Source organism: Schistocerca gregaria, chromosome 2, assembly GCF_023897955.1.
Source record: "Schistocerca gregaria isolate iqSchGreg1 chromosome 2, iqSchGreg1.2, whole genome shotgun sequence".
NCBI lineage: Eukaryota > Metazoa > Arthropoda > Insecta > Orthoptera > Acrididae > Schistocerca > Schistocerca gregaria.
This window is the reverse complement of record NC_064921.1, coordinates 763909090-764485805: the sequence shown is the minus strand read 5'-3', so window position 1 is coordinate 764485805 and position 576716 is coordinate 763909090.

Below are 576716 nucleotides of genomic sequence, written 5' to 3'. Positions count from 1 at the left end.
AATGATCTATGTCGTCTTCGATGTAGACTATGTTTCTAAAGCTGTTAGCACAGAGTTTGATGCAGTTGAGTCAAAATTTCGTCTAGAATATATGACTCCCAGATAAAGTGGTCATTCACACTCGTTGCACTGTTCTATAATTTCGTTGCAAGTGGCCATTGTGCTGTATCCACTTCTAGTGCACATGTGTTCCTTTGCTTGATTAAAGTCCTGTTTTTTTAATATATCGTACATCAGGGAGAGCAGAGACGTAAATCGTGTCTGTCTCTGTTACTGCGACGCAGAACAGTTACTGCAATACTCTAGGTTTGGGAGTTACGTTCTTCTGAAGACATTCTGCAAATAATTTTGCGAATTCCTTTAATGTTACATATCCGCATGCATTGCTACTAAAATACCATTACTTCATTGTAGGTTTCCCTTTTTCGTATCTGAAATGGTCTCATATATTACATCCGGATTTTTCGTTACTAATTATGTCTTGATTCATACCTCGCACTACACAATATTTTAATGAAATTTAAAATGTCTCTATTGTCATTCGGTACACCAGGTGCCATCTTAACTGATGAAGTATGGTGTGTGCCTAACAAGTGTCTGATTTGCTTTTTCACGGTTTTATTGTTGTCATTTGTTTCTCTTATCCATTTGTCACTGTATCTTATGACGTCCTTTCCAAGACATGTTTTAACAGTCCTGTTGAACTAAGCATATTCTATCCATGTACTGTTACCATTGCTTGAAATTCTCGCTTACTCTGTTACTGTTATCCCATTCCATTTCTTTTCTTCGTACCTGTAACATCATTTACTAATTGAATGCAATAAGTGTCACTGTTAAATAATCACCCCTTTCGGGTATGTCAGTACAATCTTGATTTCAAAGATTTTGATTTCGCTGCCTAATTTAATTTGGTATACCTCTAGTGTATAAAACAAATTTCAAATGTGATCACTTGCTTATCAAAGCTGCTTAGAACCATCGCTACCTGTATCATTCTTTATTGTCTGAAAGTTAATTTCATTTTGACTTCCATTTGGCCCTTTTAAGCATATGTTTTTTTTTTTTTTTTTTTTTTTTTTTAAGAATAATGTAATGTTCCTCCAAGGACAGTTCCACGCACGTGTAAGCTCTCTCACTGAAAATACTACAGTTGTTTGGGAAGAAACCTTATTTATCTGCAGCTGTGCTTCTGATTGAAGAAATGTAATCTGCACAAGATTTACATAGGCTTATCATTCAAATGTCATTCTGTTGTGGGAGAAAAAAATAACCAGACATACTGAAAATAAAGCAGTGTAACTTCAAATTTTATGTTGGAGGTTTGAGCGTCTTGATATAATATTAGCCCTGTAGGCATGAAAAACACTCCGAGAACAGGACAGGAAGAGCCATCAGTACATGGTAGAACGAGATGTTATGTGCTGTCTACGGTTATTAAGAAAGAAAATATAGGTAAGTAACTGTAGAATGACGTATAAAATATCGACACCTGATAAGGTTTTCGTATTTCAGAAGCAACCTTTCTACGGAAAACTGTGAATGCTCGTATGTAATGAAAGCAAGCATCTGCTATGGTACATAAATATGTGGTTTCACTTGCTGCCTGCTTGCTCTGTTTCCGTAAATTCATAAGGCTGTTACATACGTGTAGTTGTACTTCAACTTGCCACCCCCTACACACCTGTCATTCTTGGAAAGGAAACAGACCACCGACGGAGAGTATCGTTGCGAAACCGAACGCTGTCGGTTATTCTGCGAACTCGAAATCAGTCCTTACAAGTGACGCACGGTATCATTACCAAGTCATTAGGTGCTATTGAAGAAATCATCTCATCATTATGGAACTGCTGTAGCTAACAGCCTCATCTCGAAAGGTCGCACGTTGCGTGCTAGAGAGGTAACGGGAGCAGCAAATATATGTCTCACAGGAACTGAAGTAGACGTAGTTACGTAAGAGCTCACTGGTAGAACCGTTCACTTGTTGCGATGTGGGAGAAAAAAAGAAGACGTATGACTTTCTTCTGACTGTCTCATGAGGAAAAAGAAGGAATGGTGCAGGATCTAACGCGGCTGGTAAGTCGTTAAGGTTGTATTGGCTTATCTACTTAAGCGAATGTAAGTCAGTGTATTTACAGGTATAAGCAACCTGGTGTACATGCACAATAAGAAAGACCAAAGAACTCTGCTCTCAGAATAACAGATTCAGATTGTTAACAGGTATAGACATCCCAAAGCACATGGTGAATAAGCAACGACGAAAGAACTCAGCGCACAAAATATGACTTACGAACTAATACTAACTTTCAACAAGAGAATTATTTAACATTAGAATGAGAGGGCACTAACTACACAAACCAACAGTAGTACCTAATATAATAGACAGAAGTCAACCCTCTGAGTTAAATAGCGTACACCGAAGGGCATGAAATAAGATGCACAAATAACAATGCACAACTAAAGCATACAATACACTCAACAACAGAAACTACTCCAAAACCAAATTCCAAAAATACGCAACCAAGTATGACACCCAAGTTAATACTAAGTAGACAAAATAAGAGAGACAAAATTCACGTGTGCGGCTGGTCCCGGCGGAGGTTCGAGTCCTCCCTCGGGCATGGGTGTGTGTGTTTGTCCTTAGGATAATTTAGGTTAAGTAGTGTGTAAGCTTAGGGACTGGTGACCTTAGCAGTTAAGTCCCATAAGATTTCACACATATTTGAACATTTTTGAACAAAATTGACAATGGAGCCAACGATCTATACATTCCGCACCGCAGAGAAAGTCAGAATCGTAAAGCAATGGAATCCAACAGCACTGATAATTTAATTTTCATTAGGGTGCAATTCCTTGAGCTACCACTCTTCCAGTTGGGTGCACTAGGCCCAACAGCAGTCTCCTTGTGTGTCAACGCGTAATCCACAGGCAATTCAGGCAGGCCAGCAAGCGTAAGAATTAGAGCCAGCAACTATCACAGCAGAGACACATTTCTCCAACAGTCATGCCCGTAAAGAGGCCCCAGCAGCAAGCTCTTCGCTGCCGGCTGCATTGCCTTTCTTGGATGCACAAAGTCCAACGCTGCTCCAGCTGGAAAGGTCCCCCGTGTTGACAGCAAATGCCTATTAGCCTCGGCCGCCCGCCCTCGAGGCTGTCTCGCTGCTCCTCTAAAGTTTTCTTGCTTCGTCTCTCTAGGAGGCGGCCCTCGCCCTCCAAGCTGCCGGTAGAGTTCCGTTCGCTGGCCAATTCCCACCTGCCGTCGCTTCACCACTACTGCCTGCATCCGACCGTTGGTAACGCACCGAGCACTTCCCGAGCTCTGATCGTGGCGTATCGTGTATCCTGCCGCCGAACCAATTTGGTCATGCACAGCCTACGTCAGGAAAGAAGAATGTGCCGCAGCTTACGGCACAAAGGATAGGATTTCCAGTCCTTACGATAGCGAGATAATTTGGGGGCTAATTTAGGGACGGATTCTTTCACAGTCTTATTCAAATGCTTCGTCTTGGCGTTGAATGCAGATTCTCACGCATCTCATACAGTAATATCAGTGCCATTTTTGGCGAGACAGTGGGTACCCAGTGAAGTAATAATAAATATTAAACAAAGAAATCTACTTATTGTCACATTTAGTAGCTCACTGACCTGTTCGGATGTAGGTGTTAATCACACCAACACTGAACGACTTCGAGCTAGAAATATGTGAACAGTTAAGAAATGTTATCTGGAATACTACTACAGTTGTTTAAGAATGAAAGGGCTTGCTTGAGACAGATGGCAAGATTATCGAATATTTTACAGTACTTTATCCAATGGTTCAGTAAATACAGACACAGTTAGTGCATTTACGTTCAGACTGCAGTCTGTTGTACACGTCACATCAGATGGAATTCAATACAAACACAGTTAGTGCATTTACGTTCAGACTGCAGTCTGTTGCACACGTCACATCAGATGGAATTCACAGTGAGGTAAATTCCAGTTAAAAGATTGGAGCTGCTCCCGTATTTCCAGTCACTGCGCCTTGTATTAGACGACCCGTACTGCATCTCTCCTTCGGTGCATCCTCCTAAGATAAAAACCAACAATTAACTGTTTGTTGCTGATTGCTTGATGGAAATTTATGACGTATGTGATCTACATTTTCTCCTCATGAACTCTGTGACTAGTTACAGTACGAGAGAAAACGGCAGTCTCCTCGTGGTGCATCTTTCCCAATGTTATGCAATGTCGACATTTTTCAAGTTTCTATCATTTGATCCGGCACTATGTATTATGTCCATCATTTATTTCTCCATCCGATAGTTTCGAACACAGTCGATCCATCTCTTGCCAGCATTCTTTTGGAAATGTGGTTCTAATCTCTCCTCATGGCTTGACCACACCACTGGAGGTTTCTCTCTTGGACTTTCACGGAAACCTAAATACTTTTAAAAAGTCCTCTAATTTTCTTATTCATGATCTTCTGCATCCTGATAACTCCGCACACTGCTATCAGGATATTCATCGCAGCTACATGGGACTTCTTGCTCTTGTTTTAGAAGTTGTCCGCGTTTCCCCTCCACGCAGCAATGCTGTCTCCACGATTGTGTTACACTTCTTCCTTTGGCGTTTATGATCGTGTCACACAGGACTCAAGAAATGTTCTGTAGTTCATTTATTCAGCTTGTATCACAGTCGAGATATCTGTTACTTGCCACAGGTGGCCCGACACACTGAAAGCAATCTATTCCCTTCAACCTCTTCTTGTCGTGGCTCTGTCACTTTCTCAGCTCCATTGAGTGGGCACCACTAGGTATTCTACGGTTATAATAAAAAATCGAATCTCACACTGTACTACCACAACAGGTGTCGTTACATTACTAAAAATGAATGCAAAATCAAATATCCATAATACATGACATCTCTCTCTCTCTCTCTCTCTCTCTCTCTCTCTCTTTCTTCTCAGCGATCACCTGACATATAATATTGTAAAATTAAATCAATCTTTATCCAACTAATTAATCGCTGCTCCGACAAGTGCACGCCTGTAAAAACAATATGGGTCGATACATGGTTGGTCATGGGTCTCCCCCACCACATCGGGCGGTTCGCATAGGGCTTCGGGCGACGGTTACAGGGAGTTATTCGGAAGACAAGTAAGCGACCAGACGTTCCTTCAGAACGTCTGCGTCGAACGAAGGACAAAACGGTATTTGAATGTGTTAATAACTTTTAATCTCAACAATTGCTTCTTCTGGCTATTTTGAATTACCATTTAGGTTCTGGTTACAATTTTCGTTCAGTTAATCAGTGGCGTAATAAGATGATTTACATTAGTCGCGACCACGCGGTCCCTAGATTCAAATCGTAGCCTAAGACTTAACAATTTCGGTTTCGCATATTATTTTATTTGTGGTGGACTTTTAAATTATCAGTAAAATTGTATCGAGCTTACATTTGGCAAAGAATGCATCGATTTGATTCGAAGCGTTACACGCAAAGGTATGCAGCCACCCCAAATCCTGCTCGTTGCCAACCACGAGGTACATACAACAATTCTTACAAAATTGCTATCAACATTTCGGAATGTGGATTTAGTGTTTGTGTTTCGAAACTGAGCAGTGACCACATGCTCTCCAGATCTTCCCCATCCCACAGGACTCGCCAGATTAAGGCGAACGCGAGGCCATAGCTTCGTTTATATAAATGGATCAAGAATGTTTTGTCTATCTATTAAATACAAAAGACTACTGTTATCATGCGAAATCTTAGCCAAAATAAATATTTCATTATTTGAAGCTATTACCGAGCTCGTTTAATTTATCCCTTTTCAATGCGTCTGAAAATAGAGTCACATTTGTTTCATTGATGCTTATGCTATTAAAATACATAGTTCTTGGCACAAGTGTAGCTGACGGGTTGTAGTTTTCTCTGACTGCCCCATAATAATTCATTGCGTTATCCGTTGCGACCTTTTCAAACTTAATCTGTGAAGGGATTGTTCCATAAAATTTACATGGGCCTAAACTTCTTTTCAAACAACGGACAAAGTTATTCAGGGAACCTTACGTTACGTTACAACACAATCAAGCTAAACCGGAGAAGTAAATTGTTGTTTCCACAAAACATATTTTTAATTTTTTACCAAGTTTATCAAACCGTCCTCGTATGGAGTTCTTCGCTTGGTACATGAGTCGATATGAGTTATACTGAGAACTGTATAGACGTTTTCATCAAACAAATAACAGAATGATTAGCTTTGAACTCAGCGTGGAAGTGGGCTGAGCGAGGTCAGACGGTATGTTTGAAAAGTGGGGCACACTAAGATACTTCAGTAACTGCACCTTTGCAACATAAACTTTAGATACGGTTTGATACTGTTGGTTCTACACACTGAGCTACTTTTTTTTAGTACTAATCTTCGAAAATACGTTTCTAGAACTAAAGCTAAATTTAATGACTTCAGTCAGGACAATATTGTATCATGCGATTGGAAATAGAGAGAACCTTAAGAGGAGCTGCAGTAAGAAACTTTGTTTTACAAACTAATTAAAGAATATATTCTGAATCAGTTTACATTATTAACAACAAAATTAAATCGCATTTATTGGTGCTGCGGAATATAAATTCTTCATGTCACGTTCCCATTATTACTCACGGTCGTTGCGTCAAAACGCCTGTGATCCAAGCGAGTATGAATACCAACATTGCTGTAAGTTTCCACAGTAGGTGCCGTGCCTGAGCCTTGAAAAATAGTTTCGAGTTACACAGAACATTCGATTCCGCCAGTCACGGCCTTGCCATTCGCGCGTGTCTTCAACAGAAAAAGCAAATAACAATATACTCAACTATGACTCGCCACAAATCTGGGCATTCTGTTACGCGCTTGATGAAAAACGTCTATACACTGTTCTTCAGAATTCGTTATCGACTCATGTACCCCACCGTACAAAGCCCTAAGAGGACATATTAATAAGTTCTTTAAAGAATTTAAAAAATAAATTGAATTTACTTCTCTTCTTTAGGTTGATCCTACGAGATTCGATTTTATAGAATCTGAGAAATGAAACTTGATTAAGATTCGGTTTAGTATTAGTTTATGTAATTCGTAATCTCTTTCTCTGACTATTTTTCTCTTACAGCTATTTATGTAACATTAGAAAGCATAAAAAAGTCATGTAGAGGTCAAATATTGGGATTTACGCGTATGAGAACATTGTACGAGCCCATATCATCCGTTTTTGCCACCACAGCTGCTAATGTATGAGCAGCTGGACTGCCCAGGTGCTAGGGTGTTGTTTAGTGCCCTAATCATAGTCGTTTCTGCTTCAGTTCACCCCGGAAGAGGTCCATCAACGTTGTATAAAAAGAATCAAACATCATGATATCTTGTGTGCAGTGAAAGACAGTGAGTATGTATATTTCGTCGAGAGTACATCTTGGTCTCATTTACATTTATGCATATTCACTTTTTTCATTCTATTGTTTTGACTGCAGTTACGGACCAATGAGTAATGGTTGATTTGCGTTCTGTATAGTCACGAAATGCCATGTTTCCACACAACATTAAAGAATGTCTTTTCCACAGCTTTCAGGACCTTGTGTGCAAGCTGAAAAGTTCCGCCTATGACCTCAGAAACCTTTGATTTTGTTGTACCCGTGTTATACAAAACATTAAAGATAAAACTTCGATCAGGTTTCCGGAACGTCTCAATTCCGCAGTACTCGAAGCTCAACGATAGTGGGAACAAAAGGACATACCATTTTGTTTACCGACCTAAATGCCGCATTGCACACCACTATGAAAATCATGTTATGTTATCATGTGGACTTAAGACTAGGGAGAACTTTGGAACCCAGCGAACCAATGTACAATGTGACAAAATAACGAGGGAAGGAAGGACGTTAGGGTTTAACGTCCCGTCGACATTGAGGCCATTAGGGAAAGAGACCTAGCTTGAAAGGTTCCAAGTATGGGGAAGGAAATCGGACGTGTCCTGTCAAAGGAACCATCCCTGCATTTGCCTGGAACGATTTCGGGAAATCACGGAATACCCAAATAGTGATGCCCAGATGCGGATGACGATAATGAAGAGAACTCCAAAATCTTTTCTTCCGTTGCCGACTGCGTTATGATGATAGAAACGTGTTCCACAAGTGGGGTTCAGTCATTCGCCTCCACGTCCAACGTGTTCCAAGACGCTACAATTCCATAAATTTGTGTCACTGTTACTACTATTAATTTTAGATCATCAGTGAAAATTTGCCAGTCGCCTTGGATCAGTGGTAACACCGATTCCCGTCAGATTACCGAAGTTAAGCGCTGTTGGTCGTGGCTAGCATCTGGATGGATGACCGTCCCGGCCTGTTGAGTGCTGCTGGCAAGAATGTGCACTCAGCCCTTGTGTGAACAATTGAGCGTCTACTTGAGAGAGAATTAGTGGCTCTGGTCAAGAAAACTGACAACGGCCGGGAGAGCGGTGTGCTGACTACATGCACCTCCATATCCGCATTCAATGACGCATATCGGCTGAGGATGACACGGCGGTCGGTCAGTACCGTTAGGCCTTTCGAGGCCTGTTAGGACGGAGAGATAGAGAATCTAAATTACTGGTTTACTTATATCGAAACAGCAAATGTAGAACAATAACAGGAACATTCGGTGTTAAGGTCTAGTCCACAGTGACTAATAAAGACGGAGTGCAAGACTGGACAAGTCATGTAGAAGTGCGATGTGACACGTAAACCTGAATGACCGAAATTGGGATATAAACTCCGCCGTTACAGAATACGAGTCCAGTCTCATAACGAGTGTGCTACCTCACTCACCAATAACAGTGCACAAACTTCAGGCAACAGTAACAATTATAAAACGCGAAACTTGAATATTTCCAGCACTGTAAATTATTTTAGGGTATGAATTAACATTATCGGTAACTGAAATTTAGATATAAATCCAACCAAATACGGGAACATCTTAACTTCTGAAGAAAAGAAAAAGAAAACTGTGGAACAGATGCAAAATATGTGCGCAACAGCAAACCAAAAGACAAATGATTCAGTATGTAAAACGTTGAAAGGTTGCCGGGAAGTCTTACAGAGTGAGAGCACCACGGATGTTGTACACAAGTACTAATCTCTCCTTAGGGACGGAAGATCAGTGATAGTGGAAGCATCAAGAAATGGAACAAGCAGCAGTAATGAAGTCTGCAAACAGCTCTAGCTAACGGCCACTTTGTATCCGAGATATTCATGGAATGACGCCGGTGACATTTCACGTAATGTCAAGGCCACTTTGGATAGTGGAGACATATTTGCATACTCGCAACATTAGGAGTAACAATCACTATATTCCTGCAATGCTTTCCGTTCTATCCTCCAAATCGCACATGTTTCATGCATGAGATGACGCATGATAAAGATTTTGCTCCGATGATAGACGGTTTTGAAGCGTGAAACAGAATTCATACGATATTAAACTTCGTATTCCCCTTGACAGCTCTTCAAAAATGAACAGTCAATTGTTTGTACCAGCCTTTGCAGCAGAGGTCACTAATTTATGGCTATGGGAAGCCGTGCTCGACTCGAAGATACCCACACTGATTTTCGGAGGAATTTTGCATTGCTACTTTTTACCATCAAGGAGACTAGAAGTCTAGGCATACAGTTTATGGTCACCAACCTTTGTGTCAAAGTCAGGGGTTAAATTGCGAACCACTTCGCAAGGTCTCATCGAGTGAGGTCAGCTGATAAGGGTTGATGGTAATCTGTGTGCAGGTTGGGGACGTACAATTCGGAGGCCCCCTTAGTGCTAAGCGAAATGAGAAGACTTTTTGCCACTACCAGACTTCACACCTCCATTTACTCTCATCACAATAAACGCATAGTCTCATGACAGTAACCCCACTGTGCACAGCAAGTGGTTTAACAACCCATAGGGCTTTTTCCAACCAGTAATGCCACACACATACACAAACACACACACATTTTTTTGTATTTGCGCATGCAGAAGGAGGCAACTAAGACATGCTAATCCAAATACATCAGAATGCATAAATATATGGAGGCGCGAGTTTCGCCAGGTTTGGTTGATAACGGGAATTTTCTGATGTTCACAAGTAATTTTTATCGTTTATAGTCGCCGAATTGCGACACCGACTTCGTTTTTTTTAATATCATGCAGCAATATATTCTTTTCTATGGCATTTGTAAGAAGCTTCTAAGAGAGCGTCAACGACATAGCACGTATGGGATTCGATCAAATAACATCAAGATAAAAATGCCGCAAATAACTGTCCTGTCATCAGGAAAAGAGATTCCATAAACGTCTGCCTTGTTACACTAAATGAAAGTAAGTACGTAAATCAGGTACAACTCGTGTACCTATTATTACGGCTGTCATGCCTTCGGGAGTCGTAGTCGGTGTTTGCTGATAGATTTGGCGTTTTAGTTTTCGCCAAAGATAAAAGTATAAAAGTGTTAAGTTTAGTGAGTGTCCAGACCATTTTGAGTTTCCCGAACAACCGTTTCATTGCTCTCCAAGTGTTCTCTTAAGGGGCGACGTTGATGAAAAACACACACTATTTCAAAAATGAACCAAATCCACGGTTCTGGTGATATAGCAATGAAATTTTGAACCCCGCTTTACACAAAAATAACACATTTACATTTAAAATCCTTTGATTTTATATATATATATATATATATATATATATATATATATATATATATATATATATATATATATATATATAAAACCTTTTTTAATGAAATTTGAAATTTTATTATCAAATAATAATGTATGTTGCTTTTTCTCAGGAAGTATTCAAGAGATTACTACAAAAATTTCTGTGTTTCATCTCTTTTTATGTTGCAAGCTTCTCTCATGAAGTTTTTGGAATAGGTCAAATAGGAGAATTTTCATAATTTTTTAAATTATAATTCCACACGTATAGTTTTAAATTCATGCAAAATTAAAAGTACTTTGCCCCATATCTCAGCTTTCAAAATTTTCTCTTCAGACTACGTTTATTAGGTTTACAGAAATATGTGTACAAAATTTCTTAATTCTAGCATTCATAGAATCTTAGGAAAAGGTACATAAACTTTAAAAAACGAACTTTTAAGGAAACGCAATTTAAAGTTTTCCCTCACTTTTTTCCTTATGTCACTTCTTCAGAAGTCACCATATTTGTACTCTGGATCGTCTTTCCCTTCAAGACTTTGTAAGGTGTCAGGCAAATCTAACACCTTCCATGAAAACCCTGACATGATCAGCAAATCCAGTAGTATGTCACATAGCTCCGAATAAATCGTGACATTAAACTAACCAAAGTAATACGAGTAACGAGTGAGCAAATGGAACACCACAGACTAACACAAGAATGCCTAAATGGATGTCATACCTTCCCACCGTGAGACAGACGCAGTTCCGAGGGGAGAAACGAGAACAGAAGCCGAGAGCAGAACCGTGTTAAGCTAGAAAGCCCTACGATAAGGGACGGACTGGACACCCACGTCGTCAGCTAACCACTAGGACAATGCCAGCTGTAAGTTTTAGCGTAAGACTTTTCCACGTCTCTGTTACGTTAGGACCACCCCCCAGCCCATGTTAAAAGATAGAGCCATCCCGAAGAACAGTATAGATCTTATGATAACACTAAAAGGACCACACCAGTTGCAAGTTTTAGCGTGCGACTTTTTCGCGTCTCTGTTACTTTGCAAACTTTAAAAACATTGCCCCACCACGAAAAGTATAACGTTTCTCATTGGATAGACAGAATTTTTGTAGGCGGAGCTTAAGGTTAACATTGAAACCCTGATTGGTCAGATGAAAACTCAGCCAGATAGTTTTTTTTTAAACCAACTTCAGTAAATGGTAGTGAGGAGAAGTTAGGAGAGGTGAGTTAGTTCCGAGACGGCGAGCTGGATGGCTGCTGCGCCTGCTGCTGCCCCCCTGAAGCTGCCTAACCAACGACAAGGTAATGAACGCACGCGATGCTGCATAACAGCGCATAAAGCTTCACTCAGAACTGCGGAAGTCTCATCTGTTATACCCCCTTTTTTGCATAATACTAGTGTGGATCGTCAATTAAAGCTCATGGTGTTCACATTTGCCACTTGAAGAAAAAATATGAAACGCGACGATTCTTCTGGTATATAGTTATTGAGAAGCCACATCAGCCACTGTAATTTACGACAAGTTAGGTAAGTAATTAAAGATAATTGAGGGTCACTGTAGACCATTTTGATAGTTTTCTCCTTTGTGAAACTTAATTTAAGCCTAGATTATAGATGTGATATGGCATAGATCATTCTTCGATTCATTTGTAGAACTTGGAAACCCATTCAGGGAACATTCGTTCACATTTTGTTGAAAGCACTTGGTTTTTACCATCCTGTATTAAAACATTATCTTTTATCAATAGTGCAATTAATAAACAATTCTTTGTGAGTAGAATAAATTTTCCAATGGTAGACTTAACTGCTTTTTCGACGTAATTTTACCAGCTAACTAAAAATAGGAAAGCCTTGAACCCCTTCCACTGAATTTAGTTAGTATTAAGATTCTTTTACAGGGAGTGCAGAGGAGCTGACGCTGAAATCATTAAGTATTTGGTTATATCATCGCTAGTCTCACTGAACTCTTCTGAATTCTACATGTCATGTGTGGTCTGGCGTCTCCTTACCAGCAACAGGTCCCAGGTTCAAATTAGTCAATTCCCTGAAAAACACGCTCAGAGCGTCGTTGCGCGAAAGTGGTAGGGAGACACGATGTAGAACAAACAGACACCACCATGAATGTTTAGACATGTTCCAAAACACATAACCACGAATGTTAGAGCTTCTCTTCTGGTTTCTTGTTGTCTGTCTTCTTTCCTTTATCAGGCCTTCAATTGACTTTTCAGCTGCAGAGACGCGGTGTATATTTTTCTGAGGATGTCTTGAGTAAAATTTCCTATCTTGAAGCCCATTCTTTCTAATACCTTCATCCTCCCGACGATCCCATCATTAAATAATAACTGCATCATAAGTTGCAATTGTGACAACTGTAGCAGATGCACATGTGATTTTAGGGTATCGTTTCCATATGAGTAAATTTAGAGAATCGTTTATATGATACGGAACAGAGTCAAATATGATCTATAAAACGGAAGAGCATGTATCACGTCCTTCTAGATGTATCCCGCACACGCTTGGTTGAAAGTAATACACAGACTCGTTGTTCACTGAGCTGGTATTGAAGTGCTGCTTCAAAACGTGGGTGTGGGAGGGAGGCCGCGCCACACTTTTAATTTATTTTTAGGCACTTCGAATGCGATTTCAACATTGAAACTTTGGGACCTCAATTGTGCATGAGTTACACAAACAAATAAAAATAAATCGAAAATTCTCATTTTTGGTCAATTTCATCAACGTCCCCCCTTAAGAGGATATGTCATTGTATGTGTAGCATGGAAGGGACATCAGCCATGATAGTACAGCACTAATTGCCTTACGTCCAGCGGGACGTCTTCCAACAACTGCGGCATCAGCGTACCTCAGGAACTCGGTATACTTGTGTGTATTTACACTAATCACCCAAACATTATGACCACCGACCTACTATCGATATAACCCTGTCCAGGCGACATCAGAGTCACCTGACGAGGAGTGACTTCTAGTCAAATACACCCATGTGCATGTAGTATTAGATAGCGTGCTGTCCTTGTGTAGAATAGGGAAGAAGTTTCACCGAGTTTGACCGAGGGCAGAGTGTGATCGCCCAGACGCTCGGCACAAGCATTTCGGAAACTGCACGACTGGCCGGGTGTCCAAGCACTGCTATGATGGGTTTCTTCAACACGTGGCGATTCCAGGGTAGAGCCACATCCAGACGTCGTTGGGTTGGGTGGTCACCCCTCATTACAGACGTTGAACGTCGTAAGCTGGGCAGACGGTAAAACAGGACAGACGGCGAACTATGATGGAACTAACATCAGACTTTAATGCTGGGCAGAGCACAAGCCTGTCTAAAAACATCGTGGACCGAACTCTCCGAACGATGGGCCTGCGCAGACGACGACCCATGTCAATGTTAACACAACGACATGGGCAACTACGACTGAAATGGGCACGTGACCATCGGCACTAGACGTTGGCGCAGTGGCAGAGCGTTGCACGGTCTAATGGATCCCGATAGCTCCGTCAGCATGCTGCTGGGAGGACGCGAATCCGTCGCCTTCCAGGGAAACAGCTCCTTGACACTTGTACTGAAGCACAGAGACAAGTTGGCAGGGTCTCCATTATGCTCTGGGGAACATTCACGTGGACATCCAACGGTCCAGTGGAGCTCGTACAAGACACCGTGACGGCCGAGGTGTATCGTACAATGGTTGCAGACCACGTACGCCCCTTCACGACTATCATGTTACCCGACGGTAATGGCAATTTTCGACACGATAATGCCCCATTTCACAAGGCCAGAAGCGTAATGGAGTGGTTGAGGAAAACAGTGACGAGTTCCAGTTAAGACTTTTATCCATTGTGGATCTGCCCCTCCCCCCCCCCCCCCCAACTTGTAAGATGTCAACTAGATCGAACACATCTGGGAAGTGATTGAACGTGGCGTCAGAGCTCCCCGAAATTTACGGGAATTGACCTGTGTTTGCTGCCAGCTCCCTCCAGTGATCTATCAAGGCTTCATTTCTTCCATGTCAAGACGCTTCATTGCTTCAATGCCAGAGGTGGGCATACCAGCTTTTAGGTAAGTGGTCATAATGTTCTGGCTGATCAGTGAAGATTCTCATCTATAAAACACGGACCATGATGCGATCTCGATGAACATGCATCAAACATTGATAGTTCAAGACCGATGTTTTTTAGACTTTTTTGAGTCATCGTGAATTTCCTAATGACGATTACTGCTTATTACGAAGATTAACTTGCCCATAGTCTCTAAGCGATGTTTCTTACTTAAATAAAATTTTGGATAGATATACAGCAACACTTTGCATTTTCCGAAGAAAAATTCGGAGAACTTTCACTAATTGTGAAAGTCATTGCCTTTAAGCTCAGATGTAGCGAAATGTGAAGACGACGAAAACCGATGCAATGTAGTGTTCGCAGACCATTCATTTGGTTGATCTCTCTCGTGCATCCGTATGCCTCTTAGTGACATTTACTATGTGTGTTTAAACTACCAAAATGTTAGTTTCATTTGTTTCATCAGTCGCTCTTCTTTTTTTGTGAAGTATTCTATACTGCACACTTATAGATTTTAGAACTTTTGTTTATAACGTCTGCAAAAACAAATCGTGAGTACCTGGCATGCTGGCGACATTCGCCATAAACGATACTCATCTTCTTTTATTGTTACATACATTATGAATGTGTCAATAGTTTTACGAGAAAGTTATCTCATTGCTACAACAGCAGAACACAACACAAGAGCTCAGGTAAACACAAGAAACATACCTGAGTTACGTTCTTGGTGACATTTGGTGTACAGTGGTCGGAGAGAAGACATCTCTGCGTGAAATCAGCATAGCTGTTGGGAACCTGTAAAGCGTCAACGACGCCAACCAAATATTTTAATTCAGTTATTTATTCACTATCTTTACAAGACGTCATTCATCTATAACATTCTCGATTGTTGCTAATTTAGCTGCGTGTTAGATTCTAGGTGATGTCCGTCGAGTCAGTTCAGCGTTGTCGCACCCAGGAGGTGTAGTCAGCGACTGTGGTGGCGCGGCGGCTGCCGGCAAGAGGGCGAAGTTGCTCTCGCGCCGGCTGCAGAGTTCACTGGGTCCCACTCCGAATTCTACTATGACCCTTTATGACCCATCCACAATGTACTTGGTGTCGGTAGTCGTGTGGTCAGCTGATCTCCCTACCCCCTGGCAGGTTTCAGCAGCCGCAAGCGCCTGAGTGTTGAGCAGGGACGTGGGCCCGAACAGGCCCTGCTGCTGGCTTCCGCGTTGAAGTCCGGTACTAGCAACACTCAGCGATGTGGTATTGTCGGAAGACAGTGAGTTTCTCCCATTGTAGATGTTATGCGGCGAGAAGCATAAGGTTTATCAGGGAAAGGCCATCGCCTTGAGTACGTCTTCGCCTAGTTCATAGACTGTGCTACAGCATCTAAGACATAGTAGCGTAATCGTGGGATCTAGTGCTATTACTATGAACGCCATCGATTCCAGTAATCAACTCATGGCTCGAGCTGGAGAGCTGGAGTATTGAAAGAGAACTAGCGGGAGGCTATGACGCTCATTATGTGCTGTTATGAAAAAGATGCAGCTTCTTGCAACTTGCGTTACGAGCTAACTGATATGCTCATCTCATTTCCTTTGGTTTTGCGTCTTCTTTTCTACTGGATGCTTATTCCTTACTCAGCAGAGAGTGTCATTGCCCTCACTGACACGACTTGAATTATCCTGAGACAATGTAAGATATAACAATTTTTTCCTAATTTCTATCTCTTACTGTTCTGACGTAACACATCCCTCATCTTAAAAAAATCTTCCCAGATTTTCCTTGTCTTTCATTTAGTAATCCACTAAATTACAGGCCCATATCGTTAAGGTCGATATGCAGCAGGATTTTAGAACATATATTGTGTTCGCACATTATGAATTACCTTGAAGAAAACGGTCTATTGACACACAGTCAACATGACTTTAGAAAACATAGTTCCTGTGAAACACGACTAGCTCTTTACTCACATGAAGTGTTGAGTGCTATTAAAAAGGGATTTCAGATCGATTCCGTATTTCTGGATCTCCGGAAGGCTTTTGACAGTGTACCACACAAATTGTGTGCTTATGGAACATCGTCTCAGTTATGTGACTGGATTTGTGATTTCCTGTCGGAGAGGTCACAGTTCGTAGTAATTGACAGAAAGTCATAGAGTAAAACAGAAGTCATTTCTGGCGTTCCCCAAGGCAGTGTTATAGGCCCTTTGCTGTTCCTTATCTATATAAACGATGTGGGAGACAATATGAGCAGCCGTCTTCTGTTGTTTGCAGATGACGCTGTCGTTTATCGACTAATAAAGTTATCAGAAGATCAAAACAAACTGCAAAACGATTTAGAAGAAATATCGGAATGGTGCGAAAAATAGCAGTTGACCCTAAATAACGAAAAGTGTGAGATCATCCACATGAGTGCTTAAAGGACCTCGTTAAACTTCGGTTACACGATAAATCAGTCCAATCTAAAAGCAGTAAATTCAACTAAATACCTAGGTATTACAATTACGAACAACTTAAATTGGGAAGAACACATAGAAAATGTTGTGGGGAGGCTAACCAATGACTGCGTTTTATTGGCAGGACACTTATAAAATGTAACAGACATACTAAGGAGACCGCCTACACTACGCTTGTCCGTCCTCTTCTAGAATACTGCTGCTCGGTGTGGGATCTTCACCAGATAGGACTGACGGAGTACATCGAAAAAGTTCAAAGAAAGACAGCATCTTTTGTATTATCACGAAATATGGGAGAGAGTTTCATAGAAATGATACGGGATTTGGGCTGGAAACCATTAAAAGAAATGCGTTTTACGTTGTGACGGAATCTTCTCACAAAATTCCAATCACCAACTTTCTCCTCCCATTGCAAAAATATTTTGCTGACACCGACCTACATAGGAAGGAATGACCACCATGATAAAATAAGGGAAGTCAGAGCTCGTACGAAAAGATATAGGTGTTCATTCTCTCCACGCACTATACGAGATTGAAATGATGGAGAATTGTCAAGGTGGTTCGATGAACCCTCTGCCATGCACTTAAGTGTGTTTGGCAGAGTATCCATGTAGATAGATGTACCACTAATTAATCTACATCTCCCTTGCATTAAAGAAAAGGTACTCTACAGCTGTTTTCTGGGTTGTTTCTCAACCTATGTCTCGAATCTTAGTTAGCATAATTAACGTAATCTGTCATTCTGTGAGGCTTCAATACACTATTTACACTTTCCATTTATATTACTTGTTGCTAGTTGGTGTCCGCTCCATAGTTATCTAATGGATGGCGACCTCTTTTAAATGTGATATCTTACACTTTACACAAAAGTAGGTTGCACAAGTAAACATCTGAAACAAGATTATGCTCGTCATTGGTGCACTGAAAATAACTGAATTTTGTCTGCGTTTCTAGCGGTATTGTATCACATGTTCCATTATGCTTGACTGAAATTTGTCCTTTTCCTGAAGTCAATAATTCGTCTAAGGATTCTAGCGAAAGTTGAATCTAAGGTATCGTCAGTAAGGGTTAATTCCATTAATTAACAATTGTCTGCCTTCTAGTTTCACTATCCCTGTTGGTTTGCCGTTTATATAGCAAGTAATATTTACTGTTTCAGGAGTAAATATGGAGTAAATCCAGTCATATCCAATTTTCTGGAATTTTGTTTGAGGAATTAAAACTTTTTTCTTGCCCTCTACTGCTTCAGTTTCCCTAAGAACAACTGCATTTCAGATGACTGGTTGCTAATTTGTATCGCCTTTGTTGGACAAATAATATTTTCTCTGGTCCACTCATTCAAATGTCCTACAGACATAATGACATGAGCATCTATCCGTCTGAAACTGTTAATACTTCGTGGGCTTGTATCTGCATCCATTTTCCGATTGTATTTCATTTAATGGGCTGTGGATGTAAAGTGTAACACTGGTACTGCACTTCACACCTACTTTTAGAATTTGTATTTTAATGTGCTATTTGGATTGCTCAGTATAAAGGTACGTTCTTACAGTTAATAGGTACGACATGTTCTGTCTCTCTAGAGCGTCTCTTTGTGCTTTCTGTAATACTGTCAAAATTTGCTGTGGATTTAATAACATTGCACTCAATTGTCCATTAGGAATGTGATGGACTACTTCGTTCACAGTTTCGACCTCAACCCCTTGCATCTACTAATATGTCTGCTAAGGTTCGTAACAATGTAGTGTTACCACTTTTTCATCTAGTTTGCCTAGCTGGGTTTGTATTTTCTTTAAATCACTATTTCAGACATTTCTGGTGCTCTACGCCAGGGCCGGCGCAAGCCCAAGTGCCGCCCCGTGCGAGCTGCTAAGTTGCCGCCCCCCCCCCCCCCTCCCTGATTTTTATTACGAAACGTTTGGGGAATTTTGTTTAACAAAATCTGTAGGAAATGTCAGCAATCAATCGCAATTTTTGTTTTTACTTTTCAGATCTACCTAGGTTTCAGCCACTGAGTGGCCAGTGATAAAGCTTTTAATATGTGCTTACATCTAGTGTGCGAGTAGCATTGTCAAACAAAAGTGCCGGTCAGAGTTTAATTGTTGTTCATGCAGGCGGAGACAGGTGTTTCATGGCTCAAAAACCAAAACGTCCGACTATCACTCCGAAACGGATAGCGTCGAAACCCAACTTATGCCATGCTTATTAGCAATGTCTTTATCCCTTGTAATTACTCGTAACCGTATTTACCCATTCGGAATACTTCTAGCCATTGTAGGTGTTGGACATGTTTGACTCTAGTAATGTTGAACAATTTTTTTTCCATAATGCGGGAAGAATAAAACACTCGGAAACTGCCATTGAAGGGCGTAGCAAAATTGCTTCAGGCTTAACTTGTAACCGCAGTACAGAACATTGCATTCGAATTTCGAAATTAGATTTCGTCTTTTGGAAAATTAGTTAAGAGTAAACGCACGGCGCCTAACATGCGGTCAGCGCTCCACTCATCAGAATACTGGAGTTTACCCCAGACTGCTTCCTCCTCTCTGTTCCTCCGGCGTAAACACGACGGTGCTGCCACAGTGGCGAGGAAGAAATTAGTCCTCCTCCCTCTCTTGTTCAACAGGGGCGGCCCGCAGGTACTCGAGGCGCCATGCCACAGTTCCCGAAGGCGCTCCCTCCCAGGTTTGATTTCGAATCCCCTCTTGAGCATGAATGTTTAGTTTGCCCGCCCCTCGGAAAGTGCCACAACGTGCGGCCGCACGTTTCGCACGTCCCTTGCGCCGGCCCTTTTCTACGCATATTGTTCTAATTATGTCATTAACTTCCGTACTGTTTTGGTAGGTTGAGCATTCCTTGCTCCATTTTTCCTATACGTGATGTTTGCCAATCCACTATTACTTTTGTGCCTTCCACTAACTCTTGTACATTTGCAAGTGTGCTATTTAAAATTCTTAATATCTTCATATTCCGCTGTTCCAGACATGGTTTTTAACAGTTTATCTCCCGCATCTAACCAACCCCGTTTTTTTAAGTTTTACCGTTCTGGGCACAACTCCTGTAAACCGTTGCAGCTGAGTCCTCAATTTCTCATACGAGAGTTTCTATTCCTAGACTACAGGATAAGTTCGTAGCGTTTACAACTGAGGTTGCATTCGAAATTACTGACACTCACTGTCAGTCGACTGTTCCTTTTATCCAATTTCCAGGATTCCACTTACTACTTGTAAAACTGCTAGCTTGTTACATAACGTACCTGCATTTGTGTGTTTGACTCCTGGCTTGTGAATAACATCATTGTCGAACTCAGTTAATTTTAATGCTCATTTCATTAATCGGCTTGATAGGTCTTTCAACCCTAATACCTATTTTAATGATCACTTTGAATTTCCCTTCCATACGAAGAAAAACAAAAATAAGCATTTTTTCAGTTGTCAAATAATTATTTTCACCCTTAATCAACTGTCCGGATGCATATGCCACCGGATCTTCTGTCCCATCAACATTCTAACTTAAAACACAGCCTAAAGAATTGTTGGATGCATCACACGCAAGTGTGAATTCCTGTTCAAAGTGAAGGAATACTAACACAGGATCTGTCTTCTTGAGCTTCTCGAATGCTTCTTGACACTGTGTAGTCCACTGAAAACTAATACTTTTTCGTAGTAACTTAGTTAATGGCTGTCCAATTTCAGCGAATACCTTCACGAATTTACGATAGTAATTGCATAATCCAATAACTGTAATTGTTTACTAATTTGTGGCATCGGAAAAATCACGTACGGTGGAGATAAGTCGAGGATTCGTCCTCACTCCGTGTTGACTGATGCTATGCCCAAGAAAACTTATTTGTATCTGAGCAAAAACAAAGTGTAAGGTGTGCTGCCCTCAACCTACAAAATATTTCATATAGACGTTTAACATGATCTTCTATAATTCTCCAATAGACAATTGTATCGTTAAGGTGTACCATACAGATTCTTGCTTTTAATTCGCGAAATACCCTAACAGGCGTTTGAATGTATCCGAAGCAGTTTTCAGTCCAAACAGCATTCTTCAATACTGGAAATGACCTGAAGGTGTTGTGAAAGCAGTTTTGGTTCTGTCTTCTGGAAACACTTCCAGTTGGTGATAGCCACTTCTAAGATCAAGCGTTGAAAATTATTTACATCTTTTTACGTCTCTAATGTATACGAGATGTTCTGGATTGGATATGTATCCATTTTGGTTTGTGCGTTCAAATAATGGTAGTCACAACAAAATCCATATTTTCGAGGATCGTCGACAGACGTTTTGGTACAATAACAATATTATCTGACCATGGGCTACCACTACGCACGATTATATCCTCACGTAACTGTTGATCTATAAATTCGTCTACTAGTGGCTGTAGGTGTTTTGCTGTTCTGTGTGGTTTCCTAGAGACTGGTAGATTATTGTCTATTGGTATGCAGTGTTGTGTGATAGAAGTTGCTGGTAGTGGACCACCTGAATTGAATAAATCTGAATATCCTAAGAACTAAGTTTCCCCAGCTCTCCCTTCACTTTATTCCAAGTGATGAAGCCTGAAACATAACAGAGATGCATTGACTGTTCGTTTGACGTTACGATCACCTCTTGATCCATCGATATCCTCATCTTCGAGCATCTCTAAACACGCTGTAGTTAATCCTTTTGAATGATTTACTTCATCTGTCCTAAAATTATCACTGGAATCACCAGTTCCCCATTAACGCTGGTTACACGCACAGTGCTTCTTCGTATAAAACAATGCATTTCATCTAATGTTTCATTGTTCTGCAGAGGCTCAACTGTCCATAATCTCGGCTGTGGCACATCACATGTACAGATACCCAAACTAACTTCCCTGTGCCAGCGGGTACTTTGTCATGAATAATTATTTTTAATGTACTTGTACGCAGTTCAGTGGCGACACCTTAGCAGTCGGTGCACCATGCGACAATGAAACAGTCACAGGTGTAGGACTCATCAGAACCAAGTTCAACTATGCACTGTGAAAGATTAATTTTTCCACGATGCCTTTCCAGCAAGTCAAGTCTGAGAATCGCGGAATGCCCTTGTCCTACAGTTGGCAACATTTCCATAAGCTCACAAATCTGTATAGTTCAAATCCTAAAAAGGAGTTGTGCTGTCCCCAATGATACCAAATCATTATTTCCCACTCCACGTTGTTTGTACCTTGGAGTCCCTTGTCTTCTGCTACCCACAAGGTCTATACCATCACAAATACACGTGCAAAGGTATCCACAAAAAATTTGCATTGTTTACCATTTACAAAGTCCATCAAACAACAGTCCGTCACTACATTAGTGTCTGCAGTACTCTGACTTGCTGGGAATTTTTTCTTGAGGACGAAACACCTCTTTTTATCTTTAACGTTTTTCATTGCTTGTTTCTGTTACCCTCCTTCCTAGTCCCACATTCGTTTGCTTTGTATCCGAAACGACAACAACTGTAACATTGTGGTTGATTGTATTAGGTCTTCAAATGCCCTTTCTTTCCATAACGATAACAATGTTTTTCAGAAGCAAAAATTCGCATATTGTTGCTTACTCGTGTAGTAACACCTGTTTCCTACAAATGCATGGCAACAAGTAGTGCTGTAGCTAAATCCTCTGGATTTTCTATGCATAGTCTTCGAGCAAACTCCGAAGGAATTCCTCGTAAAAGCACATCAAGACCTTTGTTTTCTGTCTCCCTGAGTATGACAAATGTCATATTGAGTGTGAAATCTTATCAGACTTAACTGCTATGGTCATCAGTCCCTAAGCTCACACACTACGTAACCTAAATTATCCTAAGAACAAACACACACACCCATGCCCAAGGTAGGACTCGAACCTGATTATGACGTGATCGACTTCAGGACTCCCTATCAACTCATACGTTCGCGCATTTGCTTTAAAGATTTTGTTTGTAAAAGTCTCCACAGTGTCATTTGCCTTCTGTGTGAATCAGCACAACTTTTACTAAAAAATCTAATTGTTCAAATATATTTGCCTTACTTAGCGTTTCGCGATACATCACTTATCTCTTGGCTTCACCAGTAAGGCGTAAATTGACAATCTTGAGAGTAGTTACATCTGACCAATTAGTCATTCCAGCTGCAGCCAATACATTGTTAATAAATGCCATTATGTCCTCTGTTGTTTTTCCGGAGTAGGGTTTGAATGGGTTAGCTATTGAAGGACCTAATGAAAAGTGGAGCATTCGTACTGAGGGCTTCATTTCACTCGAACCCGACTGTGACTCTTGCGCAGCCCGCAAAGAATCTAATTGAACCATCAGTTCATTATGTTAACTTTTGTTGAGCATTGTCCTCTAACATTTGTGATACTTGCTCCGCCAGAGTGGTTATACTGTCACCAGTACTAGCTGATCTTGTGCCTACCATTTTTGTGCAGTTTACCACAGACTTCATTTTATGCAGAAAATACGTGTTTCAAACAGAGCAGCATATAAAAAACAAGAAAAATACAATTTACAATACACTAAACTAGACTCAACTACTTCTTTTACTTGATCGTTACCTCTGGACATTCACAACACGCTTGTGCTGCATCGTCATATCGTCTGAAAGTAGAACAAGTGACTAGTACGAACTTATTTTAAGCTTCACTATGAACCGCTAAATTACAAATACACTCCTGGAAATGGAAAAAAGAACACATTGACACCGGTGTGTCAGACCCACCATACTTGCTCCGGACACTGCGAAAGGGCTATACAAGCAATGATCACACGCACTGCACAGCGGACACACCAGGAACCGCGGTGTTGGCCGTCGAATGGCGCTAGCTGCGCAGAATTTGTGCACCGCCGCCGTCAGTGTCAGCCAGTTTGCCGTGGCATACGGAGCTCCACCGCAGTCTTTAAAACTGGTAGCATGCCGCGACAGCGTGGACGTGAACCGTATGTGCAGTTGACGGACATTGAGTGAGGGCGAATAGTGGGCATGCGGGAGGCCGGGTGGACGTACCGCCGACTTGCTCAACACGTGGGGCGTGAGGTCTCCACAGTACATCGATGTTGTCGCCAGTGGTCGGCGGAAGGTGCACGTGCCCGTCGACCTGGGACCGGACCGCAGCGACGCACGGATGCACGCCAAGACCGTAGGATCCTACGCAGTGCCGTAAGGGACCGCACCGCCACTTCCCATCAAATTAGGGACACTGTTGCTCCTGGGGTATCGGCGAGGACCATTCGCAACCGTCTCCATGAAGCTGGGCTACGGTCCCGCACACCGTTAGGCCGTCTTCCGCTCACGCCCCAACATCGGGCAGCCCACCTCCAGTGGTGTCGCGACAGGCGTGAATGGAGGGACGAATGGAGACGTGTCGTCTTCAGCGATGAGAGTCGCTTCTGCCTCGGTGCCAATGATGGTCGTATGCGTGTTTGGCGCCGTGCAGGTGAGCGCCACAATCAGGACTGCATACTACCGAGGCACAGAAGGCCAACACCCGGCATCATGGTGTGGGGAGCGATCTGCTACACTGGCCGTACACCTCTGGTGATCGTCGAGGGGACACTGAATAGTGCACGGTACATCCAAACCGTCATCGAACCCATCGTTCTACCATTCCTAGACCGGCAAGGGAACTTGCTGTTCCAACAGGACAATGCACGTCCGCATGTATCCCGTGCCACCCAACGTGCTCTAGAAGGTGTAAGTCAACTACCCTGGCCAGCAAGATCTCCGGATTTGTCCCCCATTGAGCATGTTTGGGACTGGATGAAGCGTCGTCTCACGCGGTGTGCACGTCCAGCACGAACGCTGGTCCAACTGAGGCGCCAGGTGGAAATGGCATGGCAAGCCGTTCCACAGGACTACATCCAGCATCTCTACGATCGTCTCCATGGGAGAATAGAAGCCTGCATTGCTGCGAAAGGTGGATATACACTGTACTAGTGCCGACATTGTGCATGCTCTGTTGCCTGTGTCTATGTGCCTGTGGTTCTGTCAGTGTGATCATGTGATGTATCAATAAAGTTTCCCCTTCCTGGGACAATGAATTCACGGTGTTCTTATTTCAACTTCCAGGAGTGTAGTAAAGCAGACTAGTAGCAAGTACGTCTCTAGAATTTTGTCCAACTTCTGATAAACCAGCAGGTTCCGTAGGTTTCACAGAAGATACTTTGAATATAACATTCCCATCAATTCGCCTAAGCCCTACCATATTACAACCGAAGTAAAAGAAAAATGTCTTTTCTGCTTGCCGCTCTGCGCTTACCTCGTGACGCGTGACCACTGACACCGAATCGCAGGTGTGAGGAGTCCAACACTACCGATGCCAAATCGGCGACATAGTGTATACTTCTGGCAAGAATTTACGGAGAACCGAATGGCGACACCTCTGCACGAATTCAGCACAGCTGTTAGGAACCTGTGAAGCGTCAACGACGCCAGTGAAACATTAGAAGTCAGTTATTTATTCACAATGTTTACAAGTCGTCGTTCTTCTGCAGCAGCCTCGAATGTTGCTAGTTCAGCTGTTTGCTGGATTTTAGGTGACGTCTGTCCAATCAGTTCATCTTTTTTACGTCCAAAAGGTGATGTCAGCGACCCTGGCGGCGCGTTGGTCGTCGGAGAGTAGGATGACAGTTGAATAGCGTTAAATGGTTCCCGGACCGGTTGCAGAGTGTACTCGGTACCACTCCGAATTCTACGATGCCTCCTGATGACCCATCCACAGTGTAGCTGGTGTCGGTAGCCCTGTGATCGGTTGATCTCCTCCCTACCCCTTTGTAGGTTTCAGCACCCGAAGATACCTAAGTGTTGAATGCGTACGTGGACCCCAAGAGTCCCTGTTGCTGTCATCTGCGTTGAAGTTCGGTGTTAGCAGCACTCTGCGATGTTGTATTGTCAGAAGACAATCAGTAGATGGAAAGTGGCGAAACCCGGCAGGGTAGCCGAGAATGCTAACGCGCTGCTTTCTGGACTCGGGTAAACGCGCCGGCACCGGATCGAATCCGCCCGGCGGATTAACGATGGCCGGTGTGCCGGCCAGCCTGGATGTGGTTTTTAGGCGGTTTTCCACATCCTACTAGGTGAATACTGGGCTGGTCGCCACGTCCCGCCTCAGTTCCACAACCCGCAGACATTTGAAACGCATTCACCCTGGGCACGTTGTGGGTTAAAGGCAGTAGCAAAAGATAGAAAAGAAGATTGTTAGTGGCGAGTACTTCTTCGGCTAGTTTGTAGACTATGCTGGAGCTTCTAGCATCCAGATTAACTACAGTATCGAAACCATGGAATACAATGCTATTACAATAAATGCCATCGATCGCAATGATTAACTCATGATGGGAGCTGGAGGGTTGGAGTACTTATAAGGAGCTAGCGGGGGGCATGGCGCAAAGCTCGGTTTGTCATCGAGGAAAACAGAAGTAATATCCAGTGTTCTCCTAGGAAGTGTTATAGGCCCTGTTATAGTTCCTGATCTATATTAACGACATAGGAGACAATCTGAGTAGCAGTCTTAGATTGTTTGTAGATGATGCTGTCATTTACTGTCTTGTAAAGTCATCAAATGATCCAAACGACTTGCTAAATGATGTAGATACGATATCTGTATGGTGCAAAAAGTGGCAATTGGCCCTGAATAAAGAAAATTGTGAAGTTATTCACATAAGTAGTAAAAGAAATGAGCTAAATTTCGATTACGCGATAAGTCATACCTATCTGTAGGCTGTAAATTCAAGTAAATATTTAGGGATTACAATTGCAAATAACCTAAATTGGAATGATCACATAGATAATGTTGTGGGTAGTGCAAACCACAGACTGCGATTCATTGGCAGAACACTTATAAGGTGCAACAGGTCTACTAAAGACACTGCTTACACCACGTTTGTCCACCCTATTCTGGAGTATTTCTGTGCGGTGTGGGATCCACATCAGGTGGGACAAACGGCTGACATCGAAAAAGTACAAAGAAGGGCAGCTCATTTTGCATTATAGCGAAATAGGGGAGATAGTGTCACAGACAAGATACGTGAGTTGGGGTGTCAATCATTAAAACAAAGGCGTTTTTCGTTGCGACGGGATCTTCTCAAGAAAATTCAATCAGCAGTTTTCTCCCACGAATGCGAAAACATTCTGTTGGCACCCATCTACATAGGGAGAAATGATCATCACGATAAAATAAGATAAATCAGGGCTCGCACACAAAAATTTAAGTGCTCGTTTTTCCCGCGTGTTGTTCGAGAGTGGAACGATATAGAGACAGCTTGAAGGTGGTTCATTGAACCCTCTGCCACGCACTTTATCGTGAATAACAGAGTAATCGCGTAGATGTAATGGTTGAATGTGTCCATCTTATTCTGCTACATCCACGTAACATATCGGTAACTGCTCTATGCGCTCTTATGAAGTAGAGAAGCAGATACAGTTTCTCGCAACATGCGCTACGAGCTAACGAAAATGCTTGAGTCGCTTCCTTTGGTTTTCCGACCTTTTTTTCTGCTGAACGCTACTCATTACTCGGCAGATAGCGTTGTTGACCTGACCCACATGCGACACAATGTCTTGCTCTTGCTTCTACCTCTGTCTCTGGCGTGACTTGAATTTGCCTGAGGCAATGTGAGTGAGGTTCAATTTTTTTTTTCTCTTTTCTACCCCTTACTGTTCTGTGTTGCAACAAGTATAATAAGCCAGACGTTTATGTAACCCTTTCTCCTGACGACGGCGCATTGGCCTGCGGCGCTGTTATTTGATACTGTTTGATCAAGTCCCATAAATGTTAGGTCTTTGAGGCTCTCTTAGAAGCTTCTTTCAAATGCCACAGAGACACGTATTAGTCCCACTACAAAAAAACAAGGGCTGCATTGTAATATGGCGATTATAAACGATAATATGACTTGCAAACGTAAGGAAATACGCCATATTATCCGCTATAACTTGGCGGAAACCCCATCTCGATATACATATTCATTTTGTAATATATACACTGTAACATAAAAAAACGACGCACCATGAGGAAATTGGTAGATATAGATGTACAGACAAGCAAATGTAGCAAGTCAATAAGTCAATAACGCTTTGGATCACCCCTGGCCATTACGTAAGCAATTACTCGCTTGGCATTGTTTGATAGAGTCGCTGGATGTCCTCTTGAGGGATATCGTACGAAATTCTGTCCAATTGGCGCCTTAGATATTCAAAATCCTGAGCAGGTTGGAGGTCCTTTCCGATAACACTCCAAAGGTTCTCAGATGGTGAGACGGTTGGGTTGTTTTGGGGGAGGAGATCTGATGTATGGAAATTTGATTATTATTATTATTATTATTATTATTATTATTATTATTATAACGCATCAGATTGAGGAGGGGAAGCAACATATACATGCGTGGCTCCCTATCCCGTTTAGAAGGTGCCGCGTACCATTGTGGAACAGTGAGGCTCTGTGCGAGCGATGTGCGGCACATAGTTGGCTCCGTAATAAATAAATAAATAAATAAAAAACTTGACACATACAAAGTAAATGATTAAGCAAATACAAATTTAGAGTAATTGACACTATAATTACGAACTTGGACGTTAAGTCCATATAACACGTTAACACTTGCCGGCCGAAGTGGTCGAGCGGTTCTAGGCGCTACAGTCTGGAATCGCGCGACTGCTACGGTGGGAGGTTCGAATCCTGCCTCGGGCATGGATGTGTGTGATGTCCTTAGGTTAGTTACGTTTAAGTAGTTCTAAGTTGTAGGGGACTGATGACCTCAGAAGTTAAGTCCCATAGTGCTCAGAGCCATTTGAACTATTTTGTTAACACTTACGTCAATAACAATGACAGAGTTTGAGTGGTTCGAAAAGTTTGGAAATCACGTAGAAATGTCCATTCATTAACCACTCTGCGTTTTTCAAACATACTAGTCGCTCATGCAACAAAATGACAGTATTTACCTGTAGTGTTTAACAAATTACAGGTCTAATAATGACTCCTAGCGTGAGGAATGCCAAAATCAGACATGCCCGCTCTGTCGTATGCGGCATATCAAAACCTGTTGCACTGTGGAAAAAGCTGCGCAGTTTCGGTATGGGGAAGCGAAGATCTGACGCTGTTTATCAAGCGTCTGCAGAAGAATTAAACGATTTCTTCTCAACAGCTGTAAACTGCCACGCAGCGACAAATTACCAGCCCCAAGATATCAATCTCTCGAGAGACAAGTTTTTCCTAAAACATGTCACTACCGGCACAGTACACAAGGCAATTATGAGAATCTCTTCCGAGGCAGTAGGAAATGATGGAGTGAGCATTGGCATGATTAAGAACGTCGTAGACACTATTATTCCAGTTATCACAGACATCTTCGACCTGTCTCTTGTCAGTAGTACATATCCTACTGAGTGGAAGCAAAGTTTAATTCAGCCTATACCCAAGACTGACAACCCCGAGTCGCCAGGTGACTACAGGCCGATCAGCATACTACCTGCAATATCTAAAGCCCTAGAATACATCGTCGATGAACAGCTGACGGATTACCTCAAAACTTATAACATCCATGACGAATATCAGTCAGGCTTTCGAAAGCACCATAGTACAGCAACAGCATTAATCAAAGTAACTGATGACATTAAACATGCTATGGACAGACGTGAAGCTACTATCCTAACACTGCTTGACTTTAGCAAGGCTTTTGACACAGTTGACTTCGATATATTACTAATTACAATGAAACAGCTGAATTTCTCAAACAGCGCAATACACTGGTTCGACAGCTACCTCAAAAACAGAAGTCAACATGTCATTTGTGTGTCGGAAAAGTCATCATTGAAAAGCGTGCGTTCTGGAGTTCCCCAAGGCTCCATCCTTGGTCCACTACTCTTCTCACTGTACATTAATGATATTTCTTCAGTGATTCACTCCTGCAACTACCATCTTTATGCCGACGACATCCAACTGTACATAAGTGCAAGCCCCAAAAACATTGCTGGCGCAGTAGGGAGTATGAACGCAGATCTTTGCTCTGTTTCTCGATGGGCACAGAACCTAGGTCTGAAACTAAACCCCAAGAAATCCCAGGTCATACTTATATCTCATCCAAAGTTAATCAGCCGGTACTTTCGCGAAACAGTCCCTAAAATACTCCTCAATGGTACTCAACTACCATACCAAAAAACAGTAAAAGACCTTGGAATAATCTTGGATGAACACCTAAACTGGGAAGAACAAACAGTCACAGCTTGCCAGAAATCGCTCTCCTCCCTACATGCAATTCAAAAATTTAGAAAAATATTTCCAACCCATGTTAAACAAAAATTAGTCCAAACACTAGTCTTGCCTAATCTTTACTACTGCGATGTAGTTCAACACGGCACAAATAGTGATAATTCTAGATGCCTCGAGCCAGTGATGAATGCTTGCGTTAGATACGTGTGCAATATTCGGTTGTTTGATCATATCAGTCCTTCATACTCCCACCTAGGTTGGATACGCCCACATAAGGCACGCGATCTCCACACGATATGTAAGGCACGCGATCTCCACACGATGTGCTTACTTCATCGATTTCTTAGCCACTGGTGCACCCAATACTTATCTTCTCACATTAAACACCTATCATCATTCCACAATCGCAACACCAGATCGGATACGTCTATCATCTTGGCTGTACCTTTACATAACACAAAATCTTTCTCCGTGTCATTCTCCATCTCAGCCATACGACTATGGAACGCACTCCCCTGTGACCTGCGTCTTATCCAGAACTACTCAACATTCAAGAGGGAACTCAAAACTTACATATTAGGGACGGTATAGCCACCATTGTTGTACCCCTCCCATCTCTTTCTTTCTCCTCTCCATCACAGCTTCGAATTTTTCCATTCTATTTCTCTTCCTCTAACCTATCTACCTCTTATGTATGTCTTTCACCCCATTCTATCGTCTTATGTCTCTCTTCGATGAGAATAACTCACAAGCTGCAAGAACATAACGAGAAAATTCCCAACTAACAACGGGACTGACATTCACAAAAGAAAAGTATGTTTACTTTCATATACATAGTCATTATTATTATTATTATCATTATTATTCTTGATTGTTATAATTATTTTTATTGTTATAATTATCATTGTACTACTGTTATAATATCTATTTTTTTCCTTTAACATCAATACTGCATAATACGCTATATGTCCTTAATGTTATGTAGAAACTGTAACTCGTTCAATCTGAGTATGCCTGGTTAGGTGTAAGAGAGGGCCTGAAGGCCCTAGTCTTGCCAGGAAAAATAAATGCATAAATAAATAAATGATGCGTCCGTATTATACAGAAGATAAAAAGAGAGTGATATCGTCCGGCAGTAGACGATGGGTCGCTTGCTTGTTTTTTGTAATATTCAAATGTCTTCAGAGTCTGTCTTTAATATCGATGATTTTACATTCGCGATGAATTAGTCTATAGTTTATTAGGCGCGTCAGTGGCGCTGGATTCATTTCTCCTTTTAAATCGTCAAAATACATCATTACAATGCGTAGTTAAATATTATACATTGACAAATAAATGGCTCTTGGCCTCTTTCGTTACTCAAATCAGTGTTTTATGTGACGAGATGTGGCGGTGTGATAATACAACATCTCATCAAACAGCGAGGTCATCGGTCTCGTCGGATTAGGGAAAGACGGGGAAGGAATCCGGCCGTGCCCTTTCAAGGAACCATCCTGGTTGGTTGGTTGGTTGATTTGGGGGAGGAGACCAAACTGCGAGGTTTTCGGTCTCATCGGACTAGGGAAGGATGGCGAAGGAAGTCAGAAGTGCCCTTTCACAGGAACCATCCCAGCATTTGCCTGAAGCGATTTAGGGAAATCAAGGAAAACCTAAATCAGGATGGCCGGACGCGTGATTGAACCGTCGTCCTCCCAAATGCGAGTCCAGTGTGCTAACCACTGCGCCACTTCGCTCGGTACGGAACCATCCTGGCATTTGCCTGGAGCGATTTAGGGAAATAACGGTAAACCTAGATCAGGATGGCCGGACGCGGGATTGAACCGTCGTCCTCCCGAATGTGAGTCCAGTGTGCTGGCCACAGCGCCACCTCGCTCGGTCGTTGGCGAGAGATTCGGTGATCTTAGTGGACGAGGTGTGTTTGGCACGCAGAGTGTGTAGGCCTGAAGTGGACTAACGCGTTATTGACTTGCTGAATTTGTGAACCTCTTTCTCTTGAAGCAATTTCGGGGGAACTCAGTTCACATATTACTTACCATTCGGAAGAATAATGTTATGGGTGGAAACTTCACCATCACAACACATTTAGGGATGGGACTGGGATACGCTGTCACATAAAAAAAGCCGAAAATAGAATCCAATGTTTTCGGCGCCACTCGGTTGATAGGCGATAGTTCAGATGACACTGAAGTTAAAATTTACTCGAAAAGAACTTTGTAGGAGATAAAGGAACTTTGTTAGAATCGAGTAGAACTCTTGAAGATGTCAGGAGAACGCAGTTGCGACTTTTGTGTTCAGATGGTAAAATCAGTAACTTAATTTTTACTCATTTGCCCATTTCTAACATACATTACTCATTTCAGTGCCTCTGCTGTTGAATTTGAGACGAGTCCTGCAACGAGATTGCCATATTTCTCCCATGCAAGACTTTATACTGCTTGCTACGAAACCAACCAATTTTTTTTATAACTCGTTTGGTGCCATATTAATGCTCTATTGGCACATTTCATTCCCTTTCGAGTGTAGTAGAAGAGTGACACAAATGAGTAACAGAGCAACACTGGATAATTACCCAGCAGCACATGAAACAATCAAGGAATTAATTATGCTTTAACAATACACTCAACAATTTTATGATTAGCACATAATACATTATGTTCAAATGTAAGGTATAGTCAGTGCCCTACTCTGGAAAGAATGCGAAGTGTAGATCCCAGTAAGGTGTGTCAGTGGGCTGGCCAAGTGAAAACTTGATTCGTCCAGTTGCGGAACTAATCTGACGTGATTTGTATCTCCTAAAGCAACCAGCCTTAAGTAAGTCAATCCGTCCTAAATGTGATTTACACTTCCAGGCTAGAATGCTAACCACAAGGTCGCAACTCCTCGTAAATATCGATGTAAGGATTAACATGTTTTACGAGTAAGTGTACGGTTTGCAGTAATGAGATACTAGCGAAACTAAGGTCTAAATACACTGGAATGTTTAATGAGAATAATTCTGGCAGGATATTAGGTTATGCCGGAAATGAAAACAGGATCACAGACTGTCATAACAGGAAACATGTAATTTTTGCCTACAACATATTTTACAATATTAACAAAATTATTGTATCACACAATGTAGGCTTTCACGGCCGGTGTTGTCTTCAGTTGAAACTTCCGGGCTGAGGGGCCATGGTCGATGTATAAAATTTCTACCTGACGTTTCGTCTCCATCTGCGGGAGACATCTTCTGAGGTCATCCGGCTACTGCCACTGAGGCTCCAGGTACTCTCGCATTTATAGAGCGCATAGAGGGCACCACCATTCGTCACGTGATGCCGACGGTATGACTATCTTTGGAAGTTGTCATCATTCTCGATTAAGAGTAATCGATTGTCATTCTGCTGGCGCAACGTTGACATCCACATTTTGTCCAACTTCAAAACTTCCTCTTTTCTATTAAAATTGTTCTGGTGTTTGTGAATTTCTATTGCTTCTCTACACATGAGTGCATGATAATGGGATGTTCGTGCTAGAACGTTTGTCTCATTAAATTTAATTTCGTGATTCCCATCTCGAAAAACATGCTCAGCTACGGCCGATTTTTCGATGTGTCCTAAGCGACAGTTTCTTTTATGTTCGGCTTAGCCTTATTCTTGACAGTGATCCTTAACACCTGCTGATATTCACCTCCTTTGTATCCTACCATTCGCTCGTGTGTGTGTGTGTGTGTGTGTGTGTGTGTGTGTGTGTGTGTGTGTGAGAGAGAGAGAGAGAGAGAGAGAGAGAGAGAGAGAGGGAGACAGAGTGTACATAAGGAGGTGAATACAGCAGGTGTAAAGGATAACTGTGAAGAACAAGGAGGTGCCGGATTCTCATGTGACACAGTGTTATCAGCACCCCACAGAGTTCTAATAGGACGGCATGGTCGGGTGGTCGAACCGTGCAATATCTAGATTTGTGGGACATTTGGGTATGACGGTGGTCGGATGTTGGACTACATAGGAAACTCGTTGTCAAGGTTCCGGTCGACCACTAATGTCGTTTCCCTTCACATTTGCACTTGCCCGAGAACAAGTAAATGACTGCCTGAAACATTCTGAGCCATTCCGCTCTACTAATCGGAGACTAACAGCAGTCGGACCAGGGTATTACCGCCCAATGCGTAGGCTACCGCTAACACATCACAAACGGCGGCGTTTGGAGTGCTGCCATGACCAGGCAGTATAGACTGTTGATGAATGGCGTCGCATTGCATTCAACGGTGAATCGCGGTTCTGCACTAACCAGGATGGTCACCCTCAGCGAGCATGGCGCTGACGCAGGAAGAGGTCTTATTTTTCCAATATTTATGCGAGACACAGCGGCGTTACTCCTGGCGTGGGGAGCCATCGGGTATGACTTCGGGTTGCGGCTGGCAGTGACTGACTGGACACTGAGCGCCCAACGATACGTCACGGACATCCTGTGTCCTCAGGCGTTAAATCTCTTGTGACCCTGTCGTGGTGCCATTTTTTCAACAGGTACATGCCTCTATGAACAGTCTGCGTGATGGGGAACTCTCTCGGCCAGTGAGTGATCTTTCCCTGATAGAGCATGTGTGGGAGCAGTCAGGACGCCAACTTCATCCCAGTGCCAGTACCCACGATACTGAGAACCAGTTCCAACAGCTGTGGGCCAGTTTGCCTGAGGAGGGGATAAAATGTCTTTGTGCCACCCATCCTAACCGAATCAGTGCATGCATCTAAGCCAGAAATGGCGCAGCGTCATTCCGATAACTGGGCTCAAAGCTGTCAAGTTCTTTTTAAATTTGTCTCGATCTGGTAATCACTCAAAAAAAACATTACATACAACCTCAGCCTGTAAAGTTTTGTGTCGTTTCCTTCTTTCCTGCTGGACGCTTCACTTTTTTGTCAGATAATATACATTCCTTGTTACTGACAGCAGTGGACGAACACAAACTAGAAGCAAGATCACTCCCTCTACATTACGAGAAACGTGAAACAGATTGCCTAATTTTGGGAAACCTGTTGTCAAAATTACCACTCACTTTACCTTTCTTACAGCCCTCTCTCCACAAAACCCAGTGAATGTGGTGTCGTTCGAGGAACGGGGTGCCAAAGCAAAGGTGGCACCTCGCAGCGAAGCCACAAGCATGACATGGCCCGCCGACAAATGGGAAACGCCGGCGTACCCACGGCTGCTAGAGTTTCTCTACTCCACTACAGTGGCTCGTCTCGCAGATGAAAGCTCCCCCAATTCTCAGTCAACGATCCAGACGAGAACATCGTCTTGGATAGACACTACTGTGTTAAATGTCTTAGACAGAATCTTTATGAGAACGCTGTCAGTTATCCTTCAAGCGAATAGTCCTGTAAATATGTTAGCAACTTAAATCCCGCAGTATATTGCTGAGGATCTTCCACATTGTGTTGGAATATCTTGTGCATGCATTTAGGTTCTTCATGCACGTAGTAAATATATTTATTGTGCGTGGAAAGTCTTTCGCCTTTTTGGTGGTCTATGGGATACTGCGATGTCATTCAAGTACTCTATTAATCAAATTTTGCAATATAGCGTTAATGTTCCTCGATTTACTTGGTTGTGCTTTATCTAACACGTTTAAACGGAATTGCCCTGTGCCAGTTTTCAAGGCCGCTTGTATTGTTTTCATAACTGTCGATGGAATGTTACTCTGACTTAGGGTCCGCATTTCTTTCATTCATAACTAAGCTGTAATGCTTTGAAACAGGTCTGAGGGATAAATATATTTTGTAATTGCATAGTGCAATACGTTTTTGTACCTATTCATATATGAAATTTAATCTAATGCTTTCTTCGCAACTTCCTCATACTTCTAAGCGATTTCTCGGCTCGTGTACCGTAGGTGTTGACCATCGGTTGTGTTTTGGTTTTTATATAAACACTTTCTGTTCTATTTTGCTGTCGCTATTATATTTCAAATACATACGTGCTGTGCAAAAGTAGCTGGTAACTGCGCTGTTCTCTCTATATCTAGTTTTAAGACGAAATCTCTCCGTCTTTTTTGGTAACAAATCCTAGCAACTCTCCACTTCACGAAAACGTACTAAGTTCAGAAGGTGAATCGTCTCATTGTCACTAACGTCGTTCTTCATACGTGGGCGAGTTTCTACAAGAGTTTTATCTTCGGGAATAATCGAGGACAATGTACCTCCTTTAACAGTATGAAAACTGACGGGTGTGCAGTACGCATTGGTAGAATAACCACATATTCACCAGCATTTGCATCATTTGAGATCAACATGTCTTTTTCCACCGCATATCCTACCTCTGAAGAACGTCGTATTTCGAAAATACTTTCAGTATAATGAAGAGGCTTTGACAGTCGAAGCTAAGTATTTTGTAGGGTTACGAGAGTCGTATACTAGAGAGGAGGTAATCTGGAAAACTGAAAAATTGTTGGATAAATCGCATCGACCTAAAAGAAAAATGTTTACAAAATAAGTGAGCTAATTAACGCACTAATCTCAAAAACGAGATCGACAGGAAGTGCAAAATGGGTAAGCAGGGATGGCTAGAGGACAAATGTAAGGATGGAGAGGCGCATATCACTACGGGTAAGATAGGTACAGTGTACAGGAAAATTAAAAAAAAGGTTTGAAGAAAAGAAAGTCACCTGCATGAATATCAAGATCTCAGATGGAAACGCAGTTCTAAGCGAAGAAGGGAAGCAGAAAGGTGGAAGGAGTATATATAGGAGGTATACAAAGGTGATGCTCTTGAGGACAATTTTATGGAAATGGACGACAATGTAGATGAAGATGAAATAGTAGATATGATACTGCGTGAAGAGTTTGACAGAGCACTGAAAGACCTAAGTCGAAACAAGCCCTCGGGAGTAGACACAATTCCATTAGAACTACTGACAGCCTTGGGAGACTCATGCCAAACAAAACTCTACCATCTGGTGAGCAAGATGTATAAGACAGGCGAAATATTCTCATACTTCAAGAAGAATATAGTAAGTCCAATCCCAAAGAAAGCAGGTGCTGACAGATGTGAAAATTACTGAACTTTAATAAGTCACGGCTGCAGAATACTAACGCGAATTCGTTACAGACGAATGGAAAAACTGGTAGAAACCGACCTCGGGAAAGATCAGTTTGTATTCCGTAGAAATGTTGGAACACGTGAGGCAATACTGACCCTACGACTTATCTTAGAAAATAGATTAAGGAAATGGAAACCTACATCTCTAGCATTTGTAGCTTTAGAGAAAGCTTTCGAAAATGCTGACTGCAATACTCTCATTCAAATTCTGAAGGTGGCACGGGTAAAATACAGGGAGTGAAAGGTTATTTACGATTTATACAGAAACCAGACGGCAGTTATAAGAGTCGAGGGGCATGAAAGGGAAGCAGCGGTTGGGAAGGGAGTGAGACAGGGTTGTAGCCTGTCCCCGATGTTATTCAATCTTTATATTGAGCAAGAAGTAAAGAAAACAAAGGAAAAATTTGGAGTAGTAATTAAAATACATGGAGACGAAATAAAAACTTTGAGGTTCGCCTATGACATTGCAATTCTGTCAGAGACAGCAACGGACCTGGAAGAGAAGCTGAACGGAATGGACAGTGTCTTGAAAGGAGGATATAAGACCAACATCAACAAAAGCAAAACGAGGATAATGCAATGTAATCAAATTAAATCGGGTGATGCTGAGGGAAATAGATTGGGAAATGAGACGCTTAAAGTAGTAAATGAGTTTTGCTATTTGGGGAACAAAATAACTGATGATGGCCGAAGTAGAGAGGATATAAAATGTAGACTGGCAATGGCAAGGAAAGCGATTCTGAAGAAGAAAAATTTGTTAAGATCGAGTATAGATTTAAGGGTCACGAAGTCGTTTCTGGAAGTATTTGTATGGAGTGTAGCCATGTATGGAAGTGAAACGTGGACGATAAACAGACAAGAAGAGAATAGGAGCTTTCGAAATGTGGTGCTACAGAAGAATGAAGAAGATTGGATGGGTAGATCACATAATTAATGAGGAGGTATTGAATAGGATTGAGAAGAAGAGAAGTTTATGGCACAACTTGACTAGAAGAAGGGATCGGTTGGTAGTACATATTCTGAGGCATCAAGGGGTCACCAATTTAGTATTGAAGGGCAGCGTGGAGGGTAAAAATCGTAGAGGGAGACCAAGAGATGAATACACTAAGCAGATTCATAAGGATGTAGATTGCAGTAGGTACTGGGAGATGAAGAAGCTTGCACAGGATAGAGTAGCATGGAGAGCTGCATCAAACCAGTCTCTGGACTGAAGACCACAACAACAACAACGCACTAAGATTTTGTTCACGTTGGAGCTTCGATTCTCTGCCCTTTTCACACTCTGGCGAAACCTGTCAGTTACCTATGTTAGGGGGTGGAAACTGCCGAAAGAGATCTCCTTGTACACAGAAAGGCTTTTCGGGTAGCTGTACTACGCTTTGTTTGGTGAAACTCTTGGTCCTAAGTGTTACTGTTCCATCTGTAACATCTTCCTTGAAACGTGAAAACCTCGCCGATGAGGCAGTGCCGATCAGTCCCAGAGCAACTTTTATCTTGTTAAAAACAACAGTACTGGGTGCAGGGGCATAAAGAGGCAGTGGAGCTCCGGTAATAAGGAGCACTTGGCGCCCGAGAGAAGGAAACGGGAAAGAAACAAGGAATAATTAAAATGGAAAGGAAAATGGAAAAGTTAGTAAAATCGACCAGTGAAGTGACGGACTCACGCGTGTTAAAATAATGCAAGTTAGTTTTGGAGATCCTTCAGAGATAAAGATATGTGAATCACTAACCTCCTGTACCCAGGTCAAAGATCTATCTGCCGTAGGAGTCGTGCATCAGTTAATCATATCAATGGAACGAAAGGAGCTAGACGTGAGAAAATATTTCGGCCAGCGCTTTGACGGAATTCAGCGCTTAAAGATGTGTTTCCGAGATTCAGACAAGAAGGATCTCCACTATGCACTTGGCATGAACGAGAAATGTAGCTCCCTGTAACACAGACACAGGCAGCTTACTCTGAAAAGGGATATCCTAAAAAAAAAATTAGGTCGTTGGTTTTAGATGCTCGTAAATCCCAGACTACAAATAGAATCAGCAAATCGCGGCTAATATGCACCAATGCTCTTGGAGAACAAGAGGCTTATGCACTGAAGAGCCAAAGAAACCTGCCTAATATCGTGTAGGGCCTCCGCGAGCATGCAGAAATGCCGCAACACGACATATCATGGACTCGACTAATGACTGAAGTAGTGCTGGAGGGAATTGACACCTGCAAGGCTGTCCATAGATCAAGAAGAGTACGATGGGGTGGAGGCCTCTTCTGAATAGTACGTTTCAAGGCATAACAGATATGCTCAATAATGTTCATATCTGCGGAGTTTGGTGGCCAGCGGAAGCGTTTAAACTTAGAAGAGCGTTCCTGAAGCCACTCTCTAATAAGTCTGGACGTGTGGGTTGTCGCGTTGTCCTGCTGGAATTCCCCAAGGCCGTCGGAATGCACAACGGACAGAAATAGATGCAGGTGATCAGACATGATGGTTACGTACGTATCACCTGCCAGAGGCTTATCTACACGTATCACGGGTCACAAATCACTCCACTGCACCCGCCCCACACCATTGCAAAGCATCCACCAGCTTGAACAGTCCCCTTCTGACATGCTGGGTCTATGTATTCATGAAACTGTCTCCATACCCGTACACGTCTATCCGCTCGATAGCTATTCTCGCTTCGCGCGTCGGGCGACTAGGTCGTGCTCTTAGTTCCGCCTCTACCGTAGCGCAGCGTGTTTTCCTCGTCAGTTTAGTGCCGTGTTGGTCTCCGTGCGCGTCGCATCGCTGGTTGTCGGCTGGTGTTTGGTGTTCGTGCGGCCCTTCCTGTCGCTGCGTCGTCTCTCGCCGTGATGTCCACCATGGTTCCCACGAAAGTTCCGCGTACAGGTACAGTCAGTTTTACCTTTGACAAATCCACGCGTCACGTCCAGCCCGGTTCTTTGGAGATACATGACTGGTTAGTCGATACAGTTAAGGTCACTACTGATCAGGTGCATACCGCATATTTCGACAGCGAATTATATGTGTTTTTTGTTAAGTTTCTTGACCCGCTCCAGGTTGATAGGCTACTTTCTCGCCATGGTTCTCAGGTACCCTTTACGCACCGTGATGGTTCCACTAGTATGGTTCTCTTGGCAAATGCAGAAGTGATATATACGAATGTTCGGGTATTTAACCTTCCGCCCGAGGTTGACGACTCTTTTCTGAAGTCCGTTTTGCTTCCTTATGGGGACGTACGCCATATTCGAAAGGAACGCTGGTCTGCTCAGCACCGCTTACAGGTATATAGTGGTATTCGGTCGGTGGAAATGGTGGTCAAAAAACCTATTCCTTCTCACTTACAGGTATGTGGTTATAGGGTCCATATCACGTACAGTGGCCAGGAAGGAACATATTATTGTAATGAAACTGGTCATTTCCGTACTAATTGTCCGCGGCGTGTGGTGGTATTAAAACCTACATACGAACAGCGTAAAAAATTGACTTTAGCTGATCTTCTCCCGCAAGGATCTCGGACTGAATCGCTCACTGTTACTGAGGGACGCAGTGATCCGTTGCCCGACAACGGCCGTGATTTTCCCCCGTTGTCCTTGAGTAGGGATGTCGCTGCCCTGAATTCCGATGTTCCCGCGCTGATTTCTCACAACAAGCGTCGGCGAACACAGGATGATGCGGCTGATGAATCTTCCTTATTGGCTCGCCCTTCCGATGGGCCTCCGGTAAAGGACTCTCTTTCTCAGTCGGAAATCGTGGATGAGGAAGCCACAGGTGCTATCACGCCTTTGCAGAAGCTCCCTGACACCTTATCTGACGTTGTTCCTGCTACCGCGGCAGCCTCTTCGGAGACGCCCGTGACGGAACCTGCTTCTGGTTGCCACGTGTCTTCTCCGGTGCTCTCTGACACTTCTCCTATTGACTCTGTTTCGCATCCCCCTTCTGGAATTTCTGTCGCCCCCTCTGGGTCACAGCCTCCTCCCATCAAACAACTGATTGATTCTCCAGAGCCAGTGGATCCCGTTGTTATTCACCAACTGTCCCACCGTGAACCCATGTCTGCGGACGAGTGGGATGTAGAGGCCTCTCTCTCGCAATCTGACACGGAATGTCTACATGATGCTCCTACGCAGCCGAACGCTGCAGCGTCGGCACCGCGGAGCCGCAGTCGAATCCGTAAACAGCCACGGAGAGCAGCGTCACGACCGAAGAAAACGCAGTGGGAAGATGAGGGTTCTGTTTCGTAGTTTTTCTCTCTGTGGTTCAGCGCTTGTTTCTGGTATGATTACTTGTATGCTGCTCCGTCAGCTGACGGCTCTCTACCGATCTTTGTTTTTCTTTCTAGGTTGAAGTTCCATGCAAGCATATACATTTCTTACTCTGAATATTAACAGAATATGTTCTGAGCTTCGGCTCGCCGCTTTGCGACAGTTTATCTATCAGTCTGGGGCAGATGTTGTTTTTTTACAGGAAGTCCTATTCGACCAGTTTTCCATTCCTGGGTTCTCGACGTTTTTTAATGTCGCTTCCGAACTTTCTACGGGCACTGCCTTGTTTTATAGAGAAGGCATTCCGTTGATGAATTTCGAAGTACTCGAAAGTGGAAGGGGGATCGGGTGCACGTTTTATGATCTCAGTTTACTCCTTCTTTATGCCCCTTCTGGTTCGGGTTGTACTACCGCACGCTCGAGTTTCTATAAAGAAGAAGTCATTTACCTGCTTCGTAAATCCCCGACAAAGATAATTTTAGGTGGGGACTTCAATTGTGTTCTACGGCCGGTAGATCAGTCTCCTAATTTTAATTTCAGTAAAGAACTCGACGACCTTGTGCGCTCCTTGCACCTGCGTGACGTGTGGGTTTCTCGCTATCCTACACTTGTGCGACATACCTACTTTACTCCCACGTCTAGCAGTCGCCTCGATCGCTTTTACCTTTCCGATTCCTTGTGTGGGCAACTTCTGGCTGTTGATGTGATACCAGCCTGTTTTACTGATCATTGCGCTGTAGCCGTTACGTTTAATTACGAGCGACAACCGGTAAAATTGTTTCGTCCTCCTTGGATGCTCAATATCGCGTATTTGCAAGATACCTCCCTTGGTATCGTCCTGGAGGACATTTGGACTCGTTGTTCTCGTACTATGGACCGGTACCCGTCTATCGTGGCATGGTGGACACTGTATGCAAAACCACACATCCGTAGGGCTCTCATGCGTTTTGGGGCTGCGAAGGTGGCAGAAGATCGACGAACGCAAGAATTTTACTATTCTGTCTTACGTCAACTGTACGATAGTGCTACGCATGCTCCCCTCCGGGTTACTGATATACAGCGCATCAAAGCCAAATTGCTGCAGCTCAAACGCATTCAAATGGAGGGCCTGCGGACGAGGTCTCAACCACGTTCCCTTCTACAAGAGGAACTGACGTCACTCTACCATCTAGTCCGTTTACGGTCGCGCCGGAAACGTGGGTGCCTTGCCTCCCTCACAACCGCTGACGGCCGCGTGTTCACCTCTCACCGTGACATTTCTGACTTCGTTTACACCTATTTTACTGATCTGTACGATACTCATGTCCCGGCGGAAACCTCTCTTGACGACTTTACCTCCTTGCTGCCTCGCGTCGTCACTCCTCAATTAAACGACGCCTTTCTGCGTCCCTTTCAGAAGGATGACATATATGATGTTGTTGCAGGATCGCAGTCCCGCAAGTCGCCTGGATTAGATGGTATTCCTAAGGAGTTCTATGTTCAATTTTGGCCGCTCATTGGTGACACCTTAACGTCAATGGTAAATGAAGTGATGCGGGGAGTCTCACTTCCTGCTCCTTTTCAGGAAGGCAGAATGGTCCTCCTCCCGAAATCCACAGGTCGACCTGCAATTGATTCCCTCCGTCCTATTACTCTCCTTAACTTTGATTATAAACTTGTCGCTCGAGCAATTAATATCCGTCTCTCTAAGCTGCTCGATACCATTATTGCCGCCCACCAAAGCTGTGTGCCTGGACGCACGATACTGACTTCCGTTCTCGAATGTCGCGATGTAATCTCGGTGGCGGCTGCCGCTAATATCCCAGGCGCTTTGCTTTTTCTTGATTTCCAAAAAGCGTTCGATCGCGTCAGCCATGATTTTTTATCGAGAGTGCTCACCGCTGTCGGCTTTAATAATGATGCTCGACAAGTCTTAACTAATCTTTTTACCGGTATCAGTGTCTCGGTGATTGTGAACGGTCACCCTACCCCCCGGATATCGATCAGACGGGGGTTACCCCAGGGAAGCCCCTTATCCATGTCACTTTTTGTTCTATCCTTAGAGCCCTTACTTCGCCATCTCACCATGCACTTACGTGGCTGGAATATATTGGGGGAAATTTTTGCAGTCCGTGCATACGCCGATGACGTCATGGTTTTAGTACGACATGCCGAGGATATACCGCGGCTTAAGGATACCTTGGATTCATTTTGTGGTCTTGCTGGTGCTCGCATTAATGATCGCAAATGCACGTTCCTGCCGTTGAGAGGCTTTGATCATGTCGTCATTCCTTGGGCGACGGTTGTCGATCGCCATAAGACCTTGGGGATCATAGTGGATCGTAATCCGATCAAAATGGCGGCACTAAATTGGCGTGAGGTTACGAGTCGTGTTCACGGGGCGATCCTTGAACATGACCGCCGTTCCCTTAGCCTCCTTCACAAGGCACGGGTTTTAGAGACCTATGTCTTCAGTAAAATATACTACGTTGCGCAGGTCTTCCCGCTTCCCGCGATGATGGCCCGCAGGCTGAAACAGCTGTCTAGTCGATTTCTGTGGCGCCGCCATGTCTTCCGTGTCCGGTATGAAGTTGTGGCCAGGCCTCGGAAGCTTGGAGGATTGGGTCTTTCAGATATCAAAGTGAAGACGTCCATCTTATTTGCCCGCCGCAATGTTTTAACCTGTACGCGGGCTCCGCATTCAGTCACCTCTCGTTTACTTTCCCGCCTCCGGCCGGCCAGTCTGACCCCTCCTGTTGATGTTGGACGGATTAATCCTAAATTGCGGCACATTCGTGAATACTTTGTACTTGTCGGTATTCTGGGTGCTGATATACTTTCTATGACGCATATTACTACCAACATGCTACAAATCCGTTGGGGTACAGCATGTTTCCCTTCTTCTGTTGAACTTGCTTCCCCGTCAACGTCATGGAAAACGGTCTGGTCTCATCTTAGTCTTCCCATTTTGCCGATGGAGATTGTTTCAACGTGGTATAAGGTCATTTACCGTCTGATACCTACTTGTGATCGTCTTTTTCGTATTGGCCTTCGTCCGACTGATCAGTGTGAGGAATGTCATCAAACTGACACCTTACTTCACAGGCTAGCTGCTTGCGGACGGGATCATTGGCTCTGGGTCCGCCGTCAATTAGCTTTTCTTACTAGAGGGCCTGAAACCGCATTCCCAGACGACATCTTCTTACATCCGGACATCTCTTATTTTCCTCAGACGAAAACGAACACGATTGTCTGGCTCTTGGGTTACTATGTCCATTACGTCATTGAAGGCGGTAATGACCCAGATCCCCGCGTTTTTCACCATTATTTGTCAACTGCGCATTGGAAATGGCAGCGGTTACCACAATACCGAACGCTTTTTGCGAATATGCTTTTTCTTGTGTTTAACCGTCAAGGGGTTGGTTAAGTTCCCCTGTGATTCCTGTTTCTTCTCTGAGCTCGAGTCCCCTCCCTTGTTGTATTTTTTCGTAATTTTTTTATTTTATTTTTTTTTCTCTCTCTTTTGCATGTATATATATACACCCAAAATTCATACGGGTGGGGTAACGGGTTGGTCTTCCCCTTCAGAAGAAATGTTTTATTTGTGTTTCACCTAATTTGTTGATTTTCTTTTTGCAGCTAATATTAAATGATGATTTGACTATGGTTGTCTGAATTCTCGTGAAATATACCAAGTCAATCTGATAATAAAAAAAAAAAAAAGCTCGTGGTCTCGCGTTCGCGTTCTCGCTTCTCGAGCACGGTGTCCCGGGTTCGATTCCCGGCGGGGTCAGGGATTTTAACCTGCCTCGAGATGACTGGGTGTTTGTGTTGTCCTTTTTATTTCATCATCATTCATGAAAGTGGTGAGAGTTCATTGAGCAAAGGTTTGGAAATTGTAAGGGCGCTGATAACCGTGCAGTTGAGCGCCCCACAAACCAAACATCATTATCATCACAATTTTAAACGAGACTCGTCCGAGCAGGTAACACGTTTCCAGTCATCAACATACCAATGTCGGTGTCGACGGGCCCAGGTGAGGCACAAAGCTTTGTGCCGTGCAGTCATCAAGGGTACACGAGTGGGCAACCGGCTCCGAAAGCCCATTTTGATGAGATTTCGTTGAATTCTTCGCACGCTAAAGTTTGTTGATGGCGCAGCACTGAAATCTGCAAAACATTGCTGAAGGTTTGCAGTTCTGTCATGTTGATCGATTCCCTTCAGTCATCGCTGGTCCTGTTCTTGAAGAAGTTTTTTCCGGCAGCAGCGATGTCGAAGATTAGATGTCTTACTAGATTCCTGATATTCACTGCACACTCGTGAAATGTTTGTACCTGAGAATCCCCACTTCATCGATACCTCGGAGATGTTGTGTCATGTCGCTCGTACGCCGACTATAACACCACTTTCAAACTCACTTAAATCTTGGTACACTACCATTGTAGCACCAGAAACTGATCTAACAACTTCGCCAGACACTTGTTGTCTTATATAGGCGTTACTGACAACAGCACCGTATTCTACCAGTTTACATATCTCTGTATTTAAATGCCCTTGCCTACAGCAGTTTCTTTGGCGCTTCTATTGTATCACATTACATATGGTATTATAAAATTCTAAGCGAAAGCATCTTACAACCAGAATGAGGGTTTTCCCCTCGACGGTGATATGATTAGAGATCGAGGACAAACTCTAATTTGGGAAGGGTAGGGAAGAAAACCGGCTGCACCCTATGAATGGAACCACCCCGGAATTTGCCTGAAACTATTTAGAGAAGTCACGGAAAAAACATGGGTTGTCGGAAGGGTATTTGAACCGACGAGTGCTTTCCCACCACCTGTACATCCGCATGTTCAAGAAAAAATAATTTGAAACTTCCTCGCTGATTAAAACTGGGCCGGCCGCTGTGGCCGAGAGGTTTTAGGCGCTTCAGTCCGGAACCGCGCGACTTCTACGGTCGCAGGTTCGAATCATGCCACGGGCATGGATGTGTGAGATGTCCTTAGGTTAGTTAGGTTTAAGAAGTTGTAAGTCTAGGGGACTGACGACCTCAGATGTTAAGTCCCATAGTGCTTGGAGTCATTTGAACTATTTTTTTAAGGAGTTAAAGTTGCTCTATCTAAAAAGAGGTGGGTCAGTGACAGATGTCCTGCACTCCGCAAATCTTCTCTGAAATAAAGAAACAAACATTTCTCTTAATCCATAGGATATTTTGCGTGGAGAAATACTCTATATCTCAAGGTGACGGAATGTATTCTGGACACACTGATAATTTGGCTGAATTTCTCCTCGGGCATGACCACAAAAAGTAACAGACTAACATTTGATTTTAATGTATTCATTAGTTATCGCAAAAAAGTGACTAAAACACATGACAAAACTACATCTTTGTTTCAAATGTCCGCCATTTTATTATTTTCTTTTAAATTTCTAAAAACGGTGTTATTGTTCCGTGAGCAATATTCTATAGATCAAGAAAATTGTTGTATATTTATATATATATATATATATATATATATATATATATATATATATATATATATATATATATTACGTAAGATTTTCAGACTGCAGGACTTCCGTTATTTTGGACAGAGCAGCTTTAGCTCCTCGGATAGTGGGGCTTAATGATAACTGAATAACTTTAAAAAATCAAAAAATGTTTCCAAGAATCAATAACTAATTTTCAATAAGATTTACGCTGGCTGCTTCAATACTTTATCCAAAAAAAATCTTACAAATCGCTTATTTCTAAGTTGACAGAGGAGAATGGACCCTTAAAGAACTCATAGTTAACTGGCCCTCTTGTTTTGTCACAGAAGGAGGTACAGAATGGAGTGGGAAGTCATTTACAAGCGATACTTACTGTCACAAAATACCTATAATCGAAATTAAACGTAGCATTGAAGAGTCACGACTACACCGTTAGGCCTGTTACGCACAGTTTTGTTTGACCGCCAAAGTTGGCAGTGAGAGGAACCGACATATTAGCAGCTCGAATTCCAGCGATGTCTACCGATTCAGTACTACGGAGGCGAGAAGTCAAGAAATTGTCGATGCACTATATTGGGATCTGGGATTGTAGATACAAACTGCATTGGCACAACGACCAAAGCTGACACACCTTATTTAATTATACATCAGCAGAAACAACAGTTTCAAATCGTACTTCATTACGTTTGAAGACATATATGATTTTAAAGGTGAAGTAGTTTTCTGACAAAAATACACCCTAATGTTTGATATTCCTCTACAATCATTGGAGCTCTTATAAAAATGTATTATTTCTTACGATATGTTCATAAGAAAGGTGTTTCAAGATTCCACTGTGACACTCCCGACTTGTCGAACGATGTCCGTACTAACGAATGCAGAGATAGCTTTACACAGAAATTTCATATGAGAAAGCATAGTTTGTAGTATCCTGATTTTCATGTAATTTTAAGTTTTACGAAGTTCAAGACCATTCAACACAAACTGCCTCAGACAGATCATTATAGACAGTCTGGGGATTAGCGCTCGGTCTGATTTAGCCCATTTGCTTTGACCTCTGACGTCATATTGGGAATCAACAGTATAGTTTACAACAGTTGCTCAGACATCCACATAGAACATTTAAAAACAGACTCTGCTCATGCTTGAAGATGGGGACAACAAGACAGGCCGCAAACGAACATAAGAAACACACGAAATTTTCCAGTGACCTAGTGAAATAAAACCACATCGGGACTTAGGGATTTTGGGCGGAGACAAACTAAAAACACTACAAAAAGACTAACATCATTCAAGACAAGCACATAATCGAAAACTAACACACACGAAATCCTCCAGCATGAACCTAACAAAAAATACAAGAAACACACAATTGGAATCGAATATTTCACTAGACAACGCAGACTTCGATACCAAACCCCCTCCCTCCCCCAGATAAAAATAACCAAACACTAATTTGAAAATCATTATTTCAAAGAAATTTCCCTTTCAGAAGCAGAACTAGGCTACTACTTCACAAAGAATAAGAAAGATCATAAAAACGGACTTACCAACCATACAAAACTCCTAATTAATCAAGATTGGTCGCAAAACATTCTACAAACCACACACACGCACACACACACATACACACAAATTCACACACAGTACTGCAAACAATAAAATATTAAAAAATAACTCCAAAGACAAAACAGTACACAAAAAAGCGGAAAACATACAACATTCTACTTAAACAACCAACAATCTGCAAACGAAAACTATTGGCCTGAAAAGCAAAAACAAATAAATAGCCAATAACGTCCGAAGACTCGATCCCGTTTAACTGAATCATTACAACAGACCAAATCACAAACACAAATGTAGTCCGCCAACCTCTAACAACATGCACCCCACAAAAACAATCCATTCCAAATACTCCGCGCCTCCACTACGTCACATTAGAAGAAACAGACAAATATTTGTACGAGCTAACGTTATAAATATGATCACTATCTAGTTCCCTCACAACAATTTAAGTCATTCTCTCCGATTCCTGCCTAACCTCCCTCTCGAAAGTCCTGGCACATACGGAAAGAAACAGCCAAATATTTGTGAGAACCAAGATTATAAATACGATCGCTATTCATTTCTCGAAGCCCACACTCGTTTCTCTAACTACACCCTCGTAAATCACGGTGTATACGTAAACAGCATAGTTTACACCTGTTACTAAGACAACCATAGATGACATTTAAATATAGGCCGCTTATATCCTTTCATGACGTCACTGGTCAAAACCGACGAGTGAAGTCGGACTGCGTGCTGGACCCAGTGGATTAATGGTTTGCAAAATCAAATTGCCCTGAATATAAATGCAGCGTCGAAGATTTCCATGTACATCACATATACATGGCTGTGAGAATTTATGTTGTGTGTCCGCAGAAAGATGCAACCAATGTGACATCTTTGATTTGAGTGCCATGGACTCGCAGAATTCAAATATTTGTTGATTGCTTACCTCGTGGCTGCTATCTTCTTTCCGTGCTCTTAATGCAATTCGCTGTTATCTTAAGATTTTGCTGGCTGGGGACGGACACATTCATGTTGATCGCTAGTCGCTTTATCTCAGACTGATGCTAAGCAACGTCGTAGGGCGCTGCAGACTACCCTATATTGTTTAGAACTGCGTCACGTTGCCTTTTGTTTATTGTAGGAGTGAGTATATGCGGAAAATAACCACCGTACAGTTAACGAAATCGACATCATGTTTAAAAATGATGTATTTAAACCTACAAGTCGAGCCCTAAGAGTAACGTAGAGTTTTCGAACATCTCTTTGACTAGTAAATGACTCCTCATATGTTGCAATAAACACGTTTAGTCGGCCATGTGCTTTTTTTGTTTAAAAAAAGTCATCATAACCTTCACCTGATAAATAACAAGTTTTACATGCGTACAATCTAAATGATTCTTTAGTTTTTCTATATACTGTAATCACACCATCACACCAGAAGTTACAGGTTTGAGAACAGTAGCAGGTGGTTCATTTCCATCAAATTCATCTTCTGAAGAAACACTAAGGATTATTGCTTGTATTCATCCCTCAAATTCTAAAAGCACACCCCTATATTTTCAGTTAACCGAAACATAAGCCAAATTAAAACACTCTTTAAAGCCGAAAATTAGGTTAGTGAAACGAGATTGAAAATTGTCTTACCACGTGCTTAAATTAAAGCAACACACTTTAGACTGGTATTTACAAATAAATTTCGAAGTGGAAAATTCAGCACCACACCCGATATTTGTCGTAGAGTGAACAAAACATCGAATGACAGGGTCCTCAGCTTTTAAATTCGTAATTGCCCCTTATAGTGGTTAGCTACCAAGCTAGACGAACAAATCTTTGAATGGTATTACTACTTGCCTTTCTTCACGATAGCACAGAACATTTTTGGATATTTCGTTTCGTTCATCCTGTTATTTCTATTCGCCCCATTTTAGGTATTAATAAAAGCAACAAATTCATTATATGACTCGTCAAGCATTTATTATTAAAATGTATTTTCCATCTATATTGCAAACTAAATTTGTTACTTTCCATTCATTACATCTTTCTGTTTGTGCCATCTTCTGATAAACTACTTTAAGCTCAAAGCATTCACGAAGTTAGTAAGAAATTCACTAAGAAACTCATGTTAACGTTGAGCACCCTCACTTATCTGACCCTCAGCTCTATATGTTCAGAGTTTAAGGCTTTGCATTACAAGACGGCATGAATAGAAACACGTAATGAATGAGAGCTAGTAAATTTAGTTTCCCAGCTAGACGGAAAGTTCATTTTAGCGGGGGCTAATGTCCCTCGGCTAAAGCAGGTATCGTCTCCAGGGAACAGAGAACTGTTATGAATTGCTGTAGACATAAACCATCATATGTCGCGTATTATTTGCTTTATTACTAATTTCTCCCTTTCGACGAGAGCATCTTCAGATATTAATTCCCCTGATGGCAATAAGTTAAAGGTTCAAAGCTGTAATCGGCATTGTAGTCAATAGTATGCAGAGCTTTGGACCTTGAACGTGGTACTATAACGGCAATGAATCTCTCAATGTACTCTAGTATGAAGGGCGAAACTCTTCATAATGCAAAATATATTCCCGAACCCTCGACTGCTTATCAGTATAAAATGTCCTGTCGACGACCAGGTCGTTAGAACCGGAGCATGATCTCAGACAGAACAACGTTTGGAAGGAAAACATTCGTGTACTACTCAGAGGAAGCATCCCAACATTCAGCTTAATATATTTGGGAGAAACTACACAAAAGCCAAATCTTAATGGTCGGAGATGGTTTGAAACCGCAGCTCCTGTCAAACGTTAGTTGGCTTCCTCAGCTAACCACCGCCCTGCGCATTTGCATTGCAAGACATGCTAAAAATTCAGAAAATTTGTTTTTCACGACGATGATCAAGATACCCGGCGAAACTCGAAAGAACCTTTTGCGATGGAAATATATGCCATTAATTTTAGCTGGAGAATCGAAGAAAACTTTAAGTTTAATGCCAGAGCATGATTAAAACGTTTTGGCAGTAGGCAGGGACAAAATCTTCCCCTTCAAAATTATCCCAGATCAAAAGAGCACTCGTGGTGGCTGAAATTAAACTGACATCTGTGATGCTTCGACAGTGGAGTTTACCACTGTTTACGGTTGATGAATGATTAAGGAACTCTCAGATATGCATTTAACGTATTCTTCCGCATTTAGCGTTTTGTTAAGTGCACTAACCACAAGAAACGCCTCCATACCGTCACACTACCTCCTCCCAACTTCACTGTTGGCACTACACACGATGGCGGCAGCAAACTCCAGGAATTCGCCAAACGCAAACCATTCCATCGAATTCCGACAGATTGTAGTGTGATTTATTACTCAGATTCACTCGTTTTCAGTCATCCACTCACAGTCCATGGCTGCGCTCTTTACGCCACCTCAAGCGTCTCTTAACATTGATTAAAGATTTATGTGGTTTATGAGGAGACGCTCGATCATTGTAGCCTGTTCTTTTTCGCTTCTTCCGCACATGTTGCGGCTAGCTGCACTGGTGGTAGTACTTTGAAACTGAGAAGTGGCTCCTCCTGCTGATTTCTTCCGATTTTTCAGTCATCCTCTGCTATTCTCTAAGGTGTCTGTCCCTCTCTGTCTGGTCTTGGTTTACCCGTGGCCGCTTTTTCTCGTTTCCACTTTAAACCACATCACCAACAGCCTACTTGGACAACTTTAGAAGTGTTGAAATGTCCCTGATGTAACCAGTGGCTATTTCAGATACTAAATTACTGAGTTCTCAGCAACGCATTTTGCTGTTGCTGCTAGTGTAATGACAACATAGCACTCTCCATTCCCTACTGTAGTGGCTTCTCGTGACATCTAGTGGTCAGTTCCACATTAGATACATATATGCTGGCACTTTTGATCAGAAAGCGTATGACGCAGCAGGATGTAATGGCCAGAAAGTTGAACCAATGTACGGAGAAAAGCTTCCCTACCGACTTCATCCTACCTGGGAGAAATTTACAGACGCAAACAGAATATCACGAAAAGTAGGGTAGTTACAGACACACAAGGCTGTCTGAAGTTCTCGACAAAAAATTATTTGCTCAGTAGGATTTAAGATAGTGTTGGATGAGGTCGAACACTCCTTCCGCCGTCTTAGTTTTTCTTCTCAATCCCCCCTTTTCTCTCCCATGATCTGTCCACGTTCCCACCGTCTGCCTTCGGCTGTGGTTTGTCATATTTGTGCCAAACTTTTAGTGCAGTGTTCAAGTGCGTGTTTAGTGTTGTGCGTCTTCACAAAGTGTTGCGAACAGAAATCTTGCTGGGTGTGATTTTTATATCTCTTGCGAACAGAAACCATACTGTCGGCGTGTTTTTTTTAATTGTCTGTCTATTATTTTACCTGACCGCTTGCTGTGTATTTTATTAGCATCACCAACCCTTTGTTTTATGTTCTAAGTTCCACAGTTTTCCGCCATTTTACCAAAGTCACCTATTTTATCTTCTGCTTTTATTATTTATTATCTTCATTAAAAAAAAAAAACAAATTCTGTAAGCGGAAGAGAGGAGTACTAAGCTGCTGCCAGTCCGCCCCCTTCGGGGAGAATCGAAATTAAATAAAGAAAAAAAAGAAAAGAAAAAGAAAGAGGTCAGAGAAGAATCACCATTAATCACCCGTAAATTTACTCTCTAAATTGCACAGTTCGAAGAATACAGACGGAAGAGAACTGATAATGCACCGTTTACACCCATATCAAAACATGTTTCGAAGCCAGAGGGTCAAATAATTCAGAATCAAAAATTTAGTTTTGTCAGTGGATCGCATTGCAACGTGTGCATTCAGAGTGGTGGTCGTCACTTTTTACAGTTGCTACGAGATTAATCTGTTGGTTAGGATTAAGTTGCTTCTGCCAATAAAAATTTATGTAACCATTTTTATCATTATTTAAATGAAAGTACTCACACTCCACAATTTAGTTTCTTCAGAGGCTTGTGTTCTGTCAGTTCTCGAATAATTTTACTCTTTTCGTTTGTTACTTTGAAAGATATTCATTACGAACAATAACTCTCTTTCACTTTAACGAAGTCTGTGTCGACATTATAGACGATTCATTACGGAATAATACGGCAGTGCAGAAACGTCGTATTAGATGACAAGCAATGCCAGCAGTTGTAGACACATTTTGTTTATTTTTAACACTCGCGTTGTTTCGAAACGTGTCACAAAGATAAAACAGAAATAAGTGTTACGTTAAATGCAGAGAGAACAGTGAGAATTCATGTTCATGTACATAATCACTGTAATTACCAACAGGTAATAAAATACATACAGACTGAAGATAAATAGATCTGAGACGTCTAACGTTAATTACTGTTGTATTTGTTAATTAATACATATGATATTTGATGGTTCTGTAGGGTACTTTTTACGTCAAGCTATAAAATCAAAGTTTAAACGTGAATGATGAAATTGAAGCCAGCATCGATGACATACCAACGTCGTAGATTTGTAATTCAGACTGTGCTGTCTTTTTAGATTTCCCTTAGTAAACTATCGGTTATTCCCAGATTCCTAACGAACTTGACTTCAGGTTCTTGTTGTGTGTTGACTCGCAAAGTATTCGAACATTTACTCGCTCTTGACAACCTTGACCACATTACACTGAGGTGACAAAAGTCAGGCACATATACAGATAGCGGTTGTATAAAAGAGCAGTGCACTGGCACAGTTGGTATTTTTACTCAGTCGATTCATGTGAAAAGGTTTCCGACCTGATTATGGCCGCACGACGGGAATTAACAGACTTTAAATGCGGAATGGTGGGCAGAGCTAGACGCATGGGACATTCCGTTTCGGAAGTCGTTACGGAACTAAGAATTCCGACATACAAACTGTCAAGAGTGTGCCGAGAATACCAAATTTCAAACATTACGCCTCACCACGGGCAACTCTGTAGCCGACAGCCTTCACTTTACGGGCAGACTGTTTTTGTTTGAATTTCCGCAGCTTTGGCGAAGAAGGATGCCGAAACTGGCGTGATTGTTGCTTGGTCTTAGGTGTGAAGTGGTATGCCCAGGTTTCGTCACCCGTGTCAATTGAGTCCAGAAAGTTGTCCTGTTCGGCTGCAAGGCGGTGAAGAAATGCGAGGGAAGCATCAACTCGTTGCCGCATGTGGTCCTCAGTCAGCATAGGTGGAACCCACCTTGCGCACACCTTCCGGTACTTCAATGTTTCCGTTAAAATTCTGTTAGCGGTGCTTCAAGAAACCTCAGGAACCAACGTGCACAGATCATCCAGGGTGATCCGCTGATATTCACGAATGCTTTGCTCAACCTTCAACACTGTCTCCTCAGAAATTGACGGTCTCCCGCTCCTTTGTTCGTCGTGAATTTCGGTCCGACCAGCTGCAAACTAATATTTTTGACATCCATGCAAGACTCACCATACACTTCCGTCAATTGGCGACGGATTTCAATCGGCGCAGTGCCCTTTGGGTTGAAAAACCAAATAACTGCACGCAGTTCGTACTTGGTGGTAAGACCCAACGGGAGCTCCATTCTCAACGGCTGCCAAGCCAAGACTGAGCGCCTCAGTGCGGCGTGCGCATGTTTACACACAGCGCGTGAAGCACTCTTCGTGACAGTGTGACCAACTGCCACACAAACAGAGTTCTGTGGTTATAAAAGAAATGGGAGACCTTACTTTTGGGATTACCCTCGTATATAGAGGTCAGTCCATGCACAACATCCTGCACCGACAACGCTTTCGCATTCATGGACGGATACAGAAGCACATGGCTCAGTATTCTGCAGGGGCTTCCAACGACGTGTTGAGTACATGGCATATCGAGCTGCTACACTGCGCCGGTCAGTGAGAGGTCCGACACGATATGATGAGGTATCCCATGAATTTTGTCACATCAGTGTAAACGAGCATTGACCACTTCAGTGATTCAAGTAACGAACTCCCAAATCATGTATCCCATGGGATGCTAAATAATGGGATGGTAACGATATATTCAAAATTGGTGTCAATTTTAACATGAGTTGACGAGTGATTGCTAAGCAGCCGGCCGATGTGGCCGAGTGGGTCTAGGAGCTTCAGTCCGGAACCGCGCTGCTGCTACGGTCGCAGATTCGAATCCTGCCTCGGGCATGGATGCTTGTTATGTCCTTAGGTTAGTTAGGTTTAAGTAGTTCTACGTCTAGAGGACTGATGACCTCAGTTGTTAAGTCCCATTGTGCTTAGAGCCATTTGAACCATTTTTTTTATTGCTAAGTGACATTTTTTCAATGTTTTGGAAACCATTACACGCTGTTATATTAGATTTCCGTCTCCGAACACATTTTTTGCATTATTTATACACTAACTGGAAGCAACCATTTAATGTAGGATCTTATATTTTTAGCCTGATATGAAAAGTTGTGATAACTTCACTGATGCAACACAGAACCCCATCAGAGAACCCGTCAGCCCTTGTAGCGAATGCTTGACCGGATCAGCAGGTTTCTGCGAGAAGAGTTCCACCTCTCCGTCCGGCTGCCTTCTCTCTCACGGCAACCGCCGTGGCTGTTAACACCGACACGAGAGCTGGCAGGCGGCCGCGAGGAGAGCAGCTGTTAAGTGCTCGGGAGGAGGGCGCGCGGCCTCGCGGGGAATTGTTTCACGAATCCGCACGGCGAAAATGAAAGCAGCCGCTTGCCGCCTTATTACCGAGGGACTTTCTCTGGTGCTGCCGAGCAAAACCACAGCTCGGCGCCGTAATCGCGCCCGCCGGTCGCCGCGGGCGCCGTTCGTATCCCAGCACCGCCGCGGCACCGATCCGTAAAGGGCAGAGGTCGCAGGCGGAAGCGACACAGAAACGTTGATGCAGAGCAACGACGTGATCACCTGGTATATATGGCTAATATAATGACACACCTAGTCAGTTCGACAGGCAACACCGAAGGTCACCGCTCCATGTAGACGGTTTTAGATGTGAGTCAATGTGAAGGACATGTTACCTCGTTAGTTGCATAGTGACAAAGGTCACGTGGCAGGTGCCTCATTTTGACTGAATTTCCTCATTTTGAGAAGACAGAAGGAGCGATCTGTTTTACTTGTTAGAAATATTTCTTTATTTAAAACAGCCGGTTTCGACAGACTTTGCTATCACCTTCATGTATTTTTTTGTTGTTGTTGTTGTTATGAAACGTATTCAAAATGGTTCAAATGGCACTGAGCACTATGGGACTTAACTTCTGAGGTCATCAGTGCCCTAGAACTTAGAACTACTCAAACCTAACTAACCTAAGGACATCACACACACCCATGCCCGAGGCAGGATTCGAACCTGCGACCGTAGCGGTCGCGCGGTTCCAGGTTGTAGCGCCTAGAACCGCTCGGCTATCCCGGCCGGCTATGAAACGTATTCATTTTGGTAATTTTCACAAGGTGCTTCATGCTTTTAAATATTTTAGTTATTACAAATCGTTTATAACGTACTGTTTTTTTATCTACATGACACCATGGCATGAGGTCCAACTTAAAATGGAAACGTTCCGTAGCAAAAAGATTTTTTAAGACCTAAAGATGACAGCAAAGTCTGTCGAAACCGGTTGTCTGAAATAAAGAAATATTTCTGCGACCTTCGCTTTATAATGTTTCAGTGTCTAATTTTGGATGTGGCATCGAACTTCAGCAGTTTAATGTCGAACTGACAATAAAGGAAAAGTTTATCATATACATCTACGTACAGACACGACAAGTAAGCAAATGGCGCGGGCGGGCTGTACCTCGTACCACTCTTAGGCATTCTCTTTCCGGTTCCACTCGCAAATAGATCGTGGGAAATGATACAGTTTATACGCCTTCCTAGTTTATCTTATGCTCCCCGTCCTAACGCGAAATCTACATTGGCGGCAATAGAACCGTTCTGCAGTAAGCCTCAAATGCCGGTCCTCAGACGTTTCTCAGCTTTGTCTAACGCAGGGCTTCCCAACCTTTTCAGCTGGTGGACACCTTCTTCAGTCGAAAACCCATGGCGGCCCCCTAGTCTGTTCCTAACGACCCCACCTCCCCCCTCCCCGGAAGTGTCAATAGTCTTTGGTTTAGGGATGAATGAAAACATGAATGAAAGCAACTTGAAGGTCAAAAATCGACTTATGAAGTAGGTAGTGCACTGACAACGCAAGTTTAACATTTAATGATGCCTGGGGCCGCATACGCGCCAGCGGGGGCTGTGATTGGTCGACAAAGCTGGCTCCGCGCATGCGTCAAAGGTTTCAGCGCATATACCGCCGTGAGCCGGCGCACAAACGACCCCCGTATCGTTGCTAAACAGTCGATCAGAGAAGCCCCCTAAGGGGTCCGCGGACCACACGTTGGGAAGCCCTGGTCTAATTAAAATAACTTCCCTCCAGGGATTCCCTGTTTTTTTCGCAAAGCATCTCTCTGTTGTTCGAACCGACAGGCGAAAAATCTAGGAACTTGCCTCTAAATTGCTTCGACTTCTTATACTTCGATCATAGGGGAATCGCAAACACTCGAGCGGTACTCAACAATGGATCGCACTTGTGTTTTACACGTGGTCTCATCTATAGATGGGCCAGATTTTCGTTGAATTCTTCTAATAAACCGAAATCGAACATTTGCGTATCCTACAACCGACCTTATGAGCTCGTTCTGTCTTATATCTCTTTGCAGCGTTAGTCCTACACATTTAATCAACGTGACTCTTTAAAGTAGTACACTGTATCTAAACATTACTCAGTCGCATTACCTTGCGTTTTGCTATTATTAAGGTAGGCTACTTTTCATCACACCCAATCGTAATTTTAAATAAATCGCATTGTATCCTCCTACAGTCACTAAACAACGTCATTTTCCCTTACACTACAGTGCAAACAGCAAACATTCGTAGATTGCTGCTCACCCTATCCGTTTATGTATATGGAGAACAGGAGTGTTTAAAGGCGCATTTGCACGCTGAGCTTTCATTAACAAGAAACAAACGTAATTATAGGCAATGAAATAAACAAAAATTTGAGCCATAGATATAGTACACGGCTGTATAAATATTGTATGCCGCCGCTGGAAACATTCGAAGATATTTGATCGTCATCTGATTAGACTAAGAGTCACCTTTTGTTTTCTAGGTCTTGTCCAGATCGGAGGCATGTGGCACACCGCCATTAATACAACATTCATCATTTTATTAACGTTTCGCAACCAAACGGCACTCGTAATTGTATAGCGTAAGCCTCGTACTTTTCATTGTGCTTTTATTTAAGAATATATTGATATTACTAAACTGTGTATATTTTATTTTGTATCTTTAGTCACTGTAAGATTCTTGGGTGACTTAACATAGCAAAAGGTTCCGTATTTTTAAGCAAAAAGTCGTCCGGCTCGATCCACCGTCGTCTTCACGTGCTGTTTGATAATGAAGTCTGATTTTATTGAAAACATAGAGAGAAGATACACGGTTAAAAATACATGAACGGACCTTCGACGAAAATGCCAAGCTCAAGCGCCGAGAGTCTGTATCAAACATCTTTTACCAATCCGTAAATTTAATTGATATCTATTTAATATTCATTACTATAATTCATTGTATGGTCTCGATCCAGGAACGAATGAGCCAAAAAAATTAGTTAAAAGTGGTCCTGCCACACCCCCAAGGGGTGTTTCGGACAGTATCCTTGTCTCTGGTGAACGCTTGCCGTACAGAAAAACACACTGGATTCTATTACTTACACGTCTTCCAGCCACTCACCTATCTCACCATTCCCTATGATGGTAGCTTTAGTAACAGTCTGCAGCGTGATACCTCGTCAAACTCTTTCTGGAAATTTAGGAATGTAGACTCAGAAGGTACTCCGTCGTCCATGATTCACAGGATATCATGTGAGAAATGATTGAGGTGAGTTTCGCATGAGCGATGCTTTTTTAACCGGTAGGGATAGAACCCGTGGTCTAGGGGTAGCGTCCTTTGATTCATAATCAAAACGTCTTCGGTCCCGGGTTCGATCCCCACCACTGCCTAAATTTTGACAGATAATCAGCATTGGCGGCCGAAGACTTCCGGCATAAGAAGTCAGCCTCATTCTGCCAACGGCCTTGTCAAAGAGGGCGGAGGAGCGGATAGAGGTTCAGGGCGCTCTCTTGTCCTACGGGTGAGAAATTGCCCCTAATGGCGAAAGAATCAGCAATGATCAACGACATGAGGATGTAGAAGGCAATGGAAACCACTGCATTAAAGACACGTAACGTGTATCCACAGGACATGTGGCCTGTAGTTGAAGAAGTGTCATGATGATCTCTCCATTGGCAAAAGATTCCGGAATAGTCCCCCATTCGGATCTCCGGGAGGGGACTGCCAAGGGGGAGGTTACCAAGAGAAAAAGATTGAATAATCAACGATAATGTTCTACGAGTCGGGGCGTGGAATGTCAGAAGCTTGAACGTGGTAGGGAAACTAGAAAATCTGAAAAGGGAAATGCAAAGGCTCAATCTAGATATAGTAGGGGTCAGTGAAGTGAAGTGGAAGGAAGACAAGGATTTCTGGTCAGATGAGTATCGGGTAATATCAACAGCAGCAGAAATGGTATAACAGGTGTAGGATTCGTTATGAATAGGAAGGTAGGGCAGAGGGTGTGTTACTGTGAACAGTTCAGTGACCGGGATGTTCTAATCAGAATCGACAACAGACCAACACCGACAACGATAGTTCAGCTGAAGATGAACAGATAGAGAAAATGTATGAGGATATTGAAAGGGTAATGAAGTATGTAAAGGGGGACGAAAATCTAATAGTCATGGGCGACTGGAATGCAGTTGTAGGGGAAGGAGTAGAAGAAAAGGTGACAGGAGAATATGGGCTTGTAACAAGGAATGAAAGAGGAAAAAGACTAATTGAGTTCTGTAACAAGTTTCAGCTAGTAATAGCGAAACCTTGTTCAGGAATCACAAGAGGAGGAGGTATACTTGGAAAAGGCCGGGAGATACGGGAAGATTTCAATTAGATTACATCATGGTCAGACAGAGATTCCGAAATCAGATACTGGATTGTAAGGCGTACCCAGGAGCAGATATAGACTTAGATCACAATATAGTAGTGATGAATAGTAGGCTGAAGTTCAAGACATGAGTCAGGAAGAATCAATACGCTAAGAAGTGGGATACGGAATTTCTAAGGAATGACGAGATACGTTTGAAGTTCTCTAACGCTATAGATACAGCAATAAGGAATAGCGCAGTAGGCAATACAGTTGAAGAGGAATGGACGTCTCTAAAAAGGGCCATCACAGAAGTTGGGAAGGAAAACATAGGTACAAAGAAGGTAGCTGCGAAGAACCATGGGTAACAGAAGAAATACTTCAGTTAATTGATGAAAGGAGGAAGTACAAACATGTTCCGGGAAAATCAGGAATACAGAAATACAAGTCGCTGAGGAATGAAATAAATAGGAAGTGCAAGGAAGCTAAGACGAAATGGCTGGAGGAAAAATGTGATGACATCGAAAAAGATATGATTGTCGGAAGGACAGACTCAGCATACAGGAAAGTCAAAACAACCTTTGATGACATTAAAAGCAACGGCGGTAACATTAAGAGTGCAACGGGAATTCCACTGTTAAATGCAGAGGAGAGAGCAGATAGGTGGAAAGAATACATTGAAAGCCTCTATCAGGGTGAAGATTTGTCTGATGTGACAGAAGAAGAAACAGGAGTCGATTTAGAAGAGATAGGGGATCCAGTATTAGAATCAGAATTTAAAAGAGCTTTGGAGGACTTACGGTCAAATAAGGCAGAAGGGATAGATAACATTCCATACGAATTTCTAAAATCATTAGGGGAAGTGGCAACAAAACGACTATTCACGTTGGTGTGTAGAATATATGAGTCCGGCGACATACCATCTGACTTTCGGAAAAGCATCATCCACACAATTCCGAAGACGGCAAGAGCTGAGAAGTGCGAGAATTATCGCACAATCAGCTTAACAGCTCATGCATCGAAGCTGCTTACAAGAATAATATACAGAAGAATGGAAAAGAAGATTGATAATGGGCTAGAAAAGGATCAGTTTGGCTTTAGGAAAAGTAAAGGCACGAGAGAGGCAATTCTGACGTTACGGCTAATAATGGAAGCAAGGCTAAAGAAAAATCAAGACACGTTCATAGGATTTGTCGACCTGAAAAAAGCGTTCGACAATATAAAATGGTGCAAGCTGTTCAAGATTCTGAAAAAAGTAGGGGTAAGCTATAGGGAGAGACGGGTCATATACAATATGTACAACAACCAAGAGGGAATAATAAGAGTGGGCGATCAGGAACGAAGTGCCCGTATTAAGAAGGGAGTAAGACAAAGCTGTAGCCTTTCGCCCCTACTCTTCAATCTGTACATCGAGGAAGCAGTGACGGAAATAAAAGAAAGGTTCGGGAGTGGAATTAAAATACAAGTTGAAAGGATATCAATGATACGATTCGCTGATGATATTGCTACCCTGAGTGAAAGTGAAGAAGAATTAAATGATCTGCTGAACGGAATAAACAGTCTAATGAGTACACAGTATGGTTTGAGAGTAAATCGGAGAAAAACGAAGGTAATGAGAAGTTGTAGAAATGAGAACAGCGAGAAACTTAACATCAGGATTGTTGGTCACGAAGTCAATGAAGTTAAGGAATTCTGCTACCTAGGCAGTAAAATAACCAATGACGGACGGAGCAAGAAGGACATCAAAAGCAGACTCGCTATGGCAAAAAAGGCATATCTGGCCAAGAGAAGTCTGCTAATATCAAATACGGGCCTTAATTTGAGGAAGAAATTTCTGAGGATGTACGTCTGGAGTGCAGCATTGTATGGTAGTGAAACATGGACTGTGGGAAAACCAGAATCGGAGAGGAAAGGAATATGTGGAAAACACTGATAAGGAGAAGGGACAGGATGATAGGACATCTGCTAAGACATGAGGGAATGACTTCCATGGTACTAGAGGGAGCTGTAGAGGGCAAAAACTGTAGAGGAAAACAGAGATTGGAATTAGTCAAGCAAATAATTGAGGACGTAGGTTGCAAGTGCTACTCTGAGATGAAGAGGTTAGCACAGGAAAGGAATTCGTGGCGGGCCGCATCAAACCAGTCAGTAGACTGATGACAAAAAAAAAAGTGTTGTAATAGATCATGCAGGATTAATAGACTGCCAACAAGTTGTAATAAATGGCTATCTCCTGACAGCCTTTACCATGGTTTCAACGGATTTAAGCCCGTCTTCCTCAGAAGGACAAGAAACAAACTTCACGTTAGCAATCAGTCAGTAAAGCCATCTCCATATGAAATGTGCCGGAAACGGTTTGTACACTCATGTGTAAAAGTTAAGGTCCCCAGAATCAAGGGCTTGTGATACCAGTGAAACCAGACCATGATAAGAGCTGCGTGGTCTTTTGTGAATAGAAGCTATTGCGTCTGAAGGAAATTCATTATATTCGAACTGAATATATGCTGAAGAATAATGCATGAAATCACTGTTAAGGAATTGGACTGCAATTTTCCGGGCCCGTCTTCTTACCCTTTTTACACACATCAAAAAAAGTTTTGCATCATGTCGGTTTCGAGTGTTCCGGAACCTGTACAGAAAATTTTAATAGAGATCAACATAAACACCATTTCCACACTTTTTATTGCTCATAAAACCCACACATTGCACGTTGTACCATCATACAGCGAGACCTTCAGTGGTCATGGTCCAGATTTCTGTACACACTGGCAACTCTAATCAGCAGTAGCACGTCCTCTTGCATTGATGCATGCCTGTTTTCGTCTTGGAATACTATCCATGAGTTCATCAAGGCACTATTGGTCCAGATTGTCCCACTCTTCAACGGCGATTCGGCGTGGATCCCTCATAGTGGTTGGTGGATCACGTCGTCCATAAGCAGCCCTTTTCAGTGTATCCCAACCATGTTCGATAGGGTTCATGTCTGGAGAACAAGCCGGCCACTCTAGTCGAACGATATCGTTATCCTGAGGGAACTCATTCACAAGATGTTCACGATTGTGGCGTGAATTATCGTCCATGAAGACGAATGCCTCTCCAATGTGCAGGCGATATGGTTGTACTACATGGCGGAGGATGGCATTCACATATCGTACAGCCGTTACAGTGTCTTCCATGACCCTCAGCGGCGTAAATCGGCCCCACATAATGCCATCCCATAACAGCAGGGAACCTCTACCTTACTGCACTCACTGGACGGTTTGTGTAAAGCGTTCAGCCTGACCAGATTGCCTCCAAAAATGTCTCCGACGATTGTCTGGGTGAAGGCATATGCGACGTTCATCGGTGAAGAGAACGTGATGCCAATCCTGAGAGGTCCATTCAGCATGTTTCGGGCTCTTTTGTACCGCGCTGCATGGTGTCATGATTGCAGAGATGGATCTCGCCATTATTCAACTGTCAGAGTTCCTCCGAGCCATAATCCGTAGGTATCGGTCATCCACTGCAGTAGTAGCCCTTGGGCGGCCTGAGCAAGGCATGTCATCGACAGTTCCTGTCTCTCTCTATCTCCTCCATGTCCAAACAACATCGCTTTGGTTCACTTCAAGACGCCTGGACACTTCCCTTGTTGAAAGCCCTTCCTGGCGCAAAGTAAGAAGCGGACTCGATCGAACTGCGGTATTGAATGTCTGGGCCTAGTTTAACTACGGACAACACGAGTGGAACTGATCGGCTGTCGGACCTCCTTCGTCTAATAGGCGCTGTTAATATATGGTTGTTTACACCTCTGAGCGGGTTTAGTGACATCTCTGGGCAGTCAAAGGGACTGTGTCTGTGATACCATTTCCACAGTCAACGTCCGTCTTCAGGGGTTCTGGGACCCGGAGTGATGCAAAACTTTTTTTGATGTGTTTATATACAGAAGCCGTCTGCCGTCTGCGTTTTTTCCAGTAGCTTGGGACTTTGAAACAGGTGAGAGATTCACTACATACACTCATGGAAATGGAAAAAAGAACACATTGACACCGGTGTGTCAGACCCACCATACTTGCTCCGGACACTGCGAGAGGGCTGTACAAGCAATGATCACACGCACGGCACAGCGGACACACCAGGAACCGCGGTGTTGGCCGTCGAATGGCGCTAGCTGCGCAGCATTTGTGCACCGCCGCCGCCAGTGTCAGCCAGTTTGCCGTGGCATACGGAGCTCCATCGCAGTCTTTAACACTGGTAGCATGCCGCGACAGCGTGTACGTGAACCGTATGTGCAGTTGACGGACTTTGAGCGAGGGCGTATAGTGGGCATGCGGGAGGCCGGGTGGACGTACCGCCGAATTGCTCAACACGTGGGCCGTGAGGTCTCCACAGTACATCGATGTTGTCGCCAGTGGTCGGCGGAAGGTGCACGTGCCCGTCGACCTGGGACCGGACCGCAGCGACGCACGGATGCACGCCAAGACCCTAGGATCCTACGCAGTGCCGTAGGGGACCGCACCGCCACTTCCCAGCAAATTAGGGACACTGTTGCTCCTGGGGTATCGGCGAGGACGATTCGCAACCGTCTCCATGAAGCTGGGCGACAGTCCCGCACACCGTTAGGCCGTCTTCCGCTCACGCCCCAACATCGTGCAGCCCGCCTCCAGTGGTGTCGCGACAGGCGTGAATGGAGGGACGAATGGAGACGTGTCGTCTTCAGCGATGAGTGTCGCTTTTGCCTTGGTGCCAATGATGGTCGTATGCGTGTTTGGCGCCGTGCAGGTGAGCGCCACAATCAGGACTGCATACGACCGAGGCACACAAGGCCAACACCTGGCATCATGGTGTGGGGAGCGAGAATAGCAGCCTGCATTGCTGCGAAAGGTGGATATATACTGTACTAGTGCCGACATTGTGCATGCTCTGTTGCCTGTGTCTATGTGCCTGTGGTTCTGTCAGTGTGATCATGTGATGTATCTGACCCCAGGAATGTGTCAATAAACATTCCCCTTCCTGGGACAATGAATTCAAGGTGTTCTTATTTAATTTCCAGGAGTGTATGTAAATTCAGTAAGGGGCCAATCCGAAGAATGTTCTTTGTTCATCTGAATAGAGAACCCATCCGAAACTGGCGAGCTGGCCGGTGTGACCGAGCGGTTCTAGGCGCTTCAGTCTGGAACCGCGCGACCGCTACGGTCGCAGTTTCGAATCCTGCCTCGGGCATGGATATGTGTGATATCCTTAGGTTACTTATGTTTAAGTAGTTCTAAGTTCTAGGGGACTGATGACCACAGATGTTAAGTCCCATAGTGCTCAGAGCCATTTGAACCATTTGAGCCGAAACTGGCGACTTATTCGTTTTCAACTCTTTCAAATACTTCTGAGCGGCAGGGAGACTGTGCAACTGTGAAACGAAGGTATGGCAGTGCGATCCACGTGTGTGAATGATTTTTTAATCGCAAAATTTAAAACTGCAGCCTTCCTTTTGCTGCCTTGTATTGCCATACCAGTCTGGTCGACGCCCCCTCTTCAGTCTCCCGCGAACGATTATGACTTAGCTTCACACTATTATTAATTTTGCTTTTGTGAATATTTCGTTATGGTCCATTATCATGTAGCATTGGTGCAGTATCCATTTGGAATCACATCTTCTCCTAAACCACTGGACCGATTTCAACTAAATTTGATACCGACATAACTTATCGTCAGGTAATAGCCGCTCTGTGGCGCAAGAGCCACCCACCTGTCAAAAGGATGGTGGTGAAAAAGCAACGTCATCACTACGCGTTGAGGCGTAGAGCCGTATACCGATCCTGCCTTGGAGGCGGTTAAGTGGGAGATGTGTCTCGGACCTGGATAGTGACAGATGGTGACGCGAGACTGGACGTTTATGTATCGGCCGATAGAGGACAATATTGGGTAGGGGACTGATTAACTTTCGATTGTGCCCATTAGAGCGCACTAAAGTAATAGAATGTTTTTCATAAACTGCTCTAGTATTTTTGTAAGTGTTATTATGTCTTTTTGTATAGGTAAAATGTTATAACTGTGTTTTAGCCGTATGAATGATGCGTGAGTGTGGTTTAAGGTTAATATGAAGATAATTGTTTCACGAGTTATGTAGTGGGATTTAATGTGGGAACATTTCAAAGAAGTATGGACGTGGACAAAGTGGATTTTTTTAGAATAGATTTGTAAATTTATGGTAAAGGGAAAGTTAATTCAGGTATAAATAACAATAGTAAATAACTTTATGCATAAAAAACTTCAGTATATTAGATAATTAAGTCGGTAAAAAGTGCAGTCGTTAGGTTTACTATTTTGCGATTGGTTATTGATGAAATACGCGGACAGACGCGGGAGAATGTTGTTTTGCTGTTGACTGTAGAGTAAACTGACCAATGGTAAAGCAATATTCTTCGCGTGCCTTTCTCTGCTGGTATATAAGACTTACAGTATGCTAGAGAAGAGTGGGAGCGTGTCCATGAAACAGTTCGGACGTGTATAGTAGTAGTTCCGATGGAAACGATAAGTTGCCCGATCTAGCAGTGTTTCATACATCAAAAGTGTGGTTAAGCGATTGCATAATTATTCCCATGGGCGTGTAGAATTTTTAGAATTTTTAAGTGAATTTTGTGACGAGATAAGACATATATTCCGCGTGGCGTATTGACTGCATTAGGTATCGACAGACTTAATATTTGACGAGCATTCTCAATCAAAAACAATCAGTATTTTTGTAGCTATTACGTTTTCGGGAAATGCAACACCATAAACTTGCTAACGTGAGTGAAAGGGATTGTGAGTGACTGTGTTAAGACTAGCGCGGTCTTGGCAGTGATACTTGTTCACCTAAGTTTCAGAATATATTAATTGAGGACAAAATTTCCAACCTTTCATTTCGTGTGGAAACTTTCTCCCGAAATGTAGATCAGTGGCTTTAATTGCACCGTGGTTCACGTCGAAGTACAGTAGGTTTCACTCGGCTTCCATACTGATGATATGCTGAGACAATGTTCACAGGTAGGTGCAGGGTCGTCGTAAAGGGACGGAAGGAACCGCGCCGCCGCAGCGTGAATTTCCAGACTTTATTCGCCCAGTATTTGAGAGAATTTAGCGACTTGCAACGAACTTTACACGTGAATTAAAACCTTTAATCATTTTTTTCTTGCTGGCAGCTCCTAAAAAAAAGGATGAAAGCAAGAAAGCATTCTTGTAAATAGTGTCGGTAATGGTGGTGCGTTCCAAGCAGAGAGTTGTCATTGTGTTTCTTTTGGCGAATAACAGGAGTACCGCAGATACTGCAGAATGTCCACGGAGATTGGCAATGAACAAAAGCACGGTGAGTCGTTGGACGAGATTTCTCTCATCGTCGCAAGAAGGTCGCCCTTGTGATTTCTCGCTTGCCGACCGACCGCACACACCTCTCTGACACCTGCGATGTTGAAACGTGCGGACTGTCTCATTCGGGGTGGTCGACGAATCAAACACCTCGCTGCACAATTGGACGTCTCTGCTGGTTATGCTGACACACTAGTCCACCAGTTTGGGTATTCAGAGCTGTGTGCCTGCTTGGTACATTCCCGCCTAACAGGAGATCATAAACGGCAACGAAGCACCATCTGTACGGAACTACTTGCGTGCTGCGAGGCGGATGTGACAATTTTTTTGTCGATCGTAGTCGCAGGCAATGAAATATGGGTTTATCACTTCCAACTGAAAACAAAACGTCAATCCATGGAGTCGTGCCTCAACACCTCTGCTGCGAAGAAAGACTGAAAGCCACTCTCTCAGCCGGTAGTCATGGCGACGGTCTTTTGGGACTCTGAAGTGGTTATTCAGTTTGATGACGTCCGTGATGGTGCAACGATCAACTTGGAGGTGTATTGTTCTACCCTTAAGAAACTGAAGACACGACCTCAATGTGTTCGTCGCCACAAAAAAGTAAACAAACTCTTCCTTCTCCATGACAACCCAAGGCCTTCTACAACACTGCGCACCGAAAGGAGCTCACAAACTTTCATTAGGCTGTTCTTCCTCATACACCCTACAGTTTGGACCTCGCACCTTGTGACTTCCATCTATGTGGCCCAATGAAGGACGCACTCTGCGGGAACCAGTACTTGGATGATCGGGAGGTTACTGATGTAGAAAATCGTGGGCTGCGACGTCGAGCAGCAGATTGGTACCATGGAAGCATACAGGCTCTCCCAGTAAGGTGGCGTAAAGCCGTCGCATGTACGGAGATTATGTTGAAAAGTTGTGTTTTGTAGTCAAAAGGGTGTGGAGTAATATGGTGTGTAGGAATCCTGAATAAAACCGACCTAATTTCAGAAAAAAAGTGTTGCATTACTTGTTGAATGCCACTGGAACATTTCCTGACAAGAAAAGGTGAATCTCCAAGAAAACATGGTCGGATGTCGATGTAACTCCTAACACGTACGTAACTTCGGCGGGAATGCAAATGATTAAAGTTACAATTCCTTTTTACAGGTAGAACGACCAATAAAGTGCATTTGTGTAATTTGTCTCTAGTGTTGCTAGGAAGCTGGTAGGGATATAAGGGGCGTGGAAAGCTTCAGTTGTTGAGTAATGGCTCTGAAGGTCAGTGAGATGGATCATACATGTGTGTGAAAGCTGAATCAATTCCTGACAGAGTTTGAAATGGGCCTCATTGTGGGTAGATATTTGGCCGGCTTGTCGAACGGTACAGTACCCAGATTTGTGGGGCATAAGCACTTGACAGTGGCACCAATGTTAGACACTATGGGAACGTGAGAGCAAACACACATCTAATCAGGATTCCGGTCGATCATGTTTCACCACAACAAGGATAGCCGTATTGTGCACCGGGTACGCAGTAACCGCTTCACATCTGTGCCGTACATCTGAGAACAAGCAATGGACTCTTCACAACATTCTGTCATCTCGCAGCATTGGTTGGAGATTACCGGCAGCTGGACTACAGAATTGCCGTGTAATGTGTAGGTATACCTTTAGCACAGCAACCCGTCGTCGACGAGTATGGCTGTCATCTGGGAAGATGTCCCATTCTTCCAATGTTTTGGAGAGGCACAGCGGTCTCAGTCCTGGTGGGGAGCCATCGGGTTACGACTTCAGGCTAAAGTTGATAGTGATCAAGGGAGATCCGGCGACTCAATGGTACGTCACGAACATTCTGCGTCCCGGGTGTTATCTCTCATAAGACAGTAATATGCTCCCATTATTGAAAAAGACAATCCCTGTTAGTGTATGAAACGTGTTTCTAAAACTGTCTGCGTGATGCTGAGGTACTCCCATGGACAGAAAGATCGCCAAATCTGTCAAGAGAGACCAACTCGGACTTTAACTCCGTCCGAGTACCATTGTCAGGGATATCAAAGAACAGTTACAACAGCTGCGGCCTAGCTTGCCTCATGAGAGGACACGATGGTTTTATGACAGCCTTCCCAACCGAATCAGTGTCTGCATCCAGGCCAGGGCGGGGGGGGGGGGGGGGGGGGGGCTCATACTGCCAAGTTTTTTGGAAATTTGACTCAAAATTGTAGTCAGTGAAATAACATCATATAGTCTTTCAGCTACTTTCAGCCCACGAAGTTTCATTTTGTTTGTTCGTTCTCTTCTGGGTGCTTCATTTTTTTTTGTCAGACAGTGTATATGCACTGAAGCGCCGCAGATACTGGTACAGGCACACGTTTTCAAATATAGAGATATGTAAATAAGCAGAATAAGGCGCTGCGGAAGGAAACGCCTATATAAGACCACAAGTGTCTGGCGCAGTTTAGATCGGTCACTACTGCTACAATGGCGGGTTATCAAGGTTTAAGTGAGTTTGAACGTGGTGTTAAAGTCGACGTTCGACCGATGGGGCGCAGCTTCTCCGAGGCAGCGATGAAGTGGGAATTTTCCCGTACGACCATTTCACGAGTGTAACACGACTATGAGGAAACCGGTAAAACATCAAATCTCAGACATCGCTGCGGCCGGGAAAAGGATCCTGCAAGAACAGGACCAACGACGACTGAAGAGAATCGTTCAACGTGACAGAAGTGCAATCCTTTCGCGAATTGCTGCAGATTTCAGTGCTGGGCCATCAACAAGTGTCAGCGTGCGATCCACTCAACGAAACATCATTGACATGGGCTTTCGGAGCCAAAAGTACACCCGTGTACCCCTGATGACTGCACGACACAAAGCTTTACGCCTCGCCTGGTGCCGTCAACACTTACATCGGGCCGCTGATGACTGCTTGGTCGAACGAATCTCGTTTCAAATTGTATCGAGCGGATGGACGTGTACGGGTATGGGGACAACTTCATGACTCCATGGACTCCACAGGTCAACAGGGGACTATTCAAGCTGGTGAAGGCTCTGTAATGGTATGAGGCACGTGCAATTGGAGTGACACGGGACCCCTGATACGTCTAGACACGACTCTGACAGGTGACACGTACGTAAGCATCCTGTCTGATAACCTGCATCCATTCATGTCTATTATGCATTCCGACGATCTTGGACAACCCCAGCAGGACAATGCGGCACTCCATACGTCCAAAACTACTACAGAGTGGCTCCAGGAACACTCTTCTAAGTTTAAACACTTACGATGGCCTGACTTGGACCCCCTCGTACTGTTAAGGATTTATGGACAGCCCTGCAGGATTCATGGTGTCCATACCGTTCAGCACTTCTTCAGACATTAGTCAAATCCATTCCACGTGGTGCTGCGGCACTTGTGCGTGCTCGCGGTGTCCCTACACGATATTAGGCAGATGTACCAGTTGCTTTGACTCTTCAGTGTATAATACGTGGATTCCGCGCATTTAAATTTATAAACATAATCCTACATTATTGTTATTATTACTGTGATTATTATTATTATTATTATTATTATTATTACTGTTCGAGCAGTCCACGGGTGTACAGCCGGTCCATAGTGTCCAACAGGCACAATATTACGGCGATCAGACATGTCAGTGCACCTGTCGACGGCTACATGTCTAATCGCCGAAATATTGTGCCTGTTGGACACTATGGACCGGCAGTACACCCGTGGACTGCTCGAGCAAGAAATGGTTCAAATGGCTCTGTTTACTATGCGACTTAACTTCTGAGGTCATCAGTCGCCTAGAACTTAGAACTAATTAAACCTAACTAACCTAAGGTCATCACACACATCTATGCCCGAGGCAGAATTCGAACCTGGGATCGTAGCGGTCGCGGGGTTCCAGACTGAAGCGCCTAGAACCGCTCGGCCACATCGGCCGGCTATTATTATTATTATTATTATTATTAAGAACGAATCATGCTCGGGCTGTCGCTCTTAATAAAATGTGAACTAATCGCTAAAGTTCACTAGTAGTACACCGTGTCAGATGGGTAATTAATTCAGTAATTGTGGTGTGCGTACGGTAAGACCTTCGGTACACACCATCAGATTGTTTGACTTGTCGCTCTAACGAAGTAGACGAGTGTCAGCAAAATGTCTCGTGGTCTTATCGTGGCGTGTTTATCTTCTGCCGCAAGGTCATACGATAGAAATGCCACTTGCACGCTTAAAGTAGCAGGTTGACGGTGACCAACTTTAAACAGAACTTGATTAATTTTCACACACATTTATTAAAACAATAAAAAGCATGGAAATAACTTAACTTGGTTATGGATGCTATTTACAATTGACAATCTGAAGTTCATTTGGTCTTGGTACGTTAATGTTATTCTCACATATCTCTGATACTTGACAAAGTGTCTATTCATTTATCTTCATGGCTATGTACAGGAATCTGGTAATCTTATTAGGGGCAGACTGAAACTTGACTACAGACTATTGCAGACTAACGCAGACTGATGCAGACTAACTAATCTGAGGTCTGTACACTCGTTATAATACCTCGCGCGTTCAGGTATCACTGCGCGATTGTGATCCGCGAGGAGAAAAAGTTCTACGTTAGCAGCAGTCTCATTGGCTGCATTACATATTAATACGCGGATCGGCGGAAGCAGAATTTGGTCCGCCTTTATGGTAGCGCCATCTCGTAGTGCGGAGACGGACGAGCGCTGCGCCTGCGCTGTTGTGCTTAGTGGGGCGCGCTCTAGTGAGAAAGCTGTGTACGCGCTGACTACGCGGAACTATGTACACAACAGTAATACAGATATTTAAAAACTGTTTGATAGTACTTGATAAGTGTGAGTCATCGTTACGTTGCTGATACCAGTGTATCAATTACTCAGATATCAGTTTAATAGTAAGTGCCTCAAGCTTATGCCACAAGTTATTACCATTGGCTGAAACTTGTACTCCTTCTTGTCAGTGTAATATGTCTTCTGTTGCTTTACCTCAGACCGCTACGGTCTCAGGTTCGAATCCTGCCTCGGGCATGGATGTGTGTGATGTCCTAAGGTTAGTAACGTTTAAGCAGTTCTAAATTCTAGGGGACTGATGACCTCAGCTATTAAGTCCCATAGTGCTCAGAGCCATTTTTTTTTCCTTTACCTCTCTTCCTCATTCATCGTCTCGTACTTTGACTTAACCTGTCAAAGTGAGTGAGGAATTTTATTGTATTCTCTATTCTTCAATAGGTGCCAAATCTCTACTACGTTGTGTGTGTTTACGCATAGTTTCCCACGGACAAACAGCAGGTAACGTCTTCTCGACAGGTTTTTACTGGTCACAGTCTTTTGTGCAACTCTGCCTGCTACAGGTGTGTTCTGTTTCTCCTGGGAGACGTTGAAGGTGGTCCAGTTCATGCTGAGCAATCCGGTGACAGGCCGGGAGTCATTTTGAAAAAAAAAAAAAAAATGTTATGAGTGAGTACCGTCGACACGCCGCATCATAACCTCACACACAGTGACGTAAGGCAATAAAACGTGCAAGCAGATGAGTAGAAGAGCATGGACCGACAGCTCGCTCGGTGTGTTTCATGAAGTATGGAAACCAGTTTGTTAAAGCGAAGCAGTCGATTACTATTGTATTTTTTTTATTATCCGATAGAATCACAGTAGTCGTTACGTTTTGAACATTTCAAACAGATACTTCAAAGCTCAAAATACAAATAAAATTTCGATACACTTCTGGTGTTGCATTTAATATGCTTTTACTGCAATAAAATAAAGGAAAATCTTACGTAAGTAGTTTACAAATTTTTTTGATGCCTATGTTTTAGAAAAGGAATGTCTGTATAACTAAGTAATGAAATTGTAATTCGAATGGTTACGCTCCTCATTTTAACGAAATGATTTAACACACACAATATACTTCCGTAGCTTTTGTAACCATCGTCAGACTTAGATCGTGGATACAATTATTTTACTTTTATTTTCGAATCTCCTATAAAAAAAATTAAGTTAGTATCAAGGTATTAACCTCCTGAGCAACTACTGAATATGCGAATTTTACTATCTCATAATATTATAATTGTGCTTCGAGTTCAGTGGAATGTTTACAAAAGCATCAGACTACATTCTTTATTTATTTGTTTATTTCCATACATAAGCAGCGAATAACAAATAAGAAAGTAGTTTGATTAAAAGAACTGTTTCAGATTCAGACAAATGTAGTTGGTTTTTCTTTTATCCAGTGTTTTGAAACGGAAATCATTAATTCATATCAAGAACTTCTCGCCATTACATGCAGCGTTGAATACTCCTACATAATCACTATCGGCAACAAGAACGTGGAATTCTGTGGTTTATCCTTGTACAGGAAGACTTCTTGTGTTGGTTTGTAGACAGTCAACGCTATAACAGGATATTCGAGTCTGAATCCTTAACAGCCGTCTTTCAAGTATAAGACTGAAGAAACACCGAGTTAACAGAAAAGTGTTGGAAGGAAATGACCAGTCCGTGAGGCGAGCGAGATGAGAATCACCACGAAAGCAATTCTGAAAACAAACAACTGTTCAGGAGAAGAAACTGGTGTCATTACTCAGAAATATGTTGGAAACTACTGCCCGGTAACCTGTAATTTTCTGCCGTGAAGGAAGTTACGTCATAAAAGAGACTTGGAAAGAGCTGTTGAACGGCTTGTCAATTGTCATTTATGGTAAGGAGAAATAATAAAATGCTAGGTAACTTTACATCTTTAGTTCACTGCAATAAAATGCTAGCGGGAATGGTTGCGCTAGTGTAATTTTCACGTGGGAGTTCTCCAGACGAAAAGATGCAGTTGTTAAGGTGCAAGCTCAGAATTCTAGAGGATAAGCTAGAATCCCAGACCAGGCACTCTGAATTACGTTTTACATTGGTGTACTGAAGCATCTAAGGTGAAATAAAGGTTGTTCTTGCAATGGGACAAGGCCTGTTTCCTCCTCCATCCTTATGTAGTCCGAGTGTATGTTCCATGTTTAAAGACTTCAAAGTCGAGATAACGCTAAAAACGTTTTATTCCTGAGGCTCTGTAATGTGCCGACAGTACTCTTACTTCTTTGTGCTGTCACGCTGTAGCGAGACTGAATACTGTAACATCCAAACCCTCGAAAACTTAAAGTAAAATAAATTTATTCAAAAAGCAGATAATAGTTCCCTCGATACCTTCCTAAGAGACAATCTCCATTTCTTGCGAACCAACTATATAAGAGAGGTCCGGTTGGGGCTCAAATTCAAGGAAATAGACCGATATCTCACGGATCTTTGTTGTCCTCAACACATAAAATTTTGGAACGTTTGATTCAAAGCCGTTTTAAACCCCCTCTGCGTGGAAACACGCGGAGGTCGTGGCCATCTTGAAATCTGGCAAGGACCCACGCCAGGCATCGAGCTACCGACCCATCAGCCTACTCCCGTCCCTCTCGAAAGTTTTCGAGAGGCTGTACGCGAGAAGACTGATGCGACACGTCACCCAGGAGGGCATCATCCCGGACGAGCAGTTCGCATTCCGAGAAGAGCATACCACTTCCCACCAGCTGTTGCGGGTGGTAGAACCGGCCATGAGGGCACTGGAGTCAAGGGAATTCCTTGGCGCAGTGTTCCTCGACGTCTCCCGAGCGTTTGAGTCGGTGTGGCACGACGGTCTCGAGTTCAAACTCTTTGAACACGGGATACCGACGTCTCACATGACGTTGCTGCGGTCGTACCTGTCCGAACGCACCTTCCACGTGAGGGCTGACGACGGTACGTCCACAGACCGGCAGATACAAGCAGGGGTGCCGTAGGGGTCGGTTCTCGGCCCCTCGCTGTACTCCCTGTATACTGCAGACGTGCCGAAAGTGGCAGGAGTCGAACTGGCGCTGTATGTTGATGATACAGCCCTGTTCACGCGCAGCATGAATGCCCAGGTGCTGAGAAACCGCCTCCAACGCGGGTGCGACGCCTTGGGCTCATGGGCAACAAAGTGGCGGTTGAAATTCAACGCCACAAAGAGCCAGGCAGTCGTCTTCACTGGAAGACTTCTGCCGCCAGGGCTTACGCCGCTCGAAATCCTGGGAGAACCTATCCCATAGAGGGGGACGGCGAAATACCTAGGGGTTACCCTAGACCGCAGGCTCACCTGGAAGCATCACATCCGTGATGTGAAACGGAGAGCAATTGGACGCCTCCGCGCCCTGTATCCACTGCTAAACCCGCAGTCGACATTGCCACCGCAACACAGCATCACGCTTTACCTAACCTTGGTTATGCCTGCGTGGTGTACGGCACAATCTCCAGGTAATTGCTGCAGAAACGTCATAGGTACCAGTCCAAAGCACGGGAGCCGGCCGCTGTGACCGAGTGGTTCTACGCGTTTCAGTCCGGAACCGCGCTGCTGCTACGGTCGCAGGATCGAATCCTGCTCCGGTCATGGATGTTTGTGATGTCCTTAGGTTAGTTAGGTTTAAGTAGTTCTAAGTCTAGGGGACTGATGATCTCAGATGTTAAGTCCCATAGGACATTTGAACGATTTGAACCAAAGCACGGTGACTAAGAACAGGAGATCTTGGATATATTCCGACGAACACTCAATTAGTTGAATCAATTGAAGCATCCTAACCAGTACGTAGACAGTACCTCAGCAGAATATTTATTGTGAAGCACCTACAACGCTTGGGGGATGTGGTGAAAAATAAAATTTGCGACTTTACAGTGTGATGCTACACTGACCGTTACCTGATCCATTCATCAACACCAAAATTTGTGGAGGCATTTCCAACGCTTAGCAAGTACCAGAATATCTTTCAAAAAACGTGACTGCTACTTCGTTTGAGAAAGAGTACGAACATATCAACCAGGTATTAGATGTACACATTAATCTGGGCTACTCGTAGAACCCAGTAATCAATAACAGTCATTCAGAAAGTTTACTCGAAAAATGGCAAAGCACTACGTGTGTATATACCGACAGCTTCAAGTACAAGGATCAGAAAGTGCCTATGTAGACATTACAAAGAAAATGAGTGAATTATTTCGCCTACCGAATGACCTGTCAATTACCCAGCTGAAATTCTAGCCGTTGAACGTGCACTAACATACGACAGGACCATAGCATCTACCCCTGTCGAAATACTTACTGTCTCGCTCTCCGAGGTGCCAATATTATCTTAAATTGATAAGGGCTAAGGGAGTTGTTATTAACATACCAAATTGCTGCTGCTGTATCAGACATGCACAACACCAATATGGCGGCAGCCTATCATTTGTGTTGAACAAAGGGCATGCCATGATTGTGGATTATGAGGAAGTTGACAAACTGGCTACGGTCACAACGATGATAGGCCTACGAGGCCAATCTATCCCAGCAGATGATCTCATTGTAGTAGTTAGAGATATGATCAAGTAGTGTATCTTCCTATATTTTTCTGAGCATCCGAAAGTTGTGCGCCAAAGATAATACTCATATCCTGCCAGCGAGCGTGCAATGTGCCAGGAGTTCCGAGATCTGCTGGCATTCTTTTATGGTGTAACTTTTCGGATACAAATGAATTGTTAGCCATCGTGCGATATAGGAGGACTAAAATCTCTTTTGCAATACTACATAAAATGAGTTGTAATTATTTTAAACTGTCTGGATTGTAGACAGTAGTAATAATAGTCATTACAGCATTAGGGGAGGGAATAGCATACTATATTTTCTCACCAATAAACTTCAAAGATGATATCGTATTTTCAGCGACTTCTGATTACGATTATCTTGACCCATCTTAATAAGATTATTCCGTTTACTGGTCGGAAGGATCATTGGAAAGCGGATTTGCGGCTGCAACCTGCACTTCGGATCGAGCCGTGCTTGGGGGAAATTTCCATTTAACTTCTTTCAATACAGTACTATGGCTGCTGGCCATCCGAAGTGATAAGTGTTACACCTTACATAACGTAACAGAATTCGAATCAAGAACATCCGCCAAGATGAGTAACTTAGGAGTAGATATCCTCGGTGTATCGAAGCAGTTTAAATCATTTTACAAAACCAGATCTTCCGGTCCAGATTATATACAAGTTAGTTTCCTTTCAGAGTATGCTGATACAATAGCTTCATACTCAGCAATTATATACAGCCACTTGATCGAACAAAGATCCGTACGAAAACACTGGAAACTTACATCGGTCTCACCAATATAGGAGAAAGGGAATAGACGTAATCTTCTGAATTACAGACCTATATCACTGACGTCGATTTGCAGTAGGAATTTGGAACACATCCTGTGTTAGAACATTATGAATTACCTCGAATAAAACGATCTTTTATCGCATAGTCAGCAAGGATTTAAAAAATTGTTCTCGAGAAAGTTATGAATGCAGTCGACATGGCTTCTGAAACTGATTTCATATTTATAACTTCCAGAAGGCTTTTGTGACCTTTCCGTACAATCGGTTCGTAATCAAATTGAGTGCCTATGAAATATCACCTCAGCACTGATTTACTGTCAGAAAGGTCACACTTCGTTTTAATTGACGGAAACCCATTGAGTAAAAACGCTCGGTCACCACGGCCGGCTCCCTGTGACTATAATTCCGAACAATTTAAACTGGAACGATCTTCTAGACTCCTGTTTGATGTACACTTAGAAGATACAACAAACTCACTGAAGAGAGTGCCTGCATTACGATTGTCTCTCCTCTGCTAGAGTACTGCTACGCGGTATGGGATCCTTACCAGATAGGTTGGTTGGTTGGTTGTGTTGGGGAAGGAGACCAGACAGCGAGGTCATCGGTCTCATCGGATTAGGGAAGGACGGGGAAGGAAGTCGGCCTTTGAAAGGAACCATCCCGGCATGCGCCTGGAGCGATTTAGGGAAATCACGGAAAACCAAAACCAGGATGGCCGGACGCGGGATTGAACCGTCGTCCTTCCGAATGCGAGTCCAGTGTCTAACCACTGCGCCACCTCGCTCGGTACCAGATTGGACTGACTAAAGATATAGAAGTGTCTCAAAGATCAGGTGGTTTTGCATTATTGTGAAATAAGGGAAAGAGTGTCAAGGATATGAAACGAGTTCTGATGGCAGTCATTAAAACAAAGGCGCTGGGCCGAGACATTTTCACGAAATCTCGATCCAACTTTCTCCTCTTATACGAAAACGTTCGCTTGAGGTGCACCAGTATAGGTAGAAATGATTATCGTAATAAAATAAGAAAAATCAGAGAGCGCACGGAAAGATTTAAGAGTTCGTTTTTCACTTCTCACTGTTTGACAGTGAAACGGTGTGAAAATAGTTCGATATACCCTCTATCAGGCACTTACGAGTGAGTTGAAAAGTTGTTTTGTAGATTTAGATAGCGAAAAGAATCCCCCGAATTACAGAAAAGCATTTTCGCAACATAAAATTTACATGTTTCTTTGTAGTTGTGGCGACTACATTTTTCATGTACAACAAACCGTATGTGTAATACGTTACAGTTCTCAGAAGACGCACTGATACACGAGGAAGTTTTAAACGATAAAAATTGTACTGATATTCATTATAACTTGATTAAATATCAAACTGGTGCAAATATTTGAAGCTGATTCCTTAGTTGTGGTACTCATTCACGCTACGATTAATCACAGTGATTGTCAAAACGAAAGAGTTTTAGACAAATGGGAAGCTGCGATTAACTGGAAGAATACTAGGAAGGTTGTCTGGTCTAAAAGGAAAAAGTCATGCCACCCAGAATGAAATGCTGTTCAACTGAACGAATAAGTAGGGCTGAAAAGGAACGTCGAGCGCCATCCATAAACAGCGACTTTTCGGGTGTCGTAGGATTGGTTGATTAACCGAAAAATCCTGATTGGTAGACAATCGATGAAAGAAATATAAAAAATCGCGAAAACGTACGTAGTGCACACCAAAAAGAGTCCTCCACAAAGGCCCTACTTGAAGCTTCCCTACAGAGGACGTATGTAAGGCGAGTAACAGCTGACGTAGAGGCATACAACCAGTCCCTGGTACCACGTGTAGTCCATTAACTGAATGAAAACAAAATTTAACACTAAGAAACTGTAGTGATAGCCATGCGTTTTAAGCGCCACTTTCACGATTGGGAGGCCCTGCAGATTAATGACGAGCGTCGGGGTGTCGTGCGGCTTGGATGTGATTTTAGGCTGGTTTCCATATCCCACTAGGTGAATACGGAGCTGGAACTTATAGCTGAAGAATCCGAAAAAAAGTTACATGCACTACAAAAGAAAGGCAATAAACAAGAAGTTAACAACTAGAGAGGAATATCTTTCCTACCAGTTATCAGATGTAGGCAAAATATTGTCCGAATTTCTACTGAACAGAGCGGAAACAACACTGGACAATCATTTAAGTGAATATCAATATAGTTTTAGGAAAGGCAGACCATTTATTCTGAAGTCGATCATTCACCATAGATTACTGAATTCAAAATATATTGTAGTTGGTGTCAGAAAGAGTTTCAGATAGGCCTTTGATTCCCTTGAGAGAAAAAATTAAGATAAAATAATCGGAGAATTTGGTTTATAGTCTAAATTAATAAAGATATTTCCTGAAATACTTACACAGTCCCTAAAGCGAAATTCATGGGAGCGATATCTTACCCCTTCGAAATAAAAACAGATATACAGCAAGGTGATGGCCTAATCCAGATTATTTTTAATTGTGTCCTAGAAAAACAGTGAGAATTTGGAACTAAAAACTGACTGAATACAAAAATGTTCCCGAATAATATAGGGAAGAGGGAAAAATATTGGAATAAACTGTCATTTGCATATGACTTTGTATACTTCCCGAAAATGTAACGTCTGCTGTAATACAAATCTGTCTTTTAGAAGAAGTAGCCAATATTTCTGTAGGAAAAAACAAAACAAAAAAAACAGATTTTTAATAAATTTCTAGAGAGAGATATTGGTCAAATAGTGAAGGTTAAATAATTTAGGTATCTTAGGGACACAATAAAAAAAATGATTTGGAGAAAGCCACTATGGAGGAATGGATACACAAAATGGGAAATTTATACGATATAACGAAAGACCTTTACAACAAAAATGACTGTCTAGGAACGCAAAAATAAAGCATTACAATATAGTAGTGGAGCCAGAGCGACTATATGGAATCGAATGTCTAGCATTAAACTCTAATACAGATAAGTTAGATGTACTAGAAGGAAAATAATAAGGGGGAGAAAAAGGAACACGAAAAAATAAGGAAGGTTGAAAATTACGAAGTGATGATAAATTTTGTCTAAACATAGAAGGCATATCAGAAGTAATCAGAAAGACAGAATTTTTTGATATCTATACCGAATTCAGGACAGTAGACTAGCCAAAAAGAAATTGAATTCATGAAGTAAAAAAGAATAGGGTAAAAATAAAAGATAAAGAAAAAACTGAAAGAGGTGTGTACAAACAAAACATTGCAAATGGATGGATTCCAAGATAGATGGGTGAAAAACAAAAAAGCTGGCCAGAAGACAGGAAGGAGGAGCATAGTGAACAGGTGGAAGAGTACTGGAAGAAAAGAAAAGAACGACAATTAGGAATCTGAAATCGGCATGTGGTCGTTGGCCCATACGAGATGAAATATAAATGTGAAACTGTCATCAACTCAAAAGTTGACTTGAACAAAACAGTGCTTTACTAGCACATTCACCGTCATGTGAGCCAATGTTGGTTCACAGTTACACGGGTTGTGACACCACGATAGCCATATTTGGTTCACTTGGGCCGCGTGAGCCATAACTGGTTCACATGCAGAGTTGTGTTTAGAGGCCTCGTGAGCCTTATAGGACTCAGAGATAATGCGTTTCAACTGTGGGGTTAAAAGTGGTGGCTCCACGGAACTCTCTAATGTTCGTAGCACTCAAATATTCTTGCAGTTGGTAGCCATGGTGATTCCTAACTGCAACCGTCAGAGATATATTTAACAACGACTCAGCTATAGTAGTCTTTTGTTAGTTGTGCTGATTGGTCATGTATGCTAGTTGAGGTTAAGTTTGTGTATTTGATTAGTTTCCTAGTTTATTATTATAGCCAAAGGAAGAGAAACTTTTGAAGAACTTGAACAGCTAGAGAGTGAGGCTATGCAAGATACCTTATCAGATTGTGAAAGCTACACTTTTGATAACACAGACAGCGACCCTGATTACGAGCCTGATAATGAACGTTGTGTTAGAGACCATACAAAGCAACGGAAGTTTACTGAATATCTGTCATAGCCTAATCTAGGTAATACTTTTTTTTACCAGGTCTAGCTCCAGGTCCAGATACAAACACCAAAAAATTTTTTACATCACGCCGGTTCCCAGAATTCCTGAAGACAGATGTTGACTGTTGATATTGTATAACAGACACAGTCCCTTTGACTGTTCAGAGATATCACTAAACCCGCCCAAAGATGTAAACCACCATGCACGAGCAGCGCCTATTACACGAAAGGCGTCCGACAGCCGATCAGTTCCACTCATTCCACCAGGAAGGAGGTACACGGCTCGTGTTGCCTCTAGTTCAACCATGCCTAGACGGTCAATACCGCGGTGCGATGGCGTGCGCATTGTTACTTTGTGCCAGGAAGGGCTTCCAACAAGGGAAGTGTCCAGGCGTCTCTGAGTGAACCAAATCGACGTTGTTCAGACATGGACGAGATACAGAGAGACAGGAACTGTCGATGACATGCCTCGTTCAGGCCGCCAAAAGGCTACTACTGCAGTATATTACCACTAACTACGGATTATGGCTCCGAGGAACAGTGACAGCAACGCCACACTAACGAATAATGCATTTCGTGCAGCCACAGAACGTCGTGTTACGACTCAGACTGTGCTCAATAGGCTGCATGATGCGCAACTTCACTCCCGAGGTCCATGCAGCGCAGGGCCCAACAACAAGTCGAATGTACCGCTCAGGGTTGGCACCACTTTCTCTTCACCGATGAGTATCGCATATGCCTTCAACCAGACACTCGTCGGAGACGTGTCTGGAGGCAACCCGGTCAGGCTGAACGCCTTAGACACACTGTCCCACGAGTGCAGCGAGATGGAAGTTCCCTGATGTTTTGACGCCGATGAAACACCAGATGGGAATATTAACGATGTCACAGGTCTAATACGGGCAGATGCTACTGAGCCAAAGATATTTCCTACGTGCTTTTCCCCTGCTTTATCAAATGATGTTTTGGATATGTTGAGCAATTGTTCACCAGAGGAAGCGTATTTTCATGTAATTGATAACGACCAGCTTGATTTTTTTCGTGGCTGGAAAAAAATCGATATGCAATACAAAAAATTGATTCTCAACAACTCAGTCACAATTCCAGACAAACGAAATGGAAAGAAACAAATATAGCAGAGATGGAACGTTTCTGTGCATTATAATGTGGATGGACTTGGTAAAAATGGCAAATTTAGTTTCCTGTTGGAGGAAGTCGATGCTTTACTCTAAGAAGATAAGCTCCATTATGTCACGTAATCTGTCTGAAATACTCTTCAGATTATTTCATGCTTCTAATAATGAAAGTGGGCTTGAAGGGGATAGACTCCACAAAGTCCTACCTCTCTTAGATCTGATAGTACCAAAATTCAAGGTCACGATTTGTCCTCAAGAGGAAATTTAAACTGATGAGACAGTTATCCCGTTTAGAGAACGTCTGTGTTTTCAACAATATGTACATAACAAAATGCGTAAGTACGGGGTAAAAGTCTTCAAACTTTGCCTTCCATCTGACCATACATGAAACCTCAAAGACTATGCTGGTAAGGAAGCAACTACAGGTGTTTGTGTTCCATAAAAAGTAGTTATGGAGATACTAGATCCTTTGTTGCACAATGAGAGGACACTTTATTGTGACAATTGGTGTAGTAGTGTATCATCGGCCACAGAACTAATGAATACCTCTACCCACCTTGTTGACACTCTTAAGAGTAACAGAAAAGGTAACCCACAAACTATAATATCTGCAAAACTGAAAAAAGGGCAAACAGTATGTTCACAGAACAATATAAAAATTTCCGTGATCAAATGGAAAGATAAATGGGATGTTTTGGTAATTTCTACCAAACATAACGATGGCATGGTGCCTGTAAAACATAAAAATGCTGTGACAGTTTTGAAACCCAAAGCAGTGTGGACTGCAATGCCGCCAAGTCATTTATTGATGTATCCGATCAGATGAGCTCATACTCAACGACACTTCGGCTTACGGTTAAATGTTACAGAAAGATCATTTTTGAAATCCTTTTTGCAACATCTGTTGTAAATGCTCAAATGCTGACAACTTGGCAAATAAAGGTTCCAAGTGTCGCATACAAATAATTACTTTCAGGGAGCGCTTTACTCGACTGATACTGAATGCCTAATATCCACAACCACGAGAGGAACCGAAGCAGAGCAGTCGAAGAAGAGGTTCGGGCTGTTATAAGCGCCTGCGCAGAACAGAAGGAAGAAAGCATGCTGCTAAGAAAGTGAAGAGGATGTGCACTAAATGCAATAAATGTGAGAGTTTTATGTGCAACGAGTGTTTTAGTGGCATTCACAATGCTGTGTTGAAGAAGTAGAATATTACAAGGTCTGCCGGCCGCGGTGGTCTCGGGGTTCTAGGCGCTCAGTCCGGAACCGCGGGACTGCTACGGCCGCAAGTTCGAATCCTGCCTCGGGCATGGATGTATGTGATGTCCTTAGGTTAGTTAGGTTTAAGTAGTTCTAAGTTCTAGGGGACTGATGACCACAGATGTTAAGTCCCATAGTGCTCAGAGCCATTTGAACCACTTAACACCGACTTGGGGCAGAATCCCGAATACTGGATTGTAATCTGGCACTTCTCCACTGAGCAACCGAGCTAGAAGAAGCAAGTAATGGCTAGGTAGCTCACCGTAGAATGAGTGACGAAAGGAACGCTTGGGAAACACTTGCTAGGAGAAGGGAAACGATGGCAGGACATGTATGAAGACACCAGAGAACAACTTCCATCGAACTAGAAGGGGCCATAGAGGAAAAAATAATGCGGGAAGACAGAGGTGGAAATGCATGCAACAGATACTTAGGGATATATTTTTTATTTTTTAGCCATCTTCCGCAGCAGCTTGATAATCAATTATTATTGTTTTTCACGTCTTACGCTCACTGATATTAATTATAGAGCATTTTACACCAGACGCATTCTTTTTTATCTAGAAATCATTTTCTTTGGTTGTTCTGGAAATACGGACATATAACATGATTGTACATTTTGGTCCTTATAGATTAAAAACAGTATTTCTTTTTAGAGTTGGCATGCAATTTACTTAGTGTGTTTCTGCCTCTTGATTGCATATTCTGCAAAGAACTGAGTTTTACCTTCGTTGTTACCTGACGCTGAGGTCGAAAAAATCTTGTATGCGCATTCACTTTTGGGAGTTTTTCGCCTTTCTTGAAACTATTTTGTCTTACGCTGCATTGGCGTTATTTCCAGAACTTTGTAGTACTTCTTAATAGAAACAGAACTGCAGTTACATGTGATCTGGACTCTGCATAGTATTCATTTGTTTTCTGTGAAGACTGTGTATCTGCGTGCGTGTGTGTGTGTGTGTGTGTGTGTGTGTGTGTGTGTGTGAATGTGATGATGGGGGGGAGTGAGGAGAGGGGTGGGAAGGGTTAAGTGACTGTCAACTGGTGGTGATGTCTTCTTATGTGTACGTGTTCAGCAAACGTGTGAGTGGAAGAGAAGGAGGGAAGGTGGAGTAATAGGTCGAGATTTGGGGTGGGGGGGTAGGATAGTGCTTACAGGGAAAGCAATTGGGGAAGATGGTCTTGGTGAATGGGAACTGACTGGGGGAGGGAGGATGGTAGTGAGTTGGTGGAATGTGTAGGGCTGTGGTCATTGTAGTTTAATATAGCAGGCAACGTAGCCCTACACATGTCACCCACTCACTACCACAGGCATTCCCCCCACCCCCCACCCCCACCCTTCCACCGCCACAGTCAATCTCATTTACCACTGCTGCATCCTTCCAGTTGCCTTCCCTATAGGCAATATACCCCCCCCCCCACCCACACCCCAAACTACACCCCTACCCCACCCCTCCCAAAAAGAAGTCGAACTCGAACCGTTACTCTCGGCCCCACTCCACTCACATCTGTGCTGAACATATAAGCCATCATCACTAGTGAATACTTACTCACTTGCACCCACATGTACACACATATACATACAGCCGGTCGCCCATACACATACACACACACACACACACACACACACACACATACGTCACCTCGAAAAAAATTGCAATTGGCAACGCTCATAAACCACACAGAAAACAAATAAAGAAACACTGTGCTAAGTACTGAACACATGTAACTCCAGTTCTACTAACGTTGAAAGATTGTAAAATGTGAGGTGAAGTGGTTTCAAAAAAGATGAAAAACTGACAAGCGTGAATTTACGACCAAGTTTCATTCGATTGTAGCCTACATGACTACTCTGCAATTCACATTTAAGTGCTTGGCAGAGGGTTCATCGAACCACAATCATACTATCTCTCTACTATTCCACTCCCGAACAGTGAGCGGGAAAAACGAACACCTAAACCTTTCTGTTCGAGCTCTGATTTTATTTTGATGATCATTCCTACCTATGTAGGTTGGGCTCAACAAATTATTTTCGCATTCGGAAGAGAAAGTTGGTGACTGAAATTTCGTAAAAAGGTCTCGCCGCGACGAAAAACGTCTATACTTTAATGACTTCCATCCCAACTCGTGTATCATATCTGCCACACTCTCTCCCCTATAACGTGATAATACAAAACGAGCTGCCCTTTTTTGCACCCTTTCGATGTCCTTCGTCAATCCCACCTGTTAAGGATCCCACACCGCGCAGGAATATTCTAACAGAGGACGAACGAGTGTAGTGTAAGCTGTCTCTTTAGTGGACTTGTTGCATCTTCTAAGTGTCCTGCCAAAGAAACGCAACCTTTGGCTCGCCTTCTCGACAATATTATCTATGTGGTCCTTCCAACTGAAGTTGTTCGTAATTTTAACACCCAGGTACTTAGTTGAATTGACAGTCTTGAGAATTGTACTATTTATCGAGTAATCGAATTCCAACGGATTTCTTTTGGAACTAATGTGGATCATCTCACACTTTTCGTTATTTATCGTCAACTGCCACCTGACACACCATACAGCAATCTTTTCTAAATCGCTTTGCAACTGATACTGGTCTTCGGATGACCTTACTAGACGGTAAATTACAGCATCATCTGCGAACAGTCTAAGAGAACTGCTCAGATTGTCACCCAGGTCATTTATATAGATCAGGAACAGTAGAGGTCCCAGGACGCTTCCCTGGGGAACACCTGATATCACTTCAGTTTTACTCGATGATTTGCTGTCTATTACTACGAACTGCGACCTTCCTGATAGGAAATCACGAATCCAGTCGCACAACTGAGACGATACCCCATAGCTCCGCAGCTTGATTAGAAGTCGCTTATGAGGAACGGTGTCAAAAGCTTTCCGGAAATCTAGAAATACGGAATCAACTTGAGATCCCCTGTCGATAGCGGCCATTACTTCGTGCGAATAACGAGCTAGCTGCGTTGCACAAGAGCGATGTTTTCTGAAGCCATGCTGATTACGTGTCAATAGATCGTTCAACATGGAATGGGCAGCGGTTTACAGAATATGTAAACGAGAGGCAGAAAAACTGTAAGTAAATTGCACATCAATTTTACAAATAAATAATGTTTTTAATCTATAAATACAAAAATGTACAAATATTATGCATTCATATTTCCAGAATGGCCACAGAGAATGCTTTGTAAAAAAAGTGAAACGAATCTGGTGTAAACTACTTTTTAATTAATTGCCGTAAGCCTTTAACAGAAAAAGCAATAATAATTGAAATTAAGGACATTAGTTGAGGTGCTGCTCTGTGCGAGAAGAAGAAACTGGCATAGGAGAGGAAATCCTGGCGGACCGCATCTTAGCAGACGGAAGACCGATGAAACAGAAAAGTCTCTGCAACACAATTTATGATGAATCACACACCACGGAGATACAGGAATGAGTAATACAAAGACGACGTCATAAAACATCGTCTGTTAGGGCACATTTAGTTGCTAACACCATGGGCAATTTTTTTATGTTCACAGAACTTATTCTCAAACAAAGCGACATGACATATCGTTTTTCTAACGATAACAACTATTTGCATTGAGCTACTTATTTTCGGAGAAGATGGACAAAAATTCACATCAGTTCGGAGCCCTCTGTCAATTGTAACCGTTTCAGTGGATCTTGCAAAAACATCCACTGAAACTTGGTAAAGAAATGAAAAATTAAGTTTATCTCCATCTTCTTTCATCCTGAATGTAAAGGCTGCGTTTAAAATAAGCGCCGTAAGCGTATGAAGGTGGCAAACAACCTTTTCCGCACACTGTTATCTGAACCTAATCTGGTTCTAGCTAACTCCATCATTCTTCGTCATAGGCAAAACGGATGTAGACCGTTCCTGGAAATGCTTCACGTTATTTGTTAACGAGGAGCTATCCTTTTTCGTACAAGGAATGACGACAAGTGTTTGACGTCCACTTTGCTACAAGAATAATCCCAGCGCTATCTGGATGTAGCTTCGAAAAGCCACAGGAAACTTAGTTTAGCTGACAAGCATGTGGGATAATATAAACTAATAAAATTTTCTTGAGCATCCAGTAGCGTCGAGTGGTTAAATATCCCACAAGCTTCCGGACGAATGCTGTTTGGGCACTGTCAAGTGATTACTCACTATCTTACACTGGCCGAGAAGCATTCATCCGAATGTTCGTGGATATTTAACCTCTTAAAGTCGGTTAACTATCATAATCTCGTTGCTTCATAATACAACCACAAATATTTAAAAAAATAAGCTCTTTCTGTATTTTATGCATATGTCATCATTTTTTATTTCTCGGTGTAGACTGTATCGCCTGGTTAATACAAGACGAATTTGACGATACATTTGGGAGGATGTCTGTCTGGTGTGCTGGTGGTTCATATACAAGACTAACCAAATCAATAGGTCGAATCTAGTGGACTAGAACAAAACTAAAGCTCTCGATATTTGCTCAATATGTACATCTGCAGTTAAGTGACGACTCTGGAATTCAAATTAAGTGCCTAGCATAGTGTTCAACGAACCATCTTCGTGCTGTTTTTCTACCGTTCCACTCTCGAACACCGCGGGAAATCGAACACCTAAATCTTTCCATGTGAGCTTTGAGTGTTTGCTCCCTATGTTGGGCTTCGCCAACAAAATAGTTCCCCATTATGAGGAGAAATTTGGTGATTGAAATACCTTGAGAACATTCTGTAACAATGAAAATCCCCTTCGTTTTAATGACAGATACCCAAAAGCATGGGCTTATTTCAAATGACAGTATGATCTAAATCCCTCCGTCCTTGCCTGGCTTAACTAAAGCCCAGGCCTCCCGGCAGAGGTTTCCTCGAGCAACACCATAGGCTTTTTATTGTGTCTTCTTTATTCGCCTTGCCGTATATTTCCTATACAAAAAAATCGCTGTCGTTTATTCCACTCACAAAACCAGAGCTGAAGGCGAACGAAAAGCACCTGGCTATATAGAGTTTCCTTGTTCGTCGGCTTCCGTCACATCATTGGTTATTTGTCGACATATTCTTTGGCTTGCTTTGTCGTTATGTTGTATGCCGTACCTACACCGCAAACGCGCAGCCGGAACAGAATCTGCGTCCAGCCGTCCAACTTTCTCCCGAGCTTTACTGCCTGTTACGCGGTTCCATTTCTAGAGAGAACAGAGTCGCAAGAAGGGCTACCTATGAATAAGAAATCAATACAGGAACTGGTACGCAATGGCTGCTTTCTCAAATAGCTTTGCTACTCATTGCTCAGTGGGTCAGTCGTTATTAACCAGAAGAAATGAATGTGGCATCTTCTCACTTTACCACGCTTTGGAGAGATTTCCAACACGGTTAAAATCACAAAGACGATGTCACCGTAATAACAGTGCTGTGGTCAGCATAACCTACAGGCATTTTTTTTTTTTAAGTTGGAGGTAAGTATTACTACAGTTCTATCATTCTGACTTGTGCATTCGATCTACGTTTTACGCACCTGAGTCTCCGTCATAATAAAACCTTGAACTTTGTTCTGCATCTCTCTTTTTGTTGGATCGAATTCGGTCTGTCTACAATTTTGTTTGAAATGTGAAGACTTTCGACATACCACTGCTTAAGCATTCGAGCGAAATAATGCAAATTACAATTTTGGACAGATGTAACTGATATTTCCATTTCGCGACACAAAGTTATTGAGCCTTGTGCCAAAATAGTTCTTCCTACTTTTCTTCCAGTGAGAATCGTTCACTCTGCAGTGGAGTGAGTATTGTAAGGAAATTGTCTGAAAGATTAAAATTGTGCGATTAATAAGTGCTCGAGTTCGGAATGAGTAACAGCAATGGCTTCGGAAGTGAAAGTTACTTGTTCGAATGGCAATTTTAGACTGCAAGATCACTCGATGATAGTAGCTGGAATGTAATTACAGCTGCTGTAGATAATTGTTCGTCAACTGAAACTATTTAACAACTGGAGCTGGTCGGCAACTGGAGTAAGGAAAAGTGAAAACTTCAATTTTATACTCAACAACCATAATGAAACTCTAAAATGTCTGTGACTCGCATTATGCATGAGCGGTTGTCAGATCTCCATGTGACCAGTGAGATTTGAATTTCCTCGTTTTCATTGAACCGTTCAGGTAAATGAGAGAACAGTTTATTTGAATTCGCTGCAGCCAGTTTACTTTTAGTTCCCTCCCTCCTTGTCTCGTCCCTGTTAGTACACTCCTGGAAATGGAAAAAAGAACACATTGACACCGGTGTGTCAGACCCACCATACTTGCTCCGGACACTGCGAGAGGGCTGTAGAAGCAAAGATCACACGCACGGCACAGCGGACACACCAGGAACCGCGGTGTTGGCCGTCGAATGGCGCTAGCTGCGCAGCATTTGTGCACCGCCGCCGTCAGTGTCAGCCAGTTTGCCGTGGCATACGGAGCTCCATCGCAGTCTTTAACACTGGTAGCATGCTGCGACAGCGTGGACGTGAGCCGTATGTGCAGTTGACGGACTTTGAGCGAGGGCGTATAGTGGGCATGCGGGAGGCCGGGTGGACGTACCGCCGAATTGCTCAACACGTGGGGCGTGAGGTCTCCACAGTACATCGATGTTGTCGCCAGTGGTCGGCGGAAAGTGCACGTGCCCGTCGACCTGGGACCGGACCGCAGCGACGCACGGATGCACGCCAAGACCGTAGGGTCCTACGCAGTGCCATAGGGGACCGCACCGCCACTTCCCAGAAAATTAGGGACACTGTTGCTCCTGGGGTATCGGCGAGGACCATTCGCAACCGTCTCCATGAAGATGGGCTACGGTCCCGCACACCGTTAGGCCGTCTTCCGCTCACGCCCCAACATCGTGCAGCCCGCCTCCAGTGGTGTCGCGACAGGCGTGAATGGAGGGACGAATGGAGACGTGTCGTCTTCAGCGATGAGAGTCGCTTCTGCCTTGGTGCCAATGATGGTCGTATGTGTGTTTGGCGCCGTGCAGGTTAACGCCACAATCAGGACTGCATACGACCGAGGCACACAGGGCCAACACCCAGCATCACGGTGTGGGGAACGGTCTCCTACACTGGCAGTACACCTCTAGTGATCGTCGAGGGGACACTGAATAGTGCATGGTACATCCAAACCGTCATCGAACCCATCGTTCTACCATTCCTCGACCGGCAAGGGAACTTGCTGTTCCAACAGGACAATGCACGTATCCCGTGCCACCCAACGCGCTCTAGAAGGTGTAAGTCAACTACCCTGGCCAGCAAGATCTCCGGATCTGTCCCGCGATGAGCATGTTTGGGACTGGATGAAGCGTCGTCTCATGCGGTCTGCACATCCAGCACGAACGCTGGTCCAACTGAGGCGCCATGTGGAAATGGCATGGCAAGCCGTTCCACAGGACTACATCCAGCATCTCTACGATCGTCTCCATGGCAGAATAGCAGCCTGCATTGCTGCGAAAGGTGGATATACACTGTACTAGTGCCGACATTGTGCATGCTCTGTTGCCTGTGTCTATGTGCCTGTGGTTCTGTCAGTGTGATCATGTGATGTATCTGACCCCAGAAATGTGTCAATAAAGTTTCCCCTTCCTGGGAGAATGAATTCACGGTGTTCTTATTTCAATTTCCAGGAGTGTAGTTCTCGTCTAATGGTCTCGAAAGGAAGGTAAAGGTTTAACGTCCCGTCGACACTGACGTCATTAGAGATCGGGCACGATCAAGATGGGGAAGGATGTGCGACCTTCCCCTTTTGAGAGTGCCATGCCGGTATTCGCCGTAAGTAGTTGCGGTAAGCCCAGAAAAGTAATGTCTGATCACACGAACCATGCAAATTGTCCAAAACTGCTCCTTCTGCTATTGCCTGAGCTCGATAACTAACACTAGATCTATAATTTTCTCTTAAAGACTCTCTGCAAAGTGTCAGTGAAGCACACTGAAGAAGTGTAGCAATGTTAAGTACTATTACATTTTCATGTCGATATTTACAAAAAAGTAAGTTAGTAACTAAAATACCGACACTGTCAAAAGAATGGCGGGAAAGCATTTACGGGTAACAAAGTGTATCGTAACAGTCTGTTCGCATCAAATAAAATTGGCGTCCAACATAAAAACTCCTACCACAGAAAGGTAGTGGCTATATAGGTGGCGCACTTTAAACTTTGCAATTAAACTCAACACAAGGTAGTAGTTCACTAAAACTCAAATATGGCAACACATTAAATAATAATCAGTAATCATTTATGAGAATAATAAAAACACAAACATTCATCTTTTCTTTGATGATATGGTATGACACTGATGTAAAAGTAATGAACAGTGACTTAACCTGCTCATCAAACACTGGCTAACTAATCTAACAGCTGGACTGCTGTCAGATAGTTTATAGTTCAAACTAAAATAACGAGAAACACTTAGCACCCTGCATTAGCTGTTCAATGATAGCTTTTTTATAGTGGCTGTGCTGTAACTGTGGCAGCTGTAAATAAGTGTTCAGCAACTGGAACTTCAAAAATGGTTCAAATGGCTCCGAGCACTATGGGATTTAACATCTGAGGTCATGAGTCCCCTACAACTTAGAACTACTTAAACCTAACTAACCTAAGTACATCACACACAACCATGCCTGAGGCAGAATTCGAAATTGCGACCGTAGCGGTCGCGTGGTTCCAGACTGAGAAGGCTAGAACCGCTCGGCCACACCGGCAGGCGCAACTGGAACTGTTCAGCAGCTTGAGCTGATGGGCAATTACAGCTGGCAGGCATCTGACCTGGCTGGCATCTGAAACTGGTCCGTAAGTGGAATTGGTTAGCAACTGGAGCTGATCAGCAACTGTACATGACCAGCAGTTGGCACTGGTTGGCACCTAGAACGGTTGGCTACTAGATCTGGTCAGTTACCTGAGCTGGTCTGCAACTGGAGCTATTTGGCAACCACAGTTTGTCTCCAACTGGAAGTAATTGGCAACTGAAGTTGATGAGCAGTTGGAGGTTATTGGCAACTGTAGCTGAACAGCATATGCTTCTTATCACTGCCTGGTGGTCAGCAGCTGGAAACAGTCAGCAACTGGAACTGGTTGGCAACTGGAGCTATTTGGCAACCACAGCTGTTTGGCAAATGGGACTGATTGGCAACTGGAGATGGTTGCCAACTGGACCTGGTCAGCACCTGGAGCTAGTTGGCAACTGGAGCAGGTCAACAACGGGAACTAGTTGACACATGGAGCTGGACAGCAACCAGAACTGGTCAGTAACTTGAGCAAGCCTGAAACAGGAACTGGTCAGCACCTGGAGCTGTTGATAACTGGAGCTGGTTGGCAACTTGAACCAGCCGGAAACTGGAGTTTGTCAGCAACTTGAGTTAGTAGCCAACTGGTGCTGGCCAGCAACTGGAACTGGTTGGCACCTGGAGCTGGTTGGTAACTGGAGCCAGTCATTAACTGGAACTGGTCAGCAGTTGGAGCTGGTCGACATCTGGAGCGGTCGACAACTGGAGCGTTTGGCAAGGGATGACCTGCGACAACTGGAGCTGCGGCCAAGTGAAAATGTGCCTCTTTTATCCACGAATGGTGGAACATCGTCCACCTGTAATATGATTTGTGGGTGTAGGAATCAGTCCCTTGTGTCAGCTCCCTTTGCGGTAGCAGACATAATTATCGGCGGATGCAGAGTACTATTTGTAAGTCCTGTGGCAGAGGCACAAGTTATTCACATGCTCTGTTTACTCGGAACTGACGGCAGTCTCAAGCGTAATAAGGTTCCTATTATGTGCGCCACTTGTTTTCAACTGGACTGCACAATGTGCGCTGGTGGCACTCCGTGGTGTTACAGGTGTGTACCGTATTCAGATAAAAGTAATTTTATTCAGATGATATTTTTAATCTAATGGTAACAAACTTTAAAAAGGAAATCTGTCCATTTTTCCATTGATAATTTTTTCTAAATGAACAGCCGTCACCTGCTTTCTTGTCTTTTTTGCCACGGAAGCAGAGCAGACTTTATTTAGCCGAATGTAAGTGTCTGTACTTTCCTCAAATGTTAATGTTGGGGTGAGCCGACTGAAGCAGAGAGTTAAAAAGAGAATGAAGGCTTTCGTGCGTATTCGTAGTTCTGCTAATTGCGGACGACTCGTATGCCCAAATATGATGTGAGAAAGGTGCATTTTCCTCATCTGCATAGTCTTCTACAAAGCAGTCAATGAACACTGCGAGTAATGGAACTTCTAGCATGATGCTCCTTACTGCACAATACTCATCTCTGACTTTTACATGCTTCAAGAACCGTAAGCTAAAGTGAATCGGTAGCGACGGGAAATTTCTTTTTCACATTCGTTTGCCTGTCGTTTTTATTACATTTGTTATCGATTTCCTGTCCCTTGTATTGAAGATGTACGACTGTCATGAGTCATTCCTAGACAAAAAATGACCACTTGTTACTGTGAAAATTTTGACATTATGGTTCTTCTCGTCTGAGCATCTGCAACCTTGTTCACTAGTAGATCTGGCTTTTCTATAATGTGTAACAAAGTTTAGGTAAGGAAGGAGTGTCAGACCCCTTTTAGTTCACCTTAATTTTATACTGTTCTCCACTTTCAGTATAACTATCCTACATACCTAACGCCACTTTTCAGTGATTGACTTTTTCGACACAAGGTTCATCATCTGTGTCTGCCATAAGGTCACAAGTCGTTTCTCTTTGGTCAATAAAGCGCTTTTTTTTCTAACAGAAAGGCGAGTTGTGGAACTCGGGTACGGGGATTAAAGGAGCTTTGCTCGATATTTTGAGGATTTCGTGCCTGGGCACCAAAATATTGATGCCAAGTCGGCGATTTGAAATACTGTTCTCCCGAATAGAAGTCTCTTTCTGTGTCAGTTTCGTCGGTACATGAACTCGACGACGAAGGGGGGCTAGCTCTACATCCTTTCCATCTATTGAAGGCCGTTAACGGGAATAAATATTCCCATAGCTCTTGACTCTTGGAAGGTTGTTTGTACAATCAGAATGCGAGCAGTGCTTCGCTGGTATCTTAGCGAGAAACGCTTTCCAGACTGGATGCTGTTAAAGGTGGTACAGTGAACTCATTTTCTTGACAGCTAGCAGCAGGCAGGGAATACACGGTGAGGCTGTGGCTAAGCTGTGCCTAAGGTGCCAGTCTGTGCTATTAGTGAAACGTCACCTTAGAAAAATTGTACACGACTGGTCTATGTGAAACGTCCTCTTTGAACAATTATACACGAATGTGCTTAAACTGACTCACAATATCTTTAGCGCAACGCAATCTGACTTCCAAAAATCCCTACGAAAGAATGGCCCTAACATTAATCTATATGTTTCACAAATCACTTACCTCACAAAAATCTTCGTTACTCGAACTACTGCAATACAGCGAGTGCCACTGCTGCCAGCTAACTAAAAGATTCAAATTACGGAAGTCACTAACTACTGATAGGCATAGTTAGCAAATGAAAGATTTTAATAGAGAACAAACAATGTATTTACCTCACTAGTCATAATATATATAGCAGTTCATGACACCAATTCTTACAAATTTCAAAACTCCGCCATCTCTCTCCCCACGTCCACCACTGCTGGCGGCTCACCTCCAACTGCGCAACGCTACGCGCTGTTAGCATCCAGCTGCCGCTGCCCAACACTACAGTGGCAGACAACAATGCAGACTAAACACAGACTGCACACGGCACAGCCAGTGATTTTTTCATATCGAGCGCTATGTGGCGTTACCAATAAGAAAACCCAAACAGCCTACTTACATAGCCCCCATGCTCCCCACAAAAAATCTCATTCTGGAAATATCCCCCAGGCTGTGGCTAAGCCATGTCTCCACAGTATCCTTCCTTTCAGGAGTGCTAGTTCTGCAAGGTTCGCAGAAGAGCTTCTGTAAAGTTTGGAAGGTAGGAGACGGATACTGGCAGAAGTAAAGCTGTGAGTACCGGAAGTGAGTCGTGCTTCGGTAGCTCAGTTGGTAGAGCACTTGCCGGCGAAAGGCAAAGGTCCCGAGTTCGAGTCTCGGTCGGGCACACAGTTTTAATCTGCCAGGAAGTTTCACAATAAATAATGTCTGAACATATTTCCAAAGAAAATAACATAGTATTTGAAAAATTCTACAACATAAATCTTATTAGCTAAACACATAAAGACAGGAAAAAGACAAATACAAAAGGGTAGATAAACACATGGAGGGATAATACGAAAGTAAAGGACAGGGTTTGTTTTACTGCAGTATTTTTCATAGAGATCTCCCTTAATTCATCATTATTCCCAAAAAGTCCTATCTAATCCTGCTTTCTGTATTCTGTTCACATCCTCTTTCAAAATAGTTTTTCTCCATTGTACACTACTTTTTTTTTGCCAAACCATTTTCTTAAAGCTTCTCAATGCTTTTCTTCCAATTCATCATAGTTAGTTTCTTATATAGTCTACCCCCTCTTAAGCTAACTTAAATCTGCTGAGCTCAGATGCTAAACTAAGGGACGAGGCAATGCAGCAGCACAAAACAATTAACACAAACAGCAATGATAAAAAAATGGAAATTGGCAAAAAAAGGCAGCAATATTAGAATTAATATAAGGCAATGCGCAGAAAACAAGAAAAAATAAATCCGTAGTAAAACTGGCTTAACAGAGTAATACAAAGTGAAATTCAGTAGCACTATGCCTGGCACACAGTAGAAGCAAATGCAACAGCTTACAATTAAACATGACAAAGCTCAAGCAGAAAAAATATTACAGTAAAGACAACAATGCAGAAAAGGGAGATGTCGATTCACATCTTAATGTCTATATAATTAAAGTGGTGCACCACAACTTATTCTACCATAAAAATTACCAAGTACTTGAAAAGAAAATTATGTATGCAGTTCCTGTGAAGGGAAGTCTTTTTGTGCTCCTTCGTTTTTTTTAAGTACATCATAATTATTTACTGGATCTGTAGGCATAAAATATCTATATTAGTACATCCATTAAATTTTATTGTAACCAATGCTGCAGTGCGGCAAGAAACTAGATATTAAACAAAATAGGCAAAGCAAGGCGTGAAACATCATTCGCTAGCCGTAAGTCATTTCATAATGCAGTAAACAATCTTCCAACTAGCAAGACGATAGACATGAAATGTTTCTCATCATTTCATTTCAGTAAATATCATAAATTAAGAACCCCAAAATGTAATCATATGTTTTCAAGTATGAGCGTGTCGTATTTGCGACGCTTTCTACAAAGAAATGTCAATAGCGAGCATAATGGCCTCTTTTTTTTTACCTGTGCCTCTGAAAGGCACACACTAATGGCTTTCTTTTTGTCAGGTGGTTGTCGGGCAGCTGGGTGCCCACGACGCATTACGTGCAGGTGGCCACTTACCTTTCTTACTGAAAAATTTACGACAGCAGTTTCCGCTACAGTGACAGTCTCATATAAAAATATTTTCACAGGTTGAGAATTTGCGTTAGAAATCTGTAGAAACAAAATCCTTTAAATATAATAGTGTCCAAAAAAATTTCGCCAGCAAAGTGATACATTCACACATATACACACATTTCATAACTCTTAAAGTACGATTCTCGGTTTCCAACATCCTTTTTCACAAACCAGAGTCCCTAACCACTACTCATTATTCATTACCTTATTACACATATGTATATTCGTCGACACTTCTTCAATATGTCATCATAACAGATACGTAGCATAACCAAATAACTCATATAGCATCAGCTTAAGCATACTTCAGCAGCATAATTCACATCGTCGTCGTAATAATAACATCATAACATCACAGTCAAATTCTCAAAATCTCCGTAGCTTCCTCCAATAATTACAAAACCTAAAAAAATTCTCTGCTTATGTCAAAAGTGTCATCTACCTCAAACGTACTTTAAAAATCGTGATCCCATACCAAATATGTCATTCAAAGCTCTCATAGTATCACAATGTTTCCGAAAAAATATGAACAGTTCACAAAATACAGACAAAATACAATTTCATAGGTGTTAAATCATCCAACTGTGTAATTGCGTAAACATGTGTCACTGATGATGTAGTAAAAAAAATTTTTATCTCTCAGTTAAATGATCAGATAGCTGTGTAATTTATGTGTTAGAGAAATATGGTACCGATGTGTAAAGTTGTATAAGCAAATACCATATTAGCTAGGGCTCCTTGTGCTTGCCAAACACATGATACACAAAGTAAGCATGTACCCCCTGAGGATTAATGTAATTATATCCTCAGGTGTTCCAGATTACAGCAATGGAATGAAATGTATCATGGAAAACCTTTATATCATTGTACTTCAAATATCTTTAAGAATAAATGTTTAAGTACAAAATTAATCACTCAAATACGTCTAAGGGTAGCGCTAAACTGTGCGTCTTGTTGTAAGATAATCTCTGTGGAAGTGTCGTAGTTATCGTCCTCCGAAAACTAAGTTCTGCAGAAGTCAATGTACTTACCTCATGATAAACAAAAGTGAAATGCTTTGCGTATAGATATCGTAGTTACTACGCTTATTGCCGTGATGAAGTAAGTACTGTACTGTAACGTATTGTTGTGCTACAGAAAAGGCTGTCTCATTGTAGCTATACCACAAAAGTTACTAGTAAAACATGTTTTACTTTCCTGAATTATTCAGAAAAACTGTGCAGATATAAAACAGATACACCGCAAAAGCACAATGTAAATTGTGTCACACATTAGTAGCGTCGTGATATAATCGTGTAGCTATCAAAGAAACCAAACGCCAAGTCATCTTTAATCTCACAGAAAGTACTTCAAATAAAGAATGTCTTTTCAGCTGAACCAAAATGTTGCATTAAAACCTCATTAACAGTATATGTTCTAAGGATGTAAGCCTTATAGTCGTTACGTAATTGTGCAACTAACAAGCAAGAATGTACAAATAACAACACTGTGTCGTCTGTTCACTATAACAATGCATTCGTAATTTCTGTTTAAAAATGTTCCCTAGGTTCTAGACTGTATAGTGAACTTCAAAACATTGTTGCATGTTAACAGTTTCTCAGTGTGACAAAACATACTAGAAATGTGAAGTGAAATGTTTTATGGCAAAGACAAAGTTAAAAAGCAGATTATCTCTTAATAAACGGTTTTACATGTAAAATGTGGTGTAAACCTTTCCTCTTCCTAGTACGCAGACTGTCAACTGAAAAGCAATTATCATGTGGTTACGTCGGTAAGGAACACTGGAATTTTGCTCAAGGTTAGCTTATGTTATTTTTCTCTGAGCCCGCCGGCGCACGCGGCTGCCTGCGGTGCGAGTCATTGTCTGTTTCTTTGTTGGCGCGCGTCGTTATTGGGATTAGGAGACCTAACTTCTACAAATTCACCTTGTCGAGATGGCCCTGCTCTGTTTGAATCCCGCCAGTTCTGTTGCAATTCAGGTCTGTCGTTACGATCATATCGTCTGTCGTCATGTCGGTAGATTCCATAGTTTCTTTCTTGTCGGTCACGTGGTGGAGAATTTCTCCCTGAATCGTAACTGCGCGCTGGACCGTTGCGTCTTAAGTTATTCTGTCTCCCTTGATAATAATTATTTTGGTTCCTATATTGTCTGTTTCTATGATTGTCTCTGTCATGTTCATTACTACGGAAATACGATCTTTCTCTGTAACTGTTACTCTGCCAGTGGTTGTCATACGGGTGGTGTCTGTTTTGGTCACGATTTGTGTTGTGAGAATAGCCTTGTCGTGTATTATTTCTGTCACTGCGGAATTGTGACAGGTGTGACCTGTAATTGTTGTGTTCCTGTTTTCGTGTTCCGCGATTGTCAGTGTCAATTTCCAGTTCTTGTAACAGTCCCTGAAAAGCTTCAATGTCGTCTTTGCATCGTCCTGCTAAAATAATCTGTCGTAAATGTTCAGGTAATTTGATTAAGCAAATGCGGATGAGTTCTGAGGGGCTGTATGGGTTTGAAAAATACTGATTCTTATGTAACATGTCTTCAAAATATTTGAAAAGACTGGAAAATTCAGATTGTTCGAAATGTTTCATCATCATGATGCCATGTTTTACTCGGTCTTGTGTGGCTTGGGACCAATATGCTGAGAGGAAGGCATGGTGAAATTCTCCTTCACTGTGGCAATCGTGAATGACCGATCGCATTCTTACAGCTGGTTCATTCTCTAAGTAGCCACACATAAATTCTAATCTGTGCTCTAGTGACCAGTTGGGAGGAAAACAATGAGAGAATTGATGGAGCCACGCTTGTGGATGAATGTCGTTGCCAGAATTCTTAAATGTTTTGAATTTACGTGTAGTAATGAACAGCTTATAGTGAAAATCATCGTGTCGGCGGGTAGCATATCGTTCATTGTTACGTCGTGTCGGCAGTTCCATCTCCTTGCCAATTTCTTTCATAATTTTCGAAGTGCCCTGTGTTATTATTTTGTGGCTGTTCCGTATTTCTATGTCCCTCTTCCCGTATTGGAGCGCGAGTGTCCTCTGAAATACGTAATTGTTGTATTACCTGTGACAGCTGATCTTGTACTTCCCGGATTTCTCTTTGGTGTTGCGTACTAATTTGATTCAGACTTTGTTTGAATTTCCTAATTTGTTCGTACTCTTCTGTGTCATTAAAGACTACCGGTTTTGTGTCATTCAGATTATCATCTACCTTCGTAGATAAATTAGTGAACTGATCCGAAAGTTCGGCTACTTTCTCCGATAGTGAACACATTTCCTCAGTGTGTTTTTCTGAACCAAGTTTCAGAGTGTCCATTTGTGTTGAAATCGAATCTACTGTGTCCTTTAAGTTTTCCTGAGTTCTTGCAAGTTGCGTAACCGAATCGGTGGATGCAACTGAGTCCATTTTAGCTTTCAAGGTGTCGTGATTTTCACGAACAATAGTTTGCAATTCTTTTATGGCTGCTTCGTGATTCTGTAATGCATTTTCATGCCGCGAAAAAATGGGTTGGAAATGCTCACAAATTTGTGTTTCTACGTCATTACAGATTTTTTGACATTTCGATTCAATGTTATGTAACTCAGTAGTTAAATCTTCACGTGTTTGTTCAAGTGTGGTGTCTAACTTCCGAAGATTTTGTTCCATTGTGTCTAACTTTTGAAGATTCTGTCCCATTTGTTTCTGATTTTGTTCAAGCGTTGTGTCCAACTTTTGAAGATTTTGTTCCATTGTGTCTAACTTTTGAAGATATTGTTCCATTGTGTCTAACTTTTGAAGCTTTTGTCCCATTTGTTGCATTAATTGTAATAACAATGCACTGGTGTCTGAAACATGTTCCTTAGTCCTATTCGGCAATGCATTTGCACTGGCAATATTCGCAGTTTGAAAAACAGAAAATGTGTCTTGACTTATTTGAGAAAACGGTGAGGACGCAAAACCTGAATCTACAGTATTTGCAATATTGTGTCCTGTCATTTCGGAATCCTGAGGCGAGCTGTTGCCAACCGATCGATCGATAATGCATCCCTGTTCACTAATTGTTTCACTGCCTACACCATTATTTGCAACCCGCTCCAATTCCCTATGCACAATTACCAAATTACTCCTTTGAACATTAGTTAATTCATTACATGGTGGCGCTAACACACTGCTTTCGTCTTCACTGTCATTTCTCAGTTTACTTTGGAGCCTAGTATTACGTTTCTCACACGCCATTATTGTCACAATATTTCACACGACAACACAGAAAAAAAAACACAATTTGAAGAGCAAAAATAAGAGAATACATTATTATAGAAAATAATATCTAGTTAATTGCAAGCGCAGCTGCGAAACGCTTCGTGCAAAACTACATGCATGCCACAACTATTTTACTGTACAACAATGAAAGACTGCAACTACAAAGGAAATTCTCTCTATGATTACGCGCTAGCAATAAACAAAAGCTACACTAATTACACAAACTACAAGGAAAAAATCAGAAGATTCCAGTGAGGTATCCTCGGCTAAGGGTCGACATATGAAACGTCCCCTTAGAAAAATTGTACACGACTGGTCTATGTGAAACGTCCTCTTTGAACAATTATACACGAATGTGCTTAAACTGACACACAATATCTTTAGCGCAACGCAATCTGACTTCCAAAAATCCCTACGAAAGAATGGCCCTGACTAACATTAATCTATATGTTTCACAAATCACTTACCTCACAAAAATCTTCGTTACTCGAACTACTGCAATACATCGAGCGCCACTACTGCCAGCTAACTAAAAGATTCAAACTACAGAAGTCACTAACTACTGATAGGCATAGTTAGCAAATGAAAGATTTTAATAGAGAACAAACAATGTATTTACCTCACTAGTCATAATATATATAGCAGTTCATGACACCAATTCTTACAAATTTCAAAACTCCGCCATCTCTCTCCCCACGTCCACCACTGCTGGCGGCTCACCTCCAACTGCGCAACGCTACGCGCTGTTAGCATCCAGCTGCCGCTGCCCAACACTACAATGGCAGACAGTAATGCAAACTAGACACAGACTGCACACGGCACAGCCAGTGATTTTTTTATACCGAGCGCTATGTGGCGTTACCAATAAGAAAACCTAAACAGCCTACTTACATTAGCCTCTATACTTTGCGTGGTCCTTCTGCAGTTGTACGAAAGCCAGAGAATTGGTATATGGTTATATAATTCACACAGGTTCTGAAATTCATTTAGGGATCGCAGCCACCATGTGCTCAAATATAATTTCACGCACATGTCTGGAAAAAGATGTTGAAGAATTGTGTACATATTTTTCCACATATTACGTAACTATACTGTATTTTGTGTACATTGATGTATTTCGTTTCGTGTGTAATAAAGCCTGTTTCGTTCAAGTTCTTGCCGTATACGTTATGCCATATGAAACTCCAATTGCTTTCTAAAGACGGAAAATCCTAATAAAGGACTGAATCATGCTTTGTAACATTTCCGAAACGTCAGGAGCATAAGGCTGTAAGATGTGACTGAAAACGCAATTGGTGGATTGTAGGTATCGTGAATTACTTCCTTTTGAATGTGCACTATAAAGTATTTGATTCAATTTTTGACAGCTGCAGTAGCCATTACTCTAATAAACGTTTTTGTTCCGTGATGTAAATGTTAACTAAAATATGCTTTCATAATAGAAGATATGGATTACAAGCAGAAAGGGCTATAATTTTCTGTGAACAAATAGTTACTTTTTTTAAATCATAACTTCAAATTATAATAGGTGCCCTTTGTGTGTCCTTTTGTAGATGGCTAGTCATCTTGCGAAGTCTGGAGCAGATTATAAACTAATTCAACGAAAAGCTGTTTTAGCTTCATAGTTCCTTAAGTATTAATTTCATAAACTTACTATCATCCAACAGCTTCAGTGTACTGGCTTTTGCAGAATGCATCGTAGGATTTCAGTCATGTAATATGGCGTCGCTGTTGCGCTTGCACGAAATGAGTATATATGCCTTGCAATAATGAAGGATGGACGTTTTTAATTATGGCGTTGTGGAACTCAGAGCATCAAGCATTTGCGGCTGAGGCGCACTTGAAACACAATATATCTCCCGTCACAGTTCGGCGACTCTGTCGTTGACATTGCTAGTTGAAACTACATGATAAAGTCCTGGACCATCAGATCAGTGTACGGCGAGTGGAAATATTCAGGACTACCGCATCTGGCGCAAACAACAAGAGTCCAAGGCGACAAAGGACACAGCAGAAAGCAAAGCGAGTTGCTAAGGCGAGTCAAGCACTCATTCGAAGTCATCACCGTGCTGCTGCCAGACATGTCTTGGCACCAGTGAATGTTAGAACGTTCCCTACTGTGGGTGCATTTTCCAAAACTTACACTCATTCAGATTGTATAGAAACCAAACGAACAAGATAAGGTTGCCCCACGAATCAGCGCTTGCGATTCCTGGAACTTTTAGCAGTCAACCTTCGGATGCAGAAATCACATACTGAAATCAGATGAGCCCATTTTTATCTATACTAAGGTGTAAATGAGTATAATTACACGTACTGGGGGCTATGTAACCCGGGTTATACTCGTCGGCTGCATGAGAAATCCTGGCACTGCGAACGTATGACTGTGTGGTGTGGCTTGGCTTTGTTTGGTATCCTCAGTCCATTTCTTTTCTTTAGAATATTCACGCGTGTGCAGTAGCTGTTACTAGCAATGGTAGTGTCGTAATGTTAAATATCTTCCTCCTTCCAATGTTGAACAATGACATATGGTTCCAACAGGATGGAGAAACAGTTCATACCGCCCGCCAGGCCATGAATGTCTTAGGCGTCATTTTCCTGTTCGACTAGTTTCCAAATTTGGAGACATTTATTAGACACCGATTTGTTAAGTGTACGCTATATAGAGCGAGCCGCCAGGTTTCACCAAAGTCAGCGAAGTAATCTTTTGCGAAATAGCAAAGCTTACTCTTATGTTACCATTAGTATCCCTCTGCAATTTTTGATTGTCCCCCTTTTTTTTTTTTTTTTTTTTTTGTAAAACGTGAAGTACGCTGCTTCGTCTTCTTTTTTCTCCTTGCTCTGACTGTCGTTCTGAAAGGAACTGTATCTTATGTACTTCTAATTTAATTGTGAATAATAATATCTTGGACGGCATTTTTGTTCTTATTCAGTAGTATTGAATTTGTGCCTGCTGTCCGCACCCTTATCTGAGAAGTCAACGATTCTGACTTCCGTGCGACGCGCGCAGGTTTAATTACCGGGCTGGTCTGACAATTTCTCCGCTCGAAGACAAGGTGTTGTGTTGTCTTCATCATCATCGGCACACAAGCGGCCCAATGTGGTGTCACCTGAAAAGAATTGCAACTCGGTGGCCGAACTTCCCCAGGTGGGGAATCCCGACCTTCAACGCCATAAGGTCATTTGATTTCATTTTTTCCGTGCTTATTACTAATGATGCCACCTTTTGTGTATTTTTCAGCTTGTTACATACGCCGAAAGTAGTCGGTTTGGTGAAGCAACTACTGCCCGCCATCAGCGCTCTATTGTTTACGTATTTCAACATCTGCAAGTCGAGCCTACAATCTAATGGCTTTAAGGACGTCCAATTAAAATCTTTATCCTCATGCAAATCATTCCATTGCACTGAAACTTAACATTAACACGAATTTGTTTCACCAAGTTCCCCGCTTAACAACGATGAGTTCTGACACTGAACTATCCATCAGCATGGTAAAAAATGTATTCCATACCGTGGACTCAGGCGGGTAGTAGGGGAAAATTTTTATTGAAGGATAAAGTAAGTCAATCTGAATTACATATTTTCATGAGCATTGATCATTCGATTGCTGTCGATTGTGTAATAGTGAAATCCTTCGTTTTATTTTACTTTCACGCATAATACTTTAACACGAAACACAGCGAGCCAGAATTTTAGTTACACCGCCTCGCACTGTGACTGAACTAAAGGAACCGGTATGTACAGCTGTGGAGGAGAGCCCATAGAAGATGCTGAGTTGAGTAATGGAAGGTTTCGTTCGCCACCTGTGGGAATTCACAGAACGTGATGGTAACCACTTGTACAGAGTTATATGGAAAAAGAACTAAGGGCACATATGATATGTAATAGCATATATTTTCCTTCCTTCGGTTTCAATGTTTGTTTCAGTAAACTTGGCAATTTGTTTTGAAGTTCTGTGCTTCATGAATTCTCTTATTCACTCTGCCAGGCCCTGTATATTCGACTGGCTGGGTGATTTAGGTCGTAATGTACATTACCCTTGACTCGGAGCTTCTGTATTTGATAAACATAACACACATTTTATTTCACTTATTACAAATTCATTAAAAAATTTAATCTTATGCTAATAAAATTTATATACACTGAAGCACCAAAGAAACTGGAATTGGCATGGGTATTCATATACAGAGATATGTAAACACGCAGAATACGGCGCTGCGGTCGGCAACGCCTATATAAGACAAAAAGTGTCTGGTGCAGTTGTTAGATCAGTTACTGCTGCTACAATGGAAGCTTACCAAATTTTAAGTGAGTTTGAACGTGGTGTTACAGGCAGCGCACGAGCGATGGGACACAGCATCTCCGAAGTAGGGAATGTTCCCGTTAGATCATTTCACGAGTGTACCGTGAATATCAGGAATCCGGTAAAACATCAAATATCTGTCATCTCTGCGGCCGGAAAAAGATCCTGCAGTAACGGGACCAACGAAGACTGAAGAGAATAATTCAACGTGGCAGAAGTGCAACCCTTCCGCAAGTTGCTGGAGATTTCAATGCTGGGCCATCAACAAGTGTTAGCGTGCGAACCATTCAACGAAATATCGTCGATGTTGGCTTTCGGAGCAGAAGGGTCACTCATGTACCCTTGATGACTGCCCAACACAAAGTTTTAGGCCTCGCCTGGGCCCGTCAAAACCGACATTGGACTTTTGATGATTGGAAACATGCCTGGTCGGACGAGTGTCGTTCCAAATTGATATGGCCTTTCAGACAAACAGCTTAACACCTCTCCTGGGGACTGACATTGAACTGCTGATGACTGGAAACACTGTTGCTTGCCGCGCGGGGTAACCGCGCGGACTGAGGGCTCCTTGCCACAGTCCGTGCGGCTCCCCCCGTCGGAGGTTCGAGTCCTTCCTCGGTCATGGGTGTCTGTGTTGTCCTTAGTGTAAGTCAGTTAGATTAAGAACTGTATAAGCTTAGGAACCCATGACATCAGCAGTTTGGTCTCAAAAGACCTTACGACAAATTTCCTTTCCAATGTTGTTTGGTGGGACGACTCTCGTTTCAAATTGTACCGAGCGGAGGGACGTATGTGGGTATGGAGACAACCTCAAGAATCCATGGTCCCTACATGTCAGCAGAGGACTATTCAGGCTGGTTGGGGCTCTGTGATGGTGTGGGGCGCGTGCATTTGGAGTGATATGGGACCCCAGACACGTCTAGATACGACTCTGATAGGTGGCAGGTGCGTCTGATCACCTGCATCCATTCATATCCTTTGTGCATTCCGACAGACTTTGGAAATTCCATCAGGACAATGCGACGCCCTAAACGTCCAGAATTGCTGCAGAGTGGCTTTAGGAACACACTTGTGACATTAAACCGATCCGCTGGCCACCAAACTCCACAGACATGAACATTACTGAGCATCTCTGGATTGCTTTGCAACGTGCTGTTCAGAAGAGATCTCCACGCCCTCGTATTCTTACGGATTTATGGACAGCCCTACAGGATTCATGGCGTCAATTCCCTCATGCACTACGTCAGAGATCAGTCGAGTCCATGACAACGTCGTGTTGCGGTTCCTCTGCCTGCTCGTGGGGCCAGTGCACGACATTAGGCAGATGTATCAGTTTCCTTGGCTGTTCAGTGTAAACTCTAACATTTTTTTACTTAAATCTTTTGAATTTTTCTGCGTTGAATGTATAATACATGTAGTAAACGAGTATTAATCTATACGAGGATTAATTCTAAACTGAATTTTCCAGCCGATGTCTCTTATTCTGAATGTCATGCGACAGAGCGTCAGGGACACCAGTATTTGTATGTATGTTTACAAAAAATTGGTTCAAATGGCTCTGAGCACTATGGGACTTAACTGCTGTGGTCATCAGTCCGATAGAACTGAGAACTACTTAAACGTAACTAACCTAAGGACATCACACACATCCATGCCCGAGGCAGGATTCGAAACTGCGGCCGCAGCGGTCGCGCGGTTCCAGACTGTAGCGCCTAGAACCTCTCGGCCACTCCGGCCGGCTGTATGTTTACAATGATCGCTGGAAGACGATGAATATCAAGCGTTCGCCTCTCATAAACAGGGGTAATTTCGCGTCTGGTTGTAAATGCGGAGCGTTAAAAGTTGGTTCTTATTTAGTAGTTACTTGACACATTATCTACCACGACCATTTCTTCTGACGGCATGAAACAAGCCAGAGGGTTGTACAGTTTGTTCCAGTGTCGTTGCGATGTTGCCTCTGTGTGGAGTTCAGTACGTCTTTGGCTAGAAGGCAGGTTAAGGCAGGGAGCACGGTCCTGCCCGCCGCTTGATCGCGGCTTGGCTGCTCAGTCACCTTGGGCGGTGCTGCTGCTGTAATTGGCGACGCAACTGTCGCATTGTCTCTGCGCTGCTGACATTTGGGCCGGGAATGCTGGAGCGCACCTGTTCGTTCACCGCGGTCGCCATCCGTCTCCGGTTTTCCCGTCAACAGGCCCGTTTTCTCTTCCCACACGTAAGTTCACGGCGGTCAGCTCACATACACTACTGGCCATTAAAATTGCTACACCAAGAAGAAATGCAGATGATAAACTGATTTTCATTGAACAAATATATTATGTGAATATATTTTCACGCAGTTTGGGTGCATAGATCCCGAGAAATCAGTAGTCAGAACAACCACCTCTGGCAATAATAACGGCCTTGATTCACCTAGGTATTGAATCAAACACAGCTTGCATGGCGTGTACAGGTACAGCTGCCCATGCAGCTTCAACACGATATCACAGTTCATCAAGAGTAGTGACTGGCGTATTGTGACGAGCCAGTTCCTCGGCCATCATTGACCAGACGTTTTCAATTGGTAAGAGATCTGGAGAATGTGCTGGCCGGGGCAGCAGTCGAAAGTTTTCTGTATCCAGAAAGGCCCATACAGGAACTGCAACATGCGATCGTGCATTATCCTCCTGAAATGTAGGGTTTCGCAGGGATGGAATGAAAGGTAGAGCCACGGGTCGTAACACATCTGAAATGTAACGTCCACTTTTCAAAGTGCCGTCAATGCGAACAAGAGGTGAGCGAGACGTGTAACTAATGGCACCCCATACCATCACGCCGGGTGATACGCCAGTATGGCCATGACAAATACACCCTTCCAATGTGCGTTCACAGCGGTGTCGCCAAACACGGATGCGACCATCGTGATGCTGTAAACAGGACCTCGATTCATCCCAAAAAGTGACGTTTTGCTATTCGTGCACCCAGGTTCGTCGTTGAGTACACCATCGTAGGTGCTCCTGTCTGTGATGCAGCGTCAAGGGTAACCGCAGCCATGGTCTCCGAGCTGATAGTCCATGCTGCTGCAAACGTCGTCGAACTGTTCGTGCAGATGGTTATTGTCTTGCAAACGTCCCCATCTGTGACTCAGGGATCGCGACGTGGCTGCACGATCCGTTACAGCCATGCGGATAAGATGCGTGTCATCTCGACTGCTAGTGATACGAGGCCGTTGGGATCCAGCACGGCGTTCCGCGTTACCCTCCTGAACCCACCGATTCCATATTCTGCTAACAGTCATTGTATCTCGACCAACGCGAGCAGCAATGTCGCGATACGATAAACCACAATCGCGATAGGCTACAATCCGACCTTTATCAAAGTCGGAAATGTGATGATACGCATTTCTCCTCCTCACAGGAGGCATCACAACCCTGTTTCACCAGGCAACGCCCGTCAACTGCTGTTTGTGTATAAGAAATCGGTTGGAAACTTTCCTCGTGTCAGCACGTTGTACATGTCGCCACCGGCGCCAACTTTGTGTGAATGCTCTGAAAAGTTACTCATTTGCATATCACAGCATCTCCTTCCTGTCGGTTAAATTTCGCGTCTTTAGCACGTCATGTTCGTGGTGCAGCAATTTTAATGGCCAATATTGTGTTGCAGAAATCTGTGACAATGTGCTACATTTTTTTCTTCTCTTCTTTTACGACAGTGCTCAAGTCTCTACAAGCAGCGTGCAAATTTGTTTTGTGGCTGTGTACTCTGCGCATGACTCGAGAAAGCATCATTTCGAGTTTACTTCGTGTGTAGTGTATACTTTCGCTGTTGTAGAATATATTTAAGGCACTCGCAAGCATATGAAATAAGGTAGCGTTACAAATGACGGAGAGGAGAAGTGAACTTTTCGAAAGAATAATAAATGCGGATGATTTAATGGCTGTGATGGAGAGGAAACCTCAGTTCGGGATATCTTGGCTGAAGCACATTCTTATAAAACAGAGAAACGGAATTCTTGGTACAGCATTTTAAAGAACCTCATTTCATAAACCAAAGTGAAACCTGTGAGCAAGAAGAATGATCTAGGCTACTTTTATAATAATTTTATTTACTGAATACAGGCACTCACTTTACTCATAAAACTTCAGAATGGTTCTGAGCACTATGGGACTCAACGTCAATGGTCATCAGTCCCCTAGAACTACTTAAACCTAACAAACGTAAGGACATCACACGACACCCAGTCATCACGAGGCAGAGAAAAACCCTAACCCAGCCGGGAATCGAACCCGTGAACGCGAGCGCGGGAAGCGAGAACGCTACCGCACTACCACGAGCTGCGGACTCGTAAAACTTCAAATTTTTATTCTTTACGCAGTTTTTCCGTTATATTGCTGTATTAGTGATCTGTAGCGGACAAGACAATGAACTGTTGAACTGCGTGTCGAAATCTTGTTTGATAATATTTCAGTTGCTTCCAGTGGACTCTTTAAGACAGCTACAGAATAACTCAACGATGAATTCCTTTTTATAAACGTATTGGTGCAAATATGGACTGCACTATCGACTCTATACGCTTTGATCCTGCGAGTTACAGCATTCTTTTAGCATGCATATTTTTTTCGCAATATGAATGATCTACATACACCAAGTGTCGGTATGAACCCCCGTTACCAGATGAATATTTCTAATATGATAGGATTACTTCGTGGGGAGCGAGCGCACGACATGGTGTGCGATTCGCGGAAGTGCGTGGCGCGTCAGCGGAGATTTCCAACGGTCGGTGGGATGTCTCCACGTGGTCCGCAGCTTGGGGCATTGTTTGGTTTTTTGTGCACTACGCGAAAGCTGTGTAACATACGGTGAAGAGCGATGCGGCAGTGGATTGTGATCAGCAATACGCACCTTCTGAAAGATAGATCTTTGTTTCAAGTCACGAGACGTAAAAGTTATAGTAACTTCAAAATCGGTTAATATCACGAATACTGAAAATTTAATAAAAATAGTAAAGAACAACTTACAGAGATGAGCGAGCGCTCATTAAAAACGGCTCGTCATAGCGGTTCGAGTGCCGTAGACATATGTTAAAATTCATAAATAAATAAGCCCGTAAAGAGCAATAAAGAAAATTTGATTGGGAAATTGTTTATAAAATTCAATAGAAAATTCATGACATAAAGAACGGCACTATATAATATTTTGGGCGGCATCACACTCTTTGTTGGTAAGGCGGGTACCAGGTTGAGATTCATTGGGAGAGTCCTTAGAAAATGTAGTCCATCGACAAAGGAGGTGGCTTACAAAACACTCGTTCGACCTATACTTGAGTATTGCTCATCAGTGTGGGATCCGTACCAGATTCGGTTGACGGAGGAGATAGAGAAGATCCAAAGAAGAGCGGCGCGTTTCGTCACAGGGTTATTTGGTAACCGTGATAGCGTTACGGAGATGTTTAGCAAACTCAAGTGGCAGACTCTGCAAAAGAGGCGCTCGGCATCGCGGTGTAGCTTGCTCGCCAGGTTTCGAGAGGTTGCGTTTCTGGATGCGGTATCGAATATACTGCTTCCCTCTACTTATACCTCCCGTGGAGATCACGAATGTAAAATCTGAGAGAATCGAGCGCGCACGGAGGCTTTCAGACAGTCGTTCTTCCCGCGAACCATACGCGACTGGAACAGAAAAGGGAGGTAATGACAGTGGCACGTAAAGTGCCCTCCGCCACACACCGTTGGGTGGCTTGCGGAGTATGAATGTATATGTTAAGTTATAATAAACATGTAACTTGCAATAGTTTTCTTTTTTAGCAAATTATTATTAACATTCATCGCCAATAATGAATTAATTATTATAGATATGAAGGTTTTTGAGCAGCGCAATGTGTAGATCACTATAGACTACGTCTAAAAACAGTGCTATATGTAGTTCCATGTTAAAACTTTGCATCACAGATGTAAAGAAACAAATTTAAGCTGAGTGGCGAAATTTTGCAAAAACTGAAACTTGATTTACGGACGATAGAATATTCCTCGAAATTAATGTAACATGGTAAATAAGATGTACTTTTTAGCGCGGTTCCTATGGTGTACTTATTTCTGTCGAGATATGCATATATCAAAATTTGTAACCTTAACTGGTCAGACAGGTACTTAAATAACCAGGCGGTTGGAGATCGAAGCCTATGTAAGCGAGCGGCCGTCTTGGCCAGGCTCGACAGGCTCGCCATAGGCCAGACGTGTTAGACGTAGCCCTCATAAGGGGCATCACATGCACACTCAACCTTACGGTTGAAAACGATCTGCACTGAGACCACATGCCTGTAATACTGCACATGGAAGAAACACTGCAGGACATCGAACCACGCGGGATGCTTAACTACAAGCGCGCGAATTGGGCACTGTTCAAGGAAACGCTTGATAGTCGCATTCCTGACACCCAAGAAATTAACAACAAACAGAAAATCGATAACGCTGTGGAGGCTCTCACAACTGCCGTCCAAGACGCAATGACTTACGCCATTCCATTACTACAGCAAGACAACACTCGACGGCCCTGCCCCAGGAGATCCTAGGCCTTATCTCAATGAGGAACCGCCTCAGGAGATGCAGCGTACCAGGCGCCCGTTCTATAAACTGCACGTCAACAGACTCCAGGGCATAATACGGGATAAAATACAAACATTCAGAAACGAGCAATGGCGACAGAAACTCGCTGGGCTGGATACCACACGTCCTGGCGTGTGGCAGCTGGCCAGACACTTCACCAGGGAGAAAACGTTACAAGGACCAGACGGCCCAGCCTACTGCGCGACGGGGAAGGCAGAGCTTATGGCCACAACACTTGCAGCGTGTTTCATGCCGAATCTGGTTCCTTCAGACCCAGTATTCACACTTGAAACGGACCAGGAGGTTACACGACTTGTAGCCCAGCCCTCGAGCAACGAAATTAGACGTACTAGCACAAATGAAATCACATGGGCTATCAAGCACACCATCGCTAGAAAAGCCCCTGGGCCTGATGGCATTCAAAGCCGTGTCCACAAGGAGTTCACGGATAAAGCCGTAGAATACCTCACACACTTAACGAATGCCATCCTGACACACCAACACTTCCCTGACTTTTGGAAGGCGGCCAAGGTCCTGATTTTCAGGAAGGCAGGGGAAGACCACTCCCTCCCACAAAATTACCGACCCATCAGTCTGCTGTATTCACTCAGCAAGATTGTTGAGAAGGTAATATTACAACGTATCACTAGGCATTGCATCGCCAACGACACCCTAAGACCGGAGCAATTCGGCTTCAGGAATCACCACTCGACAACACAACAAGTCCTCTGCGTAGTCGAACATATAACACACGGCTACAACATGAACAAAGCCACAGGGGCCGTGTTCCTGGACATCGAAAAAGCTTTCCACCGTCTCTGGCACAACGGACTCATACGGAAACTAAGCGAAGCTGGTTTCCCGGACGGACTCGTACGTATCATACACTCATATCTCACGAACAACACTAACGTGCAGGATAAACAATCAACACAACACGGTATCCAAACTGGAGTACCCCAAGGAAGCATCCTAGGGCCCATCTTGTTTAACCTGTACATTAATGACTTCCCAGCAACACAAAAAACGACGTTAGTCGTCTACGCGGATGACACCGCCATCCTTGCGCAAGATTGGAAACCGTCGAACATCAGTTCACGAATACAGACAGCACTCAGAACAGCTGAACCTTGGTTTGAGCGATGGCGTATTAAAGTACACGTCGACAAGTGCGAAGCAGTTCTGTTTACACGCAGACCGAAACTACTGCGCAAACATCAACACTGCAGACCAATAACACTACACACACGCCCAATACGTTTCCGAGAGAAAGTCAGATATCTCGGTGTCTGGCTGGACCGGAAACTTACATGGGGGGACCACATCGAATACGTTGCCAACAGAGCGCACGCGAGGCTCAGACAGCTCTACCCAATGCTCAATAGGGAAAGCACACTGAATAGGAGGGTGTCGAGGTCCATCTACATGACACTGATTAGACCTCTAATGACGTACGCAGCTCCCGTCTGGGGATATGCAGCTCTTACACGACTGCGCCGCCTGCAGATCATACAGAACAAGGTGCTACGAATCATTAGCAACGCTCTACGCTACACACGCACCGTGGATCTTCACCATGAATACCGCCGTTATACCATCAAGGGAGTATTCAAAAAACACGCCACACGACTATACAGGAACTCGAGACACTCGAACAATCCTTTCATCCTCACTCTGGGAAACTACGATCACAACCATAGGTGGAAGCACAAGCGGGCAAAGACACTGCTAGCTAGGGCATACCCACCTATGGTAAACTAACATACGCAAACAAGCGACAAACGTCGGCAAGCCCCTGCATATCAGCAACACTGACTGGCAACTACCAGCTGCTATTAGAGCCGACCAACGGGCCACAGCAGGGACACCGACGAGCTCGCCCACAGACGCACAAACAATCTACCAACATTCCCTCACACTGTGCTTCCGGTATATGACCTATCGGACACAAGATCGATAATAAACCTAACTGTTGCAGCTTGCTTACGCTGAACGAGGACTCTGTACTAGCACCCAACGCCAGCCACCGAGCAGCACAAACGCACAGCGTCAAGGTATCGACATGCATGATACCCACTACTAACAAAGCCTATCCTTGCACCACCTATGACAGGCAGCAAGACAACCACTACTGCTCTTACCACCCGACCTAACTATCGCAGAGGTTTCTTTTCCCTTGGCTCTTACCTTGGCACTTTTTTTCCTCTGCCCTTCAAACCGCTACCCTTCGTTCGATTTCGACCAATCTATCTCCAGATGAGCGCGTATTAATGGTTAACCCTAACCAGACGTACGCAAACATCGCAGTACACACATCCTGTGACACCTCACTTTAGTGAATAGTAACCCTTATGCAGAGATGGCAGTAGACCTATTGTGTTGACCATCTTGCCGGTGTGGGCGTTGACGGACTGCACCTTTTTTTTTTTTTTTTTTTTTTTTTTTTTTTTTTTTTTTTTTTTTTTTTTTTTTTTTTGCAGTCGTTTTGGAGGGTGCGTGGCGAGCAAGCGAGGTCGTTTGAGAATTCTTTTTCGCGCCGATTTATTTCGACAAAGAGTATTCTTTAGTAGTGCAAGTGTTCAAGCATATATTTGGTGAACAGGAAGTGCTACAATTATTTGTGTGAGTACGACTTACGAGGTATACATCGTCGTAAGTGAACATGTGGCGAACTGTGATTTCGTGCCAAAACTGTTAGAACAAAGAGGACAGTGGGACTTGTGGTTCTGTTCGAATTATTTGAATAATTTTCGTTTATAGCAGCCTACATTACTGCTATTGGGGGCTTGGAGTCAAATTATTATTAAAGTAAAACTGTAAACCGTCTCACCAGAGCTAATTTCATTGTGTGAAAGAAAAGGACAACGGCAATGAATAGTGATTGAACTGTGTCGCGAAAAACTGATTTTAGTATAATAATCGACTAATTTTTGTTCCCTAGCATAAACTGTACTTTTGTCTGAGTGAATAAATAATTCAAAAACTATATCAAATGCGCGGGTGTGGAAGTGTATTAATGCACCAAGTGTGGAAATCATCCCCTGAGACTTATGTGAGAGCCAAAATTTGCAATAACATTTTTAACTAACATTTGTATATACACATTCGTGTGAACTCTCTGCAACCGCACTTCTGCATTATTTATCGCCCCGTCGCAACCATTCACCGTAAACTCGGTAAGATCAACGTCATAGTCTTTGCATTTTCTAGCAAAAGATTACATCACTTCAGTCAAAATGTTTTTCACTGTATTTTTTTTCTTGAATGATTTTTATTCCCCCCCACCTGGGGAGGGGTGGGATGACAGCAGCTTAATACGCTGCTCTACAGCCGAGAGACAGTTAAACAAAACAATGGGGAGAGAACAAACAAAAAAGGCGATAAAATGGTGACTTCGTTAATAGCAGTAAATTGGCGGAAAGTTGCGGAACTTACAATACAAACACGGCGTTGACGATACGGATGAAGACACGCAGGAAGGAGACATGCACAATTAAGAACACACGGCGACAGGCTGGTTTCACAGGAGATAGAAACACAACTAGCGACAGTATGGTGGCTGTTTGCAACAGTATCAGGTGATGCACAACACTGAACACTCACTCATAACAGCACTACACAGGTGGCGTGCCGGCACATTTGGGGGAGGGGGGGGGAGGACCCAGATCTATGTGGGCGAAAAGGGGGTAGGAGAGGAAAATAAAAGAAAGGAGAGCCAATGGAGAGAAGAGACATAGAAGGGGGGTTGGGCAGATGCGAGAAAGAGGAGGAAAGGCCGTCGATGGGAGAGCAAAAAGGACTCAGGGGAGAGAAGGGAGGCAGAGAGAGGGTAGGTGGGGAAACAACAGGATGGAAGGGGGGAGAGGGAGCTTGAGGAAGGACAGAGAAAGGGAGGGGGAAGTAAAGATCAGAGTTGATAGGAAGGATAAATAGAGGGAGAGAGGGTACCACATGGGAGGGGGAGTTGACGGAAGCCACCTTGGGAAAGAAGATGAAGGGTGTAGTGTTGAAGGGTAGTGGGGACACAACAGTGAAGACGAGGCAGAGGCTGGGGGTTGGAGAGGAGAGGAGCAACCATGGGACGAGGGGTATCGAGGCAGCAGAAGGTGTAGAGGATGCTAATATGTCCGACAAAGAGGAGCAGATGGGGGAAAGGAATCAGGTCGCAGAGGATCCGTGTGGGGGATAGGAGGCTTATATGGAAGACGAGGTAGAGGGCATGGCGCTCAATGATCTGGAGGGAGTCATAGAATTTTGGGCTGGGGGGGGGGGGAGATATCCAGGTGGGACTGGCATAACAGAGGATGGGACGGATTAAGTATTTGTAGGTGTGGAGGATGGTAGAGGGGTTTAACCCCCATGTCCGGCCAGAGAGGAGTCGGAGGCAGTTGTGGGCTTTGAATTGGATAGAATGGAGATGAGAGATCGAGGTGAGGTGACGGTTAATGGTGAGACCAAGGTAGGTGTGGGTGGGGGAGAGGCGGAACAGATGGGTGCAGATGGTAAGGGAAAAATCAAGGAGCCGGAAGGAGCGAGTGGTACAACTTTGATGATTGCCTGGGTCTTGGAAGGACTGATTTTCAGGAGCCACTGGTTGCACCATGCTGCTAAAATGTCAACGTTTGACTCTATTTTTTTTATTCTTCTCAGCATTTGAATGTTTTTTTTTCTTTCTTTATTGTTAATATTATCACCTTATACAAGGCGGGCTGTCAGCAGCAGAGTACGCCGCTCTTCAGCTTCGAGTTTAACAAAAAGTAGTACATATAGGAGGCACAAAGAAAAACAATCAAAACGGCGGGCAAAAAATAGTAGACACTAAAAAACAAACAACATCGAGCCATTCATGCTGGACGAGAAATATCACTAGCACTAGTTGACACGGCGCACATAACATGGATGTCGGCAACGGCACACCTGAACAGTGGTGGCGTGACGGCGAAGAACACAAAACACAAACGAAGGCACACACACGAGACACTGATGGCGATGATATACAGTGCGCGAATGTTCACTACCCGTGTATGAGTCCATGGACCTACCAAGAGAGGAGGAGGGGGGCAGGGGTGGAAGAGGGAGAGGGAGAAGGAGAGGGGAGGAACGATGCCATGGGCAGGGGAGGTAGGGGGAGGGGAGAAGGGGGGAAGCCCGGAGCAAGAGAGGTGGAGGTAGGGGACGGGGAAAAGGAAAGAGAAGGGAAGGAGGGTGTCAATAGGAGAGGACACAGGAAGTGGGGGTGGGGAGGATCAAAGTTGATAGGAGGGGTAGATGGAGGGGAGGAAGATTTCATCAGGGAGGGGGAGCTGGCGAAAGTCACCTTGGGAGAGGGTAAGGAGGGTGGAGAGATGGAGACTGGGTGGGACATGGGAATACAGACACTGCAGCGGGTGGTGGTGGGAGAGGATGGGCGAGACAAGCAGGTGGGGAGGGTCGAGTTTGCGGGAGGTGTACAGTATCCGTATCCTTTCAAGGAAAAGGAGCAGGTGGGGGAATGGAATGAGATCGTACAGGATCCGCATGGGGGAGGGGAGACGGATGCGATAGGTGAGGCGGAGAGCATGGCGTTCAAGGATTTGAAGAGATTTATAAAAGGTAGGGGGGGCAGAGATCCAGGCCGGATGGGTGTAGCAAAGGATAGGGCGGATGAGGGATTTATAGGTGTGGAGAATGGTAGAGGGGTCCAGACCCCACGTAAGGCCCGAAAGAAGCTTGAGGAGACGGAGTCGGGAGTGTGTGTTGGCTTGGATTGTCTGGAGATGGGGGGTCCAGGAGAAGCGACGGTCGAGGGTGACGCCAAGGTACTTGAGGGTGGGAGGGAGGGCGATAGGACGGCCATAGATGGTAAGATAGAAATCAAGGAGGCGGAAGGAAGGGGTGGTTTTGCCTACAATGATCGCCTGGGTTTTGGAGGGATTGCCCTTGAGCAACCACTGGTTGCACCAAGCGGTGAACCGGTCAAGATGGGATTGGAGAAGGTGTTGGGAGCACTGGAGGGTGGGGTCAAAGGCAAGGAAGGCGGTGTCATCGGCAAACTGGAGAAGGTGGACGAGAGTGATGGCGGTGGCATGTCCACCGTATACAAAAGGTACAGAAGGGGGGAGAGGACGGAGCCTTGGGGCACTCCAGCGGAGGGAAAAAAGGTGTAGGAGTCTGTGTTATGGATGGTGACGTAGGAAGGACGGTGGGAGAGAAAGGAGCCGATAAGACGGACGTAGTTAATGGGAAGGGCGAAGGTTTGGAGCTTGAAGAGGAGACCAGAATGCCATACGCGGTCATAAGCTTGTTTGAGGTCCAGGGAGAGGAAGATAGCGGAGCGATGGGAATTAAGGTGGTCGGAAAGGAGATGAGTGAGGTGAAGGAGAAGGTCGTCGGAAGAGAAGGACGGCCAAAGGCCACACTGGGTAACAGGAAGGAGGCGGTGCTGGCGGAGATGCTGGTGGATGCGTTGGGTGAGGATAGATTCCAGGACCTTGCTGAAGACTGAGGTAAGGCTGATGGGACAGTAGGAAGAGATGGCGGACGGCGGTTTGCCAGATTTAAGGAACATCAGGATACGGGAGGTTTTCCACAGGTCGGGGTAGTAACCAGTGGACAGGACTACATTGTAGAGTCTGGCCAAGGTGGAGAGGAAAGAGACAGGAGCTTCACGAAGGTGTCGGTAGGTGACACTATCGTGACCAGGAGCGGTGTTGCGTTTTGTGCGGAGTGTAGCAATGAGATCCTGTGTAGTGATAGGGGCATTGAGCTCCGTGTGTGCAATGTTGTCCAAGTACTGGAAACCAGGTGCGAGGGAAGGGACAGAGGTGTCAGTTCGATCGCGGACATCCGAGAAAAGGGAGTAATCGAACTGGGGATCATCAGGGATGGAAAAGACATCGGACAGGTAGGAGGCAAAGTGATTGGCCTTACTAAGGGTTTCAAGGTAGGGGTGATCATCATCGAGAAGAGGATAGTAGGGGGAGGATTTAGTTCCGGTAAGGCGACGGAAGGCTGACCAGAACTTGGACGAGTTGATAGGTAGGGTAGCATTTTAACGGGTGCATGTCTGTCGCCAGTCCCGGCGTTTCTTGGCCGCGAGCAAATTTCGAATGTGTCGCTGGAGTTGCAGTTGCGGCCAAGGATATTGGCGGAGGAAAGGACAACATCAGGAGTGGAGTTGGATTCGGGACGGGTGTGCTGGGGGATGGGGATGAGGTCGCCTTGAAGGGAGGAGAGGAGCCGATGCCACCGCCGTGACAGGGCGGCGGAACGACTGTGAATGTTGAGGTCGGCGGCGCTCACGTACGCTCAGGTACGGTCAACGTGGGAGAGGAAGTCGAAGGCAATAGGGGCGCTAGGGCGGACGTAGATGGTGGCGCAGGTAACGGTAAGGCCGGGGAAGAAGAGACTAAGGATCAGGTGTTCGGTGGGGTCGGTAAGTCAATAAGCACATCCAAATTCGTTGCAATTGTCACGGCAGTACAGCAGTACGGCAAAGTTCGCTCGCTGCCGCTAGATGGCACCGGTCTCTTCGTTTGTGGCGGGATTCAGCGCTGTCGCATTAGGTTCGCTTTGCGCTCTACCAAAGTAAACTTGGCTGCGCCATCATCTGTTTGCACCAATGAAGAACAGCGTTCTCTATCCTGATTTTTGTGGTCTAAAGAGGTACCAGGAATTGAAACCCTTAAAAGATTTTCAAGACCATATCAGAACACTGCTTTAGCATAATGGATTGTATACCAGGGGACTGAATAACTCAAAAGCGGCCGAGCAAGCGTGACGCACGAGAAAAGTGCGGCACTGATACCAATAAGGAGCAAATCGGTGACTGATTTAGAATAACGGACGAGTGACTCTTGAGAAAATGACAAACCAAATTCACATTAATCACAGTTCTGCATATGATATCATTCTTAACAGGCTCAACTTTCTTAAAGTCTGTGCAAGCTGCGACCCAAAAACTCAGTGGAAACCGCCACCGCATTCAAGCTAGTACAACACACGTAGGTGACGTTTGCTTCTAGTTAGTCTCTAGAAGCGGAATGGTATTATTATCAACACTGAATGTCTGTCATATGTTTTGAGTAAGTACGCTATTTGCTGAGATGGAACGCTGAAGCGGGCCTGAACGAGCTGTGGTTGAGAAGCCCTTCTACAAAAACGGTGACTGTGTTGCTGCTAGACGGGAATACCGTCGTCATTTCAGCCTTGGACGGCATGATCCTGTACCATCACACATGCAGTCAGGTTTGGGGTGAAAAACTATGAAGCAACAGGAAGTGCACTTAAGATGAAATCACAAGGAAGGGCCAGAAGTTGTCTCTCACAGGAACGAATACAGGAAGTGCGAAATGCTGTAACCGCCAGTGCAAAGCTTTCCGTGAGACAAATAGTGGGAATGTCCAGTCTCAGTGTTCCAAAATTTTACATAATGATTTAATGTTGCAACAGTACCAAATAAAAGTTGTACAACATTAAGTGAAAGTGATTATAAAAAACGAATTACTGTCTGTTGAACTGTTGGCAAAAATTAGAGACAGTGAACACTTCTAAAATTTTCTGCTGATGAGTGACGAGGTACATTTGCATCTCATTGGTTACATCAATAAATAAAACCTCCGTTACTGGTGTGAGGTACTCCTCAAAAAGTCCACCAGTGCCTCTTACACAGCCTGAAAGTCAGCGTGTGGTGCATTGTCTCTTCAATGGGCATAATCAGCCGTTTCTTTTCTGAAGATGGACGTTTACAAGAAACCACAGACAATTTTTAGCAATATGCTGCCATGGCTGACACATTCCTCGCACATGAACCTGAACAGTTTCCTGCAAATTAGTAATGATTTCAGCAAGATGGTGCTACGTCCCATTGTGCTCGAATTTCAGTGGCAGCAGTGTCTTGTAACCACACCGTTTCAAGGAATAGGGACATTTTGTGGCCTCTCTGATTCCCGACTTATTGGTCTTAAATTACGTTCTCTGGGGGTTTCTGAAACACAGAGCATCTGCTATACAAAATGGCGGAGCTGTAAGACACTATTCGTGCAGAAAACAGAAATATTTCTGTACTTATGATGGTTGAAAGTGCCTTAACGATTTATATCGCAGTTTGTCAGAGCGTCAACGAGACTATGGTGGTCGCATATGAGACATCGTTTTCAAAACATGAACAGTGCACGAAATGGCAATACCAAAGGGATTCGTTGTTGTGGTGCAGAATGATTTACAATATAATCATCAGCCTGTTTCGCTATATGCGAACTGGACGATTTTCGCAACCTGTATTTTGTTCTGTGGAAAGTGTGAGCAACAGCTAAATAGAATATGAGTTGTCATATAATTGCTGTGGAACTGAGGAATGTACAACAATGCTTTTCTTCCGACTTCTATAGCGAAATCATCACGGGAGTTGATCCTCACAGAGCTTAACATCCTAACGAAGAAACTATAAAATTATATTAATCCAGCAAAATGGAGATGAATACGCAATCTCATTATGGTGTTGCTAGAAGAAACCACGTAACAAAATGTTTACAGCGATTCACTTATAACAGATGTAAAAATAATGATCATAAACTCACCACAAATGTGTGAAGATGGTTTACTTATTTTAGAGATAGTTTCTTATTATAAAATGTGTATTCGTATCGCTGTCTAGTTTGGTAATATCATCATGATTTTCGTCGGGTGCTTCAACTTTCCTATTTTTTGTTTTGTTGGAAGCGTAAGTTAAAGCCTTTAACACATAAAACAACAAGTTCCTATGTCAGTAATTGTTAATAATCACTTTATTGTCGCTTCCTTAGGTTATATTTATAAGGCTAATATCGAGCTGTAACACACGTCATCAAATAGTAATGAAAGTACAAAATTAGTGAGCCTGGTGAACTTTTTGTTCAGTGGTATTATCGTCGTAGTCTATTCTGAGGAACGCCAGAAGAAAAAGAAGCACAACATGTAAATTATTTTAGTGGTACTACTGTCTGGATCCGCTGTGGTTCAGCAGACCTTGTGCTTGATGACCGCTTTTATGTTTCGGACATCAGAACTCAGCTTGTTACAAGTAGTAGTACGTAAAAGGATACAAAGTACATTATATAGTCAGAACTCTTAATCTTTCGTATTTATAGTGACATTGAAGCACTATATCTGTTTTAAATGAAACTATTTAACTTTACTAGCTCTATTCGACTTATCTTTAAGAAGGGAGTACAGCGATGTAATAGGTACTTGTTAATGTTATCAGATTTCCTAGAAATTCAAATGAAAACATTTCAAAGTGGAATCGGAACGGTTGGCTCGGTAGGCGCCTCTTTTAGCCAAAGATTTTTATGAAGATATTAGCAAGCGTTAGTAACCGTTGTACTTCCTACTTCAAAAGTTTTCGCATGATGACAAAAAGACTGCGTTGTGCAGTTCATATGTTGAACAGTGAAGTGGCTTGTATCAGCACTGAGCTTTGCGGTGTGGAGTGAATTCAGCTTACTACACTGTAACGATTAGTTGCAAATCCGCATGACTTATACTTCATCATGATGACAACCAAGATTTGAAAAAAAAAATAACGAGACCTCCTATAGAGACAGACGTTTAAAGGAAACAGTTGCAATAGCGCTCTCTGACACATTACTTTAGAACAATCTCCTACCAGTATTCATCCAGTGTGTCTCAGTTGGTTCGAGAGCTCAAACAGATGGTGATCGTTAAGTCAAAAATAGTGATAATAACTACAGAACTTTCGATTTGACGACACGTATCAAAAGGTAAAAAGATTTTTTAGCTTTACGATTAATTAAAATTTACAACTGCTATGTAAGAGAGCAGGTTCAAATGGTTCAAATGGCTCTGAGCACCATGGGACTTAACTTCTGAGGTCATCAGTCCCCTTGAACTTAGAACTACCTAAAAGTAACCCCCCTAAGGACATAACACACATTCATACCCGAGGCAGGATTCGAACCTGTGACCGTAGCGGTCGCGTGGTTCCAGACTGTAGCGCCCAGAACCGCTCTACCACCCCGGCCGGCTAAGAGAGCAGGAATATCTATCTAAATCACATAACGATTTTTTTAAATGTTGTTACCCCATTTCGAAGTAGGTTTTATTGCACAGTGACACTGAAGTTGTTTCAGAAATTTTAAGTGTCGATCTGATGTTCAAAGGGCTGAAACGTGTTGGGTTGATGCGTAAGTTCGTAGCGTTTTTTCGTAAGCTTAATAAAGACAACAGATACACATAACAGAGACTTTAGTCATCAGTAACGTATTTTGTGTGTGTTTAACTGGGGACCTAGAAACGACAGAGAGTCTTCACTTTGCCGTAGCCCTCAGTGGTTCACAACCCCACAACAGGCCACAGCAGTTCACCCACCGCACCGCCGCCCCACACCGAACCCAGGGTTATTGTGCGGTTCTGCCCCCAGTGGACCACCCACCCTCCCCCCCCCCCCCCCTCCCCCGGGAACGACACATACTAGACGAGTGTGGCCCCAAATGTTTTCGTGGTAGAGTAAATATGGTGTACGTGTATGTGCAAAAATCACTGACACAGTTTAACTGAGGCGGAATAAGGGGAACCAGCCCGCATTCGCCGAGGCAGATGGAAAACTGCCTAAAACCCAATCACAGGCTGGCCGGCACACCGGACCTCGACACTAATCCGCCGGGGGGATTCGTGCCGGGGACCGGCAACCCTTCCCGCTCGGGAAGCAGCGCGTTAGACCGCGAGGCTAGCCAGGGAGGCTTCAATAATGTATACTCGATTACTGTTTACAACAGTCTGTCAATGCTGGGGTAACTATTCGAGTCTGCGACTGTAGCCATGTTCGGAGCACATTTTCATCCGGAGGGGAAATTCCTGGACGGTTGTTCGATGAAGAGCGGAAAAGGTGAAAATCTAAAGGCGCAACATCAGATAAATAAGGCGGGTGCGGAATGACTTCCCAACCAGGGTCTTGTATAGTGTTTTCTGTCAGTCAAGCAAAATGCGAGTTGGTGTTATCATGGAGCAGCATCAATTCATGCAATCTTCCTGGTCGTTGTTCTTGAATTGTGTCTCAGTCGTTGACAAATGTTAGCAGTGACGGTTACACCTCGGGGAAGCAATTCAGAGTACGCCACACCGTCTCTGTTACATCAGATGCGTACCATTTTCTTTTGTGGATTCACGCAGGTCTTTGTACTGGGAGGTTCTGCTTTGTTCGGACTCAACCATTCCTTTCTTTTTCTTATGTTTTCATACGGACACAATTTCTCGTCACCAGTAACGATACAGGATAGGAATGGTCGGTGTTGTTCACGAGCCAATTGATGACGAGCAAGAAGAGGTTCATATATGGTGACCCGATAATTTTTGTGTTTTTCGCTTACAGGATGCCGTACCCAAACATGCGATTTCTGAACCTTCCCATTTCATGCAAATGTCGCACGATGGTGGAATAATCACATTTCATCACATTTGTCAGTTCTTGAGTACACAGAAGTGGACTGATGCATTTCAACGACCTTCATCAAACCCCCAAGATCTTCCAGAGTCCGGAAAATCAATAATGTCAAAACGATCCTCCTTTTAAAAAAAAAATGGCTATAAGCACTATGGAACTTTACATCTGAGGTCATCAGTCCACTAGACTTAGAACTACTCAAACCTCATCAAGCTAAGGACATCACACACATCCATGCCCGTAGCTGGATTCGAATCTGTAACCGTAGCAGCAGCGCGGTTCCGAACTGAAGCGCCTAGAATCGCTCTGCCACAGAGGCCGCCTGATCCTCCTTAAAACGAAAAAACCATTTGCTTACCGTGGTATGTCCAGTGGCATTATCCACACACACGGCGAAAATGTTTCTGGCTGCCTCCGCTGCTGTCACCCCTCTACTGAACTCAAACAGAAGAATATGTTGGCCGGCCGCTGTGGCCGAGCGGTTCTAGGCGCTTCAGTCTGAAACCGCTCGACCGCTACGGTCGCAGGTTCGAATCCTGCCTCGGGCATGGATGTGTGTGATGTCCTTGGGTTAGTTAAGTTTAAGTAGTTCTAAGTCCAAGGGGCTGATGAAGTCAGATGTTAAGTCCCGTAGTGGTCAGAGCCATTTGAACCATTTGAAAAATATGTCGGAAATATTCCGTTTTCTCTATTTCTTTCTCCACCTTCTAGCGTCCGCAGCTCCGCTCCATCTCCAAATGACAAAAAGATAATACGGAAATTGAAATAGCAACAGTTAACTAAAAATTAAAATGACATTTTACAAATAAATCCATAGCAGCCGGGGAACCATGAAGCAAATCAAAAACGCTCCGAACTTACGCACCAACATAATACAATAAAATATTCTACTACATAAAAAATCAATAAAGTAGGGGATATAGACAGCACTGTTGGCAGAAGTTCATAACGATCGCGGAACTATTCCAGAAATTTACTTTCTCTGTTTATAAGAGCGAGAAGAGAGAAACTTTCTGTAAAAATATAATTAGCATGTGTCTACCATAGTGAATGGTAGCAAATGCTGCCTGTATCCTTCACGTTCTGCCCTTCTAATGCGATATAGTCTGGACTAGCTGCATCAAACCGTATAGTAACTCGCTTAGCAACTGCAGGCTGACAGCATGAAAGCGAAACTAAGCTGCGCTGCTGCAGCTGGTAACAGCGGTAATGAGTGTGTGCAGGGCTAGTGACCTTTATATGCGTGATCGACACGTCGAGGCTCTTGTGAAAATTACTAATGGGTATGGCTCACTACAAGTCAAACGAGTGTGCTTTGAAATATCTTTTCAAATACATTTCTAGCACTTTCACGCGACTATCAGATGCTGCCTTTAAATAGGTATTCTAAGAGAACTTGTAAGAGAACGTATTACTCGATAACAATTCCTAATGCTTTAACATATGTTCATTACACTGCCCTCCCTTTACTCATTGATTCTGTCGAGAACCACGTCATTCCTTATCGATGCACTTAACATTGAGCACCCTTCTTTAACATCACATGTCGCTCTTCGATTATATTCTTATCCATGTCTCTGACTATCAACGATTCTGGTTACAGTACTGTTCTCCAGACGTACGTTCTGTTATTTCTTTCGAAAATCAAGGCCTATGTTTGACGCTAAATATCTTTTGGTGAGGAATGCTCTCTTTACCTGCTTCTTGCCGGTAACGGGTGGTTATCATTAAAGTGACAGTGGTCAGCGTTGCGGAATACCACGCCAATGGGCCCGGGTTCGATTTCCGGCTGGGACAGATTTTGTGTTGTCATCATCATTTCATCCCTATTTCCGTCGCGCAACTCGCCCAACGTGGCGTCGAATGCAATAACTATTGGCCCTCCCCGAATGGGGGACACCCGGCCCACAATGCCGTACGCTCATTTCCATTTAGTGCTTGTGACAGTGCTCCGAATGCCGCAGTCCAGGCTGTATACATCGTTGGACGCTGAATCATTGTAGGTATTTTCGGTACGATCGTGGAGTATACGGAAAAATAGCAGTTCCACTTTCTGCCAACAGGTGAAAATATGGCGCTGTGAACGTTCAGAATGTGGTGTGGTTGCAGGGAAAGGGGAGGAACGACCAAATACATGATAACGGTGGTTCTGGCACCTTTATTAGGATATGGTAACAAGTTACAACATGTGTTCAGTATGTCCTCCTGACTCACCAACATGCTACACCCATAGCACTGCATGGTTGGCAGTCGCTCGCAGAGTATCCTGTGTAATGTGGGTGATATGTCATCTTACGCTAGTTTTCAGATTTTCCTAGAGATGATGCGGTCTTTAAATTACCTAAGCTTTCTAGAAACAAATCTTTCACCTGACAAGTGACACGTCGCGTCGCCCCATCTTGCGCGAAAATAGTTGTGTGGACATAGTTGAGTTCTTCGAAAGCTGGATTCACTTGTTGCATAAGGACTTGCTTATAACATGAAAATGTCGCTGGGCACCCAGCAGGTCCGCGAGGAGTCATCTCCCCGAAGAAAATCGAATGGAGAATGAAGGAGATTGTGAAACCACAGTCACACAACCTGTTCCTGCACAATGTGTGGCAGAGTAGAACCCCATATGTGACAGTTCTTTTCATTCACGGCGCTGTGCAGAGTAAAATATGCGTCGTCTACCCAAAGAATATTCCTTGGCTGCATGAAACCCATTTACATTCGTGTCAAAAAACGTAGAGCGAAGTAGCCTATCTTGAGGGATACCGGTATAAAATGCGCCCCAAAATCTTTTGAACTGTTGACCAAGGAGAGACAATTTTCATGACAATGGCTGCAGAATTTGAAGCATGTGTTACACGGTCGGCTACAGCTACGTGAACTTCATCAACAACTGGCATCGGAATGAGCCGCTTTCTTCTCCATGTTGCACTACCTAACTCAGATGTGCCTTCAAATTTCTTGATGATATTCCTTAGTCGGTTTGTTCCCTCCTCGCAGCTGTTTCTGTCGGCGCTATCCCCGAAATGAAGTGTTGGTATTGCTACCGTTCTGTTAAAACAATTTTACTAACTGCGCACGGTCTTTATTCTCAATAGCCATTGCATCTGATATCATAATTACAAGCTTCTGAACGTTTTACAGTAACAGCACTTCACAAAAGAAATCAAGATACGTCGCCAAATGACAAATAGCACACTTATGTTAAAACAGGAATCATTCCACATTCTCATTGCATACAGCTCCATATTTTTACCTGGTGGCAGAAAGTGGAACTATTATTTTTTCATCATACTCCTTGGGCGCACCGTGGTGTACACAGCCAACATTGCAGTACTGTCAGTTTAATTACAACCACCCTCTATATCCTCTTTGTCATTCTTGTCTTGTATTATTTTGCTTCCAAGATTGCTGATTTCGATCTCGTCGTCAACTATGAAGTTTCGAATTTTAATGAGAACTCTGTCGCTGACCTCGTTTGTGCTGATTCTCAGTACATTCGTCTTTCTTTAGAGTAATCTCAATGCGAATACTGTGTACAGCAGACTATTCCTCCACTGAACTGATCTAATATTTCTCCCTCACTTTCCTTAGGGTAGCAGTATCATTAGTAAATCCTATCATTGACATCATTTCATCCTGAATATTAATCTCTTTTCTAAAGCTTTCTTTTCTGTTCTTCGCTGCTTCTTAATGTAAACGGTAAACAACAGAGGACTTACGCTCTTTTTACTTGTAATAATGAAAAATTCGCTCATGATCTTACATACGTCTTCCAGATAATTAAAACACTAATAATCTTCTCGTACTGAACCTTAGCAGTAATGCACCGTTTGGAGGTAGAACACATTCTTCTTGAAAACAGTGTTATTTGAATTTGGTGTCGAATTGGTGCCACGGATACAGTCCGAGGAAACGTCTAAGATATTTTTGCCAGTTGCGACATGAGATACCTGTTCGCCAATGTTTTGTATTCACATACCATCGCATTACCTAAGAGTCGCAGTGACTCACAAACTGAATGGAAGGCAGCTAAGATCTGCGTGAGACAATAGTGAATTACAATCTCCGCGTCCCTGTGGCTAAGTTGCTAGAACAGAGTCAATTATTTCGTTGACGTCAATCACAGTGGAGCATGTTTTTGGACAGACAAGTTGTATGCAGTTAGAATTATAAGATACTCTGTTACAAGATCGTATTTAGATACTCTGTTACAAGATCGTATTTACACTTTCTTTTACCTCGTAATATTGAGTTCTACGTTCAACAGACAAGAAAGAAGAATTGAACTTTGAATTTTTATCATAGGAAATGTTGTATGTAGGCAACATATAATTGTAGTATCAGTTAATCACAGTGGCGTGGCATTAAATTCACCGATCATCGAAAACATACCTAATAGCCAGTGTGTCCACCTTTGTCGCGGATAACAGCAGCGACGCAACGTGACATGGAAGCAATGCGGCCTCGGTAGTTAGCTGGAGGTAGTTGGCACCACATCTGCAGACACAAGTCACCTAATTCCCGTAAGTCCCGGAGAGGGGGCGATGAGCTCAGACGCCGTGTTCAGTCACATCCTAGATGTGTTCGATCGGGTTCATTGCCCATTGCACACACGGGCATCAGCTTACTAATACTACGTTCACCATGCATGCGTCTCACGAGCAGTCATTCCACGACAGGTGACGCTCCACACGAAATTTTTGTGCACATTTGGAACTACAATAGAGCCACTGAGAACAGCTAACTAATGTAACACTTCATATCTGTTCCACTACAGATTTTGAAAGCTCTCTGTTAGAGGTGTCTTTCATACATGTATCAGTCCACGAGGTGCTCGGCACTTGCATGACATGGAGACTGTAAAGTCCATTCTTTACTCTGCTAGTAAAGTCTGTTCTTGGCTATGCAGCATATCTGCAAGCAACACTTTGAACTCAGAGCCATGTCAACAAATGAGGTCGCTCGGCACCGAGTTTCGATAGGGTAGCATGGGTAGTGATCTATTCCACACACTACCTGCCTACACTTGGTTCAAATGTCTCTAAGCACTACGGGACTTAACATCTGAGGCCATTAGTCCCCTAGACTTTGAACTAACTAAACCTAACTAACCTAAGGACACCACACACATCCATGCCCGAGCCTGGATTCGAACCTGCGACCGTAGCAGCAGCGCGGTTCCGGAGTGAAGCGCCTAGAACCGCTCGGCCACAAACCTACGCTTGGAGCCGCCAAGATATTGTCTACATTGCGCTGTATTATGAAGTTCAGACATTTTGTCTCTTGAATGATTTAAGATTAGCAGTTCTGCACTGCAGTTCCCAGCAGTCTCCGTGGTAACGTTGCTTGATAGCGTTTCGTTTGTCTAATTACATTTTACATGATTCTTCAGGTGCATTTCTGCATCCGTGTGTGCAGTTGTGTATCTGTGTGCAAGGTTAGGTCTTTGTTCGATTGCATCTTTGTTCCTAATATTTAACTATCAATATGGGTTTTCCATTTAAGTCCTCCACAGATGTAAGTCGAATTTCACATTATATTCCCACCCATTAAATAGTGTTATGGGGATTGGGAAGTATACGACGTTCCTTTCTAATTTTGTAACTGCATTATATTTGTACAACTACTGTTTACAGACATTTGTAACCACCATTCAGGAATTTTCAACTTCCTTTCCAATGATAACTACATGTGGTTTAATTTCTCTCAAGAATTATCCTTTACCTGAAATCATACTTCAGTTTCACGAACTCTTAGTCAGAGCAACATGTGATCGATTAATTGTTGTCTTCAGTAGTAACATGTGCAAGCACAACTTGCTGTCAGTCACCTGTCGTCAGGGGAATTAGTACCGCTACAAAGTTCCTTCAGCAGATGAACTATTTAATAGTTTTCTAGACAGCTTTCGGATAAATTAAGAAACGTATGAAGTTGCCGAGAACGTCTATCTTAGAAACTTTCTACAGTATTTTTAGTTTACATGTGTCTGTACAGAAGAAGTAGAAGTAAAGAGTCACCTCGATATAAAAACTGATCACGATACTTTGCTGGATATAATAGACTGTACTTCTCCGAATTACATTATGTGAGTCGTATTCCATGGATCCCGTGGGAAGGGGTCTCTAGGATATGGAACGTAGTCCCAGATCTACATTCTAAGTGAGATACAATTAAAATCTTAATAGGTCTCAGTATTCCTTATTAAAAATTGCGTCTTGCTCAGAGGGGTTCATGTCATCTTATTTCCACCTGTAGACGACAAGTGTGAACAATATAGGCAGGAGGGCTACGGGGCTTCTGGCACACTTTACACTTAAAAGAGGTATTGAAGTATGCAGTACTAATGACAATTCACGATGGTGTCCTCTTTACTTTGTCAAGTGCCAGTTGCCTATAAGCAGGGGCAGGAAAAATGACCTTTGCCTCTGACATATGCAGACATGACGCCATTAAGAGAAAATGCTGTAAATTTGAAAATTTGTGGAAATTTAGAAACTATTGCATTTCTTGCAACCAATCACAGTGAGTGAAAAAGTTACACACACACATTCCAGTACTTACAAGCATGTAACACTCTTTTTTGTATAGTATTCAGGAGTATTCATCCAAATTACGCAAACACATACACACACACACACACACACACACACACACACAAGCACACATTCACAACACTGCATGACTTACAACCTCCCACGCTTTTCTCCATTCAGAGCATAATATGTTAGCCACCATTAAAATGGAAGAGTCAATTATGGTGAATCCCCCTCTGGACTGTGTTCATAATGTATGAATGATTTGAATTATTTATCAAAAAATACATCACACACTTAAAAAACATCTGAAGTGCGTAAAATGATGAAAATTTTGTCAACTGTGCTTTCATTATTGACTTCAAAAATTATTCATGGACAGGCTCACCAGTCACATCGCTAAATTTCATTGAAAGCAATATGTTATTCACTATAGAATACTAGAAAGAGTATGTAACTTACTCTCTATAACTAATTAAAAACTAACATTTGTTTCTATAGTTCAATTAAGAAATTAAAATATGTAGTTGTCCAACATGAGTTTTACTTTTCATACTATTCCACAAAACTTCCAAAACGCGAAAAAAATCAACTGCTGCTTTGATGCTCCTGTTGCTTGTCTTCATCAACAGGTGACTGCATCTGTAAGTGTAATAGCACTTATTAGATGGTAGTTAATGAATGCTTCCATACCACTAAAAGTTTAGCTGACTGTTATTGCCCAGTCCACAATATGCAATGGACAGAAGTTAGAAAGTATAGCTTTTCTTAATTTCTATCAGCAAATTAAACACCAAATCAACATCATTAACATTATTTCAGATCATTTAACAGTAATTAATTGAAAGTTTTAATTAGTCAGAAAACCTAATGTTGTGAATTAACATACTATCGTAAATTTCAGAAAAGTTTATAATTTCATTCTCGTGATGTTAGGAGAAATATCTATGTTGTAATTAAATCAATAATTAAATAGTAAAATTCGTAAATTTCAACTTTCCTAACAACAAAGTTTTGGAACATTTTTCAGTCATCTGCTGTATTTAACGTGACTTCGGCATTTTATGTATCATATCAATAACGAACAACTAATTAGGTCAGTTGTAAGTAACATTTTCATCAACGATTCTCGAACAGCCTTATGTAAACGCTATTGATTTTCAGTCATTTTGATACTATGAAAATATCATATACAACTTTAACCTGAAATTCCGTTTCAGCATTTTGTAATATCCTTCAGTTAATGTTAGGAATAAAATCCAAAGGAAATCAAGATGTCATTAATGGCTTTACAGTAGGTATTGTTATTGTAAATTCATGACCAAATTTCCACACAGAAATGAAAAGAAGAAAATTTAGAAATATATTCAATATGAATCATGAATTATTATCTTTAAAACTGTACTAACAGTTGGATGGAAATCATTAACATTTCGTTGTAAATCAGTGAATGTAATTGTTTTTGACACTGGACCAAAGACCATACATTGTTAAGATATGATATACATTGAGCAGTGCAAAGCACGTGAAATCAGTAGCGGTTTGGCCAATGAAATAATGCATAGTCTGTAACAGTTGGTAGTAAACAGTTTGAACATCTTTGACAATGCTTATAGAAAATACGTCTGCTCTTAAAAGGATTCATCAGTGTGTTGAAAAATACTAGTTTTACATCCAAGTTTTCATCATGTCCGAAATACAGGTAAATCTGCAATATATTTCCCATAACGGACTTAATTGGTGGGGGATATTCAACGGTTCAAAGTTAAGTATTCCACTGCAAAAACCACATCACTCTCATACTACAATGAATCTGTCATAATGAGAAACGCTTTAGCCAGATCTGCAGTTGTAGTAACATTAGATCTGCTGGAGTCTAGCTGGGATCACAGCATGTGCGTAGATTGGCTATTCATGAGCATTTGTTTCAGATGCTAATTATAATAACCATACTTAGTGAAATCTCATGAGACACAAGGACTGGTGGAAGAAAGAACTGAAAACCAGCTTTGTGTAAGTCTGAATTGGAGCAAGCTTGGCTGAAAGTAACGAATATCTGAAAGAAGAACTGTGAATCGGAATAAATTGTGGACATCAGCCCTGAAAAAAAATAAGTATCGTAATTTTAGTTTTTATCATAAGCAAGAATAGTGTTTTGTGCATATGTCAATCAAAATGAGTGGAAAAGAAAACGGAGTAGGTCAGAGTTTTAGTGGGGACCTATCTGACATAGAGACTAGCAATTTCTCAGTAAAAAGAGAAACAGAATCTGGTGCAGAACATAGTTTCAGTGAAGACTTGTCTAGTGTGATGTATATCAGATACCAGATAAGGTAGAAACCAGTAGCTATGAGTGCTCCACATGCAGAATCTAGAGGCAGCATGCTCACTATGTCACGACAAGTGTTTAGTGAGGTTAACTCGAAAATCAGAAGCTCACAGGCTCAGCTAGGACAGCAATTAACAATACAACTAGGACAGCAGCTAACACAGCAGCTATGTCAACAGCTGAAAACGGAGCTAAATACCTTGAAAGATGAACTCGATTCTGACATGAAACAAATCGTATCCAGTCTCAAAGAAGAAATATCAGCAAATAGCTCACGACTCGAAAAATTGTGAAGTCAAGTCACAAGTCTACATTTGAATCTAGGTTAAATAAACGTGGTAATCGTGTCGAAATTGTAGACACCCTAATAGCGGAAGTCAAAACAAATGGGGAATTGCACTTTCCGAAAATGACAAGAAATTCCTAATTATGAAATCATTTGTAGTGGCAGAAAATTCCAAACTTGGAGTAGATTTTTCTAAGAGAAAAAAAGTTGAGAAACAAATTTCAAAAACTGACAGTAGTATTTGCAATATAGAAAAAGATGTACATGACAGAACATATATTTGGAAAACTGACGTACAAAATTTTATTAAAGGAATATATTTGCAAAAATATTTAATATTATTTATGTTGGTGCATTAGGTGATTTACCTATGAAAACTTTCCCTGGTGTTAGCAAATTACACCCCAAAAGATTTTGTGCAACACTTTTAGGAATATTTCACTTTTGAGACAACAGAAGCATTCGAAATTAAAAAGGTAGAAAGTTTCTGGATGGCTAAGAACTTTCGTGGGCTAACCGGAATACGACATCTGACCACACCTATGAAACTTTCAAAAGAAATTTTTTGTCGAAATTTTGATCATAAGCTGATCAAGAAACAATCAAAAATGAATTTATAAATGGTGCGAGCTATAAAGAAAGAGATGGAAATATGAAATCATTTTGTGAAAACCAGATACACAAACTAATTCATTTAGACAAACCTTTCTATGACTTGATAATTACTGTCGCTCTAAAACTTTGGTGACCAAAAAGGGTTCAATGGATTTTGGGCTGTGGGCCAGACGAGTCCATTTGACAATTTTTGAACTACGTAAATAACATACATCTTTTGAAAGGCAAGAATCCGACAAAGGAAATTTAGGTAATTCACGACCTGGGGTGGGACCCAAATTTTAATAGAGGGAATCAAGGAAGACGAAATTTCGAGAATAATTTCCATGGTTATCAGTGCAATGACAATAGGCGTAATTTCAATCGCAGTGACAGAAAGAAGGAGGCAAATAATTACTGGACTAGACCTAATAAAAAGCCAAGACCTGTGTTTAATAGACAGAATACTGACAGATCCAACTTTCAGAGGAATAAGAGCAGATCATACCAGGTAAATGAGGTTAATTTCAACAGACAGTACTGGGAGACTGTTATAAATACTGCTGAAAGTGTACAGAATAACAAAGAAGGGGGTAATATTCGAAAGCGAAACTAATTGTTTACTGTATGCATGATACTTGTCGAACATGATTAATATTTTTACAAATCTGTAAAAATGCATCGGCAACGCGAAAAAGTGCATTCTTTAAGTCAAATTCGTGTTAAAAACGTGAATGCGAATTTTAACGCACCCAATAATATTTTTATGCTTGAACATGTGTGAACTGAACAGACAGCTAAACTTCTTACGTAATACAAAAATAATAATAAACATTTTCTCCATAAATAGTTAAAAACCAATGTTTGCTTATACCATGTAAGTAACAAGTTTGTAACATGTAGTTGTCAAAGATGAATATTCCTTAAGCTAGTGTTTTTTGTCATCACCAACAGATGGAGACGTTCACAGTTCGATCTGAGTACCACGCTTTGCTGTCAGACACAACACAGCATCAAATTAAATATGTTCCACATCTGTGACGCTTGCTAAGCGTCTCACTGTTCTTTCTGAGAGAAAATATCTGTAAAAATAAGAAGTTATAAAGTTTAAGCCAACTTTCAAAAGTTTATTTTCCACATCCTTATAAACCTGCCAAATTAGTGCCTAAAACATAACTATGAACTCTAAAGTAAGAATTCCACTGCCATTTTAATCCCGAAATATTTACAAATATCATGATAAACCAGCAGCTGACGTTACAGGTTGTGTCTAAACGATCGACGTTCTAAAACTAACCTGATTAGGTTTACGATTGTATAAAATATATATTAGCTAAAATGCTATTCTAATTAAGCAAGCACACACATAAATAGGCAGTCAGATTTACTGGAAGGACATAATTAATTAGACCTACTCTTTTGGACAAAGAAAATGCCTCATGTTATACAGTAGACAAATAGATTTATTGTTACTGATCGACAGTTATTTGCTTTTATTACAAGTGACTCTGGCCAACTACAAATGATGTATACTAGCAACATTCGACAAAGTTTACAATATTTACTGATCAGAATTATGATACCAGAGCTCTGTGCATTTCCTGTAATCAGTCGTTAAACAAAAACAATATCCAATAAAACTATGCAATTTGAAAACAGACACACACACACACACGCACACGCACACACACACACACACACACACACACACACACACACACACACACACACACGCATACACATCAATACAAAACATAGCCAAAAACATTAAATTTAACTAACACTTTGCCAGGAAGGAAGAAAGTAAACAGGTGTATTGACCTTTCATTTCGTTGTAGGACTTACACTCGTAACACACGACAAGAACTCCTCTTAAGATTAGACGCATATCACAACAAAAGACAATGACAGTGTTGAAACATCTCTGAAGCAGATGATGCAACAAGTCAGAGTCAGTATCTCGAACTCCTTGACAAAATTATTTCTCATTTATTGAGTACAGAAACAAATGCACCATGAATTAGCAATGTTACTCTCTAAAACTCGTGTATAAAATTGAAAGCTGTATATTCCTACGAAATTTTGCAACTACAGTGACATATGAAATGAAATATTTCCTCCCCTAAATCGTCTGTAAAACGTATTAACATACACACATCTCGCTTATTAAGAATGTTAAATTCATCTATAGTACTACTACAGGTCTTACTTACGCCCTAGGTACTCCGATAAAATAATGATAACATCGCAAATTACAATTAACCATATATCCTGGAATGTAATTATCACAGCAGCGCTATTAGAATGACTGCCATTAATACAATACAAAATGTTGTTATCTTCCACTGTTACATAGGAATACACTGTATTACCTCTGTAATGTCAATTACAATGTTGTTTCCTCGTAAGAATTAGCATTACAGAGAGAGGGGTGGTCATGTGTCTGCGGTGGGCGTTAGCTACTGGGTGTGTCAGTTACTGGGGAGATGAGAGATACTGCGTGTGGCAGCTACTGGAAGAGATATTAGTTAGTGGAGTGTTAGCTACTTGCGTGTCAGCTACTGGTGTGTCAGCTACTAGATCTTGAAATAAAAAGGTACACTGTTACGTTGTTACAGTATTGCTGCAACATGGTTTAGTGGTCAGTGATGCTGATCAGTGATCAATGATTGCCAGTGATCAATGATTATCACTGGATTGCTCAATCATGATCAGAGGACAGCGATGATGATCATTGATGTAATTATCACCACCAAATTTCACTTCAATTAAATTTCTTGACTGAAGTGAGCAATCACAATACCCATTGGTTATAGAAAGTCTTTGTTGATAATATTTTGTGGAAAATACTGTGTATAATCTTTGATCACATAGTTTTTCTTTATTTAACGAACTATTTCGATTCGTTAGATCAGGGGTGGATGGTTGTTTTATATTGGGAGACGTTTTATGGAAGTTGAAGTTAGTGGAGGTCTTGAATGATTACATTCGTTAGCTAAGTTCGCATTTCACGATAGGCATAAATTGTACCATAAAGACAACAATACACATAAAGTGGTCTTAGTATCACTCAGTTTATTTAATTTATTAATTTCATATCATCTACGTCTGCAAGTGCATTTAATTTTAGAAGCAGTTTACCTAGTCAAATGTATTCTATAAAAAATTTTTACAGTTTTTGTTACAATAGGAGTGAGACTGGTTGTTGGTATTCTCATCACAGTGTGCAAACTGATGTCTGTCAAAGAGCATCGATATTTACTTCTCGCAGTTGTATATAGGCCCAAATATTGAGAAAAGTTTGGAAAAAAAATGCTGAGATATCTCCTTCGTGTACTGAAATAAGAGGATTTCCTTCCGCAATTTCCAGACTCTTTTCCATACACTGACGGGACTCAACCACCTCACACTGTTGTGTTAAATTACGTATTCATATTCTTGCCCTCACATCGTGAAGAAGAAATTAGAACTGTCGATGGTGGAGTGACCTTGGTGTAGTTGTGCCCACAACTCCAACAACAAGATGTTCGACATGTACAACTTTACAAAGGCTCTTCCAATTCCAAATGCAAAGAAAATATGAGATAAATTTGTTTTGTGCTTGTAACTCGTTAAAACAAAAGCGCTTTACTTCGCCTACATTTTTCTCACTGAAAGCTAAGGCCCCATCTGTTGTGTAATACTTCCATTTTGCTCCAGGGCAAGTTACCTTTCTCACTTTTCTCCTCATCATTCATAGCACAGACAATCCTGACCAGCAGTTCTATCTGTGATTGGTTCTACGCCAAGTGATCCCTCTGTGAAGACGAAGTTTTTATTAATTCCGTGGATAAGGATGCGTTGTTGTGCAGTGTCTTGGTTATCTGTGTTCTCGTCCATTGCCAAGGAAAACCAAACAAAATCGTTGCTCTCATTCCTCAGCTATTCTGTGAGTTCAACAGTAATTAAGTCAATGCACTGCATTATAGACCTTCTTGACAATGAAATGCTTTCAAATCTGCCTCTACCATCAGGACACAATATGCCTTCACACTCTACCATACACTCCTTAATAAACTCTCCATCCGAAAACGGTCTGTTGCGTTTAATAAGGTTATAGGCTACTCTGAAACTGCTCCTGTAGCGCTCTTTGAAAGTGATTGCTTTTAAGTAGTGTTTCTTCAGCCTTTTCATACACTCCGCATCGTTTATTTTGTGTTCTTCCTTGGAAAGTTTGCAGCCAATTTGCTATGTTTTGCTTCATAACTTCGTATCAAATTCAACTCCTTAAATAAGGCTATCGTTTCACGACACAATAAAGATACTGCTTTATTCCCTGTATCCAGACAGAAATATGTTTTCTCCATTCTTCATTAAACACACAATAATCATCACTGATTTGTGGATTTTTCGGAGGGTTCATGGTTCCATTAAATCTGGAAAGTTATATATTTTTACTGTTGCACATACAAAATGTAAATAGACCAAATCAACCGCAAAAAGAACTGTGTGAGTAATATTTACGCTGGGCATTCGTACTGACGTTGCCTTCATAGTGGAAATCTTCGTTCACCACGGGAAGGAAATCTCGTTTCAAAGCAGATTTTTCTGAATGTGTTGGCAGGTCGCAGAGCAATCATTAGCGGGCTACTGTTTGGCCAGCCCTGTGTTAGATCACCATCAGATACGTCTGGGCCTTTAAACTACTATACAAACAATTAAAACTGTTGTAAGGACGCAGACAAAACGCTGATGATCTAAATGATCACAACAGAACAAATTAAGAAAAACGGCATGTTGAAAGACTATTTTGGATTCCATGAAGTCTATGTCGCTGTACTCTTCAATGTGATCACGTCACGCTTCACCTGGCTACTACACTATTGCGCAAAACTCACTGGACACTCATTAGTGGGCATTAATATGGGGTGTGTCTCTTCTTCTCTTTTAAGACGGCTTTACCTCTGCTGGAGACATTTTCAATGAAGTTTCTAAATGGCTTTGGAGGAATGGCAGCCCATTCATCCTCAAGAGAAAAAATCAGTGAAGGCAGCGATGTTAAGAGCTGGGGTCTGGAGCGAAGTCGACATTTTAACTCATCGATCTGGTTTTCGTCTGGGTTCACGTCGGGTCCCTGTGCAGGCCAGTCAACTTCAACAATGCTACTGTTCACAAACCTTTGCGCCGCAGATACTGTTTTGTGACACGGTGCACTACTATGCTGACACAATCATGCCTCTGAACTATTCCTCTACTGAACTCAGTACACAATATACATTTGGTCATATCTTTCCGCATTTGGCGTTTTCTTAACTGCAGTTAGCAGGCCACACCCTAACCACGAAAAACCCTACCACACCATAACAACACCTCCTTCGTACTTCAGGGAGTTTTCCGATCTGGGAGCCATATTTTATACTCATGTCCAACAACTTTTTTTTTACAAAAAATAATTTTTTTTATGTAAATCATTCTCAACAAAAGAAAGTAGATATATGTAAATAATTTTTGGGCGGTAAATTTATGTGCTTATGCAGTACAATATGGTGGCGAAAGTACCTCTGCACGGATTGCGTAACTAAACGTTTCGCACGAGGGTGAAGTATATGTCTGAAATCAGTATTAATCATACATGCGTGGTCAGAATTAAATTCTCTATAGCATGAACCTCTAAAATAAAGTTTCTTGAAGTGTATTACAAAATGAGGACCGGATGATACCAGAGGTACTGCAAAGCGAACTATTTTGATGCCTTTAAACGTAAATAAATAACAAACACTACGAAAACTGTACGGCCAATGGCCTTATCGCATCGTAACCCCGATTCCCGTCATATCACTGAAGTTAAGCACTGTCGGGATTTTCTAGCACTTCGATGGGTCCCTGCCCGGGTCTGCCGAGTGCTGTTGATAAGCGGGATGGACTCAGACCTTGTGAGGCCAATGAAGGAGATACTTGATTGAGAAGTAGTGGCACTTACCACGAAAACCAGGACCAGGAGAGCGGGTGCTAACAATTTGGACGATTTTTACACTCGAAAACATGTGTTTTGTAGCATATGCCCAAATTAATGAGTTCATTTCTTCGTTGTTGTTCCGCTTACAGGCTCCAAAGCATCTCTCCATGTACATCTACATCTACGTGATTACTCTGCTATTCTCAATAACATGCCTGGTAGACGGTTCAATGAACAACCGTCAAGCTGTCTCTCTGCCGTTACACTCTCGAACGGCACGCGGGAAAAACGAGCACTTCAATATTTCTGTGCAAGCCCCTATTTCTCTTATTTTATCGTGTCGCTCATTTCTGCCTATGTAGGTGGGTGCCAACAAAATGTTTTTGTAATCAGAGGAGAAAACTGGTGCTTGAAATTTAATGAGAAGATTCCCTCGCAACGCCTTTGTTTTAATGATTGCCACTTCATTGCACGTATCATGTCTGTGGCACTATCTCCCATATTTCGCGATAATACAGAACGAGCTGCCCTTCTTTGAACTTTTTCGATATCATCCGTCAGTCCCACCTGATGCGGATTCCACACCCCACAGCAATACTCCAGGATAGGACGGAGAAATGTGGTATAAGCAGTCTCTTTAGTAGATTTTTTGCATCTCTCTAGCGTTCTGCCAATGAATCGCAGTGTTTGGTTTGCTCTACCCACATTATCGATGTGATCGCTCCAATGTAGGTTATTTGTAATTGTAAGAATTTAACTGAATTGGCAGATTCATATGTGACTTATCGCGTAATCGAAATTTAGTGGGTTTCTTTTCGTACTTCACACTTTTCATTATTCAGAATCAATTGCCATTTCTCGAACCATACAGATATCTTATCTAAATCGTTTTGCAATTCGTTTTGGTCATCTGATGACTTTACAAGACGCCAGATGACAACGTCATCTGCAAAAGATCTAAGAGGGCTACTCAGACTGTCTCCTATATAGATCAGGAACAATAGAGGGCCTGTAACACTTCCTTGGGGAACGCTGGATATTACTTCTGTTTTACTCGATGACTTCCCGGCTATAACTACGAACTGTGAACTTTGTGCCACTAAATCACGAATCCAGACGCGATATTCCTTAGGCAGGCAATATGGTTAGAAGACGCTTGTCAGTAGAAGTGTCGAAAGCCTTCTGAACGTCTAAAAATATGTAATCAATTTGACATCCGCTGCCCATAGCATTCATTACTTATGAGTATACAGAACGACATTTTCTGACTATGTGTCAATAAATCGTTTTCTTCGAAGTAACACATAACGTTCGAACACAGAATAGATTGCAAAACCGTACAGCTAATCGACGTTAGCGATATGGTCTGTAATTCATCTGATTACTCCTATTTACCTTTTCAGGTATTGGCGTTACTTGAGCAATTTTCCGATCTTTAAGTGCTGATCTTTCTACGAACGAACGATTGTATATAATTGCTAAGTATGGAGCTATTGTATCAGCATATTCTGAAAGGTACCTGACTGGTATACAGTGTGGACCGGAGGCCTTGCCTTTATTAAGTTAGTTAAGCTGCTTTGTTACACCGAGGACATGTACTTCTATGTATCTCATCTTGGCAGGTGTTCTTGATTGGAAATCAGGAATATTTACTTTGTCTTCTTTGGTGAAGGAGTTTCGGAAAACCGTGTTTAAGCAGGAACCACGCTGCTGCTACGGTCGCACGGTTTGAATCCTGCTTTGGGCATGGATGTGTGCGACGCCCTTAGGTTAGTTAGGTTTAAGTAGTTCTGAGTCTAGGGAACTGACGACCTCAGCTGTTAGGTCCGATAGTGTTTAATAACTCTGCTTTAGTGTCACTGTCGTCAGTGACTTCACCGTTGTGAATATGTCGGGAGTCATACGTTTGTAAACATCAGCAATAGCTTCAATAGCTTCACTCCTCGGTGGGAGGACTCCGATCAAAACTATCAAGTGTCCCGTTCATCTCAGATTTTCTTCATTTACACCAACTTTCAAAACAGAAATCATGCTGCAGATTGTCGTCCGTTGAATTCCTGTGACAAAGAGTTGCAATAACCACTTTCTACATCACATTTTCATCGAAAGCAAATACTTGAGACATCCGGTGGGTAAATACAACACCTTTTTCGGTACTTTCTTCGGCCTAGAAAGTTACGGCAGCTGTACTGAAAAACACATATGGATCAGAGTGGAAAACGACCGAAGGGCCGAGAGAGGCTAGAGTAGGTGTATGCGCACTTCCATTGAAAAGCGATTTTAAGGTATCAAGAACAATTTCCCGACAAAATCATTTTTGACCACATTTCATTAAGACTATAAGGAGTCAAAATGTGCACAAAAACCGATTTTTTTGAAACCTGCAGACAAGAAAACCCCCTTCACTTTGGGCACCACACATGATGGCAGGTAGCGTTTTCCAGACATTCGTCAAACGAAAACCATTGCATCGGGTTGCCATAGAGTATAGCGTGATTCATAGTATCACAGAACTCGTATGTAATCTTAAACTGTCCAGCGGCACCGCTCATTACAGAGGCTGAAGCGTCGCTTATAAAGGAAACTCCCCATCGCACTCCGCACAGATTTAGTGGTGAAATGGCCCAGTGGGTACCCTGTCAAAAGCACGAAAACAGGAATAAGGTATACTGAACTGCGGAAAAAGACGCAAAATAGAAACAGTGAACGGTCCAAGCTCAAGATGTGCAACGACGCCGTGACTGTGTAGTGACCGTGTTGGACTAGGAAGGGGGAGATGCGTGTACAAATCTCGCTTGTGTCCCTTTTTTTTCACAAAATTATGAACTTCCCGTTCGGTCACCGAAGCGCCTGTTCTCCTCCTCCTTCTCCAGCTGTCATACTGTACACTGTTTATTGAATCTTGAGTCATGTGGGGAGAATGTGATTCCGTTGCAAGTCAATGTGTCGAATAGTGAGACCACGCGACATGTCGCACAGACCCATCACAGAAATGAAAACAACTAATAATCGGATATGAACTACGTTGCAACAAAACTATCAAAGAGTCAAAACTTCCAAAACGAAGACCAAGAGTTATAACACGGGGCATATGTGTAGAACAACAGGAAGTACGAACGTCTGCAGGTCTCTTGCTTACACCTTGCTGTTGCAAACGGACGTTACATCACGACACAGACACAAATCTGAATACAGAGAACAGACACGTCAGTGACCGGGCGGAAAGTTCATAAGTTTATGAAAAAAATATGTATATATTGTTCTCGACGGAGATTCGAACACGGACCTTCGTCTTCCAAATGCCAACACAGTGACCACAGAACCACAACGCCGGAGTTCTTGTCATCAGCTCGATGCTGCGCATCTTGAGCTTGGACCCTTCACTGTTCCTATTTCTCTTTTATTTTCACTGTTCAGTACGCCTTCTTCCCGTTTATGTGCTTGATCTTTGTACAGTTTTTGACGGCCTATCCACTAAGCCACCTTACCACTAAATCTGGGGGGGGGGGGGGGGGGATGTGATGGGGAATTTCCCTTGTGAGCAGCGACTACAGAACTGTGTCTCACTTGACGAGCTCCTCCACCATCGCATTGCATTCATTACAACTCTCTACGTACAGTAAGTGTGTTAGCTGGACTCCTGCTACCACTTTGGAACTGATCAATTGTTCCCTCTGCTGATTCTATGTGATATTTTTACAACGATCCTCCTTCAGTCGGCACAAGAGTTCTGCCTGGTACGGATTTAGCTACGGTTATTCCTTCGCGTTTCCACTACCCAGTCACATCACCAGCAACCGACTCGGCAGTTTTATAATGGTTGATATGCTCTTGAGGCATTTGTTACTCAGGTGACATGCAATTACGAGTCTTCGATCGAAGTCACTCAGCTCCCCTGACTGACCCATTCTGCTGTTGCCGCTTCTCTGCTGACAACACAATATCCTCCACCTCCTTTTATACTGGCGGGTGTGCCTCTTGTGGCGTCTAGTGGTCCTCATTACTTAGGGGTGTCCAGATACTTCTAGCCACACAATGTATGTATTCCAACAAGCTGCTCATGTTAGCATCGTTTTCGTGAACATTGACAATTACTAAACATATTTTCTTCATTATTGGAGATGGACTGAAAAGTGGGGTACAAATTAACCTGTTTCAATAGGTACCAAGATGTTTAGCAATGAGCGAAAGCGATTATCATTAGAAAGAACTGTGACTCTAGAGTAGTGGTGCCTAACCTAGGGGTAATTATTCCCTGAGGGGTAAAGTGAAGTTTTCTGAAGGGTAAAAACAAAACAATTCGATTCTCTTCCAGTCACGAAACTAAACTATTTTCAAAAGACCAACACTATTATCAGAGTTTTGTAAGGCTCTAATTCTAATTATACAAGTTAACAATAATTGATTTTCTCAATTAGTATCATTAATGCGGTGGAGATTAAAGGTTCCTCATATACTCCACCCACCACACACAGATGTTGTCCTTTTTCCCGCAAATAGCTGACGATAATGTGAGACACATACGTAAAAAAATGCTAAATATCTCAAGAAAATATCTACTCCAAGTGGTAGATAGTACCTGCAGTTGTCCGAAATTGCTTCATTACTCGCTTCGAAACAGATAAATGAATTAATTGACAGCACGACACAGCAGTAACTACATAAGGGCTACTGTGCCGAATGTAGTATTATTATTCCTACTTCTTTCTTCTTTCTTCGTTTGGGTCATCTAAAGATCACGAACCAATTTCAATGCTTCCTTCTTTGTTGTTCTTTCTTTTTCCACCTTATTCTTTTATCCTTTCACTATGTATCCTTTTTCTCTCCTCGGACCGTTTTGGCCCTGTCTTCTCCCTCTTGCCTTTCCAAATCTTTCCTAACTTCTTGTATCCAGGCTATTGTTGACTTCTTGTCACAAAGATTTTTAAAAATCTGATGGTTAACCTGTTGCTGTTCATTCTGTATAAGTGTCCAAAAAATAGCAGTCGCCTCTTTTGTAGTGTTTCGTTTATGTTTTCTATGTTGCGATAAACTTCTTCATTGCTTCTTAATTTCCATACCTCTGTATTTTTTGGTGGTCCAAGTATTTTTCGAATGATTTTTCTTTCGAGAACTGGCAGAAATTGGAAGACTTCGGGCTGTTATTGCTTTGTGGGTGACAACAGTCGCTAATAGTAATAGTAATTATTATTACTATTGCTATTACTGTTAGCGGATGTGGTCACCCACAAAGCATTAACAGCCCGAAGTCTTCCAATTTCTGCCAGTTCACAAGTAAGGAGTGCAGTAATCAAATGACTTACGAACGGTGAGTATAGAGTACACATCTTAAACGGGATAGCAGCGTGCAGGTCTAGGAAGCGCCGTAATGGAGGGGAGTAATGCAGGAGAAGTACGTTTTGTAACAAGTGTCTACCCACAATATGGATAGTGAGAAGGAGTTGTGGGTAGCACTTGTGATGCACCACGAATTCCTTCGTCTGTATCGGTATGTAATATACACTACTGGCCATTAAAGTTGCTACACCAAGATGAAATGCAGATAATAAACGGGTATTCATTGGACACATCTATTATACTAGAACTGACATGTGGTTACATTTTCACGCAATTTGGGTGCATAAATCCTGAGAAATCAGTACGCAGAACAACCACCTCTGGCCTAGGCATTGAGTCAAACAGAGCCTGGATAGCGTGTACAGGTACAGCGGACCATGCAGCTTCAACGCGATACCACAGTTCATCAAGAGTAGTGACAAGCGTTTTGTGACGAGCCAGTTGCTCGGCCACCATTGGCCAGACGTGAGTTCAATTGGTGAGAGATCTGCAGAATGTGCTGGTCAGGGCAGAAGTCGAATATTTTCTGTATCCAGAAAGGCCCGTACAGGACCTGCAACATGCGGTCGTGCATTTTCCTGCTGAAATGTAGGCTTTCGCAGGTATCGAATGAACGGTAGAGCCAGGGGCCGTAACACATCTGAAATGTAACGTCCACTGTTCAAAGTGCCGTCAACGCTAACAAGAGGTGACCAAGAAGTGTAACCAGTGACACCCCATACCATCACGCCGGGTTATACGCCAGTATGGCGATGACGAATACAAGCTTCCAATGAGCGTTCACCGTGATGTCACCAAACACGGATGCGACCACCATGATGCTGTAAACAGAACTTGGATTCATCCGAAAAAATGATATTTCGCTATTCGTGCACCCAGTTTCGTCGTTGAGTACACCATCGGAGGCGCTCCTGTCTGTGATGCAGCGTCAAGGGTAACCGCAGCCATGGTCTCCGAGCTGATCGTCCATGCTACTTGAAACGTTGTCGAACTGTTAGTGCAGATGGTTGTTGTCTTGCAACGTTCCCATCTGTTGACTCAGGGATCGAGACGTGGCTGCACGATCCGTTACAGCCATGCGGATAAGATGCCTGTCATCTCGATTGCTAGTGATACGAGGCCGTTGGGATCCAGCACGGCGTTCCGTATTACCCTCCTAAACCCACCGATTCCATATTCTGTTAACAGTCATTGGATCTCGACCAACGCAAGCTGCAATGTCGCGATACGATAAACTGCAATCGCGATAGGCTACAATACGACCTTTATAAAAACGGAAACGCTATGGTACTCATTTCTCCTCCTTACACGATGCATCACAACAACGTTTCACTAGGCAACACCGGTCAACTGCTGTTTGTGTATGAGGAATCGGCTGGAAACTTTCCTCATGTCAGCACGTTGTAGGTGTTGTCATCGGCGCCCACCTTGTGTGAATCCTCTAAAAAGCTAATCATTTGCATATTAAAGCAACTTCTTCCTGTCGGTTAAATTTCGCGTATGTAGCGCGTCATCTTCGTAGTATAGCAATTTTAATGGTCAGTAGTATATATATATATATATATATATATATATATATATATATATATATATATATATATATATATATATACCGATGCAGACAACGACAATGAAGCAGGCAATGGAAACAACCCCGCAGTTTCTGATCCTTCTACACCAGGTATGCAGAATAGAAAAAGTAGGCACTGCTATTTAGATGCCCATTCGATTAATGAATGAATAAAACGATTGATGATGCTGAACAATTTGTTGAATTTTTGATGCTGAAAAAGAGGCACAAACAAACGAAAACAGATTTTCCTAATATATATAATGAATGAATAAAACGATTGATGATACTGAACAATTTGTTGAATTTTTGATGCTGAAAAAGAGGCACAAACAGATTTTCCTAATTTATGAATTTTTGATGCTGAAAAAGAGGCACAAACAAACGAAAACAGATTTTCCTAATATATATATATATTAGGAAAATCTGTTTTCGTTTGTTTGTGCCTCTTTTTCAGCATCAAAAATTCAACAAATTGTTCAGCATCATCAATCGTTTTATTCATTCATTAATCGAATGGGCATCTAAATAGCAGTGCCTACTTTTTCTATTCAGCATACCTGGTGTAGAAGGGTCAGAAACTGCGGGGTTGTTTCCATTGCCTGCTTCATTGTCGTTGTCTGCATCGGTACGATGTTTCGAGATTTGAATTTTTTTTCCAAAATGTGTTATTCGTACACATGTCATCTCAGATTGCAGCGAATTCGTCCAGTTACACTACGGTACACTCTAATAATATGTTAACTCTAATAATACACAAACTTTCCCAATTTCTCTGTAGCTTTGGATAAAGAAATTTATGACATCTCTGTGTTAAAACAAAAACAAGAAACCATGCGTGTAAAACAATTTGTACAAAATTCGTTGATTTTTCACGCAGAATTCATGGACATTGACGCAGTCATCAGCAAATTCAAAACTGAAGTGTTTCGATGACGTTAGTCCCCAGAGACAAGCCGCTTTGATTGGTCTGATCATAATAATAATAATAATAATAACAATAACATAACGCTGCCATGTCGTAAGGCAAAAAGCAGGTGTATTCATTCTTACAAGCAGCGAAATGTTTTCACTTTGAACGATTGTTATTAGAACTCAAAAGAGCTAAAGAGTATGAAAATACATAGTTTTTTGTCCAGATAGTAGTGTTATTTAGCTTGTACGGTTTTTCGTTTAAATATATTCGTTAACCTTTTTTCATGTTATGTGCGAAACAATGAAATTTTAATATCTGCACAGTATTTGTACATCAATTCGGCTCTTATCTAATTACTGTAATTATTAATGCTCCTTTCAAACATAAGTCGAGCGCTGGCTCACTGAACAGTATGTCTTTGACGTAGAGTAATCAGAAGTAAATAAATTACACAGAGTCGTCACATTTCTGCAGGATCCTTCAAAGGAGCATAAATTGGTAAGATTTACGAAGAAAAATGAGCGAGTTATTAAAACATTAAACCATTCAAGTCCCATGGAGTTAACTTAGTATCTCCTTCGAGTGGTTATTTTATACAGAAACGATGTTATGAGACTTAAAGATTGCGTCATGATAATCTGAACAGTTCTCATTTCCTTGAACGGTTTCATCATAATCACTGGTTCCATTGTTCGCACCGTATAATCAGCAATTTCAGTTCGCGTGAATAATCAGTTTCGCTCTCTTGGCAACTGTAATTAGAGAAACAGACTTCTTCGTTATGAAAGTTTGGGAAATTAGCTAACAGCTCAATCGAATAGTCAGAAGTTTAATGAAACGAAAACTTTTTCATTTCCTGGGTTTCTATTATTCTGTAACCCTCGTTGCTGTCACTGGCTTTCACTTCAGCTGTGGCACACAGATACAGAACAAAACAGCTGTCTAGAGCCTTTGTTGCAACACATTTCCAGATCAATTTGGCTGCAGATATCCGCTACTCGTTTACATAAAACCTCAGACTATGTTCTGTAAATAGAAAAAGTACTGATCGACGACACTCAGACTAAATCACATCTTTCGGAACGTCACATTTATTAAATACTTTAAATGAGAAACAATAGGAAAGAAATAGGAAAGCAGAGGGGTTATGATAACTCTGTAAGAGATTACTTTGCATATTACTTAGCGTTTTCTTCTACAATGAACTCTTAATTGAAACATAATGGAGTAACCAATAAGAAGGTCGTTTTACTGGGGACATTATTATCTTTAGACTACATTCAAAACTGTTAACTCAAACCAAAAAACATTCAAGAAAAGCTTTGTGTGGACCACAGCTCATACAGCAGCGGAACAGGGACCAGTCGCGAAGACAGAAATGAAACGATTACAAGCCTTTTAAATATGGTAATAAAGAAGGTGGTTGAAGAGTGAATTTATCGAATAAGGAATGAATAGTCCTACAATGAGTCAAAGAGGTTAAACTCCTAATGAATAACACCACGTAAAGAAGAGATAAAATGGTTGGGCTTGTGTTTCACGAGGCATTATAGGAAGCATATAAGTCAAGTCGTCGATGGCGATAATACTGGATGCTTGATTCGTGCTTAAATTAAAAAGAATAGCACGTAAGCGACAGGAAGGAACAACGTACAGTTGATGATACGAACAACAACACGATTCCAAATCATTGTTGGTCTCACTACTAGTATTAAACTTTTAGTGGTTGAACAAAGGAGCTCACTGTCTTACGAGCATGAAGACCGTTGAAAACACAACTGAAGCTCTTATTTTTTTCAAATTAGTATCTTAGTATTAGGTAGCACTCGCTTTTTTCATCTATGGTTCACTTTTACATGGTTATTGGACTGTCACGGTATTACAGATTAACAACATACATAAAGAAAAACTTACATACTTACAGGTCTACTTTGACAGGAATAGGAGAGGTAATCGGCTATGGCTGTATAGTAAGAACCATCTTGGCATATTCCTGAAGTAATTTAGAGTAGTCCCGGAAACCTAAAACGGCATTGCCTGAAAAGAATTAGGGCCTCTATTGTCTCAAATACAAGGTCGGTTTGTTAATAATTGCACAGAATCGTTCAGTTTACGCCATGTGTACAATACTGTTTTAATACATTCGCGAAAAGACGTTATTTCAAAATGTACAAAGCCGGTACAGCAATACTCATTTGTTTCTCAAGACCAATCTGCACATATTACACACACTACTCACACACTATCAGATGACATCACGACCATGACAGTTACATTTTTGTACTTCAGCTTCTCATTTGCTTGTCCGAAAAACTGAGTCAACATCCCTTTGCAATGAGTGGTGTCGTGGAATGATAGAGCTATATTATCATTTAGGCCGAACTTGTTTCCTTCGATATTTAAGAAACCCTTCTCAGTGTAGAATTTATCGCTAAACGGATAGTTTTTAACTGTCTTTTTTTTATAAACTTCGTTTTATTATGTCTTTCCTTGTGGTAGCAATTTATTGCACAATTTTTCCTTGGTATAATTTTCTTTTTTTGTATTCTGTTAAATTGAGTCTGTATCTTGTTCCGTGGTCATGGATAAAGCTGTTTATACAGTAATTATCAAGGTTTTCATCTACAGAACTTAGTTGGAACACACTCCCTTGGTGTATTTCATACCCCCGATGTTTCGGATATATGTTTTCAATGGTTCTGATTAGTATTTTGGTAATTATTCTTATGACCCTTTCATTTAGTCTGAAGACTGTGTTCATATGTTGCGAATTTTTCCACCAAACAGAAATAAATACAACATCACTTTAGTGTGCTGAGTGTACACACAAAGACTAGTTAATTATAAGGCTGTCTGTATAGGATACGATCTGATTTTGGAGAGAGTTTTACTGCCTAATATTGTAATATCCAAAGAGTCCATAGATTCATATTGGGCTTAAACAGATAAATGTACGACCTTTTTTAAATTTTGATCCAATATTTCATACCTGCCATTAATTCTACTGTGCTGTTCCTTGTTGCGTGCGCTTATACTCGGTCTTAAACTCCTGTGCTCTGCCAGCTTCCTAAGATATAATTTTAGAAACTTCTTTACCTGGGCTTCTCTTTCCACTTCTAGAACGCTGTCTTTCTCTCTACAGCTCTGCTATACTCACTACCATTGTCGTTAACGTTTATTAATGGTAATTAAATCTGTAGTTAAGGAAACGAATCCAAAACTTCCTTTTGTAAAAAAAAAACCTTTCTCTTGTTCTTAGCTTTAATTTTGTCTTAACCAAAGAGTTATATTAGATTCTTTACGTTAACCTCCTGTCTCAGTACCTTAGAAAGATGAATTACGCTGTTCTGAAGGAAGCATCACGATATTAAAAACCGAAGATTTGCTCCCTTTTTCAATTTGATTGTGAATTAGGCTTTGTACAAATGGAGAAGATGTCTTAATTATTGACGACGCCTTTGGCACAATTGTTTTATTAATCTCCATTGCATGATGTAATTTTAGATTTTTTACTTCTGATGAAGGTATATTTATATGTACCGAAACCTTGGTCAAGAATTTTAATAAATTTTTATCCTGCAACTGTTTTTGGCTCTCATCCTGTATCGTGAAGAATTTCAACAGTTGCTGTTGCAGCCATGTTTAAAATCTTGAAACATCAGTAATAGTTATATTCCAAACAAAAAAAAATCATAACGTGACATATACAAGAAATGTCTACTTCTCACACGTTTTGAAAGTATTATCTATGAAATTTAGTCTAAAATCGTTATTGTCCTTCGCATTCTCCGTCCTCTGCAGTAGCTGTTGTTGGTCGCATCATCACCTCCTCATAAAACGGCTGTACTCATTTGGAATGTATGTATACGGCTGAAAGCAAGGGGAAACTACAGCCGTAATTTTTCCCGAGGGCATGCAGCCTTACTGTATAGTTAAATGATGACGGCGTCCTCTTAATTAAAATATTCCGCAGGTAAGATAGTCCTCCATTCGGATCTCCGGACGGGGACTACTCAGGAGGACGTCATTATAAGCTTGCACAGGATACAGTAGCACGGAGAGGTGCATCAAACCAGTCTCTGGACAGAGGACTATAACAACAACATATCTATCTTGCATATATCCTAGATCTTCTTGTCCTGTATTGGGATTTTTCCATTGTACACCATTTCTGTTGGAAAGCGGGTATTCTGGCGTTGTTCTTTTGCGGCAAGAAAGCGTTTTTCACGTCAATGAACCCAGATACGGCTAAAAACCCTTAAGTAAGAAGTATTCTAATTTCATGTACTTGGAAATCGAAAATGAGGACTTTTCCAGGAATTCTGTTGATTTTTTGTGGAACTTAGACTACCAGTTCTTGAAATACAGGGTCCTTTCAGCAGAGATTTGAGTAACATTAAGTCCTTTATTCCTTGAAGACTGAAGCAAATCAATGTATTTTTGTGGTGTTTAAATTCTGCCTAGTCGTCTGATTTTCCTTTCTGCAATCCCAAAGTTGCGATGACATGGTAGAGAGGATTGCCCTGGCAATGCGAAGTGCTAATAGATCTTCGGAAATTGCCCAGTAGCAACCAATGGAAGGAGAAAGTGCACTAAAGTGCTGTTGAGATGTTGATCACCATAGGCGTCGCTGAAAAGGTGACGTTCTTTAAGCTCAGCTACCATAGTGTTTATTTTCAACAGAAGCATGTACATACTTCATCAGGAGACTTAGGCGCATAATAGAAAACGTGATATCACTTTGAAACCGCCCAACTAACACGCTTTTAAAACATCTAGAACAGCTACAGTATCAATCAGTGTCGTTCATTTGCCTTTAATGAAGAATATCTAAACTCAGACGTCCGGCATTAAACACAAAATATTTCTCTAATGCTCTGCAAACATGAAGTTTTAAGCAACTGAACAAAGATACGACCATCAGCCTTAAGGGAGAACGGACTCGAAATTCGATTATGTTTCTTGCTTTAAACTAATGAATATTTCCATGTCCGGTTAAGCCAGAATATGAGTGTTTTTGTTCCATTTTTATTGAACACAATGTAAATCTATACACGAACATAAGTTTGGCGAAAAAAAATCGAGTTTTTGGCATTGCTTCCCTTATTCAAACTATCGATTCAATTGTGCTGTAGTATTACAGCGATGAGATTTGTTTAGATAGAAAAAAAAACTTTAGTAAGTCTTGTATGGTACCAGGTTTTCGGACACTTTTAGCAGATCTGGATGACAGTGTGATATGACTAGCTTGTAACGCTTCTAGCAATATATAAGGTGGTTGTTTGTGTTGTTACCCCCGGATGATAATTACACGAAATATTTGTCAGGATTCGTAACCAGTGGGTCCTGAGGTACAGAATACTCGAACACTGAGAAGTAAGATTAAACAGTTTACTGTCAGAAGACTGATTATAAAACACGCACGCTACGCGCATCCATCATCACAGTGTGTGACATCCTAACACCGGCTAATTACGGTCGTATCGAAAGCCTCCATGGTGAGCTAAGGACAGAGACATATTCGCGCCCCAGGCTGCGCTAGTTAATACCGCGCGCTGCGGACGGCGGCCAGTCGCTTACTTCCTGTGGCACACTGCGGCCGTACGTACCTCTACTGACCAAGCAAATTGTCAGCATTCCAAGATAGGTCGCCTAGCGAGCGCTTGTTACGTATTGTACCGCAACGTGCAAACCCGTAGACCCTTACAGATAACTGCGTAAAGGGGAACTTGTCTGTGAATATCTGTTCTGAAAATAACACTTGCTATCACTTTTATCTATTAGTGTAACCTGTTCTGATACTTAAGCACAAGTGCAGTAGTACTACGGAGTCTAGACCATCCTGTGTAGAAGTAGCGATAACTGCACCCGATTTCCTTACAGCTCGTGTGTAAATACTATTTTGTATGCCCATGTTAATATTTGAAATCTGTCTCTCGTCAGTAAATCCTAGGCCACGCAAGCTGCACAGGATGATATACACTTCTTCAGTAAAGAACACACAAAGACAATTAAGTTAGTGTGAGGAGTGACGCACTCTTTCCTCGTAAATAGTTGTGACGAAGAGACTCTTTGACAAACCGAAAATACGAATTTAAAATACGGTAGGCAGGATGGCGCTAAGGCATCACAGTGAATCTGATTGAGTTTAACATGTAAATACGAAATGTTATCCGTCTTTTTCAACTGAGATTTTATACACTCAAATGACAAAAGTCGTGGGACAGCAATACGCACATAGACAGATAGTGGTAGTATCGCGTACACATAAAAGGGCAGCTATCATTTGTACTCAGATGATTCACGTGAAAAGGTTTCCTACTTGATTAGGGCTGCACGACTGGAACTAACAGACTGTGCACGCGGAATGGTAGTTCAGGCTAGATGCGTGAGACATTCCACTTCGGAAATCGTTAGGCTGGCGGCCTTCAAGTAATGACCGACAGCAGCGGCGTTTGCATAGAGTTGTCACTGCTCACATACAAGCAATACTGAGTGAAATGAACGCCAACATCAACAAGGGACCTGCGACGAATGTATCCGTTCGGACAGCGTGGTGAAATTTGGCAACCACAGCAGACGCCCGATGCAAGTGCATTTGCTTACAGGGCGACATCGCCTGCAGCGCCTCTCCTGAGCTCGTGACCATATTGATAGGATTCTATACGACTGGATAACCGTGGCCTGGTCAATGAATCCCGGTTTCAGTTCTTCAGAGCTGATGGTAGGATTCGACTGTGGCGCAGACCGACGAAGCCATGGACCCAAGTTGTCAACAAGGCATTGTGCAAGCTGATGGTGGTTCCATAGTTGTGCGGGCTGTGTTTACATGTAATTGACTGGGTCGTCTGGTCCACTGTGAACTGATCATTGACTGTAAATGGTTATGTTCGGCTACTGGGAGACCATTTAAAGCCAGTCATGGTCTTCGTGCTTCCAAACAAAGAAGGAACGTTTATGGATAACAATGCGTCTTGTCACAGGGCGACAATTGCTCGCGTTTGGTTTGAAGAACATACTGGACAATTCGAGCGAATGATTTAGCGCGCCAGACCACCCGAAATGCATCTCATTGAAAATTTCTGGGAGATAAACGAGAGGTCAGTTCGTGCACAAAAGCCTGCACTGCCAACACTTTCGGAATTATGGAGGCCTATAGAACATGTCCACAGCTCGTGGTCTTGCACACGGGGGCCGGGTTCAGTTCCCGGCGGGGTCAGGGATTTTTCCCTGCCTCGAGATGACTAGGTGTTGGTGTATTGCCTTCATCATCATCATTCATCCACATTATGGTCGGAGGAAAGCAATGGCAAACTATCTCCGCAACGACCTTGCCTAGTCGGCGGTGCGGGTCTCCCGTATCGTTCCCTACGCTCCTCGGAGTATGGGACCTCATGATCATCATCCAACGGCAGTACGTTTTGTATTATCGCGAAATATGGGAGAGAGTGCCACATAAATGATACAGGATTTGGGATGGACATCATTAAAACAAAGGCATTTTTCGTTACCGCGGAAATTTTCTCACGAAATTCCAATCACCAACTTTCTGTTTCGAATGCGAAAATATTTTGTTGACACCACCGTACATAGAGAAAAACGATCTCCGTGATAAAATAAGGTAAATCAGAGATCGTACGGGAAGATATAGGTGTTTGTGCTTTTCGGGTGTGTTAACAGCGGTTTCATTTGGAAATTTGATTCAATTAAACAAGTAACATACAATGATACTTTTTCTTTACATAAAACAGGTATTTTCCTTAAATACATGACTGAAAACAGTGGATTTGAGATACGATTGATATTCTACGCTGTTTTAAATTGTATTCTACATTTGTTTCGCAATAGGGAAGTTCGCAATAGGAATGGTAATGTTACTCAGATAACGATATAGTTAACACAGCTTGCAACGCACGTATAATTATATTATCTAGGTATGTAATGCTGAACGTGATCGTATATTAGTTCAAGTACAGCAAGTGAAACAATTTCTCTAGAGATTTTGATAGTAAATCACAACTGAATTTGCTAGTACACTTCTGTACAAGCGTTCTACGAACAAAATTGATCATATGATTGATCTTGTAGCTAATATTGAGACTGACTTAACAAATCGAAATTAAAACACTTTCACTGTCCATCATGAACTGGAAAGAACAAGTGTTACGCTTCTTCTGAGTGCTACAATAGACTAAACAAGGACCACATAGAAATTTTATGGGAATGGTCTGCAAACCTGCACTGCTTATGATAATGACGGAAGAAATGTACGAATATTTTGTTAATAAAAGCAACAGAGTTACATCTAGAATTGACATTTGTATTTTCCCAGAACTAAATGAGTTATTGGAACCATCTGACTTAAGTTTATGTCCGCTTTATGGAAACTACAGGGTCTCTCCAATGAGCGATATCGCGGAGCTATTGATCGCCACGTCGCGCGATCTGCACGAATCGTACTTGTGTACCCAAATCCGTGATCACTCATAAATTGACATCTGCGTTCACGCACATACTCCACAAGCAACCGTACCGTGTGTGGCAGAGGCTACCTTGTACGATAGTTATTCATTCCCTTTGCTACTCCACTCGCAGACAGAGCAAGGGAAAAACGACTATCTATATGCCTCCGTATGAGCTCAGATTTCCCATATCTTATTTTCGTGGTCCTTACGCGAAAGGCATGTTGGTGGCGGCAGAACCGTTGTGCAATCAGCTTCAAATGCCGGTTTTCTAAATTTTCTCAATAGTGTTCCTCGAAAAGAACGACTCCTTCCGACCAAGGATTTCCATTTGAGTCCCCGAAGCATCTCCGTAATAGTTGCGTGTCATTCGAACTGGCCGGTAACAAATCGCACAAGCCACCTCTGAACTGCTTCTATGTCTTCCTTTTTCCGATCTGGTGCGGATTCCAAGCACTCGAGCAGTTTTCAAGCGCAGGTCGCACTACCGTCAAGTACACAGTGCTCTTTACATGTGAACCACACTTTACCAAAATTCTCCCAATAAACCGAAGCCGAACACTTTGCCTTCCCTATCACAATCCTAACATGCTCGCTGCAGTTCATGTCGCTTTGCACCGTTACGCCCAGATATTTAAACGACTTGACTGTATCAAGCAGGACACTGTTAATGGTGTATTCGAAAGCTACAAGTTTCTTTCTCCTACTCATACGCATTAACTTCAATTTTCCTACATTTATACACTCCTGGAAATGGAAAAAAGAACGCATTGACACCGGTGTGTCAGACCCACCATACTTGCTCCGGACACTGCGAGAGGGCTGTACAAGCAATGATCACACGCACGGCACAGCGGACACACCAGGAACCGCGGTGTTGGCCGTCGAATGGCGCTAGCTGCGCAGCATTTGTGCACCGCCGCCGTCAGTGTCAGCCAGTTTGCCGTGGCATACGGAGCTCCATCGCAGTCTTTAACACTGGTAGCATGTCGCGACAGCGTGGACGTGGACCGTATGTGCAGTTGACGGACTTTGAGCGAGGGCGTATAGTGGGCATGCGGGAGGCCGGGTGGACGTACCGCGGAATTGCTCAACACGTGGGGCGTGAGGTCTCCACAGTACATCGATGTTGTCGCCAGTGGTCGGCGGAAAGTGCACGTGCCCGTCGACCTGGGACCGGACCGCAGCGACGCACGGATGCACGCCAAGACCGTAGGATCCTACGCAGTGCCGTAGGGGACCGCACCGCCACTTCCCAGCAAATTAGGGACACTGTTTCACCTGGGGTATCGGCGAGGACCATTCGCAACCGTCTCCATGAAGCTGGGCTACGGTCCCGCACACCGTTAGGCCGTCTTCCGCTCACGCCCCAACATCGTGCAGCCCGCCTCCAGTGGTGTCGCGACAGGCGTGAATGGAGGGACGAATGGAGACGTGTCGTCTTCAGCGATGAGAGTCGCTTCTGCCTTGGTGCCAATGATGGTCGTATGCGTGTTTGGCGCCGTGCAGGTGAGCGCCACAATCAGGACTGCATACGACCGAAGCACACAGGGCCAACACCCGGCATCATGGTGTGGCCAGCAAGATCTCCGGATCTGTCCCCCATTGAGCATGTTTGGGACTGGATGAAGCGTCGTCTCACGCGGTCTGCACGTCCAGCACAAACGCTGGTCCAACTGAGGCGCCAGGTGGAAATGGCATGGCAAGCCGTTCCACAGGACTACATCCAGCATCTGTACGATCGTCTCCATGGGAGAATAGCAGCCTGCATTGCTGCGAAAGGTGGATATACACTGTACTAGTGCCGACATTGTGCATGCTCTGTTGCCTGTGTCTATGTGCCTGTGGTTCTGTCAGTGTGATCATGTGATGTATCTGACCCCAGGAATGTGTCAATAAAGTTTCCCTTTCCTGGGACAATGAATTCACGGTGTTCTTATTTCAATTTCCAGGAGTGTAAGTAGGTGCCATTCATCATATCAAATAGAAATTTTGTCTAAGTCCTCATGTACCATCCCACAGTCAGTCAACTTAGACACCTGCCCGTACACCACAAGCCGCAGATTGCTGCCAACGCTGTCCGCCAAACCATTTATGTATATAGAAAATAATAGCGGCTCTACAACACTTTTCTATCTCACTTCCGTGGAGTGCACCTAATGTTACCTTTACCTCTGATGAATTCCCAAGTAGTCCAATGAGTCGCCGGCGATGTACCATCTACGAGTGATGTTACGGCTGTCTGACTGTTACCCGTTTGTCAAGTTGTCAGGCGCGGTTTTATCGTTTTGTTTCGATTTTCTGTGTCGATGTGGAGTAACGATTCATGTTAGATTTTATAGCTGGTCACGGAGCACGGACTATTTTGTAAAGCGAAGTGAAAGTAGTAGTTCCTCCTTATACAGAGGACGAACACAAATATAAAAATGTTGTTACTCCCAGATTTTGCAATAATCGGTAATATTGAAGCTTGTACCGCAGTTGTCATCTGTAGTTCGAAGACTAGTTTGATGCAACTCTCCACGCTGCTCTATATTGCGCAAGCATCTTCATCTCTCGAATAGCTACTGCAACCTACACCCATTTCAACATGCCTACCATATTCATTCCTTTATGTCCCTTTAGATATTTTGCCCTGATACTTCCCTGTATTACCAGACTGATGATTCCTCGGTGGCTCAAGATTTGTTATGTCAGTCGATCCATTCTTGTAGTCAGGTTACGCCAAAACTCCCCGTGAAACCATGGTCGGTTCGAGAACACTTTTCGATAAGAGTGACTTATCACTTGGCATCCCCCCTCCCCACCTACCCCCCCCCCCCCCCCCCCGTCCCCAGGCCTCACCCACTTTTCCCTAGTACACTTTCACCAATGTTAGTTTTCTGTACTATTTGCGACACGTCCTGTATAGAAGTCTTTACAGTGGTGGCGCCTCTGACGCCACTGTCATCTCGATGCCCCAAGCGGCGACTCATGTCGCGTGAACCATGAATCTTGCCGAGGTGGGATTGTTAGTGTGCATCAACGATACAGGTAGCCGTAACGTAGGTACAACCACACCGGAAGGGTAGCTGCGGAGAGGCCCGACAACCCTCTTCATTCCCAAAGTGAGGCAGAACTGTTTCAGTTGTTGCAGGGCAATAGCCTGGACGACTGACTGATGGGGCCTTGTAACATTAGCCAACAGGGTGTTGCTGTGTTGGTACTACCAACGCAAGGGGAAACTACCATCGTTAATTTTTTGCTGACGGAATGAAGCTCTACTGTATGGTTAATTGATGAGTAGTCTGCCATTCGTATCTCCAGGCATAGCCTACTCAGGAGTATATGGTCATCAGCAAAATCAGAGTGTCTTTCTACGAGTCGGAGCGTGGAATGTCTGTTCCTTAGTCAAGTAGGTAGGTTAGAGAATGTAAAAAGAGAAGCAAATAGGTTGAACTTAGATACAGACGGCGTTAGTGAAGTGCGGTGGCAGAAATAACAGGACTTTTTGTCAAATGAGTGAGGGGTTATCAACACAATATCAGACAGTAGAACTGCAGGAGTACGTCAACAAATGAATAAGAAAATAAGGGTGAGCTGCTATGAAGAGCATAGTGCACGCATTATCGTAGCCAACATAGACACGAAGCCAATACTCACAACAATAACTTAGCTTTATATGCCAGCTAGTTTCGCAGGTGACAAAGAGACTGAAAGAATATGTGATGAGATAAAACAAATTGTTCAGATAGTTACGGGACAGGAAAATTTAATTGTGATCTTTGGCAGTGATTCTATGGCAGGAGAAGGAAGAGAAGGAAAAATAGGAGAGGAAGAACGAGGGGGCAGTATGGGGAGGGCGCAAGGATGTTAGATAAAGTCGCCTGGTAGAACAGAGTTCCATGTTACACCTGATCGGTCAGTCACGCAAGGTTAATGCTGTTTGTAGTTGACGCGGGAGTTGTCGTCCTATGATGTCTCATACGTGCTCGAGTGGAGGCAGATCCGGCGATCGAGCAGGCCAGCGCTGTCAACACTCTGTAGAGCATCTTGGCCTACAACAGCGGTTTGTGGTCGATCGTTATCCTGTTGCAAAACACCCCAGAATGTAGTTCATAAATGGCAATACAATAGTTCGAATCATCAGACTGACGCAGAATTCTCCAGTTAGGGTGGATGGGAACCCTCGACGATGCTCCTGTTGCCATACGAAATCACACCCCAGTGTGCAGGTATAGGGTCAATGTGTCTAGAACGCAGACAGGATGGTTGCAAGACCTCAGCTGGCCTCCTTCTAACCAATTCGCGGCCGTCACTGGCACCAAGACAAAACCAGCTTTCATCAGAAAACACAGAAGACCTCCACTCTGCCCTCCAATGAGCTCTCGTTCGACACCTCTGAAGCCGCTATTGACGGTGGTAAAGGGTAATTGGAATGCAAGCTATAGGGGATCTGCTTGGAGCTTTCCTTGAAGTAAACGGCTTGTTATAGGCCGTTGTGTCACTGCAGTGCTGGCTGCTGCTCATATTGCTGCTACAGATGCACTACAATGCGACACACCCATACGTGGAACACGACGGTCTTCTCTCTCGGTAGTGCCACATGGCCATCAGGACCCGGTCTTCTTGCGACCGTACATTTTCGTGACCACCGCTGCCAGCAGTCATCTACAGTCGCTACACTCTCGTCAAGTTTTTCTGCAATATTGCAGAAGGAACATCCAGCTTCGCATAGCCTAATTACATGACCTCGTTCACACTCAGTAAGGTGTTGATTATGGCGTCTTTGTCGCCTTAAAGGCATTCTTGTCTAACATCAGCTCACAGCGTCCAGTCTCAAAAGTAAATAATGCTCATGACCGTCAGAGTGTGTATTTGAAGGATACCTGACTTGCATCCTCATAGTGGAGCTATTAGAACCACTTTTACGCGACTGGCGCAAAATTTGAATACACATCATCTTTCAGGTGTAGAAACACGCCTACTAACTTTCAGTTATGAAACGTAACTCTTCTTGGTGTTGCAAGTATTTTTTTTTTTCGCCGGTGTGTAATAGTAATTTCGAAACCACATCTTACACTGTAAGACATTTCCAGGAGCAGATGTGTAAAAAACGTTCAAATGTGTGTGAAATCTTATGGGACTTAACTGCTACGGTCATCAGTCCCTAAGCTTATACACTACTTAACCTAAATTATCCTAAGAACAAATACAAACACCGATGCCCCAGGGAGGACTCGAACCTGCGCCGAGAGCAGCCGCACAGTCCATGACTGCAGCGCCTTGGACCGCTCAGCTAATCCCGCGTGGCAGCAGATGTGTACTCTGACCATAAACTGTAGCTTATGAACTGCAGATTAAATTTTTTCACTAATTGGACTCATTATCTCCTGATTAGTTATTAGAACAACTCATTTAACCTTCAGCATTCTTCTGTAGCACCATGTTTCAAAAGCTACTACTTTCTTCTCGTGTGGACTAACTATTGTCCATGTTTCAATTACGCACGAGAATATTTTCTAGACAAATATGTCTAGAGAAGAAATCCTTGGACATTGTGTTAGATGTTAAATTGCTCTTTTCCAGAAATGCAGCATTGCTACTTATAGCCAGACTGCATTTTATATACGATATACTTCGGCTACCCAATAGCAGCCGACCCATAGGGCCGAGCGGTTCTAGGCACTTCAGTATAGAATCGCCCGACCGCTACGTTCGCAGGTTCGAATCCTGGCTAGGGCATGGATGTGTGTGATGTCCTTAGGTTAGTTAGGTTTAATTAGTTCTAAGTTCTAGGGGACTGATGACCTCAGATGTTAAGTCCCATAGTGCTTAGAGCCATTTGGACCATTTATTTGAACCTGTTCCGTATTTCCTTGTTGTAACTACTCATGACGGCAGCTAACGTCCTCCAGGCACCCGCGAAACCTAAACCCAAACCCTTACATCGCATAACCACAGGGTGTAGTGTGATGCATCTCTCCAAATCACTCGGCCACACCGGCCGGCCATACGGAGGACGCTGTGCTACGGTATGGAGACCTTTTTTGTGCTTATCGTGTAGTCCCCTTATTGCGCTTAACAAAACGCTAAATTCGGAAGGACTATAACACATTTCACTGCATTGTGTACTGCATACAGTAGATTAACAGTTCAAGGACAATAAGTGTATCAAAATGTCAGTGCACCCTGTCCTAAAACTGTCTCTGAGACAATGGACTTTAGGCATAACATTCCTCAAATAGACAGGCCTGTCCAGAGTTCTAACCTCAAACCAATGAAACACCTATGGGGTGAATTATAGCCTCGGTTTTGCTCCAGACTCCAGCATCCAACGTCACTAACTACTCTGTTTTTGGCTCTTGAAGAATTCCTCCAGACATACAAACACCTCACTGAAAACGTTCCCAGCATAGTTCAAGTCGTCTTAGCGGAGAAAGACAGTTGGACTCACGCCGCATTATGTCCAGTTTATAGGTCTCCAGATACTTTGATTAGTGTACGTCGCAGAGTCAGAACTGCCTAGCGTGTTCATACATTTCTCGAAAACTAAAACTAATCTTCAGCGAGGTGTGGTTCCAATATATGTATTACTATTATGTAATCTATTTGAAACCTTCCATTGCCTTCGGATCTCTCTCACATACACAAACTTCTTTCATGATTCTTAAATCAAGTGCTGGCGATGTTTAAAAATATTCTGAGTAAAATAAAGCGATTTCCTCGTTCTTTCCTTTCCCCTACTCCATGTTGTTCAGCTACTTTATCTTTATTTCCCTACTACTGAGTTCCAGTCTTCCATCACAACTAAATCTTCATCTCCCTTAACTATCTGAATAATTTCCTTTATTTCGTCACAAATTGTTTCGTCATCTGCGTAACTCGTTGGTTGGTAAACGTATGCTACTATAGTGGACGTTGAGTTTGTGTCTATCTTGGTTACGGAAATGTGTTCGTTATACTGTTCATATTAGATACGCGTATCCCTTATTACTCCTGCATCAGCCCTTCTGATTATGATCTTATAACTCTGACTCTCCTGACGAAAAGTCTTATACTTTTACCTAAGGAACTTCACCACTCTCAGCTATATCTAACTTCAATCTATTTGCTTTTTCCTTTTGTCGGCAGCCGTCTTAGGATCCCCAGCCCGGAAATCAGAATGGGGGCTATTTTACTATTTTACCAACAGAATATTTTGCCCCAGATTCATCTATCATTTAGTAATACACACAACAACAAAAGTTTTGCATCACCTCAGTTCCTAGAGTTCCGGAACCTGTACAGAAAATTGTTATAGAGATCAACATAAACATCATTTCCGCTCTTTTTATTGCTCATGAAAACCACACATTGCATGTTGTACCCCCATACAGCGAGACCTTCAGAGGTGGTGGTCCAGACTGCTGTAGACAGCAGTACCTCTAATACCCAGTAGCACGTCCTCTTGTAATGATGCATGCCTGTATTCGTCATGGAATACTATCCACAAGTTCATCAAGGTACTATTGGTCCAGATTGTCCCGCTCCTCAACGGCGATTCGTCGTAGAGTGGTTGGTGGGTCACGTTGTCCATAAACAGCTCTTTTCTACCTATACCAGGCATGTTCGATAGCGTTCATGTCTGGAGAACATGCTGGCCACTCTGGTCGAGCGATGTAGTTATCCTGAAAGAAGTCAATCAAAAGATGAGCACGATGGGGGCGTGAATTGTCGTCCATGAAGATGAAAGTCTCGCCAATATGCTGGCAATGTGGTTGCACTATCGGTCGGAGGATGGCATTCACGTATCGTACAGCCGTTACGGTGCCTTCCGGCCCCCTCATAATGCCACCCCAAAACATCAGGGAAACTTCACCTTGTTGAACTAGCTGGACAGTGTGTCTAAGGCGTTCAGCCTGACCTGGTTGCCTTCAAACACGTCTCTGACGATTGTCTCGGCGAAGGCATATGCGTCACTCATCGGTGAAGAGAACTTGATGCCAATCCTGAGCAGTCCATTCGGTATGTTGTTGGGCCCATCTGTACCGCGCAGCATGGTGTCGTGGTTGCAAAGATGGACCTCGCCATGGACGTCGAGGGTGAAGTTGCGCATCATGCAGCCTACTGCGCACACTGAGTCGCAACACGACGTCCTGTGGCTGCGCGAAAAGCATTATTCAACATGGTGGCGTTGCTTTCAGGGTTCCTCCCAGCCATAATCCGAAGGCAGCGGTCATCCAGGGCAGTAGTAGACCTTGGGTGGCCTGAGTGAGGCATGTCATCGACAGTTCCAGTCTCTCTGTATCTCCTCCATGTCGTAACAACACCGCTTTGGTTCACTCCGAGACGCCTAGACACTTCCCTTCCTGAGAGCCTTTCCTGGCACAAAGTAACAATGCGGACGCTATCGAACTGCGATATTGACCGTCTGGGCATGGTTCGACTACAGACAACACCTCCCATGTACCTCCTTCCTGGTGGAATGACTGGAACTGATCGGCTGTAGGACCCCCTCTGTCTAATCTTTGGGCGGGTTTAGTGACATCTCTGAACAGTCATAGGGACTGTGTCTGTGATACAATATCCACAGTCAACGTCTATGTTCAGGAGTTCTGGGAACTGAGGTGATGTAAAACTTTTTTTTATGTGTGTGAGGAAAAATAACGTCTATAGTTTCCAGTTGCTTTCAGCTGTAAACAGTATCAGACCAACAGAACCATATTGATTGACACTACAAGGTCAGGTAAGTCAGTCGCCTCTGCAACAAACGAAAATGGTGCAGCCTATCTTCAGAACCCATAAGTTAGCCTGGCCTCTCCACAGATATCTATCAGTTGTTGCTGCACTTGCGGGATGGCTTTGTGTGTTATTGACGCACGCAAGCTACCCCTGCTTCAGTAAGGACCATAGTTCATGAAGATTTAAAGGAAGACATTCATAGGACATTAATAGGAATAATCGGAATATACAGCACTCCTAGGTTTTAGTGTATAAGAAAGAAATTAATTCTTTATTTAAATATATAACTTCCCCCACAATGACGTGTTGTTAAGCAGATGTTTTTAGTGGTTACCTATTAGAGATGTATACCTCAGGCCCTTACCATTCCATTTAATCTGTGTGTCGCATACACAATTTACAACAAAAACTGTGAGAAATAGCTTCACTGGTGCAGTCAAACTGCAAAAGAAATGGAGTACATTAAGATGTATTTGTGAAATACAGACTGGAAAGATGTTTGCAACTCTCTTGGTGCTAGTGAAAAAGTTAGTGTATTCTATAATGTAACTCAACACTACACAAACAAATCGTTCCAAGGTTAACAGATATAATCTCGTAAGTTCTACAGGAGTATTAGTCACATACTCAGATCTACTACCACCGCTGCTAAACGTATCAGTTCATTTTCCATAGCAAACATTTGCGACACACTGGTGCTCGAAATACTGGCTGAAATAGCATGGTAAATAGCTCGTGCATGTCGAACAATTATGGTAATTTTTTTAACATTTTCACAATTCCATTTAAATTTTATGCATTAATATACAGTAGAAAATCCAGAATGGAATGTAATTAAATTATGAGGATAGTTGCTACTCACGATATAGCGGAGATGTTGAGTCGCAGATATGCACAACAAAAAGACTGTCACAAAATAAGCTTTCGTCCAACAAAGCCTTTTTCAAAAATAGACGACACACGACAGACAGACAGACAGACACACACACACACACACACACACACACACACACACACACACGCGCAAATGCAACTCACACATGACTGCAGTTCCTGGCAGCTAAATCCACAGTGTATTGGATATCATGCCACTGTGTTACTGTAAATTAAACTTTAAGATATTGTAATGTATTAACAGCCATCAACATTTTTCTTAATCGTATTTTAGCTGCGCAGATTTTATTTCAAAAATCATGTACTGTCGAGGGTTGTACTGTTGTGTTCTGATTGTAGCGCTGTTAATACTTAGTGTGGAAATATCTGACGCAACATTCTGCACCATAGTGAAACAGGTGCGTGGAACACAATTAAAAAGTTGCAAGAAACCGGTTGTTCTAACTTATTTCAGTATTGAAATTTTGCGAAGAAAAACTTTCTTACGGAAGTTAAGGACTTTCCAATACGGGATGCATAGCTGAATCGGTAGTGTTGGAATACGGCAATCCATTGATTGAAGGCTCAGATCTCGTGTTGGTAGTTCTTTCCAATACGGGTTGCATAGCTGAATTGGTGGGGTTGTAGTATGGTAATCGTTTGATCGAGGCCTCAGATCAGGCGATGGTTGTTCTTTTTTTCGTTCAGTTTGAGTACCTACATCTTTTAATGTAAAAATCATCAAATGTATGCTAATTAACACAATCTTGTCAGCGTTTTGTTCAAAAACGCACGTCTTTTGGCTTCTAATTACATTTACACGCAAAATTACAGTTTTCATTGCAAATATAAATTCTTAATTATTGATATTTTATAAAAAATTGTTAATGAAGGTTGTTCAAATTAAGGAAACATAAATTAAATTGTTAGGGCGAAATCGAAAAATCAAGTATTCTTTATTTGGACTACGTGGTCTCACATCTGTGGTATAGTGGAAGTAAAGAGCCAGAATGATACGCCACGTGGAGACATGGACAACAATAACTTTCACGGTACTGAGAACACCATTCAAATGTTGCATTTTTAAGGTGACCGAACCCAACAGAATTGGTCTGGAGCCAAATAAAGGGGTTTGTTGTGAGAAATAACAAGACATGTTAAGCTACAAGACGTACTAGAGCTAATGCACGAAGTTTTTGTCACACGTCACTGCCGATCACTGGCGGGATACAGAACGACACGTCACGATGGAAGAGCAGAAAATGTGGCGCTTGGTTGGCTTCGTGGATTCTGTTGTTGATCGACTCGTTACCAATGTAGTAGATGACAGTACCAGTACTGAAATGTATGTTCCGGATTCAAATATGGAAGAAACTCAGAGATTATCAGACGATTGACTGTAATACCTTTAATGGCTTCAATATTTAACTATACGGTGAAATTCCTGCAATGCGCTTTTGCGTCAAACGTATCTCGCTCAGAAAAATTACATTGTGTTTAAGTTAGAAATTTTCATTACGTTTATTTTTAATTACAGTAGCTAAGATCGAGAGTATGTTATGCTTTCCGTCTGATTCTCTAAGAAGCGTGTGGTAATTTTGGAGTTTCCCGAATATTATTTCATTCTTTGTAACAATTAAATGACAATCGAAGCTATATTGTTTCCCTACTTGTCCCTTTTTATGTCGTAACTGCAACTGTTGCAAGGTAGTTGGAACAGCTGACAGGCCAGTACTGTCCCATTTAAATGCGCCGGTAAAGCTGTTGTACTGTATTATCGCTCAGTCGATGCGCGCATAACGTAAAAAGTGTCATTATCGTACGTGGATGTACTCGAGACGGCTTGGCTTCCGCTGCAAGTGAAACGAAATGCAGTAGGAGTTCATCAAACGCAGAAGCATTCGTGGTGTAATGTCTACATCACAAATTTTGCCGTATGGTGGTGGTGGTGGTGGTTAGTGTTTAACGTCCCGTCGACAACGAGGTCATTAGATACGGAGCGCAAGCTCGGGTTAGGGAAGGGCTGGGAAGGAAATCGGACGTGCCCTTTTCAAAGGAACCATCCCGGCATTTGCCTGAAACGATTTAAAATTTTGCCGTAGTATGAAATAACAGCGTATTTTGGTTTTCTTTTGCTCTCGGAGCAGTTTTCGATCCCTCAATACTGAACGTGATATCATTTCGTATGAGAGGTGCATTCCAACAATTATCGCGTTGTCCTTCTGGGTGCAATTCTTTTTATGGTGATCAGTGTACATTTGAGCCCATTTTCACTACACCTTCTCTTACGAATGTTAAATCTTTGACGTCTCTGCGTAGAGTACGGATATCTATGGACTGAGCATAGAGAACGGTGCGAGTGGTCAGTGTACTGGTATGACAATATTATTTATATTTAGAACTAAGACGTAAACTTTAATCTGCCGCGTATTTACACGGTTTTCATACATTTATTTATTAATATCAATAATGGTGCTGAATTCTTGCTGCTAAAGACGCAGTTAATGAAAGGAGGAAAAGCTACTTTTCATATTTAAGTACCACAAAGGCGTAATTTTACTTACCATGCAAATCAGGGTTGATTAATATCGAAGACACGGTGGAAGGAATGCATAAAACCGTAAAGCTGACATATGTGACTTCATAGCCATATGCCTGAACTTACGAGGCAGTTTCTAGGTAAATTATGTTGTTTCAGAGTGTAGATTCAAATGGTTCTGAGCACTATGGGACTTAACATCTGTGGTCATCAGTCCCCTAGAACTTAGAACTACTTAAACCTAGCTAACCTAAGGACATCAGTCACATCCATGCCCGAGGCAGGATTCGAACCTGCGACCGTAGCGGTCGCGCGGTTCCAAACTGTAGCTCCTAGACCCACTCGGCCACTCCGGCCGGCCGTCCAGAGTGTAGGCCTACTTCCAGTTCAAAATTGTTCAAATGTGTGTGAAATCTTATGGGACTTAACTGCTAAGGTCATCAGTTCCTAAGCCTACACACTACGTAACCTAAATTATAGTAAGGACAAACAGACACACCAATGCCCGAGGGAGGATTCGAACCTCCGCCGGGACCAGCCCCACAGTCCATAACTGCACCGCCCGAGACCGCTCGGCTAATCCAGCGCGGCTACAACTAGTTATTATACTGAATGTATCCACGTTTAGAGCAACTTTCTCTAGAGATAAAATTTTGTGTGACAGTTTGAACCACTATCCCGGATTGTACAGCTCTCCAAACCATCACGCTCAGTTTCGAGTAGGGAACATACAATAGGGAAGTGTAGTACTAGTATCTATGACACGGATAATGACTATCTGCGATTAATATTTTAGTTCGTCTAAGAATGAAGTAAGAATAAACATCTGCAAGTATATACAGGGTATACACGGGAAGAGAAAATTTTCATTTGGTTATTATGAAGCATTTTGGCGGATGTGTAATTTACGGATAACTCTTCTGCACACATTGCCATTACTAAAAAGCCAAACACAAGTGTATTTCTTAAAAACTGCACCACACAAATGCTTCCATCATTGGTGACTCTCATTGGTTCGCAGTCATTCCTTGAGAAGTGGCCTCTGCCTCTTTCCGGATTGCGGCTTTCAGCCGTCGGTGTAGTGGAATCACCGTGAAAAAACTTTGTGCTTGAGATGATCACACAGAAAAAATCACCATCTGAAAGATCAGAGCTCGCCGGCCATGGGACATCACCGAACCGCGAAAGTAATCGACGGCGCCTCAGTGTAACCATTACTGAATGGGCTGTAACTCCATCTTGTTGAAACCATATCACGTTTAGACTGCAATGTCCCTGAAGTTGTGGAACGAAGAAATTCCTAATCATGGTCACATACCGCTTGGACACTCACTGACTCTCACTCACCGGACGGTCGCCGTTGTCTTCAAAAAAATGTGGGCCGTGGTGGGCCTTTTCAAGAATAATCTGTGGGCTTTCGACCGAATGATACAGAAATTTTTGTTTATTAGAAAACCCATTCGGTTGATAGTTAGCATCATCAGATAGTGCAAGATTTCTCAGAAATGTTTCATCTTGGTCATTTCCATCCGGTGAAGTCGTGCAGAAATTAACGCCTGCTCGCTTTGTCTCTCGGCAGTCACTGTTGAGCCACTTGCAATTTCCGAAGATGAATCTATAAATTCCGTTTCACAATCTTCTGAAAAGACGCGCAAGAGTTTTGTAATGTTGTGAAATGGCAACAGATAATTCGCCGTGGGCTTCGCTGCAGATCCGCAAGAACTCGCCCGTATTTTCTAGCGTTCCAACTGTGAGTTCAGGTCCCTTATGCTTCATATTGATTACGGAACGCGTTCTACGCCTTTGTTTTATCCGTCTGGGTATTGTCATTCCGCCTGGAGCACGAAAATAATGATTTATTCAACACTACATTGCGTATTGGATTTCTTCAACGCTCTGCACACGCCAATGTTCCATACGGAGCTGAATAACATACTACGTGAGTCCGATTAGAGACGGTACAGGGAAAAGATTTACATCTTAGTATAGTGGCCAACTGAAAATTTACTATTTCTCATGATCAACCATGTAGAAAGTAAGACTGGAAAAATTTGCTGAATAGCATAGCTTCCAATCTGGTGTTTATCGTTACACTTGCAGTCTGGCGTACTAGGAAGTTATTTTGCAATGCCACTGCAACATAATTTATGAAAACAGATATGCACCAATAGGATAAAGCGATGTACAAAACTTAAAGATAGCAGTAGATATCCCTTCATTTCCAATAATAAAAAATAGCAACTTCTGAGCTGTGCTACTTGTCACAAAAAAGAGAAATAGTGTTGTATCTCTTAAAAGCATTTAGTTAAGTTCATTACAGATGTGGAAAGCAAATTATTAAGATGCCTATGAGACGCATGTACAGAGTACATGATAATTTTGAGCGAGTTTTGCATGTACCAGCTATGTAATTACATTAACTGTAAATACTTTCTGAAGGCCTCTTACAGACAAACCTTACTGGTATGCTGCACCATAATTACGTGATTTTTACCGTGCGAGGTGGCGCAGTGGTTAGCACACTGGACTCACATTCGGGAGAACGACGGTTCAATCCCGTCTCCAGCCATCCTGATTTAGGTTTTCCGTGATTTCCCTAAATCGTTTCAGGCAAATGCCGGGATGGTTCCTTTGAAAGGGCACGGCCGATTTTCTTCCCAATCCTTCCCTAACCCGAGCTTGCGCTCCGTCTCTAATGACCTCGTTGTCGACGGGACGTTAAACACTAACACCCACCACCACCACCACCACCACGTGATTTTTGTAGTAGTCGTATGTTGGATAAGATTAGTTGTGTACATCTAAATGCTCATTCTATGCGTATTCGCTGAGAGCTTTTAGTACTAAGATTTTGTTCACGATTTTTATTATTTTTAAAAAGAAATGTTGACAACGATAAAAGACATTAATGGGTACATGTACTGTGCTGCAGTTATTCATGTTTCATTCTACAAGATCTTCTTGGACCATACAAGCTCTTCATGGACTACCACATATATTATTTTCACTTCACTATAATTTGCGGAGGACTCCTTCTTGATCTACAGATGCCCCGCCTCCATCTTAGTTGGTTTTTTGTTCTGAATACCGATTTCATCTGATATGCAAATACCGATTATCTTTGCTTATATCTAAATCAAAACCGATCCGCTCAAATTAGACTGGTGTAATTGTCGCACCAAATTGCGAGAACCCTGCAGCAAAGGTAACCGACACATTCCTATCATCATAATCTTGAATTAGTGAGAGTCAGATCCTCGGTGATGAGGAGAGATTATCCTTTAGATGATACTTAAATACCATAGTTGACCGACCAGTATAACAATCGTGACGTTAATTCAAGCCCACTGAATATATTTATTTCAAGTGAATATTATGTTCTAACAAAAAGTCCTTTACTCTCTACTATTCATGACCCTTAGCGAGAAGTTTACTGGGTTCAATGAACTGTAATGAAGGGTATCCTGAGTTCGCAAACTCTTTATTTAGAAAAAGGGGCGAGAGGTGAAACGGAGACTAAATACACAGGTGGAAAAAACTAGCATCAAAGATGTTTACTGCACAGTTCCAACTCATTACTTGCCACGCTGATTTACATAGCTGGGCGATGTTCTCACAGCATTAGCAGAGAAATATAGCGTCCACGCCTGTAGTCAGAAAGAGGAAACCGTTTCATTGAAATATATCCAGTGTTATAATCTGTCATAAATATTAATGCATATATAATGACCTCGCTTTGACGCAATGAGCTTTGTGGTAGACACACATGCAAGAAGTGAATTATGATGCATAAAGCAGAAACGAGTACAAATAAGCCATTGTAATGCTTTACACGTGAAAGCACATGTCTTTAATTAAGCAACATCCTCGTTGGACACCGATTGGGTATGATGATTTATCAATTTGATTGCTTTCGTTACTCAGTCATTGTCTGGAAGAGGTGTTATTTTCAGGTCAATATGAAGTATCGTGTTTAGTCTTTTGATCTATGTCACATGAATATTGACAGAGATTCGGTCGCAAGATGTTCGTTCTTATTTACTGTCAGGTTTGAACAACCGATTCTGTTTCCATCCACTGTATTTACATGAGGCTCACAAACCGATTCCCCAATATACCTGCTTTTCGTGATGTAGACACTTTCCAGTCTGTATCCAGAAAATATGATTCCAGCTATGGAATTCTCTCGTCTCTTAATGTTTTTAAACGTACGGAAGTTCTGCGATCCCTACTTACTTTTAAAAATGTTGTTTATTAGGTGGAAAGAGATACATAAACGACTATATATTTTCTTCATTTGAAATATCGAAACGCTTGGCAACAATTTATATTCTGTAGAGCTGATTAATTTTTAGCCTGCTACTTTCAATGTCTCCATTAGTGGTAAAGACGCTCATACAGAATCAGTGGCTAGAGTAAAAACATACATTAATTTTGTGCGCAGCGGTCTGTAATATGAATGTGCACTGACTCATTCACATATTTTCACTTTAAGTCTCCAAAACTTTCATCGGTGGTCACTTTACACTTTTTCTTCATTGTACGTCATTTAAGTGAGTTAATAAAACAGTTTATTACGCAGCATTCTTCACCTTACGTGTTTATTAGCATTCATAAAGAAATTATTGTCTCTCTTTGTGAAAAATATTAAAGTGCTGAGACCTCGCTTCTTTGTGCAGACGAAATAGGACGACTGATTCACAGACAGTATTTGTGTAAAACAACCGACGCTCAAAAAAGCGGTATTTGATCAGGCTATCAAATTCGATTCAAGTGTAACATGTTAGCCCGACACCGAATTTGGCTGTCGCTTTCTGGAAATTACGTGGCATTTTAAAGTAGTGATCATCGTTACAGCTTTTCCGGCTATGTACACAATCTTTAAAACCGGAAAGGTGATTGGGATAAATATCACTACCTGATGACTTACCTAGTTACCATTGACAGTTATTTAATGATTATTAATAATTTGACAAAAACCCTTGGTTTTTTGAATTATTCCACCCACAGAAGGAGAGCATAACTGTATCTACAATATACAAACCAATGTATATTTATTCTTGCACATAGCACAAAATGACTCTATTTTGAAGGCGCTTACTGTACCGCTTCTACCGTATCGAAACGGGAGTCCTTAGGAACAGACTTATAACTTAATATTTGCGTAATAGTTGGGTTGTTTGATCGCAAGTCTTCCAAAGCTCTCACAAACTCCTAATCTAACACTACATGCCCTAGGTTTTCAAACTGACCGCCATCTAATCTCCAATCGTATTACTATGGAGTTTCAACTGTTGACAAAGTTCCTCAGTGTACTCTTCCAACCTATCTGCACTCTCCTCTGCACTTTACGGTAGAACTTCGTTTACACTCTTAATGATGACATATCTTCTTTAAAGTTTTTCGAAACTTATTTTGACTTCATATATGCTGAATCTGGTCTTACGATCGTTTCTTTTGCCAGCAGTCACTTCACATTAGCTTCTTTGCACTTTTTGTTAACTTCATATCCAAACCTAGTATTTTTCTGCGCCACCAAAAATATGTAAAGAACTGATTCCAAGCCGGCAGCGGTGGTCTCGCGGTTCTAGGGGCTTCAGTCTGGAACCGCGCGACTGCTACGGTCGCAGATTCGAGTACCGCCTTGGACATGGATGTATGTGCTGTCCTTAGGTTAGTTAGGTTTAAGTAGTTCTAAGTTCTAGGGGACTGATAACCACAGATGTTAAGTCCCTTAGTACTCAGAGCCATTTGAACTGATTCCATTTCGTCCAATAATGAATTGTGTAGAGAGTCCAACATATCTCTTAAGCAAAAATTGATAAATACACTTTACACATATAACAAAAAACACACAATACAAAAAACTGCAGAACATTAGCGCAGAATAAAAAAGACATACAACTTTTCCAGTCTGGAAAATTCATTTCATTTGACATAACCAATTTATATACAAATACTCTAGTCTCAGAAAAACAGAGACCAAAAAGAAAACTTACGAAACAATAAATCTATTACAACTTACTTCACCTCAGAACTATTCCGCACTGAAAAATAAAATTTACACACAATCAGGTAGAACAGCAATGGGAAATTGTGTCGCAGGCACCATAGCAAACATATTTGTCAATATGCTAGAAGAAAATTTCTTCACTTCAAACTTGCCAGTTTTAAATAAAATTATCTACTACCACAGATGTGTGGGTGACAGACTACTATTAATAGATGCAGACGACAAAGACATACAAATGATTCATCGTCAACTAAGTACCGTGCTCCCTAACATAAAATTTATAATTGGTATAGAAAAAACTAATTCGTAAACATTTCAGACTTAAAAATGTGCAACAAAACAGCCACCAACAATTACAAATATATAAAAACTACCATTGACATTATGATAAATAAAAAGTCTTGTGAGCCAATTTCGCATAAATACGCATAATCAATGATTAACGGAATTTTAAAGTTACCGCTCGATAGCGACGTGATACGAAATTACATACGTACGCAGTACAACAAAGTAACTTGAGCTTTAAAACAGTACTCCAGGCATATGAACAGCATACGAAAACCAAAAGGGACAACGTACTTAAAAAATAACATTAAAAACAGAAGAAAAATCACAAAAAAGGCCAGCCTATGTCACAGCACCTACAATAGGCCATATAACGAATAAGACGAAGAACTCGAAAGAAAACAAAAAATAATATTAGCATTTCGTACTTGAACACCAAAGCACGGTCACCAAAAGGTAACATTTCAACATTTCCAGGCGTCAAGAAACTTTGTTGTGAGAACTGCAATAAATTTTATAACAGACAAACAGATAGGATTTCGAAATTACATATAAAGAACATACACTAAACTGCGACTGCAGCTAATCCATATTTTACTTGGGTTTAAAAGCGGGAAACCTAAGGGCGAAAATATAGAAAATGCCGCAAGAAATTATGCACTAAGTATCTAAAGGACATACAATGAACATTTTGGATAAAATAGAAATTTAGACTCGAAACAGATTTTAAACATTATACTTACCTCCAAAGTTTTGTTGGCATTATAAAAAAAAAAGATAAATTTTCACTATAAACAACAGAGCATTAGTAACGTAAAAACTAAAAATACTATATCTGAAAATTAAGTGTACTCATTAGTGATGCATCTATTACTCATTGACTGTCCGCGAAATATAATTTCCATTGTCAGCATAAGGCATGGCTGGAGCCGGGGGTATCGAAAATAGTTTTATCGAGACAACGCTAAGAAAAGTATGGAGAAATAACGCAATCATGCAATAAAAGAATGACGACCGATACTTACGCTCCAAGATACGATATGGACCACGTTATACCAGCTAAGACGTAAGCGTAATATACCGTATGTAGGCATAGTAACTAAAATAGATGCAAAGAACAATATTATACTTACTGTGTCACCTGCACGGGTACTTTTGATAACAGCAAAACGCCAAAACGAGCTCGTAGTGTAACATTCTTTTATTCTTTGACATAGGCAATGGTGGGAGAGATGCGGTCTGTTGACTTGAAACATGCGCAGATAAAAATCCTACGTCAAGATGGGAAATTTTTTTTTTGCTGATTAACGGTTTCGGTTCATTATCGAATCATCTTCAGATCAATGTAAAATTTAGTTCTGTATGTGACACTCATTGCACACCGCCGTACTTTTTAGAGCTAGGGCGACTTAGCTATAAAAAACACGTCAATGTCTTATGAGTGTCACACACTGAACAACAATTTAGATTGATCTGAAGATGACTCGGTAATGAACCGAAAATGGTAATCAGTAAAGAAAATTTGCGATTTTAACATAGGATTTTTATCCACATGTGGTGTAACTTTCCAATCAATATGAGAAAATAAATTAACTGTGGAGCAGAAAGCTGTACCAAAAATAAAATATGTCATTCCTGTACTGCTTTCTTTTTCTAAATATTTGAGTATTTTCTTCTTCGTCATCAACTGAAATATTTCTTCTGGTGCACAAGGTATCTTCGTAGTGACCATTCTTACACCTATATTTGTCTGTGGAGCTTATATGGTTACCCTGTTTAGATATGTCCATTCCTCCCCAGCCGAACTGCCTACTGTGGTATTAAGTGTAGCAGTATCTACAACCTGCGAGTAGTTTGAATCATTTATCGTTACTTATTACTGCAGTATTCCTCTTTCTTGTGGTTGATTCCTGTTGACAATTTCCTCGAACTGCAGGCAACTCTTCATCACTGCTAAATTGTGATCTGCGTCTATGCAGAGTGTCTCAAAAAAATAATCAACACACTTTAGGGACACATATCATACAGAAAAATAAGTAAAAAGTTAGTGATAAACATGGGCTTTAAAACACATAGTTTAAGAGGTATGAGCACTTGTTCACCCTCAATACTATGAAACAGATTTGCTTTGCATATTTTGGGAAAAGAAAGTATTTATCAAATAAAGAAAAAAATTCTAGTATACAAGAGGTCTAAAATGCATACTTTAAGAGGTATAAGCATTTCTTCATCGTTGCTAGTCTGAAACACATCTGTTCTACTGAACAACTGCTCGTAGCTCTTAGGGTATGCTCTTCAGAGCCCGTGTTTACTGAAATTTTCTCTTCTTTTGGTCCACACTACCTCCTCTCAGTGTATGAAAAGGAAGGAGCCTGCAGTAAAAGAGATATGTCACACAGTATCTAAGATGAAGAAGTGCCCATATTTCTTAAGGTACGCGCAGTACAGCCTTTGTTTACTTGATTTTTTTCCTTGTTTTGGAGTAAGAAACAGGTCCTTAAAATTTGTCGGTATTTTTTGGCGTCTCCCTGTATAATCTCCCGAGTACCTCTTACAGTCCAGTGTCAGATATCGTATTTCTGCCTCAACATCATGTAATCACAACGCTTGAATACGTTAATTCGAAATATAAGAGAACGCATATGCCTCGAGGATTAACCACCCGGTTGAATGTGCAACAGGCACCAAGTTTTAATAGGATAATGAGGTAAACTTTCATATAGTCTTTGTAAGCCTCCTCTGCTTCTTCAACTAAACCGAGTGCTTAAGATATATGACGTCTGTAAAGTCCACTGAAAATATTCCCCTTTAGTACTAAATTTTGATCCAAGAATGATTACTCACGCTATTTAAACAATGTTTACTTAAATAATCAAGAGTAGAAGATCCTTTCATTGGGCAACGTAAAAGAAAAGGGGGCTCAAATGAATATTTGAACGATGATGTTTACGCCTTGTAATTTTTTAGTCTGATTCATAATCACAAACTTGACCTCACTTACAGGCTGACCTCATGCAATGAGGATGTTTCATCTCACTTTGAAAGCCTATCGATTATCCACAAAAAAATCATGAAACACAACACTGAAGTCGAGCTCAGTCTGGGCCAGCGTGAAGCCTCGAATTGTCGCTACCATTGGTTTGCCTTACGAGCTATAATAGCTTGTAAAGATTTCAAAACATTTCTGCTGACAACAGTTGCTTTTGATTCGGGTAATAATTTCGCCGAAGCCAGAATTCATTGTATAATTTGCTCACAGATCGAGTAGTGTCTGAAGTATGAATATAAAACTTACTGAGTGTACTGCCTTATGGCAGGTCTTATCATGGGGGAAGCCCCATCACAGAGGTCCACCGCATGAGCGTCTAGGGAAATGATACCAGTGGCCGTTTCCTGTTGCCTTCCACTGATGATAATGAAATGATAATGAGGACAACAGAACAGCCAGTCCCTTCTGTGGTGAACGTGTGGGTGCTACTCTGCCATTCTGGGCAAAGGTATAATCTGAGATGTACTCTTTACGCTGTGGCTCCTGCAAGATGCAATTTCCACCCCCACACTACTACAGAAGTCAGACAGACGCTCCTAACGTTCTAAAGAGAAATGCCTGAAAAACTTTCAGCAATAAATATCTTCTGGAGTCGTCCGCTGTAAGGAAATCACACAAAAATTCACAAAAATTTTTACGTAACTAGTGGGAAACTTAGGTAGTTAGTGCTAGTGATAGTGTAAGAAAAACATGAAACTAACGAAAATTATTATTTATTTTGCAAAAATTCTGAGAAATAACAATGGCACTTTTGGTTATGAACTGAACAAGTTATTTCGGGTTCTTTTCGGAATGTGAAGTTACCTCTTAAGGATAGGATTCGCTAATGAAATTTGTATACAAAGTTTAAGATTGTTATTGACTTGGCAGAATGGCTGAGAGCCGCGCCTACTCAATTTGAATAATTATCTGTTAGAATGTTGCTAGATACGGTCGAGGCTGTTGCGTGCAAAATGCAGTGAAGTGTACTGTTGTGGAGGAAATATGGGGCTCGCAAGAGGTGTAGCGCACAATACCGTAAGCCGCGACGACTGCTGTCTGTGCTGCTCGCTGCTGACAAATAAGATTACTCTCGTTCTGTCTGGATTGACCTTTGCCAATCAAACTCTCCCTACACCTTGATGAAGTCAAGGACTCCTATTTGCCCCTAGTCTAACTATTGGCGTGGTACACCGGTCAGATAACCAGTCCACTGCGAAGCCACTCAAAAATTCGCTCGCAGGCGTTTAACTATAACTCTGACCGTTCACACCGCATAATAAGTGTGGCGGCCAACACAGTGAACAACGCTTAATCGCAAGAACTCAATATAGAGTCGCACTCCGATTCTCTCTCCACAGAGGAGCTCTCCCAGTGAAGTACTGAGGAGAGACTTGTTCCTCGCTCTTTGAGTACACATAAAGTATAGGGGATCATTGGGGGGGGGGGGGGGGGGCAGGGGTTATAGTTGAAGTAGTTGAGTCACATTTTGGAAAGAGAAAGTACGAAAGGGGCCACGAGGTTGTTGGGCTTTGGGCTTTTGAAGCAGTAGTTTCTGGAGGAGATTGTGCTGATGTTGTATTTAGGGTCGTACCAAATCGGACAAAGGAAGTCTTGACATCTCTAATAGAAAATATGTTGAAGAAGGTTCTGTAGTCATGTCGGATGGGTTTGCTTCTTACAAGGGTTGGGTGACAGGGGTTATCATCATTTGGTCGTGAATCACAATATTCAGTTTAAAGATTATAACACGGGGGCATGTACTAATACTATCGAGGGGTATTGGGGGGCTGTGAAATCTGTTGTCGGGTGGGGAAAGAGAAGGATTTCAGTTTTGCAACGCCATTTAGATGAATACTGCTGAAGGAAGAGTGTTCCTAAGGGTTATTGTTTATTTCTTGCATTTATGAAAGTTGTCAGTAAAATGTACAAGTCTCGGTTTGTTAGTTAGGTGTTAGTTGGTCTGATACTTTCCTCTTGTTTTGCGTTGTGTTTTTTTATGTTACTGTATTTTGCGAGTTTTACTTTCTTGGTTTTTCTGGAGGGAGGTTATTCTGCCCTTTTAATAATTTCTAGTTACAAGGTTGGGCCAAGGGTTATTGCTGTTTCTTTGCCGGAGGGTTTTTGTCATTGGCTCGTGGTTTCATTTTTTCTTTTTTCTTTCAAAATTTTGCGTCTGATTGATGTCGGGTGGTAGGGAACAACTGATTTGGATGGTACCTCATTCGTGCCTGACAGTTTGCGTTTTTTATTATTTTCTTCATTTGTTTTCTGGATTTTGCTTCTTTCGTTTCAGTTTCACCTTGTAACATTATAATTTTCCGTTATGTCCTTATTTCGTTCTTGTCAGCCTCGATCTTTGACTCTTTTGGAAGTTCATATGCGGTAAGTTTCTTTTTATATAGCCACTTTTATGTTTTCCTTACCGATGTTTCTGCTACACTTTCCTTATTTTTACTGTTACTCCTGCTGTATGGATTTTATTGAGTGTTGTTTTGGAGCTACTGTACTTGGTGTGACTTTCGTGTAGCATAGTTATCGGTTGCAAGGTTTGCTCATTTTTGTGTTTTATTTCCTTGCGTGTGCAGTAATGTGCGTAAAGATTTTCATTGCTTCAAAGGCTAGTCGTATTCTGTAGTTCACTAACAAGATTACTTTTTAAGCACGGTTCTGATATGTTTTAACATTTTTGCGCAACAGCAGTATTGCAATCGATAACTAGAATCGAGTTCCTACTTATGTTGCTTCTAGTTACCGAATCCAAATATTCGACGCTTCATTATGTACACCGTTTTTGCAGTCCGTGCGGATAATAGGGGGTGTATAATATATGAACTCGCAATTGCTCTCGTGTTTTTAGTTATTTCAGTCATTTTCAACTCGTTTAAATTAAATTCGCTCGTAAATAGTAGTCGCACTAAATGTATTACGTTCACTTGTGCCATCGGATTCGTCAGTGTTCTGTGTTCCGTGTCAACGTGTTTTCGGTGTCGTTATCGTCGAGTGTGAACGGCTCCGTGTTTTTTTTTTGTGTATCTGTGACCGCTATTTTTTAGCCCGTCACTATGTTCATTCTGTTTCTCCAACCTGTGTTCTGTCATTGTCAACACTATGGCTGAAGAGCGGCGTAGCATGCCGCTGCCAGCCTACCTGTTTGTATAGGTATTAAAATAACAATAAAGGAAAAAAATGCATTATATTTGCATATTAATATGTCTTAATCCTAAGGTTCAATTCTCACTGTAGACGTTTTTCTCAAATGATCGTGGTTAAGGATCAGATCACTTTTGATTTCGTGCTATTCTGACAAGATATCTCACTGCAAGTTATATTACAAGTTGTTGACTCGTACAGGATAGTGTTGTTCTCTTACGGTATTTTTCTGTTACTCTGTGCGTGATTGAAATTGTGATAACTCATTCCTGTATTTTTTTAACATGTAACCCTGCTATTGAGGACTAAAGAAGAGGTAATCAGCTCTATCATTGGCTTCATCCTAAGCAGCCTGCTATCAGGAAAGAAGAACCGAAAGGGTATCATAGAACCACAATTGCCTTTATAACTTCGTAAATTTGTTATGGAGTGCCCGTGTCGCAGACCGTACACCACCTTGCCATCGCCATCGGCACATCATCGTTATAGAGAAGAGTCCCGTAATCGTTAACTCCCCCCTACGCTGCACGCCTATCCTCAACGTTGTTTGCCATCAACTGAAGAGTGGAAGTGAAACACTTTCTAAGTGCCATATTTTCACGAAACGCATTTTCAGTGCTGTTGTGTTCTCGAAACTCTGCTTCATTACCCTCGTCTTGATACTATGACGAAAGTCTTTCTAACATTCTATAGTAGATGGCGAATGGCCTTTATGCGAAACTGTGCTTCTCTCTGCAGTTCCAAAATCTAAAAGATTTGAGAAGTGGTTTGTTGACTACAATTCAATTAGTTAAAAATCTAACGCTGTATTTCACTGTCTGTATTGTCACAAATAAAACGTAGTGGCTCAGCGTTAATGGTACATGGAACAAAAATTATCTTCCTGCTATTTTGTCGAAAACTGACATTTCTGTGACCATGGCTGTGTACGTAAAGCTGATTTCTACAAAAAAAAAAAAAAAAAAACAGCGTCTAGCCAGTGTTAATAATGCTGTTTATTTACACAAAGAGCGCCGTTGCCGATTTCGACCCGACAAATGCATCTTGAGACGGCTGCTCACGTTTATATTGTAGTTGAGCAATCAAAAGGTTTCCGTTCGAAAAAAATGGCACTTAAGTGTTTCGCTTCCACTCTTCAGCTGATCTCAAACTCCAACCAGTCGAGCGGGGGCTCTAGTGTCTCCCTCTTGTCCGTAATGGATGAGGCTGACCTCCCATATCAGTCGACGCCTTGTATCGAACCGCTACAAAAAAAAAAAAAAAAAAAAAAAAAAAAAAAAAAAAAAAAAAAAAAAGTTCAAATGTGTGTGAAATCATATGGGACTTAACTGCTAAGGTCATCAGTCCCTAAGCTTACACACTGCTTCACCTAAACTATCCTAAGGACAAACACACACACCCATCCCCGAGGGAGGACTCGAACCTCCACCGGGACCAGCCGCACAGTCCGTGACTGTAGCGCCCCAGACCGCTCGGCTAATCCCGTGCGGAGAACCGCTACCAGCACGGAACTTGGCTCTCCGTTCCACAACGGTGGATTTCGACAGACATGCTGCTGCAAACACGTTTTTCAAATAAAAGCACGTTGGTCTTGTTTGGACATATTTGGTAATAACGTCGCCATAGTTCATTTTCGCACTTACCACATGCAAGTAAGAAGGACACGAATGTCACGTAAGTCCCTTGCCTACATGTCGGTGTCGTCCAACATTGCACATACGCTGCGGCAATGCCATAAAAAAGAAACTGTTCGATCGCTCGTTACATATTTATCATTGTTTACATTAGTTGTTGGCTTTTTCCCAACAACTAATGTAAACAACGACAAATGTAACATAAAAGTGAACAGCCGTCTGCAGATGGACCTGGCGTATCGAAACCGATAACAGCGCTATTTGTGTAAATACAGAACATTTTTAACAACGGTTGGTGCTGTTTTCTTTTCTGTAAGAATCAATTTGTAAAAGATTACTTATTGACACTTGCAACCAGTCCGTTTCCTGGTAATGGCACTTAGAACGTTTTTAATCAAGTATTTTTTAATTTGTGTAGATGCGGTGAGCAGTACAATTCTGTGGTTTCAGAGTACCTTCTCAGTGTTTTGGATACAAATTGGTTATGTTCAAAGAGAAATACAGCGTCTCCTGGTAAATGTCAGACTGGTCACTTAGAACATCTTCCGTTTTCACTTTTCAGCTGTCATCGACTATTCCCAAGAACACCTCTCCTGAAAAACATTACTCCACACCCGGTTCATTAATTAATTCAACCAAAAGCTGTTTTCTTCGAAACTGTAAAATATATTCCCAATATAAACATGTCGCAGAAAATTCCATCTTCACATGAGTCTCACTTGCTGCCTTCCTATACAGGTTATCGAGGAAACGTTAACAGACTTTAAGGCTGTCTTGAAGCGTAAGGACTGGAGCACGTGTTGAACAATTCTGGCTGAATTTTCCATAGTTATTGAGCGCCTTTTTTGAAACAGTTCTTTTGCATTCCTTAGTTGGCACAATATATTTCGAAAGTATTTTAGCATGTACAGAATTTCCAACAATGGCGGATAAGCAAGATAAATCAACAGGAGATTTGAAAAACACGGCTACCTCTCTATACACGAAAAAAAATCCAAATACAATCCCCATCAAACCTTAACACCTTTTCCGCCAGACTTCGACATTTGAACCTCACTGACATTCTACGTTTCCCAAAAACGCAAATAAAAACCTACACCTACAAACTCTAACTAACTGTGTCCATACAACAACCAGCTAATACTCCCTAGCACCCTATGGCGGTAAATTTGGGAACTCCCTGAATTTTTGTATTAGCTTTGCTGAATGTCTTGGTAAAAGAAAGCAGTGGGAAACTGCTTATCTACCTTTGAAAAAAAGTGCTCTCAGTTCGTTGGCCGATATAAATGTAAATAACTGGGAACTACATCCAGTTATAGAAAAATAATGAATAATAGAAATATTAATGTATGTGATAGAGACAAGAGAGCACAGAATGATTGTGAACGATCGGTGTTGTGGCACTACAGCTTACGTTAAACGGGGAAAGCGTCAGTTACCTGAAGTCTGAGTAATGTGTGAAAGTTGTCGGTGAATCCATGCAGAACCACCATTGCAAGTAACCAGATAAGTAAACTGTGAAAGTCAGTTTAATAACACAAGTGACTGACGCTTTTAGCTATATCTAAAACTTGTTCCTTTGTTTAACCGCTTTATCGTGTCCGCGAGTGATTGCGAGTGTGATACATTGTTTGCTTGCTCGAATAATATTAGGAAAAGGTAGAGGATGCTATTTACTTAGCAATGGTCCGTAGGCAATGGGCATTCTGACCCACACCATCACCTTCGTTCGGAATATGGCAAAAGTGAATTGAAGTGGGAGAGGGAGTAGATATGCAAACAGATGGTTGTAACGTCAAACGCCGCGCAGCGAGCGTCTCGCGTGGATCTGCACGGAGATAACTTTTCCTCCGATGTGTGATGGAGTTCGCAGCAGTTAGTGCTTTGCCTCCCATGCATGCCGATGTAATGCGTCGTCACATGTAGAATGTCTTCTTGGGTGTCTCCTCAGCACAGTTCTGCAGTGATAGCTATGCAGCGAGCAGGTGTGGCCAGCGGGTGGTGACGCTGCGCGGCAGTTTGCGGCCCAGCGTTCGGATTTGGGCGTTGTGTGACCGTCCAGCACTTTCGTAAAAGGTGCGGGCGGCCGCCTGGAAGAGGTCACGGAGCAGAGGTACTTCCGCGATGTCGTGAAGATGAGCGGTGGGGAAATCGTAAGGCAGGTGCAAGGCCAGCCGAAGGATGCGATTCTGCAGTGTCTCCAGCTTCTTCAGGTTCGTGTCGGCGGCGTTCCCCCAGACGACGGTGGCGTATTGGAGTACAGGGCGGAGCAGCGCCTTGTAGAGAGTGATGCCCAGCCGCGGTGGTAGTCGGGAGCCGGGGTTCAGCACCGAGTACAGGATGCGGAGACGGTTCCGCACTTTGGTCTTCACTTTGCGGATGTGCGGAACCCACGTGAGTCGGCGGTCGATGGTGACGCCGAGGTAATGCGCCGTGGGACGCCACGCGACAGGGCTGCCACCGACGGTGAGCGCTTGCAGACCTGCAGGAACGAGTCGCCTGGTGACGATCAGGAACTGCGTCTTGGCTCCATTGAATTGTAGACGCCACTTGACGGTTCAGCCCGCCAGGATGTCAACGGCGAGCTGCAGACGGCGGCGCATGACGGCGGCATTGAGGCTCCTCGTATATAGAGCCGTGTCATCCGCGTACAGGGCGAGCCGCACACGGTCGATCTTCGGTGCATCAGAAGTGTACAGCGAATACAGGAGTGGTCCCAAGACCGAGCCCTGTGGCACACCGGCCTTGATGCCGCGGACGGAGGACAAGCCATGCGCGGCCCGCACATGAAAGGTCCTATCAGCAAGATAGGCATGGATGAGACGGACGTGCGACGTCGAGACCCCAAGTTTGAACAAGAGGCCGCGGTGCCACACACTGCCGAAAGAACGCGACACGTCCAGGAACACTGTGCCGAAGAACTCGCGCTGCTCGAGGGCGATGAACGCATCTTCCGCTAGCCGTAGGAGTTGGTGAACTGCCGAGTGGCCCCTGCGAAAGCCGAACTGCTCCTCGGGCAGGAGGCCTTCCTCGTCAACGTGGCGCTGCAGCCACCTGATGTACACCCTTCCAAAGACCTTGGAGACGGCCGGCACTAAACTAATAGGTCTGTAGTTCGCGGGCTGACGCAGATCCTTCCCCATCTTCGGAATCGCCACAATCTCTGCATGCTTCCAGGACTGAGGAAAACTGCAGGACCGGATACATGGGAAGGATGGGATAAGCGAATCTCTGTCTACTAGAAGTAACGCCGGTTAGCTTTCACTCCGTTAAAATTATTGGTTCTTCTGAAAAGTAATATTACATTACTGATCAGTCAGTGAACTCCCCTGTTAAAATGGAGGAGAATTTTTTCGCGTTGAGGCTATACAGACAAATAACGTAATACTTATGAATATTGCCAAACAGACATACAAAAGAGAAATAAACTCACAGAAATAAAAGTGGGAGCTACCAAGAACTTTTTAGCGTTTAAACATCGATTTAGTCACATCGACACGCATCAAATGCTAACTTCATTAGAAAAATATTGACACACAAGGAAATAAATCGGTGTGCCTTCAGCTGAAATTTGCATGAAAATGCTGTGGGACGAAGCGTCCATTTGTATGCACTTCCACAGCTTTTCTGAACTCTTGACCACACTTTTTATTATTTATTAAGTGATTTTGTAAATAATAAAAAGTGTGGTCAAGAGAAGTTATTAAAGGTGTACTATCAACTGATACTGGCATTGAGATTACGCACTCAGACATGGAAGATGGAAAAACACACACACACACAAGCAATTGAAAATTGGACAGATTAGACGCTATAAAACTCCCCGTGTGTCCTGAATGACTGACTGACTCATCATCGCAGAGCCGAAACCGTTAATAATAGAAACTTTAATTTTGTAGAAGGTATGGATCTTATACGTAGGCGTCTTTTAAGAAGGGATTTTTCGAAATTCCAATCCTAAGGGGGTGAAAAAGGTGATTATATTTTTTATGAAAATTTTTATTATGAAAGCATTTTCAAAGCTAAATCTATGAAAATTTAAATCTGAGTTCTGAGTCAGAAATTAAGAAAACGACTTTCATTGTTTTTGGAAATTCAACTCCTACGGATAAAATGGGACATGAAAGTTTTTAGAGAAATATTTCATTGTGCAAGCATTTTGATGCTAAATGTACGAACATTAGTATTTGGCTTCTCTGTTAGAAATGAAACATAAGCGTGTGACTGCTTTTGGAAATTGTAACCTTAAGGGGGTGAAACAAGGGTTTAGGAAAATATTTCATTGTGAAAGCATTTTTAAAGGTGAGTCTTTGAAAGTTCGTGTTTGGCTTCTCGGTCAGAGATGAAAAAAATACGTGTTTCACTGCTTTCGGAAGTTCTATCCCTAATGGAGGAGGGGGGGGGGGGGCGTGGGGAGTAGGGTCAGGATGAGTCACCATTACCCAGCCCAAACTGCTAAGGAAAGAAACTTCAAGATTGGAGTGGGTATGGGTATTATACTGTAGGCATCGTTTAAGAAGGAATTGTCCGAAATTTCACTGCTAGGGATAGCGAAATAGGGGGTGAAAGGCTTTTTGATAGTATGTCACTATTAAGGGAATATTGAAGCTAGAACTACGACAGCTGGTATTTGGTTTCTCAGTCTCCGTGTGCTAGCGTTTTTGGAAATTCAATCACTGAGGGGGTAAAATACTCGGCGAAAACTAAAGAACTATTAAAGAATTTTAAGGCTATAGCTATGGCAGTTGGGTACTTGACTTCTCGGTTAGAAATTAAAAAAAAATTGAACCCCTTAGAGATGGCCATAGGGGATGAAAACTTTTAAGAAAATAATTCGCTAGATTTAAAAAAAAATTAAAGCTACATTTATGAAAATTGGTACTTCACTTCTCGGTTAGATGTAACAAAATATTTGTTGGAGGATGGAAGATGCTATGGAAATATCTGCAAAAGAACGCAGAAGGCATGATTTACAAAACGTTTGGATTCCAGCTACCAGAATCGCTTTTTGGCCAGAAGTGCATTTGGAAAAGACCATGCTTATACGGCCGTAATTAGCATGGAAAATGTAGAAGGTGCCGCAGTGCTTGAACAACATAAAACTCGATGAAACGAAAACAAAATAATCTCTGCATGCCAGCGACGCAGCGTGGTATAAGTTAGTCAAATATATTAATCCATGTTTTGTAGGAACTATTGAGTCATAATCACTTCACCAAAGCATAGTTCTCATTTTTTCAGCACAACTTGCTCAACAAGGTAAGTATATTTATATTTAATTTTGCGCAATTCTGCTGCATGCTTGTTTTCCACGTATTGGTCAAGACGTGTTGACTTAGAGGAGATACGTTCTCGTAATCAGTTCCTGTACTTTATGAACTATGAGTATTTATATACGTACGATATTGACCAAAACCTGTTTTCTCAGTTAGGTAAAAAGTTCGAAATTTTGTTCAGCGTAGTTTGAATAGGGAAGTCACGAATTTTATGTCAAAGTGTACCAAATTAGGGAACAGCAGGAAGTAAACCAATGTCACTACGTTTCTTAAGACCTTTCACTGATTTCCATTAGTTTTATTAACTTGTGACGTGCAATTGAACCATTTACAATTTCTTCTTCAGTGGGATGTGACTGAATGCTAAAATGGATGTATCACTCGTACACACTGGCATGTACGCTTGAGAACATTTTTTCACACAAGCGACTTATCATGTCACACTCCTTCCCCCCAATCGACACAATCTACCTCTTTTCCTTCATACTTATCATCAGTGTCAATTTTCGTTAGTAATTGGGTCATGCACAGTACACAAACCTGTCATTTGGGCGCTAGGGACACCGTAAGCGAGCAATGATGATGGTGATATGTCTTATATAGGAAACATACGGCTGTGTCTCGTCTGGTGCGCCTTTCAGCTTGGCTCCCCAAACGGCGCCCATTGTAGCTTGATTCAAATGGCTCTGAGCACTATGGAACTTAACTTCTGAGGTCATCAGTCCCCTAGAACTTAGAACTACTTAAACATAACTAACCTAAGGACATCAGACACATCCACGTCCGAGGCAGGATTCGAACCTGCTACCATAGCGGTCACGCAGTTCCAGGCTTTGTGGCTTGGGCCTAAAACCGACCCAGCATACTGGCTTCTGGCACACTAATTTTTCATGCATAAATGGACATCAGGAATATTATTTTTCTTCGTTCTTGATGTTCCGTCTGCAAAGCCCATCCACAGAATCCCCTGTTATTCCATTATTATTGTCCTAACTCGGATGTACCGGAGCGCATGCGAATTTCTAATGCTGCTATTACTATAGCATCCTGCTAAGACGATGCCTGGGAAGTGATACCGGTTTCGCCAAAGCTGATCTTATGTCTGCTCGTGAAGCGGTATTCCACTATCGCAGACTTTTCTAAAGTTATGAACTTTGAGTACCGTATCATGTAGAGGCACTTCGTTGTACTCAATAGATGGCTCTCAAACCAGAATCGCCTTTCACTGACGGCAGCGTTTCCTTCATTTGCGGCGGTGGACACAACACTGACCTAGCCCCACAATTGCCTAGAAAACGTTTTTTCTTGTTGGGGCAGTGCCGCAGAATGGAATGACTGCTGTGGATCTACCTTTTCAGTATTGATTCAAAGAGTTTGCATCCTTCTTCACATGCGAACGCAGATTTAATTTCTTGCAGATTTTTATCCACTCTGCCTGTACACATGCTATAAAAATTTTAATTTTAATTCCGGGAAATCAAGAAGAAAAGCGTCTGTGCTGGGTAGTGGACACACACGTGCCGCTTATTGAGGCAGCCAAGAAACACAATTAAACATGTACAAAAAGGTAACACTGAAACGTCCCCTTAGAAAAATTAATGAATTACTGTGCTGATAAAACTCTTACGCTATTTGATTTTCAAACAGCTGAGCAAAACTGAGCGTACTCAGACATTTCGCTCTTCACCTATTCAGATCAACACTAAACTGACACACAATATTTTTAGCGCAACGCAATGTGACTTTCAATAATCCCTACAAAAGAATGGCCCTTAATAACGTTAACTTATACCTTTCACAAATCACTAACCTCACAAAAATCTTCGTTACTCAAACTACTGCAATACAGCGAGCGCCACTACTGCCAGCTAAATAAAAAATTCTAACTACTGAAGGCACTAACTACTGATAGGCATGTTAGCAAATGAAAGATTTTGATAAAGAACAAACAATGTATTTACCCTAGTAGTGTTCAAAAGTCATAATATATATAGCAGTTCATGACATCCAGTCTTACAAATTTACTGTCTCTGATGGACACACGTCCAGATCATCAGCTCTCAAAACTCCGCCATTTCTCTCCCCACATACACCACTGCTGGCGGCTGACCTCCAACTGCGCAACACTACGCGCTGTTAACATCCAACTACCCAACACTACAATAGCAAACAACAATGCAAACCAGCCACAGACTGCACACAGCACAGCCAGTGATTTTCACACAGAGCGCTACGTGGCGTTACCAATAAAAAAACCTAAACAGCCTACTTACAACACAACAAGTAGTTTATTAACAAAATGTATATGGACCTTGCCGTTGGTGGGGAGGCTTCCGTGCCTCAGCGATACAGATAGCCGTACCGTAGGTGCATCCACAACGGAGGGGTATCTGTTGAGAGACCAGACAAACGTGTGGTTCCTGCAGAGGGGCAGCAGCCTTTTCAGTAGTTGCAGGGGCAACAGTCTGTATGATTGACTGATCTGGCCTTGTAACAATAACCAAAACGGCCTTCCTGAGCTGGTACTGCGAACGGCTGAAGGCAAGGGGAAACTACGCCCGTAATTTTTCCCGAGGGCATGCAGCTTTACTGTATGATTAAATGATGATGGCGTCCTCTTGGGTAAAATATTCCGGAGGTAAAATAGTCCCCCATTCGGATCTCCGGGCGGGGGCTACTTAAGAGGATGTCGTTATCAGGAGAAAGAAAACTGGCGTTCTACGGATCGGAGCGTGGAATGTCAGATCCCTTAATCGGGCAGGTAGGTTAGAAAATTTAAAAAGGGAAATACATAGGTTAAAGTTAGATATAGTGGGAATTAGTGAAGTTCGGTGGCAGGAGGAACAAGACTTCTGGTCAGGTGACTACAGGGTTATAAACACAAAATCAAATAGGGGTAGTGCAGAAGTAGGTCTAATAATGAATAGGAAAATAGGAATGCGGGTAAGCTACTACAAACAGCATAGTGAACGCATTATTGTGGCCAAGATCGATACAAAGCCCACGCCTACTACAGTAGTACAAGTTTAAATGCCAACTAACTCTGCAGATGACGAAGAAATTGAAGAAATGTATGATGAAATAAAAGAAATTATTCAGATAGTTAAGGGAGACGAAAATTTAATAGTCATGTGTGACTGGAATTCGGTAGTAGGAAAAGGGAGAGAAGGAAACGTAGTAGGTGAATACGGACTGGGGCAAAGAAATAAAAGAGGAAGCCGCCTGGTAGAATTTTGCACAGAGCACAACTTAATCATAACTAACACATGGTTCAAGAATCATAAAAGAAGGCTGTATACACGGAAGAAGCCTGGAGATACTCACAGGTTATATAATGGTACGACAGAGATTTAGGAACCAGGTTTTAAATTGTAAGACATTTCCAGGGGCAGATGTGGACTCTGACCACAATCCATTGGTAGATTAAAACTGAAGAAACTGCAAAAAGGTGGGAATTTAAGGAGATAGGACCTGGATAAACTAAAAGAACCACAGGTTGCACAGAGTTTCAGGGAGAGCATAAGGGAGCAATTGACAGGAATGGGGGAAAGAAATACAGTAGAAGAAGAATGGGTAGCTTTGAGGGATGAAGTAGTGAAGGCAGCTAAGGATCAAGTAGGTAAAAAGACGAAGGCTAGTAGAAATCCTTGATTAACAGAAGAAATATTGAATTTAATTGATGAAAGCAGAAAATATAAAAATGCAGTAAATGAAGCAGGCAAAAAAAAATACAAACGTCTCAAAAATGAGATGGACAGGAAGTGCAAAATGGCTAGGCAGGGATGGCTAGAGGACAAATGTAAGGATGCAGAGGCTTATCTCACTAGGGGTAAGATAGATACTGCCTACAGGAAAATTAAAGGGACCTTTGGAGAAAAGAGGACCACTTGTATGAATATTAAGAGCTCAGATGGAAACCCAGTTCTAAGCAAAGAAGGGAAAGCAGAAAGGTGGAAGGAGTATATAGAGGGTCTATACAAGGACGATGTACTTGAGGACAATATTATGGAAATGGAAGACGATGTAGATGAAGATGAAATTGGAGATACGATACTGCGTGAAGAGTTTGACAGAGCACTGAAAGACCTGAGTCGAAACAAGGCCCCCGGAGTAGACAACATTCCATTGGAACTACTGACGGCCTTGGGAGAGCCAGTCCTGACAAAACTCTACCATCTGGTGAGCAAGATGTATGAGACAGGCGAAATACCCTCAGACTTCAAGAAGAATATAATAATTCCAATCCCAAAGAAAGCAGGTGTTGACAGATGTGAAAATTACCGAACTATCAGTTTAATAAGTCACAGCTGCAAAATACTGACGCGAATTCTGTACAGAAGAATGGAAAAACTAGTAGAAGCCGACCTCGGGGAAGAAAAATTCGGAGTAGGTATTAAAATCCATGGAGAAGAAATAAAAACTTTGAGGTTCGCCGATGACATGGTAATTCTGTCAGAGACAGCAAAGGACTTGGAACAGCAGTTGAACGGAATGGATAGTGTCTTGAAAGGAGGATATAAGATGATCATCAACAAAAGCAAAACGAGGATAATGGAATGTCGTCGAATTAAGTCCGTTGATGCTGAGGGAATTAGATTAGAAAATGAGACTCTTAAAGTAGTAAAGGTGTTTTGCTATTTGGGGAGCAAAATAACTGATGATGGTCGAAGTAGAGAGGATATAAAACGTAGACTGGCAATGGCAAGGAAAGCGTTTCTGAAGAAGAGAAATTTGTTAACATCGAATATAGATTTAAGTGTCAGTAAGTCATTTCTGAAAGTATTTGTATGGAGCGTAGCCATGTATGGAAGTGAATCATGGACGATAAATAGTTTGGACAAGAAGAGAATAGAAGCTTTCGAAATGTGGTGCTACAGAAGAATGCTGAAGATTAGATGGGTAGATCACATAACTAATGAGGAAGTATTGAATCGAATTGGGGAGAAGAGAAGTTTGTGGCACAACTTGACCAGAAGAAGGGATCGGTTGGTAGGACATGTTCTGAGGCATCAAGGGATCACCAGTTTCGTATTGGAGGTCAGCGTGGAGGGTAAAAATCGTAGAGAGAGACCAAGAGATGACTACACTAAGCAGATTCAGAAGGATGTAGGTTGCAGTTGGTATTGGGAGATGAAGAAGCTTGCACAGGATAGAGTAGCATGGAGAGCTGCATCAAACCAGTCTCAGGACTGAAGACCACAACAACAACGACACTGGCTCTAACAGCCCGATCGAGGTGGTCGCACAGTTTCATGACAGGGTTTAAATCCAGGGACTCTGAGGGCGAGGGCAGTACGGTAAACTCATCTTGGTACTCATCGAACCACGCACGTACACTGTGAGCTGTGTGGCACGTTGCATTGTCCTGCTGGTGGATGCCATCAGGCCAAGGAAAAAAAAGAAACTGTATCTAGGGGCGGACATGGTCCCCAAGGAGAGATGCATACTTATGTTGATACAATGTGCCTTCCAGAATCAAGAGGTCAGCGAGGCCAGCGAGGCCAGCCTCAGGAGTCGGCATGGCTCCACATCCGTCCTCAGCCTCATTGACCCTCTTCCCTCTCGCCTCGGGTTGGGGTTGTTTGGGGAAGGAGACCAGACTGCGAGGTCATCGGTCTCACTGGATTAGGAAAGGACAGGGAAGGTAATCGGCCGTGCCCTTTCAAAGGAACCATCTCGGCATTTGCCTGGAGCGATTTAGGGACATCACAGAAAACCTAAATCAGGATGGCCGGGCGGGGGATTGAACCGTCGTCCTCCCGAACGCGAGTCCAGTGTGCTAGCCACTGCGACACCTCGCTCGGTCCCTCTCGCCTCGCAGCGGTCAGCGCTGCAAAAGGTGATTATTCCCGCTTTTGACAGGTGGTCATATTTATCTAACTGGACAGCGCAGTTGTTATGAATTTGGAATTAAATTTTGCTTGTTGAACACTAACAATAACTGTTAAATTATAAAGTTTAACAGCAGCGAATAGCCGGCCACTGTGGCCAAGCCGTTCTAGGCGCTTCAGCCTGGAACCGCGCTGTTGCTACGGTCGCAGATTCGAATCCAGCCTCGCGCATGGATGTGTGTGATGTCCTTAGGTTGGTTAGGTTTAAGTAGTTCTAAGTCTAGGGGACTGATGACCTCAGATGTTAAGTCCCATAGTGCTTAGATCCATTTGAACCATTTGAGCAGCGACTAGTAGCGCAATGTCTGTAAATTATTGATGCTACGTTGAGATTCCACTCCCCACTTTTTATCGGTGCATGACTGTACACTTCGTTTTAACTGTCTTATGTTTGTGACTGCTGCCAACTCTAGTGATCTAACTGCAGTAGACTATAGTAGTGCGACGGAGTCACGATGTGTGTGTCAGCTGAAAGATAAATGTCATAAAGATTGTGTTTGAACATGAACAATTCTTTGACATTCTTTCACATAAAGTTGTTAATATGTGTATGTAATATATATCACAGTTGCTGATTACCTAAGAGTACTCGCCTGAAGTAGCATCATTGTGTAGCAGATAGATAGCATTCCCCTTATTACGTCCCTTCTCAAAAGGGGGGGGGGGATAAAATTCTCGATCCAGCTTTCTCTGCACCTCATACTTCATGCAGATCGAAGTTTAACTTAGCATTGACAACGTACATCGTCTTTTTTCGATATCTATGGAGCGGAAGTATGGCGTCTGAGGTCACTAAAACTTGAAAGAAGCATGGCTTAAACAACACATTAATTACTAAAAAAATAAACGTTTTTAATGACGTCTCAGAGTTTCATTTGTAATGGTGTAACAACGGTATACCCACAGGTTCCCGCAAGGGGAGCCAACACGGGGAACTCGCCCTCTTTGGCATCATAAATACAGAAGTTTTATTCATTCATTGAGTGAATAACCGTCAATCCTTTGTGATATAATAAGTTTTTTTGCCATGTGTTCATTTTAGTTCTCAAGGAATGTCGTGTCTCTAAACTGACCAAATGTTCAAATGTGTGTGAAATGTTATGGGACTTAACTGCTAAGGTCATCAGTCCCTAAGCTTACACACTACTTAACCTAAATTATCCTAAGTACAGACACACACACCCATGCCCGAGGGAGGACTCGAACCTCCGACGGGACCAGCCGCACAGTCCATAACTGCAGCGCCCTAGACCGCTCGGTTAATCCCGCGCGTCTCCCACCTTCCTGCTGATAAGATTGTTGTGTCGATGCACCGAGCCCATTTTTGTGTGGTTAGCATTTCATAACATTTACAGACTTGCATAGCGGTCAGGGTCCCTAACTTGCGGAATAGTCATTGTATTGAAGACTGAATTGCAGTACTTTGCATCTGTATATATTTTAATATTCAAATCTACTGTTGGCAGCTGCCGCTGCAGCTATAGAAAACAAAGTTATGTATTACTTTAACTATGTGATATTGGTTGTTGGACAAATCAATAACTGAATTCTCAGTTCAGGAACCGTATCTGTTGCTCGCTCCTGTAACCACTAAAGAACCACGACGTGTGCAAACGAATTTTCAACTAATCCATGATACTTCTGCCTTTGGGGTTGTCTGAAAAAAGTCATGTTCAGTGCATTGTACTGACACCTACTGCCAAGTACTCCATATCAGCGACCTCAGTAATCATTAGACATCGTGAGAGAGCAGAATGGGGCGCTCCGCGGAACTCACAGACTTCGAACGTGGTCAGGTGCTTGGGTGTCACTTGTGTCATAATGCCTGTGTGCGACACTGCCGCACTCCTAAAGATCCCTAGGTCCATTGTTTCCGATGTGGTAGTGTAGTGGCCACGGGAAGGGACCCGTACAGTACGAAAGCGTACAGGCTGACCTCGTTTGTTGGCTGAGAGAGACAGCCGACAGTTGAAGACGGTCGTAATATGTAATATACAGATATCTATCCAGACCATCAGCCAGAAATTACAAACTACATCAGGATCCACTGCAAGGACTATGACAGTTAGGCGGGAGGTGAGAAAACTTGGATTTCCTGGTCGAGCGGCTTCTCATAAACCACACATCAAACTGGTAAATAGCAAACGACGCCTCGCTTGGTGTAAGAAGTGTGAAAATTGGTCAATTGAACAGTGGAAAAACGTTGTGTGGAGTGACGAATCACGGTACACAGTGTGGCGATCCGATGGCAGGGTGTGGGTATGGCGAATGACCGGTGAACCTCATCTGCCAACATGTGTAGTGGCAACAGTAAAATTCGAAGGCGGTAGTGTTAGGGTAAATTCGTGTTTTTCATGGAGGCGGCTGGCAACCCTTGCTGTTTTGCGAGACACTAACACAGCACAGACCTACAATGATGTTTTAAGCACCTTCTTGCTTCCCACTGAAGTGCAATTCGGAGATGGCGATTGCATCTTTCAACACGATTGGACACTTATTCATTATGCACGGCCTGTGGTGGAGCGGTTACACGACAATAACATCCCTATAATAGACTGGCCTGCACAGAGTCCCGACCTGAATCGCATAGAACCCCTTTGGGATGTTTTGAAACGCCGACTCCGTGCTAGGCCTCACCGATAGAAATTGATACCACTCCTCAATGCAGCAATCCACGAAGAATGGGCTGCCATTCCCCAAGAAATCTTCCAGCGCCTGATTGAACGTAAGCCTGCGAGAGTGGAAGCTGTCATCGAGGCTAAGGGTGGGCCAACACCATACTGAATTCCAGCATTACCGATGGAGGGCGATACGAAATTGTAAGTCGTTTTCCGTCAGGTGTCCGTATACTTTTGATCACATAGTGTAAGTAGAACCGCTGCTGGAGCTCTGGAGAGGGGAGATGCCCGCATATAATAGACAGCGGCCTAAGCGTTCGTGGCAGCGCCCTCATGTCGCGGTGGCGGCTGAAGGAAACGCGGCAGCGTGACTGGCGGCGCGTGTATTGCAAAGTGCGGACGAATGGATGGCGACCGGTACCGCAGGGTTAAGATAAGGTGATCTAGACAGCCGGGCTGTAGGGAAATGACTGTTGAGAATTCTAGCATTTCCGAAATGCCACTGCAGCAGCCGCTTCATTGACTGTGCAAAGTGCGGATGAGCAACGTTATGCATAACAATGATCGTACCCACACATCCACGCTGCTGATGAGTTGGAAAGACGTTGGTGAGGAAAGAGATTCTTATAAGTTTTACCAGAGACTTAACAGGTAATAGGACCCGCAGGATTGATCTCATCGAAAAATTACAGCCATACGATAAACGATATCGTCAGCCCGCACAACAGTCACCTTTGCAGAATGAAGTGATACCGGCTGATGTGCGTGCGGTTTTTCCGTTGAAGTTCAGACAATTCCCTGTGCGCTTCATGTTTTTACACTACATCTACATCTACATCTACGTGATTACTCTGCTATTCACAATAAAGTGCCTAGCAGAGGGTTCAATGACCACCTTCAAGTTGTCTCGCTACCGTTCCACTCTCGAAAGGCACGCAGGAAAAACGAGCACTTAAATGTTTCTGTGCGAGCCCTGATTTCTCTTATTTTATCGTGATGATCATTTCTCCCTATGCAGGTGGGTGCCAACAGAATGTTTTCGCAATTGGAGGCGAAAACTGATGGTCGAAATTTCATGACAAGTTCCCATCGCAACGAAAAACGCCTTTGTTTTAATGATTGCCACTCCAATTCACGTATCTTGTCTGTGACACTATCTCCCCTATTTCGCGATAATACAAAACGAGCTGCCCTTCTTTGATCTTTTTCGATGTCATCTGTCAGTCCCATCTGATGCGGGTCCCACAACGCATAGCAATACTCCAGAACAGGGCGGACAAGTGAGGTGTAAGCAGTCTCTTTAGTAGATCTGTTGCACCACCTAAGTGTTCTGCCACTAAGTCGAAGTCTTTGGTTTGCTCTACCCACAATATTATCAACGTGATCGTTCCACTTTAGGTTATATGTGATTGTAATCCCAAAGTATTTAGCTGAATTTACAGTCTTCAGATTTGTATGACTTATCGCGTAATCGAAAGTTTGGTGATTTCTTTCAGTTTGGTTCAAATGGCTCTGAGCACTATGGGACTTAACATCTGAGGTCATCAGTCCCCTAGAACTTAGAACTACTTAAACCTAACTAACCTAAGGACATCACTCACATCCATGCCCGAGGCAGGATTCGAACCTGCGACCGTAGCGGTCACGCGGTTCAAGACTGTAGCGCCTAGAATCGCGCGGCCACTCCGGCCGGCTTTCTTTTAGTACTCATGTGAACAACTTCACACTCTTCTTTATTCACGGTCAATTGCCACTTTTCACATCATACAGATATCTTATCTAAATCATTGTGCAAGTCGTTTTGATCATATGCTGACTTTACAAGACGGTAAATGACATCATCATCTGCAAACAATCTAAGGCAGCTACTCAGCTTGTCTCCTATGTCGTATACCGTATACCATGCACATGCGGAAAAGTTTATGTCAGAATGACTGGACGATCAATTAACACCAGGATTAATGAACATAAGCGACATTGCAGGTTGGGTCAGGTGTTGAAATCGGCTGTGGCAGAGCACGCACTGAATGAGACCGACCACGCAATAAAATTCGCCGACACGGAAGTTCTGGCTGTAGAGAAGCACTATCACACGCTTATGTTAAGAGAAGCTGTAGAAATACAAAAACACGCGAACAGTTTCAACAAGGAAGAGGAAAGCCTTAAGGTAAACGGATCCTGGCTTCCCGTACTGCAGCGAACGACCGTCGCAGGTAGCAAGAGGAGAACCGCACCGGAAATGACCGCCGAGAAGCCTCGGACGTTGGCGCGCCAGGTACATATAGTCTGCGGCCGCGGGCTCGGCTCCAGTTCACCACCGGCAATGGAGGGTGAAGCTTTGATAATGCCAGCCACTCGTGCTGGCGAAACGTCAGAAAAATCATTAGATGAACGTCGGCCGAAGAACCCGAGACAGAAACCAATAGGAAGTTTGTCAACATGTGGCCACGAAAGCCTTAACCATTTTGTAATAAATATGGAATTCAAACAAGACTAAGAAATACGAATCAACGACTTTGTGATCACTGGGCTAGTATGCCACGCTCTGAACAACAGACAGCACTCTTCAGATTTCCGTAACGTATTGTACTTTTATACTTAACAGAGCTCAGAAATATTCGAAGTCAATTTTTTTGAATGTTTTTGAGATGTTCAGACACTGGCTTCCAGATATCATATATTCGAAGAAAGTGAAGTAGAGCTCAAGAAACCCCCTTGTTAGTAAATAATGAGATCACGTCTTCAAAGCTAACTCTATGCTATTTTACATGTGAGCGAATATCTTAGAGTTACGAAAAAGCCTATTTTAGTCACACACAGGCCGATTGTAGTCGTCGTCAGTAGTTGGGTATTTCGTCATACTGTAGACACGAGAACCAGTGTAACTGACCAGTGGTCTGATTGGTACGGCATCTTTACGTACTTTTGACAAACCGTTCAAACCTGGCAATCTGGCAGGAACATCAGACGCGTTGGATCTTCTGGTCGCTTGCCTACAGTGTTCGATCATGACGAAAGTGCTAGGGCAACTTACTGGACCTCCAAATTTATTTCACCGAATAGCAAGACTTACGTAGAGTGGTTAACTCATTTTATGGGGAAGGAATAACATCTGTAAAGTCAGAAGAAACCTGGCGAGTCAGAAAAATCTGACCTTTGTACAGATCAATATTGTAAAACTCTGTTATCCTGAGTGTTGAATTACCAATTGGAAATAGTTTGGTACGACTCCGACGAGGAAAATGTGTTAAGTTGTATCTTTAGCACACTACGCGGGCCAATTATGGAATAGCGTCTCGTGGTGCTATAAAAGTGACACTCTTTCTAGAGGAGGTGGTATTAAATATTGATTAATTAGGGCAATTAGAACACCTAAAGTCTTATACACAGAAATTACGTGTAAAATTGAATTTCTTATTGAAAATTTAACTTTTATTGCTAATTTTGTGTGTGGTGCGAGGGCAAATGAGAGGTACTAAATAGCTTCTAATGATGCGTAGGTGCAGACATACTTTCCTATCTGTTTTGCAAATTATTGTTCATTTTCATTAGAAAATTTGTAATTTTCGCCAAGATGGCGTTTTCTGTTAAAATTAAGCCCTTCGTGGCAACGTGAACGCTGCCTCGCACATGGATACATGAGGCACCATCAGCACTGAGAAGGCGTCAGCGTCTGCAACCTAATGTGCCCGCGTAGCCTTCCCAGGAGCTGTGAACTGAAATCAGATTGGCTGTAAAAAATAGTGTTCCTCTGAACAGTCGATTGTTTTGAGTACTGAGGATTTCTGTAGCAGCCACTCGCTGACAGTTTGGAGGATGTTGTTCTACAGGCAACACGCGTCTTGTATGGTTTGCACAGGCAGTCTCCTGCTCACATGGACCTGCAACATATGGGCCATGTTGCAGTTTTTTACCGGAGTGTTACCTTAAAAGCTATGGGGAAGCTGCCTATTTTATCTAGTAAAACCGTTGAAAGTCTCGTTGCTCGAAAGTCACGACAACTGATACATATGAATTACGATGGTAACCTGCAGTTGCGACTATATCCCGACCGTATACGCCTGTATGCCGCCACTAGGTTGATCGTCGGTTCTACTGCTATGTACCAACACTGTCCCTCTCGCTCACCTTTAATTTCTGATACCCGACTGCCTTATTCGCATCGTTGCATTATTCGATGTATGTGGTCTACTTCTTATAACCCCAGCAGTGTCTGCTTCTGCCTTTATACTTATCCCACGGTAACAGCAATTTTGGCACTCATTCTCACGCTGCAGTAGTCTCTGTAGACATGTACCACACATCGGAGACTTATGCAACGAGAAATTTGCCTCTTATGCTGAAAAAAAGATTATTTGTGTACCAGGTATGTGGACTGGTACGAGTACAAAGCAGTAATGGAATCTATTACAGAAGACAAAATCGTGGCCTTGAGAAGAGGTAGTCATAGGATTGCGAGATTATGAAGTGGGTGTGCATAATCTGTAACTACGCTTTCAGATTAATCTGTATTGAGACGAATATAAAAGGAATAGGGGTCCAGCCGCAAAGTAAGTAGACAAATGGCCGTAATCTGAAAGGCAGAAAACGCGTGACGATGAGTTACTAAGATGAAAGTCTTGCGACCTCCTACAATGATTGTAATATTCAGAATGGGTATGTGAAAATGTGAAGAAGTACATCAGGCACAAGAATTCCGTGTAATCAGCTGAATTACACACCCATATCACTGTCGTAGATTTTCAGTAAGATTTTGGAACATATACTGTGTTTGTGTATGAATACCTCGAAGGTAACGGTCTATTAATACAGAATACGCACTCAGGATATATCGCTCTTGTGAAACACAACTACCTCTTTATTCGCACGACGTGATGAGTGCTATCGACCGCTGTCCTCAAATTGACCTTGAAATTGTTTGCAAAAAATGTTATCAATTACAATTTATTAAGCCATCCGAAGAGCAAAATCAATTTCAAGATATCTTACACCGTACAGATGTATGGTGCGAAAAGTGGAAACCGTCTTTGAATACGGAAAAGTGTGACATCATCCACATCAGTACGAAAAGAAGTCTGTTAAATTTCGGTTACACGATAAAATACCAAGGAAATTCAATTACGAACAGCTTAAACTGCAACGATCACATACCTAATATTGTGGGGAAGGTAGACCAAAGATTGCGTTTCATTGGCGGAATACTTAGAAGATGCAACAAGTCTACTAAAGAGACTCCCTACATTAAACTTTTTCGTCTTCTGCTAGAGTATTACTGTGCGGTGTGGGATCTTTAGCAGACAGGGTTGACGGAGGACACTGAAAAATTCCAGAACAGGGCAGCCTGTTTTATGCAGGGGAGCGCGTGTCATAGAAATGATAAGCGAGTTGGGGTGTCAATCGTTAAAATAAAGGTGCCTTCCGTTGTGGTGAGATATTTTCACATAATTTCAATCACCACTTTCTCCTTTGAATGTGAAAATATTTTACTATCATCGTAACAGATGTAAGTGTACAACTTTCTTACGTGCTGTTAGAGAGTGTAACAGTACAGAAATAGCATGTAGGTGGTTCAAAGAACCCTCTGCCATACATGTAAATGTTATTTACTTATTAGTGATGCAGACATATCTGTAAAATGTTTCTTCAAAATTAACTGGTATGTAAAGTAATAGGAACCTTTTGTAAGAAAAAGGGAGACCACGTTACCTACAGGTTTCAGGGCAGCTCATCAGGAAGAGTACTCTCAGTCTCAGCGTTAGACAGAAAGTGTCTCTTTACCCCAGATTTATACCTGTGTTACCCAGCCATCGAAAGTACTCATTACCTACACTCTGACCTGCCTAACAAAGACAGACGTGTTTGTGGTGCACAAAGAGTTTCCTGTTGCAGCAATTCTGACACTGTGTCTTTGGTTCAGCAAGTACTTCATCTGCTGAATGCTGATAAAGTATTTTAAGAGTAACGAATGTTAGTGTGGTTAATGTTTGTTGTTGTTCATGCAAGGGCACAGACAACTTTTATCGATGACATTGCACTTACCTGTCACATAAATGGTCCATCTTTCAGCACAAGAGATAAGTTTATTGCTGCCTGCGTCTGCGAGGCGCGGGATACGTACTCAGGGAGATTCTGTTGCGCAGATTAATGGTTGATTCATTTCAGTGATATGATTTAGGGGCCAAACGAAGAACTGTTAATGCATACAAGTTATGGGCCTCACCCAGTAGTAGAGATAGCGTCGATTCTCAGTAAGCAAGTAAGCAAATGGAAGCACGAAATTTCACTGCGTACCCTTATATGCTGTGTCCGTTAAGAAAAGGCGACTTTAAAAAAAAGTAAACATTTGTTTAGCCACAGCTCCATATAAATACAATCAACGGGACAGTAAAATGCGTGTTGACATGTGTTCATTCTCATTGCTAGCAACTTACGCAGCAAATCACGTTCTCATAATTATGTAACTGGTGTTCCACTCCCGTGTATATCTATAATTACATAATTACCTCCCAAATTGTGTTCAATCAGTATAAAAGTGAGTTATCTTATACTACAAATCTAGGATTTAAGAAGATTAGGACTGGAATGTAATGGAATATCGACGACCATGTCATCACAGACGGAGCTCAAGCTCACAAACGACAAGAACAGAGGAGAGGACTGTTTTTCAAAGGAAACTCCTTGAATTGGTCTCAAACTACTTGTAGAACCACGACAAATTATGTCTGGATAACTCAACGACCGTTTTAATCTCCTTTTTTCTGGACACGACTCCAGTTCTTCATTCACTGAGCCACCTCTCCTGGTCTAAAATGTGATTACTAACTTAAATGTGTAATGCTGATAGCGAAATCGTAGTATAAGCCTTGGCTAAATCAGATTCCCGGACCAGTAGTTTCACAGAATAAGCTAACGCTACAGCAGGTTGCGTTCGATAATATGTAGAGACTATTTGGAACTTGGTGTGGCCTTTATGAGATAGATTTTCCTCAGTTTCCCTCGTTCACAAGTGGCTAATGATGAGCACCGTCAATTCTCCCTCAAAGTTCTTGTTCAATTCAGAAAATGCTCTGCCTTTAATGATGTGGCTTCCTTACCTAGAAAACGTTGTGGGAGAGTCAAACCAACAACTGCGTTATTTGGCAGATCACTTAGAAGATACAACAGATCTACTGAAGAAACTGTCTACTTTGCTTTTCTCCGGTCTGTTCTGTAGTATTTCTGCATGATACAGGATCCTCATCATATAAGGTTGACGGAAGAAATCGAAAAATTTCGAATAAGAGCAATTCTATCTATAGGTTATTCTATCTTTAGGTTATTATCACGAAAACGCCGAGAGAGATTCGAGCTGACACCGAGGTTTGTCAACAATCGTTGGCTACTGAAACAGAGAGGGGGGGGGGGGGGGGTGACCTGCCAGTGATGAACTAAGTACTGCACCCTCCTCTACACACTGTAAGGTGGCTTGCGGAGTATAGACGTAGATGCATCTATACCTATGATACGAGAACTAGGATGGAAATCATTAAAAAAAGATATTTTTCATTACGGCTAGATCTTTCCACGAACAACAACTTTCTCCTCCGAAGGAGAAAATATTTTGTTTAATTCCACCTGCATAGAGATAAATGACCATCCTAATTAAATAAGAGAACTCGGAGCTCGCAGGGAAAGATTTAAGTTTTCATGTAGATGTAGACGAATCCTTGCATTCTCTCCTTATTAATATTTTTTTTTTTAACTGGAGGGTTTTCGCGAGCGGTGTCGATTTTTCTAATTTTGCAAAGGGTATAGAAGCTTGGAAGCGACACTGTTGAGGGAAGATTGTACCTTGTGATCCGTAACTTCCTAGAAACTTACTGCTTAAATTAGATGCTCTCGCGGAAGCTTTGTCACTCAGCTTCTGAATGAACAGGAAACCAGTACTGCAGAAGTAAATGTCAAATGTCACCACAACTGGCTTACGTTGCTACGCGTTTCTCTTTGGCGTCGTAATAAACCACATTATAAAATTAGTTGAAGAACTAAACGAAGAGGCACCCGTGATTTAGCAGTAAAAAAACCTGAACCTTCGGGGAAGACCACGCGGAAAGTGCTGTTGAATATAATACTTTTTCTTCTGAAGAGTGGCTCCCGGATATACGTTAAGATTTTCGACGCACTGTCTGTCTGTGCCTTACGATTCTCTTTTCATTCTTTCTATTTTGAATTTGCAAGGTGAGCCTTTCGAAGAGACATACAGCATACAAATTCATCATACTGCTCAGCTCAGCAAGTGGTTTGGCTCCTTTTAAGACGGAGGTATTAAATCCTTTAGGAGCGATATCTGAATTGATTTTCAGAATGAAATTATAAACTGCTGAGGTTATGGCACATTTTCCATTTTCTACACACAAAAAAACCCTCATTGGGAAGATCGAGAAGTGAAAATAATTAGACATGTGTAAATACTACTCTTTTCAAAAAAGAAATCAAGACGACGTTCAAGTTCACAGTGTTATGGATAAAAATAAATAGCTGTGTGTGCAGAATTGCGTTATTTACTACACCATGTGTCTCTAGTACAAAGACAACGTGTTACTTGTTTTGCAATGTAGCAAAACCTCCACGCCTTCCGTATCAATATTCGCATCTAGATAACTGTAAAGCCTCTTTTGTGTCTAAGTGTAGTTTTTCTGAAGCAAAACTAGGAAGCCAGCCGCAGATTTTCGTAGCTGACACCAAATACTATCAGCTACGTGTTATTCATACGGATTGGTCGTTGTGTCAGGTAAACATCGTTGATCGAGGTCACGATTATGGATACTACCACACTACACGTTAAGAACACATAGTTCGCCTGTTCCCGACCCTGCCGTCCTGTCCTCCCTCGCCATCACCACAGCACGTTATTAATCTGCAGCATTAGCTATTTGTGACATATGATTCAGCAAATTGTGTGGTCAGAATGAACCTTAAGAGCACGTTATGAACTCTCCTTTTTCTTCTTCTGCGCTTCGAGTATTAGGCCTTTGCCTGTTACAGAGCTCATGTCTTACATAATCATCCCAGGCATCTTCGACCTGCCGGGTTATAAATTCTGACTTCCTACCTACCAGTTTATAATTTCTGACCTTGTAAAGCAGTCTGGTACTGTTCATTCTGTCGAGATGTTCACTCGATTTCCATCTGTTACCTTTAGTTTTAGTTCTTGCGTTAAACGTTTTTAATTCCTTCTTAATGTCACTATTTCTTAATTGTATACTCTTACACATACTTTCACAACCCTAAGAAATTACTTTTCAACTGCCTGGATATTCCTTTCGCCTCGTTTGGTAATGACCCACGACTCAACATCCGAAGAGAAATGTGGGAATGGCCATTATTTTACAGAACTCCATTCGTATTATTTTCTGTGTCTTGTTTCTGAAATACCTCTTGATTGTTTCATACATTTTTTCAAATTTTGCTACCTGCTTCTCTATATCTTAGTCTTACTTGCATGTGTTACTACATCCCAGACAATTAAGGAGACTGACATTTTAGTCTAATAAGTTGTTTACCTCTACTTTCACTCTCATAATGTCACGTGATATACAAGGCATCATTTTAGTTTTCTTTATGGATATGGTCATATTCTAGTTTTCAGCTATTTTGTTTAGACAGAAGGTAAATAAATACCTTTCTGCACGCCATTCTCTTTCTGTCTTCAAGCTGTGCTGTTGTATGCGTATAAAACATACGGTAATGCAGAACAGTCTTTTCGTCCATTCTAATATCTGCGTTAAACTTGGTTATCCAGCCACGTAATATGCGTATTAAAATGTGTGTGTAAAGTGCTACACCAGTGATCCAGAGCTGATGTCATGTTAGCGATGAAAAGTGCTGCCAGCTTTCCATTTGTATCTGACGTAGCTGTTGTAAGCTTCTTAAGGTGTTTATTGCATGGAATGATTACTGTATGAACTTCATTACGATCCCCAGATTGTCGCTATTAAACTTTATAAAAGACTATTATCAGTTTAACAAATGCTAAATGCATGTTTTTCAGTGACCTGTTTCTTCACAAATACTGCATGTGTTGTCGATCTTCCTCTATAGACAACCGTTTGTTTTTCATGTTCTTCACGTAATAAACATTTTGTGCTCTTCAGGATCCTAGCGAAAGCCCTGTATCCTATGTAGTGTGACCCATAGCCGCCCTTTCTACTGTCAAATCGTGCATATAACAGGAGTTCATTCATCGATGTTGTTCATGTCATTAGCTTTCCTTTCTCGCCACCAATAGCCTCCGCCACTCTTTCTCTGGTAAATAGAACACATCTCGGGAGTCTACACAGAGTGATTTTGCTAGCTGGGAACGAACTGCAGGAAACGATCCATGAGAAAATACGGAGCAGAACAGGTAGTAACGACATGTGGCCTGAAATGCGTTCCAAGGGAAGTACACCTACTTGAAGATGGAGGCAAAAGTTCTTTGGCAGTGACTCCCGTATCAGCACCAGTATTGCCAACTCTCCTAAAAGCTGAAATAAAACGAGGTGTGCAATTCTGCAGTTTTATTTTTGCAGTGTTATATTGCGTAATGTATTTAAGAAGGGGGGATGCATATGAAAATGAGGTAAGGTTAGATAAACCCCATTTTGTGACGAACAATTGGGTCAAATGTTATACACAACCAATCAAATGTAATCAATGGTGACATAAATTTCACGGATTTTCTTCTTCGGAATCAAGTTCTTGAAAAGTAAGTTAATCGTATCAAGTCTATTTATAAGTTTACAAAAATTTCAGGAAATAAATGTTCCTCAAGATTTTGCGTCATCGTATGTTAAATGCGTGTACGACGTTTCTTTTTAATGGCTTTAATAGTCAGAGAGAAAATGCAGGGAGATTCAAAAAATGTGAAGCTTCCGGAAAGCGCAAAAGGATAAAAATGTAGAGGTGCATCTGGTTAGAGAAATGCTTTCTTGATGCACTTGTAATTCAAATGCCGTATAACAATTTAAGATTTCATTTCTCTGACATGCATATAAAATACCAGCCGATTTTTAAAAACTCGATATTTTGAGGCAAAAGTGTATTTAACCATCTTCAGCCGGCCGCTGTGGCCAAACGGTTCTAAGCCCTTCAGTCCAGAACCGCGCTGCTGCTACGGTCTCAGGTTCTAATCCTGCCTCGGGCATGGATGTGTGTGACATACTTAGGTTAGTTAGGTTTCAGTAGTTCTAAGTCTAGGGACTGATGATCTCAGATGTTAAGTCCGATAGTGCTTAGTCCCATTTGATGCCATTTTTTAACCATCTTCATGTCGGTTTCTTTTTCATTACTTTCTTTTCATCACAATAAAAATTGCGATAATGTTGCTGTTAGGTACTTACAGGATGAACTTCACAAAATCTGCACTGTAATTTCATATTATCTCTTATACTTATAAAGCTAACGCGCTGAGTAGAAGTAAGCTGTTCCTCTCCCCGATTCAGTTGCTGGCACAGCTTTGATAACAGCTGTGAAGTGTGCAACTTCTGATTCATGCTGGATAAATCAAAGGCTTCTTTGCCATGAACAGCTTCCTAAATTATTGTGAAAATGCGGTACTTTGCTGATATCAGCTTCACTGGAACAGCTTTTCCAGTAATGGCTTCAACGATGTGTGTATGCTGACGAACCCACAAGGCACGCCAACACAGCTTTAGTTTGCCTCGTTGTGCTTTTTAATTCAGTCTTATAACGCATTTTATGGAATACTGAAGTGTGTTTTGAAGTATTAGTTCAATGTAAATAATTTTCCTCCAATAAACATTGATTTTAATGCTTTCCTGTAGTCAAGAAAAAGCGTAGAAAAGAAGCCAAATGATTGTGAAAAAATCCATGCTATTGGAAGCTGACTAAATCATTTTCCAGCTAAATGGTATTAAAAAAGAAGCAAGGGCTAGCTCTAAAAAAGCTGATTTGGCAACATTGCACCAGGCAGGTGGTCCATCAGCGTGAGGTACGACAGACGACGGTGTGTAACATTCAACACGACAGCTGTCACACTTACAACCCATGCAGGTCTTATTACCTACAGACGTGCCTCCGCGGCGAAGATTTTGTTGCTAGTTTGTCACAGAGGCCACCACGGTGCTCGAATTTCTGTCAGCCATGCTAGCCTCAGATGAGGCTATGTTTACGAGGACTGTATCGTCAATCTTCACAACAGCCATCTGTGGACTGAGGAGAATTCCCAATGTATGGTGGCAGTGAATCCTCAACAGCGGTTCAGTCTCAGTGTGTGGGCGGGGATTACTGGCGAGCGCTTCGTGGGACCAGTCGTCCTGTACAACGGCTCACAGGCGAGGCGCGTCTGCACTTGCTGCCAGTGATCTGGCCTACCCTGCTGGAAGAAGTGTCTTTGGGGTACGAAGAGTGACGTGGTTACTGCATGATGGTGCACCAACTAAGTATCCTCACGAGTGTGGTGCTAAACCACTAAAACACAGGGCATTCCCGTAGGCATGATCTCATGTGTGCTATCAATCACTGAGACCTACACTGTCAAAAATATTTTATTTTCACAGACAAGGGGTGTACTTCCCATAGAACGTATTTCTGGCCACATATCCATATGACCTTTTTTGTCCCTTGTTTGTATCTACATGTCTACTCAGGGGTCGTTTTCTGTAATGCGCCCTCTTTTAGAAAAATCACCCCGTATTTTCCATTTCGGTTTTTTCTGTCTGCGTAGCAAAGGGATTCGTAGTGTTCCACATTTAGTGCTGTTCTGTATTTTTTATCTGTACCGTTCCTATGCCTGTTTTGTCAGACACTTTCACTGTCTTATGGACTAGTGCTTGTCTTCCCAGGATTCTTGGTGGACATCTTTTACCACCTTTCTAGCAACGTCCCTCTTCTGTTTCTAAATCTGATAATTTTCTTCGGATTGTTAGGGTAATCGAGATAAGCTTTATGTTTGAGTTTCATGGTCAGATACCCAGATTTTGCGGCCCTCTTTCTGTCTATCTTTCTCTTCTTAGCCAGTGATTCATCAGCAGCCTTCGTTATTACTTTCCTTATATTGTTCCATTTCTGGTCAATATCTTCTGCTGCTAATGTCTGCTACTGATAACTGATTAACTGTTTTTGATATCTGTCTCCCACACAGTTAAGTGTGCCATTAGTCCTGTGAAAAACGGGACAGTTCCCTTTTTTTGTGTGTGTGTCCCTCGTCCATAGAATTTTTGTTGGGACGTTCATATGTTCCGTATTCCCTTGAAAACTTTTTTTGTCATTTCTTGTCGTTGATTAGCGCGATGAGCTAAGTTATTATTCCTAAACGCAAATGCACCTTTCCTTCCAACTTAAAGGAAAGATAACCAGTCCTCGAAGAGGAAAGCTTAGTTATGGAGTTCACTGTAACACTTTGCAATGCCGCTTTATCGATTGCACGTAACGGGAATTTGGCTATTGTACAGCATGATAAATCAAGAAATCTTCCTTACATTTAGAAATGTAAAACTTTGCCAGCATAAACATGCTTTATTAAAGGATTATGATGAAATCAAATTCTTGATATTCAGGATCACAGACCTTTAACATTGATTAAAATAACGAAAGATATAATATTATCTTTGAGTTTCGACCTGGTGCGCCACCGTAATTGCTTTAAGATATTTCATTAACGTCTACTCTGTTAGTGAGAACCACACATGTTACTCGGTAAGAGTATAATCGTAATTCTTGAAATTCCAGGAAATGAAGGGGCTACATTTGCTGCAGCTGAAGGAGAATTTACACACACAGTGTCATAATTATAGCTACAGCTCCATTTGTTGCGCAAAGAATGTCTTTAAAAAGCTCTGTAATGTCAAGTTTAGTTGTAACCGAAACAAAGCAGAAGCTATTATTAATAACGTATCAAAACATCGGTGGAAAAACTTCTTAAAGATCTTTACCATGTAAACTTTTTAAGTTTATCCATTGATACCAGCAATCATAAACCGATAAAGTTTCTCCCAGTATTAGTTAAATATTTCATTTCAGAAAGTGAGGTGCATAAAATATTGGAATTCCTTTCTACTGAAAATGAAACTTCTAATCTAATATCTAAACATGCGATGTCAGTTCTGAATGATCACGTCCTGTAATAGAAGTTTGTGTGTTTATCTGCTGACAGTACGAACAGTATATGTGACAGAGAAAACAGGTAAGCTTTATAGTTGTGGGTCACATAGCACACATCGTGGACAACAGTGTGGAAACAGCCGTTGGAAAGCAGCCAGTTGACAGAGACAACATCATTTGTAGAATTTACAGTATTTTCCTACTTATACTTTACGGATGGAAAGGCTCAAAGACTTCCATCATTTTGTAAATTTCAGGTACTGTCAATTGTTTAGTAATTACAATACAAGATGGTTGGCATTCCTTCATGCTCTCGAAAGAATTTTCAATTTATATCCTGCTCTAAATTCATTTTTCCTTTCCGTATCAGGTTGTTCTCATCTTCGCGATTACTTTCAACAATGATGAATCGGAGTTAGAGTTGTGGTATGCTCATAGTAAGATCAATGTGTGTGAAACAAACATTCGAGAAATAGAAAATCAGAATGTCTGCCTTGTAGAGACAATATCTTGTTATGAATTACCCATAAAAAAGGTAAACAAACAGCAAACAAAGCAATTTTGTTAGTTTTTAATATTAAATCTATTTTAAAGGGATCATAAACGATGATCAAGCTGCTCACAGAGATTTTTATTTTTATGTTCATTCATTCTATAATGCGGCACTCTAATATTTGACTACATGGGAAAGCAGTTTTCGGGTTATAATTCACTCTGTTCGACCATTCTAGAAAAGGAGCTACAATGGAGTGACATAGAACCAAGATACCATTGAGTCAGAAAGCAAGCAATATGGATATCAAGAGTGCAGAACTGTTTGATGACTACTGCATTATCGGAACTATTGCAGCTGAGAAATTAAGTAACTGGAATGGTTTAAAGGAAGAAGTGTATATTAAATGAGTTACAATATTTAAAGTGTTGAAGGAAAAATGCATAAAAGTTAAAGTACTGTCTAAAATTATAGATCTTTCTCTGTGCATCCCTGGGTCTAATGCAAAAAATTCAGCATTCGTTTTCAAAAATGGATCAGTATTGGTTATGTGATAGAACAAATGTTTTAGATAGTGCAACTTCCAATCCAATGATTCTGAGGTGTAATCCAAGCATTTCATGTTCAGACTTGTACGATATATTGTCATGCAATTCACTCAGGTGAAGCAAATTCACTCAGGTGAAAAATACAAACAAAATTCTAGTATTATGAAGGATGTTTAGGTGCAGTTCACTTGTAGTGTTAATAAGACTGGTCTGATGCAGAGTGCGTTTATTCGATATCATATTTCGGTCATTCTAATATTCTGTTAACACAATATTTCATAAATTATTGATCAGTTGATCACAGACTTTTCAGGTGCCCCATATATTCACGGGGAGAATCGGTAGGTTTATCCTCACTCTCTTCGTTAGACTAAATATGACTATAATTATGAGGTCAGCTGTATCCTAGAAGTTCTGAAACTGAATGAAAGCTGAAGTATTTAATGAGATACATTTTGTGTTTGTAAAAATTTTTCTGCTACCAGTCACGATTTTGTCTTATATTTTGCACGACACGTTTCGGAAAATGATTCCAATTTTCCAGTACGTTTTACTGTGTGGTTTGCCACTTGTTCGTGAAGTTTTCTATGTGTGAGGTGCCTCGCTCTTCGTTGGCTTTACTGCAATGCATAAAAACACTCGAAATTTTTGATTTTAAACAGAGTTAACGGTGAAATTCTGAAAGAAATTTTACTTATAAATTGGTGTAGTATGAAAAAACAGCTGATTACGTTGGTGGTTAGTAGCGTTTCCGGAGCGCGTATGAGGACATTATTTGCATATTCAATGGACCCCGCGTTTTCAGTGGACTCACAGCTACATTGTGGACGATTTTTTTTGTGTGTTGTTAAACATTTGAAAATCAGTTTGCCTAAATTCTTCATTCATAAACATATTTACGTGATGCAAAATGACACAAAAGTTTTATTTATATATTGAGATCTACTTCGGCCTGTTGTAGATTTTAACGAACTTGTGCCACACATTATTTTCCGAAAGACATTGTTTGCTTTTTATTGTTAACAAGACTCGCCCAGGTAACACCTCCACATCGAACGCTGTAGGCTGCTAAGCCAAGTAAGCACTCGGAATCAAAGAGTCTGCCAGCTACTTACACTACTGGCCATTAAAATTTGCTACACCAAGAAGAAATGCAGATGATACACGCGTATTCATTGGACAAATATAGTATACTAGATCTGACATGTGATTACATTTTCACGCAATTTGGGTGCACAGATTCTGAGAAATCAGTACGCAGAACAAACACCTCTGGCCGTAATAACGGCCTTGATACGCCTGGGCATTGAGTCAAACAGAGCTTGGATGGCGTCTACCACACTTCATCAAGAGTAGTGACTGGCGTATTGTGACGAGCCAGTTGCTCGGCCACCATTGACCAGACGTTGGTGAGAGATCTGGAGAATGTGCTGGCCAGGACAGCAGTCGAACATTTTCTGCATACAGAAAGGCCCGTACAGGATTTGCAACATGCGGTCGTGCATTATCCTGATGAAATGTAGGGTTTCGCAGGGATCGAATGAAGGGTAGAGCCACGGGTCGTAACACATCGGAAATGTAACGTTCACTGTTCAAAGTGCCGTCAATGCGAACAAAAGGTGATCGAAACATGGAACCAATGGCACCCCATACCATCACGCCGGGTGATACGCCAGTATGGCGATGATGAATACACGCTTCCAATGTGCGTTCACCGCGATGTCACCTAACACGGATGCGACCATCATGATTCTGTAAACAGAACCTGGATTAATCCGAATAAATGACGTTTAGCCATTCTTGCACCGAGGTTCGTCGTTGAGTACACCATCGCAGGCGCTCCTGTCTGTGATACAGCGTCAAGGGTAACCGCAGCCATGGTCTCCGAGCTGATAGTCCATGCTGCTGCAAACGTCGTCGAACTGTTCGTGCATATGGTTGTTGTTTTGCAAACGTCCCCATCTTTTGACTCAGCGATCGAGACGTGGCAGCACGATCCGTTGCAGCCATGTGGATAAGATGCCTGTCATCTCGACTGCTAGTGATACGAGGCCGTTGGGATCCAGCACGGCGTTCCATATTACCCTCCCGAACCCACCGATTCCATATTCTGCTAACAGTCATTGGATCTCGCCCAACGCGAGCAGCAGTGTCGTGATACGATAAACCGCAATCGCGAAAAGCTACAGTCCGACCTTTATCAAAGCCGGAAACGTAATGGTACTCATTTCTCCTCCTTACACGATGCATCACAACAACGTTTCACCAGGCAACACCGGTCAACTGCTGTTTGTGTATGAGAAATCGGTTGGAAACTTTCCTCATGTCAGCACGTTGTAGGTGTCGCCACCGGCGCCAACCTTGTGTGAATGCTCATTTGCATATCAAAGCATCTTGTTCCTGTCGGATGAAATTTAGCGTCTATAGGACGTCATCTTCGTGGTGTTGCAATTTTAATGGGCAGTAGTGTATTTGAATTTATGTTTATGATAATCTAGCTCACTTAGTACTATTTTTTCCATTCCGTTTTATGTTTTTAAATTTAACCATACAGTAGCATGTATACGTTGTTTTCACGCTTTAATTGTTATCTGTTCACTCCTGCCGATTGAAGAGTTTAACTTTTTATAGTGAGCTGTAATAATTTATACCCAATGACGAGACAGTCCTTACAATGGCGAATAAATGCCAGTTATGCTCACCAGTAATCCTATCAATGGCAGCAAAGTGTAATTGTCATGTAGCATCGTTGGCTAGGATATCCCACGGGGTGGCTTCTGCCGCCTGTCCGATGGGTAGTGATCATCCGCGCTCATTGACCCCCCTTCTTGCGGATAGGTGAGAGTTGCGTCCTACGTGTATTTGACGAGTGTAGATATTGGTGTAATGAATGCATGTTAGTGTATTGTCCTGTTAGTGTTGTGTGGTGATGACGAGAGAAGGAAAAGGATGGCACTTGGCCTACTCCTCTGAATAGCACCAAGGGGACTGCCTGCGGACGGGTCACCACCAGCAGTGACACATGCCTTCAATCCAAGAGACACTGCAGGGAGCTCAGTAATTTGATCTAAGGCATTGGAGCAAAGAAAGTGCTTAAAACATCAGTGTAAGCCTGTGCTGTGTTAGTGTCACGCAATACAACAAGGGTTTGCAAGCCCCCTCTATTGAAGACACGACTACACCATAACACCACCGCCTCCGAGTTTTACTGTTGGACTACACACGCTGGCAGATGACGTTGGCCGGATATTCGCCATACCACACCCTGCCGTCGGATGGCCACATTGTGTACCATGATTCGTCACTCGACACAACGTTTTTCCACTGTTCAGTCGTTCAATGTTTACGCTCCTTACACCATGCGAGGTGTCGTTTGGCATTTACCGTTGTAACATGTGGCTTATTAGCAACCGTTCGACCGCGAAATCCAAGTTTTCTCACCTCCCGCCTAACTGTCATAGCACTTGCAGTGGATCCTGATCCAGTTTGGAATTTCTGTGTGATGGTCTGGCTAGATGTCTGTATATTACACATTATGATCCTCTTCAACTGTCGGCTGTCTCTCTCAGCGAACAAACGAGGTCGGCCTGTACGCTTTCGTGCTGTACGGGTCCCTTTAATTGTCCACTTCACTATCACATCGTAAACAGTGGACCTAGGGATCTCAAGGAGTGCGGTAGTGTCGCACACAGGCGTTATGACACAAGTGACACCCAAGCACCTGACCACGTTCGACGTCCGTGAGTTCCGCGGAGCGACCCATTCAGCTCTCTCACTATGTCTAATGACTACTGAGGTCGCTGATATGGAATACCTGGCAAATTGCGGCAGTACAATGTACCTTATATGAAAATCGTATGTTTTTGGGAGTGTCCGGATACTTTTGATCACATAGTCATACCTCGGTATGGAGGCGCATGGCAATGACTAAGACCTGGAGGAACAGTGGTTACCTTCTGCTGTGTCTCCGCCAGTCGCGGACTCAAACGTTATCGTCAGAAGTGCCACACACCAGGCAGTTACAGCGTGGCGTCTCACATATAATACGGTTAGCCGCCTCCTACATGGCGCTCATACCAGGAATTACTTTATGCTTGTGCCCAAGATATTCAGATAGGCAATTCAACCGTCAATAGTTGCGCCTGCTACTATCGACAGCGCTGAAACCAGGCATTATTTTATGCATTCGTCACGTAGTTCATAGGAAGACATTCATAGGCCGAAGCCGCGGGGTATAAGCCGAGCGGTCTCAGGCACTGCTGTGCGGCTGATCACGGCTGAGGTTCGAGTCCTCCCTCGGACATGGGTGTGTGTGTTTGTCCTTAGGATGATTGAGGTTAAGTAGTGTGTAAGCTTAGGGACTGATGACCTTAGCAGTTAAGTCCCGTAAGATTTCACACACATTTTTTCATACGCCGAGTACTTGATTTAAATGACCACACGCCAACATTCGGGTAGTTTTCGTACAGTTCCACGGCAGTTACCATCATTTTCCAACGTTTCTTCAGTTCTACGGTTGCCTACAAGTTATCTACAGTGCAACCAGTTCAGTTCGTCGGATAATTTTACGCCGAGTGTCTAACGTTATTCGAACAATAGTCAAAGCGTTTACCTGTTAAGAAACTGAACTTAACTCTCTAAACCGAAGGACATACTGAACTTCAGTTAGACGAGTTAATAATCATTTGCTTTTTAGGCGAGGGTTAAAAACTTTACAGCAATGCCACGCCTTCACTGTAAGCCAAAGCCGAGTTCATTTCGATGTACACTATTTTAATATATGATTGCTTGTATTTCTCATGTGTTGCCGAGCCCCTGGTAGCTGAGTGGTAAGCGCAACGGAATGTCATGCCCAACAGCCCGGTTTTGATTCCCGGCTGGGTCGGAGATTTTCTTCGCTCAGGGACTGGGTGTTGCGTTGTCCTTATCATTATCATTTCATCCCCATCCTCACGCAAGTCGCCGAAGTGGCGTCAACTCGAAAGACTTGCACCCGGCGAACGATCTACACGCCGGGAACCCCTAGCCACATGGCATTTCCATTTCCATGTGTTGTCGAAGGATTTTGTTTTACAGATATTGCCCTGTGATGAGTTTGTAACTAGTGTGTAAGCAGGTCACTTCCACTCAACTACGAATATGTGTGGCAGAGTATTCGCTTCCTGGAAACGTTTTGTTATGCTCCTGCTTTCTGTGAACACAAAAGCTTTCATTCTTGCAAAAGACCTATTGAAAGAGGAGTGAAATGGCACCAAGTCAAGAGGGAAGAACTGTACCTGAGCAAAGATGAAAAGTGTTCTTATATGTAGTCCAGTCACATTAATGTGACCACCGCCTATGTTTGACCTACAATAACCACTCACTGACGGCAGGTGAAAGCACTAGCAGTGGATGGTACATAAAGGGTGTCGGGAAGTTTGGGATGTGGGGGGGGGGGGGGGGGGGGCACGTGGAGAAGAGTCCAGTCCATGTCGTAACGCGAAAACGGAGCGTTTAGTCTGACGTTCAAATGGGCATAATCATTTGCTTTCAGGCCAATGGTGGAAACGTGTGAGAAACAGCTAAGTTTATAAACTGTCAGCGTGCCGCCGTTGATAAAGTACTCGTATACCGTGCATGGCAAAACAGAGCTATCCAAAACCGGCACCGAGGGAACTGTGGTGCACCAAGGGCCATAGATGATGGTGGACAACGGCTTGGGAGATGCCTTCGCGGGAGTTGATGTGCAACTGTTGAGCAACTGAGTACCTAGATGAACCGTGGGGCTACCAGCAGTGTCTTCTCATCGACCGTTCAGCGAATCTTGGCGTGTGTGGGGCCTCTGCAGCAGATGTCTAGTTCATCCAACCAATCTGACTGCTGTTAATCATCGATAAAGGATGGAATTTGCACACCAGTACCACAGCTGGACACCTACTGGTGGCGACAGGTGGGCTTTTCAGACGAATCAAGTTTTATGCTCCATCGGACATATGGCCGTTGGCGTGTACGGCGTGAAACGTCTGGAAGCGAAGTGTCCACGCCGGAGGAAAGAGCATTATGGCCTGGGGAATGTTTTAGTGATCTTGTCATTTTGGAAGGCACAGTGGATCAACCAAGTATGCATCTATTCTTGGGGACAATTACCACACCCCCCGCTCCCCAGCCGCCTACATGCAGCTTGTTTTCGTGGCACGTTGTCATCTACCAGTGGAACAATGCAATGTGTCATACAGCTGGCCTTGTACGTACATGGTTCGAGGAACACCACGATGAGATTACCGTACTCCCCTTATACCCAAACTTCCAGGATTTAAATCTAATCGGGCATCTGCGAGACCACCTCTATCAGGCTGTTCAAACCATGGATCCTCAGCCGAGAATCATAGCGCAGCTGACCATGGCAGGGCTCCACATCCTTTTCTGTACCTTCCGGAGCCACACTGACTCTCTTCCGCGCTGCTAAGGTTGGTTCCAGGATTTAAATCTAATCGAGCATCTGCGAGACCACCTCTATCGGGCTGTTCAAACCATGGATCCTCAGCCGAGAATCATAGCGCAGCTGACCATGGCAGGGCTCCACATCTTTTTCTGTACTTTCCGGAGCCACACTGATTCTCTTCCGCGCTGATAAGGATGGTTCCAGGATTTAAATCTAATCGAGCATCTGCGAGACCACCTCTATCAGGCTGTTCAAACCATGGATCCTCAGCCGAGAATCATAGCGCAGCTGACCATGGCAGGGCTCCACATCCTTTTCTGTACCTTCCGGAGCCACACTGACTCTCTTCCGCGCTGCTAAGGTTGGTTCCAGGATTTAAATCTAATCGAGCATCTGCGAGACAACCTCTATCGGGCTGTTCAAACCATGGATCCTCAGCCGAGAATCATAGCGCAGCTGACCATGGCAGGGCTCCACATCTTTTTCTGTACTTTCCGGAGCCACACTGATTCTCTTCCGCGCTGCTAAGGATGGTTCCAGGATTTAAATCTAATCGAGCATCTGCGAGACAACCTCTATCAGGCTGTTCAAACCATGGATCCTCAGCCGAGAATCCTAGCGCAGCTGACCATGGCAGGGTTCCACATCCTTTTCTGTACCTTCCGGAGCCACACTGACTCTCTTCCGCGCTGCTAAGGTTGGTTCTAGGATTTAAATCTAATCGGCATCTGCGAGACCACCTCTATCGGGCTGTTCAAACCATGGATCCTCAGCCGAGAATCCTAGTGCAGCTGACCATGGCAGGGCTCCACATCTTTTTCTGTACTTTCCGGAGCCACACTGACTCTCTTCCGCGCTGCTAAGGATGGTTCCAGGATTTAAATCTAATCGAGCATCTGCGAGACCACCTGTATCAGGCTGTTCAAACAATGGATCCTCAGCCGAGAATCCTAGCGCAGCTGACCATGGCAGGGCTCCACATCCTTTTCTGTACCTTCCGGAGCCACACTGACTCTCTTCCGCGCTGCTAAGGTTGGTTCTAGGATTTAAATCTAATCGAGCATCTGCGAGACCACCTCTATCGGGCTGTTCAAACCATGGATCCTCAGCCGAGAATCCTAGCGCAGCTGACCATGGCAGGGCTCCACATCCTTTTCTGTACCTTCCGGAGCCACACTGACTCTCTTCCGCGCTGCTAAGGTTGGATCCAGGATTTGAATCTAATCGAGCATCTGCGAGACCACCTCTATCGGGCTGTTCAAACCATGGATCCTCAGCCGAGAATCCTAGCGCAGCTGACCATGGCAGGGCTCCACATCCTTTTCTGTACCTTCCGGAGCCACACTGACTCTCTTCCGCGCTGCTAAGGTTGGTTCTATGATTTAAATCTAATCGAGCATCTGCGAGACCACCTCTATCAGGCTGTTCAAACCATGGATCCTCAGCCGAGAATCATAGCGCAGCTGACCATGGCAGGGCTCCACATCCTTTTCTGTACCTTCCGGAGCCACACTGACTCTCTTCCTCACTGCTGAGTTTGGTTCTAGGATTTAAATCTAATCGAGCATCTGCGAGACCACATCTATCGGGCTGTTCAAACCATGGATCCTCAGCCGAGAATCCTAGCGCAGCTGACCATGGCAGGGCTCCACATCCTTTTCTGTACCTTCCGGAGCCACACTGACTCTCTTCCGCGCTGCTAAGGTTGGTTCTAGGATTTAAATCTAATCGAGCATCTGCGAGACCACCTCTATCGGGCTGTTCAAACCATGGATCCTCAGCCGAGAATCCTAGCGCAGCTGACCATGGCAGGGCTCCACATTCTTTTCTGTACCTTCCAGAGCCACACTGACTCTCTTCCGCGCTGCTAAGGTTGGTTCTAGGATTTAAATCTAATCGAGCATCTGCGAGACCACCTCTATCGGGCTGTTCAAACCATGGATCCTCAGCCGAGAATCCTAGCGCAGCTGACCATGGCAGGGCTCCACATCCTTTTCTGTACCTTCCGGAGCCACACTGACTCTCTTCCGCGCTGCTAAGGTTGGATCCAGGATTTGAATCTAATCGAGCATCTGCGAGACCACCTCTATCGGGCTGTTCAAACCATGGATCCTCAGCCGAGAATCCTAGCGCAGCTGACCATGGCAGGGCTCCACATCCTTTTCTGTACCTTCCGGAGCCACACTGACTCTCTTCCGCGCTGCTAAGGTTGGTTCTATGATTTAAATCTAATCGAGCATCTGCGAGACCACCTCTATCAGGCTGTTCAAACCATGGATCCTCAGCCGAGAATCCTAGCGCAGCTGACCATGGCAGGGCTCCACATCCTTTTCTGTACCTTCCGGAGCCACACTGACTCTCTTCCTCACTGCTGAGTTTGGTTCTAGGATTTAAATCTAATCGAGCATCTGCGAGACCACATCTATCGGGCTGTTCAAACCATGGATCCTCAGCCGAGAATCCTAGCGCAGCTGACCATGGCAGGACTCCACATCCTTTTCTGTACCTTCCGGAGCCACACTGACTCTCTTCCGCGCTGCTAAGGTTGGTTCTAGGATTTAAATCTAATCGAGCATCTGCGAGACCACCTCTATCGGGCTGTTCAAACCATGGATCCTCAGCCGAGAATCCTAGCGCAGCTGACCATGGCAGGGCTCCACATTCTTTTCTGTACCTTCCAGAGCCACACTGACTCTCTTCCGCGCTGCTAAGGTTGGTTCTAGGATTTAAATCTAATCGAGCATCTGCGAGACCACCTCTATCGGGCTGTTCAAACCATGGATCCTCAGCCGAGAATCCAAGCGCAGCTGACCATGGCAGGGCTCCACATCCTTTTCTGTACCTTCCAGAGCCACACTGACTCTCTTCCGCGCTGCTAAGGTTGGTTCTAGGATTTAAATCTAATCGAGCATCTGCGAGACCACCTCTATCGGGCTGTTCAAACCATGGATCCTCAGCCGAGAATCCTAGCGCAGCTGACCATGGCAGGGCTCCACATCCTTTTCTGTACCTTCCGGAGCCACACTGACTCTCTTCCGCGCTGCTAAGGTTGGTTCTAGGATTTAAATCTAATCGAGCATCTGCGAGACCACCTCTATCGGGCTGTTCAAACCATGGATCCTCAGCCGAGAATCCTAGCGCAGCTGACCATGGCAGGGCTCCACATCCTTTTCTGTACCTTCCAGAGCCACACTGACTCTCTTCCGCGCTGCTAAGGTTGGTTCTAGGATTTAAATCTAATCGAGCATCTGCGAGACCACCTCTATCGGGCTGTTCAAACCATGGATCCTCAGCCGAGAATCCTAGCGCAGCTGACCATGGCAGGGCTCCACATCCTTTTCTGTACCTTCCGGAGCCACACTGACTCTCTTCCGCGCTGCTAAGGTTGGTTCCAGGATTTAAATCTAATCAAGCATCTGCGAGACTACCTCTATCGGGCTGTTCAAACCATGGATCCTCAGCCGAGAATCCTAGCGCAGCTGACCATGGCAGGGCTCCACATCCTTTTCTGTACCTTCCGGAGCCACACTGACTCTCTTCCGCGCTGCTAAGGTTGGTTCCAGGATTTAAATTTAATCGAGCATCTGCGAGACCACCTCTATCGGGCTGTTCAAACCATGGATCCTCAGCCGAGAATCCTAGCGCAGCTGACCATGGCAGGGCTCCACATCCTTTTCTGTACCTTCCGGAGCCACACTGACTCTCTTCCACGCTGCTAAGGTTGGTTCTACGATTTAAATCTAATCGAGCATCTGCGAGACCACCTCTATCGGGCTGTTCAAACCATGGATCCTCAGCCGAGAATCCTAGCGCAGCTGACAATGGCAGGGCTCCACATCCTTTTCTGTACCTTCCGGAGCCACACTGACTCTCTTCCGCGCTGCTAAGGTTGGTTCTAGGATTTAAATCTAATCGAGCATCTGCGAGACCACCTCTATCGGGCTGTTCAAACCATGGATCCTCAGCCGAGAATCCTAGCGCAGCTGACCATGGCAGGGCTCCACATCCTTTTCTGTACCTTCCAGAGCCATACTGACTCTCTTCCGCGCTGCTAAGGTTGGTTCTACGATTTAAATCTAATCGAGCATCTGCGAGACCACCTCTATCGGGCTGTTCAAACCATGGATCCTCAGCCGAGAATCCTAGCGCAGCTGACCATGGCAGGGCTCCACATCCTTTTCTGTACCTTCCGGAGCCACACTGACTCTCTTCCGCGCCGCTAAGGTTGGTTCTAGGATTTAAATCTAATCGAGCATCTGCGAGACCTCCTCTATCGGGCTGTTCAAACCATGGATCCTCAGCCGAGAATCCTAGCGCAGCTGACCATGGCAGGGCTCCACATCCTTTTCTGTACCTTCCGGAGCCACACTGACTCTCTTCCGCGCTGCTAAGGTTGGTTCTAGGATTTAAATCTAATCGAGCATCTGCGAGACCACCTCTATCGGGGTGTTCAAACCATGGATCCTCAGCCGAGAATCCTAGCGCAGCTGACCATGGCAGGGCTCCACATCCTTTTCTGTACCTTCCGGAGCCACACTGACTCTCTTCCGCGCTGCTAAGGTTGGTTATTAAGACTTTTGACAGGTAGTCACATTAATGTGACTGGACGGTGTACAACACCCGAATGACTTTAGTTGGTATTGGATATTACTAATGATGTGAGAGACGCCCCGCAAGACGAGCAGATGTTAGATAAAGGATTCTTTTTTCAGACCAAATAACTAACTACGTAAAACAACAAAGGTAGCTTTGCCCAAGCACAAATGAGTTCTTTTGTGCTACTAAACATCAAAAATACTTTATCTGCGGAACCGATGACTGTTACTTGAAGGGTTGGAAGCTGAATAACATTTATGAACTGTGCTAATCAAGGCACAGGCAACGTGAGCTATAATTGTATAGGTAGCGTGATTGTGGTACCCGTGTATTCCACAAATTTTCGGTAGTCTTGTTATCATCACATCGCATATAGTGCACGTGGTTGAAGATGAACATATGAAGATACGCATGTGTCCTATATGGTAAGCCGCTCTCCTAATCAATAGTGCAAATGTTGTTAGTGGCTGTTATGCTAAGAAAGAGACGACGGATGCAGTCGGACAACTGCCCAAACGAAACTTTCCTCGTTGGCTGACGGGGAGGACGTCCCGGTTACCGTTTCTGAGCTCCCCTGCGTTGTTTGGCTTGGGTTTGATCTCTCGTGACTGACTAGCCCGACTGCCGCACATTTATGATTTTGTAATTATTTAGTGGTACCCGATGACGGAGCTTTAAGCTTCCGAAACCGGTCGTGTAATAAAATAGGCAGATTCCTTGCAACTGAAGCGGATTTTTCTTCTATCAGTTCTTCAATCTGAGCTAGCCGTAGTTCATCCTGAATTATATTTCAGTCACGTCCTTCGGATCTCGCGATAATTAGCAGCCTGTGTAAGATCCCTGCTGATTAGAAACTAATGTCAAGGTTCACTCCGAAGACAAAATTATAATCGGCAAAGGCTAAGCTGTTACAGCGGCTGTTATGCTTCCGTCAATAAATTTTGGCCTCGTACTCACGGTAGGACGTAATGATAATCCCGCAAAGATGGTGAAGCGTTAGCCGTGAACCGTTCCCCGTTGACCTCCCGAGTGGTGAAAGCTGGAATGGGCTGCCGCAACGAAACGCCTTGGGCCGGCTACTCTGTGTGTGCTGAAGATGCCCTGTTAAACGGTTCTGGAAGAAGCGTTGCACGATGCGAGTCGAGGCCAGCGGCGGAGCGTGGAAAAAGGATTGCAGATTGAGTAACCGTGTTTCTGCGAGGTAATACCTGCCCCGGTAACAGTGTAGCGGCTCGCAGAGTTGTACGTGCATCCAGCGCCTCGTTTCCAAGGCGGACCACGTGTGTGTCCGTTTGCGGGTAACATTTCGCATACTAGGAACGGAGAGGCTCCAGAAAAGGGTCCCGACAGTGTCTGTTTTCAAGTACCCACTGAACTGTAAATGAACTGAAGTACCCAGTTTCGAGCACAAAAGCCGGACAATTTGCTTGCAGACGTCTACAGTTGAACCAATATCTACGGGAGTGATTGAGAAGAAAAATAAATGGCTCTGAGCACTATGGGACTCAACTGCTGTGGTCATTAGACCCCTAGAACTTAGAACTACTTAAACCTCACTAACTTAAGGACATCACACACATCCATGCCCGAGGCAGGATTCGAACCTGCGACCGTAGCAGTCGCACGGTTCCGGACTGCGCGCCTAGAACCGCGAGACCACCGCGGCCGGCTGATTGAGAAATCACTGTGCAATTTTAAACCACCATAATATTGTTCAAACAAATTTCGGGCTTGCAGCCGGTCGTCGTTCAATACTTCCCACGATATTTCAACTGGGCACATGCCAGTCACCTTCAGGTGAGCCGTCGCAGACTGGCGATAACGTCCTCCACTCTGCAATGTACAGCGCACTCTTAACTGTTCTGCGCATGCGTCGAAAACTTGATTGTCGAACCAACACTGCCCGACGGCAGCGCCCTCGCTGGTGGAATAGCGGAACTCAGTCGCCCTCTGCGCTGCTGTTTGCCACGGCCGTCGACGCACTCTGTCGTCTTCGATTTGAGCAAATCGTGGAGATGATGGGATTCCATGCACTGTCCAGCTGGTAGCCGCTGTCACGGTTTAACCGATTTTCCGCCAGTCGTATTTCTACGGATTCTTTAATAATGGAGTCTCAGAAAGACGTTGCTGTGGGAAATATTGTTTTATCATACTCCATTGAATGTCCAGTAGAAATACAATGTTCAGCAATAGCGGACTTGCTTGGCTGCAAAAGGCGGGTGTAACCTTGATGTTCAGTGCAGCGTTCTTTCACGGTGCGTGTGGACCTATGTAAGCCATACCACATTGGCACGGTATCTTGTAAATTCCGGCCTTTCGTAGTAACACATTGTCCTTAACTGATCCCGCAAGGGCCGCAATCTTCGATGGTGGGCGGAAAACCACTTTTACCGGAAATTTTTGGAGGATTCTTGCTATTTTAAACGAAGTGTTGCCAACGAAAGGAAAAAAAGCTAAAGATTGTTTCTACAGGAATCGGATTCCGACCATGGCTAACGATAGGTCCGGCACGCCCACCACGGATGCATCCTTTGGCAGGACTAGCCCCCATTCTACGTCCAATACTTTTCAATCATACCTGCCCACGTTAGGCTAAATTTTTCTGCCTGACTCATGTAGTACTGTCACCGTCAGAGTGTGGTACGGGACTACAAGTCCCACCACCACACCTACAAAGTGAATTGCAGTGACGCAGTCACTGCCCTGTGGATAAATTGACTACCTCACCAACACAGTTAGACCGCAATAGACCGGTGATGCTGTATTGTAACATATCACAAAAAAAACGTTATCGCCAGATTGCGACGGCTCACCTGAAGATGGTTGGCAGGTGCCCACTTGAAATATCGTGCGAAGTATTGAACGACGACCGGCTGCAAGCCCGAAATTTGTTTGAACAGACCATTCGCCGTGAAAATTTTAAAATTCACACTATAATATTCGTAATATTAGGAATGAAAATGTCGATAAAGAGTAAAAAGTGTTTTATCACTGGATAATTACTTTTCAAATCACCACACATGGGTCTGGATTGTAAACGTGACGAGGTACAATCGTGTGGAATACCAGAAATATTTTGTTTGATGATACTGAACAGCTTTTAGCAAGGTTAGAAGTCCATACATATAAAAATGGACGTGTGCGTGTATGTGTGTCTCTCTCTCCCTCTCTCTCTCTCTCTCTCTCTCTCTCTCTCTCTCTCTCTCTCTGTGTGTGTGTGTGTGTGTGTGTGTGTGTGTGTGTGTGTGTGTGTCACATCTCCTCTTAAACCACATGACCGACTAAAAAGGTACGGCCAAACTTTCAGGAAACATTCCTCACACACAAAGAGAGAAAATATGTTATGTGGACATGTGTCTGGAAACGCTTACTTTCCATGTTAGAGCTCATTTTATTACTTCTCTTCAAATTACATTAATCGTGAAATTGAAACACACAGCAACAGAAGGTACCAGCGTGACTTCAAACACTTTGTTACAGGAAATGTTCAAAATGTCCTCCGTTAGCGAGGATACATGCATCCACCCTCCGTCACACGGAATCGCTGATGCGCTGATGGAGCCCTGGAGAATGGCGTATTGTATCACAGCCGTCCACAATACGAGCACGAAGAGTCTCTACATTTGGTACCGGGGTTGCGTAGACAAGATCTTTCAAATGCCCCCATAAATTAAAGTCAAGAGAGTTGAGGTTAGGAGAGCGTGGAGGCCATGGAATTGGTCCGCCTGTACCAATCCATCCGTCACCGAATCTGTTGTTGAGAAGCGCACGAACACTTCGACTGAAATGTGCAGGAGCTCCATCGTGCATGAACCACGTGTTGTGTCGTACATGTAAAGGCACATGTTCTAGCAGCACAGGTAGAGTATCCCGTATGAAATCATGATAACGTGCTCCATTGAGCGTAGGTGGAAGAACATGGGGCCCAATCAAGACACTAACCTGTTGATGCCACGTACTGATGTGCTTGATGCTACTACTGTAGAGCAATGAGTCGCATGTCAACACAAGCACCGAAGTCAACATTACCTTCCTTCCATTGGGCCAACTGGCGGTGAATCGAGGAAGTACAGTACATACTGACGAAACTAAAATGAGCTCTAACATGGAAATTAAGAGTTTACGGACACATGTCCACATAACATCTTTTCTTTATTTGTGTGTGAGAAATGTTTCCTGAAAATTTGGTCGTACCTTTTTGTATATATTGTTTAAGGCAACCGCTTTCAACAGACTATGCTGTCATCTTCAGGTCTGTAAAAATTTGCATACACACGGAATATGTCTCATAGGTTAAGATGTAACATTTGATATATAAGTTCTTCATTGATATTATAAAAAAACGGAAGTGTGTGTGTACATTTACGTAACTTAAAATTTTTTGTTCTAAAACATGTTCATTTCACGCTGACATCACACACAATATGTCAAGAGGATAAAAATAGCACTTTATAAAAGGTTTGTCATCGCTAAAATATTTTTTAAAAACTTTTGAGGTATGTAAATACACAGGTCGATTTCCGGCTTTTATAATACCAATCAAAAACGTTTATATCCATTATCATATCCTAACTTACGAGACATATTCCATGTACATGTAATTTCTTATAGATAACAGCATAATCTGTTGAAACTGACTGTTTTAAATAAAAAAATATTTTATGCGATCTTGCCTGTTGAATGGTTTTTAACAAACAGATCGCCCTTCAGCTGTCTCAAAATGAGAAAATTTAACCAAAGTTGGTACACCTATCCCTTCATGTCAGGCAACAACCGCTGTCGGGGCAAGAACCAGCTATCTGTCATAGTTCAGAAGATATGACGTCATAAACACTGAGATGTATGAAAAACTGCCGCATCATTCATGACGTTGAAGTTTATTTTTCCTTCGCTACTAACTTATTTGCAACGTATTCCGCAGACAGTATCCGCATATTCCGCTGAATGTGCCTACTCAAATACATCATTGTACGAGACATAGTAGATATGATGTAATAATCACTAAAATGCGTGAAAAAATTCCGCATCATGCATGAAATTTTAATACATTTATTTTTTACTGTTTAGACAATCCTATATTCGACACATCTTACGGAAATCACAGGCACCTGGCAGCGCTTTTGACAGCTTCCAAGGGCGAAGCGCAAACGGCTGTAAGCCAAAACGATAGCCGTCTATAGAGCCACGAAGAAGCGTTTCGACAAAATCGCGTCGTATACACACTAAGCAGCTGTACATAAATATCTGTGCATTGTACATACTTCTTTGTAAGACTGTTTCACAATACCAAAGGTGTTTTCACGAATAAATAGAAACGGAAGTTTTTCGATTTTACACTACAAACACAGTTCAAGTTGTTTTCTGCTTCTAACAACAATTGGCAAAATTATACCCCAGAAATTCTTGCTTTGTCACCTAGTTGTTATATAAAATACACTACTGTACTGCTGCATTTTATTGAGCACACACGAGATTGATCCAACATCAGAAGAACTTCGTGTCTCACAAGCTATGCATTCACACAGCTTAAATACTAGCTGTTACTTAGAGACTGTTATTAACTGTCCACGCGTAACATTTATCTCCTGACAATATCAGAATCGGTTGCATGCGCTCTATTACATTTGAGTTCTAAACGTGGAAACAGGGGGCACACAACATTCGCTGATGTTGTCCAGGGGTATTGGTTTTTTCTTCCTCTATACCGATTGTTATTCATTAAAGTACTCTTTCACCGTGTAACATGGACTTGTTTCAACATCTGGATCTCTCTGTAGCCGGAGAGAGAAATATATTCATCTACTATTCTCTTAAAGACAATCTGTGTATCCGATGATCCACGAAGCTGTGGTAAAGTGTCTTATTAAGTCCTTACAAGTTTACACTTAACATTTAGAGTAACAACGGAAATCACTATAGCTTCCATTCTATTACATAGTTGCGATAGATTCTTTGAAGGTTTATAATAAACAGTGTAGGAACTAGCCCTTTCTGAATTCTATATATCAGGATGATCTTACCGATCTTGGTAGCTCTAATCACTGTATTTCCAGAAAATGCAAGAGAAAACGAAGAATGAGAGGGAGTAATCCAACATTAGATCATATACCATCAAGTGGGTATTTATTACGTGCTGTCACTCCGTGTTTAGCTTCAATATGCACCAACATTTTCCGTCGGGAATGGTTCGAGAAGATATTCCCATACAGCGGCTTTTCATTTGACGCCCTCCTTCCCAACTTTTCCATCGTACGCTTACATCCATCTCTTTTCGTTACTAATTGTGATGCAACTTTTATACAAATCATGCATTTGCCTTTGGCGCCTTCGCAGCTTGGAACCCTAACCGCCGGCTTGTGTTGCTTTGGCTTTAAACCGGTCGTGTGTGTGTGTGTGTGTGTGTGTGTGTGTGTGTGTGTGTATACACCTAGCGACCTCCCTTTTATGGAAGTCGCAAGTCGTCGATCACTTTTTAAAAACTTTCAACCTCGTCGTTTTGATAGCGTTTGCAGCATGACCAAAACGTCACAATTTTTATGTCATGTCATTAAAATTAATGTCATTTATAACGCTGTGTAACATTTTATATGAATTTCCTAATAAATAGGAAACAGCAAAATTTAATTAAGTTTAAAATATTTTAACATAATGTGGTATTTATATCGTGATTTACATGTGGCAGATATGATTTATGGCCGACAACATAACAGGAATCCGTGTCATCTATGTATATGAGCTTGTTGAGTAGTTTTTTAATTATTATGTATGGCTATGAATCGTTGAAATATCTCGAAGCTGTGGAATACTTTTTGGAATTTCCATTAATATGAATCGAACCCAGTGAGTAAAGAGAATTCTCACATTATCGTTTTTGTTCTAATACTTCTTATCAGACCATTCACTGACTAGTTACAGGCTTTATTTCTTTCCATGCTTTTCTCACAGTACTCATTAGAGCGGGATTGGCTGAATTTCAATTCAAAATCGCTTAAGGTAAACGACCTTGTTATTGGCACCCCACCAGTAATTGGCACCTTGCTAAGAAACATTGTATAATAACGAATTTTTTAGGTTTGGAAACAGATGAAGACTTCTGTTTTCGCTTGTTGCGCTGCATTTGTTTCAACGCCTTCTGGGAATTGGTATGGCGGGAAGCTGACATCAGGTCGATTGTTGTGAAGTTCCCTGCGCAAGAAAGGATTTTCTAAGAGGTAAGTTTAGAAATGCAGCCGTATATGAAGTGCTGTAATTGTGTGGACATCTCATATTGTATTGTATGTTAACGGGGGACATAGAAACGACGGAGAGGTTCCGTCCCCGCCGCAGCCGCAGCGGTCCGCTACCCCACGACGACGACGACCGCAGTCCACTTCACCCCTCCACCGTCCCACCCCGAACCCAGGGTTACTGTGCGGTTCTGCCGCGGTGGACTCCCCCCCAGCGAACGTCTCACACCAGAAGAGTGTAACCCCTATGTTTGCATGGAAGAGTAATGGTGGTGTAGCGCGCGTACGTGGAGAACTTGTTTGCGCAGCAATCGCCGACATAGTAGCTGACGCGGAATAAGGGGAACCAGCCCGCAATCGCCGAGGCAGATGGAAAACCGCCTAAAAACCATCAACAGACTGGCTGGCTTACCGAACCTCTACACAAGTCCGCCAGACGGATTCGTGCTGGGGACCAGGCGCTCCTTCCTGCTCCGGAAAACGGTATATAAGAAAGATGAATGTAGTAGGCAAAATAGAAAATCTGTGATGGGAAGTGCTGAGACATGTTAGCCATGTTTAAAGTTTCACCTGAATTGTAACTGAAAAAAGTAGGGTAAATCACCCAGTTGTTGGCACTTTAAGAACATATTTGTGGGATAAATTATGTATCCTCAACACATGCATTGCTTGAAGTATAATTCTAACACAAAACGTACAGGAATATTAAAGTAATGTTATACTACGACTACAAAAGTTGTATACTTCATTTTCCATGTGAAATAAGTTGTTTGAAAATATGAAAAAAATTACTCTACAGAGTGTCGATACGTTGCCTTGGCCTCCTGAAACACAATATCTGTCTCCAGTCGAACACTTCGACAACTCCAGCGACATCCACTGAAACCGTCCCGTCTAATATTGGATGAACGTTTGCTTGCTGACTGAACGCTGCGTCTCTTAAAATCTTTTAACTGCTGCTCTGTCAAGACTACCTGCTGATTATTACGACGAAACATAAAATGTGTTGTCGCCGTGACCCTCAGTCGTTACCTGAAATTATTAAGACTGATTCTTACCTTTAATTATTTATACTGGATCGCCATCTGACTGCTACAGCAAACTGTGGAATGAATATACTTACTTCTCTTTAACATAATTATAAGCTGCTGGTGGAGTTTCATAATACTTTGTGACTGGAATTCTTTAAGTTGAAGTTAATTTAGATTTGATAAAAGCTGAAGCTCAGTTTAGACTTTTCTTTTAAGATAACAATAAATTCCGTAAAGCATTTACGTGAATGATGTTGGGATAGAAAATTCTTAATGCATTTAATCTGGTAGAAGTTAACTATATTCTGAGAACGATCTTGACAAACAATTACAAGGGGTATAGTTCTTTACAAAAAATTCTTAAAAAGTAGCGTTGCGCTACATACCTAATTTTCCATCAAAATTACATAACTATATTCTGAGAACGATCTTGACAAACAATTACAAGGGGCATAGTTCTTTACAAAAATTCTTAAAAACTAGCATTGCGCTACATATAGCGAGTGGCTGGCGAGCACACCGCTTCTTTCAAAGTGTTAATTCATACCTCGCTTACAGCGACCTCCTCTCATGTCTCGCTAGCTACGACTGCCTCGTCTCACATCTTACTCGCAACTGCTCGCTTCCAACGCTCAATGCTACAAAAGTGCGGTCTCGCCGCCAAGAATGGTTTTTGGTGCAGACAATCCCTGCTACCATTACAGATGTATTACTGCGCGCTGTTTCCCGCTCTTTCTCAAAATGTATCTATGCGCGGTTTCCCGCTCTTTCTCAATAATACACAATGCAATTTAATTAACAAAACAATTTAAATAAGAAACAGTTCAGATAATTACATGCTAAAACAGTTTAAATACGCCTATTACATAATTACACCACAAACAGCATTAACACTCTCTATATTGCCTGACAATTGCAACAGGCACTGAAAACCATCAAACAAATTGACACGCGGCATCTGCACAACACAACGAATGTACGTTTGCATTTTTGTATTCAACATTCTGTCGATTACACCGGTCGTTAATGAAACAGCATCTCACTTCTGCAATGACTTAACCTGTGAACTTGTAATGTTAATCACTTATATGTTACCTTGATAAATGTATTCCTGAAATCTCATTACTCTACATTAATTATTTTTTGTGATTGTGGTTTTTATTCCTTCAGTGTAGTCACGTGACACGTCCCGATGTTACACGCTACGGTTTCGAGCCCTATAGCGGCAGAGGGTTGCAACTTGTGTCAGCGAAGCAGAATAGTCGACCGAACAATATGAATGGCATGTGTACCCCTACCGATATTGAGAACGGTGTAAAACATACGGAGACATTACTTTTCAGTGTGCCCTCATATTCTGGCAACCGAGAGATCATCATGGCTTTTTTTCCTTCAACTTCAGGTCACAAGGCCGGCCGGGTGGCCGAGCGGTTCTAGGCGCTACAGCCTGGGGCCGCGCAACCGCTACGGTCGCAGGTTCGAATCCTGCCTCGGGCATGGATGTGTGTGATGTCCTTAGGTTAGTTAGGTTTAAGTAGTTCTAAGTTCTAGGGGACTGATGACTTCAGAAGTTAAGTCTCATAGCGTTCAGAGCTATTTGAACCATTTTCAGGCCACAAGTCCTGCGTATAGACATTAAGTATCTTTAATGGAGTGGTTTCCATTGTCTTCGACATCCTCACGCCATTTATCATTGCTGTATCTTTGGGGCAGTCTCCCACACAAAGGGACGGATAGTGGCCTGAACCTCTTTTCGCTTCTCCAATCCTATTTGACGAGGCCATTAGCAGGACGAGGATAATCTGCATCGCTGGGAACCGCCGCCATTTGTAGGGACGAATGTAACTATAGGACTGGTAATTTGAAGGATGTGTCACACAACAGTAGCATTGCAAAACAAAACAAAGCATGTTGGCTACACAGTCCTCACTGAGAAACCAAATATGTCTTAAACTTATTCTTAAATGAAGTCAGTTCCCTAATATTCCGTATTAAATTTACGTCAAAAGACGCGAAGTCACAGATACTTGTTTAAGAATGTATGATTTCTTTTTGACAATTTAGAATGAAAATTCGACAAGTATCGGCTCAGAATAGTTGCTTTAAGCTTTAAGTACTATAGAGAGAGAGAGAGAGAGAGATTATTTTACCATTCACTATATTTTTCCGCTTTCAGTTCCTGTTTAATTATTCGTGGAGTGTGTCGGTTTTTTGCGCTTATTTTTATGTGCTACGATTTTGTCTACCTCGCTTTCCACAATATGTCGTATTTTTTCATCGGCTTGCGTGGACTTCAATACCTCTGAGCTCCATATAACTTTAAACAGGCATTTCATTCTCACGTTAGTTACTAATGGGGATTCCGTTTCAGAGGGACTATGTCCGCAACATTTTGTTAGATATTTGACATGTTGTACTCGCAAACACCACCAGACAACACATGTAAGATGCCTAAATCCGTAAGTTTTCAAGTTATGCCTGCATCACACTTCTATTTCTTTTTTAAATCTAAATGAGTAGCCCAGATGAAAAGCAGCTAACTCCATGATACGCCAAACTGTGATAATTGCAAAAAAACTCGTCTCATCCTAACTACTAAAGTTAAACATTTCATTTCTTTTCTAAAAATAAGTAAAAACTGATTAATTACATCTCTACATCTACATCCATACTCCGCAAGCCACCTGACGGTGTGTGGCGGAGGGTACCCTGAGTACCTCTATCGGTTTTCCCTTCTATTCCAGTCTCGTATTGTACGTGGAAAGAAGGATTGTCGGTATGCTTCTGTGTGGGCTCTAATCTCTCTGATTTTATCCTCATGGTCTCTTCGCGAGATATACGTAGGAGGGAGCAATATACTGCTTGACTCTTCGGTGAAGGTATGTTCTCGAAACTTTAACAAAAGCCCGTACCGAGCTACTGAGCGTCTCTCCTGCAGAGTCTTCCACTGGAATTTATCTATCATCTCCGTAACGCTTTCGCGATTACTAAATGATCCTGTAACGAAGCGCGCTGCTCTCCGTTGGATCTTCTCTATCTCTTCTATCGACCCTATCTCGTGCGGATCCCGCACTGCTGAGCAGTATTCAAGCAGTGGGCGAACAAGCGTACTGTAACCTACTTCCTTTGTTGTCGGATTGCATTTCCTTAGGATTCTTCCAATGAATCTCAGTCTGGCATCTGCTTTACCGACGATCAACTTTATATGATCATGGTGTAATGGCTGAAATCTTCGATTAAGTTTTACACGTTAAAATCTTAAATGAAGTACTGACGTAGCGGTTTCTGTACCCGATTTATGCAGTTAGCAGGTTTTGCAAATGTCTCGATCCAACTACAAAACAAACATTCGGTTGCAAAATCCACTATTCGGTGATATTTTAGCAACGATAGAAAGGTGGAATTTAATTACTAAGAATATAAACAAATACGTTTTATTTCAAAGAAAAATCTGAAAATTCTACTAAAGTGGCATATAAAAATACAAAGGTGGCATTATTTCACCAGGAAAAACTGACTTACTTAATGTCAGAAAGAGAATAGACATCAATGTTAAGCATTAGGTGTTTTTTTTTTAAATACACCATCGCGTTTTTGACACCACAAGATATTGTAGAAAATAAAATAAGCACCACATAGCATCTTAGTAAAGAATCGACAAAATTTTAGAAAATATCAAACTGGCGGAAAGTTGCATCTTAGCTAAAATAGCGACAAAAAATCTAGAAAATGAAATCAGATGAAAATATATTTTATGTGACATCGACCTCAATGTTGCCCATCAACTCAAATTGCTTTCGTCACCTACAGATGGTTGACAGTGCCAGGAGTGACTCTAGGAGGCCTTCCTGGTTATCTAACACCTCGGTGTAGGATTTAAGTTTGTCGTTGGTCGTCCAGTCTTCACCAAAGTGAAGCTCCAAAAGCTGTTTGACGTTGCCGAGTTTGGCTTCTGAAATATTGACAGCAGTCGTGGTTGGTGTTGGGCCATTTCCTTTTCTGAATTTTTTTTAGGACGCCCTTCTCGTCTCCAGTTGAAGAGTTGTAGAAGGGCTCGCCAGGAACTAAACAAATTTTCTTGTTTTTGCTTTTCGTGAACGCGACCTTTTGTCTGATTCTGGAAATGCCAGTTACCAGTAACTTTCACTAATCCTTCCACGTATGTCATAACAATTTGTGTCAAAACAGCGCTCACTGCGTAACAGTGCTTTAATAATAATTTTCATGATCTTACCTTTCTGTTTTGGAAACACTCCTTTTCCACTGATCAGGACGCCTCTTCCGTTTCCGGGCCTCGGTCCTGTTCTGGCCATTTGCGACTACAATGATGGATTCGACTTCTTGCAGAATTCCTACTGTTTCAATCACTCCCACATCGTTTGTAGCATCTTCTGAATTTAAACTCTCCAAAAGATCACTTATTTTCTTCAAAACACGCACACAAGTACATCAACAAACATCGAACTGATCAGATGAACTGTGTTCACCGGCGTACATTTCGAGAAGGCATCGGCGATGACAGCTTCATTGTTGTGTACGCGTTCTCTACATCGCAGCCAACCTAACTCTGAATAAGAAAAATAACCCTTCAAATCGTAACAAACTAGAAGGTAGATTGGAATGTCTCGATTGGTATGTCAGATGTCGGTTGGCGTTCCTTGCATCTGAACATGATACGGCGACCGCCATGCCTATTGAACCTGGCGGGTTTTGTAAACGTTGGACATTTAGCGAACTCTGCACCCGAAGACAACGTTCAGTTAGCGGCTTTTGCTGCTGAACACGATTTTCTACTGCCAGTTTCAACCGTTTTAGCATATTTTGCACCCTGATGCCTATTCCAGAGTGTCAGCGCTGAATAAGTCTATATGGTAATTGCCCAAATCAAAATCGACAAAAAATGCGTTTAGCGGCTTTTGCATTTGAGCTATTCATATGTACATTATCTACCTGACTATTCAGTAAGCTCCAGTTCGTATTTCACTTTGGATAAGAGTTAAGTATCTACTGCTCCTCTGCCCCCTTTCAATTTTTCATAGCACAAGTACAACATATGTACGTGTCATCACTAAAATACTAGTCACAGTTTTTGTCTACTTTTCCAGCGTTTTTTAGAGCAAAAAGTGATTTAGATATATGACACTGACAGACATCAGGTTACACTATAGATCAATTTACCACCATTTTTATTTAGCATTAATTACCTTCCAAACCAGCTTAGACCTCACACTATATTACAAATCAGTCAGTCACCAAAAACAAGATTTCAGTGCAGAGGGGCCACACGCAATCTCAAGCCATTAATCTGCGAAGTTAACACCATTGCTTTGATTTTGTACATATTCAAAAGAAAACAACTAAGAAAGATAATTATTAGTTCGCTCATAGCTATTATTTACACACAAAGTAAAAAGGCAGGAGCCGGAAAGGTACAAGACCGAGTGAGGTGGTACAGTGGTCAGCACACTGGACTCTCATTCGGGAGGACGACGGTACAAACCCGCGTCCGGCCAACCTCATTTAGGTTTCCCGTGATTTCACTAAATCGCTTCTGGCAAATTCTGGGATGGTTCCTTTGAAAGGGCATGGCCGGCTTCCTTCCCCATTCTTCCCTAATACGATGGAACCAATTACCTCGCTGTTTGGTCCCCTCTCCCAAATCAACCAACCAAAGGTACAAGAAAAGTGATTTTTTTTCAGAGTTTAAACAGTTTATTTTTAACAAATTGTCATCTTATGTGCTATGTACATCACTCATTATGAAATAAAATAGATTTTGCCAGCGTCTGACTGTTTTCCTGTGCAAATTGGATTTGCATGTATTTGAAATATAGTGACAACAAATTTTAATGCATTGCTTTACTGCAGTTTTTGCAATAACATAAATATGATTCTCGGTGAAAACATTTTCCGTTAAATTCTCTTTCAATTCTGGTAATAAACCTGGCTCCATCACTACTGGCACAACATTTAACATTATGTCATTGACCACACTGCCTTTTGGAAGTACATTACTAGATGACAGCACTCGCAACCGTATAAGCTTCTCTGTCCCTCAGCACACAGTACAAACACCTGTCGATGGCATGATCATGGTGCTTAACAAACCTGAGTACTGCAAAGGTTCTACACTAAATAAATTATGTATGCAAGTGTTGAAGTTTAACTTGTTCGCCATATGTTTGAAAACAGATCCTGCAATATAAACTACCACATTGTTAGTATATTCAGTTAGGTTTTTAGGTAATATGACATAATAATTATCAGACAGAGCCTTCACATTTCTTTCCGTATGGCTGTATCTTCTCTTATTACAAAACTTACTGGATCATGTGAAACCGATTTTTTTTCAGTCCATGGGAGATGACGTACGTTATTTTGAACCTGACAATTAGCACTTGCTTTACGTTTCATTTGAAAGAAGATTTCTGTACGCTGCTCTAAGTTGGAAGTAAGAGGGATTGTTCTTCCAACATAATCTAGATCTAACTAAAGAAAAATAGAGTTCCACGTGATTCTGGCTAAACTTCTACAAGATCTAATATTTCATCTTTTTTTTACATCATTGTACAATCCTTTAACAGTTTCATGTTGTGCTAAAATCCCTAGTATTGTTGTCTTTCTGTTACCTGTGCACAAAATCTTCCCATTTGAATCATAGATGGATGTTAAATAGCACGCTACTCTCTCAAGATAAGGGCCCCATATACTTTTATTGGTGTGACGTGCAGGTGATTTGTATCCCTAGCCAATAGATTTCAAAAATTTCGTCAAAAATTAAACAGAAGTCTGCAATACTTTCAGCTCCCTTAATTCTTGTAATTTCAAGTCAGATCATAAGCACCGTAGGGCACTCCTAACTGAAGCACTTAAAACTTGAACAGCTAGCTCTGTTTTCACTTCTGCTCACCAAAATTAACATGCAATAATTTGAGTTTATTTGCAAGATGAAGCCCCCCTTTTCTTGTATAGAATGGAGCTTTTCAGTGTATTCCCAAGATACTTTTCTTCCACTCTCGTCAACTAAATTCTTAAATGTACCAAACATATTTCTAGTTAACTTTATCACATGGCATGGACCAAAATAATATATACGTTATTACCTGAAACAGGATGAGAGAAACAGGGATTCATGTCGTCAATTGCAGTAGTTGCTCGTAACTCCTTGGCCATTGCAATATTTATTGAAAGGCCTCACTAGTGACAGTTAATACAGTCACATTTACTTTATGTAACACTGTAGTGGCCATTTCAGCAATAGTCTTCTTCTCATAGGCAGAAACACCAGTGGTCAATAAGTACCGTATAGGCGTCTTCCAGTGGTCATTGACTCCTACTGCCATAATAACTAAATCCTCTTTACATTCAACTCCCTCTGTTCCTGATGTAGTAGGAACACTCCCAAAATTAACATAGCCCAAAATTCATTCCCATCCAACTCAATAAAGTTCCTAATTGACATTTTATCAAACATTAATGCACAAAATAAATGGTATGATTTCACAACAGTTGCTTTTTTTTCGTTTCGAATCTATCTGTTGTAAATCCTGGCAAACCTTCAATAGAATTGTACCATCTATATAATGTACTTTCATGTGCGAATGAAAAATTAAATGTACTGCAAACATACCTGTAGACAGCTGGAGAACAAAAGTTAAAAGTTACGGCAAAATATTTTAACTTTACATGATAGTGTTGTGCTCTGTTTCTGCTATGATCTAATATTTCCAACAACATGTCATTATGAGTGGCGCTAATTAGAGAGATTATTTTATCGTGAACTAAGTTTTTCGCTTTCAGTTCTTCTAAAATATTTGCTAACAGACAAATCTTCTGTGTCTGTCTTTTGCACTTGCCACTCACTATCTTTAACTTGCCCTTGTAAGCACAATATTGCCTATCTTCCTTTCCACAATTCGATCGTTGTTTTCCTTCAATTCCGTTGGAGCTGGCGGAAATGAACAATTGTGTTCTTCAGTGCAAAGAGAATCAGGACTTTCATTTTCACATACGTTCTGAACAACCTCGACTTCATTTCTTGGCTTTCGTGGTTTCCTTTCCTTAGCAACTTGGGCAAGACACAAGCATAGACTTGTACATAATTATTACTTTATTCCCACAATGCAATACGTATTTTCACATGTATTACGCGAATTCTAGGATAATGTACCTTATTCGAATGAGGTGAAAAGTCAAATATTGTAGATATAGCATCGCCCTTTAGTTGCCTTCTTTTCACATAAGTTTCAAGGTAGAAACTATCTTCAAAATGTTCAGAGTACAGTAAATGATTTGTTGTTGGTCTAAAGTTCTCTCTGCGAGTCGCAACTATCCGTTTCTGTTTGAGTGAATAACCAGAAAGAGGGAACCTAAAGAAAAACAAGCATTTACATCATATCAGTTGTGTAAAGCAGAATTATTAGTTTTCAGAAAAGTTTTATGCAAAAGTAATATTAGAAAGTAATAAATAACGAGTAATGGCTAATGTGTGGAATGTAACAGTCTCTCCATCTTTGTTTTTGCTTCATTTCTTGTCATTGTAATTGAAAGCAGCACACGAACGAACCAAGTTTGCAGACTGTTGTTCCCTTCCTGTTCAGTGTGAGAACGCTATACTAGTGCCACTGAGCGACCTAATAAGTCTGTGAGGTTGACATGAACCTCTTTTCGCTTTGCCGACCCTCTTTGATGAGCCGTTAGCAGGACGAGGATAATTCCTTCTGCCTGAAGTCTTCAGTTGCTATTGCTGAGGATTTTTATTCAAAATTTAAGCTCTTTCTGTGATATGACCCGTGGCCCAGGACATTTGATTGGTTGTCTAAGATGTTACCCCTAGAGCACTATGTGTTTCATACTTATTGTTGTAAAACGTAACAGCTAAAGATTATTGCATTTGTAGTCATTTGTTGACATTAATGTTAGTTCCTAGGGAATTTATTCCCTTTTGGTCTAACGGAGGACTAGGAGCAACAAATATTGCGAAAAGACAGTGCAAAAACATACAAAGAACAAATAAATACCCTGAAATGGGAGGTTATGGCTGTTTAAACCAGTAAAAAGATAAGTTTCATAAAAACGTAAAACCAGTACAAAGACAAGCTTCATATTTAAATGTATCAAGTCCAAACACGTATTTCCTGAATTTAGACTGTTCACTGAGAATCGAAGCAAATCTTTGCCATCTAAGAGAAATCTAGCACGTACAGTTTCAGTATTCAGAGTCTTCCTTGGCAGCTTTCAAGATCATAAATGCTGATCACACTCTGCTTTCTAAAACGTGACGTCGATATGTCATACGCGAAAAATATATGCAGTGCCATCTGCGTGAGTAAATGCTGTATTGCTTGCCGCCGGAAGTGTGCCACATGAGAACAAAGTTGTAAAGGTTAAGGTGACTCATAAAGATGTCGTCTCAGTGGAGAGATGCACTATCACCTTAACAGCAACAGATCAGGTGCTGGGAGAAAGTTCATGCATATGTGCACTAGCGGCCGGGCCCACGCTTCGAGATGGGGAAATTCTCTCGGAAGAAACGTGAGAATATTCTTAAAAATCCAGATGCTCCTTTGCGGTTCCCATTTGACTGAATTTTGCAATGGGGCGTTGGTGCTAGGAAGGATGGCACGAGGTAAAGTCAGTAATTTTCGTCAGAGAAAGTGCAGTACGATAAAGGGTGCATGAAGATAGTATGAAACGTACAGGACATTCGAAGCAAAGTCTGGGATTTAAATGATTAAAATGAATAAAAGACAGCACCTTCAAAAACAGCACTGTGACACGGGTAATACCTGAGCTCTGATTACCAAGGAAAGTTTGGAGCCCCTGTCTCAGAGCAGATAAAGCTTTGTCAGCAGGAACAAGTTGGTTTTCTATATATTTTTCATAAAAATATTACCTAGAATTCTTCATTATTTTGATTAATAGTATCATAATTTTTAAAGACAAGCGGAGTGAACTGAAAAAGGCTGTAGTACAATTATTCTTGGGGTACAAATTTTGAAACTGATCTAATCGTATATAAGTAATTACATAAGACATATGTAGAGTGAACATACACACTTCGTGGCTGCATATCTTGTCCAACGCTGTTTCTAAGCATTTATGCAATAAACCAGTAAACGAATTGAGTCTCCATCATTGATTATGTACTAGTCTTTTCATCAGAATCGCAAATGGGAATTTCTGAGAGCACCGAATCAGTTATTGTCATTTATTTACTGCCAAGCAAACCAGTTTAGAGCACGTTCTAATAAATTAGTGTTCGATAATTGTTATGGAATAACTTGCAAATTTAACTTGCCAACAGGTGGCAACTTCAGATAAAACTGACATACTGTAGTCTTCACTCTGTGAGGTGCTCATGAAGTAGAATTAATAATAACCACTGAAATGACGTGAGCTCTTTAGTGCGTCCTAGGCATACATAGGCAGTGATTCCAACTACGTATTAATCGTGCGCTATGTTAGGTGCCCTTAAAAAGCAAATTGCTGTTGACGTTTTTCAGAAATACAGACAGCAAGCTTAACAACCTCATGCAAATCACTCCGAAGTGCATGGTAAAAGGTACTTCTTAATGTACCAGTTATTAAGGTTTCTTCCCGTTCCATTCACTATGTAAACGTTTCTCTGCAAGCTGGAATTAATCGGATCTTGTCTCCACGATCCCTACACTAGTAATACGTAGAGGGTTGTAGTATATTTCTACAGTCAACATTTAAAGTCGATTCTGGAAACTTTGTAAATAGGATTCCTCGGGATAGTTTACGTCTACTTTCAAGAATCTGCCATTTGAGTGTCTTGAGCATCTCTGTGACATTCTCCCACAGGCCAAAAATATGTGTGATCATTTGTGCCGACCTTCTCTACACTTGTTCAGGTGGAGCCAAATATACTGTTTAAATGTTTGAGACTACATAGTGTCCCACAGTTATGCAAATGCAATGCTCTTTGGATCTAAGAGACAATCGCGCCATCATTCAACGAAACTCCGAGCTTCAGATAATTCTCGAACATACACAACATGTATCATACATAACGTCTGATATAATAACTGCATTCATTAAGCGCCGCTCTGGCAGAAATTAAGATTAGTGTAACACGTCTCCTGAATGAGTATCCTGTGTTAGACTTTCGTGAAATTAGCCGCTCTATAATTTACGCCAATTTTATGGGGGCAATTACATCAAAATACATTGAAATTTCAATCTCCTAAATTTGTTCGCAGTTATTTCGCTAATATGTGTACTCTATTCAGAAATTTTTTGGACTTTTGGACTTGGTAAGGGGAGGGGGGGGGGGGGGGGGTGTACGTGAAAGCGAGCAAAATTGTGAAAACTGTTTTATTGGGACTTCATTTAATACATTTCAATTCCTATATATTTCGTTCCAGTTCCACCCCTAAACGTGATAAAAATAATAATCGACAAAAGCTCGCACTTCCGTTTTTGTGTATTTCTTCATATAATTTATTCCAGTAGCTCTTTCTTCCAGTTTTATTCAGTCACGTTGCAGGGAATGTCCCTGTAGTACGTCAAGCATATCACATTCGCTGATTTTGCATTCTTTGCTTGGTAGTATTTGTTTACGAGGGTTTGAAAGCAGTAAAGTTTACGAAAGTTGTATGACGATCTATTATTACAATCTGCAGCATGCCTGTTTCCAGTAATATGTAATAACTTTCATAATCTTGGTAGATTACCAACTCTACAGAGAGTACGATTGGGTCCAGATGCCTTCACGCTGTCGATACTGAAAGAAATCTATTAAGAGAAGTGCTACAGCTGATGTCATTGCTACTCAGTTTAAAATCGTATTGACCAACGGAGAAGAGCAAAGAAAAACTCCTTGAGGATGAAGAGGAGTACGCATAGCGTTTGCACTAGTTCATGCACAGAAGATACGGCCTTATACAAGTCATGTCAAATTTTTGATTCAGGTTTTCCATAACTTACATTTTGGAAGCTTTATATACCTTTCCCTCACAAACCACTGACGTTAGAGAACTTAAATTTGGCCTACCACTTGTCCGTACTACAGCGAAATATTCCGTGGGAGGCATTTTCGTTTAATACAATAGTAAGGCATTTAAGGAAGAGGAAAATCATTAAAATTTGCTGCATTTTGGAGAAGTGTAAAAATCCAGCAAAAGAAGATATCACAGTTGTGTTTCACAGGTATTTTCAATAATGGTATATCAAATTATGTACAAAAATGCATTAATTTCGTTCTGATACATTTTTTTTAAAAGAGATACATGTGTGCTCACCTTATTGAAAAAAAAATTCAGTTGCTCACAATTAATAACGTACAACGTCAATAAGCATGAATACTTCTGTGTATACGCGCATAGCATATCTGAACAACTGTGTCAAACTAGCTTCGGTTTTTATTATAGTGTTGCTATTTCACAACCCTTTAGGCATTTATATTGACTGACATTGAAAATTTAGCTGTGAAAATGCTGTAATATAAAACTGAACATGTGACACTACTTCTGCTTGTGAAGTAAAAGAAATGCTTCTATGACTTGCATCTTGAATTTAAAAAGATGCTTTTCATATACCCAAGAAAATGACAGTTAGATTAATGTCGTCCAGTAAACTTGTGGAACTCCGACACGTAGCTATAGCGAATGATAGACGACACAGTGGTACGAAGTACATAACTAATTTTGTTTTATAGAATCTCGCTACATACAAGAACACACGACATAACACACTTGAGTCACAGAGCGAACTGAAATGCCACTGTCAAGCATCAAAGATAACACTGCGAGTCGTTTTCTCTGGCCAGCGATGCTAACACCCTCACAAACCCTTGTTTCATATGTGATTATCGCAGCAAAAATAATTCAGTTGTGTTTAGTACCAAAGAGCAGAAATATTTATGAGGTGAAAATTCAGATGCACAGAACGAAATTTTTCTTACCAGCGTATATTGACCCCATAAATCATGTGACTATGGCATGAGTAAGGTTTATTCGTAGGAAGTCTACAGATTTTGAACTTCATTCCATCGCTAGTGCAGACAGATATCGCTCACACGTACCGTGGATCTTTCATCGTAATCTAAATAACCTGAATTGAACTTACCTTAAACGTTTTAAGAAAGAAATGCAGGTGAAGGGCATATCGCTTGTTAGCGACAAGTGTCACAGCTGATATGACTGATATTATTTTGCAGGTTGGAAAAGCAGGAATAAGCGTCGTAATTTTTGGGGGAGGGGGGTTTTGTGCAGCACTTGATCGTATTGTCAAGTCTCTGTTTCAATACACTTTGCTGAAGCGTCATTGCAGAAAGACTTTCTAGCACGTTAAAGTGAAAGTGTCTCGAAAAAATCCTCAAATTTGAAATTAAGACACGCAGAAAATAAGTGAATTACCACGCAGAAATATTTTTATGGGCTACGTTAACCCGTTTTTAATTTCTGGAGCCGTATGTGTATCGTTCGTTCTTTTTTAGGCCTAAATTATTACCCGTGCTTACTCATGCTACATGACATAGGCACTGGTGTTGCAGTTCCTATTGTGATTAAAATAACTACAATGGTTTGGAAATGTATAAGTCCTGACGGTAATGACTCACACTTCCGTACATACGAGGGTAATCCCAAAGTAAAGTCTCCTATTTTTAATGAGCACATAGACCTGTTTATTTCTACAATGGTTTATATCAGTTTACAGCTTGAACATTTAGCTATTTTTCGACATAATCACCATTTCTATCGATGCAATTTTGTGGACGCTAAGGCAGTTTTTGGATGCTCATGTCATACCAGCTCCCGCCATGCTGCTCGGAAAGTTATGAACCTCTTCTTTCACCTCGTCGTCGGAATTGAATCGCCTTCCGGTCACATGTTCTTTTAACCTAGGGAACAGGTGATAGTCACTGGGCACCAAGTCAGGACTATAGGATGGTGGGTGAATATGTTCCACTGAAACTGTTGCAGGGGAGCAACGGTTTTCCGAGCGATGTGTAGGCGAGCGTTGTCATGGAGAATGGGTACGCCCTTGTTCAACATTCCTGTGCTCCCTTTCTGAATTGCCCGTTTGAGGTTTTTCAGAGTCTCACATTACCTGTCAGCGTTAATTGTGGTCCCAGCGATTCAGCTCTCTGAAAATGGGCTTAATTACATTAATTACAGCATTTGGAAAACTGTTTTCGTGGGCATATTCCTTTTCTGATTGGTACTTACACCATGATTCATCATCTGTGGGGCACAGTGCACGTTGTAGGTGCTCATCTGTGGATGCAGAATGAAAAAATAATGCCCATACTGCTCTCCTCATATGCTTAACGCTTCTTGTATTTTGCCTAATTGCATACCAATAATACCTGTGCAATCTATCAATTGCTTCATCTGTCAATCTTCCTCTTCCTCCAAGGGTCTTACCATCACTAAGCTTCTGGGATCCTAATGTCTGCTTTAGTTTGTGCAAGCGAGGCCCCATGCGCTTCTGCACGTGTCCAATGCACTCCTGTTTTTTAATGTGAATTTCATTGCCATAAGGTTTGAGTTCCTCTACAGCTTTATATCCCTTAGAATCACCATCTCCTTGATAGTTAGTGTATCGTACATTATGCCACTCCTGTGATCTGGAAAAAATTGCTATCACTCCCTCTACTTCCATCAATCCACTTGTGCCATGAAAATTTGCTTCACATCTTTCACTATGTTCGCTCTTGGTATTGCCTTTACATCTACAATGTTTTGAGAGAATAGGAACATCAGTTACTTTGCAGCTGTCACCGCTGGTAGCTGTCACAATTTCATTTAGAGATTTATGACCTCTACTTTGCCGTGATCCATCTAAAGCAACAGCTACAATTCCCATTATCTGTCACAGATTCTTCAACTGCTTTCTTCATTGTTGCTTGAGCAATATCTTCAGCAGAAGATCTCACCAATTCATTATAAAATCCAGACTTGTTTGGTGATTTTGGCAAGTTCATAATTCCAGCACTGCTCTTGCCGATGCAACGCAAGCCATACACTAGCCTAACATTTATATCATTCACGTTCTTTCCAATACTACAACTACGAGGAGTACTGTTAGAATTAGAAAACGAAACTTCTGGAGCACATTTGTTTCACTTCAATAACTTTTTACATGCCAGACCAATATCTGAAGTTATTTTCAATTCCATTCCTCTTTCATTGCAAAGTTGGCATAATACGTCATGTTTTAAAATATTACAGAGCTTCTTCTTATGCTACTGCCTTTATCCCACATTGTGCACAGGGTCAGCAGGGTTAAGTACGGATTTGGCATGGTTAATTGGAAGAGGTGGCCGGATGCCTTCCTGCCGACACTCCATACCCCCCCCCCCCCCCCCCCCCCCCGGGACGGAAATAGTGTAATAGTGTACCCAAGCTGCCTGCGTCTAGTGTAAATCGTGAAACAGGGTGAATGTGTTGCAAATGTCTGTGAGTCGTGTAACTGAGGCGGAACGTGGGGACCAGCCCAGTATTCACCTAGTAGGATGTGGAAAACTGCCTAAAAACCACATCCAGGCTGGCTGGCACACCGGCCGTAGTCGTTAATCTGCCGGGCGGATTCGATCCGGGTCCGGCGCGCCTACCCGAGTCCAGGAAGCAGCGCGTTAGCGCTCTCGGCTATCCTGGCGGGTCAGAAAAATATTAGAGAGCAAGGAACTGTTAATTATTTCATTCACATCATTACAGTACTGTCACTTTCATAGTTTTCAAATTTTTCTTTGCTGTCACAAAGTTTCTTCTACATCTACATCTACATCTACATCTACATATATACACTCCGCAAGCCACCCAACGGTGAGTGGCGGAGGGCACTTTACGTGCCACTGTCATTACCTTCCTTTTCTGTTTCAGTCGCGTGTGGTTCGCGAGAAGAACGACTGCAGGAAAGTCTCCGTGCGCGCTCGAATCTCTCTAATTTTACATTCGTGATCTCTTCGTGAGGTATAAGTAGGGGGAAGCAATATAACGATACCTCATCCAGAAAAGCACCCTCTCGAAACCTGGACAGCAAGCTACACCGCGATGCAGAGCGCCTTTCTTGCAAAGTCTGCCACTTGAGTTTGCTAAACATCTCCATAACGCTATCACGCTTACCAAATAACCCTGTGAAGAAACGCGCCGCTCTTCTTTGGATCTTCTCTATCTCCTCCGTCAATCCGATCTGGTACGGGTCCCACACTGATGAGCAATACTCAAGTATAGGTCGAACGAGTGTTTTGTAAGCCACCTCCTTTGTTGGTGGACTACATTTTCTAAAGACTCTCCTAATGAATCTCAACCTGGTACCCCGCCTTACCAACAATTAATTTTATATGATCATTCCACTTCAAATCGTTCTGTATGCATACTCCCAGATATTTTACCGAAGTAACTGCTACCAGTGTTTGTTCCGGTATCATATAATCACACAATAAAGGATCATTCTTTCTATGTCTTCGCAATCTATTACATTTATCTATGTTAAGGGTCAGCTGCCACTACCTGCACCAAGTGCCTATCCTTTGCAGATCTTCCTGCATTTCACTACAATTTTCTAATGCTGCAACTTCTCTGTATACTACAGCATCATCGGCGAAAAGCCGCATGGAACTACCGACACTATCTACTACGTCATTTATATGTATTGTGAAAAGTAAAGCCCGCACCCCGTGGTCGTGCGGAAGCGTTCTCGCTTCCCGCGCACGGGTTCCCGGGTTCGATTCCCGGCGGGGTCAAGGATTTTCTCTGCCTCGTGATGGCTGGGTGTTGTATGTTGTCCTTAGGTTAGTTAGGTTTAAGTAGTTCTAAGTTATAGGGGACTGCTGACCATAGATGTTAAGTCCCATAGTGCTCAGAGCCATTTGAACCATTATTTGAAAAGCAATGGTCCCATAACACTTCCCTGTGGGACGTCAGAGGTTACTTTAACGTCTGCAGACGTCTCTCTCTTGCTGGAAGAAGTTCTATCACATTCATTTGGAGTAGTTGGTGAAGCAGTCTGAGCAGCATCTCCCTTCGAAACAAGAAAAGATTTCCTCTTTCACTCATTGTGCCTTTTCTTAAACATTAGATTGCTGAAACAGGGCATATTGATATCCACAAACCAAATACCTAAAACAGGTACGAGCAAAATTCGTCAAATACGCAAAATTGAACAGCTAAACAACACAAAGCCAACTCTACAAGTCAGAACACACGGTATAGCGTTTATGTTTACCGATATGAACAGTCACTTGTCACAGAGATAAAGCCATACAACGTTGGAAAACAAAACACTGTCTAATTCCGCAAAGATACCCTACTTCCCGCCAGCGAGCGGCGCCGCCAGAGGTGGCACGCTAAGTCGCTGCAACCGTTTACGCGGGCACGTCAACTTGGCAGCGATAAAAAAAACGCACTTAGATTTCACTTAGAAGGGAGAAACTTGGTTTATTTTATTCAGAAAACTCCAAATAATGTTATAATGAAAAACCCAAAGAACGTTAATTTAGCCATTTTCATAGTTTTAGCTCCCCTTAATACAGTTTACAAAGTATACATTTATTTTGCTATCATGCAAAGATTTATCTTATTTCAGACTGCTAATTCTTAGTTAAATGGATGGATCGGCTGCCACGAGGTGTAAATCCAAAGTTCAGCTTTCTTAGGAAAGAAAATTTAAAGTTTGTAGATCAAAATTATACTTTTCGTGAGTAATTTAGGACACAGAAATAACTTGTAAGTATAAATTTCACGATGTATGAATCTGCTGTTGAAAGGCTGCAATTACGTCAAAATTCAAACTTTCAAAATAATTATGTTAAACAAACTGACATGGGAAAGGGAATGAGCTTAAATAAATGCTGACACCGTACTCAAAAAAGATAAATTTTGTTTGTTGTCAAGAGATATTAAGAAAAATTAACACTGAAAAAGACAAAATGAAAATTCAGACAATGGCATTATTTTGATGTTATCATGCTTTCATCAAATTGTTCATCAATGTCTGAAATGTTGCCACAACCACTTTGTAAATCTAGAAAGAAATTATGCTGGGTAGGAGGTATACAGTTCAGCAAGTCCGACACTTTTTTTTAATCCTTGGACCTGTGAGGAAATCTCCATCAGGAGGAGCTGCTTATAATTGAAGCGGAGCAAAGTTCACTGAGAGGTTCCCAGCCCTGTTTCCAGGAGCACATCATGTCACAAGTAATGTCTCAATTCAACCTCAACATTCAGGTTTTACTTAGATATAACAGATGTTCCTAGCGCTCTAACAAACTTGATATGACGCAGTTTCAGCCAGCTGCTTTCATTTCCAGCAACGGTTCGTTTTCCTCTTCGGAATAAACTCTTGAGTCACTTATAAACAACAACTATATTCGTAAGAGAGGCTAATGTGAGATTCAACATATTCCACAGCAAAGTATGTCACTTTATGAAAGTAACTTTCCTTAACAATTACCCAGACAGACTATTTAAAAAACATGTAAACAATAGGTAATCTGATGTGAAAGACAAATGGAAATTTATATAAAGACTAGAATAAGTCAAGATACAAATCCACTTCCATTCTATAAAAAAAATACTGCAGTATTGTAAGGAAAGTCATTAGGTACCCAAACATATGGACATCCTGCCAGTAGTGAATAATGTAGACGATAACATTAAAGCTATATGAGATATTGTGAAATGTGAAAAAGGACAACGAGTGAATGTGCAACACACCTAGGGTGACCAGACGTCGGGTTAATCTGGACATGTCCTTCTTTTTAGCTCTTTTTCAGGAGACGGGGCGGATTTTTACAGTGTCCGGCTTTTTCGCAAAGTTAAGAGTAATACAGTTAAATTTACAATTCGCCCCGTCCTATTGCTCTTTTCTTAAATACTTTAACTATTGGCACAGCCTTCGTGATAAACAAGCACGAAGGCGGTGTTAGTAGGTGGTAACAGGATCGTCGATGTTATCGTTGATCGACCTATAAGCGAATGCAAATATGGATTATTTAAAATTTTCGTTTCGTATCTTCGCTTTGTATTGTTTTGGCTTCCTGTATTGCACGTGTGATTTGTGAGTGTAATTTTTAACCGAGTGAGTTACGTAAAATATTTGGATATTCCTAAACGAAAGTGTACATTTTCTGATGTCCTTTCCTGCAAAGATCCGGCTTTCAAGAAAGGGAGAAATGAATTTGAAGCGGAATGTAAAATATGTGGAGCTGGAACGTACGTCTCAGTGGCCAATAAAGATAAGAAATAACTGGACAGATTAACTGTCATGGTTTTATTTCATTGTTTCATAGTCATTCACTTTATTTGTATTAGGAAGGTTAAAGTGCAGTTTACATGTCGTCAGCTGCTGCTTGAATTGTAGATGTTGGTAGTGGTGCGTCGAATGAAGGGAGGTGAATGGTCTTACGTTTTTCGCTCTGTAAATAATTCCGTGTTGCTGACATAACAAAACAACTGACGCCACACTGTAACCACAATCAACGTTTTTAATTTTTTATATTGCTCAGTTAACCACCACTTGACCATCAGTAACAATTGACAACTACGTTTAATTCCCCCGCAGAAACACGCAGTCTTATTGGCTGCCTGAACGCTATAAAACGAAATGCATGTTGCTTTGTCACTGAAATGTTAAAGTTCTTGCAGAGGTGGCCAAGATCTTTAAAATGACATTGCTACTCATAAGGATAAAAAAACCTCCGGGCTTCCAGTTCAATGTCTAGTATACAGACATTATTTCAGTAACAACAATCTATTTCTGCTATAAGCCACAGAGTTCTTGCTGGAGAAGGAGCATTAGCATTCCATAATGTTAGGCATCAATTTGGCTACAGATCAATGGATTGTAGGGCAAAATTAAATGAAGCAATTTATTTTGACTCGGATGTTGCTAAAAAGATTTTCTCAGCCAGAACAAAAACTCAAAGTATTGTAAATAATTTGATTGCTCCGCATGCACTGACTGTAACAATGGAAGATTTGAGTGACATATCTTGTTTTGGTGTAACCATGGCAATTTAAAAATGTTTCCCATTGTTATACAAATATTTTGACTAGAAACAGGGAGGTTTAAAAACAAAAGTAATCGAGCTAAAATCTACTCTAAATGAAACATCTGAGACAGTTGCCGAGTACATTACAGAAACTTTACAGCATTTGGGTATTGTTAATAACTGTGTGTCATTTACTGGTAATAATGCAAACACAAACTTTGGTGGTATTAACCGTAAGGGAGGCAATAATACATACACCAGATTAAAGAAATCTCTGTAAAATGAGTATTTAATTAGAGTGGGATGTCCAGCTCACATTTTACACAATACAATTCAGCATGGAGCTTATTGTCTTTCTATAGATTTAGAGTGTATTATTGTAAAAATGGGTAATTATTTTCTATTTAGACAGTTAGAACAGAACAGTTGCGATCTTTCTGTGAATTTGTTGAAGTTAACTACAAACAAGTCCTGTCTCATGTGAAGACTAGGTGGCTGTCTCTTTTTCCCGCCATTGAAATGTTACTGGAAATGTATGCTGCTCTTAAAGCTTACTTTCTCTCTGAAAGCAAACCACCAAAGGTTTTGTTTCAATTTTTGAGAACAGTATGAGTGAAGCTTACTTATGGTATTTGCATTCATTGATGTCTTTGTTCAGTACAAGTATTCTGGAATTAGAAAAGGAGGACATCTCTGTGGTTGATGTCACTGAAATTTTTGAGTCAGTATGTAAGGTGCTTGAAGACCGATTAATTGAAAAATTTATTTGCCTTAAGATGAAGCAGATCCTGAAAATTGCAACAGAGGAAGGCTTCGACAAAAGAAGTCAAACGTTTTATCAATCATGCTATGAATATTTGAAACGGTGGCTCTGTATGTTTGAGGACTTCTCATGTTTTAGATGGGTGTCACTTAAAAATGATTTTTGCTACAGTGATGTTGAGAAAAGCCTTGTGTATTTGCAGGAGAAATGTAAAGTCTTTGCAATTGATGCAAAATGTTCTGATCAGTTCTGCAGTTTTAGGCAATTCCTAAAAAGGAATAATGATGATACAGAATTTAGGACTTTATCTTTTAGTAAAACATGGGCAAAGATTTTTTGTTGCAGTAAGTCAGTTGACTGTCACTCAGAGTTGCTGAAACTTGCTGAATATTTTTTCAGTATTTCAGGGCATAATGCTAATGCCAAAAGAATATTCTCTCTCATTACCACACAGTGGACTGATGAGAGGAATAGATTAAACCTTGAATCAGTGAAAGGTCTGTTGATGGTTCAATATAATTTAAAAGAATTTTCATGTGTGTCATTTTACAATTATCTCTTAAGTAAGCCTAAACTTCTGCAAAAAATTGGTTCCTCCAAGAAGTATCAATAATTGTTAAGGAATGTATGTATGTTATGTCTATAAATAATAAACTCTTTTATTTGGACACGTCACATGTAAGTAGTCAATCAGGAGTGGCATTTAGGCAGCCGTCTTTGTTAAATCTTAAAACTACGCGTAATACAAAAAAAAGATAGCACACTGTCATCACAATCAATATTTGTAACTTAAAATAAATAAAAATATTGTTCTGTGAATCACCATCTGACCACCAGTAACAATTAACTACTAGTTTTACCCGTTATTTCCGGCAGTCACGTGATTTGTCCAAAGTGACAGGTGGTATCCTCATCTGCAGTTGACCCACTTGATGTGTCCTCTTTTTTCTTCCTTTGTCCTCCTTTTTGAAGCTGTTGCTCCTCCTTTTTAAACAATTGCATCTGGTCGCCCTAAACACACCACAACAATTAAACTAAAGGAGACTGTTATGACTGATAATTCGCAAGATGTGAGTATTTTTAATAATCACTTACCAATGCTGTCGCAAAAATAGGGTGAAATTTGTAATGGAGCGGTGGTGAAGAACGCTGTTAATTGCCAGAATGACCGTCTCCAAACACAGGTTGCAGGGCAATGGTTGTTCAAAAAAAGTAATGTAATCACGAGTAATCGCATACTTAAGTGAAAACAATTTACATAGCATATCACAGTTTGGATTCCAAAAAGGTTTCCGGACAGAGAATGCTATTTGTACACTCACTCATCAAACAGTACAAGCCTTAAATAATATATCGCCTGTCGGTATTTTTTGTGATCCCGCCAAAGCCTACGATTGTGTAGATCATGATAGTCTCCTTGAAAAAGTTAAGTTTTATGGAACTGATGGCTTTACATAGAGCTGGTTTGAATAATACTTGGCACACAGAATGCAAAACGTTGTGCTGAATAAATAAGACAATGTCGAAAAGGTAGAAAATGTTAGTGACTGTGGTAAAAATCACAAAGGCTGTCCCACTGTGTTCAATTTTGGGTCCATTTCCTTAATATATGTGAATGGCCTTCCAGTTAACACTGAACAACCGAAATTGGTACTTTTTGCAGACAATACTAGTGTTATAGTAAATCCTGTTAGAGAAATAGCAACAGAAGAGCTTGTAAATGATATTTTCCAAAGAATTATTATGTGGTGTTGTGAAAATAGACTCTCCCTAAATTCTAAAAAAGAAAGACACATTCAGTTCTGTATAACAAATAGTCATACCAACAGCTGATGTAGGATTTGAGCAAGAAACAGTAAGCATGGTAGACTGCTTCATATTTTTCGGTGTACATAGCGATGAAAACTTGAACTGGAAGAAGCATATTACTGACCTCAAACAATTAAATGTAGCTGCATTTGCTGTTTGTATAACTGCTATTCTTGAAACAAAGGGTATCAGGCCCCTGACATATTTTGCACATTTCCACTCAATAACGTCGTACAGAACAATTTTCTGGGGTAACTCATCACTTAACGTACTATTTCCCTTCGACTGTCGGCCACAGGGCAGTTCACTAGAGTTCTTAGGCAAAGCAACAGACCCTCCCCCCCCCCCCCCCCCCCCGTAGTCGCTGTAACTGCTCGACAGTCAACTATCGTGACGTCATCGCGACTGTCGCGTCTCGGCCACTGCAGAAGCAGTCTGGTACTTGGGCCGCGACTACCGGGTCTGTGACAATGGCAAGAAGCTAGGACGCGCAGTGTCAAAGAAAGGTTTCCACGATGTCCAGTAGTGCAGTATGTGCGCAGATGCTCTGTACTGTATTATTATAAGCATACAGAGCTCAGAAATGTGGTGGCAAAGGATAAGGTGTGGAAGAAGACAGGAGAAGCAATGAAAAACGATGGCAAGTTTTTGGCATACACACATTTTTACTCTGACGCGTAATTTTACAACTCTGTAGCTAGAACAATACCTTCTTTCTCTCTGTCGTGAAACAATGGCGACAGTAGTAGTTATGAGTAGTAACAAAAAGTTATTCCTTTGCCTGAACCTTAATTCTTTTCTCGGTTGTAATTATTGGTTTGTAGGTTCACAGAAGTAATTCCTGAATGTATCTCGTACCTGAAACTCTTCAGCTTCGTAGAATCCTCCAGTTCGAGGGAACGGACTAACCTTTTGTGGCAAAGTCACGTCGTGGTCAAGTTCATAAAGAGGTCGTCCTCTTTTTTTCTAAATAGACATCTCTGAGGATATTGTGCAGACAGCAACAAGTTGTAACAACTTCATCACATATGTTATATTGTAGATTCACATTTGTGTAAAATATTAGAAATACCAAAAAAAATTTCGGAAACGTGGAGCACTCGAGACAATTTATAGTTGAAGGCAGATGTTGATTTGTCCTGCTGGGGAACCGAGAGAATGTAAGGCTTGAGAATATGGTTTCGGAAGCGAAATGCCTCGCCGCCAAGTATAACTAAAGCTATATTGACTTCAGTTAATGAAAATTCTTCATCTGCTGGAAATACGTATCCATTCATGATCATTTTCCCCCATTCCTGACTTCTTAAATAACGCCACTGTGCCCTTCATTCTCATATGAACCACCGTCTATCACAACGAATTTACAGTTCGCATCAACCAATGTCAAAAGTACTATGGAGAAGTGGCATTTGTAATTCAAGAAAAGAGAACCACTTTTTCTAGGACACCGTGTCCTTTTATGTTTCCTATCAATAGCAGCACAGCAATTAGGGGAATCCCAAAGAGTGTAGAAACCTTTCGCACTCTTCCGGAAAGATTCTCGAAATGGAGGAGGCAGAAAGATGAGTACCATTTGTTCGCACGTAGCTTCTAATGTTTCATGTACTATGGTGCTCACGTAGCTTGGTGATATCCGAAAACCGTACCCAAGGGACAGGAAACTCTCTTCTGTAGCTAGAAACCTGTTAACACGAGCCATAATTATTAAAATGGTTCAAATGGCTCTGAGCATTATGGGACTTAACTACTGAGGTCGTCAGTCCCCTAGAACTTAGAACTACTTAAACCTAACTAACCTAAGGACATCACACACATCTATGCTCGAGGCAGGATTCGAACCTGCGACCGTAGCGGTTGCGCGGTTCCAGGCTGTAGCGCCTAGAACCGTTCGGCCACTCCGGCCGTCTCATAATTATTATTAATGCGTACATAAATAAAACGTACTACGTGTTTTACTAATTACAACAAAAAATATTTTTCTGTTTTACGTAAGCAGTGTAAGAGGAGGTGGAAAGATATCAGAGATAAGTTCTGGAAAACAGTTCGAAAACAACAATTGCAACCAAGTTTTGCAGCACAAAGTTCATGGAAGAAACAGAATGTTCAACAGACTAAGTTATTTGAGAGATGTAGAAAGGGAGTGATCCTCTTTCTGCAGCGTTCCGCTACAGGACCCAGCAGATGTCGAAGGACTGCTATCTGATGAACACCGACAAAATTCTTATGGAGCAGGGTGTAACACTGCTTCCTCGTGCTCTAGAGACACACCTACTGCCAAATCTTCCTTCTGAGTTCGCAGGTCGCCGGGAATCCTCTGGGATACAGTCAACAAAAGGGGCCATCGACGGTTGGGAATGCTGCAGCGCTTGATTAATAAGCAGGAGCTCCAAGATGATAATGGACAATTCTTGGTAATAATGGTAGCATTCATTAGAAAACTGCCACGTCACCTCATTAATAAAGAGAAAACTGACATTTTAAGGAATGTTACGAGACTCGAATGTTCTTCGAAATCATCTCTTGTGCCACCAGCTGCCACAATCAGTCCTTCCAGTTCTTCTTCCTTTCTATCTCCGCTCGAAGTAACTTCGCAATATAACCCTAGCGTATAGGTCACTCTTCCCTAACAACCGAACCTTCAGTCCTGTCACGGGAAAAGTCACATACAACACTAACGTGCTGTGAAACATGCTAATGTTACACTATGAGAGAATTTCGAATTTTGACCGCGCGTGTGTCTAATGGATAAAGGATCGGACTATAATCTTGAATATGGTGAAATTAACTGAAATACTAATCTGACTTTAACCCTGGGAGTTAATGAAAGAGGCAAAATCATGAGTGAACAAAAAAAAATGAACGGTCGCCAGCCCAATTAGGCACATTAATCTGGTAATATAAGCTTAAGAAAATTGAATATTGGTTATTGAAGTTACTTTCGTTGATATTTCCCTTTGAATAGCACACAGGATACAGGCTGACACCGTGCAGTCTGAGCTGTGTGTAGCCGCAGTTACCAATAACGCACACTCCAGTGAATTATAGGAAGCAAATTTGCACCAACCTCATACTAATAACAGCTACACCCAAGAACATTACATAATCAAAAACTAAAATGTTACTGTATGACGTGCAAAACAATTTGGACACGAGGAGCGTTTATCTCAGTTGATGTGAAAAAAAACAACAACAAATAAAGATGAGTAATATCATAAATGCACTGTTTAAACTCCTCTACATATATGGATTTCCTTAGCAACAGTGATAGTTCAATTGTTTTTCTAATAGGTGGAGAATACGATGGGGACCTATAAACTAGTAGAGTTTCACTTGTCAACGCTCTCTGATTATATCAGTAGAAAAGACTGATTCAGAAAGCTAATTATTCGCTTCACTTGGAGTAGTTCATAATTTACTTTGCAAGACAATTAAATACATCACTGGGCTTAATTAATTTCAAAAAAAGCAACCATTCGTCATAGAAATCAAAACCACACTGTATTTAGAATGAGATTAACTTATTTGCATTTTTATCACCTGTGAAGCAGGCATTCTAGACAATAATACACTCCTGGAAATGGAAAAAAGAACACATTGACACCGGTGTCTCAGACCCACCATACTTGCTCCGGACACTGCGAGAGGGCTGTACAAGCAATGATCACACGCATGGCACAGCGGACACACCAGGAACCGCGGTGTTGGCCGTCGAATGGCGCTAGGTGCGCAGCATTTGTGCACCGCCGACGTCAGTGTCAGCCAGTTTGCCGTGGCATACGGAGCTCCATCGCAGTCTTTAACACTGGTAACATGCCGCGACAGCGTGGACGTGAACCGTATGTGCAGTTGACGGACTTTGAGCGAGGGCGTATAGTGGGCATGCGGGAGGCCGGGTGGACGTACCGCCGAATTGCTCAACACGTGGGGCGTGAGGTCTCCACAGTACATCGCTGTTATCGCCAGTGGTCGGCGGAAGGTGCAAGTGCCCGTCGACCTGGGACCGGACCGCAGCGACGCACGGATGCACGCCAAGACCGTAGGATCCTACGCAGTGCCGTAGGGGACCGCACCGCCACTTCCCAGCAAATTAGGGACACTGTTGCTCCTGGGGTATCGGCGAGGACCATTCGCAACCGTCTCCATGAAGCTGGGCTACGGTCCCGCACACCGTTAGGCCGTCTTCCGCTCACGCCCCAACATCGTGCAGCCCGCCTCCAGTGGTGTCGCGACAGGCGTGAATGGAGGAATGGAGGGACGAATGGAGACGTGTCGTCTTCAGCGATGAGAGTCGCTTCTGCCTTAGTGCCAATGATGGTCGTATGCGTGTTTGGCGCCGTGCAGGTGAGCGCCACAATCAGGACTGCATACGACCGAGGCACACAGGGCCAACACCCGGCATCATGGTGTGGGGAGCGATCTCCTACACTGGCCATACACCTCTGGTGATCGTCGAGGGGACACTGAATAGTGCACGGTACATCCAAACCGTCATTGAACCCATCGTTCTACCATTCCTAGACCGGCAAGGGAACTTGCTGTTCCAACAGGACAATGCACGTCCGCATGTATCCCGTGGCACCCAACGTGCTCTAGAAGGTGTAAGTCAACTACCCTGGAAAGCAAGATCTCCGGATCTGTCCCCCATTGAGCATGTTTGGGACTGGATGAAGCGTCGTCTCACGCGGTCTGCGCGTCCAGCACGAACGCTGGTCCAACTGAGGCGCCAGGTGGAAATGGCATGGCAAGCCGTTCCACACGACTACATCCAGCATCTCTACGATCGCCTCCATGGGAGAATAGCAGCCTGCATTGCTGCGAAAGGTGGATATACATTGTACTAGTGCCGACATTGTGCATGCTCTGTTGCCTGTGTTTATGTGCCTGTGGTTCTGTCAGTGTGATCATGTGATGTATCTGACCCCAGGTATGTGTCAATAAAGTTTCCCCTTCCTGGGACAATGAATTCATGGTATTCTTATTTCAATTTCCAGGAGTGTATTTACACAATCCTGAATTGTAATTCTACAAAACTATATTTTGTAATAAGCTAAGGATAGTTTAGCAAAAGCTTATCCAACTTCACCATTGTGGTTTTAACTTTAACTTTTACTACTCCTTTTATATTAACCAAAAGAATCCCTTTCATACACTTGAATGCAAGAATTGTTCATTTATATCAGGATACTCGGTTTTAGTAGCATAGGTTCATGAACAGGATAGAAAATATGGTTCCGGACACGGATTAAAATATTGTGATTATTATCTAAAGCAACACACAAATTAACTGATCCATGCCCACATTCATCACTGAATGTATGAAGTTAGTGAAGCAGTGGCGAAGATTGGTGACAAGTGACATGGTGGGAAACTGTACTCACGGCTCTTGTGTTCGACTGCTCTATCAAATGTCTTCTTGGCGTCCGACTTTCAACATATTAGATCCAATCCTTTTTGCTGAGAATACGAAATTATAGCCAAATCCACATTCGAGGCAAATCCTTAACAGAGCAGTATCCAATTGCCTCTCTTCGCACCGTCGAAGTGTACCATGCTACCGCTATCCACGTACTGCGTACTCTTCACACAAAGGAGCCCCTCAGTTCGATCTCCAAAACCACCTTTTACATGGCGCCATTCCACTTCCATTGCGCGACGACTTCCCTACAGGTTTTACATGTCACAAATACAAGTACCCTAAGCATGAACCAGCTTTCAATAAACTTTTTGTTTTTATGAACATATACACATTATAATAATTACTCATTTTAACATATCCATTTGCTTTTTCATATACACATTACAAAACTCTAATTTTCCTTGTCGCATATCAAGGAGTTTAAATAAATCAGAATGCACATTCCATAATTGCAGATACACAGTTACATGATGTAAATCAACTTCTAATCGATTGAAGTGTTACAACAACCATTAGATGTTTCGTCGATTGGAGACGATGGATAGAGGTTCACACCATAAATAAACGCGCACCCACAGGCAGGTGGTACTGTTATTACTTTCGAAAATAATAATAATGTAAACACAATCTAAACATAACGTAAAAGTAAACAACAAACTGTATAAACACTGAATAATTACCATATTTATTTATTTATTTATTTATTTAGACGCCAAGTTCCGTAGGACCAACTTGAGGAGCAAATATCCAAGGTCATGGAACGTGTCAGTACATGAAATTACAAGATAAAAGTAATAAGAGATAAAAATACACTCCTGGAAATTGAAATAAGAACACCGTGAATTCATTGTCCCAGGAAGGGGAAACTTTATTGACACATTCCTGGCGTCAGATACATCACATGATCACACTGACAGAACAACAGGCACATAGACGCAGGCAACAGAGCATGCACAATGTCGGCACTAGTACAGTGTATATCCACCTTTCGCAGCAATGCAGGCTGCTATTCTCCCATGGAGACGATCGTAAAGATGCAGGATGTAGTCCTGTGGAACGGCTTGCCATGCCATTTCCACCTAGCGCCTCAGTTGGACCAGCGTTCGTGCTGGACGTGCAGACCGCATGAGACGACGCTTCATCCAGTCCCAAACATGCTCAATGGGGGACAGATCCGGAGATCTTGCTGGCCAGGGTAGTTGACTTACACCTTCTAGAGCACGTTGGGTGGCACGGGATACATGCGGACGTGCATTGTCCTGTTGGAACAGCAAGTTCCCTTGCCGGTCTGTTAATGGTAGAACGATGGGTTCGATGACGGTTTGGATGTACCGTGCACTATTCAGTGTCCCCTCGACGATCACCAGAGGTGTACGGCCAGTGTAGGAGATCGCTCCCCACACCATGATGCCGGGTGTTGGCCCTGTGTGCCTCGGTCGTATTCAGTCCTGATTGTGGCGCTCACCTGCACGGCGCCAAACACGCATACGACCCTCATTGGCACCAAGGCAGAAGCGACTCTCATCGCTGAAGACGACACGTCTCCATTCGTCCCTCCATTCACGCCTGACGCGACACCACTGGAGGCGGGCTGCACGATGTTGGGGCGTGAGCGGAAGACGGCCTAACGGTGTGCGGGACCGTAGCCCAGCTTCATGGAGACGATTGCGAATGGTCCTCGCCGATACCCCAGGAGCAACAGTGTCCCTAATTTGCTGGGAAGTGGCGGTGCGGTCCCCTACGGCACTGCGTAGGATCCTACGGTCTTGGCGTGCATCCGTGCGTCGCTGCGGTCCGGTCCCAGGTCGATGGGAACGTGCACCTTCCGCCGACCACTGGCGACAACATCGATGTACTGTGGAGACCTCACGCCCCACGTGTTGAGCAATTCGGTGGTACGTCCACCTGGCCTCCCGCATGCCCACTATACGCCCTCGCTCAAAGTCCGTCAACTGCACATACGGTTCACGTCCACGCTGTAGCGGCATGCTACCAGTGTTAAAGACTGCGATGGAGCTCTGTATGCCACGGCAAACTGGCTGACACTGACGGCGGCGGTGCACAAATGCTGCGCAGCTAGCGCCATTTGACGGCCAACACCGCGGTTCTTGGTGTGTCCGCTGTGCCGTTCGTGTGATCATTGCTTGTACAGCCCTCTCGCAGTGTCCGGAGCAAGTATGGTGGGTCTGACACACCGGTGTCAATGTGTTCTTTTTTCCATTTCCAGGAGTGTATTTCTTCATGAATCTGAAAAATGTCAGTCCATAAGTTTAAGTAAATGCTATCAGCAATACAATAAGAATCAGCTTAATTTTTCAAGGAACTCCTCGACAGAATAGAAGGAGTGACCCATGAGGAAATTCTTCAGTTTCGATTTGAAAGAGCGTGGATTACTGCTAATTTTTTTCAATTCGAGTGACAGCTTATTGAAAATGGATGCAGCAGTAATAGTGCATACCTACTATCTTGGTAGAATTTTATCTTATTACATGTAAGTGCAAAATTAGCCAAACCGTTGTTGATGAGTAGGATTTCAATGATAATGTGTTCATTAATGTGACCCTATAGTGTGTGTCCTGTAAACTGACCCGTTATACATTATTTCGATAAAAGAATCGTTCAAATGATCTGTGGAACATGTAACGAACTGGCTAAGTTGCAAAAACTGCAACTCGGCGGTCGAAGAATGAGTAAGACTCAGATGGAAGGCACAAGCCTTATTTAACGTGATACTCGCACAGTGGTTGAAGGCGTCGAGTCGAAGGCGTGCACTGACCTCGGGTAGCAGAGGGTCTCAGCAAAGCGCAAGGTGGCGTCTCTGGCTGCGACGGTGTGTGGCCGCACGTACGAGCGGCCTCGCGCGGTAGCACCACCAAGCGGCCTTGCGGACGCGAGACCCGCGACAGGCGTGTCTGCTGGAGCAGGGCGTGGCTCTGGCAGGGGGGTCAGCGCTGGACTCGTTGGAGTGCGCGGTTCGAACCCAGCACCCCTTGGAGAAACCCAGAAAGGGGATCAAGTCATACCGGGGGCGGTCCCCTGTTTGTATCTCCGGCTCGAATCCCAGAATCATTAGGCGCAGCAGTGAAAGAGCACGTAGATGAACACCTAACGGATGAGGTGGCCATTCGTAGACGAAGCTGTTTGGCCCACTTGGAACTGTTAATTGGCGGGGAGTACAGCTCGGCGTCGGTAGAAGTCAAAGACGAGGTACTGCTAGGCCTGAATAGCGTGTATTTGTAGTGAATTTGCCCAGCTTCGTTATGACTGGAACTAACCTAAAGTCCCATAGGCCATGTTTTTCAACCTTTTTGAATACCCGACCCCTTTCCAAGTAAAACTATTCTGACGACCACCAGAACGATAAGAAAAGTATGTGAGCGATTTCAAAGGCAACATATTTAATTTTCTTTCTATTGACACTATACTGATCGAGAAATCAAATGCAATGTGAGAAGAGGTCACAGTCCTCGGTAGAGGCGTGGGGGTGGGAAGGGGTCAACGGGGCCATAGTCGCGCGTTTTCGGTCACTGCAATCAGTTGTCCGAGTACGCCAGGAAGTACGGATGTGATTATTGTCTCCGCGCTTCGCTTTCCAGCGAGCACAAAATAGACAAGTTTCTTAAAAGATTTGTACAGCCCTCCGCGTCTGGTACAAGTGGCAGTGGCGGAAGCGAATCAAAATTTAAAAAAAGATGACAACAGATATCTGTAGTATGGTTTTACTGTCATGAACAATAAACCTCAATATGTAGTTGGCAGCGAAGTATGGTCACGTGAGAGGTTGAAACCGTCGACGTTTCTGCGTCACATCTCAACTAAACATTCCAAGGAAGCTAATAAACCGTTGGATTTCCTCTAAAGGGAACTGAAAACATTTAACCAGCAGCAAACTACTGTGATTCAGATAATAAAACAGTATTGCTATTTGTTGTTTTAAAATAGTATTAATGTTACAGATTTTTTATTCGTTTTTCTGATTTAACAATATTTTTTATCTGGTTTTAGATATCCAGTGTCAACAAGAAATCATTACTAGCTAGTTACCGAGTCGCATTCCGAGTCGCTAAAGCAGGGAAGCCGCATACAGATGCAAATAATCTTATTTTCCCAGCTGCCCAGGATATCGTTGAAATTAAGTTAGGTAAGCAAGACGCAAACAAGTTAAAAAGACTTCCACTTTATGATAATACCATTGAACGCAGGATAATCGATATGGCCGGTGACATTCGAGAACAGTTAGTCGAAAAATTAAAGAAGAGCCCACATTTTGGTTTGCAGTTTGATGTCTGATGTCTCAGACTGTCCTCAATTTATAGTACTTGTGCGCATTGCAGCAGATGAAAGTATCATGGAAGACATTTTATTTTGCAAAGCGCTCTCTGCCAACACTACTGGTCAGTGTCTGAATGACATGTTTTTAGAAAGCAATCGCAACAATGGGATTGATTGGACAAAATGTATCGCCATTTGTAGTGATGGTGCTAAAGCTATGACTGGCAATAAAAGTGGGCTCTTCGCGGATTTAAAATCAATGATGACAAATTTTTCATGGACACACTACTTTCTTCATCGACAAGCTCTGGCAAGCCACGATTTTAATTTCTGATTTAAATGATGTGCTTAAAGAGATGATCAAAGTTATAAACGCTATTAAAAGTAAAGCGTTGCAAACTCGATTGTATAGGATCAGTTGTGAAGTCATGGCTTCGCTCCATCAAAATCTCCTTCATCACACAGAGGTCAGGTATCTTTCTAAAGGAAAGGTACTGACACGAGTTCTGGAACTAAAAGGTGAATTGTTAATGTTCTTACAAGATTCTACATCTGGATATACGAATTACTTTTGTGACCCTGTTTGGCTCTTAAAATTAGCATTTTTCGCGGATCTTTTTAACCACCTAAATATTTTAAACAAGAGCATCCAAGGGAAAGAAGAAAAAATTATAACAGATAAGGATAAAATCAAAGGATTCCTCGCAAAAATTAGTTTGTGGGCAATGTTTTTACAAAAGATGATGTTTAAGTCTTTCCCTTGTATTCAGACGATTGTCGAAGAAATTGCAATGGGCCAGTCGGCGGTACTACGTTCTCACATTCCTTGCATGATACAAAGCTTGCATAATTTGAAAGAGAAACTATTAAGTTACTTTCCAGAGCTGAACTCTGAATCTGACAACGGTTATAGATGGATACTAAATCCTCTTTTAGATATGACAGTACAACTGGCTGATCTGAGCACAATGATGAAAGAAATACTTGTAGATTTAGCAGCTGATGGGCTGCTTAAAATGCAATTTATTTCGAAAAAGATTGGCGTCTTCTGGATAAAGAGAAAAGAAGAGTATCCACAGCTGGGAAAAGAAGCTTTTGAAATTATTAGTGCCATTCGCCACTTCCTATCTTCGTGAACTAGCGTTGTCTTCAATGGTGAACATAAAAATGTTTCAAATGGCTCTAAGCACTATGTGACTTAACATCTGTGGTCATCTGTCCCCTAGACTTAGAACTACTAAAACCTAACTAACCTAAGGACATCACACACATCCATGCCCGAGGCAGGATTCGAACCTGCGACCGTTGCAGCAGTGTGGTTCCGAACTGAAGTGCCCTATGGAACTTAAAATTTGTGGTCATCAATTCCCTAGACTTAGAACTAGTAAAACCTAACTAACCTAAGACCATCACATACATCAATGCCCGAGGCAGGATTCGAACCTGCGACCGTTTGATTCTGAACTGAAGTGCCTAGAACTGCTTGGCCACGGTGAACACAAAAACTAAGAAGAGAAATAGACTTCAACTAGAAAATTATTTAGTGATTTGTGTCTCAAAAATAGAACCACGACTTGACAAATTATTAATAAATAAACAGGCACAGCCTCCTCATTGAATCTGTTGAATTTTTATCGCCGTCCCCTTGCTTACTTTCATCTGGTTAAGTGACACGCGTGGCAGATGTCGCTGTTGTCAGCCTATGAACAAAAACTATTCAAAACAATAAAATCTTAATAAATGTCAAATATCCTTTTTAATAAAGCAAATGAGAGACATTAGTCATCAAACATCAAAATACAGTTGTGTCTATAAAACACTGTGCATCTGCGTATAATCGCTGTATCATACCATTATCGTTATTGACCTTACTCTTGACGGTATGGCTTATGATCCGCGGGAAAGAAATGACAATGAAATAACAAAAAATGCGGAGGTAAAATGAGCGTGATTTTTTACATTAATGTTATTATTATTATTATTATTATTATTACGAGGAGCAAAGTACATTAGACGCTCCAACAAAGACAACGCCACCGAAAATGCGTATTCAGCTGTACTGGTAGCGGCACACTTCGCGTTCCAATGATTGTAACCGATACCTCCGCACGGGTCTCCTCGAAGATGCTGTCAAATTCTCTGTGACGGCGTTACGAGCAAGATGGTTCAAATGGCTCTAACCACTATGGGACATAATATCTGAGGTCACCAGTTCCCTAGACTTAGAACTACTTAAACCTACCTAATCTAAGGACATCACACACATCCATGCCCGAGACAGTATTCGAACCTGCGACCATGGCAGGCGCGCGGTTCCGGACTGAAGCGCCTAGAACAGCTCGGTCACAGCGGCCGGCTGCCAGCAAGACATGTTGTTTCAGGGCCTTGAAATACCTCTACATGGAGTCCGTTTTGGACATGTCGTCGTTAACCAACACAAATTCAATAAAGCTCCGCATTAACCAAGGTGTAGGCAGACATTCCTTTCACTAGCTGTTTTCTGTGTTTATGACTCATTTTGAAGAGAAGGTAAAAACCAATGTCTTTAGCTAATTCTTGTAAAAAAGAATGTACATTTTATAAACTGTTTTAGTATTTTTTCGAAATTGATTGCATTTTATTCCACCAGAAAAATATGTTTCGAATTACGATTATTTCGCAATGCAGGTAAGACTCTGAAGTGAATTACCGTCGTGAAACGAGGTTCCACTGTACAGTCAATTTGTAAACAAGGAGATCTTTTTTCGAATTTCTCACATTTACTTACTCGATCTTCTTCAATAGTTATCGATAGGTTCCTGAAAACGGTTTCCAATTTTGCGTTTATTTATCGTTAACACGGTTCATTTATTATAAAAGATTCTGCATTATTCTCAATTGACAATTAATGTTAAACAATGAACTACGTAATTTTAACAAAAAATAAATACCATTTTCCATAGGCCTTTTTTTGTATTACAGACCCCTAGTTTTGAGATATGCACCAGGAGGATTATTTCATTTATTTTCGTTCAGTCTCAAAGAAAGACAACATTTGTTTTTAATTAAGTGCGAGAATATGTAGGATATATTTTTACACATGATGGTACTAGTTCTTTGTAAGATATTTTTCAGCTCTTTTATAAAGCACAGTCAAAAAAACAATGATTCACTTCACGGCAATCACCACAATTAACTACACGAAAGAAATGAGAAATTACCAGGTGATCATCAACGACGATTTTGTGGGAATCCCGATGATGTCACAGACCTAGGAAAATAGAAATAACGTCAACGTACAGTGTGTGAATTAAAGTCTGAGTTGAGCTCTGTAAAAATTGCTCTACTTCGTGCCATGTGTCACTGCTGCCAATCCTAGCGAACTATTGTTTGGTTCAAAGCTTGTTACTGAAATACATTCTAGTAACTGCGGTGCCAAATCTTACAAGTGAGCTGTGTGCGTGTTGTTGCAGCCATTTTATGTCGCATTTGAACGTGAGCATATTTTAAATGCGCTTTCGTAATTGTTCTCTTTGCGTGTGATATTTTTATCATAGCAGATGACTGTCACGTAAACTAAGTTGTCAGTAATACACAAGACGCTGCCACTGCACCGCCGTTACAGCCCGGAAGTTTATGAGGTTCTTTCCCTCTCCCCGCAAACCTCTCAGCGGTAAATACTATCTGTACAAGACTTTGTGGCCTTCCCTCACCCCGCAAACCTCTCAGAGTTAAATATTACCTGTACAAGACTTAATGACACTCTCCGCCCTACTTCCATTCCGCAGAAGTGGGAAGAGATCGATAGACATCGTGTTGCTTCTCATCGCTGCAAGTGTTTGCGTATTTTAACTCTTCAACAGGTTTAAATTAAATTCCTATTCATTATTATAAACAAGTTCCACATCTGAAAGTGAGAGAATTTTCAAGGTGCTTTCACAAAACCTTGTTAATTCCGTGTGGCATTTATACAACAGCAGATGATGGTCATGAAACATACGTTACCAGCCACGCTGCAACTGCTTTCTCCTGCGACCGCGACCCTCTGAGCAAAGCTTTGCTACCTGGGGGCCGCGACCCACAGGTTGAAAAACACTGCCGTAGGCGATCTACGGACTGGTGTTTTGGACCGTGCTGCCTGAGGAGTATTCTGACCTTGACAGTAGGATTCTGAGGCAGGTAGCTTGCCCGCCTCGTCACGGGTGGTGGCGAACATGGTCGTCAACGTTTTGTTGACAACAATAGCGGACTTAGCCGGCGCCGGTTTTCTTCCCAATCTCGTCACTCACGGTACAACACTGCCGCTGTGAATGTGAAAGGTTCATGGCCTGCATGGCGTTCTGCTGCCACTTACAGTCTCGCTACTATCATCCGCAATGATGACGAGCATCTTGACAAAACCGTAGTCGACTGTCCCACTGATGCCCCACACTGGATCTAATAACTTTCAGATCACGTGACGCACAAAACTGTTCCATTCTCCCTGGTGAGATGTCACTTTCTCTCCAATACTGCAGCCATCTGAAATAGTCATGCTTCCTTCCTTGTTGCACAAGCAGTTCCATTTTATATTTCATTATTATTGTTGCATGCAATGCACATTATTTCTGCAAGGTTCGCAGGAGAGCTTCTGTAAAGTTTGGAAGGTAGGAGACGGATACTGGCAGAAGCAAAGCTGTGAGTACCCGGCGTGAGTCGTGCTTCGGTAGCTCAGATGGCAGAGCACTTGCCCGCGAAAGGCAAAGGTCCCGAGTTCGAGTCTCGGTCATGCACACAGTTTTAATCTGCCAGCAAGTTTCATATCAGCGCACATTCCGCTGCAGAGTGAAAATCTCGTTCTGGAATCATCCCCCAGGCTGTGGCTAAGCCATGTCTCCGCAATATCCTTTCTTTCAGGAGTGCTAGTTCTGCAAGGTTCGCAGGAGAGCTTCTGTAAAGTTTGGAAGGTAGGAGACGGATACTGGCAGAAGTAAAGCTGTGAGTACCGGGCGTGAGTCGTGCTTCGGTAGCTCAGATGGTAGAGCACTTGCCCGCGAAAGGCAAAGGTCCCGATTTCGAGTCTCGGTCGGGCACACAGTTTTAATCTGCCACGAAGTTTCACATTATTTCACTTGATTAACCCAATGTAATCCAGAACCGTTGTATTTTCTTATTAAATTTTAACTGAAGGAAGAAGGGAAGGTGAAGGTTTAAACATCCTTGAATATGCCAATAGAAACGGTGCACGAACACGGTTTGGGGAAGTATATGGTCCTTCCAAAGGAAACACCCAACCCACCCCGCTATAGCGAAATCATGGCAAATCTAGATCTTGATGGTCGGAAGGGAGTTCGATCTGCCGTCCTACAGAATACCAGTCCAGCTTCTTACCACTGCCGCCCCTCAACCCCTAGCTCGATAATTTTAGTTTAGGTTGGAGGTCATGGCACACTACTTTCTCTCACTGTAATTAGCTGCTAATGCCATTTTAAAGGTCACTAAAAACACAATCATTATATGTGCAGCACACCCGTAATAACACACTTCGCATTCAGGAAGACTACGGTTCAACCCAGCGACCGACCCTCCCGGTTCTGGTTTACCGTGATTTCCCTAAATCGCTTCAGGAAAATGTCGGTATGGTTCCCCACCCTTCCCTTATCCGATGGTACCGATGATGATGATGACATTTGGTTTGTGGGGCGCTCAACTGCGCGGTTATCGAGCCCCGTACAAATTCTCAACCTTTGCTCATTCCAGTCTCACCACTTTCATGAATGATGATGAAATGATGAGGCCGATCACCTCGTTGTTTGCTGCCCTGCCTTAAATCAACCAACCAACTAAAACACACACACACACACACACACACACACACACACACACACACACACACTAACCACATATAGCAAATATCAATTTTTGTTTGGGACAATTGATAACATCGTCCAGAAGTCGGGGTACAACCTTCATGAAAACTCACACAATCTGGTTTCGATATTATTTTATGTATGTTGTTGTCGTCCCAGTACCTACTGCAAACTACATCCTTCTGAATCTGCTTAGTGTATTCATCTCTTGGTCTCCCTCTACTATTTTTACCCTCCACGCTGCCCTCCAATACTAAATTGGTGATCCCTTGATGCCTCAGGACATGTCTTACCAACCGATCCCTTCTTCTAGTCAATTTGTGCCACAAACTCCTCTTCTCCCCAATTCTATTCAGTACCTCCTCATTAGTTATGTGATCTACCCATATAATCTTCAGCATGATATTTCGATAGCTTTCATATTCTTCTTGTCCAAACTATTTATTATCCATGTTTCACTTCCATACATGGCTACACTACATACAAACACTTTCAGAAACGGCCCTCCTGGCACTTAAATCTATACTCGATGTTAAGAAATTTCTCTTCTTCAGAAACGCTTTCCTTGCCATTGCCAATCTACATTTTGTGTACATGACACAATTTCTTCTTTGTGTCCACATTGTCAATGTAGCCAACCATATGAGTGAACGTTGTGTGCGCCATTTGTTGGCAAATGATGTTAAGTTAGTTACAAGTGTTCAAACAGATTCTCAGCTGCGGTATTCCTTCATGATGGGTGTTTCGGAAACGTATGAACAATGCACTTCAAAAGTTTCCATTCCAAATTAGCTACGTAAACTACTTATATTTCATTCTTCAGAACCACCACATGCAGCTGAATATCTATACAAATAAAAATGTAGATATTCGTGTTACAAAATCTTAAGTGTCCGAAAGTTCTTCACCAGTTTCTTCGAAATTTTGACACAGCTTTGCATTCAAATAGGCCAGTGTTTCTATAAACCTAGTACAGCACACTATGGTATATAATACATAAGGAGGAGACGTTGTTAGCAAAAATCTCACTTTCGTTTGCTCAAAACCTTAAATCCACGAACTGCTTTCAAATTGTAATACAACGTTGCATTCGAATACTTTCGTGTTTGTATATACCTACTGCAGCACCATATGGTTGTTGTTGTTGTGGTCTTCAGTCCAGAGACTGGTTTGATGCAGCTCTCCATGCAACTTTATCCTGACCAAAATTCTTCATCTCTGAGTAACTACTGCAACCTACATCCTTCTGAATCTGCTTAGCGTATTCATCTCTTGGTCCAGCTCTACTATTTTTAACCTCCACGACCCCCCCCCCCCCCCTCCATACGAAATTGATGATCCCTTGGTGCCTCAGAACGTGTCCTACCAACCGGTCCCTTCTTTTAGTCAGGTTATGTCACAATTTCCTGTTCTCCCCAATTCTAGTCAGTACCTCCACATTAGTTACGTGTTTCACCCATCTGATCTTCAGCTTTCTTCTGTAGCACCACATTTCGGAAGCTTCTATTCTCTTCTTGTCCAAACTAGTTATCGTCCATGTTTCGCTTCCGTACATGGCCACACCTCCTGACACTTAAATCTATACTCGATGTTAACAAATTTCTCCTCTTTCCTTGCCACAACCAGTCCACATTTTATAAGCTCTCTACTTCGGCCATCATCAGTTATTTTACTCCCCAAATAGCAAAACTCATCTACTACCATAAGTATCTCATTTCCTAATCTATTTCCCTCAGCATCACCTGACTTCATTCGACCGCATTCCATTATCCTCGTTTTGATTTTGTTGATGTCCATCTTATATCCGCCTTTCAAGACATTGTCAGTTCCGTTCAACTGCTCTTCCCGGTCCTTTGCTGAGAGAATTACAACGTCATCAGCAAACTTCAAAGTATTTCTTCTTTCCCATTGATTTCAATTTACGCTCCAATTTTTTTCTTTTGTTTCCTTTACTGCTTGCTGAATATACAGAGTGAATAACTTTGAGGATTGACTACACCCTGTCTCACTCCCTTCTCAACCACTGCTTCCCTTTTATGCCCCTCTACTCTTATAACTACCATCTGGTTTCTGTATAAATTGTAAATAGTTTGTCGCTCCCTGTATTTTACCCCTGCCACCTTCAGAATTTTAAAGGGAGTATTGCAGTCAAAATTGTCACAAGAGTCTGGAAGTCTACAAATGCTAGAAAAGTAGGTTTGCCTTCCGTTAAACTATCTTCTAAGACAAGTCGTTGGGTCACTATTACCTCCAGTTTTCCGACATTTCTACGGAATACGAACTGATCTTCCCCGAGGTCGGCTTCTGCCAGAGTTTCCATTCGTCTGTAAAGAATTCGTGTTAGTATATTGGAGATATGACTTATTAAACTGATAGTTCAATAATTTCCTGACCTGTCCACACCTGCTTCTTTTGGAATTGGAATTATTATATTCTTCTTGATGTCTGAGTGTATATCGCCTGTCTCATACATCTTGATCACCAGATGGTATAGTTCTGTCATGGATGGCTCTCCCAAGGCTATCAGTGGCTGTAATTGAATCTTGCTATTTCCGGGGCCTTTTTTCTTTTGTCTTAGGTCTTTCAGTGCTCTGTCAAATTGTTCACGCAGTATCGTATCTCCCATTTCATCTTCATCTACGTTCTCCTCCATTTCCATAATATTGACCTCAAGTAGATCGCCGTTGTATAGACCCTCTATATACACCTTCCATCTTTCTGCTTTCCCGTCTTTGCTTAGGACTGATTTTCCACCTGAGCTCTTGATATTTATAGAGGTTTTTCTCCTTACTCCTAACTCTCTTCAGTTTTCCTGTAGGCAGCATCTGTCTTACCCCTAGTGATATATGCCACTACCTCCTTACAGATTGCTTTGAAAATATACTTTACACACAATAATTTTACAAAACTCATGACCTCGGAACGTTTAACATTGATGATGACAGAAGTCGAGCTGAAGTTTCACCTAACGCAACGCTAGAACGCATTATAAACTCGAATGTGTTGAACCAAATAGTTCTTGTAAATTGCATTACATTTTCTTGAAAGACGATAGTGAGAGCTATCAAATAAGTTGAGATAATCTTCGTTCAAATAACTGTTAGTTACGTAGAAATTTTACATAATGTCCATTTCCTATACATTTAAATTTTAATTACGATAAATAAAATGTTTTAAATATAATTTCTTGTATCTTTATAATAAGAAGATCGTGAATGAAGTAATGGATAATGAGGTTTGATCGAAATAGCTTGAAGAAAACTCTCGTAGTTTCGTAAATCTGTATTTTCCTCATTATGTATTAATAGATTACTTAATAGTAAACTACAGGGTTAACAGTTAAATAAATCTTTCTCTTTCCTTTTAGGAACCTCTTCTGTATCTACGAGTAATAGACGATGAGATGACGAGCCTTTTATGGGAAAATGCCACACTCACGTACTCTGTATGGCGATAGCCCTGAAGAATAAAAGAATATTGTTTCTCTTAATTCCGAAGCATGTGACCATCAGTATCGCGTAATATCAGTAGAAACACGTATCGGAAAGTGAAGTTAACCCCTTGTATCGAGTACTTCATTAACGAAATGCCGCCCATCCCATGAGGATACAATGCAACAAAATTATGGCACTCTGAGTTTATACCATCAATAGTTCATACAGCCCACGTATCGGATTCCGACTTGGCTGAGTTCTCAACAGGCTACAAGCAGATCGATGGACCAGTGGGAACTATGTAATGTGACTATAAGCCGCTAGAGCAGAAAAATGAGTACAGGTTAATTATGGACAATGGGAGTTGTTCTTGCAGAGTCTCTCGTCGAACGAAGTGACTACGCAGCTCCGACTTAAACAGACTTCTTGTTCGAGGACACTTGGTGATACGTGTAGAAGACCCGTTGTTGGGATTTTCCTTTTACTTTGGAAAAGGTGTAGGCTATCTGTTGATGTTACGTAACGCACCCGCTGGCCGTGGCAGCGTAGCGCCTCTGACGAGGCTGTGGTCCGCTCTTCATACAGCCCACGCTGGGCCTGCATTAACCGTTTCGCGGCGTATCCCTTGCGTAATACCTCCTCCGTCTTCCATGGTCACGTCACGCCCCCGCACAAGTCGCTTCTGCCGGAGGCGGTCACAGCCGCCCTGTAATCAGCATTTCTCAGCTCTACGCTTCGCTTATCCAGCTTAATAACTTGTTTCTTTTCTTCCGTTTATCACTTCTTTTGGCTATGGGGGGACCAATTTAATCCCCCACAAAGCTATTCACGTATTCGCAAGTAGACAAGTTATGACAAAATTAGATGTCATGAAGTTATATGCGGCATAAAGGTCTCCAATTAAGGTTTTGTAGTGGTTAATAAAAAAGAAAAGGTTGAAAACGTGGGAAGAAAAGGTGAATAAAAAGGGGGTTTTAAAATCGTAAATGACCGTGAAAAAGGGAAAGAATGAAATGCAAATCGGACTTCGTATTACAGAAAAGCTATCGGATTCGTGATTCGGAAAAGGTATTGTTGGGGTGGTCCTTGTGGCGTTTTTGAGCAAAAGTTAAACCAATTTCCACTACAAAAATTATTGAAAAAGAACAGAGAAAAACAAAATGTAACTGATAGGGGGAAATGGCGTAGATAAGAGTTCATCCTTTACCAAGTTATCTTGTCTTCTTTCGTGCGGCGTCCAGGTCTTCAAAAATCTCCTACTTCATTTCTGCGTGAAAAGTCTGCTCCGAAATCTTGCAATAAGTTTCATCGTCCATGAATTTCTAATGTATACCAAAACGGTCTTGATATTAAATGCAATTTATTTTACGTTGCTTCCCTCCTCCAAATGTCATACCAACTTCCATAATATGTCAGTTTTTTTCGTCTTCATCAGATCACGTCTGCATTAAGCATCCGCTTTCGAGAGACAAAAGAAACAGATGAAAACAAAAAAGAGTTACTCTCTGCCGTCGAGCGCTCATACCGCTGCGACGGTATAATTTTTATCTGAGGGAACGAGTGTAGCGCGGCGATATACAAAGTCCTGCTACAGTTTTATTGCACGAAGCTTCACAGATCATATCCCTGTGTTTAGATTATGAATGTTCCAAACTTTCCCGTCTTTGTCATAAGCACACAGAGGTTAGTCATAAGTCTCCGACAGGAGTGTCTACGTTCATCGAGACTTTGGATTTGCAGTCACAGGGCTAGCCTACGAGTTGCAAGTGCAAGCTGCTAGTGAATTTGTCAAATATCGGCATTTTTCCTGGGTATTTCGTAGGTTACCAAGTTACGAGGAAGCAAGCCAGCAAAAGTCAACTCCTGGCTTCTTCGAAGTCCACATGTCACCACGTGGCACAATACGAAATCGTCGATTCCACGTGTAATCACCTACATATTGAGTTGCCAGAGAGTGAAACAACAAAATCGTGGGCAAATCGTAAAATTACGCGGTATTTTTAAACTCTTATTACACACTTGCAAGTCGTGGAAAGGGGTCTGAATAGGTATCGCTTTGAACGAGAACTTATGTACGCCAACATACAGTTTCTGTGTTTCATACTACACTTATTTTGAGAGTGAATTAAGTTATAAATTACAAAAATAAATAAATAAACAACTTTGTCCTCCGATTTTCTGTTTGTCCCCGAGACGAGAGGCAGACCGAAATTACGTATTAGAAATCACCCTGTATAGGAGTAATTATGGGCCAGATTAATTTAAATGCAACGCCTTTCAAACTGTAGTTACGAGGCGTATTTGGAAAGTAAGGTCCGATTTAGGTGCGAAGGAAATTTGCACAGATGTGTTGGGCAGTGTCTTTAGTATGCTTGTCGATCACTTCACGCTGCTCTTTTCAGTTCAGAGCGCAAAGTGATCACGCAGAAATGCCTAAAAAAAACAGCATCTCCCGCCAAGTATGTCGATCTGGTGAGAGATTTCGCCTGAAGCTATGCAGCCTACATAACGTAAATGTCATGCGTTTCTTTCTTCAGCACAATTTTCAGCCACATTCTGCAGGGGCAATGAAGACGCTCCTGCAGCGTTTTAGATGAGAAGTTCTTGATCTCCTACACTATAGCCCTTAATTGGCTCCCTCCATTGTTCATCTCTGCTCACATGAGCCACTGGCTACGAAGACAACATTTTGGCACAAACAAGGAAATTCAGACCATCTTATAGAACTGGCGGAAGGCACAGGCGGCTGCTTTGTGTGACAAGGGTATTGGAAAGTTTGTACAGCACTACAACAAATGTCTAAGTCAGGAGTGGCGACTATTTAGAGAGGTAGCTGGAAGGTGTGGCTAATTGTTGCGAATAAAAAATTTTTGATTTTCACCGTGGTTTTCATTTCGAGACCCCTCGGATCTTACTTTCCGAACAGCCAGATCTCACTTTCCGAAGAGCCTCGTATTATTGGCCACCAAGGTGGCGGTGACAGTAAGAGAGGCTCCTTGGTTTTAAGAAGGACGCCAAGAGCACATTGATGACTTACTGGGAGGTAGCTGGTGATTAGGACCAAGCAGGTAACAGTGATATAGCAGATATGGTTGTTCCCATCAGAATTCGCTTGTGAAACGAACGCAGCCGGTTTAGGGTGTCAGCAGAAAATGCTACCTATCCTGACAATCTGTTGTTTTCTTGTAGAGTCGACTTTAAATAGGACCCAGCACTGTCACTCAGTCTCACTTGTGTCGGTATCCTAAACAACGCATAGCGTCGACGTAGTCAATGTCCATTACAGAGCGCCTTGTGAGAGGCGCCACGATGACGAAACTTTGGCTCTAAGGCTTCACTCAGTTTGGAAGAGTAGTGAGAGGCTTTGAATATCGAGTAAGACGTCTACTGTCCGCGAGACGTATATGATTCACGCGGTCGGAAGGTAGCCTCCGGCGGCCGACTGTGTAACGCGACAGGCTACGTAATAAGGCATCGTTCTCCACATTTGCTTGTCACTGCTAGAATTTCTCTCCTTCGCTCGTCTCAACCCTGTAATGGCTTTCCCGGTATTGTTTTGTAAGCTTTATATTTCACCTATGCTTGACCACATGTGAAACCTGATACTGAATATTTGTGCAATGTTTCCTCCCGAATTAAGTGTTTAATATTCGTTTTCCTGTTTGTTTGCAAAACTTAAATGCGGAGTACAGTTGAATTAATGAGTCAAAGTTGAGCTCCTAGCATTGTTATGTTTGTGGTACGGTACTTCCTCTTTGTCTGCATTCCCATGATAAGCTTTGATTAACTGATGCTCAAACTGACTGTTTCATTCGTACCTTTTAAGTAGGATCGAGTCAGATGTTTCCAAGGCCACACTGTACGTCGTCCTCTTTTTCGCCACCATCTATTGGACGAAGATTGGGGGGGGGGGGGGGGGAGGGGTTGGGATATGAGGGCGAGCGGTAACACCAAATATGCTGCAAGCACAAAGTGCACAATAATACGTCTGTTGCTTGAGCGATAGTGACGCAATAGCATTTAACGACACATGTAAACATGTTGTAGAAATACTGTGTAAATATTCTGGGACGCCGCTGTATGCAGACAAGTACGTGATGAACAGTTAAGTGCGCCAACACTGAGCTAGGTTAGCAACCACCCACTTGCATCCATCCATCTGCATCTACGTAGTAGCCGCCGCTGATAGCTGAGTAGCTAAATAAAACAGACACCTCTAGTTTCATCTTCAAGACATATTCTCAAGTCATTTTACATTGGTGCTAATTCGTAGGTCTTGATGGTTACATGATTTCTTTTTGTTTTCCTGGTTTATTTGGATCTACATGTGGGACCAGTCGGTCTTACACTATTTGTCGTGCTGTCCATATTTTGTACTTCCTATCTGAATTCTGGCAGAGATAGAGAGGTGGGGTTAGGTATGATTGTGTGTGGACTTTTCATCCAAGTTGAAAGGTAACTGTTTATGCATAAGAGCATATGTATTTCTGAGGAGGTTATTGCTCATGTTATTAGCTAGCGTGATGCTTCAGCTCGTTGTCCTATCACTCTAGCGCCAATCCCACGTTGTAAAATAGGCTATGTACCTTTTATCTAGAGTACCTATTAATCTTCATCTAATGTAATAACAATGTGCAACTACAAGGTGGCACACATTCTGATTTAGGAGGACGACTATTTTTCTCCCCTCAGGACACCCACCTCGATTTTGAGCTTCATTATTTCCCGCTTGTTACACATGTTGCGTTGACAGCAGGAGCACTTCTCAGGTAAGCGCCCTCTGTTTGCCGTCGCGCAGTCTAGTCCTAGCATGTCAAACGTTCTTGGCGATCTCTTTTTTCAGTTACGTAGCCACTCTGAATATTTTTGTGCCGCTCAAAATTTTTTACTTTGGTTCCAAGACAATTTGAACTCTTTTTCTTTTTTTCTTTAATTGTATTTGACGGCAGTGTGAGCTCCCGGCTGTTGTACTCCAAAGTATTTCTACAGTTGGTAATAATACGAAATTCTAAGTAAAGTAAAAAAAAGGGAAATCAAAGTATAAATAGGACTCTGTAGAGGATAAAGAATAAAAACATTTCACAGAATTTCTATTTACGTCATACGTATTACTCTTTAATTAAGAATTTCGAAAATTGAGTAATGGTACTGACGAACAATTGTCTAAACTGAATAACCATTTATTATTTGCTTTGCAAATAAAAACCGCCTTTTTATGCTGCGCCGTATTTTATTTCTCACAGGCGCGTTTCGCCTCGTTTACTTTAAGGTATCTTCAGCGGCATCTAGAATAACACAGCTTTGTTTTGGTATGTGCTATTTGTAGAGTATAAAAGTTCACTTAGCGCTTCTATATAAATCAGTGATTACTTACAGTTCTTCGCGTTTTGTTTCCTCTCATCTGATCACCTGCTGAAGGTCGCACAATAACTTTGTTTGCAAAATACAAGCACGTTTTCATGTTCCGAAATTGTTCGTTCACAATTTTCATGTTGTTTGCCGGTAGTGTTATGTTGCATGATTACTCTTCTGTCAATAGTTGCTGATATTTGATGGAAAACTGTGATTTACAGACGTAATTACTAGGGGTTCACTACGTGTCTCATCCTGTTTGGTTTGTTTGCACACATGTTGCCAACCTAAATATGTGCTGAAAACCAACGTCTATTCATTTCTGTTATGAAAAGAAAAGAAAATACTGTTGAATGATCAAGCACACATACCAAACAATTCATTATTTATAATAATAGATAAAATAGTAGAGAATCAATCAACTGAACACCAAAACTTACAACCACTCTCTGACAAATATTACATTCATATACAACATTCTACTACTCGCACTGAATAACCACCAACACTCCTCCCGCCACCCCCCACCTCCTCCCCCAGCCACCCCAAACTCACAAACACATATACTCTAGTTCTCTCTTTTACACACACACAAAATACTAATCCATAGACAACAGCAAAATACAGATCCATATGTATACACTCCCCCCCCCCCACTAGATACTAATAATAATAATCCATACGAATACTACACACTCTTTATCTCTCTCTCTTACATATACACTCACTCACACACATATGCACACACACACACACACACACACACACACACACACACACACACACACACACACACACACATGCACAGATATAAACGTAACAGAAACGAACGGATGTTATTTTTCAGCATATACTTAGTCAGATTGGAAACATGTATGTAAGCAAACCAAATAGGATGAGACATATAGTGAACTCAGAGTAGTTACGTCTTTAAATCACAGCTTTCTATCAACTATCTAGAACTAGTTACGGAAGACTGCCAGTATTTCATATAGGCCGGGAGGCACCGCCCGTCGGAGGTTCGAATCCTCCCTCGGGCATGGAAGTGTGTATTGTCCTTAGTGTATATTAGTTTAAGTTAGATTAAATAGTGTGTAAGCTTAGGGACCGATGACCTCAGCAGTTTGGTGGCATAAGACCTCACCACAGATTTCCAATTGTGCCACATAAATAAGTGCAAACAATATGCAAATTCATCAAAAAAATGAAAATTGTGAAGGAAAAAGTTTTTAACATGAAAATGTGCTTATGTTTCGTAAATGAAGTTATCGTGCGACCTCTGGAATGTGACTAGATGAAACGCGGATACCAATCAGAAATACACTCCTGGAAATGGAAAAAAGAACACATTGACACCGGTGTCTCAGACCCACCATACTTGCTCCGGACACTGCGAGAGGGCTGTACAAGCAATGATCACACGCACGGCACAGCGGACACACCAGGAACCGCGGTGTTGGCCGTCGAATGGCGCTAGCTGCGCAACATTTGTGCACCGCCGCCGTCAGTGTCAGCCAGTTTGCCGTGGCATACGGAGCTCCATCGCAGTCTTTAACACTGGTACCATGTCGCGACAGCGTGGACGTGAACCGTATGTGCAGTTGACGGACTTTGAGCGAGGGCGTATAGTGGGCATGCGGCAGGTCGGGTGGACGTACCGCCGAATTGCTCAACACGTGGGGCGTGAGGTCTCCACAGTACATCGATGTTGTCGCCAGTGGTCGGCGGAAGGTGCACGTGCCCGTCGACCTGGGACCGGACCGCAGCGACGCACGGATGCACGCCAAGACCGTAGGATCCTACGCAGTCCCAGAAAATTAGGGACACTGTTGCTCCTGGGGAATCGGCGAGGACCATTCGCAACCGTCTCCATGAAGCTGGGCTACGGTCCCGCACACCGTTAGGCCGTCTTCTGCTCATGCCCCAACATCGTGCAGCCCGCCTCCAGTGGTGTTGCGACAGGCGTGAATGGAGGGACGAATGGAGACGTGTCGTCTTCAGCGATGAGAGTCGCTTCTGCCTTGGTGCCAATGATGGTCGTATGCGTGTTTGGCGCCGTGCAGGTGAGCGCCACAATCAAGACTGCATACGACCGAGGCACACAGGGCCAACACCCGGCATCATGGTGTGGGGAGCGATCTCCTACACTGGCCGTACACCTCTGGTGATCGTCGAGGGGACACTGAATATTGCACGGTACATCCAAACCGTCATTGAACCCATCGTTCTACCATTCCTAGACCGGCAAGGGAACTTGCTGTTCCAACAGGACAATGCACGTCCGCATGTATCCCGTGCCACCCAACGTGCTCTAGAAGGTGTAAGTCAACTACCCTGGCCAGCAAGATCTCCGGATCTGTCCCCCATTGAGCATGTTTGGGACTGGATGAAGCGTCGTCTCACGCGGTCTGCACGTCCAGCACGAACGCTGGTCTAACTGAGGCGCCATGTGGAAATAGCATGGCAAGCCGTTCCGCAGGACTACATCCAGCATCTCTACGATCGTCTCCATGGGAGAATAGCAGCCTGCATTGCTGCGAAAGGTGGATATACACTGTACTAGTGCCGACATTGTGCATGCTCTGTTGCCTGTGTCTATGTGCCTGTGGTTCTGTCAGTGTGATCATGTGATGTATCTGACCCCAGGAATGTGTCAATAAAGTTTCCCCTTCCCGGGACAATGAATTCACGGTGTTCTTATTTCAATTTCCAGGAGTGTACGAAGAACTGTAAGCAATCACTTAGCGTGAAGTGAGTTTTTTTTATATTCTGCAGACAACATACATCAATGCAAAAGTGTATCATTCCAGATCCCACTGAAGAGGCTTTAAAGTAAAAGGGAGAAACGCATCTGGGAGAAATAAAATACAGTCCATTAAAAAACGGTGATATTTACTTATAAAAAAGTATTTCTATGATGTTGCGGATATGGCCACGCAAACAAACTTATTAACCATTTATCAATGTATTTTTGCTTCCAATCAATAAACAGCTTCGAGGAAAAGAAAATGTGGGCTCATTTTGTGTCAAAAAGAACATAATTGCCGAAAACCAATTCAGATAATCCAGATACTCTTTATAGAACTGACATATGATCCAGATGTGGTATGGTGCCTACAGGTTGATCAAACATGATAGTATACACGCAGCCATGTGAACTAGGCTATTGATATGTCGGAAGACAGGAGCTTCCACAGCATAATCATCACGAAAACATCGTAGCATGAATTACAATTCGTCACCGGCAATGTTGAAATTAATATCCGAGTTCGTTATCTCAGTAAGCTGAATGAGTGGGCCCAAGCCGTGGCCTTAGGAGCAGCACCAAAACATCACGGGACCCTCTTGGCTGCGAGCTAGTCCCTCTACACACCGGAGGTTAAGCGCCTCACTGGGCCATCGGTGTGCACGGCACTTCGCATCGTTTGAAATGAGGGAAAAATCGCGATTTATGAGACCGTAGTACACGCCTCCGGTCAGAAACTGTCCGGTTTCTGTAATCGTTGGCCCACTGAAGACGTACGACTTTACATGCCAACGTGAGCAATGAAATTTTGCAAAATACCCGACAACAAACGTCCATTAAATGCAGTTCTGTTCGCAATATCCGCTTGGAAACTGGCTTAGATATACCTACATTCTCTGACAGCTTCGATTCCTCTTGAATGTCAAACCGTTTTGTCATTGACAGGAGTGACACTGATCTACAGTTCCTGCTGGTTAGAACCTTTTACGACGGTGTTCTTATGCCATGTTACATGGCCGCAGGTAGTACATAAATTCTTGCACACACACTGGACTCTTCACACTGATACACCAACAAAACGTTTAACTTTATTTACGGTATGATCACTAGCACGTCCAAACATAACCGATCCTTTCTGTCACGTTTCCACGTCTACACACCTTACTCCAGTCATTCCATGTAACCGATCGGCACATATCATTCACTCCATTGGCTTGACTTCTACAAGTAACGGAGGCTCAAAAACGCTTGGTGCCAGTACTGCACCGTCTACGAAGCTCCAAGGAGAGCAGTGAGCTCTGTTAACAGGGTGGCTATTATACACATCAAAAAACGTTTTGCATCACCTCGTTTCCGAGCGTTCCGGAACCTGTACAGAAAATTGGAATAGAGACCAACATAAACATCATTTCCGCCCTTTTTATTGCTCATGAAAACCACACACTGCATGTTGTAGCACTATACAGCGAGACCTTCAGAGATGGTGGTCCAGATTGCTGTTCTCATCGCTTCCTCTAATACCCAGTAGCAAGTCCTCTTACATTTATGCATGCCTGTGTTCGTCGTGGCATACTATCCACAAGTTTATCAAGGCACTGTTGGTCCAGATTGTCCCACTCCTCAACGGCGATTCGGCGTAGATACCTCAGAGTGGTTGGTTGGTCACGTCGTCCATAAACAGCCCTTTTCAATCTATCCTAGGCACGTTCGATAGGGTTCATGCCTGGAGAACATGCTGGCCACTCTAGTCGAGCGATGTCGTTATCCTGAAGGAAGTCATTCACAAGGTATGGACGATGGGAGCGCGAATTGTCGTCCATGAAGACGAATGCCTCACCAATATGCTGCCGATATGGTTGCACTATCGGTCGGAGGATGGCATTCACGTATCGTACAGTCGTTACGGCGCCTTCCATGACCACCAGCGGCGTACGTCGGCCCCATATAATGTCACCCCAAAACAGCGGGGAACATCCACCTTGCTGCACCAACTGGACAGTGTGTGTAAGGCGTTCACCCTGACCGGGTTGCCTCCAAACACGTCTCCGACGATTGACTGGTTGAAGGCATATGCGACACTCATTGGTGAAGAGAACGTGATGCCAAACCTGAGAGGTCCATTCGGCATGGTGTTGGGCCCATATGTACTTCGCTGCATGGTGTCGTGGTTGCGAAGATGGACGTCACCATGAACATCGGGAGTGAAGTTGCGCATCATGCAGCCTATTGCGCACAGTTTGAGTCGTAACAAGACGTCCTGTGGCTACACGAAAAGCTTTATTCAACATGGTGGCGTTGCTGTCAGGGTTCATCCGGGCCTTAATCCGCAGGTAGCGGTCATCCATTGCAATAGTATCCCTTGGGCGGCCTGGTCGAGGCATGTCATCGGCAGTTCCTGTCTCTCTGTATCTCCTCCATGTCCGAACAACATCGCTTTGGTTCACTTCGAGACGAGTGGACACTTCCCTTGTTGAAAGCCCTTCCTGGCACAAAGTAACAATGAGGACACGACCGAACCGCGGTATTGACCGTCTGGGCATGGTTGAACTACAGACAACACAAGCCGTATACGTCCTTCCTGGTGGGATGACTGGAACTGATCGGTTGTCGGACCCACTTCGTCTAATAGGCGCTGCTCATGCTTGGTTGTTTACATCTTTTTATGACATCTCTGAAGTGTCAAAGGTACTGCGTCTGTCATACAATATCCACAGTCAACGTCTATCTTCAGGAGTTCTGGGAACCGGCGTATTGCAAAACTTTTTTTGATGTGTGTATTTTTCTGATGAACTCACCTACACTAAAAACATCCAGTGGGAGCATAGCGCTGTTCGGTGGTTACCCATGAATATTGTTATAAGTCTGCTGTGGTGCTCTTCCTCTTATCTAACTGCTAATGATTATGTTCTTTTATTTTTTTAAAATGATTTTACAAACCTGTGAGCAATAAGGTACATACCTATATCCCTAACTTCAGGTGCTACAGAATCTTCAAGTATATTCTCAGTTCGAATACAATAAATTTTCTTGAGACTGAGAAGCTGATATGCACGAATCAGCATGGCTTTGGAGAGCATCGCTTGTGCGAAACGCAGCTTGCCCCTTTCTCACATGATATACTGTGAACTATGGATGAAGGGCAACAGACACTTTTCTAGATTTTCGGAAAGCACTTAATACGGTGCCACATTGCAGGCTGTTAACGAATGTACAAGCATATGGAATAACTTCACAGATATGTCAGTGGCTAGAAGACTTATTAACTAATAGAACGGTGCTGTTGTCCTCGGCGACGAGAGTTAATCAGAAATGAGGATTTCATCAGAAGTGGAAGTGTGATAGGATCGTTGTTGTTCTCTATGTGCATAAATGATTTGGCGGCCAAGGTGGGCAGCAATTTGCGGTTGTTTGCTGATGATGCTACGGTGTACGGTAAGGTGCTGAACTCGAGTGACTGTAGGAAGATACAAGGTGACTTAGACAAAATTTCTAGTTGGTGTGATGAATAGCAGCTAGTTGTAAATGTAGAAAAATGTAAGTTAATGCGGATGAGTTGGAAAACAAACCTGATATATTCCGATATAGCATTTCCAGTGTCCAGCTTCACACAGTCACTTCGTTTAAATATCTTGGCATAATGTTGCAAGGCGATGTGAAATGGAACGAGCGTGTGGGAACTGAGGTAGGGAAGGTGAATGGTCAACTCCGGTTTCTTGGGAGAATTTTGGAGACTGTGGTTCGTCTCTAGAGGAGACCGCATATACAGTAGGACGCTGGTGCGATCTATCTTGAGTACTACTTGAGTGTTTGGGATTCGTACCAGATCTGAGGAAAGGAAGACATCAAAGCAGTTCAGAGGCGGGCTGCTAGATTTGTTACTCGTAGGTTCGAACATCACGTAAGTGATAGGGAGATGACTCGGGGACTCAAATGTGAATCCCTCGAGAGAAGGCGACGTTCTTTTCGAGAAACACTATTGAGAAAATTTTGAGAACCGGCATTTGATGCAGACTGCCGAACGTTTCTACTGCCGCCAGCATACATTGCGCGTAAGGACCACGAAGACAAAATACGAGAAATTAGGGCTCATGCGGAGGAATATGGACGGTCGTTCTTCCCTTGCTCTATTTCCGAGTGGAATAGGAAAGGGAATGAGTTGTAGTGGTACAGGGCCCTTCGCCATACACCGTACAGTTGCTTGTGGTGCATCAATGTAGATGCATATGTAGAACGAGTTTCATTACCCATGACACACAGATCTGTGTGATGCAGACTGCATTTACTAAAACGCAGGATAAAACTGAATGTTGTTTCAAGTCCGCTGTGGTGCCCTTATTTTACTGCTAATAATTCTGTTCTTTCATAAAAATTTGACTTTTCAAACCTGCTGATAATAAGGTAAATTTTAAATTTTAAATATTTTTAGTAATGTTGTCTACTTAAATACCTAAATTTCAGTGTTTTATTTTATTTTTAGTTATGAGTATGCCCATTAACAGATCTAAACTACACTACGTAACAGAATTAAAGGATAACTTTTTCAAAAACCCATAATTCCCATCTATTGCGAAGCAAAAGTTGAAAGTTGGCTCGAAGATGCGTACAATCCTCCTCTCTAATAGTACAAGAGCGTGGCGCCCTTCTACGTCAGCCGTGGGCTTGACAACGGTTCAAACAGCAATATGTCCACACATGCGAATAAGAGGCCACAGCTCAGAAGGCGTAAGGTGGCTTAATGATGTCGCATTGGTACCAAACTTTAGCACAATTATACCCAACGCCACCGTTGACATGTCACACGATGGGAAGGTCGTCACAGGTTTTTTTGTCCATATTTCACCCCTCCTTTTGACACCTCTGCGATGGAGGTTACAACCACGACTCCGAGAGTTGAAATCACACGGTTTTCTTACGAGCTGCCGATGAAAACATTCCACACACACTACCGCTCAGAATCGGCGTGAGAAGACCTCACGCGGTGGCATAAAGGGCGCCAACGAAACCACTCCTTTCTCTGAGTCGTTGATTCCCACACATTTCGCAGTCCAAAACGTCAGTTCGCAGCGCGATGAGGAAGAAGAAGACATCTTGACAACCTCTGACGCTGCTGACTCTCTACAACTTTTAATTCCTTCTCTAAGGACAGTGTGTAGTTGTATCCCCACTAAACGGTATCTGACCCCTTTGGAGCGCAACGCGGCCGAATTGTTGCTCTCGTATACATGTTGGAACCTTTAAGGATCGTTTAGAACCATTTGAAGATAACTGGAAGTGACAGAGGCGGTAAACGTTACTAATGCGTTTTCATTCCTCCTATTTCGCATTCTCCTGTGGATCAGGGGTAAGTTAGGCAATGACAACGCGTGAATGATACGGCATTGCGTCCCTCCTTTCACCTTGAATTTTAATTGCACTCTTTAAACATTAATTTCTATCAATATTTCTTCGATGTATAGATCGAACAGTAGGAGCGAAAGACTACTTCCCTTTAATCATTCTTTGTAATCCACACTTATTGTTCCCTCTTGCCTCTTGCGCATACTGTATATGATCCGTATTTCCCTATATCTTACTCTATCTGTCTCACAATTTCGAATATCTTGCGCCACTTGACACTGTCGAACACTTTTTCCAGGTCGACAAAACCTATGAACGTTTCTTGATTTTTCTTTAATTTTGCTTCCATTATCAGTCGCAAAGTAAGAACTGCATCTCCAGTGCCTTTACCTTTCCTAAAGCCAAACTGATCGTCATATAACAGATCCTCATTTTTCGTTTCTATTCTACTTTATATTATTCTTGTCAGCAACCTGTATGCATGAGCTGTTAAGCTGATCGTACGGAGCAACCTGGATGCACGAGCTGTTACGCTGATTGTACGGTAATTCTCACATTTCTTGACTCTTGCTGTCTTCAGAATTGGGTGGATGATGTTTTCCGAAAGTCTGACGGTATATCGTCGGTCTCATAATTCTACATACCAACGTGAGTTGTTGTTTTGTTGCCATTTAGCCCAATGATTTTAGAAATTCCTTTGGAACGTTATTGTCCTATATGCCTTATTCGATCTTCAGTCGTCGAAAGTTCGTAAAAAAATCTGACTCTAATACTGTATCCCCCGTCTCTTCCGTGCCACCTCCAGTTTCGTTTCCCATCACGTCTTAGACAAATCTGCCCTTCATACAGGCCTTCAAAGTACTCTTCCCACCTATCAGCTTTGTCTTCAGCATTTAACATTTGAATTCTTATTGCATTCTTAATGTTACCACCCTTGGTTTTAATATCACCGAAGTTTGTTTCAACATTTCTATATGCTGAGTCAAACCTTCCAACTATCATTTCTTTTTTATTTCTTCACATTGTTCATGACCATTTCTCCTTAAGTTCCCCACACTTTCAATTTATTCCATTGCTAAGTGACTTATATTTCTACATTCCTGATTCACCCTGAATTTTTTTTACTTTTTTTTTCGTCGTTCAGCTGAAGTATTTCTTCAGTTACCTATGGTCTTCTCGCAAATACCTTCCTTGTACATAGGTTTTTCTTTCCAACTTTTGTGTTCGCTCATTTTAGAGATGTCCATTCCTCTTCAAATGAAATACACACTGAGCTATAGCATCATCGCAGTATCTGTAGCCTCAGACAACTTCAAGGGCATCTGTTCATTCCTTAGTATTTCCGCATCCCTCTTCTTTGCGTATTGCTTCTTCTTGATTAGTGTCTTAAACATCAGCCTATTCTTCATCATTACTAAATTGTGATATGATTCTATATCTGCTTCTGGGTACGTCTTACAATCCGATATCAGATTTCGGAATCTCTACCTGACCATGACGCAATCTAACTTAAATCTTCCAGTATGTGCTGGCCTTTGCCATGTATACCTCCTCATCTTGTGAACAGAACTTTTATTGTTACTAGCTGAAATGTATTGTAAAACTCAAATCAGCCTTTCTCCTCTCTCATTCGCAGTACCAAACCCACATTCTACCGTATCCTATTCTTCTTCTGGCTTCCTCTACATACAGCATTCCAATCTCCTATGAGTATTAGATTCTCATCTCCCTTTGCGTACTAAAATACCATTTCAGTATCCTCGTCTCTTCATCTTCTGCTTGTGACGTCGGCATGTATACCTGAACTATCGTTGTCGGTGTTTGCTGTGGATTATGACGAGAACAACTCTGTCACTGAGCTGCTCATAGTAGCTCGCTCTCTACCGTACCTTTCTAGTCATAACGAATCCTACCCCCTTGTAGCATTTTCTGCTGCTGTTGGTGTTACACTGTACTTATCTTACCAGAAATCCTTGCCTTCTTTCCATTTCAGTTCACTGATCGCCACTATAGCCAGATTTAGCCTTCGCATTTCCCTTTTCAGATTTTCTCGCATCCCTACCTCGTTCAGATTTCTGACATTCCGCACCCAGACTTGTAGAACATTGTCCTTGTGTTTGTTATTCGATAATTTTCTCATAGTCACCTCTCCCTTGGCGTCCCGTCTCGGAGATCCAAATCTCCAGAATCTTTTGCCAATGGACAGATCAACTTTTTCAGTTACAGGCCACGTGTCCTGTGTATACACATTGTAGTTTCCATTGCCTTCTGCATCCTCATACTGTTGACTGTTGCTGGTTCTTTCGCTTTTTAGGGTCAGTTTCCCATCCGAAGAACTAGATTGTGCCCTGAATCTTTGTCCACCCCTCAACCTCTCTTTGAGAACGACGTTTGCAGAATGAGTGTGACTTCTTACACCAGAAGTCTTCGGCCGCCTTTGCTAATAATTTTTTTTCAAAATTTAGCGATGACTGCAAACTACCGCCTGTAGCCTGTTAGTTACGACACCCGAGTACCGCCACCCTGGCTGTACGCTATATTGCTGATTTGGGTCGTGGGCTTCCGCCCTCATGACGCCTTCCATCCATGATAGGCGGTTGGCACTCGCTTAAGAGCACGCCCCTCTTCGAGAGTGCTGGGGTGGGCCGCAACTCTGCTGTCGAACCTTGGTAGGCTTTTGCCTACCCCGGCCACCTGCACGACGTCGCTGCTGGATCCTGACCGCACAACGGCCACAGCCAAGGTTGCTGCGTCCGCGTTCCTCGTCACGCTGAAGGGCGTGAATCACCACTCGTACGCCCAGTCATAGAATGTAAAATCAAAGGCAATAAAAATGATTTCAGGCAACGCTGTTTCACTACCGCTTTAGGGCGTCTGACAGCCATCCACACCAGCTCCCGAGCTCGGTCTCCTGCACCAAAGGCGTCACCACCTCACCTGCTCAACATATCTTAGAGTCCTGATTCGAGGGATGACCGCTACAGTACACATCTCCCTACAGTTGAATGCGTTGTGTAACAAGTTGTTATTGTGCATGTGTTGGATGAGGCATGTACTTCTGCTGCAAGTCTGTGCGTTTCTGAGAGCGTCCTCCGTACTGAAAAGTCACTTTAATGATGTCAGATGGATCGCCAGAAAAAAACGAAATTCTATGCAGAATCGGAACTGGAAACCAATATTCCAGTTGATAAGAGCCTCAGACAGTTCATTGACAGTGGAGCACCAGAAGTTCGGAGTACAAATTTTAATTATTTGTATTTCATCGAATGACCAGTCGAAATAGTCTTTTGCAGCACTGGATTTATTGGCTTGGAGGAAGTGAGTATGCCACTGTTGTTCCGCAATGGACTCCTAAACGGTGCGCCTCGTTTGCTGCATATATGATTTACTACAGTCGTACGCAATGTTATGAATGCCTGCCTTAAGCAACTCTACGTCTTCTTTAATCGATCTCGTGTGGCATCTCCCTTACTTTATGAATGCATATGATTTATTTACCGGTGCGTTAATATAACAATTTTCATATTTGCACAAGGAGTGGAGGTAAGTATGGGCGATGCATAACAAAGTATTTTTGTTGTACTTATCTTGTAATTTGCCTGAGCTAGGTAGATGGTGATTCCTTCTAATTGAAACTCCAGGTCATACAATTTGCGGAGGTTTATTTGTTGATGATAACATTTTTCCAAAATCATTGCAGAATACATCAAACTTCACATATAGTCTCTTTGACTATCCAACAGCTGACAGACTGACTTACTGATCGAAAAGACTTGACTACAAAGTGAGCCCCTAGGCTAACTGACGATGAATAGCCGCGTTTGCTTACATTTATTCCAAACAATGAGTGTTCAGTACTTCAATTAATACACCATCGTGAAATTAATAATTATAATTAAAAGTTACAAGTATACAAAAGGTTGGCAATCAGATTACATACAGCATAAAACATTAGTTCATTACACATGAGTTTTAGGTTCGAAATTGTACAATTTAAGATTGAAAATTAAATATGACTTTTTTACAATAATGCGTTTCATTACTTTGATAAGTACAAATCAATTATCGATCGGAAAATATTGTTAACATTTACGTAATATATACACAAGTTGTTTAACCTCTTTAATGGCTCATAACTTTGAAATAAGCATCCAAAAGTAAGTAATGGAGTTAATTACATGTGCTAACAATGATCAATGAATTATTTTAGTAATGGTATTAATTCTGGTTTGCAAATTTGGGTTTGAAATTACATATCGATTGAAATTACGTGAATTTATATTTGGTTCTTGCTTTTTGATCAATTTACAATAACGTTTTCCAAACTGAACTTTCGAGATCTAATTACAGTTAATTAACGAAAGTAATAACGATGCTAACATTTATAACTATTTCTAATCAAATGAATTACATACCGATTATTATAGTTCTGAGTAAATGTTGATGATTCATAGTGATTATTATGTTACATATTTACGTATTATTTAATTATTTGTAAATTTTGTTTAAATAACATTTATAGTGTTATATAGTACAATTACATAACAGGAAAAGGTACCGTAGTGGCATACTCGGAAGCACGGAGTTTTTTGGAGCAGGGCGAAAGATCACTTTAACCTAATGTTTTTTAAGTCCAATATATGGTACACAGGCTGTCGCTTTGAAACCCTCATCCTCTCCCTCGCCTTGCCATTTACATGTCCATATCGCCCTCCGTATGTACTGAAATGTGTATTCTTTTCCCAGGAACAAAGTTTGGAGGTGTTACACTCCCATTGCAGGTTATCAGCATACGAAACCTCTTGCTGAAAAACAGATATTAATCGCAGCCAATTGAGAGAGAGCGGCTAAAGACATGTAAACGCCAGAACAAGAGAGATGATGAGGACACGGTCTTCATGGCGACAGCCTACTTGCCGTATTTTGGAAAGGTTTCCATGAAAATAAGCAGAGTAGTTCAGAAACATAAGGTTTATCTAATCTTGGTCCTCTATCAAAAATCTCAATGTTTCTGGGATTGGTCAAATGTGACTTACAGCAAGACAACCGACATCTTTGGCTGTACGAGAATGCAAGGGTAGGCGATGTTGAAACTCGTTAAGACGGCAGAAGGTTGAGAGTAAGGTGTAATATAATATTAGTGATAAACTTAACATCAAAATTGGGAACCACGAAGTACGAGGAGAAGGAATTCTGCTACCATGCAAACAAAATTACACATGAAGGACGCAGTAACGAGGATTTGAGAAGAAGAGGCAAAGATGGCATTCCTGGTAGAAAGAAATCTACTAATAATAAACACAGAACTTAATTTCAGGAAGAAAATTTTGAAATTGTACGTCTAGTGCACATATTCGTGTGGAAGTGAATCAAGGACCGTTGGAAAACCGGAAAAAATCGAAGCGTTTGAGATATGATGATATTGAATCATGTTAGAAACTGGGCGGACTGATAAGAAATGAGAAAATTGAAACTTCCTGGCAGATTAAAACTGTGTGCCGGACCGAGACTAGAACTCGGGACCTTTGTCTTTCGCGGGCAAGTGCTCTACCATCTGAGCTACTGAAGCACGGCTCACGCCCCGTTCTCACAGCTTTACTTCTGCCAGTACCTTGTCTCCTACCTTCTGAAATTTACAGAAGCTCTCCTGCGAACCTTGCAGAACTAGCACTCCTCAAAGAAAGAATATTGCAGAGTTCGAATCTCAGTTCGGCACACAGTTTTAATCTGCCACGAAGTTTCATATCAGCGCACACTCCGCTGCATAGTGAACATCTCATTCTGGAAACATCCCTGAGGCTGTGGCTAAGCCATGTCTCCACAATATCCTTTCTCTCAGGAGTGCTAGTTCTGCTAGGTCCGCAGGAGAGCTTCTGTAAAGTCTGGAAGGTAGGAGACGAGGTACTGGCAGAAGTGAAGCTGTGAGGGCGGATCGTGGGTCGTGCTTGGGTAGCTCAGATGGTAAAGCACTTGCCCGTGAAAGGCAAAGGTCCCGAGTTCCAGTCTCGGTGCGGCACACGGGTTTAATCTGCCAGGAAGTTTCATATCAGCGCACACTCCGCTGCAGAGTGAAAATCTCATTCTGGAAACATCCCCCAGGCTGTGACTAAGCTATGTCCCCGCTAAGCTATGTCTCTCTTCCAGGAGTGCTAGTTCTGCTAGGTCCGCAGGAGAGCTTCTGTAAAGTCTGGAAGGTAGGAGACGAGGTACTGGCAGAAGTAAAGCTGTGAGGGCGGATCGTGGGTCGTGCTTGGGTAGCTCAGATGGTAGAGCACTTGCCCGTGAAAGGCAAAGGTCCCGAGTTCGAGTCTCGGTGCGGCACACGGGTTTAATCTGCCAGGAAGTTTCATATCAGCGCACACTCCGCTGCAGAGTGAAAATCTCATTAATGAGAAAATTGTCTGCAGAATCTGCGAGAAGAGGAACCGGTGAAAACATTGTCAATAAGTAGGGACATGTGTTAAGACATACTTTGAAGGAGCTGTCGAAGGGAAGCGGAGATTGGAATATATCCAACAAGTAACTGAGGACGTTGGATGTAACAGGTACTTCGTCACGAAGAGGATGGCAAAGGAGAGGAATTGGTGGTGGACCGCATCAAACTAGTTAGATGACAAACGGTAAAACAGGCGAACGTGAGTTCCCAGTGCCCCCGCCAGACTGCGGGTTCGTCGCCACCGGCCGTGTGAGAAGCGGTAGCCGCAGCGGCAGCTCTGGCGCCGGCGTCGGTGCCGGCGTCGTGTCGTTAGTGACGTCGTTAGCTCGGCCGGCTGGTGGGGGCTGGCAAGGTGGCAGGTGCAGTGCGAGCGCATCCACAACCTTTCGCCGGACGTGCTGCTCCTTGGCATTTGCAGGCAGCGCGCCAAAGGTCCGCCCGCGTTAAGGCGCAGCCACGCCTGCTTCTGCTGCGAAACCGATTCAGCACGCGCCGGCCGCGGTGCAGCGAGGAGCGGCGGACGGCCACGCTAAGCCAGCTAGCCTCCAGCGCTGCACTCTGCACCTTGATGCAAGCTGGAGAGCCGGCAGGTTCTGTACTGTGCGGGGCAAGGGGCGTGCCTGGGGCTTCTGAGAATGGAATACAGCCGGAACCGATCAAATGGACAGTCAGACAAACGTTCTTTTTGAACAGTGACTAGAAAACGTACACTGATGAGTATTAAAATTGCGACACCATGAATGCGACATGCACCAGACGTGGAAGTTGCAGGAAGTGTACAGTGAGGAGTGGGGTGATAGGAGCTGGCGGAATGGGGAACAGGGGAAGGTTGTTGTAATTTACGATTTTTTATTTTTTTGAAGAAGCATTATTTATGGTCTCTCTTTCTGTTAGTAGTACACTTTTGAACAAAAGAGGTGGGTAACATTGACCCCAATGACGTGGGAAATACTGGAGGCATATAAATTAAAAGAGATATATATATATATAGTTCTGTATTCTATGACAATCATTTGTGCAATACAAAAAGTCAAACGCCATTCATTAGTATGAGTAATGACCAAGAGTCCTGTGTGATCCAAATCACAGGTTGCTGTGGAAATGTGGCTAGCACGGTGTGTGGTCACCTCGGACAGGCATGCAGCAGCCACAACGAGTGAGTGCACTGTTAACAAACGTGTTCATGAGTGTGTTGCTTGAGGCTTTCCCGACGGACGTGTTGTATACAGGGTGTTACAAAAAGGTACGGCCAAACCAACAGGAAAAATTCCTCACACACAAAGAAAGAAAATATGTAATGTGGAGTTGTGTCCGGAAACGCTTACTTTCCATGTTAGAGCTCATTTTATTACATCTCTTCAAATCACATTAATCATGGAATGGAAACACACAGCAACAGATCGTACCAGCGTGACTTCAATCACTTTGTTACTTACAGGAAATGTTCAAAATGTCCTCCGTTAGGGAGGATACATGCATCCACCCTCCGTCGCATGGAATGCCTGATGCGCTGATGCAGCCCAGGAGAATGGCGTATTGTATCACAGCCGTCCACAATACGAGCACGAAGAGTCTCTACATTTGGTACCGGGGTTGAATAGACAAGAGCTTTGAAATGCCCCCATAAATGAAAGTCTAGGGGGTTGAGGTGAGGAGAGCGTGGAGGCCATGGAATTGGTCAGCCTCTACCAATCCATCGGTCACCGAATCTGTTGTTGAGAAGCGTACGAACACTTCGACTGAAATGGGCAGGAGCGCCATCGTGCATGAACCACATGTTGTGTCGTGCTTGTAAAGGCACATGTTCCAGTAGCACAGGTAGAGTATCCCGTATGAAATCACGATAACGTGCTCCATTGAGCGTAGGTGGAAGAACATGGGGCCCAATCAAGACATCACCAACAATGCCTGCATAGACGTTCACAGAAAATCTGTGTCAATGACGTGATTGCGCAATTGCATGCGGATTGTTGTCAGCCCACACATGTTGATTATGCAAAATTACAATTTGATCACGTTGGAATGAAGCCTCATCCGTAAAGAGAACATTTGCACTGAAATGAGGATTGACACATTGTTGGATGAACCATTCGCAGAAGTGTACCCATGGAGGCCAATCACTGCTGATAGTACCTGCACACGCTGTAAATGGTACGGAAACAACTGGTTCTCCCGTAGCACTCTCCATACAGTGACGTGGTCAACGTTACCTTGTACAGCAGCAACTTCTCTGACGCTGACATTAGGTTATCGTCAACTGCACGAAGAATTGCCTCGTCCATTGCAGGTGTCCTCGTCGTTCTAGGTCTTCCCCAGTCGCGAGTCATAGGCTGGAATGTTCCATGCTCCCTAACACGCCTATCAGTTGCTTCGAACGTCTTCCTGTTGGGACACCTTCGTTCTGGAAATCTGTCTCGATACAAACGTACCGCGCCCCGTGCTAATCCGTACATCAAATGGGCGTCTGCCAACTCCGCATTTGTAAACATTGCACTGACTATAAAACCACGTTCGTGATGAACACTAACTTGTTGATGCTACGTACTGATGTGCTTGATGCTAGTACTGTAGAGCAATGAGTCGCATGTCAACACAAGCACAAAAGTCAACATTACCTTCCTTCAATTAGGCCAACTGGCGGTGAGCAGAGGAAGTACAGTGCATACTGACGATACTAAAATGAGCTCGGACATGGAACTTAAGCGTTTCCGGACACATGACCACATAACATCTTTTCTTTGTTTGTGTGTGAGGAATGTTTCCTGAAAGTTTGGCCGTACCTTTTTGTAACACCCTGTATATGGTTCTCGGGCGAGACGTCGGATGTCATAGTGGAAACTCCACAATATTTCATCAGCGCAACTGGCTGACATCTTCAGGTGCGGCGAACACACTGCTAAGGCAGGACCAGAGCGTCCTATTTATGCTATCGATGGCGCGTGCGGCTTCCGACCGAGGTCGCTGGGGCAGCCGATGGCAGCGCAGAGCTGCAGCGGCAGCCGCAGCGCGTGCGCCAAAGTCTTTGACTCTTCATCCTGTAGGTGGCGTTGCTGTCCTTCCAGCTATCGGTTGATATCGTCGCTATTGACCATCGAATTTGGCGCCTCCACGCATGCGCACTTCCTGCCTAAGACTGGCATAAATACATAGGTAGGAATGATCATCAAAATAAAATAAGAGAAATCAGAGCTCGAACAGAAAGGTTTAGGTGTTCGTTTTTCCCGCGCGTTGTTCGGGAGTGGAATGGTAGAGAGATAGTATGATTGTGGTTCGATGAACCCTCTGCCAAGCAATTACATGTGAATTGCAGAGTAATCATGTAGATGTAGATGTAGATGTAGATGTGTATCCCTTTCCCTGCTGTTACGGGGATTCTATAGTGTCCCACGTTCTTCTTCATATGAAGACTCGCTGAGAATCAGGTTGTACACTGAATGTGGACTGATCCGTGAAAAGCACACTAGGCAATTGAAGTTGTGTCTACTGTCTGTGTTGTATGAACCATTGTAAACACTGTATTTTGTGGGAGGGGTGAGTCTGATACACACGCCCGGCTTTCTGACATACAGCCGAGTCTCCTGGAGCTTTCTGGTAAGTGTCTTCCTGGAAACTGATGTTCCTGTGGCAGCAGCTAGTCCACGAGAGAGTTGTTTAGCTGTAGACGTCCTTTGACGCTTGGCCGAAAGCACCAAATACCGGTCGTCGTTGGCCGTTGTGGCTCTCGAGCGACCTTTTCCTGATCTTGTGGTCACTGTACCACCGGTTTCAAAATGCTTCCACAAATCTGAGACATCACTTGGTGTTAAATCCAATTATCTTGCAGCCTGGGCTTGGGAATGCCCTACCTTAATCCTATCGACGATCCTCCATCTCATACCGTCGTCTAGGCGATGATGTTGACTCATTTCACCTAAACAAACAGAAATAAAACAACATTGTTTAAGGAAGTCAACAACAATCACTATTGTCCTGTGGAGCAGACGTAGCTGTCCTGACTTTCATACCTCCCGCTCGCGTTGGGCAGCCCATACGAATACGTAACTTTGGCGCAGCAACGCCAGCGCCACACTGCTTTTATATGGCACCCCACGGTCCCAGATTTGTATGACAATTCGAAAAAATATGGGAAACTGGTACCGATCTCTTAACTTTATTCACCAGTGTATATCTCATAATATATATTTTAACCTCCCAGCAGAATAAAATAGTTATAACATTCACATTCAGTGTAACCTTCCAACAGTTTATTATTCCGTAACCTCGCAATAATGTGACTAATCTCCCAATAAAAGATGTGACTCATATATAACCTTTCAATAATTAACTGACTGTGATAAATGAAAAGCACCAGTTTGCTTTTGTTCTACAATATTACTTTTATTGTAAACCGGTTTTGGGCTTACAAGGCCATCTTCAGACATTTACTGAGTATTATAACCAAAGAAGTTAAATGTCAGGCAGAGACATATCAACTAGGCTTGCTGAACATGAACGCAGCTGGAGGTTGCAGAATTCGGACTCTGCACTTGCTGAGCATGTACTGAGTGAGGGTCACAACTACCAGCCAGTGTCCCATGTACTTCACTTAGCAAACAAAGGCGTGAAACTCAACCTGCTGGAAGCACTGAAATTAACAAACACCTTGCTCACAGTCCAGATCTCATCCTTAATGGCCAGACACAGCTCAACACTTCCCCTCTTCTAAACTTCCTATAACCATCTTTGTTGTTCATTACTTCCCACACACTGTCTTCCTACATACTCCCATTTTCCTGTATTCATTAAGTTGTTTTGTTTTGTTGACGTTGTCTTTGTATTCCACATAGACTGTAGTTTCAATAGCTAAGGCTTTCTTTTAACTGGTACTTGTATTACTGTCCATGTTTAACACCACTTGTAGTTGTCTCAAATACTGTTCATATTTTAGTTTGCTCATCTATTTAATGATAACTGTTACACAGCCACTGCTTTGATTATAATGTTAATGTTAAAATGCAGTACCACCACACTCTTAGACTGTAGGTTCCCTCAAACACCTCCATTTTCGTGCATTTATTTATTTCTTTTTATCTTATTGATATTGCTTAATTTCCTTATGTATTCTGTATTTACATTGATAACTGTCTCTTCTTTTAATTTGTTGTGTATCACTCTCCATGTTTCATACCTCCTGATGAAGCCTTGCCTAGTACTAATTTTATTTTATTTTATTAGTTTTGTTTGTTAATAGAAACTGTTATGTAGGCATGCTATTCCTATTTTGTGCTAAAGGTTTTCCTGTCTACTCCATTGTTATTCATGTACAGTTCAGTTTTTACTTTTTCATTGCAAAGATGTTACTTACTGTATGTTTTTACATCAGTCTAGATGTGTTACTTCTCTTCCAATGTTGTCTGCTAACATTTAACTTCTCAGTAAATGTCTGAAGATGGCCTTGTAAGCCGAAAAACGGCTTACAATAAAAGTAATATTGTAGAACAAAATCAAACTTGTGCTTTTCATTTATTATAATGTCACTCTACTAAAAACCGACGGAAGATTCTGTTAATATGATTGACTGTGAACCTAAACTGGTAAATTTGGACGTCAGCCGCGCTGCGTCATGGCCCTGAAAGATCATTCTGAATAAATTGAAAATTCTTACGTCAATAAAGTCGCCGGATAACGCGTATATATCTGCTCCTATAAGAAATTTTTCTCTCGCAGCCCAGTGCAATTCTGGCTGCTAGATTTGTCATGTATAAAAGGAAACAACTGATTTTTCTTTACGATAATCGGGATGAGCATGGATTGAAGAAATTAGTAAATTCTTTAAATTCAGATGAATGATTGTCAAAAGTTAATTTTATAAGGAAGATTACTATTAAAAGACCTTTTTCAAAAAAATATTTACATGGTACTTGATACAAGAACAGTACAAATTTAGTTGTATCAAATTAGATATGCGCGCGGCTGTTTTTTACCTTACACTACATCGCTCAGGCACGACCAGCCCAACCGCCAGACTGCGAGCTACCACCACTACTGCCGACACTGCTCCTACTGCAGCCGACACTGCTCTCTGGTCTGAGATTCTATTATAGCTTACATATCGCAGGCAGCGCGCGAGTAATCCATCGAAATTACATCTGCTCGAGTGCGCCAGCAATAAATTCCTTAGTCATGGACCTCTTACAATATCTTTGGCTACATTTACCTGTGGAAGTAACTTTTATGACAACTTGCTTCAGCACCAAGTGGGTTGTCACAGACAATGGGGCGGCCTGTCACGGGTTATTTAGATGGTAAAATAATCGCGCAAGTAAGAGTAGGATTCGCGCTCTGCGAGCTCAGTACAAACTTAATAATGAATCTATATAATAACGATAATTTCATGTGGTTCACTGGCCTGTGCAAGTATCTCTACGGCCTGTGCAAGTATCTCTATTACAGGTTACTTTGGCGACTTGCATTTCCCTATCCTATCCCAATTACCTCCAACCTACAGTTTAATATGGAATCCGAACAATGAGTTGTTTCTTGCAACTCCTCTCATCTCTGAGATGTAAAGATTAGGAAAGTAATGGTCCGACCGAGATTCTATCCCAATACCTATCGGTCTTCAGGCATGCGCTTTACTGTTAAACCGCTAGACCAAACATAGAGATAGGTAGTTCATGTGCAGGTTTTGATGGTTGAGTTACGAGCATCAAAATATGTGACATATTTGACCATATGTTTTTATCGCATTGGCTTAAAAGCTTAAATTTTTTACGTCACCAAGGGACCGCAGACCTTAGTGTTTGACATAAATTTCGACTTGATACCTCTACCAGTTCGTGGACAATAAATGACAAAAAATATAGTTTTATTCCATATAATTACGAATTAACAATTTTCGGATTTTTCCATTTAGCTGTAAAGTGAAATTCCTTGTCGAATTTTATAATTCTGGTTCAACGGGAAGCACCCTACAGTTTTTGATGATTGAGTTTGTGACTACCGAAATATGTGACGTAAATGGCCATAACTTTTCATTGCTTTGACTTAGAAGCTTAAGCTTTTGCACCACCAGTGGACAGTATACCTTAGTAAAAATGGTTCAAATGGCTTTAAGCACAATGGGACTTAACATCTGAGGCCATCAGTTCCATAGACTTAGAACTACTTGAACCTAAGTAACCTAAGGACGTCCGAGGCAATATTCGAACCTGCGAGCGTAGTAATCGCGCGGTTCCGGACTGAAGTGCCTAGAACCACTAGACCCGACATGCTGCGAGCAAGACATGTTGTTTCATGGCCTTGAAATATCTTTAATTTCAGCTGGGTATCCATACCCGTTCCTGAGAAAAAGGGATATTAACGTAAAGAGAGACAGACACTACATGGTCAAATAAATATTTTTTATGTGATGTAAAGAGAAATAAACTTTTTTTGTTTATTTGCACTGCGAATGTGTCGAATTTCATGATTCTAGGTCAACAGAAAGTGCCCTATATATTTTAATGACTGAGCATGCAGGCATCGAAATATGTGGCTTAAGTGTCCGTATCTTTTGACCCTCTTTCTGCCAATGGCCTTGTCAAAGAGGGCGGAGAGTTCGTGTGAACAGTTCAGTGATAGGGTTGTTCTCATGAGAATCGATAGCAAACCATCATCAACAAGGATAGTTCAGGTGTACATGCTGACGTCGCAAGCTAAAGATGAAGAGAGGATACTGAACGGATATTCAGTATGTAAGGGAAGATGGAAATCTAACGGTCATGAGGGACTGGAATGCTGTTGTAGCGGAAGGAGTAGAAGAATATGGATTTGGTACTAGGAATGAGACAGGTGAAAGACTAATTGAATTCTGTAGTAAATTTCAGCTAATAATAAGGAATACTCTTAGAATCACAAGAGGAGGAGGTATACTTGGAAAAAGCCGGAAGATACGGGAAGATTTCAGTTAGATTACATCATGGTCAGGCACAGATTCCGAAACCAGATACTGGATTGTAAGGCGTACCCTGGAGCAGAGATAACTCAAATCACAATTTGGTAGTGATGAATAGTAGTCTGAAGTTCAAGAGACTAGTCGGGAAAAATCATGCGCGAAGGTGGGGGATACGGAAGTACAAAGCAATGAAGAGATACGCTTCAAGATACTGCGATAATGAATAGTTCAGTAGGCAGTTCGGTTGAAGATGAATGGACATCTCTACATAGGGCAATCACGGAAGTGGACAGACGTATCATATAGAAAAGTCGAAACAACCATTGGTGAAATTAAAAGGAAGAGAGGGCGGATAGGTGGAAAGAGGCCTCTGGGAGGGCGAAGACTTGTCTGATGGAAGAAGAAACAGTAGTCGATATAGAAGAGCTTTGGGAGACTTAAGACCGAATAAGGCAGTAGGGATAGATAACACTCAATCAGGATTTCTAAAAGCATTGGGGCAGGTGGCAACAAAATAACTGCTCTCTTTAGTGTGTAGAATGTATGAGTCTACCGATATACCATCTGACTTAGGGAGAAAAATCATCCACAATATTCCGAGGATTGCAAGAGTCGACAAGTGCCAAAATTATCGCACAGTCAGCTTAACAGCTCAAGCACCCAAGTTGCTAACAAGGATAATATACAGAAGAATGGCAAAGAAAACTGAGGATGTGTTAGATGACGATCACTTTGGCTTTATGAAAGAAAAGAAAGCGTCGGAGAAGGAATTCCGAGGTTACGGTTGCTAATGGAAGCAAGACTAAACAAAAGTTAAGACAAAGCGTTCAAAGATGTCACATGGTGTAAGAAGTTCGAAATTCTGAGAAAAATAGCGGTAAGCTATAGGGAAATACGGGTAATATACAACATATAAAAGAACCACGAGCGAACATTAAGGCTGGAAGACCAAGAAGGAAGTGCTCGGATTGAAAACGGTGTATGACAAGAATGTAGTTTTTCGCCTCTACTGTTCAATCTATACACAGAAGAAGCAATGACGGAAATAAAAGAAAGGTTCAAGAGTGGAATTAAAATGCAAGGTCACAGAGTATCAATGATACGATTGGCTGTGATATTGCTATCATCAGTGGAAGTGAAGAAGAATTCTAGGATATGTTGAATGGAATGAACAGCCTAATGAGTACATAATGAGAGTAATGAGAAGTAGCAGAAACGAGAGCAGCGATAAACATAATGTTACAGTTGGGGATCACGAAGTGGACGAAATTAAGGAATTCCGCTACCTAGTCAGCAAAATAACCTATAACGGACTGAGTAAGGAAGACATGAAAAGCACATCAGCGCTAGCGAAAAAGGCACTCCTGGCCAAGAGAAGTCTGTTGGTATCAAATATAGCTCTTAACTTAAGGAAGAAATTTCAAGGATGTTGGTTTGGAGCACAGCAATGTAAGATAGTGAGACATGAACCATGGGAAAACCAGAACAGAAGAGAATCGAAGCCTTTGATGTGTGGTCCTACAAAAGAAGGTTGAAAAATTAGGTGGACTGATAAGGTAAGGAACGAGGAGATTCTCAGCAGAATCTCCAAGGAAAGGAACGTGTGAAAAATACTGACAAGAAGAAGGGACAGGATCATAGGACACCTGTTAACGCATCAGGGGATAACGTCTATGGTACTAGAAGGAACTGCAGAGGGTAAAAACTGTAGAGAAAAACGGAGGCTGAAATACATCCCATACATTAGGTGGACTGATAAGGTAAGGAACGAGGAGATTCTCAGCAGAATCTCCAAGGAAACGAACGTGTGGAAAATACTGACAAGAAGAAGGGACAGGATCATAGGACACCTGTTAACGCATCAGGGGATAACGTCTATGGTACTAGAAGGAACTGCAGAGGGTAAAAACTGTAGAGAAAGACGGAGGCTGAAATACATCCAGCAAGTAACAGAGGACGTAGGTAGCAAGTACAAAAAAAAAAAAGTAAATAAATAAATTCCATTGACTTAGTAGACTACATTTTTCATACCACCAATTGGCTGTAGGTCTTAATACCTGAATAAACAACAAACCTATAACCGTTCCTGAGAAAAAAGGGGTCTTAGCAGTCGAACAGATAGTATGTAAAGTACACAAGCGGCAAGACGCAGTCAATACCATCGCTGCGCAGTGCCGATGGTACTGTTACCGACGACTGTGCCGCTAAAGCGGAGTTATTGAACGCAGTTTTCAGAAATTCCTTCACCAGGAAAGACGAATGGAATATTTCAGAATTTGAAACACGAACATCTGCTAGCATGAGTTTCTTAGAAGTAGATACCTTAGGGGTTGCGAAGCAACTCAAATCGCTTGATACGGGCACGTCCAGATTGTAAACCGATTAGGTTCCTCTCAGATTACGCTGATACAATAGCTCCCTACTTAGCAATCATATACAACCGCTCGCTCACCGATAGATCTGTAGCTGTAGATTGGAAAATTGCACAGGTCGCACCAGTGTTTAAGAAGGGTAGTAGGAGTAATCCATCGAACTACAGACCTATATCACTGATGTCGGTTTGCAGTAGGGTTCTGGAGCATATACTGTATTCATACATTATGAATCACCTCGAAGGGAACGACCTATTGATACGTAATCAGCATGGTTTCAGAAAACATCGTTCTTGTGCAACGCAGCTAGCTCTTTATTCGCACGAAGTAATGGCCGCTATCGACAGGGGATCTCAAGTTGATTCCATATTTCTAGATTTCCGGAAAGCCTTTGACACCGTTCCTCACAAGCGACTTCTAATCAAGCTGCGGGCCTATGGGGTATCGTCTCAGTTGTGCGACTGGATTCGTGATTTCCTGTCAGGAGGGTCGCAGTTCGTAGTAGTAGACGGTAAATCATCGAGTACAATTGAAGATATATCATGTGTTCCCCAGGGAAGCGTCCTGGGACCTCTACTGTTCCTGATCTATATAAATGACCTGGGTGACAATCTGATCAGTTCTCTTAGGTTGTTCGCAGATGATGGTGTAATTTACCGTCTAGTAAGGTCATCCGAAGATCAGTATCAGTTTCAAAGCGAGTTAGAAAAGATTGCTGTATGGTGTGGCAGGTGGCAGTTGACGGTAAATAACGAAAAGTGTGAGATGATCCACATGAGTTCCAAAAGAAATCCGCTGGAATTCGATTACTCGATAAATAGTACAATTCTCAAGGCTGTCAATTCAACTAAGTACCTGGGTCTTAAAATTACGAACAATTTCAGTTGGAAAGACCACGTAGATAATATTGTGGGGAAGGCGAGCCAAAGGTTGCGTTTCATTGGCAGGACACTTGGAAGATGCAACAAATCCACTAAAGAGACAGCTTGCACTACACTCGTTCGTCCTCTGTTAGAATGTTGCTGCGCGGTGTGGGATCCTTACCAAGTGGGATTAGCAGAGGACATCGAAGGGTGCAAAAAAGGGCAGCTCGTTTTGTATTATCACGTAATAGGGTAGAGAGTGTGGCAGATATGATACGCGAGTTGCGATGGAAGTCATTAAAGCAAAGACGGTTTTCTTCCCGGGGAGATCTGTTTACGAAATTGCAGTGAGGAACTTTCTCTTCCGAATGCGAAAATATTTTGTTGAGCCCTACCTACATAGGAATAATGATCATCACAATAAAATATGAGAAATCAGAGCTCGAATAGAAAGGTTTAGGTGTTCGTTTTTCCCGCGCGCTGTTTGGGAGTGGAATGGTAGAGAGATAGTATGATTGTGGTTCGATTAACCCTTTGCCAAGCACTTAAATGTGAATTGCAGAGTAATCATGTAGATGTAGATGTAGAACAGACAGACAGACACACAAAAACTGATCCTACAGGGGTTTCGATTTTGCGGATTGAGATATAGAGCCCTAGAAACCTCTCTCTTCTCAGCGATCGCAAGCCCTGTAGACCACGCGCTGTATCAACGATCTGCTTCCACCGCCTTCTATCTCTCGCAGCCTCTCTCCATCCTCTGGAAATTCCTAATGCTCCGATGTCGTTCTCTGTGTCATCTTTCCACCTTGTACGAGGTCGGCCCAATGGTCTTGTTGCCTGGAGAGTTCCGTCTACTGCTTTCTTGGTGATTCTGTTGTTTCCCATTCTGGCCACATGTCCAGCCCATTGCAGTCTCCTACTTTTTAATTTCTGGATGATAGTGGGTTTCTTCATTAACCCGTGAGGGGCTGCTGGCCCCCGTCGGGCGCCTCCCCAGATGGCGGATAGTGGAATTCTCACCAGACATGGTGGGTACCGGGGAAATAAACTACCCGGGGAGGACCAAAACCAGTGAAGAGGAAGTCAACGGCTCGGATGTTGGAAGAGTATATATATATATATATATATATATATATATATATTGTTCCAATGGTAGAAGAGGTGGAAGACATCTCTACGGGGCAAGCAGAGCTCGGAGCCTGGGAAAAGCATTCTGCCTAGGAAATGGTAATCCAAAAGATTACTCAGCAAGCTTGGAAGCTGTGAGGTGGCAGCCCCATGACCAAGCTTAACCTGCGCAGTGCTTGTAACGCGGCCAGGGGATTCTGTACCTACTGGCTCACATCAACGATTTGTCTCTCATAATGGATTCAAAGGAAACGGACAGAGGCTATGGAACAGGAATTCGCGAGATAGAAACAAGAAACACTGTTTCAAATTTGGGACATGGAACATTCGTAGTCTTAATAAACCAGCAACGGCTTTGATATCTGAACTAAAAACATACAAGACAGATATTGTAGCTCTACAGGAAGTTAGGTGGCTTGGAGAAGGGGTACACACGGAGGATAATTGTGTCATTTTTTATGGGGGAGATGAAAAACATCATGAATTTGGTACTGGTTTTGCTGTTAAGAACAGGTGCGCTGTCAAAGAATATGAGAATTTTCTCGACGATGTTCCCTCACAAAGATGTACACAAAGGTACATGGTGCTCTCCAGATGGCAAAACAGTAAATCAGATTGACCATGTTATGACAGATCAACGTTTCACTTCATTTATAAGAGATTTCATAACGTACAGAGAGCAGTAGGAAAGAGGAATGAAGCCAGGATGCTGGAGCTGCATAATCCGGAGAGTGAGGACAGGAGGGAGACGTTCAATGCGGTTAGAAGAGAAACATCAAGAGTTCTACGAGCGGAGAAAAGTAAATATGTAATTGGAGTCCTAGAATCTATAGAAGTGGAAAGCAGGAATGGAAACTCAAAGAAGTTGTTCGGAGTGGTTATCAAAGTGAAAACCTATTCATAAAAGATAAAAATCAAAATATGCTCACGCAGCTGGAAGGTTTTCTAGAAAGATGGAAAGAGTATTTCTCAGAAATGTTAAATTGCACTGATCCACACATACCATTCAATTGCGCAATGTCTGAGAGTGACAGCATTATTAATGATGAATGTAGAATCAAAGAACAGGAAGTGATCCACTCCATTCAAAAGCTCAAAAACAACAAGACAGCAGGAGAGGACCAGATATCAGCAGAGATGTTAAAAGAGGGTGGAAGCAAACTACACAAATAAATTTATAACCTTATCACAATGATATGGAAAACTGAAACACTGCCTGAAGATTGGAAAACTGCAATAATTTGTCCCACACACAAGAAAGGAAACAGAACAGAATGTAGAAATTACAGAGGAATGAGTATGCTGAACACAACAAACAAAATCCTGTCTATGATCATTCTGGAAAAACTTAAATCTTATGGAGAAAACATTATTCAAGATTACCTGGCTGGATTTCGAATAAACCCCACAACTGGTAATTTGTTTACTATACGACAGATCTTTGAGAAATACAAAAACATCCACTGTCTCTTCATTGACTTCCAGTGAGACTACGACAGCATCCACAGAAGTGCCCTCTACAACACATTACGAGAATTTAGTATACCCAGTAAAATCATTAGGAGGATACAACTGTGCATGGATGGCTCCCAGGCAGCAGTGAAGTTCAGAGGATCCATATCCCCCACCTTTCCAATTAAAACAGGATTACGACAGGGAGACGCTCTTTCACGTGTCCTCTTCAACCTCGCATAGAGAAAGTGGTTCGGGAGAGCAATTTACATCAGAAACAAATCATTTGTTCAAAAAGTATTAAAAGTAGAAAAATCAAACAGCTGATACAGCACTAACACAGATTTAGGACCAATTTGGAAAGTAAAATGGTAATTTATGTAAATGTTTAAGAAAATTCGCATATTAGCCTACTCACTTGCGAGTACACTCTCACAGTTCTGACACGCGAAAAGTTATTTGGCCCAAGGATACATAATTCATGCAATAACTTCTCACAGCCTATAAGCAGGATCCGACTTTTCCTTTGTTTTATTAACGGAAAGTGGTTCAAGACAAACTAAACAAAAATAGTCATTATTGCCTTCTTTCACTAACTGGGACTATTCGTTCCTCGTTGTTGTTTTCTTTGTTTTTTTTCCAGTGTGTGCCTCGTTTTAAAAAGTTCAGAGCTCAAAGAACAAGTCACGCCGGCATACCGATTCGTATTTTTAGTCACTCAACGATCACTAGCCGATTTTTTTTAAAATTTCTTTTCGCGTTAAACCGTAGTAAATATCCAATGAATGTAACACCATCTTCTGGCGGAGTATGGGACTACGGATGTTCAGCGTTCAATAAAAACAATACCGATGGCCGTTGCATAGGTTTATTTCATTTCTAGGCAACCAGTTTCGACGTTACACTACGCCATCTTCAGGCCTAAACTGCTCCAATCCACTAACCTTCGTGTTATAAATATAGCAGTGCCTTCAACTGGTCTCGTAATAGCTACTGCGAGACCAGTTAAATGACAAAATCGAGAACACTCTAAAGGCAGCCATTGACTCCACCACAGCAAGCAAAACAGTCAAGAACTGGAAACCACCAGATGTACTACCACTAATCAGACAAAAAAAGATGACTACACACAAAAATAGCATTGGGGCTAACAGCGGAGAACTTAAACCTATATGAAACAGACTGAACGCAAAAATAAAATGACTAGTGTCCGAACATCGACAAAACCAGTGGGACGAAACGTGCAGACAACTCGACTACAGAAAAGGACGTAAATTTTGGACTAAATTCAAAACACTCTTAGCCAAAAAATTACCGACAGAAAATGCAAACTAACAACCGTCAGTATCCTCGCCACAACCCAAAAGAAATAGCAGAAGCCTTTAATGACGTAATGATCGATGCGCATAACTTTCCACAAGACAAACTCTTCGAAGAGCATTTTCGGCAAACAGTCTCTGACGAACTGCCCGGCCTCCTCAACATGCCCACGGAGCCCACGGACATGACTGCGAGCTAACCAGGGACGTAACGGGAGACGGAATCGAAGACACCATCGTGTCAGGCAAGAACACAGTCCCAGGGGTGAGCTGTATCCAGAGACCTCCTCTCAAAAAATGCCCTACACAAACTACCGCTACCCTTCTAACGCTACTATTCAACTACTGCCTGACTAGCATCGGAATTCCCACAGCATGAACAAAAATAAAAACGATAATGGTACCGAAACAAGGTAAAAAAATCCTACCGTCCCATATCCCCAATAGATGGACTCAGGAAAACATTAGAAAGAATAGTATCAGACAGACTAACTAGCTATAAAGGCAACTACAACTAATCCCACACTTGCAATCTGGCTTCCATAAAAACCACTCGACTAATGACCCTCTGCTCAGACTCACCACCGACGTAACTAAACTCCTAAATCTGGGACAACGCACGCTCGCTACCTTTCTAGACCTCGAGCACACATTCGATAAGATATAGCGGGATGGACTACTGTACAAACTGCTGAAGCCAGGATTCCCTCCCAAAACAGTAAGACTTATGAAAGAACTACTACATGACAGACAACGGTAAGTGCATGTGAATGACGAAACCTACTCCAGTTTTCTCTCCAACCGGGAGGGGCTCAAGGCAGTGTAATTCCCACACTATTGTACTCATTATACACCATAGACATACCGACTACGACAAGACCAAATGAATAAGTACAACTCTACGCCGACGACGCAGCTTACTGGTATTCAGGACCCAAAATGACCACCATCAACCAAAAGACAACTACATATCTAACTGTACTACAGGACTGGATGCGTAAACTATGCACCAAATCAAATCCCAACAATACACAACTTCTACTGTTCAAACACCGAAACATTTCCATAAAGGCAAAACAAAGCCCAGACAACATCCCACTGACGCTGTAGGTAACCAACCTTAATCTAGCGGACGAAGCAAAATACCCAGGAGTAATCTTGGGCAAATACCTCGACCTAGACGAGCACAAAAAACTTACACTAAACAAAGCCAGACATAGAAAACTCCTAGTAAGTCAGGTGCAAGGAAATTTCAATGGTTGACGCGATAAAACTCAATAAACACCTATAAAACATTCGTTAAACCAGCTTTCGAATACGCTGCTGTTTCCCTAGCCGGCATGACTCACACAAGGACCGAAAGACTCTACCAGACAGAAAGAAGACTTCTGTGCAGAGTGTTAAGACTTCCCCCCCACAACTCCCAGAGTATGCGTACACGAAGAAGCCGAGGTCTCATCCCTTTTGACCAGACTCTCATTACTCCAAGTGCGTTACGGCCGATGAATAAAGACAAGCCCTCCAGACCTCGCACACGTGTTCAAAACTAAACCCAGACACGAAAAAAAAACCAAAATACAAATTCATCTTCCCATTACGAACAATCATACACAACGCAACTAACAACACAACCAGGCGCAATACAGGATCCCGAACAAGCGGCACAAACATACATTTTAGACCAAGACACAATAACACCACCGTCACCGTCTGGCATTTGATCCAACATAAATCCAGTAAAACTTTAGAGGAAACAAAAAACCCAAAACACTTAAGCTCTAAACACTTTTATATTTTCATATAATTATCATTCTTTAATTATTTAAACATTCATTTATCTTTTTATTATTTTATACATTATAAATATACCTCATGCTAAACAATTCCTTGTAAGCATCTTTACAAAATTAAGCTTAGCTACACTTTTATGTTCATTGTCCTGCTATATTTTATATTAAGTTATACAAAAAAATAAACATCAAATGTCTTAACATATCCACATTGTAACAAAAATTACAGCACAAAAAACGATACAATTAAACATCAGTTGTGACTGTGAGAATACAAACACTATTGACGATGTATTTCGTTACAAGAAAACAGCCAATACAAATACGCCAGATGCACATTTCACGCAAGTTGCACTCCAACACAAATATGTAGCGCAACCATTTTGGCTACACGTTTGTAATTTTTAAATTATTGTTTATCATAGGACAACTCTCAGGAAATCAATGTAAAATCTGTATTAATGAAAGCATGAAAAACGGTCCGATAATGAACTGTAAAAAATTCGAAACCGGTGACGGTACTTTTTGGACAGAATAACCGAAACCAATACGTCATCAACAATTTAAACGTCAGTTTATCAAAAGAAATCTCATAATGTAATTAAGGACCACAGTTTAAGTTAAATTTGAGTATTAGAAGTACAAAATTGTCAAATAAAGTAAAATAATAAAAATAATCCTCTCTATGTCCATCTTTATATAGATGGTTGAGGGACCTCGATTGTTCAGTACAGAATGTTGAATCAAACACTTTTCAGCCGTCTAAATTTCCAGTTGTTATTTTATTCAGCAAACAGTTTCGGCGATTTATTACCCATCTTCAGATCACTGTGTGCAGACACCAATGGTAACAGTGTGAAATACATAGCAAGAGGGAAAGGTGCAAGTCTTATATACAGTGGTAATATGTAGTAACATGTAACAAAAGCAAACTGTACAGGGAGTAGCATCAAAGTTAAAGATAAATTAAGGAATAAAATATGAGAAAAATTGTACACTGTATTACTACAAACTAGGGAATAAAACATATGTGCCACATAGTCGTAAAAAGAGCCTACTACGAACAGAGGTCAATATTCCGTGTTATCCGTAGATAATCACGGTTTAATGATAATGTCAGTATGTCAGTACCTGTGGAACATCTGGAGCACAACAATTGTAGACATATGCTAATGAGTACAAACTGAAAGTAAAATATTTATTTATATGTTGTCATGTACTTATAAAACACAATCACTTGCTGGAGGTGAACCCCCCAACTATATGTATCGTAATGTTCCGTATACTAATAATACCTCATAAAACAAGAATATAACGTTAAATAAATGCAAGCTATCAATCACAGATTCATAAGGTGCCATTTATTTAAGAAAACATTTTAATGATCCAAACTGTGGATCTAGTGTAATATACCGTAAAGAATTCCCGCTAATCACTAAGCACTGAAATATATGGTAAAGGTCATAACCAGCTTTATAATATAAGTGAGAAGTCAGCTGGTCGACGGGCCTGTGGCTAAGTGATATACCAAACCATAAACTATGAAGTAATTCTAAAGAAGAGTGCTGCAATACATTTGCAGTATATTAGAAAGACATTCATTTCAATTAGAACAACCTAAGACATGTACCTATATATGTCAGGTAGCCCTTAAGCAGGAGAAGACAATGGAAAGTATGACCTACGACAGAAAAAAAAGTGTCATGGTACTATACTTACCAGCAAAGTTATCATTTTTATGATTACTTTGATTATGACCTTTTCCGTATATTTCGGTACTTACTGCTTAGCACGAATTCGTTATGGTATATTATATTACATTCACAGTTTGGTTAGTTAAAAATGTTTTATTAAATAAGGGGCACCTTGTGAATCGGTGCTTGATAGATTGTATCGATGTAACTTTATATTCTTGTTTTATTAGTTATTATTAGTATATGGAACATGATGATACAGATAGTTATGGGGTTGGCCTTCAGTTTTACTGGAATACAACATATAAATATTTACCTTCAGTCTGTACTCATCAGCATATGACTACAACTGTTATGCTCCAGATGGTTCACAGGCACTGACATTATCATTAAATCGCCATTATCTATGCATAACATGCAGTAGTAACCTCAGTTTTTAGTAGCTTCTTTTTACGATTACAAGGCACTTTTTTTCCCCTAATTTATATTATTAAGAGTGCAACTTTTATCTTATCTTATTCCTTACTTTATCTGTAACTTTGATGTCAATCCCTGTACAGTTTAGTATTGCTACATGTTACTGCATATTTCCACCGTATACAAAACTGGAAACCTGCCCCTCTTGTTATGTATTTTACACTGTTACTATTGTTGTCTGTAAGCCGGGGCCTGAAGATGGCGTAATATATCGCAGAAACTGGTTGCTCAATATAGCAACAATTGGAAATTTAGATGGCTGAGAGGTGTTTTTGTTTTCAAAAATAAACCAGTTATGCTAAGGCCCCAATAGAGCAAACGATCGTATCCCTCAGGCATAGGATTGGAAAGTGTTAAAAAGAATAAGTAAAAAATGAAATAAAACTTCACTAAGGACTAGTCTTAGGGAGCACCTGAAGAAGATAGCGAGTCACACAGTCTAAATATCGTGCGAGAGGAGGCGAACAAGCGGCAGAAGACCCGATTATTCATCATCACAGCAGTGACATCGTTGTTTCATTGTAAATTCATTCGTACTCTCGATCAATCATACGACTGCGCTACCGCGGTTCCGTCAACGATGGGATGTTTAAATGTAAAATCTATTCTCAGCAAATGCGGGTAGGGTTCTTTCGAAAGGGCACGGCCGACTTCCTTCCCCATCTTTCCCTATTCTTGTGGGACCAATGACCTCAATGTTTGGGCACTCTCCCAAATCAACTATCTGTACTCGGAAAGTAAAAGTGCGTCTTCGAAATATGAAGGAAAAAGTCCGGTCCATGCAGGCGGGTACTACAACTTCTTTCATGTGGTCAGTTCGTCTTAAATCGTTCCAAACGAATGCTATTAGGTAGGTAGACGTTTCTACTTTCTTTACACTTTACATGCCGCGTCCAATTTTACATACTTACGCCATATCAAAATCTGTTGCAGTATTTCTTAAAATAACCGCGCGTGCTGGATGTTAATTAGGTATCGACACGTTACTTTCGAAGCGAGCCAAAGTTCTCCTTTCACTCAGGAGAATCGAGTTGCTTGGCAGCAATCGTGGTTTGTAAGGGTGTGGCCGACAGTTGGCTGTGTGCACTCCTGGAGCAGAGTGTCATGTGCGAGAGTCATCGCGGGGACTCGGCCGGCTGCGCAAGGGAAAGGGGCCACCCGCGGGCATTCTGTAACTTGTACTTTGCAAGGATCTTCGTCACTACACGACATAAGTCGTATGGTAATCCCTCATTGCACTAAGTTTGTACACGAAATTCTGCTACAACTGCGAAACACTGTGGTCATGTGTGAAATTTAAAACTTACACTCTGTTATTGACTTCATTCACCACTACACCAATTGAAATTGTTGCAGCCCTTGGTTTCCATTGATTGCAAGCAAATGGTGATGTTGAAAATCCATCTCCCAAATGTTCCAAATTTGGTTTTGTTTCCCCGACTACAAACGTGCCGCCCGCATCTCGTGGTCGTGCGGTAGCGTTCTCGCTTCACACGCCCGGGTTTCCGGGTTCGAGTCCCGGCGGGGTCAGGGATTTTCTCTGCCTCGTGATGGCTGGGTGTTGTGTGATGTCCTTAGGTTAGTTAGGTTTAAGTAGTTCTAAGTTCTAGGTGACTGATGACCATCGATGTTAAGTCCCATAATGCTCAGAGCCATTTTTACTAACATGCTGGGTATGAGAGATATTCAGTAACTAATGCAACACATTTTTCTTGTGAAGGCAGGTTAGTATTATTCAGGATTCCGGTACACCCCCTTATTCCTCACTCTTTTCGCAACAAAACCCTATTTTTCAACCTAATCTCTGCTCAATGCGACGGCCTTACGCCACTTTACTGGGAGGCCCTGTATGGTGCCATGAGACCTGTCTGGTGGTCGACCTCGGAGCCTACGTCTTGTTGCTGTATCTTTCGTTGGGCCAAACAAATGACTGTCGGAAGGTGCGGCGAGATCCGGAATGTTTTATAAGCTCCTCTCGGTTCGCAGACTTGCTTGAACCCTTGCGTTGTCATGGAGAAGGAGACGTTCGTTTGCATTTTTGTGGCAACGAACACTCGGTAGTCGTTTCTTCAATTTTCTGTGGGACCATAGTACACTTCTGAGGTGATCGTTGCACTGTGAGGGTGGACACCAAACAGAATAACCTCTGCAGACGGTCGCCATGACTTCACCGACTGAAGGTACGACTTTGAACTTTTTCTTCGGTGGAGAGCTGGTGCAGCGCCACTTCATGGACTGTCGCTTGTCTACCGTTTGAAGTGATGAAAGCATGTTTCATCGCCTTTGACGATGTTCGGCAAAAACTGTCACAATCGGTCTCGTAAAGTGCAAGCAATTCCGTACAGAATCCTTTGTTGCTCTTTATGGTCTTTCGTTAGGTGGCGTGCAAACGAGCAGGCGCACAGCTTTTAGTACTCCAACTGGTGGACGTGTGTCACAGCACTATCGACAGGTACATCCAGTTGAATAGTGAGGTGTTTGATTGTGATCCGTCGATCGCCTTGAATCAGCGTGTCTGCGCGTTCCAACACTGCAGGAGTCACAGCTGTGTGCGGCCGGTCGGCACGCGAGAGATCCGGCAGGTTTGCGTGACCTTGTTCCCTCACCTAACGGCTCACCGTGCTTTTGTTCACCGCCAGTTCTCCGTAGACATTCTGCAAGCGTCTATAAATGTCTGCGATGCTCTGGTTTTCCGCCGAAAGAAACTCAATGACAGCTCTCTGCGCGGAACGCACCTTCACTACACACAACGTTTTGTAGACACGTATAGCATTATGACGTGTAGCACCGCCACCTATCGGGCGTCATGAAACTATAGGAGCTGAAGTGGGAATGTTCTACCACGTCCCACAGCAAATTCCATGTTTTTCAACCGAAATGGGAAAAGAATGTGTCGCATTACTTATTGATCGCCCCTCATATATGGCTGAAAAGCCCATCACGCCTCTATGCTTCATTACTCAAAATCCTGCTCTACCTTTCGGTATAGGTAATGAAAAGTGCAACGAGTTCTTCGAACTGGAGTTGTCGCAAATGTATTTGTTGTGGGGTCAGAGTCTCATCAAATTTTTAAACCACTTCGTATTTGCCATTAACTTACGACTGTTCCGTACAATGACGTTATTGAAAAACGTGTTAAATGAAATTTTAGTGAATCATTGCTGTCTTTCAACATAAAATTTGTATGTATATAAAAAGTCAGTCTGTACTTATCTTTCCGATGCATGCAGTAGTCCAGTAGCTGTAATTATCTGTCCATTACTGTCCAATAAAGAGTGCCGTGTTTGCTTCATGGAATGACTGAAAACTGTTGTATGCTTACTTTGACGTTTTCTCGAATACAGACATTATCATGACAGACTGTGGAATACACTGAAAAAATATCATTAACTTTGCTCTTTCATAATTTTAACAGTCTCAACAAACAGTGCGGCACCAACAACCTCGAAAGGACAGGCTTACAGAAAAATGGTTCAAATGGCTCTAAGGACTGTGGGACTTAACATCTGTGGTCATCAGTCCCCTAGACTTAGAACTACGTAAACCTAACTAACCTAAGGACATCACACACATCCATGCCTGGGGCAGGATTCGAACCTGCGACCGTAGCAGCCGCGTGGTTCCGGGCTGAAGCGCCTAGAACCGCTCGACCACAGCGGCCGGCACAGTCTTACACCAAAGGTGCAAATTTTCAGTGTTTATACAGAAACAGATTGTTCTCTGTGATGTTATCAAGAATTGTTTTATTCCTGCAGTAATTTGTTACATTATATGATTTTCATTTAATAAAATAATTTTCATGTTTAATTAAATTGATTGTAAAAAATACTACGTTGACTATCATTCTGGAGCGCTCATATTTTTGCATAAAGAGTGTACCCAATATTTTCACAGATATCAAATAAGATATAGAAATGAAAATAACGGATACAGTACAGAATCAAACTCCCCTGCAAAAATCACGTACCGTGCCAAAAGCAATACTAGCGTAAGATGTTACGGGTTGTACCATTTATTACAAATACACTCAATTACAAGAGATGTGAAATGCACAAGCAGACCTGTCTAATAGGTTTCTGGAGAATTTTAATGCAGTATTTAAAAATGGCGAATGTTAGATGAATGCTCCTTGTAACTGTCTAGCTCTCTCTCAGCGTGTTTCCCATTACTTTGAGTAGAAAACTTTGTATACACCGACGGAAAGATGGAAACACCAAGAAGGAGTTGTACGACATAAACGAAAGTTTGTAGGCGTCTTTCTGCATCTAAAAAATGATGCCTATTCAAATGTGGCACAATGGAGCTAGTAGAGCCAGTATGAGGGTGCAAATCAGGTTTGCTTTATATATACTCTGTAACGGTCGTTAGCGGTTGTTACCATTAGGATTGGACATGGTGAGTTGATGTTAGTCAACAATGCCTTTAGGACGACAAAGCCGATATTGTCAACACCTCAATGAGTTTGAACGACGTCGTGTAATAGGGCTAGAACAGGCTGGATGTTCCTTCAGCTACAAGGCAAATAGACTTGGCATGAATGTAGCCACTGTACATGATTGCTGGCAGTAGTGGCCACGAGAATGTAGGGTCTTAGAAAACCTGGCTACGGACAGCCACATATCAATACCAAGAGGAAAGACCATCGTGTCCGGGTACGGCTGTGGCGCATCGTACTGCATCTGCAGCGGCAATTTGAGCAGCTCTTGGCACCACAAATCGGTTACTTCAAGAACAGCTCCGAACCAGATACCATGTAGTGTGCATTCCACTGTCCCCAGACCGCAGCCATTTGCGACTTCAGGAGCGTCAAGAGAGAGCTCATTGGAAGGCAAGGTAGAGGTCTGTCGTATTTTCTGATGAAAGCTATTTCTGCCTCGGTGCCACTGATGGCTGTGAATTGGTCAGAAGGAGACCAGTTGAGGGCATGCAACGAAACTGTCTGTGTGCTAAACACACTGGACCTACACCTGGAGCCATGGTCTGGAGTGCGCTTTCGTCTAACAACAGGAACACTCTTGTGGTTATTCCACGGGATCGAACTGCAAATTTGTACGTAAATCTGATGATTCTATCAGATTCTACCATTCATGAACAGCATTTCAGGGGGTATCTTCCAACAGGATAGCGCTCGCCCGCATACCTTTACTGTAGCCCAACGCGCTCTACAGAGTGTCGAAGTGTTGCCCTGGCCTACTTGATCATCAGATCTGTCTCCAGTCGAGCGCGTATGGGGCGTCATCGGACGACAAATGAGTATCATCCACAAACAGGACTAACCGTCCCTGCACTGACCGACCAAGTGCAATAGGCATGGGACTCTATGGCACAAATTGACATCCGGCACCTTTGCAACACAATGAATGCACATTTGCATTGCAATCAACATTTTGGCGGTTACACCGTCCTTTATTGTACCAGAATTTCATATTCGCAATGGCTTATCTCAAGCTTACATTAACCTCGGATGTTGCAATTTAATCACTTAAATATGTTATCTAGACAAATTTATTCCCGAAATTTCATTACTCCAGATTAATTATTTTTTTCATTTTGCAATTTTTTTTCCGTCAGTGTATTTCTAATTCATTGTATTATTTACAAACGGATTATGCCATAGCATTATGTATCTTTGCACGATGATGAAATGATATTCAAATGTAAGCATGGCGTTTTACCATAACTAGTATAGAAGTTGTGTTTTTGTGTATTTACATTGCGTGGTTGCTTGTGGCATGATGCTTCCATGAGCCTCACCATTTACATTCTATGCTTTAGATAATGGAGTACATGACATACACAGTCCGGAAAACTGAAAAATTAGTGAACTTTTGTAACTATAACATGTTACTGCGTGTGTCTTCTTGAACATTGAGTGCTTTAATGTATTTTATTGGCTATGGGTACGTGTGTGTGTGTGTGTGTGTGTGTGTGTGTGTGTGTTTTTACCACTGTTAACAAAGTGTGACTATCATCGTATTCCCATTACGTTAAGATTAGAACCTAAGGCGAAATTTATGAAAGCTACCAAAGGTTTTGTATAGAGACTGCGTGAATTTTTACCTCCAGGTCAGCGTGGGTCTTAAAATAAGTCAGCTCAACTACTTGTTTATAGTGTAAAACACTAAGATTGACGCGTTTCGGAAGTAGATTACACGCTGCTTTTTATTGATGGACAAGAAAAAGAAGTTCCAGAAATAGTAAATAAATTTAACGAGTTACACGGTAAAATTAAATTCACTGTGGAAGAAGAGAAAAATGGTGAACTGCAATTTCTCGACATAAGTATTCGGAAACGAAATCGTAGGCATATTTAGGAAACCAACCACAACTGATGTGTTGATACAAAATAATTCCTGCCATCCTAATAGCCAGAAACTTTCTGCTTTTAGATCTTTGATAGATAGAGCCTTTAGAGTCCCTATGAATCAAGAAGACCGAATGACTGAGCTGAACTTAGTGAAACAACTAGCCAGAGCTAACGGATATCACCAAAACGTTGTCAATAAATTAATACGACAGAAACAGCGCGTGAATGCAAGGAAAAATACCTCAAATAATATTACGAGAGTCACAATACCATAATCCGGTGATATTTCGCAAAAGTGGCTAACGTTTTCAATCCTTTTAAAGTTGATACCGCTTTTCAGACCAATAATACGCTTAGATTTAAACTAAGAAATAATTTACAGCAGGAAAGCGATAAATATTTGTAACATTGTAACACGTGGAAGGCAAGCTATGTACGCCAAACTGGTAGGTGCTTTAAGGTACGTTACAAAGAACATGGCGACGATTTACGGCTTAATAATTTCGAAAAGTCAGCTGTAGCCACGCATATTTGGGAAACGGAACACCTCAGGTTGGGAATAGATCAGGATCTCGTTATTTTACATAGACAGGACAAAGGCAAAAAGCTGGATCTACTATAACAGCTGGAAATTACGATACTTAGCGTGGATAATCAGAACACACTGAATGAACAGCTAACTGGTGATACAAATAACTTTTTCAAGCATTTCACTGGTTTCTTTTAGTAACTACATTTTTAGCAATTGGCAGGATACCATCATTTCATGAGGTCCTTGGAACATGTATACGTTATCTGTTTGTATGGACATCTCTGTGACTTCCTTGTTTACTTGGGCGTGAGCTCACTCGCGTTTCACTGTCGTGTTTGGCACGTGGTGTGTGGTATCAACGAAGACGCACGGGCGGTCTACGACGATAGAAGAGAGAGCCATGTAGTTAGATGTTGAACACCATAGGCGACACCATTTTAGAGTTTTTTTATATTTTGACGACTATGTGGAGATGCACCTTGGAAGACACGGCTGCAACAAGGGAAGTAGCCACGATGTTTTAATTTTATTATCAATTTTATTGTGCCTGGTGCATGCTCCATTTTAGCGAGTTTTAACAGGTTCTTTTACTTTTTATTATTCTGATGATGGAAGCTTGACTTCCGAAACGCGTCAATCTTAGTGTTTTACACTATAAACAAGTGGTTGAGCCGATATATTTTTTAACATTGACATTCACAACCACGACCTCTGAGTATGGATAAAACCAGAGAGAAATTAGTGCTCGGTCACTACTATTTATACTAGATTTAATACATTTACATCTTTGTTTGACATTTAATAAATATCGTCTGTGGCGGTCGCAGTACTCGCCTACACAGATGTTATCTTTAAAAAATCGACACATAATTCTATACAAGTATGAAACATGACACCTAATGGTTTCTCTTTATTACATAAAGTTCACACAATCATTGTCCATGCAGACATAAAATTATAATCATCCAGTTCAATTATTTTTTCTTTTTTTTGCCACATATAATATGTGTGTTACTAGGAGACGTCACATGCTGTAATTTTGTCATTACACCGTCCTCCGGCACCAATAGAAATATCTGTGTATTTATAGAGCGAATTTTCAGAAGAAAAACCTTAAGAATGGGTGCCTCTAAGCGGAGAAGGGTAGTTTGGGAGCTTGAACTACACTGTTTTATTCAGAAAAGATGACGGGATTACAGGCAAGACACACTGCATACAGAAATGCAAAGTGCTACGCCCTGCCGCTCTCAATGGGATAACCAGTAACGAAAAACTCTTACTGTAGCTGGGACGCCTTAGCAAACAAATTTGAACCTACCGAAAGTTGTTTCCTTTCATGTGTCTATCACTATAGACGTTTGTTACAAAGACTTTTTTGAGGGCAGTTGTGAAAGAGTCCGTGCACTCGTATGTACCTCCCCTTTCAAGAACTATGTCCTATAGCTACAGCAGAGAATACAATAACTCCAGATATATCCGTAGAAGCACGGGACAAGTTTGGATATCGTCTAGATCTTTGTCGTGCTTCCATTGGAGGGCACATTGAACATTTGTAAAAGGTAAATGAAAATTTACATCCTAAATTTAATACAAAATGTACACGAAGATTGTAAATGCATGTGTCTAAAAAATGCACCCTTTGTAAGTCGGATGGTTCCAAGTTTCTATTTTCATTAGTGTGGAAGATACAGTCCTGGGTAATCGTCTGAGTCTTTTTGAAACACTCGTATTGAGGAAAAGAGTATGACTATGAAAGTTAACGCCGTTAGTACGGAGCGAGGATACAGACAGGTTTTTTGCAAACACTGAGCAGCTTGATTACAAACTTGAGAAAGGTGTTATCCAGAATTGTCTTTGCGTAAGGCCATGAAGCAAATTGATTATCTTAACCTTGAAGCGGTAGTACCTAATGATTGTTCAAATCATGTTCATAAGCTTGCAGTGTGGTTGTGCTGGTTATGTTCTTGCATAGCCAGCTCGTAATTTCTCGGCCAGCGCTGACATAACATTTGCCGGCCACTCTCCGACACTGTAGGTGTGTAGCCGAGCCATATCCAGCGCTGAATTCACAACCGGCGCTTTTACAATCCTTCATTCTCAACGGCAGTGCTATTACAGCTAGTGCCCGTCTTACGACATCGCTGTGAATAACGGCTGTGTGGCAACCAGTTGCGCAATCTAGACGAGCAAGGAAGGCAATTTCCAAGGTTGATTTCAACTCAGCCACGCATAGGACAATGAAATGTCTGGCTGGAGATATAAGCAACTTGGTATGTAATAAATCGAGAACGTCACTCAGAGCCACAGTGACACAAAAATCTCTGCATATGACACATCAGCGTTATCGTAGCTCTTTTTGCTTGCTGCAAGCATTAGGTGACAGCTTTTTTACGTCTTTGAATTCCAATTACAAATTGTAAACTACTGTTATTTTCTTTTATACATTCGTATCGCCAATAACAGTTATTTTGAAAATGAATTAAAAACGGTATTGATCGCAATAAAATATTTATTTATAATGGTAACTGGTTTCGGTCAAAATCTGACCATCTTCAGACCATTTGTATCCCGATGGTAGGCGGTGGTGGTGAACGGAGAAGGTGTTGTGGCTCCAAAAAAATCACCTGACGGAGGCGCAAAACTTGCTCCGTTCACGGCCACCGCCTGTCATCATGGTGTAAATGGTCTGAAGACGTTCACATTCTGACCGAAACCGCTTAGCATTGAAAATAAATATTTTACTGCGGTCAAGTCTATTTTCAATCCATTTTAAAGTATTATAGCTAGATCGCTGATTTTCTTCGCGAGAAATGTTATCAAAATGAACGAAGCAACTGTCATACCAAAACCATAAGGTATATTTTATAATTGCATATTTTAGTGTCACATTGTGACATCATATTCAGTATTTTGGTATTCACCGCTGGACAAAGGCCTCCTTCCATATAAGATGGTAATAGTGACATTCAGCGAATTGTCACATCACTCATCCGGTTGGGAAGACGAGCACTGTTTATTAGTTTAGGTCACGGGGGAAGACAACGAAGTCACACCTCGTCTACCCTTTACCATGCACTATGGTCTTCAGCATGTAATAACTAATAAAAATTTCAGTGTTAAAAATTCTTCGCCAAAGGATTTTCTCTGAAAGTATAAAAGCGAAACGGGAGCAAGAAACGTTTCAGGCAGCAGTAGAATAGAGGCGCTTAAAATGTGGTGCTACAGGAAAATACTGAAGGTTAGGTCGGTGGAACCCATAAGTAATGAACGTGTTCTGAATCGAAGTGGGGAGGAAGGAAGGATCGGTTGGCAGGACACATCCTGAGGGACTGCTAAATGGATGAAGTGTGGAAGGTAAAAACTGTAGACGAAGACCATGGCTTGATTGTACTAAGAAGGTTCAAATTGTTGCAGGATGCAGTAGTTATGCCAGATGAAGAATCTTACCCAGGATAGAGTAACACGGAGATCTGCAGCCATAAGCGTCCACGAGAGAGTGCGTTTGCCCCCACCCTCTTCCCCTTCCCTGGAGTCTGGAGTAAAGATTTTTTATTCATTACACTTCTAGAAAATGGTGATATCATCACTTTTTTGAGTTGCCTATGAAATTTATTTCTTATGGCATGATTCATCTTGAAGCTCACTAATTAAGTTATATCAAAAATGGCAATTTTATTATCTTAACCCCCTCCCTCTCTCCTTCTCCATGGATAAATTTTTGAGGAGGCCAGGGTTTGCATCATACCAACCGACAACAACAACAACAACAACAACATAGTCTTCATTTATACGGATTCATCATGTTCCTGCGCGTTTTATGATGTCATCTCCTCTTCTTCCATAGGCTGACTTCTCAGTCATGTCTTTCGGTGTCCAGCAAATACTTGTAGTTTCTTTTTTCCATCCTCGGCCATTCGGTTGGTTACATGTGCCACCACCACCATACCATTTGCATTATAGTCATATTACATATCAACTGCAGTCTAATCCATGTATTTGTTTTCCTCTCTCTCCTAATGATTACTAATTGCGCAACTTCACTTCTTTCTAACCAAGTCTCAATTTTTGAAAACTTTTCGCACTTAATGTCCATGTCCCACTGTCCTAAATGAAAACTGGAAATACACGTCGACTTTGACCTTTCAGTTTAGGCCACAAAATGAGCTTCATTTTGCAAGTTCAAATTAGTTAACCAAAACCACTCGCAGCCGTCTTTGCTCTTCATTTTGTCGCTCTCGCTGCAGATCCAGTGGCTGTCTTCAACTGCCTTACTTACAAAAAACTCATTAATTTGAGAACCCATGTAGACAGCACTCACTATATTCGCAAGGAAGATATTTTCTGTTGAATTACAGATCCATATCATGAAATCGATTTTCAGTAGGATTTTGGAACATTTGCTGCGTTCGAACATTATGAATTACCCCGATCGAAGCGATCTTTTGACACAGAGTCACCACGGATTCAGAACTTTTCGTGAATGTGTGCATGTATGAGCGCGAGTAAATTAATTTATAAACATATTGGACTGCTTGGACAGAACGTATTTTCAGTGTTGGCTAACTTGTAAGTATACAGATAGAAAAGAATTCCTGGACTTTTTCTTCACAGTCGACTATTAAAAAAATCCAGAGTTCAAAACTATTTAGTACAAATTTTGTCTTATATGTGACTGTAGGCTTTCCAAGCGTAAACTGTTGATGAAGGTTTCTCGGGTCTCCAGCCGGGTGGTAGCGTTGATATCTCGCGACGTTTCAGGAAGTGCCATACTACCCATGTTCTGTCTTTTCGACGATGAAAAACTGTCGGCCCGAAACTGACGAAATGGCGGAACACGGATTACTGCAAATTCGCAAGAAGTACAATTTAAAATGTCTGGCAAAATAATAATAATAATAATAATAATAATAATAATAATAATAATAATAATAATAATAATAATAATGTCATTCCGAGAAAAATATCCAGTGAGACCAAAAATTGTTTTAGACAACTCAGTTATAGAACAAGTGTCTCAAATCTCTTATTTAGGCCATGTTATACGTTTTGACTTTGCACCTGATGTTAAAAACAAAATACACAATTCCAAGCTATCTGTTATACCATCAGCAGAACATTGCGCCAAACAGTATAAAACGTAACCATCATGAAATACTATAAAGTAATGGAGGTTCCTGTGTTATCCTACCCGAAGCGAAAGCTGCGTTACCACAAAAAAAAAAAAAGTGAGATACCAAAAAGCAGAAATCAGGTTCATAAGAAAGACGAAGAGCTATACAAGTAGAGATATGATTAGAAACGAAGATATTAGAACGGAATTAATTATTTTCAGCATGGATCAAAACATTCAAAAATGTCGTGAAAATTTGATAGGCAACACCTGAGAATGGCAGGTCCCAGAATTCCTCAAAAGATCCAGAACAAGAAGCCGAATGGGAAAACAGATACTAGAAGACCTAGAAGATGGGAACAGCCTAATCCTTGAAAGGAAGATGGTGATGATGATGATGATGATGATGACTAATCATTGCATAGTTGTACAATGTGAACAGAGGGACTTTTTGTTATTAATATTATTCTCTCTACTGAGGGCCTTCTAGGAAGAGATGGGAGGGCCAAGAAACAGAAACTTATCCATCGAAATGAACATTACTCAGTCCTCAAAGGATAATTGTACAGTGACTTCTTTAGGTGAGCTTTCACCAAACCAACCTATTTTTCCATGTATTACAGTTGTGGATCGATCACCGATTTTCACTAAACAGCTGGTTGGCGAGGAGGAGGGTTTTGCTTTCTCATTCTCTTCTCACTGAACTTACACTGACCACTATGCCCCTTGATAAATCATTTATTCTTTGAGTAATCCATAGCCTTTTTTGTAGATTGTGTTCTACTCTGAACTACTTTTGAGGGATATTTGACAGTGCTACAATACAAGAAGCCCGTTGCAATTGTTTGAAGAGCATGATCATTCTGTCCGATGATTTGATTACAGTTTATTCAGAGTACATAGATTAGCTAGATGTGATATTTCTTCGTAAACTACAGCAAATACATAAACTGTGGTGGTCAAGAGGTACCATATACCATCCTTACTACGTGAAATTCCATCCGTAGGTCAATAACAAATGTTCTGAATAATTAACGTGTTTACAGGTCTAAAGACGGAAAAGATTTTTCGGCTAGATTCGAAGTGTTAAGTAGAAGATACCATCCTTTACTGAGCCGCGCGCGCGAGTTAGTATCAACACCTGTAGCTCAATGAGCTTTTCTTTTCTTTGTATCAAAGCGACGGGTTCGCTGGTACCCCTCAAGAGGCAACGTTAACTGCTCGCCGAACGGATTTAATTGCAGTCCCGTTCTCTGCTGAGAGATTTTCTTGCTGTTCCGCACAGTAACTAACGTTGATAGACGTCTTATTCTCCATGTTATGGATGTTGTTGTTGTTGTCTTCAGTCCTGAGACTGGTTTGATGCAGCTCTCCATGCTACTCTATCCTGTGCAAGCTGCTTCATCTCCCAGTACCTACTGCAACCTACATCCTTCTGAATCTGCTTAGTGTACTCATCTCTCGGTCTCCCTCTACGATTTTTACCCTCCACGCTGCCCTCCAATGCTAAATTTGTGATCCCATGATGCCTCAAAACATGTCCTACCAACCGATCCCTTCTTCTAGTCAAGTTGTGCCACAAACGTCTCTTCTCCCCAATCCTATTCAATACCTCCTCATTAGTTACGTGATCTATCCACCTTATCTTCAGTATTCTTCTGTAGCACCACATTTCGAAAGCTTCTATTCTCTTCTTGTCCAAACTAGTTATCGTCCATGTTTCACTTCCATACATGGCTACACTCCAAACAAATACTTTCAGAAACGACTTCCTGATACATAAATCTATATTCGATGTTAACAAATTTCTCTTCTTCAGAAACGCTTTCCTTGCCATTGCCAGTCTACATTTTATATCCTCTCTACTTCGACCATCATCAGTTATTTTACTTCCTAAATAGCAAAACTCCTTTACTACTTTAAGTGTCTCATTTCCTAATCTAATTCCCTCAGCATCACCCGATTTAATTTGACTACATTCCATTATCCTCGTTTTGCTTTTGTTAATGTTCATCTTATATCCTCCTTTCAAGACACTGTCCATTCCGTTCAACTGCTCTTCCAAGTCCTTTGCCGTCTCTGACAGAATTACAATGTCATCGGCGAACCTCAAAGTTTTTACTTCGTCTCCATGAATTTTAATACCTACTCCAAATTTTTCTTTTGTTTCCTTTACTGCTTGCTCAATATACAGATTGAATAACATCGGGGAGAGGCTACAACCCTGTCTCACTCCTTTCCCAACCACTGCTTCCCTTTCATGCCCCTCGACTCTTATTACTGCCATCTGGTTTCTGTACAAATTGTAAATAGCCTTTCGCTCCCTGTATTTTACCCCTGCCACCTTTAGAATTTGAAAAAGAGTATTCCAGTCAACATTGTCAAAAGCTTTCTCTAAGTCTACAAATGCTAGAAACGTAGGTTTGCCTTTTCTTAATCTTTCTTCTAAGATAAGTCGTAAGGTCAGTATTGCCTCACGTGTTCCAACATTTCTACGGAATCAAAACTGATCCTCCCCGAGGTCTTCATCTACCAGTTTTTCCATTCGTCTGTAAAGAATTCGCGTTAGTATTTTGCAGCCGTGGCTTATTAAACTGATAGTTCGGTAATTTTCACATCTGTCAGCACCTGCTTTCTTTGGGATTGGAATTATTATATTCTTCTTGAAGTCTGAGGGTATTTCGCCTGTTTCATACATCTTGCTCACCAGCTGGTAGAGTTTTGTCATGATTGGCTCTCCCAAGGCCGTCAGTAGTTCTAATGGAATGTTGTCTACTCCGGGGGCCTTGTTTCGACTCAGGTCTTTCAGTGCTCTGTCAAACTCTTCACGCAGTATGTTATGGATGGTGATCCGTAACTGTGAGAATTATTCTTACGGCATTCGAATAACTACTGCTTCCGCTGCCTTTGTGATCGTGAATTCGTCTTCAGAGTCGGTACGTTTCCCGTTTATGCTGCTAACGTTTGTGGTTGCCTAATTGCCAGTGTTTACTAGATAACCAGGATCCAGCTCAGAAAGAAAACGGTGATCACCTTTAGTTATGTGCGAATAATGTATTGGTTGTGATACACGAAAACCCATCTGTCTATCTTTGATTTGGTGCAATAATGCTGTGTCAAAAAATTATTAATCAGTTTAATTTGCGTATTTCCATTCTAAAGGCCAGTTTATTAAACCTGTCACGAAAGATTAATATTTTGAATTGACTGTTCCCTTTGAAACTCTCATGTGTTAAACTGCCACAGATACTGTTCACAGATCAGGCCTACAAAGGCCTTATGAGGTCTTTCGGCATGTTATCTGCAATTCATTTTTGTTGTTGTCATCTTGTGGCTATGTGGTTTTAAATTTTACCCGGTGTCTGTTTTAGACTGGTCACATTATGTCAACTCCTTATTATTAAGCAAATGAATTTGTTTTCAGTTCTTTGAATTGTGATTTAGTACTGTTAATGCATTCATTGTTTACTTGTGGATTGGGTATTTTATGAACTCATCTACTGCATTACGGAGAATTGTTATGAAACTCTATTCTGGTGATATTCATTCCTTAATGTTTATGGGATTTGAAACTCATATAAAAAGTTGTGAAATTTTCTTTGAATGTTTAGAAGAGTAACTCGAAATGTCATTCTGATTGTCTCTTTCATTAATAGCTTTATGGCAACTCTTACAACGCCTGTTTTGCGGGAAGACAAAACAACTCTGTGTTACTTGAAATATTATCTTTCTCAGGAATTCAACCTTTCATTATTGTTAATATTTTTCGATTAATGAGGAGAATAAATGTTGCAAAAAATCCTTCTTCGTTCTTTACTTATTTCTGAGTTCTTTACCTCTCCCATCTACATGTTACCTGTCACTTCCCTTACTGAAACAATAGTCTTTGTACACACTTGTATTGTTTAGAGCACTTTCTTACGCTTTTTTCTTACCATATGAGAGATGCAGGGGTTTTCCGTTACTGCTCAACACTACATAATAAATTGAAGATAAAAGATAATGGACATACTTAGATCCACCAATGTTGTAGAAGAAATTACTTTTTGTGATTGTAGCTAATTTTAATGAAGTCGGGTACATCAAATGAATAGTATCCGTATTTTTCCTTGTCCGTTGTATCAAAAACAGTCTACTTGTACAAAATTTCACGGTTTCCAGGACACCATTTTACTGAAAGTATAGCATCATTTTCCGCTTGTTAGCCGCACATTCCAGAATACAGCAGTTCGTTGCAGTAAAGCTTCCCGCGAAATTTTTTGTGCTCACTGGTCTACGCTACAAATGTCTCACCAACAATTATATGCATTGCAATCCCGCAGTAATTTTCAGAGTAATAATAGCAACACATGTTTTTTGTAACGTACATGAGTCCGCTACTCCTGTTCATGACACACAGGATGACTCAAGATAAATAGGACAAAAAGAAAGAATTCCGGTGACCACAGAAATGGCATTATTTCAGAAATACACATATATACTGAACTGGCACTCTTTAAGCTGGCAACAATAAAACAATGAAAAGTCGCCACTGTTGTCCATTTCCGGCATTAGTATTCAAAATGGTGACACCCGCTGCAGAAAAGGCGTATTGTAATACAATGCACAAAAACATTATCAGTAATCGTTATTCAAAGATTTCACTAAATGGGTCCGTGAAGATGCACACTCACCAGTGATAGAACACCTTCTCTCAAATTTCCACTATCACTATAACGTATATTCCCTGCAGCAACGCCCTCAGACGAATCGTTTTGATCGCCGCTTATATTACTGTTGTCTAGGTGTTCTTCACGTAGTTTCCGTTCAGTCACTTAGCTTCTTTACTGGTCTTCTAAAACACCACTAGGCAGACTTTAGTTGATTGTAATCCCTGAGTTATGTGAATTTTTCCTATGTTCCTTTCGTTTTGTATGCGATTTTACCTTTTTTCGTCCTTCAGATGTTCATTTAGCCACCATATTATTATTCACCGGGAGCGTATTAATTAGGATCTAGTTTTCAAGATGAATGATTCAGACTGCTCACGCAGAATTTTGGTGTAAGAATGTGTGCTGTAGTATTTAAAGGATCCCATTGGCGCCATCCATTAAACATGACGTTTTTCTTCGATTTATAAGCACAAAGACAAAAACAAGACATCAGGCCAATGGCTCCTAACACTGCTTGTAGTCTTGATAACACACACTTAGTTTGGCGTGAAAGAGAATCCACCAGTTTCTTCAGCCACTTATTGATGATTACAGTACAGCTACCAAGTCGTGACGATGTTGACTGCTAAATTCCACCCGCTGTTCCAAGAGGTCCCATATATTTCGTCTAGAGTTAGGATGTGGTGGTTCAGGGGGGCAGTCAATATGCGGTAGTGTTCGTCAAACCAAGAAAGTATGCGCGTAGCCCTGTGAGCACGGCTCTTGACATCTTAGAAGACAGTGGCGTCCACAGCATAGTCGTTATGAAGATATGACAGATAGGATAACACTTGTCATCGAGAATGTTAAAATAAACATGTCGGTACACGTTCATGGTGAGCTGAACGAGTGGGCCCAATTAATATTTCAAAAACCACCACCAAAACATCACAGAAGCACCTCCAGCCTCAACTGTCTCACACATTACAGGTAAAACGCCTCATTGCGCTGTTGGTGGATTCGATGCATTGCGTCATTTGAAAAGAGGCAAAATTGCGACTCGTTGGACCACAAAACGTGCCTCTAGCTGGCTACCTACTGCCCAATTTCTGTGTTACTTGGCCCACTGGAAATGTGCAGCTTTACTTACCAATGGCCTCCTGCAAGTTACCCTACTCCAAATATCCATTTAATACAATTCCCTTTGTGGTGTCACAGCCAGACACCACACTTGCTAGGTGGTAGCCTTTAAATCGGCCGCGGTCCGTTAGTATACGTCGGACCCGCGTGTCGCCACTATCAGTGATTGCAGACCGAGTGCCGCCACATGGCAGGTCTAGTCTAGAGAGACTCCCTAGCACTCGCCCCAGTTGTACAGCCAACTTTGCTAGCGGTGGTTCACTGTCTACATACGCTCTCAGTTTAGCATAGCCTTCAGCTACGTTATTTGCTACGACCTAGCAAGGCGCCATATTCAGTTACTATAAGTACTATCTTCAAGAATGTATTCTGAACAGATAATATTGTGAATCACGTACCGTCAAGAGCGACGTTCATCATTAATGGATTAAAGTTAAGTATTAAACTAAGTACGCCCGCTTTCTGAATTCTAATTCCTTGTCATGTTCCAGACTTCACGTCAGTATAGTTCTTCCCTCCTCACGCCAGCCTGCGTGAGCTAAAATGCGTGCATGTCGGCCTCCACTCGTAACACGGCGTTGGCTCTTCTGCTAACACAAAACCCTTCGCAATATTCGCTCAGAAAAGAATTTTGATGGACCTTCGGTCACTAGTAGCAGTGGTTCCCGTCGGGTTGGATATTGATTGTATTTGACAAAATGTGGCACTTATCTTCGGTCCATATCGGGTAGGATGTTTTTCCAACCATTGTTCTCATTCCTTGTTACGTGGCTCAATTTGGTACACTGTTCCTCTTAGAGATGTTGGGGACTCCGCGTTCTTACAGCAACAAACCGGTAGCCTTATTCTAGATGTCGTTATCGTCTCTTCCAAATGAGGTAGTTACTTTCTGCAATTCTGTCGCGTCTTCTCGTTGACTTATCTGATTAGGCCTACTCTGATTACACAGAACCGACTGACACACACACATCGCTTCTCTGCTATGACGTCAGCGATGGATGATCAAGTAACTGCCTGGTTCCACCACAGCCCTCCAAAGCGACTGATGTTTTCCTTTATGGATGTTGCCTACGTTTTGTCATTTGATTATATATTACTGTATAACAAAGCACCCAATAAGACTTTGACGTTTATTCAATGCCGGTGCAGGGTTAGTCGTTGTTTATGTTATTGTAATTTTATTTCCCGTTAGTTGTCTTTTTTCGAAATTTAGCTGTTATTTGCCGGTGATTCTACATGATTCTACATTATTGGTCTGCTATCCAAATATGTAGGATGGAACTTAAACAGTGACAAAACTGCTGTGGAGACACTATGAAATGGAATCTACTGTTGCCGCTGATAGCACACGTTATTGACATACCTACCTTACCTCCGAGCAAATGGACTCGCCCGTCCCACGTCATCGGCTTGCACACAATCGAGGGAAACACAGTCACTTGTGAGCGAGCGGTCTAACGTAACAGTGTCACTACGTTTTCGAAACAGAAACAACTGAGTTGGATCAAGTTGAATGTGCCAGAGGTCGCACAACACGACAATGTCATCAAGGTCTTCAAGAGGCGTGTGGTGAATCGATATTGCCATACAGAAAAGTGGCACGTTGGGAAAAGTCTTCAACGAAAGTCGGCAAACCGTGGCAGACATGCATCGGGCAGCTCGTCCTAGCGTCTCTGAAGAAGTAGAGCATGCTGTTGCCGCTTTAGTGGACAGTAATCGACAGCATACGATTCCTGAGCTCGCCCACGAAACCGGATTAGCGCATGCAAATGTGCTTCGCACCTTGAAGAAACGCCTGGGCATGGCAAAAATTGCATCACGATGGGTTCCGCATGACTTGATGGAAATGCAGAAATAGAGGCGTACGACGCTGCTCAGACGCACTTGGAGCGCTATTAGGGCGATGGAGAGGCTTTCTTACACCGTATCGTATCACTGGATGAGACATGAGCCACGTGGTACGAGCCAAACAGAAAGCCAGTCCAACGAATGGCGTCATTATGAGTCGCCACGAAAGTCGAAAGTGCATCAGAGCCCCAATATGGTGAAAGTTATGGTGATTCTCGTGTACGACTGTGATGGTGTTATCCTAACGCATTACGCTCCTCCACGGCAGACCGTCAATGCAATGTATTACTGTTGGTTTTTGGAGCATCATCAGCTACCAGCTTCTCGAAAAAAGCAGCGACACTCTCTGCGCAACCCACCCATCATTTTGCACGACAATGGGCGGGCGCATACAGCGCAAGCTGTAGCTGCTCGGTTCGGTTGATGGGACTGGGAAATACTGTACCATCCACCATACTCCCTGAACTTAAGTCCTTGTGACTTTGATTTGATTCCAAAGATGAAGGAGCCACTTCGTGGCATTCGCTTCAGAACTGTTCCAGAGATTCGATAGGCAGTAGACCGCACCATTCGCACCATCAACAGAACAGACTCTGCTAACTGTAGCCGGCCGCGGTGGTCTCGCGGTTCTAGGCGCGCAGTCCGGAACCGTGCGACTGCTACGGTCGCAGGTTCGAATCCTGCCTCGGGCATGGATGTGTGTGATGTCCTTAGGTTAGTTAGGTTTAAGTAGTTCTAAGTTCTAGGGGACTTATGACCACATCAGTTGAGTCCCATAGTGCTCAGAGCCATTTGAACCATTTGCTAACTGTATACTACGCCTTCCACATCGCTGGCAACGGGTTCTACACAACGCTGGTGACTACTTGAAGGACAGTAACAGGTGCAGACATGTAACTCTTTTGTATCGGTTGTGAATAAATAGTTTCCACTATTTGAGTTCCAACTCTCATATAAATTTGTCAGAGAGATCATAGAACCACTGTCAGTAACTCCTCAACCTGCGCTGTTGGATGCGGTCACGCATTGTCATCCATAAAGTTGAATTCAGGCCCAAATGCACTACTGAAAAGATGCACGTGTGGTATGACTACAGTGTCACAGTAATGGTGATCGGCGAGTGCGGCCATACAACATTCTGTCTGCTTACACCATAACAAATGCACCGCCAAAACGATCTTGTTGGACAATACTGGACGTACTCTCATATGGCGAGAGGTGAGAGCACGTAATGCACCGAGGAGGAGCTCCTGGAACGAGAGTGTATTGGGTGAAGTAGCCTGCTCGTTCCCCCGACTTAAATGCTATCGAAAACGTACTGGATGTGGTGCGGAGAAGTACTGCACCACGTCCACAACCACCAATGACCATCCAGCAGCTGTCAATCGCGCTGCGGAACGATGGAACGCCCTGCCACAAGAACTTCTTACCAACTTAGTGGCCAGCGTGGGAGAACCTTGCAGAGTGTACATTGTCGTCCGTGGCGACCATACACCCTATTAAGAACCATGTTTGACCTTTCCTAATGTCCTGGGAGCCATCATCAATCTTGATAACTTCAGTGTAAATATTGTGCTTCGAAAAAAGTGTTAGTCACCTTCTGTTAGTCATCATACATTGGTGTAAAGAATGGGAGGTAACTGTAAATATAGATAAATGTAAATTAATGTAGATGAATAGGAAAAAGAATCCGGTAATGTTTGAATAATCCATTAGTAGTGTAGCGCTTGACACAGTCACGTCGATTAAATATTTGGGCGTAACATTGCAGAGCGATATGAAGTGGGACAAGCGTGTAATGGCAGTTGTGGGGAAGGCGGATAGTCGTCTTCGGTTCATTTGTAGAATTTTGGGAAGATGCGGTTCATCTATAAAGGAGACCGCTTATAAAACACCAATACGACCTATCCTTGAGTACTGATCGAGCGTTTGGGATCCCTATCAGGTCGGATTGAGGGAGGACGTAGAAGCAATTCAGAGTCACGCTGCTAGATTTGTTACCGGTAGGTTTGATCATCACGCGAGTGTTACGAAAATGCTTCAGGAACTCGGGTGGGAGTCTCTAGAGGAAAGGAGGCGTTCTATTCGTGAATCACTAATGAGGAATTTAGAGAACCAGCATTTGAGGCTGACTGCAGGACAATTTTACTGCCGCCAACTTACATTTCGCGGAAAGACCACAAAGATAAGATAAGAGAGATTAGGGCTCGTACAGAGGCATATAGGCAGTCGTTATTCCCTCTTTCTGTTTGTGACTGGAACAGGGAGAGAAGATGCTAGTTGTGGTACGAAGTACCCTCCGCCACGCACCGTATGGTGGATTGCGGAATATGTATGTAGATGTAGATACATACTTTCTATGTATGGGCCGGCCGCGGTGGTCTCGCGGTTCTAGGCGCGCAGTCCGGAATCGTGCGACTGCTACGGTTGCAGTTTCGAATCCTGCCTCGGGCATGGATGTGTGTGATATCCTTAGGTTAGTTAGGTTTAAGTAGTTCTAAGTTCTAGGGGACTGATGACCACAGCAGTTGAGTCCCATAGTGCTCAGAGCCATTTTTTTTTTCTATGTATGGTCCACGTTTCATCGAGATATGTTGTTTGGCAATGAGACATCACGTGAAAGTTACTTTCGTCCATGAGTTTTGGACACCACTGTGCATGTGTTCCACTGCATATGCTCTGGAATGGCGTTAGAACACGTTACCATTGTACCCCTGTCGTAACAATAACTTCTTTCCATTTGTGAACAGTTTCAGAAAAGCATCGGCTGTCTTTACGTCATTGTATTGCTGTTCATCTAGCGTGCACCTCCCTCCGTCGTGCAGCTCACGGTCGTCGTCAATAAGTATGAAGGCGTGCTGATAAGTAATGTCTCCGAATATCTTATTAGAAACTGCTTTTTGAACCAAAGAAACGTTATTAACATTCTACACATTTACAGTCGGCTCCGGTTGTCAAGTGCAATATGACGGTGTGTAGTGAAACTATGTCGGTGGGTGAGACACAGCGTGCTGCAATCGAGTTTCCAATGCGAAGAGTTCATCCACACATGGAGCACCGTCTCCTTCAGCATTACAATGCCAGACCAAGCACGTGCGCTGCGACATCTGCAACAGTCAGACGCCTTGAGTTCACCGTCATCTACACTCCTGGAAATTGAAATAAGAACACCGTGAATTCATTGCCCCAGGAAGGGGAAACTTTATTGACACATTTCTGGGGTCAGATACATCACATGATCACACTGACAGAACCACAGGCACATAGACACAGGCAACATAGCATGCACAATGTCGGCACTAGTACAGTGTATATCCACCTTTCGCAGCAATGCAGGCTGCTATTCTCCCATCGAGACGATCGTAGAGATGCTGGATGTAGTCCTGTGGAACGGCTTGCCATGCCATTTCCTCCTGGCGCCTCAGTTGGACCAGCGTTCGTGCTGGACGTGCAGACCGCGTGAGACGACGTTTCATCCAGTCACAAACATGCTCAATGGGGGACATATCCGGAGATCTTGCTGGCCAGGGTAGTTGACTTACACCTTCTAGAGCACGTTGGGTGGCACGGGATACATGCGGACGTGCATTGTCCTGTTGGAACAGCAAGTTCCCTTGCCGGTCTAGGAATGGTAGAACGATGGGTTCGATGACGGTTTGGATGTACCGTGCACTATTCAGTGTCCCCTCGACGATCACCAGAGGTGTACGGCCAGTGTAGGAGATCGCTCCCCACACCATGATGCCGGGTGTTGGCCCTGTGTGCCTCGGTCGTATGCAGTCCTGATTGTGGCGCTCACTTGCACGGCGCCAAACACGCATACGACCATCATTGGCACCAAGGCAGAAGCGACTCTCATCGCTGAAGACGACACGTCTCCATTCGTCCCTCCATTCACGCCTGTCGCGACACCACTCGAGGCGGGCTGCACGATGTTGGGGCGTGAGCGGAAGACGGCCTAACGGTGTGCGGGACCGTAGCCCAGCTTCATGGAGACGGTTGCGAATGGTCCTCGCCGATACCCCAGGAGCAACAGTGTCCCTAATTTGCTGGGAAGTGGCGGTGCGGTCCCCTACGGCACTGCGTAGGATCCTACGGTCTTGGCGTGCATCCGTGCGTCGCTGCGGTCCGGTCCCAGGTCGACGGGCACGTGCACCTTCCGCCGACCACTGGCGACAACATCGATGTACTGTGGAGACCTCACGACCACGTGTTGAGCAATTCGGCGGTACGTCCACCTGGCCTCCCGCATGCCCACTATACGCCCTCGCTCAAAGTCCGTCAACTGCACATACGGTTCACGTCCACGCTGTCGCGGCATGCTACCAGTGTTAAAGACTGCGATGGAGCTCCGTATGCCACGGCAAACTGGCTGACACTGATGGCGGCGGTGCACAAATGCTGCGCAGCTAGCGCCGCTCGACGGCCAACACCGCGGTTCCTGGTGTGTCCGGTGTACCGTGCGTGTGATCATTGCTTGTACAGCCCTCTCGCAGTGTCCGGAGCAAGTATGGTGGGTCTGACACACCGGTGTCAATGTGTTCTTTTTTCCATTTCCAGGAGTGTATATTCCTCCATACAGTCCTGACTTGGCCCCATTCCACTTTCATCTGTTAGAAAAACTTAAAAGACTCCTTCGATTGCTTGACTTTGATAGTGATGTGGCCCCGCAAGCAGGGGCAAGGCTACGGCTCAGTCAGACATTTTACAATGACGGTGTCAACAAACTGGTCTTTCGTCGGGAGAAATGTATACATCGCCAGGGTAACTATGTTGAGAAATAAATGTGTAGACATGAAAAATAAATATGTAGAATGCTAAATATGTTTCTTTTATTTAAAAAATCTATAGAAGTTTTCTCCTAAAAAGGTTTGGAGGCATTATTGTATTTTCCAGCACACCCTCGTAATTGTATATAAGTGGTCTCTGTTTGTTCTGTTGACAGTTCCACAACATTACATTTACCGTGAATGTGATGCATGGAACAAGTAACTAACTCACTAAAAAGTATCTCTCACCACCTTCTTGAAACGGCTTTGTCCTAAACCAGAATGTACTCTGCCCCACATTGCAACAAACATAATAAGGGAGAGGTGCAAATGACTCTGAGCACTATAGGACTTAACATCTGAGGTCATAAGTCCCCTAGAACTTAGGACTACTTAAACCTAACTAACCTAAGAACATCACACACATCCATGCCCGAGGCAGGATTCGAATGTGTGACCGTAGCTGTCACGCGGTTTCAGAACCGCTCGTCACAACGGTCGGCAATAAGGGAGAGGACACAAGGTAAAAATCTCAGACCTCCTCTTCTTTTGAGAACAACGGCCGTCCTGTTTCGTTTCGTGACTCAGAGCCTCATTAGAAAACTGCGGAATAATACCTGTTGAATGAGTTTTTACATAAAACATTCGCAGTCATTACTTTTCAACACGCCCTAGTAGAAGTAGATGGTGTGCCAGCGTAGGGCTCATGAGGCCGTGTGGGTTCCACCTTACGTGGCACACACACACACACATTGTGTAAAACATCAGTTGCATTCATATCTTCGACAACAAAAGGGTCAGCCATTAGCTCATCGTTATTCACATTCACGCTTCTTTAGTGGTACTGAATGACATGAGATGGATTTGGCTGTTGTCCTAAGCTGGTGAATGGTGTTAGTGACAATGCCTGTATCGTCCAACGTTCGTATTTTTTTTAAGTTCGTTATTCTCGATTTGTTTCCTAATTCCACCAAACGAGTCATAGTTAAATATAACATGGTGTGCTGTTCCCATATGATCACACTAGTATATCACAGTGTTTCCTGTTGCAACCGTACAGGTGAAATGGATTGGGAACTCGTTGTATTAAACAGAAATATTACGTGTAAGAGCACAAGGCCCTTAAACAATTTTCATAATCAGTGCAGGCAGATCACTTAGTGTCTTACTAGATTTTCCTAAGAACTGGAAGCAATAGATCTTCTAGAAACACAGGATATATAATGGTATGGGAAATCTATGGACCATCTTTCTTCTACATAGTTACCTCCTGTCTGTTACTTAAAAGGAAATATCATTTATAGCAAAATTGAAACTGACAATACAGTTCAGTTTTTATTCGAAAAATTGTTTATTTGTAAAGCAAAACACAGGGACTTTGTAATAAAAATAAACAAGACAATGCAAATTTATCATACAGCGCTAGCAAACGCAATTTCCTCGATTAAAAGCTAAAAGTTAAGAAAAAAACATGAAACAAAATTTAGCAAACATCGCTTCAATACTTCGTCGAACTTATATAAAACATGTTTTTGTTATTCACAAACAGCTTCCGGATTTATCAGTAATAACAGGAAACTCTTGTCTTTGAACACTATGAAGAATATTAAACTGACTACAAAATAACAACTATAATTACATATTTTAATGCTTGTGTATTAAACTGTACTTACATCAAAGGCATTTGCTTTTGTTACGGCGTCAAATAATTTTTATTATTTATAAAATGAAATGTTATCTACTCCCGGGGCCTTGTTTCCACTTAGGTTTTTAAGTGCTCTGTCAAACTCTTCACGCAGTATCATATCTCCCATTTCATCTTCATCTACATTCTCGTCCATTTCTATAATATTGTACTCAAGAACATCGCCCTTGTATAGACCCTCTATATACTCCTTCCACCTTTCTGCTTTCCCTTCTTTGCTTAGAACTGGGTTTCCGTCTGCGTTCTTGATATTCATGCAAGTGGTTCTCTTTTCTCCAAAGATCTCTTTAATTTTCCTGTAGACAGTATCTATCTTACCCATAGTGATAAGCGCCTCTACATCCTTACATTTGTCCTCTAGCCATCCCTGCTTAGCCATTTTGCACTTCCTGTCGATCTCAGTTCTGAGACGTTTGTATTCCTTTTTTCCTGCTTCATTTACTGCATTTTTATATTTTCTTCTTTCATCAATTAAATTCAGTATCTCTTCTGTTACCCAAAGATTTCTATGAGCCTCGTCTTTTTACCTATGTGATACTCTGCTGCCTTCACTGTTTCATCTCTCAAAGCTACCCATTCTTCTTCTGTATTTCTTTCCCCTATTCTTGTCAATCGTTCCCTAATGGTCTCCCTGAAACTCTCTACAACCTCTGATTCTTTCAGTTTATCCAGGTCATATCTCCTCAAATTCCCACCTTTTTGCAGTTTCTTCAGTTTTAATCTACAGTTCATAGATTGTGGTCAGAGTCCACATCTGCCCCTGGAAATGTCTTACAACTTAAAACTGGTTCCTGAATCTCTGTCTTACCATTATATAATCTGAGACCTTCTAGTATCTCCAGGCTTCTTCCATGTATACAACCTTCTTTTATGATTCTTGAACCAAGTGTTAGCCATGATTAAGTTATGCTCTGTGCGAAATTCTACCATGCGGCTTTGTCTTTCATTCCTTTCTTAAGGATATAAAATACACACTGGAGGAACACTAAATGATGTGCAGTTCTAATTATGTGTAAAACAAGCAACCAAAGAAATGAAAACCAAAGAGTAGTTGGCTCCCAGTTTCTCATTTATACGTTCATTTATGTTTCTTTTCCTGCCAGTGCTACCAACATTAACGGTAATCCTAGCACCTGCTACGTCATTTATTTAGTGACAGAGCACAGCCCTAGGCTACTGAGATGTTGACAAACTCGTGGTAAGCCTGACCCGGCACTGTGGGCGCTGCCTGGAGGGAACGGCCCGGCCCGCTCTGGCGCAGATTGGAGGGAGGTTCTCGGCCCGGCACTTCCTCGTGCCGCTCGCGGCGGCCGCTCATTTGCCGCGCGCCTATGTATTAGTCTGGCCCAGAGTTGCGTCAGCTGCCCGCCTCGGAAGGAGCTTTCCTGTTCCGCGTAAGGCCCCGCTCCGCTCAGCACGCGCGTGCGCTATCCCTCATTAAGGAAACTGGGCCACGCCGCACAGAGGAAAGTTGCTCACGTAATCATAAGTGCCCGCCGCAGCTAATTATGATGGCACTCAAAACTGGCTTGTCCTCCGACGTTTACGCCTGCTGTATACAATGACGTCCACAAAACGTCACCAGAAGATGAGGCATTGTACAGAGATACGAAGCTCCGCTACTTGTAATACCTCTAAGCGGTCTCAACTTTATACAGGGTAATTGAGCTGGCCCTCCTGCTGGGTTTCATGCAACCCACAACGCCTTCAAATACTACGCGCAACGTTTTCATATGCTCGCTCTCTCGCTTACTACGCACAAATTATTAGTCCTACAGAAAAACTTAGCAGGAACATATTGTAAAAAATGTTATGTACTGAAATGATATACGTTTTCGCTGGAGGCCACTGTTTTCGAGTCATTCGAAAGAACCTACGAGAGTGACCTTCAGACACTGTAATGACACATTCCGACGCAGATACATACAATACCTTAAAGTCTACGCCAAAGATTAAATTGAGAGGAATGTAGAATATAATCTCTGTAATGTTCATATTGGATTCTCTTTTGTTTCATACTCCAAGAAGGAGTTAAGATACACTTTCGATTGTTATCTTGTAAGGGATGGACGTAATTTTTGGTGTGTGCGGAAAGGCAGCCATCTTATTAGTATTTATGTTTTGTGTGACGAGCAGAGCAAGTCTTATTGTCTTGTGAATAAAAAATGGTGAGAAGTATGTAAGTTTTACGAGAATTATTTAAAGCGGGGTAGCATTGTATTCCTTTGATTCCACCGTCTTCGTGAAGGAAACCGATGCCCACTTAGGAAGAAACACACGGTCAACAAAGATAAGAACATCGATGGCTACTAATGAATTAATATTGTGGCAGAGGGACTAATTCTACGTCTAAGGTGAGAACTCTGAATAAATCAACAATGACGTAGAATTCAAAAATATTATTAATCGGAATTGTAAATTATATTACAGGAAAATTTCACGCAGCACTGAATTTGTCTGCACTCAAGCCGGTCAATACAGTCAGTAAAAAAGCCTTTCAAAAATTCTAAAGTTACAGTTCCGTATCGGTAATTTTTTCTCTTTTCAAAAAATCTATAAATTTCATTTTTTAATTTATTTCGCCACAACACACCTACACCCCCATACTCATCTCTGACGAGTCAGCATTTCTAGTATTTTGTCAATACAAATAGTATTAATTTTGGATTACAGAAAAATTTGCATCTGTGAAAAATTACTGCTCAAATACAAATACTTCTTCTGAACACTGTGTCTCTGTGTGTCAACTCGAATTACACTCAGCTATTTTACCATACAGACATTGAAAGAAATAAACATTTTTGTGTTAGGTGTGTGGTCCCACATTGTTTCGCCACATACTCTTTCCAGCGAATACACAGAGTTGAACAATGCAGACACAAACTTTGTGCCCTGTCGGGACTCGAACCAGACCAACTGCAGTGATCTACCGTATCTGCGACATTCGGTATAAATTATGGACCAACTGAAAGGGAAAACAGGATCGTATTGCTAAATGAGAACTTGCGTCAGTCTGTGAGTCTCGACAGGAATGTTTGGCCTTAGAGCACTGCCCTCGAAATCCAGTGTCAGCATTAGAATTATGTTGCAACACATAAGTTTAGTGTGTAACACTGCCACATATACTGTAAGTTGCATTTCGCAAGGAACATTAAACCCAGACTGCCTTAATACGTCAACGCATAAAATATTAAAAGTTCTGAATACCAAAATACGAGTAGCTCCAGTTCAAAATTTTTTGTTAATATTTCGATGAAAATCGGCTATACAAATTGCAAAATTTTGTCTAAAAGAACCGTAGTTGTGTTAGTGATAAATGAAAGGCCCATGGCAGGTTGAACAAACACAGTAGAAGGGTGTGAAGAACAACTCAATTAATCGAGGTAGGAAACAGTCATTTGGTGGGTGGGATTTGATTAACAGAGCAGTACAAATTGTGATCGTAGATACAGTATTGTTCTTCAAGTGTGGGAACTACAGTCATTTAATTAACAATAAGAAAATTCAGTCGTTTTTGTAAACAAAAATAATTACTCGCAACAGGAATAAAGCTGCAGATGGAGACAGAGATACTTCTTTCAAATTATTATATCATATTCCAATAACTGCTGAAAAGTTTAAGAAATAAGAAAGAGGTAAGAAATAGAGCAGTCATCTATGACATTCGATATCATACACTGGAAGAAAGTCATCCTACAATTTATTAAATTGTAGAAATTCAGCTACGTTTACATTTCGTATTATCGCAAGTCACTGAGATAAAGTAATTAACATATTTTCACCTATCTTCTTTCACTAATGTCACGGGGATTAAAGTACTGAAGTGCCTCATTCTCAAGACGCTTTTTTAATATCACTGACTTTTATACCGAGAATAATGCACAGATTACTTGCGTACGCTATTGATGGAAGTCATTGTACGTAACCTGCCACATTTCACAATAATTAATAATGTCCGCATTTATGCTCTGGGCATACCTTAGTTCAAATCGGTAACCAACAACTTTGCCCATAGAAAGCGTGTTAACGACTTTTAACATTACAACAGCTCGACCTTCACGCTACATGTCGTCGATGAACAAAGCAAATCTTTCTTATTCTTCCATCGGCTACGTAAAGACACGCGATCGCATGGCTGCAATCCATAGCACAATAGCTGGGACGACAACAGAATTAAGGAAAAAGTAAAGAATATATTGCATAAAACCTCCCACAGCCTGCGTGTCAGCGTTACTGGTTTTCTTATGGAACCTGCTACTTATTTGGCCTTGGTGGGTTGATTCACCTCCCTGTTTTTAGCGTTGAATGTCATTTTATTCCGTCGCCCGCGATGGCACACTGACAGCGTTACAGTTTACGCTCTTCGAGGAAAAGCGCTTAATGATACAAACACAGTTTTTTTAATTTTAAAAAGATCAAAATTTTTACACATCTTGTAAAAAAGGTTCAAAGCATGATTGCTTATTGATATTAAAAAGTGTTTTTTGCTTTCAGAAACGAGAGTTTACGATGAGGTAAACTATGAAAGCGAAGCACTTCACCAAGAAAGAACAGACGTGAATCGGGAGAGGCTAGGTTTGGAGGAGGAGGCTTAAGTGATTCTAGTGAGCACCACATTATGGTGTAGTGATGGCTCTGATGTGTTGGTGATTGGGGAAGCGTTGTGTGGAAGACTGGGTGGTTGGAGGAAAGAGACTGGGATTGGTATATAAGAGGAAGGAGGATTTGGCTATGATTACGAGAATGCAAGGAAGTATTTCACTGACAGGGAAGAGGTTTGGGGGGTGGTTTAGAGCTGTGTTAAAAATAGGTCTGGAGGGTAAACGCCTGTATGGTTGGCGGGACATTTTTATTTAGTTTGACAGCATACCAGTTTTAGATACTCCAGGAGAAGCAGTGAAGTTAACAGTTTTTATTTCGCAGCAGTGAAGGAGCTATAAATTTAGTTTTCTGAAATATTAAAGTACCTCAACTTAGTAATTCCTTGACTCTGGTACTGCTAGCGTTAGTACGTAAGGCATGTGGAGGCTACTTAGCTTATAAGCTGATGAGTTACTTCGTAATAAGGTTAGAAGTGAGGATAAGTTGTTAGCAAATCCGAAGTCAGACGAATGTGAAGAAAACAGGCAATCGGTATGCTAAAAGACTGATACTGACACAGTGATCGTAGTTATCGTTCTTACATAAAATGTATAACTTTGACAACGATCTGGTTTTTCCAGACGAGTTTGCGAAATGTATAGGGTATGCGTATGCGGTTTGGTTAATGTGGACGAGGAGGGAGGTAAATTTGATGAGTTGTTGAAGGACCTGGAGGGAGAGACTGAAGTTGGATGGAGCAGGTTTTCACACAATACTGGTATAAAATGTGAGTCACATCAGTGGTTTATAGTTATGGTGTATGGTAAAGGTATACAATTCACACATTCGCCCACTAAATATTTTTAGAGAGGTACAAGAAATGAGCCCCCTTGAAGATTTTTGTAGGACTGATAAAAGGATGACAGCACTCGTGTGTACCCAGTGTGTCAATTAATAAGTATCGGTAACTTGCAGCTAATACTTTCAACACAGGAAAAAAACAGATTTTTTTACGACTTTCGGAGAGAATGAGAACAGGTGCGAAAATACGGTAGGGTAGAGTGTTGTACGTGGAAGATAGTGTAGTTGGGAACACATGATTTTCCCTGGTCATTACATCAATCTAGTGACAGATTTTAGAATCACATGAGGGAACACACACTAGAGACCGTCAAAAGCAGTTTCTGGCACTTTCTACAGTTTTTGTTGTTGTTAGGCATGAAGTTATGTCTTGTGCAGCGTTCATAAATATTGCGATTCTACATATTTAAGTGCTGTGTACTATATTCAAGCTATTTGAAGGATACTGTTAATTCGTTAGTTGCAGAGCTATATGGTGAGTAAAATTCCGTATATGTTTAAAACTAGTTACGTAACGTGTGGATGGTTAAGACACAATTCGTCATTCCTCGCCATCTTGTACTTTGAGACAGACGAAGGTCTTTCACCGTGGAACACGTGATATTTCCAAACGAACAGTGTTTCTTTAATGTATTAACGATTTTCCCTATCTCTAAAACAGCGTCTAATTCAAAATATTTGTTATTAATTTGATTCTACTTACTGATAATTAGCGTGTAGTAGATAGTAACGTACGAGTAGAGAATTAAATACAATGTTGACCAGATTTTCTTGATTGCAACACTTTTAAATTCGAATAGAATATTTGTTCCCACGTAAATGATCATGTTGTACCTTGGAACAGTTTTTCTTCCTTGAAAAATACCTAACTTGTCGGGAGCAGTTTTAGTAATTTCAGAAAATGACTGCAGGACACAAGCAATGAATGCTATCACTTAAAAATGAAGTAAGAAAATAAAATTCTACTACTCGGCTGACTCTAGGGGGAGGACTAAAAACTGTTGCAAAGTGCAACTCTATCTACTGTCGCCTGTTTCTTTATTTTCAATTCTCCAAACGCGAAAGGTAGAGCGGTCTGCTTGAGATCCGGACAGTTTTAGAGCTCCGTTCCTTTCAGCCATTAGTCAACCATCTGGAAAGTGAGGAGAGACATTGGTTTTAGAATATTGTGGCCTTTCAGTTGGTTGGATTCCACGATAGTTGGCAATCACACCTTTTTCCGTATCGTCCATGTCTGTTCTAATATTTATTGGCATAGTGCGTCTCGCCATCATCAGGTGCCTGTTGTTTGTACAACAGTTATTAATTATTTATTATTTTTTGTTGACTGTGCCAGTGAGGTTAGATTTCATCATATTGTTGTCTCTCTCCAGAAAGATTAGTTGATACCAGTAAACCCCTGAATCCTTAAAGAATTGTACTCAATTGTATAAAACAGCTTCAAACACATGATTACTTTAGAAATGAATGAAGGTGTTAAATATTTGACTTTAAGCAAGTACGCGAGAAAAAAATCCTTGCGGTTTGCTGGAACTGACTAAGTGCTCTCATTCTCAAATAATGAGGGAATCAAGTCTAAGTATTTGGCACAATGATCTACGCTCTTTCAAGACTAAGAGATGGTTCTAACTGTAATACTTGTTTTAGGCTATTAAATTTTTAACATAAGATTATACCTCTTAATGAGTGAATAACGAGACCATTTCAAATTACAACAGTTACACGAAATAATAAAAATAAGATACTGAAATTTATTGCTGAGATTCAACTTAACAGTAACATAGGTACATATGAAAGTCTGTGCCAGACCACACACATCATGATATGTGCGAATGTGGGTAAGTCAACCAATAAACTATGAGAAGAAATAGATGGATGTGTGACATGCAGAAGGTTGGGTCGGTCTATGAGACAGTTGCCTCTTGGCAGTTGTGAGACGAGGACGACAGACGACTTCAGGCGCCAGTCGGTAACGCTGCACCTCTGCAACGCCCACTGCCCTTCGCAGCGGCCACGAAAGTGACCCATATTTTTGTCCAGGACCAACAAACCTTGCCGCAGTCGATGGTAGACAACAGACAGGCGTACCACACACCTTCCACGTTGTCTCCCGTCGAACTGTCTAGCGAAAACGACCAGTCACTCCTGAAAAGAGTAGATGGATATCGAACCAGGACTTGAACCGACTTCTACCTTTCTCCAGACAGGGGAAGCGTCAGGTGACTGCCGCCCACACTCCGACAAGAACCAAATGTCCGCAAACAACGATCCGCGAAAATGCAAGAGGCGAGGCGTACGCCATCTGGCGGTTACATTCTTCTGATACATTAACTGGTCGAGGATTCGTCACTGGATGACGCAAAGACCTCTTTCACTCAGGCTTCGGATAGAATTACCCCTCTCCCTAACGCCACAGTCCGTCTGTCTCTTATAGATTTACATCTGTATTTATACTCCGCAAGCCACACAACGGAATGTTGCGGAGAGCACTCCACGTGCCACTTTCATTACCTCCCTTTCCTGTTCCATTTGCGTATGGTTCGCGGGAAGAACGAATGCCGGAAAGCCTCCGTGCGCGCTCGTATCTGATTTTACATTCGTGTCTCGTCGGGAGATATAAGTAGAGGGAAGCAATATATTCGATACCTCATCCAGAAACGCACCCTCTCGAAACCTGGACAGCAAGCTACACCGCGATGAAGAGCGTCTCTCTTGAAGAATCTGCCACTCGAGTTTGCTAAACATCTCCGTAACGCTGTCACGCTTACAAATAACCCTGTGACGAAACGCACCGCTCTTCTTTGGATCTTCTCTATCTCCTCTGCCAACCCGACCTGGTAGGGATCCCACACTGATGAGCAATACTCAAGTATAGGCCGAAGCAGCAGAAGCCACCTCCTTTGTTGATGGACTACATTTTCTAAGGACTCTCCCAATGAATCTTAACCTGGCACCCGCTTTACCAACAATTAATTTCATATGATCATTCCACTTCAAATCTTTCCGTACTCATACTCCCAGATATTTTACACAAGTAACTACTACCAGTGTTTGTTACGCTATCATATAATCATAAAATAAAGGATCCTTCTTTCTATGCATTTGCAATACATTACATTTGTCTATGTTAAGGATCAGTTGCCACTGTCTGCACCAAGTGCCTATCCGCTGAAGATCTTCCTGCATTTCGCTGCAATTTTCTAATGCTGCAACTTCTCTGTATACTACAGCATCATCCGCGAAAAGCCGCATGGAACTTCCGACACTATCTATTAGGTCATTTATACATATTGTGAAAAGCAGTGGTCCCATAACACTCTCCTGTGCCATACCAGAGGTTACTTTAACATCTGTAGACGTCTCTCCACTGACAACAACATTCTGTGTTCTTTTTGCTAAATACTCTTAAATTCAGCCACACCGCTAGTCTGATATTCCGTAGGCTCTTACTTTGTTTATCAGGCGACAGTGCGGAACTGGATCGAACACCTTCCGGAATAAAGGAAAACGGCATCTACCTGGAGCCTGTGTCTAGTATTTTCTTGGTCTCATGAACAAATAAAGCGAGTTGGGTCTCACACGCTCGCTCTTAACGGCGTCGCAGTAACTACAGCACCTATGTCTGTCGCCGACGGTCCCCTTTCTGCTGCTGAGCATGAGCGAACGCTCCACGGACAGTACTCTTCAGCGGCTACCGAGTGTTGCAACTGACTCTTGGGAGGACGGCTTCGAGGATGAATCAGGGCACCCCGTGGGTGCAGATGGTGGAGGTATCTCCCCGTCTGTCCAGTACCGTCCCGTCAGACACACAGTGACTGCATCGGTAGCTTCGTAATGCTGCCCCTGGCGGCCGCAAATGCTGTACCAAGGAACTTACTTGGGGGGGGGGGGGGGGGGGGTACCGCCTAGCAACAATTAACGTCAATGACATACGTGCACGGCAGAAACTGGCTCTGCTCTAAGGCACGCGCATCGCAGCGGACATTGACATTGCCCTTCTCCAGGAGGTGCATTTCGAAGATTTCAAAGGACTATTCGCTTACACTTGTCTCACATGCATCTGTCACTGGAAGTGGAGTGGCGGTCCTCCTCCGCGAAGATATACTTGCCGAACAAAACGAGTATCTCCCTGATGCCAGAGATATGGCTCTTGCAGTCCAAGGAGTCAGACCTATGCGCCACGTGGATAGGGCCAGTGTCGTGAACGACATTCTTCGCGGATGCGGTCATGCCTCTCTTTACTCGACGGCAAGACCCCTTGGCGGGAGATTTCAAATGCACCAAGTGCCCAAAGATCAGTTACCATGTCACTCTCCATGTGCAGAACTTGCCACAATTGTCAGTAATCTCCAGCTCGTGGACTCGCAGGATCACGTTCGTGGTGATCGGTGTGGCTTCACTCACTATACTAGCCATTCATCTAGCCTCTTAAATCGAGTGTACATCTCGTGCTCAGTTGTCACTGAGAGAGAGCTGTCAAGATGTGGACAGTAGCGTTTGCCGACCACGCGGCCTGTATCTGTGCTATCACTCTCGGTCGACAGAGGGTATGGCCCAGCTGTGGTCCATGGTAATTGAATGTGGCCCACCTCGCTTCTCCGGAATATCGGTGGTTCAAAGAGGTTACATGGGATTTCTGCACTCGCCGGCGTGGTGCCTACTAGTCTCATCTTTCGTGGTCGTTACCCTGCACCAAGCCTACCCTCCGACAGACCTTGATTGTCTATGATAGAGACGTGGCAGCATGGAGGTCACATTCCAACGACTACTATTACAGCTTTCCACTGGAATTTTCCACAGTGCTGCTCGCTCACGTATGGCAGACTATGGTGAATCGCGCCAAGGCCCAGATCACCTTCCTCACACTCCACCACGTTCAGCATTAAGGCCGAGTGGCTCAGGAAGGACCGTTCATGCATTACGTCATTGCACAAAGACGACGCCGGTGACAGGCTTTGACCCACGTTGTCACGACAGACGATGAGTGACGCCTAGATACTCAGCAAGATATAGGGAAAGCCCTTCACGCCCACTACGCTACGTTATACTCAGAACATCGCCAGCCGCGGGGTAATCGCGAAGATCACACAGCTCACTTTTGTCGCGATTCCCATGGCTGCGGCAACGTATTTGATTGAAGAACTAACGGAGGCGGAGGTCTTAGAAACTATACGGACGGTAGCCGCTCATAAGTTGCCGGGACCCGACAGCCTCCCTCTGAAGTTCTACCCGGATTTCCAGCAACTCCTTGGGGCCTTACTTGTAACACTGCTCGTGCCCATAGACAAACCATGAGGTGGATCCAGGATCTGCGATTATCGCCCCTTGACCTTGCTCAACAGTGACATGAAGATTTTCAATCGATTGCTGGCAGTGCATCTCAAGTGAATGGTCCATCGTGGTTCACAGGATTAGGCATCGTTAGGAGGTGATCATAACATCCGCACAGCACTATGTAGGTATCGTGAAATCGCTGCAATTGCCAGGGCTCGCCAAATATCTGGGGTCGTTGCTGCCTTCGGCTTCAGCCAGGCCTTTGACATCGCTGATCACGTGTTTTTGACGGGGTAATACGACAAATGGGTACCCGAAAGTCACCGTAGAGGTAGTGATGCGTCTTCTTTGCGGCGCGACATCCACGATTTTGTACAACGGCCGTCTCACGCCGCCAATTCTGATTAACTGCTCGGTGAGACAGGTCTGTCCTTCTCAGCCATATTGTACGCCTTCGCTTTGGGACCGCTGCTCTGTAGCCACTGACGAGGCCTAGCAACGATGACATTCAGCGTATACATTTTTTGCTGCTCTCCCTATGCCGATGACCTGGTACTCCTCCTACGTGGCGAAGGCGATGTCCGTGCAGTACTGACGTGGTAGGCGACCTATGGAGCGGCGTCTGGCAGTAGTCTCAATGCCCAAAAACCGCGTGCAGTGTCCATAGGTAAGGGTCTGCCCAACGGGTGCGGCGTCCCCCTACGTGACACGAAACATTGCTTGGGGATTGATTTCTCAACTGACATGCGGCGCTCGATAACCTCCAACTTCAGGCGTCGATTGGACCGGATCACAACGGCGATAAGTGATCATCATCTTAGGACTCTAGACATTCTGCTTTGAGCGCAATATGTCACCTTTTATTTTTTCGTCACGCATTCCCCGTGTAGCGCTCATGCTTCCGATTCCGACATTTCGGACGTCGGTCCAGATCGGCTCGTATAGGGCGAGAACACGGAACTTTAGCTAATTTTATCTACTGTTCTTCTTACAAGCAGTCACTACATGTCCTTATATATAACATTCTATGCGAGCTGGGTGATCAGCCGAGGGCTGGCAGCAATGTTTCACTTAATTACGTAGCTTCGCAAAGTGAAATGAAGTCACCTACCGCCTCTACAAGACATAGATTGATAAATGGTACCAAAACAGCGCTTCTGATTTATTGTTTTATTTCATTTTAAAGCAAATGCCACTCTTAAATGGAGTATATACACTGAAGCGCCAAAGAAACTGGTGTAGGTATGCGTATTGAAATACAGAGGTTGTAAACACGCAGAATACGGCGCTAAGGTCGCAACGCCTATGTAAGACAACAAGTGTCTGGCGCAGTTGTTAGATCGGTTAATGCTGCTACAGCGGTAGGTTATAAAGAGTTAAGTGAGTTTGAACGTTGTGTTATAGTCGCCGGCCGCGGTGGCCGTGTGGTTCTGGCGCTGCAGTCCGGAACCGCGTGACTGCTACGGTCGCAGGTTCGAATCCTGCCTCGGGCATGGATGTGTGTGATGGCCTTAGGTTAGTTAGGCTGAAGTAGTTCTAAGTTCTAGGGGACTGATGACCTAAGATGTTAAGTTACATAGTGCTCAGAGCCATTTGAACCATTTTTTTGTTATAGTCGGTGCACGAGCGATGGGACACAGCATCTCCGAGGTAGTGATGAAGTGGGGATTTTCCCGTACGACCGTTTCACGAATGTTCCGTGAATATCGGGACTCCGGTAAAACATCAAATATCCGATATCGCTGCGGCCGGAAAAAGATTTGCAAGAAAGGGACCAATAACGACTGAAGAGAATCGTTCAATGTGATAGAAGTGCAAGGCTTCCTCTAATTGCATCAGATTTCAATGTTGAGCCATCAACAAGTGTCAGCGTGCGAACCAGCTAAGCATTCAACGGAACATCATCTATACGAGCTTTTGGAAGGCCTACTCGGGTACCCTTCATGACTGCACGACACAAAGCTTTACGCCTCGCCTGGACAAGTCAACACCGACATTGCACCGTTGATGAATGGAAACATTTTGCCTAGTCGGACGAGTCTCGTTTCAAATTGCATCGAGCGGATGGACGTGTGCGCGTATGGAGACAACCTCATGAATCCATGGACCCTGTATGTCAGCAGGGGGCTGTTCAAGCTGATGGAGGCTCTGTAATAGGGCGCGGCGTGTGGAGTTGAAGTGATATGGGATCCCTGATACATACGTCTAGATACGACTCTGAGAGATGACACGTACGTAAGCATCCTATCTGATCACCTGCATCCATTCATGTTCGTTGTTCATTCCGACGGAACTGGGCAATGCGACACCCTACACGTCCAGAGTTGCTACAGAGTAGCTCGAGGAACACTCTTGTGAGTTTAAACGCTTCCGCTGGCCACCAAATTCCCCAGACATGAACGTTATTTACCGTATCTTGGCTGCCTTGTGACGTGCTGTTCGGAAGAGATCTCCACACTCTCGTACTCTTTCGCACTTGTGGACAGCCGTGCAGAATTCATGATATCAGTTCCCTCCAGCACTACTTCAGACATTAGTCGACTCCATGCCATGACGTGTTGCGACACTTCTGCGTCGTCGCACGTGCCGTAAACGATATTAGGCAGGTGTGTCAGTTTCTTTGGCTCTTCAGTGTATTTAAATGAGGCATTAAATTAAACACTGTGGCGCGAAGAACTGTGTACATTCTAATTTCTGAGAGATAAGAGACGTAATTCGATGTTAAGGAAATAATGAGACCCAAACAAGAAATAGGTTCTTTTATTTTATTTTAAAGACACTGCAGTGATTCAGTTTCTCTGTCTGGAATATTCATTCATTCGTTGCCATTTCTTCCGCCTTCGCACAATGTATTTTCGACGAATTAATGTGGTTTCAGTAAAGTTTCCCAGATAGCCGAGCGCATCAAACTGCCGCTTTCTGGATTCGAGGAGGCGAATCTGTTCGGGATCGAATCCACAACACTTATTAACAAACCGACCGGCCAGGATGTGGTTTTTAGGTGCTTTTCCACATCAAACGAGGTAAACAACAGTCTGCTTTCCACGTCCCTCCTAAGAGACACACTAGCCAAACATCTTGAAAAACGGTCCCACATTTTAACGTGAGATTTACTCTAGAAGCAGACAGGTGGAGTACGCCAATTCCGTATCGAAAGGAAATAGTGGTGGCTGGGTGTGATCCTGACTGTGCGCAGACCCAAAGTTTTACCTTCTCTCGGAATGGTCAACTGCGCCCTTGGGTCACTTTTCAAAAAAGGTTACGGCGGGTGATGTCAATTTGTGAGCCAAGTCAGCCGCGTGCGGAGGAGAACACAAGTTAAGTTGGCACTGCAGAGCTGTGTCAAATCCACTCTACATCCTACTATTGACGGAATTGGGCACACCAGACTAGCTGCTTTGTGTATAGCTCCTTTGAAATCAGACACAGTTACTGTAAGTTGGAACTTAATATTCAAATATCACAAGCATTTACTGGAGGCAACTTCTCTGAGAATAAATGTCATACATCTCTCACATAATTCGGTAATAGCTTTCCGTTTTACGCTATTGGAAGTTATTTGTCTGTTTAACTTATGGAAGGCTTCATAGTTGTGACTAACTCCATTAGTAAACAGAATGCGGGATGAAGAATCGCCAGCCGGAGTGGTCGAGCGGTTCTAGGCGCTACAGTCTGGAACCGCGTGACCGTTACGGTCGCAGGTTCGAATCCTACCACGGGCATGGATGTGTGTGATGTCCTTAGGTTACTTAGGTTGATGTAGTTCTAAGTTCTAGGGGATTCATGACCTCAGAAGTTAAGTCCCATAGTGCTCAGAGCCATTTGAACCATTTGATGAAGAATCGTAGAAGTAACAACACAAAACTCGGAAAAAATGACTAATGATAAAAGTACCACCGACAGTTCAAACCAAACATTTCCAGGTAGCACATAAAAAACTAGCGTGCAGACGATCTTTTGATGACATACATCACAGCGCGCAGTCTACCTGTTTGGTGAGGTATTGTTGAAACTACTCCCGCGGAATTGGGCAAACAGTAAACCTTTTCGCGTACAGTCGATTCCCAACCGCGGCGTCAGAAACTTCGTCAGGCCACCATCTGCCACTAACATTGCAAAAACCCACATAAGAATGCAGAACCCATAACGAAAGTGAAAAAGACAAAAGGAGAAGTAGAAGAATTTCGTTTCCATAACTTTTCTGTATACTAGAGGAAATCCAGGAACGTTTTACTGTAGTTAAATTCGAATTAGTAGAACGTTAAAATCTTGCTGTCTTTCTATGTTGTACCGATTTATTGTCAATGTTGACAAAAATCTATTAACAGAACAAAATCGTAACACAAATTCACAAAACATTAATCAGTAAATGTTAATAAAAACAACCTCAGCTTTTATTGTATGTGTGTTTATTACAGCACAACAGATATCGTTCATAACGAACATTTTCAGGTAACAAAATATGCCGTTGATATACCTCATGCCTAATCGGTCTACTAAACGCTAAAGGCACGTGACAAAACGCTACGAGCGCTCTTGTTTCACTTCACAGACCGCCTGGAACAAGTACGCCCAAAAACGCGTGCGGGAAACATAAGAAAATGCTGCATTCCCGTATATTAATAAACGAATAAACTGGTGCACGGTCACATGGTCACTGCTGAAATTTGTCTACCCAAAGGCTTTCAGGGGTGGCAAATACATTATCTTCAATATTTCATATAACTGACCAAATTTAAAAATTTAATATGCTGCTGTAATATAATCATTAAGAGGTGTAACCTTATGTTAAAATGTTTAACACAGTGAGACAAGCAATACCGTTAGAAATTGTGAATACACTAGAGATAGGGCGTTCATATTCACAGCGATTGTCCATTACTACACTACTGGCCATTAAAATTGCTACACCACGAAGATGACGTGCTACAGACGCGAAATTTAACCGACAGGAAGAAGATGCTGTGATATGAAAACGATTAGCTTTTCAGAGCATTCACACAAGGTTGGTGCCGGTGGCGACACCTACAACGTGCTGTTGTAACCGCAGAAAAGCCAAGTCTAAATGCAGTTGTTCTCAGACGATACACCAGAAATCATACGGGGAGATAGAGTTAACAGGGGACGCCAGGCGTGTCAGAGGGGTCACAAAAGATAACGACGCAGCCAAATAGCCGAGGCGGCGGTCCAAGCGGCCAGGCAGCTGCGCGTGATAAGCAAGGAAGCAGACTCAGCTATTAAGATAAACAGGGCGCTCTGGGCAGGTCCCTTAATAAACAATAACTTGCAGTATCAACACTCTTGGCTAGAGGGAGAAGTCTGGGAGCGGAGAGAGAAAGAAAGAGGGCCCTAGGTGGGGACCGCACTACGTCATGAGGAGCCAATGAAGGGCTCAGGACGCAGTGCGTGACCATATAGGGAGAGGCCCCTCTACCCCTCCACCCAGCTTCTGAAGAAAAGTACTGAAGTTAATACTAAAACAATCCCTAATAAGGAAAAGTTGCACTCGACGCTACGTCATGCCAAGCGCTGGCGGGGTCGAAGGGGAAGAGCTAACAAAACTCGGAGGCACGCCGCTCCGGGGAGCTCTCTCTCTCGAGTTTAGGCAGCGACGGTAGTCAGCGTGAGTAGCAGCCGACTTGGGCTGAGGGCGGGCTGCAGGCAGACAGTTGGAGATAGTCGCCGATGAGCGTTTAGGCAGCGACCGCGGGACTCTGACGTAGGGTGCTAGTGTGGGCAGCAAAGTGCTGGAAAGTTTTATCAGGCAGCCAGAACGGTGGAAGTCAGTCACCGTCTCTGTAATGGGCTTGGCTATTCTGTAGGTACAATCACTACGCAGTTAGGGTGATCTGTATTCCTTATGAATAAATTAGAACTTTTATAACGTCCATACGAGTTTACTTCTACCAACATCCTAGCCTTGTACCTTCACACCAGGGAATTTAACATCTTAGCCAGATCAAAAGTCTCCCTCTCAATTAGGTCAACCGGCTAATTCCCGTTTACGAACCGTGTCGCTCAATCCCTCGCAAAACCCACGCTTGGGACGCGACATAAATAAAAGTTTTGGTGTCAGTTGTGGGGTACCACAAAGGCATATAGGCAAAAAGGAGATAGGAGCCAGTAGATTTTGCTACAGCGACTGTGGCAATTAGCAGGAAGTTGTGGCGACTCGCAACTTTCAGCATTAGTAGCCCCACTACGACAGAGTCCAGAGAAGTAGTCCTCGCGGGTGCAGGGCAACGCAGGATAGCGGCAGCACGACGCGGAGCGACGAGGCACAGAGGTGCCTAAGCAGCCAGCGTTCGAGACCGGGGGTCCGGGCCGAGCAGCGGCAGCAGCCGTAGCAGCGGCAGCCGAGGCGAGCGACGGGGTCGGCACAGCCCAGCAGAGCGGCGGCCGACGCATCGCGGCAGCGCGGAACAGCGCGGGCATAGAGAGCACAGAGACAGCGCGGAGCAGCGCGGCACAACGCGGGACAACGCGGATCAGCGGAACAGACGGCGCACCACAAGAGAAGCGGTACATATAAAATTATATTAAGAATTTTGTATCTTGTATTGTAAAGTGCTAACATAGTTAAGTTGGTAAGATGGCCCAAACTAACGAAGTTCCGTCATCCTCCAGTAGCGGTAAGATATCAGTGAAAGAAGCCTTGTGTATAGTTCCAAAAGTGTTCGAAGGAAATAAGAGAGATCTTAGGGAGTTTATTGAAAATGTAGACGCTGCATTTGAACTTGTGAAACCGGAGGAACACGAAACGTTACTGAAGTTTGTTAAAGCCAAAATAACCGGAGAGGCCAGATCGAGGCTGCAAGTAAGGGAACGCACGGGGACATGGCAGGAAGTAAAACATGTTCTAGAGGAAAATTATGCGAGTAAGCGTACCATTGACTACTACGCGTGCAAGATATTTCAATCGAGACAGGGACAAGGAGAGCCAATTGTGACATGGGCAAGCCGAATAGATGAAATGCAAAGGGATTTCAGGGAAGCAGTAAGCAGAGTTACGGCTAGGGAGAACTTAAAGGGCGCAATAGAACTGGTTGATTCACTAGGAAGAGCATGCTTTATACAAGGGTTAAGCAATGATAGAATACAGACGATAGTAAGAAGTAGAGGCGATGAAATCACGCTAGCAGCGGCCATGGAACTAGCATTGCAAGAAGAAAGTGCAATACTGTCAATGAAAGAGCGGGGACTAGCCCCAAGAGTAACTTTCAACCGGGGAAAGGAAACGGTGAAGAATACCAGAGATATTAGAGATTTGAAATGTTTCAATTGTGGATTGAGAGGGCACATGGCAAGCAAGTGTAGAAAGAATAGGCCAGAGGGAAGAGTACGGATAATGACGGGCAAAGAGTTTACGAATTTTTGTTACGGGTGCGACAAGCCAGGACGTACAGACGCGGAATGCCGGGTAAGATTAAGAAAAATTCAGCCGATAGATACAAGAGACTTTAGAGGAAATCATAGGGAAGCTGATGGAGGGTTACGAGAGTGGAGGTGCCCACAATGTAATCTACCAGGGAACTGTGGAGTTCCGTGTACGAGGGTAAAAGACGTTGCTTGTTTCAAGTGTAAGCGACCGGGACATTACGCGAAAGATGGTCACGCAGGGCCCTGGCACGCATGGAGAAAAGGCAGGGTGCCAGTATCGAGCAAAACCGGTAAAGTGGTGCAGGGAAACTAAGAGGCGGCAAGGCCGCACAGTCGGGCCTTGTTGCGATAGGTAAACCCTCAGTTAGGGTAATCGACTGTGCAACAGAAAATGACGTTTTGGTTTTATACTGCATAGAATTAAAAAGATATTTGAAGTTGCTAATAGACACTGGAGCACAGTTGTGTCTGCTCAAGAGAACGAGTATTCCGATAAATAGTACACTTGCTATTAATGAAGCGGAAAGGCTTCGGCTAAAAGGTGTAACCAGTGAGGCCGTCAGCACAATAGGTACGGTACAGGTACACTTATGTGTGGACGGTTCTGAGCAAGTAGGGCAAAAATTTCACGTGTACGGGAGAGGATTAGATATTCCGTACGACGGACTGATAGGCAGAAATTTCTTGACAGAGCATAGAGTTAAGTTAGACTATGCAGGTAAAATAGAGAGACCTAAAAGAGCGAGATATACCCTTAGTAGTAGAGGAAGAGCCAAAGGGACATGAGAACGAACAAGATTCAGAAGTAGGCGGGGAAATAGGGCCCCGAGAGGAAAAAATAATGTTATTAAAGGTGGAAGGAAATGTAAAAAGGGGAATGGAAAAGGAAATGATTATTCCTAGGCAGGAGATTGCACAAGGGGTACATGTACCTGAAGCGTTAGTAAAAGTGCGAAATGGGAAATGCATAGTAAGTGCATTAAACTTGTCAGAAGACAGAGTGCAGTTAGGAAACGTCAGGTTAATGACGGAAGAATTAGAAAAAGTAGGGAAAATACGCGAAGTAAAATGTTGTACTAATGTCATAGGAAAGACAGAAAGTCGTACTAGTGTGTTGCGAAGGCAATTAAGAATGGATCATTTGAACGCTGAAGAGAAAAGCGCTCTAGCAGAGGTTTGCGCGGAATACGGAGATGTATTTCATCTACCAGGGGACAACCTGTCCTATACTTCCGCAGTGAAGCACAGAATACCGATTGCACCAGAACACGCGGGAAAGGTAGTAAACGCTACACCGTACAGGATCCCGGAAGCGCAAAAGGAAGTGCTAAGGGAGCAAATAGAGCAGATGCTAAGAGATGACATAATTGTCGAGAGTAAGAGCGCTTGGAACGCACCGTTACTGTTAGTTCCAAAGAAGCTAGACGCTAGTGGCAAACAGAAATGGAGAATCGTAGTGGACTACAGACGATTAAATGATATCACTGTAGGCGATGCATTTCCACTACCGAATATCTCCGAGATACTGGATCAGTTAGGGCAAGCTAAGTACTTCTCGACGCTTGACCTCGCAAGCGGGTACCATCAAATATTGACGGACGAGAAGGACAGAGAGAAAACGGCATTTAGCTCAAACTATCAGCATTACGAATACAAACGAATGCCGATGGGACTGAAGGGAGCCCCAGGATGTTTTCAGAGACTGATGAATACAGTCTTGGCAGGTTTACAAGGAGTGAAATGCTTTGTATATCTAGACGACATAGTATGCTATGGGAAAAACCTGCAGGAGCATAACGAAAAGCTCCGGGAAATATTTGACAGGTTGCGAGAGCACAATTTGAAGCTGCAACCAGACAAGTGTGAATTCCTGAGGAAGGAAGTAATCTTCCTAGGTCATTGCATCACTGACAAAGGAATATCACCAGATATGGCGAAGGTGGAAAAGGTGAAGTTCTTCCCACAGCCAAAGACAACCAAGGAACTAAAAGGGTTTCTCGGATTGATAGGTTACTACCGCCGTTTCATTGCTAACTTCAGCAAGATTGCGAAACCTCTCCATGAGCTCTTAAAAAAGGGAGTGGAGTACCGATGGAGCGAACGTCAGAACAATGCGTTCGAAGAACTAAAAGAGAAATTAATAAACCCTCCGTTACTTCAGTACCCTGACTTTACGAAACCGTTCATCATTACAACGGATGCGAGTAACGCAGCCTTGGGTGCAGTGTTATCGCAAGGTAAGAAGATTGGCGAAGACTTGCCCATCGCATATGCATCCAGAGCATTGAACAAAGCCGAACTAAATTATAGCACAACGGAAAAAGAGTTGTTGGCTATAGTTTACGCAGTAAAACAGTTCAGACCATATGTATATGGCAGAAAGTTCACTGTAGTGACAGACCATAAGCCACTAACGTGGATATTTAGTGTCAAAGATCCGAGTTCGAGACTCCTGAAGTGGAGACTGAAACTCGAGGAGTATGATTATGAAGTAATATACAAGCCAGGAAAGTTAAATAGTAATGCGGATGCGCTGAGTAGAATAAGGCATGAAGGGAAGGAAGAGATAGATGCGAAGCAGAAGGTGGAGACAGAGATCTCGGCAGCAAAAGCAAATGGGGAAGAAAGTTCCGTAAACGTGCGGCAAGCACAAGTGTCGAGTGAAATAGAACAGGAAACGGATAGTGGTGAGGAAATTAGTCCAGAAGAAAAAGAAAATATACTAAAGGAAATGCATGACAATCCTTTGGGAGGTCACCAAGGAATGCACAGGACACTCGAAAGAATTAAAGCATACAAGCAGTGGCGCGGAATGAAGCGTGACATTGAAAATTACATTAGGAAATGCCCATCGTGTCAAAAGAATAAAAACACGCAAATGAAAACTAGGATGCCCTTAGAAATTACAGACACAGCAGAAACAGTATTCGGAAAGTGTGCGATGGATATAGTGGGTCCACTAGATGTATCTAATACAGGAAAAAGGTACATGTTAACATTCCAAGACGATCTGAGTAAATTTACCTTAGCAATCCCAATTGACAAACAAGATGCCGAAACAGTAGCTGAGGCATTTGTGGAAAACGTAGTATTAAGGTATGGAATTCCATCAGTATTATTAACAGATCAAGGGTCTAACTTTCTGAGTGATGTATTTAAAAGTGTATGTAAATTGTTGAAGGTAAAGCGTATAAATACTACAGCGTACCACCCTGAATCAAATGGTGCACTAGAAAGAAGTCATAGAACTATTGTAGAGTATCTCAGACACTTAGTAACAGGAGATCAAAGTTCTTGGGACAAATGGGTACCGTATGCAATTTTTGTGTTCAACACTACACCACACAGCAGCACAGGATACACACCATTTGAATTACTATACGGAAGAAAGGTTAACATACCAGGAATACTGCAGCAAGAAACACAGCAGGTAAGTTACAATTATGAAATGTATGTAAATAAACTAAGAGCGAGAATGCAGGAAGCCCACAGAGTGGCCAGAGATTCGATTATAAGAAGTAAGAAAATCAGTAAGGAACAGTATGACATGAAACAAAATCCAAAAAACTTCAAGGTAGGAGATAAAGTATTACTGCACGATGAGTCGGTGAGACGGGGTAGATCTCGGAAATTAGATTCACAATGGAGAGGTCCATTTGAAGTAGTAAAAGTGGAAGGTCCTAACGTAGTAATAAAAGTTAAAAGAAATAAGGAAACAAAAGTACATGCCAACAGGCTGAAACAATTCTTTTAAATTTCAGGTATGGCACTCAAGTGGCAGGTCGTGAAATTCGTCATAGTGATAACAGCATACTACATCAATGCATCAGAGCATGCAACAAATGAGTACCAAGTGACGCCATTTCCGAGTTCATCAGGACTATATTACGATAATAGAGGACAGGTAGAAATATACAGTACCACATGGAGAATAGTCACATACGTAAATCTAGATATAATAACAGAAAGGTTTCAGAATGCAGAGAGGTATGGTAGGGCAGCGGTACAAAGGTGCCGAGAAACACTAACACAATTAAATGTAGGATTAATAGAATGCAGGGTACTAGACCAACAAGTAACCCATCATGTGGAAAAAATCACAGGATTGCAACTTTTAGTACAGCAGCTAACGAAACACGAGACCAGAAGGAAGAGAGGAGTATTCAACTTCGTCGGGCAGGTAAGTAAAATACTGTTCGGGACGTTGGACGAAGCAGATGCAGCATACTATAAGGAAAGAATAGACGCTATGGAGAAAAACTCAGAAGGGTTGTTGAGGCTAACAAAGGAACAGGTGGCAGTGGTAAGAGCCACATTGGCGGGAGTAAACAGGACGGTATATACACTAGAGTCAAATGAGCACGTTCCGAAGACAGGTATGCAAAGACTAGAACGATTCATGAAGGAATACGTGAAGGAAACCGATATAGGGTTTAAACGTGTAGCGTCCTTCGCCACAGTAACAGAGCAAGTATTACAACTATCGGCAGTGTTTGGTCAGATCGAAGAGGAATACGAACAAATGATAAATGCCATTGTAAATGCTCAGAAGGGAATACTACAGCCTCATATAATTAATCCAGTCCAAATTGTAAAATACCTAAGTTTAATACGGGAAGAACTAAAAGATGTAAAGTTTCCTGTTCCTCTTACGGAGTCCTCAGGTTATCTATTGTTAAGAATAATTGATTTAGATGTTTTCATCTCGGGTAGCATACTAGGATATGTAATTAATATTCCATTAATAAATAATAACAATTTCAATTTGTATAGAGTACTCCCACTACCAAAAGAAATTCCAAACATGAAAGGTAAATATGTGTACATACAGCCAGAGAAAGAATTCTTACTAATAGATGAATCCAAAAGGCAGTACGCGAAACTTTCTGCGGAGGAACTAAAATGCAAGGAGCTAAGTAAAAATAGGAGACTGTGCAAACAAGCATTCGCCTTGCTGTCAATATTCGACCACGAAGAGTGCGAAGCCAAATTGTTGCAACCGGTAAGAGAAATTCCGGAAGATTGTGTGCGAAAAATAGTCGCACTGAATCAGAGCCTTTGGACTCATCTAAACAGTAACGAATGGCTATATGTAGCACCGAAGGAAGAAGGCTTAACAGTATTGTGTGGAAGGGAACCACCAAAGGACCTAGTAATAAAAGGGGTAGGAAAAATTAGTTTTACAGTAAATGTAAGGGGTATGGCACTAGAGTGTTCATACAAACAGATAGAGTGATTCAGAGAAATGTGACGAAGAAACACATAGTTCCGCAGATCAATCTAGAATTCGATTGTTGCGTGGTAAAACAGGAAAAAAGGAATGTCTCAACGTTAGCATTAGATTTGCCATTGGACCAGGTAATAACACAGTTAGACGACTTGAAAGTCGCAGGAAAAAGACTGGATGATGTCCAGAAGATGGTAGAGAGACAAGAGGAGGAAATGAAGTACTCCAGGTACTTCACACATTACTCCATAACTACGTATGTAGTCATATCAATAGTTATTCTGATCATAATAACATGCTGTTGTAAAAACTGTAAAGGTTGTAAAGACTGTTTTAAAAGTATATGGAAATATTTTGAAGACAGTGATTGTTGTGGAAAAGTATGTATAAGGAATACCATAGTGAACCAATACCCAGAGACTAGTTCAGCTAGAAGACACAGTAATAAAGAAACTGAAGAGATAGTAATTTATGAAAGATGTGGAAAAGACCAAGGTGATACGGTCGCTTTCAGAAACAGACGTTAAATAACTGTATTTGAAATGTGTAATTGAAATGTAACTATATCTGAAATATGTAATTGAAATGTAACTGTATTTGAAATGTGTAATTGAAATGTAACTGTATTTGAAATGTAATTCTAATTGAAATGTGAATGTATGTATCAATGAAAGTGTCTTTTGATTTTAATGCAAATGCTTTTGACATAACTGAATGTTAGGCATGTATAATGTAATTGTATTATTGTGTGTTTAATGAATTTGACTTTACTAAATGAAAATGAAAAATATAACATATCAGATGCTAATGTAATAAACAAATCTGTAAAGCATGTAATGGAAAAAAAATAATAAAAGAGTAACAATTGACGCTACTCTGAGGAGTAACGCCAATTTCCCTGGCGGGGGAGGTGTTGTAACCGCAGAAAAGCCAAGTCTAAATGCAGTTGTTCTCAGACGATACACCAGAAATCATACGGGGAGATAGAGTTAACAGGGGACGCCAGGCGTGTCAGAGGGGTCACAAAAGATAACGACGCAGCCAAATAGCCGAGGCGGCGGTCCAAGCGGCCAGGCAGCTGCGCGTGATAAGCAAGGAAGCAGACTCAGCTATTAAGATAAACAGGGCGCTCTGGGCAGGTCCCTTAATAAACAATAACTTGCAGTATCAACACTCTTGGCTAGAGGGAGAAGTCTGGGAGCGGAGAGAGAAAGAAAGAGGGCCCTAGGTGGGGACCGCACTACGTCATGAGGAGCCAATGAAGGGCTCAGGACGCAGTGCGTGACCATATAGGGAGAGGCCCCTCTACCCCTCCACCCAGCTTCTGAAGAAAAGTACTGAAGTTAATACTAAAACAATCCCTAATAAGGAAAAGTTGCACTCGACGCTACGTCATGCCAAGCGCTGGCGGGGTCGAAGGGGAAGAGCTAACAAAACTCGGAGGCACGCCGCTCCGGGGAGCTCTCTCTCTCGGGTTTAGGCAGCGACGGTAGTCAGCGTGAGTAGCAGCCGACTTGGGCTGAGGGCGGGCTGCAGGCAGACAGTTGGAGATAGTCGCCGATGAGCGTTTAGGCAGCGACCGCGGGACTCTGACGTAGGGTGCTAGTGTGGGCAGCAAAGTGCTGGAAAGTTTTATCAGGCAGCCAGAACGGTGGAAGTCAGTCACCGTCTCTGTAATGGGCTTGGCTATTCTATAGGTACAATCACTACGCAGTTAGGGTGATCTGTATTCCTTATGAATAAATTAGAACTTTTATAACGTCCATACGAGTTTACTTCTACCAACATCCTAGCCTTGTACCTTCACACCAGGGAATTTAACATCTTAGCCAGATCAAAAGTCTCCCTCTCAATTAGGTCAACCGGCTAATTCCCGTTTACGAACCGTGTCGCTCAATCCCTCGCAAAACCCACGCTTGGGACGCGACAGTGCTGACATCAGAAAAGTTTTGATCTAATGACTGTTAGCAGAATATGGATGGAATTGGTGGGTTCAGGAGGGTAATACGGAACGCCGTGCTGGATCCCAACGGCCTCGTATCACTAGCAGTCGAGATGATAGGCATCTTATCAGCATAGCTGTGACGGATCGTGTAGCCAGATCTCGATCCCTGAGTCAACAGATGGGGACGTTTGCAAGACGACAACCATATGCACGAACAGTTCCACGACGTTTGCAGTAGCATGGACTATCACCTCGGAGACCATGGCTGAGGTTACCCTTGACGCTGCATCACAGACAGGAGCGCCTGCGATGGTGTACTCAACGACGAACCTGGGTGCACGAGTGGCAAAACGTAATTTTTTCGGATGAATCCTGGTTCTGTTTACATCATCGTGATGGTCGCATCCGTGTTTGGCGACATCGCGGTGAACGCACATTGGAAGCGTGTATTCGTCATCGCCATACTGGCATATCACCCAGCGTGATGGTAAGGGGTTCCATTGGTTACACGTCTCAGTCACCTCTTGTTCGCATTGATGGCACCTTGAACAGTGGACGTTACATTTCAGATCATTCGATCCCTGCGAAACCCTACATTTCAGCAGGATAATGCACGACCGCATGTTGCAGGTCCTGTACGGGCCTTTCTGGATACAGAAAATGTTCGGCTGATGCCCTGGCTAGTACATTCTCCAGATCTCTCACCAACTGAAAACGTCTGGTCAATGGTGACCGAGCAACTGGCTCATCACAATACACGAGCCACTACTCTTGATGAACTGTGGTATCGTGTTGAAGCTGCATGGGCAGATGTACCTGTACACGCCGTCCAAGTTCTTTTTGACTCAGTGTCCAGGGGTACCAAAACCCTTATTACGGCCAGAGGTGGTTGTTCTGGGTACTGATTTCTCAGGCTCTATGCACCCAAATTGCGCGAAAATGTAATCACATGTCAGTTCTAGTATAATATATTTGTCCAATGATCCGTTTGTCATATGCATTTCTTCTTCGAGTAGCAATTTTAATGGCCAGTAGTGTATGTTCTGCAGCAATAATTACCATTTGAATCCAGAGTTCAAAGTCAACATCTATATCGAGGTGCAACTCCACATGCCGGTAAAATGTTCTTGTGACTCTCGTTGTTGCTATAAACCGAAAGTAATGTACCAGTGTTTCTTGAGCAGCCGTGCATGAGGCCTCACACACGTGTGCGCGAACAGTACCGTCAAATCAGAGAGTTTGAAAGAGGGCGCGTTAGTGGTATAAGTGAATGTAATGCATCCATCCAGGAAAATTCTGCTCGTGTGGGACGAAAAGTTCCAGCAGCTCAACGGCTGTGTGCCGAATGTTTCACGGAAGGCAGTAGAACACGACGATATGAGTCAGATGGGTCCACACAGTCCGCCCCACGAGAAGAGCGACACCTCATCGGAATAGGTTTGCAGGACGGATCTGCGTCCTCCTCGTCTCTGGCGCAATAGTGCAACAGCGTAACACATCGTACCCTACCAGTAGTGTCAGTCCGTCGCCGATTATTACGGCATAGATAACGGGCGCGCCGTCCACTTCTCCGCCGACCTTCAACGAATATGCAGAAACATGCTAGACGGGAATGGTGTATGGAACGACATCAGTGGGACAGGAGTGGCATCAGATAGAGTTCTCGGACGAATCCAGGTTCTGTTTTTTAGTAAATGATGGCCGCATTTTGGTTCACCGCAGACAGGTAGAGCGGCATCACAGTGACTGCAGTCACTCAGTTCAAACAGCGCTATTCAAGGCTTTATGGTGCGAGGAGCTATTGGGTGCAACCACAAATCAGAGTTGGTGCGTGCTCAGCGCACCGCGAGCAGTATGACCTACGTGAATGACATCCTGCGACCCGTAGCCATACCCTTTCTGCACAACACGTCAGACACTATTTCTCAGCAAGACACGCCTTGCCACGGTTCGAGCAGCTCCCCCCGTCGGAGGTTCGATACCTCCCTTGGGCATGGGTGTGTGTGTGTGTGTGTGTGTGTTGTCCTTAGCGTAAGTTTAAGTTAGAGCTTAGGGACCGATGACCTCAGCAGTTTAGTCACATAGAACTTGCCACAAATTTCCAATTTCTGCAAGACAAGGCACGGCCACATATTGTGCCTTCTCAGTGTCACAGGATGTCAGCCTTTCGCCCTGGCCCGCCAGATCACCAGACTTGTCGTCAATCGAAAAGGTGTGGGATGTGGTGAACAGGCGGGTGCAGCGCTGTACACAGTACCAGCCAACACAACTGAACTTTGAAACCAGGTGAAGGCAGAATGGATGTCTTTATCATAGGACGCCATTCGCACCTTACTCACTTCGATGCCATCACGAGTGGAGCAGGTCATCAGGACCCATGGTGGACCCTGTGCCTACTAGTGAACAGACACATAGTGAACAGCGGTGACGGAAATGTAAATCATTTCTGAGGGAACATGCTAATGTTCACGTCCTGTGAATATGAACGTCCTATCTCTAGACGTTCGAGGTGTTCTGTTTGCTCTGAACATGAATGTATGTCTTCAAGTGTCGTAACTCAAAGCGCGCAAATCACCTGGACTATATTCGTGCAATACTTGAGAATGACAGCAACTTCCAAGAAACTTTACATATAATTTCGAAACTTCACAAATCCACTTCCTGCCGACACCTCCCATTCTCCACCACCTCCCTCCCCCGCGCCAAAAATGATGAAAGAAAATGTTTGTAGCTTATTGCATTTCCACTGTTCAAGCAGTGAAACTACCAGATCTGGCAGGACGTTTCAATTTGTTACCTCGCTACAATCAACTCTTTTCGCAACACATTTTTCTGACACTGCCACATATGTGCATTAACTACTGCCAACCATTTCATCATATGAATGAAGTCAGATCGTATCCAGGTATAGCTACCAAGTAATAAAGATCATCTTCCCTAAGGACATTACACAGCATAACACAGTATCAGAAGTGACAGTGCCCTGCAATATCTCAGAACCTCCTCGTTTCTCTCAAATTTATTCTTGGTTTAGGGTCACACTTTAAATTGGTTAGTGTGACATGAAACAAAATAAATTGTGACACTTTAGTTGGCTCATTATCAAAGAAATATAATTGAATCAATCTTTGTTCACCATAAACCCCAACACAGTGTTATAAGCTTTCTTCACCACATTCAACCATGGGTCATACATACATTCTCTGCAGCATGCCTACAAAATTAAAAGTGAGAAATAAAACTTTGATGGGTATGCCATCGGGTAATATTCTTGTAGACACAGACTTAAATGACAGTTACTAAACGGTTACAGGATCATGCAGACATTTATCTACTCATTCATCCTGAAGTTGGGGCCAGAGAAGGTTATTTCCCAAACCAGAAAATATAATAGTGTTGTCTTGACAATTCTCTGTCCCATGGAAAATTGCTATCCCTGTTCAGTTATACACGCAGCTGTATTCATTCCTTGACAGAACATCGATCATGAACGTTCTCACATTCACCCAGTAAAAAGCTTCCTAGTACTCATGTGATGTGTGTCATCTGTTCACCTTATTTCTCTAAAATGTGTGTCTGTTTCTTAAGTACAAATATGTAAATGTCTACATAATAAAACATATAAATGATATAAAACAGATGAATCTTTACACAAAACGAAAAATAATACATGGGGTTCATTAAGAGAAAAACATACCATGGGTTCATTAAGAGAAAATACAACTTGATAGGAAAACACAGAAAATACTTGTGATTTGGTAAAATTGAAAACAGCAAGGCATATATAAAACATGTATAAAACAAACATACATAAAACAAATTAATGAAAACAACAAAGGTCCTTACGGAGTCCAATTTTTTTAAACTGAATTGTCAAATGAATAAACACAGCACTACACATTTCATATAACAGGTCAGGTGTGGCAGCAATGCAGGAGGAATTTGCCCTGTGTATGACGCGTAATGCGGAATATGCGAAGTCAAAAACACTGAGATGTTTGAAAAACTAGCTACTGCTCAAAACGGAGTGGAGATTTAAACGAGCGAATAGACGTGTAAAAGTGAGCCAGTGAACACTCAATGAACCAAGGGGGAACCAACAGTGTCTCCTCAACGACCGTTCAGTGAACGTTGCTTCCTAAGGGCCCGCGCAGCAGGCGCCTGCTCAATGCGCCCACGCTGACTGCTGTTCATCGGTGACGAAGGCTGCAATTTGCGCCCTAATACCGCAACCAGACGTCCGTAGAGTGGCGACAGGTGGGCTTCTCAGATGAATCACGTGTCATGCTCCGTCGGACAGATGGCCGTTGGCCTGTACGGCGTGAAATGTCTGAAAGCGGACACACTGCAACAATCGAGGGAAGGATGGAGGCCGGAGGGGACAGCGTTATGTTCTGAAGACCTCGTAATTCTGGAAGGTACAATGGATCAAGACAAGTATCCTTGGGGACTATATTGACGGATGGTCACAATAATGTGAATGGACAGTATATCACGGGCACACTTCGATTAGCAATGACCTGTTAAGGGGCAGGGTCTTGATATTCCTAGAGGCTCGTGTATCTAACACAATTCTCACGCTCTTGTCCCTCGTAATTAACAACTTGGCCTTACGTAGGCCTAACTTTCCTATATACATGCTACTCGCGAGTCCACTCACTCTCGTGTCTCACACTGCAATTGCTTTGCCGCGTACTCTCCCTGACCTCACACACCTCTGTCCCGAGACGGTGCTAGTATTTTAACTTCACTCTTTGAGAAACAATACAATATTTCCCTAAAATTTCCTATCGGCATTGACCCAGTATAAAAGAGACAATATTGCAAAAATAGGTTACGTAAGTGGTACATTATTTGCATTGCCAAGAAAACATATTCAGTTTTCAAATTACAAAAGACATTTTAAGATTTACAGAGATAATACTCAGATAACAATTACAATATACAAAACTTACAAAAAAGATTTCAAGTTTCATATTTGTATTTTAGTGTCACAGCTGTAGAGTAGATTACAATTTTTCCATTCCCTTGCTGTATAATTTCGATAAGGAGTCCCAGACTAGAGTGCCTATGTAGAAAACAACCCAATAATAAGCTCAGTGCACACTACGGAACGTAGAAAAGAGCAAAAATTTTTAAACCACTCTAGGTCGGAAATACATAGTTGTGGCGCCATGAGACGTCAGCCAATCAGCAATGAAAGAGTGCATTTAAAATAACTTGCACCAGCCGATACTGTAATGCTAAAGAATGCACTACAAATTAAAACAGCTGACGATAATAGTTTCAGCTGGAGAGCTATACCTTCCGTTGAGTGGCTGTGCCTAGCCAGTCCAACCACCAGTGAAGCCCTGCTTCTTTAAAGAATCCAACTCCCATGTACAAAACAACTCCAGACCTCTTTTTACTCTACAAATTAAAATTAACATTAAACATGTAATCGAAAAAAAAGTTTAGAAAAGGTTTCTTAATTATGTTTAAAGTTTGTTGGTAGTCGCTAAGTATTCTAGTTGTCCATGGTGCACCATTGTTTCCTTGACGCAGTTTTCAGATAGCGCTATTTTGCCATGCACGGTACACGAGCACTTTAACTATGGTGGCAGGCGAACAGTTTACAAACTTAGCCGTTTCGGAAATGCTTCCACCGTTGACCCGAAAGCCAATGACCACGCCCTTTTGGACGTAAGATAAATCACTCCGTTTCCGCATTCCGACAACAACTGAAATACGATCTCTGCACGTAATTATTATCGCCGAAATTCCACGAATGTAAATTCATTGTAAAAATACCTGTATATGTGTCAGTACAGTGGACTGTACTTCCGAACTAACATTAGTGCAAATAAAAAGGTACTGTGACACATAAAAACATAAATATCAAAGAAAATAGAAGTAAGTGGTCGACTTAAGTGTTATAATTTTGTAGAAAAAGCTGTACCCTGTATATTTCAGGATAACTTCAGAATAACAAATGTCTGAAACTAGACTCGTCTTTTATGTAAGTAATGAGCTAGTAAAATCTTTGTGCGGCACAAAACAGGGAAACATTTCATATGTCATTCAGTGTGATACCTATGGAAACTATTTTTTGTAATATAATGTATTTTATTCTTGGCCAATGCCGATTGGGAATTTTTGGGAACTATTCTATCGTCTGTCACAGAGTTAGGTAAAAATTGCAGTTCCGTCTTTGGACAGAGGCGTGTGACGTCAGAGTGAGTACGCGACACAACTACTGCAGTATGAGACACGAAAGTTGACCCGCGGGTAACTCGTGTGATGGGAAGTTAGACCTCTGTAGATGTTAACTCAGAGGCATAAGGGCGTGGCGAGTATTTCAGATATGCACGGCTGCAGGAATACCAAGGCGCTGCCCCATGATTGGTCAATGCTAATTATAGTGCGCCCGTAATACTGTACATGGAACAACAGAAGCACTGTCGAAAACAGAGTTTCAATAACTACGACAAACTGTATTTGCGTTCACGTGTGGAACACTGTGAGACATTACCAAGAGACTTTGAGTGAATTTTTCGTTCAATAATGTGTGTTGTATGTCAAAACTTTATAATACCATTGCAGTTATTGCCCCATGTCATTGTCACCTATAGGGTCCAAATCCTTTCCTATAATCCAATATCCGAGTGTTGTTTATTAAAGGTAAAAGAAAATTACTAAGAAAAAATTATAACGTCGGTTTGTTTTCTTGTTGTAAGTATAGCTGAGAATAATTATTAATGCTGCCCCAATAATTTGTTCTGTTTAATAATAATAATCGGTGGCAAAGTTAATTCTTGAAATTTGCATGAACAGTAAAGTATACTAAATTAACGGCAATTAATGTAGTATAGGTTACTTATAATTCAAGTAAAAGAACATATACTAATTTTAAACGTTTCACTTTAAACTGTTTGCCAGATTGCAGTTTTGTACCGCCTTGTTTTGTATACCGTCATCGTAAGTAATGTGGAAGGTAATTGTGATTTATGCATCAAAGTGGACTCTAAATTAGGTGAGATAGCAGACTCAAACTAGGTTCACTAGCAAATGCCGTATGTTCAATGCGTGTAACTAAACTTTAGTGTCAGGTTCCGTATTTTTTACTATAACAACAAAGGCTTTCTCTACTGAATGCTTTTCAGAAACGATTTTTGATTACCCCTTCCAGATTATTACTTTTCATTTTATCAACAACTCAGAACCATTGCTAATATTTCCCAGTTTTACTTTCAATCGTGTTGTGTTGTTGGAAACATGTGTACCAACCTTCTGTTGTCATAACCTTAGTTAATAAAAAAATTCAAATGGCTCTGAGTACTATGGGACTTAACATGTGATGTCATCAGTCCTCTAGAACTTAGAACTACTTAAACCTAACTTAACTTAAGAACATCATACACATCAATGCCCGAGGCAGGATTCGAACCTGCGACCGTAGCGGTCGCGCGGTTCCAGACTGTAGCGCCTAGAACCGCACGGCCACCCTAGCCGGCCCTTAGTTAATCAGATACATAATCAGTGCTGTTCTCATTATCGTTTGGGTAGTGAACAGATTTGCCCAGTGCGACTTCTAAATTACTTCATTTAAGTTTTGTTCTGGAACGTTCAAGTTGGCGGTGCCCCTTTCTGTTTCGCAGCTTATCGTTTGTGACTGCACTGTCACAACAAATTAATAAAAAAGTTGATCAAAATTCAAGTTAACAGGAAGAATAGAAAGTGGAATAAGTTGTTCGTGAGGATAACTTGCTGTATACATCTTCCCTGTAGCCGGTAGTTTCCTCCGGAAACGGCTGCCTTTCAAAAATTGCTTGTTAGGTACACGCGATCACGGTCAATAAATTTTCATTAATCGATTAGCAAGGGGAGCTGTTACAGAGCTACAGTGTCACAAGGTGAAAACATTCTGCTAGCGACACCAAGGAGCTTGTAGGGTTTAACGTCCCAACTCTTGTGTAAATATTCAAAAGCTTTTGCCTGTTTCTAGTCTGCGATGTTATCTATTCACCACCCGAAATGCTTCGCAGCTCGTTATTTATATGTGACTCCAAGATTGTTATCGTTGTTCGCTGAAGAGGCGAAAAGCGGCAGTCTTACACTTGAGCAGACAGGTTTCCATGGGCTTCAAGCAGTGCCGAGCGTTTGAATCACGCCCGTTCCTCGTTTGGAAAAAGCTGGTCTCGAAAGCAGCGCGTGCCCTCAATGAAATCACGGGTTTCTCTCTCGCTGAAGGCGGAGTTAATCATACCTTATTAAGCGAGTCTTCCGTCCGCTACCCGGTTCAGCTTCTTCCGAAATGGAAACGCGGCGAACAGCCACACCGTTGCGGAAACAACGCTCTACATTCCGTCAGCAGCCGCAGTGTACTGCCCTACTGGGCTCCAGGTCTTACACCTGCTGACCGCACAGCGTTGCAGGTGAGCTGCCCAAAAGAATGCTACAATCCCCATCACGAAATCACTTGTCTCCGCTAAAGGCGTAGGTTCCTCATAGTGTCTTACACTTAATAACTCCTGCGTTATTCAAGGATTACAACTAAGCCTGGTCTTTTTACCTATTTGATCCTGTGCTGCCCTCAATATTTCATCTCTTAAAGCTAACCATTCGTCTTCTACTTTGTTCATTTTCCCTTTTCTATTCATCCGTTGTTTAAGGCTCCCTCTGGAACTTCCATCAAACTGTTTTATTCAGCTCATACATGTCCCATATCCTTCATTTCATTCTTCTTCCATTTCCTTCAGCTTTGATCTACAGTTCATAACCAATATGTTGTGGTAAGAGCCCATTTCTACCTCTGGAAATATCTTACAATTTAAAATCTGGTTCTTAAATCTCTGTCTTGACATTGTACAATCAATCTGAAACGTGTCTCCAGGTCTCTTTCATGCATACAGCCTTCCATCATGATTCTTAAAACAAGTGTTGGCTATAATTAAATTATGCTCAGTGCAAAATTTTTCTAGGCGGTTTTCTCTTTCATTCATTTCAAAAAAATGTTTCAAATCACTCTGAGCACTTTGGGACTTAACTTCTGAGGTCATCAGTACCCCTAGAACTTAGAACTACGCGTAACTAACCTAAGGACATCACAAACATCCGTGCCCGAGGCAGGATTCGAACCTGCGAGCGTAGCGGTCGCGCGGATCCAGACTGTAGCGACTAGAACCGCTCGGCCACCTCGGCCGGCTCATTCCTTTCGCCCAGTCAATATTCTCCTACTATTTTTCCTTCACTTTCTTTTCCTACTATCAAATTCATGTCCCCATCACAATCAAATTTTCGTCTCCTTTATCTGAATAATTTCTTTTACCTCCTCAAACATTTGTTCAGTCTCTTCATCATCTGCGGAGGTAGTTGGTACATATACTTGTACTAACGTAGTGGGCGTTAGCTTTGTGTCTACGTTGCCTACAATAGTGCGTTCACTATGCTGTTCATAGTAGTTTACCGGTATTCCTATTTTCTTATTCATTATTAAAGTTACTCCTACATTACCCCTATTTGATTATGTATTGATAGCACTATATTCACCTGACCAGAAGACTTATTCTTCATGATTCGTGGTTCTCTGCAAATGGGCTCTCATTAAACTTTGACAAAACACAGTATATGCAGTGTCACACAGTAAATGGAATGACACCATTGCATTGACGAGGGGTTGAACTGGAAAAAACAGACTGAGCATCTGCTGAAGCGTTTGAGTTCAGCTACTTATGCTATTAGTATCATTGCAAATTTTTGGCGATATACGTCTGCGTAAATTAGCTTACCATGACTATTTTCATTCTCTGCTTTCCTATGGCATCATATCCTGGGGTAACTCATCATTGAGTAAAAGAGTGTTCATTGCAGAAAAGCGTGTAATCAGAATAATTGCTGTAGCTCATCCAAGATCATCCTGCAGACACTTATTTAAAGAGCTAGAGATCTTCACTGTAGCCCCATAATATATATATTCACTTATGGAATTTGTTATTCACAATCCGAACGAATTCAAAAGTAACAGCAGTGTACATGGCTACAACACTAGGAGAAAGGATGATCTTCACTATGCAAGGTTAAATATAACACGAAAGTCTTTGGTCACTTACCTAATAGCATCAAAAGTCTGAAAGATAGCCACATAGCATTTAAAAGGAAATTAAAAGAATTTCTTAATGGCAACTCCTTCTATCCATTAGATGAATTTTTGTATATAATAACTTGGCAATTTCACCAACCACCACAAAAAATTAAAAATATTAAGTGCCATGTAATATTTTGTGTAATGTAATATCTTGTATAGACACCTTTTATTAAGCTGACACGTTCCACATCATTACGAAGTGTCGTATTCATGATATATGGAACAAGTACTAATCTAATCTAATCTAACTAAGTCCCACTACATCTAACATCAACGTGTCCATTTCCATATGTGTCACTACCAAGCAACATAGTTCGATGGAACTTGGAACATACATATAAAGAACTGCTACTGTGAAGCACAGAAGGTAACTGAAAGAAATACGCAAGTAGGTTGTACGTGGTTTTTAGTAGGGTGTGGGATAATCAGGAGCAGCTATGCATGCTATGGACCACGCTCCCTTGCCGCGCACAAGGCAGGGCTTTCCGTTCCTCCGCCAGTGCGGTTGGCGACTGACGGATTGTCGCTGGTACGTGTGGATGTCTTCCCAATGCACCCTACAAGTGCTCGATGGGATTTTAAATCGAGTGAACGGGCAGAACAGTCAAATCGCCGACTGTTATCTTGTTAGAAGAGGTCTTCCACCCGCGCTGGTCGATACGATCGCACATTTTCATCATACAAATTAAGTCGCAACGGAATGCTCCCCTGAAAAGACACATACGGTAAAGGAGCCCAATGTCACAATAGCGCTGACTGGTGAGTTTGCTGTGTTCAAAGATTTAGAGACCAGTCCGCCCACAGATCACTATGCCTCCCCTCACCGGAACCCTTCTTGCAATAAGGGGGTACGTCCAGAGCGGCTACTCAGACTGAATCCGCTCTCATCCCAGAAGAGCAAGCAGTATTCGTTGGTCCATTGCCTGTGCCCTGGGCACCATCGCTAACAGTGCATGAGCGAGCATCAACGAGAAATTACGTACTTGTCGTCGCGCAAAGAGACCACATCTACGCAGTCGCCGTATCACTGTGTAGCGTGAGATTGAGTGCCTTGTAATCCCTTTAAATATGGTTGCAGTTTCACCCACTGGCTGCCGTGAAACCATCTCGCGTGTTGTACAATGTAGCGGTCACCAGCTGAGGACCATCTCCTCTCCTTGGTCCAGCCTGCCTATGGTCCGGAACGCTTCCGGTGAACGTGAAACATTTCTGTGAGCCGTACAAGACAAATCTCCTAGGCTACTCTCGCCACAGTTTTCGGCGTCCTTCAAGTTTCCCCGATGACTGTTGCACGAGGGGAGCCATCAAAATGTTGTCTCTTGGCCATGTTGTAATTAAGAACATCACCACAGTGCACCCTAACTGCTCGCTCATTGACGCGCCTTGTCTTTTCACATTCCTTCAGCTGCCTCGTGTTGAGGGGCCAGCACCATTCGGAGCTAAAATCACGTGACAGCCAACTTTCTGTGCATGACTGGGAGACCTCTAACAAAATGCTACCCCACTTTAATCATTTCCACTGAGTGGTTAATGTGTTAAGTTGCTGCACAATCTTGTCCTTGGCTGTTGCAGGGTAGTGAATTTCTGCATTGCGCTGCGACAAACTATTGCGAGTCGGAGCGCAAACCGTTAGGTAGAAAGCCACAGCCTAGCCTAGACTCGACAACTGCAGCGTAGTTAGTAAGTAAAGTAGGCTACAGTACTTGGATGCAGTGGCTGCTCATCAGTATCCGTTCTGGCTGTTCAACATTTTCAAATTCTGATAAATATGAGAGTGTGAAATTAATAGCATCTGCTGTATAATAATTGATGGTAATATGCATAGCCTGACTGAAAAAAGAAGGAATTATTTTTGTGGAATTTTTTTCATTTGTACGTAACTTATGGCAAGATTGAAATAATGTTTAAGCTTTCACTACTCTCCGCTTCGCATTTTTGTGTAAGTGGACGTTTTCGTGCTATTTTATTTTTTCGGACAAATGTACAGGGTCCCTAATACATGTGTTAGTTAACGAATTAACTTCCGGGCTGAAAGTCAGACATCGTTACGTTGTACGCACACTGCAACATAACGCTTATTATACACTTCTTTGTGAAATGTTCACTTGTAGGCACGCTTCTTTGATTTCATCACTTACTCAGACAACCGATCTGGTCTGGGAGGCCCTAATTCATTTGTCGCTAACTTTTCCTAACACTTTTATTTCCTATTAGCACTTAAAACAGATTCAACGGAGTTCATGATGATACTGCACAGGAAAGCCGATTCCTGTCCAGTAAAAAACCAACTCCAAACTCGAACTGCCATTTGCGGAAATAATTAATTTCAAGTAGTACTATCTACTAACAAAGTCACTTGACTAGAATAGAAATGAAGCCCTGAGAACCTAAAGGGCCAAAAGCACACCGTCTTCGACATCCCATTTAAGTAAATATCAGACAAATGAGTGAGATCTTTCCTTGAAGCCGGCCGGTGTGGCCGAGCGGTTCTAGTCGCTTCAGTCTGGAACCGCGCGACCGTTACGGTTGCAGGTTCGAATCCTGCCTCGGGCATGGATGTGTGTGATGTCCTTAGGTTAGTTAGGTTTAAATAGTTCTAAGTTCTAGGGGACTGATGACCTCAGCTGTTAAGTCCCATAGTGCTCAGAGCCATTTTTCCTTGAATGATCATATATACGTACAATTTGGGCCTACAGGTTCTCAGTCCGTGGAATGGATTACTGTAAGATAAAATCCAAAACTTAATACACTGTTTCTTTTCTTATGAGTGTAATAATAACATATGCTGATGTTCGATCTAATTTTACTATATCGTGAGTGAATTGGCATATCTGAGGAATGTGCTACAGTTTAGCGGGATTTGTACCAAGCGAACGTGGATAAACGTCTACTGCAGTGTGCTACCCCTTGGTGGCATTGATGTAAACTTGTCGTTGAATAACGAGGGCTTGCTCTCAAAAATGTTCAAATGTGTGTGAAATCTTATGGGACTTAACTGCTAAGGTCATCAGTCCCTAAGCTTACACACTACTTAACACCCATGCCCGAGGGAGAGACTCGAACCTCCGCCGGGACCAGCCGCACAGTCCATGACTGCAGCGCCTTAGACCGCTCGGCTAACCCCACGTGACAAGGGCTTGCTCTGCACGCCATGAACGGTGAACGTCGTTTATCGGATCCGTACGTACTTGGCCCGTAAAGCAAACACGCGACGCCAGTTGCGCATTTGCGAAAGCTTCTTACAAAGTGCACAACTGAAAGTGTGCTCGCGACCCTGATGCCACGTTTCACCGAGTCAAGAGGAGCAATGTAGTATAACGCGATAGATTTAGTGCCATGTATTTCAAGATTACCACATCTGCATTACGAACAACAGCATTCAGAGAAAAGTAACCAATAACTGTGTGAGGTGTAAAAAGTCGCCCACATCTCGGGGTCGTGCGGTAGCGTTCTCGCTTCCCACGCCCAGGTTCCCGGGTTCGATCCCCGGCGGGGTCAGGGATTTTCTCTGCCTCGTGATGGCTGGATGTTGTGTGATGTCCTTAGGTTAGTTAGGTTTAAGTAGTTCTAAGTTCTAGGTGTCTGATGACCTCAGATTAAGTCCTACAGTGCTCAGAGACATTTGTTCCATTTGAACTACCGTCAGGAAACACACTGGTGTCCAAAATTAAAGCAACAATCGGAAATTTTGTAAGTTTCTGTTTATTGAGTCACAAAACATTATAAACATGAGATATTACAGTAGAAACAATATAAAGAATACAGAACCTAAGCAACTGTAACAAGCATAAAGGTAGACAAAAAAGTTATTCGTTTTTCTCCTAGTTAACGGATTTGTAAACAAATTCTGACAACTGATTATGTGCCTCAGTATTGGTTGTGATCACCTCTGGCAGCAATACAGGCTTGACAAGTAAGGGGCATACTGTGAATGATGCCATCAATCTCATGTTGAGGCAATAACGCCCGTTCTTCCTGCAGAATTGCTCGCATGTCTTAGAGAATGGTTGGTGAATGATGATATGATGGAACCTGCCACCCTAGTGCATCGCAGACATGCTCTATGAGATTCAGCTTGGGAGAGAGAGCGGGCCACGCCATTATCGCCATGAGTACTAAGTCTGGGCCCACAGCGCCTCGCCACAACCGCACATGAGGTCCGAAGAACTCATCACAATACCTGACAGCAGTTAAACCTTGCCGATTCACCCTACAATTTCACGAAGAGGTGTTCGAGTTGTCAACAGAATCGCTGCCGACACCATTAAGAATCCTGCACGATATCCGTCTCTTTTCACAATGTCTGGGTCCCAAAATAGTGGCCGGCCGGTGTGACCGAGCGGTTCTAGGCGCTTTAATCTGGAACCGCGTGGCCGCCACGGTCGCAGGTTCGAATCCTGCCTCGGGCATGGATGTGTGTGATGTCCTTAGGTTGGTTAGGTTTAAGTAGTTCTAAGTTCTAGGGGACTGATGACCTCAGAAGTTAAGTCCCATAGTGCTCAGAGCCATTTGAACCAAAATCGTGATCCTTCAGATGTGAATCCTTCGAGAATCACTCTCCAGATGATATCAGGAGTCATCTGCGAAAAGAACATTGGCGCACTGTTCGACCATTGAGGTGGCAAATTGACGACTCCACTCTGGACATTCCCTTCTCTGAAGCCGCGTCATAAGTACACATACAGCAGGTCTCCGACAATAAAGGCCTCTCTGCCGAAGCCTTCTGTACAGCATTTGCTTCGATACAACACTTCCAGTGAATGCCGCAGTCAGATGCCAGCTGCCTTGCACTGCTAAGGCGGTACGATTCTGTTCTTACGGCCAAGGAACGGTCCTCTGTTTCTGATGTTACACTTGGTCGGCCCTGCCCTGATCTCCGGGATCCGGCTTTGGTCTCTATAAAATGACGCCACATTCCAGAAAAAAGACGATTCACTTGAAGCCGTCGGACCACATCAGATTGCAACTGTCCTGTTTCCATTCTTCCTATGGCCTTCCACCGCAGTGTCTGGTTCGCGTCTTCTCTGTGCCACGCTGCACCGTCTTTGACTGTATACACAGCGACTGCTGATGTGACACTACCCGGCGAAGACTAACCTACTTAATGTGTGCCCTTACGTCGCCGTTGGCCTGGTTTTCCGTTGGCCAGAATGCCATTTTCCGCGCAGAACACGATCGTTCTGACGTTTTTTGATAGTTTGTATGATTATATCAAGAATTAGACACAGAACGGCGAAATAACGCTTTCTTGCTTTACTTTTGGATTCCAGTGTACTTTTCCAATATCTGATGATGATATTTGTAGTAGAAACCGGTTTTAGCTTTTCATATTCAGTACGAGTATTACTACAGTAAACCTTGGTGTGATAAATTTTCCCTGTTTGTACCTCGTTATACAGTATTTCCGATGGCACAAGTGTTCCAGTTCAGGGTGATGAGTGTCGCGGAATCAAGAGTGCTCTTCCCCTAAACGTGTGTGTCTGATTCCGAAATGTTCTAACTACAACTTTTGTATTTGAGTAACGTGTTTACTGTAATAAGTTCAGTGTTGTGAACTAGATAAAAATGGAACGGATGAGAGAGAGAAACCGTTATTTTGCTAAATTTAATATGCAAAAACAACGTTCTGAACCAGTTTCTCCGGGATCTCGGATGATATGTAAAGGAAGTTCATATTCATGACTTCTGCAAAGAACAGCTGTTGAAATCCCATTGGGTGCCACCTGAAGTCTATGTATTCCCAGCACATTCCAAAATAAATCTGTAATAGCTTGACTGCTGTAACTACTTCATGACAGTTAATATTATAATTTGTGATTAAATTCTTTCATGTTTGTTGACTCGTAATTATTTAAAATATGCGCCGCTGAACAGCGGTATAGGTGTTGGCGCTACAGTACGACTGTTAAGTTGGCAACGGAATGAAAACAGTTGGTGCACTTGTGTTTTGACGTCCCGCTTATGTATGAAGTGTCGTGGCAAGAAGTCGAGAAGTGATATCTCATGCGACTGAACTGTTATGGTCATCAGTCCCTAAGCTTAAACACTACTTATCCTAAGGACAAACACACACACCTATGACCGAGGGAGGACACGAACCTCCGCCGGGACCAGCCGCACAGTCCATGACTGCAGCGACCCAGACACCTCGGCTAATCCCGCGCGGCTATAATTTGAACTGTGTGAAATATACACTACTGGCCATTAAAATTGCTACACCAAGAAGAAATGCAGATGATAAACGTGTATTCATTTGACAAATATATTATACTAGAACTGACATGTGATTACATTTTCACGTAATTTGGGTGCATAGATCCTGACAAATCAGTACCCAGAACAACCACCTTGATACGCCTGGGCATTGAGTCAAACAGAGCTTGGATGGCATGTACAGGTACAGCTGCCCATCCAGCTTCAACACGATGCCGCAATTCAGCAAGAGTAGTGACTGGCGTATTGTGACGAGCCGGTTGCTCGGCCACCATTGACTAGACGTTTTCAATTGGTGAGAGATCTGGAGAATGTGCTGGCGAGGGCAGCATGTGACATTTTCTGTGTCCAGAAAGGCCCGTACAGGACCTGCAGCATGCGGTCGTGCATTGTCCTGCTGAAATGTAGGGTTTCGCAGGGACCGAATGAAGGGTTGAGCCACGGGTAGTAACACATCTGAAATGTAACGTCCACTGTTCAAAGTGCCGTCAATGCGAACAAGAGGTGGTCGAGACGTGTAACCAATGGCACCCCATACCATCACGCCGGGTGATACGCCACTATGGCCACGACGAATACACGCTGCCAATGTGCGTTCACAGCGATCCTGCTCGGTACAGGGATGCTGTAAACAGAACCTGGATTCATCCGAAAAAAGACGTTTTGCCATTGTGCACCCAGGATCTCGTTGAGTACACCATCTCAGGCTCTCCTGTCTGTGATGCAGCGTCAACGGTAACCGCAGCCATGGTCTCCGAGCTGATAGTCCATGCCTCTGCAAACGTCGTCGAACTGTTCGTGCAGATGGTTGTTGTCTTGGAAACGTGCCCATCTGTTGACTCAGGGATCGAGACGTGGCTGCACGATTCGTTACAGCCATACGGATAAGATGCCTGTCATCTCGATTGCTAGTGATACCAGGCCGTTGAGATCCAGCACGGCGTTCCGTATTACCCTCCTGAACCAACCGATTCCATAGTCTGCTAACAGTCATTGGATCTCGACCAACGCGAGCAGCAATGTCGCGATACGATAAACCACAATCGCGATAGGCTAGAATCCGACCTTTATCAAAGTCACAAACGTGATGGTACACATTTCTGCTCCTTAGACGAGGCATCACAACAAAGTTTCACCAGGCAACGCCGGTCAACTGGTGTTTGTGTATGAGAAACCGGTTGGAAACTTTCCTCGTGTCAGCTCGTTGTAGGTGTCGCCACCGGCGCCAGCCTTGTGTGAATGCTCTGAAAAGCTGATCATTTGCACATCACAGCATCTTCTTCCTGTCGGTTAAATTTCGCGTCTGTAGCACGTCATCTTCGGGGTGTAGCAATTTTAATGTCCAGTAGTGTATTTTAAACGAAACAGCATTTGTTGTTTACTTTGAACATAAACACAAAACCGTGAAAAACACACATGTAATATGTCTCAAACAGATGAAAAGAAAAGCAGAAATGGGGTACAGTGAGCCTGTAAGGCACATTCAAAGTTTGACCACACAGAAGTAGACGGAGAAATGTCCGGAGACGAAATTGTAGAAAACAAGAAAAGGCAAAAGAGTGTTAAAAACCTTTGTTTTAAAAAACAGTGGCTTTTCGGGGACTGGTGATTGACAGGAGCATTTCGTAAATGTTGCATTCTTTCGCGGCCGGACACTGTTATTAAGTGCCTCTTAGTAGCACGGCCATTCACTAAGTGAATGAAAGCCCTAGAACATTTCTCTGGTCACATAAAGGAAATGTAGGCATATCTTTTAAAAATGTGTCGAAACCGTTGATAGCCTTTTGAGGATAGCAGAAGGAAAGGAAAAATGTGTTCTTCGTCAACTGGACAGCGAAAAGGCATATGAAAATGATAACCATAGGGCAGTGTTTGTTTCAGTTACGAAAACAGTGAGCTTGTGTGATCCGGAGGTACTGGCTCTCCACCCAAACGCAAGTCTGAATTAGCCGAAGACAGTCTGAAAGACGGTAAGTGTGTCCTTGATTACGTTATGGCACTTTATTTGTAAGGGTCCGTTTTGATAAAAAAAAAAACGGTACATTTCACAACAACCTGTTTCGGTCATTGCCATCTTCAGATCTGTTACAAAGAGAAAAACAGTGGTATAACCAACTAAGTTCAATTATGTACAGTAAAATCTACGTAGGCCTATTGATAGATGACAACAATAAAAATGCTGAAATGATTAACACCCATACATATCAGTCATACATACCTAATGTATAAAGGCGACGAAACTGAAATATGTGAGTTAGCAGAAAGAATGAGTGGGATACACGAAAAAATTAAGTTAACATTGGAACTGGAAGAAAAACGAAGTACAAGTTTCTTGGATCTTAGACTGACTGAAACAGAGGCAATATATACGATTAGCATATTTAGGAAGGCGACGTCTAGGGACACGATTATAAATGCGAAATCCTGTCACAGGAAGAAGCTTAAATGGGCATATTTCAAAGCCATGATCAACAGGATGCTGAAACTACCACTCACTCATAACGAAGTTGAGGAATTAAATGTGATTGAACAAATAGCCAAGACAAAGGATATAGGGATCGCGATGTAATAGGTTTCTTTCCTCATGTCATACAGTGGTACAATTTTCGACGGAATTGCACAAGACTTCAGGAAAGCGAAATGAAAAATTGGATTTCAAGCGAAAGGTGCAGTTGGTTCTTAGGTACGCCACAAAAATGGCAACAAATATTTAGAATTTGATGTATACGTAATAAACTGCCAAGACTGTGAACAGGTTTACGTGGGTCAGACAGGGAGAAACTTGAAGACTCGTTTTAGAGAGTATACATATTGACAAAATAAGAATGCATTCGGTACCCATTTGAATTAAGAAAAACATGTACCAGGGACTATAGAGGATAATATGGAAGTGTCGCATAAGGCACCGAAAGGAAATTACTGAACCTATTGGAAGAAATGGAAAACGACGTACTTAGACTAGGGCAGCCAGGACTGCTGCTGAGTGAATAGAGTAGAACCTGAATGCTTATTCTGATGCTTTCAGAAACGTGCTAGTTAGAGCAGGGTCGAGCGGCGCAGCAGCTGGACGTGCGGTAGTAGCGCCGATCGGCCACGGCGGGGGGACTGGTTCTTCTTCCGCAACCTGGGCCAGGGGAAAATAAGAGCTTCTTGCAGGGAAATCACGAGACGGCGCCACTCAGATTCCACTCATATTATGTGATTGACTATCGATAATTTAATTTATAGTTACTGTCTCGTTCATTATCTTTTACTTACGGTTATGTTCAATGGTTTGTTATGCTGGAAGACTGCGATTTACAGATGTGATGCAACTTTTATACTTTTTACTGTGACTTTTATACAGTCATGTGTTATTTATTTTGCCAGACTGGTAGTTTTCTGCTAATATCCTGTACACGTTTTACATGGATTTTAAGTATGGATTTTATTCCCACATATTTTGCATCAGTTGATATTTCACTATCAGAGGCTCTTATTGCCATATAAAGTAATTTTAATGACTACGCATAATATGTTTTTACTATTGAAGATGCGATACTGGCCATCCATGTATCCTGACATTAGTGCCCTCTACTGGCCTCAGTTATTTGTAAAAGTACGGACATATTGAGGCCATCACCAACACTTGCTCTTTACCAAGATATATAGATTATGATGTTGTTATCTACATCAAATTTTTTTAGGGTATATATGGCTGATATTTAAGGCTGTTAATTATGTCAACATTTTAATTGTTTTTATGTATCACTACCCTTGTGCAGATTTTACTTTAGCCAATTGAACTTAGTTGGTTACACCACTGTTTTTCTACTTGTAACAGATATGGAGATGGCAATGGCAGAAAGCAGCAATTGTGAGATGTACAATTTTTTTGGTCAAACCGGATCTTTACACACAAACAACTATGGAAATTTAATGTCACACGACAGCGAGTTGAGTGGCGGGAAGTTCGATCTCTCCTGAGCTTCTGAGCTGAAGCTGGCGATTCAGTTTTTCAAAAACAATATCCCTGATAATACACAGTCACTCATCACTGCTATTTGGAGACAGAAGTATGTTGTGATATAAGAGAGCAACAACAGTTCTAAGTACTTTGCCGTTCTTGCTGAAGAAATGACGGACTCTCAAGAACTGAGCAGCTATCTTTGAGTGTTGCAAAATTAATTCGCTGATTAAGCATTCGATTTGACGTCAGCTGTACTGTTTATCAGTGCATCATCAAAATTTGTGTTGGGCCGGGCCTCGAACCCACATGACCCTCTTATCCCGAGCTGTCACATTAACCACTTTTGCTATCCGCCCACGCTGGTCGAACCGACCCAAACTTCCATATGTCATTTTGTCCACAGCCCCAAATTCTCTCATATTATGTGATTAATGTCGTTTTTAGTCCATCGAGGCATGTAATACACATTTATTTTGCAGTATTGGAAAGATATTGTACAATAATATAAGGACATTGTAAAACAAAGACATCGTGAAATAAATGTATCTTTGTGTGGTCGGTATAAAGATTTAGAATTAAGTACGATTCGTGAAAGCTTCCTGATATTTGTACCTGCTACACGCTTAATAAGGCATGATCAGCCGAACTAATTATCCAGTTTGAAAGTAATCGCTGTCAACTGTAAAATTTTAATTGGTCAGGAGTTCTGCGGAACATGAACAACGAGCGGCGCACAAGCTTTCATTAGGAAAGAATACCCAGTGGCTGTTTAAACATAATGCTCGACCCACTCTTTACATCTAACCTTAGCCATTCGTTTTCACTACAGGCTATCAGGAAGTGCAAAAAAAAAAAAAAAGAAAAAACCTTACAACTATTTAAAACTAACTAACCTAAGGACATCATACACATCCATGCCCGAGGCTGGATTCGAACCTGCGACCGTAGCGGTCACGCGGTTCCACACTGAAGCGCGTAGAACCGCTCGGCCACGCCGGCCGGCTCAGGAAGTGCATAGGGACAGTATAATACACTCCTGGAAATGGAAAAAAGAACACATTGGCACCGGTGTGTCAGACCCACCATACTTGCTATGGACACTGAGAGAGGGCTGTACAAGAAATGATCACACGCACGGCACAGTGGACACACCAGGAACCGCGGTGTTGGCCGTCGAATGGCGCTAGCTGCGCAGCATTTGTGCACCGCCGCCATCAGTGTCAGCCAGTTTGCCGTGGCATACGGAGCTCCATCGCAGTCTTTAACACTGGTAGCATGCCGCGACAGCGTGGACGTGAACCGTATGTGCAGTTGACGGACTTTGAGCGAGGGCGTATAGTGGGCATGCGGGAGGCCGGGTGGACGTACCGCCGAATTGCTCAACACGTGGGGCGTGAGGTCTCCACAGTACATCGATGTTGTCGCCAGTGGTCAGCGGAAGGTGCACGTGCCCGTCGACCTGGGACCGGACCGCAGCGATGCACGGATGCACGCCAAGACCGTAGGATCCTACGCAGTGCCGTAGGGGACCGCACCGCCACTTCCCAGCAAATTAGGGACACTCTTTCTCCTGGGGTATCGGCGAGGACCATTCGCAACAGTCTCCATGAAGCTGGGCTACGGTCCCGCACACCGTTAGGCCGTCTTCCGCTCACGCCCCAACATCGTGCAGCCCGCCTCCAGTGGTGTCGCGACAGGCGTGAATGGAGGGACGAATGGAGACGTGTCGTGTTCAGCGATGAGAGTCGCTTCTGCCTTGGTGCCAATGATGGTCGTATGCGTGTTTGGCGCCGTGCAGGTGAGCGCCACAATCAGGACTGCATACGACCGAGGCACACAGGGCCAACACCCGGCATCATGGTGTGGGGAGCGATCTCCTACACTGGCCGTACACCTCTGGTGATCGTCGAGGGGACACTGAATAGTGCACGGTACATCCAAACCGTCATCGAACCCATCGTTCTACCATTCCTAGACCGGCAAGGGAACTTGCTGTTCCAACAGGACAATGCACGTCCGCATGCATCCCGTGCCACCCAACGTGCTCTAGAAGCTGTAAGTCAACTACCCTGGCTAGCAAATCTCCGGATCTGTCCCCCATTGAGCATGTTTGGGACTGGATGAAGCGTCGTCTCACACGGTCTGCACGTCCAGCACGAACGCTGGTCCAACTGAGGCGCCAGGTCGAAATGGCATGGCAAGCCGTTCCACAGGACTACATCCAGCATCTCTAAGATCGTCTCCATGGGAGAATAGCAGCCTGCATTGATGCGAAAGGTGGATATACACTGTACTAGTGCCGACATTGTGCATGCTCTGTTCCCTGTGTCTATGTGCCTGTGGTTCTGTCAGTGTGATCATGTGATGTATCTGACCCCAGGAATGTGTCAATGAAGTTTCCCCTTCCTGGGACAATGATTTCACGGTGTTCTTATTTCAATTTCCAGGAGTGTATATCGGGAGTTTCGTTAGTAGTTCGCTAAACATAATGACTTTCTGAAACAACCGTCGAATATTTACCACCAAGGACCAGACACTCACCACTTTTGGAAAATTTCGAAACTTAGCGTATTTTAAAAACTTCGGGTTACTTTGCGCTTTAAAGAACAGCCTCGTGTTCGCTTTTCGGTACGGAAGTATGAGTGTTTCGGTAGTCTTAGAATTCTATTAATATTACGAATTTATGAGAATGATAATGGCGGCTCCATGCAGCAATGCCTATGTGATAAGCGTCTTCAGTCACATGAATGATTTTTGACCTGACGCTGGAAAGAAATTGAGTCTCGACATGATAAAAGTAGAATTATGCATTCATTGTAATAAAATTTGTTGAAAGCTGTAAGTAGCAGTAGTATAATTTTTAACATTTCCTGAGTGTTTGTTGCGTTCACTCTCAGCCCTCAGTTTACCAAATCCTTTCGCCAGGCAGTGTTCACTAATTTTGTCAATTTAATATGGCAAGCCTAGTCGAAATACGTTCTCTATCATGGTTAGAATCGTGTACCAACAAAGAAAGGTCTCCTAAAGCACAAAGATAGTTAAGTGCGGTCTTTCATATAGAGCTCATTGTGCGGAAAGACTTCTCTTTGACCCTTTCCCTTTCTAGAATGCCTCAAAGTGTGATGTGTTATCTGGTTGTAGTAGTGGAAAATGTTAGCAGTGTGTCTAGTGCCGTAGAGTAAACAGTACAGAATAGTGATTAAGAAAACAAAAATCTGTTTAGTATGATCTTAAAATTCGCAGAAGAAGTCGAAGTAAAAACCAAAATACCAAAGTCTGTGCCTGCAATGAAATGTCGAGACAACAGTCGTGCTAGCAAAGAAATGTCGCCCTGCTTTTCTTGCGTCACATAAGAAACTGGCAGCACGATAGGTTTAGAGTCATCAAATTTTAATTAAATCCCGCCGCGTGAGGTAGCCGCGCGGTCGTAGTCACCTTGTCACGGTCCGCGCGGCTCCCTCCGTGGGAGGTTTGAGTCCTCTCTCGGTCATGGGTGTGTGCGTTGTCCTTAGCGTAAGTTAGTTTAAGTTACATCAAGTAGTGTGTAAGCTTGGGGACCGATGACCTCAGCAGTTTGGTTCCTTAAAATCTTACCACAAAATTTCCAAATAATTAATTTCCTTAAGAGAATAATACCAAGGAAATACGTAAATTTCAGTTCAGAAAATATCCTAAAATGTGTAAAATTTTTAACTATCGGGTGTCCCAGAATCATCGTCTGCAACTGCGGAATTTTCCATTTGGAAACAAAAAGATTAAAGAAGAACTAAGTACAAGACTAAGAACTATTTGACGACGCTAGATGCGTTAACTAAACATTATTCCTAAATGATAGAACTCTGATACGTCTTACCAGTTTCAAAAACGTCAGAATGGACATTTTCGACTTTAAAACATTTGAAAACCTACCTAAGGAACAGTACAAAGCAGAGTAGGCTGAGTGATGTTGATATTCCTTCAGTGCGTCGCAGGTTTCCAATTGATCAAGAGAAAGTAGTGAATCACTTTTTCATATCGCCACGACAGGTAAGTACTTGTTAAAGGTAAGTGCTATCGGCTATTCTGCATTTGACTGTTTGCGTAATATCAATACCTATTTGATCTGAAATGAAACAGTTAAAATTTTGTCCTTATAAAATGGAGACGGAAGCACTCAAAACAAAATCCTGAGTACGTGATGTTCACAGTCAGTGTAAGGTCTCAGCCCACGTTCCATGCTTAATTTATTGTCCGTTGTTAAACGTTCTTTGCCTGACTTGAAGACATTGAGGTTCTCTTCCCTTAGGTTGTGCAATACAACATCATCATGTTACTCAGAATTAGTACTGTGGAGCCGAATCAAATATATCTTTGATACAACACATATGTTATAAAGATTTCTCAAAATTAAAAAAAGTAATTTTTATAGTTGTCTAGATCGTGTACAGTATAAAACATTAAAATGTGACGACTAGTTTCTGGTTAAAAGAAGTTAAGCAGGTGTTATGTAAAATTAATGGCTCTAAAGACAGGCCCTATGATCAGACAGCGCAGAGAAGTCATGAAGAGGTTTTGGAAAGGAAAGAAGAACTGAAGCTCTTATACCAAGCTAACAAGTTCAAACGCGCTCTTTAACTGGGCGTAGCGAACAAAGAAGAAGATGACTAGTTTCAGTTGACTAAACAAAAATCTCCAAAACTTAGAAACACGTATTATCTTTAAGCAAAATCTTTATGTACAAACGCTTGATGATGAGCAAAACATGCTTGAAAGGTGTTGCAAAGTGACAAGTTGAACATAAAATAAATAAATTTGACTGTTAGCAGAAAAATACAAACAATTAATTTAAATAGTTTAATTTTGTACTGGAGATATTTTCGCTAGAAGCGGCCGTTTTTGAGTCACTCAAGAAAAACGTAACAGAAGAGACCTTAAAAAGCCTCCACCCCGACACTTACACCCCAGAGATTCATGACAATTTCTTCTATCACTGTACAAAAATTTGCGAATACACGAATTTTTCCCCTAATTTTCTTCGTTGACTGGGATCTTCAGTGGCGAGACTAGATAGCTGGTGTGATGGCACGGCTAGCGGCTTGAGTTTCAGTGTTTCGTTTAGAACTGCTACCGTAGATGCGTTTCATTGTGTTGAGGGCTTCTGCTTGTTATAATGCGGGCATATCGGTTCTGCTTGCCTGTTATTTTTCTTCCGCGCTCCCTTCTGTGACGATCCTCAACTGATTCTGTCACTAGAAACCTTTTCCAGATTCTATAACCATCACTGTTAATGGACGTTCACCTGTCTCATTCCATGGCCCATTACAGTGACTGTATGGAGCCACAGATCGTACGTTATTGTTGTCTGAACCATCCTGTAGCCACACAACCGTTGTAACGAAACACAGCGCAAGTACTGCAATGTTTACAGGTGACACAGTTGCCACAGACTGCACATACTGCCCCCTCACCGTAGGAACATGGACTGTTTCCGTCAGAATAAATTACATACAAACCATCTACAAATATCATAGTTCATTTTTTTGGATCACACAACGTTCAGTATTAAAATTTCAGCAATATACAACATTTATCTTGACCACTGTATTTTAAATAGTGTATTAGCTCCACTGGTCCCCTATATATTTTATGTTAATTTATAAAGTGGTAATTACGCATGCTCACATTCATTCTTTTCATTTGCCGAGTTCTGCAGAGTCTGATTTCTCTTCTATTGAACAATGTAAATTCCGAAATGGGGAGATCTCTAAACCGAAACTATACGGCGTGCGCGCGGACTTATCACGAATGTGCTTTGTTCTGCTTTGTCGAGAACAGCACCAGGCGCTGCATTCAGATCTGACAGCTGGGATGCACGTGTTCTAGGCTAGTTTCTTTACTATATTACGCGGGTGTTATTGTCTTGTAAAAAACGCAAGGGAGTTGAGAAATTGTTTTTGTTGAATACAGTTCAACTACATAAGATATTTCTGCTGTATTTCTGTACTTGTATTATTACAAATAAAACGTGCTACCTGTACAATAATGGCACTAGGAACAAAAACTTCCTTGTTAGCACTGAGTTCGCTAGTAAGGCATCTAAAGCGAAAGTGTCAGTTGACCCTAAATAACGAAAAGAGTGAGGTGATCCACAACATGAGTGCTAAAAGGAACTGGTTAAATTTCGGTTACACGATAAATCAGTCTAATCTAAAAGCCGTAGATTGGAATTACGAACAACTTAAATTGGAAGGAACACATAGAATATGTTGTGGTTCAAAGGGTTCAAATGGCTCTGAGGACTATGGGACTTAACTAGTGTGATCATCAGTCCCTTAGAACTTATAACTACTGAAAACTAACTAACCTAAGGATATCATACACATCCATGCCCGAGGCAGGATTCGAACGTGCGACCGTAGCGGTCGCGCGGTTCCAAAGTGTAGCGCCTAGAACCGCTCGGCCACTTCAGCCGGCTATGTTGTGAGGAAGGATAACCAAAGACTGCGTTTTATTGGGAGGATACTTATAAAATGTAACAGATCTACTAAGGAGACTTCCTACACTATGCTTGTCTGTCCTCTTTTAGAATACTGCTGCGCGGTGTGGGATCCTTACCAGATAGGACGGAGTATATCGAAAAAGTTCAAAGAAAGGAAGCACCTTTTGTATTATCGCGAAATATGGGAGAGAGTGTCACAGAAATGATACAGGATTTGGGCTGGACATCATTAAAACAAAGGCGTTTTTCATTGCGACGGAATCTTCTCACGAAATTCCTATCACAAACTTTGTGTTCCGAATGGGAAAATATTTTGTTGACACCGACATACATAGGGAGGAGCGATCACCATGATAAAATAATGGAAATCTGAGCTTGTACTGAAAGATATAGGTGTTCATTCTTTCCGCGCGCTGTACGAGATTGGAATAATAGAGAATTGTGAAGGTGGTTCGAAGAAGCCTCTGCCAGGCACTTAAATGTGATTTGGAGAGTATCCATGTAGATGTTGATGTAAATCGTTCCTAATACATTATTTTTCCAATTTTTCTCATTATTATTTTGCAGAGATGAGGAGGGGACAAATTTTGTTGTATCAAAGTACCTTCTCACTTACTTTGGATACCCGTAGATTACATACAAAAACAGATACAACGTTTTCTGATTCTCCTGAGGATTGTGACATTCGACACTTAGAACGTTTACCACTTCCACTTCCATTTGCCATACAGGAGCAGTCTACACTACTGGCCATTAAAATTGCTACAGCACGAAGATGATGTGCTACAGACGCGAAATTTAACCGACAAGAAGAAGATGCTGTGATATGCAAATCATTGGCTTTTCACAACATTCACACTAGGTTGGCGCCGGTGGCGACACCTACAACGTGCTGACATGAGAAAAGTTTCAGACCGATTTCTGATACACTAACAGCAGTTGACCGGCGTTGCCTGGTGAAACGTTGTTGTGATGCCTCGTGTAAGGAGGAGATATGCGTACCATCACGTTTCCGACTTTGATTAAGGTCGGAATGTAGCCTATCGCGATTGCTGTTTATCGTAGTGCAACATTGCTGCTCGCATTGAACGAGAGCCAATGACTGTTAGCAGAATATGGAATCGGTAGTTTCAGGAGGGTAATATGAAACGCCGGGCTCGATCCCAACGGCCTCGTATCACTAGCAGTCGAGATGACAGGCATCTTATCCGTATGGCTGTAACGGATCGTGCAACCACGTCTCTATCCCTGAGTCAACAGATGGGGACGTTTGCAAGACGACAACCATATGCACGAACAGTTCCACGACGTTTGCAGTAGCATGGACTATCACCTCGGAGACCATGGCTGAGGTTACCCTTGACGCTGCATCACAGATAGGAGCGCCTGCGATGGTGTACCCAACGACGAACCTGGGTGCACGAATGGCAAAACGTCATTTTTTTCCGATGAATCCAGGTTCTGTTTACAGCATTATGATGGTCGCATCCGTGTTTGGAGACATCTTGGTGAACGTACATTGGAAACGTTTATTCGTCATCGCCATAGTGGCGTATTACCCGGCGTGATGGTATGGGATGCCATTGGTTACACATCTCGGTCACCTCTTGTTCGCAATGACGGCACTTTGCACAGTGGACGTTACATTTCAGATGTGTTACGACCTGTGGTTCTACCCTACATTTGATCGCTGCGAAACGCTACATTTTAGCAGGATGATGCACGACTGCATGATGCAGGTCATGTACGGGCCTTTCTGGATACAGAAAATGTTCGACTGCTGCCCTGGCCAGCACATTCTCCAGATCTCTCTCCAATTGAAAAGGTCTGGTCAATGGTGGGCGAGAAAATGTCTCGTCACAATACGCCAGTCATTACTCTTGTTGAACTGTGGTATCGTGTTGAAGCACCATGGGCAGCTGTACCTGTACACGCCATCCAAACTCTGTTTGACTGAATGCCCAGGTGTATTAAGGCCGTTATTACGGCCAGAGGTGGTTGTTCTGGGTACGATTTCTCAGGATCTATGTGTAGGTAGGCTGTTTAGGTTTTCTTATTGGTAACGCCGCTTAGCGCTCGATATGAAAAATCACTGGCTGTGCTGTGCGCAATCTGTGTTTAGTTTGCATTGTTGTCTGCCATTGTAGTGTCGGGCAGCGGCAGCTGGATGCTAACAGCGCATAGCGTTGCGCAGTTGAAGGTGAGCCGCCAGCAGTGGTGGACGTGGGTAGAGAGATGGCGGAGTTTTAAAATTTGTAAGAATTGGTGTCACGAACTGATTTATATATTATGACTATTAAGGTAAATACATTGTCTGTTCTGTATTAAAATCTTTCATTTGCTAACTATGCCTGTCAGTAGTTAGTGCCTTCAGTAGTTTGAATATTTTATTTAGCTGGCAGTAGTGGTGCTCACTGTATTGCAGTAGCTCGAGTAACGAAGATTTTTGTGAGGTAAGTGATTTCTGAAAGGTATAGGTTAATGTTAGTCAGGGCCATTCTTTTGTAGGGTTTTTTGATAGTCTGATTGCGTTGCGCCGAAAATTATTGTGTGTCAGTTTAAGCACAGTCGTGTAATAATTTTACAAAGGGTACGTTTCATATGCACCCAAATTGCGTGAAAATGTAATCACATGTCAGTTCTAGTATAATATCTTTGTCCAATGAACACACGTTTATTATCTGCATTTCTTCTTGGTGTAGCAATTTTAATGGCCAGTAGTGTACTTTACCCGCGAGCTAGGGCTCTGACTGCAAGGAAAACTCAAAGACCAATAAGTAACATGATGGTCCGCCCAGCCCCGCATAATCTGCTGGCGAGTTCTATGCATACATGTCGATACCCGAGGGAAAGAAGAAATTTAAGGCGGCAGCCGCTGTCGGAAAGGAAAGCAAAGCGATGAAATCTGACCACAGATGGCCGTGAGCTAAGGAATAAAATAAACGACACCAGCGCGAGCAGGCTGTGATTATGGGACGTGATTATAAATATTACGGACAAAGCGACCGCGGCGGCGGCAGGTGGCCAAAACCCGGTCGTTAGGGAGAAAAGGGCGGAACGAGTTCCGCGCCACAGCCACAGAGCAGCGCACGGCCCACAGAACAGCTGTTGTCCTCGCGGCTAGCGATCCGCAGGATAGCAAGGCCGCACCTTCACCGTGCGACGGCCGGCCAGTCGCTCCAGAGGTGGCGCCGTGTCACACAGCAGGGCCCCAACAACATAACTCAATTAATCCGTGTTTCCTAGAAAACGTCGTTGTATAAGGGCCAGTCAAATGAAAAGGAGCCAGATGGAAACAATGGAAACTGTTTCTACAATGAAACGAGATACTGGCGGAAGTAAAATTGTGAGGACGGATCGTGAGTCGTTGAGTTGGCAGAGCACTTGCCTGCGAAAGCAAAGGTCCTGAGTTCGAGTCTCGATCCGGCACACAGTTTTAATCTGTCAGTAAGTTTCAAAGTAAACTGTTTGTTACACCGGCGGAAAAAGACATCAAAAAATAATTAATCTAGAGTAATGAAATTTCTAATGGTGGCAAGGGTCAAATACAGGGAGTGAAAGGCTATTTACAATTTGTACAGAAGCCAGATGGCAGTTATAAGGGTCAAGGGACATGAAAGGGAAGCAGCGGCTGGGAAGGGAGTTCAAAATGGTTCAAATGGCTCTGAGCAGTATGGGACTCAACTGCTGTGGTCCTCAGTCCCCTAGAACTTAGAACTACTTAAACCTAACTAACCTAAGGACGTAACACACATCCATGCCCGAGGCAGGATTCGAACCTGCTACTGTAGCAGTCGCACGGTTCCGGACTGCGCGCCTAGAACCGCGAGACCACCGCGACCGGCGGGAAGGGATTGATACAGGATTGTATCTTCTCCCCGATGTTACTCAATCTGTATATTGAGCGAGCAGTAAAGGAAACAAAAGAAACATTTGGAGTAGGAATTAAAATCCATGGAGTAGATATAAAAACTTTGTGTTTTGCCGATGACATTGTAATTCTGTCAGAGACAGCAAAGGACTTGGAAGAGCTGTTGAACGGAATGGACAGTGTCTTGAAAGGAGGATATGAGATGAACATCAACAAAAGAAAAACGAGGATAATGGAATGTACTCGAATTAAGTCGGTTGATGCTGAGGGAATTAGATTAGGAAATGAGACACTTAAAGTAGTAAAGGAGTTTTGGTATTTGGGGAGCAAAATAACTGATGATGGTCGAAGCAGAGAGGATATAAAATGTAGATTGGCAATGGCAAGCAAAGCGTTTCTGAAAAAGAGAAATTTATTAACATCGAGTATAGATTTAAGTGTCAGGAAGTCGTTTTTGAAAGTATTTGTATGGAGTGTAGCCATGTATGGATGTGAAACATAGATGATAAATAGTTTGGACAAGAAGAGAATAGAAGCTTTCGAAATGTGGTGCTACAGAAAAATGCTGAAGATTAGATGGTTAGATTACATAACGAATGGGGAGATATTGAATAGAATTGGGGAGAAGAGCAGTTTGTGGCACAACTTGACAAGAAGAAGGGACCGGTTGGTAGGACATGTTCTGAGGCATCAAGGGATCACAAATTTAGCATTGGAGGGCAGCGTGGTGGGTAATGATCATAGAGGGAGACCAAGAGATGAATACAATAAGCAGATTCAGAAAGATGTAGGTTGCAGTAAGTACTGGGAAATGAAGAAACTTGCACAGGATAGAGTAGCATCGAGAGCTGCAGCTTTCACCAGGAAACACAACAGACCTCCACATTGCCCTCCAATCGTCTCTTGCTTTACGCCACTGAAGTCGCAAACGGAGCTGTCCTTGAAGCTGTCGATTTGTAACATTTCGTTGTGTCATTGTGCATCACCCATCGGCCGGCATTTTATGCACTCCCCCCCCCCCCCCCCCCCCAATTGAACAAACAGACAGAATGATTCTGCGACCCGAAAATCGACCAACAAACAAAACTGAACTTCGTAATTTTTTTACGCAGCTCAAGTGGATGAAGAAATGAAGGCCTTGGGCATTGGCAATGGCTACTAGGACCTGCCAAGGGTGGTTGGGCGCGTATCTCGATCAAACTGAGAGCATATCGAAGTGCTTTTTTTTTTACTAAATTTCCATAGTGGGAATGAGCGTTTGGCGTCAGTGTCCGCGAGGTCCCTTATGGAGCAGGTCCGGTCGCCTTGGTGCAGGTCTTATTACATTCGACGCCACATTGGGCGATCTGCGCGCTGGACGGAGATGAAATGATGATGAAGACAGCACAACACCCACTCCCTGAGTGGTGAAAATCCCGGACCCAGCCGGAAAACGAACCCGGGCCCCTTAGGACGGCAGGCCGTCACGCTGACCATTCAGCTATCGGGGCGAACAATTCCCATAATGGTAGCCTTACAGCTAAACGGTATGAGAAGCACGACGGTGGACGCAGAACTGGGCAGTCTGGTAAACTAAGTATGAGCGGAGGTATTGTCCACACAAGAACCGAACACAGGAGGTGGAAAAATTCCAGGTCTTCCGAGGCATTACATGCAAATCACAGGCGCAAACAAAGCCACGTCTGCAATCGTTACAGTAAAAACTAACTTTAAAGCAACATAAATTACGCAACTATGCATACAACATACGGTTACGGTCGAAATAACTTCAGCCAGGAATACATGGATCATCTCGTCGATCTACGTCCATACTCATTTGACATAGAGTAATAAGGGCTGTAATAAAAGAATTTGCACGATTCTCAAATGACAGAGGATAACTTAACAGACATAAATCATAGGTCAATCCTCTGGCAATCTGACAGAATGGTCTCCAGAGGACAAATGATAGTCGACATTATAAATAAATGCAATCTCTTCGTCTTAAACAAACCAGGCCAGCCGCCAACGTACCTCGAAATAGTGCGTTAGGCAGCAACATAGACATTTCTCTGGCAAATGGCGCATTATTAATACAGGTATCGAACTGGCGGGTTCTCGATAGGAGAATACTCGGTGATCATAATGCAGTAATTATGTACACTACAACAAAGACAGACTCAGACATTAACACATAACATCACCCAAGGCCGTTTCAAATCACTGGCAAAAACTAAGAAACGTGATTGAAGAGTTTCCTCCATGTGTCGCCCAAGGCAGCATAGACTACGGAGCTCACGTTCTTAAAGACGTCTTACAGAGAGCAGCTCTTCAGCCTCATCCAACATTAGTTTGGCTTTCGATCATATAACTCCTTCGACTATGTAGTAAACAGGACCACAGAAATGACACACACAATACTTCACACATACACAGTAGTAATCCTAATTGACACAGCTGGTGCTTTCGACAGCCTATTCTTCACGGAGTGCTGCACTGAGGAGAGGTATCGATGTCGGTTGGTGAGGCCTGGCACAAAGTCGGCGTTCCAAAACATTCCAAAGGTGTACTATAGGACCACTCCCCCATAAGCCGTGCATTATAAACAGGTGCTCTATTGTGTCGAAAGATGCAGTCTCCATCCCCAAATCTCTCTTCAACATTGGGAAGCAAGAAGGTACTTAAAACATCAACGTAGGCCTGTGGTGTGATAGTACTATGCAAAACATCAAGGGGTGCAAGCCCCTCCATGAAAAACACGACCACACCATAGCACTACCGCCTCCAAATTTTACTGTTGGCACTACACACGCTGGCAGATTATGTTCATCGGGCATTCGCCATACCCACACCCTGCCATCGGATCACCACATGATGTACCGTGATTCGTCACTCCATACAACGTTTTTCCACTGTTCAATCGTCCATTGTTTACACTCCTTACACATAGCGAGGCGTCGTATGGCGTTTACCGTCGTGATGTGTGGCTTATGAGCAACCGCTCGCCCATGAAACCCAATTTTTCTCACCGCCCGCCAAACTGTCATATTACTTTCTGTGGATCCTGATTCAGTTTGGAATTCCTGTGTGATAGTCTGGATAGATGTCTGCCTATTATACATTACGGCCCCCTTCAACTGTCGGCGGTCTCTGTCAGTCAACAGACAAGGTCGGTCTGTACGCTTTTGTGGTGTACGTGTCCCTTCACGTTTCCACTTCAATATCACATCGGGAACAGTAGACCTAGGGATGATTAGGAGTGTGGAAATCTCGCTTACAGAGGTATGACGCAAGTGACACCCAGTCACCTAACCACGTTCGAAGTCGGTGAGTTCCGCGGAGCGCCCCACTCTGCTCTCTCACGATGTCTAATGACTACTGGGGTCGCTGATATGGAGTACCTATCAGTAAGTGACATCCCAATGCACCTAATATGAAAGTCATATGTTTTTGGAGGTGTCCAGATACTTTTGATCACATATGTATCTGCAAACTCCAGATCACAATTAGATAGTAAAGCCACGCGGCTCCTCGCATACTTCGGTGAATCTTGCACGAACAACCAACTCATATTAGCAACTAACAAAGCTGTTTACCTGCTTCTAAGAAAAAGAGATCTACACTCCTGGAAATGGAAAAAAGAACACATTGACACCGGTGTGTCAGACCCACCATACTTGCTCCGGACACTGCGAGAGGGCTGTACAAGCAATGATCACACACACGGCACAGCGGACACACCAGGAACCGCGGTGTTGGCCGTCGAATGGCGCTAGCTGCGCAGCATTTGTGCACCGCCGCCGTCAGTGTCAGCCAGTTTGCCGTGGCATACGGAGCTTCATCGCAGTCTTTAACACTGGTAGCATGCCGCGACAGCGTGGACGTGAACCGTATGTGCAGTTGACGGACTTTGAGCGAGGGCATATAGTGGGCATGCGGGAGGCCGGGTGGACGTACCGCCGAATTGCTCAACACGTGGGGCGTGAGGTCTCCACAGTACATCGATGCTGTCGCCAGTGGTCGGCGGAAGGTGCACGTGCCCGTTGACCTGGGACCGGACCGCAGCGACGCACGGATGCACGCCAAGACCGTAGGATCCTACGCAGTGCCGTAGGGGACCGCACCGCCACTTCCCAGCAAATTAGGGACCCTGTTGCTCCTGGGGTATCGGCGAGGACCATTCGCAACCGTCTCCATTAACCTGGGCTACGGTCCCGCACACCGTTAGGCCGTCTTCCCCTCACACCCCAACATCGTGCAGCCCAGCTCCAGTGGTGTCGCGACAGGCGTGAATGGAGGGACGAATGGAGACGTGTCGTCTTCAGCGATGAGAGTCGCTTCTGCCTTGGTGCCAATGATGGTCGTATGCGTGTTTGGCGCCGTACAGGTGAGCGCCACAATCAGGACTGTATACGACCGAGGCACACAGGGCCAACACCCGGCATCATGGTGTGGGGAGCGATCTCCTACACTGGCCGTACACCTCTGGTGATCGTCGAGGGGACACTGAATAGTGCACGGTACATCCAAACCGTCATCGAACCCATCGTTCTACCATTCCTAGACCGGCAAGGGAACTTGCTGTTCCAACAGGACAATGCACGTCCGCATGTATCCCATGCCACCCAACGTCCTCTACAAGGTGTAAGTCAACTACCCTGGCCAGCAAGATCTCCGGATCTGTCCCCCATTGAGCATGTTTGGGACTGGATGAAGCGTCGTCTCACACGGTCTGCACGTCCAGCTCGAACGCTGGTCCAACTGAGGTGCCAGGTGGAAATGGCATGGCAAGCCGTTCCACAGGACTACATCCAGCATCTCTACGATCGTCTCCATGGGAGAATAGCAGCCTGCATTGCTGCGAAAGGTGGATATACACTGTACTAGTGCCGACATTGTGCATGCTCTGTTGCCTGTCTCTATGTGCCTGTGGTTCTGTCAGTGTGATCATGTGATGTATCTGACCCCAGGAATGTGTCAATAAAGTTTCCCCTTCCTGGGACAATGAATTCACGGTGTTCTTATTTCAATTTCCAGGAGTGTATATGCAAGGTTAAATAACATATCTATAAAAAGGAAAGCGGTTTTTATGTTGGCGAACATTTACACTTTAAAGAACACGCCAGACTAACAATTAACAAAGTGTAAAGTGACGAACCTCGTGCACAAACATGTAAGGCTGAACACTATACGATACAGACTGTCCCTACAGACAATGAGAATATTTTACAAAGCGGCCTTTGAGTCAATACCTTGCATTGTGTCTAGTGCTAGGGAACATCGATTATGCTTAGGTACCCATAAGACCACTGTGAGGCGCAGCCGGAGGAGTGTTCTACTCATAATATCGGGGGTTTCCGGCACGACCTGGAGTAAGGCACTGTGTGTGGTACTGGAATTTTTCCCTATGTTACAGTTCGCCACAGAGCAGCGGCCTACTGGCTAAAGGGGGCAAGCCTAGATAAAATAAGAGAAATAATTGGAGAAGACATAATCGTCAAAAATAGCTCAAGTGGCTCTGAGCACTATGGGACTTAACATCGGAGGTCATCAGTCCCCTAGAACCTAACTAACTTAAGAACATCACACACATCCATGGCCGAGGCAGGATTCGAAGCGCCTAGCACCGCTCGGCCACGCGGTCGGCTCATAATTGTCAAAGGGAAAGAAAATAAGTGGAGAATTGACACATGGCAGATGAATGGGATACAACTGACAAGAGAAGATGAGTTAGCTCTTTCTTACTCAGTATCGGAGAGCGGAAAAACTTGAAGTACATAAACCCAGCACGCGGTATGACGCAGTTTCTCACAGGCTACTACCCGTCTCCTGTGCACCCCGTAGGTTTGGCCTAAACAGACTGAGACTTGTGCCTGTGTATGAGAATGGCTCACTTGAACACACAGTACTAATCTGCGATGCAGTGGGGCATATAAAATCGAGGTTAGGCAACCAAGACATAGGGCAGGATGACTGGAGCTCTACGAACAACACCGCTGCCGAAATATCGCAAGCAGTACGTGTGGTACACAAAGAGGAGAGACCATACGCTACAAAAAGACAGGCTCTATATCTGACAGATCAGCAGAGCATAGTAAACGGCACACATACAAACACAGACACTGATTCGAGTGCTGTATCACACACAGGAAGTGAAAACGAAATACACATACAAACACAGTGAAAGTAAGTTAAGGTTTTCCAACAATAAATCAAATAAATCTGAAAATGTACTTCCTAAGTAGTTTGTTGTTATGCCATTTTTAAAATGTAACACCATCTGAAGATGTGACATTTCTTCTTGTTTCGGTGCGTCAGGTGTGACTGGCTCGAAGTTTCACCATGTCCTCGCACCTGATGCAGCTGACTATGACATATTAAATCAACTCCCGATCTCCAACGTTACATCAAGTTCGGAAACACATTGTGACCTAATTAATCAATACATTATTATTCATTACCACGTTCAAGACACCGTTTGTAACAAATGCATACCAAATGAAAAGAAAGTATAAAGGGATGAAGTGTCACATCATATATAAGTCAAATTTATTGTCAAATCTTCAAAATGGTTCAAATGGTTATGAGCACTATGCGACTTAACTTCTGAGGTCATCAGTCGCCTATAACTTAGAACTAATTAAACCTAACTAACCTAAGGACATCACACACACCCATGCCCGAGGCAGGATTCGAACCTGCGACCGTTGCTCCAGACTCTAGCGCCTAGAACCGCACGGTTGTCATATCTTATTCCTTCCATTAAATACAAATTTAATTTAACTTAAAATACAGTCACAGGCTATTATTTAAAGCAGATAAATATGTAACTTCATCCTGTTATTACTAATGCTTACGTTATGCCTCAATCAGATGCATCACAATTTCATGTGTCTAATTGTGAAAGTTGTTTCTGCGGCTACTAGATGGCGCTCGTAGCAACACCATGTTTACTTGCCCACACTTTCTAAAGTGGACACCTCAGTCTTGTTGCAACCCTTGTTTCACAGTACGAGCAGCCCTTAGCGGCTCGCCATCTCACAAGTGTTCATGACGTCGCGTTTCCGGCTTAGATCTTTTTTAATATGTAACTTGTAAGTACTGCATCTTTTCGAGTCAGTACAAACTTTAGTTTTATTAATGTACTATATACCTAATGTTTTAGTACAGTTCTAAACATTCATGGTGGTGTCAGTTTGCTCTATATCGTGTCTCCCTACCACTTTCGCGCAACGACGCTCTGAGCGTGTTTTTTAGGGAATTGACTAGTTTGAACCTGGGACCTGTTGCTGGTAAGGAGACGCCAGACCACACGTGACATGTAGAATTCAGAAGAGTTCAGTGAGACTAGCGATGATATAACCAAATACTAAACGATCTCAGCGTCAGCTCCACTGCACTCCCTGTAAAAGAATCTTAATACTAACTAAATTTAGTGGAAGGGGTTCAAGGCTTTCCTATTTTTAGTTAGCTGGTAAAATAACGTCGAAAAAGCAGTTAAGTTTACCATTGGAAATTTTATTCTACTCACAAAACATTGTTTATAAATTGCACTATTGATAAAAGGAAGTGTTTTAATACAGGATGGTAAAATCCAACTGCGTTCAACAAAAATGTGAACGAATATTCCCTGAATGGGTTTCCAAGTTCTACAATCGATCGAAGAATGACCTATGCCATATCACATCTATAATCTAGGTTTAATTTAAGTTTCACAAAAGAGAAAACTATCAAAATGGTCTACAGTGACCCTCAATTATCTTTAATTACTTATCTAACTTGTCGTAAATTACAGTGGCTGATGTGGCTTCTCAATAACTATATAAAAGAAAAATCATCGCGTTTCAGATCTGTTCTTCAAGTGGCAAATGTGAACACCATGAGTTTTAATTAACGATCGACACTAGTATTACGCAAAAAGGGGGTGTAACAGATGAGACTTCTGCAGTTCTGAGTGAAGCCTTATGAGCTCAAAAATGCGGCATCGCGTGCGTTCATTACCTTGTTGGTGTTTAGGCAGCGTCAGGGCAGCGGCGGGCAGCACAGCTCCGCTCACCTCGCCATCTCGGAACTAACTCTTCTCTAACTTCTCCTTACTACAATTTACCGAAGTTGGTTTAAAAACACTATCTGGCTATGTTTTCATCTGACCAATCAGGGTCTCAATGTTAACCTTAAGCTCCGCCTACAAAAATTCTGTCTATCCAATGAGAAACGTTATACTTTTCGTGGCGGGGCAATGTTTTTAAAGTTTGCAACGTAACAGGGACGCGAAAAAGTCTCACGGTAAAACCTGCAACTGGTGTGGTCCTTTTAGCGTTATCGTAAGATCTATACTGTTTTTCTGGAGGGCTCTAGCTTTTAACATGGGCTGGGGGGTGGTCCTTGACGTAACAGAGACGCGAAAAAGTCTCACGCTAAAACGTGAGGGTTGTGTGGCTCTAGTGGTTAGCTGGCGACGTGGGTGTCCAGTCCGTCCCTTATCGTCGGGCCTTCTAGCTTAACACGGTTCTGCTCTCGGCTTCTGTTCTCGTTTCTCCCCTCGGAACTGCGTCGGTCTCACGGTGGGGAGGTACGACATGCATTTAGGCATTCTTGTGTTAGTCTGTGGTATTCCATTTGCTCACTCGTTACTCGTATTACTTTGGTTAATTTAATGTCACGATTTATTGGGAGATATGTGACATACTACTAGATTTGCTTATTATGTCAGGGTTTTCATGGAAGGTGTTGGATTTGCCTGAGACCTTACACAGTTAGTCTAATTCTGAAGACGACGCTCATAGTAGCGTCGAAACCAGGTCAATTTTGACTTAATATTTGTGACCGAGGGCTTATTTGTTACAATATAACATTATGTACCTCATTTATCATCATTATCTTAGTTAGCAATAATTTTTTTAAAATGTATGTATACATTTGTACTTTCTTTCCAGTTTTCTTTTTTTAACCTTTTGGAAAATAATCAGAAAAAGTACTAGTGATAAAACTAATTTGTATGATATGACACGGTAAATTACAAAATGTATGACCAGCTATATAATAAAAGACAGCAGGCCTTTACTTGAGAAATAAATAATAAATGTCACTGTGATGGCAGCCACTGCACAAGTTGCTGCTGCAATGCAGTACGATGCCCCACAGCCATAGGCCGAACACTGTGGTCTTCCCCCTCGGAAGTGCCACGTGGTCGTTCGGAGTCGGGTCTCCTTGCGACCGTGCGCTCTCGTGACCATCACTGCAATCAATCACGTACAATGGCTACATTCCTGGCACGTCTCTCTACAGTATCGCAGAAGGAACATCCAGCTTCTCGTAGCCCTCGTTCGAACTCAGTGATGTGTTGATAATGGCGTCTTCGTCGCCTTAAAGGTATTCGTGACTAATCTTGATTAACATTAATAAATGCGTCCACTCTCAAAGGTAATTAACTCTCACGAACGCTACAGAGTGTATTTAAAGTAGACGTGATTCGCATCCTCATAGTGGCGCCACTAGATCCACTCTCTTGCGACTGTCGCGAAATTTGATCCGGACATCGTCTTTCAGATGCAGAAACACGGTTACAAACTTCCGTTTATGTCGCAAACCCCTTGTTGGTGGTGCAGGTTTTTGAACGTCAGTGTGTTTCAAAAGTAATCACCATACCTATTAATAAGTTTATCCCACTTTGAGACAAGACGGTCAGTGCCTTAACGAAAAACTGTTTGCTGGTGCTAATGGGTCCGTGATTACACGCAGGGGTGCACCCCCTCGTCCGGAGCAAATTGACGACCACGAATCTCTTTCTTCAGGGCTCCAAAAATATGTAAATCGCGTAGGGAGAGATCGGAATGTAATGGAGGGTGTGTAAGGACTTCCCAGCGGGACTTCTGCAACGTACTCTAAACAACTTTGGCAGCGTGTTAGTCCGCCTAGAGAAGACGTTTCGCACCAAATATAAAGATAGAAGCGTAAGGAGTATCATCGAGATGTTGGAAGATTGACGAGTGGTAAGATGTCAATCAGAGTGATTAGGAATACGGTAGAGATATCGTACGTTATGGTAGAGACATCGTATAGCGGTTACAAAGTAGGAAACGCAAATAATCACCATTTCCTCCTTTGTGGTGACATGACCTTGGGAGATGGTGAGTTGAAGGACTGCCATCACACCGTTCTACCAGTACTCTTTAGGTAAACAATTGTAATTTTAATTGCAGACTGTCACGCCACATCAAAAATAGTAGTTTATCTCCATGAAACTATTAGGCTACTTGATAAAATTCAACCAAAGCGCATTAAGGATACAAATAATAAAGTCCCTGCGGTTGTCGGAGAGGTCTCGCCTGCTGCTTGTGTTACAAATACCTAGTTATATAATACTTAAGGAAATGTAGAAACTACTGACTACGAAATTGAAGATATTTAACATATAAGTAAAAGATTTATTCGTATAAAAAAGGAGTTTATGAGAAGTACAGGCAAGTGAACATAAATCTAATTGAGGATTAAGAAACTGCAATGATTTCATGCAAAAGATGATAGCAAAAGTATCGCCACCAGCCAGCGTGATGCTGGAAAAGAACAGCAGTTGATGTTGTGGCCGATCACACAAGGGCCACGCGATTTGCAATCATCAAACCGTAAACATAATTTTAATACAATAATGAAAGGAAGAGTGTCAGAAGGAGCCTGTACAAAAAAGAATTATCAAATGGAAGAGGGAAACAGAAAAGTCATCACCAGGGAACTAAATTTCAGGCGGTTTAATCTGAACGGAGATTCGTAAACATTACCGTTTTCTGTGCATTAAGATGTGCGTGATATCACAAAAGAACCGTGCATGACGGGTCAAGTGCTTCTGAAACACAGTTCGAAGCTATTCAAGGTCTGACATTATACATACTTTACTCCTGCGTCTACCAAATTTCCAGGTGCGTATTGGTTTTTGCGGTCTTACCACGGCTGCGCTGTCGCTGGCTGCTGAGCGTGGCTGGTGCGTGGAGTGGAGCTGTGTCTGAGCAACGCGGAGCTCATCGCCACCGTCATTGCCGAACACTAACACCAGAAATATTCTGTGAGCAGTAAGTATGATGGGAAACCTGAGGATTCAAATGATACGAACACTTAGCTGCTACTCCACCAAAAATCAGACAAAGAGTCTCACCTCAAAACATTTGTGGCCCACTTCATCTTTCGGAGAAAATCACCGTACAGTCGTTGTGGCCAACTGGAGAAAAGTGACATAAATGTTCACCATTCCGGGACCTCAAAACACAATCACTAGCTCCCACCAGGAAGTTGAAATGTCTCTGCCAATCAGCATCAAGAATTTAGAGAGCAGGAAGAAATTAAAAATCACCTCATTGGATGACTCGTTTGTTGGGAAGTTTTTAGGAACATCAGCGGGGGTTCAACATGGCGTCCTCTCTACACTTTGTAGAAAAGAGAAATTTCAGATGTCCAACGTACAAATACACTGATCAGCTAGAACATTATGACCATCTACCTGACAGTCAGTATGTCCATCTCTGGCACGGATAACAGCGACGCCGCGTCTTGGCATGGAAGAAATGAGGCCTTCGTAGGTCCCTATATGTAGTTGGCACCGTATCTGGACACACAAGGCACCTAATTCCCGTAAAATCTGGGGAGGGGAGCGATGAGCTCTGACGCCACGTTCATCCACATCCCAGATGTGTTTGATCGGGTTCAGATCTGGCGAGTTGCGTGGACAACACATCAATTGGAAGTCGCCACTCTTTCACACTCCTGGTCTTGACATGGCGCATTGTCTTGTTGAAAAATGCCGCTTCCGTGGGGAAATATAATCCTCATGAACTGGTGTACGTGGTCTGTAGCCAACGTACGATAGTCTTTGAGCGTCATGATGACTTGCACGATGTCCACTGTACTCATGGATGCCGACGTGAATGTCCCCAGAGCACAATGGAGCCGCTAGCTTGTCTGCATCCCGCAGTAGAGGTGTCTTCCCCTGGCAGACGACAGATTCGCGCCCTCCCGTCGGCATGCTGAAGAAGGTATCGAGATTCATCAGACTATGAAACGCTCTGCCACTGCGCCGATGGTCATGTGCCCATTTCAGCCGTAGTTGCCGATATCATTGTATTAACATTGGCACACGCATGGTTCGTCGGCTGCGGAGACCCATCTTAGTGGTGTTCGGCGCACTATGTGTTCAGTCACACTTGTACGCTGCCCACCATTAGTTCCCCCACGGTTCGTCGCCACTCATGTTTTACCAGTCAGCCCCAACTAGAAAGTCTGACATCTGTAATGAGGGCTGGCCTCCCGACGCACGACGTCTGGAGGCGGTTTCACCTCGTTTTCGCCACGTGTTGAAGAGATTTACCACAACAGTCCTCGAAAACCCAAAAAGTCGTGCAATTTTCGAAATGCTAAGGACCATCACAGTCTCCTCTCGGTCAAACTCTGATCGCGCACCTTCCGTATGCTACAAACCGACAACTTCGCTGAGTGATACTACATGCAACGATCGTGTGTTTAACTAGTTGTTATTCCTCGCGTGGTGACGCTGCTATCGCCTGGGCGGGTTTGTGTCGGTAGTAGGTCGGTGGTCACAGTGTTCAGGCTGATCAATGTATCAGACGTACCTGGACAGGGTCTTAAGTGTACAAACGTGACGCAAAGTGCTCGTAATGGGTGGATTACACAGGACTCGGACCATCTTTGTCCCATTTCTCTGTTCACCATGCTAGCCAATCTGTAAAGTTGGCTTCCAGTTCTGTTGACAAAGCGCAGTAGGGATTAGCATGGGGCTCGTCCAGCTACCTGAATGTGCTATTTTTGAGGCTAGCCTAATGCTCAAGCAATCACTGTTCGCTTGCAGCGGTGAAAACGCTGTTACCTGCACTCTCCGCCAAACATCTACATCTACATCCATACTGCGCAAGCCACCTGACGGTGTGTGGCGGAGGGTACCTTGAGTACCTCTATCCGTTCTCCCTTCTATTCCAGTCTCGTATTGTTCGTGGAAAGAAGGATTGTCGGTATGCGTCTGTGTGGGCTCTAATCTCTCTGATTTTATCCTCATGGTCTCTTTGTGAGATATACGAGGGAGCAATATACTGCTTGACTCCTCGGTGAAGGTATGTTCTCGAAGCTTCAACAAAAGCCCGTACCGAGCTACTGAGTGTCTCTCCTGCAGAGTCTTCCACTGGAGTTTATCTATCATCTCCGTAACGCTTTCACAATTACTAAATGATCCTGTAACGAAGCGCGCTGCTCTCCATTGGATCTTCTCTATCTCTTCTATGAACCCTATCTAGTACGTATCCCACACTGCTGAGCAGTATTCAAGCAGTGGGCGAACAAGCGTACTGTAACCTACTTCCTTTGTTTTCGGATTGCATTTCCTTAAGATTCTTCCAATGAATCTCAGTCTGGCATCTGCTTTACCGATCATTCCATTTTAAACCACTCCTAATGCGTACTCCCAGATAATTTATGGAATTAACTGCTTCCAGTTGCTGACCTGCTATATTGTAGCTAAATGATAAAGGATCTTTCTTTCTATGCATTCGCAGCACATTACACATGTCTACATTGAGAGTCAATTGATATTCCCTGCACCATGCGTCAATTCGCTGCAGATCCTCCTGCATTTCTGTACAATTTTCCGTTGTTACAAGCTCTTGATATACCACAGCATCATCCGCAAAAAGCCTTAGTGAGCTTCCGATGTTATCCACAAGGTCATTTATGTATATTGTGAATAGCAACGGTCCTACGACACTCCCCTGCGGCACACCTGAAATCACTCTTACTTCGGAAGACTTCTCTCCATTGAGAATGACATTCTGCGTTCTGTTATCTAGGAACTCTTCAATACAATCACACAATTGGTCTGATAGTCCATATGCTCTTACTTTGTTCATTAAACGACTGTGGGGAACTGTATCGAACGCCTTGCGGAAGTCAAGAAACACGGCATCTACCTGTTAACCTGTGTCTATGGCTCTCTGAGTCTCGTGGACGAATAGAGCGAGCTGTTTCACACGACCGTCTTTTTCGAAACCCAAGCTGATTCTAGTCTCCAGAAAAGTCATTACACTCGAACATAGTACGTGTTTCAAAATTCTACAACTGATCGACGTTAGATATATAGGTCTATAGTTCTGCACATCTGTTCGACGTCCCTTCTTAAAAACGGGGATGACCTGTGCTCTTTTCCAGTCCTTTGGAACGCTACGCTCTTCTAGAGACCTACGATACACCGCAGCAAGATGGGGGGCAAGTTCCTTCGCGTACTCTGTATAAAATCGAACTGGTATCCCATCAGGTCCAGCGGCCTTTCCTCTTTTGAGCGATTTTAGTTGTTTCTCTATCCCTCTGTCGTCTATTTCGCTATCTACCATTTTGTCATCTATGCGACAATGGTACAACCTCTGTCCCAAAGACTCAAATGATGAGAATAAATCTCTAAGACCACAAAGTGAAGTAACTTGCGATCAGAAGAACATGTAACAGTGAAAAGTTAGACACACTCTAAACAATCATGTAATCAGCAGGTAACCACATGGAAGTCCCGTAAATCAAGCTTTGTCGGAATGCAAATGGGTAACGAGAGTTTGGTATGCAAATACACTCCTGGAAATGGAAAAAAGAACACATTGACACCGGTGTGTCAGACCCACCATACTTGCTCCGGACACTGCGAGAGGGCTGTACAAGCAATGATCACACACACGGCACAGCGGACACACCAGGAACAGCGGTGTTGGCCGTCGAATGGCGCTAGCTGCGCAGCATTTGTGCACTGCTGCCGTCAGTGTCAGCCAGTTTGCCGTGGCATACGGAGCTCCATCGCAGTCTTTAACACTGGTAGCATGCCGCGACAGCGTGGACGTGAACCGTATGTGCAGTTGATGGACTTTGAGCGAGGGCGTATAGTGGGCATGCGGGAGGCCGGGTGGACGTACCGCCGAATTGCTCAACACGTGGGGCGTGAGGTCTCCACAGTACATCGATGTTGTCGCCAGTGGTCGGCGGAAGGTGCACGTGCCCGTCGAACTGGGACCGGACCGCAGCGACGCACGGATGCACGCCAAGACCGTAGGATCCTGCGCAGTGCCGTAGGGGACCGCACCGCCACTTCCCAGCAAATTAGGGACGCTGTTGCTCCTGGGGTATCGGCGAGGACCATTCGCAACCGTCTCCATGAAACTGGGCTACGGTCCCGCACACCGTTAGGCCGTCTTCCGCTCACGCCCCAACATCGTGCAGCCCGCCTCCAGTGGTGTCGCGACAGGCGTGAATGGAGGGACACTGAATAGTGCACGGTACATCCAAACCGTCATCGAACCCATCGTTCTACCATTCCTAGACCGGCAAGGAAACTTGCTGTTCCAACAGGACAATGCACGTCCGCATGTATCCCGTGCCACCCAACGAGCTCTAGAAGGTGTAAGTCAACTACCCTGGCCAGCAAGATCTCCAGATCTGTCCCCCATTGAGCATGTTTGGGACTGGATGAAGCGTCGTCTCACGCGGTCTGCACGTCCAGCACGAACGCTGGTCCAACTGAGGCGCCAGGTGGAAATGGCATGGCAAGCCGTTCCACAGGACTACATCCAGCATCTCTACGATCGTCTCCATGGGAGAATAGCAGCCTGCATTGCTGCGAAAGGTGGATATATACTGTACTAGGGCCGACATTGTGCACGCTCTGTTGCCTGTGTCTATGTGCCTGTGGTTCTGTCAGTGTGATCATGTGATGTATCTGACCCCAGGAATGTGTCAATAAAGTTTCCCCTTCCTGGGACAATGAATTCACGGTGTTCTTATTTCAATTTCCAGGAGTGTATAATACGGAAACCAGGAGAAAAATACGTATGGAGGAGGCCTGGTACAGGCCGCCGCCTCACAGCCTGTGGTTAAGATTTCGAAGAAGTGATTGAGGATGAAGTGTTTGGTGTGTATTCTGAAACATGGTTGTGGTTGACTGGCAACGTTGTTAAGGTGACCAACAGCATCTCCGCCATGGTAGTAGGGAAAATGTATGGCTGTATGATGTAGGGTATAAGAGTGAACTAGAATAGTATGACAGAGTTAGAGGAATGTCTCATTAAGGATGAAGCTGTAGGATTAGTGTTAGGAGGAGGTACGTCTGGAGAGAGGTGTTTCTGTTGAGAAGCGGCGGACGATTCAGATGTTGCACTACTGTTACTCCATGAAGTAAACTTATGGAGGCGAGCTGCGGTGCAGGAAACGAGAGCCCCGCGAGCGGGCTTTTAAATTAGGGTGAAAAACCTTAACATGGAGGATAATGACTCGTTAAAGAGCGCGGTTTTTTTTGGGACGAGTGGCGTGGTCATGAAACAGATGACGACTGTGCTGTCGGGGTACGGAATGGAATACTAATTTTATGAATAGATATAAAAGTGTTTTTTATCTGCGATTTTTTGTAGACCTTTGAGTACTAAACAGGATGGAAATCTTGCCATACTGTCAATGACTGAGCAATCTAGGTACGACTCACGAACTTCCCACACAGCTTCACTTCTGACGCTATCTTTCTTCTATGTCATCGAATTTCTTCGTCGGAAGGTGGTCATTTTGCTGTTCCACACAACATACTAACTGTTATGGTTGTTGATTAGATACACTTAAGACTGGTTTTACCAAAATTGCAATTGTTACTGTAAGTTTCACTTCATATAAGTATATTACGTCTTCAGAAATTCCACATCACAAATGAGGTGTAAAAATGGCAACACTCGTCACATTCAGTGTAGCATTAAAAGGATTTGTAACTAACACCACGATAGATAAAAGCATTATGAAAGTTAATCTACTATCAAAATACTAGCCCCTTTGTATACTGTCGTTTGCTGTAGGTCTTGTTCGTTTTCTACAAGCCGTTGATGCCATTTGAATTTTATAACGAAGCTACCATGGTTTAAATGATCGATGGTCTAGATTTGTGGATGAAAAAGATGTAGAACCTTATAGAAACAAGTAAATATTTAAAAGTAAAATATTTTCATTTTGGAAATTGATGAGTATGACTTTATAAGGAAATTAAAATAAAAGCAAAATAAAATTTAGAAACTACGACCATAATACGACTGCTGTGATGCGCATGTTTTTCAACGAGCTGTCCCCGCTCCCTGCAGTTATCGGACAATGCTTTCAGTCCCGTTATTTTTCCACCTCGACTACTCTTCTCTTGTCGTTAAACCGTAGCGGAGTTGTTTATTATTAGAGGTTCTCTTTTTCTGTTACCAAAGGTCGCAATGCCGCCTTCACTCGGAAGTAACAGAGTTGAACCACGTAATTACATAAACAATGGCTAGTCATAAATGGAAATTGAGGGAAAGGAAATGTGATAGTCCGGAGAAAACGCTATTGAGAAACAGAACAAAGCTACACGTCCGCTCTAGCCTGCGGGATGAAATAAACTACCCAGCGATTGTCTTCGACTATTGATTTATTGGCTATTGACCAACTAAAACTCAATTCACATTTGGCGATCGGCTGCCGCAGGTAACAGAGATTGTCGACTATGACCAGAAGAGATTAATGGCCCCAAGACCGCGGCTGGCATATCGCGTCGGCCGGTGGGCTCTTGTTGCAGCCGGGCTGCACACAATGGATGCACCTGGCGGTGGATACCATCAGCCTACTCTTAAGTAGAGGCCACGCCGACTGCACTGTGATGGAGTGCTCCAGGTGAGCTTGCATTTCTAGTAGAGAGGCTACTCGCTCGTCTCCTGTAGCTACAAGCTCTCTATTAAAATTTTTACTAGTTTTTCGTATCTTGCCCCACACTTATCGATACAATTCTGCTGCAGAAAGTGAACAGATAAAGGCAAGGATTTTTTCGATTAAGGGATAAATTTTCTAGGAATTTCCATTGGATCTAGTCCTCTTCCACTCGAATAGTTTATAAACACACGTTTTCTCTAGTGTGTGCTGATACCTGTGTGTGGTAGATCACATAACACTAATTACGACTGAAGCGTCGTCAAATTTGAGATTCTACGAAAAAACTCTTATGAAAATTTAATAAAAAACAGTGCAGTTATGCTAACTATGTAGAAATTTTTAACTGATGAAGGATTTGAGCAGATATTATTTTGATTCAAACTTAATATGACTTCTCTTCTGTTAGGAGTACAACCAAGTGTGAGCTACCTTACTTCTGATTTAGCAGCTATGTATGTGAACAGAGTAGCTATTTTCTCGGTCCTGTATACCAAGGGTAGCCACTTATCTCTGAGAGCCACAAACTTGTAGAAATTATTCGAAGAGTGCAGCATCGATTAGAGACTGATAGTTAACATTAATGACGAAACATTTCTTTCATTACTAAAGAAACATTTAAACGTAACATAAGTAAAGAACATTTGACTTCTCAGCAAGTAATAAGAAGTTTCCAAGGTGATTTGCTTTCTCGAGCGCTCACTTCTGCCGTGAGCTGTTTGAAATATGGCTGATAACTGATGAGATGGAACACGAGTGGTATGACTGCAGGGCTTGTGGTGCACTTGGCCAAAAAGTTTTAATCATCACATCGAAATATCAGATGGTGCATGGTCAACGACCTAGAATGCATTACCTAATCATCCTCAGCCACGCGGAGTGGCCGCTCGATTTGAGGCGCCATGTCACGGATTGCTCCCTCGGGTATGGGTGTCTTTGTTGTTCTTAGCAAATGGTTCAAATGGCTCTGAGCACTATGGGACTTAACATCTTAGGTCATCAGTCCCCTAGAACTTAGAACTACTTAAACCTAACTAACCTAGGGACATCACACAACACCCAGCCATCACGAGGCAGAGCAAATCCCTGACCCCTCCGGGGATCGAACCCGGGAACCCGGGCGTGGGAAGCGAGAACCCTACCGCACGACCACGAGATGCGGGCTGTTCTTAGCTGAAGTTAGTTTAAGTTAGTTTAAGTAGTGCTAAGTCTAGGGACCGATGACCTCAGCAGTTTGGTCCCTTAGGAATTCATACACACCCTAATCATCCTCTTTTACATTTGGCATGCTTTTTTTTCGTTGGTTCCCCAACAGTTTTCTGACCCGTTGTGTGTTCCCTTGGGGATCAGTAAAATCTCTTATTAATTTGTGAAGTATATATGTCCGTCAGTACTATTTTTTTGAATTAAAACCACATCTGGTCTACGCTTAAGTAGTCATATTGGAAGGATTGGAGACTGTCCATTAGAAAGACGTCAAAGGAATTTTTATATGCTTTCTTAAATAGACGTCTTTTACGTTTATTTTTGGTCGGTTTGGATGTTATAGTACTCAGTCTTCTCCTGGTCACTAATTTCTGAATGTGTCAAGATGTTCCCTATTTGCTGAGGATTATTTGTTGCTTAAAGTTCAAGTATGTCTTCGCAACCATTTACTTTTAGGGTGGACTCCTGAACTAATTGTTCAAAATATTTTTTTGGGGAAGCATTGAGAACGATCTCGGATGACTTTTAGATGCTTACCACTGACTTTAAAAATCTGGTTTCACCAACATGTCGAGGGTAGATTGAAGTCCCCGCCAACTATACTTTTATGAGTGAGTTACTTTTTTTAAATGCAACTCAGGTTTTCTTTGAACTGTTCCGCAACGGTATTTGATCTATCCTTTCTGAACACAGTTAGGTCATAAATGAAAATTTCTGTTGCACTTATTTCCATCTTTAGTCAGTTAACAATTAGAGATTCAGTGCTTTCTATTAGCACTTGGTGCTCTGGTTCTTTTCCGGCAAAGCTACAATTTACAACTACAATACCGACTGTTACTAGCTCTATCTTCCTGAGTTCACGATGGGGCCTTTCAGACTAACGTCCCTTTCTGTAGTTTCGCAAGGTCTTATACTCTAAAAAAACCGCCCAGTCCACTCTACATAGCCTCCACTACCCACGCAACCACTTTCTGTGTGTAGTGGACCTGTGACCTATTAAGTGGAAACCGGAAAGTCACCACTCTATGGCGCAAGTCGAGAAATATGCAGCCTACCTAGTCGCAGAACCGTCTGAGCCTCTGATTCAGACTCTCCACTCGGCTCTTTACCAAAGGACCGCAATCGGTTCTGTCAAAGATGATACAGATGGTGAGCTCGGCCTTCATCGTGCAAGCAAGACTGTCAGTCTTTACCTGTTCAGCTAGCCACCAAAAACCAGAAAGACTCACTTCTGATCCATAATTAGTACTGACGTGATCTATCACACGCAGTTGGCTCCATCCTGTGTTCTTCATGGTATCTGGAAGCGACTTTTCCACATCTGGAATGATTCCCTGTCGTCTGCCCATGGATTTCACTGAAGTCCTTCCCCTCGTTGACAGCCATATCCATAGGGTGACACCATTACCCGCCTAACGTTTGGTCTCCCAATTACCAGTAATCCCAATTTCTGTGAATGTCTGGACCTAGGAGACAAAAGGTTTCCTCTGGAACAGGGCGAGTGACTGCATATGGCTCAGCGACTTGGTCAGCCACAGACAGCACCCAAATCCTGTTTGTCAGACAGACTAGGGAAGGCTTCTGATCGGCCCTCTGGAAAGTCTTTCGCCACCTGCCACAGCTGAAACGACCCCCCCCCCCCCCCCCCTCATTAGATCACAGGTTGTAAGAACCCGGCACTCGTACTAAACCTCCAGAAATGTCTCGTTTCAGCCGGTAGATGGTGGTATAGTGTGCTCAAAAAGCCGTGGCCGCCAGATGCGCAGGCGTGTGGGGAAGCATGGAGAGAGTGGACGTGGCGCGGGACCGCTCAGAGAGCTGTAGGGGAATTCCCGAGAGCTGGAGGGGAAAATGCCGCTCTAAACTGAAGTCTACACTCGCATTTTTTTTGTAAATATTAACTGGGGCCCTCCTCACTCACACTTGGATGGTGACCATTCAAAAAGATCTATTGTCCCCTCTGCTTCCGTTAGTACGAGGGCTATCCACAAAGTACATTACGTTTTGGAATTAAAAATAAATAAAGTATTGGAAATTTTTTTATTATATACAGATGAAAGCCAGACTTAAATACTACTTTTCTACGTAGTTCCCATTTAAATTAAGGCACTTATCGTAGCGATGGACGAGCTTGGAAATTCCTTCGTCGTAAAATTTGGCCGCCTGCGCCTTTCTTTGTAATAGACGTCATTAGTACTTATGTTTGGTAAGCATATATTCTTTTGGTATTCCATGCAGACTGCTTTCGTTTCATTAGACTTTTGGCTTTTTGAACGAAAATTTCTCTTTCTGAAATAAAATGCTCCAGCCTTGACTTTGTGCACTTTCTGGTCAATGGTGATATGTTCAATTATTTTCAAGACTTGTATCCTCATGTCATCATCTAAATTTTCAGATAACAATGCATTCATCACTTTAATTTCGGCAGTGTACTTACCACAGGTTGGGCATGTGTCATTCCTTGCATACCCACAGGCTACATTGAATTTGGTGTTGAATGTCGTTTTATGTATTTCATAAGGAAGGTCGAAATTCGGGTATTTTTCCTGGGTCAAAACTCTGGTTTCCCTAGATAAATTTATGCAATTTTTCCACCAAACGTTCCTCTAGGAGATACAACTTCTTGGTCTTGACTTTGCTGTGATGACTTGATCTAAACTTACATGAATGAATGTGACCATATACTGCCATCCCTACTTCGTCCTTAATAATCCGTAGCCTACTTCCGTGCTTACCCATTCCAGCAGAATCGACTTGTCCAGTTTCAACAGTTTCTGAACTGTCGTTAATCGTCGCCTTGTTACTCCATGTACTGCCATAAAATCTTTTCTTTGTTTAGGAATTTCTTGTACAATGTCGTTAGCATTCACCCTTACTCTGCAGCTGAAACCACATTCTCGAAGCTGTGCTTCATCTTCATTGTTCTTCTAATAATTTCCGGGTATGCAGCCGGATCCCGTCGACATTTTGCCACGATATTTCGGCCCAGAGACGTCCGGCCATCATCAGGTGAGTACACAACTACTGAAGAGCCCAGGTGCAGTCGCGGTATTTATGCCGATTCTCGCGCACGTGTTGACATGCGCGGCATAGCCGAGTTGTACGTGCTGCCCTCGGTGGTGAAAGTAAAAGATCATCTAGTCATTGAGTATCGAATGACGCTGTCTATTCCGCTGTGAATTTATAATTTTAATAACAGGATTCCAATTTTTATCCACTTGAAAGCCGTTGTCACGATTTATAAGATTATCGGCAAGACGTATTTCCACTGATTCCTTGATTACGGAATCCCAAAATCCGGAAACCGGAGCTAAAATTTTTGTTCCATTGTATTGCATTGAATGTCCCAATGAAATACAGTGCTCTGCTACTGCCGATTTTGACGGTTGCCGCAGACGGGCGTATCTTTCATGTTCTGTACATCGTTCATGGACAGTTCTTGTCGTCTGGCCAATATATGCAGAGCCACATTCACAGGGAATTTTGTAGACGCCTGCTTTCTTCAGTTGTAAATCGTCTTTAACGGATCCAACCAGGTTTTTAAAGAGAATGGCTACACTTCACGCCAAAGAAGAAAGGCCATGCGCAACTGTCATAACAAGAAGCAGCGCACTGAGGACGCTGATGACGACTTTAAATCAACTGCGTTTCTTCCATACGCCGGGAATTTGTCGTCGAAAATAGGCCGACTACTGAAGAAGAATAAAATCAAGGTTATCTTCCGTCCACCAGCAAAGAACCGGGCCCTGGTTGGATCCGTTAAAGACGATTTACAACTGAAGAAAGCAGGCGTCTACAAAATTCCCTGTGAATGTGGCTCTGCATATATTGGCCAGACGACAAGAACTGTCCATGAACGATGTACAGAACATGAAAGATACGCCCGTCTGCGGCAACCGTCAAAATCGGCAGTAGCAGAGCACTGTATTTCATTGGGACATTCAATGCAATACAATGGAACAAAAATTTTAGCTCCGGTTTCCGGATTTTGGGATTCCGTAATCAAGGAATCAGTGGAAATACGTCTTGCCGATAATCTTATAAATCGTGACAACGGCTTTCAAGTGGATAAAAATTGGAATCCTGTTATTAAAATTATAAATTCACAGCGGAATAGACAGCGTCATTCGATACTCAATGACTAGATGATCTTTTACTTTCACCACCGAGGGCAGCACGTACAACTCGGCTATGCCGCGCATGTCAACACGTGCGCGAGAATCGGCATAAATACCGCGACTGCACCTGGGCTCTTCAGTAGTTGTGTACTCACCTGATGATGGCCGGACGTCTCTGGGCCGAAATATCGTGGCAAAATGTCGACGGGATCCGGCTGCATACCCGGAAATTATTAGAAGAACAATGAAGATGAAGCACAGCTTCGAGAATGTGGTTTCAGCTGCAGAGTAAGGGTGAATGCTAACGACATTGTACAAGAAATTCCTAAACAAAGAAAAGATTTTATGGCAGTACATGGAGTAACAAGGCGACGATTAACGACAGTTCAGAAACTGTTGAAACTGGACAAGTCGATTCTGCTGGAATGGGTAAGCACGGAAGTAGGCTACGGATTATTAAGGACGAAGTAGGGATGGCAGTATATGGTCACATTCATTCATGTAAGTTTAGATCAAGTCATCACAGCAAAGTCAAGACCAAGAAGTTGTATCTCCTAGAGGAACGTTTGGTGGAAAAATTGCATAAATTTATCTAGGGAAACCAGAGTTTTGACCCAGGAAAAATACCCGAATTTCGACCTTCCTTATGAAATACATAAAACGACATTCAACACCAAATTCAATGTAGCCTGTGGGTATGCAAGGAATGACACATGCCCAACCTGTGGTAAGTACACTGCCGAAATTAAAGTGATGAATGCATTGTTATCTGAAAATTTAGATGATGACATGAGGATACAAGTCTTGAAAATAATTGAACATATCACCATTGACCAGAAAGTGCACAAAGTCAAGGCTGGAGCATTTTATTTCAGAAAGAGAAATTTTCGTTCAAAAAGCCAAAAGTCTAATGAAACGAAAGCAGTCTGCATGGAATACCAAAAGAATATATGCTTACCAAACATAAGTACTAATGACGTCTATTACAAAGAAAGGCGCAGGCGGCCAAATTTTACGACGAAGGAATTTCCAAGCTCGTCCATCGCTACGATAAGTGCCTTAATTTAAATGGGAACTACGTAGAAAAGTAGTATTTAAGTCTGGCTTTCATCTGTATATAATAAAAAAATTTCCAATACTTTATTTATTTTTAATTCCAAAACGTAATGTACTTTGTGGATAGCCCTCGTACTAACGGAAGCAGAGGGGACAATAGATCTTTTTGAATGGTCACCATCCAAGTGTGGGTGAGGAGGGCCCCAGTTAATATTTCAAAAAATTGCGAGTGTAGACTTCAGTTTGGAGCGGCATTTTCCCCTCCAGCGCTCGGGAATTCCCCTACAGCGCTCTGAGCGGTCCCGCGCCACTTCCAAATACGCCGGGAAAATTTCAGAAGTCCCATCTTCATTGTTCCTTGATCGCCTTTTGTAAAGTGGAAGTATTGTAATGAGGCCTTTCAGATCACTAAATTATCTTATAAAGTTTGATGTTTCTTCAGAACTTACTACCTCACAACACTGTAACTTACAGTTGCAACCTTTTCCTAGTTCGTGTGCTGAACCCATTAGTTTCTTCAAGACTGTACCCATTAGCCATCATAACTGCATTTTTTTTTTTCGTTTTTAGAATCTGAATGTCTCTCTTGTCTTTCATCGTCAGCTGTGGTATTCATCATTCAATATAAATAATAAACTATTACAAATGAAATGAATAACTTAGAACACCTGCATTACTAAACAGTATGTCTCAAACTAAAACGATGGCTTTCACTACTACCAACAATGCGCAGTACAGGAAAATTCCCTGTTTCTTGCTTCAACATTATTTGCCAACCCCCAAGAAATCTAAAACTTAGTTCACAGTACTGGACTAAGAACATTTATTCTTTGTAGCAAGAGACATTAGCACGTTCTTTTCCTGCATGTGTAATCTAAAATAGGATATATAACGTAGATTATTCAAATTATCACAATGGTCGATTAACGGTATTAAACAAAACGGAATCCTACATATCATGGTAAACATAACTAAGTTTTGGAAAATGTTAACAAAGTAAGTTCTTTTCTTGTACTCTTAGTACGTGAAGTAGCAAAACTGGAAACAAAGTGAAATGCGCTCATATCCGCAAATAAGGGGTACCTTGCAACGACAGGGTCATTGTGCCGAGTGCATGGGGAAGCCACAGTAGTGCACTGATAGGGGAAGCTGGACACCCCTCGGATCCCCACATCCGGTCTCCTATAGTGATGCCCGGTGGCAACAGACTCAAGCTGTGAGACCGAAGCCAACACTTCCTGGAGCTATGGGAAAAGGGCCACCAACGCAGCTCCCATCTGAACAGAGCAATCACAGCTCCCATCCATACCAAAGACGGCAAAAATCTGCACTGCTCGTTTATTAGAACGCTAGACTGTGCGTAGTAAGCACTCACTCGCGCAAGAAATTTAAAAAAAACTAAACCAGTAACCACACAGATAACTGAAAGTAAGTATATCCTGTTTGAAGCTCGTAAATATACGAGTAATTCACAAACGAAATGTGTACTCGTCTTATCTGCAGAAGGAACGCGAGATGCTGCTAAACTGGCGGTGTAACCGACATGGTTGCTTGCTTGCGCTGCCTTTGCATAATTATACATTATGTGGAACATCAGATTTATTTATACAAAATACTTTGGAACTGTACTTCACGTGGCAATAAAACTTCTTTTTTCGAGTTCACGTATTAGTTGGGACACATGGGAATGAATATCTAATTTATTTTCAGTCATCCAGGTTTGCAAGCCGCTCATCTCACAGCTTTTCCACTCATTAAATATATGAATATAGCCTTATTTTTATTTGGCTTTTGTGAATGTATCATCAGGTAAAGTCATATTGGGTGTTGAATGGCGCTAGTGTGTAAGATATGAGATTTTGTATTCATTTCTTTGCACTATATATACACGCTTATTCGGTATTCATATAGTTTGGGATTCTTACGACATAATTTTTTTCTCCTCTGAACTTCATTCAGATCCTCACGAATGTGCACTTAACCCCTTAGTGCCCTGCGTCGTGGATTCAAATCATACAAAAGTAACACAAAAAACTTTAGTTTCACTGTTTTCGAGCGCCAGTGGACGTAGCCGTAGACTCTATACGAAGCTAGCATTGCCTCTGACATGTGCTGCCGTTTCCTGTGTGTTTCGGGTAATTCTAGAGCAACGTGCCTTTCTCGCTTTTGCTTTTGTTCACGACACACACACACACACACACACACACACACACACACACACACACACACGGTAAGTTTTCGTCATTACTTGTAGAATTACAGCTAGATACAAAGCTAAGATCAGTTATCAAAATTATTTGTTGTTCACATAACACCTATGAAGTGATGTAATTCACGTTTTAATGTAAACTGAATACGAAAATACTGTTTTGTAAAATACACATCATTGGGAATTTGTGTATTTTTGTGGGTGCATCCAAGAGATGAAATCAGATGAAGTGAAAGGAAGTATTCCCGTTGATTTGTAGCATCGTAAAACACTTTAGTTACCAGAATTGTCCATTCTCTACGCATACTCAGTTTCATTTATTACAAATTTTCAATAAGCTATCTGAAAATCCGACCTCAACACGGCTTTGAAATATTACGTTGCACTTTTATTGCGTTGTGGTAATTCTAGTGAACTGCTAACACTCTGCGCCTTTTATTTTATTTGCGATGGATATCCGAGGGTTTATGATTTACGAAATGCAAAGGGACATTTCAGGTCTCATGTACTACCTGCGGAGGCACTATCTGACACTCTCAAAATTCACCATAATGAGTAAAATGTTCTACTAGAATTCAAAACTAGAATAGCGTTGAGTCATAAAAATATTAAATATTTTTTTATAATAATATAAAGTGATGTAAGTGTCCAGTACCGCAAATGTCTGCTGGCGCAGATATGCGTCATACAATATTATTGCTGGGAAGTACAATATGTCTTACACTTGCCATGTCCTTCTTTACTGCTTACGAAATGTGATTGTTTCATTTTTTTCTTCGAAGTGAAAATCTATTCAGGTATTAAGTAGCTTAGAATGTTGCTCACTAACAATGTACGCTTTCTTTCATTATATTTAAGAACGAGAGAAAATAAACTGTTTCAGCATTGTGATACTTTCTTATTCGTAAATACGTAAGGTGATCATGTCATTATGACTTTTGTATGTTATCGATGTGCATGTCAGAGAGAGAACAAGTTACGATACTGTTAAACAATCTCTGGTCTCATCATGGCAAAGTCTTTGCCTCTGCGCAGTTTGAAACATTCTTAGTTGAAGTGTGGTAAGGGATGGACGTATTTAGTAGCTCTATGTGGACTTTTGATTGTATCCGTTAGATGAAGAAAGGCCAGAAAGGACGATTATGATGCAGGCAATGAAAGGCGAAAAAAATACAAATTTTGAATAACGTTATTTTTTTGAATAGAAGATGTCTGAGATCAGAGTGCACCACTACACGCCTAACTTGTCGGGATGATTATTCTCAGCTACTTAACGTGCTCAGTTCTGAGAGAAAGACCACCCCATTTCCTGGAATCATGGATTAATATGTTAATTGATTAAGCTGTTTGATTTCTATAAAAATTCTGTTAACTTTGTACCCTTTTAAAATCATTTTTCACTTTAGTAAGCATAGTATTTTTCAGACCAATATTACGTGTAGAGATCACGCAAAGTATTACTCTGACTTTTGAATATATATTTCATCCTAAAACCGTTGCTTTGGACTACCATTTTTTAGGAATAGGTACTCTCCCCACCCCACTGTTTATATTATGCATTACCACATGCAACAGTTTGAATATGTATTTAGAAACAGAAATCTGACTTAGCCGCCGTCTGCTTGCTGTTTTCTGTTGCGAAAATCTGCAACAATTTTGCCAAGACGCATGGTGAGGGGAAATTTTGAGTAGGGCCAGATAATTATTTTACTTCCTTTGCACATTTAATACGAAGACAAAGCTGCATTCATATCAATTACAGTTCAGTTCAAATAAGGTTTGTTTAGTCAAAGATTAGCGTAATAGTGAGTAAACTGGATAATAGTGTGTGAAAACATAGTTTTTGGGTAGTCTGTGCTGAAGTGGCGCTTCTAGGCATGTAGTTGCAACAACTTCCATATGATGAAGTCGGAAGAATTCATTTCAGTAATATGTTGTTGCAGGATGCGGTGGTTAAGTCCATTTGCATAGCACGAATCACACATGTAAGGAATCAGTCATTACCACAGTGTGGAAGCTACATGAGATTTGCCGCAAAGATAATGGTTTAGCTTGTATTACATCCTTCTTAATTATTCTGTTGCGCTATGAGAAAGTTCCTTATCACAACACCATATAAAATAAAGCTAGTGAGGTCGCGCTTATGATCAGTTATGGATCACATTTCATATAAAGGTGAATGTTTCAGAACATTTGAATTTGAAGTTTAAAATCTAGACTAGTAAGAGGCTTTCTAGTACTCACACGTCTTATACATGAGAGTTAGATTTTTGAAAGAATCGGGATAGGGAGTTATTTGAAAACAAACTATAAATTATTACAGAACCACAGAGCTAACGAAGCTTAGTGACTAAGTCCAAAATGGTTGGACTGAAGGGAAAGGCTTCTGAATTGCGAGGCGACAGCGATAGAGTTGATAGTAATGCAGATGTAATGTTTAGGGTAAGGCAAAGGAATCGTCTGCAATCCTCACAGTAGCGCATATAATGCCACGTATTTGAACTAAGTAAGCCATTACAACATCTTGGTTGCTTAAAGGGCAGCTTAATTTCAGTTACAAAATGCTAGACCAATATTTATGAAAACTGAAAGATCACGAAGAAACTGTGATAAATGAGTGAAATTTGCGTGAAAATGGAAGAAAAATGAACAGGGCGATAATACAATATTCCATGAACAAACCATCACGTAGTGCATTAAGTGTCCTTAGACATAGTGAACTCGAATCAAAACACCTCGAACGTGTTTATTAAATACGACAGGTAATAATATGAGTAGGCGCCAAAGTCTTGATAAATTTGAAAGAACGATGTCGTTTCCAGTCTGTTATTATAAATGAATACTTTATTAAGCACCTCCAGCTAGTTTCTAGCGTGTGTTCATTTTCAGATGCATAGTGGATGTAGGTACGTACCTTATTAAGCAGAATAAAATAGAAATGATCGTACGGCATTACTCGCCGCGAGACCCCTGCCTCCTGATAGAAGTCTAGAGACCACGTGCCATGCCTTGACTCGAAAAGCAGTAAATGAAATAAATCGCTTGCCAAGCCAATTTTATACTACACTCCTGGAAATTGAAATAAGAACACCGTGAATTCATTGTCCCAGGAAGGAGAAACTTTATTGACAAATTCCTGGGGTCAGATACATCACATGATCACACTGACAGAACCACAGGCACACAGACACAGGCAACAGAGCATGCACAATGTCGGCACTAGTACAGTGTATATCCACCTTTCGCAGCAATGCAGGCTGCTATTCTCCCATGGAGACGATCGTAGAGATGCTGGATGTAGTCCTGTGGAACGGCTTGCCATACCATTTCCACCTGGCGCCTCAGTTGGACCAGCGTTCGTGCTGGACGTGCAGACCGCGTGAGACGACGCTTCATCCAGTCCCAAACATGCTCAATGGGGGACAGATCCGGAGATCTTGCTGGCCAGGGTAGTTGACTTACACCTTCTAGAGCACGTTGGGTGGCACGGGATACATGCGGACGTGCATTGTCCTGTTGGAACAGCAAGTTCCCTTGCCGGTCTAGGAATGGTAGAACGATGGGTTCGATGACGGTTTGGATGTACCGTGCACTATTCAGTGTCCCCTCGACGATCACCAGAGGTGTACGGCCAGTGTAGGAGATCGCTCCCCACACCATGATGCCGGGTGTTGGCCCTGTGTGCCTCGGTCGTATGCAGTCCTGATTGTGGCGCTCACCTGCACGGCGCCAAACACGCATACGACCATCATTGGCACCAAGGCAGAAGCGACTCTCATCGCTGAAGACGACACGTCTCCATTCGTCCCTCCATTCACGCCTGTCGCGACACCACTGGAGGCGGGCTGCACGATGTTGGGGCGTGAGCGGAAGACGGCCTAACGGTGTGCGGGACCGTAGCCCAGCTTCATGGAGACGGTTGCGAATGGTTCTCGCCGATACCCCAGGAGCAACAGTGTCCCTAATTTGCTGGGAAGTGGCGGTGCGGTCCCCTACGGAACTGCGTAGGATCCTACGGTCTTGGCGTGCATCCGTGCGTCGCTGCGGTCCGGTCCCAGGTCGACGGGCACGTGCACCTTCCGCCGACCACTGGCGACAACATCGATGTACTGTGGAGACCTCACGCCCCACGTGTTGAGCAATTCGGCGGTACGTCCACCCGGCCTCCCGCATGCCCACTATACGCCCTCGCTCAAAGTCCGTCAACTGCACATACGGTTCACGTCCACGCTGTCGCGGCATGCTACCAGTGTTAAAGACTGCGATGGAGCTCCGTATGCCACGGCAAACTGGCTGACACTGACGGCGGCGGTGCACAAATGCTGCGCAGCTAGCGCCATTCGACGGCCAACACCGCGGTTCCTGGTGTGTCCGCTGTGCCGTGCGTGTGATCATTGCTTGTACAGCCCTCTCGCAGTGTCCGGAGCAAGTATGGTGGGTCTGACACACCGGTGTCAATGTGTTCTTTTTTCCATTTCCAGGAGTGTATTTACGAGAATGATGTATCCACGTCCATTGAGCACTTGAGGATGAGCACACGTTCGAGACTAGCTAATAATGCTTAATAAAGTGCTCGTTTAAAACAATAGCCTCGAAAAAACGATGTCGTTCTTTAAAATAATACTGATTGCCGGATGGCGATCTAGCACCCGAAAACATATATATATATATATATATATATATATATATATATATATATATATATATATGTGTGTGTGTGTGTGTGTGTGTGTGTGTGTGTGACGCAATTGCATCCGATGTGCACTGTTAAACTGCGTTACTGAAGTTATGGTCTACAGCGGTATGGGTATCACTTTGCGCAACTTCCAGTATTTTGAAGTTGAAAGTTTCAGTTTTGGTATGATTATTATTTCTTGTTCTTGATCATATATTCATTTAACGATGGTCCTGAATCTATAAATCGTAATGCTGTGTCACTCGTCTATACAACATTCTCAATTGGTTATTTAGAATCTAAGCACTATAATTTTGACTAGCAAAATTTTTGATTGTATGTTGGGTTCATTATAGCATCTATTTGCAAGAAGTCCGACCGCTCTTATGAAAAATTTTAGTTGAATTTTGGTAACCAGAATATCTAAGTATACGTTTACGGTTATCTTTACAAGACAGCTACAAGGAAACCGTACCACAACTTGAAGAAAAGTTTCCAATATGAGCACGTAAAAGAATACTACCGAATTAAATGTAAACCGTGACAGCATGGTTAACTTAAGGTAAAGTGACGGTTATGTATTTACGGTATTGTCGAAACCAAGCCAACGGGAATCAACGAGGCGCTGAGAGCCATAAGGACCCAAAGCGCACCGTCGTTAATTCTGAGCTGTATGCATGCTCATGAGATCTGTTGAGCTTACTGTGAACCAGCTTTATCACTGCTGTATACGTCCACTGTATATACGCACATTAACGGAAAGCTCTCTCGCCGATCTCTTTGACATTCACTTCCATGAGGGCCCAAAACACAAACTCTCATTGCTGTGGGAACACTCACTGGCTATACTGATGCCCATTTGATTATAAAATCTAGAAACCCTTGAAGGAATGCGCCACCATAACCTCAGGTTTCATGGTTTCAGCTTTCCAGTTTGTAACATGGACGCCTTTACAGTAACATATTCTTCATTGGAGTCGTGAGAGACGAAGATTTTCTTCAAGGTACTTCGAGGGAGAGCACAGTTTGTTATTTCACCACAGTTTGTAGTTGCCTTGCAAAATCTACTGTCCAACTCCCTAGATGGAATGCAAATATCAACCTAGAAACACAAAGACGTGACAATAGTACTAGATCAAACTTGAAACGCTTAAACTCAACAAAAGCACAACATATCATGCCTGAAGTGAACAGACTTAAAGTCAGAGAATGTGCTTAACGGGGACGATGATGAGACGACCATGAAGTGTTGGGATAGGTCATAAGTGTGTGTATGTGTGTGTGTGTGTGTGTGTGTGTGTGTGTGTGTGTGCGTGTGTGTGTGTGTGTGTGTGTGTGTGTGTGTGGTACGTTTAGTAAATGTTCTTTATGTCATGAATCTAGTTTCACTTTAATTACAAACTACGCAAAGTCAAAAAGATATTATTGCCACTAGTCTATACAGGGTGTTATAAAAAGGTACGGCGAAACTTTCAGGAAACATTCCTCACACACAAAGATAGAAAATATGTTATGTGGACATGTGTCCGGAAACGCTTACTTTCCATGTTAGAGCTTTTTTTATTACTTCTCCTCAAATCACATTAATCATGGAATGGAAACACACAGCAACAGAACGTACCAGCGTGACTTGAAACACTTTGTTACAGAAAATGTTCAAAATGTCCTCCGTTAGCGAGGATACATGCATCCCCCCTCCGTCGCATGGAATCCCTGATGCGCTGATGCAGCCCTGGAGAATGGCGTATTGTATCACAGCCGTCCACAATACCAGCAAGAAGAGTCTCTACATTTGGTACCGGTGTTGCGTAGACGAGAGTTTTCAAATGCCCCCATAAATGAAAGTCAAGAGGGTTGAGGTCAGGAGAGCGTGGAGGCCATGGAATTGGTCCGCCTCTACCAATCCATCGGTCACCGAATCTGTTGTTGAGAAGCGTACGAACACTTCGACTGAAATGTGCAGGAGCTCCATCGTGCATGAACCACATGTTGTGTCGTACTTGTAAAGGTACATGTTCTAGGAGCACAGGTAGAGTATCCCGTATGACATCATGTTAAAGTGCTCCATTGAGCGTAGGTGGAAGAAACTAAAATGAGCTCTAACATGGAAATTAAGCGTTTCCGGACACATGTCCACATAACATCTTTTGTTTATTTGTGTGAGAAGAAAGTTTCCTGAAAGTTTGGCCGTACCTTTTTGTAACACCCTGTATATGAACATTTTGTGGATTAGTATTAATAATAATAATCCTAAATATTAGTTAGAATTTCTTAACAGAAAGTGGGCACTATATTTTTTATTGAATGTTGAGACTTGGTTAAAAAAGAAGACAAACCCATGAGGCTGGTGGTTTGCCTGCAAATCTGATTTTAAAAATCATTTATTTTTCTCAGACCTTCGTGTCTGTGCTTTGGGCCCTTATGGTTCTCAGTGCCTCAGTCTATTAAGTAGGTTGAAAAAATATGTTGTTTACATTCCTTAGTAACTACAGCTTGATAATTCTCTCAGATTTTCATCGCGTATAGTAATTACCGTTCACATAATTCAAGAATAGAATGTAGCTCTAGATGGGTACCATCGAAAGAGATGGGGAATGTTTAATTCTGATAATGATTTTATAAGACAAAATCCTTCGATGGTACGTAACTGGCTGCTATGAGCGAAAGAAAGTCAAACTTTCCTGATTATGACACGTTTCATGAAATTCCGTCATCCTCCGTGGATAAAACACACCACTCGACAGAATGTCTACCTCATTCCGGCAGCTCCGGATCTAGTTCAAGACAGACGTAATACGGTACTGTTGGTGTTCATTCTCTTCTTAGGACGACTGAGCTCCCTGACGGTGAGTCACTTTATACCCATACTTGTCTCTGCCATGATCGTGATCGAGTGCTGCTTTCATCCCTATCTGACGTTGTATCTAGAGCTTGTCAACCGCAAATATGTAGGTCACTTGTTAGTCACTGGGTCGTAACACAACTGAGGTAACGAACCGCTTCTACGTCAGCGTGACGGACGGAGCAACACGTGTCCACAGCCGGTAATCCCGTCCTCTGCAGCGAGTCCGCCGTCGTTGTCTCATACGAGCTGAGGACGGAGACAGCATCGCGAATGAGCAGGCATGTGTTCACCCAAGTATGGCAGAGTAGCTCAGCCAGTGTTACTGTAATAAGTCTGCTGATAACATCTGCGCAGGCTGTCTGATAGCGACGCAATCACCACTGGCCACTCTCTATTTGTTTCATCGTGCATTCTAAGCGTCATACAGCCATTATTCTAGAGTGATATAGAGACTTCACTTATTAGTTAACCTTTGGCATGGTATCATCGATACTGACGGACATATCAGTAGGTGCGAAATGAATGTTCATACGAACTTCTCATAATGTTTTATGCCGGAATGGGAATATCCAATGTCTGTAGTTATTTTCACTGAGCATTACGAGCATGTTTCGCTGCTTTTCCGTGACACACATTAACAGGCTGGCCTGAGTGGCCGAGCGGTTCTAGGCGCTACAGCTTGGAACCGCGCGACCGCTACGGTCGCGGGTTCGAAACCTGCCTCGGGCATGGATGTGTGTGATGTCCTTAGGTTAGTTAGGTTTAAGTAGTTCTAAGTTCTAGGGGACTGCTGACCTCAGAAGTTAAGTCCCATAGTTCTCAGAGCCATTTGAACCATTTGAACACATTAACAACGCTCCTGACATTGTTTCATTCTGCTCTACAGATCGGGACAGCACTGGCAGCTGAAATCGAGAGCCCGCTTCCAGTTCGTTCTCGGTGCGCACACCCGAAAAAAAATGATTTGTTCAAGAGAAAGAGGTTCACAAATTGAACAAGTCAATAACGCGCTGGTCCTTATGCAAGCAGTTATTCGCCTTGGCACTGATTGACAGAGTTGTTGGATGTCCTCCTGAGAGATATTGTGCCAATTTTGTCCAATTGAAGAGTTAGATCACCAAAAACCCGAGCTGGTTGGAGGGCTCTAACCGTAATGCTCCAAACGTTCTCAGTTGGGGAGACACCCGGAGACGTTGCTGGTGAAGGCAGGTTTGGCAATCACCAAGATAAGCATTAAAAACTCTCGCCGTGTGCGAGTGTGCATTATAATGCTGTCATATAAGCCCGGGATGGCTCCCCATGAAGAGCAACAAAACGGGGGGGGGGGGGGGGGGGGGGAATGTATCGTCAATATATCGCTGTGCTACTAAAGGGTTATGCGGGTGACAACCAAAGGGTCCAGCGGTGAAATGAAAGGGCACCCCAGAGCATCACTCCTGGCTGTCGGGCCGCATTGTAGGCGACAGTCTGATTGGTATCCCACTGGTGTCCAGGGAATCTCCAGCCAGACGTCACTGGTCACTGGTTCTCACTTCGAAGTGGGACTCAGCGCTGAACACAAGTCCACTCCAGTCAATGGGAGTCCAGGCCAACTATGCCCGACACCACTGCAAGCTGGATTATTGGTGTTGAAAGGTCAAAGGTAGGTTGCGCAACTGGAGCCGTGTGCTCCGCTCCCTTTCTGCGAGCCGCCTATTAATAGTCTTTGTGGTCACCGAAGCACCATTTGCAAGTCGTATCGATAATAATGATGAATCCGGGGCTCTGTGTGCCCCCTCTGACGATTCCTTCATTCTGTTTCTGTTGTCTCTCTAGGTCAACCGCTTCCTTCTTGACGCTATGTTCGGCCATGGTTCACCCATTCTTACCAACATTATTTTGTAGTGGTACCGTTTCTGTTCGGATGTCGAGCGATTCGCCGACTACTCCGACCAGCTTCTTTGAGCCCATCCACAGGTCATCTCTCAAAGGCTGATATCTGTTTATATAGTCAACACACCTGTCTGCGAGGTTTAGCTACAACTGGGTACACGGACTGAAATTCACAAAAACTTCATGTCCTGGTATCGACATGTCCCCTGTTTTCTCTCCTTGCTAGCTCCGCAGTGAAATTGCGCTGCAGCGTCACACATCCATCCATCGGCCACCAAATTTTACAATTTTGTATTTTCCGTCGATGCCTGTATGGATATTAATTTGTGACCGATTTGCATAACTCTTTCGTGGTGCGTCTTTTTTTTTTTTGTCTCAGAGTGTATTTCACTGAACATTTGTTTGGCACGCTCCTGCTTGAACTTAGCATCACACGGCCTCCTTTCACTTGTACTATCCTAGTTTGCATACACAATACAAGGCTCGACTGATAGGCTGTGTGGCTGGTATCATATAGCACAAGAGCGGAAGATACAAATAACATCTTTATTTGTCTTGGAAGTGATGTCAACTGGATGCAACATACTTATTGCAGCTTATATACGAGTAGAACTACTATACACAATGAAAGCTTCTTTTATAATCGATAGAATGTTTATGACATTTGTATTAACATATTTGTCGAAACTAGACACAGAGACCTGTGCATTGCAATCGAAACAGTTGCCTGTCCTGCTTGGGATCGACTTATCTGCACCAGATAACATACCAGGAAATTAAAGTTTGTAGAAAAAATAGATCTGGTGGAACGTGTCAACGAACTCTTCAGTTTCCGTATGCGTTACCACTTGCTCATCAGTCGATTTGTGCACCTAAAATCGAGTACAGATCATCTAATCTATGATTCCTTCAATAGTGATCTCAGCAACAGTCTTAAATCTTTGTCAGGATCTTCTGTCTGCTCGATGTTGTCTGTCGCCCTGAAAGCGTTTAAATAAATCGTTGATTTGTCTGCTGATGGCTTCCGATGCGCCGACTTGCACCAAATAAAACATACTTACACGTAGACGTTTCTTCCAGCTTGCAACGAAACATGATTCTCAAGCATGACTCGAGTGGACTGGGGCATATACCTCAACCTTTATTCGGCTCGACTGCCCGAAACATACAAACTTACTTTCGTTTAGTGAGTGGAAACTTACTTTCGTTTAGTGAGTGGAAACTTACTTTTGGTTCCAAACAAATCTCTCCATGTGCATGCACAGTCACGCATTTTAAAACACGCTATAATAGATATGGTTCACAAAACTTTTTATATTTGTCCCGAAAATCCAAGATTAATCTTTGATCTTCTTTTTCCGAGGAAACCGAACGAAATGACACAATGGCTAGCACACTGGACTTGTATTCGGGAGGTAAATGCCGGAATGTTTCCCTTGAACGGGCACTGCCGATTCTCCTCCCCATCCTTTCGTAATCAAGTCTGTGCTCCGTTTCTAATGACCTCGATGTCGACGGATCTTGAACCTCTAATGTTACGTTTCTTTTGCTTCCTAAGAAGACTCACAATTGGTTTAAAATACACTGCCGCTCGTTCAAACTGCAACACCGTCAAGGAGACATGCAGTAAACTCCACACTGGTTTGTATACACAAATCTTTAGCATTTCAGCGCAACCGCGGAAAGTTGGTAGCAGTAACGCAAGCTATACGATACTGGATAAACACTGCTGGCCATTAAAATTGTTACACCGAGAAGAAATGCAGATGATAAACGGTTATTCATTAGACATATGTTATACTAGAACTGACATGTGATTACATTTTCACGCAATTTGGGTGCATAGATCCTGAGAAATCGGTATCCCGAACAACCATCTCTGGCCGTAATAACCGCCCTGTTACGCCTGGGCATTGAGTGAGAGCTTGAATGGCCTGTACAGGTACAGCTGCCGATGCAGCTTCAACACGATACCACAGTTCATCAAGAGTAGTGACTGGCGTATTGTGACGAAACATTTCCTCGCCCAATATTGACCAGACCTTTTCAATTGGTGAGAGATCTGGAGAATGTGCTGGCCAGGGCAGCAGTCGAACATTTTATGTATCCAGAAAGGCCCGTACATGACCTGCAACATGCGGTCGTGCATTATCCTGCTGAAACGTAGGGTTTCGCAGGGATCGAATGAAGGGTAGAGCCACAGGTCGTAACACATCTGAAATGTAACGTCCACTGTGCAAAGTGCCGTCATTGCGAACAAGAGGTGACCGAGATGTGTAACCAATGCCATCCCATACCATCACGCCAGGTGATACGCCAGTATGGCGATGACTAATACACGCTTCCAATGTGAATTCACCGCGATGTCGCCAAACACGGATGCGACCATTATGATGCTGTAAACAGAACCTGGATTCATCCGAAAAAATGACGTTTCGCCATTCGTGCACCCAGGTTCATCGTTGAGTACATCATCGCAGGTGCTCCTGTCTGTGATGCAGCATCAAGAATAACCGCAGCCATGGTCTCTGAGCTGATAGTCCATGCTGCTGCAAACGTCGTCGAACTGTTCGTGCAGATGGTTGTTGTCTTGCAAACGTCCCCATCTGTTGACTCAGGGATCGAGATGTGGCTGCACGATCCGTTACAGCCAAGCGGATAAGATGCCTGTCATCTCGACTGCTAATAATACGAGGCAGTTGGGATCCAGCACGGCGTTCCGTATTACCCTCCTGAACCCACCGATTCCATATTCTGCTAACAGTCATTGGATCTCGACCAACGTGAGCAGCAATGTCGCGATACCATAAACCGCAATCGCGGTAGGCTACAATCAGACCTTTATCAAAGCCGGAAAGGTGATGGTACACATTTCTTCTCCTTACACGAGGCATGAGGACAACGTTTCACCAGGCAACGCCGGTCAACCGCTGTTTGTGTATGAGAAATCGGCTGGTAGCTTTCTTCATGTCAGCACGTTGTAGGAGTCGCCACCCGCACCAAACTTGTGTGAATGCTCTGAAAAGCTAATCATCTGCATATCACAGCATCTTCTTCCTGTCGATTAAATTTCGGGTCATCTTCGTGGTGTAGTGGCCAGTAGTGTGTAAGGAAAGATAACACAACGGATTTCTCATTCATAAATTGCATCTGGAGGTGGTTGTTTGTGAGACAGCTGTTTCATTCCTCGTGTAAGAAGGAGAAACGTCCATCTCGTGTGGAAATTCGACAGCGGCGGGACAGCGGCCTACCGAGACTCTGGTTTGTCATTCGTCAACGCTGCTGCTCACCGGGATCGAGGTGCTATGACCATTAGGAATATATCGAATAGATGCTTCAGGAGAGGCACAGTCAAAAGTTACCAAAAATCTAAATGCCCCCACACACCTAGAGCATGAGAAGACTGACACGTACATCTGACGAAATTTATCGTGATACGTATTAGTGGGAAATAATATGGAGTGTGTCCACCCTTCGTCTTTATGAAGGCTAGACCTCTGGTGAGGACACTTTCAGCGCGATGGCTGAATGTCTGTGGGGGAACAGCAGAGAAGGCAGTGACGATGGACGCTTGCGTCTGAAGCGAGGTGGACATTCTAACTCACCACAGAGGTGTTCCATTGGGTCCAGGTTAGGACTATGGGCAAGAGAGGCTACTTGAGGGATGTTATGACCAGAAAGAATTGCCTCACAGCTGCTGCTTCATGACAAGGTGCACTGTCATGTTGATATGATCATCGTCTTTGAACTATTCTACTGTATGCAGCACCCATTACTGTATAACGTTTTCATAACCCTTCGCATTCTAGATTTTCTTAAGAGCAATGATGCCACCGCACCCTAACCAAAAAAAACAGCCCATCCTGTGACAACACCTCCTACGTACTTCACTGTTCGCAGTACACGGGATGGCTTGTTACGCTCACCAGGCATTCGTTAAGTCCAAGCCCACCTATCTCATTGCTACAGAGTATTGCCTGATTTATCACTCTAAATCACTCAATTCCAGTCATCCGCTGCACTGTGGTGTCTTTCTTTACACTACTGCAATCGTCGCTTAAAATTCAGTACAGAAATACACTCCTGGAAATTGAAATAAGAACACCGTGAATTCATTGTCCCAGGAAGGGGAAACTTTATTGACACATTCCTGGGGTCAGATACATCACATGATCACACTGACAGAACCACAGGCACATAGACACAGGCAACAGACCATGCACAATGTCGGCACTAGTACAGTGTATATCCACCTTTCGCAGCAATGCAGGCGGCTATTCTCCCATGGAGACGATCGTAGAGATGCTGGATGTAGTCCTGTGGAACGGCTTGCCATGCCATTTCCACCTGGCGCCTCAGTTGGACCAGCGTTCGTGCTGGACGTGCAGAACGCGTGAGACGACGCTTCATCCAGTCCCAAACATGCTCAATGGGGGACAGATCCGGAGATCTTGCTGGCCATGGTACTTGACTTACACCTTCTAGAGCACGTTGGGTGGCACGGGATACATGCGGACGTGCATTGTCCTGTTGGAACAGCAAGTTCCCTTGCCGGTCTAGGAATGGTAGAACGATGGGTTCGATGACGGTTTGGATGTACCGTGCACTATTCAGTGTCCCCTCGACGATCACCAGAGGTGTACGGCCAGTGTAGGAGATCGCGCCCCACACCATGATGTCGGGTGTTGGCCCTGTGTGCCTCGGTCGTATGCAGTCCTGATTGTGGCTCTCATCTGCACGGCGCCAAACACGCATACGAGCATCATTGGCACCAAGGCAGAAGCGACTCTCATCGCTGAAGACGACACGTCTCCATTCATCCCTCCATTCACGCCTGTCGCGATACCACTGGAGGCGGGCTGCACGATGTTGGGGCGTGAGCGGAAGACGGTCTAACGGTGTGCGGGACCGTAGCCCAGCTTCATGGAGACGGTTGCGAATGGTCCTCGCCGATACCCCAGGAGCAATAGTGTCCCTAATTTGCTGGGAAGTGGCGGTGCGGTCCCCTACGGCACTGCGTAGGATCCTACGGTCTTGGCATGCATCCGTGCGTCGCTGCGGTCCGGTCCCAGGTCGACGGGCACGTGCACCTTCCGCGACCACTGGCGACAACATCGATGTACTGTGGAGACCTCACGCCCCACGTGTTGAGCAATTCGGCAGTACGTCCACCCGGCCTCCCGCATGCCCACTATACGCCCTCCGTCAACTGCACATACGGTTCACGTCCACGCTGTCGCGGCATGCTACCAGTGTTAAAGACTGCGATGGAGCTCCGTATGCCACGGCAAACTGGCTGACACTGACGGCGGCGGTGCACAAATGCTGCGCAGCTAGCGCCATTCGACGGCCAACACCGCGGTTCCTGGTGTGTCCGCTGTGCCGTGCGTGTGATCATTGCTTGTACAGCCCTCTCGCAGTGTCCGGAGCGAGTATGGTGGGTCTGACACACCGGTGTCAATGTGTTCTTTTTTCCATTTCCAGGAGTGTATGTGGCTGACGGTGAGCTGCTGGACCATTATAACTCGTTGTTTTTAACTCTCTACGTATATTCATTGTGCCAGCTGGACTGCTGGTTAACACGCTGGAACAGTGGGGAAGCCAGTGGGAATTCTAGCGGGGTCCTCTCCTGGGAATGCAGAATCTGCAGCAGAAATAAGTTTATAGAGGAGCAGGAGCGTAACATCTGTGCCTTTCAGCTGCACTTACAACACGCAAAGGAGGAACTAGTTAGGTTGAGGAGGGTGAAGGGTGCTATGGAATGGAAACTGGCAGTTGGCAAGATGGCAGCTAGGAGCAGGATCTATTCAGACAGTTGTACTTTGCGTATACGTAATAGATTTTACCAACTGTCTGAGATGAGTGGAGAGGAGCCTCTTGTAGCTGTAGGTGTAGGAAACATGCAGCAGTCTTCAGCAGTTAGCAGCCCTAAGTCAGTTGCAAAGTCTAACAAAAAGAAGAAGGTTCTGCTGCTAGGTAGTTGGCACGGTAGAGGTGTGGGCCAGCAGTTGCAGGAAGTATTGGGAAGTGAGTACCAGGTCACCAGCGTTGTGAAGCATAGTGCAGGGTTGGCTCAGGTGACTAAGAGCATAAGGGAGCTACGTAGGAATTTTACGAAGGAGGATCAGGTAGTGATAATGCGTGGAGCAGAGAACAGTCTTGATAGGGACGGGGAATATGGCGTAGGTGGTGACATGGTAAAGATAGCTACTCAAACTGGTGGCAGTAATGTGCATTTAGTGCAATGATCGGCATCCTCTTAATGTGGCTGTTAGGCGCGTTAACATGGGGCTTGGGAGGGTGCTGTTGGCAGAGGGCTAGGGTCACATTTCAGTGGTGCCAGTTGGATCTATCAGTAGATCGTGTTTCACTAGGCATGGTCTGCGCCTCAATAGGTGTGATGAGGGAAGGGTGGCAAAGTTTATAGCTGACAGTGCATTGGTTGGTGGTCGGATCACTCATGGGAAAATTCCTTTATTAGTTGGTGTTAGAGCTTCACCTTCTTTAGATTGAAGTCAGCTGATAGGTGCACCTGCTTAAAGGAAGTTCCTCTGACTAAGGAATCACTTTCAGAGGACATTATGTTTCCCAGTAGAGAAGGATTTAGCAAATTTCATCAAAATATGAGGTATTAGAGATAGAGGTAGTGAATTGCTTATAGGTGTTGACTCTGAAATTATTGGTATAATGGGGCACCACTTAGATAATTCGACAATTCAGAGGCTTAATTTAGCAGGGTACAGATTAGCTGGCTGCTTTTCAAGGAGTTCCTTGCGGAGTGAGGGAGTGGCTATTTACGTAAAAAAAAAAAAAAAAAAAAAAAAAAAAACAGTATTCCATTTGAGTCCGCAGACGTGTCACGCACTGCACTGAACAGGAATTTGAATGTTGTGCAGGGTAGCTGAATTAAGTGAAACTAAACTTCTCATTATTGTTGTTTATAGGCCCCCAAACTCTGATTTCAGAGCATTTCTGCTAGAGCTAGATAGGGTTCTTGATTCAGTTTATAAGAGGTACCAGAGATTGGTTATATGTGGTGACTTCAATAGTAATTACGTATACGATTGTGCAAGAAAAAGGATGTTGGTAGATCTCCTAAATTCGTATGATCTGATGCAGAACTAGAGTGCAGGGGAACAGTAGCACAGCCATAGACAATATTTTTATTCTTTCTTTATTACGAGATGGGCATTCTGTTAGTAGAAGGGTGAGTGGCCTCTCAGACCATGATGCTAAAATTTTGACTCTAAAAAGCTTTTGTACTCAATCAAATACCACATATAATTACAAACTATGTAGGAAAGTTAATCCAATGGCAACAGACAGTTTTTTAAACCTCGTCAAGGAAAAAGAGTGGCAGGATGTTTATTGTGCTGATAACACAGATGACAAATACAATACTTCCCTTAACACATTTCTCATGCTCTTTGGGAGTTGCTTTCGATTAGAACGTTCTAAACGGGGTACTAGCAGTAAAAGGCAGCTGGGTGGGATAAGGATATCATGTAGAACAAAGAGGGAATTATATCAAAATGTTAGAAGTAGTCACAATCAAGATACAACAGTGCATTAGAAACATTACTGTAAGCTGCTTCAAAATGTTATCAGGAAGGGCAAGAGTGTGTGGTATGAAAATAGTATAGCTAATTCAAAGAATAAAATTAAAACCATATGGTCAGTTGTGAAAGAAGTGTCTGTTCAGCCGCAAAAGATCGACGGTATAAAGTCAGTCCGTAGTACAAATATTTTTGTTACTGATAAATCAGATATATGTACAGTATTTAACATAATTTTCTGTGCGTTGCTGGTGAATTAAATAAAAATTTAGTTTCTACAGGGAACCATATAACTCTCTTGGCAAATGCTTTCCCGAGATTGATGTCTGAAATAATCCTCCGTGATACAGACAAGGGGAAGACTGAGTCAATAATTAAGTCAGTGAAGACTAAGGACTCCCATTGATATGATGGAGTGCCTAGCAGAATATTAATCTGCTTTGCTGCACATATTAGCCCTGTATGTAGCAATATTTGTAATTTTTCCGTTAATAATGGTCACCTTACTGAACGATTAAAGTACTCAGTAGTAAAGCCGCTTTATAAAAAGGGAGAAAGGGATAATGTAGACAATTTTAGACCTATTTCTATACCATTACTGTTTGCTAAAAGTTATTGAAAAGGCTGTGTATGTAAGGATAATTGATCATTTCAAACCACATAATTTGCTATCAAATATACTGTTCGGCTTTAGAAGCCGTTCAACAATCGAAAACGCTATATTCTCTTTTCTCTGTGCGGTTACTGAATGGGTTAAACAAAAGGTTTCGAACGCTAGGCATTTTAACTAAGATGTTTGATTGTATTGATCACAAAATATTGCTGCAGATGATTGTATTGATCACAAAATATTGCTGCAGAAGTAGGAACATTACAGAATATGGGGAGTAGCTCACAATTGGTTCACCTCTTATTTTAGCAACAGACAGCAAAGGGTCATTATTCACAGTGTTGAGAGTGACTGTGATGTGGGGTCTGAGTGGGGTACAGTCAAGTGGGAGGTGCCCCAGGAATCAATGTTGGGGCCACTCATGTTCCTTATTTATATAAATGATATGCCCTCTAGTATTCTAGGTAACTGTAAAATATTTCTGATTGCTGATGACAGCCGGCCGCGGTCGTCTCGCGGTTCTAGGCGCGCAGTCCGGAGCCGCGCGACTGCTACGGTCGCAGGTTCGAATCCTGCCTCGGGAATGGATGTGTGTGATGTCCTTAGGTTAGTTAGGTTTTAGTAGTTCTAAGTTCTAGGGGACTAATGACCACAGCTGTTGAGTCCCATAGTGCTCAGAGCCATTTGAACCATTTTTTTTTTTTTTTTTTTGCTGATGATATTAGCTAGGTAGTAAAGGATGTTGTGTGCAACATTGACTCGGTTTCAAATATTGCAGTTCATGTCATAAGTCCGTGGCTTGTAGAAAATAAACTAAGCTAAATCACAGTAAGACTCAGTTTTTGCAGTTCCTAACATACAATTGAACAAAACACAACGTTTAAATTTCACAGAATGGACATATGATTAGTGAAACTGAACAGTTCAAATTCCTAGGTCTTCTGATATATAGTAAATTGTTGTGGAAACTCCACATTAAGGATCTTGTTCAAAGCCTTAATGCTGCCACTTTCACTATTCGAACGGTATCTGAAGTAAGTGATCCTTCGACACGAAAATTAGTCTACTTTGCTTATTTTCATCACTTATGTAGTATGCTATTATATTTTGGGGCAACTCTTTCCATTCTAAAAGGATATTTTTGTCTCAGAAACGGGCGGTTTGTGCATTAAGTGTTGTAAGTTCGCGAACCTCTTGACGACCCCTGTTCACTAGGCTGGGTATTTTGACATTGGCTTCTCAATATATATATTCTTTACTGTCATTTCTTGTCGACAATATCAGCTTATTTCCACGAATAAGCAGCTTTCACTCAGTTGATACTTGGCAGAAATCAAACCTGCATTTGGATCGGACTTCCTTAGTTCTTGTGCACAAAGTTGTGCAGTATACTGCTGCATCTATTCTCAATAAGCTACCACAAGAATTCAATAATCTTAGCATTAAGCCACGCACTTTCAAATCGAAACTGAAAATATTCCACATGTGTCTCTCCTTCTATCTATCGAGTAGTTCCTTGAAAAATTAAGCGTATTCTTATGTTGTATTGTTGATTGCGTTTACTTAAACTTACGGATGGACTTCTGGGTTCATAAACATTTTACTTTTATCTCTTATTACTTTTAAGTTGTAATTTCATGTACTGACATATTCCATGACCTTTGAGATTTGCTCCTCAGTTTGGTCCTACGGAACTTGACATGTAAATAAATAAATAAATAAAAAACTCCCGAGTGACCTTCCGTCAGTCTCATGCGAGTTTTACAACCATCCTCTGCAACACTCAACTATCCGTGTCCGCCAGTATATGATGTCTACCTGTCCTTGGTGTAGCCGTGATTCTTCCTTCGCGTTTCCACTTCACAGTCACATCACCAACAACACACTTGGTCAGCATTAAAAGGGTCGAAATGTAGGTGATGGAATTGTTACTCAGGCGACATCCGATGACCAGTCCACGTTAGAGTTCACTGGGCCGATTCCTGACTGGGAATGGAGGAAAAAAGTTCCTTTGAAAATGTGTCCGGAAATGTATGGTTACCACAGCAGATGGCGCTGACGGACGACAGTTCCTTTCACCACTCGGCGTGTGTTGCTTGTGTGTTGCAGATTGTGTGATTGACGCAGCGTAGTGTAAGCAGGAGAATGGTCCGATATTCACGTCGGGAACAAGCCGAGAAGTGTTTGTGTACGGCCAAGCAGATGGAAACAGTCGAGAAGCAGCAGGCTTTATCAAAAGAAGTACCCTCACAGACATCAAAAATATCACCAACTTTTCAAGCTCTTTTTGGGTGTTTGTGTGAATATGGCTCCTTTCAGACAAATGAACGTGCAGTAGACGGCGGACTGTACACGCTCCAGGCAAATGGCCTGCGAACGTGGTGTAAGACCTGCACGACAACCACCACTATCCCTATCACTTGAAATTCCATGAGGTCCACTTTGAATATCTGTCGTGACGTGGATGCGATGGAGTTCTGTACTGTGTTACAGGACGATTTGTTGTCTTTGTACGCACACCGTCCATTTCCGGACACATGTTCATAGGACATTTTTTCTTCTATTTCCAGTCAGGAACCCGTCCCTTCAGCTTGTAGGTTTTATTAATGTGCACCTCGTACACTGGTGTTCATACACATGTGATCAGATAGTATATTGTTCCCCGAGCCATTCAGGAACATACAACCATATCACGTACGTTGAGTTGGGATATGGGTTAGCTTGCAGCAACACAAATTTTTGAAAGGAAAGTGCAACAAAGCCAGGGCACCACGGGCTGTCATCACGACGGACATTATCGCGACATTCCTTGACGCGGATGGAAGAAGAGGCTCGCCGAGATTGGTTCAGCCAACGACGACACTGGAAATAAGAGATACGGTACGTCCTCCTTTCAGGGGAAGCCCAGGTTTGCATACGTCATGATGGACGCATCCGTATCCATCATCGTTATACAGGTCTAGCACCTGGATAACGGTATGTAGTGCCACTGGATACACAACACGATGACTTCTTGTTCGCACTGTCTGTAATACCACAGCAGACGCTTCATTTTTGACGGAATAAGATCAGTGGCTGTGCCCTATCTTCGATATCTCCATGATATGGATGTTGCCAGTGCTGCCTTAACATATCCCCAAAGGAGGATGTTGAACTGCCGCCATCGCTTGTACTTATTTTCAATTCTTTCAGCTATTTGGCAGATCTGGACACGGTTATCGAGAATCTGAGACGCCACCGCTCACTAGCCACTACAACTGACGACCAGATAATGACATACCCAGACCTGTCATCCAAGCTCAGCCTTACCGAATGCCCAGTCAGCTTACACACGTAGTTTCTGCCTGATTTGGCAGTTCTGAGCGTAAAAGTTCGTGCCCTCAATACATCCAAATATTCTCGAGATTTAAGTATGTTTTCTTCGTACAATGCTGTATATACACGACATTGCAACACATTGGTGTTGCAATGTCAACGATCAGAAGTGTAGTTAGATTATTCAGTGTAACAATATGTCAAGGGTTCACTCAAAAAAGAGTACTGCCCAGACAAACGTAGTACGCAGCACCTCCATGTCTGAACACCTACAACAGTCCTGTTAGCTATTCAGTTACATTACAGAAGACCACAGGTGTTTTAAAGAAGTAAAAAGGAGAGTTGTTTTTGTCCAGAAACAATTCTATAAATTCAGGAACAGAAAAGTTTTATCGTTGAACTGCGTATCTGGAACACATTACGCCTATTAAACAACATTAGCGTTTATCGACGGGAAAGCTGGGGTTGGAAGAAATGGAAATGTTGTGAGATAAAATAGCCATAAATAATTATTGTCTCCGACTTTCACTTGTAATTAAATCTCAGATTACGAAATTGTGTTCCATTAATGGGATAAAGTTTCGACTCTCAGTGGGAAAATCTTTAATAATCTTTTATGAATTAGTCAGAATAAGGGGACAGTGGTCTTTTTTTTAATAAAAATATGTTTCAGACAATGTAGAAAATATGTTTCAACTACTTTACTGACCGTTTTATCCAAGCGTCTACGGTTCTAGAGCTCCCTGAAGCAATTGTGGCAAAGTGTTTGAAAAAATTGTACGCTGGTAAATCATTTTTTGGAACACGGCACCTCAGCGAGTGGGCGCTCTTCCGGACTACCTGCCGCTGCGAACTAACGGTCTCTGCACCAGTGATGACTTGTGTGTTCTTGTGTATGTTTTAAAAAGACACTTTCTTCCATAAATCCCCAGTGGTAGGTCATATTTCGATCTGCCTGCAAAAAGTCTCATTCTGTCCAATGACTCTGTTACTCTTGTAACGATAGTAATTTGAAATTTCAGATGTGAGGCACACTGGTGCGTATTTATCGGCCAAAACTGAAACTTTTTCGTATAAGCATTTGTTTGTACCAGAATGGTCGGAGATACTCTGAGTCTGCAGTCGGTATGTGTGCTTCACCACAAGAGTCGTTTTTAAGCTCTGTTGACACCTCCTGGCGCTCAGTGACAGAGAGGATCTCTGCTGGAATCTCGAATACGTATAACTGTGCGACGCGTGGAGATCGATGTTGTTTCCATCGTATTGTCAGGAGTGCTGGTATGATGGTGCCTGTGTACCACGAGTCGGTGACCAATCTGAGGACGGACCACGAAGATGAGCGTCTGCTATAAAACCCAGTAAGCGACAGTCTGCTGTCGTTATTCTTTTAAGGCATTAAGCACTGCAACTATCGAATGAATAAAGAATATTGAGACTATCAGAGGTTGAGGAATTGACCATGGGCATCGATTCAGGGTCTTTCAAAAAGAGTCATCCTTTCTCATGAGACTATCTTGTACGCAATCGAAGACAGCAGATCAGTATAAATTTTGACTTTCACGTAGAACTACAAACATATTTTTTTATTTTCAAAATAACCATTCGATTTTAAAAGTTTACCCCCATACACACACAGACACACACACACACACACACACACACACACACACACACACACACACACACACGCCCCCCATATATATATATATATATATTACAACCTTGGAGTAGCCTTAGGATCAAAGTTTTCATATACCTTTCCCTAATGTTTAACGTGTCCTTCACCAGACTCTCAATAAACATCCAGACGATAGCCCAAATGTTCAAATGTGTGTGAATGCCTAAGGAAGCAAACTGCTGAGGTCACCGGTCCCTAGATTTAAACTAACTCATGCTGAGAACAACACACCCACCCATGCCCGAGGGAGGACTCCAACCTCCGGCGGGAGGGCCACGCAATTCGTGACATGGCGCCTCAAACGATAGTCCAATTTGTCCCATATTTATGGGAGCACGTATTGCGTTACTGCATTCACTGCTGTTGTTATGCGGCGTCAACGTTCATCCAGAGTTTTCAAATGAGAAACACACGCGAACTTTCACAAACCACCACAAGAAAGATTCACAAGTCGTGAAATTCGGCGACCTTGGAGACCAATGCTCAAATGCGAGGTACAGTGTTTCGACAAAGATTTGGAAACACCGAGAGAAAAGCGTGCTTGAACATATGTGTAGATGATAGTCAAGCCTGCAGGTGGCGCTGTTTTATTTGACCACTGACGGCTCAAGTACAATGTCCTCAATAAGTTGCAAGTGTCAGCCGTTCGCAGAACAGTGTTGTCTGTACTTGTGAACTCTTTGTGTCGAAGACAAGTGAATTCGAACTTGGTTTCCAAGAGGCATTTACACTGCAAAAGCGGAAATATGTCGTCCGCTAAGCCACAAGGCGAATGGAAGTGTGCCTCGAGTGATTGTGACAGACGGTCATTGAAGAGGAATGTGACGAAACATATGAGGTCGACAGCTGCACAAGTCACTGAAGAACTTGAAGAACTGACTGTCGCACTTTCGAGCCCCGTAAGCACCAAAACAACACGAAGGAAGCTTCATTAGCAGGGAACTGTGGTTCGATGAACCCTCTGCCAAGCACTTAAATGTGAATTGCAGAGTAATCATGTAGATGTAGATGAATTGCAGGGCGAGCTGGAATTCCAGAACCACTCATCAGCGGTGGACCTGTCCGTAAAAGGAAAACGTGGTGCCGAGGTCATAAAACCTGGACTATGGAGCAATGGAAGAATGTCATTTGGACGGATGAGTCTTGTTTCATACTGTGTCCAACTTTTGGCCGAGTTTACATCCTAAGAGTGAGACATGGCGGTGATTCGGTGATGACAAGGGCAGCCATGTCGTGGTATTCCATGGGCTTCATGGCTACTCTGCAAGGTCGCATTACTGCGAAGTATTATGTGACCATTTTCGCTGACCGAGTCCAAAAAGATGGCTCTGAGCACTATGGGACTTAACTTCTGAGGTCATCAGTCCCCTAGAACTTAGAACTATTTAAACCTAACTAACCTAAGGACATCACACACATCCATGCCCGAGGAAGGATTCGAACCTGCGACCGTAGCGGTCACGCGGTTCCAGACTGTAGCGCCTAGAACCGCACGGCCACTCCGTCCGGCTATCCGGAATCCGGCTGCACAATGTTTGCTCCCCAGTGGTGATGCCGTGTTGGAAGATGAGAGGGCCCCGTTCATACAGCTCACATCGTCGAGGACTGTTTTGTGAGTAAGAGAATGAACTGTCGCATCTCCCCTAAGCATCGCAGTCTTCATATCTCAGTATTATTAAGCCATTGCGGTCTACCTTAGACAGAACGGTGTCTGATTGCTGCCCACATCCATCACCGTTGCCTGAAATTGCCACTATTTTGCAAGAAGAATGACATAAAATTCCCATCCAGACGATGCAGGACCTGTATTTGCACTGCTCGAGGAGACTGAAAGCTGTTTTAAGTGCAAAAGGTTTTCCTACAACGTATCAGGCATGGTAATGTGTCGTGTTTCTGGTGTTTCTATCTTCTGTCCGCCACCTATACGTAAGTATCTTACGACCGAAATATCTTCGAGGTAGCTCGCTGTTAAGAAGTCCTAGATGTTGGTACCAGAACTGTGCTGCTCCACCCAGTCGAAAAATGGGATTTTCTCCATTTTCTCGCAGTTGCCGATAAAACTGATGTTCACTAGATCCAGGTATGTGATTCCTGTAACCGTCTTTTCGACATAAAAGAACTGGCCGTAAACCTTGGGAAACGGCTGTAAACACATGAAGCTTTGGAGAGTGTCGTAGTTCTATGCTTAGAGCTGTAGGAAGTGCAGTACCATACTCTAGATCAAAATCACAGTGCACAGCTGTAATCCAATTACACTTGTTGAGATGGAAAACACTAAACGTCGTTTGCTGCTGCGTTATAGCCATTTGGACTTAATGGACGAATTTAATGAGCGAGCGAATGAGCTAGCTGCAGCACAGCGGCTCCTATTGGCAAACACCTAATCAACAACTTACAGTTATCACCAAGGTGAACTTTTAATTTCGGTGTGTAATTTATAATTCACTTCAAGTTTACATCTTCATTCATGTAGAATTTAGAATCTTTATGAAATTAGAAGAATAATTTTAAAAAACTTTCATGTTGTAATTCGGCTGATGTAATTTGGAGTGACAATTGATATCAAAATCAGTATCACTGTACGAGGCCTTCAACCTTATTTTTACAAAAAGCAAGTGCAGTATAAGTTTATTCACTTTGGACTAAAACTTCGTGTCCTTCGACATTTCCTCTTCACACTACGACTGAGCGCGGACTACCTGCTGGATGGATAGTCCTTCTCTACAAGCAGTAAAAGGATGAAGGGAAAACTTCCGCTGCCTTGCTTGAGGACGATGCTGATAGCAATGACATTTTCTCCACTGTCTTGGTACATATTGTGCAATAATGAAAATGAAGCGTCAGTCTGTGGAAAAATCATCTTTATGTGGTTTTTTTTTTAAGTTGTCGTGTTATGAATATTTCATTCAACCACATAAACTCTCATGCTATGCTGTCTGCTCGTTCAGTCTGTAAAAATCTACTCGATGTCGAAACGGAAACGTGAGTGACAGACGCTATTTTACAGCATTTGTTAGTTTGACAAAATCACTTAACTATTTACTCATTATGGATGGCTTTTACATGAATAAGACTTATCAGAGGAAAAATGCTACTATCGGAACATAAAAGATGCAGATATGTTCCTGTTGGTTTAAAAGGCTCTGACCGAAAAGTGAGATACCAGTAACCTCATTCTACTTTCCTCACCACCTTTTAAAAATTTCCCAAAAAATGTGGCATGCTAACATATGCCCTTTTTTTTACCTTCCAACCCATCTCAGACTCCCATAAGCTCCTCTAACTGTAACTCACTTTCACCTTCATAACATTGTTCTGTCACTGTCAACTATGTTTTTCTTTCCCACTGCCAGTGACTCCTTCGCTCTCTCTAAAACACAAGCACTATCTACTATCTTCCAGCATTTGTTACTTTACTGTCTCTTTGCCACTGACACTCTCCTCTTGTCTCTCACCATGAAAAAGTGCAAATATCTACGTATGTCAAACTTTTTGGGAAAATTTTTAGAGATTCTGAGGAAGGTAGAATGCGGCAATGGTACTCCATTTTTCTGTCAAAGGCTTTTAAACAAACAGGTACATATTCGCATATTTTACGCTCCCATAGAAGCGTTTTTCCGCTGGTTCCCATCTTTTTGCTACTGCAGGAAAGCATGTAACTTACATGAAAAGAAATGTATTGATCAGTAAAATTTAGAGAGTATACTAAAGTGAAACTGAAATAACGCCAAACTAATGTTACTCCTCAGACCGGATTTTACGCTCAAAATTTTTTTGCGTATGCTTCAGTGCTACAACATGGGGTACCCAGATGATAACGGAGACATCTTACAGTATATTAGCCCGTGCTACGTCATTTTATAAACTACTTTTTCGTCTCACGCCGTATTTTACGTGGTTATGTTATTTGTAGAAGCAGAGTAACTTTGATCCACTGTATCTCGGAAACGGTTAAAGATATGCAGGAAATTTTCAAAGTTGTTCGAGATCGGGATCTTAGGAACACACCGTAAAAATTACATCCATTTTCTGTACATAGCCGTCTCTAAATCTGCGACTGGACTTGGTACCCAAAAAAGTATCTGAGTGTTTCTGGTTAACGTATAAGGATTTTGAAAATGGAGACATGACTCTTCTAAATAAATGCCTAGAGAATATACCTTCAAAATTTGAGTAATTTGTGCAGTTATTTGTTATTTAGATTTCGCTCCATATTGGATGTCACCTATTGAAGTAGGATAACTTTGAACCTCTGAATCTTAGAAACGGATAAAGATATCAAGAGATTTCTCAAGGTGAAGGTTGTTCGAGACCGAGGTCTTAGGAACAATACTAAACGTTTCAGCCATTAGCTGTGCATAGCCGCCTTGGACTCTTCCGCTGGGTTTTAGTACGATGATGATGGCGAAATAGTGCAAAATAACCCTTTCCGTGGGGTTTTCTGAGGAACTCCACAAATTCCCCCACCACAAAAAAAAACACAGCAGTGATAGCAATTAATAGAAACAGGCGCCCCTACAAAATAAATGAAATTGATTTTATTAATCGGATAGATGTTAAGAGATGTAACAGAGATACTTCGCCGGCCGCTTTGACCGAGCGGTTCTAGGCGCCTCAGTCCGGAACCGCGCTACTGCTACGGTCGCAGGTTCGAATCCTGCCTCGGGCATTGATGTGTGTGATGTCCTTAGGTTAGTTAGGTTTAAGTAGTTCGAAGTGTAGGGGGCTGATGACCTCAGATGTTAAGTCCCATAATGCTTAGAGCCATTTGAACCATTTTGAAGAGATTCTTTCTACTTATCGCCTTCCGAAGAGTAAAACCATAATTGATGAATACTAGGCGAACCTTTGAACCAACTGGAGTAGTTGAGAAGAAATGAGACACGTTTCATCAGGAATATGAACTTGTTGGCACTGTGACATTTGCAGCATTGATGAGTTTGAAGCACGAGGTGTTGAAACATTCACGGTATTCATCTTATGTAGCAACCTGTGTCTTTCCCCAAATCTTACATTTAAGGAAATTTTCTATTCGAAAATGTTTTGACTCCAGTAGCGAAATGATGGCATGTCATTACTGGCCGCTAAAACCAACTGGAGTTGTACAGACGCCTGGTGCAAGTCTTTCGAGTTGACGCCAATTCAGCGACTTTCGTGTCGATGAAGATGAGATGACTGATTAGGATAACAGAAACACGAGTACAAAACGAAGAAAACCTTCGACTCGGCTGGCAATCGAACCCAGTACCCTGCGATCTAAAGTCAGCGATACAGCCACTACATCACGTGCTGCAGATTTTGGCTCAAGTGAAGAGGTCATGGCAGTCGTAATCGTCTGTTTTGCCGATCTTCTACATGAAGAATACAGTCATTTGTAGATCATAGTATCTAAATGTGTACTTATTAATCAAATTACTTCTACCACGCAGTAACGGAAGAAACCATAAACAAGAAAAATAAATGCATTTATTAACCAAAACCCAGTCCTTCACTTCGACGATTTTACACCTTGCTTTCATCTTGTCCTTTAATACTTCATTATGGTCATACGGCTGAGTTAGAACGTTTGCAAGTGTTTTAGCTGTAAGAAATTTTTAATTGCGAGAATGGGCCCAATATACCATTTATGAGAATTCCATGGTTTGTCTAACAAGGTCATATATATTTTAGGAAGCTTAACCTAGGTGTAGTATCTAGTGATGGTCTAAATTTCAGAGACAGGTGAATAGTACACTATGTGACCACCCCCCAAAACATACGTTTTTCATATTAGGTGCATTGTGCTGCCACCTACAGCCAGGTTCTCCATATCAGCTACCTCAGTAGTCATTAGACATCGTGAGAGGGCAGAATGGGTCGCTCCGAGGATCTCACGGACTTCGAACGTGGTCAGGCAATTAGGTGCCATCTGTGTCACACGTCTGTACGCGAGATTTCCACACTCCTAAACATCCCCAGGTCCACTGTTTCCAGTGTTATAGTGAAGTGGAAACGTGAAGGGACCCGTACAGCACAATAGCGTACAGGCCGACCTCGTCTGTTGACTGAAAGAGACCGCCGACAGTTGAAGGGGGTCGTAATCTGTAATAGGCAGACATCTACCCAGACCATCACAAGGAATTCCAAACTACATCAGTACTGCAAGTACTATGACAGTTAGGTGGGAGGTGAGAAAACTTGGATTTCATGGTCGAGCGGCTGTTCATAAGCCACACATCACGCCAGTAAATGCCAAACGACGCCTCGCTTGGTGCAAGGTGTGTAAACATTGAACGACTGAGCAGTGGAAAAACGTTGTGTGGAGTGACGAATCACGGTACGCAATGTGGCAATCCGATGCCAGGGTGTGGGTATGGCGAATGTCCGGTGAACGTCATCTGCCAGCGTGTGTAGTGCCAACAGTAAAATTCGGAGGTTGTGGTGTTATTGTGTGGTCGTGTTTTTCATGGGAGGAGCTTAAACCCCTTGTTGTTTTGCGTGGCACTATCACAGAACAGGCCTACATTGATGTTTCAAGAACCTTTTTGCTTCCCATTGTTGAACAGCAATGCGGGGATGGCGACTGCATCTTTCAACACGATCGAGCACCTGTTCATAATGCACGGTCTGTGGGGTGGGGTTACACGACAATAACATTCCTGTAATGGACTGGCCTTCACAGAATCCTGACCTGAATCCTACAGACGACCTTCGGGATGTTTTAGAACGTCGACTTCATGCCAGTCCTCACCGACCGACATCGATACCTATCCTCAGTGCAGCACTCCGTGCAGAATGGGCTGCCATTCCCCAAGATTCCTTGTAGCACATGACTGAACGTATGCCTGCGAGAGAGGAAGCTGTCATCAAGGTTAAGGGTGGGCCAACACCATAATGAATGCCAGCATTACTGATGGAGGGCGCCACGAACCTTTAAGTCATTTTCAGCCAGGTGCCGGGACCCTTTTGATCACATACGAGGTGCATTCAAGTTCTAAGGCCTCCGATTTTTTTTTCTAATTAACTACTCACCCGAAATCGATGAACCTGGCGTTACTTCTCGACGTAATCGCCCTGCAGACGTACACATTTTTCACAACGCTGACGCCATGATTCCATGGCAGTGGCGAAGGCTTCTTTAGGAGTCTGTTTTGACCACTGGAAAATTGCTGAAACAATAGCAGCATGGCTGGTGAATGTGCGGCCACGGAGAGTGTCTTTCATTGTTGGAAAATGCCAAAAGTCACTAGGAGCGAGGTCAGGTGAGTAGGGAGCATGAGGAATCACTTCAAAGTTGATATTACGAAGAAGCTGTTGCGTAACATTAGCTCGATGTGCGGGTGCGTTGTCATGGTGAAACAGCACATGCGCAGCCCTTCCCGGACGTTTTTGTTGCAGTGCAGGAAGGAATTTGTTCTTCAAAACATTTTTGTAGGATGCACCTGTTATTGGAACGCAATGGGTAAGGATTACGCCCTCGCTGTCCCAGAACATGGACACCATAATTTTTTCAGCACTGGCGGTTACCCGAAATTTTGGTGGCGGTGAATCTGTGTGCTTCCATTGAGCTGACGTACTTTGTTTCTGGATTCAAAAATGGCATCCACGTCTCGTCCATTGTCACAACCGTCGCGCGTCAACATTGCTTGGCAACATGCCACACGAGCAGCCATGTGGTCGTCCGTCAGCATTCGTGGCACCCACCTGGATGACACTTTTCGCATTTTCAGGTCGTAATGAAGGACTGTGTGCACAGAAACCACAGAAACTCTGGAGGCGATCTGTTCAACAATCATTTGACGATCCCCCAAAACAATTCTGTCCACTTTCTCGATCATGTCGTCAGACTGGCTTGTGCGAGCCCGAGGTTGTTTCGGTTTGTTGTCACACGATGTTCTGCCTTCATTAAGCTGTCGCACCTACGAACGCACTTTCGACACATCCATAACTCCATTACCACATGTCTCCAACTGTCAATGAATTTCAATTGGTTTCACACCAAGCAAATTCAGGAAACGAATGATTGCACGCTGTTAAAGTAAGGAAAACGTCGCCATTTTAAGTATTTAAAACAGTTCTCATTCTCGCCACTGGTGGTAAAATTCTATCTGCCGTACGGTGCTGCCATCTCTGGGGCGTATTGACAATGAACGCGGCCTCATTTTAAAACAATGCGCACGTTTCTATCTCTTTCCAGTCCGGAGAAAAAAATCGGAGGCCTTAGAACTTGAATGCACCTCGTAGTGTATATGAACTGTATAAAAAGTAAAGAGCCATCATACACACAGATCGTGAACTACAAGAGGCTTACAGACAGAAAGGAATACATTAGTGAAGTCTTATAAGTAGTTTTGTACACAATGAACTTCGGGAAAGATGGTGTAAAAATGGTAAAGTTTAAGTAAGAATAAATGAGGTCTTGAAAGAGAAGTATAACATGAAAATTAGCACAAAAATTGTCATAATTATGGTACTCAAGCGGCAACGTATCACATTAATGATGTACTGGTCAGACAAGTAAATACCTGTGACTACACTGCGTGGCAAAAAAAAAAGGGAGAGAGAGAGAGAGATATGATCTCACAGAAGATGTGGTCATATGCCATTGAAACTTCTTACACTTACAGCCCATCCACGGCTATGTAAATGTTTAGAGACGCAGTTTTCTGCTTCAGATAGAACCGTCACCAGGGTACCTTAGTGTTGTTCATTTTGAGTATTGTTACCAGTCCTGGTAGAGTATATAAGGGGCGTGAAGTGCCTCATATATTGAGTGACCACTGTGAAAGAGACGGAGATGTCGCATACCGGGTTTGACAGCGCTGTCATCATGTGAAAGGAGCCTCACTATTGTCTCCTTTTGACCAGCTAGTCGAATGGTGCAGTGTACAGATTTGTGAATCATTCGGGTGTGACGAGTTGCCCTTTGTTGGACTGCGTGGGGCGTCAGAGTGGACATATCCGTCGTCAAGGTTCCAGTCTATCGCCTTGACCTCTGCAAGGGAAGATCGCCATATTGTGCGCAAAGCATTGCATAGCTCCTTCACATCTGTGCCTGCCACCTGAGAACAAGTAAAGAACGCTCTGCAACCTAATGTGTCATCACTCACCATTAGTCAGAGAACACCAGTAGCCAGGCTAGACAATTAACGCCCCATGTGTACGCTGCCGTTAATACCACAGCACAAACGGTTGCATTTGGAATGGTGCTATGACCAGCAAGCACAGACTGCTGATGGGGTGCATCGCACTGTGTTCAAGGATGAATCGCGGCTCTGTATGACCACCGATGTCCGTTCATTAGGTCCTGTTCTTTTAGTGCTTTAGAGCGGCACAGCTGAGTTACTCTTGGCGTGAAAAGCCATCAGCTATGACTTCAAGTCACAGCCGTTTATGACTGAAAGAATGCTGACAGCAGAACCTTGTGCCACAGACAGCCTGTGTTCTCAAGCGTTACCTCTAATACGACAGTACTTCAAATGGTTCAAATGGCTCTGAGCACTTTGGGACTTAACATCTATGGTCATCAATCCCTTAGAACTTAGAACTACTTAAACCTAACTTAACTTAAGGACCTCACACCACAGCCAGACTAAGACAGTACTGTGGCGCCGTTTTTCAACAGGACAACACTCTTTCACACGTGGCTGGTGTCTCTGTGAACCATCTGTGTGATGATGAGGGGCTCAGTGGCTTGCAAGATCCCCAGATCTATTCTCAAAGGAACAGTTGTGGTAACAGCTTGGACTTCAAATTCGTCCCAGAGTCAGTGTCTGGGATGTCAAGACCAGTTACTACATTCGTGGACCTGATTTCCTCAGGGGAGAATTATGGTGCTCTTCCTAACCAAATTAAAGGATCTACCTAGGCCAGAGCGTTCTCAAAATCTTACTGGTAAGTGCGCTTATGCTGCTAAATTTCTTCTAATTTTGACTCGATTTTGTGATCGTATGAAAAACATCACGTACCCTTTCAACATGAGAAGTTTCCGATAGTTTTTTCCCTCCTTTCTGGGTGCTTCACATGTTTTGTCAGGCAGTGCACTTAGAATTAAAATCACCTTAGATTTTAAACTCTCAGCGGACGTAAAGAGTAGAATTGCACAGCAAGTGGTAGCATGTTACAGGAGAAAGGGACTCCTTTCAACAAAAAACTAAATTTAGAGAGCAAAGAAAGATTTTTTTCTAGTGCTTTGTATGGAGGATGGCCTAGGATGGGTCGTGGACTACTGGTGCACGTGACATGAGACATCTGGACGAATTTGAAATTTGGTTCTAGAGGAGGACAGAAAAGATTTCGTGGGCAGAAAGCACACAAATGAAGAAATTCTTTAAATAAGATGAGAGTTTCGCTATCACCAACAGTACGGAAGAGAAGAGATCGATTAATTGGCCATCTCTGCTGACACAGTGGGTCTCTATTTAACGTAATGCAGGGAATGATTCAAGGGGAGAGAGAAAAAGAAGGCCTAGACTTCAATAATCTCGAAAGTAATGATGTCGGAGCTCATTAGAGGAAATGAAGAGATTAGCAGGGAACATGCAAGAGTGGACATGAATTGCTTCGAATCAGTCTTCGGATCGAGAAGAGAAGCCCAGTCAGTAATTAGGGCACTATAACTCAATGATCATGACATCCCTAGATATTTTGTACTGACATAGCGACTATACCACAGCAGTTGTACGTAAACAGCTTACGGATGTTCCCGAGGTGGCCACCAGCTGTGGTCTCGCTAGGGTAGCCCGGTGGGCGGCGGACGTCGGACGTGTGGTGCGTACAGATGGCGACATTGTCCCACATGACGCACTCTGGTGTTCCAGACAGCTGGCCGCAGCGCCTTTCACTGTCAATCGAAGTCCTTACTCACGGCCAGTCCGTGAGCACATTGAGTCATCCTCTTAGGGATCCTGAAAGTATCCGCAATAAGTAGAAAGTTGCCTTACTGACTACTTAGGAATCTTAGACTCGTTATGATAAGCACTGATGTAATGTAACGTGATATGTACATCGTAACTTTAAGTGTGTCCCAGTGGCAGGACATTTCGTCAGTGGGTCGAAATACGGAAACGATCTTCCGACAAGTGACTGCACCCAAAACAAGTATTTTGCTGTATGGTTCGTGTCTACGTATTGAGGTATTGAAGAAACTATTAACTTTCGTTAATGTCACACACCTCTTTTCTTGTGTTGATATTTGTTTTCAGTGAAGTTTTAAGTGAAAAGTACGTTGTCTTAACCAATCTTTTTGTGTACAACTACAATCATAGACCTATCATAACATAAATTTAAATAATAAACCCCTATGTTACAAAACTAACTACAGTGATCATTATGTCTGTACATCAAAAATATCGATGTCACATCGTAACTTAGACGATTGCACGAAAAGTCAATTTGTCGATGCTTCAGAGAGAACTGAAATCTTTAGCGTAGACTTCACACTGAAGTCCCACTTCTCATAATTTAGTCTGCAGGTTGTGAAGCAATGGCTTACACTGCTGAAATCCTGTCTAACCTCACGATCATAATTCTGACCGAGAGTGACATTCTTGTCCAATATTAGCCCATGATTAATGAGCAGAGCTCTTGTGTCCAACTCTTGAACTCTAGCCTGCTGCGGCGTTTCGGCAAGTATGTCCGTTGGTCATATGAAGCTGTCCCTTCATCTGCGATGCTGCTGTGCTAGGTGGTATGCTAACGACGGAAGAGTCAGAAGTGTAAATTCCTTGTCCCTAGGCCACTACTCACCAACAGAAGTCAAGTGGAGATAATCATTGCTGTTTCCCTAATTCTGATTGGTACAAATAGACTGTGATAATACTACATTTCCCTTAGGAGAGACAAATTCACAGTTCTGGCACGGCAGGATCAGATTCGCGCTGGCCTTGTGGAGCGACAAGAGCGAGAGCTATATCTTCAGTGAAATTAACTGTGAGCCGCTGATTGTACAAGTCAGCTTTCATATAACTTCCATTCCGCACCCAGTTTTTGCTTTGTGTTGCAACAGTGCATTTCGTACATCTGGGTACTGTCTAAAGTAACATCTTGATCGTCTAACGTGATGTGGTAGTATTCTTGTTCAAGCAACTGCCTTACCCTCCGTCTCGAAGGAACTTGCTTTCGAAGAGACCCTTGAACGACATTTCTCTCGTTTTAACAGTAAACGTCGCATAAGAAGGATCGCACCTCCTAGAACTGCACTAATCCACCATCTTTATCTGATATATTTCTCAATTACTTTCGAGAAAAATCCCCTTGTAAACACTAATAATTGTTGTGTGAATGATTCTATTTCAAAAAAACTTTTTAACTTTGTTTAAATTACATCTATATCTACATATATACTCCGCTAGCCACCAAGCGGTGTGTGGCGGAGGGCACAATTCGTGCCAAAGTCATATATCCCCCCCCCCCCCCCCCCCCTCTGTTCCACTCGTGGATCGCGCGAGGGAAAAACGAACGCCTCATTACGAGCTCTAATTTCCCTTGTCTTCGAATGGTGATCATTGCGCGATTTGAAAGTTGGTGGTAATAAAATATGCTCTACATCCTCGGTCAAGATCGGATTTCGGAATTTAGTGAGCAGCTCTTTCTGTTTAGCGAGCCGTCTATCTACAAGTGTGTCCCACTTAATACTTTCTATGTGATTTGTAACGCTCTCGTGATGGCTAAGTGTACCAGTCACGAATCTTCCCGCCCTTCTTCGGATCTGCTCAATCGCTTGAATCAGACCAAACTGGTAAGGGTCCCACACAGAGGGACAATACTCCAAGACTAGACGAACTAACGCATTGTGAGCTACTTCTTTTGTTGAAGGACTGCATCGCTTCAGGATTCTACCAATAAACCGCAATCTAGAGTTCGCCTTACCCGTTACTTGTGTAATCTGATCATTCCATTTGAGATAATTTCGAACAGTCACATCCAGATACTTGACGAACGTTACCGCTTCCAGAGACAGACATTTATTTTGTACTCGTAAATTAGTGGGGATTTTCGCTTTGTTATACGCAGTTGGTTACACTTACTAATATTGAGAGATAACTGCCAGTCATTACACCACGCATTTATTTTCTGCAAATTCTCATTGATTTGTTCACAACTTTCGTGTGATACTACTTTCCTGTAGACTACAGCATCATCGGCAAACAGTCTCAGGCCGCTGTCAATACCATCAACCAGATCGTTTATGTAAATCGTAAAAAGCAGAAGACCTATTACGCTGCCCTGGGGCACACCTGAAGTTGCACTTGTTTCTGTTGAAGTCATCCCATTAAGGACGACATATTGCTCCCTATCTGTTAGAAAACTTTCTATCCAACCGCATATGTCTTCGGATAGACCGTAAGCGTGCACTTTTTGGAGCAAGCGACAGTGCGGAACTGAGTCGAACGCCTTGGTAGCGCCAATATGAGGCTGGAAATCAGGTTTACTTTAAATGCATGCTGTTACGGTCGTGAGCGTTAGCCACCTTTGAGATAGGGCGTTGTGAGTTGATATTAGTCAATAATGACTCAAAGGCGACAAAGACGCCATTATCAACACCCCGCTGAGTTCGAGCAAAGTCGTGTAATAGGGCTGCAAGAAACTGGATGTTCTATCGGCGATACTGCAGAAAAATTTGGCAGGAATGTAGCCACTGAACATGATTGGTGGCAGCGGTGGTCACGAAAATGTACGGTGGCAAGACGACCGGGCTCCGGATGGCCACGTGACACTGTCGAGAGGGAAAACTATCGTGCTTGGCGTATGGCTCTGGCGCACCGTACTGCATCTGCAGCAGCAATTAGAGCAGTATTTGACGCCACAGTGACACAACGAACTGTTACTAAACGGTTATATCAAACACAGCTCCGATCCAAACACCCTGTAACACGCGTTCCACTGACACCAAACCAATGCCATTTGCGACCTCAATGGTATCAACCGAAAGACCATTGGAGGGCTGTATGGAGGTCTGTAGAGTTTTCTGGTGAAAACTGGTTCTGCCTTGGTGAAAATTATGGCCGTGTGTTGGTTAGGAGGAGGACGCTGCAGGGCCACCAACCAACCTGTCTGTGTGTTAGACGCACTAGACCTATACCCAGTGTTATGGTCTGGGGTGTGATTTCTTACGACAGCAGGAGCACTTTCACGAATAGCCCACACATCTTTACTGCTAATCTGTACATCATTCTGGTGATTCCTCCTGTTGTGCTGCCATACATGTACAGCATTCTAAGGGGTGTTTTCCAACACGATAATGCTTGCCCACATACCGCTGTTGTAGCCAAACATGTTGCCTCGGCCTGGTAGAACACAAGATCTGCCTCCAATGGAGCGCATATCGGACATCATGGGACAACTACATCGTCATTCACAAACAGCATGAACCGTCCCTGTATTCACCGACCAAGTGCAACATGCATGGAACTTCATCCCACAAAGTGAAATCCGGCACCTGTACGGCACAATGCATGTACGTGTGCATGCTTGCATTCAACATTCTGCCGGTTGCGTCCCCACTAAGGTAAGCCACTGCACATTGCAGTGGCTTACCTTAATCTGTGGTCTTGCTATGTTAATCACTTAAATATGTTACCTAGATAAATGTATTCCAGAAATTTCATTACTCTACATTGATTATTTTTTTGGTGTGGAGATATTTTCTTAAGAATATTTTCATTGAAAAATCTGAAGGAAATGAAGCGACCTTGGAGCTGGATAATTACATTAAAGCGCTGTAAAAACATAACATAGAGAGATGGCTCTGAGCACTATGGGACTTAACATCTATGGTCATCAGTCCCCTAGAACTTAGAACTACTTAAACCTAACTAACCTAAGGACATCACACAACACCCAGTCATCACGAGGCAGAGAAAATCCCTGACCCCGCCGGAAATCGAACCCGGGAACCCGGGCAACATAGAGAGAAAATAGCTCTCCTAAACTGGAAATAGTATTTTTAAGTCAGTAACATTAACGTTTTTTAAAAATCTTCTTAGCATATTTTTCGATCTTGGCTGGAAGGAATGGTAGTCTAAAATAATGTCAATTCAACAAACAGTTATCAATTTGCGAAAAGGGTCAGTCTTAAAATAATTGGACGCGTGCAAATAAATCGTGAGATATTCTCTCTGAAAACGGGGAAATATCACTATTTTGCTTCTTTAGAATGTCCATTTTGTTCTGTTGTGTCAAGTAGAGCGGTATTAATTTCAAACACTCAGTCTACTGGTAGAGGCAGAATGTATGTTACGACAATGGTAACGTTTCTTTTTACTGTGTTGCAGTTAATAGTATATTCTGAGATAAGCATCAGCATTAATAATTACGAATACCGCTCAATAATTTACACACATGTAAGTTGCGAAATTAAACACAGTTTTTAAGAAGAGCTTCTAAGATATATTTCAAATGGTCAGTTAAATAATTTTATATTTAGGTCTAAATGTTTTGGGTGATCTAATATTATACGGTATGTTCCACAATCATTATAACAACTTTTTTCACTTACTCTGTTTTCGTTTCTACTCCTGCAGTCATATGTCTACAAATCAAAATTATTTTGGGTTAAGTCACGCAAATATCTTCTTACAATAAAACTAATAAAATACCGTGGTGGAAGAAACGTGAGTTAAAAAAAATTTTGAGTACACTTTGGCACGGCTAACCAACAAATTTTTGCCATTCTCAATTGCTGTTGGATGAGCAGCTGGATTGGAATGGCACCTGTTGGTTGAATGGTCAGTATACTCAAAGAAGGGATGGTGTACTAGAAAATATACTCCAAATTGTTAGTTTTAGAACTCGAATTTTTTAATACTGACTTTTGGGTTACTGCGGAAGCAGAACGAGTGTCACGTGAGGGCATATTGGCGGCCACTCGTTTTAAGATATCCCTCACACTTAATCTGGTTGCTGTTGGTTTGTGCTTTGTATCAACCACTGTGTAAAATAGCAAGTGTAATTTGAAATTGTTAGGTGAAGTTCTCAGAATGTTGCCACTAACATTATACTTAGCCTGAGTTCTGCTGTTTTTAGTAAAAGTGCCTCTACGTATCACTTTTAGCAGCCATCCTTTTAGCTTATTAATTTAAACCACACTCAGTAAAATATTTGCGAGGGCTGCAAGTTTTTACATCAACTGCTAGCCAGTAGTTCATACACTTCACACAATATGGGTTTGATTGGTCCAACCGAGCTGAACGGATGTAAATGGATGACTAGCTTGGACTAAGTTAGTTCGTTAGCAACTCAGTGGGTCCCGATAGATAGAGGATTCATTGACTAGGCGCTTCAAATACATCGGGACTTAATGTTGTTCAGTGTTTACATAGCAGTATATGTGTGGTGTAGGGAGTGTAAGTGATACATCTAGTATGCCAAGTAGTCAATATAAATTCGTGACAAGTAGTTACGTACTTAAGGAATAGATGAACGACTCTACGCATATCAATGCGACTACTGAAGCTATTAAATGGATCTTTGTTTTGTCAAATTTATTTAATCCGATGTGGGGAAATCTGTAATTATTTACATCCAATAATAAGCAAGAGATTGTGGGAAATAGAAAACAAATTGGAAATGCATCAATAAAGCCAATATAATATAGATGTGTAAAATATATGTATTATTTTACCAAAACATCCGTATTCCCGAAATACAGATTTATCACTTCCATTTAGTCCATGCTGCTCGAGTGCAGAGATAGATGGGCTGTACGTGATTTGGGTTTCGGCACATTTACGACTGAAGACCTTTTCACAGCAACAGAAGAGAAAAAAGAGGGAAAGTTTGGGTGAATAAAAATTTTAATTAAGCTAGGCCACTTTGTGTTTTCCTAGACGGACTACTGCAAATATTTAATTGCACGATTTCATTCGCTTCAGACGCGGTAAATAAATAACACTGCTACCTAGAGAATGCCTGATTGAGGGTATAACACTGCTACGTAGAGAAGGCCTGATTGAGGGCATATACCATGGCCTTCTTAAACGACCCTTGCACGAATTCGCATTTTGTGGTAGAGTTAACTCATGGAAAACATAACTTTGGGCATTAATTTGAATCCGGCTAATTCCAGGGCGCATGCTACTTCTGCGCACAGATGTTTATTTGGCGGTAAAGATACAATGAGTTTTAGCGTTCGCCTTACTATTTCCACTTAGAATCTGTACTTATGAAAATATATACTGCAAAAATTAACAAATATCTCATCATTGTACCCCGATCTTCTAAATCATACAAATGAAATGAAAGTTTAAGAAAGATTTTTCTAACTTCATTGGTTGTTCAGCGCCTAAGCAGTCATGGATATGAAATATATTGCGGAATACTCTCATTTTTGTTTGTTTCGGTATTTTGAACCGTTTGAATTATGAAGTATTAGGGGTTCACACGTTATATATGGTGTTTGAAATATTATTATCTAAAGAGACGATATGTTTCACGTTACGGGAGACTTGAAGATTCGAGACAGTGGAAAACTGTCTGTCACGTCAGTAATTGAACCAAAGACTCTTGACAAAGCCAGTGGTTAAGGTGCTGAATGCATTCGGGATAATAGCGATGAATATCCCTGCCCGGTCATCTAAATTTGTGCCCGTGATTTACTTAAACCTGTTCCCTCTAAAAGTCACCGTCGGTTTCCTTTCGTGTTCTTCCGCAATCTCAGATGTTTCTCCATCTGCAATGGTCTTACCGTACGAGGTGGCGGGCTCGTTAGCACACTGGACTCGCATAGCGAGCCTGACCATTCTGATTTAGGTTTTCCGTGACTTTCCTAAATCGCTCCTAGCAAATGCAGCGGTGGTTCCTTTGAAAGGGCACGGACAACGTCCTTCCCCATCCTCGACACAATCCGAGCTAGTGCTTCGTCTCTGATGACTTCGTTGTTGACGGAACTCAAACCCCAATGTTCCTTCCTTTCTTCTAATGGCCTCGTCAGAGACGGGTCAGAAGACCCTAATCTTTCTTCCTCCCCCCCCTCCCCCCGCCCCTTCTAAGACACTAGTTTTTCACAACCACAGTGCTCTTCCATCTGAGTTATCAGAATTCGCTTCAGAAAGTATTCGACACGTTTCCAAAGAGAATTGAGTTTGATATTAATTACAACCCTATGGCTGCGGTGAAGCCTACTTCTCAAGTAAATAGCCTCCCAGTTCATGACCTCACAGCTCCAGTACTGATCTAGGTAGCTGATGCGGGTTCAGCGTCGTTTTCGTGCCTAGTTGAAGTGAACGTTAAGATTAAAATCCTAAATTTACTAGTTGCGAAGCTTAAAAGAGAGAGACCTAGAGACCGTTCACGCTCTCTACTACATCACTAACATTAGTGTTTGCACGTTACCTCGTTATTAATGCCAAAGTCTCTAAAAGTAGACACAATCTACTCACATCAAACGCTCTTTAAAGAGCGTTCCGTCCCACAGCGAAGCTGTTGTCCATCAGGCCGTATCCTGCTCATGGGTAAAAACGAGCCCACTCCCCTTGTGAAAGTTGTAATTTTTCGTCTCTTCCACCCTGAAGTAGAAGAAACGTTCTCCGGTACCACATCGGCTGTGAGTATCGACGTGGAATGATATTTAGACATCACACCGAGACGCTGTCATCAACGGGGTATCATATCATGTTTGTTGACTGCAATTTCTACTTATAAGTGAACAGAACAGTAATTTTTTTAATGTACAAGATCACAGTCTCAATATCTCGTCAAATTGATGAAACCATTTTATCTTCCGTAAGCTGTCAGTTTTATTCTTTTAATGTTCTATGCATATAAATTACATAAACGGGTAGTTTCGGCCCTAGACCCGCATCAGATGTTTGCAATATAACACGAACAGTACAGTAAATAGGTAAGACATATTAGTGAATAACATTACGCTTGTGTATTACAACGGATGTTCAAATTACTTACGTTATATTGGTCAGGCGTGTGTTACTTTCGACAGTTGTGTATCTGGGAACGTGTCTGTCCCCACATAACAGAAAACAAAAAAAAAAGAAATTAACGTGACACACGCATCACCAATATCATGTAATCAATTTGAATAACAATTGTAATACGCATGCGTAATGTTATCCACCTGTTACCTGTTTACTGTACTTTTGGTAGCATATTGCGGACACTTGATAATGGCCTAAGTTCGAAACTAACCGGTAACGTAATTTATATATTTGGTGCGTTAGAGGATTAAAACTGATAACCTACGGTGGTTCCAGACAATTTCAAACATTCAGTAAGTCATTCTATCCTGTCCTGTCATTGTTTGTGTCTCATCCGTGGTTGCATTACGAGGAAATGAATGCCCCTACTATATTAGGTCTATTCACATAGTGAACAATGGAAGACGACAGAAAAAATGACTTTTTTTTTAAAAAAAAAAAGAAGTTTCTGTAACTTCTGAAAAGTTTCAGAAAAGTTCAAAGTACGCGAGAAAATTCTTTTTCGTCGAGAGTCTGTTGCAGTTACTCAACATAGTGAAAATAGCGCACCTGTGATCAGGTATCTCGATATATTTATGCAGGCTGATCAGGAGAAAAGTAATTATTTGTTTACTCATGTTACTGCTTCGAAGAGGAAACGCACTTAGATGTCATGAAACGATCATTGGAAACCTCATGACATTTCTCCATGAGAGAAACCACGATGTACCCGAATTGAAGCTCTCCTTGAAGTGCCTCGACAGTTGGTTGGCGCCAATGGTACAAAACGAAGTACTGGAAATTACTGCTCACACGAAACACTGTGCAGCGAATAAAACTGTTCTCCAATTTAAGGAATTACGGATGATTGAACGACGGCCGCGGCTTGCCACGACTCCTTCACTATTTGTGAATGTTCCTTCGACTCTGAGACCCGCGAAGTAATTAAAAAAAAACTATTCTGGGTGTCAGTCCGCCGAACGTCGGAGCACAAACACTGTCAACAAATACGTATTCCTAAGACTCTCACTAAGAGGTGAGTACTTATGCGCCCATTGTTTCAACAGTTAATAACGTCAGCGAGGAACAAGGGTGTGATGCAAATCTTCCTTCAGCATTAGCGAAAGAGCTGTTACGCCAACTGCAGCAACCATTGTTTGGACCTTGTACCACACAAAAATTTCAAGAGGCTGTGATCCATTGTGTGATGTCTTCATATCTGTGGAAGAAGTCTCAGGTATAATTTTTAAGCCCACAAAAAGGAAGAACGTGTACCCAGATGTGCTACCATTTGCTGTCGACATGACGAATCTAATTTCGGAAGGTCGACGGTTGATGCTAATGTACCCGACCCGATGGCTGTAAGAGTAAAATCTTTTAAAGATATCAAGGAAAATATGTCCAGGACACAGTGGCAGAAGTACTGGATCCACAGAGCTCAGTTAGAGATGAAAGACGATCAGTCCTACGGCTCTACGCTAAGCAACTCAAAAACTTTGAAACTCTTTGTTGTATGACAGTTGCTATTGAAATGTTTGGACAATGCGAAGAGCTGGACAGATCTCTACAAATCCAAATTTTAATTCAGCTAAGGTTAATTCTTGTGTAGGCGCCCTGAAAGCAGCTCTTTCGAATTTTAATACTGCGGAAGATACGCTTTTAGAGAAAATCAAAGTTTATTCCAAGAACCTAAATCAGAAAGACCCACCCATCCAAGAGGAAATACCAGCGAGAGTGAAACAGTAGAAAAATCGTTAGTTCCCGAAGTACTGCCTCATAAACAACTATTTAAGACAGATGTGTTTGAAGTTTTTGATCTCTTTTTGAATGAGAATGATCGAAAGTTCAACAAAGAGCATTTAAGCAACTATCCCACCTTCAAGACACTTTTTACATCCTCACGAAAAAAGCCTCCATCAACATGATGTTTGGAAGAACTGTCCGGAGTATACACACAGCAGTCGTTAACATGTGCAAGTTTCATGCGCAGCTCGAAATGCTGCAAGCCATTATGACTACCGTACAAGCATGTAACGTGTACTCTATTCGAAGACAACCTATTGCTGAACATTGGCACCGATATTTCGCTAACAGAAAATGAAGACTGTTGTTGTTTAATACCAGTTAAAATCAGTTTCTACCTTAGCCTTATTCGGATCAATAATTTTATCAAATAATCGTATCTCAATACATTCTTTAGAACTCATTCTCATTAGGGGGAAGCAGGAGTGATCATATGCGTCTCATTGCACATTTTATGTAAGGCTGTGTTCCGCCACTGCGAATTCCTCTGTCTGGAGCAAACGACTGTGACGATGGTGTTCTACACATGGGTCCTGACTAATACAGATAGTTTGGCCAGTATAATCCTTCCTACAATGACAAATATTTTTGTGTACTCCGGGTTTCCTCAGTCCGAAGTCATCCTTTATTGATATCAAGGAGGGCTCTAATCTTAGCCAATCGTATGAATACACTTTGGTGACAGTTCTTAAAATTCTCGAAATTTTCGAATATATAGTTCCAGCAGACTGTATAAACATCGTCTGGTGGTTTCACCGGCAGTCCTAACTGAAGATCACAACATATTTGATGGTCAATATAACAATCCTGCTCAAAAACAACTTTAAGATCGTCTAATTCCTGTATCAAATTTTTTGCATTGGAAATGGCATATCCTCTCTCCACCAAAATCCGTAAACCCCATGCGTTTGTGTGGTGGATGATAGTCTGTCACATGAAGATAACGATCAGTATACGTAGGTTTACGGCATACAATGTGCCCCAAAGTCCCATCGTCATCTCCGTGAGTCAAAACGAAGCCCTGAGCACCGTGCGTTTCTTAAACCTGCCTGTTTTTGGAGATGATACTATTATGGTTTGACCAAGTGCGACTGATGCTATGAATCGTTATTTAGATCAATTTAATTATATTCATCCCAGTTTCAGATTTACTATGGAAGTTGAGAAGGATGACAAAATTTATTTTCTTGATGTTTTGGTTCATTCAAATGACGATGGGACTTTGGGGCATAGTGTAAATCGTAACCCGACGCTTGAAGCTGGCTATCATCCACGACACCAACGCTCAGGAATCTTACGGACTTTACTGAAGAGACCTTAAGCCATTTCCAATGCAGAAAATTTGATACAGGAATTGGACCATCTTAAAGTTGATTTTAAGCCAGATGGAGTATATCGTCGAAAATTTCAAGAATTTTAAGGAGATATGGCAACAAAAGTGTATTGATACCACCACCTAAGATTCAAGCGTCTTTGGAAAGGATGACTTATGACTGAGAAACCCCGGAGTATACAAAATTCATTGTCATTGGGGGAAGGATTATACTGGCCAAATTATCCGTACTGTTCGCTACCGATATATAGAGAATCACCGTCATACTCGTTTGTTCTAGACAGAAAAATTCACCGTGGTAGAACACTGCCGTACCGAGGGACATAAAATATGTAATGAGACGCAAATGATCGCTCCTGCTTCTCCCTACTGGCAATGTGTTCTAAAGGAATCTATTGAGATTCGATTATGTGATAAAATTATTAATTGTATTAAATAACAAAAGTCTTCATTTCTATCAACGGATTCTTTTAATTAGTGTTCTGCTAGCGATATATCGTTTCTCTTTCTTCCACCAGTGGGCTATTAGTTCACAGCGCTGGGCCCGCGGTTTATAATGGAGCCGCCTATCCAGCTGGAAAACTCAGTTCCGGCGAGACTGTGCATCTGCATACTCACTTGAAGAAGGCGGCCCGTGGGTCCGTTGAATTATTATGCGAAGATGCCTACATAATCTGGTTGCCTACCCAAAAAGAGTATCATCACTCATGACGCCGGAAAGTCTGCGTACAGGGTGTTTCAAAAATGACCGGTATATTTGAAACGGCAATAGAAACTAAACGAGCAGTGATAGAAATACACCGTTTGTTGCAACATGCTTGAGACAACAGTACATTTTCAGGCGGACAAACTTTCGAAATTACAGTAGTTATAATTTTCAACAACAGATGGAGCTGCAAATGATGTGAAAGATATAGAAGACAACGCAGTCTGTGGGTGCGCCATTCTCTACGTCGTCTTTATGCTGTAAGCGTGTGCTGTTCACAACGTGCAAGTGTGCTGTGGACAACATGGTTTATTCCTTAGAACAGAGGATTTTTCTGGTGTTTGGAATTCCACCGCCTAGAACACAGTGTTGTTGCAACAAGACGAAATTTTCAATGGAGGTTTAATGTAACCAAAGGACCGAAAAGCGATACAATAAAGGATCTGTTTGAAAATTTCAATGGACTGGGAATGTGACGGATGAACGTGCTGGAAAGGCAGCGCGACCGCGTACGACAACCACAGAGGGCAATGCGCAGCTAGTGCAGCAGGTGATCCAACAGCGGCCTCGGGTTTCCGTTCGCCGTGTTGCAGCTGCGGTCCAAATGACGCCAACGTCCACGTATCGTCTCATGCGCCAGAGTTTACACCTCTATCCATACCAAATTCAAACGCGGCAACCCCTCAGCGCCGCTACCATTGCTGCACGAGAGACATTCGCTAACGATATAGTGCACAGGATTGATGACGGCGATATGCATGTGGGCAGCATTTGGTTTACTGACGAAACTTATTTTTACCTGGACGGCTTCGTCAATAAACAGAACTGGCGCATATGGGGAACCGCAAAGCCCCATGTTGCAGTCCCATCGTCCCTGAATCCTCAAAAAGTACTGGTCTGGGCCGCCATTTCTTCCAAAGGAATCATTGGCCCATTTTTCAGATCCGAAACGATTATTGAATCACGCTATCTGGACATTCTTTGTGAATTTGTGGCGGTACAAACTGCCTTAGACGACACTGCGAACACCTCGTGGTTTATGCAAGATGGTGCCCGGCCACATCGCACGGCCGACGTCTTTAATTTCCTGAATGAATATTTCGATGATCGTGTAATTGCTTTGGGCTATCCGAAACATACAGGAGGCGGCGTGGATTGACCTCCCTATTCGCCAGACATGAACCCCTGTGACGTCTTTCTGTGGGGACACTTGAAAGACCAGGTGTACCGCCAGAATCCAGAAACAATTGAACAGCTGAAGCAGTACATCTCATCTGCATGTGAAGCCATTCCGCCAGACACGTTGTCAAAGGTTTCGGGTAATTTCATTCAGAGACTGCGCCATATTATTGCTACGCATGGTGGATATGTGGAAAATATCGTACTATAGAGTTTCCCAGACGGCAGCGCCATCTGTTGTTGACAATTGTAACCACTGTAATTTCGAAAGTTTGTCTGCCTGAAAATGTACTGTTGTCCCAAGCATATTGCAACAAACGGAGTATTTCTATCGCTGCTCGTTTAGTTCGTATTGCCGTTTCAAATATACCGGTCAATTTAGAAACACCCTGTAAATTTAATGGGATCATTGCTGTCAGCTGCAGCGGGACGTTAAGCGTTATCATCGACCACGAGCGAAATTGTTTTCCTGACCGGGATTTGAACCCGAGATCTCCTGCTCATCTTTTTTTACTTTTTTTTATACAATTTATGAGGAAAATATCTAGTAAGGAAACATCGTTCAAACAAATCTACATAATGGCTGCCTTACTTATGGGATTTTCTTCAAGATCATAAAGTTTATTTGTGTGATACGTAGCATCAGTGACGTCCTTGGAAATTATGTGTCATTTCATTTCAGTTTCATTTATGGTACATTCAGTGCTTGAGCGATGTCACTGCAGATTTCAATTACAGTACAATGACCACAAGATACCGTAAATTAGTTTCAGTTTCTGACACCTGTTTGTACCGTTCCTTGTACTAAAATTAGTATTTACCATCTGGAACATTGAGATGTTGTTTTGTTCAAAGATTTTTAGAAATAACATTACTTTCATTTCACAATTAGTAGTTCGAGGCGCCCTGCGACCCATCAGCAGTGATTGATTGTAGGATTTTTGGGATAGTAGTGTAATTTAAATCCGTGGGATTAACCTTGGTGCATAAGTCAGTTTGGAAAACATTATTTATTCTTTGCAGTGGCACTTATTACAAAGCACATAGAGCTCTTTAATACTATAACTTTCAGTAGAACCGTGTAGTATCCGATGCAGAGCCGCCAGCCGCCTGAAAACTAATCGCAGTAAAATAAAAATTATATCATCACAAAAGACGACTGATAGCAGCAATTTCTGCAACCGTTTGTTCACCACAGTCGTAGTGTTCTACATGTGTGACGGATAAAAACTGGGGATTTCTCTCGTTTATCTTCGTATTTCAAGCATAATGCTCTACCGAATGTTTTTTTCTGCTTACTTTTTTATGCTTTGACCATGTTTTTACTTATTTTTATGGCCCTTTTTTGTGAAAAAATAAGACCATGTTCTGCGTAAACTTTTTTTACATAATGGTGTAAGAATAAAAAACAAAGTGCTTCTATCAGTACAAAACAATTTTGGACCATATCCCTCTTCTTGGGCGCGTTCCTCGCAAATCCCGTTGTACCTCACGTTGGTGCCGAGAACGTCTTCGCGTATGGTGGTGGATCCTCTCCACTGCCCTGGTCCTTTCTGGATCTGAATACTTATAGGCAATAATTACGTACTCCTACCTGGCACACCCATCTGAATACTTATAGGCAATAATTACGTACTCCTACCTGGTACCCCCCAACTGGGTACCGAGCGAGGTGGCTCAGTGGTTAGCACACTGGACTCGCATTCGGGAGGACCACGGTTCAATCCCGTCTCCGGCCATCCTGATTTAGGTTTTCCGTGATTTCCCTAAATCGTTTCAGGCAAATGCCGGGATGGTTCATTTGAAAGGGCACGGCCGATTTCCTTCCCAATCCTTCCCTAACCCGAGCTTGCGCTCCGTCTCTCATGACCTCATTGTCGATTGGACGTTAAACACTAACCACCACCACCACTCACTAGGAAGAGCAAAGGGCACTTACAGACACGTCATAGAAAATCCAAAGAAATCGTTGAAATAGCAATAAAGAGACGAGCTCACTACAATTATTCTCATTTACATAAAGTAATTATTAACAAAGTTATTAACACTTACACCAAACATTGTTTATTATATTAATAACAGACGGTATAGATACGTAACCTATGCTAATGAAACAGAGATGGATAGTGCTTGATGTCAGCTGAAGACTGATCTTGTTTTTATTACTGTTGAACAAATACACAAATTGTTATAAATTATTTATTGATAATTCCTGAAATTATGACGAATACAAAATTTCTCCACATTTACACTGATGATGACCAGCATCATGAGTGGTTTGTCACAGTATCCCAATTTGATTATATTCATTTAATGATAATTTAGTAAGTTGATGTTGGTAACATAACTGTACGTGTAACGTAGTATGTTTTCCGTTCATGATGTATAAAATTTAAATAGAACTTCATTCAGAAATGTTTGCATTTAATAATGGAATGTCAGCTGCAAATTAACTAAAGGTATCTGTAATGTATGTCTTAAATAAGTAAGAGACGTAATACTTACAATCATAGGAACATTGCTCTAGTAGTAAGTTGCTCCATTGTATATAGTAGGGGGTCTCATGACTAAATTTTCAAGTAGGCAGACAGTGATGGGTGCGAGGTATTTTGATGATCGTGTCTTAACTGGCAGAATCGCCTAGTCGGTGAGTGGCATGGGCTTAAGAGTTGGTTGGGAATTAGAATTACTTTGATGTGGACATATTCGGGACTTAGGAATATTTTAGTGTGTACCAGTTCTGAATTTAGAATTATTTTGAATTATGAAAGCTAGTATAATTGTAAGTGACTGGACTTTTGCAAGGTGAATCGTTGTTTTATAAACTGATGAGTGAAGTACACGCTGTGGAAGTTTAATTTAGTTTTAGTGTGGTGATACACGGACAAATGTGTTTGGTTTGCAGTACGTTACTGTCTGCGAATGATGAGCTTGCCCTGCTAAGTTCGGTTTCTTGTCTCTTTGCTATGTTGAAATAAAAACCTGTGTGAGGCCAACATTCGGAGTAGTTCTGTGATTGTTTTTAATAAATTGGTAGTCAAAATAATTTTGAGTTGATTCTCTTTGTTAACATATTCATTCACTGATATTGATAAAAAATTTTCACTGATTTCTCTTTGCCAAATTGTTGTTTTTGTTGTTGCTGTTATTGTGGTCTTCAGTCCTGAGACTGGTTTGATGCAGCTCTCCATGCTACTCTATCCTGTGCAAGCTGCTTCATCTCCCAGTACCTACTGCAACCTACATCCTTCTGAATCTGCTTAGTGTATTCATCTCTTGGTCTCCCTCTACGATTTTTACCCTCCACGCTGCCCTCCAATACTATATTGGTGATTCCTTGATGCCTCAGAACATGTCCTACCAACCGATCCCTCCTTCTGCTCAAGTTGTGCCACAAACTTCTCTTCTCCCCAATCCTATTCAATACCTCCTCATTAGTTACGTGATCTATCCACCTTATCTTCAGTATTCTTCTGTAGCACCACATTTCGAAAGCTTCTATTCTCTTCTTGTCCAAACTAGTTATCGTCCATGTTTCACTTCCATACATGGCTATACTCCATACAAATACTTGCAGAAACGACTTCCTGACACTTAAATCTATACTCGATGTTAACAAATTTATCTTCTTCAGAAACGCTTTCCTTGCCATTGCCAGTCCACATTTTATATCCTCTCTACTTCTACCATCATCAGTTATTTTGCTCTCCAAATAGCAAAATTCATTTACTACTTTAAGTGCCTAATTTCCCAACCTAACTCCCTCAGCATCACCCAATGTAATTCGACTACATTCCATTATCTTCGATTTGCTTTTGTTGATGTTCATCTTATATCGTCCTTTCAAGACACTATCCATTCCATTCAACTGCTCTTCCAAGTCCTTTGCTGTCTCTGACAGAATTACAATGTCATCGGCGAACCTCAAATTTTTTTATTTCTTCGCCATGGATTTGAATACCTACTCCGAATTTTTCTATTGTTTCCTTTACTGCTTGCTCAATATGCAGATAGAATAACATCGGGGAGAGGCTACATACCTGTCTTACTCCCTTCCCAACCACTGCTTCCCTTTCGTGTCCCTCGACTCTTATAACTGCCATCTGGTTTCTGTACGAATTGTAAATAGCCTTTCTCTCCCTGTATTTTACCCCTGCCACCTTTAGAATTTGAAAGAGAGTATTCCAGACAACATTGTCAAAAGATTTCTCTAAGTCTACAAATGCTAGAAACGTATGTTTGCCTTTCCTTAATCTTTCTTCTAAGGTAAGTCATAAGGTCAGTATTGCCTCACGTGTTCCAGTATTTCTACGGAATCCAAACTGAAATCCCCGCGGTCGGCTTCTACTCGTTTTTCCATTCGTGTTAGTATTTTGCAGCGGTGGCTTATTGTTCGGTAATTTTCACATCTGTCAACACCTGCTTTCTTTGGGAATGTAATTATTATATTCTTCTTGAAGTCTGAGGGTATTTCGCCTGTCTCATACATGTTGCTCACCAGATGGTAGAGTTTGGTCAGGACTGGCTCTCCCAAGGCCGTCAGTAGTTCCAATGGAATGTTGTCTACTCCGGGGGCCTTGTTTCGACTCATGTCTTTCAGTGCTCTGTCAAACTCTTCACGCAGTATCGTACCTCCCATTTCATCTTCATCTTCATCTACATCCTCTTCCATTTCCATAATATTGTCCTCAAGTACATCGCCCTTGTATAGACCCTCTATATACTCCTTCCACCTTTCTGCTTTCCCTTCTTTCCTTAGAACTGGGTTTCCACCTGAGCTCTTGATGTTCATACAAGTGGTTCTCTTATCTCCAAAGGTCTCTATAAATTTTCTGTAGGCAGTATCTATCTTAACTCTAGTAAGGTAAGCCTCTACATCCTTACATTTGTGCTCTAGCCATCCCTGTTTAGCCATTTTGCCCTTCCTATCGATCTCATTTTTGAGACGTTTGTATTCCCTTTTGCCTGCTTCATTTACTGCATTTTTATATTTTCCCCTTTCATCAATTAAATTCAAAATTTCTTCTGTCACCCAAAGATTTCTACTGGCCCTCGTCTTTTTACCTACTTGATCCTCTGCTGCCTTCACTACTTCATCCCTCAAAGCTACCCATTCTTCTTTTACTGTATTTCTTTCCCCAATTCCTGTCAATTGTTCCCTTATGCTCTCCCTGAAACTCTGTACAACCTCTGGTTCTTTCAGCTTATCCAGGTCCCATCTCCTCAAATTCCCACCTTTTTGCAGTTTCTTCAGTTTTAATCTACAGGTCATAAGCAACAGATTGTGGTCAGAGTCCACATCTGCCCCTGGAAATGTCTTACAATTTAAAACCTGGTTACTAAATCTCTGTCTTACCATTATGTAATCTATCTGATACCTTTTAGCATTTCCAGGGTTCTTCCATGTATACAACCTTCTTTCATGATTCTTAAACCAAGTGTTAGCTACGATTAAGTTATGCTCTGTGCAAAATTCTACCAGGCGGCTTCCTCTTTCACTTCTTAGCCCCAATCCATATTTACTCACTACGTTTCCTTCTCTCCCTTTTCCTACACTCGAATTCCAGTCACCCATGACTATTAAATTTTCGTCTCCGTTCACTATCTGAATAATTTCTTTTATTTGATCATACATTTCTTCAATTTCTTCGTCATCTGCAGAGCTAGTTGGCATATAAACTTGTACTACTGTAGTAGGTGTGGGCTTCGTATCTATCTTGGCCTCAATAATGCGTTCACTATGCTGTTTGTAGTAGCTTACCCGCATTCCTATTTTCCTATTCATTATTGAACCTACTCCTGCATTACCCCTATTTGATTTTGTGTTTATAACCCTGTAGTTACCTGACCAGAAGTCTTGTTCCTCCTGCCACCGAACTTCACTAATTCCCACTATATCTAACTTTAACCTATCCATTTCCCTTTTTAAATATTCTAACCTACCTGCCCGATTAAGGTATCTGACATTCCACATTCCGATCCGTAGAACGCCAGTTTTCTTTCTCCTGATAACGACATCCTCTTGACTAGTCCTCGCCCGGAGATCCGAATGGGGGACTATTATACCTCCGGAATATTTTTCCCAAGAGGACGCCATCATCATTTAATCATACAGTAAAGCTGCGTGCCCTCGGGAAAAATTACGGCCGTAGTTTCCCATTGCTTTCAGCCGTTCGCAGTACCAGCACAGCAAGGCCGTTTTGGTTATTGTTATAAGGCCAGATCAGTCAATCATCCAGATTGTTGCCCTTGCAACTACTGAAAAGGCTGCTGCCCCTCTACAGGAACCACACGTTTGTCTGGCCTCTCAACAGATTCCCCTCCGTTGTGGTTGTACCTACGGTACGGCTATCTGTATCGCTGAGACACGCAAGCCTCCCCACCAACGGCAAGGTCCATGGTTCATGGAGGGGTCTGCCAAATTAATGAGCCCCAAAATAGCTCGTCGCTTCTACAAAGGCTTAAAGAAACTGTTCATGACCGAACCTCTACTGCAGAGATTAACCATGTACAAATTTAACAGTTGCGTACCAATGGGGAGAAGTGGGGAGGGGGGGGGGGGCGTTAGTAACTGACCCTAACGTAGTTTTTGGGCTGCAACTCCCATTGTGTTCAGTATTTTATTTAATACATACATACATACATGACGTTTATCGTAATGTTTATTGCAATAATTGAGAATAAGAAGAGCTTTTGGTTTGCATTCGTTGTTAAGTCATAGCGATTGTTGCAACTGAAGGTGTAGCATCTCAGTAATCAGCACCCGCAGTCAACCGGTAAACAGTGTGGTGAGTGTAAGCTAATATCTCTGTGGCATATTGGCAGAATGTACAAAAAGATGAAACTGACAGATGGCGAAATAAGAAAGTTGCTTGATAATTCAGACAACGAACTTAGTGGGAAACCATCTGAAAGTTCAAGCAGTGACACTGAAGAGGTGGTCATGGAAATTCCAGATCAAATAGTTCCTGACAGCAGCGAGCTGAATGAAAATGAACGTGGTAAGTATTGATTTTTATTATTTTTTGCAGATGTTTTGGAGTATATTAGGATGTCTGTCTCGGTAGATGAGTGTTTTGTGTGCAAGTGTTCGATTCTGCTTTCACATTTTTCTAGATGTTCAAGCAACAAGAAGGCGAACTAGGCCAAAGGCACGAATTGATCACCTTGAAAAGGACATGGTGGCCCCATTCTGTATGATATGGAAGAGAACTCCTTACGTAAATCAAAGAAGGTCTGCCGCTAACGTAACGAGGACCCCAACAGGAACTAAGCCAGGGACAAAACCTGATACACCAGATAATGCTTTTCTCATGTACCTTGGTGATAACATCTTGGATAACATTTTAATATGTACTAACCAAAAGCTAGGCAATCTTATGGAATCATCTTAAGATATTTTCGTTCAAAATTCGAAAGCATTTGAAAGGGGAGAAATTGTGTCAGCAACTGGAATTCTTTTGAACTGTGGAGTCCATAGAGAGAACAAGGACAGTTTACGTGATATATTTAGTGAAGAAAATTTTCCGATGTACCGAGCTTCATTTTCGGAGCATCGACTGACGCTCTTCCTAAAGTTCCTGCGCTTTGATGATTCTCTAACTCCAGAAGCTAGAAAACAGACCGGCAAATTTGTTTCCATCAGGGATATATGGAACATCACAATTAATAAATTTCCTAAGTTTTATAATTCTAGTGAGTCAATTACAGTGGATGAAGAACTTGTGACCTTCCATTAGCGATGCCCTTTCAGGCCATCTATTCCAACAAAACCAGGAAAATATGGAACAGAAGTGAACCTGTTATGTTCAAATGGTTCAAATGGCTCTGAGCACTATGGGACTCAACTGCTGTGGTCATTAGTCCCCTAGAACTTAGAACTACTTAAACCTAACTAACCTAAGGACATCACACACATCCATGCCCGAGGCAGGATTCGAACCTGCGACCGTAGCAGTCGCACGGTTCCGGACTGCGCGCCTAGAACCGCGAGACCACCGCGGCCGGCGAACCTGTTATGTGACTCAAGTACGAATTACTGCTTCGCTGAGAATCCCTATGCTGAAAAGCACGACAATGAGAACAACCACAACAGTGGCCCTGAAATAGTTAGGTTGATTGAAATGTCTAACTTGAAGCAAATAGGAAGAACTGTTACCATGGACAGAAAGTTCACTACCGTTCCACTAGCATCCGATCTTTTGAAAGAGAAAATAGCTACAGTTGGTGTTATTCGAAGTGACAAACGCGATGTTCCTACAGAAATACGTCCTGTTTCTCTAAAAAATGTTACAGTGGGAAGATTCAGGTTTGCCTTTAGTGATGATGGCACTTTAGGCAGTTATCTGTATAAGAAAGGAAAGGTTGTTACAGTACTGTCAACTTAACAACGTTACATGAATGTGCCGGAATAGAAGTCAGACATCATCCTATTCTACAACTGTGCAAAGTCTGCAGTGGATTGATACGATAAGTGTGTAAGAATGTACAGCTGCCGTCTAGCAATGCGTCTATGGACAGGTGCGGTGTTTTTCAATTTCAGTGACATAGTAGCACATAATTCGTATGTTGTAGGTCAAGATACACGCAAGGAACGGGCAAAGAATCTGGAAGAAAGCAGTGCCTGAAAGATCTTGCTTGGGAACTTTGCGATCTCAACATGAACAGACGGGCTCAAAATGCTGTAGGCCTACACTCAAAATATACAACAGTGTTATTAAGTTTTGGGAATTAGAGTAATCAACATCAAGGTGTTGTAAGCAGAGGAAAATCATTACAGAGCCGCCCGGGGTTGCCGCGCGGTGTATGGCGCATAGTCACGGTTCGCGCGCCTTCCCCTGTTGGAGGTTAGAGTTCTTCATCGGGCATGAATGTGTATTTTGTCCTTAGCGTAGGTTAGTCTAAGTTAGATTAAGTAGCGTGTAAGCCTATGGACCGATGACCTCAGCGGTTTGGTCCCATAGGAACTTACCACAAATTTCCATCATTGCAGACCCGTGACGGTAAGTAATGCGTGCCGCTGCGGAGAATCTGCCAAAGAAGGGACGCTGTTACTTATGGGCCAGAAACAAAGGCAGTAAGTACATGAAGGCTTGCACTTCTTGCAAGAAGTATATCTGTTGTGTACCCACCAAAAAAGAAGTGGTTCGTATTGTAAAGCGTCTTGAGTGTGAACCTGAGTAACCGTTGTAATAGTGAAATTGACACAAATAAATGTAAAATCATTTTTTATAATTCATTTAAAGACTTTTCTAAGGAATTCTTTTATAAAAACAAGTCCCAGAAACCCTTTCCTGGTAATAATAATCAATATTTTAACTTCTAGTCTATCAAAAATATGGACATACTTAAGTCACATGGTTTATCCAAGATAGAGGAGCTTCAATGGTAATGGGGTTAGTCGGAGATCCCTCCCATTGGCGTTGATCAGTGCAGTATAGAGAATTCGTATGTATCTGTTAAGGTCGTACAATCTCCCTCTGTAGGTTACGTAGCAACAACTAGAGATTAATTTTTTAATGCTACTGCGCCCCCGAGCAGTGTTTCAAATTGGCTTAAAAATACTTGTTCGACTGGTTCTTAAGTATTGTTCATCAGTGCGGAAACATTTTCAATTCGGATCAACTTCAGAAATACAGATTATTCAGCGAAAAGCAGCACGTTTCCTCAACGGATCGTTTAGTTTGTGCGAAAACGTTACAGAGATACTCAGCAAACTACTATTATGTAAAATGAAGATGGAGTGGGAGGGGGAAGGAAAGGGAAGAGATGGAACTATTGACGTTAGCCGCATCGGGACGTTGTACAGAATCAGCTGCGATGAGTGAAAATGTGTACCGCATCTAGACCCACACCCGAAATCTCCTGCTTGCTAGGCAGTTACCTAGTCCTACATTGTTTCGGTGAAACAATTATACCAGTTAATAGCACCCTGTCTCTGAGGTGGTGGCTCACGACATTTAGTGGTGAATTGTCTCTGAACTGTAGTGCGGATTAGTGAAACCACAAACAACATGGCGCCCACTCCAGCGTTATACGACTCAATGATGACCGTTGGAGTAACTCATTCACGCATGCCACCTAGCGGGAACCTCGAGAAATCATAGTGTTACACGGAAATAAAACTTGAAGTTAAAGTGCATTCAGTGCTGTATTGAACAGTTCTATTAGTTACCTACCTTTTTCACAATTAAAGGGTACTTTTGTACAACTAATTTATAAACATCCTGTGTTTGTCTGCAGTAGCCGTTCTGATGTAATGTCTCGACGTATACTGTGTTCCTTTTTTGACATAAACGCATCACTGCCACAATTTGAAAAAGTCCTATATTAAGGTTCTATCCTTTCATACGGTGCCAATACTGCTAGTGGATTTACGTGTATCTGCTCCAGTTTTCCGCAGCACTTGGTACTGATCAGTTCAAAGATTGGATTTCAGCTTCATATATGTATTTGATTTATTATTGGCTAGTTATTTAGACAGAGGAATGTTGAGTCTCTGAAACGTCCAATGTTACTTTCCACAACGATTTCTTTTTCATAATGACATCTAGTAAGTGTGCCTTTCGGTGTGCAAGAAGTTGTCTTATGATTGCTTACATCAAGTTTTTTATATGATCGAGATGTTATTTTGGTACAGACGTGTTCTCTGTATTTATGCTAAAAAATTCCAACTTCTCGTACCCATGACAGTAGATATAATACCGAGCTGTCCGACGAGCAGCCCGCTTTGCTTTCATTAACTAGATGTACCAATCTTCCCCTCCCAGTCGCCGGCCCGGGTGGCCGAGCGGTTCTAGGGGCTACCGTCTGGAACCGCGCGACCGCTACGGTCGCAGGTTCGAATCTTGCCTCGGGCATGGGTGTGTGTGATGTCGTTAGGTTAGTTAGGTTTAAGTAGTTCTAAGTTCTAGGCGACTGATGACCACAGATGTTAAGTCCCATAGTGCTCACAGCCCTCCCAGTCCTTTTAGCAAAGGAAGAAGAAACAGAAATATTAAAAGCACTAGAAGGTTTATCAAAGTATCTGGACAAAGCATTTGGTGAATGGTACTGATATTACGTATTGTGTCGTACTGAACACATGAAGGGCACAAACGATATCAGTCCTACTAACACACAATACAGAGTTGCCTTCGTGTCCCTATTACACGATGATCGATGGCTCTCGGACAGCAGTTAGATCATCCGAATCCTGATGGAGAAAACGTTCCACCAATTATAGAAGTAAAAGTGGCCATATCATTAGACTCTGCGCCAATATCTCGGCTAAAATGTCATACGCCACACGATTTCAGCACCCATGTCACGGATTGCACAGCCGCTCCCGCTGGAGGTTCGAGTCCTCCCTAGCGCATGGCTGTGTTGTGTGTCGTTATTACTTTAAGTTAGCTTAAAGTAGTGTGTAAGTCTAGGGACTGCCAGCCGGAGTGGCCGAGCGGTTCTAGGCGCTACAGTCTGGAACCGCGCGACCGCTACGGTCGCAGGTTCGAATCCTGCCTCGGGCATGGATGTGTGTGATGTCCTTAGGTTAGTTAGGCTTAAGTAGTTCTAAGTTCTAGGAAACTGATGACCTCAGTAGTTAAGTCCCACAGTGCTCAAAGCCATTTGAACAAGTCTAGGATACCTCGTGATGACTAGGTGTTGTGTGATGTCCTAAGGTTAGTTAGGTTTAACGAGTTCTAAGTTCTAGGGGACTGATGACCATAGCTGTGCTCAGAGCCATTTCGAACAAGTCTAGGGACCGATGACCTCAGCAGTTTGGTTCCTTAGGAATTCACACACATTTGAAAATGCAAACGCCTCTGTGTCAATGGAATCCTTCCCTGTGTGATCTGCAAAGTTAATCATGATACAAGTAATCGACGCTTTATTTTAGGTACACCTCGCATCGTTACGGAAATACGTTTAGTGAATGGGAAAGAGATATAAATCCTCTCAAACAACCGGTTGAAGAACTATTCATAGTGAACAGTGTCGTACGATGTGCAGTGTAATTCTACTATGTCTTTTTTATTCTTTTCAAAATTTTTACTATGTTGTTGCCTTTAATAATGTTTCAGCCCATGAACTTACCTCTCAAAACACGTATGAATACTCTTAACGTCCCCTATCTAGGGACATCAGTATCGCAAGGAACACAGATCCAGTGTTTCTTTGAAATAATTGACAGCAAGCGCCTTTTGAGATTCTAGTACAACGCTGTTCTTCAGGGCGAGAATGAGCGGTGTTTCAGTGTCAGGTTTGGCCGCCGTCTCACAAGGCAATCACACGCCAACGTGATTGTTATGAAGCATTGGGGAACCTGAAAGGTTTCTGCCTAATGATCCATCCACGAAACGTACAGCCATCTTATTTCGGCCGGGTTCTCTACAAGTATCTCATGATGACTCTCCTTGCATGTGTAACATTCGCTGGAGGGGATGAGGCGTAAGTGCGTGATGGCCGACTGTAGAGATTGCAGAACAGAGTACTTAAGTAGACTCTGCAACTGTTCTAGCACTATCCGAAACACGAGCTGCTACCCCACGCTGAGGCGGCAGGTGCTATAAGAGAGATTACAGCACTTGGCGCACATTTTGGAAATCAAAGATTTACGTGGTGGGTGGCACACGCAGTCATGCTGCACTTCGCGTTGAGTTAGCAAACTGCATGAAACGTTAGCTTGTCTAGCCAAGGGCAAGTATTTAATTTCAGCACGCAGCAGCAAACACACGCAACTCGTGTGTCGGGACCGCTAAGTACCTCTTGGGTAGCACAGCAAATCAACAACAGATGTACATCACCTGGAATGCTGTGGATGTATCATTTTTCAAGAGCCCCACACAATTGGTCGCGAGCTGTGGATGCAGGTGAGGAAAAGAGGAATCCCACTGAAATAATTGAACGCTTCAACAGCATGATCACGGACAATGGCTAAAGTTGGCGACGGCCTTCCAAAGAGCTACTCCACAAGATCAGTTTTAAAACTACAAACAAGCATCCACAAGAGAATTGCTGTGATGCGTCGACGTCTTTCTTCAGCATACCGTTCGTACTGGCTACAAGCTGCTGGTCCGCTGTTGCCTGCCAATCATTTGCAACAGTGACACAAGCATAAACCACCGTACAGACACCCCTCCACAGGCATCTTGACTTCGAACTGCTCAGTGGCATACTAGAATGTGACGTCCGTTGTCATGTTACGTATATCGAAGACCGTATACAGAACCGAGCAATTTATCTGCCCTGAAGAGGACCGTTGTAAAGATGCTTGAAATGTCTGCTCTATAATAGTATTAGTCTTTCGTAATGGTGCGGGATAACACCCAAAATGATTTTATTTAAACTGGCACTGGGCGTCGAAGCCTGCACATTTACATGGTGCCGTCCTTTGTGGCCGAGAGTCTCTCGGCGCTTCAGTCCGAAACCGCGCTGCTGCTACGGTCGCAGGTTCGAATCCTGCCTCGGGAATGGATGTGTGTGATGTCCTTAGGTTATTTAGGTTTAATTAGTTCTAAGTTCTAGGTGACTGATGACCTCAGAAGTTAAGTCGCATAGTGCTCAGAGCCATTTGAACACTGGGCGTCGAAGCCTGCACATTCACATGGTGTCGTCCGTTGTGGCCGAGCGTCTCTCGGCGCTTCAGTCCTAAACCGCGCTGCTGCTACGGTCGCAAGTTCGAATCCTGCTACGGGCATGGATGTGTGTGATGTCCTAAGGTTAGTTAGGTTAAAGTAGTTCTAAGACTAGGAGACTGATGACATCAGATGTTAAGTACCATAGTGCTCAGAGCCGTTTGAACCATTTGAACCATTTACATGGTACCCGCATTTGAAAGAAGCAGCATTCAAATTCTCGTCTGGGCCTCCAGATTTAGCTTGTAAACACTTTTCTAAAATACGAAAAGCAAAAACCAAGATGACGCTTTCACGAGCCCGCAGTCTTTCGTCCATCTTCCTACGGCGTAACTGCTTCTCCGTCTGTGATGAGCCAGACGGTGACGAGGTTATAAACGCTGCGTGCTTTCCTGGCATGAGGCTTCCCCATTGTAAAGGAAAAAAGACTCGTTAAAGAGATAAAAGTATTCAACGATTTTCTTCGTTGCCTTATACTGCTGTCCCTACAGAAGACGCCAATGGCAATGATTAGTTAATGAAAGAACAATGAAAGGTCATGAAAATGGCATTGCTTGATGGCCATGTAATTCAAGGCCATGTAATTCTGTACAAGTACGTTGACTCAGTGAATCCGTTAGTTCCTTGACAAGATGTCAGAAGAAATAAGACAAAGAATATTCGCAAAACACCTGTGTCAAAATGTGTGATTAGACCAATATTATGAACCAAAGATACACTTTCTAACAAACAGTAATAGGTAACCAAACAGAAAAATGTCTTCCTCAACAAATAAATAATTGGTATTGACAATGGTTATCTCATTTTTTGCGGTTGTCCAGCAGCTCTATATGCAGTTCGTACCATTTGCATTCTTGATGAAGAACTGAGTAAAGGTCTAGAAGAATTCTTGATGGTGACTGATATGCTACAGTTCATCTTCATCCCGGACACTGTTCTTCAGAATTCAGATCCGGAGACTTAGCCATTATAAGATAACACAGTTGAGAAACCGACGGAAAAAACTGGTACGTCACGTATTATTGCACGTTTTTCAGGAGAGGGGATTGAAACTTGCAAGATTACAAAAACTGCATTAAACACTCCGATCGCTTGTAACTAATATAATTATGATGCCAAATTAAATGATTGTACATGATGTACATTAGAAAAATTAAAAATTGAAATTATATGACAAAAAAGATGAAATGTGGTAAGAAAGTAGGTCTTTACCACGAAAAAAACATGTTAAGTCCATCAATTTTGGTAGGCTTTTGTCCATTCTTTATGTTTTTTGGCATTGAAAGTTTATTTTTGTTGGTCTTTGATTTTGGTTCGTTATGTGGTAGATTGGTATAGAAATTTCTTGCTTCTTGACCAGAAAACTGTTTGAGTTCTTGAAGTTCAGCAGATTGTTCATAAGATAAGGGGGAGAGATCTGAAAATGTACGCCAAGAATTGTTTATTTCGGAACAATCTCGACATACCTTACAAAAACTTTCATATTGCAGAGCACTTACCATCACATGCTCGACGTGGCCAGGCCAGAAAAATTCATCAGATCTCTGCGGTTGATACTCAGGTTCGACGTATACTTGTAACTTCTAGAACATTCTAAATATACTGGTCTCCATGCTCCATTGCAAGTAATCGTCTATTTGAACATCTTGTCTTCCTTTACATACAGGGCAGTCGTATCTAGAAAGAACGCCTCGGTTTGTAACATGCTTTCAAAAGGTCGTCCAGTCTCGTGTAATTTGTCAACAAGAATGAATTTGTGAAGCGTTGGATTCCCTCTCGTGATTATAAAAGTTCTAACTCTAGTCTTTTGGTAACTCTACAACAGTTCTCCGTTTTATCAAACCCAAGTTTTTACCACATTCCATGTAAGAGTGTCCTCTAATAGGAAATATCATTATGAAACTATCTGATTTCTTGATGGTATGAATGGCATTTTACTTATTTTCTCTCGAATCGAAAATATACGTATTATACAGGATGATATTTTTCCAGCGTGGACAAACTCTAGGGATTTATTTATGAGACGATACGGAACAAATAGTTAAAATGGCTCTGAGCACTATAGCAGTTAACTTCTGAGGTCAGCAGTCCCCTAGAACTTGGAACTACTTAAACATAACTAACCTTAGGACATCACACACATCCATGCCGAGGCAGGATTCGAACCTGTGACCGTAGCGGTCTACATCTATATCTACATTTATACTCCGCAAGCCACCCAACGGTGTGTGGCGGAGGGCACTTTACGTGCCACTTTCATTACCTCCCATTCCTGTTCCAATCGCGTATGGTTCGCGGGAAGAACGACTGTCTGAAAGCCTCCGTGCGCTCTCGAATCTCTTTACTTTTACATTCGTGATCTCCTCAGAAGATATAAGTAGGGGGAAGCAATATATTTCATACCTCATCCAGAAACGCACCCTCTCGAAACCTGGACAGCAAGCTGCACCGCGATGCAGAGTGCCTCTCTTGCAGAGTCTGCCACTTGAGTTTGCTAAACATCTCAGTAACGCTATCACGGTTACTAAATAAGCCTGTTGCGAAACGCGCCGCTCTTCTTTGGATCTTCTCTATCTCCCCCGTCAACCCGATCTGGTACGGATCCCATACTGATGAGCAATACTCAAGTATAGGGCGAACGAGTGTTTTGTAAGCTACCTCCTTTGTTGACGGACAACATTTTCTAAGGACTATCCCAATGAATCTCAACCTGGTACCCGCCTTACCAACAATTAATTTTATGTGATCATTCCACTTCAAATCGTTCTGCACGCATACAAACAGATATTTTACAGAAGTAACTGCTACCAGTGTTTGTTCCGCTATCATATAATCATATAATAAAGGATCCTTCTTTCTATGTATTCGCAATACATTTCTAAACATTCATGGTGGTGTCTGATTGTACTATATCGTGTCTCCCTACCACTTTCGCGCAACGACGCTCTGAGCGTGTTTTTTAGGGAATTAACTAGTTTGAACCTGGGACCTGTTGCTGGTAAGGAGACGCCAGACCACACATGACATGTAGAATTCAGAAGAGTTCAGTGAGACTAGCGATGATATAATCAAATGCTTAATGATCTCAGCGTCAGCTCCACTGCACTCCCTGTGAAAGAATCTTAATACTAACTAAATTTAGTGGAAAGGGTTCAAGGCTTTCCTATTTTTAGTTAGCTGGTAAAATAACGTCGAAAAATCAGTTAAGTTTACCATTGGTAACTTTATTCTATTTAGAAAACATCGTTTATAAATTGCACTATTGATAAAAGAAAATGTTTTAATACAGGATGGTAAAAACCAACTGCGTTCAACAAAAATGTGAACGAATATTCCCTGAATGGGTTTCCAAGTTCTACAATCGATCGAAGGATGACCTATGCCATATCACATCTATAATCTAGGTTTAATTTAAGTTTAACAAAAGAGAAAACTATCAAAATGGTCTACAGTGACCCTCAATTATCTTTAATTACTTATCTAACTTGTCGTAAATTACAGTGGCTGATGTGGCTTCTCAATAACTATATAAAGGAAAAATCATCGCGTTTCAGATCTTTACTTCAAGTGGCAAATGTGAACACCATGACTTTTAATTAACGATCGACACTAGTATCACGCAAAAAAGGGGGTGTAACAGATGAGACTTCTGCAGTTCTGAGTAAAGCCTTATGCGCTTAAAAATGCGGCATCGCGTGCGTTCATTACCTTGTCGGTGTTTAGGCAGAGTCAGGGCGGCAGCGGCCGGCGCAGCAGACATCCAGCCCGCCGTCTCGGAACTAACTCTCCTAACTTCTCCTTGCTACAATTTACCGAAGTTAGTTTAAAAAAACACTATCTGGCTATGTTTTCATCTGACCAATCAGGGTCTCAATGTTAACCTTAAGCTCCGCCTACAAAAATTCTGTCTATCCAATGAGAAACGTTATACTTTTCGTGGTGGGGCAATGTTTTTAAAGTTTGCAACGTAACAGAGGCGCTAAAAAGTCTCACGCTAAAACCTGCAGCTGGTGAGATCTACACTGTTCTTCTGGAGGGCTCTATCTTTTAACATGGGCTGGAGGATTGTCCTAATGTAACAGACACGCGAAAATGTCTCACGCTAAAACTTGCGGGTGGTAGTGGCCCTTTTTGTGTTGCCGTAAGATCTATACTGCTTTTCTGGAGGGCTCTAGCTTTTAACATGGGCTAGGGGTTGTCCTTGACGTACCTGAGACGCGAAACAGTCTCACGCTAAAACGTGCGGATTGTGTAGTCGTACAGATAGGCTCGCGGCGTGGGTGCCCAGCCCCTCCCTTATCGTAGGGCCTTCTAGCTTAACACGGTTCTGCTCTCGGCTTCTGTCCTCGTTTCTCCCCTCGGAACTGCATCTGCCTCACGGTGGGAAGGTACGACATGCGTTTAGGCATTCTTGTGTTAGTCTGTGGTATTCCATTTGCTCACTCGTTACTCGTATTACTTTGGTTAATTTAATGTCACGATTTATTCCGAGCTATGTTACATACTACTGGATTTGCTTATCATGTCAGGGTTTTCACGTAAGGTGTTGGATTTGCCTGACACCTTACACATTACATTTATCTATGTTAAGGGTCAGTTGCCACTCTTTGCACCAAGTGCCTATCCGCTGCAGATCTTCCTGCATTTCGCTACAATTTTCTAATGCTGCAACTTCTCTGTATACTACAGCATCATCCGCGAAAAGCCGCATGGAACTTCCGACACTATCTACTAGGTAATTTATATATATTGTGAAAAGGAATGGTCCCATAACACTCCCCTGTGACACGCCTTAGGGTACCTTAACGTCTGTAGACATCTCTCCATTGATAACAACATGCCGTGTTCTGTTTGCTAAAAACTCTTCAATCCAGCCACACAGCTAGTCTGATATTCCGTAGGCTATTACTTTGTTTATCAGGCGACAGTGCGGAACTGTATCGAACGCCTTCCGGAAGTCAAGGAAAATAGCACCTATCTGGGAGCCTGTATCTAATATTTTCTGGGTATCATGAACAAATAAAGCGAGTTGGGTCTCACACGATCGCTGTTTCTGGAATCCATGTTGATTCCTACAGAGTAGATCCTGGGTTTCCAAAAACGACATGATACGCGAGCAAAAAACATGTTCTAAAATTCTACAACAGATCGACGTCAGAGATATAGGACTGTAGTTTTGTGCATCTGCTCGACGACCCTTCTTGAAGACTGGGACTACCTGTGCTCTTTTCCAATCAGTTGGAACCTTCCGTTCCTCTAGAGACTTGCGGTACACGGCTGTTAGAAGGGGGGCAAGTTCTTTCGCGTACTCTGTGTAGCATCGAATTGGTATCCCGTCAGGTCCAGTGGACTGTCCTCTGTTGAGTGATTCCATTTGCTTTTCTGTTCCTTTGACAATTATTTCGATGTCAGCCATTTGTTCGTTTGTGCGAGGATTTAGAGAAGGAACTGCAGTGCGGTCTTCCTCTGTGAAACAGCTTTGGAAAAAGGTGTTTGGTATTTAAGCTTTACGCATGTCATCCTCTGTTTCAATGGCATCATCATTCCAGAGTGTCTGGATATGCTGTTTCGAGCTACTTACTGATTTAACGTAAGACCAGAACTTCCTAGGATTTTCTGTCAAGTCGGTACATAGAATTTTACTTTCGAATTCACTGAACGCTTCACGCATAGCCCTCCTTAGGCTAACTTTGACATCGTTTAGCTTCTGTTTGTCTGAGAGGTTTTGGCTGCGTTTAAACTTGGAGTGAAGCTCTCTTTGCTTTTGCAGTAGTTTCCTAACTTTGTTGTTGAACCACGGTGGGTTTTTCCCGTCCCTCACAGTTTTATTCGGCACGTACTTGTCTAAAACGTACTTCACGATTGCCTTGAACTTTTTCCATAAACACTCAACATTGCCAGTGTCGGAACAGAAATTTTCGTTTTGATCTGTTAGGTAGTCTGAAATCTGCCTTCCATTACTCTTGCTAAACAGATAAAGCTTCCTCCCTTTTTTTATATTCCTATTAACTTCCATATTCAGGGATGCTGCAACGGCCTTATGATCACTGATTCCCTTTTATGCACTTACAGAGTCGAAAAGTTCGGGTCTGGAAATGGAAAAAAGAACACATTGACACCGGTGTGTCAGACCCATCATACTTGCTCCGGACACTGCGAGAGGGCTGTACAAGCAATTATCACACGCACGGCACAGCGGACACACCACGAACCGCGGTGTTGGCCGTCGAATGGCGCTAGCTGCGCAGCATTTGTGCACCGCCGCCGTCAGTGTCAGCCAGTTTGCCGTGGCATACGGAGCTCCATCGCAGTCTTTAACACTGGTAGCATGCCACGACAGCGTGGACGTGAACCGTATGTGCAGTTGACGGACTTTGAGCGAGGGCATAAGGTGGGCATGCGGGAGGCCGAGTGGACGAATTGCTCAACACGTGGGGCGTGAGGTCTCCACAGTACATCGATGTTGTCGCCAGTGGTCAGCGGAAGGTGCACGTGACCGTCGACCTGGGACCGGACCGCAGCGACGCACGGATGCACGCCAAGACCGTAGGATCCTATGCAATGCCGTAGGGGACCGCACCGCCACTTCCCAGCAAATTAGGGACACTGTTGCTCCTGGGGTATCGGCGAGGACCATTCGCAACCGTCTCCATGAAGCTGGGCTACGGTCCCACACACCGTTAGGCCGTCTTCCGCTCACGCCCCAACATCGTGCAGCCCGCCTCCAGTGGTGTCGCGACAGGCGTGAATGGAGGGACGAATGGAGACGTGTCGTCTTCAGCGATGAGAGTCGCTTCTGCCTTGATGCCAATGATGGTCGTATGCGTGTTTGGCGCCGTGCAGGTGAGCGCCACAATCAGAACTGCATACGACCGAGGCACACAGGGCCAACACCCAGCATCATGGTGTGGGGAGCGATCTCCTACACTGGCCGTACATTTCTGGTGATCGTCGAGGGGACACTGAATAGTGCACGGTACATCCAAACCGTCATCAAACCCAATCGTTCTACCATTCCTAGACCGGCAAGGGAACTTGCTGTTACAACAGGACAATGCACGTCCGCATGTATCCCGTGCCACCCAACGTGCTCTAGAAGGTGTAAGTCAACTACCCTGGCCAGCAAGATCTCCGGATCTGTCCCCCATTGAGCATGTTTGGGACTGGATGAAGCGTCGTCTCACGCGGTCTGCACGTCCAGCACGAACGCTGGTCCAACTGAGGCGCCAGGTGGAAATGGCATGGCAAGCCGTTCCACAGGACTACATCCAGCATCTCTACGATCGTCTCCATGGGAGAATAGCAGCCTGCATTGCTGCGAAAGGTGGATATACACTGTACTAGTTCCGACATTGTGCATGCTCTGTTGCCTGTGTCTATGTGCCTGTGGTTCTGTCAGTGTGATCATGTGATGTATCTGACTCCAGGAATGTGTCAATAAAGTTTCCCCTTCCTGGGACAATGAATTCACGGTGTTCTTATTTCAGTTTCCAGGAGTGTATTAACCTAGCTCGGTTGTTGAGTGTAACCTCCACCCATAATAATTCACAGGAACTATCCACTTCTACTTCACTACAGTATAAACTACTACTAACAGCGACAAACGCGCCACCACCCGTTGCATGCAATCTATCCTTTCTAAACACCGTCTGTGCCTTTGTAAAAATTTCAGCAGAATTTATTTCTGGCTTCAGCCAGCTTTCTGTACCTATAACGATTTCAGCTTCGGTGCTTTCTATCAGCGCTTGAAGTTCCGGTACTTTACCAATGCAGCTTCGACAGTTTACAATTACAATACCGATTGCTGCTTGGTCCCCGCATGTCCTGACTTTTCCCTGCACCCTTTGAGGCTGTTGCCCTTTCTGTACTTGCCCGAGGCCATCTAACCTAAAAAACCGCCCAGTCCACGCCACACAACACCTGATACCCGTGTAGCCGCTTGCTGCTTGTAGTGGACTCCTGACCTATCCAGCGGAACCCGAAACCCCACCACCCTATGGCGCAAGTCGAGGAATCTGCAGCCCACACGGTCGCAGAACCATCTCAGCCTCTGATTCAGACCCTCCACTCGGCTCTGTACCAAAGGTCCGCAGTCAGTCCTGTCGACGATGCTGCAGATGGTGAGCTCTGCTTTCATCCCGCTAGCGTGACTGGCTATCTTCACTAAATCAGATAGCCGCCGGAAGCCAGAGAGGATTTCCTCCGATCCATAGCAACACACATCATTGGTGCCGACATGAGCGACCACCTGCAGATAGGTGCAACCTGTACCCTTCATGGCATCCGGAAGGACCCTTTCCACATCTGGAATGACTCCCTCTGGTATGCACACGGAGTGCACATTGGTTTTCTTCCCCTCTCTTGCTGCCATATCCCTAAGGGGCCCCATTATGTGCCTGACGTTGGAGCTCCCAACTACCAATAAGCCCACCCTCTGCGACCGCCCGAATCTTGCAGACTGAGGGGCAACCTCTGGAACAGGACAAGCAGCCATGTCGGGCCCCAAGATCAGTATCAGCCTGAGACAGAGCCTGAAACTGGTTCCTCAGACAAACTGGAGAGGCCTTCCGTTCAGCCCTCCAGAATGCCTTTCGCCCCCTGCCACACCTCGAGACGACCTCCAACTCTACCACAGGTGAGGGATCAGCCTCAATGTGAGCAGTATCCCCGTCAGCCACAGTCGTAGTCCGATCGGGGGATGCGTGGGACCAGCTGGCCGTCCCCGACAAACCCCGATCCGGACCCCCACAGTGATGCCCATTGCCAACAGCCTCAAGCTGTGTGACCGAAGCCAACACTGCCTGAAGCTGGGAGCGAAGTGATGCCAACTCAGCCTGCATCCGAACACAGCAGCTGCAGTCCGTATCCATGCTAAAAACTGTCTGAACTAGTCTACAGAGAGCACAAACAATTCGACACAAAATTTAAACGGTTATTAAAATACAAGATTGCCTAATAGATGCAGTAATGCTGCTACTTGCGCACTTCTGACACACTGCTCGGCGGCGGAAGGAGACTACGCGATTTTACACTATTCAGGTACTAAAACGCGATGCTAGACTCTCAAATACAGTAATACGCCAGAAATGTATGAATTAAACAATGCAAGTACCAAAAACACGCAAAGAAATTAAGAATTAAACTATGTAACAAATAAGTGAGCTAAGAGTATACGACTTGGTGCTGGCAGCTGCTTATCCAACGGCGGCGGTTCCAGACTGTAGCGCCTAGAACCGCTCGGCCACTCTGGCCGGCGATACGGAACAAAACATGTCTAATGAACTGATTTCCGGAAAGTGCATGGTTTCTATGTTTGAGATCATTTATTCAAACATAAATTTTTATAGAGACTGTGATCTAACACGCGCTCTTCCACGCAACCAGTTATAGTATGTGTTGAAAACGGTTTCCATGTTCCTCAACGCATGATTTTAGGCACCGTAGCATGTTCTGTCTCACACGTTCACATCGGCCAGGCTGCATCCCAACTGTGTCAAAGGCAGCATGAATACGCTGCTCCAGTGTCTCCACATCTGGAATAGGCTCTACATACATGATACTTTTGAGATGACTCCTTAACCGGAAATCGCACGGGTTGAGATCCAGTGAACGAGCAGGCCATGCAACTGGGCTCCTCGTCCGATCCGTCGACCGAGAAATACAGGATTGAGATGCATCCGGACGTTGAGAGCGAAGTGGGCTGGAGCGCCATCGTTTAGTAGCCCCATAACCCTTCAAGTAGTCACTGGCACTTCTTCCAGCAGGGGAGACAAAGTCACCCGCAAAAAACGCCGATAGTTCCGGTCTGTTAGGCGAGGTGGAAGGAAGATTGGTCCCAAAATAGGGCAGCCAGTTACCCCGGCCCACACATTCCGGCTTTGCCGATGCTGACGATTCGTTTTCACAATACCATGGGAGTTCATCCTACTACCCCACAGACGACTGTTATGAAAGTTGAAGATACCACTCCACGTAAACGTGGTCTCACCTGTGAATATGATGGATGATAGAAATCCTGGAATCGTGGTCGCCTGGTGAAGAAACCAGTGACAAAACTGTTCCCCATGTAGAAAGTCTGTGGCTAGTAAGCCCTGCACACGCTGTAAGTGATAGGGTAGTAACAATTGTCATGGAGAATGTTCCACACGGTCGTCTGCCTTCTGGCTTACCCTGTATTGGCGGGCCAACTGCCAAGTACTGAACGGCGGTCGCCTTCCACGGTGTTAATCACATTTCCCTCCAAGTCTGGTGTAAGAACTTTTTGGGTGCGTCCTTCATGATTTCCTACTTCCTGAAATGTCCCTGTCTCAGACAAATGGCGAAACACTGTTGCAAACACTGAACGTTGTGGCTGTTGTCAATGGGGATAGCTCTCCCGAAACAAACTTTCTCATCGCCACCCATTGCCATTTGCCTTTCCGTAAGTAAATTCTATGTCGGCAAGCTGTCGATTCGAATATGGAACCATTGTGTACAACACTGTATCACATCCACTACAACGTGAATCAGCAAGAGAAGTGAATCGGGCACAACATTACCAGTTACTATGGCATGATTGGGAGCTAGGACATGACGTTCGAGGGACAGAACCACCCTCTAGGACTAAACCATGCATACTGTAACTGTGGCTACATGGTACAGCGCGTCTTAGACCGCAGTCTCTGCAACAAAGGATGATTGAATAAATTGTCCTCTAGCATGGAAACCATGCATTTCCGGAAATACCTTCACTAGACCTTTTTTGTTCCGTATCTTCTCATCGATCGATCCCCAGAGCTTGTACACGGTGGAAAAAATCACTCTTTATACACAGTTAAGATTATATTACTTTATACCATAACTTGGCGCTTACAATGCATTTTTAGCTCATTTATAAAGTTCATCCTCTTTGCAGTAGGGTGGACACAGTCAGCATTGAATCATATAATGAACAGTCTGGTCTTCTCCACAGTCACACTGAATACTTAATCGTGATCAGTGTAGCCATATACTGCCAAATTCTCCTTTGATCTGCCAACAGCAGATCTCAATTTGTTCAGGGACTTCAAAGTCGTCCATTTCTCATCATAGCCAGGAGGTAGGGTTTCTGAAACTCTGCTCCATCCTGTAGGAATACAGGTCGTATCCCTCCGTAGTTTTAGACCTAGCTTTTTCAGCAGTGCTTATAAGGGCCGTAGATGCTCTAAAAAGCTTCTCCTTGACTTCAATCGTTGCGGGAGCAGTTCGTGCCCACACAGAGGATGCGTTCTCTTCTGCTTACTTTTTTCTTTACTCATTCGCTCCTATTCTCTTCGAACAGGAGGCGGTGCTATTCCTGCGAGATGGTAAAGCCATTTCACTGGAGTGGATGTCAAGCAACCTCTTATGATACTGTAGGTATCATTGAGAGTTATCTCTACCTGTTTGGCATCCGTTGAATTATATCAAACAGGACATGCATACTCTGACGCAAAGTAGCATAGTGCCATTGTAGAGGCTCGGGGACTGTCCCGCTGCAGGCCGCGGTGGTCTAGCGGTTCTAGGCGCTCAGTCCGGAACCACGTGACTGCTACGGTCGCAGGTTCGAATCCTGTCTCCGGCATGGATGTGTGTGATGTCCTTAGGTTAGTTAGGTTTAAGTAGTTCTAAGTTCTAGGGGACTAATGACCACAGATGTTAAGTCCCATAGTGCTCAGAGCCATTTCTGACTGTCCCACTGTGATCTGACCATTTTCCTACAAGATTGTTCCTGGTGGAAACTTTTCACTTGCAGGTCATCCAGTGCTTCTCGCACACCTTGATATTTTGGGGTCTCACAGTGTTCCAGTTTAACACATACACTATGTGCTCCAAAGTATTCGGACACCCCAAAAACATGCGTTTTTCATATTAGGTGCAATGTGCTGCCACCTACTGCCAGGCACTCCATATCAGCGACCTCAGTAGTCATTAGCCGTCGTGAGAGAGCAGAATGGGTTGCTCCGCGGAACTCACAGAGTTCGGACGTGGTCAGGTGATTGGGTGTCACTTGTGTCATACGTCTGTAAGCGAAATTTACACACTCCTAAACATTCCTAGATCCACTGTTCCCGATGAGATAGTGAAGTGGAAACGTGAAGGTACACGTACAGCACAAAAGAATACAAGCCGACCTCGTCTGTTGACTGACAGAGACCGCCGACAGTTGAGGATGGTCATGCTGTGTAATACACAGACATCTATCCAGACCATCACACAGAAATTCCAAACTGCATCAGGATCCACTGCAAGTACTATGGCAGTTAGGCGAGATGTGAGAAAACCTGGATTTCATGGGCGAGCGGTTGCTCATAAGCCACACATCGCGCCGGTAAATGCCGAACGACACCTCGCTTGTTGTAAGGTGTGTAAACAATGGACTATTGAAGAGTGGAAAAACGTTGTGTGGAGTGACGAATCATGGTATACAATGTGGCGATCCGATGGCAGGGTGTGGGTATGGCGAATACCCGGTGAACGTCGTCTGCCAGAGTGTGTAGTGCCAACAGTAAAATTCGGTGGCCGTGGTGTTATGGTGTGGTCGTGTTTTTCATGGAGGACGCTTGAAAAAAATGGTTCAAATGGCTCTGAACACTATGCGACTTAACTTCTGAGGTCATCAGTCCCCTAGACATAGAACTACTTAAACCTGACTAACCTAAGGACATCGCACACATCCATGCCCGAGGCTGGATTCTAACCTGCGACCGGAGCGGTCGCTCGGCTCCAGATTGCAGCGCCTAGAACCGCACGGCCACTCCGGCACGCGGTGGCTTGAACCCCCCGTTGTTTTGCATGGCACTACCACATCACAGACCTATATAGATGTTTTAAGCACCTTCTTGCTTCCCACTGTTGAAGAGCAATTCGGGGATAGCGATTGCATTTTCAACCTAATCGAGCACATGTTCATAATGCACGGCCTGTGGCAGTGTGGTTACACGACAATATCCTTGTAATGGACTGGCCTGCACAGAACATCTTCGGGATGTTTTGGAGAAGCGACTTCGTGCCAGGCCTCATCGATCGACCTCGATACCTCTCCTCAGTGCAGCACTCCGTGAAGAATGGGCTGCCATTTCCCAAGAAACCTTCAAGCACCTGATTAAACGTATGCCTGAGAGATTGGAAGCTGTCATCAAGGCTAGGGATGGGCGAACACCATGTTGAATTCCGGCATTATCAATGGAGGGCGCCAAGAGCTTCTAAGTCTTTTGCAGTCAAGTGTCCGGATCACATAGTGTAGGAGGCATAACAGCAGCTAAAGGAAAATGAATGGCACAGAGAGCACGAATCACACGGCGTTAGAAGAACCCTTACCTTTTGTCAATGACTTCAGTCACAAAATTGTGCAAAAAACTAATAACTTCGTTCGCTCCATTATTCCCTACATCTTCTGTGTCAGTATAAAGTATTGAATCACTGATCACATTTGATGGATGTTGAAACAAACGCTTTTAATAAACATCATTAGTGTTGACGTTTGGCAATGGTTGGTTTTTTGGTTAGTCCATGCGTATTGCTCCATTTCCGGCTGTCTTTTCACTTTCTTGTTTTCCTTTCGATTTAATTAATAAAATTTAGTAGCCCTCAGCTCGTGAACTTAATAGCCGTTAACTCGTGAACCTGATCTTCGGTATGAAGTGCATTAATTTTATTTCTAATTTCTAATTTTTCTTGCAGAAATATTTTGTGGAACCATTGCCTTCAAACCTTTTAATCAAGCTTCATATTCATCACATGTAGAGCAGGTATCAGTATGTGGGTACCCAAATGATAAGGTGAATTTGCTGTTAAATTTTCTCCGATATGATCCATATGCAACGGGAAGCCCATGATAATTTTCTTTATATAGATTATGGTATTTTATTTGATATTTCATCTGGAAGGTAAATTCTGTCAGTGTTACCCTTGCCGTACTGGCTCTTTCTTTCCTTAAAAGGAGTTGTATGGTTTATAAAAGCTGTCTCTTTCTCTTTGTATACTTTCCAAGCCTGCTTATCACGCATACGTCTTTTGCCTTTGGAAGATATTCCAGTATCCTTGATACTCTATTGTATAGTCTGCAGCCTGTACGCTTCGCTATTCCATGGAAAGTAATGAAGGAATTTCACTCGTGGTATACTTTCGTTTGATTCTTATAACGTATCGGAAAGAGCAGTTTCTGGCATTCGAATTGTCATGCATAGCCCCTCTACAGGAGCAATTAATGTCACAGAAAGTAAGCTGGAAGACCCAATGAATTGATGTTTCGGTCTCTTCTTAATGGGTCAACATTAGCAACAACAAATCCCACGATGAATGTACCGGTACGGCCGAGTTAGAATTCAAAATCACCTGAACGACGGTTTACATGAAGTTCAAGAACTGACACCGCATATCAGCCTGACAGCATCTTCTGAGTTACGTATTACTGAGTTTCCCCAAAATATAACACCGTAGAAGGTAATACAGAGACAGTAAGGAAAGTAAGCAACCTTTTGTCATCAGAGGCAGTAAAAATCATTCTTATAACACAGATATCAGAATTCGTTTCTGCACAAGATCTAGAATATGAACTTCAAAGAAAGTTTATCCTCTACCCTCACGCTTAAGAATTATGAATGATCGACTTTACTGACTGTCTGACCACCTTGGGAGAATACATCATCGTTTTAACAGGAGTTCAGTGTCATAAACTGCATGCATTGCGTTTTGTTGCTGTTAAGCAATTATCTTTTCTCTGGGAGCAACGAGCTTATGTTGCCAACTATCTTATTAATTATATCATTTATATTACGCTCCATTTTGATTGATAGAGTTGTTAGATGTCCTCTTGAGGGATAATGTCCAAATCCTGTCCAACTGGCGCGTTAGATCGACAGAGTCCCCAGGTGGTTGGAGGGGGCCTGTCTGCAATGCTCGAAACGTTCTCAACTGCGGTGAGATCCGGCGACATTGCTTGTCAAGGCAGAGTTTAACAATCATGAAGACAAGTATAGAAGCTCTCGTTGTGTGCAGGTGAGCATTATCTTGCTTGCCAGCTATTGACAAAAAGTTGTTATTAAATACATTGCACAACTCGTGTTGATCACTGAATTTATTTCTCATACAAGATAGGTGTAATATGTTGAGGGATCAGTTTCTGTCCTAGTATTTCTGTCATAATCACCTCATAATTTTAAATTTGTTCTCAGAGATATTTATTATCTTATTTTATACATTATACTTTGCAGTACTGTCTGCAGTGAAATTCTGTTACTCGGCTCCGTTACAGTACAACCGAGTTCAGACTGTGACGTAGCATGTCATCATTATCTGTACATTAAAATATAGTGGAGAAAGTGGTCAGTAGGTCTGCAACTTTTGTTCAGGCAGTGACAGTTCAACATTATTGCACAATTGCGGGAGAGGCTTTGCCTGTTATGTATTTCTTGTGAAAACAATGCATCCACATGATTTCCTGTAAACTAACTATTCGTGGAAGCCTCGCAGTGTATGACACTGGAGATGCAGCTAATTTGAATCTGAATGTCCAACGTGATGTTTTGGCTCTGAGCACTACGGGACTTAACATCTGTGGTCATCAGTCCCCTAGAACTTAGAACTACTTAAACGTAACTAACCTAAGGACATCACACACACCCATGCCCGAGGCAGGATTCGAACCTGCGACCGTAGCAGTCGCGCGGTTCCGGACTGAGCGCCTGAACCGCTAGACCACCGCGGCCGGCGATGTTTTATAGAGGGAGGATTTAAAATGGTTCAAATGGCTCTGAGCATTATGTGACTTAACATCTGAGGTCATGGGTCTCCTAGAACTTAGAACTACTGAAACCTAACTAACCTAAGGACACCACACACATCTATGCCCGAGGCAGGGTTCGAACCTGAGACCGTAGCGGTCTCGCGGTTCCGGATTGAAGAGCCTAGAACCGCTTGGCCACACCGACAGGCGAGAGAGGATTTTTTACGGGTTAAGCAGTCACACTGATTTCCTTGCAAACTGATGCCTCATAAATACGCTCCATTTAATGTTCATTTCACGTTTGAACTTCACAATGGGAAAGGCTATGTGTATTTTGTACACAGATCTACTCACCGCTGGTATTCTGGTGAACACATTGTTTATTTTGATTACATTGTTATGCAGAATAGTACTTCGTTCGCTTCGTGGGGCGAAGTCTAATTGTGCTTGTGTATCCTTGCTGGCCTCCGTAACGCCGCACATTCCACTGAGAGTGTGGATTCTGGATGTTGTTGAAATGTACACTGCATGACAAAAAGAAGATCAACCGAACAGGAGTATAAAACGAAATGAAACTTCACAAGCTGAGAAGGTCCGTGATAGAGTCAAATTTGCGGAGAACTTGGTAGTAAGAGCCATCGTATCAGTATGTGACATAGCACCGCCTCTGGCCTGGATGCAAGAACTGATTCGGTTGGCAAGGCGTTGTACCCTCTCCTGAAGCAACTTAGCCCACAACTGCTGTAGCTCTTCCTTCATTTTCTGGATACTGGTCCTGCGACAGAGTTGACGGTCGAGTATCTTTCTATCGGGGATAGATTTTGGGATGTTAATGGCCACAGGAATACCCCAAAATCCCGCAGGCGATGTTCCATGCGTAGACGAGCGTTGTCCTGCTGAAAAATGGCACCACGGCATTAGGAGTAGCACATTAGGATGTCCGCGGTGTAACGTTATTCCGTTGGAGTTCCCTCAGACTATCAGTCATGACCTGAAGGCGTGCCCGATAGCTTCCCACACCATGACGCAATAATGGGACCACTCCTCTGGTCCCCGCCATACTCGCCGAGGGGTAGCGCAGAACCGTGATGCCTCACTGAACACATTGCGCCGCCATTCATCAGCAGCCCATGCCTTCCGCTCGAGGTACCACTCCAAACGCAGCTGCTGGTGTTGTGATGTTAGCGGCAGCCTATGCAGCGGTTGGTAACTGACTAGTTCGGCTGCTGTTAGTCTGTGAGCGCTGGTGCGTGATGCCGCACGCTGTTGCCAGAAGTCGACTACTTTTTCTCGGATGGCAGGAGGAGATGTGGAAGGATTACGATATGCATGGTGCGCAATGCGGCAATCCTCCTTTGTAGGTGTGACACGTGGTCGACTGGAACCTTGATGAACATCTGGCCACTGCCAGGTCCCAGTGCCCCACAAATCTGGATATTGCGCGATTCGACCAGACGGTGCAATCTTTCGTGTCGACGGTACTTTTTATCTCTCTTCGTGAATGAGTAGGACTGCCGTCATTCTGATTTGCCGGCTGCATTGCAAGAAATTATAATAATCCATTACATCAATTGAAACGTCCCCTTAGAAACATTATACAAGACTGTGCTTAAACTGACACACAATATTTTTAGCGCAACGCAGTCTGACTCAAAAATCGCTAGAAAAAATGGCCCTGACTAACATTAACCTATACGTCTCACAGATCGCTTATCTCACAAAAATCTTGGTTACTCGAACTACTGCATTACAGCGAGCGCCACTACTGCCAGCTAAATAAAAGATTCAAACTACTGAAGGCACTAACTACTGATAGGCATAGTTAGCCAATGAAAGATTTTAATAGAGAACAAAAAAAATGGTTCAAATGGCTCTGAGCACTATGGGACTCAACTGCTGTGGTCATTAGTCCCCTAGAACTTAGAACTACTTAAACCTAACTAACCTAAGGACATCACACACATCCATGCCCGAGGCAGGATTCGAACCTGCGACCGTAGCAGTCGCACGGTTCCGGACTGCGCGCCTAGAACCGCGAGACCACCGCGGCCGGCAATAGAGAACAAACAATGTATTTACCTTAATAGTCATTATATATATATATATATATATATATATATATATATATATATATATATATAGCAGTTCATGACATCCAGTCTTACAAATTTCAAAACTCCGCCATCTCTCTCCCCACATCCACCACTGCTGGCGGCTCACCTCCAACTGCGCAACGCTACGCGCTGTTCACATCCAGCTGCCGCTGCCCAACACTACAATGGCAGACAAGAATGCAAACCAGCCACAGACTGCACACAGCACGGCCAGTGATTTTCATACAGAGCGCTACGTGGCGGCGGCGTTACCTATATAACCCAAACAGCCTACTTACACAATTTTAAGTCTCTCTTCCTCCCCGTTCTTTTCCGTGGCTGATGATCATCAGAAAGGTACATGTATTAAGAGTAATAAATGATTATTTAAGTGAAATTCATAAATCGTTGTTCGTCATTCAGTACTAAAAACCATCACTGTGAACATTCAAAATACCTTGTTTCGTTATGCTTGCTACCTAGTGCCCACATAGAATAGCTCAATGTTCAGCCTGGAGTTGTAACCTTATCTTATATATGCTGTAGTTCCTCTTTTTTTATTTATTATTTAGATGGTCTGCAAGCTGTGATAAAAAAAGCATTCAGCGCTGCTAAATTGATCTTTTTGTAAACTTGTTGCGAAGTGGCCATCATTGGTACCAGTCACTGGATGCGTTAATAAATACCGCTATTACTGATTATAATAGCATGGAAAGTTTCATTTCTGAGGTTTTGACTAAATTCATGTTATGGTTAAAATAGCTAAACAGGTTAACAGGAATCGCGCTGAGACTGCCAAAGCTGAACTGAGGCCTGAAGGGAAGAATCTACCGCTCAGGGAATCCAATCGATTGATCCATTGACTGACCTTTTACGAAAAAAATTCAAACCAATGACTAAGACAATGTTCCGTCGTTCTGCGACACGTAGACGAGATTTAGTGAGCGCAAGTGAGTGTGACTACCGAGATATGAGAGATTTCATAGAAGCCAGGTTTCAGTAGCGTCAGAAATTTCTGAACTTTCGGAGAAGCACGGCGCAATCAAATTTTAGCATTAAATTCAGCACAGGTGAGTTCACCAGATGTCATTCAGAAGTTAACATGTGCAGTCTAGGCTCTCTCAAAATGTTCTATAGCTCTCATAAATGGTAAACAATATTGCTGCCAACCGGGAGAAATCCATGAGTGAACAATTCTAATTACAATGGAATTAGTTTTCAGATAAGTTACCTTCTTGATTGTGCAAAAACGTAATTTCTCAAATAATAACCACGACGTTCCAAGAAGCAATCAGTAAAATTACAAATGAGGTTACAGTGGAACAGGATCGTTCCACCAATTAATCACAAACTGAATTGTGAAATACAACAAAAACATTGGACCAAGATTTTTCACTGTGGTGCAACATGTCAGTGAGCAAATAGAAAATGTGACAATGCATTTAGCACTGGTAACAAGATATAGTGCACGATAACCAATCTATTTCATAGGGTTCAGAAGAAAATCACGTTTCTGAACCAATGTTGAGGAAGACCGTAGCAAGAACAATCTGGGCAACTGACACAATTTTTTCATGATTCGCATTGTAATACAGGGGCTGCACCGCTTGTTACCTCCATGCTATCTGAGGAAAATCTGGTCCTACATAGTAGTTCCAATAGTTTTTGCCGGCATAAAAAAATTGAGTTTAATCGAGCATACCATGAAGCACTGCCATTATCATGATCAGACGCCCAGAAAACAGGCTTTGTGAGTGGATGTATCCAGAGAGACTGCTGCTCTCTGGGGCACAGACGCATCTGAGTATTATCGAACCTATGATGCTTTGGAAAAATCTATCCCAGCCAGGTGGTCTGCCGTAGTTCAGGAATGACTCTGTAACGGGGTCTTTAGTAAGGAGCCATTCCAGGTCTATCAGAGCAGTTTAAGGAAACATTTTGAGAAATAAATAAAAATGCAAGCTACTGGAATAATCCAGTACCTTACCGTGATATGTTGAGTATACTGATGGCGAAATTACCAATATGTATCATGGAAATACCAATAAACGTAACAGAATCGAATCTTGAGGAGCTCATCTCTGCTCTGGATCGATACACCTGATTCATGAAGACGCGAAAGGTGTGACAAAAGATGTGAAGTTTAATAATAACAGTACTAATAATCGCCATTCTGAACAGATCATCATCCAAATCGCACTGGACAACATAGCCTGCCGGGGAGCCACGTAATGTCAACAATAACCCCGTACAGTATCATTATAATCAGTTGAACTGATCCAAGCAAAAACGTCATGACAACTGGTAAGACCCTGGCTATGAAAATCACAACGGCCGTAGTCTGTGGTCCATCCAACACCAATATCGACAGACTAATTACAGTTCGCACAGTCAGATTCCTGACAGAGATGTAACGGTCGATGGTAATCGCCCGCCCATGTCTGCCCAGAAAACTTGCTATGACGGCATTATGACCCAAAATGACGATCAAGTAAGGGGCTTGGGGCAGTAATCGGCCCATTAACTTGACGTGCCAATGGCATGACAGTCGGGAGGAACTGTACTCAAATGAAAACTGTTGTAATAGTTGACACAATATTGCCTCAGAGTCAGCAATAAATACATTTGTAGAAGACTGAGAAACGACAGTAATAGAAGACACAGGTGCTGCAGTCAATGTAGTCTAGACTGACTCATCCAGGAGATTATGTGAGGGTATGGACGTACCGTCCATCATCAGGTGTAAGATACTAGGAGTGACAGGCAGCAGGTCTCGCAATGTAAAATGGTAGGCCCACATACTAGTTAGACTAGTAAATGTAGCCTTTTCGAGCATTTTCCTAGTAGTTGATTCTTTAGACTGAATTTTAAAGATATCTTGAGCTACCTTTACTTTTACCGCAATAAAAAATAATTAAGTCACATGCAAAGTTTAAGAAAGTTTTATTTAAACTGATTATACACATACAGGATGTTACAAAAAGGTACGCCAAACTTACAGGAAACATTCCTCACACACAAAGAAAGAAAATATGTTATGTGGATATGTGTCCGAAAACGCTTACTTTCCATGTTAGAGCTCATTTTATTACTTCTCTTCAAATCACATTAATCATGGAATGGAAACACACAGCAACAGAACGTACCAGCGTGACTTCAAACACTTTGTTAAGGGAAATGTTCAAAATGTCCTCCGTTAGCGAGGATACATGCATCCGCCCTCCATCGCATGGAATCCCTGATGCGCTGATGCAGTCCTGGAGAATGGCGTATTGTATCACAGCCGTCCACAATACCAGCAAGAAGAGTCTCTACATGTGGTACCGGGATTGCGTAGACAAGAGTTTTCAAATGCCCCCATAAATGAAAGTCAAGAGGGTTGATGTCAGGAGAGCGTGGAGGCCATGGAATTGGTCCGCCTCTACCAATCCATCGGTCACCGAATCTGTTGTTCAGAAGCGTACGAACACTTCAACTGAAATGTGCAGGAGCTGCATCGTGCATGAACCACATGTTGTGTCGTACTTGTAAAGGCATGTGTTCTAGCAGCACAGGTAGAGTATCCCGTATGAAATGATGATAACGTGCTGCATTGAGCGTAGGTGAAAGAACATGGGGCCCAATCAAGACACCACCAACAATGCATGCCCAAACGTTCACAGAAAGTCTGTGTTGATGACGTGATTGCACAATTGCGGGCGGATTGTCGCCAGCCCACACATGTTGATTGTGAAAATTTACAATTTTATCACGTTGGAATGAAGCCTCATCCGTAAAGAGAACATTTGCACTGAAATGAGGATTGACACATTGTTGGATGAACCATTCGCAGAAGTGTGCCCGTGGAGGCCAATCAGTGGCTGATAGTGCCTGCACACGCTGTACATGGTACGGAAACAACTGGTTCTCCCGTAGCATACAGTGACGTGGTCAACGTTACCTTGTACAGCAGCAACTTCTCTGACACTGACATTAGGGTTATCATCAAATGCACGAAGAATTGCCTCGTCCATTCCAGGTGTCCTCGTCGTTCTAGGTCTTCTCCAGTCGCGAGTCATAGGCTGGATTGTTCCGTGCTCCCTAAGACGCCGATCAATTGCTTCGAACGTCTTTCTGTTTGGGACACTTCCGTTCTGGAAATCTGTCTCGATACAAACGTACCGCGCCACGGTTATTGCCCCGTGCTAATCCATACAATAAATGGGCATCTGCCAACTCCACATTTGTTAACATTGCACTGACTGCAAAACCACGTTCGTGATGAACACTAACCTGTTGATGCTACGTCCTGATGTGCTTGATGCTAGTACTGTAGAGCAATGAGTCGCATGTCAACACAAGCACCGAAGTCAACATTACCTTCCGTCAATTGGGTCAACTGGCGGTGAATCGAGGAAGTACAGCACATACTGACGAAACTAAAAAGAGCTCTAACATGGAAATTAAGCGTTCCCGGACACATGTCCAAATAACATCTTTTCTTTACTTGTGTGTGAGGAATGTTTCCTTAAAGTTTGGCCGACCTTTTTGTAACACCCTGTATACAAGAGAATGCCATCTCATGATATAAAAAAGTTACAATTGCGGTTCTCTTCCTTAAATGATGAATGCTATGCGCCTATTGTTCCTTTCAAATTGGTTAATTACATCATCTATAGGACAATCAATGTCAGGGTGAGTGATCAACAGAGCTAAGCTATTAAGTGGACCCCTATGTCTCAAACAGAAACGTATAAAATACGATGACGCGGAGCTGCTTACTTCATAGGAAAGTACAACTACTCGATAACTGGATACAGTCGAGTCGACTGACGTAAGAAACGAACGACTAGCGTGCTGGCGCTGGCTGAATGGCGGGGGCGGCGCGGGTGTTAAAAAGTCATAATGTATATAGCAGTTCATGACATCTAGTCTTACAAATTTCAAAACTCCGACATCTCTCTCCTCACGTCCACCACTGCTGGCAGCTCACCTCCAACTGCACAACGCTACGCGCTGTTAACATCCAGCTGCCCAACACTACAATGGCGAGTATTACAAGAATGTCAACCAGCCACTGACTGCACACAGCACAGCCAGTGATTTTTCATACAGAGTGCTATGTGGCGTTACCAATAAAAAAACCTTAACAGCCTACATACATAGCCCCCACGCTCCCCACAAAAAATTTTACAAATTGTTTTGTGCAGTGGCCAATACAGATTTGAAAATTTTTTTTCATGATTATGATTACAATAACAAAGAAATCAAATGCACACACTTATTGATACAATGTTGGTCAAAAGCTAAAATTTTCTCACAGTCCATATAGACAGTCCTGATCATTCATCACAGTAAAATAGCAGTGTTTTTCTCAAAGACTAAGCAATAAAAGAAAATGCACACGGAAGTAGTGGATTTCCATACAGTCTTGAAGAAGTAGTGTTGTCTTTCCAATGGAAAGACAGTGCTGACTCTTGACATGCAGACAGGTAATGGGCCACAACAGAGCAAACCCACAGCAGAGTCAGTCGAAGTTTTGAAGAATATTGGTAGATAGGTCAACACAGAGTAGACCCATTGTAGTCCTGGTAGAGAGTACGGTATTGGTAGGCCTCCAGAGGTGCAGACCCACTGCAGTCCTTGTAGAAATAATGCTACTGGTCAGTCATCAAAGGTGTAGACCCACTGTAGTCCTTGTAGAGATGGCCAGCAGCCATCTGTTTGACTGTGCAGGCGCACAATCACCATTGAAGAGTCTTGCGGATAATATAGCAAGTCCATAACCCACCTCTTGTCCACTCACAAAGTTTTTGGAATTGTCCTTAGAACCAGCAATGCTGTTAACCAGTCCCTTGCTGAATTATCAACACACTTGCAAACACTATCAGTCCCTACTTCTCACATATTGTCCATATGCTATGACCAACAGAAATGTGTGCAGTGAAATGCAACTTACAGGTTACTTGATTTGATGAACTGGTGTCAATTACAATTTTATAACATGAGAATATAATAACAAAGGTACAAAATATATCATTAAAGAACATAATAGTACAGATAACATTTGCAGTAATACAGGCTTTATAAAAGAATCGAAATAACAAATACATCAGTGTTACAAAAATTACGACATAAGTACATACATAAAAGATCAGAATAACTTTTGAAACATCAACCTCACACATGAGCATTAGAACAAAATAGAACAAATAATGGATAAACATGTTTACAAAGTAAATAACATGTTATTCATGCAAATTATATTTGAGGATAACAGTATTCCTCATCATAGTGAATGTAGCTTAGTATTAGAAGAGAAAAAATTCTATGAAACAGTACACAGAGACAGGAAGAAAATAAATACACAAGGGTACAGAAACATATAGTGGGATAACACAAAAGGAAAGGACAGGGTTTGTTTTCAGGGTACATTTGGTACTGCAGTCCAACCCAAAACTTCATACCATAGATCGTCCCTCTTATTTCAACATTTGCTCCAGCCAAAAAAAATCCTATCCAAGCATCCTTTCTGTAGTCTGTTCACATCCTCTTTCAAAAATAGTTTTTCTCCACTGTACACTACTTTTTTTGGCCAAATTATTTCTTATAGCTTCTCAATGCATTTCTTCCAATTCATCACAACTCTTTCTCTTTTATAGCCTACCCCATCTTAAGCTAACTTAAAGGTACTGAGCTCAGATGCTAAACTAACGGACGAGGCAATGCAGCAGCACAAAACAATTAATACAATCAACAATGCAAAAAATGGAAGTTGTGAAAGCAAGCAGCAATATTAAAACTAATATAAGGCAATGCGCAGCAAACAATAAAAATAAATCCGTAGTAAAACTGGCTTAACAGACTAATACAAAGTCAAATTCAGTAACATTATGCCTGGCACACAGCAGCAGCAAATGCAATAGCTTATAACTAAACATGACAAAGCTCAAGCAGAAAAAATATTACAGTAAAGACAACAATGCAGAAAAGGGAAATGTCTATTCACATATTAATATCTATGTCATTAAAGTGGTTCACCACAAGAAGTTATTCTACCATAAAAACTACCAAGTACTTGAAAAGAAAATTATTTATGCAGTTCCTGTGAAGGGAAGTCTTTTTGTGCTCTTTCGTTTTTTTAAGTATATCATAAAGTTATTATTTACTGGATCTGTAGGCATAAAATATCTATATTAGTACATCCATTAAATTTTATTGTAACCACTGCTGCAGTGCAGCTAGAAACTAGATATTAAACAAAATAGGCAAAGCAAGGCGTGAAACGTCATTCGCTAGCCATAAGTCATTTCATAATGCAGTAAACAATCTTCCAACTAGCAAGACAATAGACATGAAATGTTTCTCATCATTTCATTTCAGTAAATATCATAAATTAAGAACTCTACAGTGTAATCATGTTTTCAAGCTTGAGGGTGTCGTATTTACGATGCTTTCTACAAAGGAATGTCAATAGCGAGGATAATGGCCTCTTTTTTTTCTCTCCACCTGTGCCTCTGACAGGCACACACTAATGGCTTTCTTTTGTCAGGTGGTTGTCGCGCAGCTGGGTGCCCACGACGCATTACGTGCAGGTGGTCACTTAACTGTCTTATCGAAATGTTTACGTCACCAGTTTCCGCTATAGTGGCAGTCTCATATAAAAAAAAATTCACAGGTCAAGAATTTGCGTTACAAATCTGTAGAAACAAAATCCTTCAAATATAATAGTGTCCAAAAAATTTGCGTCGGCATTGTAATACATTCATACATGTACATACATTTCATAACTCTTAAAGTACGTTTCTTTGTTTCCAACAACCTTTTTAACAAACCCGAGTCCCTAACCACTACTTATTATTCCTTACCTTATTCGTTGACACGTGTTCAATATTTCGTCATAACAGATGCATAGCATAATCAAATAACTCATATAGCATCAGCTTATTGATCATAAACATACCGCAACAGCGTAATACACATCGTCATCATAACATCATGAAACCTCAGCCTAATCTCAAAATCGTCGTAGCTTCCTCCAATAATTTCAAAACCTAAAAAAAATTCTCTGCTCATGTCAAAAGTGTCATTTACTTCAAACGTACTTTAAAAATCATGATCTCATACCAAATATGTCATTCAAAGCTCTCATAGTATCACAATGGTTCCGAAATAGCATGTACAGTTCACAAAGTACAGACAAAATACAATTTCGTAAGTGTGAAGTTATCCAACTGTGTAATTACGTAAACATCTGTCACTGATGTAGTATAATAAATGTTTGTTTCTCTCAGTTAAACGATCAGATAGCTGTGTAATTTATGTGTTAGAGAAATATGGTACCGATATGTAAAGTTGTATAAGCAAATACCATATTAGCTAGGGCTCCTTGTGCTTGCCACACACATGGTACAGAAAGTAAGCGTGTACCCCCCTGAGGATTAATCTAATTATATCCTCAGGTGTTACAGATTACAGCAATGGAATGATATGTATCACGGAAACCCTTTGTATCGTTGTACTTCTAATATCTTTAAAAATAAATGTTTTAAGTACAAAATTAATCACTCAAATACGTGTACTGTAGCGCTAAGCTTTGCGTCTTGTTGTAAGATAATCTCTGTGGAAGTGTCGTAGTTATCGTCACCCGAAAGCTAAGTTCTGCAGAAGTCAATGTACTTACCTCATGATACACGAAAGTGAAATGCTTTGCGTATAGATATCTTAGTTATTACGCTTATTGCCGTGATGAAGTAAGTACTGTACTGTACGTATTGTTGTGCTACAGAAAAGGCTGTCTCATTGTAGCTATACCACAAAACTTTCTACTGAAACATGTTTTACTTTCCATAATAATACAGAAAAACTGTGCAGATATAAAACAGATACAGTGCAAAAGCAACATTGTAAATTGTCACTCATTAGCTGTCACATAAACTAACCACTGAGTCATCTGGTATCTCACAGAAAGTATTTTAAATCCAGAATTTATTTTCACGTAAACCAAAATGTTGCATTAAAATCTCATTAGTAGTACTGGTAAATGTTCTAAGTATGTCAGCCTTATAGTCGTTACGTAATCGTGCAACTAACAAGCAAGAATGTACACGCACAATAACACTGTGACGTCTGTTCACTATAACAATGCATTCGTAATTTCTGTTTAAATAAGTTCTCTTGGTTCTTGACTGGATATTTAACTTCAAACATGGTTGCATGTTAACAGATTCTAAGTCTGACAGATTGTACTAGTAGCGTGAAGTGAAAAATTTTATGGCAAAGACAAAGTTAAAAAGCAGATTATCTTTCAATAAACGGTTTTACATGTGAAATGTGGTGTATACCTTTACTCTTCCTAGAATGCAGAGTTTCAACTTCAACGCAATTATCATGTGGTATACGTCGGATACTGTAAGGTCCATTGTAAACTGGAAAGAATTTGTGACTAGTGTTTCTTCTTATGTGACAATGAATGAGCTTTAATGAGAACTTTCTGATGAATATATAATTTCTTTGCATTTGCTTTACCGTGTAATTTTCTCCTTTTGCCTGCAGCAGAATTTATACACTCTTGGAAATTGAAATAAGAACACCGTGAATTCATTGTCCCAGGAAGGGGAAACTTTATTGACACATTCCTGGGGTCAGATACATCACATGATCACACTGACACAACCACAGGCACATAGACACAGGCAACAGAGCATGCGCAATGTCGGCATTAGTACAATGTATATCCACCTTTCGCAGCAATGCAGGCTGCTATTCTCCCATGGAGACGATCGTAGAGATGCTGGATGTAGTCCTGTGGAACGGCTTGCCATGCCATTTCCACCTGGCGCCTCAGTTGGACCAGCGTTCGTGCTGGACGTGCAGACCGCGTGAGACGACGCTTCATCCAGTCCCAAAGATGCTCAATGGGGGACGAATCCGGAGATCTTGCTGGCCAGGGTAGTTGACTTACACCTTCTAGAGCACGTTGGGTGGCACGGGATACGTGCGGACGTGCATTGTCCTGTTGGAACAGCAAGTTCCCTTGCCGGTCTAGGAATGGTAGAACGATGGGTTCGATGACGGTTTGGATGTACCGTGCACTATTCAGTGTCCCTTCGACGATCACCAGAGGTGTACGGCCAGTGTAGGAGATCGCTCCCCACACCATGATGCCGGGTGTTGGCCCTGTGTGCCTCGGTCGTATGCAGTCCTGATTCTGGCGCTCACCTGCACGGCGCCAAACACGCATACGACCATCATTGGCACCAAGGCAGAAGCGACTCTCATCACTGAAGACGACACGTCTCCATTCGTCCCTCCATTCACGCCTGTCGCGACACCACTGGAGGCGGGCTGCACGATGTTGGGGCGTGAGCGGAAGACGGCCTAATGGTGTGCGGGACCGTAGCCCAGCTTCATGGAGACGGTTGCGAATGGTCCTCGCCGATACCCCAGGAGCAACAGGGTCCCTAATTTGCTGAGAAGTGGCGGTGCGGTCCCCTACGGCACTGCGTAGGATCCTACGGTCTTGGCGTGCATCCGTGTGTCGCTGTGGTCCGGTCCCAGGTCGACGGGCACGTGCACCTTTCGCCGACCACTGGCGACAACATCGATGTACTGTGGAGACCTCACGCCCCACGTGTTGAGCAATTCGGCGGTACGTCCACCCGGCCTCCCTTATGCCCACTATACGCCCTCGCTCAAAGTCCGTCAACTGCACATACGGTTCACGTCCACGCTGTCGCGGCATGCTACCAGTGTTAAAGACTGCGATGGAGCTCTGTATGCCACGGCAAACTGGCTGACACTGACGGCGGCGGTGCACAAATGCTGCGCAGCTAGCGCCATTCGACGGCCAACACCGCGGTTCCTGGTGTGTCCGCTGTGCCGTGCTTGTGATCATTGCTTGTACAGGCCTCTCGCAGTGTCCGGAGCAAGTATGGTGGGTCTGACACACGGGTGTCAATGTGTTCTTTTTTCCATTTCCAGGAGTGTATTTTTAATAGCCAAATCAGTTATGTCTTTGTGTCGAAGTTTACGTGTATTCGGGAAAGGTACGAGCTCTCTGATTCTGTTCGGTGGTTCTTTATTCTTCAGTACAAGAACAGGTGGTAAAGCAGTGGAGTCATGAGGCATTTCATTCAGCACGTTTTGAAATAAGTGTAAATATCTGTCCCAATGCTGATGCTTTCTGTGACAATAAAGTATGCAAAGCTTATTGATTTCTTTCATAATCCGTTCATACGGGTTACAATGTGGTGAGTACAATGAAATAAAAACAGGTTTGATTTTATGGTTACGAAGCATGCGTGACCAAACAGCAGATCTGAATTGCAGTCCGTTATCTGAAATGACTGTACTAACGTGTCCAACTTCACGTAAGAAATTTTTAACAAAGGCGTTGGATACAGACCGTCCAGTGGCTTTACGTAACGGAGTGAAAGAAACAAATTTTGAAGTAAGTTCAACAGCGACTAGAACGTACGAAAATCCATTAGATGTTCTAACAAGCCGTCCCAAGAGATCAACAGCAGCAAATTCCTTTAATTTAGAAGGAATGATAGGAAACAATGGAGCACGATGCGAGACAATAGATGGTTTCGCCTTTTGACAAAGTTTACAGACAAGACTCTTCGAATTCTCTTTTCCATATTGTTAAAATAACAAGTCGTTCGAAGAATATGATAACATTTTCGTGGACCAAAATGTGCATAGCTGAAATGAATGTACCAAATGAGCTTATTAACGAAATCGTCTGGAATGCAAAGTACCCATAGCTTGTCATCAACAGTGCAGCGTTTGAACAGTACAGGTATGTTGTTCCTAAGCAGATAATAATGCCGAATCTGTGTGTGTGTCTTTCCAAATCGGATCTTTATCTTGTTCATGAACAATGTACTTTAAAGATGTGGTGATGAAGTTTTCAAAGGCGACTTTCTGAATGTAAAGAATACTGAAATTTTTCTCGAAGTTGCTTTCTGTGTTACTTTTCTCGACACCAGCCGGTGCGCGTGACAGTGCGTCCGCAACAATGTTCTCCTTGCCGGGAATGTAGACTATTGTGAAGTGGAATTCTTGCAGAAACAATGCCCAAATTTTTAACCTGTCATGATTTAATTTTGAAGACATAAGAAATTGTAATGCACGATGGTCACTGTATACTTTTACGTGCTTACCATAAAGAAAGAAACGGAATTTGTTAAATGCCCAAATGATAGCTAAAGCTTCTTATTCAGTAATGAAATAATTTTTTTCAGATTTTGTTAGCACTCGGCTAGCAAAAGCAATGGTTTTCTGAACAGTAATGTCATTTTCTGTGGCTTCTTGAAATAAATGGGCACCAAGACCGACTTTAGAAGAATCCGTGCTAAGGCAAAAATCTTGTGAGAGATCTGGATGAGCTAGTATTGGCGCGTGAAGTAGCGATTCTTTCAAAGAATTGAATTCCAACTGTGCTTGTTCGTCCCAGTTCCAAATAGTATTTTTTCCAGTGAGAGAACAAAGTTTTGGTGTAACTAGACTTTACATATTCAGAAAACGACGGTAAAAATTTATGAGGCCTAGAAAACTGCGGACTTTTTTTTTTTTTGTTGTGGATGGAACTGGAATGGCTCCGATTGCTTTTAACTTTTCAGGATCCGGCTGAATGCCTTCATAAGAAATAATATGTCCCAAAAACTTCACCTTTGTCCTAGCGAATTCAGACTTTTCCAAGTTAACTGTAATTCCAGATTCTGCAAAAATATGTAGCACGCTGTTGAGGATGCGATTATGTCGTTCCCATGAGGCTTCTGCTATCAGAATATCGTCCACATATAAGGTGATGTGACGTTTTAAGAACTCAGGTAATATGGAATTTAGCCCGCGAATGAATGCTGCCGAAGATATGTTCAAACCAAAAGGAAGTTTCCGAAACTGATAACAAACGCCGAAACAAAGGAAAACTGTGTATTTTCTACATTCTGGATGAAGTTCGATCTGATAAAGGCTGGATCTGAGATCAATGGAAGACAACACTTTTACACCATTAAAATTTTGAAGTAGTTCTTCCAAAGTTTGCGGCCTGTCTGTTTCAGGAATAATGATAGTATTGATTTGTCTCGAATCTAAGACAAGCCTGATCGATCCATTTTTCTTCTCAACAACATGTAATGGATTGTTGTATGAGCTTACTGCAGGCTCAATAATGCCCTCGTCAAGCATAGATTGGTACTGAAATCCCTTGATTGTTCCTGTATTGTGTGTAAAAACTGTGGAATGTGCTTGTAAAATCTCAAAAAGGTCCTGCCTATCAGTGTCATTACAATTCTCAATTGTTTGAATTTTATTCTGAATTACCTCATTAGTTTCAAATATGCCGTCGATATCATCTCTGTCAGTATTTGCAGAGTGATTGTTAGTGTCTACTTCCGTAGAAAATTCCGAACTGTTGTCTAACAGAATGTAAAGCCAATTAATTTCCTCGTCATGGTTTGAGAGCCAATCTTCAAATTTCAAAGCTATTGACTTACCTTCTTTCTCTAAACTTATTTCAGCATCGTGAAAGTTTAAGATTGCTTTGTATTCATTCAAAAAGTCTACTTCCAGTATAATTTCCGTCGACAATAATGGAACAATAAGAAAGTTCATAGAGAAGCTGTGGCTTTGACAAAAGAATTCTAAGTTGGTTTGTTGACGTACATCTACACTTTTTCCAATGACTGCACCTTGTAATTTAGTCTTACGTATCGGAAGCGTGGGGCAATCGTTCGATTTGTTGCATTTGCTAAAAGCTGTTTCACTAATTACTGAAATGGGACTGCCTGAGTCAAGTACTGCCGTAAATTTTACGTCATTTACAGTAATGTGAATCACAGGACATGCAATGTTGTTATCTTTTACGTTATGTTCCTGGAGTAAGATGTCCCTAATGTCTTCCATTTTTACGTAATTACTAGCTACGGCAGCTGAGTCGTCAGTTTCATGCGTACGTTTTGTGGCTGCCAGCGGTATGAGTCATTGCCTATTGTGTCTTTGTTGGCGCGCGTCGTTATTGGGATTTGGAGACCTAACTTCTACAAATTCACCTTGTCGAGAGGGCCCTGCTCTGTTTGAATCCCGCCAGTTCTGCTGCAATTCAGGTCTGTCGTTACGATCATATCGTCTGTCGTCATTCGGTAGATTCCATAGTTTCTTTCTTGTCGGTCACGTGGTGGAGAATTTCTCCCTGAATCGTAACTGCGCGCTGGACCGTTGCGTCTTAAGTTATTCTGTCTCCCTTGATAATAATTATTTTGGTTTCCATATTGTCTGTTTCTCTGATTGTCTCTGTGATAGTCATTACTACGGAAATGCGATCTTTCTCTGTAACTATTATTACTCCGCCAGTGGTTGTCATATGGGTGGTGTCTGTTTTGGTCACGATTTGCGTTGTAAGAATAGACTTGTCGTGTCCAGTTATTGTTTCTGTCGTCACGGAGTTGTGACGGATGTGAACTGTAGTGATTGTTTTCCTGTTTTCGCATCCCGCGACTGTCTGTGTCAATTTCTAATTCTTGTAAGAGTCCCTGAAAAGCTTCAATGTCGTCTTTGCAACGCCCTGCCAAAATAATATTCCTTAAATGTTCAGGCAATTTCATTATGCAAATGCGGATGAGTTCTGAAGGGCTATATGGGTTTGAAAGATATTGATTCTTATGCAACATGTCTTCAAAATATTTGACAAGACTGGAAAATTCAGATTGTTCAAAGTGTTTCATCATCATGATGCTATGTTTTACTCGGTCTTGTGTAGCTTGAGACCAATATGCTGAGAGGAAGGGATGATAAAATTCTCCTTCACTGTGACAATAATGAATGACCGATCGCATTCTTACAGCTGGTTCATTCTCCAAGTAGCCACACATAAATTCTAATCTGTGCTCTAATGACCAGTTGGGAGGAAAACAATGAAAGAATTGATGGAGCCACGCTTGTGGATGAATGTCGTTGCCAGAATTCTTAAATGTTTTGAATTTACGTGCAGTAATGAACAGCTTATAGTCAAAATCATCGGTCGGCGAGTAGCATATCGGTCATTTTACGTCGTGTCGGCGGTTCCATCTCAAAATTCGGTGCACCTTGCCAATTTCTTTCATAATTTCCGAAATGCCATGTGTTATTATTTTGTGGCTTTTCCGTATTTCTAAGTTCCTCTTCCCGTGTTGGAGCGCGAGTGTCCTCTAAAATATGTAATTTTTGTATTACCTGCGTCAACTGATCTTGTACTTCCCGGATTTCTCTTTTGTATTGCGTATTAATTCGATTCTGATTTTGTTTGAATTTCTTAATTTGTTCATACTCTTCAGTGTCAGTGATGGCTTCAGGTCTTGTGTCATTCAGATCATCATCTACCTTTGCAGATAAATTAGCGAACTGATCCGAAAGTTCGGCTACTTTCTCCGATAGTGAACACATTTCCTCAGTGTGTTTTTCTGAACCAAGCTTCAGAGTGCCCATTTGTGTTGAAATCGAATCTACTGTGTCCTTTAAGTATTCCTGAGTTCTTGCAAGTTGCATAACCGAATCGGTGGATGCAACTCAGTCCATTTTAGCTTGCAAGGTGTCGTGATTTTCACGAACAGTAGTTTGCAATTCTTTTATGGCTGCTTCGTGATTCTGTAATGCATTTTCATGCCGCGAAAAAATAGATTGAAAATGCTCACAAATTTGTGTTTTTAAGTCATTACAGATATTTTGACATTTCGATTCAATGTTATGTAACTCAGTAGTTAAATCTTCACGTGTTTGTTCAAGTGTGGTGTCTAACTTCCGAAGATTATGTTCCATTGTGTCTAACTTTTGAAGATTATGTTCCATTGTGTCCAACTGTTGCTGTGTTTGTCTCTGGTGTTGTTCCATTCTGTGTAACTTTTAAAGCTTTTGCTGTGTTTGTCTCTGATTTTGTTCCATTGTGTCTAACTTTTGAAGCTTTTGCTGTGTTTGTCTCTGATTTTGTTCCATTTTTTGCATTAATTGCAATAATAATGTATTAGTGTCGGGAATCTGTTCCTCTATGCTTTTCAGCAGTGCATTTGCACCGGCAACATTCACATTTTGACAAGCAGAAAATGTGTCTTGACTTATTTGAGAAAACGGTGAGAAAGCAAAACCTGAATGTACAGTATTTGCAAGATTGTGTCCTATCATTTCGGATTCCTGACGCAAGCTGTTGCCGACCGATCGATCGATAATGCTTCCCTGTTCACTAATTGTTTCACTGCCTACACCATTATTTGCAGCCCACTCCCACTATTACCAAATTACTATTTTGAACATTAGTTAATTCATTACATGGTGGCGCTAAAACACTGCTTTCGTCTTCACTGTCATTTCTCAGTTTACTTTGGAGCCTAGTATTACGTTTTTCACATGCCATTATTGTCACAATATTTCACACGACAACACAGACAACCACAATTTGAAGAGCAAAATAAGAGAACACATTAACGTAGCACTGAAAATAATATCTAGTTAATTGCAAGTGTAGTGTAGCTGCGAAATACTTGGTGCAAATCTACATGCATGCCACAACTGTTTTAGTGTACAACAATGAAAAACTACAACTACAGATGAAATTCTCTCTACAATAACACGCTAGCAATAAAGAAAGGCTACACTAACTACACAAACTACAAGAAAAAAAATCAGAAGATTCCAGTGAGGTATCCTGGCAGGGTCGCCATATGAAACGTCACCTCAGAACAATTATACAAGACTGTGCTTAAACTGACACACAATATTTTTTGCGCAACGCAATCTGACTTTCAAAAATCCCTACGAAAGTATGGCCCTGACTAACATTAACCTATACGTTTCACAAATCACTTACCTCACAAAAATCTTGGTTACTCGAACTACTGCAATACAGAGAGCACCACTACTGCCAGCTAAATAAAATATTCAAACTACGGAAGGCACTAACTACTGATAGGTATAGTTAGCAAATGAAAGATTTTAATAGAGAACAAACAATGTATTTACCTTAATAGTCATAATATATAAAAATCAGTTCATGACATCCAATCTTACAAATTACAAAACTCTGCCATCTCTCTCCCCACGTCCACCACTGCTGGCGGCTCACCTCCAACTGCACAACGCTATGCGCTGTTAACATCCAGCTGCCCAACACTACAATGGCGACTATTACAACAATGCCAACCAGCCACTGACTGCACACAGCACAGCCAGTGATTTTTCATACAGAGCGCTATGTGGCGTTACCAATAAAAAAATCTTAACAGCCTACTTACAGGTATTAATAATTGTAATAATAATAAAACCTCTGTCGTTTCACTTAAAATTTTCACGTTACATGCGGTTCTTCTTTGTGTTTTCTCTCTTCTTTTTCTTTTTTTTTTTTTTTCATTGCACGCAAAACCTTATTTTCACCGTTCTGCAAATATAAGACGAGTTCAAAATCTCATTCATTCCAAAGGGGCGCAGTATCTGTTTTTTCAGGCTATCAGATGGGAACTTGTGGTACATAAAATGGAAATCAAACATCGTCATCATGGTCCTGATGTTAGTTGATATTGCAAGTAATGTTATTTTTGAAGTACCGCCTGTGTGTGTGTGTGTGTGTGTGTGTGTGTGTGTGTGTGTGTGTGTGTGTGTGTGGTGTAACGTGTGTAGTATGTGCAGTGGCTGGCAGTGAGAAATGGGTGATGGAAGCTTCAGTCTGTATCCGTCCATCCTGACATAGGTTTACTGCTTCTGCATCTACATTTACATGATTACTCTGCAACTTACAATTAAGTGCCTGACAGAGGCTTCATTGAACCACCTTCAAGCTGTTCCTTTAGCATTCCATTCTTGAACAGTGTGTGGGAAAACCAAACAGTCAAATCTTTCCGTGCGAGCTCTGGTTTCTCTTATTCCTTCCTATGTTGGTGGACGCCAACCAAATATTTTCACACTCTGAGGACAAAAATGATGATGGAAATTTCATGAGAAGATCCTGTCGCAGTGAAGGTCTCCTTTGCTTCCATGATTGCTACCCCAGTTCGCGTACCATTTCGGTGGCAGACTCTCTCCTATTTCACGATAATACAAATCGCGTAGTCCTTCTTTGAACTTTTTTCGATGTCTTCCGTCAGTCCTTTGTGATGCCGGCCCCACACTGGACAGAAATACTCCAGAAGATCCATAAGTATTTAGTTAAATTTACGGCCTTTACATTTGTGTGTTATATCCTCTAACTGAAATTTAGCAGATTCCTTTCAGTATTCATGTGTATGACTTCACAGTTTTCACTATTTAGAGTCTATTGCCACTGTTCTCACCATAAGGATATCTTGTTTAAATCATTTTTCAATTTGTTTTGGTGATCTGATGATTTTATTAAACGCCAAATGAAAGCATCATCTGCAAACAATCTAAGAGGCTGCTTTAACTGTCTTCTAACTCTCTTATATAGATTAAGAACAGCAGAGGGCCTATAACACTTCCTTGTGGAAAGCCATATATTACTTCTGATGACTTTCCATCAGTTACTATGAACTGTGACCTTTCTGAAGTATAATCACGATTCCAGTAGCACAACTTAGATGATAATTCATGGGCACACAATTTGATTAGAAGTCGCTTGTGAGGGATGGTGTCAGAAGCCTTCTGTAAATGTAGAAAGATGGAATCAATTTGATATCCCATATCAGTATCACTCATTAAACGATATTTCTGAATTTGTATCGGCTGTTTGTCAATAAGTCGTTCTCTTCGAGGTAACCCATACTGTTCGAACACAGTATATGTTTCAAAATCCTACTGCGTATCGACGTTAGCGATATGGATCTATAATTCAGCGAATTACTTTTATTTCCTTTCTTCGGGGTTGGTGTGACGTGTGGAGCTTTCCAGTCTTCAGATACGGATCTTTCGACCTGCAAGCGGTTGTAGATGATTACACGAGGCTATTGTATCAACATACTCCGAAAGGAACCTGGCTGGTGCATACAACCTGGACCGGAGACCTTGCCTTTATTAAGCAATCTAAGCTGCTTCGGTAAATCGAAAATATCTATTTCTAAGTCACTCGTGTTGGCTGCTGTTCCTGACTCGAAATCAAAATTATTCATTTCATCTTCCTTGGTGAAAGAGTTTCGGAAAACTGTTTAGTAACTCCGCTTTAGTTGCACTGCCATCCGTAACATCACCATTGTTATCGAACAGTCTCTCCACTTTTGCACCTCACATGCGAGCAGAGTCTCACTGGCTCTTCTGCCAGATATAGAGACAGAACTTTGTTGTAAAAACCATCAAAAGCTTCTCGCAGTGAAGCTTGCACCAAAAACTTCTATAAAACTTGATGTGTTCTCGTTGTTGCTTCTGCAACAGTGTAGCGGCCTACCTTGTACATCATGGGGGATTGGGGGATCATTACTACCTCTTGACGGCAATCGCATGACCAGCTACCTGCCTGATCCTTGTCTAGATCTGTAAGAACGCTGTCTGTTTAAACACTGGCGGATACAGAAAAACGTCAAGGAGGGGGCGCTAAAGACATCTTCAGCTACCTTTAGTTTTACCACATTAAAAGATGATATAAACGAGTTAGTACGGGAGACTATTGTTACGTTATTAGTAAAAATGTTGTCACGAGCCTGATACGAGGCTCGTTACGATATATTGTTACGAATATTTTTACTGAGAAATCACTATGAATTATTATTATTAATACTTCACAATCAACTGATCACTCGCATTCTTGACTGATCTTCACACTTGCACTTGCTACAGCTAGGACTTTTTACTTATTCATTCTTCAGTCTTAATATTTCTGCTTCGGAATGTAAACTAGCTTCCTATTCGCACGAATAGTCCGTATTTATAAAGCTTCGTATGGAAGATTTTCTGCACAAGAAAACACTAGAATATTCGCGACTTTTCTCTCACAAATGCCAGACAGAATAACGTATGGAGATCACTAGAATGGCCGCGACTTTTTTCATAGGTATATATTAGCTATCTATGTGCCAAACAGAAACGTATAAAATATGATGACGCGGACGATCGTACTACATGGGAAAGTATAACTACTCGATTCAGTCGGGTGGCAATGCTTGCGGCCTCGCAAAGCGAGGGCTGGGGTGGGGGTAGGTGGAGGGGGGGGGGGGGGAAGGTGGTGGACAAGGGAGGGGGAGGGGCGCCCCACGTATGTATCTGCCACTATGTTCTAAACTATCCGAACATCTAATAGTGCACATTAATACGGGGCATGTCCACCTTTCTCTTTTATGACAGCCTGCACTTTGTTCAATCAGATGTTTCAATGACTGTGGAGGACTATTAGTGTATTCTTCCTCGAGGGCCGAAACTAGGGAAGGTACTGAAGCGGGACGCTGAGGGTCTGGGGCGAAGGCACCATTCTGCCTCATCACAAAGGCGTTCCATTGGATTCACGCTGTGACCCTGCGCAGGCCAAATTATTTTAGGAATGTTACTGATTCACAGATGTCACTTCATGACAGGGTGGATTATGCTGATACAAACAATCATCGTCTCCTAAATGTATATCTGCTTAACGTGGTACAAATGATGTAAAACGTGAAAGTTGCTTACCGTTGGTATATGAGAAATGTGTAGAATATATTTTGTTGTCGAAATACGTATATATCTCAGTTCTTGGCAACAGAACTATGTGAAAACAGAAATGTGTGGAACTCGCGTTACACAATGCGAAATCCACACTAGCCATTACATCAAACAATTCGTCTGCGAGAAAACAATTCGTTTTTAATTAAATTTACGTATGCCGCCTAACTGCACAACACAATGATTCAGATTAAAATGTTGGCCTCGAATATTGTTAATCTTTATCTTTCGACTTGCAAACTATCACTGTATGTGAACTGTTGTTGTAATTACATAGCAAATGAACATAAAAATTAACGCATCTGACTTTCTGATAAAACTGCTTGAAGACTCACAAGTCAACACTTTAGTGGGATCTTTAGTTCAACCTTAAACTTCCGAACAGGGAGGAAATGTCTGTAATCAAACGACTCATTCTGATGGGAGGACAAATTTCTTTTTGTGCCGTGTGACGCATCCGCGGTATCTTGTCTGCGTAACGTACAACGTTTGCGCATCAGTTCACCTACATGGGGCCAATCAGAAATTTCGTCAGGGGTATTAAAACGCTAAGTATGGCTATAGGCATCATAATTCCCGAGACTGATTTTCCGTTCAGAGCACGATAATCGATCATCCACTTTCCTTACATCGGTCTTGTGCTGTTGATTAATGGTCATCTGGCCCTGTTTAAAACGATGAAGACAAAGATAATCTTCCAAGAATTTTAATTTGCCGGATATAGACTGGGAGACTCAAACGTTCATAACGGGTGGCAAGGACAAAGAATCCAGTGAAATATTTTTAAGTGCTTTATCTGAAAACTACCTTGAGCAGTTAAACAGAAAACCGACTCGTGGCGATAATATATTAGACCTTCTGGTGACAAACAGACCCGAACTATTTGAATCAGTTAATGCAGAACAGGGAATCAGCGATCATTAAGCGGTTACTGCGTCGATGATTTCAGCCGTAAATAGAAATATTAAAAAAGGTAGGAAGATTTTTCTGTTTAGCAAAAGTGACAAAAAGCAGATTACAGAGTACCTGACGGCTCAACACAAAAGTTTTGTCTCAAGTGCAGATAGTGTTGAGGATCAGTGGACAAAGTTCAAAACCATGGTACAATATGCGTTAGATGAGTATGTGCCAAGCAAGATCGTAAGAGATGGAAAAGAGCCACCGTGGTACAACAACCGAGTTAGAAAACTGCTGCGGAAGCAAAGGGAACTTCACAGCAAACATAAACATAGCCAAAGCCTTGCAGACAAACAAAAATTACGCGAAGCGAAATGTAGTGTGAGGAGGGCTATGCGAGAGGCTTTCAATGAATTCGAAAGTAACGTTCTATGTACTGACTTGGCAGAAAATCCTAAGAAATTTTGGTCCTATGTCAAAGCGGTAGGTGGATCAAAACAAAATGTCCAGACACTCTGTGACCAAAATGGTACTGAAACAGAGGATGACAGACTAAAGGCCGAATTACTAAATGTCTTCTTCCAAAGCTGTTTCACAGAGGAAGACTGCACTGTGCTTCCTTCTCTAGATTGTCGCACAGTTGACAAAATGGTAGATATCGAAGTAGACGACAGAGGGATAGAGAAACAATTAAAATCGCTCAAAAGAGGAAAGGCCGCTGGTCCTGATGGGATACCAGTTCGATTTTACACAGAGTATGCGAAGGAACTTGCCCCCCTTCTTGCAGCGGTGTACCGTAGGTCTCTAGAAGAGCGAAGCGTTCCAAAGGATTGGAAAAGGGCACAGGTCATCCCCGTTCTCAAGAAGGGACGTCGAACAGATGTGCAGAACTATAGACCTATATCTCTAACGTCGATCAGTTGTAGAATTTTGGAACACGTATTATGTTCGAGTATAATGTCTTTTCTGGAGACTAGAAATCTACTCTGTAGGAATCAGCATGGGTTTCGAAAAAGACGATCGTGTGAAACCCAGCTCGCGCTATTCGTCCACGAGACTCAGAGGGCCTTAGACACGGGTTCACAGGTAGATGCCGCGTTTCTTGACTTCCGCAAGGCGTTTGACACAGTTCCCCATAGTCGTTTAATGAAAAAAGTAAGAGCATACGGACTATCAGATCAATTGTGTGATTGGATTGAGGAGTTCCTAGATAACAGAACGCAGCACGTCATTCTCAATGGAGAGAAGTCTTCCGAAGTAAGAGTGATTTCAGGTGTGCCGCAGGGGAGTGTCATAGGACCGTTGCTATTCACAATATACATAAATGACCTGGTGGATGACATCGGAAGTTCACTGAGGCTTTTTGCAGATGATGCTGTGGTGTATCGAGAGGTTGCAACAATGGAAAATTGTACTGAAATGCAGGAGGATCTGCAGCAAATTGACGCATGGTGCACGGAATGGCAATTGAATCTCAATGTAGCGAAGTGTAATGTGATGCGAATACATAGAAAGATAGGTCCCTTATCATTTAGCTACAAAATAGCAGGTCAGCAACTGGAAGCAGTTAATTCCATAAATTATCTGGGAGTACGCATTAGGAGTGATTTAAAATGGAATGATCATATAAAGTTGATCGTCGGTAAAGCAGATGCCAGACTGAGATTCATTGGAAGAATCCTAAGGAAATGCAATCCGACAACAAAGGAAGTAGGTTACAGTACGCTTGTTCGCCCAATGCTTGAATACTGCTCAGCAGTGTGGGATCCGCACCAGGTAGGGTTGATAGAAGAGATAGAGAAGATCCAACGGAGAGCAGCGCGCTTCGTTACAGGATCATTTAGTAATTGCGAAAGCGTTACGGAGATGATAGATAAATTCCAGTGGAAGACTCTGCAGGAGAGACGCTCAGTAGCTCGGTACGGGCTTTTGTTGAAGTTTCGAGAACATACCTTCACCGAAGAGTCAAGCAGTATATTGCTCCCTCCTACGTATATCTCGCGAAGAGACCATGAGGATAAAATCAGAGAGACTAGAGCCCACACAGAAGCATACCGACAATCCTTCTTTCCACGTACAATACGAGACTGGAATAGAAGGGAGAACCGATAGAGGTACTCAGGGTACCCTCCGCCACACACCGTCAGGTGGCTTGCGGAGTACGGATGTAGATGTAGATGTAGATGCAAAGATAACATACTGCGTAACATCAGAAGTTTTGTCTGCATTCCTAGTCAGTCGGGTCACCGTTAGTGCAAGTTCGTCTGCCTGTTTGTTAACTGTATTTAACTGTTCTTGGGTTGAAATACTGTCTCCTTGGCCTTCACATTGCTCTTCAAGACTTTGTATGTGGGTTTCAGACTGGTTATCCTACAGTTTTAACTGCGAAATTTCGGCTGTTACATCTTGACTTAAGATTATTCGTTACATGATTGAACTCCTCACGTACATCTTGCTTAACCTGTTTAGTTTTATCATTGAACTTGGTCCAAAGTATCTCTCTAAACTTTTTATTATTCTGTTCTAGATAGCTGGCAATATCCCCTTGTTTTTCGTTCAATCTTCTGTCACGTTCTTCAAATTTTCTGTCACGTTCTTCAAATTTTCTATCTTGTTCTTTATTGTCCTCTGATTATACGTTCAGAATACTTCGCAAAAAATTATTGTTCCCATCTTTTGCTTTACTACAGGACCAACAGCTGTGGATACAAAACCTGAATCTTTAACTACAGAACCTGACTGTTATGAAAAATTATATCCTATAAACTCAGTTTCCACAGCAAAATCCACTATTGCACTCTCTTGTTCCATTTTTAATACTGAAAAATTACTATGATCTTTCCTGTGAGGCATTCTCCTATTTGTCTCAGTTAAATCAGTATTATGAAAGGATCCCTGCTCATTTGTCCCTTCGCTGTCCACAGAATCATCAAAGTTGCATCAGCAACAGCTCTAACATTTGACCTATCTCTGGTAGCTCTTAACGTTTTAGTGCAATTGCAGTGAAGCACCAAACAAAAAAGAAATCTCTCACACCCAGAAGATCTAGACTACGTAGATAAGAACAAAAAACCACTTCCCATAAATGTTAATGAATACATAAAGATATTTAAATTACCACTGGCATAATTCACTGAATAAACGCAAATCAAAGCTTCTGATAATATCAGTGTCCCATGAAATACCTATACCTCAGTATAGGACGCAAAGTCTAATCATAAAAAAACCCTGTCTAACCATATAACACTTCAAGATCCAATAAACAAAAATGCTTTTAAATGAGAGTACATCATTAGCAAGAGCAAGTATCAATAGCAAAATAACTTATTCTGAGCACTAATAACACTACAAATGCATCAAATGAAAGAATTTCACTTGCAGTACTCTCTATACGTCTGCAGTATTTCAGAAGTTCACACTTGAGAATAAAATAATTTTCACAAAATCGATGTTGAACGTTGCAGAGAATACACTAGAGTTCTATTCATGCACGCGTAGACTTTTATCTGTTCTCCAGAAATTGTATCTATAGTGTTGGCTGGTAATAAATACTCAAAACGAACTGTGTTGCTGTAATGGCATACAGTATACAATTACTTGATTGCTGCGTCACCAATCTTGAAAGTAAATGCTAAGTCAAAGACAATAAATGAAATTTTAATATGTATATGGTTGCAAAACAAAACTTTATTTGACAGCAAAAATCAGCAGCCTACCATGTAATTGCGAATCCTGACAGAAAATGTCCTCAAATGGAAGTTCGTTAATTATTTTTACACTCTTGTTTGTAAGTGTCAAGTTGGCATCTGAGATTTGTGAACAATTTATTTTGATATCGAAATATGTAGATCTCAGTGAAGAGCAGCAGAACTATGTCAAAATTAATTTTTAATCGGAAATATAAGGGGTTCTCGCTACACGATGCGAAATCCAGACTAGCTGGAACAAAAAATAATTTGTCGGCGAGAAAACAATCTGTTTTTAATCAAATTTGCGTATGCCATCTGACTGCACAACAAAATTATTCAGATTAAAATGTTGGCCCCAAATACTGCTGATCTTTATCTTTCGTTTTGCAAACAATCACTGCATCAGAACTGTTATTGTAATTACACAGCAAATGAACACAAAAATTAACGCATATGACTTTCTGATAAAAGTGCTGGAAGACACACATGCCAGCTCTTTACTGAAATCTTCTACTGGAATGAAGCCTCGGATCTGATATGATCTTATTTTCACAAATACACCCTGCCGTGGCCGAGCGGTTCTAGGCGCTTCAGTCCAGAACCGCGTGACTGCTACGGTCGCAGGTTCGAATCCTTCCTCGGGCATGGATGTCTGTGATGTCGTTAGGTTAGTTAGGTTTAAGTAATTCTAAGTTCTAGGGGACTGATGACCTCAGATGTTAAGTCCCATAGTGCTCAGAGCCATTTGAACCATTTGCACACTCTTGCCTTAAAGTGGACGCGAACTTTGATGGTAATTAAATTTACTGGCCTACCTGTGCGCTGCAACCTGTTGGTATTAGGAATAATGATGTGATTGTCAAAAATCAAATTACGGTTGCCACGCTTCTGATTTGCAATACACGATGTTACCTTATCAGTTTTCATAAATGCTTTCAGTACATAAAACGCGATGTTCAGTAGGAGTGTACAAACAGAGTCATGAAAGAAAATGAAAATGGGTAACTAATGTTAACGACTGATAAATGAGAACGAAGGCTCTTTAAGTTTAACTGGGTGTTTCATTAAGCCATGATAACAATTCATCCTTTCATGAAGTTCTCACGTGGCACACAACGGTATGTCACATTATAAAATTTCTGCAGCAGACGTCAGCCATACGCAATGTTCTAACAATAAGAACCTACACAGCTATAAATATAAAAAAATTATTACTTTAAAAGTTGGATTTTGTCATTCTTCCATTAATCTAATCTCATTTGCTCAATATCTTTCTTAAAAACACATTATTTCAAAATCTCTTTCAAAATAAAGCTGCCTCCACTGCATGCAACCCAAGTACATTGCCAAACTGTCGAACACACGCTGAGCGCTACTCTCTGACTTGCTCTGACAAACATCCCTGGTCTCAAACAAAGTCTTACAAAGAATATGATTATATCCATATTACAGAGTTTGAGTACATTTACCAAATTCACAACTTCATTCGCATATATGGCCAGAGCTTATTGAAAGTCGTCATGGTAAATAGAAAAACCCCTTTTCAAACGTGTTGATATCCCTCCTCACTTAGCGTTTTCTTTTGTGGAACGCGGAATAAGCGGAGCATAGACTAACTACGAAAAACATTGGCGTACCGTAAGACCCCCCCCCCTCATCCCCCTCACTCCATTCTTCGCCGTTGGCACACCCAAACCGTTCTAGCGTGAGTCATCACTCCGAATCACTGGTCGCCACTCATCCACTGTCCAGTAGCGTCGATCTTCACATAACCTGAAGCGTGTTGCAGCACTGATTACAAAAATTTATGACTCATAAGGAGTTGCTCGATCAACGTACCCCATTCTTTTTAAATTCAATGCACAGTCGTTTCGCTATCTGAACCGCTGGTAGCCCTTTGGAACTCACAGCTGGTTCCTGTGGTCGATTAGATGTGATATTTACAACCATCCTCCGCGATGCCCGACGATCCCTGTCCGTCAATACATCATGTCTGCCTGGTTTTCGTTCAGCTGAGGTTGTTGCTTTGTGTTTCCACTTCGTAATCACATCAGCAATAACCGACTTGGGCAGATTTAGAAATGTTGAAATATCCCTGACGGATTTGCTACTCAGGCAATATCCAATGACTAGTCCACATTCGAAGACAGTGAGGTCTCTTGACTGGCCCATTCTGCTATCACGTCTTCTCTACTGACAACACAATAATGCCCACCTACCGAATCAGGTCCACCTCTCGTTGTATCTAATGGTCATTTTAGCATCACACAGGGGTATCCGGATACATTTAATAAGATAGTGTGCGTAAATACCTGTAGATAGGAATAACATTACTTTGTTGTTCTTAAATTGTAAATGTATGACATGTCCAATATCCTTGTAAAAATGGTACATGGGTAAATACACCTGATACTACTACTATTACAGCAGGGGTTGGCTTTGACACCTTCAGGCTCCTTTTACGCACAGCATCTTGTTCGTAATCTCACAGATTCTTTGCTTAGAACTTCAGCGTGTCATCTGAATTCTATTTACGTAGCAGCTCCTATTTTCTCCAAAGGTCTCTTTTAATTTTCCTATACGAGTACACGGGAGCCTCCTTTCTTATAGACCAAGACTGTTTATAAAATATCAATATAGCGATGTCTTTTCCGAAGAATATCGATATATATCGGCTATATATTTTCCACCGATGTATAGATATCGCAATGACAGTATCGAGTGCTGATATTTTTATTTTACATTATATTTTTTTCTCAATTTTCGGTAAATATTGTTGTTTTGAAATTGTAGTGAAACATAATTTTACTTTCACGAGTCATCACTTTTCGAGCTTTCATAACATTCAGTCTCACCCTTTGACTGTGTGAAACAAGTATAGATGACACAAAGAAGAAGTCCGATTGCACTGGGGCGTGGTGCTGTGAATGGAATAACAAGACTTCCGATGTTAAAAAATAGCACACCAATAGCAAAAAACAGTTTTTAATGCAGCTGGTGTGCTATTTCTTCACATCGGCATTCTTCAAAACCAGTTGCTGAAAATGATGAACAAAAATCTAGAGGACAAGATTGGTCTTTGCCGTGGGCGGAGACGGTTGGGTGGTTGGTTGATTTGAGGAAGGGGACCAAACAGTGAGATCATCAGTCCCATAGGATTAGCGAGGGATGGGGAAAGAAGTTGGCCGTGCTCTTTCAAAGGAACCATCCCGGCATTTGCCTGAAGCGATTAAGGGAAATCACGGGAAACCTAAATCAGCGACTGCCGTGGGTGAGTTTAAACCGTCGTCCTCCAGAATGCGAGTCCTGTGGGCTAACCACTGCGCCACATCGTTCGGTGGCGAAGACGTGTGAAGGGAAATGCTGACGCAATCGGCGCTCGCCCCTACCAGCAGAAACTGCAACGTTAAACTTCACCGCACAGTTTCGACACTACGACTGCTAGGTCGCTGGCGTTTGCAGAAATTAAGAAACATGAAGGTCGACATGAAGCGTTCCGAACAAACCAGAAATGTTACGAAACGGAATCATAGATCCATTAGACATCTTTTATTGTGCTACTTACATGCAGTTACTATTGTTAGCAAAATAGTTATCGCCAGACGCCAATAGTGAATGTGCGTCGTCTCTCTTTCAGTTCTTGCTCTAAGGGGGACAAGCAGACTGGTAACTTGTTGATGTACAGAATATCTAACAATAAATCAGTACTTAAATATGCAGCTCTACAAACGGTCAGTATACACGAACATGACGTGCTACAGACGCGAAATTTAACCGACAAGACGAAGATGCTGTGAAATGCAAATGATTAGCTTTTCATACCATTCGCACTAGGTTGGCGCCGGTGGCGACACCTACAACGTACTGACATGAGGAAACTTTACAACCGATTTCTCATACACAAACAGCAGTTGACCGGCGTTGCCTGGTGAAACGTTGTTGTGATGCCTCGTGTACGGAAGAGAAATGCTTACCATATCGTTTCCGACTTTGATTAAGGTCGGAATGTAGCCTATCGCGACTGCTGTTTATCGTAGTGGAACATTGCTGCTCGCATTCAACGAGATCCAATGACTGTTAGCAGAATATGGAATCGGTGGGTTCAGGAGGGTAATACGAAACGCCGTGCTCGATCCCAACGGCCCCGTATCACTAGCAGTCGAGATGACAGGCATCTTATCCGCATAGCTGTAACGGACCGTGCAGCCACGTCTCGATCCCTGAGTCAGCAGATGGGGACGTTTGCAAGACAACAACCATCTGCACCAACAGTTCGACGACGTTTGCAGCAGCATGGACTATCAGCTCGGAGACCATGGCTGCGGTTACTCTTGAGGTTGCATCGCAGACAGGAGCGCCTGCGATGGTGTACTCGACGACGAACCTGGGGGCACGAATGGCAAAACGTCATTTTTTTCTGCTGAATCGAGGTTCCGTTTACAGCATCATGATGGTCGCATCCGTGTTTGGCGACATCGCGGTGAACGCACATTGGAAGCGTGTATTCGTCATCGCCGTACTGGCGTATCACCTGGGGTGATGGTATGGGGTACCATTGGTTACACGTCTCGGTCACCTCTTGTTCGCATTGACGGCACTTTCAACAGTGGACGTTACATTTGATGTGTTACGACCAGTGGCTGTACCCTTCATTCGATCCATGCGAAACCCTACATTTCAGCAGGATAATGCACGACCGCATGTTGCAGGTCCTGTACGGGCCTTTCTGGATACATAAAATATTCGAATGCTGCCCTGGCCAGCACATACTCCAGGTCTCTCACCAATTGAAAACGTCTGGTCAATGGTGGCCGAGCAACTGGCTCGTCACAATATGCCAGTCACTACTCTTGATGAACCGTGGTATCGTGTTGAAGCTGCATAGGCAGCTGTACCTGTACATGCCATCCAAGCTCTGATTGACTCAATGGTTAGGCGTATCGAGGTCGTTATTACGGCCAGAGGTGGTTGTTCTGGACTGATTTCTCAGGATCTATGCATCCAAATTGCGTGAAAATGTAATCACATGTCAGTTCCAGTATAATATATTTGTCCAATGAATACCCGTTAATCATCTGCATTTCTTCTTGGTGTAGCTATTCTAAAGGCCAGTAGTGTATTTACAATGTGCAACCGATATTTTTATAGGCCAATACGTCGATATTTTTTCCGTTAATGTATCGATACATTGATACTTATTCTCAATATATCGAGAACCGATAATGACAGTTTTCTAAATATCGATGTATACAATTCCCGATATTATTAAATGTACCAACAGTCCTACCATACACGTGCATACTTCAACACCTTTACATTTCTCCTCTGGTCACTCATGTGTTATTTGTTCCCTGCTTCGTTTCCTGTGTTTTTGTGTTTTCGTCTTTCATCAATTAGTTTCAATATATCAAGTGTTTCGGAAGGATATCTGTAGCGCCTTGTCGTTATACGTAGTTCAAAAGCTGGATGTTGAGGAAGAAAGACGAGAAATATTTGTAATCTTCTATGTCTGGCTGTGTGAAAGAACGAACGACATGAGTTATAGAGTAAAGAACGATAAAATATTCTTATGACCGACAGAGACAAGAAGTCTCCTGTAAAGCATGAGCAAGAGGAAGGCTAACAGAGTCGAATATGTAATTAACAGACATTTCGTCGAGGACAGTTTTTGACTATACCTTCAAAAGGAAGAATATTTTTCTGGCAATATACCACCTGCAGTCATTACATTTTATTTTTCTGTTTAAGTTCAACGAGTTGAGGATTTTCAACTCCATTATAAAGGACAACACTTACGCTTTTTGGTGCTGCGCCAGTTTCCGTTTACAGTCTTCATTCGGACACAAAATTTGCATCTTCTGTATCGGTGAAGAACCTCTACATTTTTACTTACGTATAAAATGGTTCTACATATTTATGGCAGGAATAGAAGGGAAACGAAGCATAGTTATAACAAGAGATCGAATCCTGACGAATTTTAAGATGTATCGCCCTATTAAGTACTAAATGAATGAGTTATCAGTAGGAGATAGTAGGGGCAAAAATCAGCTGAAATTTATAAATACGTTTTTCTAACAGGAAACAAAAATTGAAAGTAAAAGCTTTTACAACCTGAATAAAAGTCTATGATCACTATTACGGTATATTGATAATTTTTACTTATGGACCGTCTGACAGCAACTGAATAAAATACAATTTTAGTGCCTTACGCGTTTCGCCTTTATTTTCTGCAAGGCATCATCGGTGACAGGTTGCGTGGACAATTTCTTACACGTCACGCTCGTGTTGCATTTTTGGTGTTGTTCTTCTTCTTATGAATGCCATGCAGAAAATAAAGGCGAAACGCGTATGGCACTAAAATTGTGTTTTGTTCAGTTGCTGTCAGACGGTCCCTAAGTAAAAATTATCAATGTACCGTTATATTACACGTAACTGAGGAAGACAGGACTACAAAAGTTGAAGATGTCTAAGATCAGTATTTTTAATGTATAGCGGCAATGTAAATAACCTAAGAAATTGCAAATTATAAATAGATCTGCGTATGTAGTCGGCTACTTTTTAACTTCCTCGGTTTTATTTGATCTACGTAAAACTCCATTCGTTTTGTAGTTGTTAATGCTTTTGTACATAAACAACCTCATAATTTTTCATTTATTTAATTTCGGCACTCACTATGCATTAATTCTGTTTTATGATTTTACTTGTCTGTCAACCTGATAATATCTTTACTGATGACACTAATCTCGCAATTGCCATCAGTAAGATAGTCATTAGTCTCTATATTGTTTTCTTTCTAACCAGGTTTTTTGTGTATGTGCTTTCTCTTAAATGTAAGTAACTAATGTTTACATTTTCTAGAGCAGTAATATGATTTATGGGAGGTAACAAGGCAATACAAAATTTGTGAGAAAATGCATTCAAGAAAATGCAAATTGGATGCACAACAAATCTCCATGTCCCCTTAAGGAAAGTACAGCAGTGTTTTGAAAAAGAAACAAAAGACAGTTCTGTTATGGAAGAACTGCGTTAAATCTTCTACAGCGCAAAAAAAAAAAAAAATTACTTCCTGTCTTAGCTTATCAGTTGAAATAGTGCTCGTATACAGGTATGTGGAGACGTAACAAATCAGACATGTTGCTTGAAGCTAACTTCGTTGTTTTTACTTGCAAATTTATACATGGCATTATTACGTAACGACTGTTGACATTAGATGCGCCACCTTGTACCCTGTCTGGTAACCACAACGTGTCCAGTTTGCTGTGCGCGTCTCTGCTGGGACGTCCTTGACATCTACGGGCCCCTTTATTTTTCTGTTTCAACGCCCTGACTGGGTGACGCAACACGCCTGTTAAGCATCTCCCTTACGTGACTTCTGGAGACAACTCTCTTTGAACACAGGTTTAAGAGAGCCGCCAGTGATTCCTGCCTGTGCCCATCCTCACCAAGTCGTTTCCCGGTATGTTTATTTGTTTCCTTGTGGAGAGTGACGTGGAATATTTACTGCTTGTCCCCGAGTTCGTCCTCCACTTAGTGCAGACGCAGCGTGCGTGACCTCTGCTTATTTACGTATCCACAAACTGCCCAGTATCGTCTGCTGCATTCCGCTGACATTTTCTAGTACTAACTTTCACACCGGACGGAAGGACCATTCTGGCGAAGGGCCACAGCCAGCAAAATACAGGCTGCTTGAATTGCTCCTAAAAAGTGGTAAACTACCCTTTGCGCAAATGCTGAGATTTACACAGTGTCGCTGCAGCTACTTGACGCAAGTACCGAGAGATTTGTCCTCTCTCACCGTCCATCGATCTCTCTATCTTTTGCTAAATGTTTAACTACGTCCTGTTCATTCCCACTGGTATACGTTGCATGTTGTCCTCGAGTATGTTAAGTGTGACCGAGAACAAAAACAGCTGACGCTCAGAATGATTTGCGCTACCGGCAATACACTTATTACCGGTAATGAAACGCAAGGGAATTCTGAAATTTAAAATTCTCATTCGACCATCTTGGGCGGGCTTCTCCGTGGTTTCGCTCAACAGTTTCTGATGAACGCACTGTAAACATTTTCAAAGAGAACACAATTTCTTTCTGTTCGAAACTGAAATCACTCTATTCCTTAAGCTGACCTTCTTCTATATTTTTTCGCTAGCCATCTCTGCACATTAGAGCATATAACACATAGAGCAAAATACTGAGTACACACGAAACATATTATTTTCCTTTAATGTTAAATACAGGGAGAGTCAAAAGTCGTTGGACACATTCATAAGTTGGAAGATTAAAGGGAAAATTGAAATGTGATGATGGGAACATAGGTTTGACGTGGGACTGCAACTTTTGGGGTGAATGTCATTCATGGCCGCTATCTTGAAATCCGCCATTTTGGATTCAAGTCTTTTTTAATGGGAATGGGGTGTTTGACACATCAAATAACACTCCCTTGAGTTCTGGAATTGAGTGGTGTAATTTGTTTTTGTCTATCTTGCACAGTTAAGAAGTTATTAATGTGGTTGCGGTGACTACAGTTGTGCATTACACGGGATGGACAACACCTAGAACATGTGTTGTAGCAGTCGGTAAGAAGGTAATTTCCCAACTTTGAACATTAATTACCTCTAAACTGTACAAGATAACAACAAATTACACCACTAAGTTCCAGAGCTCAAACGAGTGTTATTGGATGTGTCATACACCCCCATTCCCATTTTTTTTAAAAATGACTTGAATCCAAAATGGCGGATTTCAAGATGGCGGCCATGAATGACATTCACGCCAAAAGTTGCAGCCCCACATGAAACCTATGTTCCCATCATCACGTTTCAATTTTCCCTTTAATCTTCCAACTTATGAAGGTGTCCAAGGACTTTTGACTCGCCCTGTATAATCTCTGTTGTTAAAAGATGCAGATGATTGCCCAAGTAAAGAAATTGTAGACAATGCGTAGATTGTCTAAAGCATTATTTTATGGATCATATATGCATGCATTACACCAAAGTGACAAATGTCATTGGATACCTCCTAATGTTATGTCTGACTTTCTTTTTCCTGGCCCAATGCAGCATTTCGACGTGGCATGGACTCAACGAGTCGTTGGGAGGTCCGTGCGGAAATATTCAGCCATGCTGCATTTTTAGCCGCCCATAATTGCGAAAGTGTTGCCAGCACAGGATGCTGTGCACGAACTGACCTTTCGATTACGTCCCAGATTATGTTATATGAGAATCATGTAGGGTGATCCAGATGACTAAATCATTCGCTCTAATGGTCAAGAATGTTCTTCAAACCAGTCTTGAACAGATGGGCCCTGGTTATATGATGCATTACTATCCATGGCTTCATGTTGTCCACGGGTCCATGGCTTCGTAGAGTCTGCACCACACTCGAAACTTACCATAAACTCTTATCAACTGAAATCAGGATTCATCTGACCAAGTCACAGGTTACCAGACGTCTAGGGTCCTACCGATATAGTCACGAGTCCAGGAGAGTCGCTGCAGGCGATATCGTGCTGTTAGCAAAGCCACTAGCGTCGGTTGTCTGCTGCCATAGCCCCTTAACGACGTATTTCGCCTCACTGACCTGGTGGACGCGTTCGTCATACGTCCCATATTGGTTTCTGCGGTTGTTTCAAGCAGTGTGGCTTGTCTTTTAGCATGACAATGCTAAGCAAACGCTGCTGCTGTCGGTCGTTAAGTGAAGGCCGTCAGCCACTACGTTATCCGTGGTGAAAGTTAATGCGTGAAATTTGGTATTCTCGGCACATTGTTGACATTGTAGATCTCGGAATATTGACTTCCTTTACGATATCCTAAATGGAATATGCCTTGTGCCTAGCCCCAACTACCATTCCGCGTTCAAAGTCTTTTGTTTCTCGTCGTGCGGTACTACTGCCATCTGTATATGTGCATCTCGCTATCCCACGACCTTGACACCTCGGTGTATGTTGTCAATGGTTCCTAAGGATATTAGGTATTTATCGGTAAACACAAAATGTAACGGCGAAAAGATAATGTGGGACTGGAGTGCGATAGCTAAGTGAAGCAAAACGAACGAACCAATGAAGATGCAAAGGGAGTGACCTCAGATGTTGCAGGAGTGTGCTATCTATACATGCTCTCTGCTTGATCTGCACAACGTCACTGTTAGGAACTATGAGCCGACCGGGACTATGTATGAGCCAATAACAGAGATAGTTCACGACCTGCTGCAGATTACCGTAATCGTAAACAACGCATAAACTTTGATCACTACTCTAATAGGACACCTTCCATTACGTCAGTCTAATTACTGAATATATTTTCACTGCGAGACACATTTTCTTTACATCCCCGTATATTTCCTGCAATATGCTCCTGTGCCTGATCTAAAAATGAACCGGCTTTTATGTTGGAGGTAGTTCAGTTGCTAAGAATATACTGTTCGTATTTTTATTCGAAAGATGAATTCGTTGCTTCGTGTTCTGACTGATGGGAAAGGACCAGCGCTACTTTGTGTCTCGGCGTCAGTAGAGAGTAATGAAATGATAATGGTTCAAATGGCTCTGAGCACTATGGCACTTAACATCTATGGTCATCAGTCCCCTAGAACTTAGAACTACTTAAACCTAACTAACCTCAGGACATCACACAACACCCAGTCATCACGAGGCAGAGAAAATCCCTCATCCCGCCGGGAATCGAACCCGGGAAGCGAGAACGCTACCGCACGACCACGAGCTGCGGACAATGAAATGATAGTGAGTGAAGTTCTGCAAAACGTTTGTTCTGTACTCAATAGCAAGCGTGAAGTAAATATATAAATATGTGTTGATGTGTGGCAGTAGTATCTGTATCACAAAACAAGTTAACTGATGATTAATTTCTCTTTAATGAAAAACAATGGTTGACAATTGATAAGTTCCATTTTGTTCAAGTATAAGTGAGAAATCACGAGAGTTTGCGCATATCAGTTCGTATGCTCTGTCATCATCATCACCATCATCATCATCCTCGCGCTAGAGACCAATAATCTGTACGCTGACCAAGTGGTTTGAAACAGCTTGTGTCCGTGAGGACTGGAGCCCTTTTGTATTTTATTTGGCCAAAAATCATACACAATACAGTGGCGTTACAGAGTTCTTGCTTATTTAAGCGTCCCTCTGATACCGTTAACCAAGCGTTATGCAGTACCTACATAGGCTGCATACACACTTACGGTCAGTTCCACTTGGACAGGGTGCAGTCTTAACGCTGTTCAAATCCCATCTGCGATGATTCCTTTGCGAGCGCACAGCTGATTTCCTCCTAATGTTCAACCTATCGGTGTTTACACTTTATCTTAATGACGTCGTCGTCGTCTGGGCGTTAAAACCAGATCATGCTGTCTTTAGTTCCGATAGGAGTAAGGACGTTGCGTTCATCGACGGGTAACAGAAATACACCAACTACGATTTTCATAATTCTAACGTCGACTGTTCTGACAGTTCATGTACTCCAATAAAACCATGCATGCTCCACGAGAAAAAAGAAACATCCGAGAATAACTTTCTCCATCATCTACAGACCGCAATAGCCAGTCGACGCACTATTGTTCCCTTTTCAAGGTTTCAGTTTCCATTTATCCAGGTTCCATTTATGTTACCCACACACCGTTATAGAGTGCTAAAAGGCGCAAGACTTGCGCCGGACTTCCTACCAAGGCCACTTTCAATGCGTCTAGTTCAGCTAATTCCGATAAAAACGGGCCTAGGGGTATATGGTGTCAGAGCCCTCAGACAACGTGGGGACAGCACTTGCTACGAACCTGAACCACCTTGCAGCATGGGCGAGAAACGAGTCGAGAAAATAATGATCAACAGCGAAGCGAAAATTTTTGCGAGTCCCGAGCGAGTTCCAGATTCAGTAATCAAAATCTGTTACAAGTAAGTTGACTGAAATATAGTGTGGATGCACAGTTCACGTTGTAGCTCTGGAAATGGAGTATGGGTTGGGGGTTGTGCAAGCTTGGGCGTATTTTACAGGAGCATTTATTAACCGACATACATTATGAAACAACCCTGAACGGCATCAACAGAAATGGTTGCAGTTAATCAATACACATTGTAAAAATGGATGTATGTTTGTTCCACATATCCTCCTGAACCATTGGATCAAAAAATGGTTCAAATGACTCTGAGCACTATGAGACTTAACATCTGAGGTCATCAATCCCCTAGAATTTAGAACTACTTAAACCTAACTAACCTAAGGACATCACACACATTCATGCCCGAGGCAGGATTCGAACCTGCGACCGTAGCGGTGACGCGGTTTTAGACTGAAGCGCCTAGAACCGCTCGGCCACAGCGGCCGGCACCATTGGATCAATTTCGACCAAACGTGATATACATCTCACCCATTACTGTCTGCAAAGAACCACTGTAGTGATAAGAGCCACCTTCCATCTCTCAAAGGGATGGGGATGAAAAAAGTAGCTTAGCTCACGAGGCGCAAATTACCCAGATGATATTCATCCAGTATTTGAGAATGAGAGCACTTAGTGACTTTGCAACCAATTTTACACTTAACTTCAGACCTATATTCATCATTTTGATTTGCAGCTCCTTGTGTTGGCTGTGTTTTTGCAGTTAAAATTGTTGGATTTGAGCTCCGCCAGTTATGAAAAACACCGTTTCTTTCTCAGTACCCAACATGTGCAATCATCAGCGCGTTTTCCTTTTTATTTATTCTCTACATTTGGTGTGCATGAATTTTCTGGATAACTTGTGTGTTAGTTACTACAGGTAGCTTGCCATGTTTTCGTGTGGCAAATAATAACTAAAAACGAAAACCCACTAATGATGGCACAGTGGTGTCGAAACATGTTTGGGTACTGAGAGAAAACGGTGTTTTGCATATATGGCGGACCTCAAGCCCAACAATTTTAACTTCAGGCCTTTCCGAGACCTTCTCTCGCTGACATCCCCACAAAATGACGAAAGGAAAAAAAGTTTATGGCTTACCACAGTCTCGTTGTTCATCCAATATAACTTCCGCATAAGGCATTATCTTTTATTTTGTTCCATATTTACTACTAATTCTATTTGCAAATGTTTGCAGATAATATTCACATGGACATAATGGATTTACCTGCAAAATTACGTAATTGTATGACTCACAGTTCGAGAGGTATTATGTAAAAACCATTGAACTGCTTGAAAATGAAACTGCAGGGCGAAATTCGCTAGAGATACAGGTGGAATATGAGTACACATATGTGTGAAATTTGTGAAATATATGTAACAAGTGTGTACATGGGTAAAGTGATGGGTAAAAAGCTCCTCCTAATCCCGTGGATCGATTTCCACCAAACCTGGTACATGTCTGGAAAGAAATACTCTGGGGGCAAGGAAAAGCAATTCTTATTCCGTTGAGGGTAATAAGGTGGAGAGAGAAGGAGGAGATGAACGGATAGCGAGGGGAAAGGAGGAAATGGACCAAAAGAGGGAGGAGGAGAAGATGGATAGAGAGAGGGTAATGGCGAATTGGACAGAGAAAAGGGGATGATGAGATGGAGTTGGAAGGGGTAAGGTGAAGTTAGAGGGAGGAGGAGGTGGTGGACATAGAGGGGCAGCAGGATTAAGAGGGTGAGATGGAGATAGAGGAAGGAGGAGGAAGAGGTGGGCTTATAGGAGCAGGAGTAGATGGAAAGAGAGGGGAAGGAGGCGGGCAAATGGACAGAGGAAGGACAGAGGAAGGAATGAGGAGGAGGAGATGAGGAGGAGGAGGAGATGGGCAGAGACAAGAGAGAGGAATACATAGACAGACAGACAGAGAGGAGAGAAGGAGGTAGACAGAGAGTAGGAGGAAATAGATAGAGATAGGGAGGAAGAGGACCAGACAGACAGAGAAAGATAGGAGGAGAAGATGGATAGGGAGAGGGGAGAGGAGGAGATGGACATAATGGGGGGAGAGGAGGGGACAGAGACAGGTAGGAGGTGGAGATGGAAAGAAAGAGGAGGGGTGGAGCAGATGGACAGAGAGAGATGATGGGAAGGAGGAGATGGACAGATAGGGTGTGAATGAGGAGATGACTGGAACAAATACATACCCAAGAAATGCCAAGTTATCAGCCAATATAAAAATAAACGGTATTTTGCCCAGAAATCATTCTTGTTTAAAAATGGGTAGAACACAAACAGTAGCTGTCAATTATTCTAAGCATATACAGTATTTTCAAACACTAATCTTATTCCAAAAGAGAACTACTAAAATGTTTCAGAATTACTACAAATTCGCTGAGAAAACAGGAGTATTTGTTAACGAAGAAAAGACAGAATTTCTGACCATAAGTATAAAAATCTAAAGTGATGCATCTTTGGCGGTAGATGGACTCACTTTCAAGACAATGCCCACTTCAAGTACTTAGGGAGCCATTTTAGTAACAACAATAAGAAGGACATAGAAATAGACCGCCGTGAAACAGTGAACAACATACTTTTTAGTTTTACCAAAATCTTATAGAAACAATTACTTAGCGCTTTACCAATCTATCGTTATACCAGTAACATTATATGATGTCAAGTGCCAATGTTTAGAAAGAAAGCTGAGAAAAAGCAATATTCGAAAGAAAAATACAAAGAAAAATCTCTGGAACAGCATATGATGAAAATAACATGGAATGGAGGATAAAACAAAAATTAAGAATTAAGAAAACTGTACAATATCCGTAACAATGTCGAAATACTAGAAAAGAGAAAGCTGAAATGGGTAGGTGAAACAGCAAGAATGATGGAGAGTAGACAACCTAGAACAGCATTCTGCAGATCAATAGACGGTACAAGAGGGACAAGAAGACACAGAATTAGGCGGCGATATAAAATGTGGGTGACGACACAGCTAGGATCAACGTCTAAAACAGGCGGGCAAACAGTGCACTCAACAGAAAGAAATGGGAGAAAGTTGAAATTTTGTACTGGACAGGGGTTTGAACCCGGGTCTCCTGCTTACTAGGCAGGTGCTCTGACCACTGAGACATCTTTTTTTTTCAGTTTGTTCGTATTGGTCGTTGTATTTGATCATAGCGGACGTCACATGACATCCGTTCCAGTTCGTTGTTGATCCCTAACTCAGCTTTTTTATTCCAGAGACCAGTCAGTTCTCAGACCAAACACGCTGAGCTACCGTGCCGGAGCCATCTGGCTGGAGTAATCACTGCAATTGCATGGACTAACTTAGCACACCTCCCGTAAGAGCCACGTTTGCAGTGTGCGTATAAGTTGAGAATTTGGATCTGATGGGAGGGGGCTAGGGTTGACTGTATAGCTGCCATGACTACTGGGGCTGGATGGCTTCGTGGTCAGAGCATCTGCCTAGTAAGCAGGAGACTCGGGTTCGAATCTCGGTCCAGCACAAACTTTCGGCTTCAAACGCTGATTTACATCAGTGCCCACTTGCAGACAATGTCTGCAGTTTCTTTGTGTTTAACAAATCATAGTGTTCACAATATCACCTGTCGTAAATTTATAAGTGGGCAACCACAATAACGCAGTGTGCTAAACGAACAAAGGGCACAACAAGAGCTACACTCTACTATGAAGAACCTCCATCAGCTACTCCATTAACAGTGCAGACAACACGCCTGCGCAGAGGTACCTAATATTCTGACGATGAACAACAGCGTAATACAGAAGAACTTGTGGCTATCAACAATGATTGAAACACGACCCCTATGTAAATACAAAATATAATACAGTAATCACTTTTATATCGTCACAGTCAAGCTATGCAGCATACATTTCACAACTTGTCACGGTTACACAGCGTGCACAAACATAAAAACAGACAATGCTGTCGCCACGGCTTTCAATTTCCACCGGACAGTGACATCACCCTGGCAACACGTGTCGGCTGCTCATCAGTAGCTGTGGGTCATAAGGCACAATCTTACTGCTATGTACAATTCAGTTATAACTTGTCTCTGACTGCAGCTGCCCTCCTCTTCTAGACAGTAGTAGACGACACCGTCCGCTCTCCATATGGGCTGTGTCCACATGCACCTCCGCCACACACTCTCGTTGACCACTGTAACTCCCTACACGTTTCCTGGGCCATGGCACTCACCGTCAAGCTTGCTGGCCTCCGAACTGTGGGCGGCGGCGACTACTTTGGCCAGCGACGCCGAACCTAAAACAAATGCAGCCAGCACCCCAAACCGGCCCTGCGCCTCCTCGCGACTTGCCAGCCACTGAACGCCGCGCCCACAGACGCATGGAGCTAATAAAGATGAGGACGCTCAACTACTAAGCAATCTGATTCATGTCTTTACGGTCACCATGAGCCTTTCCGAGTCTAGGAGGTCCACTTCTGCCGTTTAGCACGGGATAAGCTAATTCTAAGCAAGCATTGAAGATTTATCACAAATATGTCACACATGTTTACAGTTTGTCATAATTAAATGGCAATTAATGAAGTGTCGAAGCTAAAAAGCCTTCAGATCATTGCTAAGATAAAAATTGAAGTTTAATGTCATGTAACTCGAGCACACTGTAATGTGAAGAGTCAGGCAGTTCAGAAAGAGAAGGAAGTAGGTTCGCGTCCGGCCGTTCCAATTTTTTCTTCCATCATTACGTTTCTAAAAGGTTCGCGAAATTTTGTAGTAATTTAATGAGAGTTTGTTCTGCAGAATTTGATGTTATTTACATAGCCTATAGCAGCTCTCTCTTTCTTTCTTTCTCTCTCTCTCTCTCTCTCTCTCTCTCTCTCTCTCTCTCTCTCTTCTCCCTCGCCCCCCCCCCCCCAAAAAAAGAAAGATTACATTGTTGCGAATGAGACGAGCAATAATAACGTTAACATACATCCTTGTCATAAAAATTGTCTGTTTATTTCCGAAAAAGTCACTGTTTCCGAGAGTGTATACGCTACTGGCCATTTAAATTACTACACCACGAAGATGAGATGCTACAGACGCGAAATTTAACCGACACGAAGAAGATTCTGCGATGTGCAAATGATTAGCTTTCCAGGGCATTCACACAAGGTTGGCGCCGGTGGCGACGCATACAACGTGCTGACATGAGGAAAGTTTCCTACCGATTTCTCATACCCAAACAGCAGTTGACCAACGCTGCCTGGTGAAACGTTGTTGTGATGCCTCGTGTAAGGAGGAGATAGGCGTACCATCACGTTTCCGACTTTGATAAAGATCGGATTACAGCCTATCGCGATTGTGGTTTATCGTATCGCGACATTGTTGCTCGCGTTGGTCGAGATCCAATGAAACTGTTAGCAGAATGTGGAATCGGTGGGTTCAGGAGGGTAATAGGGAACGCCGTACTGGATCCCAACGGCCTCGTATTAGTAGCAGTCGAGATGACAGGCATCTTATCCGCATGGCTGTAACGGATCGTGCAGCCACGTCTCGATCCCTGAGTCAACAGATGGGCACGTTTGCAAGGCAACAAACATCTGCACGAACAGTTCGACGACGTTCACCAGCAGCATGGACTATTAGCTCTGAGACCATGGCTGCAGTTACCCTTGAGGCTGCATCACAGACAGGAGCGTCTGCGATGGTGTACTCAACGACGAACCTGGGTGCACGAATGGCAAATTGCAATTTTTCGGATGAATCCAGGTTCTGTTTACAGCATCATGATGGTCGCACCCGTGTTAGACGACATCGAGGTGAACGCACATTGGAAGCGTGTATTCGACATCGCCATACTGGCGTATCACCCGGCGTGATGGTATGGGGTGCCATTGGTTACACATCTCACTGGACGTTATATTTCAGATGTGTTATGACCAGTGACTCTACCCTTCATTCGATCCCTTCGAAACCCTACATTTCAGCAGGATAATGCACGACCGCATGTTGCAGGTCCTGTACGGACCTTTCTGGATACAGAAAATGTTCGACAGCTGCCCTGGCCGGCACATTCTCCAGATCTCTCACTAATTGAAAGCGTCTGGTCAATGGTGGCCGAGCAACTGGCTCGTCACAATACACCAGTCATTAGTCTTGATGAACTGTGTTATCGTGTTGAAGCTGTATGGGCAGCTATACCTATACACGCCATCCAAGCTCTGTTTGACTCAGTGCGCAGGCGTATCAAGGCCGTTATTACGGCCAGAGGTTGTTGTTCTGGGTACTGATTTCTCAGGATCTATGCATCCAAATTGCGTGAAAATGTAATCACATGTTAATTTTAGTACAATATATTTTTGTCCAATGGATACCCGTTTATCATCTGCATTTCTTCTTGATGTAGCAATTTTAATGGCCAGTACTGTATGTACACAATATGCATCAAAACACTCACCTTAGACTTGCCCCTTACCGAATACAGGTTCACTGAAATTAGCTTGCAGGTATATTTAATTAAATAAAAGTGTATTCAGCGTATTCTGTGTTATCTACATGTAATACCCCCATCCAAATATGACCTAGAACTCAGTCTATGCTCCAAATCAGTGTCACCACAAAACAAGATTGCCAAGGCAATAATTTTCGCAGGTTAATTAAAACATCATCTCAAGAAAACTTTTCCGACATGTATCTTTCCTGTGTAATATGTATGCACATTGTTTGAAAATCCACTGGTGAAGCTCACAACTTCGAATGAATGTCATTTCTGAAAAGAATGTTTGAAAACGGAATACGACACGTACAATTTAAGTGAAACTATGCTTAGTGAAAAGAGGCTGGCATGTGGTACTTGACAACCTCCCCCCCACTATCCGCCCCCCTCTCTGAAATCAGTGTTGTGATGACACTGATCTGTAACATAGCCCGAGTTCATTCTATTAGTATTACGCAGAATATGCAGAAGACACTTTTATTAAATTAACTATAACTGCAGGGTAAATTCAGAGGGCCTGTGTTGGATAACGGATACGTTTAAGGTGAGTGTTTTGATGCATATTATGTATACTCTTTCGAAATTAGTTAAGTATTTGGAAATAAACAGCCAGTGGTTATGACGAGGAAGTATATTAAAGTCATTGCTGTTCGTCTTTACTCAAAAAACGTAAATTTTCGTTTTCTACATTAAATGTATTCGCAATTGCTAATGTGGACAACCATCAGCTGTAGAACAGAATGACGACAGTGAAAATCTGTGCCGGACCGGGACTCGAACCCGGATTTCCCGTCTATCGGGAGCGGTCACCCTGTTATTTGAGTCTCCGTGCACGTCCCATTTTTGCGATCCAGTTTTGTTCTGTATTGTTTGTTGACATTGTTCGGGGCGGTCGTCCGATGACACCCGTTCAAGCTGTTCACACACTCCGTTCACACACTCTTTTTTATCACAGAGGGGATCTAAACCTGTGACCAAACACGCTGGGCTACCGTGCTGACAGTCACGGCTGCACCGAACCTTCGATTTTCGTCAACCATGCGTCTACAACCTGTATTCGTACTTCCATTATGTATATTCGCGTTCAGGTAAGACATTGTACTTGAAAGTTGCTTACACGGTGTCGGTGGATAGATGCAATATTGGAAAGGAACTTTGCATCGTAATTGAGAATAACATAGGCCCTGCAACATTGTATTTAGTGTTTTAATCGGACTCATGTCACAAAATCTAACAAAGTCACTCCCGAGAGAGAGTGGTCCTATACGTAAATAACAACCAGTATTTCAGAACACACTTTTATCAAACTAACACGAGAATCCGAGAATCTTTTAGAAAGACAAAGGTGGAAAAATAATTTGGAACATAGCTGGACGCGAACCTATTTCCTTCTGCTTCTGAAATGCCTGATTCTTTGCAGTACAATGTGCCTCAGTTAAACGAAATTAGTCTTAAACTTTTACCTTAGGAATGATCTGAAGGTTTCTGACACCGATATGTCGTAAAGCAGAGAGATGCATTTGTGATAAATCTTCAAAGCCCGTCTCCCGAGTTAAAGGGCAGAAATGAGCATCCTGGACACGCAAAGGATCATGGTAGCTTGACTACAGAGGCATCTATCCGACTGCTCAGCAGTTGAGTTTCTGTTAGCCCAAGACGCCTGTGCCGCGATCTCCGGCGTTGGCTGAAGTTGCAGTCACCGCGTCTGCACTGTACCGCCGACAGCACATCCAAGGCCACACCACCGACAGACAACCCCGGCCGTAGCGCCGATGCTTGGCCCCAGGCGACGCGAACGGTATCGTCGGCCGTTTCCACAGCGGCTAAGGCGCCGACCTCCAGATGCTGGTGGTATTTCTCCGAACAGCAAGTGGCCTTCCGCTCCGGTCGCACTGACGCTCGTAACCTCGAAGCTGCGCTGCTGCAGACCACACTCGGCCAAACTTGCCCTCTGGTACGAGAACAGCGCCTCGATCGCGCTGGGCTCTTCGGAAGAGGCGGATAGCAGGAAATTGTAATTTAACTGCACGACGTACAGAGGGTCAACCATTAAGTTCCGGTTTAAAAACACTGCAGAAAGAGAGCCACTGCTCAGAATGATGTCAAATTTGAACAGCATACAATTGACGTAGGGGGAAACGTCTTGGGAACAAAACGAAAATTTGACCAGTAGATTGCACTGTAACCCTCTGAATATGCTCATCAACAGACGCGTTGCGTCCAAGACGCCCAACATGACTGCCTCCATGAAGCATCCAGCGCTAATGATCTGGCTCCTTCACAAGAACGATGACTGTGCGGGCGCCAGTAGCCCTGTGTAAGTTCCGGACACACAAGGGTTTGTAAAAAGAAATTGCCCCATGTCTGTTAGCCGGCCGCGGTGGCCGAATGGTTCTAGGCACTTCAGTCAGGAACCGCGCGACTACTAGGGTCGCAGGTTCAAATCCTGCCTTGGCCATGGATGTGCGTGATGTCCTTAGCTTAGTTAGGTTTAATTAGTTCTAAGTTCTAGGGGACTGATGACCTCAGATGTTAAGTCCCGCCGCGCGGGACTAGCCGAGCGGTCTCAGGCGCTGCAGTCACGGACTGTGTGGCTGGTTCGAGTCCTCCTTCGGCCATGGGTGTTTGTGTTTGTCCTTAGGATAATTTAGGTCAAGTAGTGTGTAAGCTTAGGACTGATGACCTTAAGCTTACGACTGATGACCTTAGCAGTTAAGTCCCATAAATTTTCACACACATTTGAACATTTTTTTAACCTGACCAGGTGTCATGGGACGTCCGCCACAGACAAATGCAACGAACATATGAGATTTAAAAAAAAAAAATGTTATAACGTGTTAGTCTACCATGCAGAGGGCCCGGGTTCGATTCCCGGCCGGGTTAAAGATTTTCTCCACTCATAGACTGGGTGTTGTGTTGTCCTCATCATCATCCCATCATCACCGACACGCAGGTGGCGTCACCTGAAATAAGACTTGCAACTCGGCGGCCGAGATTCCCCCGATGGGGCCTCCCAGCCATCAATGCCACACGACCATTTATTGCTCCGGAATTTCTTGCTCGCATGGAAGTGGATAACGAATGGCCATGGAACGTTCTTCGGACAGACGAAGCCCATTTCCATGTCCAAGGACATGACAATACGCAGAAATGCGAACATGGCCAACGCAGAATCCGCACACACATCAACCGTTACCGCTTCATTCCGTAAAAGTTGCTGTGTGGTGCGGGTTGGCAGCATCGTTTATAGTGTATTTTTTCGAGGAGATGAGAGTTGCCGGTCCTGTTACCTGTACCGTCACTGGTAAACGCTTATTCAACAGCGTGAGTGTGTGGGTAGGATCATTTTTAAGATGGCGCTCATCCGCACATTTCACAGCCTGTGAAGTGGCTGCTGCAAAGGCGTTTCGGAAATGCTAGAGTTATCGGCTGTCATTTCCCTATAGCCTGACCGGCCAGGTAACCTGATCTTAATTCGTGTGACTACCGGCTGTGGGATTATTTGAAAGATGTTGCATTCAGTGCTCCAATAGTGGACGTAGCTGAATCGAAGGCAAGCATTTCACAACGCATTCTGAACGTAACCCCCGAGACACTACGATGTGTTTTGGAACATGCTGTTTCTCGATTTCAGCTCGTTGCAGAAAACGGTAGGCAACATACTGAACATACCTTGCGCCCGTCTCACAACAGTTAGATACCCATCACATTTTGTTTTTTTACCCGGTTTTTGGTCCCAGGACAATTAAAAACCGAAATGATTGTTGCTTTTTATGCACTTTTTGGCCGCAGGACAATTGGAAACAGATTTAACCATTCGATGTGGTTACGACCTTGCCGTGGTGGATGGGCTTACCTAACTAACAGTGCCCACAACCGTTGACCGCCGAACTTGTGCAGTCATGCACATTGAACAGTACGAGTAGCGTAATGTGCATCGCAAATCATAGCCATCGTATTGCTGTTCATCTGTCATTTGTAGCGTACCCTGTTTACGCTAAGAAGCTTAGATAGCTATTTATTAGTAAAATTTTCGTTTCTTTCGTGAGGTTTCCCTTGAGTCAGTAATATGTTGTTCAAATATGACGTCATTCTGAAGCAGTGGTTCTCTTTCTACAGCTTTTTGAAACTGTAGCTTTAATTATGGGTACCCTGTGTTACTGAGACATTCGGATTTGTGTAACAGTATGCTGACTGCTCGGAAATTCCAATATACGTGACAGCAGCCGATCGATAGACTTGTTAATATGACATACTAGAACAGAGTGCGACCATTTGCAGAACCAGTCAAACTAGGGTGTAAGTAGGCTGTTTAGGTTTTTTTATTGGTAACGCCGCCGCCACGTAGCGCTCTGTATAAAAATCACTGGCTGTGCCGTGTGCAGTCTGTGGCTGGTTTGCATTGTTGTCTGCCATTGTAGTGTTGGGCAGCGGTAGCTGGATGCTAACAGCGCGTAGCGTTGCGCAGTTGGAGGTGAGCCGCCAGCAGTGGTGGACGTGGGGAGAGAGATGGCGGAGTTTTGAAATTTGTAAGAATTGGTCTCATGAACTGATATATATATTATGACTATTAAGGTAAATACATTGTTTGTTCTCTATTAAAATCTTTCATTTGCTAACTGTGCCTCAGTAGTTAGTGACTTCCCTAGTTTGAATCTTTTAGTTAGCTGGCGGTAGTGGCGCTCGCTGTATTGCAGTAGTTCGAGTAACGAAGATTTTTGTGAGGTAAGTGATCTGTGAAACATATAGGTTAATGTTAGTCAGGGCCATTTTCTTGTAGGGATTTTTGAAAGTCAGATTGCGTTGCGCTAAAAACATTGTGTGCCAGTTTAAGCACAGTCGTGTACAATTGTTCTAAGGGAAAGTTTCATATGGAAAGATTTTAATAGAGAACAAACAATGTATTTACCTTAATAGTCATAATATAGATATATCAGTTCATTACACCAATTCTTACAAATTTCAAAACTCCGCCATCTCTCTCCCCACGTCCACCACTGCTGGCGGCTCACCTCCAACTGCGCAACGCTACACGCTGTTAGCATCCAGCTACCGCTGCCCAATACTACAATGGCAGACAACAATGCAAACCAGCCACAGGCTGCACACGGCACAGCCAGTGATTTTTATACAGAGCGCTACGTGGCGGCGGCGTTACCAATAAAAAAACCTAAACAGCCTACTTACAAGGGACATGAACTTTGCAGTCGAGAGTTGCGTTATTGACGTCAGAATTTTCCGCCACAGCTGTGGCAGTTCTTGTTAAAGTGAAAAATCCATCCTGCTACGATGGGCTTGCTGCTGTGCAGTGAACGCCTTTGCCGAACGTACCAAACCGATGACGCAATATTTCCATGCTTCTAGGATAAGTTGATTGAAATTTCATTCACATGTGAGCTTACTTTCTGTACAGAAGTAAAGCCTTTCCTACAGATGAAGAACAATGTGAGCACATGATCGCTACTGGGTGTGCCTAACGTCTGGAATTTTTCAGGTGGAGATCGCAGTACAGGATGCCCAGAGGGCATGCGCTTAGGGCTCCTGCGTATTGCCATCTTTCGCACAGTGAGAAAGATTTACTCATTGACATAAGGAACATGGGAGCACCATACCGACAGAGCTAACAGACAGATGGTTGCAGTCTGATGACTGTAGAATAGGTACTGACGAGATGGACTCAGGACAACAGTGAAGCAAGAAGAGCAGGCGTCGATCCTTCCAGAAGGATTGCGCCACGAGAATATCATAGCGTTGTTGGACTGGTTGTGACGAATAGACAAAAATGGCTGTGAGCACTATGGGACTTAACTGCTGAGGTCATCAGTCCCCTAGAACTTAGAACTACTTAAATCTAACTAACCTAAGGACATCACACACATCCATGCCCAAGGCACGATTCGAACCTGCGACAGTAGCGGTCGCACTGTTCCAAACTGTAGCGCCTAGAACCACTCGGCCACTCCGGCAGGCTGACGAATAGACAGTTTAGAACAGATCAGATTCAGGCAGAGTGTCATCGGGAACTGTCGAGAACAGATTACTGAACCGAGGGCGGAAAACTCGAGTTGCCATGCATGGTTTAACTTTGACACCATACCACAGACAACAGAGACTTGCATAGTGTAGAGCCAGAATCGATTTGGACATTGAATGGCACTGCGTAATGTTCCCCAAGGAATCCCTCTTGTCTTTGTGAGAGTCAGATAGACGCCCAAGCGTCCGTAGACGACCTACTGAAACATCAAGGAAACAATGATTCTCAAGAACACCAACTCCTGTAATGTTGCTGTAGGGGGCTACTGGATATGACAATAGGACTGATTTGATGAATGTTAAAAGGAGGCTGAAGCTCGCTGATATATGATAAGAATGGTAAACCTTGTTCTCATAATCTTCATTGCCAGACTACCAACTGGCGTATTCTGTCACGATAATGCAACACCCTACACTCTAGTCCTCATCACAAACGCCTTGAGAAATGCAAAGATCCCTGACTGGCCTAACCAGTTCCCTTACTTGCCATTAACCATTTAGTACCTGTTATGGTGTGAACATCTCTACAATATTTGTAAATATTGGACAGCTTTTTCGTTCTGAAGCAGTTTACGTTTCCATCAGTGTAGCAATTCCAGAGCATCAGCAACAGCGGTGAGTGCAGTAGGAACAAACAGCCAGGCGTAGTGGCAGATGAGAGGTTAAAGGCACCGCTTGCCGATCTCAGTCGTAACCTGTTTGTAGTGTTGGTGGTTAATGTGTAAAAACAGTGATTTAAAAACAATAGATCATGCCCCGTTTGAAGCGGTAAGTGCATAGGCTTACTGATCACACACATTTCCGCGGTGGTGTTATGTCAAGTGAAGCTATATAGACGCATTCGCCTGCTGGCAACGCTATTCTCGGTAATTAATTTCCGACTGTTTAAATGGGGTATGTTATACTCTAATTTCAACCTCTACTTTCTTTCAGCAGCAACACGACAGTGCACTCTTCATTCACTTAAGACAGTCATCCAAACCAAATCCTTAATCTGAAGGCACAACATACCCATTTCGTGACTCATAGCCACACCGACAAAATATTAGTCATCCCCAGAGGATATCAGAATGATACCACTAACACAGCCTCTGTCCTTGATAATGGCGTCAAGTCGATGAGGAAAGAGAGTCCTCAAGTTTCATACGGTATGTCATTACTAATCAGATTCCGGAAAGCTACCAAACAGTGTGGATGATGATTTTACCAGCTGCTCCAAATAGTTTCAGACATTTTGTGTTGAATCAAAGTTTAATGATTTAAGGAGCCAATAGATGTGCCTTAGATACCTCAGTGTGCGTCCAACCAGGAACGTACTTTTGCCATTCTTTGAGCACTGCTGTCGTAATTCTGAAGACCGTATGATCACAGCATATTCGTCGCCAAGATGTACAACGTGCAGCTCTTGGGAACCAATAATGGTGAAGGAAACATCCTAGTTGATACTCACGGTTACCGGAATCAGTAGGCCTGAGTCACGCTGAGAGAAAAACGTCAAAATGTCACACGTACACCTCCAACGTTCAACTTGAGCTTCTCATAGGGCCCTCAGTGCAAGCGACGCACTGCATCACTCGGGAAGGGGAATGCAACATGGCCACCTGTCGTATCCCAGTATATGCCTGCAGCCAGCTAATCACCGTGCTAATCAGCACTTCGCGAATTAGGCACATCTGCTGCTTCGGATCCACACGTCTACTTCTGTCTTGGCTGGCTCAGGATTGTTTCTAGATCAGTAGTTAAATCTACCTCCAGCGTACTACACTAAAGGGTTTAACTATCGCATGGTGTGTCACTGCCAAGTGACATAGCTCGATGAGACTTGGACAGTAGGTAGGAAGAAAAGTTACTGTGTAGTACAGAAGGCAACTGATAGAAATACAAAATTAAAACAACAGAAATGACACTTATTCAAAGACAATCATTACACTCAAGGCACCAAGATTCATGATGATCTCCTCGATATTACAAAACGAGAGCATGTAAGAGGTCCATAATTAGAGAACTTGTTGCTAGCGCACTCGAGCTGATGTAATTTCGATGTATTGCTCACGCGCTGCCTGCGATATGTAAGCTAGAAGAGAATCTGAGACCAAAGAGCAGTATTGACTGCAGTAGGAACTGTGTAGCAGTGGGAGTATGTTGTTGCTAGCGAGCAGTCTGGTCTGGTGTATCGTGTTGGCTGGGCCGGTCGTGTGCAGAGATGGCAGAGCCTGAGCGTTATAGGATAAGGCAAAAGCAGCCTCGCGCATATGTAGTATTGTCACATCAAGTCCCATGTAAATGTTTTTTTAAAAAAATCTGTTAATAATAATCTTTCTCATAAAAAGTAACTTTTGACATTTATCTCAATTTAAAGAATTCACTAATTTCTCCAATCCTTGGCAATCCCGATTATTGAAAAGAAAAGTCAGTTCTTTCCTTTTTTGTAAGACAAATATATCGGCCAGCATTGCACTTAGCTGCGCCAGGAAAATTTCTTATAGGAGCAGATACATACGCGTTATCCGGCGACCTAATTAAGGTAAGATTTTTCAGCTTATTCAGAATGATGTATCAGGGCCATGACGCAGCATTTCTGACGTCCAAAATTTACCAGGTTAACTTGACTGTCAATTATTGAAAGCTTATAGGTTTGTCACATCGTATTGTATTTTCACTGTTGGGTAGTTACGCTAAATGAGAGTATTATTAATATTATTTTATTTTTGTGGGGAGGTTACAAGCAATTGTTCTTGATATAAGAAGTGTTCAACTCAAAAGGTACTAAACGTCGCAACAAACACACCAGTTGAAAGTAGCAAACGTCGTTTTGGTATAACACATTTAGTGGCGCGAATGTAGCGTCATAACCACCCCTCCCCCTAACATTTCGAAGCTATGCCCTCAGAAGGCAAGGTGATGATCACAGTCGGTTTCTATATTCGAGAACCGATGCTCATCTAACTTCTCGAGCACAGACCAACCATTAACAGTAACGTGCACCCTGAGACACACCATAGCTTACGAAACTCCATCAAGAGCAAACGGCCTGGGCTGTTCACGGAGGGAGCGATTCTGCTCTGCGACAGCGCGCGTCCACACGTCTTTATGGTCACACAAAGTGGGAGTAGCTTGAGCATCCGCCCTACAGCCTGGATATGTCACTCTGCGACTTCAATCAGTTTGGTCCGCTAAAAAGCATTTATAAGGGAGGCGCTTCATCTCGGACGAAGAACTGAAAGACACAATAGGGGACTGGCTTCGGTCACAGCCACAGTAATTCTGAGAACAAGGTATTCTTCGGCTCATAAAACAATGGGATACTTGTGCTCAGGCCTCACGTGATTACTTTTGAAAAAAGACTTTCGTACCTTTTCTTTTAAACACCCCTCATAAGTTGCGTGACCACAGCAGAGCATTCTCCCCTACATGCTCCCCTGCTGGCCACAATATTGCGTAGGAGATCTCGTGGTAAGGCGTTCCAGTCCTCTGGCAGCGTGGTTGACAACTGCTGTGTGGGTGTTGGTGGACGTCTCTCTAACGCATCCCAAAAAGAAAACATGATCGACGGGATGTAATTAGGAGAAACGGGCAGTCCAGTCTATCTTCAGAATGTCCTCTCGCTTCTCTCGTCTAGCACTGTCAAATACGGTCATTTTGGTGGTCTAGGTGATATAATACGACGAGGCGTAATGTTGTGTGGGCATACTGACCTCTAGATGTTTGATCACAGTATACTCAACGGTCAACTTAACTGTGACACAATACTCCTTCCACAAGCGAGTTTTTCCACAGGTACATTCAATCTTGACTTAATTATTATGGATGAAAATCCGCGACCTCATCGAACAGCGCGAGTGAAGGAGCTCTTAGAACGAGATGATACACTACTGGCCATTAAAATTGCTACACCACGAAGATGACGTGCTACAGACGCAAAAATTAAACCGACAGGAAGAAGATGCTGTCATATGCAAATGATTAGCTTTTCATACCATTCACACTAGGTTGGCGCCGGTGGCGACACCTACAACGTGCTGACATGAGGAAAGTTTCCAACCGATTTCTCATACACAAACAGCAGTTGACTGGCGTCGCCTGGTGAAACGTTGCTGTGATGCCTCGGGTAAGGAGAAGAAATGCGTACCATGACGTTTCCGACTTTGATAAAGGTCGGATTGTAGCCTATCGCAATTGCGGTTTATCGTATCGCGACATTTCTACTCACTTTGGTCGAGATCCAATGACTGTTAGCAGAATACGGAATCGGTGGTTTCAGGAGGGTAATACGGAACTCCGTGCTCGATCCCAACGGCCTCGTATCACTAGCAGTCGAGATGACAGGCATCTTATCCGCGTGGCTGTAACGGATCGTACAGCCACGTCTCGATCCCTGAGTCGACAGATGAGGGCGTTTGCAAGACAACAACCATCTGCACGAAAAGTTCGACGACGTTTGCGGAAGTATGGACTATCAGCTCGGAGACCATGGCTGCGGTTACCCTTGACGCTACACAACAGACAGGAGCGCCTGCGATGGTGTACTCAACGACGAACCTGAGTGCACGAATGGCAAAACGTCATTTTTTCGGATGAATCCAGATTCTGTTTATAGCATCATGATGGTCGCATCCGTGTTTGGCGACATCGCGGTGAACGCACATTGAAAGCGTGTACTCTCCATCGCCGTACTGGCTTATCACCCGGCGTGATGGTATGGGGTGTCTTCTCCAGATCTCTTACCAATTGAAAACGTCTAGTCAATGGTGGCCGAGCAACTGGCTCGTCACAATACGCTAGTCACTACTCTTGATGTACTGTGGTATCGTGTTGAAGCTGCATGGGCAGCTGTACCTGTACACGCCATCCAAGCTCTGTTTGACTCAATGCCCAGGCGTATCAAGGCCGTTATTACGGCCAAAGGTGGTCGTCCTGGGTACTGATTTCTCAGTATCTATGCACCCAAATTGCGTGAAAATGTAATCACATGTGAATTTTAGTATAATATATTTGTCCAATGAATACCCGTTTATCATCTGCATTTCTTCTTGGTGTAGCAATTTTAATGGCCAATAGTGTATTGGGCAAATTGACTGGGCTGCCGTTTCCACGACTTCAACCCCAGCGAGCACGAGCTGGATATGTTAGGGAGACGTATTGTTGCACGACCGCATGCACCAACAACCATCCGGCAGTTGTCCAACCGTGCTGGTGGAAGAATAGACCGCTGTACCGCAACACTCCTCACCAGTCCCGTGGCCAGCATGGAAGCACATTGCAGAGTATGCATTGTCGTCCACGGTGATGACACAACCTATTAAGAATCATATCCCTCCTTTTGTAATGTACAGGAGACCTACATACACTGATGACTCAAGACATTATGATCACTGATCACCGCGACGTCAGATGTTGCCTGGAGGTGTTGCGGGCACGTGACGCGGCAACAATAGTACTTAAACGGAGCAGACATGGGTGGGGATCACACTAGATATGGGCCAAATGGGGACAAAGGGCAGATTATTATTATGCAGAATTTGTGAACAAGTATGTCGAAAACGGCGGAGCTGCTCGAATGTTCACGGGCTACAGTCGTGAGCAACTGCGGAAAGAGGTAGAAGGGCAGTGAAACTATCACTAGGCGCTAAATGGTTGGACGTCCACGACTCTTCACAGAACCTGTGGTTATGAGGCTTGTCTGCTCTGTGAAGTGGGATAGATGGTGATCTGTGGTATCTCTGCCGAAAGAGTACAGTTCTGGTGCACACACAAGTGTTTCGGAGCACACCATTCATCGTACATTGTAGAACATGGAGCTCCGCAGCAAACCATCCCTATATGTTCACACGCTAACCCAAAGACATCGTCAGTTACGATTGCAGTGGGCACAGAACAATCGGGATTCGACCGTCGATCAATGGAAACGTGTCGGCTTTTCGGTTGAATCACATGTTTGCTACACTAGATCGATAGTCATTTCCACAAACGCCGACACTGAGATGAACGGTGGCTCGAAACGTGCAGCTACCCGCGGACGTAGGCTCATGCGACCAGTATTATGCTGTGGGAGACACTCTCCTACGCTTACAAGGGACCTGTGGTAGTAATCGAAGGCACGCTGACAGCTGCGAACCACCTGCCTTCTTTTCTGTTTAATGTCTTCCGCGAAGGGGGTGTCATCTTTCAGCTGTGTAACTGTCCGTGTCTCGGAGCCAAACCCGTGCTACAAAGGTTTGAAGAGCATTATAGCGAACTCACGTTGATGTATCGCCTGATGCAAGTCCTAAGAAACCTACCCCGGCCGTTATAGGGCGCCATCACCGGTTACGTAAATCAGCGACCCGTTATTTTCGCGAATTACATGACGTGTGTGTAAATGTCTAGTGGCACATATATCGACAAACTTGCCAATATACTGTCGGATCCCTGATACGCAGAATCAGTGACGTACAAACTAGCCATAAAGCAGGTGGTCATAAAGTTTTGACTGATCAATATAAATCGCGGTGGCTTCAGTGTAGTTATTGCCTTTGAATAAAAGTATCATTTCCGTTCGTCTCATTGCATATTTCTTCCGGTTACCTTCTATACTGTACTGTACTGTACTGTACTGTACTAACTTCTAACATTTCTTTCTGTGTGTGTCCAAGTTTCATCGAGCCATGTTATTCGTCCCTGAGTTTCGCACACTATTGTATGATCCTTCCTTCCTAAAATGTGTTGGTCCTATCGTTTTCTTTTCTTTTTTTCTTTTTCTTTCATTTTCCTGTTAATGACAAAAATCTTCATTGTTTATCAGGTTGTTTCAGTTTTTATGCAGCCATACATCATACATCGTTTATCGTCGGAAATGGGCTACTTCAATCGGCATTCGTTTTTTCACCACTCGCATGTCCTTGCTACTACGATTATAGGTTACACTGGTGCTTTTTGCGCTACTTGATAACGTCTTTGGAAAGATAATACGTTTGGAACATATGGAACACGTTTTATTGATTTCGATAACCAGTAACCGTTTCCTACCCTCGTCTTGTCTCTAAATGGTATCTGTAAGTGTGAGAGTACAAATTAGTGAGTTTTCAAATACGTCGGATGTGGGGCGGTGAGTTTCTTTTCTATCGTGTAGAGTTATTAGCTTTTTAGAGTTCCTCCAGAGTTGTTTGGCAAAGCAGATAATTTTCGATTCTGAGCTTTACCGCCCTTTTGTCCATAGAGTTGGCAAAAGGTCCGCCCCCACCCTGCTGGAAAAAACGGCTCCTCAGGGCAACGGTCATTAGACGGCGCTTTCTTAAGTCATCCTGATATTCGCCGCCGAGCTGGGTCTCCATGTTCTCCGATGGTATGATTTTATTTGAGTGAGTATGACTTAGGAGCTATTTCTGTTATGGAATCAGTCAGCTATTTCAATTATGCATTCGAGTATGTTTTTATTTTGCGATGTAAATAAGTGAATTTAACGTTGCCTTTTATTCGCCCAGGCACAGCCAAATTGCCTCACTACTTGTGCCTGTTAACTCGAATCTTTTCGTGTGTCCAAGAATAAATATCTCTCTAACATGTGAACATCATATTCCGTTGGATTTAAATTGAATTTTCAGAACGTAAGTAGGCTAGTGAATTTGAGTGATTTATTTCGGTGTCATACCCATGTTGGCATTCTACGGATCGGAGCGCGGAATGTCAGATCCCTTAATCGGGCAGGTAGGTTAGAAAATATAAAAAGGGAAATGGATAGGTTAAAGTTAGATATTGTGGGAATTAGTGAAGTTCGGTGGCAGGAGGAACAGGACTTTTGGTCAGGTGACTACAGGGTTATAAACACAAAATCAAATAGGGGTAATGCAGGAGTATGTTTAATAATGAATAGGAAAATAGGAATGCGGGTAAGCTACTACAAACAGCATAGTGAACGCATTATTGTGGCCAAGATAGATACGAAGCCCACACCTATTACAGTAGTACAAGTTTGTATGCCAACTAGCTCTGCAGATGACGAAGAAATTGAAGAAATGTATGATCAAATAAAAGAAATTATTCAGATAGTGAAGGGAGAAGAAAATTTAATAGTCAGGGGTGACTGGAATTCGGTAGTAGGAAAAGGGAGAGAAGGAAACGTAGTAGGTGAATATGGACTGGGGCAAAGAAATGAAAGAGGAAGCCGCCTGGTAGAATTTTGCACAGAGCACAACTTAATCATAGGTAACACTTGGTTCAAGAATGATAAAAGAAGGCTGTATACATGGAAGAAGCCTGGAGAAACTTACAGGTTTCAGACAGATTATATAATGGTAAAACAGAGATTTAGGAACCAGGTTTTAAATTGTAAGACATTTCCAGGGGCAGATGTGGACTCTGACCACAATCTATTGGTTATGACTTGTAGATTAAAACTGAAGAAACTGCAAAAAGGTGGAAATTTAAGGAGATGGGACATGGATAAACTGAAACAACCAGAGTTTCAGGGAGAGGATAAAGGAGCAATTGACAGCAATGGGGGAAAGAAACACAGTAGAAGAAGAATGGGTAGCTCTGAGGGATGAAGTAGTGAAGGCAGCAGAGGATAAAGTAGGTAAAAAGACGAGGGCTGCTAGAAATCCTTGGGTAACAGAAGAAATATTGAATTTAATTGATGAAAGGAGAAAATATAACAATGCAGTAAATGAAGCAGGCAAAAAGGAATACAGACGTCTCAAAAATGAGATCGACAGGAAGTGCAAAATGGCTAAGCAAGGATGGCTAGAGGACAAATGTAAGGATGTAGAGGCTTATCTCACTAGGAGTAAGACAGATACTGCCTACAGGAAAATTAAAGAGACCTTTGGAACAGAACCACTTGTACCATCATCAAGAGCTCAGATGGAAATCCAGTTCTAAGCAAAGAAGGGAAAGCAGAAAGGTGGAAGGAGTATATAAAGGGTCTATACAAGGGCGATGTACTTGAAAGGGAAGCAGGGGTTGGGAAAGGAGTGAGACAGAGTTGTAGCCTCTCCCCGATGTTATTCAATGTGTATATTGAGCAAGCAGTGAAGGAAACAAAAGAAAAGTTCGGAGTAGGTATTAAAATCCGTGGAGAAGAAATAAAAACTTTGAGGTTCGCCGATGACATTGTAATTCTGTCAGAGACAGCAAGGGACTTGGAAGAGCAGTTGAATGTAATGGACAGTGTCTTGAGAGGAGTATATAAGATGAACATCAACAAAAACAAAACGAGGATAATGGAATGTAGTCGAATTAAGTCTGGTGATGCTGAGGGAATTAGATTAGGAAATGAGACACTTAAAGTAGTAAAGGAGTTTTCCTATTTGGGGAGCAAAATAACTGACGATGGTCGAAGTAGAGAGGATATAAAATGCAGACTGGCAATGGCAAGGAGAGCGTTTCTGAAGAAGAGAAATTTGTTAACATCGAGTATAGAATTAAGTGTCAGGAAGTCTTTTCTGAAAGTATTTCTATGGAGTGTAGCTATGTATGGAAGTGAAACACGGACGATAAATAGTGTGGACAAGAAGAGAATAGAAGCTTTCGAAATGTGGTGCTACAGAAGAATGCTGAAGATTAGATGGGTAGATCACATAACTAATGAGGAAGTATTGAATAGGATTGGGGAGAAGAGAAGTTTGTGGCACAACTTGACCAGAAGAAGGGATCGGTTGGTAGGACATGTTCTGAGGCATCAAGGTATCACCAATGTAGTATTGGAGGGCAGCGTGGAGGGTAAAAATCGTAGAGGGAGACCAAGAGATGACTACACTACGCAGATTCAGAAGGATGTAGGTTGCAGTGGGTACTGGGAGATGAAGAGGCTTGCACAGGATAGAGTAGCATGGAGAGCTGTATCAAACCAGTCTCAGGACTGAAGACCACAACAACAACAACCCACGTTGACTGGTCTGTGATTGTTTAGCTGCATAATGACCTTCAGCGATCTACCCAAGATTCTTGTGCATGCTCTCGCTACTTTTATCGTGGATTTTGTAACCCGTGCTTTGGTGTTTGAACCACTGTGTAGCGGGACCGCCGCGTGATAAGAAAGTAACTATTTCATGATCATGGGAGGCGCTAATAGAATAAAGCATTCTACACCGAACGAATCTCTGTCTGTGTGGCGGGAACATGATTCAAAGGAAGTTATTGAATTTACTGATATTTGTGTAAAAGTTTTGATGTCGAATTTTGTAATTCATCCCCTTTGTATTTTTGCTGTATAATTTCTGGGTACTGGGGTATGGTCCTAAAGTTTTTTTTTTTAAACATTTATGTACGTTTGATTGTGAGTATGGTTCCCATGTGCACTCCACCGCCAAGTCACTTGTGTACGCGTTTTGGCAGAGTGGAATCGTTACACATGTTAAGGGATCATTCTCCTTGCAATACCGCTTTGTTAATGTTTGTTGTGGTTTGTGTACGTATTCAGATTATTGCAATAAACTCCTATTTTGATCGAAAGTCTCATATGTCTAGTCCATCACACATTACCGTAATCTAAGACATACCCGGGATGGTCGGTGATGTAACTGCATTAGCAAGTAGGAGGGTTTTATTTGATAGTGGCTATACATACATTGAAGCGACAAAAAAAATTAGTACTGGAATATGTTTCAAAATAGAGACTTAAAAAGGCAGAATACGGCGAGCGGTCAACAACGCCTATATAAGACAAGTGTCTGGATCAGTTGCTAGATTGGTTACTGCTACAATGGCAGCTTATCAAGGTTTAAGTGAGTTTGAACGTCGTGTTATACTCGGTGCACGAGTGATGGGACACAGCATCTCCGAGGTAGCGATGCAGTGGGGATTTTCCCGTACGACCATTTCACGAGTGTACCGTGAATATCAAGAATCCGGTAAAACATCAAATCTCCGATATCGCAGCGGCCAGAAAAGGATACTGAAAGAACGGGGCCAATGACCACTGAAGGGAATTGTTCAGTGCGACAGAAGTGCAACATTTCCTCAAATTGCTGCAGATTTCAATGCTGGGCCATCAACAAGTGTCAGCGTGCGAGCCATTCAACGAAACATAATCGATATGGGCTTTCGGAGCCAAAGGCCCACTCGTGTACCCTTGATGACTGCACGACACAAGGCTCTACACCTCGCCTGGAGCCGACGCCGACATTGGATCGTGGATGATTGAAAACATATTGCCTCGTCGGACGAGTCTCGTTTCAAATTGTATCGAGAGGATGGAAGTGTACGGTTATGGAGACAACCTCATAAATTCACGTACCCTACATATCAGCAGAGGATTGTTCAAGCCGATGGAGGACCTGTAATGGTGTGGGACGTGTGCAGGTGGAGTGATATGGGACCCCTGATACGTCTAGATACGAGACTGACAGGTGACACGTATGTAAGTATCTTGTCTGATCACCTGCATCCATACTTGTCAACTGGACAATTCCAACAGGACAACGCGACACCCCACACATCCAGAATTGCTACAGAGTCGCTCCAGGAACACTCTTTTGAGTTTAAACATTTCTACTGCCCACCAGACTCCCCAGAAAATGAACGTTATTGAGCTTACCTGGGATGGCTTGCAACGCGCTGTTCAAAAGAGATTTCCACCCCTTGTACTCTTACGGCTTTAAGGATAGCCCTGCAGGATTCACGGTGTCAGTTCCCCCAGCATTGCTCCAGACATTAGTCGAGTCCACGCCACGTCGTGTTGAGGCACTTCTGCGTGCTCGCGGGGCCCTAGACGATAGACAAATCTTTTTTGAATCGCCAAAGTATTGTCCTTAGTTTATCTCGTGCTGATTTCGCTACCATGCAGGTTCACGTGCAGCAGAATTTCATATAATTATTTGTTTTACACAGTGTCAACAGAGCAACGACAGCATACAAGGCCGATACCGCGAATTCATAGCCACATGTTATGTGATGAGCTGTGAAGTATGAATGTAGATTGATATACAATATATAAAAACATAACGAAGAAGTAGAATCACCTACCTTATCGACGAGTGTAGACCTTTGTTCAGGGTGGTCCATTGATCGTGACCGCGCCAAATACCTCACGAAATAAGCGTCAAACGAAAAAACTACAAAGAACAAAACCTGTCTGGCTTGAAGGAGGAAATCAAATGGCACTATGGTTGGCCCGCTAGATGGCGCTGCCATAGGTGAAACGGATATCAACTGCGTGTTTTTTTAAATAGGAACCCCCATTTTTATTATATATTCGTGTAGTACGTAAAGAAATATGAATGTTTCAGTTGGAGCACTTTTTTCGCTTTGTGACAGATGGCGCTGTAATAGTCACAAACATATGACTCACAATTTTAGACGAACAGTTGGTAATAGGTAGGTTTTTTAATTAAAATACCGAACGTAGGTACTTTTGAACATTTTATTTCGGTTGTTCCAATGTGACACATGTGCCTTTTGAACTTATCATTTCTGTGAACGCATGCTGTTACAGCGTGATTACATGTCAATACCACATTAATGAAATAAATGCTCAAAATGATGTCCGCCAACCTCGATGCATTTGGCAATACGTGTAATGACATTCCTCTCAACAGCGAGTAGTTCGCCTTCCGTAATGTTCGCACATGCATTGAGAATGAGCTGACGCATGTTGTCAAGCGTTGTCGGTGGATCACGATGGCAAATATCCTTCAACTTTCGCCACAGAAAGAAATCCGGGGACGTCAGATCCGGTGAACGTGCGGGCCGTGGCATGTTGCTTCGACGACCAATCCACCTGTCATGAAATATGCTACTCAATACCTCTTCAACCGCACGCGAGCTATGTGCCGGACATCCATCATGTTGGAAGTACATCGCCATTCTGTGATGCAGTGAAATTATGTAGGAAATCATCATTCACTGCACCATTTAGATTGCCATCGATAAAATGGGGGCCAATTATCCTCCCCCCCCCCCCCCATAATGCCGCACCATACATTAACCCGTCAAGGTCGCTGATGTTCCACTTGTCGCAGCCATCGTGGATTTTCCGTTGCCCAATAGTGCATATTATGCCGTTTTACGTTATTGCTGTTGGTGAATGACGCTTCGTCGCTAAATAGAACGCGTGCAAAACATCTGTCATCGTCCCGTAATCATTCTAGTGTCCAGTGGCAGAACTGTATACGACGTTCAAAGTCGTCGCCTTGCAATTCCTGGTGCATAGAAATATGGTACGGGTGCAATCGATGTTGATGTAGAATTCTCAACACCGACATTTTTGAGATTCCCGAGTCTCGCGCAGTTTGTCTGCTACTGATTTGCGGAATTAGCCGCGACAGCAGCTAAAGCACCTACTTGGGCATCATCATTTTTTGCAGGTCGTGGTTGACGTTTCACATGTGGCTGAACACTTCCTGTTTCCTTAAATTATGTAACTATCCGGCGAACGGTTCGGAAACTTGGATGATGTCGTGCAGGATACCGAGCAGCATACATAGCACACGCCCGTTGGGTATTTTGATCACAATAGCCATACATCAACACGATATCGACCTTTTCCGCAATTGATAAACGGTCCATTTTAACACGGGTAGTGTATCGCGAAGCAAATACCGTTCGCACTGGCGGAATGTTACGTGATACCACGTACTTATACGTTTGTGACTATTACAGCGCCATCTATCACAAAGCGGAAAAAGTGGTCAAACTAAAACATTCATATTTCAGTATGAACTACACGTATATGTAATAAAAAATGGGGGTTCCTATTTAAAAAACGCAGTTGATATCCGTTTGACCTATGGCACCGCCATGTAGCGGGCCAACCATAGCGCCAGCTGGTTTCCCCCTTCAAGCTAGACGAGTTTCGTTCTTTGTAGTTTTTTCGTTTGATGCTTATTTCGTGAGATATTTGGCCCGGTCACTATCAATGGACCACGCTGTATATAATAAAATTAACTTACTTTATCAGCGTACAGTAACCTGCACTTTTATGGAAACTTATTTTTCTTTATATCAGGCGGCGTTTCGACGTATCAGCAGCTGCCTGTTCCCTACTTCCGACAGTGCTATTCTTTCCATGCGTTACCGATATACACTCCTGGAAATTGAAATAAGAACACCGTGAATTCATTGTCCCAGGAAGGGGAAACTTTATTGAGACATTCCTGGGGTCAGATACATCACATGATCACACTGACAGAACCACAGGCACATAGACACAGGCAACAGAGCATGCACAATGTCGGCAATAGTACAGTGTATATCCACCTTTCGCAGCAATGCAGGCTGCTATTCTCCCGTGGAGACGATCGTAGAGATGCTGGATGTAGTCCTGTGGAACGGCTTGCCATGCCATTTGCACCTGACGCCTCAGTTGGACCAGCGTTCGTGCTAGACGTGCAGACCGCGTGAGACGACCCTTCATCCAGTCCCAAACATGCTTAATGGGGGACAGATCCGGAGATCTTGCTGGCCAGGGTAATTGACTTACACCTTCTAGAGCACGTTGGGTGGCACGGGATACATGCGGACGTGCATTGTCCTGTTGGAACAGCAAGTTCCTTTGCCGGTCTAGGAATGGTAGAACGATGGGTTCGATGACGGTTTGGATGTACCGTGCACTATTCAGTGTCCCCTCGACGATCACCAGAGGTGTACGGCCAGTGTAGGAGATCGCTCCCCACACCATGATGCCGGGTGTTGGCCCTGTGTGCCTCGGTCGTATTCAGTCCTGATTGTGGCGCTCACCTGCACGGCGCCAAACACGCATACGACCATCATTGGCACCAAGGCAGAAGCGACTCTCATCGCTGAAGACGACACGTCTCCATTCGTCCCTCCATTCACGCCTGTCACGACACCACTGGAGGCGGGCTGCACGATGTTGGGGCGTGAGCGGAAGACGGCCTAACGATGTGCGGGACCGTAGCCCAGCTTCATGGAGACGGTTGCGAATGGTTCTCGCCGATACCCCAGGAGCAACAGTGTCCCTAATTTGCTGAGAAGTGGTGGTGCGGTCCCCTACGGCACTGCGTAGGATCCTACGGTCTTGACGTGCATCCGTGCGTCGCTGCGGTCCGGTCCCAGGTCGACGGGCACGTGCACCTTCCGCCGACCACTGGCGACAACATCGATGTACTGTGAAGACCTCACGCCCCACGTGTTGAGCAATTCGTCGGTACGTCCACCCGGCCTCCCGCATGCCCACTATACGCCCTCACTCAAAGTCCGTCAACTGCACATACGGTTCACGTCCACGCTGTCGCGGCATGCTACCAGTGTTAAAGACTGCGATGGAGCTCCGTATGCCACGGCAAACTGGCTCACACTGACGGCGGCGGTGCACAAATGCTGCGCAGCTAGCGCCATTCGACGGCCAACACCGCGGTTCCTGGTGTGTCCGCTGTGCCGTGCGTGTGATCATTGCTTGTACAGCCCTCTCGCAGTGTCCGGAGCAAGTATGGTGGGTCTGACACACCGGTGTCAATGTGTTCTTTTTTCCATTTCCAGGAGTGTAGTTTCCGTCCAGGTTGCCCTCAGCCTCCTTCCCCTCCCTTGCTGAGATTAATTGAGCAGACGGCGGCCATCGTTGCTCCTCCTTGCGTCGGACGTAACCATACCAACTCATTTTTCCAGCATCTGACTTGTGTGTGATAGGTTCCACCACATGTATCTCCTTTCTTATATAGTCGATGCAAGCGGGTCGCTCTCATGCTCCGCCGTAACCCGTCCATTTCGACAACCTCAGTTTTCCCCCTTTGTCTCTCGCCAACGTCCAACACTCTGAGCCATGTGTCGGAATGTTTTCCACTACAGCACGTAGCATTGCTTTCTTTGTTCGCCTCGATATATGCCAACTCCGAAGGATACCACTTAATGAACTAATAGCCCCCTCGCTCGACTTACCCTGTGGAATATGTCCATGTTACACTGTCCAGGCTTATCGATTAGTGAACCCAGATACATGAACACTTCCACATTTCTTATCCGGTTAAACCCAAAATCCATATTATCACTTGGCCTACTCCCAACAACGAGGTGTTCTGTTTTATCCGTATTGACTGTAGGTCACAATCGTTTATACGTATCCGTCAACTTTCTCATTTGGTATGAGTCATCACCCTTATCTAGTACCATAAGTACTTGGCGGTCGCAAACAGTAATGAAAAATCAAATTAAGTATATTCTCTGTTTTTGTCATGCTACTGAGACCATAAGGAAAAATATGAGTAAGCGCCGGCCGTTGACCGAGCGGTTATAGGCGCTTCAGTCCGGAACCACGTAGCTGCAGGTTTGAATCCTGCCTCGGAAATGGATGTGTCTGATGTTAGGTTAGTTAGGTTTAAGTATTTCTAAATCTAGCGGACTGATGACCTCAGATGTTAAGTCCCATAGTGCTTTGAGCCATTTGAAACATTCGACATTTTATACGCCCCCATTGTATGGTCAGTTATTTATCAGTAAACAAGGAGTCTTTTAGGACAACTCTTTCAGCAAGCTGGAAATATTTTCGTTGTCGTTGCGAAAACTACTTCACATTTACATCTGTGTAATTCGTTACGTCTGTTCCAGAGTATCAAGTAAGTCCTTACCGCAAATTCTTTGCACCGTGCATACCATTAGTTTTCTGTGGTAATTTAAATGCTCACAGTCCGTCACATCACTATTGTATATGCTTTCCCGGTTTCCAGATCCCAGTTTTAATTGGCAGTCTAATGAAACGCAGTTACCGTACCTGGCACGAGCATAATTTACTTTCAGAACGAAGTTATTAACGGATATTACACTATTCCAAATTAAAATTCTCTTGCTTTCTAGACAGTGAGTGAAATAAGAAAGGAATACGCGGTCAGTTAATAGAAATGCCGTTACTTGCAGTAAGCATTATTCTCACACACAACTGATCAGGTGGCAGGGCGACAATTGGTAAGAAACATCTTATATCCTGCCCCGCAGTACACCGTTTTATTGAAAAATTTCCGTAACTTCTTAGTATGCACAGTTACGCGCTAACTCCGTGAAACGGTTCTTTACAAGAATCCATTTGTAACTATGCTGATACCATTAATTTACACAGTGAAAAAAAAGTTCACCGAATTACCGTTGCTGTAAGATATTTATGAAAGATACTGCAAATGGCGTCCATTCCATTCATTTCTGTTATGATTATATCTGTGTGTGTGTGTGTGTGTGTGTGTGTGTGTGTGTGTGAGTGAGTGAGTGAGTGAGTGTGAAAGAGGGAGAGAGAGAGAGAGAGAGAGAGAGAGAGAGAGAGAGAGAGAGAGAATATATATGCATGGATACCTTTTTTTTATTGTGGTATCGGTGGTCAGTCAGCACAGGTTGCAGAATGTTTAATGTGATTGTAATAGCTGTCAAGGACCGAGTGAAAATTTTGGTGTTCAGCTAATTTGAGTTTTTGCTTAAAGCTTTTGTGAAGAGGTTCATGAACAAGTGTGTGGAATTGACTTGGTAGGCATAATAATAATAATAATTATTATTATTATGATAATAGTCCCCTGTTGTATGAAACTCTATTGCTTATCTATTAGTGAAACAATTAATTGTTTTGCATATGTATGTGATCATTTAACAGTGTTTTTATTTCCTCTTTTGTTTTCTGAGTGTGGTAGTTTCGTTGTGGTGTAAGAAGGTGCTTTTTATTATTGTTTCTAATTATTCTCATATCTTCTCCTCTAGTGGTTCGCTTGTGGTTGGGTTCGCTTATGTGTCCTGCAAATGTGGAGTGGTTTCTCTCGTATTACCAGGCTCTCATGTATCGTTTGTATCTGACATCAAATATTCTGCCTGTTTGTCCTATGTATCTGCCATCACAAGAGTTACACTGTAATTGATATATATCTACTTTCTGATATATGTCTTTGTTTATTGTTAGTTTTGGGTGTACTTTTGGATAGAATTGTCTGTTATGCGTGCTAAGTTTATTCCCTGTCATTAGAAAATATTGATGATTTTGTGTGTGAGTCTGCTTTTTTGTATGTCATTCTGTACCACCTTGTGTTTTTTCTTATATTTTCGTGATTATTCAGTGTGTTTGTTATGGTAATGATAGATGTATTGGGATTAATGTGTGTCAGATTTCTTTTATCTGTGTTGCCCAGTTCGATGTCTATATTTTTCAGACGTTTTTCCTACTTTTGTCTGGAATCTGTTTCTCAGGTCTGATTTTAATTTTGTAATGTTATATTGTGAGATGAATTCTTGAGTTTTCTTCAGTGTATTGTTGTTTCACTATCAGTAGTACTGTGTTCCCTTGTCTGCTTTTGAACTGACATTTTCATTTTGAAGCTTTTTCCTGAGGTTTCTGAATATTACAGATTCTGTTTTTGTGTTGTTTTTATGTTGCTGGGTTTTCATATTGGTCACTCACTGTATTATGGATTTCTTTTTGTACTAGTTTTCTAGTTAATCCAATTTTACACTGCTTTTTTCTCTGCTGTCTTTTCATGTCAATATAGTTTCTCTTTCTCTAATTAGCATTTTGTAATTTAATCCTTTCACCAACAGTTGTCATTCTTCACTGTTTATTTGTGTCTCATAGGGTACTAATCTTGGGTAGAATCTGTGTGTGTGTGTGTGTGTGTTTTTGTTGATAGTGTGCAGAGTTGTTGTGTTATGATTGGATTTTTGCGAATTGGATAATCTTTTTTCTACTGCCTTGTACAGCAGTTTTTACGAGATTTTCGACCTTGTTGACCAGATGGAAGAAAATTGCCATATTATTAACAGTGTTTGCAAGTTGCAAACGTGTCTAATGTAGTGCGTGATTTAGGTCTTGTTTAGTAGAGTATAGGGATTTGATTTCGAATTTTAACCACATTTTCTGAGCGGCATGCATTGCGTTTTGAGCGCTGCTGAACTGCTTTTAATATTTTCATTGATTTATTTAGGTAGAAGGTCATTAAATTTGCATATGGTGTTGAGTTTTATGTGTTGGATGCTTTTATGAACGTTGACGTGAAATCTTCTCAATTTGTGGTGTTGGCCACATGAAAATGTCTTCCATGGGGTGAATAACGAGTTTGTTTGCGTAGCCCTCCTCCGCAGCGAGTACAGAAGTATTTGTTTTGTAAACAAAACTGCAGTTTCTTGCTGCACTGAATTTCATTTCTCCAAGACGAGTTTCACATTTTTCACTTTAAGAGATCTTCGGTGGGATGTAGAACGATACAGTTTTGTTTAGATATTTACTTAGAGTTCATCTCGTTTTTGGTTAGTAATTGCGTTTCCTCTAATTTGGACATATGCTGTAGGTCGCACTACAGCTCTCTTTACGAAACATAAGCATGCTTTTATGTTTGAGCTACTTTTCTTCACACTTACCATCCTGTTTGTCCTCATTGTTGTGATTCACTATCAACCTTCTGTCACTAATTATAGGTATTTGATTGAAAACTATGATGTGGCTGCTGTGAGTTCACTACGTGTGCCATTCTGTTCGTTCGTTTTTGTTCATGTTGCCAACCTAACGAAGCATGTGCTGAAAATAGCGTGTATGAATTTCTTTTATGTTAAGTGTGTGTGTGTGTGTGTGTGTGTGTGTGTGTGTGTGTGTGTGTGAGTGAGTGAGTGAGTGAGTGAGTGAGAAGATATACATGGAAAAAAAAATTTTTGGTCTTTTTCAGTGTGATTCGTAGAATGCTGAATATGAATGTAATAGCTGTCAGAGAGTGGTTGAAAGTTTCGGCGTTCAGCTAATTTGAGTTCTGGCTTAAATGTTTTGTGCACAGGTTCGTGGACAAGTGATAGGAAAAGGATTAAATGGTGTTGTTGTTGTTGCCTTCAGTCCTGAGACTGGTTTGATGCAGCTCTCCATGCTACTCTATCCTCTGCAAGCTTCTTCATCTCCCAGTACCTACTGCAACCTACATCCTTCTGAATTTGCTTAGTGTATTCATCTCTTGGTCTCCATCTACGATTTTTACCCTCCACGCTGCACTCCGATACTAAATTGGTGATCCCTTGATGCCTCAAAACCTGTCCTACCAACCGATCCCTTCTTCTAGTCAAGTTGTGCCACAAACTTCTCTTCTCCCCAATCCTATTCAATACCTCCTCATTAGTTACGTGATCTACCCATCTAATCTTCAGCATTCTTCTGTAGCACCACATTTCGAAAGCTTCTATTCTCTTCTTGTCCAAACTATTTATCGTCAATGTTTCACTTCCATACATGGCTACACTCCATAGAAATACTTTCATAAACGACTTCCTGATACATAAATCTATATTCGATGTTAACAAATTTCTCTTCTTCAGAAACGCTTTCCTTGCCATTGCCAATCTACATTTTATATCCTCTCTACTTCGACCATCATCAGTTATTTTGCTCCCCAAATACCAAAAACCTTTACTACTTTAAGTGTCTCATTTCCTAATCTAATTCCCTCAGCATCACCCGATTTAATTTGACTACATTCCATTATCCTCGTTTTTCTTTTGTTGATGTTCATCTTATATCCTCCTTTCAAGACACTGTCCATTCCATTCAACTGTTCTTCCAAGCGCCTTGCTGTCTCTGACAGAATTACAATGTCGTCGGCGAACCTCTAAGTTTTTAATTCTTCTCCATGAATTTTAATATCTACTCCAAATTTTTCTTTTGTTTCCTTTTCTGCTTGCTCAATATACAGATTGAATAACATCGGGGAGAGGCTACAACCCTGTCTCACTCCTTTCCCAACCACTGCTTCCCTTTCATGCCCCTCGACTCTAATAACTGCCATCTGGTTTCTGTACAAATTGTAAATAGCCTTTCGCTCCCTGTATTTTACCCCTGCCACCTTCAGAATTTGAAAGAGAGTATTCCAGTTAACATTGTCAAAAGTTTTCTCTAAGTCTACAAATGCTAGAAACGTAGGTTTGCCCTTTCTTAATCTTTCTTCTAAGGTAAGTCGAACGGTCAGTATTGCCTCACGTGTTCCAACATTTCTACGGAATCAAAACTGACCCTCCCCGAGGTCCGGATCTACCAGTTTTTCCATTCGTCTGTAAAGAATTCGCGTTAGTATTTTGCAGCTGTGACTTATTAAACTGATAGTTCGGTAATTTTCACATCTGTCAGCACCTGCTTTCTTTGGGACTGGAATTATTATATTCTTCTTGAAGTCTGAGGGTATTTCACCTGTCTCATACATCTTACTCACCAGCTGGTAGAGTTTGGTCAGGACTGGCTCTCCCAAGGCCGTCAGTAGTTCCAACGGAATGTTGTCTACTCCGGGGGCCTTGTTTCGACTCAGGTCTTTCAGTGCTCTGTCAAACTCTTCACGCAGTATCTTACCTCCCATTTCGTCTTCATCTACATCCTCTTCCATTTCCATAATATTGTCCTTAAGTACATCGCCCTTGTATAAACCTTCTATATACTCCTTCCACCTTTCTGCCTTCCCTTCTTTGCTTAGAACTGGGTTGCCATCTGAGCTCTTGATATTCATACACGTGGTTCTCTTCTCTCCAAAGGTCTCTTTAATTTTCCTGTAGGCAGTATCTATCTTAACCCTAGTGAGATAAGCTTGTAAATCCTTACATTTGTCCTCTAGCCGTCCCTCCTTAGCCATTTTGCACTTCCTGTCGATCTCATTTTTGAGACGTTTGTATTCCTTTTTGCCTGCTTCATTTACTGCATTTTTATATTTTCTCCTTTCATCAGTTAAATTCAATATTTCTTATGTTACCCAAGGATTTCTAGCAGCCCTAGTCTTTTTTACCTCCTTTATTCTCTGCTGCCTTCACTACTTCATCCCTCAGAGCTACCCATTCTTCTTCTACTGTGTTTCTTTCCCCCATTGCTGTCAATTGTTCCCTTATGCTCTCCTTGAAACTCTGTACAACCTCTGGTTCCTTCAGCTTATCCAGATCCCATGTCCTTAAATTCCCACCTTTTTGCACTTTCTTCAGTTTTAACCTACAGGTCATAACCAATAGATTGTGGTCAGTGTCCACATCTGCCCTTGGAAATGTCCTACAATTTAAAACCTGATTCCTAAATCTCAGTCTTACCATTACATAATCTATCTGATACCTTTTAGTATATCCAGGATTCTTCCATGTATACAACCTTCTTCTATGATTCTTGAACCAAGTGTTAGCTATGATTAAGCTGTGCTCTGTGCAAAATTCTACCAGACGGCTTCCTCTTTCATTTCTTAGCCCCAATCCATAATCACCCCTCTATGTTTCCTTCTCTCCCTTTTCCTACTGACGAATTCCAGTCACCCATGACTATTAAATTTTCGTCTCCCTTCACTACCTGAATTATCTCATCATACATTTCATCAATTTCTTCATCATCTGGAGAGCTAGTTGGCATATAAACTTGTACTACTGTAGTAGGCATGGGCTTTGTGTCTATCTTGGCCACAATAATGCGTTCACTATGCTGTTTGTAGCAGCTTACTCGCACTCCCATTTTTTTTATTCATTATTAAACCTACTCCTGCATTACCCCTATTTGATTTTGTATATATAACCCTGTATTCACCTGACCAAAAGTCTTGTTCCTCCTGCCACCGAACCTCACTAATTCCCACTATATCTAACTTTAACCTACCCATTTCCCTTTCTAAATTTTCTTACCTACTTTCCCGATCAAGGGATCTGACATTCCACGCTCCGATTCGTAGAACGCCAGTTTTCTTTCTCCTCATAATGACGTCTTCCTGAGTAGTCCCCGCCCGGAGATCCGAATGGGGGACTATTTTACCTCCGGAATATTTTACCCAAGAGGATGCCATCATTTAATCATACAGTAAAGCTGCATGTCCTCGGGAAAAATTACGGCTGTAGTTTCCCCTTGCTTTCAGCCGTTCGCAGTAACAGCACAGCAAGGCCGTTTTGGTTAGTGTTGCAAGGCCAGATCAGTCAATCATCCAGACTGTTGCCCCTGCAACTACTGAAAAGGCTGCTGCCCCTCTTCAGGAACCACACGTTTGTCTGGCCTCTCAGCAGATACCCCTCCGTTGTGGTTCCACCTACTGTAAGGCTATCTGTATCGCTGAGGCACGCAAGCGTCCCCATCAATGGCAAGGTCCTGGGTTCATGGGGGGGGGGGGGGGGGGGGGGGGAATTAAATAGTGTTATTGTTATTATTATAATGTCAATAGTCCTCTATTGTAATGATACTCTACTATTTTATCTGTTAGTGTAAACGATGAGTTGTTTAGCATGTCTACTTCATCATTTAACAGGGTTTTCTTTTTCCCTTTGGTTTTCTGAATGTGGTAATTTTTTTGATGGGTTAGGTGTTTTTTATTGTCGATTCTAATTATCTTAGTGTCTACTTCTCTAGTGGTTGGGTTGTGACTGTTCTCTAAAGTGTTGTGCAAACGTGGAGTGGTTCTCCCATACTTCCAGGCTCTCATGTGTTCTTTGTAGATCTGAACTCAAATATTCTGCCTGTTTGTACCATGTATGTGCCATCGGTGTGCTACACTGTAATTGGTATATATCTGCTTTCCGGTATATGTCTTTTTTTGTCAGTTTTGGGGTATATTTTTGAATTCAGATGTCTGTTGTCTATCACTTAATGTGAAAAAAGATGAAACGCATATGAAAGGCTTAAAATAAAGTGCAGCAAGAGTAGGCGGTTTTTATTTACTAAGCAATTATTTCTGTGTTTTCCGTGGAAGATGTCCACGCAAATAGACTCTTTATTCACGTCAAGCCTGGCCTAACCATGCGGTTTACGTCCGAAATTCAGAAGATTTCACCTGAGTGTTCAAAAAACCGAACAACACATAACATTCAGCATCAGATGAAAATGTAATGATCTTCTGCCTAAATATATAATGTATTTAATATAAATAATATTAAAAGCTGTTCACCAGCGCTCAAAAAGCAATGCATGGTGCTCAGAAAATGTGGTTAAAATCGAAATCATATTTTCTACAAAACAAAAACTAAATTACGAATTATGTAAGATACATTTGCAGCTTCTGAACACCATGAACAATATAGCAGTGGTAAACACAATAGACAAAGAGCAATACACTGAAAAAACACAGGAATTCATCTCTCAAAATAACATTAGAAAATTAAAATCAGACCTAAGAAACAGATTCCAGACAAAAGCAAAAAAACACTCCGAAAAGTACAGACATCACATTGGATAACAAAGTTGAAAGGAAGCTGACACAGATTAATCCCAGTGCACCTGCCCTCTGAATCCAATCAAAGATCCATAAACCGAATCTTTCTGTGAGACCAATACTGGATTTCAGAAAATTTCCGACTTACAAACTTGCAGGTTACATGTTAAAATTACTGTCTGAAAATTTCATGTACAAGAAGACAGAACCATGAAAACACTACACAGCTAACACAACAAACAAAAGGTATAAAAATCCCAGACACGGCAACGCCCCTCACATTTGATGTAGAAAGCATGTATTCCAACACACCAGCTCCAGAAACAATAGGCATCATAGATAAGAATCTCAAAACACAGTCAACTCTCTGATGAACAAATTAATGAAAGACATTAATAGATCCCATAACAGAACAAAATTACTTCTAATTAAATAATGAATTCTATTTACAAGATGTTTTAGCGATGGGGTCCCCAATTTCAGGAGCCTTGGGAAGTGATTCTATAAACTGATGCGAACATATCGTTTTCACAAAAGCTGTAGGAAAAGAATGCAACATGCTATACTAGTTCAGGTATGTGGATGACATCCTCTGCTTAACAGACGAACTAAAAACAAAAATTGGAAAATTACATACTGACACTAGCAAGATAGATAAAAACATAAAATTCACAATGGGAAGAAAACAGAACAACGAAATTAACTTTCTGTATATAACAATCGAAAAACAAAACAATAAGCACATGTTAGAAATTTATCATAAACTCACAGCAACTGACATCTTTCCCCAGTCCTCAAATCACACACACTCTCAAAAGCAAGCAGCACTTTGGCACATGCTCCATAGACTTAACATAGTGCCACTCAACAAAGAAAACTAGCAAACAGAACTTGAAATATTACTGCAGATACACCCAAACAATGGTAGGATTAGTAAAATAGTCACAAGGCTAGAGAACAAAATTAAAACTCAATTAAAAGCAGAGTGACAAAACCATTCAAAACCTGACAAGAGAACCAAACACAGCCACAAACAGTCACTACCATAACAAATACAATGAATAATCACGGCAATATAAAACAAAAGATGGTGCACAATGACATACAAACACAAACGCACACATAAAATCACCAACATTTTCAAAAGACAGGGAATAATCATAGCATACACAACTGACAATTCTGTCCAAAAATAAACTCCAAAACTGACAAAAAAACAGACGTATATCAGAAAGCACGTATACATCATTAAAGTGTAGCACTTGTGGTGGAATTTACACAGAACAAACAGGCGATACATTTTATGTCAGATACAAAGAACGCATGAGAGCCTGGAAGTATGGAACAAACCACTCCACATTTGCAGAACACCTAAGAGAACACAATCACAAACCAACCTCAAGAAGACATGAAAATAATTAGAAACAGCAATTAAAAAACACCTCATAATCCTGCAAGAAAATTATCACGTTTAGAAAATCAAAGTAAAAAATGAAACGCTGTTGAACGATCAAGTAGACACGCCAAACAACTCATTGTTTACACTAATAGATAAAATAATACAGTAACATTGCAACAGAGGACTATAATTATATTAATAATAATAATAATAATAATAATAATAATAATAATAATAATAATAATGATACCACCCGACCCCTTTCCACTCACTTGACCATGAATCTCTCGATATTACATTGAAAGCAAAACTCAAATCAGCTGAACACCAAAACTTTCACCCATTTTCTGATAGTTATTACATTCATATTCAACATTCTACAACTTGTACTGAATAACCACCAATACCCCCACCCCACAATAAAAAGTAATCCAAGCATATACTCTCTCTCTACACACTCTCTCTAGACTCTCTCTCTACACACACACACACACTCACACACATATTTATTTGCAGAATATACTTCATTAGGTTGCAACCATGAGGTAAACTGTACAAACAGGATCAGACACTCACAGTAGTCTTGAAATTACAGTTTTCGTTCAGATATCTACAATTAATGACAGAAGAATGATAGTGCATTACATCAATAAGGGCTAACAAGATGAAAAGTGGGAAGAAAAATGCTCGAAAGATAAAAAGAAGATGATGTTTCGTAAATAGATCTGTAATGCGACCTACAGCATGTGGACACGTGAGAGGAAACCCATATGCCAACCAAAAACGCAAAGAACTGTAAATAACCACTTATTTACATAAAAGACGAGACTTGGACCGTTTCATAAGCAACAAATAACGCATATCAAAATAAAACTATATCAATCTAGACCCCGCTGATGATGCATTAAAGTGAAAAAGGAGAAACGCGTCTGGGAGAAATAAAATACATTGCACTAAGCAGAGGTTGTTTCTATTTACACACACAAAAATTTCTGAGCTTGTTGCGGAGGAGGGCCGTGCAAACAAACTCGTTATTTGTGTAGTTATTTTGTGACAGGAACAACTGGTGTAGCCGCGCAGGAGCATGCCCAGAAGTAAAATCTGATCTGTTCGATGTACACTGATGGGAAAAAATTGAAACACCAAGAAAGAGCTGTGCGACATATACGAAAGTTAGTAGACCTGTTTCTACATATGAAAGCTGATGTCTTTTCAAACTTCGTCCCAGTCTCGTAAGAGTGGCGCTAGCACTGCGGCCATGAACTTTAGTTACCTTTGAGACTGGATGTGGTTAGCTGATGTTAGTCAAGAACGCCTTTATGCGACGAAGACGCCATTATCAACATCTTAGCGAGTTTAAACGACGTCGTGTAATGGGGCTACGAGAAGCTGGATGCTCTTTCCTTAAGAGATATTGCAAAAAGGCTTGACAGGAATGCAGCCACTGTTCATGACTCCTGGCAGCGGTGATCACGAGAATGTACGGTCGCAAGAAGACCGGGCTCCAGACGGCCACGTAGCGCTGCAGAGAGGGAAGACCAATTTGAGCAGCAGTTGGCACCACAACAACACAACGAATTGTTACAAATCGGTTACATCAAGGACAGTATCGAGCCAGGAGCCCTGAGCTTGCATTCCACTGACCCCACACCACTGCCATTCGCAACTTCAGTGGTGACAAGCGAGAGCTCACTGAAGGGCGGAGAGGAGGTCTGTTGTGTTTTCTGATGACAGCTGGTTCTGCCTCGGTGCCAGTGATGGCCGTGTGTTGGTTGGGAGGGGGCCTGCTACCAACTTGTCTGCATGCTATACAGTGGGACTTATACCTGGAGTTATGGTCTGGGGTGTGATTTCGTACGACAGCAGGAGCACTCTCGCGGTTATCCCACGCACCCTGGTGCAAATTTGTACGTCAGTCTGCTCATTCGATCTATCGTGCTGCTATTCCTGAACATCATTCGTGGGGGAGTTGTCCAACAGGATAACGCTCGCCCACATACCGCTATTGTGCCCCAACATGCTTTACAGAGCGCTACACGTTGCCTTGGCGTGCTCAATCGCCGAATCTTCAAGCAGTCGATTTCGTATGGGACATCATCAGACTACAATTCTGGCGTCATCCACAACCAGCATTAACTATCACTGTTCTGACCGACCAAGTTTTACAGGCATTACACAAACTGACATTAAGCTCGTGCACAACGCAATGCATGCAGATTAACATGCTTGCATTCAACACTCTGGTGGTTGCACCGGTTATTAATGAACCAGCATTTCACACTTGCAACTGTTTGCATAGCGCTTACATTAACCTGTTATCCTCCAATGTTAATCACTTAAATATGTGTTATCTGCACAAATGTATTCCCAGAATTTCAAGAGAATATTTTCCGTCTGTGTGTATGGTTGTAGGATCGACAGCCATTATACGGTTGACAAAAGGTGCTGTTTACATACACACTGAAGAATTACGTATGTGGGAAATCGTTTCTGCTGACTTCGTCATCGGCGGAACATTAAACCTTCATCTTCCCTATTCGAAGAGGTCCACAATTAGCCTTATGCACTTTGTGGCAAATGTGAGTCATCAAGTAATAAAAGTAACGCTAACAAAAATAACGATAACCTCGAAGTTGGCGCATTACTTCTTGGCTGGCGTCTCGGAATCATCGGCCGACGGTTGTTCAACGATCTTTCTCACGTTTCGCCAGCACGAGTGTCTGGCATTGTCAAAGATTCACCCTCCACAGGCCGCCAATATCAATGCAGGGCGAATCTTTGACTATGCCAGCCACTCGTGCTGGTGAAACGTCAGGAAAATCGCTAAACAACCGTCGGCCGACACGATACGTCAAAATGTGGCCACGAGAATCTCAACAATTTTGAACTTCGAAGTTTACAACATTGTCGTTATGTGGACGGGTGTCACGGTACAAATAAAACATAAAACATATAGTAACTGATAAATCATGTTCAGATTAGCAGATTTTTGGGTGGACAACAAAATGAATCTGTAAAATTACTGTACTGCAGTTACCCAGGACGTGTGTGAGCTGCTGTCTTCTTGTTGTTATGATTCTAAATTTTTTCTGTGACTTATGCTCTCATGAACAACTGAATTAAACGCAACCACCAAGTAACATGTACCACCTGCTTAAGACTAATCGTTATATTAATATTATTTATCTGAAATTTTGTATGTGCTTAAATGCCGTGCATGTATGCGTATTGTTATTTAAGTAGTGTGCCCAGAGAAATTAGTATCAATGTAACATCAGAGGACGGCAGTTGAAGTACAGTGAAGAGGATGAGCAATGACAGGTTGATGACACGATGCTCGAGAAGCGCGAAAAA